The 523,723-nt window shown below is 30.4% G+C and overlaps 2 protein-coding genes across 5 annotated transcripts; one reads left to right on the forward strand and one right to left on the reverse strand.

Annotated features, from left to right (window-relative positions):
• The first annotated feature begins 34,807 nt into the window (after nt 1–34,807).
• LOC129978170 (RNA-binding protein, mRNA-processing factor 2a-like) lies at nt 34,808–375,219 on the forward strand. 4 transcript variants are annotated; one of them, XM_056090613.1, is made up of 11 exons: nt 34,808–35,171; nt 329,876–329,953; nt 334,407–334,460; nt 334,936–334,998; nt 353,149–353,290; nt 357,669–357,805; nt 360,749–360,808; nt 363,580–363,800; nt 366,798–366,867; nt 367,507–367,685; nt 370,070–375,219. In XM_056090613.1, exons 1-10 carry the CDS (start codon nt 35,094–35,096, stop codon nt 367,681–367,683), a joined length of 1,080 nt encoding a protein of 359 aa, XP_055946588.1. In that variant the 5' UTR covers nt 34,808–35,093; the 3' UTR covers nt 367,684–367,685; nt 370,070–375,219. The 4 variants fall into 4 exon arrangements, with proteins under 4 accessions (XP_055946588.1, XP_055946589.1, XP_055946590.1 ...); XM_056090614.1 differs by having other exon boundaries at nt 357,672–357,805; XM_056090615.1 differs by lacking the exon at nt 360,749–360,808.
• A 61,400-nt stretch (nt 375,220–436,619) lies between these two features.
• LOC129981210 (ceramide synthase 1-like) lies at nt 436,620–458,522 on the reverse strand. The gene is made up of 7 exons (XM_056091993.1): nt 458,241–458,522; nt 455,568–455,730; nt 454,100–454,280; nt 452,486–452,647; nt 449,679–449,826; nt 448,287–448,408; nt 436,620–445,502 (listed from the first exon to the last, which is right to left on the reverse strand). Exons 1-7 carry the CDS (start codon nt 458,475–458,477, stop codon nt 445,415–445,417), a joined length of 1,101 nt encoding a protein of 366 aa, XP_055947968.1. The 5' UTR covers nt 458,478–458,522; the 3' UTR covers nt 436,620–445,414.
• Nucleotides 458,523–523,723: the final 65,201 nt, after the last annotated feature.

Here is a 523,723-nt window from a genome sequence, read left to right on the forward strand (position 1 = left end):
AAAACAAATTAACTGTTGAAGTTCAGCTCAGTTTTGCAAACTGATTCATTTTAAAAAGTTCTTACAGTTATCTTTTGATTGATATACTTTATTTGACACTGAATAATTAATTACATAATTGTTCTATAGTATGCAATCTCGTTAAATTTCAGAACGAATATAACTTTTATAATATTTCCATTTATTAAAAGCACAGTGGATTTCTTATTTCTATTTTTTTAAATGCAGTGTACTATCTCATTGTTTTCATTTAAATTAAAAGAAACATTTTCATTTTTAAAGAACTTAAGATCAGTTAAGTCCTTTTAAAATTAAAATTTTTAATCAATATTCTATTTTTATTTTTATATCTTCAATGTTTGCCGAATCGATTGCTTCAGTTATTTTCTTAAATTTGATTCGATAAAATAGAATGTTCCTAAAATTTCAAGTATATTTTCTTTAAAATCGGAGCATCTCAAAGGCTCCTTCGAACACTTGCCTAACTGGATCTTCAATTCAATCTTAATACAAATAAAAGTCATTGTGGTTATGCATGTATGATTCACATTTCCTTTGAAACGATTGGGCCAATTTCAATCACATTTTATTCTTTAAAACAAGAGAAAAAAAATACTGTCAAATTGTCAAAACACAAAAGCAAATTTATTGAATTAATTAAAAATCAAAATTTAGGAGTTTTCTATAGTAAAATTAAAACAAATAATCTAAAAAGAAATATTTTAATGCCATTTTAAAATTTACCATTTCAATAATATCAATTTAATTTTTGTATAGTATTTCTTTTAAATGTTATTAGTTTTTTTAACAAATTATGCGCTTTAAAGAAATGTAAACTTTAAACTGTTCAGCCATCACATTTTTAAAAAATTTCTGCCTTATTTTAATACACATCTTTTTAGAAGTTTTTAATTTGCTTTTGAGTAGTGTTTTAATAATGTCTAAAAGCAGGCGTAGTAAACTCCGACAGCAACTGTTTCAGTCTCTGAGAAATTCTTCATTATTTTATTTTTTTCCCACGAAATTTTCAAAAAAAAAAAAAAAAAAAAATCCGAAAAAAGTTAAACATTTTGATTTATTAAATCAAAATTAAAAATATTATTTTTTATGGCTATACCACTTTCATTTGTGTGCAATTTTATGGTTGTAATTTATTCTTCAGAAAACTTAAGGTAAATTATATTGAGGCTAGGAAATTTGTGGGCATTTCTTTGATGGAAACATTAAAACACTGAATTTTTACCACTATTTTTTAAAACGTCTCTTTTATTTTACATACATCTTTTGACACAGTTTTTAACGGCAATGAAGTAGTAACTTTGCCTAAAAGAAAACATAAATCAGTCGTTCAGAGTCGATAAGGTAAAAAGAAATAAAGTTTTTGCGTACAAATGAAACTTGTACTCGATGTCGCGATCGTCTTCATAAATAACAAAACAATGTGCTTGTTTTTCATAGTAACTTTGAAATAAATTATGCCATTAAAAATATTTTTATGCCAATGTAGAATTTAAAAATTTATCTTTTTTCACAATATCAGTTTTAATTCTGTTTTATAACTTACAGTTTTTTTCGGTTGATGTTAGTTTTTTAGAAAATTTAATCCATATGATTTCGAAATTAGTAAATTTATAGGGACTCTTTTGCTAGGTATTTTATTGCTATTTTAAATTACTCTACCGCTATTTCTTAATTTTTTTTTGTTATTACCTATCTACAACAAGTTTCTTTTTTTGTTTCGTTCTCAAAGAAAATATCAGTGCACGGCTTAAATCCAGATGAAGGTGAGGAAAGTAAATCTTTCGTGAGAATATGAAATACTTTTTATTGTTAACGAACAAGAATGCATACAACGACATGTTGCCAGATTACATGAGCATAATTATAAGAGAAACTTTTAGATAAAGTAATCAATAACAAGTTCTATCAGAAAAACTATTGAATTAGTTAATTTTCAAATTTCTTATTAATGAAAAGTTAATTATTCATTTAATTATCTCTTAAAATTTTCTTTAACTTTTCTTTTACTTCAAAATTTGTGAACAAAATTTGCGGTACTAATATAGCGATTATTACAAACGTATAAAAAAAGCAGATATCGCAATTTTTAAAATGATTTACTTTAATTAATATTTTAATTTTAATTAATAAACGTTTCACGCTGTAAAAGTATTTCGTTACATTAGTTCTGTAAATAGCCAGGATAGCAGATGATAAAAAATATTATAAAATTTTATTAAAAAAAAAGCAATTTTTAAGTTCAAAAAATTGCATACGAAAGGATTTTAATTTCGAAAACGCTGAGAATACTATCTAATATTAAAATTAAAATAATTCAAAATCTGTATTTATATTACTAATTCATGTTACTAATTTCTGACTCTAATTTATTAAAAAAAATAATTTTTATTAATTAAATGGAATTTCCACGTTTTTTCAATTCTGTTTCTATACATTTTTAAAATTAAAAGCAGAGTTATCTTTTGTACTTCATATCAAAAACGATTGCCTCAATTTCAATTTCAACTCCTAAAAAATATGTCATGACATTAGAATAAGAACATTTAATTTATCAGGTGTTTATAAATTTGCATAATTAATCTACTTATATAGAATAAATGAATAACAGCAATATATTTTTGGAATGAAAACAATATATTTTTCTGTCTCAAAATAAAGAGAAATGCCATTTGTTTAGGAAATGCATAGTTAAAATTATCGACTGCTTTATAAGTCGTGAAAATATCCGAAAGCATTTATGCACATTTATTATATGAAAAATCTAATCCTGAAATAAAAATTCCTTTATGTTTAGGATCATAGTAAAAGATAATTCAATATTCATAAGCTATAAAATCACTTAATACTTTTTCATTGCTGAAGAATTAAGAAAATTCTCAATTTGAAACGTTACCTGAGGTACAATAATCGTTTTCAACAGGAAAAAAAAACAAGTTAAAGATTTGATGATGCCAGGAATTAGGTTTAACTTAAATTTCAACAAATAAACTACTACTGCAAATCATACTTAAAAATATTTTTAATTTGTTAATGTTAGTAAATATTGCACAACTATGTATGAATTTGAAACACTTAGTATTTAAATTTTAAAATGTTGTAATTTTTTTTAGTTTTAAGCTGAAGTAGTTGTTAAGTATCTTCATGCTTATAAGCCATTCTCTCCTTCATAATAAATAAGCTTCATAAGTATTGTTTCGAGCAGTTATAACTACCCTTGAAATATCTCTTCATTTTTGATGAATTAAAACTAATTTAAATGTCAAAGAATTGCTATGAGGTGCTCGTTCCCATCCTCCAAACTATATTGTCAAGTCTGATAACATTCATTCTAACAGTTTGAACCAACGGACAGACAGTCAAAAGATACACATACATTTCCGCTTTTGTCATTAATAGATATAACTGCATAATGAACATTAAATGCATACGGCTCTTTCATCTAAAAGATATTATAACGATATCATTAAAAATAGATTTTTGTAGAAATTTGCTAACCTTGTTTTAGAAATTTTGATATATTAATAGTTTAATCTACAAAAAAGGGGAGATTTAAATAAATAAGACAGGTATTTGTATGAAAAATTTTGATATTTAAAAAATATCTATAATTAATATGCCTTTCTTTAGTCTCAACTGGGCTCTAATCAACTCGTTGAAGGTCCCCAATGTTTTATTTCGATTTGTCATTCATTACAATTTAAAATGGAATTTCAAATCTTTTATATATTTTAAATCTATTTCTGTTGATAATTGCAGATATAGCTGCCATATTACTTGTTTTTTAATAGTTTAATAAATCTATTTGAATTCCTCAGATGTGTTGCTCTGCTGTTAGGTCATATTAGTTCAAAAATGTTTTAAATATAATTATTTCGAAATAACTTCAGTTCCACATCGTGTCATAAAGTCATTTTTTTTGGAGTGGGATATGAAGATTTCAGTTTGAAAAACTGGGATGGGATGGTGTTTCGGTATTTGCCTTCGGCGCCACTTTATGTAGGCGTGTCTTTGCATCTGAAACACATAGCGAATGGATAGATGAAATTTGATGAAATATCAAATCTGTAGATTTGTATCGAACCTTAGATGTGTCAATCAAAAAAAAAAAGCTCCCAAAATGGATATAAAAAACAAAATAAGCCGCAATAGGCAAGAATACTAGAAAGAGAGGAAATTTTCGCTGGCCAAATACCTCACCAATCCTTTATAGAGGAAATTTAAAGCAAGTTTAGCAGATATAGATCAACAATATGTTGGCAGAAAATTTTGAACCCCCCCCCCTCAAATTATTGGTGTATAAGTATGGCATTGTCTTCTTGTTTAATTTAAAAAAAAAAAGACACTTGTTTTTTATAATAATTAAAAATCAATTCATTGAAAATATTTCTTAAAAACTGCAACACTTATCCATCTATCATTGGTTTGGCAACATTTGAGGGAGCATTGAGGTATTGGAAAAAGTCTTGTTATATCTTTCGCCATATTCTGAACGTTTCTCTTTCAGTTCGTTCTTCGTTCAAACTGATCAATGGATGATTTCATTAAATAATGTTTCCAAATCTGAATCTTAGATTTTTTTTTTTGGTGATTTGCAATCCTTTTTGTTATTTATATTGGAATCACCCTTTTTAAAGTGTGTACATTTTGCAAGTTGTATTCGATGAGGTGTATTCAACATAAATGTCCAACAGCAGCCGATATGTTTTTGCTGTAGTTTTCATCCCATTGAAATAACGTAACATAACGTTGTTTGGTTGGGACAAACTTGGCAGGATTTCTAGTTTAAAGTATAGCTAGAAGTCACGGAATAAATTTTAAAAGTTGTTGTCAACCCTTCAAATGTATTTACTAAGGTCATTTATTAAAAATGGGTAGACATATTTACAATTCTGGATTTCTCTTCATGAAATAAAATCTTAGATACACATAGATTAATTATGAGCTATTAATTTTGTTTGATTCAGCAGCTCAGGTATTGGATTGCTTTAAAAATAGTTACCCTGAAGAATCTGGTTAATAACTTAGGAATACGGTAAATGCCACAGTCTTTTCAAGAGCCGGTACTCATTTTTTCATGGTCGAAATATAAATTAACATCAATAATTTTTTTAAATCAAATTACCATAAAAAGAATTAAAAAGCAAACGAATGTATGGTACAAATGCATTCAAATCTGTCATTCAGATTTAAATGTTATAAAAGAATGTTCACTTTCTAAAACAGTTGTTGCTAAGGAAGGCCGTTGAATTCAACTATCCAATACTCAATTACAAGTGATATTTTCATAGTCATATGAAACAATATTAATTGTCTTTCAAAATTTGCAGGAGTTGTTAAAAATTTATTGCATTCAAAATAAATTTTAAAATTTTGAGAAGCATGGAAATAATGTAAATGTTGGTTGAAAGGAAACATTTATTGATTTTGTTTCAAAAGGAAGGGCGCTACTACGAATTCTTTCTAAGAAATAATTCTCCAATAATTGTGTATATCAAATTTTTAATAAAGTTCGAAATATAGATAGAAAGATGAATTAAAGTTTTTGCATCGAATCGAATCAATTAATTTAAAAATTGTTATCAAACCAGACTTTTAATAACAATTTAAGTTAACTATTCCTCAAAGATATAATTGCTGACATAAATAATTCTTAAATGTCATTGTAGCAGGTTTCAACTGCTTTACTTGCAACTTTACTTCAACTGCAACTCAGTTTTTTTTTAAGAACTTTATTATATTTTTAAAAAATCTGCTTACAGGGCTATTATGCTTTTTTTCAACAGTTAGGAATATTTGAATAAATTAGTTAATAGTTGTTCAGTGATAACGAAATATAAATTACAAAAAAAGCGAGATAAAAAGACTCACAGCTACTTAAAGTTTCGCAAAGCAGTGTCGAATCAGCAGACAATGACTCAGGGCAAATTAAATATTATTTTTAAAACCTGAAGAGAGAACAGAAAAAAATAAATGGCGGATATTAAAATAAAATAAACACTTCTAAAATGCCAACCAATTGTGTTCCGCATAATTAAGCGTAAACAAACATTAAATGAAACTTTCATCACGTTCGTATTATTTTACGCATTTTTAAGATTTCCATAAAGCGAACAAGTCAGGGAGAATTTTTTTTTCCTCTTCCAGAACCTTATGAAACGGCAAATTTTTATCTCGAATGAACCGACCGTTTTAATGAATGTTGAATACCTCTCGACTAAGTCGTAGTTCACGGATAATTAATTAGTCGTAAGTTTTAGCTCCAGGGTGACTTCAAACAATTGTATCAGCTTTTGATGGAAATCTTTTTTTTTTTTTATCTCCCCCTGAACCTTTTCGACTGGCAAGAATAATGTTATTTTAATTTTTCTCTCCTTTATTCACGAAGAGAGTGAGAGAAGGAAAGGAAAAAAGCAACTACTTGTTTCGACCTTTCTTTTCCGCAAACGATTTTTGAAAAAAAAAAGGGGGGGGGGGTCGAAGAGAATCAAGGTAAAAAAAATATATCACGGCATTCAATCGAGTAAGATGCAAATTAAATAAATTAAAAATAAATTGAAAAAAAAATATCAGTGAAGATGTTCGATTATTTTCCGAAGGATTAAATTTCAAATTTCATTCGAAGTGTAATTTGATTAGTGTTTTTTAGTAAAATGACTAAGAGTTTTAAAGTCGTTTATAAAAACAACAACAGGTAGTCATTAATGTGATGCACATCTGTTTTAAGTAAATATAATCTAACCTGTTGAGGTTTTCGGTCGCAAGCTGTAAGGTGAGATACAAAAATCGCTTACTAATGGAATTTAGAATCAATGATTTGCTTATTTAAAGGTTTATTTTCAATTCTAAAAATAAATATTTTACGGAATAATTAAATATAAGAAAACATCAATTATATAGTTAATTAATCTTTTATATGTCGAATCTTCAATTTTTAAGCAGATTCTCTGCTGTATCTATTTGATATCTAAGATATAACTCACTGTAAATATATTTTAATAAAACTTTGAAGTTGGAGCTTAACTATGCATTGATTATTTAATTAAAGTACATTATTTTTACTCATTATATAAATTTGTAATTTGTAATATTTTTTACTGCATGTTATGGCTACGAAATTCAATATTTATCTTTACAAATATACAGACTGTCTGAAAATATTTATTATTCTTTCTAAAAAATACCATTAAGATAACAAATATAATAATTCTTTTACATATTTTAATCAGAATAGTAAAAAGATAAAAAATATTTTACGAATAATTTGGATTTGTAAACAAAGATCGTTGACATGTGTTTTAATTCTTATATAAAGAACGCTTGGGAATTTTTCGTTCCTTGTGATATGCATTATGATTATATATCATTTCTATTATTTTTTTTGTCTCAATGTTTTGTATTTTGGCCTTCAAAGTTTGCTCATAAAACCAAATTCAATGCTCATAAAACCAATTTAATAAACATTTTATATGTTTATTATTTTCTAACATTTAATCTCTATTTCTTATGATATTCAATGTTATTTTAAAAAATGGATGTAAGACGTTTATATTACTTTGTAATAATAGCGATTACACTATCACTGCAACGCCAAATGCAAACTATTGTCCAATCGCCCGGATTTTTTTTTTTTTTTTTTTGAATTCGCATCCATATTTTAAGCAGAAAAGATTTCTATAGTAAAACTTTAGTTATAAAATTTCATAGTGAAGTCAATTATCTTCCTTAAATAATTCTTTATTTCTAACAATAAATATTCTAATTCTTGTATAATCTTTGTAATAAATTTTCTTCTAAAATAATAAATATTTCAGTTTGCATTAATAATATGCACATTTCAAGAATAATCTTTTTATTTCACATTCTTTTATAACATTTTAAATTGATTTCTTTATTTTTTTAAATCCAAAATATGGATCAAAATAAAACTGTAAGAGGCTCTGATAGAAACACTTTAAATGGATTGGAGTTTTGAGAACAATTCTAAGACATTTCGACTTTCAATGAATATCTGAATTTTTTTAAGATTAACTTTTTATTCGTTCGTTTACAATATTGCTTCATTTTCTATAAAAAAATATTATTTCATATTTTAACTAACCTAAAAAAGTGGTGTTTTAAATTCATTCATTTTTATTATTTTCTAATTTTTTATCTTTCATTTATTTCTTAATTTATAGTTATAAATGTCAGGAAATCTAAAAAATCATTTTCTTAAATAACTTCTATAAAACCAAGTTTATGCTAAGCTTTGATTCATTAGTTTTAATTAATAATTAGGTATAAAATAATTAAGATATTTTATTGCCTTCGGTAGACAATAACTACAAAATTTCTGAATTTTAGTACTTGAGGAAGAAAGCAAAAATTCGATTATAAAATTTCATCATTTTCTAACATGAAACACGTGAAATTATGTTATTAAAAAAAGAGCCTTCCTTTTTTTATTTTTTCATAAAATACGAAATATATAAAGAGAAAGTACTGTAAGCGTCGGAAATTCCTGATGGAGTCTCTATGTTTGAGATCTCACGGAATCTGAAAAAAACAAGCTTTAGTAATTATACCTGTCGCTGAAATAGATGTCTGAAAATCGCAACAGTCTTCAGGTATGAAGTTCGGTATTGACATTTTTACCAAATTCGGGGATTTCTTTCAAATTTCAGAAGAAATTCTTCATTGAAAGGCTTGTCTGTCTGTCCGTGTCCATGTAAAATGATGAATCAAAAATAGAAATAGCTAAGGAAGAAATAAATCTATATTAGAAGCGTATATTTCTATTATATATTAAATCCAATCCGTCTGATACAGAAGAATTGGATCCGATTGATCTTTTTTGCTGTTATTGTTGTTTCAATTTATCGGTCAGTATATTTGCGAGGGTATGAACGCATAATAAAGCAACGACGCATACAAATGTAAATGATGGAATTTATTTAGTGATATCGTCACAGACATTCTTCATTAAATACAAAAAATAAAAAATACATATTTTTGTTTCCTTCTAATTGCTTTTAAAACTATGAAGTAATTTTCCGGACACGATGTATAGTGTATGCAATATCTTTTAAAAATGAATGTCAATGTCATTAAAATGTATTTATCTTATTCACATATTTGGGCCGCTGTGATGGATGAATATGAAAATAACTATTTTATATTTGATATACCTAATTTGTTGAATAGGAATCAATCTGAATTTTTTTAATGAAAAATAATCTGTTGTATATTAAACGAGGATTTCAATAAAGTTATAGATTCATATAAATGGATATTTATTTACTTCTCTAAACAGAAAATCGGTTTTATGATCTCTAAATCAATTGTCAAACGATGAAATTGAGTCTCAGCAATAGACAAAATATTTTTATCTTAATGTGGCAAGATAATTTTTTTTTCAAGGCATGCGTTGAATCATCGTTTTCAGTTTATTTAATAAAGCGACCAGTGAAAATGAATTTATAGAAATACGAACCTCTAAATGAAGCAGCGTACTATGATGATGCGTTAGAATTTCTAGTCTGTTTTTGCATTATCATTAAAAATTCACTCTTCATTTTATAGTAACGATAATATGAAAGCACAAAATTTCTTATATATTGTGGCAACGCGCGTGAATATAAACGCCGTATTTAAGGCATTAAAAAATATTATTGAAAATATATTTCAAAGTTGCGTATAGTTAGATAAAAACTTATGCGCCAATCCATTTGATATTTTTGAATTTTAAAAGGGTGTAAAGGTGTTTTTATCCGAAGTCAATGAAGAACACTTTAAAATTTCGATTCATTTTTTAAATTAAAAACCAGAATTCTGTGAATTTTCGTGCTGAATGAGAAATGACTGAGCACGTACCATCAAAATAGTCGCTATGATGGCTGGTCCTATGCCCGACAGGCCTTTTAGAACGCTTTGAGAAATTTCTGCATATCACATCAGACATCGCAAATAATATCCAGTCTATAAATATTATGAAGTGTGGTGTTTCTAATAATAATAAATATGACGGCTATTTCTTGCAGCTGAGAACTACTCCATATTCTTTTAAATACTAAAATCTGCGCTTTACTGTACCGGCTGATATCCCGTTAACAATACTTCCAACTTGATTGTCACAAATTAAAAGGTTAACGACGTAGAGGAAGATCTCAAGCACATTGGCACAGTGCTTAAGAAATGAAAAAATGTATGATTTACAATACACTTTATATGTAAATATATAATACAAATTAGAAATTTTGTTTCTTTGCAATTGGAGCTTCTCTATCCATAATGCCCCCGAACACTCAAATCAAACTTATCACTAAAATCGGATTCAAATGAATAATGATTTACTGACAGGAAAAATTGTAATACGTAATAAAAATAATGCTAATTGATAATGTTAGCAATAATCTACAATGTGATCCGTGAAGGGCTAATATACTTAATCAGCATAAATATAAAATAATTAGAAATGCGGACCTCAGATAATTGACTTTTGCTACTTATTTACACTTAGATTTATTCGCCTGCCTATAAATCAGTCCATTTAAACATTAAAAAAAACTGTTCGCATTACTTAAGGCCAAAAAGAAATTCGGTTCGGTATACCCACTGATAATGGATACAGATAAGAGGGGCGGAATATTTGGAAACTCCGCCCCGCGTTATAGACGGCGGTGGAAGATTATATTATAGATATTTTAACAATATGTATCTATTCCCAATACCTAATGTTTCGTGAATGAGCTTCTGTAAGCGGTCCTTATTCCGTCTTTACTTAATATCACTGAAGACTTAAGAAACATTTCTTAAATTAAACTTTTACAGATCTGGATTCAGTATTTGTGAACGAACATTCACTGACTGCTTTTCGCAGTAGTAAAAAATTCAACCTAAGCTACCCAAAATCCCTTCGGAGCTTTCAACCGGATGCTTCACGAAATAAAATAGTTGTGAACAAGAGCATTTTCTGCATAGTCAGCATTCTTTCGTAATCCCGGGCATTTTTTTCGTCCTTGAAAAAGTGTTCAAAGTCCCAGTTTCTCTGATGGAGTGTCGAAAAAATCTCCTCCCCCCCTCCAGCGCTACCTTATATAATATTTTTCTTTTTTCTTTCAAAATCCTCCACTGCTTGCAGAAAGTGCGAATTTTATACAGCAATGAAAACCAGGAAGGCCGTTTGAGTGGAGACCAGCGGGTGAGAATGAGAAGCAGCGCAAAGCATCGGCATCAAAAAACACATATATTGTCGCGGATTTTTGAGACACTTCGCTCCTCGTACCGGCTATCATGTAAATATGCTGAAGGGATAGCATTTCCTCTCTTTCTGTCGCGGATTCTGGAGATCGGATTTGTACGGTCCCTTCGGAGAGAGCGGAGCACAACTTCACGCAACTCGCTGCAAGAAAAAGCAGGATTCCTGCCACTTCTCAGGTTTTACGCGTACATTTTTACGGTAACACATGCCCAAAAACACTAAAGTGACTTTCATTGTGGTCTTAACTTTTCCTTTTCCGACAGTTTTATATTATGTAGCTTCTTTTCCTGCAACTCTTTTGCAGGACTTGAACCAAAACGGAATATACAGAAAAAAATGAATAAAAGCTTTATCTATATACAAATTTAATTATGTGCTAAGAAATTTTTTATTTAAATATTTTCTACTCTTTATTTTATTTTTTATTACTTATAACTATAACGGAAATTGGAATCCATTTTTTTCATTTACTACCAGGTTGCGCAGCCCGTATGGAATCAAAATTTAATTAAATGAATCGGTTCATTGACAATTAAATTTTCAAAAAAATTAAAATTCGGTAAGAAATTCCATTTTTAGAAGCAGGAAACAAATCAAGCATGATAAAAAAAGAGCAAAAATAAAGAAACAAAACAGAAAAATAGTGAAAATAGAATAATTAAAACACGTGCCCCTAATATACGTATATATCTTATTCAAATGTGTAATTGATTGATCTGTGTTTGATGCATACATTTGCAAATAACTCATTAAAATCTAAAATTAGTTGCACTTGCATAACGCTGCCTTTGACATAGAAAGTGTTCATGAAATGAAATCTTACAGTAGCATAACACAAAATTATTTATGAAAATAAAATTAAAACCAAAAATGTGAGATTTACTTTATACGTTTTGCTTCGTAATAATTAAATCCAAAACTTCTAATAATTTAGAGTTGCTGAAATTCACCCTTTTTAGCAAAGTTTAGAATAATGTAAGTCTGTCCGTGTATACTAAATATGATAATACAATAACCACTCTATCTGGATGAATAAAATCAAGTACGAGGTCTTAATATCAAAATTACAAATATATATTAAATTTTGGACAAAACCCAAATGAAATAATGTCTGTTTGTCTGAATCTGTCTTAGAGTAATTTTGGGGTGATAGGTACATTATGGAAAAGTTATTGTTCTTTTTGCTCAGAATAAGACCAGAACAGCAGATTTAATTTCAATTAATAACATTCATTGGGGATTTTTTCCCAATTTTTGGTCTCTAATTCCTAAATCCTAATGAATGAAAGTAAGAGACGTAACTACATTAATTGCGAAAATTTATTTAAAAGAACTCTTAAAATTTTTTTATTGAAAATTAACAATCGCTTAATTAAAATTTCTCTTTTAAAAATAATTTTCCTCCTGTCAAAAAATAGTATTATTTCCTAACTAATTATTGGACTATGCGAAATGAATGAAAAGGAGCTTAATTTAAGTTATAGTAAAATCATCATTGTGCAGTGCAGAATTTTTAAATTGCAACTCTCCCACGATGAGGTTGCAGTCTCTGAAGCGCTATTCAGAATAAATTAACTTTTCAGTTTAGTGAAAAGAAAAAGAATCATAATTTACAGATAAATTCCTTTCATATAATTATTACATTTGAAACCTAAAATATTATTTTGTTCTTCTTAAATAGAATGAAGTATATAGTGTATCTCGTGTATAGGCTATGGAATAATTTTTCGAGTGCAACAGACGTCTAGATAACGTTAAATTTGATCTAGCACATGTTAATCAGAGAAATGAACAAATTATCTGGCAATTTTTGTACTAACTGATGAAATATTTCTTATAAATACTATACCTTTTACTAGTCCAATAAATTTTAAACAAATTATGATTAGAAATTTAAAATACTGGTAAATGAAATAAATGACAATTTTTATTTGAAAAATTAGGAATGGAATTGTCTACCGAAATGTCTTAGGAAGATTTAAGTTTTATAAAAAGGAACTGGATTTCTTAAAATGGATTTATTCTAATTTCAAAATTTGGCTAGAAAGACTTATTTTCAAATGTTACTTCTAGATAAGACAACATAATCCATATAAATTCGGACATGATTCCAAATTTGAGTTTAGTTGTCTGAAACTGATTTAGTTCGATATTAATTTTTATTGAATCAACACTATTTAATTAAGCTTCTTGTTTCATAGTAATTATAGAAAAGAATGATATTTTAAATCTTAATAATGCATCTTGGGTTTAAGTAAATCGTGCTGTAACTGCCTTGTCTGTCGTACCGAAAAGAATTGTGCAAAGTTAAAGAAAAACATTTCTAATCAATCCTAGAATTTAAAAAAAGGCATGTATTATCAACTTAATTGCAGGTACCTTATAGCCTGATTTAGACTTTTTTTTTAACAAACTTGTTTTTAATTGCAGTCATGGTTAAATGATTAGCATGCAAATAAGTGCAGTAACTCCTGATGATCCACGGAAAATCAGAATTTCCTCAGCGGTGGGGAGAACCCCGGATAATTCGAAAAAGGCCGAAAATGGATGCAAATATATACAAATCTACTAACAAAAGGATGAATCTACACACAGTTGTGAGCAATTTTTAATCTTAGTAGACGGTCGATAGTTTATTTTATTACAAAATATGTCAATTATTTTCTTTTTTTGTGTTTGTGCATTTGTGTGTTAAAGGCTCCATATATTTATTTGTGATTTGAACAACCATTTGTGATTTGACCATTTTCCTTTTTTATTTGGTTTTTGAAAAACCCTGCAAAGCAGCAAATAAATCGCTCGATAACCGAATGTTTATTGTAGATGTCCTTAATTTCAGTTCAGCGAACGAACTTCAATATTGACTTCAATATTGTGACAATGTCATAATGGAGATGTAAGAATCATTGTATAGTTTCTATAATTATCTTGTATTCAATGTATTCATTCCTTTGCAAGACATGAACTAGTTTTAGTTATGTATGACTAGTTTTAGACCCTGCGTTAGATGTGAATTCAAAATTATAAATTTTGGAATTCATAGAAGTTATAATGCTTTTCTTTATAAAATAACATTGTCAAAATGATTTATATCGTAAATCTTTCAAACTTTTCATTCATATCCCCATTTTCGACTATAAAAATATTCAATGATCCCATCCACGTGCGAAAACAATGATCATGTTTATATAAAAAGCTGAAGAAAGTAGGATAAGACTGCTTCTTAAGTAAAGCAATCAATATATTGCCGATGAAAGTGTGAAAAGCTACTCTTTACAGCTTTTGTTTTATATCGCTTCATCTTCACTTTTTGAATGCAGAACATAGCCGAGAATATGTTCATTTACAACGTTTTTAATTAGCCTATCTAGAAATAAGGCCAAAATTCTCAAAAACCTGCCCGTGACAAATTGAGAAACTTTGCTTCCCTGGACATTGCACTTTCCCAGGCCCCTCTTTTTGGTCAATTTAGTTTCAATTATTTTTAGTTTATTCAACATGTTTATTATTTAGTTCAGGTTAATTTTTTGTTTCTGCAATTTCATGAAAATGTTTATATTATTTATTTATTTTTTTATGAATGCGCCATATCCAAGTTTGTACTCAATTATTATTTATTAGAATGCTCGATGTTTAAAAATATTAAAATAATTAAGTGATCGCAATGAAAAAAATAAGAGCCAGACCCATTGCATTTGCGAAAGTACTTCTACTGTTTTTATACGCTTTATAATGCATATAATCTGTTTTTTTTCTATAAATTTATTGAGAAATTAAATAAATAACAATTTATTTGAAAGGGATCTTCTTGGGGCTCTCCATCAGACAAGCATTCCGAGGCAATTGTCCAATCAGAAATCCGCCTCTATATAGTCAACATATAGTATTAAGACCTTCTGCATTTTGAGTGATAGTATGTGGCTGTACAATTTTAACGAAATGTCTAAAATATAAGATTCCAGTATCTGATCGATATAAGTTCGGAGAGAATTTCTTGAAACTAAGTAATTTAAAAAGATCTAATTTATTCATCTACTGTAATTGATGAACATACTTCTAGTTAATGAAAAAAATATTTATAAAGAAAATTATTTATAAACATTTACATCAATATTCATTTATTTCCTTTTCATCAATTATTCTTCTCATCTTGAGTAGTTATTGCGCACTAAAGCGAATGATAATCATTTTAAAACCATTTTGGGAACAAAGCTTATTTTGCAGTTCTGGAGCAAGCAACGTCCTCGATTATTTGTCATAGAATATAAGCAGGAAAATATTCCGCTTCCAACAATAACAAGTAATAAATATATTCATTTATGTTCAGATAGTTAATGCTACGATTAAAAATGAATTCTAACAATTGAAGTAAATTAAATATAAAGTAGCACTACAATCAAACCGATGGATAAATAAAAAATAATTAAAAGGATGTATTTTAAAAGAATTTACTGAATAAGTACGAATCAAGAAATAAAAAATGGTTGATGGAAAAGGCGGTTTCTGCCTTTTAACAACGTCGATTGAATAAATTGTTTCATTTCACAAAATATTTATGTATTCAGCTTATCTACAAATATATGAAGTCGTTTGGTAAAGAATACTGCCCGATTTTTACTTTTTCTTATAGGATGATTGCAAAGGTAAAGTATTACAATTGTCAAAAAATTTGATGTTGATAGCAGGAGGAATCTACATGTTTAAGAGTAATACATTTCAGTTATGATTTTATTCAATATACAATTCAATAAAATCATTTTTGGAGTCTGCGGGACTCTGCGGAAATGCTGTAAATACAAAAAAAAAAAAAAAAAAAAAAAAAAAAAAACGATTCCAGATATTGATTGAAATAACTATTCAAATATAGTTTTGGATAAAGTTATAAATTTTCATCAGATTTTGGATGAAATCTGTGTACAGAAAGTCTCCATGCCGGTCCGCTCTCATAGCTGCAAAGTAGTTATATTCAAAGTTCAAAGGACTAGATGTGTCAAACTGAGCACTAAGATGTGTCAAATGTAGATATATATCAAATTTGGAGTCAAATCCATTAAAGGAGGCTTTTTTTAAATGTATTCACGGATGTGATTATTTAAAAATGCAGAATGTCCCCCAAGGTATGCACCGTCTAATTTTTGCAGTTTCGAATAGAACACGTCAAGTCGAGTATTTTAATGCATAATATGTGTGGTCCCCGAAAACAAAGTCATAGCCTAATTACACGAAGAATGTTAATAACGAATCCGACAGTTTGTATTCGAAATTATGATGCATACGACAGTTGACAATATGAAAGTTTCCTAAGAGACAATGCAAATTTATGATAAAAAGAGAGAGAGAGAAGAAAAGTGCGTCTGCAAGTGAATATGCAAATTATCTCAGCGGAATATAAGGCTCTAAAATAGGTTTGATGAGAATGAGTCGGGCGTTACTCGCTACGAAATTGCTGTGCACTGTACCTAATCGTTATTGTTTTAAAATGAGCTAATATTCGATTGAGCATCTTGTTTTCCTGGTACTGACTATCATGAATTGCAATCACCAACGGCTGTGGTGAAAAAATTCGGCAATCACCACAATATAAACGACGGCATGACGATCAAAAGTACGAACGAAAAATAAGCGATTATTGATTTATGCAAGATGATGCCGCCTTCAGCGAAACTTCGATCTCTTAGCAGAACATTTTCACCAGAGACTGATTGGATAGGATTCCATTACCAAAACAGGCAATGGTATAGCGTGGCCAACTTACTATCCAGATCTTAACCCGTGCGACTTTTTTATAGGGACGCCTGAAAGACACAGAGAATCTCACATAGCCCTCAACATTGGACGACTTGAGAGCAGCAATTGAAACCGACGTCAAGGTATTTGGAATATATGTTTTGCAGACAACAATTGCGAAATTCGATTCCAGACTTCGTCATGCCATCGGTTTGAACGACTTGTGGGACATCCTGTACTTTCACCTAAATAAAGAAAATATGGTATATGGTTTCTAACAGCTGCTATATACGAATCAAATTTTTAATTCGATTTTCCAAAGAAACATCCCAAATATATTTCACAGTGTGTAAATAATCTACACATTGAATTCTCGGTGGAATTTGAGTATCTTTTGATGTAATTTAAATCAAAATTTGCTCTGCACAGTGATTTACATTCACAAACAGATAATCTGGAATTCCCACTGTTCTATTGGAATTCTATTATTGGTAAATATACACATGCGCAAATAAATTGGCCTGCGTAATATAACAGACAATGTTTAAAATTAATTGTCAAAAATATATCTTCCCAAATCCATTTTATCCAACATTATCTTTTTTTTCTCTTATCTCTCTGCTAGAAATTATTATTCCATTCTGAGAGGTATTCCTGAACTCATGATGAAACGGCCCACGCCTGCGCAGTGAACCACGTTTGTGCGAATAATAGCTGTAGTTACATTCCAAATTGGCTATTAGCAATTTAATTAGTTCGAATATATTATCTAGTCCCATTGACCAGTGCCGCTGCGATGAAGGTCATAATCCGATAGGAGAGCTTTGTTTTACGTCAGGCAATCCTATTCAAGTTCCTCAATACTCTCTGATATTTGGTGTTCCATCAGTATTTGATTGCCAGTAATGCTCGGATCAAATGCGCTTATAACACTCATTACATTCTGCTTCGGCTCAAGTGATAGGAAATGTTTTATTTTCCTCCAAGCATTAATACTGCAGAACATGCATTCGAAATCTAGAGCTATAACTATTTTGTAATTCAACTATTAACGAAATTTTCAGATGAATTGGAAATTGGGTTCTTTTTTGGCAAAGAAAAGTTTGACAAATTTCATAACTCTTTAATTGGTAAACGGTAAAAAAAAAATATATATATAGTAAAAAATTTGGGGCGCACATTTTGAATAAGTAGGTTATGTTTAATATATTTAAGTGTTCTTTGGAATTTATTTTAATTAATTCTTAGAAATTTATTTAATGTAATTTATTTTGATTATTACCAAGAAATTTTTTTGTACAAAATCTTGCTTACAATGCCTATGTAAATATTTATAGTTGCGTTTCTCCCATATTGGCATATTGCATCTCAGTAACCGTATACCAAATAAAAAGTTAATAAGAACTATTAAAAAATTATTAAACGTAGATCAAAAGCTTTTCAACAGATTTTTAATGTTTCTTTCCTAGATTCATATACAAAATATTACGTTTTCATTGAATTTGTAATACTTTTAAGCTCTCATGCGTTCAAGATTAACTTCATATATATGTTCTAAATGAAAGTTAAAATATTCTGTTATTATCCAAAATGACTCATATCATCAACACATTAGAGCATGATAAATTCAACTGAATTGTTTAGGAACTGCTAAACACGTGCACGGTGCTCCTCTGTGGATAATGGGAAGCGTTTTTTAGCTCTAAACTCCAAATGTAGAACCAAATGGAGAATTATTATTTTTATATGAAAAACAACACCACAGAACGAATACAGAGAATCTTTAAAATAGTCAATCGTATCAATAAAGAGTATTCAGATGTGGAGTGTTTTCGACAGACATGATTCTGGCCTTTCTATTGTTCCGATTAGGTTATAAGGCAATTTCCTACATTACTACTCCTCACATGAAACGCTCAATTCATCACACCTCTCAAAATATCCCCTTTGCTTCTGCAACATACTCTTCAAAGCAAAATGCACGCGTGCATTAAAGGAGAAAGACTTGCACCAAAATGGAATAAGAAGTGGCCTTCCCCACAAAACTATTCAGAATAAATCCCACTTTTTGTGAAGGTGGAAACATCTGAACATATCTACAGTGGGATGACGTTCCTTTAATGGGTGTGTGGCTATTCGGTCATCCCCTAGGCTCTCTCTCCTCCAACGCAAATAAAAACGACTTCATCCTTGAGTATCCATTATATGGGATGTAATTCTTTGAAACAGTACTGTTTTAAAAAATTTAGGTGAAGTATTTCAGGATAATTATTTTAATGAACGATAAGCCACATAAGAGAGATGGACTCGGGTCAGTAATATGACCGGATCTAAAGGATGTCTAATAATATTTTAAAAAGAATCATTACGAAACCGGAACCACCACCAGGGATAATTGCTCTTTCAAATCCTCGCTGTTATAATAGGATGTGTCATCCAATGCATGTTTGTGTGGAGGATGTAATTCTTATTGACCGTAAATACTTCGTAAATTTGATTGTTCGTGTCAAATAATTTTACTTTTGTGTATATTTATCATTCTGCAATTAGCTATAATGTGTGAGGTATGTGAATACAGATATTTTATTAGCACTGAAAATATCACATGTTTCGAGCTTTTAACTTTGTTTTTTTTCCAAGCAATGTTAATGATGAGAGAAAGATAAATGTGCCAGAAATCTTTTTTATTAATATTTAGAACAAAAAGTTAAAAAAAAAAGGGAAGATTCCTTTTTCTGACCAGCATGGCATCACTAGTGTAATGTGCTTTTAAGAATTAAGAGATATCTTCTCTACTCGTGTAGCACTTTTATGCTGTAACATTGTAATATTATCTGGATACATATTTATGATTAATAAATAATCTGAATGAATCTCAATAAAATGAATTAATTTTTACAATGAATGTTCCTTCATTGTTTTTTCAATATTCATTTTTATTAATAAAATGAATAGCGAACAAACCGATCATTTTATTTGGAGAGGAAATTTTCATTTAGCTGCCATTTACGCTTCGAATCGGATACATTTTCCGGAAATGTGTTAATGATCTTTGTCACATGCTTCATATATTCACGGATACATGGCTTCGATAATGCATAGAGAAGGAACATTTCGACATGAAAAGGAAATAATATATTTCTGACTTTCTGTGAATGGTTGACCGCTATTTAAAATGATTTCAAAGAATGCAAAGGGTCTGTAATAGTGAAAATAATTTAGATTAGACTTTTCATTTCGTAATAGTAATAATCAGGCATCAGTATCTGTTTAGTTAAGTTAGCAGTATCCGTTTAGTTTGGCAATCCTTCGACGCCCACGGAATTTTATTTTTTCTGTGACATCAGTTATTTCAATTTTGTGTCCGTTTTCGTGCCTGATCTTTCACTCATTTTTTTCACATTCGAAAGCATTTTTTTAATCTCATGGACATTTAATGAGCTCCATATTCTTAACTTTCTTTCTCGGAACAATACATTTCTTGAAAGGAAAGAAATGAATAATATTTGCCATTTTCATGACTTCGTTTCATTGGAATTAAATTATTTTTTGCCATGAAATCCGCCAAATTTCTATTGATTGCATTAAATAGTAAAAATTAGAAATGAAAAAAATGAAACATGTAATGCTTATGAAAAAAAATAAATCTTTGCGTTTCTATTTTTAAAAAACTTATCTTGGTTATGGTCTTTTTTCATTTGTTGGGAAAAATATTTACCATTATTACCCTCACACGATTATTTAAGGAATTACTACTGACCATTTTCGGCGAACATAGAGAAAAGTATAAAAAGAATTCAAAATTAATTTTTAGCCTTAATAAAAGACGGATGCAAACAAATATTATTTTACCATGAGAAAGAGGAAGAAATATTCTTCTAGGTGGATTTTAATTATAAGGTTTCATAAAAGTAAAAGTAGGCTTAACTAACAGTCTCAACAGAACTTTTGTTTTCATATCAGTTTTTATCAATTTATTTTTAGCACGCTTAGTAAAAAAAAAACCATTACTTAAATTAAAATTCATAAGAAATCTGTTGATTTATTCCAAAATTTTAAACACATTTCAAAGTTTACAACCTGCCATAATTCTTGTCCATTCCATCTGCTGTTAACTTCCTTTTATTTCAATTTACAATGCAAGGTGCAAAACACCCCTTATACATGAAAGAACATTTTTGAAAATTATTATAATGTCAATGATTTTTGCCAATGGTGAACGAATATCCAATTGCACGATGTAGATGTGTTATTGAAAAGATGTATAATAAGTATGAGCAAGAGATTATTTCTTAAATTTTATCCCATTTTGATACAAACGGTTTTTACTGTTTTAGAATGTGAAATTTTTTGTCTTAGAATTTAGAAATGTTCGTATTAGTTATAATGCTTTCAAAAATTTATATATGTATATATATACACACACACATACATTGGAAAAGGATACAGCTGAAATGAAGGCTTTATATATATAGCTTTAATTTTAGCCATCGTCTTTTCTAATAATTTTTAGAATTTAAATGATTGAAATCAAATGCCTTCTCTTCATTACTTACTAATATGCATCTGCATGTCCTTAAGTGTGTCATGTTTACATTAGTTAACGTAACGCGTTTTTTTTTATTGTAGTTTCAAAATGATTTATTTTTCCTTTTTATGTCTCTGTCCGAATCATTTGCCCTTTCAACAACAAAAGATTGTGTTTATGAAAATTCGGTATTGCTGAATTGATTCATGATCCGATTTGAAACAAGACAATGATTGTTTTTGATACTGCAATTTTAATGTGGTGTCTAGATGCGACACCAAAGTCAGCATTCCTCCTCCATGATTATGAGATGACCTTTACCAAAAACCAGGAAAGGAAGCCTCATAATTCATAAGAGGACCCTATCAAAATCCATGAAAGGTTACTTATCATAATACATGACGGGATCCTTATCATAATACATGAGAGGACCTTTATCGAAATCCATGAGAAGATACTTATGAGATTCGACATACCCCTTGCACCTATATGGAAAATATTCCATGAAATCATTCTGAACCATTCATATATATCCGCTTCGAGTAAACTTGAAGGCGAAATTTATTTCCTATAACATCTTAATGCACATGAAGTGATGCTGTTCATTTAACCATATAAAGAGTCAATTTATTAATGGATTATTAAAATATGTTTAATGCTGAGATCTCTTTAAAATTTGAATATCATTTGTCTAAGAAATGAAATGAATTTCACCAAATAATAGTTAATTGCCAAAACAAAACGCTGTGATTTGGCAATCTAGGTGTTTGTTTCACTAAAATATTTGGAAAGAATTTACCGTCAGATTACTTTACAGCGTTCAGTATTGGCACATTTCTATTTCTCAATAACAATAATAATAATAATTGCTATTATTTAATGCTTAGTTTGATTGTTGCAATCACATTATGTAATCAGTCTTCACTTTTTATAAGTCATAATATCTCCGATGAAAGGAAATAAAGTAACTTATAATGTATATTTAAAAACTGATAAAATGTGTGGTAAATTTACTTTTCAAGGTCGTAGAAACAACTGAACTAACTATCACAAAGAATTCGAAAAGCAATCAAAGAATAAAGGACGAAAATGAATGTCCAATCATTTTTACACTACCTTTCTCCGATAACAAACAATAAATCACTCTCCAATACCGAGTCAATACATCTCCCCAAGCATTCTAATAAAGAGGCAAGGTAGCGTAACACATAACCTCTATAATTACTTGGCGTTACATCTCCCGCAGAACTAGAGCGCCATCTCATAAAGAAGAGAGGTCTATTAATATGCAATTAATATGGATGGGGAACCATACCATCTACCTAATGGAGGTGCAGCTATTTCGATACCGATATAAAGTAGCCAAGTGTGAGAAGATGCCCGCATTTCTGCCGAATACGGCATGCAAAATGGTAAAAATATCCTTGAATTTTGACAAAAGTTGAAACTTATCAATTCAAAGTAATTGTACGAAATAACTGGAAATATATTACTTTTATTGATTCAAGCACCTTGCATTGCTTATGATATTTTCAAACCTAATTTAAGTCAATAGTGCTCAAACAATAATCATATATAAACAGATAATAAGCGCAATTTTAAATATTTATAAGTATCAATGTAAAAATACTTTTTTCATAAAGTATTATAAAGCGCGGTGTCCTCTTATTGTTTGCAATTTTATCTTTCATTGGAAGCTGCTTATTCGTTATATCAAAAGAAAAGAAAATCTCATAGTTTCTCGAAAAATGATAACAAACTGTTTAAAAGCCATCGTAGGCTAATCTCCACTATAAATTATAAATGATTTTTAAAGAAAGGTACAAGATGTAATTAAAAATTGCAAGCACAATCCCAAATTAAATAAGCAAATTTATTTAACCCTTTCTAGGGCCGTGGGAAGTATGCTTCCTACCAAATTTATCAATATTTGTATGAAATTATGTAAATTGGCATTAAGTTCTGACAATTTTTTTAGAAAGACAGAAACTTAGATGCTTCAGTTCTTTATCTCACACAAAATGATGTGTCGTGATTTGTTACTTAATTATTAATTAACCAAATTAAATTTATCTAATAAGCTAAATGAATCCCTTTTCTTATTCTAATTCCAAGCCTAAAAATATTTTAACACAATATGACAAAAAAAAATGGCCCTTTAAAGGGTTAAAATATCTATAACATTTTCATTCAGTTTGGATTAGCAGTATTAAGAGTAAATTATTTCCTGAATATAGACAAGTTTTTATTAACTATTTAAATTTTGGTGATCTATACAATAATTTTCATTGCCCTTCGGCAATATTCCTTGCACTAACTTGTAACGTAATTCTTTATTATAAAAAGGATGATATAGATTGTCTTTGCCGCTGTTTCGTTCCATTTGAGAATAATTATTATGTTTGTTGTTTTGAATTTGAATTTTAAACGTGTTAAATAAATTGTTTTAGTCGATCTGTATTTTTTATTGAATCGGTTGCCAAATTGGAAGAATAGAAGTGCCCAATCAATTATTATCAGAACTATAATGGTATTCCGGATGTGATGTATATTTCATTAGATCTGCATGGACTCAACCTTTAAGCTTGTGTTGTTAATCTGAAAATGCAAGTCGTTTTCGGTTCTTGAGCGCCAGCCATTTTTTTTTCACAAATCTTTTTGGTTTCTTTGATTGTTATCTCGAGTGATTTTTTTTTTTTTTTTTTTTTAGAATACTGAATTTTTCCATTTTAAGCATTTTAATATATCCTGCATTTTTTTTTGTCTATTGAGATTAATTTTTACTCTGCTTTGTATTTATAACTCCCGATATCAAAGCTTGTGTCGATGTAGCATGGTATCAAGTAATCCTCCTCTTTCTCAAGAATGACCCAGAAGCATGGTTCCTTGCAAATGGAGGAGTAACTTAATTAAAGTACAAAAATATTGGGACAAAACTTTTATTTAAACCTTCTTTATGCTTCATGTTTGTTTACGGACAAATTTTATAGAAAGTTTGTTGCGTAGTTTAAATATGTAAAGCATTAAAACAATTATTAAGTTTTAAAAAAGAATTTGTATAAAATTTATATTTGCTATTTGACGCAAAGATTTTATCTTTCTTTTTTCAAGTAAGTTTGTTCTTTTTTACGAAAAGCCGGAGTCCAATTTATCTAATGGGCGAAATTTCAGTTCAACTTTTATTATTTCCTAATTTACTAGTAATAGTTATCTAACCCTTCTTCCACTGAACTTCAAGAATATGAATAATTAATTGGTTTTCAAGAATATAAGCTAATTTAATAAGACAAAAAAGCTATTACATTTATAAATGTGTTATTGTAAAGTTTATCTTCAGTTAATGCACATTGATCAGGCAATTTTTTAAACTATGCCATTTCGCTATTAAATTTTCAAATTATGCAATTATTGCGATTAATCTATACTTATATAAAGCTCAATGTGTGTGTGTGTGTGTTGGCGCTCTACAAGCCAGGCCGTTTGACATCCAGCTACCAAATTTGGTACATGTATACCTTAGAGGTCGGGAATGTGTATCTGAGGTCTCTTTTTTTGAATTTTAATTAGAATTTTAATTATTAATTAAAAATTAACTTTCCCGCCAAAAAAATCTTCCATTTTCCCCACCGCCAAATGAGTAATGCTTCAGTTTTTTTTTCCCAACAGTTATTAGGCTAGGGTTAACATTTTTCGGCCAATTATTTCAAACGATTCTGTTTATTTTCTTAATGTTTTATGCATTTAAAATTAAACATTGTTAATGAATCGATCTTTCAGATTCATTCTGAAGTACTTTTAAATTAAAATAACACAGAATAAAAGAAATTAAAAATGTCTAATCTGCATAGCGTTACCCCAACTGGCGTACAAAAATTCACGCATTTGCGTTACCGTAACTGGCGTTGAAAATTCACACATGCGCATTGTGTTCTGATTGTTGACAATATTATCAACGGATGATTCTTGATTTAAATTATTTTTGGGTTAGTTGCATGCTTTTGTAATTAAATTGTATTTATGTTAGTTATATATTTTTTGTATATGCTTATAGTTTTAAGTACATCGTTTTTTAAGTAGTTTTTTTAAACCTGTTTTCGACCGATTATTTTAAACGATTCATTTTATTTTCTTAGTGTTTGATGCATTTAAAATTAAACATTGTTAATGAATCATGAATCTGAGAAAATTTTGCTGACAAATTCTTGAGATATTACATAAATTAAGAAAGATATTCTTTAGAGCCCATAAAGTTTAAACACTCAGTGACTCTGTTATCAGTAATCATATTATAAAAAAATGCTTTGTTTCAGTAAAAAATATTATTATATTAATTGCAGATTCATTCTTTCCACTTTAATTTAAAGCATAAATTCTACGGGAGCTAACAGAAAATGAGAGAGATACATATTACGTTATGACTGAAGGCCTTTATAATATTATGAGTGAATTATATGACTATCAAAATTTGAAGTTTTACAATATTTTGATGAAGAATCTATTAAAGTAGGAATTGCGTAAAATATTTAATTATTAAAATTTAAACGAACATTAAGATTGGCGAACCACCTGGTCACCAAAGGAGGCTATTTATAAATATTATGCAAAAGTTGCATAATTTTTCAAACTATGCATTTTTTAAATTGCATGATTTTCAAATAAAATTAATCGCTACCAGTGCTTGAAAAGTAGCTTATAAAACAGATACTTTATAATACAAAAACATTCTGATGTCTTTAATGATACAAGAATGCTCTAATATTTTTTAATTGTTTCTGCTTTCATACTGAGAATGTTCGCATAAAAGGCAGTTAATATATTATTAGAAAATGACCAGAACTCACATAACCAATCTACCGATGAATTGACAAATATTTTCAAAACGCTCCTTTATTATTAATATCCCCATAATAATGACCAAACAAATACTTCTGACATTTCGCAGAGTAGAAGAAAATGGATTTATAAACTTCTCTTAATTTAATGGCTCAACACATATTGGGATCATCCATTCTCATGTTTACTATGTCCGCCTCAGTGACGGCATTATGAAAAATATGCTTTAAGTTTATTCATTTTGATAGATCTGCGCATTTAGAAAGAGGGACCATCTGATAGAAAATGTGGAAATTGTAAATATCTCCCGGCTGGAATCTTATTATTTATTCGTCTGCTGCCTGAAATGTTTGCTCTCTGGCAGCAAATCCTTTCCACTCTTCTTTCCGACTCTACCTGTGAATAACAGCATTTAAAGAAGTTCCCGAGGATTATGATACAAAGAGGGAAATGGAGTTTCCTAGTAAAAAGGATAATTCAGAATAGAATATCAGCATCAATGCCACTTTCAAAACGTCTTCATGCAAATTGCAGATTATTCATCCTCTTTAGACGCTTACAGTCAAGCCAATATTATTTTGACATTTCACTTACATGGGTGGTAAACAGAGTTGATATGGAAGATAAATAATGCAAAAAGTATTAACCTTGTTGTTCTGATAGATATGCATGTAAAAAAATTTAATTTAAATTTTGTTTAAAATGAACGAATGTTTTTATTAGTTTAATATTACTAGCAAAACTTTGGAACGTATGCTTCTAAAATGTTTATTATAATCATCTAAATTTTAACTACTTGAACTGTAATTATAAGATACCATTTTCATTTTGAGCTTCATTTCCAACCCGTATAAAATCTGCTTAAGCAAGTCTAAACGCCTTTTCTCTTATAAATAGACTATTATTCTTAAAAAAGATTTAAGGATAAAGAAAAAATATCTGCAATTATTTACAAGAATCTGACACTCCAAAAGTTAATTTTCATCTCTTTCTCATGTTCATGAGATATGCAGCTGATGTACCTGAGCGTCAGATTTTAAGATCAGTTTGGACAGACTCTGCGTGCTAGATGTCCCATCATGGCTCCAAATGACAAGTCCATTCAAAATCGATTACCTACAGCGTATGGAAGGTTTTTCTAAAGAAATTAAAATAAACTTGCATCAAAATAAATTACAATTTAGAAAGGCCTTTCATATTATCAAAATCCTTTTAAAAATCCGAATAAATATGAGTTTAAAATACAGTTATTGCTTTGTGCTGATATGAAATTTTAGCAATCTTAATTAAATAGTGGTAATAATTTATGCAACTTTTCAAATGAGAGCTAAACAAGGAAGAGTGTCATTCAAAACGATTACAAATCAATGCATAAAGCAATAAAATGATGCAATGAATCTACAGATTAATGAAAGGACGGTAAAGAATTCACTTTAATACATTCGCTTCCACATCTCATATATATTTCGATTTACTTAATTATGTCGCTTCTTTGTTATCTCATACCTGTAGTAAAAAAGGATCATCCAATTAAAAAATGTTATATGCGCATCAAATACGATACACATGATATCTAACATATTAAACTGAAAGAGTTCGTTAAACAGTTCTTTGAAAATGGACAGCGAGAATTGTAGGAAACTCTAAGTAATCACAAAGTGACTATTCCGACTCGCCCTAAGGCACACAGATAAAAGTGAATCATCGTGACAGCAACGCTAGCGAGAACTGTGGTTGAATCCTAAGGGCCATTACCGGCCTCGGTAGTACCCTTCCCGTAGGAAGTATGTCTCGTCATCGATAGGAGGAAGTTTCTCATCTTCATTTTCGAGGTGTCCCCCAGTGAGAGAGGAAACTTTAAGTAAACATACCGCTTATCAAACTCTGCATTTCATGTTAAATTAAAATTATTTTTATGTGATTTTATTTTCCACAAGAGCCGCATTGATAGCAATTCAGCTTTCTAAAGAAGGAAATGTTTGCCAAAATAGCGAGACTAATAATTTTTTAAATCGCAGAATATTTATTTTGTGTTTAACTGGTTCTATAATTTCTACATTCCTTCTTTTGCACGAAATTGCTATTAGCTTAAAAGCAATCCTTAACATGGACATAATATTCACTTAGTGTAAAAAATTTTTTTGTTTGCACTGACATTAAGTAAAAAAGATTGCAAATATTCAACTGATTGACTAAGAATAAAGTAAGTGAATTGTTTTAAAACCTGCAGTATCTCTACTTGCTGCTAAGCCATGACTTTATTCTATTTTTAATTTTTTGATGTCGAACCATTTTGATGACAGCTCAGTTAGCACTTACTGTAAAAATCAATTTATGTTTGTGAAGGAACACGAGAGATTGACTGATAATATATAAAAATCACAAGTATATTGTTTTAAAACTTACATAGTCTTTATTTGTCAATAATAATAATAATAATAAGCAGAACTATTTTCTACCTCAGCGTCTAGAGGTAATCTTAGTAACAAGGTAATTAACACACGCTGTAATTTTTTTTATTTCACTATTGTACTGGGAACAAAAACAATTAAAAAAAAAGAAGAAAAGGTCGCCGATTTCTTGTTGACTGAGAATTAAATATCAGAAAGCACATTGTTTTAAAATCTGAAACACAGTCAGAAAATTGCCCTTGTGAGAAGAAAATTGCGCCAAATGCTCCACAAACCTTGTTAGGAGGAATAAATTCTTAAGGAGCGTTATATCGTGCCGGTGGAGGGGGGGGGGAATTGGAGGGAGGTTTGCAGCAGCAAAGAGTAGCGAGCAGAAAAAGTAGTATGAAAGCCCCAGTTCTAGGGCAGGGGCGCATGAAATGTTTATTACGCAGCCCTCGCATCTGGAAGTCCCGTTTTATTGGTGGAAGCGAGGCAGAGGTATTTTATTCTTTTCTGGAACAAGACACCGGAGGATGAGGTTTGGAAGAGAGACGGGGTGAAGGAATAAACAGTGCTTTTCCCTTCCATTTTTGTACGATAATTTGTTCCTTTTGTTACCTGCCTCTTTCCCCTGCACGGTCTTTCGGAAACCCGGGAAATTTTTCTGCGTTTAAATATTTGGAGATACAATTTATCTTCCGAATGTGCACCAACTTACACGCGATCTATTGTTGCTGTTGTTCCATGGAAATAACTATCGGAAGCGTTGTTCCACGAAAGATGATAAATTAATCATCCTCAGGTGCTGGGAAAATTTGGTGCTTTTCAAAAAGTGGGATCTTAATGGAATGACAGTAGTTCTACAATTCACATTGTCATGCAAAGTTTGATTGTAATGAAATATATTTTCCAAGCAAAAATGATATAATGATATAGCAGCTCTTTTTCCTCTAAAAAATTAGAATTTTTATTATATATTTCAGAAAATTTTGAAGTGAATTTTAAACAAAATGTTTAAGAAGCAATAACAACTCATTATATATTTTAATATTCTGTTTTTCTTACAGAGCAGAACGTCGTCTCATACCCCCGTATTTTCTATAGCCTATTTGTGACCAGAATAGTTACGGACAACGTAACCATTCTGGTCCAAGGTTACGTTGTTTGTAACTATTCTAGTCACTGAAAGGTTTGGTGGGCATGTTACAGAAATTTTATGTAAATACCAAAATATATACCATAAAAAAACTACAAAAATAGCCATGTACAGAATTTGCAATCACATAAGAAATTATATTCAGATGAAACTGTTTACGAAGATTTTCAACTTTGAAAAATTATTTTTGATAATAATATGCAGAAAGATAAAATGTATGAAAATATTTCAAAATTCTGTGTTCACTTACTGTCATGACATAGAAGATGAGAATGCAGTTATAAAAATCAAACGGAAAATAATTTGGTTAATGATAACAAAGAGAAACTCTGATTTATATTTATGAATGCAAATGTATGAAAAGAGACTGTCATCCTTACTGTCAAGGCTGTCAGAGACTGTCAAGATTTCATCCTTATATTTGCTTGTTATAATATCGTATTCACATGGACATGGACAGATGAATAGACAGATTTTTTACTCACATGATTTGTCAAAAGTCTTATACAAATTTGCTAATTTTGTCAAAAAATCCATATACCAAATCTTATACCTAAAGTGGTGACACGTTTTTGTATTATTGTGTTCACAGGTAGTTTGACATAATGAAAAAAGTATGTCTGAACTCATGGAGATCTCAAACTTGCAAATTCATTGAACTCTTGAAGTCGAATTTTTTAGCAATTTTAATACTTTTTGTTTGAACGTATACTTCAAGTGCAAAAAGGCAAAAAAAAAAAAAAAAAATGCAGTGTCTTAGGGAATTTAAAAAGAAATAAGGTTATAGGGATATTTTCATTTTTTTAAAAAATCGTATACTTATAATCGTATTTATACATTTATTGAAAACTACAGTCTTTGACTTCCCAATTTTTGACTCAATGTTTATCCATAATATCAATTTTCAGAGAGGAATAAAATGCTTTCCTTCACAAAAATGTCCAAGTAAACATTCGAATTTGAAAAAAAGAGAAAATAAAGGATTTTCTGCAATACCATAAGGCACTACATTTTATTGAAGCTTATTTTAACGAAAAGAGGATTATGTTCTCATTTGAAAGAGGATCGCAACGATTCGATGTTTTTGGCTTTCTCTTGACAATAGCACGAAAATAAAATGATCAAAATTTGGTTCGACTGCTAACATTATAGATCGATTTTAAATTTTACAAACATAATAGATAAATTTAACTATTTCTCTATCTCGTATCCCCACATTCTATTCTAAACATCCCAATCACGCTATGTTTTTGGCTCCTGAATTCGCGCCTCAAATCGATGTAAGAGACAAAAATTTAACAGATCCTATATCAACACTATAAATCTGCATGAACACACCCTGTATAACATGACTCGAAACTATAATTAACTTTTTAATGCTTTTTTATTTGTTTTACGCTTGTAACGATAGAATTTCGTATTCAATTTTCAGTTTTTACCCTGAAAGAGGGCCTTTTAAATTGTGTGAGTTCGATGGCAATATCTTCTTTCAATATTTCTAGAATTTCATGATCAGTTTTCATTAAATATTGCTTTCATGCGGGACATGTTACGTGAGAGTAAATTTGAGAAAAATATATTTATAATAATGCGTTAAGAAGTATAAACGGAAAAACTGAAAACTGTTTTTAATTTGATTCCCTATTTTTAGCATAAAAAAATTATATTTTAATGAACAAATAATTTTTTTTTTCTAAAAACTGTTTTTTTTTAAAATTATTTCTTTAAAAAATATTAAATATTATCGTATTTCAAAACGTTTACTTGATTAAAATTCAAATTTCTAATTGATTTTTTTATAATTCTCAAAATGTTTTATTCATTTCTTTCTTAGAGTTTATGCAGCCATGACTGACATAATAAAGTGATACCTTACTTTTATAAGAGAGGCGCATTATGCTATTCATACTTTTTAGATTCAAATTCTGATATTGATAAACACATTTATATCATTTTAGCAAGTGTTTATCGATTGGAAGGTGTGTATCGATATAACTGCTGTAGAATTCATCCATTCTTTCGTAAATATAAAACATGTGGGCCAAAAGTGAGTTTTTTGTCAAAAATTAGTCCTAAAAACTTAATTTCATTGACAACACTGATGAGTTGACCGTCAAGTATAATCTCAGGATTTGGATGGAAGCGGCGTTTACGACAAAAGTGTACACATTTTGTTTTGGTTGAGGAAAAAGAGAACCCCATTAAGAGTAAGCTATTGTTGGATTTTATTGACGGCCAGTTGGAGTTGCCGTTCCATTAACGCAGCATCATCCCTTGTACAGGATTCGGGTGGGTCGGATTAGCTGTTTATGGTTCCCCTGCATAGTATATATGCAGTTAGGCTAAACTCAATTGCCTACAAACACATGTATAATTGCAGAGCATATAGAGAATTTTCAACCATTAATATATTATTTTACACTTTTAGATTATAGCAGAAAAAGGATTGTCGCATATCGAATATATTTTGTAAACAAAACATGTGACATTTTGTAATTTCCTTTTTCAGACTTTTGCATAAAGATACTCGTCTAGTCTTGGATTTTAAAAGCATTTATGATACATTTGACATTATTTGACTCTATTCTCTACATTTTATGAAATTCTGCTAAATAATTTTGCTGCTCGTGAGATTACAATTTTAATTTCCCATATTTCTTTGTAAGGATAAATGTCACGCAGACATAGAACAAATTGAAAATATAAGCGGATGAATAAAGTTTTTCAGCAACTTAGGAATCTTTCCCTCAGAGATTTCTTACAATCTCTGAATAATAAAATGATTATTCAGAAATAAGTTATTAAAATAAATATTTCAATAAATAGCATTACAGATTAGCGTGTGTTAAGAAGTGACTTAAAATGAAAAGACAAAGACAAAAGACTTGTAAAAGACAGGGTTTTTTTTTCTTTACAAATACTAACTTTTATTATTTTTAAGAGGGTGTTAAGATGTATTTTTCAAAAACAGCAGAAACGCGGATTATTAGATTTAACATGCTATTCTAATTATAAATTATTATTAGAAAGGTTTTTAAAAACAGTTATTTATTTTCAACAAACGTTTCGTGCACATTTTTCAAATAGCAGGGGCTCTCCGGAGTATTTATTAAAATATGGACCATTCATTGTATAAAATAAAAACTTCTAGCTTGGTACCATTATGAATAAGATATATATATATATATATATATATATATATATATATATATATATATATATATATATATATATATATATAATATAATATAACATTATAGAAATGTCAGGATGTTCTCGGCCATTTCTTTAACCTCTAGTTACAAATATGGGATGTGGTTATCCTATACATTCGCCACATGAAATAATTTTAATTAAAACAGTTGTTAAATTCATAAAATTATCTATAAAATAAAATTGTTTTACTTGCTTTCACTTTCAAATACAAAAATTTTATATATTCACGGATGAATAAGTGATAAGATAATTATCTGGAGGAGTACTTATCCATCAATCTATGTAGCGAATACTGACTCGCCCTGTAACAGGATTGTACTACTGCAACGTTCTCTGAAATGATCCTCTAAACCGTTTTTTTCCTTGATCCTATTTTTTTTTCTTTTTTCTTTTGCCTACTTTTACACAATGTAAGTTCTTTGATTGACAGAGATGAAAATAATTTTTAAAAAAACGAAGAAAAAAATGAATTAATAAATACGAATGCCACGTTATGACAAAATCGAATAACACCGAAAGCTCCAAAATCACAAAAGTCATTTCCAAACATCGCATAGTTAAGTCACCATTGGAAAATAAAAAGCAGCATTTTTTCCTATGACAAAGTGTGAGCTAGAATTTTTGAAATTCTTTTTGGTGGCATCCATCAATTCATGCTATTTTATCTGCCCCCTCCCCCACCCAAACTCACTTTCCTCAGGACCACCTTCGTTTGCTGAATCCAGCTTCTTACGCTATTTTTTTAGCTCCACTTTCATGTTGTATGTTCATAAAGTTTCTTAATTTGATTAAAATGCAAAAAAAAAAAAAAAAAAAATTGAATCTGGGATTAAAAAAATTTGCATTACATAATTTTTTTAAATTAAAATTTCTTTTATGCAATTTTTTTGTAATATTAATGAAGACACTACTCATTTCTTAGTTGACAAACCAGTATCATACTTCAAAAACAAAAGAAATTTTTTGTGCCAATTAATTATTGATGTTTCATTGTATTGAAAAAACATTTATCAATTCTAATAGAGTTTCTTAATTGTTATTATTTATTTATTTATTTATTTTTTTTTTTTTTGAAAAAATACTTTTTTTTTCGAAATCCCGTTTCCGTAAAAAAAAAAAAAAAAAAAAAAAAAAGTATGTCTACAGAACAATCTTAATGTTTGTACTCTCTTTATATTGATAAATTTATGTTATTCTGTTACTGAATCGATGTTTCTATTTTCATTCTGATTATTTTTTCTTAATTAAATAAATAAAAGTATGTATAATATAATAAATAAATGTATGTATTGTATAATGTATGTATTTTGAAACAGAATCTGTAATGCAAAGCAAAAATTTTAACATCCAATAAGCTGAAATCAGCATTTGTCTCAGTATCCGAACAGGGTTTTAGAGAAATAATAACTTCCAATCTTAAAATTCAGCCTTTTTCTTTCGCAATGTGTCGCCAATGTAAGTGGGAGTTTTCGCCAGTCCTGCCAGCCCGTCAAGGTGAGTTCTCCATCAGGCCTTCCTCTCTCAGGTAGCAGGAAAAGTAAGGGGGGAGGTGCCATCACGTGGCTTTCCACTCGTGACGTCACTTCCTACTCGTGTGGGGGAACGCACGCTGGAAAGGGGGGGTGCGGTGGAGCGACGGACGAAGCTGTGCCGCGTGGGAACAACAAAAGGTAGGCACACACGGCCAGGTAACACATCAGACAGGTAACCGGCCCTAAACGCTCTCGGCATCTCTCGCTCTGCACAGCTCACCAACACACGAGAAGTGATTGAGCCCGGTACTCGACGCAGACGACAATCTTTTTAATCGCAGACGATAGATTGCTGCTGTCATTTACATAGATTTGTGACACTGTTTTTTGGAGGAAATCACGGATCGGGAAGCGAGAGAGGAGGATCGGTCAGTTAAGAGTTCGGCAAGGGAGTTGCTGTCACTGCTTAGTCATTCCGGTAATACTGGAGTCCAGGCGGCCGGGCACTATGTCGACCGCAGTTTCCGAATCATCAATGACCATGAGTCAGAGCATGGATTCTGTCAGCACCATCACGGAGGAAGAGGTGAGTCCAATGCTATTCTCTTCTCTCTTCCTCCTTAAGAGAAAATCTCACCTCGAATCCAGTTGGAGAGTGCCTCAAAGAGAGGATAAGGGAGATGACGCTCATGAAATCACCCTCTTGAAAAATTTTATTTTAGAAGTGTAAAGAGATTGTTTGCTAAAATGGCAGATTTAAAAAAAAAAATAGAATGAATTTAAAATATTTGACTTTCAATTCCGTATCGATGAATAAATATTTCCGCAGCCATGCTTAAATTTTAAAAATTGTTTCGTACAAGTCAAATATAAAGTTATTATTATTTATTTCTATAAATTATTTTTCGCTACGAAAATTGTTCACATTTTAGCATATACTGTTCACAGTATGATTCTTTGCTAGTTTTAAAAATGTGTCGCATATTTATATTTATAGCAGTAAATTTCATAAGAATATTTAATTTAAAAAATCCCTCATCCTCCTAAGAGATTTATTTTTATATAAATTCAACCTTTCTTCTTTTAAATGTACCTAATGAACGTATATCTGTATAGTTTCATTGTTGATGAATTGGTGATAATTTGACCAAAGCATTTTTACATTGTGAATATGTAATGAAATAATTATAATCGTTAAAAACGCTTGAACATAATAATTTCATCTATTTCCATTACTTTTACTTCTCCCTTAGGTTTGAAAAAAAATCAGTTTTAGAATGAGTCTCAATATCTCTTGTGAAAATGTGATCATTCTAACTCAATAACCTAACAAACTAAACTGATTTTAATAAAATTCCTAGAAATTTAAGAAATTCGGAGGAAACATAATATTGCACTCAGGCTTCAACCATTGTTTTAATTTTTGAAATGAAATAAAAATGACGTTAAGCAATATTTTTGAAACATTTCGGGAAAGTCCCAAAAATACGAAATTAAAAAATAAATGATAAAAAACACCTGCAAATGTAATTTTAAATATTTAAAGAAGACTCTTAGATGCGGAAATGGAATGTACTTTGTTAAATAACATAACACATTGTGCCTAATATGTGCTCAATTATGGTTGAACCCTGTTATAAATTACTGCTTTAAATGCGCGAATACGCGTTGAAGGCAGAGCATTCCTAACAGTTTGAATAAAGTACAGTATAGAAAAAAAAAAAAAAACACCTTAAGGCAAAATTTGAGATCTGAAATTTTGCAATAGCAATCGACAACATTTTCATAGAAAACTATTTGTTAAATCTGATTGGAGAATTATTCAAATTCTTAAATCATTCCTAGAATGAAATGTTAACTATTTTAATGAAACATGTAATTCAAGGATATAACCTAATTTTATATTTTTGTTGTTTAAATGAATTGTTCTGATATTATTCGCAGGAATTCATTTTTATTTAAAATTTTCTAACTCAAATGACAATAGTTGCAAATTAAAAGAATCGTCATTGCTTCTAAAATGCTGAATGAAAAATTAACAAATTGGATTAAGCATTATTTAGTGAAAGTGGAAAATATCTCGCACATTAATCAACTAATTCTTTTCTTATTTCATACTTTTATCTGATTGTAAAAATTCAAATAAATTGGTAAATAATTGCCCTGTTTTATTTTTTTATATCTTTAAATGCATCCATCATAATCACAATTACATACATCATAATTATTCCATCCTATTTATTTTGATTACTTTAATATAATTATGGTTTGATCAAATTTATATCAATTAATCAAATTAATTATTTTAATAAATCTCGTATCTACTTTTAAATGCTCATTTATATTTACGAATTCTATTCTGCTTTGAATTTTTCAAAACATGTTAGTTTTTCAATTATAAAGATTTTCTGAACCTATGTCGATTTTTTTTTATTTCCTTTTTGAATAAATACATTTTTTTTTTGTTGGAATCGTTTGTTTTTAAATATTTTTTGGGATCCTTATCAGTACTTAGGATTCGCTTAACATCTTTATATAGACTTTATCTTTATATAGAATTTTTTATAAATGCAACTAAATTGAATTGAGACATGGTAGGAACAAGAATTTCTTTGATAATAATTAATCATTAGTCAGGTATGAGAGAATATTCAAGAATATTCAATTCGACAAGAAATGATTCAAAAGTGAAATTTAAATACATCTAAAGTAGATTATTTATAATTTTCAGACCGTTTTTAGAATACTTTGATCAGTATACACTCTGATTATTCTTCTTTCACTGTTTCATTGAATTATATAATATTTTTCCAAGTTGAATGAGTCTAAAATAATTCTTAACTACATTTTAGTTTTATATATTGCTATGATAAAGACATTTTATAATGTTACTCGGTAATAAATACGCTTTTAAATCTTGCTCACTTTATAACAGATAATATCACGAAAAATTGTTAAAAAAATATTCATATAAATCGCAGCTTATATAAAAAGTAGTAAAATTTTAAGTAGTAAAACATTCAGTAAGCTCTTTATTGCTTTACTGAATGTTTTACCACTTAAAATATATATTTCGTATCTTCTTTGTTTTAAATGCGCAAAAAACTTTATTTTTAAAAAGATTAAATTAAATTTCTAAAACTGATCTGATCCTTCGAAACAATGCAAATAATTTAATAAAATGCATTGGAAAGAGATTTAATGTAGGTGGAAACCTAATCATATTTTAATAAATAACAGGAAAAGGATATCGATCTCGTTGTCATTATTTATTTCTTTTAAATGAATAACATTTTCTTAATTCTATAGGATCCCCTAATTAATTTCGGCGCATTCTTAAATAACAGATTAAAATAAACTCCCAAACACGCTGATACATCGTTGCAAAAATCTCAAAGTCAATTTATCCAGTTTATTTTAAAATATTTTGACAGCTGTTTTAAACTTCCAGGATTTAATTCCCCAAATTAATTAGTGCCAATGTTTATTATAAGGGAAAGACTGCATTTTTTTTCGCGCTGTTTATTGACTTCATTATATCGAAGCGAATGGCGATGCGTACAGGGAGAGGTGGTCGGTCGGAACAGGTGACGGAAGGAAGACGGTCACATGCCGGCGATCTTGTCAAAAGGGGCCATCTGCCCATGAATTGTGTATACACCTGGCACACGGCGAAAAAAAAAAGTTGTTGAATGGCAGCGCGACGGAGTGTAGTCGTCTGCGGGTAAACTGTTGACTTGGAGTGCTAACTCACACATAGCGTCTCTCTTCTTGTGTTAAATCGTTTGGTTTCCCAGTTTTTGTACTGACGTACAGAGTGTTTGTCTCGCCTTGAAATAATTCCAGCTTTAATATTGTACGCTTCTAGGAGACTGAATTAGATTTTCCCGCACTTCATATTCAGCTTTAAAAAAAGGAGAATTTATATTTCTATGCATATTTCTAAAAATTCGAAATATAAAATACTTTTAAGATTACCTAAATTTCATTTAAAGTAAAAATGTTTGAATTATTCATTTTAAAACTATTTGTCAAATTATTGCCGTTTAATCAAAATAACAGTTCATTTAAAACATTCATTAAATTTGTCAGTCTTTGATGTTATAATTCGATAGCAAAGTCGCTTGAAATCTGCTATCACCTCAAGTTCCTACGAATTTTTAAGCAAATCAAAATGCGAACACATACCTAAAATATAAAGTATCCTCTAATTATATATCTTAATAAATGGAACTGCTGAATGTTTCATTTCGATTAGTTTTTAGTTTATTAATTTATAAGCAACATTCTTAAGAAATCCTGTCTTCCTCAGTTTAGATCCTGTAACTTTTCTATCGTTCAGAAACGTTAAAAATAATAGATGACACCTGTTTCTTCTTTTTGAGGATACGCAGCAGTGCATATTAAGGTATCAAGTCATGCTTGGATCTAAGAATATTGCATCACTTCGTCATAATTTGAATGAGTTATATATAAGGAAATAAAACAATGTAAATGTAAAGCTTCTCCATAATTATTAACGATTCTACCACAGCAGACTTGTGTTGCAATACGAATTTGAATAGATTTCTGTCATAATACAATGCCTAATTTGGAAATGTGATTTCAAGAGAAACAAACAGTATTAATGATAAGCGAGTTCAGCATTTTTATTAATTTTAAGAACACATTTTGTTAAGATTAAGTTGATTAAAATACGAAATTGTTTTAGATTTGTTTATAATTATTAGAACATTTCTCCATAAATGGTAAATTTTAAACGAACACCTCCTTCTAGAATAAAATAATTTTAATTAAAAATGTTTCCTGATCCGATTGTGAAAAACTTGTTTGCTTAATTATTTGAATAAGTTTCGTTTCCAATTCAGCTCAGCTAAGTCCCCGTTTAGTTGAGAGAAGGACACGGCAGTAAAAAATTAACAAGTTACAAGATTAACAAAAATTACAAAAATTAACAAGGAGTTAGAACATTCAAAATTGCAGAATTAGTAAAACAGAATGAAAAGATATAGAATTTTGTGGTAAACACTAGTGATGCGTTCGAGAATCTAAGAATTCCGTTCTAATTCTCACAAAATAAGATCTATATTAGTAATAAAATTCTCTGCATCAAGAATCGAGCTTATTATACCTAAGGAAACTCCAAATCAATATACTTGGACATTTTTTTATAAATAATATAGTTGAAATGATTAATTTTTATGAAATTTTGACATTTCATTTATTGTAAATTTAACATCCGGGGATCTCAGGTGTAATTTTGAAACTCCTGTATGAATTAAAATTCTGTTTTACTCTATGTTTACGTGGTTCCAAGCGTATAGTAGAAGCATCCTTATTGGACGATGTTGTTTAATTTCCTGCATTGTGCTTCATTCCAAAAAAATGGCTTTAAAATCTTTCTTGAATTTTAGGTAATTCATATCATATATAAAGAAATTCAAAGACTCTGTCATTGCAATTTTCTGTAAGCCACTGTAAGCCTTCCTTAAATAATTTCCTTTTAACCTCGAGACCTGACTTAACAAATAATTATCATTAAAAATGTTATACTTTCTGTCTAAAAACAGTGTGATCGCCACTTACCGTCATAAAGTTTTTATTTATTTTTTAAGAAGAATTAAATTTTGAGTACATTTTCTCTAATAATATCTCTATTCTTTATGCTTCTATAGTAATTTAATATTCAAAAATTTGTCAATTGCATATTTGATACGTACCATTATAACCCTATTTCAAAGAAATGCACAAAACTATAATGGAGTAAATAGACATAATTTGAAATCCTGTAAAATATTAATGCGAAGCAGACTGGTGCATGTTTTCTTGATATTTATCGAAATGACATTTTTAAAATTAAAAGGCACATTTTAAATAATATTGAAAATAAAAACAATTTGTTTCATTTTATTGGTTCTCAACGCGTTAAAAACTTATTTCTAAGATTAACTCTTATCTTTTAGAAGGGGAAGATGATATTGTCATAGAATGATTACTTCATGACTTTTTTTTTTATCATTGTTTGAAAGAATCATTTAAAAGTGCATTTCATTCACATCAATTCTTACAGCGAAATGGATGTTTAACAGTTTTCAAATACTCTGAATGAAGGAGTTGTAAATATTTCTTTTGAAATATAGTTATGTGAGTAGAATCTTATTATTTTGAGGGAGAAGATATGTATCAAATTTTTATAAATATACCTGAAATATTTTTATTTAAATAATTAAAATACGAGACGGACATTCATAAATTAAGATGAAATTTTTTCTTAATTGGAAATTATGTAACTATAACAAGATTTTATCCAGTAAAAGTTATTTAAAATGAGATTTCAATATTTATTGCAGCTTTATTTTAGATATCTATTTAAAAAATATTTTTAAAATAATATGGTTCACGAGTATTGACTGCTGTGGTCTGATATTTCATTTTTTTCACAAGCTTTGATGACTTACTCATTTTTGTGAAGATTAAGTCTATAATCATTTAAACCTATTTTAATAAGACAGAAATTAAAATTGTGTTCAGTTAATTTTGTAATTCAAAACAAAGCAGTGTTTTTTTTTGTTGTAATTTTCGGCCAGTTATTTAATATTTCGAGTAAAATATCTGCTACACCTTCTTTCGGAAATGACGGAATACATTTTAAACTTTTTGTCCAAATTTCAGGTAAACATTATAAGAAATGACATCTTATGTTGGATTAGTAAGTTTGCTGATAGTAAGCATCCATTTAATATAAATTAATTTTGTTTGAAGATAATTTATACATATTTTAATACATTTAGATCGTATTGTAATTGAAGTGAATGACTTGGATTTCTAAATCTTGCTTTGCAATCCTTTAATCAAACTCATTCATTTCACAAATATATTGGGTGTTACTTTATTTTACAAGCAAGTAAATACTTTTTCAATTAAAAATTTTCAACAATTAACTCTAAATATTAATTTTCTATCACGTAATATTCAACAGTGAATATTGGATGCCAGAAAGACTGCATGATCCTTAAATTATTCATTTATTTTTTTTTTTTTGTAATCTTTAATGCTTTAAAATGTATAGTATATTTTCAGACAAAGAAAATAAATCATCATGATTTCAGACTTAATTATATAACATGCTTTTTGCACAATCGTGACTTAATATGAGACAACGGAAAGTTTCTCAGAATTCATCAAAGTATCTTTCAGATATGATTTCAGAAGTTGTTTCAACTGTGAACTTTAGAAGCTTTCAGTTCCTTCTACATTCAGAAGTCGCGAAAAATTATGTGCAGCATTTTCTTTTTTATATATATGTTTGATATTTTTACTTTTTTTTATGTAAAAAGACACTTATTAATTTTTCTGTACATTAATATGAATCCTTCAATTTTATGAGACTAAATTTTATTCCAAAAGTATTTTACAGTTAAATCTTAATCCATTATTTATAAGAGTTGTATATATGAAACTATAATTTTTCAGTTGATAATTACTTACTTTATAATTTTTCATTCTTGAAATTTATTGTCTTCAAAACTTTCAACTTCGAGATTTCGGTGAATTTTCAGATTTCAGATATCATTGAGAATTTTACTATAACTGAATTTTCTCTACTGAAATTGATTTAACAAAAACTTAACGAACATTAAAATCAACTAATGAAAACAGTTTCAAAGTGCAAAAGCCAGCTTAGTCATGTTGCGCCACTTTTTCTATCGTCCTTAATTTTATTAATTGTTAAGTCGCATTAAAAATTGCTTCCATAAAAACTGTTAAAATACCTTTCAATAATTTTAAGAGAACTATGCATTGTTTTCGTCGAAATGGGCAAGTAAAGTATGCAAACATTTTCTGTAAATATAAAAGATCAAAATTTAAAAGAGGCTTTTGGTTTTCAATTTTTTTCTATTCTCAGAGAATTGTTTAATAATTTGGAAACGAATGGGGATTCATAACGATTTAAGAATATGAAAAACTTATCCTAGATCACTTTATTTGAACGATAAAAATTTAGAAAGAGATTTTAATTTTTCTTTATCCTCTTTAAAGCGTTGTTTAACAACTTGGAAACGAATGCTGATTCAGAGTATACTCATAACTCCTTGGAAATAGGAACTGTTTTTCGTAATATCCTAAATCGCTTGAAAGGTGTCGAATCTTTTGCACTTTCCCACATTCAAGAGGAAACATGTTCACGTTTCATACACTCTTGAATGCGAAAGGTACACATTCGGATTTGTGTCCACCTCTTTGTCTATGTAAGCACAATAACTACAAAACTCGACCCATCAGAAGAAGGGGATTTTGTATGAGTTCTTTGCAACAAAACAGTAGATTTCTAACTATGTGAAGGAAATCCATCCATGTGTAGTCTTTTCATCGGCATGGATGTAAACACAACTCCAAAACTTAATAAGCTTGATGGATGAGAATTAGTGTAAGGCATTTTCTTTTTCAGAATTCTAGATTTGTATTAAATTTTGAGCCAAATCCTCGAAAAAGTTAACTTTTACAAATGTGCGAGGTAAAGAAACCCGAACAATTCCAAAGTGGATAATTGGAAAAAATTTAGAAGAACGGGTATCAATTTACCGATATTTCTGACTATGGCTTTACTAAACAATAAGTATTTCAAAAACGCAGTAGGCTAGTGAATGAAAGAAATCCGATACATAATCATAATATCACAACTGTAAATTTGAACCAAAGTTTGCACTCAGTTAGTGAAAATGAAAAGGCTCAACCGTGTATCTAATTGTGCAAAGAATCTTAACAAAAACAGAACCATATCCACAAAGAGAAAGCAAGTCAAGGAACTTTAAGTCTGAGCTATTTGAAGAGTCGTTTCATGTTGATTCTTCGCATGGCATGTAAATAGAATTAGAACGAAATTTCTATTCATTTCAACGTAATATATATTCTAAATGATAGGGCAAAAAGGCACTAACCTTTTATTATTCTACGTATTTCATCTATTTTCTGAAATAGTAATTCGGTAAATAGTAATTTTTCTAGTAAGTAGTAATTTTTTCTCTTTCAAATTTTTCTTTCCATCTTCCCTCTCCCATTTTAACCAGGTAATTTTTTTCCCAATGCATTTGATTTTCTCCCCTTTCAAAATCAGATTCCGTAAAAATTTCAAATGCAGAACTTATTAGGAGCAAAGCGTGCAAAATTCTTTTTACGGATGCTTTTTCCTGCAACGTGAAGTATAAGAATTAGTTGATAGTTTGAAAACGCTTATGAATTTTTTTGTGTAATTCAAATTATATTTCTTTCAAACACAGCCAAACATTCAATGGAATATTCAAACCTTTACATTAAAACAAATTATATTAAACTGTAAGAGTTTTTTGAAAATATTTATCTCAAATCTGTATTCGATTTGATAAAAAAAATAATACAACCTTTTATTCTAAATGGAAAAAAATTACGCTGTTCTTTTAGTTGTTATGAGATAGTTATTGATTAAGAAAGAAATGAGTAAAAAGCTCCATCTTTACAAATAAAAATCAAGTTGTTAAAATAAAATATTTAATTCTGTCATTTTATCAAGCCAACATTCCCATATCAGATAACGGACATAAATTTAAACGATATGGACTTTAACCTTCAATTAGATAAATATTAGTTTCTAGTTTTCACTCACTATTAATTATATTGATCCTGCGAAATAACGTGATGTTCACTACTAAAATAAATGAGTGGTTTTCTCGACTTCTCTAAAAGAATATTCTTGTGCAGTTTCCCTTCAGTTTTTCACGAGTTTAGGGCTTCTTCCTTTCTGCCAGTCGGGCCCAGAATCGGATGCAGATCTGCAGTGCTGGTCAAGAGACCAATTCCTTCTCAGTTTCATTTGTATTAGTCACAGCGTTTTTGTACTACCGAATTCATACCGGCCTATATAGGAAATAACTAATAATCTGATCTGACTCAATTGACCATACTGGGTCCAAATTTGAAGCATATCTACAATTCTTAAGATAAATCCGCCTTTTTATTATCTTTCGTCTGGATGTTTACATTTAATGTGTCATGTACGAGTAAACCGAGAGATTTTTCATGAAATAGATTTCGTTTAAACTTTGGTGGAAAAAATGTATGTAGGTAGCTGTTGTGCTTTCCAATTGAGTTCACAGACAGACAGAATGCCTAAAACGTGTTTTTCGGATTCAGGGAGACCAGGAACTTACAAATTCACTAGAATTAGGTAGAATTTCTTGACGATTCCAATACAATTTTCTTAAACTTTTCGGAAGCAAAAAAATTAAAATGAAAAATCGTCAGTAGCAATTCATAAAGATTTGTGTTTATGCCGTATATACCTCCTGCAGTTATGGCTTGACTTAGAACTTTCTTTTAGTTCTAATATCATAAATCAGGATGACTTTTTAGTTTGTGTGACACCTCTATTTACCCGAACATTTTTCATGAATACAGAAAGGTGGTTCATTACAGTGTTTTCAGCAGGAGGTGTCATGCTATGCTATTTAACTTTTTCCTGCGTAGGACGAGGCAGCTGTTCGCACAAACCCAGAACCCAATTCAACGGCAATCGTGTTGAAAGGTTTATATACAAATTCTACTGAAACGAAAGCATTCAAAGAGGCAGGCTTAAAAGCGACATTTCTAGAGCTGAAACAGAAGTACACTGACATCTATAGAAGGTATTAAAAACAGCTATAGAGAGAAAAAAACGTAGAAGAGGTAGGAGATATGTTTTTTTCCATGCGTATTAAGGAAGCTTCTTATTGGTTATCGAAATTAAACAGCTGTTCGCGCGTTTTTATTGTCAGAGCGGTATTTAATGAACGGTGACGTGTAATAAAGAACGCGGAAATAGAAAGAAAAAAAGTGTAGTTTTTTTTTTTCTAATATAAAATGAAATTAAAAGAATTTATTCATAGAAAAAGATTTTTTTTTTTTGTTTTTTGTAAAAACATTTCTGATATTTTTATTTAGATACAAACAACTGCCGTCTTGATTTCTTTGTAACAGACCATTGTCATGCTTGTATTTATAACTCTTTTGCTATTCTTAGCAAGTTTAAAGATTTAATAAACTAATAAAGGTTGCTCAGAAAACGAATAGTTATCAAATAATGTATATCCATTTGTACACTGACTTTTACAGTTTGACTTTAAAAAAAGCGTCTTTAAAATGTAATGTTACAAGCGGTCATTTTAAATACAAAAAAATAAAAAGTTTGAATGACAACCATTTGACAAAGTGTCTCTTTATTATGTTTATTTGAGGATGCAAGGCTTATCTTACATTCTACAGTATAAACACGCCTGGACATTTTCCCCCTTAAAATTTAAATAGTATAATTTATTTTGCAAAAAATGAATAATAATAATAATAAATTAATTCATGCAATTTAATTTACTCTTTACTCATTAGTAGAAAAACGCTGTAAAGAAACCAAGTGGTACATTTCCTATATGCTGCACCCATTTCATTTTAAACCACAAAGTGTGTTCCAGAGTAAGTGGCCTCTTAATTCAGCTTCAAGCCAAATGAGTCAGACATCATATACAATAATGTTTGATACCTCGCTAATGATCCCCCCCCCTCCCACTCCTCTAAAATCAGGGAGTTGTTTTCAGTTTTTTTCTGCTTTCAATACATAGCTTATTATATGGTGGATACTTTTCGGATAAATTTCAATTGAACAAAAGTAGAAGCATTTAATTCTGTATTCATCAGTCTGAATTATTTCAAAACATAGTATGGATAGAGATCCCCCATTATTTCAAAATATAACAATGAGAGCTTGTCCTCTCAAGAATTAAATTCGTAACACAAATGCATAAATCCTTCAAAGAACCAAAGATTCGACAATGCTTGATAAAAATGAGTAAAATTCGTGCATTTGAATATTTATCAACAATTATTTAAAACCTGAAGGTGAAATTCTGTAGATTATAATGATATACCAATACCTTGTTAACAGTAGTAATGCCTTCTGTTTTATTTAAAGAAATGACGAAAAAGAACTTTTTTTCATATCTTTCCATGAATTCGCAAAAGTTTTTAAGTTACAAAAATATGTTTATCATATTTTTTTGAGCATGCAAATTTTAATACAGGCTGTCATTTGCATTAATTACTATTCTTATAAAAATTAAATGATGTGTTTTTTGTATGGTAAATTTTCCTTTAATTTGTTTGATTAAGATAAAAAACGTCAATAATGGGATAACGTTTTAGCTATTTATACCTCGAATTCACTTACCAGCAGTTTTTAATTGTATTTTTGCACTGGATGGGTGGTAGTGTGACTGAACAAGAAAGAGAAAAAGTAATTTTAATGAATTAATTTTATCAGTCATTAAACAATTTTCTGTTTTTAGTCGTCATAGACAACTTGCTACAAGAAACGCGCTTTTCATATTCTAGTAAGTTCCATCAGGAAAAACAGTGTTGCGACAAAGGGTTAAGCGAGATGAAAGCTGTACTTTCAAGTGTCTTTACGATATAAATCATTAAAATGAAAGCCATTTTAGCGTAAATAAAATTGGAGAATTAAATTTATAGGATTTGCTTCGAGAGAAAAAATTTTCTTGCAAGAATTTAGTGCGTAATATTTTGGCTATCCTTAAAATTATGCGTCTGATTTCTTTTGGAAAATACTTTCAATAATAATTTTATTTTTATGAGAGCCTTGGCGAAAAGGCGCTTTCGTCAGTGAAACTGTCAATTTTATTCGCCAAAGCGTAATGCCGGAAGTATACTAAGATAGAATAATTCTTTTAGTCTTTAGGAGGTTTTAAGATATTATTGTAGTATAAGTAAGTAAATTTTGTAATTTGTAAAATATATTTTAAGTGCAATACTCTTTATTTTTCTCTACGAACCATAATCGCTAGCTAAGCGTTTTGCAGAAATGATCAGTATGGGGCCCCGTGTTCCGGGTCTAGTGTTAAAATAGTAGGATGTCTATGTACTTTTAATATTTCATTTCCGTACCTCCTAAGACCTTGGTCGCCATCTTTCACATTCTATAGTTTCATCACTACCTTAACATTTCCAGCATTGAAATTGTAGGCCTTCAACAGTAGACATCTCTTTAATATCTGCTCATACCTTATATATTTTTAAATCATTTAGATTATACTAACAACGCTATTTTTGAGTACCCATAATCACGAAGTAGATCGCGTCCTTCTCCTTTTCATTATGGGTTTTTAGTGAATCGGTGAATACAAAAAAAGAGTATCCCACAAACTGTCTAATGAAGAATGCCACATATAATATTTACAAATATTTATTTCAAATAATTAGGGAAAAATCATCCCTATTTTTTTAGAATAATCCTAGTTTAAAAGACAGTGAATATACTGAATTCCATTTAGACGCCATCCAAAGTTGAAACTTTACTTTTCAAAACTGGCAGCAGGCGGTGAAACGGTTTCTCAAAGCAACAGGATTCAGCACTAAAATCTAAAAACAATCTAAAATCTAAACATCAGCAGAAGGAAGTTTGTGAAACCTTGGTTCTTAAAAAAAAATTCAAATGGATAGTCCAAGAAATGATACGAGCAAATGATCCCAAAAGTACAATTTATTGGATAAAGAAACATTTGCTTAGTGAATCCATAAAATAAGAGAAAAAGCGTTATTGAAAATATGAGAAAGTCGACTTTTATTTCAAAAAAGAATAAATATATATGTAAAATATTTTGAAATAATTCATGTAACAAAAATATTTAAACAAATTTTGAAAAAACTGTTGTTTTTGTATACTATTTTTTATAATATTATATATTATTAAATAAATTTTTTGTCGTCTTTTGCATGCTATTTAGTATTATTTGGTCTCATAAAAGCGTTTGTATAAATTGGAAATAATTATAAAATTTTAAGCAAATTTGCCGACTTGAAAATCCCAGAATATCTTTGAGTATTTTCCGAAAAAGTATTTAATTATTTAAAAAAAAAATGTATGGCTTGCCAGTGCAATCAGTTGAATATTTGACTTCTTTCGTATGTTCATATTTAAATATTTTTTATCTAAAGAAATGATTAAAATTAAGAGTAATATAAAATGAGTAAAATAAAGGACATTTTCAATTCATTTAAAATTATTTCATAAATGATGAGTTTTCTTACGGTTAAAGTTTTAGAAATATTTCATATTTAATGAAAAGAGATCTATTTCAGAAATTATAATAATTGTCTTTATTTAACTTTTTCTGATAAAACATTATAAATGTATGTATTACAATTCATTTTTTGAATAGAAAAAGTATTTTGAAATGTTTGTTGCCCGTGAGAGACAAATCCAGTTGTAAGCAGTTGATTATCATGGCTCGACATTTCGATTTAATAATATTAACTCTTGCTAATGAAGTGAATGCATCAAAATTTTTCTTCAATAATAATAATAGTTTTGGATGTTGTGCTTATAGTGTGCAATATAAAATAAAAATTAATGAGTAGATAAAAAATATTTCCACTTGAAATTAATATAGAATAAAATCATAGTAGAAAAATTGTAAAACCCATCATGAATTAAACTGTATCTGAAACAATTCCCAATATAATTTTAATCATTGGTGCTTCACAAGTATTTTGAAACTTATTCAATCGGTTTTTCAAGAATTCCTTTGCTTGTACGTCCATTAAGACACAATTACTTAATTTGTTTAATGCAACATCGTTTCAAGCAAATATTGAAGAAATTTAAAACTTGTAATTATTTAGTTTTTTGCTGTACGAACGAATTTTTATTTCATACTTTTTTTTTCCGTAAGTTAGTTCATTTTGTCTCTTCATTTTATTCTCCATATTGACCAAATGTTATCTACATTAATATTAATAGTGTTGATTATTAGCTAATGTATGATTCGTTAACATAAATAGTTTTAACTCCGAAATCCTGTTAAAAAAAACAAAAAAAACATCGACAGCACGCTGTTCGAATAACTTATGTAAAGAATGTTAAACTCTTCACGGATTATATTGCTAGAACTAAAGTTCGTATAGTTAAAAACTGATAATTCACCTTTTTATTTTAGTTACAGGTATCTATTTTATGCAATTTCTATTTAATTGTAATTTTTACTTTCTGTAATTAGTAAACTAAGGGAAATCAATTAAAAAAAAGAAAAATGTAAAATGATAAATCATACAGGAGGTCTAAACCACACTTTTGTCATCTCGGTTCCAGACGCGATGAGGAGGAAAGGAATGAATGTCAACTGTGTGTGTAATCAGTCTTTAAAGAAGGTTTGATTTTTGATAGAATTGAAAGCTATTGCCTTTAAGTAACTTACTTTTTCAGGCATTTTATTGAATAATTGTGCGGCGTGTCTTGTCGTAGCCTCAACTTATCTTTTTCAGCTGTGTTTTGTTTTCCCTACAATTCACAGGGCGAATTTTATTATTGGCCACTGCACACATTTCAGTTAAATTTCAAACTCCTTACTTCTTCCGTCTTTTGTTCATCTTTGATATATTGTTTATTCAACTTTCCCTTCTAAATATAGCTTCTATTTTTTCAGAAAATATACTTTCTAGTGTCGTATTGTTCATCATACGTGAATCCGGATTTCCCAAACTTATTAAATGCCGTCATATATCGAATGGATGTAGTAAATTTTATATGCATTTTCCGCAACTCCCTCATTTTAATTTTCTTTTAACGCACACAGATTATCTTGTTTATTTTATAGCTTCAGAATAAATACTTTCATGACTTTATTCCTTTCTTGCTCCATGGCATGGCTTTATAACCAAATCCCCCCCCCCCACCGAAAAAAAGACCACGGTAATTAATCCAATATACCTATAAATTCTATAATGCAGGATGTGTTTGCAATCCTTGGTTCAACAGGTGACTCTATACAGCTATAGATGCTCGAAGATGTGCATATGTTGAATTCGAATTTTCGAACAACGTATAAGTTTATTTGCCAAATTGTACTGCGCAAATTGGAATAGAACAGAAATCCTAAAATATTTCTTGAAGGTTGTAATTAAATCAATAAAATTCTTCGAAAATCTTACTTTTTACAGTAAAAAGTATCATAGCTGCATAAAAAAGGTTGTCTTTTAAACTACGACGGTTGTTTAGTAAGTATAAGTGAGTATTGCTTAAGATAGCTCAACGATTACAGAACAACAGATCATTCTGAAAAAAAATCTAATGATTCAAAGTACACTATGTGGAATTTTCAGCAAATTTCCTAAAAGTTCCGATCTGTTAAATCCAATTAATTTGTAGAGCCACAGAATGTAATCCTACTTTTCTTAGCACGGTATGTCATACATGGGCGTACTTAGAGCGAACATTTTTCCAGTTGCATGCTTAAAACAGTGTTTCATTTCGAACTCTTGTGCCCCTTAATTATTTACAAACAATTGTATTTGGTTCAGTTTTGAACGATTTCATTTTCTAATAGCTCCACCGCTTGCATCAATTAATCCAAGATTCACTTTGTTTTCACATATTTTGACTTTTCTGGGAGTAAAAAATATCAAAAGTTTTAATTAATGTAAACATTTGCATTTAAAAAAACCTTTGTTGCACTTATATCCAAAATATCATTTGGAACTTGTTGCCACATTTGCCAAAGGAAATAAAAAGTATTTTATTGCCTACTCAAAATCTTTGATCCTGCAGAGTAAAATAATGGTTATCTCCATGTTTTGGATGAAATGATCCATGACGATGGAAAACATGTTGTAGAACAAGTAGTGCCGCCGTTTAACCGTCTTAAAGCAGCAGTAGTGGTCCCCCCAAAAACTTTTTCGCTTACTTTCTAATAAAGGAGTTATTCCAGAAAACGCTTTGCATGGTATTTTCGTGAATTTAGTATTTTCACTCATTCATTGCGTGATCCTCGGCGATATTTTTGGAAATGAATTCCTGGTAGGGGGTTAATAAATCCGAAAAGTGGATTTGTATTTTAGACACGTTTTTAACAACCAATTTAAATAAGAATTTGACATATAATTACACTTGCATTGATTTTGATAAGTTACAAGTTCCCTTATAAAAATTTATATATTTTAATCGTTACATTTTTGAGTTTTCGTTTAGACGTGTTTCTAAAAGTACAAAATGACATATATGCAATTCTTCATTGGATTTAACTCAAAATTTAATATCATTCTAAATTATTAATGTAAAATCTGAATACCAAATTTTATCCATTTAGTTTCCTCCGTTTTGCGGTTATTGTATTAACTTACATTCGAAAAGGTGGACAAACTGACTTCCTCTAAACAAATTTTATTCAAAATTTGATAAAAAAAAAATCACAAACTTGGTGTAAATACCGCATATCAGATTTCATCTTTCTAGCTCAAAGCGTTTTAGATTATATTTATCACAGATAGATATTTTCCCAGATTGTGTTTTTCGAACTCAGGCAGGTCTGAAATGAGAAAATTCATCCGAACCTCGAGTTCGAATTTTTTTGGCGATTCCAATAATGTTTCTGTACTTCATATGCAAGAAAGTTAAAAACGCTTTTCCTTTTCCTAATTTCATTGCGTAAAAACAAATTTTTCATTTGTATAAACTTAATAGAGACCTTGATCTGGTCTGATAGTTCAATGAGTATATAAAGAGTTTTTTTTTATTGCATCAGTTGATTAAATTAGGCCTAACGATTCTAAAAACTCCAAAACTGTCTTCCAAAGATAATAAAAGTTGATCAAAGAGTGGCAAAGCTAAATATATATATATATATATTATGCATATTTATATTTCAGTGATTTGAATTTGTCAGTGGATAAACAAATTTATCACTTAAAACTTGTTTAAGCATTTGCGATATATTTTATTAATAAAATACCTTCCATGTTTTCCTTTTTTAAACAAATTAAACATTTCATAATTCATGAAATTTGTCTGTAGCTTTTTTTGTTGGCCTACAGATAAGAGTGTTATTTTTTACTCCAAGAAAAAAATCGTAACTCATTTTTTTTATAAAATGATTCCTACTAAAATGTAATCCCATCCAGTCCAATGAGACCCATTTGCGCTCTGCGAATTTGCTTCAAATACAACTCGAGAAAATTTAAAATGTGAAATTATTAAATTTGACATTTCTTTAATTTTTCTTTCAGCTCAAATAGTATGCCTTAATTTAATCGCGCTCAATTTTGTTTTATTTACATTAAATAATATACTGAAGATTTTTATCTATTTACTAAAATGTCGAAATGTATCTCATGTGTGTGTATCTAAGTTTATTAATTAGCTGAATTTGCCAGAATCCAGTTTCTGGAAATCTGTTTCTGCATATTCTCTTCTACTTTATGGTAAAACCGTAGAAAATGAGTTTAAATTAGAAAGCTTCAAGTCGTAAGTGTTGTAAAGTTATATATGAGATTTAACCACATTATAAAACCACCTGAGCTATGGTTTATTTAACATCTCATCAGTAATTCATGGCACTGATTACTTGACATACGAATTTATTAAATTTACTGATAAGATGAGACATCTATTTGGACTTTTAATATCTATCATTTCAGTCCATTCAAGAACAAAAAAACAGCGATTAACAAAGAAACAGTCAAGTAATTGACTTTTTAAATGTTAATAACCGCTTTTATTTAATGACAATACTGTATGCAAAAGAATTCTGCATGGACATCTTATACTTGCACTGAAAGGAACACATTTTTTTATATTAACTTAGGAGAAATAGATTTACAATAACTTTTATTTAGGAAATTCCTTTAGAAATGATAATATTTGCTCTGAATTCCGTGTTTCGCCTTTTCCTGTAAAGTTATCGATGCAGATCTGCTGCCGAGCGTGCATCCGGTGGCAAGAACTCGACTTAATGACCGTAGTCCATAATCTGCAACTTAAATGTCGGAAAATAGACCAAACCTTTACATGGTCTTTTATGAAACAATTATTTTTTTAAAAAAATGTTAATATCCAGCCTTAAACGAATTGATTGATTTGTCACATTTTTCTTCGAACATTCGTGCTTTTTTTATGTATGCTAATTTATAACAAAAAAATTGTTAAATAAAATAACCTTCTGTTAATGCGGTTGTAAGAATACGAAGTATCGGCAATCTTTAATACAATAGATCGATAACATTTGAGTTTTTGAAATATTGAGTTAATAGGCGCATGAGTTAATGAATTGTGATTTTCTTTCGATTTATATAATTTCAGAAAAAAATGAATTTTAATACAATTTGTAATAATAATTTTTATTGTTACAATGAGATTCACATCCATTTTGTAGTTTAAGTGTCTCTCGTTCGTATACTTTTGTAATGTTAACGATATGCTGAAATAAATTACTTTCTTTAAACATTAATTCCAAATCAGAATGGCTTCTATGAAAAGTTTTTATTCTTTCTGCAAACTGTGTAACACGTTAAGCTCAGAATACAACGGCAAAGGCTACTAATCCAGACGGAGGCAAGATGGATCAATCAAGGCTAAAATGTTATACAATTGGAAGTTCGAAGTTCTTTTTCAGAAAGAGGAGATTTAAAACGCCAAAATTCATTAAAATTTCTTGGCAAAATGTTTCAGAGATTACATCCCTATCTTTCTAACTACTTCGTGTACGGGAATAAAAAATCAAGACATCAGCGAACAACTGTTCATCTCTAAGTAACCTGTTGTGAACCTCATCGGTGCCTGATAACCCGCTTGAACTCCTATAAACCTTTATCTCAGAATGTCAGTGGAGTTGAAATGGAGACGGTATTCAGACACATTCAAGCGTACAGCGAGAGAGGGTATTTCTCCTTACTGTGATAGAATATGCAACTGGGCTTTTTGAAACGAATGTCACGGTCACTTGTTGAATTTATTTACAAGAGAGTGGTTTCGAAAATTAAATGTCGTAATATTTCACGTAACCAAATGGGAATTCTTTGTTTCCTAAATTTTTCTAATTTATTTTTTTTGTTGTTCTCGTGATCTTCATTGATTCTGAATATCTGTTTCATCCCGGAAGCTGATCAATAAGTAATAAATATATGTTGTTAATAAGTATTTTTGAAAGTCAGAAAGCTGCTTAACAAAGAAGCATTTTGAATATTTTTAACAGAAATCCATTGCTGTTTTATCGGAAATATGAGATTTTTAACAAAATCTTTTATTTTTATTTTTATTTACAGCTAACTAATTTTAGAGATCACGTATTGTCCGAAACGCTGATTGTGTTTCATTACAATTAAATTTTTGTATTTAGTGTAATAAAAATTTATCAGTCTATTTTCTTATAATCTGTTTCAGCAAAAATAAATGCATCCGTGCATTCGGTCTGTCTGTTCGTAGGTATTCGAATGATCAAAGTCAAGAATATAGCAAGCTAGAAAACTGAAAATTTTGTATTTTACTTTGTCTCTGTCAAAATTTCGACTTCATGTACCCAAGAAAAGCAATCCAAATGTATTGCGCATTATCTTCACTCTACTGCAATGCTTTAGACAAAGCGAGTAGTATTTTGTGTATGTACAAGTGAATAGAAGCGGATACATTTGCATTGTTTCTAAAAGGGGCTAAAGATTACTTAAAGACTTGAAATATAAAATGTAGTAGGTATCAAAGGAATATTTTTTTTTTTTTTATATCGGAGTTTTCAGTCTGGAAAACAATGTAAGAGTCATCGCAGAAATTCGAATCGGTAGGCTTAGCCATTGGTAGGAACGATGAGTGACATAAAGAATGTAGTAAATGACATGATTAATCACATGACAATGATAATTTTATTACCTGTTTAGTGCCGCTGACTTGAGAAATGTAATTAGTCTGAAAAATTGTCGAAAAATTTGCAATATGGCACTTGCTGAGTTCTCCATTTGCACTCTTCACTTAAGGTATCCGACGAGGTTGTAAAGATGTTTCTACCAGAAATAAATTATTTTTTATGATCAGAAAATAAAGTTCAAGCTTCGTAAATTCTAAAACTTAATTTTTAATATATATAAGATAGAGCTATATATATATTGTGTTGTTATATATAGATATATTGTATTGTTATATATAGTTATTGTTGTATACAATAACTATAGTGTAGTTTAAATAATACACAAAACATAGAAATGAAATCGGGAACAGTGGTATTTTGAACAGAAAATCAATGATTTTTTTTAACTTTTACCTTTAAGATAATACAGGAGATATTTATATTTATTCTCTACCTACTCGGCCGTAGTCTGCTAATTTTTGGAATTTCTGTTATAAAAGCACGAGAACTAAATTTGCTTCCAGCGCATTTGGATGAATTCATTTGATGTAGAATATCTAAACGCATTTTCTAAAGAATGAATATTTCGCAGTGATAGATTCACGGGAATCTCAAAATCAATTCAGTCACTTCTCATGGTATGTACGCATCCAAAACCTTTGAGGTTATAATAGACCGAGGATTTTAAAATAGCTTCATTGAAACATATTTTGCAGACATAGTTCAAAACATAGATAAATTTTGACATAAAAAATCATAAACGGCAATTTCTAAAACTCATAAAATTTTTATTTACTAAAATAATTTTAATCTTTTGTCTGTTAAATTTTATGCAGTTTGAGCTATACATAGGTGATATAAAAATTAAATATTTCTATTATTTTTTAACTCGATTTTTCATAACATTGAAAAATTTTCTAAATTTTTAGTAAATAAGCAGTTTTTTTCAAAAACTATGAGCAATGATTATATTTTTTTTTCTTCTAATAGTGACTTTTCAAGTCTGTTTAAGGTATTTGGTCAGTAAAAAAATTTTAAGTAATATTTTTTTTAGAAATTTTTTCCGAATCTAGTTGGATACCTTAATTATTTTAAACTATGTTTCGTGCCAGCGATGACAAATAATGTTTTTTCCTGAAACATTATGACGAAGCATAGTTGAATGTAAAATATAATGCAAAAACATCATTTATGATTTCCGTTTTACAGCTTCCACGCACCGTTTCCTAAAACAAGATGCGTTGTTAAGAGAACGAGGACAATTATAGCGGGTGACAAAGAATTTTTTTATTATTACTTTTAACCCCGTTCCAATGATGACAATTGGAACACAAGCTTAGAAAAGTGACAACAGTTGGCATCGAGGCGGAAAGAATTAGTTGCATAAATTCGGCGCATCTAGACAAAAAGAATGGGATCTTGCTCTCAAAATGTGTGCTCTTCAAAATAATGACAAAAATTATTTGCATTTCAAATCAATAATAAAAAAAATGTAAATGTTTGATATTGGCTCTTTAAATTGTTTTTCTTCGAAAGTTCATAATACATTTAATAAAAGTAGGTTCCAAATTTTAGCAATTTGATAAAAGTGAATGTAGTATTTGGTAGGCATCGTACAAACCGATATTTTAAAAATGTTTCAGTACTAGGTATTTTTCAAAATCAACGGCTGTAGAAATCAATGCTTTGAAAACAAAATATTTGCAATAATTGTTCTATTAAGGGTCAAGGTGAAATTTCTATATGATATGGAGTCTTTACAATTTCATTATGTAAATAGCCGCTTTATCCTTGGCTCAGTACGCGTTTGTTTGTTCTATAGGTATGCAAGGAAAAAAAGCAAAGTAATATGCTTTTAAGTTGTTCGAAATTTTATTTTTATTTAATTCCATGAAAACTTTTTACTATCATAAGCTTTAATTAATAATAAATCATCAGTCACTACTCAAGACCTTTGGGATAAGTGACATTCTTAGTCTCATCATTACATATTGATTGCTTTGAATTCTAGATTTTTTTTAGAAGTAGCCGCCTTTGGCAACCAGCTAGATCTCCCAGATTACTGTCTTCAAAGGGCGTTTAAATCATTCATGAAATGCACATATATATACATATATTTAAATTCATTTTCTTATTTGATAGACCAAAAAATAGTATTACAATTGAATCAGTTTATTACAAATTAGAAAATGTATAGGAAATGAAATCAGAGGAGAAAATCCTATTGCGGAGTGAATGACATTAATGAACGAATTTGAATTTCATCACAAAATTTAAAAATATAGTATCTAATCAATTATGTATTAAACTGAATTGAAAAATGTTATTAAAACTAAGGGAAAAATTTTACGGTGATAAAATTTATATCATTAATGAGTTCATTTTTGAAAGTTTTAAGATAATACTGCAACCACTTTTGTAAGATAATTGTTTTAGAAAATATAAACCTCAATTTCCTTAGGATAAATCAGAAAGATTACCCATCTGGTGACTATTAAGCCTATTTTTTGCTCGATTAAGTTGTCAGTTTGAAAGCGATCTCTTGATTTCTTTTATATCTTCTTTCCTTTGATGAAAGGACATTTTAGCTACACTGAAAACATTTTCCAGAACATTTCCAGGCTGTATTTTGCACTTTCATTCATTACTTAAGCGTTAGTCTGAATTCAGTGCAGTTGTAAAAGCATTCATTGAAGCAGTCTGAAATTCATACTTTGGTTTATTTACATTTGACTGTTGCCATTCGACAATAAGAAATAAGTGCGATTTTTGTGCCACGTACGTTAGCGTTTGATGTATGTAGATTTGTTCACATATATTATAATCATGGGTGAGATTTGAAGTATTAAGTTAATATTAGGCTATGGGAAGACAACCTACAAAGTTCTTTGGTATTAGAAATTTAACACATCCTTGATTTAAGGACTGAGGAAAAATACAATCAGATGTCTCAGTATCAATTGCTATTAAAAACGAATTCTAATAATTACAGAAGATAAATTATGCCGATATAATTTTTTTGGAAATTAAATTTTATCATGGGCTTCATTCAAATCATAAATGAATGTTTTAAACTTTAAGATGGAGTAAAACTTTTTCTGTAATGATGCATTTCGAAATGATGATAGAAAAATGGAAAGTCCTTTTACCAATTCCCCAATTCCCCTCTTTAGGGAAGTGCAGCAAGCTCAACATTTTAGTATTGTAACCATACTTTGTTTAGGTTCTAAAGCATATGAGCCAAATTTCATTTGAATCCTTCAGTGTATTTGAAATCATATACGTTTTAAACAGTTAAACAGTCAGTCAAGTTTATAAATTCTTATGCTCCCAAAATTTTTAATACAAGATTTCTATAACTTTTTGATTTTTAAAAAAAATAAGAATTAAATAATCGGCATCATATTATCGTAAAGCTTCATATCGTTGCATGCACTTTAAAAAAATGACTGTACAATTTTTTTTGGATTTATTTAAAATAGACGGTCCGCTCGAATCTTTCTCTCATACTTTCTAATGAAGGTCTTATTCCCCCCCCCCATAAAATTGTCTATCTTGAGAATATCTTGCATAGTGTTGGCTAACGATAATTACGACATATAGACCTTTGGCATGAGTTTAGTATTTTTACTGAAGCTATCAAACCAAAGTCACACGATAATATGTCGAATTTTATTGATTTATTTCATTGCCTCAATGAGTTATTGTGCTTCCATGCATACGAAAGTGCAGACTGACAGACAGTCACGCATTTGACGAATTTGGTTGAAAATTCAATAATTATCTATATGTTAAATCTATGAAACAAATTTATATTTACCTAGCTATTTTGCGCATTGCATTTTCCAAGTTCACTTGTTCTCGAACAGCCAACTAGACAGACTACCCGTAAATGGACTTAGCTTAAAATTTGATAGATATACACAAATTTCGCTGTCATTAGGTGTTTTTAGCTATCCTCTCAAGGACAAACTGACTGCTAGATGGATATAATGCTAAAAAGGCACTTTTTAGGACTCGGAAAGGTCTGAAACGTCGAGATTCATCAAGAGCTCGAGTTCGAAATTTTTATGATTACAATATTTTCTCTGTACTTCGAATACTCAGAAGCAAAAATTTATAAAGCATACATAAATAAAAGAAAAGCTCTTTCAGAGTAGTAACACAACATCCTCACTAACAAAACCATAAAATATTTATTAAGTAGCACCACATAGTTGTTTTTCAGTTTCAGATCAAATAGACCCAAACAGAATAGCGAGGTGATGGAGTTGACAAAGAAAGACTTTTAAAAAAAATGGGCATTTTTTTTTCTTTTTCCAGACGATTAATTAGTAATTACGACTGTTAATTAGTAATTTATTTGCTTCTAAAATAAAATTTAAAGATATTAAATCTAAGGTCGATTTTAACTTTCTTGAGTTTTGTTATACCTGTTCTTAGATTAACCGTTTTATAACAAAAATTTCTATAAATTTATAATAGATATTGGTATACATATCTAATACATTATAAAACTTTTAGTATATTTCTCGCTTATACACAGAGTTCTTCGTATGTTCAACTTATTTTTCCGATACTTTCAGAATCTATTGAAACCATTTATTTGAACACAGATACCATTAAGCGTAATACAGTTTGAATAAAGAACTCCATCGCCATCACATGTAAGCAAGAAATCAGAACGAGTTTACTAAAATGTATACTTACAGAATACAATTACATTTATTTGTAGTAGAAAATGAAGACAACCGAAAATAATTAGCAGAATAATTATTTCGTATTTTCTTTGTTATTTGTATCAATTCTGAGACTTTTAAAAGTAATATTATATCTGTTTCAATAAATGTATTCAGAGATCATTGTTATCAAGGAGATTCGACAGCGCCCAAAATCCTCAAATATATAGATAAATGAGATTAAACATATAGATTTATCATTAGGTCTACATCAGAATTTGAACCTAATTGAAGTGAAGGAATTTAAAAATCTATATCCATTTTCGCATACGATGAAATCGAAGGGAGAGCAACTAATGTTGCTTGCTTATTGTGATAAAGAAATAAAAATGATTGCATTCACCTTCCTATTTACGAGGTAATATATTTTTGGACTGTGAATCATTGTTCATTTCTTTTATAATTTTCAACTATTCCGTCAAAAAGTTTTGCCAGAACTGTTAGATTATATAATCCGTGTCATTCGTTTCTTCGGATTTGTACTAATCAACTGCTAAGATTTGTAATTCAATGCACAAAAAAACACTGTGATTTTGAAAAGTACTACAAACAAAAGACGTATCTGGCGGTGTATTGAGTTGATTCTTATCGCGCTTATGTAGGTAACATCCCTTTTCGTGTATCTGTAAAGATATCGCCTCGTCTATTCCACTGACGGGGCAAATAGTTTCTCTTCCAACGCAGAGTGACTTTCAATTTTTTTCTCCCCTGTTTTCTTCCTGTCACAAGCATTAATTAATTGGCGAAAAATAAGAGGTTTACGAGAGGTAATGCTTTTCGATTTTTCAAGGCTTTCATTTCCACTAAGGAGTTTCTGTGGCAAGTGTACAACTATCGGGAATTGATTATTTGTATTGTTTTTTTTTTCTTTTTCTGTTACTGTGGTGGGTTTTCATAGAGTAAATAAATTTATTAGATTGAAGGTTGACTGTTTGTGTGTTTGTTGATCTCAACAAGTTACATTTAATAATAATTATTTGGTGCGAAGTGAAACTTCATCGATCAGGTGTAGAAGTATTTGAAATGAAACGATAGCAGCCTATAATTACAGCCGTTATAGCTTTGTTTCTAGATTAAAGAAGCTTGTAAATTTTCGACAAAGTCCTTATCTTTATGCGCAACTATTTTTAGGAGTGTGAAATTCGTAGAATTCTTGAAGTAGTAACAGATTTGTCGATTGTTCGGAATAAGAGGTCTATCTCTTTAACACGATTCGAGAGAGAATGATCCAAAATAGCCATTTCTTCTTTGGAATCAAACCATAATCTCAGAGCTTAAATCTAGATTTAAAAAATTATCAGCGATAGCAAGCAAATCAAGTCGGTCACGGATTAGTACCAAATTGTTTTAGAGGCTTTTGAAGCGACAGATGGCTCCATGGAATTTATCAATATACTAGTATTTTTCAGGTATCCCATGAATTCCATATAGTAAGAAAAAAAGTTTTCTACACAGCGCTCGTACACAATAGGAACTACAAAAATTTCAAGTTACCACAATGAAATTTCCAACTCCTGTACTTCCTTTGCATTCGTTTGAAAAAAAAATAATACTTTACTTTTATCCTTTACATGGAATTTTTGAAAGAAAAATGAAATTAGTTCAATTTTTTTGTTATTAACTGCAACCCTATTTTTCAACCCAGATACTTAATTTAGAAATATACTATTATTTCTAAAATATTCTTTTTCAGAATGAATAGTTTTCTAAAACATGTGAGACAATTTTGTTATTTTGATCTTCTCGAATACTTCCGTATGGCTAATATAGCCAAAGTGCCTAATGATTATTGAATTTTTGAATTATGAAGCCAAGCATTTTCATTAGGCATCTTTGAAAATATCTAAGAATATTTAAAATTGTATCTTCCGTTAAATGTATGGTGTGTTTTTGTTTCATAATTTGGATGCTCCCAATTGATAATTTGATTCTTTTTTCCATCTTAAAACACCAAAACCTTCCTATTCAGTGATATTATTATTAAAATAATCCATCTTGTTTTGTTAGAAAATATATGCAGCTAGCATTTTTTAAATAATTCTTTCTTTAAGTTATCCAGAATGCTTAATGACGGACTTATTTTGAACTGAGCTCAGATGATTAGGAGATAACCTGTATAACAACGTCTTGTTTAATTTTCTGAGCCACACTGGGAAAGGACATTTAACCTTAATCGGGGTCCAGGTCAATGATCATAGCCCATCTTCAAGAAATATAATTTCTTAACCCCTAGAAAACCTTTATAGAATGAGAAAATTCTTAAGTCATCAATATCGTTTTTAAATTCAAAAAGAGCAAAAAAATTTATAAAATCTTTAATTGCAATTACAGAAACGCGCATCACATTATTTTTTAATAACGCAAATATTTACGTAAATAAAGATAATTAAATTTGATTTGATTGTATGGAAATTATTATATTTATAATATTTTTGTAATAAAATACCATTATGTTCTTAAATTTACATTGCAGAGCTATTCATTTTTATAAACAAAGGAATGCTGTTTTACCATTGTCTTTCCTGAACATTTTATTTTATAAACCTATATAACTTTTATAACATTTAATAAACCTATTTCAACGTTCATTATATCAAATAATAAGTTATACACAGAAAAAAATTTATAATTTTTTTTTATATGATTGAAATTTGCATACTGAAGAAATGCTAATTCACACAAATCAACGAATAGTATCATTTTTTTTGTAATGTATATCGTTTTTAAAATAATGTTTATTAAATACATTTCCTTTTTCTTTTTTTAGGTAAGTGCAAAGTGCAGTTTTTTACAGAGAATTTCCAATTCTGAAAGTCTTTCTAATACAAAGAGGGTATGCTTTATATCTTATAAATATGCATTGTAAAATCACTATATTTAAGCTTTGAACTTAAAAATGAATCTTTTTCTCTTTATAAAACTAATTCAGTAACTTTTTATCTTCCTGCTTGGAAATCCCTATGGCATAAAATTGTAAAAATGGAGCGTTTTAGTTTTAGATATGTTATTAACGCTTAGAGAATGAAAGTTTTGCTTCAAAAATTTAGAAATATGGTAGAATTTGCAACAAGAAAGAATAAGGTCATATTAATTTCAAATCCCTAGTGCCTGAAGTGAAGATAATGAAAATTTGCTTTGAAATAATAGCAAATGATATAAATTTTTGTATCATCAATCTCGAACTTATTCTTAGTATTTTTAACATTTTTTTAAATATAAATTACACAACAGCATAAAAAAAAATAAATTAAAATCTTTAAAAAATTTCGCCGCATTTTTTTGCCTTTTTTTGTAACTTTATTTCAAATTCTGAAAATGTTAAATGGTGAAAAAGTATTTATGAGGGAATTGTTTTATGTGCATCATAAGCGACCATGAATGCTTATAAAATATATATCTAAAATTTTGAAAACGTTATTTAAATGTTTATTTTATTGTATGGTTGTAACAACAAAAAATAGGAAAATTTGGAGATATATATTTAAAACTTTTACGTATCTTTAGATTATATGAATGAGGCATACGACTTTGCTCGATTTAATAAAAGAGGAAGGAAAAAACAACAACAATAAAATAGTTGAAATTTATACTACGCTGCTCAAAATTAGTTTGCAAATTATGAAAATTTCAAGAGTCGTATTTATCTTATAGAATATATTTAAATGTTACAAATTGCAACTTTAGTTCCAATTAAAAATTAATAATGTAATGCCTTTGTAAGCAGAACCAATTAATATTTGTAATGTGCAACATTCTACATTTAATTAAAATGTAGATTTTATTGAACAGCCATAATTGTAAGTTAACAATAAAAATAGAGTGAAATATGTTATTATTTGTTGCTGTTGTTGTTTCCCACTCTTACACAGCTTTCATCAAAGAAGTTGTTAAATCGAAGTTTGATGTTTTAGTTGATTTAAAATTTTTCAATGAAACCAACTGCAATTTATGCTGTGGGAACTGTTCATCTGTATTATTGCATACTTCTGTCTGTATTATTTGTTTTAGTTCGAAAAGATGGAATTTTATTAATCGGATTCTCATTCACTTCCTCGTATGTTAGGTTAGAAGTTTTGTACATTTGTCGGTTCGTAATGACATTACAATATTTTACTTCAAGGAAGTACTTAAATTTTACTTTTATGCTGATGTCATATAACGCATCTGAGAAAAATTCGATTTCAACACATTATTATTGTAATGTATGGTAAATTTAAAACAAAAAGATATAAAATAATTAAAATAAAAAATTACGTTTTAGTGATCTCTAAATTGCTTTCATAAAAACTTTGTTTACTAGTTATTTGTTCTGAGCAAATAGTTCTTACAGCAATTCTAATATTTAAATAATCGCTTCATCTTTTTCTTCTCCAGTACTGGAATCAAATCGGCTGCATTAAGCTGTCACATTTGATTATCATAGAATTGTAAAAATTAGCCACATACACATTTTCAGGAAATTTTAAATACTGTAGAAAATTATCTGTCGGTGCCTTTTTACCTGAGAATGATTGCTTTTTACATGGAATTATCAATAAAAAGGTGGCATCACAGACAGAAAATAGAATGATTTTGAAATTTGCATGGCTTGGAATTACTTTTCTTGTTAACTATTACCATCCGAGTGCCACTTTAGGCCTCGATGCTCTCCTCCCAGCGCTCGACTTCTATTTCGGGTCAATACTTCAATGCATCACATCGACAGAAATAAAAGGAACTTCTTCCTGGAAGAAAATGAAAGAAAGGGAGAGCTTATATCCGAAATTCCTCTGTTAGTTTAGCTGCTGAGAGATATTATAAAGATGCTTTTGCAACGAAAGAAATGGTTTATCTCCCCTTTTTAGATCTCCAGAAGAGAAAAAAAATTCCAGTAAATGCGAAATATTGGATTTTTCATTCGAATCAACTTTTCAAGTTTCTGTGAAACTAATGGAGCTCTTATACATAGATATATAGACACGCGAAAAAGAGAAATAAAAAAAACCTGTATTCTTTAAATTTTTCTCCGGGGATCTCTGAATGGAAAATAATACAGCAGGTATATGTCCTTTATATCCGTTAAAATATGTGGAAGCGAATTTATGAGTTTTTCTTTCTCTTTTATCTTTTTGTCTTGAACGCGTTTCCAACAAGCGAAGTTGCATTTTGTAAGTGGATAAGGCTAAGCTGGCGGGAAGAAAGAAAGGGAAGATTTTGGTTCTACTGATTAATTTCGAAACTCCTTTTGTGAGTACTTCTCTCGAATAAAATATTCTACAGGGATTAAAAGTAAAAAAAAAATTAGTAAAAAAAAAGCAAGCAAGATAAATGAATTCTGCTCCTCAGCTGGGATTTAAAATTCAATCGATCTCCGGCGGTATTGGAGGATCACAACAGAACGAGTGTTCCCGGCTTTGGAACTTAATCTTCTGTTTCAATACAATGGATTAGAAGTTCCAAGGAATGCCGAAATAAAAGATTTCTAGTTAATACTTATGAAATATTTGCCAATTTCAACATACAAAGTTTTCTGTTAAAGGCGCAAAGGAGAGGGAAGTTATATAAAATTGAACAAAAGGTTATTTACAATACAGAAATGGCGAGCCATTACAGAGCCATTCGATGCCAATTGAAGTTACAAAGCATTGCCTGTCTTTTATCTTCTTGATAAAAGTTACGAAATGAAGCCATGTTTCTTCGTGATATGTGTTGAAAGTGAGAATTGAATTCTTTACTTAAATAACGCTGAATTTTTGTTTTTGAAAAAGCATTTTTCTAAAGTTATAATAAGAAATTATGAAATTAAATACTAAAACTTTTGCCGGGTTTTTATGAAGTAATGTCTATAGTTTGAAATCTTGATAAAAAAATAAACATTTTCAGTCATAAAAGTTTGTCAATATTGACGTAAAATCTTTTTTCTTGTGGCCAAAGGATTGTCGAGAGATTGTATAAAAGTGACCAATAAGTAACTTAATGATAGGCGATTTAAAATTCTGAAATGAAGTGTCGATTATTAATTCCATGTGAAATACTTTGCATGAAATTCAACCACATTTTTTTTGATGAAAAGGGCAAAACAAGGATTCAGATTCTCCTTGAAAATGCTTTTGTCTAAATTTATATTAATGTATTATTCTGAAAGTGTAATAGATATATAAGAGCTGTTTTCTTCCATCAGCAAATATAATTGACCGAACAGAAAAGTTTGCCAAGTTTCTTGCATATTTCGGCCAAATTTTGGTTTTGCAAACATTATGTATGAAGAACATCGGACTGCAAGTAGGGATTGCAATACCGGTATACCGGGATACCGAATACCGGTATTTTGAGCCATTTGTACAATTTTGTAATACCGGTATTCATAAGTTTAAATACCGGTTTTTCGGTATTTACTAGAAATTTTTAAAATTGTCTCCACTATATGTTCAGGTATCGCGAACATAGCAATATAGTATACGTTTTTGTTTTTATGTCTCCCTAACGGGAGAAATTAATTAGCTAATTAATGGCTTAATTAATTGCTTAAATCTAAATTAGCGAAACATAGATTATCCTTGAAAGAAAATATTGTATCCATAACGACTGATGGAGCAACAATTATGAAAAAAGTTGGAAAGTTGATTGGTGCAAATCAGTAGTTGTGCTATGCATATGGAATTCAATTAGGAGTAATAGATGTATTATACCAAAAATATAAAGAACAGAAGAATCCAAATACTGTGGATATAGAAACTTCGGATTCCAACTATAATAAATTGAAAAATCGCACAGAAGAAAGGCATACCGAAATAGAAAATGTCTAATGGTATTTACATAATTCTAATAATTTTATAAATGAAAATGAAAAGAAGAAAAGAAAATAATCAATTCAAATCTGATTAAGTTAGAGTAAAGTTTCTAAAAATTTTTTTCCCACAAACCTATCCACATTCAGAATTCTGTTCAATTATCTAAGATTATGATGTCACTACTGTCGATAGTGAAAAGGAATTGTCTCTTGAACAAAAATTAGAATTAGCAATAAATAAAAAAATTTAAACGAACCAAAATACAATACAGAAATCAGCTATATCCAAAACCATCCGAAGAGAAATCGATTTATTTGAAGATGAGGGATTTAGAGGTAAATACTTGGAAAAAGTATATTGCGCATTGCTAACAGTACCAGCAACTAGCGTAGATGCCGAAAGAGCGTTTTCGACAGCTAGTAATTTTTACACAAAATTACTTTTCAGGCTTAATGACAGTACGATTGATGCATTACGTTTTTTTAGATCACATTTCAAAAATGTGTAATAGTACCACAAACTGAATAGTGATATTTACACTTTTTTTTTGTGATTTAAATAAATAAGATGTTTCTTTACTTTTTTGTGATTATATACTGTTATAATTTATTACAAATTATTTTTTGTGATATTTACACTCTCTAACAAAACTGGCAAATAATAATAATAAAAAAAAGAAACACCTGTGTTTTCTTTCTTTTTCCAAAATTTCTAATACCGGTATTAAAACCGGTATCCCGGTATTAATATTTAAAAAATACCGAATACCGGTATTGAAATTTTGGTCCGGTATTGCAATCCCTAACTGCAAGGAAACAAAATTTTTAATATCACTTATGTTTACATAAAAAGTATACTGCAAACATTTTTTTAAATTTCTTAAACACTTTGCCAATGTGCATGAGTTTTATTACTACAACTTTCTTTAGTTGAACCTTGACAATCATGTAAGACATCTTTGAGTGATATAATAAAACACAAATATTTTGCGAAACAATAAACACAAATAATATAATGAAAATAAATATGTACGCATTTAACTTTACCCACCAGGAGCGAGTTGTTTATTTCAATAAGCACTGCTCACTCCCTCTTTCCTTTTTAGTTACTTTCCACTTTCGGATTCGTTTCTCCATAAAAGTAATCTTCTGAGGAGATGAATGGAAATAGATTGATTTCATCAGGATCCATTACCATAATTTCTTTAAAACTGCTGAGCGGAACTGTAAGTCTGCAGCCGTAAATTCATCATCGTTAATTTATACTTTCATTAGTTGTCTGCTTAATCTTCATTAATATGTTCATTAATCTTTCGAGACGCCTTCGGGTATTTTCTTATTAATTAATTCATATTTTCAATGTTTCATTCGAGTCATAAAGTGAAGCGGAAGACATTTTTGCAGCTGCATTGATTAAGGCACTGTGAAAGAATTTTTTTAATTCATGGAATCTTACTTTATTTAATTTATTAACTTCTCAGAGAGATGCGCAAGATGTTGTTCTTCTCTGTAAGGAAGCAAATAGTGGTGATTTTAGTCTTGGATGTCATCCCCCCCCCCCTCCCTGGTGTTTCAAAGGAAGAGATTTTCAAAATTTGTCTGCAAAATCATCATTTAAGCATCTATTTGTGGAGAGGGAAGTTTTTGGAACTAACATTGTGGGAAAGCTAATTCCCTCCTAGGACTGAGTTCGCATTTATGTTGAAGAATTGTGGTTAGCTTGAAAAATTCAAAATGTTTGCAATTTAATGATAAATAAAAATTATCTTTTAATATTTTAAATAAAAAAATTTTTAAAGTTAAAATCATTTATTAAATTATTGTTTTTCTATACTCTCACATTGATATTAACAATGTGATTAATCAATAATAAACAATGAATCACATTAACCGTAACTCAGAGTTGAATGATTGAAATTTCTGTTTACACCTGAGATATTTGTTGTTCCATTTCAACATTTAATAAAGACCATTGAAGTTATCTTGTTTTTTATATAATAAAAATTTTAGTCTAACAAGGTCTTTTGTATGCATTTATGTGGATTCCTTCAGAATTTTTAAAATGAATTTCTCAAATTTCGGGATATATTTCCTTATTTTTGAATCAACATTGGTGAATAATAGTATTAATTATTCAGAATGAGACAACGATTTTTTAAAAATGGGTCATTATAGAAACTTGTAAAATCACATAAATATTGAAAGTGAAATGAAATGACTTAATAAAAAATTATTTGAGTGACGCTTGTGAAACTGAAATAACTCTCAGACTCACTCGGAAAATGCGTTTAAACACAATAATGAGCACAGAAGTATAACATGCAATTTAATATTCAGCACTTTCTTCTTAATAACAATCATTCGATACCCATTTGAAATTGTAGAGGATATTTTTTTTCCTCTACGAATGTGGACAGATAAATAATTATTAAAGACATTTTTTAAAAAAATTACAGAATATTAAACAGGACAGAATCAAAAGAATCCATTTTCGGTCTTAATTAAAGATATTTTTGACAACACCTTTCAATCCAAATGAATGATTTTCGTCCAATAAAAGCTTAATCTTAATTAATTTCCTACTTTTTATCTTAAATTAGATCCTATTACTTTATTCTAAAATTTCCTTTTAATTCTTGATCCACATTCCACTTTTTTTATTTAATTATTTCTAAGTCACGCCCTAAAAATGGCTGATTCTGACTTCCCACACTCCGAGTGAAGTGATAAAAATACCTAGCACCCACAGCATTCCTTTCAAGGACACCTAATAAGATTCCTAAATCGACAAGTGTAAAAGAAATCACTATCAGAATATTTTAGTAGGGGAAACTTCTCTCACTTTTGCTCATTTGTCACGATGTCACCAAACGTGTATTATTGCTTCTCTTGTGAGCAAGTCATACCCTCCCGTGGGGAAACGAATTGAAGTTCATTCCAAACGCGTCATCTTTTCGGTCTCCCAAAATTGTGCTACATTGGTATATCTTCAGATGGACGCTTTTTAAAAAAATTATACTAATTAAACAGTTTAGCATTCAATGGCCCCTTTTATGTGCTTTTTTTATTTAAGCATTTCTGAGTTAATTTTTTTTCATTCATATGAATATCGTTTTATTTAAATTCGAAATTTAGAGTTTGTGACTATTCTTTATTTCTCATCCATATCAAGTCTAGTATCGGTGCGTGTGATTCAGCGGCACATTTTTAAGGACCAACACAATAATTTAATAGAAATGCTGCAATTACATGCTCCATGTGAAAATTCAATTCCATGTGACTGTTAACCTGCTTTATTTTTGAGAAATTCCAAATTAGGATTTAACTTGTCTGATGGATTGATTCTTTTCTAATTAACTTAGTTTGTTTCTGTCGCTTAATCGAGGTGAATATCGCGGATTTTGTTATCATAAGATTCCGCCCTGAAAAAAGAAACAGCATGCGCTTCATTGATACGTAGGAGGTTCAAAAATTAAGTAACGAACTTCAGATATTTGGCAAGTGTTCTGTGCTATTTAAATACTATATATGAACAGAATAGACGATTTCAGCCTTCAACTGCTATTTGTAGATACGGCTATTTATACCATAACGCACCGAAATTTTTAATGGAAGATGGCAGTATTGACAGGTGACATAAGTGCAGATAAATATACAGATAAAGTATTGTTATTGCATGACAGCGCCGACCGCACAAAACTTTGACAATATGTAATTCGGTACAACATTTTCCAATGAAATGTTTTGGAATACTTTCTCTACAACCCGTGCTCACGTGATTTTTCTCTCTTTTGAACGTTGAAGAAGCAACTGTGAAAAAAAAATGACTGACACTTGACTCCGAAATTCGGTAAGCTCCGGTTATGTTGCTCTGCGACCTGGACACTGATTTCTTCTGTGCCGGTTTCGATGAAATGACTTACCGATAACACAAATACTCAATAATCATGTGATCTCGTGAGCAATATGTATCAGTGCCAGGAAGTACTAGGAAGTAATGTACCTTTTCCTACCTCAGTCAATCTCTTTGATTTCGTGACTAGACTTTTTCTTTCAAAGGACTTGCTACCTTGGTTTTTTCTTTATCTAGTTGTGTCTTCGTTCTTTCGTTAGCCTCTTCTAAAATATACCCAAAACAGACAGAAATGAGTTAAGTTTTAGAAAAAAAATTTAGGCATTCCAAAAAAAATTAGCTTTTATCAAGCAACGCGTCTTCGGATGAAAGGTAAATTTTATATTAGCTGAATATTTTATGATGCGCTCTGAATATCGTGCATAAAAGAGATATGTTCATTACAAAATAGTTAATGTCAAGCTAAAATACTTAAAATTCTCCCCTGACAACGCGGCCTATTATACCAAATTGGGTCATTTCATACCAAATTCTCATTTTCATTTACTTCCAACTGTCACTAAAAATAAAATTTAATGGACCCTCAACTTTTTGTCAGAAACACTTATTTCTCATGTTTCAGCCATCGCACCCGTTCCAGTAAGCGTTCGGGGCATTCCAGAGACCATTCGCGTAATGACGCATTTATTCTTGACAAAGCGCTTCTAAACTTTTTTTTACCCCCGCTGCAAAATCTTCTCCCGAATTCCACATGTTCTTTATTTTCAGCAGACTTTTAGAGAGGGCAGAGATTGTGCCCAACTTTTGACAGAAAAGGCAAGCAGACAATAAAAACGAACAAAAATAAGACAAAGGAAAAACAAATAATGAGAGGAAAAGAAGAAATAGTTGCTCCTCTCCAAAAGGAATTTCGTTGGAGAGGCAACGATATCAACCGCCTCTGCGAAATTAAAAACACAAAAACATGGAATTCCGACTTAGTCGGCATTTTGTCATATTTGTAACTCCTCCCCTACCCCCCCCCCCCCTTGCCTTCTTCCGCCGCTCATTTGCCCCAACCAGCAGCGGATTCCTCGGTCTCTACCCCCCCCCCCACCTCACCCCCCATCCTTCACACCCGCAACTCCCCCGGCTACTCGAATTTCAATTAAAAGTGGGCATGAATTCGGAAAAAAATACATATAACGAACAGAAAAATAATGAAGAATGAAGCTAAGTAAAAAAAGAGAGAGAGAGGCAAGAAGAAAATAAAATAATAATAATAATCTAGGGTCGGCAGAAAGAATTAATGATGTAAAATTACTCTTCACGTTATGATAAAAAAGAAAACGCAGAAAAACTTTTTAAAAAAATTAAATCTTTCATAACATAAGAAGTTAAAAATAGAATGTCGCGAACGATGTGGATGATGATGAGAGAATAAGACAAAAAAAAGTTTTAAAAAAAATTAAAATCTTCTCGGGACCTTCATAAAAAACAGAGGAAAAAATTAATTTGAGCATTCTTAATCAGCATAATGAAGGTAGCTTATTTTAAGAGGGTTAAATTTCGAAAGGTTTGTTTGCAGAGGTTTTTTCATTCATTTTTAAAAGGACTCGTGATAGAATGATTTTTAAGAATTGAGTCAAGTCGGCTTTTTGCATATTTTATGCTAGCCACTTGTCCATTTCAAATTTTGTTAACGGAAGAGTTTGGTTTATTAATCTAGAATTTAAATATTTTTAATGCATTCATGATTTTTTGAAAAGCCAGCGAACCATAAAACTGCATCTCACTTAAAATTAAACTTTTAAGCATAAGCGTCTGCCGTTTTATTCGAGCTTCGTTTTGGACGTGTTGCATAAATGCTTTATTTTCTTCTCTCTTATTCTGAATATATGAGGAATGCTTTTCGCCAGAACTGGCTCTATTCAAAACGGAAACAATCGAATAATTAATACATAGCATATAGATAAATACTGCAAAGCTGATTTTTTAAATTTTAGTTATATTCTAGTTTTTGTTTTTATAATACATTATTATTGATTACGGAATCTTGAAACCAATTTTTCATCAATCAATATAAAATAAATGGAAATTTTCGTCATATTATATGAAATTATTCTGAATGATTTTATTCTTTTCCCCCCTAAAGATATCAGGTTTTGCAGTGTCACGAAAACGTAGCCATGTTTATTGATAGAAATAACATCCAATAAAGTATATAGCGTTTTCTTATTTCAAAATATATACGTTTGAAATGATACAACATTTTATGAGCTAACAATAAAGTACAAGTGAAGTTAGAATCTTCTTTTGGTTATTAATAAATGTTTAATATCATTTCAATATGTGATAAGACCTTTGTTATTTATTATTAACTTACTAACCTAAATTTAAATTTAGAATTGCTGTAAATCAATGTCCTTCTTGAATTATTTTTGTTATTTGTTAGAAGCAAAGGAAAATTTTTAAGGCGGCACGTGTGATGAATAAAGTTGAAAGAGCATTATTTTTTAAAATCTCATTCTTTTGATACAGTTTTTATTATAAAGAAGGCACCATCAAATCTGCAATTCAGTTGTGAATCATCACGAAATATCATCAATGAAGTTATCTCCTGGAAAAAATGGTGTGGTTTGAGTATATCAGTAAAGATTAGACTCAATTTGAATTCTAACAATCTTTTCTTGATGGAATGAAGCACTATTAGATTCACTCGATTTCAACCGCCTTAGTGCGTAACGGGTTTTTAAAGCTGAGGGTCGTCCATCGTGAACTTGTATCGGTTATTAATATAACGCTAATCGTTTAACACTATTTTTTGTTCAAAATAGAATAGTATCAATATTATATGCAGAAAATGGGGAAAATAATATTTGAATAGTTTTATATTCAGATTTAAAGTATATTATTTTCCAAATTAACTTAAATATTAAGTCCATAATTTTCTTCTATGCTCTCGAAAAGAATATTTTTGTTTAGGAAATGGGTGAAAAATTTTCATTTATCTCATTCTCCTTATGTTTCTTTTTACTTTCTAAAACACGAAGTAAAGAAGGAGTATAATTGCCAAGATAATCGAGGCAGGCATTTTGATGAATCTCCAAGCTTCAAACCCCTTTGAGTGCGAAAAACAGATTTAAAAAAATTGTCTGTCTGCCTCTCTGTTTGTAAGCATGATAACTCGAAAACGCTTTGAGCTAGGCGGATGAATTTTGTAATATGGATTTTTACGACACATCTGTGGATTTCTATTAAATTTTGAACAAAAACCATTCAGAGGAAGTCTAACTGTTTATATGCACCATAGCAGTTAGAAAAAATAAATAGAGCTAAAATTTAATAAACAGGTTTAACATCTAAAGTCGGTAGGATCGGATTTATGACATATTCCAACACGAGGTTGACCATCTATCGATTCGTACATCCGCATGTATATAAAAAATGTTTTGTGATCTTGTGACTGCCATTGCGATGCCATCCAAATTTTAGCTTCAGTTGATCGGAAAAATGGTTTCTAAAATAAAAATTTAGTTTTCTTGTACTTGTGTATTAACCGCATATTAGTGATTAATCGTAAAAAAATGCCAATAACTCCACTCTAGTTTCACATCAAAGATCGATGTCTCGAAACATTTTTCGCCGACATTATGCAGTTAACACATTAAGTGCCACGTTGCTGACACTGAATTTTCTTTTCGGCAGCAACATTCGCCAGTGACTGATAGCATGAAATACGATATAAAAGAAAAATTACTATTAATAAATTAATAAAGGAGACCAAATTTATCTTATCATAATGGGTTTCATTAAAACACTGTAGACATCTTGTATAAGATGAATCTAAATAACGAGGACATCGGGGGAGACTGCGAGCCAAATATTAAGAAAAGCAATATCGACCTGGCGCTTAACATGTCAGTATTCAAATACCAGCTTTAGTTATCATACAAAGAAACACACAACTCTCAACTCTAAAAATAAAAATCTGAATACTCAGAACAATCATGCCCATGGCCCATCCTTTTAAATGTGGGCTGGGAATAACACTTTTATGAGAGAGTATGCGGGGAATTTCAGGAAAACCACTCGCTTTGATTTTCTTCGTATCTATAATATTCGAGTTTGACGAAACAATTGTAGAGTTTTCAAAATTATCCTACATTTACTCAATACCATACGTAAAGCATGTGCATTGAAAGCTTATGAAGTTTGTATGTTTTGACAAGAAATAAAAACTGCTTAGCCTCTTTCTAAAAATAAAATATTTTTTAACGAATTTCTTTTTTTTTATAAAAGCTACGATTGAACAATCCAAAATCATTTTAAGATATTTTGCAAACAAAACAAGTTAAATAATCATTTCTCATATCGCAACTATTTTCACGTACACATTGATTTAGACACAAATGCATTCTAAAACGAATAGCTTAGACATGATTAAAGAGGCAGCAATGCTTCCACTGAAACATGGATTCAAATACAAGGATTCATTCTAGCAAATGTTACACTTATTGAAGTGATGCAAAATTTCATTTAACACGAGCTTTAAGTGGATGCAAAAAGGCGATAGCTTCTGCTCTGTTCTATATAAGTTAGCTATTTTACGAAAAATAGTTAGGCAGGCAGCATAAATAAATCGGAGGCTTTCCATTTGTTATCTGTCTCTGTAGTGACAGCATCCTCAGAACGGAGATGATTAATTGACACATCTTTTCCAGTTAAAGCTTGAATGATGATTTCTGGAAAGCACTAATGAGACGGCGAAAAGTTGTTACAGATTTGGCTTCAACGATTCGCCTGTAATGAAAATGAAAGCTATTTGTCCTGTAATGAAAGCTATTTGCAATGTACAAAGAAATCGGTGTTTTGGTAACGAATTTATTTTCCATTAATGATCGTTAGTGAAGTATCTTGGCAAAAAAAGGAATCTATTTTTGGTATCAAATCAATAATAACTTATTTGTTCCAGATTATTCCACTTTCTTACAAAATATTTCGGTAGGAATCTCCATAATTTATTGCTTTTACTTTCTCGTATTCGAAGTATAGAGAAAATACTGTAATCATGAAAAGATTCGAACACGAGGTAAGGACGAATGTTTCCATTTTAGACATCTCTAAGTTCGAAAAACACATTTTTGTCTGTCTTCCCGGCTGTTCGATTATAAGCTAACTCGATAAGAACAAAACGAAGAGAGCTAGATAGATAAAATTCAACATACTGATTTAACTTCTACAGAATAGACACTTATCAAATTTTATGCCAAATCCAACAAAGATTTACACGTCTGTCGCTCTGTACTTGTAAACATGTAAATGCAATAAATGAAATATATCCTATTTGGCGTGATTTGGCTATTAAAATTGTGCTTCTTTGTCAATTTTTTGTTTTAGTCGGTTGGGAAAAGCGATAAGTTAATAATATCTAAAGCCAAATTCGGCTTTTGGATTCACATGCCAGAGATTAATTGCCAAAAATCTCGCCGAGGATCACCCGAGAGATTGGGTAAAAATTCTAAATTCATGCCAAAGGCAGATATTTCATAACTATTATACGCCAATGCGTTCATCTTTATTAGAGAATATGTGAGAAAGTTTTAGGGAGACCACACTCACCGGTTCTCATTCATTCATCGTTCAATGTTGAGAAGGTATAATCATAATTTCAGATTGTTTATAGAATTGTGGGAGCGGCGCTCCTTCATGGGATCTCAGTCTCTTGACAAGATAGATTGATTTGCCATCAAACTTCCACTCAGATCACTTTACACTTTTGTTTTTTTATTTGAAATTTTAATTTATATTTTCAAAACTGCTGTTATTTTGATACTGTTGGCTAAATGAATGCAAATTATGAGAGATTTTAATGTTTTAAGTTATGAGAAGTTTCTTTATGAATTATTTTTGAATGACGAAATACATAGTTGCCATGAAAATTCAAATTGATCTTTTTCATTTGTTGAATTATATGTATTTTTGAAAGTGCAATTGGTGACAGCATCTCTATTTATCATCAACAATTTATGTATTTTTTACTCTACGTTTTTCGTTGTTGATGATTATTTTTATGTATCCCAGAAATGTTCTTGTTGACGAAATCTTCGTCTTTCGAATATCCTTAGCGTGTAAAATTCTTAATAAATATAGAAACTCAACGATATTGCTCGATTCAATGCTTAAGAGGATATTAAAACGGATTTCTCAAAATAATGTATGTCTGAAGAATACCGAATATTCTTCAGCATTTTTTTAAATGTTATTTCGTTTTATTCGTTATCACTTGATTATTTATTAAACTAATTTTCAAAAACTTAATTTTATGAATAGTAATTAGTAAATACCTGATTTTTCTTTAAACATTTCTATAAGCAAAAGTGTGTAATGTTCAAATATAGGCTACTTACTAGGCTATGATAGATAACCTATAATTTTTGTTGACAAGTAGAATCTGTAGTATTTAGCTAAGTGGAATGTTTAAGAAAATTATATGTTGCATTATTAAGCTAAAAATGAAATGCAGCACTAAATAAATGAACACATTTTAATAGGAAAATCCATTATGTACATGCCCATTTAAATTTACATTGCTGAAAAATACTCCAAGCTGAATTTTTTATGCATCAGTTTTTGTACATTAAGAAATACAAAAAAGTACATATCTTATAAAAAGAAACTTTGTTTAAACATAAATTGGAAAAATTGTAATTTGCAACAAATTTTCAACATATAATATTTTTTTCAAACGAAGTGTCGAAGTGAATTTTTATAACAATTTGAAATGTTAATATAAATATTATTAATATGTTTTAACCATTGGAAAAAGTGTCGTAAAAAAGAAAAGAGGGAAAAAAAACCCAATAGAATTTGGGATAAGAAGGTCTCCGTATCTAAACCAACTTCTTTCTCCACTTACGAGGGAGCAGTAAGTTAATATCCAATTAATATCAAACACGACTTAAGATCTTCACCATCAAGGGAGAGAAGCAGCTTTATTATAAAAAAAAAGTTTCGCCGTTGAGCCAAATTATCCTGATAAGCCAAGGCTTTGCTTTTAAGTGCCTAAAAAAGGCGCCACCAGAAACCGTAAAAAGTCGCCAGGATCCTCTTTTCCGCTGTTAAAATGACACCAACTTTTCCGCGCCATTATGTCATAACCCTAAACCAAACTTACGTAGAAGCGGGGAATTATTAATAACAAGTTCGCTATTAAACCCTCCACTCATAGGTAAGGAGGAAAAAGTATGTGCTCTAGAGTGGCTAGAATGAAGAAACATTCAAATAACCCTCGGATTGTGGATAGCCCGCTTTAACTTCCGAGTCTCGCTTAATGTCCTGTATCGCGGGTACCAGGGAGGTCGTAGGAAATAATTTTTGCGTATAAGTGCACCCTGGTGTTTCGTTAATTTGGTCACGTAAAAGTGTAATAGGCGCTGCACGGCGATACAGGGAGGCGGAATGGGTAATTTAGTGGGGGATAATTACCTCAGGTAAGGGAATAAAAAGTGTTTGCTTATTGTGCTCGTATATTTTAGCGAGCGATATTATTTACTTTTTTCTGTAAAAAGCTGCTGAGTTTTCACAACTTGCTGATGGATAACAATTCTTTACTGAACAGATAGATGATGGCCTTCAGTTCATCCCCCACTCCTCATCTATTTTTTTTTTAGGCAACACTGTAATAGTTTCTGATATTTTAATAGTCCCATGCTGGCCTCCGACTTTTGTGGAATTGCATATGATTAACGTTCTATCAATAAATTAGACATTCAACCAAATGCATTTTTAATGCATGAAAAAGAAAAATGTTGACTTTAAAGAGCCAACTGTGGGGTTTTATCCATTCACGGTACCAAACAATTTCCTGCATACATTCTCAGCACCCTGTTTCATCAGACTTTTTTCATCTCCCATGAAAACAATTTACATTATGCTTGACCCTACTTGTTCGTGTATTAGATTTACATATACGTTCATTACTTGCATTTTAGCAACTGGTCAACATTACACTGAAATTCAATCCTATGCAAAAAAAAGATGTTAACCCTTTATATATAAGGTGAACAGAATGTCATTAGCTAGTTACAAAATTTAACTGGAAATAATTATTGAAAATAATTATTCTTATCAAATTCATTTTAATGAATCGATCGCCGAAACGATAGAGAAATGACTCCATAATTATAAGCAATCAATTGAAAATTAATTTTTTAATAAAGAGTCCGGTGAGAGGACAAAAAAATAATCCGCAATGAGCTAGCTCTGTTATTCAGTGCAACGAAATGGATCATTTTTGTCCAAATAGAGTTTTAGATATTGTTGTGGATCGAAACTAATCAACAATCCCTTATAAGAGTTTTCGTGGAGTTCGTGAATCTTTAGATGTAATATTTTCTGTTTATTGGATTCAAGGACAACAAGGCAGCTTCTAAGTTCTACTGATATTAGTCCTATGGATTTCTTCTTCTGAATTATATGAATTAAACGATCCTTGCCATACTAAGTTTGGGATATTGAATCATTGCTTTGACTAGCAAAGAAATCTAATGAATAATACATGAAGAGATGATCGCTTTGATATTCCCATCCAAGGCCTATAAGGAGGGGTAAGAATGTAATATGGAAATTTTCCTTATCAGAAACTTCATTATTGTTATTACAATTTACAAGAATAAATATATGTCTGTATATAATGGTTTTTGTGGATTTTGTTTCCTTTTAAATCAGGGAAGGGCATTGTATCTCCCTGAAATCTTATCTAGATTAATGGATTAGTTTGATTTCCGAGATAGAAAATTTGTAATACAGACTAATCAAAAATGTGACGGTATCTCTGTCACGGATCGATTTTTAAGTATGTCATCAAATAGAATCCATATTAACTTAGTTGCAACTCAAACCAACAGCCAATTTTACGTCCCATTAATACTTTCTGTAAGTGAAGGCGTGAGCTTTACAATAAACTGCATAAGGCAGTGATAGGAAAAAATAAAGCCAAGGATAAATCATTTGTAAATTTTAAATTATTTATTGTAGTGTATTATAATTTTAAAAATAATAAGAACATAAATAAATGCAATATTTGAAATTATTTTGAATAATATTTCATTTTAATTCATTACAGTTTTACTCGTGTTTAACTTTTAAGCAGAAGGAAAAGTGAAAAATAAACTAGGACAAGTAACAAATTTGGCTCACAAACAATTATCCAAAAATGCGCCCTTTTCCAGGCGATATCTGCCAATCGAGATGTCATAGAGTTCACAAATCTTTCTCAACTGTTTCAGCATTTTTCCCCGCGAATTTTCAATCGCCCGCTGTAACTCAGCGTAATAACGTCCACCTGCATACATATCCCGAGTCATCATGCCCCACATATTTTCAGTAGGATTCAAGTCGGAGCTTTCTGGTGACCAGTCCAATCATTCTGCTTCATTTTCTTAAAACCACGACTCTGTATATGATGTCGCACGTATAGAGGCATTATCTCGTTGAAAAATAAAACACTTGTACACTTGTAATGAGAAAATTTTCTGTTCATAATTTTTCAGGAAGTATGTCTTGATATCTTTTAGGGTTAGTTTTGGATCAGAGTATGGGTTTAATCGAAACGGCTACTGGTGTTGTTCCATTATTACAAACAAATCTTCCATAACACTACCAACGCCGAATCGGCATTTAGAAAACACTGTTCAATCATAATGTAACTCTTGCTAATAATATCTAAAGCCATCCGATCCGTCCAAATTCAATTTCTTGTCACAATGAGGAACTGACGTCATTCCATTTATTTCCAAGGACAATATGATGTTTTGCCCGTTCTCCACGATTAGTCATTTTTCAGTTTTGATAGTGGAGGGTGTTTTATCATTTTCATATACTTTATATGCGAAGATTTTAAAAGTAATTACAGAATAATTGTACTCAAACAAAACTGTTCCAATTCCTTTTTAATTTGAGTAGAGGATTGGTGCTGAGAAAGAGTTCAATTAATTATGGCTCCTTTGGATCAATCAGTTAAGAGATGGTTTTCTATCAGATCATTTATAAATGCACAGTGGGCATGACCTTTCAAGCAGTTATTTACAACACTTTTTCAGCGTCTCAGTAGTTTCACAATTTTTCTAGAAGACAAACCATATTCACACAACTTTTTTTTCCTCTTCCCATAACTGAAAAATATAATGATTTCATCTAAAATACTTTTATAATATTAATAAAAAAAAGTATTTGTTGTTAACTAAGAAAAATAAAATTATACAATATAAGAACGAAGAACAAAAAATATTTTTTATCGAAAGAATAACACACATTTTATTGTCAAAATGTTTGATGGAAATAAGCGGCAATACTTGCATTAATAAAATTAACATGCGCAGTTTAAAATTTCTTATTAAAATCGTTTGCTGTTTGTTATAATTGAATTCCATTAAACTAAAATCGTTTGGAAAAGCTACAGATAGCTGATTAAAAATAAAAATAAATTCAAAAAAAATGTAAAAAAAAAAAAAAAAAAAAAACTGAGTGACCCTATTTTTGTTTCCAATTTTCACTCTGTACAAGTATTTAAAAAATAATATTAAAATGTAAAACATTGAAAAAATTACTAAATTTTTGCTAAAAAATAACATCTTTCTACTACATATTTTTTAACTTCCTAAACATTTAACATCTAATGTTATGAAATTTAATGAATACCGGAAAATCAGAGCTGCCCGGATGTTTTTTTCCCCCACCACAGTATATATATATATGTCCGCATAAAAAAGAATTGACCTTGAAAGGTGACGCAAGCTTGACCTTGGGTGGAAAACTACTTACTATTTTTTTACGCCTCGATTGTCAGTTTGCTTTTTTTTTTTTTTTTTCTTTTTTTTTTTCCCTCTTTCGCTCTGAGAATTAAATTATCATATTGTACTATTAGGTTGTATAGCTTGCTTCAATGTATTTGTTAATTTTTATTTTCTTCAAACGATAATTTATCGGAACATAACGAGAGTTTATGAAGACTTTATTTAACTCTTTGCACGACCGTTTGTCCTCTTTTTTTTTTTTTTTTTTTTTTTCTCAATGTGCATAAGTATCGCCCTTTCAAGAAAAGTAGAACAGTACAAAGAAAATAATAAATAAATAATTTTTTTTTGATACTTCACGTGCTTTTGTATACGATTAAAAATGCATGATTATATGAAATTTAAAGAGATTCCAGTTCATACTCATTTTTAAATGCTGCAATATGTTGAATTTAATCTTTTTTCGTATCATAATGTTTATAGGGCGGATGTTATCTCATGCGCCAAGCATGATTCAAAAGTCATTCAAAACACTTTATAGGGCAGAACGTTAAATTTAGTGAATAGGTTATCAACGGGGGTGATAAGACCGCTCCCCGAATAGACGCTGGAGCCCTTCCATGAGTGCAGATGCCAGTTCAAAGAAAAGGGAGTTAAATAGTTCAGAGGGACGACCATGTCATATCTAGATATTTAGGTAAATAATAACTTGACTTAATTAGCAGATCTACATGTTACTGCGGTCTTGTGAATGAACTGAATGGAGTTTCAGAACCTTTCATAAATATAGACTAGAAGAATCCTCAAATTTAGAAGAGGAGTTAGTAGTACAAACGATAACAAAGAATTAAAAGTAAGAAATGGATAAAATTAAGTAAAATTAAGAATTTCTCGCTTCAAAAGCGAACGCCAGCATGTTATCCCGGATTGTAAAAAAGAGCATGATTATTTTTAATTGCTTTTTCTTCAGCGCATTTGGGTGAGTTGAGTCCAGTTAAAGAGAATATTTATTGTTTAAAAAATGGAAAAACTGGATATCACTGAATAGGGCATTTTGCGACTTATGCTATAAATCGTAATGCAGCATTAAAAAATTGTTAAAATTTTAATTTCGTAACCATAATATCCATAGAGTTAGACAGAGTAAACTAAGATTCCATAAAATTTATTTATTTTCGTAAACAGCAATTAAAAAAAATGATTCTAAGCAAAATGAAATAAATAATTAAATGTAGGAAACGTTCGAAAAAAGAATTACTCATCATCTTTCATATTCAATTTTTTTAAAATTAATAAAATAGAAAAAAATTATTTGAAAATTTGAACGGAAAAGATATTTTTTTCACTGAATAAAAGATTCAATATTGCTGGTACAGATTCATTTGTACATAATTTTTATCTAAAACAAAAAGACTGAAAAAATAGTGTTAAAAATAAAATATAAAGGAATTTTTTTTAAATATAAATAAATTCTTCTAAAATGTTTCAAATAAATTAATAAAAGTTTTGGACAGAATATGACTTAACGAAACAAAAGATGAAAATTATCTTCCAAGACGTTTTTAGAGCTTTTTTTAATTCTGCTTTTTTTTTTTTAATTCTTCAGTATAGAAATAAGAAAAACAATCTTTATTTCTTTTTATTCATTTTTTGGCTTTTCGGATTTTTTTTTCCTCTTCTGTTATTATTCGATGTTCAGATAGAAGTTTTCTTTTACCAGTTTTTAACAACGGAGAGCAGAGGGAGAGGAAAATAAATCTGGTATTTATTCGAATATTTTTTTTCCTCCCCTGCTTATTTCTAGGTCCTCCTCCCCACACACACATCAGATGGAAACTGAAAGATAAATAGCGTTCGTCGGCAGTAGGAAACTGGTTCAAGCAAGAAAAAAAAAAAAAAAAAAAAAAAAAAAAATTAAGCGGAAGACGGTGAGGAAGGTTGACGGCGAAAAAAGACAAATTAAATCTCGAGTTATTCTCAATAATCCGATCAATTAACTAACGCAGATTAAAGTTTTTGAATAATTGAGATGGCAACAAGAAGAAAAGGGCTTGGTGGGAAAGTGATTTCTTTTTGCGTTTGATTTATGAGCTGTTATTCCTTTAATTTGATAGTTCTGAGTCCATCACATCTTCAGTGAAAAGTAATCATTTCAGAATGTCTTATTTTGACTTTTATATAAATAGTTTGAATGCATAGGAATTTTTACAATGAAATATTTCGAGATGCATAATTTGTTTATTTGCTTCACAAATGTTTACTAAGTCAACATGCACGCACACAATCTTATTTGGCTTTTCAAATGTTGTTGTTTTTTCCTACTACCTAATTTAATAATTCTTTTTGTTCGAAAATATTTTATTATATCGATTGATTTATGGCAACACCATTTTTTCATTTTCTAGTTTAGGAATATAGAGAAAGCCTTGTTATCATTCAAAAAATTCGAACTCTAGATTTTCACGATTCTCCACTCACAGTCCCCCTGAGTTCGAAAAACATATTTTTGGCATTATATCTGTCTATCTGTGACAACTATAACTCGAAAGCACTCTGATCTAGACGGATGACATTTGGCATAAGGCTTTCACTCCAAATTTGTAGATTTCTATAAAATTTTGAGCAAAATCCATTCATCTATCTGTGCGGCTATTAAATATAAATTAGCACAAATACAAAACAAAGAGATTTAGATGGATAAATGTGCCACACAGATTGAACTTCTGTACTGTAGACACCTGTCAAGTTTTGAGCCGAATTCAAAACGGGCTTGAACGTTTGCCCTTCTGTAGATGCAAATGCGACAACTCAAAAACGCTATGACTTAAATATATGAAATTTGGTATTTCAGTTTTTTACTGCAATTGCAGTTCTGTGTCAAGGTTTGGTTTCAATGGATTGGGAAAAAACGCGTCTAAAACAGAAATTCACTTTTATTAGAAAATAGAGGAGAAAGTTTTTCGAAAATCATTCCCGCTGGTTATTTTATATGAAATATTATAATTTTTAGATGCATACTTTGTTGAGGAAACCATGGATGCCAAGTTATATATAAGAGATTCGTTTGGAATTAAATATAGCCGATATTCTGTACGAATGATCGACAAAGGCAGCTAGTTAATTTAAATTTATAAATACAAAAATACGATAATACAATATATGTATGACGCGGGGGTAATAAATGTAAATAGTTCATTATAGATAAACGTCAAAAGTGATGAATTTCTGAAATTTAAAATTTTGAGTGTAGATAGTATTTGAAATAATTTGAATCAATAAATAAGTAAAACCGAATGCTCCATCGCAAATAATCTATGCCTTGTTTATTATACGTCCGTTGCAACAAATCGTATCATATTTACCTCATCATTTCCTTGATAATAAAAAAAAAAAGGAAAAGAAAGAGTGAAAATATTCTTTTTCTACACAAGAAATCAATTGAACTGGATAATTAGAAAAAGAAAATTTATCTGATACTTTCTATAAATTATTTTTGTTTTGTAACGAAACTGTTTAAATTGATAATGTAGGAAAAAATAGCTGAATATCTTATCTAATTATTTAAGTCATCCATTTATCATAACTAAACAGCTTAAACTGATGCTGCGAAAAGGAAAATACAATTACTGAAAATATACTTTCGTTGCAAGTGTTTAAAAAAAGGGTGCTTTTAGAAGCAGTGGCTGAACCCCAACACACACACACAAAGAAAAAAACCCTCGACGGGGAACACTGGATTTTTGTGCACCAGTTACATCGTAGACAAAGAAAAGCCCCGGAAATGACGCCAGGTAGCGGTAGGTGGGAGACAGCACGGTTTCCTGTGAGTCCTGTCCTGGTCTTGCACGGTCCGATACATACCCATAAAGGACCGGCAAATGGCTTTTTTTTCCCTTCTGTATCCTCCATTCATTCATATATACAAGCACCCCTCCCTACACACAGAGAGCCCTCTCATTCATGCTGTTGCATCTTTTCTGAGCATGCGCTCTCATGCCATGGGGATTCATTCCCCTCCCCCCCTCTCCCTCTCCGAACGGGTCGGTAACTTCCGGGAATATGTTGAAACTAGCATTAGATCGTTTTTAATTGCTTGTGGAGTTAACATGAATGGAAGCAGGTTGTTCAACTTACCTGATAGAAATGTTAAGGTCACTTTTTCTTAGTCGCCCTTGCATAGCTTTTACGGATTTGCGATTTTATGACTGATGTGAGGCATTTTTATGCGTGCAGCTACCTGTTTACAAAGACTATCATCTCACGGACCACTCCTTTAAAATGAAATTTATTTATTGCAGTGTTTCTTTTAAAAAAAAAAAAAAATCCACAAACATAGCTGTCGGGAATTTCGCCGAGTAAACCCGTTAGTTGAATCGATTTAAACTTTTTCCCCTCTTTTTATTGAACTAACAATTTCTTTGACGAAAGACTACCTATTTTCAAAACTTTAAAAGTCCCCCCCCTCGCTAACCCTGAATTAACGCCTGTCTCTCAGATCACCAAAACCCGGCGGTTGAGCAAAGTCTCGGAGCAGAATAATAGTGTCTGTTCTCTGTCTTGCGAATGCTTCCTAATCAGTGAATAGAAGACTTTTTATTTCCTACTAACCCAATCACGTCATATATAATATAATATAATATAATGAAAATCTGCCTTTAAACAATCACATGCTATTTAAATTAATGTTTTGCGAATTTTATATTTATAAAAAACAAATATGAAAATATAGTTCAACTCATGCCGGGTCTCATTTGTCATGAATAAGAATAAAATATTCCTGAAAATAAGGAACTATTCATATTTTCTCATATGGGAAGTATAAAGGAAATATTGTAATCGTCAAAAAATTCGAACTAGAGATTTCAACGAAACGATCGAGTGATGAATCTCCAAGTTTTAGACCCCCATGAGTTCGAAAAACACATTCTTCGATAAAACTTTTGTCTATCTGTAAAAACGCTTTGAACTAGACGGATGAAATTTAATATACGGATTTTATATCGAGTTTGTAGATTTTTACTGAATTCTGAGTAAAATTCGCATACAAGAAGTCTTTTTGTCCGGTTGTTCGAATGTAAATTAACATGATAACTTCAAAATAAAAAAAAAAATCGATACACAGATTTAATAACTATAGTATTGACACCTATCCAATTTTGAGCTAAATCCAACAAGGGGGTTGAATGTCTGCACTTATAGAAACATGGAAATGCGAAAGCTAATAAATGAAAAAACTTAAGTATATCAAATTTGGTATATGATTTTTGTGACTACAATTGGATTCTGTGCCAAATTTTTATTTCAATCGGTTGAGAAAAATGCTTCTAAAACCCAAATTCGATTTTTGAAAACTATTAACCAATGCTGGGATTAATCACCAAAAAAAAATCACACAGTTATGTCAAGGATCACACGATAGATTTGTAAAAATGCTAAATTCATGCGATAAAAAAATTGTATTGACTATTGAGCGCAAATACATATGAATATACATAAAAATACTTATGTATTTTTATATTGAATATAAAAATGCATATATTTGTATAAAATACACATTGGCATAGTTTAAAATTTAAAATATGCAAAATATAAATATCAAGTGGCGGTTTAATTATTGTAAAACTAATTTAAACTTATTTTACTGTTTGTTATGAAATGATAACGGCGTAAAAGATAGAGTAATGAAATTTTTAAAACCCATGAAGATGAAAGAGTCGAAAGTTTGTGACACAAAGTGACACCTCTTTTTTCCTCCTGTCAACTTCTGTTATATATGCGAGAGCAGTTTTGCCATTAAGTGAATCTGGGCGATCGTCCAGGAAGTCACCACAACAGTTAGGCACTTACTTGCTTATCAAATGAAATACTCATCATGTGTTAATAACTGATGACTACATGTAGGGATTCCTCAGATTATACGAGATTAGAGCTGCTAAATCTGGCATATATATACTTTAGAGAGAGGAAATTTGCTCATCAGTGCAATTTCTTAATAATTTTAATTAAAAGTCAAACAAAGTGTTGGTGCTTTCCCGCCGTAACTTGTGGAAATATCATAGCATAAAAATAATGGTCATTCCATCTTAATTTTAAATATTGTCTTTTTAAAGTACTAATTCCGATGTCGTACAATTTTTGTAACATTTTAATAAATTCTTTAAAATATTTTTCAGCATATTTTAATATAGTATGTTTCATTATATTGTAAAGATCTTTAAATCTTTTAACTGTTGTTACATCCTGCATTTTCTACGAATATTGAAGACCAAGATATGAAGATTTTTTCCCCCGCATGCTGAAAAGATTTCGGCTGAACAGGTTTACTACTCTCTTCTGATAATAGGAACATCTTCTTAATTAAACAGCCCTCTTCTTTTCTATTTTTTAACAAATAGTTGAGAAGAAATTATCTAATTATATAGCTAGTTAAGTATAATTAAACAGTAGATATGAACCATAAAGGAGTCATGCGGCAGTCAAGGTGTTAAAGCACAATTTTAGATTTTTTTTTTTTTTTTTTTTTGAAATTTTGGTACTAGCAAAAAAAATTTAGAAAAGTTTGATGGAAGGTTTTTAAGTTCTTTGATTGTTTCAACATTATTCTTGTTTCTTTAATATATTAAGTATAAAAAAAATATATACATATATTATCTTTCTTTTAGCTTTAAAATTACTTCTTATTGTAATATACAGATTTTTTTTAATCAGAAGAACTTTAATCCCCTGAGATATGTAAAATGTGAAACATTTTCTGTAGCATCATTACTTGAATACCCTTAAAACTCTAATGTTCAATGATTCTACTTTTTTAATAAACATATTTAGCTTCAAGAAAAGGATGGTTGCATGAGTCAAAGAGTTTATCACTTTAATTTTTAAATTTAAATTTTAAGTGAGATGACAGAAAATCAAGGAAGCTTATAACAGAAACAAAACGTTATAAGACCTCTAAACTATAATTAAGTGTTGTCTGTTAAAAATTGAAATTCAAAATTACATAGCTGAAAAAGTAATTATAACCAAGTTACTAAAATATTTAACTTTAATTTAATCATAGCGAACCATTTGGCTGCCAAAGACAATTACTAATAAATTATATAACAATAATAAAAGCGACTAATAATAATAAATATTTGATTTTGTATATCTATCTATCTATCTCTCTCTCTATATATATATAATATACAAAACCTATGCACTTATGTATTTTCATATGACACCTTACATTTACACTGAAATTAGGTGAAGAATCAAACAAGAGTAGGCTGACTTTTTTTCAGTTGTCGACTTTATACTTTATTTGATTTTTTTGAAGGTGAAAAGTTCATATAGGGATCTCCCCCGTTCACACGGGAGAAGACCCCCTTACCCTTCCCCCTGAATATAAGAGGGAAGAGTAGAAAAGAGATGGCATATTCTCACGAGTTCGAAATCGGCCATGTTCCGGCGGAAGTTACTTCCGGCGACTGATATGCCAAACGCCCCTTGCCCAGGTAAACCCCTTGGTAAATAGAGTGGGAAGGGAAGTGCCTTTCCGGAGGGGGGGGAGGAGGAAAGAAAGCTAGGTGGGAGAGTCCCATTGACTCGAATGCCTGTTTCGCTTCGACTTGCTGCCAGTCTTTATTCTGAGATTAAAAACAGAAAGTAACTGGAAATCCAGCGCCAAAAGAAAGATGAGTAAATCTTTGTGAGAAAATATCAGTTTATTTTCAGAAGTTTATTACAGCATTCGGTTTAAGATCCAAAGTCAAATTATCATCGCAATGGTAGTAGATTCGTGAAATGAGACTTGCATTGACTTTGAGTGTTTTATAATTATCTTATATTTATTTTGTCATATACGAGGTGTATAGAAAGAAAATACAGAGGCCAGAAAAATCCGGCCTTAAGATTTTGAAGAATCTAATAAAAAATAATTTATTTGTATCTCCCAGAATCCAGGAGAAAAAAATTAGAATAATTTATGCTCTTGTTTATTTATCTGTCTGTCTGTCTGTCTGTGAATAAGATAAGTCAGAAAGTGAAGGCGCTCTAAAGATGAAACACTATTTGACCTTACACCTATATTGCAGATTTCTACAACGGAAAACTGAAGATTAGTTCTTCCTAAATAGAAATATATGTATACTACTTATAGAAAATAATATTAACTGCTATCCGCTTCCTCCCCCCCCCCCTCCCAAATTTAAATTTATGAAGTATATTTTCATCAGTCCACATTTAGTTTTGAAATAAAACTAACAATTTAAACTGTAGTTCTCTTTAATGTACCTGCAACAGGGGCAAGAAAACAATTACAATAGCTAGAAAGAACATAACAAAATGTGTAGCATTTATATACATAGTGGGAAACAGAATTTTTATACGTTACAAAAATTATATATGAGAATTTCATTTTTTCACTGACCCCGGTTTCACCATCTTTCGACTTCTTTTCCTGCCAGAAGTGAAAATAAAATATTCTAATGCACATGAATTGGCAGTTACAGTTCCTAGTTTTGGTTTCCCACTTTAAATGTTTCTCATTTTAGAATGTGATATCAAGGCCAAATTCAGAAAACATTCAAATAGGTAGCTTATTTAAAAAAAGAAATTGTCAATCTTGCCAGATAATGAGATTTGAAAGGTGAAAATGAAATGCATAAAAATGAAATTTGCATATAAAAAAGTGCCAGTCGATGAGCTTACAAAATTGCGAGTTGCAGTTGCAGAAGCCTCTATCTCAGATCCTCCAGACAAGCAAATGACACTCTTAAATTTGCCGAAAGGTCTCGACACGGAAAAAGTTTTTTGGCGACCATGCACTGAAATCAAAAACTTAGGATAAGACAAGTCATTATAATAATAATAATAAAATTATTAGCTGTTCTGAAGAAATTTTGTGTGAAGAAAAAATGCAGTCATTAAATGAGTCATTAAGACGTTGAATGTAATTATTTAATTTTATGAAGCATTCGACATGAAAATAACTCTGTTTTGTGCAGTTTTAAATTTATTATATTTTAACCATGTATACGAAAAATACATTCTTTCCTGCTTACTTTTTCACCAAACAGATGTCTTCCGAGCCTTTTCCATTAATTAATAAAAATGTGTCTCTATCTACACGGCAAATTAAATTCCGACTTTTCATCCGTTCCCCCATCGTTTAATTTGTAGGTACTGCTATACACAACGCTTGTACTACGAAACCCATCTCTCGTAGCTTAGGCAATTTGAAGCTCTCTTAGTGTGTGCCATCTTCAAAAGAAAAAAAAATTCTCCCCATTCCGAAAAATCGGTCGTAATGAAAGCAAATTGAATTTCCTTCTCCTTTTCAAATCCAATTGAACCTGATCCCACGTCAAAGGGAGAGTTTCGAAATTCAAGGGCAATTTGAATTTAAAGGAATCGAAATTGTTGAATTTCCATTCCAATTTTTTAATTATCCCGCTTTCCCAAAGACAAACTTATTCCTAAATTCCCAAAATAAAATCCGACCCTTTTCCCTGGCAGAGTGGCTCATTATTTTCTTCCCCTGATGAATGTAGGCGGCTGAAAAGTTTTGAAGGATGCCTCTCTCTATTTAAAACTCCGGCGATATATATTCGTTAAAATTACCTAATTATTCTCGGAGCTTCGTTTTCTGAGAGGTACAAATAGCTCATTACAGTCACGGTTTTCGTCTCCTATTTTTACGCTGTTTAAGTTTTCTAACGAGCTACTTGGGCCACAAAATAGGAACGCACGTGGAATTTTTTGAAGTGGTTCGAATTTCGGCAAGGAGTTCCTTTTAATATATAAGAAAGCTTATTATGTCGATAGCTGAGTTGTAGGCGAATGAATACCTGTTATTCAGACATATGGAATCGGCAAATGCTTGTCGTTTTTCTTATGTTAATTAGAATTTGCGTATGGAGCAGACGTTTTTGTGATCATTTTCTAATAAGTATATCAGAAGTCTTGTTTTGTCTGATAGTCTAATTTCAGCAGGCATTGGCTTTTGTTGTAAAATAAGGGATGTTTTTTAGAACTGCTGTAGGAAGTAATCATTGAACGACATTCTCAATGGCGAGTTCATTTCGAAGACAATTAATTATATGCATGAATGTGGGGGATCCTCTATATCAGAAAAAGAGCCCTTGATTTGTTTTGTATTTATCTGCAGCTGAACACAATGCCCAGTCTCTAATTAAAACGGAATTTCGAATAAACTTTTGTGTTCTCCAATTTAATTCGGATGTGGACATGAATTATTAAAATTCCAGCGGAACTGTGGAAGAATATTGATACTTTCTTATGATTTAGCATTTTCCGAAAAAAAAGAAAATGTTGAAAATAGCTTTGTTTTTTAATCATCAAATAATATATTGCTTGAACTTCTCGTAATTAATTTTTTTTTTCAAATCTGCAGATGAGGAAAATTGACATAATAAATAATTAACTTTAAACTTAAAATTTTAATTCCAAGGAATAATATTTCCCTGTACTAATTTCTAAGTGTAATATCTTTTTTTAAATAATATATATGTGTGTGCATTTTCTACAAAATATTTTATTTTTGATAATACTCCAAAAGGCGCTTGCTGCGCAGAAAAAAAAGAATATAAATGAGTCATAAATTAATATGATAGTAATTAATAAAGGGATTGCAAATACATATTTTAAAGAAACGAACACCAATGCATCATAGATTTCATTTGACGGTGTATTTTGTATATTATCTGATGGATGCGCTAAACATGACATTTTATATCCTAGTTTATATGGTCAAAATTCATGATATTATATGACTGCAAAGGCCAGTTTCAGGCTGTATTTTAAAGCTTCTTTCAAATGCATTTAAAGTGAGAAACCCGCTATTTCACTTAACGCGAGATAAGTGTGGATCAAAAATATTCCAAAGAATAATACATTTAAGAGAAAGAAAAATGAATTACAACAGAAAATACCCCATTGTGGGCTTCAATGAAATAAAGTAAAACAATTTTGTGAGTGTATCGAAATTTTACAATATTACTGTTTGTGAAAAATGGCACTCAATCCAACTCTCCTCTCTTTATTCAGTTCAAGTCTTCCCGAATGGCACAGCAGCTCCTTTATTCCCTAAGTGAGTAGCAAGTAAACGACGACTGGGCAAACACAGGCACATGTAGACACAACTACTGGACATCGGAGACTGTGGCTATTATGTCCGCTCTTTATAGCATTAAGAGGTTCAAGAGAAATATTAGGTTCTCTTCCCTCCTTCCGCGCTGTTTCAGCGGTGTTTATTGGCTTGTTTGTCTTTTCCTCTTTCCTCCTGATTGGCTAAGGAATTCGAGAGAGAACTGGTTTGCTCCGATCTCACTTATGACTCACCAGTGAACGGTAAGATAGGATTGCGGTGGTATTGGACTTTACTTACGGAATCATTACGGAATTTTCGATGTGCAGGAGTATACAAAAGCATTTCAAGATACATAATATGGTTCAAAGAGAGAGTGTTTTCATAATGCGCTTTTCAAGGATTAAAATTTGTTTTGATTTACTTAATACTACGCTAAGATGTCATTCATTTTGAATACTTTGTAGTTAACAAAATTATTCAGGTAATAGCATTTTTGACTCGAAATAGAAAATTTTGATATTAAACAATTCGATCCATTTCGAGGTATTATTTTTTGTTTGTTTACCTTGATAAGAAAATGGAACTTTTAAAAATAAATTTAATTATATTTCCTTTTTTTAATGTTATTATATATGATATAAAATCCTTTTCTGGAAAATACATTATCGTGCAATTTAGAAATAAGTTAACATTTTTATTACGTTCTTTTTTTTATTTAGAAATGCGAATATCTTGAAACCCTTCCTCGTTACTTCAACACAAAGATTTTTTCCAAAAATTTACTAGGCATTGTTTGTTTACCTTAAAGCGTCGTTTTCTTGAGTCAAATTTTTGCCCACAGTTAAGCTGCTTTAATGCTGTTCATAACAAAAGTTATTTTGCATCCCGTTAAGCAGTTATTGCAGTTACAGTCATTTCTTACTTCTGCTGGCTTTTTACCAAGACATCACAGCATTTTTATTTATTTATTTTGTAAATGCTTCTTTCAAAGTTAGTATGGCTCCTGTACATAGTGTGAGGAAGGAATGATAGGATTCTGAGAAAACTGTTCCCAAAATTCGCAAACCAAAAGATAGAATGCACGCATTTAACAATCTGTCCTGGTTAAATAGGGTGTGGAAACTCGGAGTGGTACAATTCCCTTCGTCATTTTGTTATGATTCAACAGCGTGGAACCTGTTCTAAAATAGACTTTGTAGAATTTCCTGAAGGAAATTTGGTTGGTTAAAGTAACTAGTGAAACAAAACCTAATTATACAAAAATGCAAATATAGAAAAAATTGACAAAATTTTCAAGAAATACTGTTGGATCGACAAGACAAAATTTTTTGAAAAATAATAATAATAATAATAAAATGTTAGAAAAAAAACTTTTATCAATTTAGTTAGAAAACTTTTATTAACTTATTTGTAAAATTTTATCAACTGTTGATAAATTTTGAAAACAAAATGACGAGATGTGTATGTTGTATCTTCATTGTAACAGCGAAAAAGAAATGCAAGTCCAATCCTGTCCTGTTTCCTGAAAAGACCTTCACCAGACGAACCGTTCTTCCAGTTTGTCGAAATATTTCAATTTTAAATGTCAATAATGAATTGAAAGGAATATTAAAGAAACTGAAAAAGAATTATCCAACATTTTCTATGCGATATTAGATTAGAACAAATTTAGGACAAATTTTGTAACATTTTTAAAGGAAAAAAGAAACCTGCATGTTTGGGGGGTGGGAAACAAAGAATAATATTAATGTTTTTATCTTTCATTTATTTATTTATTTTGAGAATAAGTTCCGAAATTTTAATCTTTAAATACATCATTTTTTTAATGATTTTATTAATATAAATTCTTAAAGGACGCTTTGTTTTTATATAAATAAAACGGCGCCTCAAAATATATTTAAAATATTTGGAAGCTCATAGTTAATTTCTTCAATTTTTATAACATATCAAATTTGTCCAAGAAATGTCAAACTCATCTTTAATATTCGAATGTATCTACTTCGGATTAAAACAACCCACGAATAAGGGAAAAAATGGGTGTCAAACAAAGAAGTGAATATCAGGGAAATCGCTGCAATGAATACAAATTTTACACGACCAGAACCGATATAATTTATATTAACGAAGATCTCAGAAATATCTAATATAATCGAAGTTCTTATTTTAGAAAGATACTCGTATTTGATTAATATGTTATTGCGATGTGGCGAGATTAATATGTGGTTAACTCTTCAGTATACGCTCTCATTTTTTTTTTTTTTTTTTTTTTTTTTTTTTTTTTTTAACATTAACATACACGCGAGTCATTTTGACCCCGAATTGTCAGGCGCTTACTTCTTATCTTATTGGCTATTGTATAAAAACCAAATAGACTCAAAGTATTAGAATATTTTTTCGTATAAATACGTTCTATTTAAGACACAAGTGCGATTTTTAATAAGGAAAACCAAAATTGAATTAGCCCCTTTTTTCTCACAGCTTTCCTTTATTCATTTCTTTCTTTTTTTTTTTTTTTTTTTTTTCATTCCATTCATATGAAACTAAATATTCTTAAATTAAGTAGATTTTTTTCCTGTAAGAAGATTGAAAGAATAAAGATATATATATTAAATATAGTGTTGTACACTTGAAATTATTTGGAAAATGAAGCGTAAACATGCAACTTCGAAAATTCACAACTTTTCCCTTTCATTATTATATATATAATACAAAAACACTTTTGTTATTCCTCATTTAGAATAAAATGAATTGTTAAGGTAAATTTCAAGACAGTTTGTTCCAATCAACTGTTTTGCTCAAAATCAATGTTTTGTTCAAACTTTTTTTTATGACCACTTTCCAAAATTTCAGTAATATCTGATGAATCTGAACTACCATCTTTCTCATTGTTACTTAGGAAGAAATATCTGGATTTCACGTTAGTACGCTATCATGCCTGTAACATTAAATATCGGCAACACTAGTACACGCAGGGGTCAGTTTTATTCAACCCTTCTGTAAAAAAAGTTAGATTTCTTCTTTTCTAATCTTCTAATTCCGCCGTGAAGGTATATGAAGTAGCAAGTGCTTTTTATAAATTCTTAGAATGAAAGCACTTGTTACTTAGAATTTATTGTTATTAAACAAAAGGAAAGGAATGGGATCGAAAAGATCCCGTGCGTGTGATGGCGGGCAGCGAATTACAAAAATCAAATACTGCTTTCATTGATCGTGCAGAAAGAGATGTCCGAAAAGCTTCCGGTGCCTCCACACTGAAAATATCCTCTCGGGGGCTTGACACTTATGTGAAAGAACTTCACTGGACAACGGAGATAAAATCTTCCGCCGCAGCCATTGTCCCCTCCTAAGTGCCTCATCGCACATCAAAAATGCTCCCTTATTTATGTTAATCTCCTTACACGGAAGCGATACGCTCTCGTCCACCGGCCGTTACACGCGCAATATGGAACACATAGGAAAGAGGGAGGCCTCGGCCTTACTAACAGCAGAGGGTCGTTTGAACCTTATTTACGATTACACCCGATGCAGGGTCGTGGAGTTTATCTTGCTCCTGAGGACCGATATTTACTCTTCGAAACCACTCTAATGCAGTTTTCTGGCAACATCTCCTGCCGGTAACTAAGAGGATGTCTCTCTTATTTATCCTTTTTTTTTCCCTCCAACTTTTTTTTTCAGTTCTTTTATTTGTTGGATTCACGTGGTGATGTGTGAAATCCGCATTAAAGATATCCCGGAAGCTGGAAAGCAGTCGTGGTGGTGAAGCTGGAGTTTATGCTCACTCTAAAAGGGGTGTTTGTTGTCAATTAAGTAGGGGGAATGTTGTAGAAGAATGGAAATACCGAGTATCGTTTTCGAAGAATAGTCCTTTGGGATATATTATAACGTTTGCTGAATGGTTCGTTGTGAAGGGTTTTAGGTCTGCGAATCGTGAATCTTGTGATGAAACACGATTCCAAGAGGATATAAAGTGATTTTATACTAGGATACATCATGGAATCCAATTCGTTTATTTTCAAAATGGCGGACTACTCAATGGCTATAGTATTCTCAAAGGTTTGAACTATACGACTTTGGTGACCCGCTTGTTCGCTCAAATTATTGACTTTTTAGGCTGTTAATTGATTATTATGGAATACATTTAAAAAAAATTCATCTTCTTAAGTAATACGATAGAAAAAATAAATGTAATTAAATTAGTTTACTGCATTTTAAAAAGTACATATATTATGAAATAAAAGCAAATATTGGAAATTCTACTATTAAGAGTCAAAGAGCCGCGAGTTAAAAATAAGCGGTTGAATGTTTTTGAATGCATTTAAAAACATTGTTATAGATAATACATCAAATTCAATTTAAAATATTATTAAAATTGTGGGAAAAATTGTATGAAGATGGAAATAATATCATTAAAAAGGTAATTTTTTGAATGTCAAGTTAATACGAAGCCCATTTTTTTTTTTTTTTTTTTTTTTTTGTAAAATAATTGTTTTGAAGGATAGGCACAGCAATTTCCATAAGTAAATCATAATGATCATCCATCCGGTGATGGTTAAACCTATTTTTATTAACTTTTTTTGAAGCCCATTTCTTGATTTCTCTTATATCATCTTCCCTCTGAGTGAACGAACTTTTCAATGACACAACAAGCATTCCCAGAACAGTTTGCAGCGAATTAGCTCAGCGAAACACTCCGTTAGTTTAATGCAGACATTCAACAAAGTAGTTTGAAATGTGTATGTCGGTTTATTTACATTTGATTCTACAATAAGTAATAAGCGCGATTTCTGTTCTACAAACTTTCGCGTTTTATATATTATATAGCCTGGGATTTAAAAATATGATCCGTATCTTTTTCGTTTACTAAAAAGTTTTAAAATTACATTATGGTTTGAAATTGCTGTAGTATTTTTAACTGCACTATTTTCATTATCCATAAAGTGTATATACTCACTTTTAAATGAAATATATAACATTAAACATGTTCATTTTTCTTTCCAGGTAAGTGAATATGAGGAAACACTTTTTTTAGCTGTTTTGTGGCATTTCCAGAAATAACGCAATTTGTACTTCATGGTATGTTTGCCAATAATTTTATTTTTATTTTGTACTTACATTTTATATATTTAGAAAAAATATGAACAAGTAAAAATTTGTCATGGGAAACATACATATTTTAAGAGTATTTCTAAATTTAACTTACTGAAAGCGAAAGCTAATTCCAATGACTTTGCTGGCTTAAAAAAAGAGTCATTCCTAATAATGATGGTTTTGATTTCATTCATCAATAATCGATTTTATTTAAAGATAGGTTTTAGGGATAAGAGACATACCCGAGATAGGTTTCTACTTAAAAAAAATTAATAGCCATGCATTAGAAACCTTATTCACTTTAGATGAGAATTTTCATCTTTGCTTATAGTGATGGAAAACAATGTTATGCATCAAAGCATTCACTGAAATCCTAAGAAAAAGTTGGGCAGTGGTGGCGTGGTGGCAACGTCGCGACTTTAATTCCGAACATGAACCTGAGGTTCTCAGGTTCGAGACCCGATTCCACCGAAGAACCGTCGTGTAAGCGGGTCTGGTCCACGATAAATTCGTCGAGGCCAAATGCCCTTCCTCTGGTGTAGTGGGGAAACTTGGAAAACGGGGTGCCAGCTCAGGTGTCGTCCTTGTCATCTGACCGTGATTCAAAATTATGTCTCAAAATAGCCCTAGTGTTGCTGTTAAACGGTCTTTAATACAACTAACTAAGCTAAAGAAAAACTTACATGTTTTATCTATTATAGCACAATATTTGCAGAACTTGTACTTGCAAACAAGTCATGTTGTTTAGAAGTATGTGAAGAAATATTGGCTCAATTGCTATTACTTCGCTCAATCTGGCCAAAATTATAAAATGTGTTAAATAACCTTTGGATGGTTAAAAGTTGAGATTTAAATCTAACTAAATTAACTCTTTGTATTTAAATATCTGCTCTCATTTACCATTCAGGACGGTGCATCGCTTTGAGTCTTAATTTAGTTTTATTTAACTTAGATTGTTAAAAATATCTGCAGAGTGGTAGGAAGACGCAGATTAATTTCTCGAGGAAATTCAACTTAAAACAATAATATATATTTACTTTTCGGTGAAATAAGCAATTCCTTATATTGGGTGATTTTATACATCGAATTACTTTTCTCATTTTTATTCTAGCATAGATCTTTGTTTCAAATTTAGCTAATAAAATAATTCTGTTTAGGTTTGAAGTAATTTGCTCTGAATTAAAGAATCAGTATATCGCATTTCACGAAAATCCTCTTATAAGAAAACACTATGCTTTGAATTTATTAGGATACTAAGTTACCCTAAAATTAACAAGACTGGCAGAGAAGATTTGCCTGCTCGCCTTCATTCCCTAGAGACCCAATTAGCCCCCCCCCCCTCCTCCTCCAGAGACAAAGGTTTCCCGGGTCATTTGAAGCATTTGGTGCCAGTTCGGATGCGAATTGTGTGCTGAGCGGTCAGAAGCCGAGCAGGCAGAGCGCTCCGCTGACTTTCTATGACAGGAGGTGTGGTCACTCTCTGTCACTCAGATCACTTGACCTTGAAACCGGGATGACAGCGTCAGGCCATGAAAGACGTCATCAAGAGGGTTCTACCCTTTACATAATTCGTTTACAGTAGACTGTAGTTGTAAAAGCTTCCGAACCATATAAGTAATTTAAGAAAGTCTGCATTTTTCTAATGGTGCAATTAGTTAACCCCTTCGCGTACATTGACGAATCTGACTCACGCATCAAATTACTGAATTTTTAATTTATAGTTAATTGAAAGTATTAAGTAAGCTAAAATGCAAAAATCACTTAAAATAGCTTCGATGTCTCAAACGCCCATTTATTATTATTTATTACATAATTAAAATAATAATAAATGCCCCCAATAGGACGTGCCATCTCATAAGGAATTCAAGTACATTCATAGCCAAAGGGTTAAGAAATAAAGTGAAATTACAATTATTAGATATCAGATAATTAGATATTAAAGTCACAACTCTGTTAGTTATTATTTAGTTTTATGGCCTAGTAAGCTGGTAATGTCATATATGCGCCAAGCTTTTTATTGAGAAAAACAAGTAAAAATGCAGTTGGAATAATTGAAAGAAGGGGCTGAAGATCGATTTAGGACCGATGCAATTGTTGTTTTCCGTGTGTGAAACTAAACTGCTCATTCGTCATCTTAACAAATTTTGAATTGAAATAAAATGATTTTGATTCAGAATATACACTTTACGTAGTACTAAGTACTATGTAAAAGTACGTAGTAATTTTTTGGCTTTGGAGCCGGAGGACCTCAGAGACGAAACCTGATTCTTGCCATCACGGCCCGTAAAAACGCGAAAATGATAGTTTAAATTCGCGACAAATTACGTGTATAAAATTAGGCATATTGTGCTATCAAAAAAAAAATTTAAAATCTGTATCAAATTTTGGATTAAGTTCGTGAAAAACTTCAGTTTAACAGGTTGCAGGATTATATATTTTATAATGCGCACATGAGTGTGGTAACTGAAAAAGCTGTATGTGAGGTACATAATTTTATCTCTAAGTCTAGATCTGTATAAAATGTTAGGCAAAGGGAAAATTCAAAATGCATATTCCTTGTACTTTACATATACTATGAAGCACAAAAATCAGTACATTATGTAAGTATACCAAATAGTCGAAGGGAGAGTATTCCAAATGGTTTTGATTATCACCACTAGGCCATCGTCTTATATAAGACCTTAGATTATGAAATTATTATTCAAGGTATACTTTGTTTGTACTGGTTGCCATTCTAATTAAAGGCAAAAATCAAAATATTTTTTAAAGAAAATAAATCGCAACAACTTCGGTCATTGCTTTAAAAAACTTAAGAATAAAACATATGCTTTATCCTTGTTTTATCGTATTTACTTGTTTTAGAAACATAATATCATGTTTATCATCTTCTGGATGGTTTTATCGACTAAATAAATTCAGTACTGATACCATGACATTTCTAATTGCCGTAAATTTTTAATTTGATCTAAATATACGAACTAAGAATATATTACTCTGCTTGTCTGTAACTGAAAAGAAAAATTGTCTACATTTCCAACCATTTGTAATTAATATTTCTACTCTGGAAGTGGAGTCTCCAGCAACTGGCTAAAGCCATCTCTTGCGAAACGCATCAATATCCTTCTCGTGGGCTGCCAGCGTTCAATAAATGATCCAATTTCAAACAACCCGCAGCTAATAAATTATCGGTACTTCACCACTTCCCAAAAATCACGTCTTCAAAATTCCTCGCAGGAGCAATATACAGAAATCGGAAAAACAGCAAACAAAAACGAATTAAAACCACACGGCTTTTCCCGCCGAACACAACACCCCTGGCCTCATAAAACTCTTTTAAAATAACTTCCCGGCAACACACAGCGTCCTGCGCTATTTTTTTAAAAGAAATCTCAGCCATAATTCAAGACGAAAACTTGAAATATTAAAACTGATGATAACGCGTTCGTAAATTTTCCTCAAGGGGTACAGGGCCTACGAGTATTGGTGGGTTTTCCTCGGTGGTCGGAAGGAGGAGGGGGAGGGACGTTCCCTTTCACAAAACAGGTGTTTTAAGAGCTTTTTAACGGTACCCGAAGAAATAGCGTAAAAATAAAAGAGGGGAGGACTGCCGGGGTGGAAGAGTTTGTGGCCATTTTAAGTTATGGCGCGGGCATAATCATTTTTAGGAAATGAACGCACCCAGTTAATGACTGTCTGGAGCTGCACAGAAAGGTGCGAAGGCTGTTTTCAAAATATATATTTTAAAAGGGGAGGGGGGAGGAGAGGTGAGGTAGCTGGAAGTCATAACTGGAAGTGCCTTGGATGACTCTGGGAAGTAAATAATTAGAAGCTCCAAATTGTCTAGAGAATTACCCACCGAATTGCTAATTGGCTATTAAACGTTAAATGCTAAGGGAGTTGCAGAACCGAAGAGCCAAATTTTTATTGTTCATTTTTTTTAGTTATTATTCTAGCGACTTGTTTTTATTTCGAAACGTGTACATGACATGGGAGAAGAAGATGTTGATGTTTGTTTTCAAGTGGGCCTCGCATAAGCGTTGATGGCAGATTTTAAAAGACGGTTGCAGTGAATATGTCTGCTTGATTTTTTTCTCTCTGCTTGATATGTAGAAGAAAAGCAATGCAGAAGCAGAGAGGAATTTAACAGAATCACGAAACATTTTAGCAAAGAAAGACAGGCCCTATCTTTTCATTTATTTAATAAAATAAATTTTAATAATCCGGGGGCTATATGCCATGGGTATGGTGTAGAAATCGCTCAAAATTTTCTACAAGACCGACTTCTGGACCGAGTCATTGGCACGATGATAGTTGGCACAAATTCATTTTGTGGGTACCAAGTGCTCCATAATAAAGAATTTTCTAAGTTTTAATTAGAAAAATTAGATTAAATTTAGATAATTGGATTAAAATTTTAATTGAAAATCCACATTTTAACTTTCTTTCATTTCAAAAAAATTAAGTCTTTACTAACTGTAATATACTATAATAACTGTATATAAACTGTAATAAACTATGACTTTTTTTTGTATTAATTAAATGAATATTTTAAAAAATACTTTTCTCAAAGATATTTTACATATGTTCGTTTTAATGATATTAAAAATACGTATGAAAAATATTGTTACCATGTGAATAAGAGTAACATTTTAAGAATAATCAAGCTTTTAATATTATCATGTAAGATGTTTCGAATTGCAAATTCTTTAAATTTTTACAAAAATCTTGGTATCTATTTAAACGTTATATCGATCTCATGATATGAGAAAAAAAAGGGGGGAATGAATATATCTCATTACAAAAATGATAAATAAAATATATCTTTAGAGTGGAACAGGACCTCAACAGCTAACATCTGTTTTTTCTTTGCCATTAAAAAGTTAACTTCTAAACTAGAAATACATTATCAGTTATCTCTATTTCTAAATTGATTTTTTGAAAAAAAAAGAGATAAATAAATAAATTCCTCTAAATTGCTACATTTGATCTGAAAAAATAATAAGAAAATTTTGAAAAGTTCAGAAATTAAAGAATGTTTCTCTCAGATAACAAATTTCCACTTTAAATCAAATGTATTTTTATAAATTTATCTCCGTTTTTTATTCAATTTTTTTTTTTGTTTGCCTTCTCTTTACTTTTTTGTATTTTCAATAAGATTAAGGAAATAAAACATGAAATAAAATAGATAAATGATATTCATTTCTGTACTTTTTCAATTCCAGTTTGTTGTAAAAAACTAATGATAGCGAAACGAATCGTATCAAAATTTAAGTTTATACATGCATTTTATTTATTAAAGAGATCTGAGTTTTACTGCAAAGGCAAGGTTTTCTTAAAAATTCCCGCATCTGAATTTTTAGGGCCATACTTTTAAAGCTACATTTCACGGTTCAGAAGGTAAATTACCATTATCTATTAGTATAGTAAAATAAATTTTTATTAGATTTCTAAAACCTTTTTAAAAATTTGATAAAAAATGGAATTTGTGAAACGATTTTTTTTTGGAACAGAAAATGGGAACATATTGTAAGAAAATTACTTTTTTTTGAGTATACAGAAAAATAATAATAATAATGATAAGTAAATTGAATTTAGAAAAAAAAAATGTTCTATTTTAGAAATAACAGTTAATTGAAGAAATTAACAGTTAAGTAACAGTAAGACCAGTTAAGTAAGAAATTGTCTTTCTCTTTCAGATTTTTATAAAACATTATTCAGAAAAGAAAGAAAAAAAAAATTTGGAATTCATAAAATAGTTTGCTTATTCAAGCTCAGTTTGGTTTTAGCCTCAATGTGGACAATTCTGCAAATCTCAAATTTAAATTCTTCTAAGTTAAAAATACTGCATCCCTTTCCATCTAAGTATATGTTTACAATTTTGCAATATTTGGAATAAATGATTGAAATTGGTATAAAACTTGAATTTAAAATGACCTAGAATAAACATTAGCGGTATAAAAGTTATTGTATTTTTCTAAAGCTTCAACAATCCACGCAATCTTATCTATTAAGAAATTTGGAAATTGTGACCAGAAGTTATCGTCACCAATTTGAATTTTTTAAAAAAAAAACGCAGTGATTTAATAGTTTGTCTCTTATTAATGAATTTTATCAATACTTTGAATCATGTGAATACTGATTCAATTAAAACAAATTCTGTTGTTCTGATATGTCATCTAGAAAAGGATTCGTCATTCGATCTGCACGGTATGCCATCGTCTCCAGATAGAGCGGTGGTGGTTAAATTTTGGTACAAGAATTGTGAATCCGCAACTGTTGCATTGTGAATATTTTTCTCCAGAGAAAGGGATGAGGCGTAAAGAGCTCTATTTCATTGAATAAAAGGTTGATTTTAGTACGCTTTTTTTAGAAAAGGGTGAGTTTGATAGATCGTCCATGTAGTGGCAGACCACCTTCCAATGCTGACAGCGTCCATGAAGTTAAAAATATCATGAAAAAAATGGCAGCGGAGATATTAACGGAGCGTCTCCGCTGCATATTCTGCATTTTATCTTGGGTCTATACCCGTGCAAGATACAGACTTTTGACTAGTTTTTATCTGTAGATACAGATGGACTAAACTTTGCTGAATGGGCGTTGGTATAAATGGAATATTACTAGCAATGGTCATTGAATGTCATGTGGACGGATGAAGACCCTTTTTCACTGCATGATAATGTCCGTAAGCAAAGCAGTCTTGCCTCGGCGACGTCAAACTCTCCTATTACCTGACCAAGTCACAGCCTTCTCCTCACGTGACTTTTTGGTGTGATTTCGTTCTGGGTTCTATCTTTTTTAAAAAGCGATGTTCTGTAACTGGTCGGAAAATCTGCGTGGTCACTGCAAAATTATATTTTAGGCTTTTTAGTGACCACGTTGTGCCTGCATTGTAGGAAATACGTACATTAGCTGTCTCACCTTGATGCAGGTTAATGCCATGCCCCATTTTCATGTAAACTCAAAAAGTTCCTTTTGGACACTTCCCTTGAAGACTAATGGGTAAGTCGAGGTGTAAGTTTAGTGGCCCTCACGATCAACAGACTTGTCCCAGCCGTGTTTTGGCTGTGAATTCTTGTATGTAAAATACTTATTTGAGAGTATACTTAAGCGAGTACCAAAGCCACTTTCGTGAAACTGAAAAAATATCATTCGACGTAATGTCTATGGCATCTTCGCCGACTTACTACATAGTTATAATAGGCGTAATGACGCACGACTTTTACTTAAATAAATACACAGTGTCACGTTTTTACAATTTATTTCATTGCTTATTTGAGTTTGCCTGATTTACACAAAAACGCCGGTTACTTTTAGAATTAGTTTTTTTTTTTAATGTTTGGGGGTGTGGGTTGGGATGTAATGTTCTTCTGGTAAATTCGCGCAAACCGAATTTTTTTTCTCCGAATATTGCTTCTTTTACTAAATTCGCAAAAATTTATATATAATCTTTATGATTAAAGTTTTGCCATATAAAATTCGACAATTTACTTTATGTATTTATTGTTGAAACTATATTATAGCGTTAAACCTCTCATGTCTGAATGAATGCATAGAAATTCAAAAATACCTCTTTTTAACCATATCGAATGTATATGCCAGGTTAGTAGACATCAGCCAGAATTTTATTTCTCACAGCTATCTTTGAAATTTATACAAAGCAAATTTATGTACTTTGTATGTATCAAAATGAATGATACCCATCATTTGCTGTATTAAATATTGATTGCATCGGTCTAATCAAGAAATAAAAATTTTATTACTTTGAGACAGTTCTTTTTCATTTGTAATATCTCAAACAAGAATATTAATGATGATCACAGTGAACTAAAATAAATTTAATAAAAAGGGCTTTTAAAACTCTTTTTTTTTAAAAAAAAAAAAATGAATCTACTACGAAATAATAGAAAAAAAAAATTGTGCTTTAATTATTTTCTATTTTTGAGTCTGCAATATATAATTCATTGATAGAAATACTATATTTAGCTGCTTTAGTCAAACTATTTATTTAATTAAATGAATCAATTAATTAATAATAAAATTCTGAAAAATCAAAATCGTGTATAATCATCGAGAACAAACACAAAAAACATTTTTATGCGATTTGTTGTGCAGCTTTTTGAGACATTAACAAAGGCTTTTTTTTTGTAATTAAAATGTGTAATTGAGTAAATCTGACACTTACATTATTTATACAGTTTCCATTGGTTTCTGACAAATTACTAAACTTTTACTAGTATTCCCTTACTGACCGGTAAAAGAAATGCAACTTTCCAATTAGTGAAAGCAGACACTCTTCTTGATATAGTGGCTAGCGTGTACATGAATAGGGCCATACAACCTATCAGTTATTCCTACTCTGAAAACAGCAGCCAAAGTGGATGCAGCAAATTAAAGCGCATGGTGGCTGCCAGCAGATGTGCCTCCGCATGACAGCTGGCAGGCCGGTAGCCACTGACCCCGACATCACGTTTCTCCTGCTGGAGGGGTCGAGCCTATATTGAAGCGCCACTGCTCGTATCGTACACAAAGAATATGTCAGGCTGAACTTCTTTTAATCGCATGAGTGTGTTTGAGTTTTATTAAATTGTAAGAAAAATCCTTCAGAAGGAGTCTTTCCTCAGTTTTATATTAACCCCTTCGCATGCAATGACGAGTCTGACTCGCGGATCGAATGACTGAATTCTTAGTTTTGAATCCGCAACTAAGCGAAAGTATCACGTAAATTAAGATGAAAATACCGTTTCAAAATGCATCAACATCTCGAACATGAAATATAGACATTATTATCTACATCTCGATATCTTATTAAAAGAATTAAAATAATAATAATAAGTGTCCCAGATAGGATGTGTTATCTAATTAGAAAGTTACGTAAATTCGTAGGTCTACGGGTTAACACAATATGGTGCATTTTATACTTCGTAGAATACAGACAAAATTTTATTATCATTTTTGGATGTTATTTCTTTTCCCCTCACCATAATTTGAGTCTAAAATGAACAGATCTACAATGTTGCTGATGAGGCATTTTCTTTTGTCTAAGTTGCATTTTTGAATATCACTCGCAAACACATGGTTTAGCAGAGGTTGGCCCTTTGACCTTTTTAGAAATGGAGATCCACACCAAAATTTGGTGTGGAAAGCAATCTATAATTTCAATAAAAAATCAATATTTTTAATTTTAACCATCAATTCATTTATATAGTACAAAGGCCACATTCTAAATTTCATGACAGTAACTTGCTGTATGTTTTTTTTTTTTTTAAAGTTATCGTTTTCAAGAATGACAGATTTATTTAATTCTAAAAATGTATTTTCGGATTCAAGTCACGCTACTCGTATGGGTATTATGTATACTTCTATACAGGGAAAGTAATTGATAATATATATTCTCAAACCAATATTTACTTCTTTACATTTATTTCTAACCCAGTGGCAAATGTCTAAGACAATGCTTATTGAAAAGCCGAATAAAAAGCGTTTTACTCTTTCGTACACTATGACGAAACTGGCATGCACCGAATTGCTGAATTTATTGTTTTAAATCTGCAATTATTATTTTAAATGCCCCTTATAATATAGGAATTAAAATAACAACAAATGTCCGAAATAGGATGCCATCTACTTAGGAAAGCAATTAAATTCGTAGGTTAAACTGAATCCAAATTTTAGTTGAGACTGCTTTCTTGAATTTCACAGCCATAAAAGCATGACATCCCAAGTCACATTCTTCAGTTTCATGAAACAAAGAAAAATCATGCAGATTTCAACTTTTTATGTTGAAAAAAAAATTGTAGAATGTAATCTTTTGTTCGTACCACACATGAAAAAAGATAAGAAACATTCTTTTTCAGTTGCTAAAAACTCAGTGCTTACATTCAATTTTTTAAAAAATATATAAATTAAATAAATTAAAAAATAACGAAAATTGCGGTAGATGGGTTGTTTGTAAAGCGATGGTATTACTTAGATAAAATACTTAGAAATTCAATTCTAATTTAGTAATCCAGTTAAAATACTAAATCTAATATGCTTTTTAAACAAAATTTTCGAATGTAAGGATTTCATCAAAGAATAACGGATTAAAAAAATAGCAGAACGTATATTTTCAGTTACCATCATACTAACTTCAAAAACGAGATATGAATCGAATAGCATCGTAATAATCCTTCAGTGACATTGATGGGCCGCGTTAGTCTGTTGATAAGGTCTCGGGTTCGAGACCCGATTCCGCCGAAGTACCGTCTTGTAAGCTGGTCTGATGCACATTAAATCCGCCGGAGCCAAACGTCCTTCCGCTGGAGTGGTGTGGAAGTTTGGAAAGGTGGTACCAGCTTAAGTATCGTCCTCGTCATCTGATTGAGGTTCAAAATTACGAGATCCGTCTCAAAAATAGCCAATATAACTAAATATAATATAACTAACTTAATATAACTAAATTCAGTGAGGCTGATTTCTGATATAAGCATCAATTGTGGGTCAATTGATTATACAATCTAATAACTCAAAAGTTTAAACATACATTTTTCGTTGTTCTTATGCCTCTTTAGAAAATATGACACCACGTTTGTCTATAATGCATGTTATATTTCAAAGATACGCCCACCATTGCATCCCCCGATCGTCTCTTTGAACGGCATACCAAACTTCAACAGATGGTTGTGCCGCAGATTTGTCTTCCCACGCCCATTAAGTCTGAGTCTGTGCTTGATTCTAGTTAAACAGAGGTTACCGCTCCTCTGACGGATGCGCTGCGAATATAGCCTGCTCTAACTATGCATAATCCACCAACTGATGGGTGCGCAGGGAACGGCAAATTGTGAACTATGATATGCAGAGATTGATGGAAATGTGTTCGTGGGGATGATTTCGAATTGCATCTGCGGATGGTAGCGCATTAGAGGAAACTAGCATCTTCCTTTCGAACTCTGCGCAGGATTTCGTAAGCAGCTCAGAACTATTTTCATGTTTATGTACCAGTTATGAATATGAACTATTCGTATATAATACGTGATTGAGCGGGTTTATTAAAGCATAAGCATTATTTGTTTATGCGATTTATTACATTTAAATACTTTTTAATTAAGGAAGTTCGCTAATGAGTTTCATTTTAGTTTCAATTTCTTATATCTTATCCATTAGAAACATAAATATATCGTCATAAAAAGCTACGAGAAGACAGTTATTGCATCGAAATGTTTATCATTTTAAGGCTTGCGAACACAAACAAATTTTGAAAAAGACAAAAGGAAATTTTTTTTAAAAGCTTGAAAACAATTTTTTTTTAAATCTTTAATATAGCTTTCCTTAGAAACGATAAGAAATAAGTTTATTTTTAAAACATAGTCATGTTGGAAGTATCAAAAGTACTTTTTCTCAGACCAGGCGACATTAAAAAGCACACCCGTTAATAAATAAACGAGTCAAAAATATAAATTTAGAGGAAATATAAAATAATTTATAAGCATTAAGTATTATTAGCATAATTTCCAAATTTAATGGTGTTTTCAAGACAAAAATAATATTTTAATTTAATAAATTTTTGGTTAATAACCTAAATTTCATATACGATGTGCATAACTAACTGATGCATGTGTAGTAAACGATATGAATAGTGAAAGAATAAAAGAAATTTACTTAAGTTTCTATTTTTAACCTGATCGTTTATTAAATTTCTTGTAATCCATTTCTAAATCCTCCTCTTCCGTGCCTCTTAGTAATGGTTTTTATCTGCTTAACATCCAGTGATGTGTGAACTTACCATTTAGCGCATCTTATACCATTTTGAGTACTATTATATTGTATGAAAATAAGTAGCATAAATTGGTGATTAATTCATCAGAAATTAACCGAACAGTTTTATTTTTTTCATCAGTTCTTGTTCGTATGGCTACAACGAGGGAGATAAACAAAGTCAGTTGAGATGTCGCAATCACATACCAAGCATAACTGCGCATGCCGGCTAAGACCCAAGACCTCGTTGCTTGTTGCAGTAAAAAAGAGCAGTCATTTGTTTAAAATATTAAATTGGTTGTCATCAAACTAAGGTGATTGTTCTTGTCGATGAAATTACTCCGGTTTCATCTCTTTCCGTCCAATTGCAGCGAAAAGAAGCCGAGTGTTTGTGCTTCAAGCACGTTGAATCTGACCTCATTGTTTTTCTCAAGTGACGCATTAGTTTGGGGTTGAGATGTGCATTCAGATGTTGGAGTCCTCATCAATAAGATAGTGCAAAATGACGAGATCCTTCACAACATTTGTTCTCGTGTAATACTAAACTAAACATTCTTTTCTGCACTTTTTTAGGATGGCAAAATTGCCTGCTACGCAACCGCGTACTGTATTTTCAATACCAATGGTGAATTCGTATCAGATAGAATGCCAATTAGTTAACATTCAAGCATATACTATCTTTTTTTTTTTACACGATGTTTATTGTGGAGGAAATACAAATATTTTCTGATACCATGGGTGTAAAGTAACTTAGGAAATTATTAAATCATAGTAAAGCTTTAATTAACAATTTTAATTGTGATTCAAATAATTAAGTGAAATTCCATAAATTTTTAATAGCAAAATACAATAGCGAGCAACATACCATGGTCGTCTTCTTTTTATTTTAAAACACCATTCGATAAATTTCATTCAGATAAATAACTTGAGTAAAAAGCTTCAAATCGTTGATATGACCTATTTAAAGAAGTAATAAATTTTGTTTTATAAATATATAAAGCAATTGGAATCATTTGCTTAGAAACTACATTTTTAAAAACTAAAATAATTGCTGATTTGAGTAACAGAATTATAGAAGCATTATCTTCATATTGTCATGTTTAGCTATCAAAAACTATTCCTTATTTTCTCTGCATCTAAGTACTTTGAAAAAGTATATATATAATATGTATTTTACAAATTGCGATTATTGCATTGAATCCAGTGTTCAAATATTAAAACTTTAAACAAAACATGCATTAAGCTTACACATTTTTTTTACGAACGACAATAATTTTAATAGAAAAGAAAAGATGTTTCAACATGTTTTTCGAAGTAGTTTTGAAGCATTCAAAGGTGCATGAAGGGAGAAGTGTATTGCGCAGCAGAAGTATTATATACTTTTCAATTTCGCTCTTGTAAACTATCCAAGTCTTATCAATTTATTGAAATATTTGAAGTCATCAGATAGTAACTGTGCGTTTTATAATATAAACCGATGCCTTTTTAATTTTTCAGTAATGCATCCTATTATTATTATACTTAAAAAAAATGACGAGTTCTGCTCAATGACTCTATTTAAAGTGTACATGAAAAATATAAAATTATTTGATTCGAATCCCAAAACTCGTCTACACTATTCAGAAATGATAAAAATCTCTGTCGCTTGCATCACTATTTAAAAGGCAACAAATAAAAAAAGATTTTGCTTAATCTTTCTTTGAGATTGTATTACTCCCAGCTTTTTTTCTCATCTTTAGCAGAGTTGTGCAATTCTTCAAAAATTTATCCACATATTTTTTATTGTTTACAATCTACAGATGTCAAAATCAAGTGAAATATGGTTTCTGATTTAGTAATATGTCTTTTTTTAAATGCATTTGAATTTAATTACTTAAAAGTCCATCTTTATTTTGATTTTCATGCCCTATTTACATTTTCCGGTGATAATCTGTTTCTACTACCCATAAATTATTTCTTACATTGAGAATAAGCCTCAAAGTATAGAAATGAAGAAAATATGTCATTTTTATGATTTTTCTGTTCAATTTTTACTTTTCATAGTCCACTATCAACTAATTTTAACTATCCTTTGCAAAATGTGTGTCGAAAGGAAGAACAAAATATAAAATCGAAACTTACTTATTCAGATTTTCGTGTTCATTTACGGAAAGAAATATTTCATATCGGCAACCAAGAAAATGTTCATTTCTTTATCCATGGGCAAATTCGGTATCAGTTATCTCCTTTATTTTATAAAACCATATTTTTAAAAACCTCCTCATTCGGCATTTCAATGAACCTGTTTTTATATGTTGTTTATTATCCTTATTTTTTGCTTTTCACCAATGTTTTTTTAGTTGCGAGTTAAAGTAATGTTTCATAATTTTCATTAATTATTTAATTTTGAAAAAAAATTGCTTAGCTTTTATTTCTGCTAAGTAGTTATTTAGTGAAAAGTTGGAATTAGGATGTTGTGTCTCAAAGTATGACAAGAAAGTAGCAAACCACATCTAAGATTGGGACACTTGGGAGATGTGGGTTCCAATTTCAATAATTCCTTATTCATTTCCTTTAAATGGAAATGTTTTATATGTTTTTGATTTAATTAAATACAAAACATTCGAATTTGCATTCCAAATTCAGTGTTGCCATATAGAAAAACTGATTCAGTACGGAATTTAATATGAAGACGATCCTTTATATAAATAAAAATTAGACACTTCTAGAGACTATTTAGGAAATTAGAAATTTTGTTCGAAAATTTCGCCTCCAAGGAAAAATTACTTTTCTTATTTATTTCTAGAAGATATATTAACTCTCTTCTACCCCTTGAACTAAATGTTAAATGTTAAGATTTCTTTGTCAAATTGGCACACTAACTGTAGATCAACAATCTCAAAGAAGGCATGCTTGTAAATATCACAAAAATGGATACTTTAAAAATTATTTGCATTTATTTTTTTGTCCTGTTCGATAATCTGAATAAAATGAAGGCTAAAATTTGCTTTCGAGCCTGCACTATTTTTGATTTCCTAAAATATTGATTTAAGTTCCAAACAAAAAACATTATTATCCATGTCAGAAACATATATCCAAATGTTCTAAAAGTTTTTGAAATTTTTATCTTATTTTTGTTTAACTTATTTATTTAAATATATACAATTTTGATCACTTATGAAAATTTTATTTTATTTTTATTATTTACCAAATTTATTCCGGCAAAAGCGAATAATTCTCTAATCTGCAGCAAATATTTGAACATTCTGTCAAGATTAAAAACTGAATATCCTTTCACATGGTTTCTTTTAAATAACCAAGCAATTCTTTCAATAGAATCAATTTGATGCATAATGGAGATAAACCGTACTTTAAGAAAATGTTTCAATCATATAAAATGAGTAGAGCTTTTAACTTTAAAACTAATTTCCAAAGTACTACATCCTTATTCTGGAGTAAAGCAGAAGAGAGAGAGAGAGAGAGAAACGATGAATAGTCGCAAAAACAAACAGAGCAGAAAAAGACGCGTCCTGGCAGCAGAGAAGATAATAAAGACCCCTACTTTCATTTATTATTCTCTTGTCCTTCGCAATACACATGTCAAAAAAGACTGGTCCAAAAATGGAAACGCCCATGTTTGAGATCATCTAAGACATTATATTCCGTCGTCCAATCGACCCGAGTATTTCCCCCCTGTTTTTAACTTCGAAAAAGAATACTTCTTTTTCTGGAATGCAATGGATAGTAATAGCTCTCCTTTTGGAAACAGTTCTTCTCATCTTTAATATTAAAAAGAGAGAGAGAAGAACAACCTATTTACAAATTACAAATGTAAGCGAGGTCTAAATAGATAATGAAGCTTAAAAAACATAGGATAGTAGTAAACGGTTGCCTTGATAACAAATGGCCCTAACTTTATTGAAAACAATGATAGAGGGGGGGGGCCTTGAAAGCAATACAGAAGAAAACCTCTTTGTCCGTATACGTGATAATCACTGCACTTAATTATCCTTCAATGCCCTATGATCAAATGGACAGTACCCAAAAGATAATCCATTTCATGCCAAACATGTTCATGAGCTGATACATTATTCTCTGCTTGCACATTTTCTTTTATCATTGTTGGTTGATACGATACTCATTTAAAAAGAATATTAAGTTAAATCGGAAAAACTACCAATTATTCAATACCGTAAATGAACATCTAAATCTTTTGATGTTACTCTTTGTGCTTTCTTTTTATGGGGACAGTGGATCTTGATGTTTCAAATCTCGCAAATTCATTTCCATGGTACACACATTCTTTTACTTCGCCATAAATTAAATTCGACGCGTACTATTTTAAAATTAAATTTTAAAGGACATTTCTTTCATTTATATATATATATATATATATGTGTGTGTGTGTGTGTGTGTGTGTGTGTGTGTGTGTGTGTGTGTGTGTGTATGTGTGTGTGTGTGTGTGTGTGTGTGTGTGTGTGTGTATGTGTGTGTGTGTGTGTGTGTGTGTGTGTGTGTGTGTGTGTGTGTGTGTGTGAGTGAGTGAGTGAGTGAGTGAGTGAGTGAGAGAGAGAGAGAGAGAGAGAGAGACTTATTACGAATCCTATTTTTAATTATCAATTCGCAACATTCTCTTGAAAAGACAGGGCTTTCTGTAATAATTTGCAAATCAGTAGCTTCAATAAACACTCGAGTGATACGAAGGGAGCATCGTTTCTATTTCTATAACTTCAAAATTCAGCACATGCTCTTTTTTATCGGCAGTTATACTTTTACTATCCCAATTTCATTAAAGTTTTCAAATTATTATTAGATTTTACCAAAGTTATATAATAGAAAACTATAAAATTCATAAAAAAACCCGCACTGGTTTGTGATAATTTATTTTCAATCTGAAAATTATTCTTTGTTATTTTTTTTTTGCCAGCACTCTCCAACAAAGTGCATGGCACATATACAATCATGCCCTAAAAAAATTTTAAATATGTCTTTATCCCTTATATTCTTATGGAGAAATGATGTTAAAATTTGGTAGAAGTAACTGCATTTAGTAGTAGAGTCAGAAAAATATTAATAATAAGCTTTATTTAAGAATATTTATTAAAGATATAAATTTTAAATTTGACTCAACCTGAAAGATCGATAAAGCATTCATTTCAGAATGATTGTAGTCAGTCTTGGTATTACTCGACAGAATTTAAACTGCATTCAAACGGTAAAATCAGATTTATTAGAAATTATGAAATCCATTAAATTCTGGTGAAGTATCAGTACTGAACAACTTCAACAATCCATTTATTGTATTCATCAGTTTATTACTTGCATGACCGGCCGAAACGACCTATAACTATAACACCAAACTAAGTGCGCGCCCCTACTGCCGACAGTAAAAGCTGTGCAGAAGGAGGAAAAAAACCTCCTCCTCTCCCGTTGAAAGCTCGAAACAAGAACTGCCCTTAGGTATGGTGGCGCGTGCCATGAGAGGGGAGTGGGGGGGGGCGTCATGCAAGTGGGCCCCACCTGCTCATCTTGAAACACCGGGCCGTCACGCGTGGACGGACCTCGCACGCGCCACCATCTGTCGCCTTGCCGGCTTTAGAGAAATTTTGTTTTGTTAGCTCAAAATGCTCCGGAATTGCAGCGTGCGGCCCCTCGCACCTGCATCGCGAGGAGAGCTATTATTTCTCTTCGAGCTGTTTGACGGGATGCAATCATTGTATCAATATATATATATTTGCTGTGTTCATAATAATATGTGAATTTCGAAAAATATCTGTTTCCTCCATTTTTCTGTAAGAGAAAAGCTTAAAATGATTCAGATATAGGGTTTAAGTGTCTAAAAAATGATATCATACTTAAATTATGCATATCATACTTATCAAATGCTCATCAAATATCATACAATTGGCTTTTAACATTTTTATGGTTATTAGATTCTAATTTTTATAATTGTCACCTCAGACAACCAGCTGATTAGCCAGAATATGGATTATATTTGATTTCAAATAAAATATTTAGATATCATTTCATATCCATGATTTTACCAAATAGTTTTACATGAATGCTTTACTATTTTGTTTGTCTTACTTAAGTTCTGATTATTGTGCACATGAACTTTATAAAAGGAGACATTCCCATAAAATCATAGCGGTATTAAAAACTAGAATATCCTTTTAATATAACCTCTGAAATTTTTGATATTGCAACTTCAGGTGTCGTCCTCGTCATCTGACCATGGTTCAAAATTACGAGGTATGTCCCAAAATAGCCCTAGTGCTGCTTTACAACGAGATGTTAATAAAATTAAACTCATAAACTAAAAAACTCATTGAAGTATTTTGAAAAATACTTTAAGGAAAAAGATTTCCTCACATATTATAAAGAATGGATGCAAGTACAATTTATTTTTGTGGTGGCGAAGCTAACATTTGAAAATTAATGACAAATAAAAGGGAGATATTATATACCATTTCAATTAACTAAAACGATTCTTATATCTTAATACTATTTCTCTAAGTACACTTTGCCTCATAAAACATCTCGATGCGAAGATGATTATGCATTGCATATTTAGATTTCATATTCAGTTTGATATATTTGCTTCTGACTTGAAGCCTTCCACCAGATTCCCAGCCTAATAATAATCGGAAATTTGTAACTTTAATTATCAACTTTTTATCAAAAATAACTTTTCTCATGGCTTATGATGCCTCTCAAAACAAATGCGGCACTATTATTTACCTACAAATGTGAAAAGAAGTAATAGTTACAGAGTTTGCAATAATTTTCTATTATTTAAAAACTTTTTCGAATGTATAAGGCAGACCGTAGATACGGATATTTTATGAAGACGAAATTCAAAATCACACTAGCAAAAGTTTTCAAACAATTCATAACATAATAATATAAAAAAGGAATTTCGAATTTTCTTGTAGCAGATTTTCTTGGGTCTCTGTTATGAAGCTCAGTTTGATGTACTTCTTAAAACTTAATTTGACCTATCCCAAATATTTAAAATATCACTTACTTTTTAATCTATTTCATTTTTCTTTTTGATTTCTGGTTGATAAAAAAAGTTATGACAGAGAAAAATCGGCAGAACTTAAAAATTGCGGTCATCTTTTATTTAAACGAGAAGCTTTTTGAGAATTAAAACAATTGAACAGTTTTTAAAAATCATATTATGCAATTTTATTTAAATATAAATAATTGTTTCTTGTACCGACTAAAAGATTTTGTTATGACATGCGTTAACATCCACATATTATGCCCTTATGTTAAATATCTACGTATAAGACACCTGAGGAAACTGGCCGAAATGCCCTCAAGAGAATATGTTCAAGATTTGATTGTATCCATATACGGACTTAGCAAACGTTAAGTTTATCGTCAAGAGCGGAATACATTCGCACCGGCCTGAAATGAAAGTCTGGAGAGTAGAAGAGGACCATCGAATCAGGTATCATCTGAGCTCTATCTAAAATGACGAGATCTGGGCCAGTCTTACGATTCCTTCAAAAGGGTTCATTAAAGTATAAAAAAACATTAGTGCCCGTCTAAAAGGGTTATTATCCTGTTAACAATATTTCGGATATCAATGTGACAGATTAACTAATGAAAGTTGAAATAGAAAATTTCATGGATAGATGCACATTTGAAATCGATATATTTCAAAAAATATTTTTTTAAACCCAGAAAAATTGAAAGACGGAAATTTATGAAAATCATGAGGCCACATTTTTTAAGGATTTCGATATTTTTTATTCTTTGCTTACGAGAAAGTAAAAATGATTGCTGAGTTCGATGACTGAAAAATGAACGAAGAAACAGCGCTGATATTTTTTACAACCGCAATAGATCCGATCGAATGCTTACTGTTGTGATCGGATCTGGAAAAGAAAAAAGGATCCTCCCAGAAATGAATCGAACGGGAGTAAAATGACGGAATTTATTTTAACACGTCCGGTTCTCTCCTTTCACGGTCTATCGGAATCTATCACCTGGCCCTATTGGAAATGGGGTCCATTCCGAAAGCTATGACGTCGTAGAATGTGACATGGAAGACGAGAAAGAGCAAATGTAGCGATAAATAACGCCGTGACGTAATCACTGGGTGAGTTAGTAGGGACATTGAGCCGCTATGAGAGTGCCAAAGCAATCCACATAAATTATGCTCTTTCTTGGCATTGTTTCCTTCAATGGGCCTCAGATACAGAAGTCAATGTTTGATCAGGATTCAGCAAGCGCGCTTCCATGGATTGGCGAGCAGATGGGCTCGTTCTTTTGTCCATTTTGAGGTGGTTTGGTTTATTTTGAAGGGGTCCTCCCCCAAATCGCCAACTACTTCTACTTTTCGATTATAAAATTTATTTTAATCGTCATTTTTAAATATTACAAGCTCGGGATCAAGGTTAGAAGAAAGAAAAATATTATATTAATTGTTTGGATGGAAAAAAAATATAGAAAATAATTTTGTCTAGAGTACCTTCTGCAAATAACTGACTTCATTTATCAAATTATCCTCTAATTTTGAAATGATCCGTAGATCAGGGAGAGAAATTAGCTTTTATGGATCAAATTCCAAATTTTAAAACAATCGTGGGTTGATATTTTAATCGTCCTCTGTTAAAGGCTATATGCCTATTATTCACGCCTTTTTCTTTTTTAAAATCAACTATCAAGCTGAGACTATTATGAAACGGAGAATATGATTATAGATATTTCCGCACCACTTACGAACGATGTTGCTAAAAGTGCATCGACAGTTGAAATTTTGAATAATTGTAGTTAAAGTGGCATGCATATTCATTCATCGGAGAACTGCTCTGAGTGAAGTGATTAAAAACTTTGTAAGTTCGAAACTAAATTATTTTCTGGTTCAATTTGTACCATCCTCCCTCTCAAACCTTGTGAAGAGTTAGCACCTTCATCTCCCAGATCGATAGCCACATTTCCAAACTCTTACTCATCTTGAAATAAGTATCGATTCGGAAAGAAAACACTCAAGGGGTAGGGAGAAATGTACTGAATATTAAGTACAACGCTCACACCCTCATATTTCTCACGGTTGTGGTCACGCAGGCCCGAGAACATCCCCAGGAAAGAGAGCAGCTCATTACAAACTTTTCTTCGGAGAACCGATGCGGAAAGCAACAAAACGTTAGAAAGCAGGGTCTTCTTCTTAATCACACTCCCCTCCCACCTTCTTGTAAGATCCCGTTAATATGGCTGGATGGAAATTAATAATGAACAAAATCTGTCACGGTCAATTTTGAAGAGGGATCGGCAATGTGAGTCGAATCGCCGCAGAATCCTCAGGGCTAATTCCGGTAATGATAGGAAAAGCCGATTATTTTGCAATCCCCGGGAATAATTCAAGCCCCAGGTAATCAGCCCTTTCCCCGATTTATTCAAATAATTGGGATTGAAGGCTTGTTTCAGTTTGACAAGGAGAGAGCGGTTAATACTGAGTTGATTAAGGTTGCCGAGTACCCTGGCTGCGTCTCGGGAGTGCTGCGTTCGTATTAAACTAAGACTCCCGACAGGTTTGCAGGAGGAGAGCGGAAAGACTGGCCAGGAAATATTAAGCTCTGGGATTAAGTTTGCCACATTAATATCGGTTTTGTTCCTGATTATCATGCTATAGCTCAAGAGACTTTACGAGGAATTAGGTATTTTGAAACCTTTTAGTCATGATACTTACAGCATAGAGGACACAAAATGGAACGAAAAATGGATGGTGTGATATTTAATTTAATCATTCATGTTCCATGTTTTTTCCTCGAAAAAATTCTTTTTTCATTGTTTTTAATGATGCATATCTAAATGATGTAAATAAAACAACCTACGTGGAACGGAAATAGCACTTATTAGATATTTTTAAATGGCAACAGTCAGATGTAAACTGATTATTATACGAACGTTTTAGACTGCTTCACTGGGTGTTTTTTCAGTTGCACTTAATTGTATGCTTTGATAATTAATAAAGCTGCAAAATATTACAAACTTCATGTATAGTGTTAATTAAATATTAAATTCTCTCAGAGAAAACATATTGTTACGAATCTGTGATGCTGTTTCCAGCATAGTTGGTTCCATCATCAGAAAGACTGTTTTACAGTCATCTGTATTGGACGGAGTCCGGGTGTCGCGTCAGAGGTCCCAGAGCTTGGCGACAAACTTGGCGACTTGGCAACGAATGTGGCGACTTTTGTGCCTAAATAGATTATACCCGCAACATCGAGAATTTTCCCATTCCGTCCATTTTGAACCGAGATACGCCTCGAAAGTTCCTGATTGGTTGAGAGGCTTCTAGCCCCACTTCCTGAGACCTATAAAAGGAGGCAGTCTGCAGCTGCCGGAGTGGTAGTCGGAATCGATGGTAAACAACGGGTCTTCCAGAGATTAGCAGAGCAGCGACGGAGTCAAGCTAGTGCTGAACTAAGCTGTGCGCTACTGTCTGCAGTAGAGTCTTGTTGTGTGCGCGTCTCGGCTGAAGATAATTGTCTTCTCTATGCTGTATATAGTTGTCTTTGTGCTGTTCTGTGTGTCGCAGTGTCAATAAACGTGTTGTGTGTTCGTCTACTGAAAGGACTGATCATTGTGTTGTGTTATCTTCATACCATACACAACCACTAAATACGCACAAGTAAACGACCCGACGGATTGATAGTGATAGAGGGAAATCCGTAACAATATAAAAAGGGGTTCAAGTATTTGGTGTCAAGAACAGTTTTATCTAGCACGAAAATAGACTTAACCATCACCAAATGGGTAATCGCTATGACTTACCTATGGAAATTGATTTTCACATAAATAGTTTTTGCAGTATCTTTCTTATCTCAAAAAAATTACCTTTCTAATGACACAATCTTTTTTTCTGCACAATGTTTTTAATAATTTTTAAATGGGATACACAATTTGTGGAAATCAATTTTTAATTATATGAAATTCAAACTCACTTATACAAAACAGTTGATTGTGTCCTTTTGCTAATGTTAAAATTGATTAAAAAAAATATATTGTTTTGACATTAATTACGAAGTAGGATTTTCATTTCTGCTTTTATTTCGTATTATATATACTTTCTAATTTACATGTGTTTATAATTCATTTTGGGTTATACAATTAAATTCATATTTTTCGGTTTTACCAAATAACAAGGTAAAATATTTTTTTAATATAAACTCCATATTAATATTTAACAACCTAAAAAGTCAGTAATCTGGGCGAACAATCTGGTTGTCAAAGGCGGCTAGTATAGCAAATGCTTATTATGCTTACATACTCGATATATGCAGAGAGTATGAGCACAGAAAGTATGAGACTATAATCACAATTTAAAAATTGATCAATAGTCTTGATAGACATAACTTTTAATTCATAGCAAATCAAACGAGTACTCAGCTCACACCATGAAGTCTTTTTTATTTCTTGTAGCTGAAAATTTTCTAGATAAGCTTTTAAGGACTCGTGGTGACTTTTGGATGTGACATAATATCGCATTTGTATTCATTATTATCTACACAAATGTTCGTTCGTTTGAAAATATTATAATACTAAGCGATAGAATGATTGATAGGAACCGTATCAATTATAATTGAAAAGTTTAATACTATCCTAATATTTACAACTAACTGAATATGTATTTTTTACATATTTTGACAGTTAGAATAATAATTTCTTTTAAGTTTAATTGCCTGAGATGCTCTTCAGTTCAGTGAACTCAGGTTGCTGCCTAGTCCACAATTGGTGGCTCCCATGACATGTTTCAAGTCATACCATTTTATCCGATCATAATCCTTAGAATTCATAACCTACCCTCGTTCTAATAAGAGCAGATTCGAAACACTAAGTGATACGGTGTAGGGAGTGTGAAAATTTGGATCGAGTTCGCAGATGAATTTTCTAGCTCAAAAAGAGCAGAAATGGCCCGGATTTGAATTTTTCCTCTTAAAAGGAAATCTTTCGAAGCAAAATAAGATAGAAAATGGAAAAACTAAATCAATGTAGGCGAATTATCTCCTCATTACAATGAATAAATTTTGCTTCAAGATATGTTCGATAGTTGCAGTCCTTATTTATATTAACGTCCCGTTCGAAAGCAACACTAGGGCTATTTTGAAACGGACCTCGTAATTTTCAACCGAGGTCAGATGACGAGGATGAACGGAAGCTGGTTCCTTCCTCTCCAAATTTCCACACGTGCACCAGACCCGCGACGGTTCTTCGGTGGAATTGTGTCTCGAATCTGAAACCCTCCGATTCTGAAGCCGGGACCTTACCACCATGCCACCGCGGCCCTGTAGTCCTTTAGAGTTTGGTGAATTTTTCGAGCCCTAACTTCAACTGCGTTTTAACTTTGAATGATATACGTCGTTGAAAAGATATCTATAGTCGAGCTATCTTTCTTCCTTTAGATTATGAGAGCTCGAAATTAAAGGAAAAAATGTACTGAAGGAATGAATTTTTCTATTCTTTATATACCCGAACGAAAAAAATGTCAGATACCGGTGCCTGTAACTTCTCGATATCGCAAAACATGTGCCATGCAAAAAGAAAAAAAAGAGAGCTTTTTTTTTTAGTTCTTTGTTAGTTACATTTTACTTTTAGCTATTCCTTTCCGATGTTGATTTTTATTTTCCTTATGTACTATTATGCTTGAATTCGATTTTTTTGTAATGTTTCTATACATTGAGTAGATAAAAATAAATATGTTTTCATTTCAACCTTATTTAGAAAAAATCGAGGTCAACCGTTTTATGCTTAATAATTCTTTTTTGTAGTGATCACAGATAGACAATCAGATGTTATTCCACTAATTGTTTTTTCATATCAAGGGAGGTCTTTGCGTTAATTAAAATTTTTTGAGAAGAAACCTTTTGATTATTTCCTTATTCCACTTGAGAAAAAGTTAAATTTAACCATTAGGTGTTAGAGGAGAAATTTGGAATGATATTCCTTTTATTAATATACATTTAAATGGCATCACTCCTACTTTAAAATTAATAAATCCAGTAATAAAATAATTATTTATTACCTGGTTGACGATATCATGTTGTTATTTTCTTCCTAAGCCACACCATGCAGCTGAAAATTTCAGATCGTGCACGTAATATTTCATAGCAGGGGATTATATTGGAGCAAAAGTTGGGTATTATGAAAGCGCCATTCCAGTTTGCTTTTTTTAAAACAAACGATATTTCAATTATCTTTTGGCAGAGCTTAACCACGGCGATTAAATGTGTTGAATAAACCGTAAAATTGTATCATCCGGTAAACAAATCTAAAAATATTTTTGCGGATATTCCAAAGAATAAATAGATTTCGTCTCTTCACTCGGGTCGGAGTTCTCCATTTTGGAAATAAAACAGCTATTTGTTTCCAAACATCGGAGGAAAACATCTCCCCCACCCCATATAGCACCTTTCCCAGAAGATAATTCATCATAATCAACCTTCCACACCCGTGGGAAGAGAACATATGCTGGAAAAGAGATCTAGACGCATTATGGATTCCTAAATCCCCAAAAGAACACTTTTCAGACGATTTCGTTCTCTTTTCGCTCGAAATGATCTTTGTTTTTAAACGAGCAATTAAATTATAAGGTTTCTTTCCTCTTGGAGAATACAAATCTTCGAACCATTCGAGCATACGATACTGGGAAGATGAAAAAAGAAGGTGCCTGAAAGAAAAGAAATTAAAAAAAAAAGACTATTATTAACAATATAGCAATGTGAAAAGAGCGAACGAAAATAGAAGGGCTAAAAACTCCACTCTGTTGCCCCATCCTTCTTAGTAGAAATAATTGCGGCAAGCTTATTAGGAGAAAGATAATTGTAATCATACATTATGGCTAGAATGGAAGTATTGGATTTTTGCTTAACATGGTAAAATACTTCTTTTATTTTTCTCGAGGGATGTGTATGCCTGTAGTTTGCTTTGAGTCGTTTTGTATTGATTTGGAGTTCTTAGAGCAACACCATTCACACGAGTTGCTTTATCATTCGTTATCTCTCCCACTGAATGTTTAATCAGCGTTATTTGAAGGGGTGAAAAAAGTTTCGAACGGTTTCTTCTGTAAACAAAAACATCCGAACGGATAATCCTTTTAAAAGCAAAAACAAGACATTCCATAAAAATGTTTCTTTGCCTTAATGACACGAGTTCGTTCCTTCGTTTTGATGTGATGGAAATACATATTTTTAAATAGGAAAAACTATTTTCTATACTTATTTGCTTCATTTGAGAATTCTTATTTTTCATCACCTTTATGTGAATTATTATTATTTTAAAATACTTTGTAGAGTTATGAAATATAAATATATACATGGTTACCTTATAGTATTTAAAACATACACATGCATATTTACACTTAATTGACTCTGCATTTAATTGAAAAAAAATCATAACTAGTTTTAAAGGAATTTCTTTCCTGATGTCTAGCTATCCATATAACTAATAAAATTCGGAAGATATAAATAACAATAAAAAGAAAAATCATTCTTTTATATAAAAAAATATGCAAACCTTATATAATTTGACACAATGCTGATTTCAGATATTTAAACACATTTATCAATTTATATAATAGGAAATGTATTGCTATCGTATTTTTTCATTATTAACATGGGTTGTGGCAATTTTTTTCGCTACAACTTTCACTGTTATTGTATTTTACTAATCACAATAAAATTTTTTAATAACAATATGGCATTTAAGCATTTTTTAATTAGTCTTTCAGTCATTTTTAAAACTAGACATTTCGAACATTTTTGCAATATGGGATTTTAAGAATATCCTGCAGTATTTTACAGAAGTCAAATTTAGAAATTGTATATTTAGAGATATTATGGAAATTATTTAGCTAAAATTTGGAAGCCATTTTCAGACTGACTATATTATGTTCAAATGACCTCTCATTTTCAACAAAGGCTATTTTTTATTTTTATGGGTTTCTTTTTTCCATGCCTTTCAACACATATATTGCAAATTTAAGCAAAATGACAGATTATTAAATTCTAAGAGGAAGAAAAAGTGATTGCAAGCGAAATTGAGAAGCCGAGGGTTCACTGCTGGATGCAGATTTCCGTGCGGTAACAGTCCCCATTCGATGGCATTTGTCATTCACATGAATTAAGAAACATTTCATATTTTACTACGCTTCATTTATTTTCCTGTTGCCTGCAAAAATTGAAATGCCATATTCTATACTTCAGTGATAAATTTAAATCAGATAGATTTTATTATTATTTTTCTTAAATAGGGTTTAATGATTCATTCAAAAAAAGGCAGAGCTAAACTGGGCTACACCACCCATTAGGCGATAAGCTTCAATTTAAACTATACCGCTTTTGACAATTTCTTTGATCATTTATTTAATTTCAACCACAAATTGTAAGAACAACAAATTTAATTTACAACAGTAAATGAAACAAAATCTACCAAACTTAATATATAGATAATATGAACGGTATTTATTAGGTTTAATATGATAAAAAATTTAAAGAAAAAAAATACTCATTTTATTTTAAAATTCCAATCAAAACCTGCTTTATTCCGATAAAACAAAGGGAACTGACCACTTATAAAAGGGCTGAGAGAAAGGAAAAACTCCAAGAAAAACAAATTAGCTGGTGCTGAGTAAAGAGTAAACAAAGCTCGGCGGAAAAAGCTCTTTTCTAACAGAAACGGCAACATTTAACTTGGGTGTTTGTCGCCGTCTTCCGTCGCCCGGAGCACCGGTCATTCGGTCACGTGACCATCCCGGACTATTTATTTCATTTCATTTCTTTTCTTCGCTCCTTCACTTTTACTTTCACGTAGTGGAGGGGGGGGGGACTCGAGAAAAGAAAATTCCCCGAAAAGCACTTTCTTTTTAATTCTTTTATTTTCTTGTCACGCGTATATTTTATCCAGCAGACGTCTTTTTTGACAGCATTTTTCTTTCCTTCCCCTTCCGGAGACGGCGGCAGCAGACGCAGAAATTGTGCTACATATTAGAAATGAAATGCCCGCCGGCATATTAAGTTAGGGAAGAGGCGGAGGTGCGAAAAAAGAATAAAATAAATAAATGCTGTTTCCGGGAGGTTTTGTTTTCTCTGACAAGCTCGAATCTTTTACCGACAGATTAGTTTGGCAGAGACTTGAAGACAAAAGCTTCGGAATAAAGGCAAAAGTTGTTTACTGCACACAATAGGATCTTCACCAGCAGCAGTTCCGTCGGCGAAATTTTCTATTTCGCCTTCAATCTAAAAGTATTTACGTGCAAATAATAATTTTATATTTATCTGGACGTATATTCTATATTTTCGCTAACCGTCATTTGCAGATTGCTTTGTTATTCGATTGCAGTGAGTGTCATTTTGACATCCGTCACTAAGGTACCTCTGTGGAAGTCGGTACTTGATGGCATTTAAGCGAATATTAAAATATTGAAATTCAAAATATCTCTCTGGGCACTTCCTGTTGATTTTTCACAAAATAAAATTAGTTGAATGGAATTATATTAATATTTTATAATATCTACGGATTCATTTCATGAATACTGCGATATTCAACACTTACATTTGAGTACATTTGCTTTTGAAAAATTTCGAATTTCCAAACTGAAATTTAAATGCAAAGACATTAACATATAGCATTTAAACCTGCCCAATAAACAATTTAATTCATAAAAAATAGAAAAAATAATAATGCAGTTCGAAAACTCTGCGAATGTTTTGAATCTTCAAAAAGGTTGAATAGAAATTTATCCCTTTTTTGTTAACCATCCTTATCCAGAATATGATAATATAAAGAATGTTAATAAAATAATAGCCTTGCGCCTTTAAATTTCTCAAACCCGATTCAATTATGGTAAGCAAGAATATAAATGTAGTGTTTAATTCTCAGTTTTTGTTAACGAACAGATTAACTTAAAAGGAAAGCATTGGAGTAGTTAATTGCTGCCCGGAATATTATTTGACTTTTTCGCTTTCCCATCATATTCAGTTTTGAAAAGCATTTTGGTTTCTGATCCATTAATGTTTTTTTCTGCAAGACTGTAATCCGGAGATCTCTACTCCTCGTAGCTGCGCTATTAAAGGAGAGCACACTGGAAATTGAGAAAATACGGCTGTAAGAGTTGTTCTACACTATATGAAGTTTTATTATTGTGTTGGTATATAAAACAAGTATGTGAATAAAATATGCTTGAAAAGCATTCAGAATTTTTTTTCTTCTATTTGTAAATGAATGGGTTGGGACTCTGTTAAACCTACCGTTTAAGGCCGAAACATCAAACTCGCTGTTCGCAAAAGACTCATACCAAATACCTTTGTTCTTCAATTATCACAATTGCAACAAAATGTTTGATTTTTTTTATATACCTAACTGTGATTTATATGAACAATATACCACAACATTCACCAATAATCAGTTACTAATCATGTTAATGTGGGGTATCACTGCCAGAAACAGTGGATATCTTTGGAAAGGATAATAAAATACATCCAAAGCCATTAGTACTCTAATACTGCTGCGAAATGCCTAATTTTACAAATATTTATGAGCCTGATTTAAAAAGTGGTATACGGGATCATTTCCAAGTTTGGAACCATCTGTTACTGTTGTAAGCAATTTCTTCTTTAGAATACAAAGTATAAAGAAAATATTGTAATTGCAAAAAAATTAACTCGAGGTTTTGATGAATCTTCACGTTTTTAATATCTATGAGTTCGAAAAACAAATGTTTTGAAAATATTTGTTTATCTGCGACAAGGATAATTCAAAAGCAATCTTGAGCTTTGAGCAAGCCGGATGAAATTTGAGATGTGGTCCTTACGACAAATTTGAAGATTGTTATCGAAGTTTGTGCAAAATCTCTTCAGAGGATGTTTGTGTGTCCGGATGTTTTAATGTAAGTCAATATAATAATCATAAAACAATCAAAATGAGTCGGGAAAAATTTGGGGCACATATTTAGCGTCTAAAGCTCGGAGCTCCGATCGAATTCTGTGTTAAATACAACAAAGAATTAACCGTCAGTCGATATGTACTTTTAGAAACATGTAAATATAATAACTCAAAAATGCAATGACTTCAATATGTAAAGAAGATATGGGGTTTAGAGACTGCAATTGCAGCTCTGTAGCAATTTTTTGTTTCAATCAGTTGGGAAAAAATGTGTCTTAAACACAAGTTTGCCTTTATTAGAGAGTATGCGAGAAATTTTTGCGAAGACCACTCCCACTAGTTTCTCATTATTAAAAGGAAGCAAGTTTCATCTCAGATCCAGGAATACTGCCACTCACCTTCAATTTTGAAAACAGTCCTTGGTAGAGTTGCTCTTGGCACAATGGCCCTTAGGCTAGAAAGAATGATGACGCAGAAGAATTGCAAGTGTTGAAAAGAAACCATGGCTTCAATCTTGTTCTTTTCTTATATTGCATTCTCGAAATAAACATATTTCTATGAAAATTTTAGATTTTGAGATCCATAAGATGCTGGCAAGTTAATTCGACACTCTTTTTCTAGTATTGCAATGTAACTTTGCGTTTCTAAAAGATTTGAAGCACAATCACAGGATTTTTTTATATATATTTCGAGCAGAAAAAATATTTCAAATGCTTTTAATTATTGAAAACCATTACTAATAGTCACCTTCGGTGATTACTTCACCAAGGTCTTTATTTCTTTATATTATCCTATTTTAAAACTATCGGCTAAATTGAAGAGCGAGTATCTTAGCCAGAACCTCTGCACCGATTTCGCCAACTTTTACATTACATGAAAGTTAATTGAACTTATATAAGCCAGTAATGGTCAGCTGCTCTCAGCCACTTACCCTTTTCAAAATTACGATTACAATGTACATTCTCTCTCTGAGTGTATGAGGACACTGACAGATTTAATCAATCATAATCACAAAATAAAACATCTCATATACTTATTTCATCAGTTTTTATTTCATAGCCCATGACCCTAGATATGTTATTAAGGTTTATCTTTCTTTGCCGTTATTTCAAAATAAAACCTCCTCAGTCTCAGAAAAATTCCTCAGTCTCAAAATCTGAATCAATTTCGCCAATTTTCGTCGCCAATTCATTTTTTCATTTTGCAAGCACTATTAATCAAGTTGAATGCTTCATTATGCAATCAAAATTTAAAATAGTGTTTTATTTTGTTGATTATATTAATAGCATTAATAGGGTCGCTGAAAGGGCGAATTAATATATTAATAAAAATAATTATTATTCAGATTAAGGTAGCATTAAAGATTAGTAATATTAATTTAATCATATAGCTCAACTTTGTTACATATTATTACAAAAAAATAATAAGATAACGATTACAATAATATAAGTAAAGATAAGCGAAAGTATTATTTTATACTGCACAATAATAGCAGAATTATTGCTAACTATTGCTATCATTGGCTACCTGTGCTTCAAAATACTAAAACCGACAAAGCAAAATATGTTCAGCTGTTGAGGTATGAATTCTCTTACTTATTTTACGATTTCTCTAGAAATCGAAGTGTAGCAATGGCTACTGATGACATTTCTAAGAATTATGAGTATTCACATGAAGTAAAAATTTCTAAAATGATTGTGCCTGGGGAATTTTACCGATATTTTCGTCTGGAGAAAATGTACAATGAAGCAATATTTTTTCGGTTTTTCTAAGAAATTGCTGGGTAGAGGAAGACTGGTAATTCTTGATTATGTATCTAGAGGTCCTGAGCTTTCATATGAAAAAAATTAGCAAAATCAAACTCGTGATTCCAGCTATGTGACTGATTTTCGTTAGTCATTTCATAATTATATTAAATACTGGTATCGGTGTCACTGGCAGCATAATTTGTTAAATGAGATATTGAATTAAAGAGCTTTGTTTATTCATAATTATTTGATTTGCTCCCATGGCCTTTTGCTTTTATATGATTTGCCATTGATCTAAATGGAGCAAGAAAATCAACGAGTCTTACTGAAAAAATATCATTTTATCCCGTGGTATGGTTTCGCTCTGTTGCTAGGCAGCAACATATGCACTAACCATTTTCATAGTTACTTATATTATTCATCAAAATTACACAGTTTGTACAAAAAAAGATTAGTATATACAGAAGCAACCAACAAAAAGCTTAACAATGTTTTATTATCTTGAAGAGAAGATAAAACATTTTTTATTTTATTCAAACATTAACTGCATATCGATCCAGATGTCAAAAATTCCTTTTTTTTAAAAATATTTTTATTATTTCTATTACTTTTTGTCAATAATATTGATGGCATTAAATCATAAAATATTACAGCTTTCATTTCTAGCAGAAAAAAATATTGTCTTATATAGAGAAAAAATTATCAGTATATACATATTTTCGGATAATAACTCACATAAAAGGATGAATAAGTTGCTACCTGGAAAAAAAACTGATGCATGCCTTATCAATAGCGTCTGCAAGGAATAAATGGCGTAGAGTAAAAATATAAGTTGCTTTTCTGGATTTTGATCTATTTTAGCCAGTTTATTAGATTTCACGAAAAAGAAGATTATTTTTTAAAGTCATGCCAATATGTTTAATCAACACATATATTTTAAATGCATAGGTTGCAGATCAATCTTAAAATGAACCGAATTTAGCTCTTTAGTTTTATACGAAATGTTAAGGCCATTTTAATTATTCCTGTGAAACTGAAAGAAGCAACTATGCACCAATATGCGAAACAAAAGCAGAAGTATTTGTTGCTACCTGTTGTCAAAGGATCACAGTTTTTCTGTAGGCCATATTCACTAAAGGTTTACCACTTCGTAATTGTTAATTCTTATAATTCCTCTATATGCTTTATATTCTTGCTTATGTTATATATACATCTAGATCTTTCCTTGCTTATGTTATATATACGTACAGATATTTCCTTCTTGCTTATGCTATATATACGTGAAGATCTTTCCTTGCTTATGTTATATATACGTACAGATATTTCCTTCTTGCTTATGTTATATATACATCTAGATCTTTCCTTGCTTATGTTATATATACGTACAGATATTTCCTTCTTGCTTATGCTATATATACGTGAAGATCTTTCGTGTTAAAATGAGTAGCAAGCGCAATCTAAGTATATAGTAATGAATCAATAATCATATTGATTCCATGCATCTCCAGGAATTTTTTTACTCAACAAGAATTGACTGAAAATTATGAAAAGACAGAAAGCAAGCACGAGCTAAGTACTAACTGGTTCGAATTCTAAAGAAATTTCTAAAATTATTGGATTTATGAAAAATCTTTTTAGTTTTATTTACAAAATTACTACAACTTTTATGCAAGAAACAACTAACATACTAAATTCCGTATAATTTGCGATATTTTTCAACATTCAATCAAAAGTGACTAAACTATAGGAAATTACAGGAAAAAGTAATTATAAACATGTGTTTACAGCGTTGTAGGTCTTAAACACATGATAAATTGCTAAATGGTATAAATCGATGGATCGATTTATAAGTTTATGCACGTCTTTTCAGTACTACTTACAAATCAGAGTACATTTATGATAAGAAACAAATGTTAAAAAAACCGTGTAATATGATATATTTTGCAACACTTTTGCAGTTTAATTACATTTTATTGAAAAAAAAGGGCCATTGTAATGATGCATTCTGAAAGTTATTTTTAAAAATATATAATATATCACAGTATAAAATGAAATATTTCAATGAGTCATTGGATAAACATTCTTCCCAATTCTATCTACAAAATCGGAAAATAGTTAGGACAGGAAATATGCTGAAAAATTAAAATCCTGCCTATTTTGCGACCGTTTTGCCATTCACTCACAATTTGCCAAAATAAAAAAAAAAGAAGGGCAATTATAAACATGTGTTTACAGAGTTATCCATATCAAACATCGCTGAATCGGTCGAACTCCAGAGAGGGCCCTCCACCGACGTCTGATATGTGTGTGCTTATTTGGAGACGCTCTTCAACAAGTTAGCATTTGGAATTCGTAGCTTATTAAATTGGGAGAGGGAATCGAAGTTTTAATGATGCATACGGACGCAGAGGAAGACCCCACGTCTTTCTAAGTGGCCCTTCCCTGGATTAATTGAACAAGTACTCGAACATGATTTTGAAGCACGGGTTGAAAATCCTAACAACCTACTTCAATAGACCTGCGTTGCTAGGCAACCGAACGAGCGATATCCAATTGAAGGGGAATGAATAAAAGAGGAGGTTAGTACAGGGATCACTCGAAACCGAGGAATTTTTTTTCCCCGTTCATTTTTTTTCATAAATATGAAATTCAGTTTCTGGGAAAATACTGGTATTTTGAATGGTAGTTAAATTTAACAAATACGTGCGTTGAGAGAAATGAGTATTTATATGCATACATTCTTTAAAAAAAAAATCTCAACTTTTTTTCTTCTGTTTATTCTATCCTTACTCTATGTAAATTAAAAGAGCGCGTGCCACTTGAAATGCATTGAACCCTATTTGAATTAAACTGAAGAAATGAGTGTGGAGTTTAATATTTCCTCTTTAAATGTTCACAATGTTTTGTGTTTTGATCTGATTAGTGTCCGCACTTCTGAGTTGTTTACTTTGAAAATTTGAGGTTAGGATTCAACGAATGCTTTTCCAAAGAAGAAGGTGGAAAAAATAAATAATAGAATGGGGCTGTTTTTATCTATTCATCTCATTCATTGCTTTAATGTTTGAAGATTTGAGCATTTTGAGACAGAATAACAAACGACCCTGGAAAATAGTAAGAAGTTCAACAAATAACATGTCAATTCATTAGAAAAAATAGGTGTTATTCAATGATAAATTTTTCCGTAGAGAAAAAAGAAGGTTCTTGTTGACGAGTATATGTGTGACGGATTTTACAATACTTTAAATTTCTATGATAAAAGCCTTCATTTTGATATAACACTGAATTAATTTGTATGAATGTAACTGCAGAAAATATATTGTTCGTGATGATCCTTACTATCTCAGTGTTTTGCATGAAAATAGCAGCCTTTCAGATGAATATTAAATAAATCAAGCAACATTTAAAAGAAATTGGCAGATAGTATTTTTACAATCAGCATCCTTTTTAGATTTTTTTTAAAAATCTGATCTAGAGTATGCATCATCCGAAGGCAAAATTGATTTTGATTTTTTTTAATCTACTGATTTCAAATTCTGTTAATTGATTATATAATTCTTATTTACCAGATAATCTCTGATTTATTATTACTGCAATAAAATATTTTACAAAATTACTAGAATGTTTTTATGAAAAAAAATGTAGGATTTTTTTTTGTAATAAAGGTGCTTGCTTTTATTATTAATCGAAATGAACTAACTCTTAAAAGTTCTAACATGTTAACATTTTTTGCCATGAAGTAACTTTTATCAATGAATAGCATGTTTAGAAATTTTCTTAAATAATTCAAATTCAAGTTCAAGTTCATTTCAAAGTGGGAAATATTTTTTTCTCAGATTATTTTTGTTGAATATTGTCTTTACATTTCTGACTATTTGTCGAATAATAATAATAAAAAATAAGAATAATAACTATGTTAGGATACATGGTATAAGCTGTTTTCTAAGACTTTTAAAATTTCTATATATAAGGATTTCACTACTTATATTATCTTGGTCATGAATTTGGATTTTCATCCTGTTATACTTAAAGGATCAGGGATTTACACATAAAATAATTTGCCTAGTTTGGTGATAAAAAATTAAAAAAAAACTAATTAACGAGAAAAATGAAAATTCATATGTAGACTGTGGAAAATATGAGGAGATAAATTCCGAAAAAATAATCACTAATCACTAAATTAAAATAGTCACAAAAATTACTAACAGGAGAAATTGTGACATTTTAGAAGCAAAAACGGATGAGTAATTTCAAGAAATGGAAAGAAAATATACTATTCAAAATTAATTTAATTCCAAGTAATAAAAAAAATCATAAACCGTGTGGAACTTACAGGTATTAACTTGTAGTAATTTTGATTAGGATACTCTAGCCCAAATATAGGATTTTCATTGTGGTGATCTTCCCTGCGTATATAGGCGACTTTTGATATATTTTAGCGCTGTTCCCAATGCCTTCCACAATCGACTTGTGAATTTTGATTTCATTCATTATCACCAGTGATTAAATCTGCACACGTGTCTAAAAGGAAAAGTTGCTTTAGAAACAACATGTATTCTAAAAATCTAGATAAACAATTAAGTGCATGCCTAAATTATATCAAAATAAATTTTAATTTGTAAAATATGTATTTTGAGTTTCTTGAGAGTTAGCGGAATTATTTTTTAAAGATTTCATGAGAAAACAATTCGCCCCTTTCCACTCAATACCATTAAGAGCAATAGAGGAAATACCACAATTTGAAATAGCTGTTAATTTCGTAATTTTTAATCCCTGAAAAAGTCAATTGCTCTTTATTCATATGACAACAAGCAGATTTTCAAGTATTCCAAAGTAGGTAGGTTTTGAAAAAGTGAACTTTTCTTTGGCATTTTCATTTAAACCAAACTTTCGTTCATTCCTTCTCCATGGCTGTTTCTATGGAAAAGAAGATGGCTGAAAATCATGGCAAAAAGACGTATCATTTATAATTGTATCATTTTCTTTTAATGAGTTTTGCAGTATCATTTTCTTGACCTGTAAGCACTCTAGTTTATTTATGGAAGACGAGAAAAAGTGCACTAAAAATTAACTGCTTCAGCTCCATTTTACGCATGTACTTTCAGGGAGTTATTCCACTTTTTACACCCGCACTCGCTCCGCTTTTATTGCGCCTAATAATCTTTATTTTTTTAAGGTTTAACGAGAACCCTTTGTCGTTAATTCTAAGACATTACCTCGATCCCCACTTGGGTAACGGAGATTGGCGATTTTTTATTGGCGACAGGGGAACGGTTGGCGTGTTGGCAATCACATCGTAAACTTGTTGTCACACTACTGATCTTAGGCGTTTAATCCGTAGTGTGGATATGTGTATAAACATGGCGTAGTCCTAGTGATAGGAGTGAATTACGTCAGTGCCAATTTACTAAAAAGATGAAAAAAGAATATTAAATTAAAATAAAATTTAAAATAGGGGCTTTCAACGGAGTATATTAAATGAAGGATGAATACATTTTTGATAGCTTTTTTTTGGATAAAAGTCTTTAGCTTTATTTGCACCAAACCAAGTATGACAGTGTAATCACAGCCGAAAGGTATATCTCTGTTAAACAATTTTTCCCAGGGTTTTCAATTTAAATCACTAAAGAAATTTGAAAGATTTTTAAAATTAAATAGCTTTTATAAAGCTTAATCATACACTTCATTATTTTTAAATGCTGTTATAATCAAAATGATACAGAAAAACACCAGACTATTTTCACAAATCAGGATTCGCCAATTTAAACAGAAGGATCTCCACACATAACGATTACATTTTTTATCGTCATTGCATCACTCTTCAGATGAATTCAGACTATAATGATTTAATTAAATACATTTGTATTGCATTTAAAATTTGAAAACAATGATTTTTTTTTATCAATAATTGATGCAGTAACGATTTTAACGTTTACACTCATGATTAGCTTATATTTAATTGTGAATATATTGTTTTAGAAGCATAATTTTCTTTCGCAAACTCCTCGTTCAATTTATAAAATTATTATTTCATAATCATTACTGAAGCTGCATTAATAAAAAAGCAGAGTATATGTGTTTCATTTTAATAACAAATTTTCATGCAAGACGGCAAAAAAGCATTGACTTCTCATTTTCATCCTTTACAAATTGTAACTTTTCATTAATAAGCCTAATAAGATTTCAGAAATGGAACTAAATATAGAAAATTAAGCATGCGACGAAGTAACTGAAGAACGATAATGAATGCGCCACTTTTGAAATACTCGCCAATAATAATGCCTAACAAAATCATCATCATTCAACTTCAGTTGCTCAGGAAAACTAATCCAATTGTTTTTCCTTTTTTTTTTTTTTTTTTGAATTCACCTGCAAAAAATGTAAGCTTCTTCAAAATTATGTTTTCATGTTCGTCTGTAGTATAGTGATTTAAATGTACTTCGAGAAAAATAAATAAATAAGGGAATTTGAGCCATGATTTTAGCCACCTTTTTTCAACCACGAATAGTTTTCAAAGGAAGGAAAAATTTATACGATCGAATAAAAACATAAAATGACTTAGAAAAGTTAAACAGCATCTGTGTTTTGAGCTGATAACCAATTTAAATTTCAATATTTTATTTACTTTAAATAAAGGATCAGTATCTGACAGAATGAACAGAAGTAATATGCAAAATTACACCATAATTGGCATTAAATTTTTATTAAAATTATTCTTTTAACTTAGAATTTTTTAAAAAAAATCTAAACAGAAGCTCAAGGTTTCCATGTTAACTAAATTTATTCTCTAACTGTAATCTAGCTCTTCTCCTAATTTCCCCTGAATGCTCTGTATAATAAGGCATAGCGTGAGTAAAAATATTAAGCAATTTGTCACCTTCAACCGTGAAATAAAACATGGAATCTGCCTTTTATTAATCAGCAAAGCATTTCGCAATTCAGAGAGGAAAAAAAAAAAGAAAAACATTACCTAACAATACACTTTTTTTTATATACTGAATCAAGATATCAACAAAGAAATGAACGTGACAGTTCAAACTAAAATAAAATGTTTCTAGTTCTTCATCCCAAATTAGCGCAAATAGTTTTCTTTTGACATTTGCTCGACCCTAACCGTGCTGTTTCTCAATTCGGTTTCAACTGAATGCTTTTTTAAAAAAAGAGCAACAATAACTGGAGTTGGAGTAAAAAATATACAAATGAATTCGAACGGCTTATAAAATAAAGTAAGCAAAAACAGTTCAATAAAACATTTCTCTGAATGACAAGGCAGCGCTTTTTTCCCCTAGTGTGATTCTTGTTTTTTTGTCTGGACTGGATGGAATTTCCGTTTGTTAAAAGCTCTTCTTCGTTTGCTTGAGTCGGTATTTGGGCCAATCACAGAACTTATAATATTGTCTCCCTCATTCTGATGCCATAGTTTTTTGAAAAACCTTGCTTTTCATCTGATGTTCGAGACAAAAAAAGAAAAAAAATCTTACAGCTTTGATGACTGTTCTGATTTTTATAAATTCAGCACCAAAATGGCTTTGTCATAACTTTTAATAAGTCAGTACTTGTCAAAAGGAAAAACGATAAAATAAAACATGAATATATATATTTTTTGACAATTAATCAATCTTAAATTTTAAATGTGAGATATGCCCACTTTAAGGAAACTGTATATGTAAGAAAATAAATGTTAAATTCTACAGCAGTAACAAAATGTTACTGCTGTAAAATAAAAAAATGTAATAAAATATAGGAATGATAATTTGCTTTAAAATATCTTTTGATTACTAAATACGATACTTCACGAGCTGCATGAAAACGGGGTGTTAATATAACTAAATTAAACTAAACAATTGCTCAGGTACATTTTTCATATCAGCAATCAATGCCTAAATTTAGAAATTTTACATAATGGAATGAGTTCAGGGATTTGTCTAAACAGTATAGCTTTCATTTTAAATAACAACTTATTAAAATAATGGAAAAGGAGACAATGCTACATCTTTTAATAGAAATCGAAATAAAACTGTTCTTTATTTTATTTCAGAATGTATTATCACGAGATTCTTTCGGAACAATGCTTTAATCTATTTCGGCTTTAGAACATAATATTTTAGTGGAGATAATTCAAATGAAACAAAATTTTAAACATATAGATGAAACTTTCAAAACAATGTGAATGAAGGAAATATTTTTGCATAGGAGTGATCAGTATGTCAGTAGGAAAAGAAACTTCTTTTTAAAATTAGGAATTGAGGAATTCCTGTAAGCATGAACAATCCTAATAATAAAACAAAGATAGTATAAGTAGAATGCGAAACTGAAAATTCAGCATTACAAATGTAAATAAAATGCTTCTTCCTTTTGTTTCGAATTTACTTTATGGAGGTAAGATGACGGTTCTTATTAACAGTAATGGCCAAAATTGTGGAAAGCTTTTAGAAAAAATGACTTTTTGGAGATTTGATTGCTAATAAAAGTAGTAGCATTTTCAGTAATACCTTACTGTTATATATTATTTTAAAGATTATTTGCCAAAGAGTGTAACGCATTGAACTGTTTTCAATTATTCTCTTTTTTTAAATTAGAGCTCAATAATCACGGTAAAGAAACACACCTTGCTTAAGTTGATAAGACACAATATTTCTTCATTTGAAAGTAGTCATTGGGTAGGTTTCTATTTATAAGAAGCCGTTAACTTGTTATAAATAGAATTCAACAATTGGTACTATGTTTTGCGGCTAAGAAGAGATAGTCTTTCCATGCTCTCAAACTGATCACTGTATTTTGTATTCTTCTATTTCATGTATTAAAACGTAAAAAATAAAAATAATTGGGAAAAGAGTTGACTAATCACCCCTCCCCCCCTCCACCTAAACAACACTTATAAAATTACTATTGCATAAACAGTGTTTGTTATTATGAAATTAGCCAAAAATAAATTGGTGGAAATCTAACTAAAGGCGGCACTTCTACATTTTTGAAGGAGTATAAGTAAACTCAGTTACTAGAAAAACCAAACTGGTAAAAGGAATAAAAGGGTGCTTAACACCAAGTGACGATAGATTAATTAAAAGATTGCATTTACATGGTAGAGGAAAATTATTTGAGAGAATATACAGTGAAATGGCAAAATGCGATGTGATGTAGAGTGAGATTGTAGAAACTTACTCTAAATGCAAGAATTCCACGAAAAAAAAAAACCATTTTTCAAATCCGAAAAAAGTTTGAAAAGATTAAACTAATCAAAATTTTCCTTAACTGGAAAGTAGAACAATGGGATTGACATGAGATTTCACTATTTAGTAACAATGGCATGATAGAAAACTCATAAGCAGAATTAGTGTAATGAATGGGAATATAAATGCCCCAAAAATACATAAATGAAATACTTATTCCTAAGTTGATGCTTTGTATATGTGTTCTTTTCTTAAATAGTGAAGAATTTATAATTCATCAGGATTCAAATTTATTTCATGTTACCACTGTATGTAAAAACTTCCATCATGGCAATCGCGTTTCACAACTGAAATGACCTGGGAATAGTTCAAATCTTAAAGTAATTAAAAATCTATGAGCAGAATAAGAAACTTATTACGAAGAAGTGCCTCAGCAATAGAATTCAATTAAATGAAGCAATAAATTAATTATGATATCACATTATAAAAACTGAGAAACTAAAACTATTAATGATCTTCGTGGTCGCCAGGGAAACCAAATGGATGCTAAAAATTATCCATATAGGTATCAATTACCTAATTCATAATTTTTGTATATATCGCTGTCTCAATGTTTCTTTATTACTGCTGTCCTAATACAAATTCCATTATAAAAATCATTTTATTAAATTCTTACAAAATTATTTTGAATATAATATATAATTTTATGGGATTTCAGGGAATAAAAATGTTTTTAACAGCTATCAAATCTCAAAAATGCCTTTTTTTCAAAAGGTCTCTACCATTTTGGCCTTTTGTGCATTTTACATTTTTAAATAAACATCTTCCTGTTTTGCAACAAATCGTTAAGATTATCCGCCACACTCACTCTTCCTTGCATTAAAGCCCCCTGTTCTGCATTATGGAGTTTAGATGTGTAATTTAAAGTTAAATATCATTACCTGAGATAATTTATTTAAAAGTATGTTCGAATCTTTGTTTATTTAAAAAAAACTCACAATGCTATATTTGCAAAACCGACAAAATCTATCCCCATCCTCTTTCTAAAAGATTGAAATTCCTTTTCTAAAAGAAAAGGATGCGCCTGAATCGCTCTTATATATTAAAAAAAGTGACATGCTCTGAAGATAAATTTCAAATAGAGTTTTTTTCAGCGATTATCCAGAACAAACTCCCTCTATCATCAAAAATGAGATATCGTAATGACTTCCAAAAATTAAAGGAACATTCTTCGAAGAAAAATGGAATTTTTAGAGGGTTCGCTATTTTTAAAACCGTAATGAGTTCTCAGGTGTATTTGTTCGATAATGGCATGTGTCATGCTGAATATAATTCCATTGCTTTTTCTCATCTTAATTTTTAATGATTATACTAGATCAAAAGCGAAAACAGTTCATAATAAATTTTAATTATGTATAAATATAAAATCGTGCTGGTGAAAAAGTTATCCCAGGTTTATTAATATTAATATTCGAAATCTTTGAATCCTATGCAACCAATTATTATCTAAACAGATTCGCAAGTTTCCAAAATTTATAATTTCTTTCAATTTTTTATTTCTATGAAAAAATTTCTATACTAATGGGCTTGTTTGGTTTGTACTGCCCTAATATTCTTACCACTATTCTCTCTTTTTAACCAAATAGTATTATTTTAATATAACGCGGACTCTCAAAGAAACTTTATTTTATATCTTATTAAAAATATAATTTGAATTTATTCATTTTTTCCTTTTGAAAAAAAGTACTTTTCTGAATGTAATAAAAATTCTAAACAAACACACTTAAATTCAACTGGAATAATCTCCTATTACACAACTCTGCACGTAGGCGTAGAGTCGAGAAGAGGTGTCTTCCCTTTGGGCGATTGGCTTCAAATTCTTCAAGCCAATCGCCCACTTCTTGTTATAATATTAAACCATACCCATATCTTGTTATATATCTTTCTTTTCTCCCGATTGTTTCATTTTTACTTCCATATTCCCTCGAACAGTCAAACAGACAGAAGGTCTATGCTTTACTGGACTCAGTCCAAAAGACATTTGCACTTCTGGTAATAAAATTCTTCGAATTTCAGCCAACATGTGTTTTGCTTTTGTGACTCAGTTCGTGCACACGGATGCGAGCTCATTACGCTTAACATGTTACTGAAATTTATCATTTGGTGCAAAAACCACCCAAAAATTTTCAGTTGTCTAGCTTGTTGAGTTATCGTTTCACGGAAAGACAAATCTAATGACCCTTTCTTCCCCCCTCCCCGAAAAAACGTTTAACATTTAATATTAATATGCATATTTTGAGTAAGCATCGTTTGTAGATATTTATCTGAAAGCTTCTGTATTTTGTATTCTTTTACGATTTGTCATTGCCTTTGCAATTCAAATTATGAATGCCTCCGACAGCATACAATCGAATCAATATTTGACCATTAACTTAACCCTAAAGATTGAAAACTAATTGATTTAAAATGATCCAAGAAAATTCTTTCTGAAGAATTTTCTTAAATGCCTTTTACAACAAATAAATTTGCGTCTAAATGAGAAACGGAGATACCAAACAAGAAACGTTAGTAAGAAAATGCATTATTTTGCCGAATTTTAATTATTTTACTAGATTTAAATTATTGTACCAGAAATTTTAATTTAAATCGGCAAATTTTTGCTCTTGAATGCTATTTAAAAGTTTTTATTTTGTTTATTATTTAAAAGTTTTAAAGTTTTTTTGGATATTATTTAAAAGTTTTATCATTTTGTTTGCAAGAATACTTGAGTTTTTGTTTCTATCAAGAATCTGAGTCATGTTTGTATAAATTGTTTATTTTCCTGTACTCAATGCTTCGACTGCTTAGTTTCATTTTTCACTTTGAAGTATATTATCTTTCCTATTCTTACATGTATGATTTAATTTCAATTCCCATTGTCACATAAATAAAGAAAAACTGTCAACGAATAGAAGATTCTTTTTAAAGTTAAATATTCTCTGAAATTTTAATTTATCATTTCATTTTTTACGGGGATAGAGTATAAATTCTATTATGAGCATTTATGTAAGTTGTGTCAATATTTTTCCAATATCTACGGCCCAAATAATGAAAATTCTAGAGGAATTCCACGAAATTCGTCATAGATCCATAAATTCTTTCAATCCTTTAAGAATAACTCACAAGCTAATCTACTGCAAAGTAAATGCTTGAAATATTTAACAATATAAGAATTTATATTTCAAAGTAAATCATTTTCTTATTTGAATTTCCTTTTTAAGACATTTCATTCGTCTGTGAATATGTACTTGTTTGCATTAAACTCAAATTTTTTTTTATCCTGATAGCCGGGCATGTTTCTATTTCTCTTATTTTTTCTGCACTTAGTCGCCAAAATGAATACTTACATTTTATTTTCCATTTTAAGGCAGATTAAATTTTCCATTCTTACAGACCATATTTAATTTTATCGGTTTCCTCTTTTTCCACAAGTAGATATTTCTCCGAATTCTAAAAGAAATTCTTTACGAATTGAGGTTTTTTCCTCCCTTCTTTTTAATATTCGCTCAGTTCTTGAATTGAAATTTCATTTGTGACTCTAAGAAAAGAGTGGGTATCTCAGACAGGAGATGGGTGGGTAAATACGTATCAACATCTTTCCAATAAATGCGGTCTAAACAATGGAAGCAGAACAAAAACCAAATCCAGAATACTTCCAGGAAATTCATTCTGGAATGTTCTCTTCTTACACTCGAAAAGTGTATTTTTTAAATCAATCGGAACGGAGACTTTAGCAAGCGGGCCTGCGGCAAAACAAGGATGGGAACTCGAATCCATACTTCTTCTCTCTTAAAAACTCCAATCATTTCCTGTTCCTGCTCTGCCTTCAATACGTGATCAGACGACAGCTGCCAGAAAAAGTAGGACTCCGGATGCAACGAGGGAAGGGAGGGAGGGGGAGCACAAAAGCTCTCCTCTGCACAACTTCTAGGACCACCTGTTGCATTGGCAAACACTTGGCCGTCTGGTGTTCTCTCAAGTGGCAGGCAAATCCCTCAGAGCAGAATGGGGAATACGTAACCGAATGGGAGGGATCAGTCTTTTCAGTGAAGGATGTTAGAGTTATCTAATAAACATATATATATAATATTGACGATGTAATTTCGTTGGTTTGAAATTTGTGCAATGAAGAAGATAAAATGAATACCTTCGTAATTATGAGCCTACTGTGAACGCGGTATTACTTAGAATAAAAACATTTTCATTGTTGTTTTTTAATATCTATAATAAATAATGTAAAAACAATATTTTTATATTGAATATTATAATGTACACAATCTACTTGTCGCTTTTACCGTCATTTTTTAAAAATTAAAATGAGAATATTGATTGCACTAAGCATTCTTAAGTATTATAGTTTTTAAAAATTAATCTAAATGAAATTATGTTTTTCCAATACCCATTAACAGTTTTTTAGTATTTGGAAAAGCAACGTGGATAAAGAACTGAAATTATTTAAAATACATTATAATATTTTCGTACAATTGGAATAGCAATACTAAAGATAAAATAGTAAGTAAAGGATTTTTATCTTCCGCCACTGATGACAAATTAATAAAATATAAACTGTTTACTTGATTGTTACGGAACTTTCCCCCAAATACTTGGAAGAATTTGCGAGCAAATTTTGAAGAACATCCTTTTCAGTATTCTTTGGATTACCGCTGTGCAAAATTCGTTTGCGAATGTTCTGTTTTATTATTTATAGCTTTGCTGATATGAATAATTTTTACTTAAATATTTGCTTAGAAAATTAGGAAAGTCATCAAAATAATGAATTTCATTGAAACTGATATTTAAAATCAATTATAAATTCGCCCTTTTGTGCATACAAAGGATTTTCGTTTAGTGTAGCGAATCCTATTAGAGTCCGATTTATGAATTCTATGGAAAATCGTAGTATTTGAGAAGTTTCCTCATTTTATATGTAGAGTCTAAATTACTTTTTATTTAACTAAACCCATATTTTCTATATTGTGTCAAATAGCGTAATATTTTAATAATAAAAGCATATTGCTAATTTTCAAGAAATTTAAAATTCTATCAAATAATAAATTTAATTTTTAAACGGGAAGAGGGGGTTCTATATTCATTTATTCAGAACATTTTATGAGGAATCGTATTCTAGAAAATTGAATGCCAATATTTTTTTATATTAAAAAATTATTATGAGGGAGTTTTTAATATTGTCTATTATCTATAGTGTATTATTGTAAGAAGTGTAATATATTTTACAAACAAATGGAATAAAATGTGTTCTAATTTTTGAAAATAATGAATTAAGTATTTAATTTGCTGTTGTAGTATTTCACAGTAGATATTGTAATGTGGCCGAAGAAGCAGTTTTGAAATATTGTTTAAACTGCAGCATGACAATTTGAAGTAAACAGAATAAAATTGCAATGATTTATTCTGAAATTAATTTTGAAAACACGGGATATAATTGTATATAATGGAGGAACCAATATACTGTGTGGATAATACATTTTTAAGCGATGTATTTGTTGGATAACTACAAAAAAAAAAAAAGAGTTTCCTCGTTGTCAAGGCGGTCGGAAAACAGGCAGATGTAAAATCCTGACAGTTTATTCAGAAAAGAAAAAAAATTATGTAAAACAAGTAAATAAAAGGGTCAAAAGAATAAGAAAATTCCTGACAAAATCTCTGCTTCAGATTGAGATATCCGAAGAATTACCAGACAGTTTCTTCTTCCACTGATGGTGCAAGTACTACAATTGTTTTTATAAGTGATACTATTGAAAAAGAAGAGTTTCGTTTAACAAGATTATATGACAGAAAAACTGAACATTCTTATGTAGCAGAAATGACATATACTAAAGAAAAAAAAATATAGTGTCAAATATTTAAAAATATTGAACCCTTTTCTGTATGAAAAAGATACTGTTTATGGAACACAGAATAACAAAATTATGTTCAAATTACTCAAAAAAATCTGTAGGTGTTTCAAAGCTACGGTGTATGCAGTTGACATTTGAATTCAATTTCTCAAATTATAATTTTGAATAACTTAAGAAATGAATCGTAATTTACTAATAATTTTTCACATTGCAATTTAAATAATTATATAATAAATAAATGTATTACCTGATATTGTTCTGTTTTATGAAATTCAAACATATATATTAGTTTTCTATTCTTTACTCAGTAAAACTTGACTTTCAGAGAGTGACCCTAAGTAAACCAGTTACTGGCCCAAAGTACAATGAGAATTTTGGTACCTTGGGCATTTGTGGAATTTCTTTTAAAAAAAACCCTCTTATAATACATAATTTTTTTTAAAGTATTTATACTGATTCCAATGGGAAGCAATGAGTTTAACTTTGTGTGCATATGTGTCCCTCAATTTTAAACATGTTAGTAACATAACATTTGTACATCGGAAAAAGGTGTCCCTAGATTCCTTAATTCAATGTAGCTGTATTGTCAGCCCGCACTTAGCGAGTACCTTTCTTAACTAGAGACTCACATAACAACACCATCAAAATGTTAAAAAAATAATTTTAAAAAATGACTCACTTAAAGAGCCATGTTTCGAAGAACGAGTGATGAGGAGGATTCGCCAATATCTCGACTATCACTCTGTGCTGAGCGGTTTTTTGTAGAGAAATCTTATTTCTGTGTGGGAGAAGCTTTGGCCCCAGTAGCGTTGTCAAACGCGACTCGGGGGGGGGGGGAGGTGATTGAGGAAGTGCTCATGAAATCTTAAACTAGGAGACTGTGTCTGTGGCCAAAATTTTGGGGCTATCGGGGAATAGAGGCGACATGGATGAACTGGCGGAAAAAAATAGCCAGAACTACCGGATCGAACACTTCCGTAGAACTATAATCTTCCAGTGAAATAATTGAGATGCTGAAAGCATGGAAAACTGCTTCATGGGACATTGAGAAGCTTCACTCTAATCAGGCATTAGCTATTCCCGCAACAATAGGAAAAATAATGCAGTGTCTCGTTTTCGCGTTACCAAAGCATAGCTAAAGGTAGATGTTTTAGAAAACACTCTAGTAAAAGTAGCAGGCAATATAATTAATAAATGACATAATTAAATTCATTTCAGGTTTTTTTTAATGGAATACTTTGTTCTATTTTGCATGGATTCCTATAGAAAAAAATTGTTTCGCGTTGCATATAACATTCAGGAAGAGATGAGGCTCGTTAAGTGCAGTTGTACTGAATACTGATACATGTTTTTAAAAAAGCTGTTAATAATATAAATGAGATGTATGATACGAAATTCAGAAATGATGCCTTCTTTATTATTGGAAGAAAAATAGGAATCACAACAAAATCCAGATACTCAATATTCTAAGCAATGACGACCCATCAGGAAAAGGATTCTTAAAATTTTCATGGCATAGTTTACATTTAAACATAATTCACAAGATTTACTTTCACTGTATGAAATTATAAACTGAAATAGATCATGCGTTTACATACAAGGCTTATTTCAAAACATTATTGGTATGGATTTGACATAATTATTTTCAAAATTTTTCCAAATCTAGTGCGATATTGCGGGAATTTCATTGTGTTATAAAATTATAAAACTAAAAATTAGACCAAATACGGGGTTATTAGTTTTGTTTCATTTTTTTATTATTGCATGGTATATACTTTTTAAGCTGCTGATATTAACCTTTTAAGATTATAGTTAGTCTTTCATGAAGGTGAATTTTTCCAGTGAATAATAAAAGTCGCCATAATTAAATTTGTAGCTCTCATAATATGTTAAATATTCATCAATATTGATGCTGTTTAACCCTTTCTAAGGCCGTGAGAAGCATGCTTCCCACCAAATTTATCAATCTTTGTATGAAATGATGTAGGTTGGCATAAGTTCTGACAAATTTGTTTAGAAAGACAGAGACTTAGATGCTTCAGTTCTTTATCTCACACAAAATGATGTGTCTTGGTTTGTCACTTATTAATTAATTTGGTTAATTAATAATTTAATCAAATTCAAATTTTTCTAATAAGCTAAATGAATCCATTTTCTTATTCTAATTTCAAGCCTAAAAATATTTTGACATAATATGACCAGAAAAAAATGGCCCTTTAAAGGGTTAAATATTTGATTTACTCCATCCATTCAAAAACCAAATTTAATACTAAAGACTGATATTTATAGTGAGGTTATTATGTATTTCATTATTAATAATTGAATTTTCTTTTAATCATCAAAATTTTAATTATGGCATTATTTTTTCTTTCAGGTGAGTGTGTATTTAAAATATCTTCCAATTGTGTGATTTGTGCTTCTAAAGTAAGTCATGTCTTATTTATTGAAAATGAGCAGACATTTATTATTGTATTTTTCAAATATTTCTCTTACATTGTTAATACATTTAATTAAAAGACATAGAATGTCATTTTTTTTTCATATAATGAAAAAAAAAGATGTTTGTTTTTTCTCAGAATTGCTCTTTTATATTTATTAACTCTTGAAATAAATATAGTATGATAACAGATTATTATAATAAAATTATGACCCTTACTTTTATGTTGACTTTTAGTATTTCATTTTGATTTAGGACTTGTATAGTAAATATTATTTAGTTTTATCCAAAACCTTTAGAAAATATGAAGATGAAAGAAAATATAACCTTATTATAATATTTTTCTTCATTTGTTGAATAATTTCAAACGTAACGCATTTGTTTCTCAATACTAAAGTACAAAAAAAAATCATACATAGGTACTTTAAACTTCCTCAATTTTTGTTTTGGATTGCATTTTCTTATGAAAACATTATGATGATTTGCTGTTTTCTGAATTTAGATATAAATGGCGTGCAATCCTACTGACATCATCCAATACCGCTTATAACTGAATAAATCCGCAGTATTTTTTGATGAAATAAATGAGCTTTGGCGTCTGTTTTTAATGTCCCTTTTAAAATTTATGTGACAAATGCGTGCCCTTTTTCTAAGTCTGAAAGTGTTGAAACATGTTAAATTGCGGGACCCACTTAACTCCGGAATCCGATGATAAATCAGTGAAATATCAACGAAGGCCAGAAAAGGAATTATTGCCAGCAACTTTTCCCCAGTGTTAGGACAAGTATCGTTTCCAGCGGTTCTAAGCGAGTGCTTCGGCAAAGAACAATAAATCATTTCATCTCGAAACCCGCACCAAATCTCGGTAAGGTTTCAAATACAGATCGGGTGAGGGCGCGAAAAAATCCATTTATCTCGAATCACACTTTTTTAGTAATAGCACTTTTCAAAGATTAGGTCAGAGAAGAGTGTTCTCGCTTGATGGATGAACAAATTTGGCGGACTTGGCTGGCTTTTCGTTTCTCTTTAATATCGGCAGGAAAAGCAGTTTCTTGTGACTCTGACAAATTTGCTAGTTGCTTTTTTAATTTGTTTACGTGATAATAATTATTAAGAGGGATCATTATCTATCTATCTATCTATCTATCTATCTATCTATATATATATATATATATATATATATATTATATTTGTGCCACGACCGCAAATATAATTAACATGCCAAGAAAGAAATTTTCCTGCTTAACATCATATTTTGCAGCTATAACCGTTAAAAACAATTTTTAACCGTTACAGTTTGACGAAATTTGCACCTAATTTGATACGGCACAGAAAATCTTCCGTAAATCATCAAGATTAAAAGTTCTAAACATATTTAATGTGCTCAAATTATTAACTCAACTATTGTTGTGCTCTAGGAGTTTTGACTGCTTAAAGAACAGCTACAACTTAGTAAGCTTGCTCTTACGGAAGAGTTTTTGGAAGACTTTCCATATTTATGTTGCATGAAAAAAAATGTCGCGTTTTCTTTCGCTCTCTTTATTACTTTACTACTCATCTCTTTATTACTTCTTCGATAGTTTCTTTTATACAAATATATAGTTATCTGAACTACAAAAGCATAAAATATTCCAAAAATGCTTTCTTTATTTTTATTTTACTCTTAAATGCGACTCAATAATATCATTACATTTTAAATATCATGTTAAGATTCTGAAGCAGAATATCGCGCAAAAATAATCAAACATAAATAGGCTTTAACAGAATTGTCGTACTGTTACATAACTGATGACAAAATAACTCTCTGATCGAGTAATAATGGTATGATTAATTTATCAGCTATATCAAGTCATTTTCTACAACACTATATATTGCTGGTAATCTACAATGGCTATATTTTCTTAGACTTCTTAAAAGAATTAAGACTAAAACTTTTCATTTATCTTACTTAGCCCTTAGGTTCTGTAAATACAAATACAAAATTCTTAAAATTTTATTTTGTCCATAAACAATGCGATTACTAACGAAAATAATTTGTTGCTTTTATCTAATTATTTAATTTCATGCTCTTCAACAATATTAAGTGAATATAATTTTTAGAATTACAGAATTCTTTTTTTTATGTTATTGCTTTCAGTTAGTTGGATTAGCGGCTTGTTTTGAAATTACTAAATAAATCAGTTAATATTACATTCTTAAACCACGATAAGAAGCTAACAATTTTTATACTTAATTCCATCAAAGGACATTGATAATGTTTTATACATCATTTAAATTTAATATATAACATATATACATTTTGATGAAACACATACATCTATCTTTCTAAGGGAAACTTGAATTCGGTCACTATGCCACTGCCATTATCTGATTCTTTCAAAGAAATAAACAAATGAGCCTTTTTTTCTTGGTATTTTTTTCTTTTACTCGTTACCACTTATAGAGGATAGTTTAGCTCAGTTATATTATCGTCCTGTTTTAAAGCAAAACTAGAGCTATTTTGGGACGGACCTCATAATTTTGAACCATGGTGAAATGACGAGGACGACATCTGAGCTGGCACCCCCCCCCCTCTCCACACCACACCAGCGGGAGGACGGTTTATAGAGGATAAGATACCCATTTCAAAATAAAGTTGAGATATATGAAAAAGTTATACTGAAAAAAGCTGTGTATAATTATAAATGTTAGTTAAAAAAAAAGAAAAGAAATTTCAGAGCATTTGCTCATTGATGTATGGAATCTTCAATAAAAAATATAAAGACTACGAGCTTGTTAACTAAACAAAATCGAACTAATTATTAATAATTATTAAAAACTAACTAATAAAAAACTAAAATAAAATCATCAGATATAAGAAAAAACTGGATATGATATTAAAGTATACGAAGCAGATTCTTTTTCCATTATTAAAAGTAAAAAAATTTAAATTAAAGAATTCGTTCTAATCAAAAAGACATGTATGTATAAATACATATATAGTTTTCATTAAATCATTTGGAGCTTTAGTCACGTTTTTCGTATTAAATTTACGAAAACAAATGACGAGATTGTGACAATTGCAAAGAAATAAATGCATCTCATAAATTTCCCTCGTTTTTTCCTTTGGCTCATTCATATTTCAATACACCATGTCGATTTGCAATTGGCATAAAAGTCACTTAAGTGAAATTTGAAAAGAATCTTTCAGCAATAGCAGGATTAAAGAGCTTTGTTCTGTAGTTTAAAATTGTCGCATGACTCATGCTGCATTTTCCTGACAGGAACGAATCATAAGAGATAATAATGTACACTTTCAGTGGTTGCCATGGTTACCTTCGACACTTAGACAATCAATGGCTGTCCAATCATACAACAAGAAGCTACAATCAATAAAAAATGAATTGGGTCTTGCTCATGTTCTTCCAACAGACGATTTTTTTTTTTTTGCTTCTTGATTATTATTTATGCTTTATTTTTTCTGCCAAAAAGCAATCTACTTCTCATTAGAAAGTTGTGGCATAGAAGATTAGTGCATATCATGTAAGCTGTTCCAGGCACATCTTGGGACATTGAATCGTATTGGTTATTCATAAGATTTCAGTAAATGTTTTTACTTTCTAATATACGAATGAAAGTTTAGAAGTTAGTACTGGGGTTCGAAAAAATTCAGTCCCGAGAATTTTTACATCTTGAAATTCGTCGAGCTCCGAAAAAATATGTATTTGCATTTTGACAGTTTTTTTCCCCTGACAAATGATGTGTCATTTAGTTATGTGTATATTAGAAACGCGACGAATGAGGCGAATGGAATTTGTATTTGAATCCTAATACAAATTTATATCGAATTTTGTGTCGAATTCATTCGTTGGAGGAAGAATAGCGTCCGTCTTCATCATTACTTATAAAATAAAGACGAATATATGCTTGTGTGTGTGCTGGTCCTCAACAGGGTAGACGGATGACAAGAGCTACCCATTTTGGCACATATATATATTTTGGAAGATAAGGCTGTGCAACTCGGAACAAATTATTTGAAATTTTAATAAATTAAAAATGAAGAGAAAGTTCATAATAAAATAATATGAATATATTTTTTTAATATAAATGAATTAAAAAAATGAAGTTCATAATAATGTGACAGCCAAATGTTTCCATCCTTCATTTTAGAAGAGTGAAACAATTATCTAAACTTCTCAGCACTCAATTTAAAGATAAGTAGCAATTCCTAGACATCTGCATCATTTTCAACTCATTGTTCTATGCCTCTCTTCATGATGAACTCGCTCATTTCTCTCAGAAGAGCTCCTATCAAACACGCCATCCACAATGAAGATTTTGTTATTAGCCTTTTTCATTACACTTTCAAAATTTACTAAAAATAACCCAATACTGTCAATTTTGGGATTTGCAATTGGGCTTACCATTCATATTTGGGTTTGAGTGATGAACCATTGCTTGCCAAAAATTCAAGCTAGCATTTACATCACTGTCGTATAGGTTTTTCAGCAGTTTTTCTTTCAGTAGCTTCTTTATTAGCTTCTTCTTCAGAATTTACATTAGATGAAATTCGTGGTATTAATGCCTTATCGTAATTGCTACTTTTTAAAATTAGGTTTTTGAAGTTAGGGATTCTAATGATATCAGAAATTGCTTGAAATATCTTATATTTTAGGTGACTTCTACGCAATTTTTATAAAAATGCTATTATTTCATAGCAGTTGCAGCCACTTAAACCCACTTCTAATTTGTAATGAAATCTTTAAAAAAGGGTAAACAAACTTTATTCGAAATCCATTGCGCGACGAAACACACACACACACACACACACACACACACACACACACACACACACACACACACACACACACACACACACACACACACACACACACACACACACACACAACGTAGCTTTCATAATTAAGATAAAAATGCGAGGGATAACTAATAAAATTGGTTGAATTCGTACAAAAACAGAATACTTGTGCATGAAAAACGTGAGAGTACAGTTACAGGAATTATAGTCATGTTACAGATAAGAAAAAAATTTATATCATCTTTTTAAAAACTTATTCTTTTTAAGATTATAATATTTCGCTTTTTTAAATATTATTTTATATTTCTTATTGTATTAATGATTTACAATGAGAGCTTGATGAAGCTTTGTTGTCTAGTCTGAATAATATAGCGATGGTAGATAGTAAGGTAATTTTGTATGAGGTCTCGCACTTTTGATGTTTGAAATATTTTAATAAAATAACAATAAATAATGTAGAAAAACAGCAACATTAAAGTAAAATAATAATCTTTCATATTCTGAATGATTCTCCATTAAAAACAATATTCTTAAGTTTCTTTAAAAGCATCAAAAGAAATTGAAAATTATTGCTATAAAATGAGGGATTTAAATCACACAAAAAGGGAAGAGCATTCGATTGGAAAGAGATTTTCCGTTAATAGAGTAATACAATGCTTTAAATATACAGAAGAACAAAATAAATCAAGCGCAGAATAATGCAAATTTAATTTTTAAAAATTACTAAAACAAAGACTTATAGAATGTTTTAAATTTTCGTCCATAAAAAGCAGCAGTGTTCAGCAGCTTTATTTGAACTGTCAAACGAAATCTCAAATATATAAAATACATAATTGGTAAAATTTCCATTAAATAAGCATGCATCTTTTACACAACTAGCCACTGATAAATAAATCTTGGTGAAAAGGGATGTGAGGAAAGAAAAAATAAATAAATAAAGGATTTGATAAAAATCATACTTCCGCGATGTCATTATCCTTTTTTTTTTCAATGAGAAACGTTATATTACAAATTATATATCATCTAAATATTAAATTTTTTTAAATAAAAATTATTTTATAATCATATTGCCTGATCGGAAAATAAAATATGTATTTAACTAATCACGATTTCCTAGTAGCAGAAAAAAAAACAACAACTCTAGTTTAAGATAGCATAAGTCAAAAATAATACATTGTTCTTCCGGAGTGAGCGTTATCTATCGACAGTGGTCATTCCTCAATTTTTCTTAAACATTTCATAAATAGAAGTAAATGGCACCCCATTCCGACATTTAAGCATTTCAGTTTTGTCCTCATATGAAAATTTCTGTGTTACAATTCCCTTTTTTCCCACAGTCAGGATTAAAAATGGTTGAAAATACTAAATTTCTTTATTTCTGAATTATTGCGTGCAGCAATATTATTATCGTTTATTGTGCATACCGACTTACAGAAATGTATGATAGCCTCTATAATATCGTCAAAAGACTATATCACTCCATCTAATGGATCAAAATAATTTACAAATTTTTGGTAAAGCTAACGATATATCAAAATTGGGTTTTTATAATCATTTTCCCTACTGCATGACTGTATGCCAAATATCGACTTTTAAGTTGATTTCTGAAATGATTGCCAATTCGCAAATGAAGTACGAAACAAAAATGTCATTACAGCCTTCATTACATCGCTGACTTACGTGATGTCGATAGTTTAGATCGTCATGGCAAAAAAAGAAGAAAAAAAAAATTCACTGAGTAAAAGAAACTTTTGCATAATGGATCTAACACAACTCCTGCTTTGAATTCGTGTGTTTGAATCAAAAGATTTCACATCAATATTTTAACAATCGCCCCCTTCTTATTTGCTTTTGTTAAGTAGTTCATATTGTTTAGTAAATGGGATAGTTTCTTTTTCTAGCGATATGAATGTATTACCGGACAGAATCAAGACTAACATTTTTCGATTAATGTTCGTATTCGCGAATCCCCACGATAACGCTGTGTTCCCTTCGAGCTGTGACATGTGGCGAGCGCAGCCTTAATTCAGAATTATCACAGCGGCGTTATCGATGGGGGAGTGAGTCTCTCCAAATAATAGCTCTCATAACAATGAGTAACAATAAAAGGCCCGACTCGCGTGCCGCCATTGTGTACATATCTCACCTGGCGTCATATAAATGGATATCACGTTATGCATTATATAAAAGGTTGATCAGGAAATTTGCGGCACGCAAGCCAATTCTCCCCCTCCCCCCTCCACAGCCCGATTGAGGGATTCCCCCCCCCTTCACAACGTGTCAAAGGAAGCGTGAGGAAGAAACAGAGATAAAACTTCTCCTTTTTTCCCTTTTCTTTTTCCTAGCCGTGTTTACGCTTCTGTCAGTTTCCTCCCCCCCCCCGTTTTACCGAGCAAGCTGCAGGCAAAATATAACCACTGCGCAATGCAGCATCCATTTTCTTAAGTTGCGGCATTCAACTAATTCTTAGTTGTTGTTGAGTCCTATGGCAAAGATGCGTACCGATTAAAATCTCGATTAAAAATGATGTGTTTGAAAAATTTACATTAATGTTTCTAACTTTTCTTGACTATACATATTTTTGATGTTATTGATTCTCAACTATATAGATCTCAAGACATTTGAAAAAAAAGCTCGTAAATATCGAAAAATAAAAATGTGTGGTAATAATTGATTTTGAAAATAAATTTTATGGGTGTATTAAAAAATAAAATATTTTCGCTATTGATTTTAATCTTTCATGTTTCGTATAATTCAATATAATATGTAAAAACTAATCTTATCTCCAATGCATTACCAAGTGATGTTGTTTAAACATAATCAAATTTTTAATCAAGTCAATGGATGAGAAATAAAGTTCTAAAAGTGTTAAAATGGCCTGTTGTCGTAGAGTGTAGGCAAGTGTACAAACTTTCAAGAATCTTTCAGAGAGAGAGAAAGAGTGAGAGAGAGAATGATTTATCGATTACGTAATTTTATCTTCTCAAATTTGATCTTAATAAAAGATAAAAATGTACATTAAATTTTATTTAAAAACAATTTTTGAAAACATGATTTTATCAGTGTTCTAAACTGCGATATATTTTATTTTATTAATTTTCTACTTTTTGGTTTCTAATTTATAGTTCTTTTTTATAAATTGTATGGTATCTAAAGATCAGATTTCTCTCCCTAAAATTAGTTTAAGATTGCTGCGCCCTGCTTTTAAGATATAAAATTTTTTAATGAACTGATTTAAATTAACTGAACTTTATTCATTTATTTAAAAACTTTTTATTTGTTTATTTATTTGAAACTTTTCAATGGTGATCAAGCACTAAAATCTTAAAAACGGCATATTGCCATCAAGAATATACAAGTGTGTAAAATTTCAAAACTGGACTGCATTCAATGTTATGAAAGAGAGAATCCATTAACAATTCCTTCTTTACAAATGCAAAGCGAGTCAAGTTTTCAAAAAAGTATGCTAAATAAAGCGATAATATCTATTTACGGTCGATGTCATTAATCTGTTATTACTAATATTAGCCGGTTGAAAAATTCGGTTCGTATTAACAATAATTGATGAATCAAAATAATCTTAACCTGCCTGTAGCTGCATGAGTCCAAAATCAACGAAAGCCCAAGGAGAGTTTTGAAAACGAACCCTTCTGTGGATTTTTTTCCTTATCGTATGCGAAATGTAAAGAAATAATTGTAATCGTCAAAAAATTCGAACTCGAAATTTTGACGAATCTTCACATTTTAGATCTCCTTGAGTTCGAAAAACTCATTTTAAGCATTATGTCTGTCTATTTGACTGTGAGAAAGATAACTCAAATGCGCTTTCAGATGGAAGTATAAAATTTAGTATATGCGTGGTACTTACGACACATTTGTAGGTTTCTATGAAATTCTGATCAAAATTTATTTAGAGGAAGTCTATCCATCCAGCTGTTCGAATATAAATTAACAAGATAATTAAAACTGAAGATAGATAATTAAAAATGTTAAATTCACGTCAAATGTTTCATTTCTTAACTATTGTATGCCAGTGCCATACAAGGTCCACAATTTTTTTTTTTTAAATGGGAACTGAGAATGAAACCTTTATTAGAGAGCATGCGAGAAAGTTTTCAGGAGACGACTCCATCTGGTTTTATGTCAAAGATAGATTATGTCTAAACTCGTATCATTAAAGCCATTTAATGGAAGTCAATTATAATATAAAATGCAATAAAATTCAGTCATGAGTTGTGATGGCAGGATGCTTTTTTTAACTGTACCAGACGATTTAATGCATTAAGCATTCTAAAGTCCTGCTTATCTGCAGAGTTTGGTCATCGCATAATGTTTAAAAGAAGCGAGAGATGAGCAGAAAATTTTTTTGAACAATTTTTATGCACAGTTAGGAACTTACGCATGCATTTATGATTTAATAAAGTAGATTTCCATGTTGGCTTCTTGGTTTACGTATTTATAAATAAAATTTACAATTTTTACGCCCATGTGTCAGTTTTTTAAGTGCGTGTAAAATAAGGTTTTGATTATGAATAATAAAGATGGAATTCTATTCTTTATAAAACGTACTACTTTAGCAAAAAATTTTATTCTATGGAGATATATTTAGAAATAATCTAGTTCTCTTTTCTGGAGAGACATTTTTAACTAGAATAAATTATGATAGTTCCTTTTTTAAATACCTATATTAAAAATAGTTATACTATCTAAAAATAGTTATATATTATATTTACCCTGAACTTGTATGTTGTGCTTTGTATGGGTATTTTTAAGTTTCAGAATGTATTTTAGAATAAAAAGTTAAATAAAATATTTCTTTTAAAATTATTTTATAATAACAGCTTTTAAATCGTTTTATTTAAATTAAAAAAAATCCTTTCAAAATGTTTGGTTTGAATTAATTTTTTATTGCTTATTATAGTAACCTCGCAACGAGTATCATAAAATATTTATTTAAAAAATTAATTTTATGCTTGAAAAGTCACTTTCATTTTCAGATTGAGTGACCATTTCAGTCATCTCTCATGCCCATCGGAAAGCGACTATTAAACGAACCAAAAGATTTTTTGCAATCTCCTTTTATTTTAAAATAATAATGCAAAGAAACCTATAGCAAGAATCAAAAAGCAACCAATGATAATGTCACTTTCTTTTACGAGGGAAAAAATTCTAACAAAATGTTAAGGACTAAAAAAAAAAAAAAAAAAAAATTCCCCCATTCTAAATAAAAGTGCAGTTTGAACAAAAAATTTCATCCCCATCCGAGTTTGAAAAAAGGACAAGAACAAAAAAAATCACGAAGGAAAAAAGTGAAATGTGTTCAGGGGTAGGGGAGGGGGCAGTGAACATGGAAAATATTAGAGCAGAGTTGATACGGACTCTTTTCTCAGTTAAATTATTGAATGATATTAGTCAAGTGAACGCAGAGTTCTGTTTGACTGGTGACGTCATACACCATTACGGTTGTTACCATGGAAACAAATCGTGCGCCAAAACAAACGAAAGCCTCCCCCCTATGCCCGGGTCTATGGCGCTTGGAGAATACTAGATTAAATTTGGCGATGAAGCGTAAGACTTCGAGGCCTCTTTTTTTATTTTATTTTTAAACCAACTGAACTCATTTGCTGATTTTTGTTGAAATTCGAACATTAATGGATTTACAAGACCTGTTTGTTATTTCATTATGGAAGGGTAAAAAATTCATTTCAGAATTTATATATTTGAGCTCGAATTATTTTTAATATTTATTGTGCTAACATTTTTTAAAACAGCTGAAATGCTCAAATTTTTATTACATCGAAAGAATGAAAGGGAATGAGCATAATTTATATGATACAAAAAAGTGTTTTTTATTGCTGAAGATTCTTAATACTATATGAAAATAAAAGCGTTTGTCCAAAGCATTAATCCATCTAAACTAAATACTTCGGCAATAGCAGAAAAGAAAATTTTATTCATATCAGTGTTATGATGCAAACAGGTGGAAACTTTCTGTGAAGTATTTGAACTCCGTCTAGAAATGCTAAGCTAGGATTTGTTGAAATTTATCGATCGAAAGACTTTTGTGAAATTTTCATACTTGGAGCTGAAGATCTTAAGTGAAACTGCAGAATTGAAAGAAAAAAAATGAAATTAATTAAAATTTTATAGCTTTTATATATTCCGTAATTTTTTTAATATCCACAGAAATTAAATTTAATCTATTCGGTATCTATAGAAGGTAGTTCAAATGGCTGTGGCATCAGGTAGTTGGTACTTCTGATTTGATCAAATGTACTTAAAATTAAGATGCATGCATTTTTTCAAACATCAACATTTTCATATGATCAGGATTCATTTAAGACGGCAAATTTATGCTTTGCCGCAAAAAAAAAAAAAAAAAAAAAAAAAAGTGGCAGCGTTGATTTTCGAAAATTTATTTTCTAATTTTTCTTCTAACTTTCACAATAAGAGCTTATAAAAATAAATTAAGAACAAATTATTTTTTAATATTTTTATTATTAAATCATTTAAACTTTAGAGTGAATCGAATTCCTAAGCTAATTGAATTCCAAAAGCATCATTTTTTTTAAGTAATTGTAAAAAGTAATTTGTCTTTCACAGACGGATCTTTTAGACAGCCTGTGAAGTTACCCATTTCTATTTTCAGTTACTAGCAATAATCCTATTCATCATAAATGAGACGAAGCAATAGAAATAGAATTTCCTAAAGGATAATTCGAGAACCAAGAGATTAGTATGATAAGAAGGGATTATTAGTTAACATATGTGCATGTCTATTACTAAGCAAAATGCAGAAGAAAAAACACTTTTGGCATGGCATTGCTTCGCCTCTAAAGGAATGAGTTAAACTGAATGTTTTTAATTGCATCCCAAGATAATTTGTTTTTCAAAAAGTTCGAGTATTAATGAAAATAAAACTTAAATATTTCCTGTGCACGACTGCGATGTTAGCACACATTCAAAATGATTCAAAAATATCGAAAATGCTTTTTTAGTATCTCGCATCCTCCGCAGCAATGTCCAGTTCGAAAGGAAGCCCATTTATTTGATGACGTCAAGGCAAGAGAACAAAAAAATGGGAGACACAGTTATAAATGTTTTGACTCTTTCCTTCATTCTTTTTATTCTCGCTTCCGTCCCCCCTCCTTTTCCACCTTTTTTCCCTTTAACCTCTGTCCAACTTTTTTCCTGCCTCTCATACATTGTAAACGCATGCAAATGGAACCAAAGAAAACACATTTGTTTAAAAAAAATTGAAGGCATATGGCGCGAAATAATTCAGCGAATAAAGTAAAGGGAAAATAAGCTAATAAGAAAAAAAGAAGAAAAAATGAAGAATCGTGTAACACTATTTTGGTGCATATTTGCTTATGTAAGGCAAGAAGTGAAATGGCTTAATGTTCCCCTCCCCTTCTTTATCTCCTCTGGATTTTCGATTTCTTTTTATGACCTTCATGTTTTCTTACAAATAGTTCCGTTTTTATGGTTCCTTAGCTGCTTATGAGTTCCATTTGCCCTTTTTTTTTTCATTGCCTTATTGCACCTTGGAATTTATCATCTAGAAATGTATCTAAATTTTGGAAACCTTAATTAAATGTTTGGAGAGTTTTTATTCTTTTATTTTCAGGAAATTTTTCATTGATATGGCTTAAGGAATTTTAGATGATTGTGGAACTTCTTTGCCATTTTCAAAATGGCTTACGAGTCGTTGATTATTACATTAAAAACCTTCCATTATAATTTTTTGTCGGATTATTTTTCGAAACATTTTATTTATTTTTATTTACCTAAGGTGATTTTATTATTCTTAGTTAAAATAATTCTGGAAATTTCTTTTGTTAAACTAAAGTTAAAAACAATTTGCTTTGTAAAAGGTACAAGGAAAACGTAATTTATTCTGTACATTAAATAGCTATAGATATTAAAAATGTGGATTTCACTGCACACATTATGCTCTATCAAACCTCCAAATGATTTCACATTTTTTTTCTTCTTTTTGTAATAATTTTAAGAGTATTTCTATTCATTTAAAGCGATCTAATAAAAAAATAATACAATTTTGAAATGATTGTAGCTAGATGGAGAACGTAGCAAATTGTCTTCAAATGAATAATTAATGCAGCATTACCAAATTTCAACATTGATGACTTGGTTGATCTTTGATAAGTAGAACCCAGATGGAAATTTACTTCAACCGCGAGCTTATTTTCATGATAGAATAATTTGTTCAGTCGCTCTAAATTGACACTTACTTTTTTCCATTCACATGAAGTATAGAAAGAGGAAATATTGTCAAGGTCAAAAAAATTTGTCTCGGGATTCGGATGAATCTTCACTCCATCACTTCAAGAAAATGTTTTTGAAATTATTTGCTTGCTTGTGAATGCGACTACTCAAAAGCGCAAAAACAATTTGGTCTGTATACCAATTGTAGGTTTTTATTTATTTTTTTATAAACCTAAAAGTGTGCATGTTTTTTCATCCATAAACTTCTGAATATGGTAATAAGAAACCTAAAGATCCATAAGAATCAAATTTGACATGAAGGTTATTAACAGAATTGTATATCTGAAATTGAAGCAAAATCCATCAAATATTTGGCCGTTTGTTGCATTGCCTATTCTTATGTATATGGACTGATAATTCAAACACACAGTAAGATTTATCTGCTAGATATAAGCATTGTGATATTTGATTTTCACAACAAAAAAAGGCATAAATTTTAGACCCAATAAAAAAAAAGTTATGATATTTTATTATTATTAAAATGATTTTTGATATGACGAAGATAAGCGTAAAACGTGTCATACCGTGGAGTATGCGTGTATTTCCCTTTTAAATGAACAATGGTTTATCTTCTTGTGATGAACTTCTTTCGCTTTTAATTGTGAGGAAGGCTATTCCCATACAAATTTCAGCGCCACACAATTTTCGAAGTATACAGAAAAATCGAGAGGAAATAATTAAAAAGAAAGCTCTGAAGCAAACTTTGCAGAAAAATCTGTAATGCGTTGTTAAGCTAATTTTCTCCCATCCAACTGTCATACTGGAGATTAAGAATCTTGAGTTCACGCACTACACTCTCCTCCTTACGTCGGTATGTGTTTAATATTCAGGATAATTTCTCTCATTATAATCGAGTAGCTTACTTCCGAACAGATAAAGTTAGGTATTTTTCCAGTTGGGAAAGTTCTTTAAATGACGTAAAGGGTTGCATATTATTGTTGTTTCAATCAATAAATGTGTTGATGAAAAATTGCAAAATATAATTTCCTTTTTTCTTATTTACGTCGTGTTTAGTAAAACTTTCTTGCCACATTAACATTTCAAACAATAAGCGATATAAAGCTTTAAATATTGCTACTTCAGTTGATTTTGTTTTGGTCAATTTTAACCGCAGAAGAATGATTTTTTCAGTGGAGTTTGGGTTTCAAGATTATTTTACCAAGTAGGACTAATAAAACTATATATGAATTTAGATGTCCTAACATTTTCAGAAACATATTTATTGACTTAAACAATGTAAAGCATAATTTTAGAGCATTTTTTCTAAAGGGAGTATATGCCTATATCTAAGGGCTTAGAAATCCGTTATTGGACGATGGTTAGAGTGGACGTATTTCGTATCTAGAAGTTTGTTTCTGCTCCCACATTATTTATTATATAAAAAAGAAACTAACACGCTTCCTTGTGTCGCTTAGACGTTCCTCCTCTGCTAAGTGATTCTCCCTAAGTAATGGACCGCGAGCTTTCTTTATCAGGAGAAAAGAGATAATGCTTTTTGACTCTAATCTCCGGAGATCTGCCAAAGTGAACCGAACAAAACACTCGGATGAGGTATTTAACGATACTACAGAAAACCCCAAACTTGCACCATCCACTTAAAGATTCCTGGGAAAGAGGAACTTTCATATGCTTCCCAAAGCAAAGGAATCTCGCTTCACGCTTCCCTGGACTCGGAGAGAAATGTCATTGGATTAGACGGCGATGTTTCTATATCCAATGAGGAGAAGGAATCAGTCCTATGTCTATCTGCTGGAGATCCATAAGCTTAAGTGCAGCAATCGATGGCGAGTGGTAGCTGGTTTCGGTATGCCAGGGACACTGTTCCGCCAATTACTGCAGCACTCGAGCTGCGAATGAAACTTGGTAAGTGGCACCACACAGAAACAGATTAAGTGGATGGATTCCATCTCTTGTCCGGTCAGGGGTGAAGTGGCATGGAGTGCCTCGACTAATTGACCTGCTCCGAGAACTGCGCCAACTCGAGTTCTGGACTTGGGTAATAAATCTTGTCCACTTCCCCCGCTTATTCAGAGTTATTATGGAAAATACCGCTTCTGTACTGATTCTGGAGCATTCTTTATAGTAGGTACTGAATCTTGACTCAAGAGTATGTGGAAAGTTAAAACAAAACAATGAATCCATCTGTGATGTTCCCTTATTACATAGTTTGTGCATATAGCTCATAAAATTACTTTGGTAAGTGAGGAGACGCTTTAAAAAATCGCAGGGGAATTTTAAAAGATACAAAAGTAACTCATAATTGAATATGTTTTACTAAGCAAATATATTTTTTTTTCCTTTCCTTCCTTCCTTTAATATTTAAAAATAAAATTCCAAATCTCATATTCGAAGATTTAAAGCAAACAGTTGATATCGTCATAATAAGTTTCTGGAGAAAAAAAAATACCTTTAGACAATGGAATTAGTACTTATTTTTTTGATAAAGAAATTTTGAAAAAAAAAACTGACAGTGTCCTCTAGGCACATGCTGTGATACCACCGCCAACTGAGAGATTATCTTTATTTGTTTCCCATACTTTTTTTTTTGTAGAAGAAATTCTACCCCAACTGTTTGACCAATTTTAGAAACATCTAAATATAGTGTTGCAGCGTTATGATTCAAAATAATTTGTAAACATATAATTATTTATATTATTATTTTGCCTCATAAAGCTCATTCATGTAGAATAGGAAACAAAGGGATGGATTAAAACCCTGAATTAAAAATAAAAAAGAAATGAGTGTGAAATAATAAATCCGTAAATAAATCATATTGGAATACTTTGGAGATTTATTCATATGAACAGTTATCTAATGAAAATTCTAAATACAATGATTTATTCTATTGAATTTGTAGCTTTTTGCAGTTAGTTTTATAAAGATTTTGAACTGAGGGAGCAAACTTGGACCATCTTTGTATAAATTATAAATTAAAATAGTGTCACCTCCATTACTAATCTGATGTAAAAAAAATTTTATTGATTAAATGATGCTGATCTAAATATTTGATTTGGGGGGGGGGGTTGTTTTCTTTTTATTTCGAGTTAAAAAAAATTTTTCTTGCGAATAGCTTTGTAAAATAAGAAAAAAGAAATAATTTTGCATAAAGTAAGTTTTCATTTCAAATGTATTAATTTTTTAAAAAATCTTTACATTTTAGCAAAATGTATCCCAAGAGAAGAAAACGGTGAAACTACTCATTAAAAAATATGGAAATCATTTTTTGTAATGTAAATCTGATATTGTTCGATTATCCCTCGAAATTAATTCTTAATTGAACAGTAACGATAAATTTTATAAGAAAACTTTTCTTTAAAGATTTTTCTTAGAAATAATGCTTCAAAAAATTGCAAATTGGCTTTTTTAATGTTATTAATTGCTATCTCTTCATATTCCTTATATTTTAAATATTTCATTCAACGCTCTATTCATTCAAAATATAAGCTAAAAATGCCTTATGTTAAAAAGGTTTTTCATGAGGAGGGATATTGAATACTCTTCTGCTATTAAAAGTTCATTTTATAAATTTCAACAGTAAATTACAAAAGTACTGTTATAAATTTATAATTTGGGGACAATCATGTGTAACACTTTTTAGTTCGATTTGAAGAGAGTCGTACAATACAATATTGGGGTATCGAAGAGTTTTTTTAAGTTCTTCAATGTTAGCTGGTAAAATTTGACTAGAGCCTATCTTGTTTTACAAAACTCTCAAAATACTTTATCGTGAATCTGTTTTAAATTTCATTTGTGATTATTATATTTAAAATTTATTCAAATTTTAAATTGTTTTTCAATTTTTTAAATAGAATTAAATCTTTGAAATGAAAAATGAAGTAAGCCATCTGAATCTTAACATTAGTAATTTGGTTCGTAATACACATTATGCATACTAAATATTTTTATATATATTATACCAGCAGAGATAAAAAGCAGGCACAGCAAGTACAGTCTGATGGAAAACACAGCTTGATTCGTTTTTCCACGAAGCATCAGTCTCCCCCCTCCCCTCCTCCTGTGCAGGTATGGGTTCTCCGGTATTGATTGTTCGTGGTTGGAATAGTCTTCAACTTCTACTTGATAGGGTAAACTCGTTTCAGAAAAGTTTTTGTTGATATCGGCATTGTTTTTTTTTCTTCCTGCCCCCTTCTTTCGTATCGTTTTCCGTTTCCTGATTGGGCTCGGTGATGGCTGGGTTGAGTTTCAGCCTTCTCTGACCGACTTTGGGAAGAGGATAAAGTTGATGTGATGATGAAGTAGATAATTTTTCCTCCCTGTCTAAGGAACAAGAAAGAATTGTAGCAATAAACATTTCTCAGATCCTAGCTGAATAAAAATCATAAAAACATCAGCATTCGAGTGAATTTTTTTAAAAAGATTTATTCTTGTATCCTTAAATTTATTTCAATACTACTAATTAAAATATTTAATTAATTGGGGTAATACTGGATCATAAGGAAAGAATTAAAAAAAATTTCAGTCGTGGCCATATGATAATAGGCAAATGTTTGGGACTGCAACATAAAACATTGAATTCATTCCTTCATTTGGCCAAGTGAAAGATAACTCATTTGTCATACACTCTTGTAATTTTTCAATGCCGTAAAACTACAACACACTTGATTAATGGCCAAATTCAACAAATATGGGCATATGTATATATATATATATATATATTTGATGGAATCAAGTTTCAGATGCAAAACTCTTTATTATTGGCCCAGAAGTGTTACATACCATCATGATTTCAACAAGGAAATAATTCAGATGTTTGGAATTCATACAGGGCAAACTTTTCGAAGTGGAAATATAAGTTTTATAATCTCAAAACTGTTTCAAATAGAAAATTTCTTCATATTTGAAATAATATTGAACATTCGTGATTTAAAAAAAAATAAATTGTAGTCTATTTGATGTAATAAATTCTAAAGACAAGTGAGGAGGTTAAATTCTCTTTTTGCCTCATAAAGAACATTATAAAAAATGTATAGTATGTTTTCTACTTCTAGCTATTTTTAAAAAAATATTTTTTGACACATATCAAAAATAAATTTAAAATTTAGATAGAATTTTTTTTTTTAAAAAATTATTTATTTACGGAAAGTAAAATTTTTTATCAATCATGTTCAGAAAAAAAGTTATTCGGAAAAAAAAAAGTTAAAGCGTGATGCCTAAGCTCAAAGTTTTATTTCAAACGATATTCAACGGAGGCAGCTCATTTGATATGCGCCAAACGTCTACGGCAATTAAAATTTTGAATCTATTGCTCATTTTTCAATGGAATACCTACATAGGATGCTGCATATGTATGAAAATGTGTAATTAGATGGCATGCGTTATTTTCTTTGCCAATGAAATTGAGACATCCATTAGTTCCATTTTTTTTATTAAAATAGTGAAATGCCAAATTATGTATTTTTTATTGTCTAAATTCGGTATCTACTCTACTTCGACATTGTAGCCATTGAGAAGAGTCTTTTGTGGTGAAGCGCTTATAAGCCAGATTACAGCTATGGGACACGAATAATTACTTTTGTCTTGTGGTCGTGTTACGCGGCTGCGAACCACAATGTCTTAGTTCTATTCTAGCCAATTAAACTTCCACACTTTCCAAAATTTTATCACCTGTTCTCTCTAAAGGTGAATTTGTGTTTTAGATGTGTTTTTTCCCAACCGATCGAAACTAAAATTTGAAACAGAACTATAACTGCAATTACAAATCACTACCAAATTTTAATATATTTAAATCACTACATTTTTGAGTTACCATGTTTATATATTTCTTAAAACACAGACTTATAGGATTAAACCCCTGATTGGATTTGGCTCAAAATTGGATAGATGTCTACAATCTAACGCTATAGACGTATTTAAAAATAAATCTACGTACCGAATTTTATTCATTTAGATCCTTTCGTTTTGTAGTTAGCTTACATTTAAACAGAGGGATGGACAGACACCCCCCCCCCAAAAAAAATAGATTTTTCTTAAAATTTGATAGAAATCTACATATTTGATGTAAAGATAACATCCCAAGTTTCCTTCGTCTTACTGAGGGTATTTTTGATATATCCTTGTCACAGACAGACGGACAGATATTTTCAAAAAAATGTGTTTTTCAAATACAGGGAAATCTAAAACCTGGAGATTCGTCAAAATGAGTTCGGAATTTTTTGATGATTGCAATACTATAAGTATATTTCGTATACAAGAAAGGAATAACTATCGTTTGATCACAAAATCGATACATTGACTGGATACCAGATAGCACGTTTCATTTTAAATAGCATTGCACTAAGGAAGAGTCATGTGACTCGAATGATGTCATGATGAGTGATGATGTCTACTGGACGAAAATGCGTGATTGCTTGCTCGTATGAACACAGCCTTGTGGATGAATCGATAACATCACGAAAATAATTTTGAGGGGGGAAAAACCAGTATTTTTCTCTCAAAATTATTAAGAAATCTTAGGTCTAATGTATTTATAAACTATATGAAGATGAAATTAGGAATAATAAGTAGTAAGTATTATAAATTGTATGAGAAGATTAAATGCACGATTTTTCTCAATGAATGTTCATTTTTGAGAATTGTATTATTATAAATGAGCTTTTATTGATAATTTAACTTTTATAAACCATTATGAGAAACTGGTGAAAAAATCGTTGAGTCCACATTTTTAATAACTCATGTTTTCATGCTAACGTTTTTCTTTATTTAAACCTTATATAAAATTGCAGTCGCTCCCTAGGCAATATTTATGGCTTCAAAACAATGGAAGAGGGAATAAAGCATTTAATCATTATATGCCGCTGAAAGTTTTAGCTTCTTGTGGACAACATGTGTTCAACTATTTATAGATAATTTATCCCATATTTTTAAGGGGAAGCATTTCTTTTCAATTTCCTTCGATAGGATCAGGTTTGAGTAAATGAACTTAATGATTGCTTATGTTTGTCTTAAAAATAAAATTTTAATTTGAGAAATATTTGTAGAATTTTAAGTTAGTAAATTTATTCATTTTTTAAAGACTGCAAAGCTTTTTCCGTATCAAAGAATAATAGGAAGTGCATGGCATCATAATTATTAATGTTACTTGATTATAAAAAATAAATAATAAATATAACTTATTTTAAGAATTTGCATGTAACTAGTTCTGTTTTATTAGAAAAGAAATGTAATAGGGATTTTCAAGATAAGCATTCGATTTTCATTCAAAGATGTATAGAAATAATTTTTCTAAAAGACACGCAGACATATATATATATATATATATATATATATATATATATATATATATATATATATATATATATATATATATATATATATTTCGACTTGTTAATGACGAAGTTTTAAAATCATGTCATATTATTTTAAATCATGTCGATATTTATTATCATATTAACTATTTTTCTAAATAATAATTTAATTTTATAATGAGTGGATGGATGATTTTAATTAGAAAATGAATTAATGAACCTCGATTGATAATAAACATGATTTGAATGAAATGATTTTTTATTTATACATTTAATTCCTATTTATAAATATCCACATTAAATACTTTTCGAAATAAAATTTCGATTCATGTAGAAATGAAATGAATTCGTTAGGCCAATGACTTCTCCTTCTTCAAAAGAAAAAGTAATCCGCTTTCTTTTCTAGCAAGACTCGGTTTAAAATGTAATGATCGAATAAATGACTATTGTATGACACACAACAATGAGTGGATTATTAGTTTCGAAATGATAATTAATTTGATTAAAAGGAATGTAATATTTGAATCTTCATATCAATCTTCATTTTTTTTTTCTTTAGTGGTCTTATATTGAAGAAACACAATCTTTTATAAATCATATTACCTTCTTTCTAATGATTCAGAAATATTTGAACTTAAAATGATGTACAAAAAAAGTTGGAAAATTATTCCATAAAGCAATATCATAATGAAGTTAAGTGGCGCCTGGAACAAAATATATTTTTTTTACCTCCTATTTGTCTCCAATGGCTTAGCAAAATGAAATGCAGGAATGATTTGATTTTTGCATTCTTCCATCGTATTAGATTTTCATAATGTGACACAAACGCAATAGTATTTTGTCACTATGGCCTTGTGCCTTTGACATCCATACTCCCCTTCACAGGTCAATCTTTATGTCTCTGTTATAAAATATTTTAAAAAGCATGGAAAATGGATTCAAATACGGATCATTCTGTAATTTATTCAAATTATCCCATAAACCAAGGGGAAAAAACACATGTACCTCGCATATTTGATTGAATCCTTGACAGATTAATAAGATTTTAAACCTCTTCCCTTCAAACAAACATTCCCAAAAATACATTTTCATACATTGCCCATTTAAAAAATCTCAGATAACTATTGAATAATGCATGATTTTTAAAATAGAACTTGAGAATTATTGAATGCAAGAGCATGAATTTGAAGTCCTTGGCTCTTTTCGTTAATAACTAAGATGATATTCGAACACAGCTGAAAAGATGAAAATATCATTTAATCAATTTGGTGTCCCAGTTTTTGAAATTCTTCAAATTTATTGAAAATGATGAATAGAACACTTAAATTAAATATAGACATTTTTTCTAAATGAAATTGTTATAGCTATTTATAAATTAGCTATAAGCAGAATTAAAACCTTCCTCTTCAGTTATTTTAGATGTACCAGCTATATTTAAATGATGGAGTTCCACATAAAGCAACTTCATGCTTTTTAATCTGTCTTACGGTCTTAACACTTTTGCATTAATTTCTCATTTCAAATGATCGCTCTACAGGTGATAAATTATGGACAAAATCAAAAATGTTCAGAATTTTTTAACGGTAGGAGACTATTGGTTGTAGCACATTCAATGTTTTACACATTTCAATGACTCTATTAGATTTTTTATTGCCTTTTATAGACAAACACTTTCCTCATTTGTCGTCATACATTATTTTCATTCGCATCCAAAGATCGTGTTTATGCTGTTTTGTTTTGTAATTTACTTTAACTTTTAATTATTTTATATTTAATACTGCAGGCTACTAAATTTTATTTCATGAATTTTTTTTACAACTGAAAATTTAATAATCCTTTTTAAATAATTTTCTGATATCATGGTGCCTTTTATTGGGATTTTTAAAATAATGTTTTTGATTTAATGCCAGAAAAAGAAACAAACAAAGAAATATTTGTCTAAAATCCGAAATCAGACAACTTTTAAACAATCTAGAGGAGATTACACACGGAATTGAAAAGTACAGAAACACAGTTCCAAAAATACTTACCAAGTTTTTTAAATAAATATCTGAATATATATATAAATAACTTGTTTTTAAATTGTAATATTTGTGATATAAAAATCAAAATGATTATTGATTATGATTTTTTAAAACTTAAATTGTATTGAAGATTTTAATTGAGGTGTATTTTCACAGAAAACTTTAAAATGTTTCATTTGTCAAACGAAATGTTATTCATGCATTTAGCACCTTATTTTTATTCCAATTACTGAATCCACTAAAATGAAATTAAATTACAAAAATAAATTAATAATCTAAGATCAAAATAATAGCAAGAATATAAAATTAGTATAGAGTTCTAACTGAAACTTTTGTTCTTTATCCTAAACGATAAATTTTCTTAACTTCAGAAAATTTTTAATTTCAAATTTTTACTTTGAATTTAAATGAAAATATCGAAATTATAATGAATCATATTTTAAAAAATAAAACTATGAATATGTCGTTAAACCTTTTTTAATATGAAAAAAACTTTTGGAGCCCAGAGGGCCAAGAATTTGAAACTTCGTTTCACTCTTGCTCGACCGATAATCGCCAACAGTTAAGGTAATTCCACTCGAAAAATGAGGTATAATGTAAAAGTTTGAAGTAATTTCCCCGATCGTTTTTAACAGTGGTTCAAAATTTGGAAATTATACTGCTTTGTAGTTTCGATACGGGAGTGTTAATTTAAGCAAATTGAAGTAAATTGAAAGAATTTAATGCGTTTTTGCATTTATATTTTGAGAAATCAACAAAAAATATTCAATGAAATTTGGAAAAAAAATCCTATTGCCCATCACGAGTGACATTTTAATCATTAAAGAAGTAGTCTTAAAATATTTTGGAAAATATAGAGATAAAAATGTCTTCCCTTGAGCAATACAAAAAAAAGGAAATACATTTTTTTTTACTAAAAGGAAATGAAAGACATTAGATGCATTTTTGACACAAATGTTTAGCATATCATTTGACTTCAATTGTTTTGAACTTTTTGAAATCAGAAAGCCATCTAGAAAAATAGTCATCATTTGCTCTCTACTTCCTTTCTACTCAGTCCTTTTCCTTTCCCGAACAAAGTTTTCATGGAGGGGATGAAAAATGCTTCACAGAAGAATGTTAATGGGATGTTCCTGCGATAGAAAGAACATTCTGTTAGGAATCTCAGTCATCTGTTCCAAATTAAACGTTTTCATAATTGTCCCCCTTCAACATCCCCTCTGAGAAAGAAAGGAATTCTTGCTGGTTTTTATAGCGAAATCCAGAATAAAACAAACATATTGAATGCGTCAAAAAGGATTTTCTCTTTCCAGACGAGAGCCAAAGAAAAAAAAATCTATATTTATTATTATCTTTTGCTGACATTCCGATCATATTTTTCGGCTGGTGGATAATATCGTCTGCTCGGTTTGTTGGGAAATTTGGAATAATCGAAACGAATATTCGATCTTAATTAGTAATTATGGTGAGCTAGTATTGTCGGTAATTAAAGAAATGTTTGAGTTTAAGTGCATATATGTGTATGCAAACAACCCCGGTGTGTGGCTCATTTATATAATGTATGGTATCATTACTCACATTTAATCAAAAAAGAACGGTTCGTAAATATTTATAAAAAGTACTGAGTTGAAATAGCAAAAGGTAAATGCAAAAATACACAATTTTCTAATCGTCTTGATGTTTTCGCATATGTTATATTTACAAGGAATGTACTATAAACGTCAATAATTTTTTTTTTTTTTTAGGTTTTAAGGAGTTCTGAATTTTTGATTTATCTGACTGGAAAAAATGTCATGTTTGCAATTATGTCTTTTTGATTCTCAGTATGAAGATGAAAACTGATTAATACGACTACTTAACAAATGAAACTCTGCATGTAATCCTTATATTAAAATCTTTTATAGGCATCAAACTGAACCGCATTTGTCAAAGGCAGAGGTTCATCACAAAAAGAAAGATATTTTTGTTTTTCTTCAAACTAAGAAACTGCACAAATAAGACCACATTTATGAAGATTGTTTAACACGCTCCTTACTATTCACTCTGAAGAATGACATGATATGCCTTTCAATTCTCGAGTTGATTCACGAGTTGCCGCTAGTATAAAATGATGTAAAATATTATTTGTGTCATATTTTAAATATGGAATATTGAAATCGAATTTTCATTTACAGGCTTGTATTTTCTAAATCAAAAAAAATTATTTTAATATGTATCAATGAATCGATTCATTTAATTATCTGACGTCATATATGTGGCATTATTTAAGAAAAAAAAATAGATTTCAAAATTCTATGATATTTATTATGATGTATTATAAGATTAAAGACCGCTAGTAATTAAAAAAGTTTGAAAATAATTAAAATAAAAGATTCTACTTTTAGCACGCAGATAAAAGTGTATTTTAATAATTGTTTTTATAAATATTATTTATTTTAGAATAATGGCTGAATAAATAATTTAATTTAATAAATTTATTTCAATTTTAGATCATTACAACCGTTCTTACGATTTTTTTTCATGTGATTTCAAAGGCTTCGTAAAAGGTGAACATCTGATGAATAGTATATCTTCTTCTTTATCTTATCGCTGTTCTGGCTTGCTGTAATTAAAACACTATTGATTCGAAAACATATTTTGTTTTAGATAAAGAGATTAGAAATAGAAATAAATGAAAAATTATAAAGTAGAGGCTTACCAAACTGATAAAGAGTAAAAATAAAGTACAGTTTCTATTGAATTGAATTGAAATGTCTGAATATTCAAGAGCGAAAGAAATGAAAAAAGAGCATTTGTATTTTTTTATAATCTAAAAACAGTTCATTTAAAATTATATTTATTGAATAGAATATAAAAACTATAACTTTTCCATTGATTCGAAAAAATGATAACTGAAAACTATTTTCCACTAATATAACTTAAATTTTTATTACTTTTTAATTAGAATAATGTTCTAAACATATATAATAATTCTCTTGAATAAGCAAGTAGACACATCTTGAAAAACTTTAGAAATATAATAAATAAAAGGGATAAAAATGACATGCTGTTTAGGAAAAAAACAAATTCTTTATTCTGTATTTCTCCCCAAAGAGAACCAGAAAATTATGGGTGTGAGATTTTATAAAGAAAAAAAATTTAATTCAAAAGAACATTCGTAGTCAATTTCATTATAAAATTTTAAAAAAATTGAAGGTCATAAAAAAAAACTGAATGGATTTTTAATGTGACGATCGACACTATAAGATGCAGTTACTTAAAAATAATCATTTGATATAAGAATCGCTAAATGAAGAATATTTTCATCCAGGAGATTTCTGAACTTAAAAATGTTTAAGAAAATCTGTTGCTTCTATTTTCTGTTCCAGCCAATTAGCATTCATCTTTATGAATCATTACTTAGCTGTGTAATTAGAGCAAATCATGCAAAACAAAAGCGAAGACTTAAAATCTCGTCTTTCCAATCTGTGAAAATTACTTTCATAACCATTTCTTGGCGAATCTTTTTCACCTCCCCCCTCTCCCCTGTTTCATCTGACTGATGACATCGACTCAACCTCTGACCCCCAGAACAAAGGAAACCTCAATTACTCTATTGCCACGTCACATTGTAATTTGGCACATTTGAATAAAACTCTCGTCAAAGAACCATTAGCATAATGGGGAAAGAAAGCCCCGGACTCGCGAGAGGGGGCGCTGCGACACGCTGGCAGACAAATATCAAAGTGACGTTTCTCTCGCCGCACCATCCTCATTTTTACGAGCTCTGCCAGATTCCAAATTTCGCTTTGTGAACTTTTCTGAACATTTACGTTTCTGATAGTTACAGTTGCAGTGAGTATAAAAAAAAATCCAAAGTTTTATGACATTCTTGTATTTGTTCCTGCATCGAAGAGGAATAGACATTAACATTTTTCAAATTAAAAATATAAGGGATTCTTCTTATAGATTGTTTTATTCTTTTACTTGTTTGCTAATCTGGATAGCTTATGCAGATGGGCAGTTTTAAAATTTCACCAAAGCATGGTTTGGAGTATATGCGTACCTTTTAAATCATTTTCCATAATAAAGAGTTGTATTTTCAAGAAAAAACACAATTAGTTTATATAATAGAAATGAGTAACTTAACTCTCTTACTTTAATTTCCGCGGGTAAAATCCAATTGGATATCCAATGAATGAATTGGAAATCCAATGGGTCATTCCTTGGATTTGAACTTTCTAAAACTCGAGCCCAGAGGTATCGTTCCAGTCTTGTCTACCGTATAATTACTCTATTTCTGAACACATTATTATTTTAACAGTAGCAGTTTGAAGACTAACGAAAACTAAATTATGTTAACTTAGAATGTCAGTTAATAATTGGTAAATGTATACTTCTTTATCCAATTCTTCAAGAGCGGATAACTATTTGTTCTAAAGCAGTTTTTGAAACGTGAAAACTGGGCATATCTTGATAACTTTGTTTGTATCAAATAAAAAAGTGGAAACAAATGAAAATGAGATCTAACTACTTTAATGTTTTTTTTTTCATTTTTATTATAACTTTACACTTAATAGAGTTCTTTCAGTCGAGTACTATCTTCATTTGCAAGCGGGAAAATTTCTTCCTTTCAATGGATAAATTCATCTCAAATGCTTGAGAGCGAACAATGGCATAATTATTGTTTTTAATGGAAAAAATATTCAGTGTTGCCAATACGTAGTATGGAAATTTCTTAAATCAATGTATTTTATTTAAATAATGAAGGTGCCAGATGCCATCTATGCTTTTTTTATTACATTCTACTCACGCGAAAAAAAAAAAACAAAAAAAAAATTTTTAATGGATGATTTAATGAAAAAAAAATGATTCCTTTCGGCAAATTGTTGGACTCTTTATCCAGACCGTCTTTCAAATGAAGGGCGAGTGCCAAAATAATTGTCATACTTTAATTCTCTTGTCTTCATAGTGGAGCCGCTAGGTGTTGAATTTTGTCGTTAATCAGCTTCCTTCTGATATGCGGAAATGGATCATTGAAAGAATATTTCAGTAGATTCATTTTTAAGTATGATTAAAATTATAAGATCCTTTGTAATGTTTACTGAAAAAAGGGATAAAATATTCTCCAAATAATCAAAAAAATATTTCCAAGGAATGGCGTAAAAAATATTTATTATTCAACTGAAACTTATTTGCCTGCTTATCTAAAATTTTGCGTATTTCAAATGGCATTATAGTACATCCCATATCTTCGTTCTATCCTAGTACATGAAATGACCTGAATGCTATGAGGTTTTTTTTGTCATTGTATTTTTAATAATTATTAACTCATTATTTTGTTGAACTGTCCTATTAAGCAAACTACCCTCCATAAGGCCGCACTGTGTTAATCGCTTGCTATTGTCGATATATCATGCTTTCCCCTTGAGCATTTAGAAAGCAGCTTCAAATCGTATTGCTATTTGTGTGGCTGCATAACACTTCTGGCTGAACTCAATATTTGTGCTAACTACAAAAATCTGCAAAACATATCAATATTTTTTTCAAATTTCTTTTAACGGTCACATGGCAGCGAAATGTGCTTTGTTGGATAAATCAATATTCAAACTTGTTTTCATTTCTATACCATTTTTAGTGTAATTCTCTACAGCAAGCCTCGAATCGATTGCTTTTGAAACCATTAACAGAGTCACGAAAGCTTTCTCTCGTTGCTTTTTAATGGCCGCTGCGAGCGGTTTGTTTCGAAAACAAACCACTACTTTAAAAGCTATCCACGAAAATGAATCCCCTCCAAACGCAGGGTGAGTCGGTTGTGCATGTCTGTGTCCGGCTCGATGTGTCCGTGCGTGACTTATGAATTCGAGCCGATCTCGGTAACCTTTGAGCCAATCGAAGCGCGACACGCTGTCGGCTGTGCTCGCTCCCCTTGAAACTGATGGCCTCGTCACGCTGCCCGGATCTCACAAAGTCGACCATGCGTTCACACAGGGCTCTAAATTTAAAGGCCGGCTGTTTCTTGTTCGATACTTTCTACAGAATTTGCTTTCACTTTTCTGGTATCTGAAATCCATTTTTACATCCACTGGGGCCCACAGTTGAAGAATTTCAAGCAACTTTAAAGAACTTTTCACCACAGTGCTGAGCTACATCTCATGCACTCATCTCATTTGAAAGAACTACAAATTTTATTGGAAGTAGAATGAAATGCGAAACATTTTGTAGCTATGAAGAAATGTTATGTGAAAGAAAAGTCGTCGAACACATTTTTAGATACTAAAAAATTATGAAACTAACTCAATTGTGTATAACTTATATTTCAATATGTGCTTTTTTCATTTCATATGTTTGCAAATTGTTTGCTTTATCACATACATTTCTTTCAAATAGCTCTTCTTCTAAATGTTCTCTCTATTTAATTAAATCTTGCATGCATTTATGTGAAAATCACACTGTTTCTTACGCGATTTTCGTCATACCGCCTTAAGGTGTAATGTGTCGCTGTATATTCATACTGTAAAAATAAATAATGTAGTAATAAATGTAAATAAACAAAGTTCTTATAGCATTAAACCACTCCAAAACTCGAATTAGAGCATTTAACGCGAGTCACTTTTGTACATGCTTACATATCTAATTGTCAGTGATTATATAATATGTTATTGGCAATGGTGGTTTCACGCCAGAGTCCGAACAGAAGAAACGCAAGCTTGAAATCCGATCCCATAGAAACCCCACTGTACGGTTGTGCAGTTTAAGCCAGTGATGGTCAAACGGTGTAGTGTTCAATTTGGAGGGGCGAAAGATGCCATCTCCTCCCTCAGACAGCGATCTTGGCATCTGAAAATTTCGAGATGTCGAGGTCTGTCTAAATTACTCCTTGTGCAGCTTCAATGCTAAATGTGGATCTAATTAAATGGAATATGATTCAATAATTTTAATTGAATATGTTCATAAAAGTACTTGATGATTGAATTTAAAAAAAATCAGATTTATATTCCATTCATGATACTCGTCTTAATAAAATTTTATATTTAAAATAAAAGCTTGTAATTTTGAGAGACCTTTTTGGTTATCTTGAAAATTCACAAAATGAGCCATTTCACCATTAGTAGTTTCCTACACCACCAGTCTTTAATTGCAATAGAAATTTAATTTTATGATTCCTTATAGAACAATGGATAAAAATTTCATATAGGGGAATTTTATATTAATTTTATATACAGTAAATAATTTCAAGGAAAAAAGTTTAATAAAATATTCTATTTAAATGATTTTGACAGTCCCAAAGAAAAACATGAGCTACATTTTTAAAATTCATTTTCATAGAAAATCAAATTTTACCATCTTTTTCATATGTGCAGGACACTAAATATCAATGCAGTATTTGCAAAGATTCCTAAATGCCGTTTATTTATTAACCCATGGCACTCGGAAATTTCCTCTCAGGCACCGTTTAAGATGGTGCATTATTTTGACGTTTCAGTTATTCATTTTTATTTTGATGTTTAAAAATACTTACAGTATTTTAAGACGACGTAGATTAAGTTTTCGAGGAAACAAAACTTGAAACAATTATATATATTTATTTTTAGGGGCAATAAACAAGTTCTTGTATTAAGTGAATAATTACACATTGAATTACTTTTCCGAGTTCAAAGGGTTAAATCCTTTTTTTTTTTTGCAATAAATGCTTTCCTGTTTTAGGAGTCACAGAATTCTGTTATCTTCTTCTAAATAAACTCTTCATATTTCGAATTTCCTTGTACACGTCGGTGCGATGTGTAACAACATCCATATTAAATATTAAAAGTCATCTAGGATTTTCCAAAAATAGCAGTATCAACTAATATACACTCAAATCATAATGCACATTTTCCATTCGATGAACCTGGAGAATATTCCGGAGCTCCATGAGGCCATCAGTGGATTGCTGAATCAACTATAAACGAATGAGAAATTGAATTTCCCATCCGACTCAAACGAGAAAAGTGTACCGTAGTCAACGGTACACTTTCTTAAATAATTCATACAAGCTACAGGAACACGGAATTCACTCTAAATATCCTGAAAGGCAACCAAATCCTCATTCACTACTAACGCAATTGCAATGAGAGAATTCTCAAGCAATTCAGTATTACAAAATGCTAATTTTATTCCTTGCGTAGCGAGGGTATGCATATCTTGAATGCCGGACGAAGACGAGCCACTTCATTTCCTCTCTTGCCTCGGACACACAGGAGGGCACCTCTTATCATCTTCATTTCAATAACCAAGACTTTTCAATCAGAATTCTGTAATGATGATATGCTCGCCACCACCAACAACTCCTTCCTCTCCGTATATAAGCCCCTCGGGGTTTGTCTGCTCAAAACCGCCACGCTCCCTTTTGAATCCACCCTCTACGCCACTTGGCTCCCCTGAATGGACCAGGCAGCACCGCTTTCCTGTTTGCGATTCCCCATCCACCCAGCACAAAGGGATGCTCCAAGATGCGGAAGAAAACGTTAGTCTTCCATCAAGGTCCAAGGGGGGAAGGAGACGTATCGTACGTGTATCCCCCCGACGGTAGGACATTAAGCGGAAAGCACGTCACAAGAGATGGGGTACATTTCACTTCATCTTTTATGGACAGGTTTGCCCGTGTTTGGCGCGGAAGATGAACGCCAGTGATGAGATGCATTCGCCAACAGACGAGGAAAAAAGTGAAGGAGAAACATATTATTTATCTGTTGATTACAAACTTTTCGAGTCTTGTCTCTGTTGTTTTACTATTTTAAAATATTAAAATTCCTACGAATAAATTTTAGTCACAATACTGTCTACATAAAATGGTGTGTTACGATATGGGAATTTGCACTTCTCATGGGAATTTGCATATTTTCAGAATGTGGTACATTTAGAATTAACATAACAAAGAAAAATCGAATATTCATTTCTCTACCGGTTGATTGATTTCATCTAAAATTTCCCACTGAGCTATAATTTTGGAAAAAGATCCTTCAAGCATTTGATTTGTTGGTTTTTAAACACTTCTTCTCTGCGGAAGAAACTATATGCCAAATTCTAATCTATCTCTTCTCTTTTTTGTATGTGTTACTGTGTTTTCGTGGATCACGAACTATCTGATAGATAGCCCTTTGTTGTATTTCATCAAAATTTGAGAGAAATCCATAATTTGGGCAGTAAAATCGACCATCAAGCTTTTCCGACCTGTTATCTCTAAATTATTGATTTCACAGAGGGACGGACAAAAGTACAAAATTCTTTTGTCTAATGCATAGAAGTTTAAAATGGGAGGACTCACTGAAATCTGGAGGTCGAATTTTTTGACGATTGTAATGCTTTCATTCTTTTCATTTTATGTATGAAAAAGCAAAAGGAACAATTTTCTTGATGAGTTTGATTGAAAGCATCGCACGTTTTTTACTAAAAGTTGAAGACAATTGCCAACTTAGGTTGAAACAATTTATATACAAAAAGCTACTGAAATGAAATTGACCTCCATACAATCTAAAATTCGCAGTATATCTAAATGATACGGTGAACATAAAAAAAGGAAATATGTATTAAATGCCTTTTAGTAATTATTTATTAAAATTCTATATTTTAATTCATTTTCTGTATACAAATATAACGTAGGCTAAAAAACAAATATTAAATATACCTATTTAATACAATTGAGATAAAACAATTTTTATACAAAAAATAAAACAATAAACGAATTCTATGACATCATAATTACCAATTTTATTTTAAATGATATTGCAGCAATGGATGTGCTAAATAATAATCAAGATTAAATACAAAACATTTTTCAAAATTTTGGCTTTTGAAATTTATTATTATCAAAACATAAACAACAGGTATTATTGATTTATTAATAACTCTAAATTAATTCTTTCGGAGATATTTTTACACTTCAATCGTATAATTTACAATTACCTCATTCATGCATTGAATCATAGAATGGTTGATACTTAAATTGGTAATTAATAGAAACGCAATAGAAGACAAAAATGTGTCAGATATCCTTTGAAGTTTTATATGATTGTAATAATATTAAATGCCTCAAATGTGGTGTAACAATTAGAAGACTAAATGAATTCATATATCAAGATTAACTTCATATTTTTTAGTAATCTATTTTCTTTTATTATATTCAAATAAAATTCATGATTTTTTGTCATTTATTTCAGATAATAAATTTATGAACTTAAATTATAGTTGTTCTTGAAGTTTGCATTGAAGTTAGAATAGAAAAGAGAACGAACCATTGATATCATATCTTTGTACAAAAAAGAGTACATTTTGCCTGTTTTGAATAAAAACTTATAAAGTGAATTCCAATCCTTATGATGCCAGGCCAAAATATTATTGAAAAGGTTTTTTGAAACTCCTACAAGCTTCGCTTTCCTTTACTGTCCACATTGTCATTTTCTGTTTTTTTCGTGGTCTATTTTTTATTAATATATATAAGAAAATTATTTATGATGTGTAAAAGGATAGAAATTGCATCGATCGTCCTCACAAAATTATGATTGAAATTTCAATATGAAATATTTAGAAAATTAAACCAAACATCTAATTCTAATCTTGAGATCATGGAAAAATTCCAGAGATCACGAAAGAAAATAGCACCAATGAACCGCTGCATGATAATCTAGTATTAGAAAGAAGCTCATGTGTTTAGAGGGTAAAACCAACGAAATGTTTTTCTATAATCAATTAATAAACGAATTATTATACTCATTCGATAGTAAATCACTGAGTGATGATCTAGTATTAGAAAGAAGCTCATGTGTTTAGAGGGTAAAACCAACGAAATGTTTTTCTATAATAAATTAATAAACGAATTCTTATACTCATTCGATAGTAAATCACTGAGTGATGATCTAGAAATAGAAACCAGCTCATGCGTTTAAAGGGTAAAACCAACGAAATGTTTCAATATAACAAATTAATACATACTTTTTTTACGTTCATTTCATAACTAGCTCAATTAAATGCGAATGATACATTTTAACTGCAATTTCAGAAATGTAAAGTACTTCTAGTGTAGTATCGGAGGACCAGTGTCATCCCCCCCAAACCCCTATAGTTGTGTGTTGCCGCTAGATCGATGTCTGCGAACGTGATGTAATCCCTTCCTAGGTTTGGTTGGTGCGCCCCATTAGAGTAACTCAGTTTCTCATTTCCTAACAGCCCCGGTCTCTACAACGATGTCACCAACCGTGAATGTCTCTCTTCGCCGCCTTTTAATCGAGCCCTACTTTTTCCCTGTTCGAGGGGCACGCATAAATAAGGCAGCTCCCTTGGGCAGGCTGATGCATTTGCTGGGGCAATAATCTCTCATGAAAACTTGGGGCCCGCTAATCTCTCTCTCAGCCCCTGCATCATTTAGAAGGATTTTTGCTCTCCGTGTTTTCAAACTAATGCGTCCAGGGCTGTCTCAGGGGGAGTTTTAAAATGGTTATGTCTGTTTTGGGAGGCAAAGGGCAAGAGAGGTGTACGAAAGTGAGGGGAGGGCAAAGTATTAAAAGCCCCGTACATTTATGAGGATCCTGGCTGAAATGGGGGTGTGATTAATAAGAAATTTTTCGTTACTTTATTCAAAATTTCTCGCATTCAACAAATTTGTCCTGAAAGGCATATCTGCTCTTTGAGCAAATGGCAAACATGGAGATTAAAAGTTCTCATCGAGGAATGGTGCCCAAGGAAATATATAATTTTTTATAAACACCTTACTTAAAATTGCATATTTAAGAAGGATGGAATTTCGAAGTTCCTTTCATTTCCTAATAATCTCCATTTTTGAGATTTTGCATACGCTTGAGTATTTGACCAAAACGATTCAAAGTCTTCACCAAATTGCAATGGTGCTATAGTAATTATTTTCGTACCCAACTTACAGGCGATAATTAATCGTAAAATGACCCAAAATCTAAGAATAATTTGTAATTACAAACAAATTAAGTCCAAATGTGTATAAATATACATTTTTCCATTAAATTACAATTGAATTGTGATATAAATGGCTATAAATAGAAGTAAAATTCATCATCTACAAAACTTTTTTTACATCTCATAGCGCACATAATTTAAAATCTATACTGTAACTTTTAAGCAATTACCTTTATTAGGTTTTGAGCTACGCGTTAACTCTAAGTGATTTTTATGAAAACAATTTATGATAAAACTGCAAATAAAGATCTTCTTTAACTGAAAAACATGATTTTCCTATTGCCACAAGGTTTAAAATTTGCTTCGACAATAAATCTGACCTTGCTTTTTCTTATTTTGCACACGTTTCTAATTTGGTTGGGTAAAAATTGTTCTTAGTAATTTTTTATTCTTGGCAAAGGATTTATTTCGGAATAATGAATTAGCTCATTTTCAATCCATTTGAGAAATAACATCCCAAACACTTTATAATCCTAATTAACTAAAGCATAGGCGTAAATAATTCTAGCTGCATTGACTGTAACTATACTACAAAATATTCAGTATTCCATGATGTATCATTAAAATATTTATTTGTATTTTGCTTTTCTCTATACAGACACTTATAAGCAATTGTTGATTACGTAACGTTTTTAAAGGATGATTCCATTTAAAGAACGAATTTGAAGAATTTTCCTAATGTACTTAGGATCTACAAAATAATCTTTAAAATGGTCAGAAATCGTATTTAAAACGTAGCTGTAATTATAAATATTTTTTCTATAAATTTTATATCTGTCACTTTTTATTCTTATTTTAGATATTTATTTATTTGCAAATTATTTAAATTATTTTTCTGTTTTGTCTCTTAGAAAACCATTATTCATAATTATTTCATGAAACTGAGGAAAGGTTTAGATGCGTTTGAATGTGATAGCACATGGTATCTTGTACTACATAAATTACTACTCATTTTACTTAAAACGATCAATAAATGCATGTGTACCTTTTACACCCCCTTTTAGATCGAAAACAAGCGTTCATTAGGATAATTGCAGTTTTACTTACCAAGGGAAACATGCTCGTTTCATGGGCGCATTTTCTAAAATACACCATTTCCGCTTATTATTAAAACGAACAACCCCCACCTGACCCATTTCTCATCACTATCTACAAAATTTAAAATTCAATATCAATTTCTCCCCATGCAGTTTCATATCATCCAAAACACCTCATACCGCTATTAATAAAACTTACATTTCTACCCCACAAAGACTTGATGTCTTTGCTTGCAGACGACTTTCATTGCTCGGCGGCTTATTTATTATTTTTTTTTCATTCTCCCTCCTTCCTGCCTCTTTCTTTGCTTGTTTCGCTTTCATTCTATATTTTTGATGAGCGCTCTATGATGACTTTGTCGTCGCTACGAAAAGAAAAATAGCTGGGGAGAGGGGGTGGCGGCGAGCGAAATTGTTGATGTCGCTAATTTTCTCTTTCCCTCCTGCTTCAAGCCCTCCTCCATTTTTCGGCTTCGCTTAACAAAGATCTAAAGGCTTATTAAACGACCTGATGAACCCCCTCCCTCTCTCTCTTCTTTTGCTACCCTCTCTTTCCAACGTTCAAGATAGGGGTTGGAATGAAATGGAAATTTTTACCTTAGTCGGACTTTTAACTAGAAAAACTTTTTTATTCTCTTTTACAACCCTTGATCTTAAATTAACCAATCCCGTGCTCGGTTCTCTTACTCTTTCCATGAATTAAAATGGTTTTCCAAGAACTCCGTGTGTGCTATTTTTTTTGTGTCACTTAACTTTGCTCAAAGTGCTGCGATGTTTAGAAATTTAACGCTCTTATCCGACTGTTTCTTGGGGAATTACAAATGTCCTTAATTAGCTCTTTTCTCTGAAAATATGTTAACGACATTCTTGGGTCGTGCGAGTGTTCCAATGTTTACAAGCCAGCAAAAAATGTCGATGAGTACATGCGTTAAGCAAAACAAAAGTAGTTAATTTAGTCAAAGCAGCTAAATAAGCATTGAGTCATTTATTTATTTTTTGTTCTATAAATGGTTTATGTTACAGTTAAAAAAATAATGTTAAGATTCTTTGATTTTAATAACTTATTTTATCGGAATTTTCTCGTTGAATTCTGTTATAAGAAAACTATTATTTTTAAAAATATATGTGGAATCTCTGAATGTTTTTTCCCCAGTGGCATAGTAATTGTTATATGACCTATAAAATATTATTTCAGAGTGAGTCAAGAGATAAACTTTAAGTGCAATTCAAGCGTCTTGGAGTTATTTTAACAAGGTTGCAAGTACATAGCTAGAATTGTGAAACAGGAAAATGAACGCAACATTTACATGACACTATTTTTCGGCAAATATCTAGAAACACTTCCTACAAGAATATCTAGTAGATTCTCTTGCTGAGTCAGTTTGCTATCCGGTATGGGGCAAGCAAACGATTTCCCTCAATCATAGTCAAAAAGCTCGTTCAGAATTTTTTTTATCTTGCTAATCTTGGGCTGACGGAGCTTGTCAGTTAAACACATTCGCTCCTTGAAAATACAGTTTTCCTAATAGTAGAGTCCAGAAGATCGGCTTGCTCAGCAGTGATGTGTTGGCATTTCACAGTTGCCCATGTAGTGCACTTACAGTGTGTTTGCACTTGTATAGGCCCTACATAAAAATGAACCCTCTGTGTAAGCCTGGTTTATTATTAAATGAATCTATGGATTTACGACTCTTATGAATATTCATTTGATATGGCGCATACAACTTTGGTGAGATTTAAATATATAAAATAAATAAATATTCAATGTTCCTTTAAAATAACAGGAAGTAATAATAAAGGATTTCATAGTTGGGGGCTAGCCCCAATATTGGATTAGAGCAACTTATTTAAATTTAGTTAGCATTTCTTGCAAAGCAACTCGATTTCTATTTTGGGACCAACCCGGTCATTTTGAGTCCTGATGTGATGACGAGGATTTCAAGTAGGACAGCACATTTTCACTATAAAGCAGGAGGGCACTTATCTCCCATATGCTTTCAGCTGTAAGCCCAAAGCGCATGGCTGATTTTTGGTAGAATCAGTTCTCATAACCATCCGATGTAAAAATCGAGACTCTCAAAATTTCCCGCCAAATCATGTTGAATCATTCTGGTTGCACGGAGAGAGCTGGTTGATGCATTCAAACCCGAATTAGCCATTCTAGGGTCTCTTCGGGACCTCTTTTTCCCTCACACTTACAAAAACAAATAATTTTTACTTTACAATTTTATCATTTTATAAATATTTGTAAGTAATAAATCTGTCTAACCTTGCTAGCAACGCATGTTGCACAATATTGTACAAAACCGAGCGACGTTATATTATATTTTCAATATTCAACAATATTTTACAATATTGCGAACATTGTTTACTATCATACAATATTTGAGCAATAAATATGTGCTACAAGGGGGTCTGATATAACAAAATGATAAATGACAGATCACTTTTTTAAAAAGTGGTTTCTGTATATCTCCCATAAAAAAATTCAAAACTGAAATTTAAAAATAACTTTTACTGTCCTTTAAAAAATTGCCAAAACTTTTTTTATCGCAATCTAATTAATATTTAATAATAGGAGCTGGAAGTTTGTAGTATTACAAAGCAAGGCATGATTTTTAGAATTATATAATGACATAACATAAAATAATTATATAATAACATAACATAAAAAATTAATTTACACAATGTTTTAATTGATTTGATTGATTTGGATTTGGATAAGTTCAATTGTATGTCTTTTATGAATAAATGAAAGCACCAAGAAAATGACTTCCAGACCACAACAAAAATTCTCGAGGATAGGGGTCCCCTAAACCTGTAGGGCACATTGTCGATTTCTTCCTTTGTTTATTTACTTATTCAGCCTGGATGCATTTATCATATCTTCAGATGAAGAGGAAATATCACCATCGTAGTGCAAAGAAAACAAAAGACTCTCTTTTCCTATTTCATCTGTATTTGCAAAAGGGTCAAGGCAAAAGTGTTTAATTTTAATTTTTTTAAATATCGTTGCACATTTCTTCTGGAGCAATATGTATGAAATAACTTTATCAGACAAAAACGCTATAAACTAAACGCTATGAAAATTCCAATCTGATGACGCATGCAATTCTTCTAAATCTGACTAAAATAAGGAAATGATCTTAAAATTTACTGTAAGGTATCCTATAGCCTTTTCAAAAATAGAGAAGACAACTTAACCAGTATGGAGTTTTACAAGTATTGACGAGTTCAGTTAATGATTCAGTTAAATAATTTTGGAGGTTTAATGCAGCAGATAAGAAATTCATTCCTAAATGGATTTAAAATAACTTTGTGATAGTGTTTCAGTTATGCCGCCAAAGAGTCCTCCATGATGAGTGTATACATATCAGTGTACTCGATGGCGAGAGATATATTCAAGCGTCAACGAGTTAACTGCAGTAGAGGTTAAATTATTAAGTCGCATTACCGCATTATTAGCTTGCGGTGTGTCCCGCATCGCGTTAATTGTCGGAATGGCTACAAGATATTGCGGTAGCTTTGTAACCATCAATATTGCAAAAATTATCATTTTGCAGACACACGCTAATCTCATTTGTGAATTGCAGTCTGCAAATTTACAGTTCTACATACTTATGGATAATTAGGAGGTGCTGATAGAAACATATATAGGAGGTGCCTGTTTCCAATTTGAAGGAAGCATTTAATGACAAGTTCTTTTTTTTTTGTGGAATATAGGGAAAATTCAATTATATCTGAGGAATAACTTATTTCATATTAATTGATTATGTATTAATACTTTTGTTAAAATCACTGATTGCAATATTTTTAAAAATAAACAAAAGAATTGGGATTCACAAATATTTTAATTGCAATTACGAAATCAGTTTTTCTATTTATTAATGTGAATAATAGGTGAGTCAACAAGGATATGAAAATCCATTAAATATAAATGGAAAATAAATAAACAACGTTTGCTTTTTTAATAAATCTTGTAAAAAAGAAAAACTTTTTAGAAATTAATTTTTTATACTCTAATGAAATTACCGATTATTAGTTATAAAATGTGTCGAAAAGAGTTTTAAAGATAAGAAAAAATGAATGCAAAATTTCTAGATTTGAAGTTTTTTTCATAAATAAATCTTCAAACATCGAAATGTGCAAGTATAAAAAATAATTAGTACTATTTTTGTATTGAGTGGTTTGTTCTTCCCTAGAGTGTTTCAAATTCGTATCTGTTAATTTTGTTAATGTGCATCAATGGATTAAAAAGGTAATTGGGAGAAAAATATGAACTGATTGTGGTACTTTTGTCAACAAAGTAAGAGGGGAAAAATGATTCATGTTATTAATGCAAAAGCTTTTTTTAAAATTATAAACTATATATTTCGTTATATATTTTATATTTTTTTTTAATTAAAAGAAATTGGTGAAGAAAAATGTAGTCTGGTTTGTATTAAGAAATCTGCTATATAAAATAATATTTCATAAACAATAAATAAAAAAAATTAAATATATAAATATTTTTAATCTTTTAGACGATAGAATAATTATTTTTTTTCATTTAAATCGGCATTATAAAAGTAGGATAAATGTATGGACCATTAAGTCGAAGATAAGTGACTGATTTAAGGACAACTGACAAAATTTTAAACTGAAGCTCTCTCCTTAAGTATTTTAATCAAAATTTCAAAACTTTCCATTAATAATATCTGTATGAAAGGAAACAAATCTTGTCTGCTAGCAATTACATTTCAATTTAAGTCCCTTTTAAATCCTATGGCAAATCTTTGCGTGAAAAATCTTTTACTATTCCTTAGTAGTTGGTTAACCATTCTTTTATCCAGGCATGCCTACTTATTCTTACCTCACTTTCCAACCGGTGAACCCAGTCACGTTATCACCGTAGCTACAAATAAAGTCCCAAACACGAAGTGTAAGTTGTCTGGGATATAAACGGAAATAACAAAAAAGAATTTCATCTTGGCCAGGAAACATGGTCATAAATCAGCGCCGGTGGAAGATTTTAAAGTTAATCTGCCTGTTTCGTGGTCTCTCTCAACTACACGTAAGGGACCCGAAAATCCCGTGAGTGAGCCGCTTCTCGATTTGAAAATTAAACTTCACAAAGATTCTTAAGATTTCCGAAAGCTACAGGCGGCTTGCCGCCAGAAAAAATCGCCAACGAATGCCAAGAAGGCATCTCTTTAGCAGTTTGTGCAGAGAATTGAAAAAAAAGTTTTTATACAAGTTTGATGAAAATTAATCAAGAAATTTATCAAAACCCTTTTATTTTTAATTTTGGAAATGCTCTTTGACTTTCTAGTTTACTAATAAAATTTGGTGCATTTTGAACTTCATAATCTAGTAAAAAAAAGCAAGTGAGGATTTTGAGAATCTTCTTTTCAAGTAATTGAACCCAAAATTTAATAAGATCTACAATATCGACAATAAAATCATATAGCAAATTTCTTAATATAAACACTGGAGTTTTAGAATGATAGTGTTCATACTGAAATTTAATAGACGGCCCATCTTTTGATCTATTACTGTCCAATATTTGATACAATCTAAACTTTTAATAATAGAATTTCATATTAAATTTCTTACATCTAGTTATATCAGTTATAATGTTCATATGAAAATGAATAGGCAGATTTCTCATTGACACATTTCTTCCAACATGTGACAGAAGCCTGTAGAGTGGCGAAAAGACCAAATGCCAAATGGCATGCTTGTAAGTTGCTGCGTAACTGTGCACAGATTGATAGATAGACAGAATTATACAAGTATTTTGCCTTGATATTCATTAAGGGCCCGAGAAATATTTATTACCGATTTTTATGCGCTCTCTTTGCACACTTCGAATACGAGCATTTATATATGTATGTTTCAAGAAAACATTTATTGTATTTTAAAAGCTGCACGAAGAATATTTTGACACTGGCCGGTACTTTGTCTTCTTCTACACACGCCGGAGTTTAGTGCAGTAGACTTGAATCCAAAATGCACTTCTCGCGAAACTCGGAACTCTGATCCATCATCAAACCCAGAAAAGTTTGGATATAATGAAAACTAATGAGGAGTTTAAAATGCCAGTATACATGCACCTAATAGATTTTTATGTTATTAGAAGTTAGACGATCGCATAGAATGAAATGCTTATTTATTATATGAAGTTATCATTCACTGAATGTAAGGAAATTATCAACTGGCTACCATCATAATGAATATCATATTGCTGTTCATATTTTTCTGCAAATTTAAATTTTTTTATTAAAAGTGCTAATGAATGATTGATGCTTAAAAGGTAATCAAGAGAATAAATACTAAGGATTTACTCTTCTCTATACTATTGAAATATTTCAATAATTATAAAAATAGTAACCTTTTTTTATCAATTTTTTTTATATACGGATAGGCTTGACCATGTATCTGTAAGTACACATTTGATAAGGGGAGCATGATTTTTTACTTCAACTGGGGTAGGGGGTGCAGATACTCTTGCATTAGCCTTGTACACGCATGATTTGATATAATAATTGCTGTAGAGACAGTCAAATAAAGAAAAAGTAAGATTATTATTTTATTATAAATTCTAGTATTTCTTACTGTTTTGTATTAAGAAATCACTTTGTCCTTTAATAGCATCACTTCTATAAATAATTTCAGTTTTAAGATGTTGTAAAAAAAACTGGTTTTCTACATTTATAAACAAATCAGACTTGAAGCTTCTAGAATCAGGTCTTTTATTGTCTTGTATACCTAAAAAATATTATACATTTGCTTTGAAACAATACCTTAAAGAAAAAAAATCTATTTTTCTCATTCCGATTTCATTAAAATGATTTTTTTCCAAAATTTAATAAGTTGGTTGGTTGTGAGTTTTAGTGGCGCAAAGGCAACCTTGGCTAAACTGCGCCAAACAAAATTTAATAGAGATTTACGTTTTGGCATAACGACCAACGCTTAAATAGAAAAAAAAAATGTTTTATTTTACATCTTTTCTGTTTTTCTTTTCTATCTATTTAATTTTTTTTGCTAATTTTAACTCATTTCCCCCCCTTTCCCTTTAATAAAAATTATTTCTTTCTTCAAAATAGTGATTATTCGATGGAACATTAAGAAATATTAGTTTGCCGAATAAATAATATTAGCTTTTTGAAAGATGTGTTAGTAAACTTAAAAAATTCTTATGGAAAACAACAAATATATACATCCGAATCTAATATACTCAAAGTAACTCGATATAAATCTTGCACTCTTAATTAAAGATTTTTATAACGATTTTTTAATCATGATTTACACTTTTTAATTATTAATAAAGAATATTTTGATTAACAACTATTCATATAATTAAAAAATACGTTTATAACAAGAAGTTCAGATAAAAATCGAGAATATTGAAAATGAAAAAAAATTATAAAATAGGTAATTTTATAAATTTTAATTATAATATCTCAATTTGAGACCGACTTTCCATTTATGTTTAAATTCTTGCGTGCTTAATTCCTCCTTGCTGTAACATGAAATTTCATTACATCGACTTATAATAGGATATTATGATGTCACAAATAGGGTTCGAAAAACAGGGGTTATAAGTTTGTGAAACTCATTGAACCTTGAATGGAATTAAATAACTTCGTTAAAATTTGGTTTGCGTAGCCCATTTTCCAGAAAGAAATAAAACGTGACGTCCTAATTAAGTGTTAAACAAAATACAATTATGGCACTACATGACACAGCAGTTACATTTATGATATGAATGTAACGACATGCGAGTGGATTCTCATAGTGAAAACCAAATTAAAAATATTTTTTAGTTAAATAATTTTCTGGTTTCTCATATAATCCATACTTTTGAATGTTACTTATGTATTTTCTTCATAGAAAGGAATACCTGATAAAAATTTCAGATTGATTACTGCATTATTTTTAGAAAAATTCATGTAAGTACTTTTTAAGTACATAAATTCATGGGTAAAATAAAATCTATTTTGAAAATATCAATCTACGACTTCATAGAGTATCATAAAAATCTAGGAAAAAAGCGGTGAATCTTGAATTTAAAGTTAGCATTTTGTCTGAGTTATTAAACCAGAATTCCTTTTTCCGATTATCGTTATGCTTGCGAATGCTAATATTTAATGTTTTTCCAGAATCAGTTCTATCCGCAAGTTCAGATAGATGGAAAAATACTTCTAGATATTTTTCGATTACTCTGTTTCTTCCGATAAAGTTGAATATTTTCAAATCATTAATGCAAATATTCATCTGAATTTTTTGCCAGTTTTACGTAATACCCATTTAAATGAAATTAGGAAAAAAATCACTCAAATTTTAAAAAATATTTTTTTTTCCAAATGTGCACTTTTTTTGAAATTTTTTTTCCTGACCTAATTAAAATATCGTAACGTTGATATTCCATTTTCTAGGTGTTTTTCCAAACGTAAAACTATTTAAAACAAATTTTTCTTCACAGATTAACAGCTTTTTATTTAAACGCGTTAAGTCATTCAAATCTCCTATCCCGCCCTCCATGATTCTTTCCCATATATGGGTATAAATCTAGAGGCTTGCTTTGGAAAATCCATTCAACAACTTAAGTCAATAAAATTGTTATGTATTTTTTCAGATTAAATACATGTATGCGTTTTGTGCTTCTCATATGCTATTTTATAAAGAATACTGTTAAACTATTGGTTTATTTTAATAGAATCCTTTCAATTAAGATACTTAAATAAAGAAAATTCAGAAAACTATATCAATGAAGAAATTCTTCTATATTAACCTTTTCCCTTTGAAATAGAAAAAAATGTGTATTTCTGCCATATAAGTAGATTCCAAGTCAGCCGAATTAAAATACTTTAATAAAAAAAGGCATGAGATTTTGTATCGAAAATAAAATTATAATTTTCTAATGTTAAGATATGTTAAATATTTTTTACTCTGGATACCATTGGCGAATGGAAAGCAAATTCTAATTGCTTTACATGATTTTATTAAATCTATTTATTGGTTTGTAAAGTAATCAAGCAAAATATTCAACTTTTTAATTACTTGTAAATGGGCAATTTTAACATATAATTTAGCTACACCTATTTTTTTCCTTCAAAAATGAGATTCTGAAAACCATCCTTATCAGCTTTCATTACAAAGAGTATTTTACGTCATCAGCTGGAATAAACCAGTGTGATGGGAAAATATTAAAACTAATTCAAAATGGTTCTACATTCCTTTTCTATTTAATTTCAAAAATTTTGAAATAATTAGCCATTTTATTCTTTCTTTTTCGAAATCTATAGTAGTTAATGGGATTTTATGCAATACACCTTTCCTCCAGCCGGCGTCAAAAAGTTAGAAAAATTAGATGATTTTATTCTTGAACAATCAAAGCGAAAATTTTAAAAAATCTCCGAAAGTAGGATAACTAGCCAAACATGGCACCTTTTCCCTTATCAGAACTCGAAGCAGATGTTAAGAATGGTAAACAAGCTACGGGTTGCCTCGTAGACTTTGATAAATTGTTGAATCACGTCCACTTTTAAAAACGCTCGCGCATTAAACTCGCAAGTTGGCGTAGCACAGTGTGCTGGCTGATAATATATTGCGCGTAAAATGGTTCCTCCTCCATTTTCGGATTTTACTCCTTCGGTAAAAGTGCAACGCAGCTCCGGTGATTGATTTCCTTAATTGAAAACTTTGAAGCATCGGTTAGATGCTGCGATGCTTCGCCTTGCATTTTGCAAATCTGTATCTTTGCTGCCTTGGAGTAAATCCTTATTTGAGTATTAATTATTTGTTTGTTTTTGATGAATTTATTATTTTTTAATCTTAAAGGAAATGGATTTTCAAATGACATTCAAAATCCAATGTATGAATTTGGAAACGTCATAGAAATTAGGAAGCACAGATGCAAGGGAGTGTCATATAATAAACACCAGCGGAATTATACACGGAATATTTGCCTCAGTTCTCAATATTTGTTTCAAAACAAGATTTCCCTCATCATACGAATAGTTTACGATTGCTCTGAGCCTTTTGCAAATATCACGAACATTCTGAACAAAATGTCCGATGCCATACTGAAGCACTCAGAACCTTGAGTAGCAGTGAAACTGGAATTGTCATTTCTAATTCTGACTCATTGCCTTATCCAATCACATAGTCCAAAAAGATTTTTACTCCTTTTTATACTTTTTACTTTTCCTAATAATTTATGCATTAAATTTGAATCATTTGGGTATATACACGCGGCAGAAAAGTTAACTCTAAGATTTATGATTTAATTTCTATTTTTGCTTACAATAAAGATAAATTTCAGCCTATCTGTATAAGTATTTGCGCTTTACAAGCCAAACCATACGACCTAGAATTGACAAACTTGGCACATATGTAGACATGATTTGGAAGGTGCAAATGAGCGATTCGGAGGGAGTTTTGTCAAAATTTTAGTTAATGAAATGTTAAGCAAAATTTTGGCTTTTTCCCCCCCTGCGATAATTTACGAAAATAAAACAGGGGAAAAAATGATTTTTACATCGTTTTAAGAATCAGAAAAATATTTTTCCACTAATAAAATCGATATAAATTATTCTATTTTTAATTAATGATCAAAAATATTTTAAGCCAACGATACAATTTATATAAGCTGAAATAAAATTTTACCTACCCAAGCAAGTTATGTGCACGCCAGAAAAATTAGATTTGATCGACGTCGTTATCATGTTTTTAAAAATTTCAAATTAAAGAATTAAATAAGAGTTCATTATAAGCGGAAAAAGAAAAATTGTAATTATCAGCATATATTCTGCATGAAATGAAATAAATATGAAATAAATTTTATAGAAAAATAAGTTCAAGAAAAACGTTTGTGATCTTTCAATAAATTATAAATTTGATTGTTCTAAAATAATAATATTAAAAGCTTCATAACTCAGACAGATTATTCACAGAAGAATGTATCCTTTTTGATTTAAAAGTTGGAGTACTAAAAATATATCACTGAGTATGATTCATAGAGCCAGCCGAAGGACTGCATATGATTTACACTTCATAATTTTTTCAGACGTGCATTCATTGATTGAAACAAAATAAAATACTATTTACGGGATTTTAAAGTAAAACTGAAATCTGAATTTTATGATAAATGAGAAAATTTTTATGGAATAAACTCTTGAGGTATTGTATAAAATATTTAAAAAATATTCTGAGGTATGCGTAAGATTTCATTGCTGTACAATTTTCTTTCCTAAATTCTTATTTTTATAAAACATGTTTTGTGCCTGCAGAAATATTTTCGAATGGGTCTAATCCTTTTCATTCGGAGAGATGATAGAAAATTTACGATTTACATAGAAAATACATTTACATAAGATTTATTTAGAATGGTGTAAAACTTCTAAAATTTCATGTATTATATGAATATCAAGACAGGAAGTTTGAAAATATTTTGCTGAAAATGCCAATAAGATAAAGTTACGCAAAATATTTAATTGAAAATTTTAGCGACGATTCATCTTGGCAAACCAGCTTACCGCCGAAGTAACGTTAGTCACTGTTTATAATTTCATACCAAAATATTCGATTTCATAAAATTTAAAATAGTGCAAGATATAAAAAGTGTTGAAATCATATTTGTTATGTATGTTTCCACTCATTTTGTTTTTATTCTTTTGGAAAAATTTCCTGATGCTTTCTTAGGAATAAGGACAATCTTTTAAAGGGAAAGATTTAAGGTTCTATTTCTGATTGGCTGTAAATAAAATATTCAGATTAACCTTTTTTATTATTTTATTTAAAATTTTTTATTCACTAGTTATTTTGAATTAGTGTTGCCATTTATTAGAAATTTTAGTTAAAATTTTAATAATGACCTTTTGTATAAATAATTATTTTTACAGAAAATATCTAAATGTTTCAATATAATTGACAATAAAATAAAGTTTTAATTATACAATTTAAGAATTATGCTATATTTTATTTGGAACTTCTTTAGGATTTTCATAACGGTGTTTTTATTACAAGAATTTTGTTTTGTGAGAAAATAAGTTTATAATAATAGTTGTTAGAGAATATTATAATTTATTACCAAGCAATATTTTGAATGTAGAATATACAAATTACATAAAATGGCATGATATGATAAAAAAAATTTAAGAAAAAGGTCCTGTATGAAAGCCGATTCTTTCATTGTATTCACCGCAAAATTTTACTTAGATAATCTCTTTCATTCTAACTTAATAAATGAATCTTTATTTTACAGACGTTGCTGTGTTTTAAATATTTATGATATATTCAGACCTTTTTTGTGCGGTTATTTTGCCTTAAACTTACTTTTTGGTATTTATGCAGAAAATCGTGGACAACAATTATGCAATTGATTTACGTAATTTAGTATTTTTCTTTAATCTAAAATAACTTTTCTTATAAGTAAACTTATATCCATTTAATAATCATAGATTTCATAATAATTATAGATTTCATATAAAATATATATATATAAGCAGTTACAAATAATCTTTCGTGGAATTTACAAGATAGCACCTCATATATAATTTTAAAAGGTAACAATTTTTCCATTTTTACAAAATCCTATCGCAAAATAATTTCACTTTTTCCATTTCCTTGAGAAATTACTCTAAATTATAAGAAAGCTATATTATAAAAGTTATTTAAGATCCTAATTCAACTGAATATCGATAACTTGCCCCCATTCTGAAACTATTCTGCAAGAAAACCACTTAACAATTGAATCGCTGTAAAACTGGTTTCTCAACAATCGTTGTTTGTATGTGGAGAAGCCAATTTCCCCATGAGATGAAAGAAACTGAAGTTGGCAGTAGGTGCGATTTCCCGTCACTTCAAACGCTGAAAAATAATTATTACTAAAAATTATTTGAGACATCAATAATGAAAAATCAAACTCAGATTAGAAAGTTTTTATGTGGAACTTATTTAATCTAAATAATTGGGATTGTGTAAGGGGACTCTATTAGACACTTTTGGGAATTATTCATTTAGGGCGATGCAATTTTTTGTGCATATGTATTAAAATATAAATACGTCATCTTTCTTTAAAAAAGCATTTTAAAACGAAATATATTATTTTTAAAAAAATTAAAAAATATATAATTTTTTTTAAATATTCCAGGTGATAATAATTTTTAATTTTTCCTTTAATTTTTTCTTATTGCCCAATGTAAATTTATTTGGAGCAATACTACGCATGATTTTGTAATTTCAATTAAAGGCTAATTTTAAAAATATTTTTAGGCGCACTTATTGTATTTGAAGAGGAATCTTATGCTTTTCTGAACTAAAATGAACTTTTAACTAGCTAAAAAAATTCGAAACATAAAATTCATAACTTATTTTTTTTTCCATGTTTGACTGAACTCTTTATTATGAGTTTCCTTTAATTTCTTCTGAAATGAAGACACCAGAACATTTCAAAGATATTTAAATCTAATTAAAATATCATTTTTTAAAAAGTCATTAAGATGTACTTTTTTCCCTCTTAACCCTTCAAATATTTATTTTATTGAACAATACATTTTATAACACTACTTTAGTTGAATATAAACATATATTTTGGTGATGAAACGATAAAAATTACATTGCATATTTTCGTCCATTTTTACTTAATTATCCACTGTTCCTTTAATAGCTTTTTAAAGGAAATAAAAAAGTTTTTAAAAAAGACATTTTTATTAGTCCTAAAACGCCAAGGGTGTCTGCACAAATGAACACTGCAGCACCTCAAACTTTTTCAGTTTATATAAATAATAATTGATTCATCTATTGCAAGTATATCTAAATCTTTCAAGGATTTAATAAAATTATTTTTATGAACTTTCCAATATGGAACAGAATGCATCTTTTAAGAGTGAGAAAGAAGAAGTGAAAAGTTATTATAATTTGACCCAGTGATGATTTCTGCCACTGCTTCACAAAACATGTATCTTTATTTTATATAGTTTCTAGAGGGCAGAAGCTGATGCGGAAATACAGAAAAATTATATTTCCGCAAATAGAAAAACGTGTGTGTACGGGGGGAGGGGCGTTGTCAACATTTATCGGATGCGAAATTCTTTTAGACAGCCTGAAATTTAAAAATGGATAGAAAATTATTGATAAATAAAAGTAAGTAAAATATTATTCTATAAAATAATTTTTACAAATAAAATAAAAGTAACATTTTCACTTGTGGATGGATTTGAACCTGACAGATTTTAATCGTTCAGCTACAGTTGAAAATATTACTATAGAAAATAAAAAATATATACATTATGTCGAAGTTTATTTTTTATTGATATAAAAAGATTAGTAATCGTTTGGATACGTTTATTATGTTAAAATGACCCACTTCGACCTTAAAATCTTTCCCTTATTATTTTTTATTGAACAATAAAACAATTTTTCAAAAGTTATTAGGAAAGGCAGTTGTCAAACAAATAGGATTTGTTGTTTAAATAGCCATCACTGCGCAATAAGGTATAAATTACAACGCCATCAAGGCTACAAGGCATAAATTGCGTCTATAAAAAGTAGATTTTTTTTTAAAAAAAAACTTATATTTATAATACCTCATCATAATACTTTGAAATCCTTAAATCAATTTTTTACGACTAAAGGTAGGTGCACATGGAATTAAACTTGAATTAAAATGATTCGATGAAATGGTAGTTTAATTTACAAATATAAAAAAAAGCGTGTTGTCACCGTGAATAAACAACTAGACACAATCTCATTCAAGAAACCTTGTCACATTCGGAAATGAGTGAGAAAGAAAGAAGGAGGAATTTCTTCTTTAGGGAGTTAAATAAAAGCATGTGGAGAGTAAAATATTCCATCGCTTAAAAAATAAAATAATTATAATATTTACTTTTAAAAATCTTTTTCTTCATTTTCTTTTAAGTTGCAGTGTGTCTTAATAATTAAATTGCAGTGTGTCTAATAGATGTCAACGTCTCAATATAATCTTTAAATCGTTTTAATAGGTTATAGAAATAGCTAAATTATTTTTGATTTCTGTTATTTTAGTAAACTTTCTATTTAGCATTGATATATAGATATATGCGTGAAACTCTTTTTTTTAAATCTGTAAAAAAATCTGCTGTTTGAGAGCTTTTTTTTTTTTCTAAATTCCCTTGTTTCTTTAACTCATTAAGATTATAACCGAGCAGACAGAATCAGACATTTTCAAACAAAAAAACAAACATTCTTCGTTCTGGAAAAATAAAATTATTTTCGCATTTTAAAAATAAGAATTACAACGTCCAAATGACTTGTTTTAATAACAGCACAATTCCTGAAACGAGCCATTTATTTTAAGGGTCTTTTTTTTCTTTTTGTTTTGCCTTGGAACATTAGAGAAACACTTTTCTGATTCCCATCTTTTCCTAATGCTCTTGAATAAGTAATTTCGTCGGCATCCGGGCAAATTTGTATATACGCATTGTACTTTTTTTAATGGCGCTGCAATACTTTTCCTACCCTTTTCGAAATATTGCATTCACTTTTTTTCCCCACACAAAATGAAGTTACTCCTCGGGAAAGAAGGTATAAAATTTCTTGTTCAAGCAAGGTTTCCTGGGACCGGCAGCAAAAACAAACTTCAAGATCAAATTTTATTACATATCTCTTTCTATATCCGTTAACAGAAGAAAAAGTGGTCTTACACAGGGAACGAAATAGACGGGGGCAAAAATTATTTACGCTCTTGTCCCTACGAGAATAAGAAGGAAAGAATAGTAGAAGAAGGGGAAAAAAAGGATAAAAGAAAAGAAGATGACTAAGAAAGAAAAAAAAAGAGAATAAATATAAAGACTAAATAAAAAGGTAAAGGAAAACAAAGAAATGAAACTTTGATCGAATGAAAAGAAGGAATCAAATAATACAAACAAAAATGTAATAAAAAAGCTACGGAAAAAAAGACAGACATGAAAAAATAAAAATAAAAATTAGACAGCAAATTCTACTTGAAGTCGACGACTAATGTCTTCTCTCTCGCGCGAAATAACGCCACTTACGAGATTTGCCGAGATCTCCGCTGAGGATTAAAGATGGCGTAACTTTACCTTATTCTTTCGAATCGGATGTAATGAAATTTGCAAGGGAAGGCAGCCAGATAGAGAGTAGGTTCTATTTGTGTTTATTTATAAATAGTTTTTTTCTTTCCCAATTTTATTACCGGTGTTGGATGTGCTGGAATTATTGAATTTCGATCAGAATAATGCCTTTCGTTTTTTATTTTTCACATTTGATATTTGTCATATCATCACCAGGCATGCAATTTTGTAATATTTATTGAAAATAAACTGAAACAATTATTAATCACGGCTTTGAAAAAATAAATAAAATTATTCTGTCGATTCATTTGCAAATAAAGTGAGTCTTTTAAAGGTTGGTGAGATGACTAGTTTTTTCAAAGTTTGTAATCATATGAATCTGTATAAAAATATTTCAGTTTAAATTTTTAATGTGTAAATTTCATACCTGCAGTAATAGTGTTCGGAAAGTATTAAAATTTTTCATAGCTCTTTAATATGCAAATTGAACTCTGCATTTGAACTTGGCATATCAATAAACGTATGCGTCCCCGTATTTATCACATTAGAATATACAATTGGAGTTCTTGCACTTTTGCACGAGTTAATAAAATTCTGCATTTTGCGTCTTATTTTAGAAAATTTATTTTATTTTATTTATCGAATTATTCATTTATTTATTTATCGAATTTTATACTTGTTGTAACAGAAACTTCCTATATTATAATTTAATACATCCGATGAATATATCAGTTTCTTATGCATTCTAGATGCATATTTTATTTAAAAATATATTTCATATAGCGACTTTCTTCTTAACATCTAGTATTAATGCAGAACTGAGAGCAGTATTAAAATTATTATCATTTGATCACTTTTTAATTTTTTTTATTGACTACCCGGTTGCTTGTCTGCATTAGTAACTGAGTTTAGTTTTAATTGAATCTCCCACACATTATTCATATTCTCTTAACAAAATACTTTTCAATTTAAAACTATGAAATGTATTGAAGGCGTATTATTATGCTACCTTGCACTTATTCCATTCATTGTGTACATTAACATTTCTAAAGGTATCAGGTCGCAGGAGGGAGCTGTCTGCCTCTAACGTTACTCACTTAATTCTCATACAAAAAATGCAGTTGATTTGAGTGTGAAAATGATGCAGCACATTTCAAATTTAACATAACGTAACTGAATTAAAATAGTTGATAAAGAATTAAGGAATAGCAGATACAACCTATCAACATGTCGCATTTATTATCATGTGAGAACATGATGTTGTTTTGGTTAGGGGGTTTTGAAGCTCGAAATAAAGACTAAATGGCAATTTTCATCATCATGTTTTAATCGCATATATTTTTTTACCTGCTTATACCACTATAGTATTATTATTACGTATGCTTAATATATTGAAACATAATAAGAGAATGACCAAAATCTTGTTTAATTTTTCATTCATTTAAAATTCTAATCAAATTTTTGAACTATGCCTGATCCAAATTTGGGAGCTCTTGGTCTAATGAGCTGTTCTGTAATACTTCAACACTTTCTCTTTTATTTTTAATAGAATGGCGGTTGAACTATTTCAACAACTGCTTTTGCGAGCTATTTGAAATATAAAATACTGACACTAAATGTATATTAATTCTTTAATATGTACTCCAGAGAAGTTACATATAAAATTTGTAAATACTAATATTGATATCATGTTTTCTAAGTTCATTCAAGAGTAAGTTGCCATTTTATTCAGACATTTTCCCTTTTTTAATGCAAAATCATATTCATACAAATTTTTCACGAAATGCGTTTGATTATTGCATTATTATATTTTTACTCTTACGAACAAAAAAATCTTTTTATAGATAATATGATTTAATAAAAGCACAACTTGATAATGTAAATATCAAAGACCCTTTTCTGCCGAAAAAAAAATCGAAAACACATTCGTTAAATAGAATATGTCGACTCATTAGAAAGCTGAGGAAAATGAGCGTGATGATATCAAATATTTAAATATTCATGCTTATAATTCAAAAGCCAACGCTTGTATTCAATCTACTTTTGTATTAATTATTTTATGAATAATTTAATTTATAATAATTGTATGTAATTGTTTTTTTGTATATTTTTAGCATTGATATCATTTTTCTCATTATATGTAATGCTGAAATATAAATAATTTGTCTCGAATTTATCTTAATTATTGTGATTTTTTTTTCAGGTAAGTTTTCAAAAATGATGTTTTGTGGGATTTGAAGAAACTATTAAATTATCTGTTCTAATTGGCTAATTGAGTAAGTTTTTCTTTCCAAAAGTTATATCAATATTTACTAAATTTATTGTGAGAAATGCTTTATGAATGACACTCAGCTTAGCATGTGATGAAAACAAAATAACTATTTTTTAAGTGTTATTTTATTTAATTTAGAAGAGTGATATAAACTTAAAAGTACAAATATCACTATAAATGAAATCAATTAAAACTGATTGCACATAGAAATTCATTACTATACATATCATAGATTCACGTCATTAATATGTGTTCTTGAAGATCTTAGAATTTTCTTCCCGGAATACCGATTATTTATGATTAGAATTAAATTCCATTCGAATTTATCAGCTACTTTTTAAATAAGTAAAATTAAGTTTTTTAGTTTTTCTCTATGATAAAATGCAAAAATTTTCTCCTATTTTAATATTCAAATTTAAACTTTTCATTTCAATGAAATATCCATTTGGAGCAATTTTATACCATAAAAAATTGTGAGTAAAAAGAAGAAGAGAAAAAAAAACTCACCTGAATATATTACTTTTTCATTAAGATTTGTTAATATTACCTAATTTTCTCGCCATCTTTAAAACTAAATCCTTTTTTCTTCTTCCTTATTTACTTTATAAACTTTTTTTCAAAATATTACTTCTTCGTTAATCACGCGAAGATACATTAATTTTCAGGATGCAGAACCCACGTTTAAAAGAAAAAGGATTATACAAATCTTTAAAAAAAGCGAAATTGTCAATTTGCAAGCCTGGTATTGATTTTTTTATCCCAAAGATTATTTAAAAAGCTGGTTAATCCGTTTCTTAATTAAATTTAGCACAAATATGTTGATTAAGTATTTATATCCGAAACTGATAAAACTTAATTCTTCAGAGGATTGCGAAACCTTGACAGCATATCGTTTTTTTATGGATTATAAGAAATAAAATTCTAGAAAAAATGAATAAGATTTTTTCCTTTTGAAACACAATTAACTCTTTTAAGTACTAAATGATATTTTTGGATTAAAAATAATACTTCTAATTATTTTTTTACAAAGATTGCATATGGGCACACATATTTGAAATTTTCCACAGACTTAAATCTTGTGTTAAGTTTTTTGCTTACAATCTGTAAAAGTCAATAACACAGTTTTTTTGTATATTTCAGAGAAAAATCGTATTTATTAATTTTAAAAAATGAGTTGAGAGATGGATATTTTTTTATCTAAATAAAACTAATGAAAATGTATTAATAAGATACAAATATGGATATAAAAATAATAAAAATGAAAACCTACTTTAGAAAAAAATACGAATTTATTATGAAATGGGTTTGAAAATAATAATAATGCTAATTAATTGCCTTATCATTTATATCGAATTATTTCTTAATTTTTTTCATCACAAAACACATTAGCAAAATTCTACCTTTGGAAAGATTTATTTTTAGATTTAAAAAATATCTCATTTAGACATTGAAAAATACTTCACTACACTTTTAATATCAGAAATCTATTATAATATAGTCGAAATATACGAATGCAAATAGCAGTATCAATCATTTTTTTAACGTTAATTTAAATGTTACTGCTTAGAGGTAGCGCGTCTTCCCCGTGATCTGGGCGTCTTGGGTAGTAGCTATAATATAATAATGCTGTAGAAATATATATTTCTAGACCTAATTGAATAATAGCACACTTTTAAATAAGATGATTATTTCTAATGACTATCTCTAAATGTTCATTTAACAAACATAATTTGGGCGTCCACTAAGTAAAACTTTTATCCCTTAACCGTCGTGCGCATGCGTCATATGTATTTGTTATTATCATGTCTCAAGCATAAATCAACGTTAAATCGTACTAAAGCGTTATAATCTGTAACAAAAATCACTTGTAATTCGCGAACCATTCAACCGTTGTAGGAGTTCTTAGTAGAAAAAGTAGAGTAACATGGTTCTCAAGCAAAAAGTATCTTCTATTAAAATGGTAGATACGAAGAAAGAGAAAGCAGCTCTTGACGGTACGGATGAGATTAAGATATATCACAATTCATGTTCCAAAACACTATTTTTAATTTATCATTTATCCATTAAAATGCAGTATTCCATCTTTCAGAATGAAGAAAAAATACTGTTTGCTTCTTTAAAATATATTCACTTGTAGGAAACAGAAATACAAACTTTTAGCCTTCAAGATTTTTTAAAAATTTTAATTCTATCCGTATGTCAGATTGTTTTTAGAGGAATGCTGTTTTGATACTACTCTATGCTGGACGCAGTTCAAACCAGATAAATGTTCCAAAGATTGTAAAGCTTTCATTGACTTTTATTTAATTATAGTTGGCTCCAAATACGCACCTTTTATAGTTGTCTTATTAAATTAAAATATAAAAATTCTTTAAAACATAAGTAAATTCGTTATTTCCATATTGTAGAACTGAAATGAAATTTAAAATTAAATAAAAATTCTTCCACCTAAAAGTGTAGCTTCACGTGTTCGATTGGCAGGTAATCTATTCTGACTATACTTTGAAGACTTTCATTTTCATTCATTTTTCTTTCTTTATTTTCATAAGTTTTATTAAAATTTTCGCAAATAATTATGGAAATGATTTCTATTAAGTTTTAAATATATAAAAAACATTTAGTACATACTGCCATCTTAAGAAGTATCAATAATTTTCGCGTGTTATTAACTTCTAAAAGGATTTGGAAAATATTTCTTAAATAAACTTTTTAAAATAAAGTACTTATACACTTTTATTTAACTTGACTTGTTTCAGATTCATAGAAATAGAATTTTTAATCACACTTCACTTCCTGATGTTCTGCAGTTACAAAAATTTTTAAGCTCATGTATTCTTGAAGACAATACAGTTTTTAAAAATATTTTCCTAAAATATTGATTAGTTAATCGAAGAAATGGAAGAATGTCCAAGAATAACGCTTCCTGGTAGATAGCTTGAAAAGAAAATAGACTTCATATTATTAATAATATTGATTTATAAATTAAAATAAAAAGTAGAAAATATTTAGAATAAAAAATTCTATTTCTTACTACACTAATAAATGTAGTTTTCAAAAACTGTTTTCCTCAGATTTATGGTTAGTATTCTACATGCATGTTATTTTCGTCATGTATTAAATATATGCTTGACTTTTGAATTACTTTCCGCAATTTTCTAAATTGATTTTGAATCCAAGTAAATGTTGGATAGACCAATCCTTATCTGTCCAATTGATCGTTCTAAAACATATCAAACTCTGTTAATCGTATTCAACTAAAATCCTCTCAATACTACCATTTGGTGAGTTATTAACTCCAGAAAACTGTGTGAAGACTTAACTGATAAAGATTATATCATTTACCACCTGCATACTAAGGATCTGCAGTAAGAAAATTCTATATCATATCTATCCTCAAATCTTTTAGAACCACATTTGTTTTCAATAACATATCAGTTATTATCAAAAAAAAAAAAAAAACATATTCTTCTACGTGAAAAAAATATTAATACAATTTTTTCCTAACAACTCGACTTCCTTGGATGGTCTTGGGTTTCCTTATAATTATCTTCGAACTGTCCTATTTTTCACCAATTAATTTTACTTCATAATATTTAAGATTTTCAGGTTTTTCCTCCAAACTATCAACCCTTTCAAAGCAGAAAAGTCATTAAACATCTTATCTATGCTTCGTCCTGTCTCTTTTATGAATAGTTGTTTGGATTAGTCCGAAGAGAATCTTAGTGATTTGATTATCATTCATTTTGATCACATTTCCAGCCAATTTTAATATTTGAATTGTTATGAATGTAAGGATATGGTATCTTTATATATTTTAATATTTGTACAAGAATATTTAAATAATACATTCACTAGTATAAAATTAAATTCATGTATATCTTATAGCTTTCAAAAATTAATAAAGAACGCAGAAATTTAATGCGAAACATTGATATTCGTTACTTTAAATAAATCATGCTTGAGATTGTTTTGATGCAAGTAACTTTTAGGCATGCTTGTTTCTCGCCAGGAAACAATAATTTTTCTATCGAAACACATAAACTTATTCTGTGTAGTAACGAAATTACCAGTAAATACTTAAGTTAAAGAAATATTTTATCAGGACTTTGTGCTTCAAAGAATGTCCTCGTGTTAAACTGTTCCACATTGAAAATGCGACAATTTCTAATCTGAAAGTAATAAAGTCGTAAAACTTACGGGAAACTTATAATTCTTTTGGACTTAGGTAAATCCCGCCATTTCAATCGAAATGTCAATATACTAAAAGCCTTCGCCTATCCTGCGCTTTGAAAAGGCTTTATAATCTGTTTTAACTAAGAATGACGGGAGACTTTTCAAGAGATTCGCCTCTTCTTCTTGTTCAATGTAGAGAAGCTTCGAGGAATCAGACGCCAAATATTGTTTTGTGATCAATGACTTTTGCGCCATTTGTCTTGACAGTTGCTCGAATTATCCACGGGCAGAACATCGGCGAAACACAAATGGCTCGGTTCGATAATTCTTTCCCCAAATCACAGCTGAGCAGTCAAATTATCAGCTATTCCCATCGATTCTGCAGATCCCGAGTTCCGCCGCCGGGGCAGTCCCGTGTGGGCGACAGACGCCCCAGGGGCTATCACTCAGAAATGTTCTCAGCAGATTTCGAAATAATCGACTTAGCTTTGTCTCAGGCCTCGAAATCCGACTGCATGAATGCTTTGGAGAATGGCCGGATAAGCACATTAACATTCTGGTTTTGCCTTCCGGCCGGCCGTTGATTGCTGCAAATTGTGGCCGGATCTTCAACGCGCTGCGGGCGTTTCTTTAATTTAGGGACAAAAGTTGTGTGGCTCTTTTTCCCTTTTGGTGCCATTGTGTAATGCTGAGAAATACTTTGCATTGTAATTTTTTGAAGGTTTATAAGCGCCTTTGGTGTGAGATCAAGCATGTGTAAATAGCATTAATGAAAACGGTTTGCATTGCTGAATTGTGTATCACTTCCTGAGCAATTGAAACATGTCTCAAAAAATGGATAGAAGTTGCTTGTAATTATTGTGATAGTAAAAAGAGGGGCACTAACTGCTTTTAAACTTTCTGCAATTGATGTTCTCATTTCGTTAAATTATTTTCTCAATTTAAAATGGAATGCTTCTTAGCAATGTTTGAATTTTTGAAATTTTTACAAATATTGCTTAAGCGTCATTACATTTAAAACGCAGTGCTTTTTTTTTATATAATTTTCGCCTCATACAGGAGGAAATGAAAAACAATGGCTTTTTAAAAACCGCTATTCAGCAATAAAAACCTATACAAATGCATAAAGGGACAATAGTATAATGGATGTCAAATAATGAAAGATATATTTTGAAAGCTTTAAATATGAATTTTGGTAAAAATATTACGAGGAACTAATGATCAAAGAATATTTTGTATCATCAAAGAATATTGATTTCTAACTTCTTAGCTGGTTTAAATCAAGTTAAATTAGGAAAAAATAAGGATTTTTGAAACGAATAGAATTTAAATTTTAAATGCGACGAAACACAGATGAATGAAGTTACGTATATAAATTAAGTCTTAGAATGATTCATAAATGAAAATAAATGACTAAATTAGGTTTAGTTGTACAAATGTTTAACATCACTTTAAAGATTCGTCTCACAAAATCACAAAATCTTGCTCCTATTGTATTAATAAAGCTCGCTTATCAATCTTGGGAAACTCATGGATTTAATATCTGAATAATTGTGGGAGTAATTATTTAAGCAGTCTGTTTACTCTTAAAGAAAGTGGGCGAACTTCTTTAGAAAACGTTTAGTTTTACTACAAGTACTTATTAATTCCCCAAAGTTGGATTCTTCTCAGTCTCTAATTGTAATAGCAGCAAAACGTGTGAATAGCTCTCAACATTTTAGAAACATGCTGATTATTTGGAAATATGTACGGATACTCTATTGCTTTTAAATCAGTCCATAACAATGTATGCTCTGGAATTGAATGAAATAATTTGGACTGTATTTCCAAGTAATTGTAGAACAGAATTAATTTATATTTATTATTAATTTATATTCATTAAATTTGATTCTCATTAGTTGCCAAGCCATCTGACCACTGAAAATTAATTTTGATGCCCTAAAGTTTCTTGAGATAACTTCAGCAACAACTTACACGAACATTTACATGCCCCCTTCTTCTTGATTTAACAATTCATTTCGAGATTACAGCAGAAGAGGAAGCCTCCTTGCACGCGCCAGGCAGGAACAATTTAATCCTCCCCGCATAATCTCGAGTCTTTTAATCCCTTTAATGAGTTCCCATTTAGAGATGACTCTTGCTCGCTCTTTAAACCCGATTGGACGGTGAGCAAACAGTAGGGGGGGGAGGAGGGTTTGCTCGGGGAATGAAAGAATTTCAGCTTGAAGAGCTAGTTGAGAGAAGAACTGTTCGAGAGCTAAGATAAAAGTTCTTTTTTTTTCTCCCTTCGATAGATTGATCCGGTACTGTTTCATTGCCTCTGTCTTTCCCTGGAGAATGAAGCCTTATTATTCTTATTTCTATAAGGAATAATTTATACCATTACCGGTGAATTCTGTTTTTAGAGTGAGAAAAGAAGAAACAAACATTTTTGTAATATTTTATTTGTTTATTTATTAGTTAAGCGTTACTATGGAAAAGGCATCAACTTCAAAATACACATTTCGAGACGCAGTTTTTTTTTTTTTTTTTTTTTTTTTTTTTGTGTGTAAAACATAACTCTACTGCTGCTTTTCTACTATCTCTTATGTGAATTATAGGATTGACTGTAATTTAGAATTAACTTTGTACATCTATGAGTCCCATGGGGGGCACCTCGTAATGGAGGATGAGAAGCTTTCGGTATGATGGTTGATTCTCACCACCCTTGTGGGTATACGAAAGGATGGGGGTGGCTACCTCCCATTGATCACGGGGTGTATTTCCTTAGGAAAGGGTTGTACCGTGGCCGGTAATGACCCTTAGGACTCAATGACAGTTCTCGCCCCTGTTGCTGTCGCAGCAGTCCAGTCATTCAAGTTTTTCCTTGTGCCTTCGGCGGATCGGAGTAATCAGTCAATGATGTCCAATCATGAACAAGGCAGCGTAAAACCTCAGGAAGTAGAGTGATGCAAACTTTTATGGGATCTTTGTGTCAAAATGATGCAATTTATATAATTTTGCACAAAATGTATTAACGTAAAGTTTGATTTTTTTTTACTATTTATGTTCTTTTGAGCATGATAATTCTTGTGATAAAACTGTCTATCGTTTACCATACATTTCAAGCCGAGTACCACACATATTGCCCATTGAGTAAACGCGTAATGAACAAAATGTATACTATTCGGCATATATTTTTATCCTAAGAATTCTATATCCCATCAAACTCATAACGAATTTCGAATGTCCATGCTTTCGGTTATCGCTTTCTTCTATTTGAGGGTGCATGAGTGCGATAATTAAGAAATGCAATAAGTGCGATAAATGTAATTTAGTATATGGACTAGGCATTCATATAATAAAAGTGTGGAGCAAACAAAAAAGATGAATATTTGACACATTTGAATAAAAAGGAAAAATTCATATACGATTCTCTTCACTCTTCCTCTCATTATTTCATTCACCATAAAGTGCGCTATATTGTTACAGCGGTCGTATTCCTCCTGGAACTTTCTCACGAACTTTCTAACAAATGAGTTATTCCCCTCCCTTTATGTAAATCTGTAAACCTTGTTCAAGTACGTGAATGCTATGAAAACTAAAACTTTTATCGGTTCCACATATGAAAGTCGTATGTTTCGCAGTATAATAAAGAAAGTCGGCACTTGTGCATTAACTGCAGTGCATTGACGAATAATAATACATAATTGAATATAACAAAAACCACAACATAATTTATTCATATCAAATATTGACTGATCTGGTTCAATATTTGATATGAATGTAAACCTGTTCACTAAATTTTACCTTCCAAGTTCTTTGCATTTTGAGTTATCGAGTTTGCTTATACATCACAGGCGGAAAGACAGATTTCTCTGAATAGATTTTGTTCAAAATTCGATGTAAATACTTTTCGTTTACTAGAAAGTAAAAAAGGACAGGAAAGTGAAACTTTCCCCAGTAAGTTATTTTCAGGCAGTTATTTTCCTCTCTCAATTCTGCTCATGAAACATTTTAAAATATTTAAATAAAATTTGCAATTATTGTTTCTTCAGTTGATGTCCATATAATGTCAAAATACCTTACTAATAAAGAATAGGATGTTCGTTTCTTTTATTTTTGATATCAATTTCCTTGTTTTCTTGGTGTTCGGGAATTTTTTTCCCTTTCCTTCCTCACTTTACCAAATTGCATTAAGAATCATACGGTATCACCCTGTTTCGCCATCTGTCATATCGATTTCTAGAAATCTGAAAATATTATCAGCTTCTTCACCATATGCATTGATTTGTCTTCATTGGTTAAAATGTGTTGAGCAGATTTGGAACAGATTCTTCTTTTTATTTTATTGAACATCTAAGTGGATGTTTAGCGAGACTCTTCCATCATCCTCAATGATGGAATGCGATATTTGATAGATAATCTCGCACAAAGTCGATATTTTTATGTGTTCTTACTGAGCCAAGTATTTTATTATGATTATTAATGTCCAAACTATTCTCTGCCGTTTAAAAAAGGTGTTACAACTAGAAAACATTTATCTGCTGAAAAAAAAAACCCATTACCATCCATTGGTTCTTATAATTCATCAATGTCTTTGCAGCATTTTTGTCTCATTTGTTTATTGACAGATCTTTGCTTAATTCTTATAATTCAATATAAAAAAGTTTTACTTCCCTATTGAGCGACCTTATTTTTTTGAAGTTAGTTTAACAAATGCGCAGAATTTTTCATATTACACCACCAAAAATTTAAGATTTATCACTTCCGCGTGATTGCATTGATGGTGTTAACATAAGTAAAGATTTATCTTCAGTCTTAAAATTCTCTTCTAGCCTTTCTGGCCACTAGATACTACTGAATTATTCAATTTTGAACTTTTCGTATAAGAAGTATGTGAAGAGAAAGTCGAACTCGAGATTTTGATGAATCTCCACATTTCAGACGTCTCTGAACCTGAAAAGCAAATTTTTTGGTCTGTCTGTCTCTCTGTATGTGAATCTGATAAAATAAAAAAAACACTTTGAGTTTGACTAAAGAAATTTAGTGAATGGGCTTAAAACTAAATTTGTATATTTCTATCAAATTTGAACAAAATCCATTCAGAGGACGTCTGTATGACCTACTATACGATCACAAGTAAACTTAATAGTCGGGGAAATAAAGATTTAGATTTATATGTTTGATGCCTAAACATTTAAAATATACATTCTGTATCAAATTTGAACGAGTCGATCGGTTGTAATTGATACACAAGTACCGACTTTCTTCCTTGTACTACGAAGCATACAACTCTCAAATGTGTGACTGTTAAAAAATCTGAGCATTCGTGACACGGCTCATGATCTTGATAAAGGTTCACAATTCTATGCGGGAGAGTGAGATGGGGGGGGGGGTGGCTCCGAATCTTTATATTACCTTCTTTATTAGAGAATATGCGTGAAAGTTGTGAGGCGTTCATTCCCGCTCATCTCGATGAATAAAAGCTAACACAAAATGAAAAATATTTAATGACTCTATTCGACATTCATATTTACATTCTATCTCCGAGAATACTCAAGCTCCACTAGCCTTCTTCACGCTGATTAAGTTTTAAGATGAGGGTATATGTATGTTTGGATATAATATATCAATGAAAATGATATATTCTAGATTTTCTCACATGTTTATGAGAAAATCAAAGAAATGATCAAGGTATTTAATGCTTAATCTAAAGTTTCGTATCATACTGTAAAACACTAAATATGCATTTGTGTCTCTTCGGTTTCACCGAATGCGATCCATATTTGAGAAAGATCTATAAGTTAAATGTCAAAATTATGCATTGAGTTTCATTTCTGTAACTTGTCGTTCTTCTATTCTTTCACATCTACAAGCCGGTAGGCAGCTGTCCTTTTGCAGGTTGAATCCAAAATTCGGCATAGTTTCACAAGTCTTGTGATAAATACCATGTCATAAATTTCATTTCGCTAGTTGGAATTTTGAATGAACGCCTTCATATGCACAAGGCTGAACAGGAGAGATCTGCACACTGTTTCTCCATCTGACAGTGAAGAAGATGGAGGGCGTGTTCCTGTTAAATGATTGGGCCGAAAATACGATTAAAAACATTGATTCCGAAACCACTTATCAAATGTTATCCTCCCCAATGGCTGCGTTTTCAAATGACCATTCTCACGTCTCTGCTGACAGAGAGCCATCAACTGGTGAACGGATTTCGTCAAAAATTTTATGCAGATCCATTTCCCTGATGAGAATATAATACGTTTCATTTTTTACCTCTAACTTGTTTCATCTTTGAATTAATGAACATAGAAACAGACTTTCCGTGCAGGCGTTTTTTTGCTCAAAATTTTATCGAAATCTAAAGTTGCACCCTAAAAACTTCATTCCAAATTTCATCAGGGCGTGCATACTCCATTTTTTATTTACCATTTTAACAAATGCGAAGACATAATTCCAGAAATATTTTTTTTTTTTTATTTTTCGAACTCGTGGAGATCTGAAGCATAGATATTCATCAAATTCTCGTGATCTGATTGATTTATTTTATCAGTGTATATACTTAGTGTACGAAAACGAATCTCTTCTTTCGTATTTTGCAATTAAAGTGTTTGTGACAATTATTCCTTATAAAATAAAGATTCTAAGCTATTCCAAGTAAGAAAATCCGTTTGCTTATAGCTAGAAGTATAAAAACTTTTATTTGTTTTCTTAACCCTTTTATTTTTCACCTCTTTTAAAATGTTCAAGATTTCTATTAGAATTTAAGATGTTTATTTTGTCTCTCAACTAATTTTGTTATTTATAACTTTATAAATAGATTTATGGAAGAAACCGAGGTCCTTCCGCAAAAATGAGAAAATCTGAAAAAATTCCAAAAGATTGAAAAAGTAAATTTTATTTGCTACTCGAAAAGAAGACTTGAAAACTTTTCTTCTCCAACTTTATTCAGAATATCATTACGAAAATTGAAGTTAGGGGAGCGGAAAAATTTAGCTCTATATAATACTGCTCCAACAATTTGAAATCCATAACACTACTTCTGCTGCATTTCCAAATTATTAATTTATCTTCTTTAAGGAAATTGAAACCGAACTTTTCAATTTCCAGTAACATTTTTTCCCTTACTTATAATTTTCTTCGAAACTCCCCTCTGCGAAATAAATAAAATAAGCTAAAAAAGAAGGGTTTCCTCTCTCCTTCTCTCTAAAAAATATTTCCTTTTTTTTTTCTCCCACTGAGCATAGAAGGACTCTTCACTGAATGGAAAGTAGAAGCAGTAGTGTGGGGATGATTTTACATTTTATTTGGGTGAAGACTCCCTCCCCCTTTTTTTCTTCTTCTTTTTTTTCACCATCCTTCCGTTTGCATGCCGATAAAACGCATGAAAAGCTAAATAAGTAAATAAATAAAATGAACAGAATGGATTTTTCTATCCATCCTCTGAATTCCCGGACACACAATAACGAAAAGTGGAGATTCAATAAAAATGGAGAACAGTTAATACATATTCCCTATCTATTTTGGGAGTATCATTTTTCCGTCGGTCCGGCCCTCCAGGCAAGAGTAATGGAAAAATGAAAAATTTGTTCCTTTCCATTTGATATAGTAGTTTGCGAGACATATTCGAATCTCTGGCCTCCGATATCGCAATGCAAAGAAGTCCAGATATCATTTCTGGCTGGAGACTCAACATGTATGGATTTATTTTTCAACATTTTTTCTCAGATTATGTTGCATTCTTTTTTTTTTTTTTTTTTTTTCATTATTCAACAAGATTTATCAGACATTCTCTCTGACTTTGAAAAAATGTTTCAAAATAATACCATGAATTCAATACATTTTTTTTTTGTAAGTTAATGCTTAAAAATAATTGTACGAGTATTTCTGGCATAAAAAAAGATTTTTTAATGTTCTCGTTTAATTTTCCCTACGAACATTAATTTGCACGATAATGTCCTTTTGTATCAAATAATTGTTGATATATCTGAGAATCGATCCGATGCGTTGATTCTGTGATCAAAAGTATCCTGGTTAGCATGGTGTGATTGTAAAAAGAAAGGGATCCAGACACCAAGAAGTAATATAAAAAAACCATCCCCAATTCTTTTCCCGAAGTACAATACGAAACGCTAAATAATTCAAACAATGAGGGATAATCACATAATCAAATAGTCTGAGATAAAGAAATCATATCCATTCACAGAGTGTTGAGTGTTTAAAAGGAATCACTCCAACCGATTCCTTTAAAACGTGGTAACACATTGTCAATCAAATAATTTAAATCTCATCTCATTAACAAAACAAGTTTTCTGTTCTTACTTCCACTTTTTCACCAATCTGGTAGCATAGTGGGACAAATAGGGTATTCCATGTCTGTCTTTTCCTTCGACCGATTGCGTCCAACATTTGATGCACACTTACAACTGCGGTGCCTAGATTACACACATAATCTCATTTTTAAAAATTTTTGTTTTTAAGAGTTATTAAGTTTTCTCGTACAAAAATAAAAAACTAAAGAGAGACTCGTCGAATTTGTACTAAACTTGAAACAATGCAACAAGTTTGATGATATATCTTGTATCAAATTTCATCCATCATTCCAAATTCAATTTTAGAATTAATATGCTCATATTAATCCTAACCTATGGTAAAGTATATGAACCGAAATTTGAAAAAAAAAGAAAATTATCTCGCAATTTTCATGCAAAGTCTACATATTAAATCTCATTTGTCTAGCTTGCTGCATTTTTGAGTGTACCTTTCTGTTCTGTCCATTTATTTGAATCTATCCTGTTAATAAACATATACATCAACGGATAGTTACAATTTTTCTTTCTCTTTCATCTTTTTACTTGGAAAAATAGGAATGTCGGTCTATCAAAAATCTGCGATCACATATTTTGGATGATTACAATACATTCTCACATAAAAGAAAGTAGTACTTGTTCGTATAAAGGAAAATAAATAATTTTAATTTGCGGAAATAAAAACCATTATTAATTTTATCTTTACTTAAAAAAATTTATTCGTATTTTTGCTTATTTAGATCAGAGAGATTTGCTTATCTGCAAATCTCTCTGATCTAAATATCTCTCTGAAGATATAAATAAAACAATATATATATACATTTCGGAAAGAAACCACGCTCATTTATTCAGTAAAAGTATCTTGTTAGAGCGGTATTTCTCCACTTGGCACTGCTCTGGCGGACCATTCGCACTTTGTTATGTGAAAAGTCAATATCCGGCTACAATTAAATCCCGGAAGGGCGTTTCGCCTTTCCCTCTCATGTTTTTTACATGTGAAGTATACCTCAGTAGCGACTGGCTGTGGTCGACGCCTATCTCATTTGGCCTTGTGACTAGACGTCTATAACTGAACTCCACAGCACTTGTCCAGTATATCCTGGACTTTCATTCCATTTGTCTTTGCACAGAAGGGGGGCAGGACAATTTTTTTACAGAAAAAGAAAGTTTTCCTGGTGTTTTATGTTTTTTTTCTATGAATTTCTATGACAATTATTTTTTTATATCATTTTAAATTTGATTGAAGAAGGATGGTTTTAAAAATTGTAATTGTGGCGATGTCTGTGCGTTAATGTTCAGAAAATAAAGTTTTTTAAATTAGTTTTTTTTATAAACTGTCACAGATTTCCAGGGTTTATGAACATGTCATGCTCTTAAGTCTGAGAAGTCAAAACTTGCAAAACATACCAAAAAAAACCCAAAATAAACACATGAAGGCATAAAACATATATTGTTTTTTTTATTTTCAGATATATTTAAGCAAACTTGGGTATTTACATGGTAGGACGCAATTATTTAAAATAATTTTAATATATTTTCATAAAGGACTCAACAGTGAGGAGTTAAGAAATAAAAAATACTCCATTCGCATCGATACGAAACATGAAACGCTCCGCTTGTTCCAAGTAATAATAAGTAATAAATAATAGATTCCTGTAAAATTCCTACATTTTATAAGGATATGAGGTTAATCAAAACACCGGATAAAAAAAACTATAATATGAATAAAAATGAATAAAAGGCAGAACGTTATCATAAAACATTGACTGTAATACCGGTTATCAATTGCATGAAATTCACCAAATTATCAGATTGCTATATGCTTCTTGATTGTAGTAATACCAAATAAATGGAATTTGTTAGAAAAAATATTACTTGCCCTCCAAATGTGTGATCTTCAAACATAACAAATGCTTGAAGGCTGAATAAGACTTTGATTTTGTGTTGTGTTGATTCCTGTCATTCTAGATGATGACAATATTCTCGGAAAGGATATTTCACAGATTTTCACAACTCGGTAAGTCATTTTTTAATTCTGGAATGGAAGAAACGTCCAAGGGACTTGCCATTTAATATGAGAATGGAGACCTCCGAGTGCAAAAATTCTACTGGTAAATGGAAAAAAGGAATTGGTTGATTACTTAAAAGTCAATAAATGTTGTTGAAAAAGAAATAAAATTTTAGCAATGAAATACAGAGACCATGAGAGCAGCATGCAAATGATTATTTTTAAAAATAAACATACGAGTTCTTCAAACCTGTGCCAGAAAAAAAATCGTATGAGAATTGACAGATGCGTGCATTATAATCTATACCCTATTAAAATGCAAGTTGGAAAAATACGTGATCTAGAGCAGAGTATTGGGATATAAATTATTTATGACACAAAATATATTCAGTATAAAACTCCAGAAAACAATGGCATCTGCGATTTTTTCATCTCTTCCATACACATTTTACGGCATCCAAAATGCCAAGAAACAGGATCAGGGCACGAATACGATCCATTCCAAGATGAATGCGAATTACAGTTGCAGGGAAAATCGCAGACTGATCTCATTTTAAACGAGAGGCCGTGTTTGCAGAACTTTCAATATTCGGCTGAAGATATCCGTGTATTTGGTTTGCTCCGTTTCTTTCCCTGCAAGTATTGTGAAAGGAAATCGAGGCAATTATAGAGTGGTGACGTGAAAGATGACATTATTTTACAGACACCAATGCGGAAGAATGAAAACGATATAAATGAAGGGGAAGATTCCAGACAGAATATTCGTGCTATGTGATCTATTTGAGAGGCTGCTGAATTTCTTTTCTTTTTTTTTCTTTCGAGAATTAAATCCACTGGAAAGTTGTTTAAGTACGAATGCAACATGAGCGATAAATTTAAATTGTAGGGAAATTTTGGAACTGTAATTATAAACTCAGACTTTTAAGCATTTTATTCTTTTCGGAAGTGAAAAAACTATTCGTTTCGTTCTGGTAAAAATTATTCGGGCAAGTTTATGAAAATAGAAGGAATAGAATGAATGATGGAACTTTCAGAGATGATTAATGTAAACAACTAATGAGAGTTTTTTCAACACTGAAAGTACAATGATTTAATAATTCTTTCTTATAAAGTGTGATTTAGATGTTTTAATAACAGCATGTTGGTTTTGGGGTTAAATATTAAACAATACTTCATAAAATGATAATATGAATGTCTATATATTGAATAACAAGTAATTGAAATTCCTTTTTTAATCTATTCATTTAAGTGGATAATGCCTTTGTTATTTAAATAAACGTATTCTGCAAACTCTTAAAACTTGTGTCATTGCAACAATACCTTCTGATATCCGTCGTCCTATATACAATACATGTTATATAACTATACACAACAGAAGCAAAATAAAGTTTCAAAGATTCATAAATTATTAACACTGGACATTCTCTAAATATTTCGTCCTATAAAATTTTACGTTCATTTTTCCTATGAAAGTTTAGAGAATCTCTATGAAAGTTTAGGGAGGGTTGTAATGGTATATATGTCTTTCTAACCATTTAAAAACAGTTCAAAGAATTTTCTTCGTTAACTACTATTCAAAAATTTTCCTACACCTTTTTAACACATTGCGGCTGTAGGTAATCCATCTTTGGTCACATAAATGCAGTTGAAAGTTTTAGCTGTTGTACACACATCAATTAATAAAAAAAAGGAAACGATCTTAGACGCAATGTTCTAATGCATTTCATTATTAATTCTTTAATAATATATTGAAAAAAATTTTCATCCTATATACCATATATTCATGGGTTCTATTTTGAATAAATCAAAACATATTTCTGGTTTCTATGAAAATTTAATTGTCTTTTAAACCCATTTTATAATTTTATACATTTTGCTCTAGCCAGTTTAAAAGTTTCTGTTCAGCCATTTTTGTTTGAATGAGTAGAATTCTGTTTTGACGTTTTTGTGATTGTGCATCCATATAATACACAATAAAACTCTCGAACTGTTCTTTGTTCATAGAAAAAAAACTGTGGATTCCTAAAACTAATGCATGCTATGACTATTGCTTTTTCTGGAGACAGAAAAAATTATGCTAAGCAAATTATGGTACCGCTATTGATTTTTTTCTCATGAAAATAGGATAATTTTCTCTTCCAGACATAATTTTTTTTTCAACGATAACAACAAATTATTGAGAAAGGCGTTTTTATCTGAGCAGAATTTTAGAATTAAAAGTATTCTGCGTTGTGTCAACGTGATTTCGTTTCACTTACAATCGCAATCAAATTCTTTTCTATTAAGTAAAGATTCCATGTTATTTTCACATTCTACATCTGAGCTGCGATTTCCTGGTAACGAGGTTCAAATTATAAACTGTGGAGTATGCCTGCTTCATAGTTCACTGTGTATATGTTAAGTCCATTATCATCGTGAAGTTTCTTCCCATTGGCGTGGAGTGGAAGTTTGGTCTTAGAGTTGCTTCCTCATCTGACTAAAATTTAAATAAAAGAATTCCGTCCCACAAAATTCTTGGGTGGCCTCAAACTAGAACATTAATCCAACAAATAACAACATAAGTGTCTGAAATGATTTGTTATCAAATTAATTTCTAATAAAAATTAAATGGCACTTTTAATGATGCATTAAAAAGTAATATCATTCCTTTTTAATTATTTTCTATTTTTTAGCTTTTAATTTATGATTCACTGCTACCCATATTATAAAGTCTTGAAATTCTCTTTGTTTCTTAAAATTCTCTGAGAGTACGGCATCGAAATTTATTTATACAAATCGATTCATTAATAGCTAAATTCTGAAAATGGAATAATGAATTGGTATTGAGAATACAATATTTGCTATGCAATGTTTCAAAATTCTTGCATATTAGAGACTGGGCATGAAATTACATCTTCAAAACCATGAAACAAATCAAGAGAAATAAAAGTGTATGATAATTATATGATGTCCACATGCTTTCGGTTGATAATAATTTGCGGTAAAGACATTTCTGTTTTTTCAACTCAGATCCCTTTCTCCGAAAGACGGGCTTCTACGATTCCGCTGAAGATTTATGTTAAACGAAGTTCGCCAATTAAAAAAAAAAAAAAAATTGGCGGTCGTTTCATGCTACAACCTCCTAAAGGGATAACCGTTTCCTGCTGTTCTCTGCAGAGAAAAAATTCGCCATTGATCATTAGAACAATTCCCCTCACTTGCGCTTCGATTATTTCGTCGTTAAGAGTGTCCCGAAAAGATTCCAAAGAGAAATATTATATCGATTGCACTTTTAAAGTTGTCAACGTTTCAAAAATTGGCGCGCGTAATCAGTTTTCTTATAATAAATTGCAAAGTTGAGCGTTCATTTCTTACTGTGACCCCGAAATCCTTGAAAGTAATTAGTAATAAAAAGGTATTCTTAAAATAATTTGCTCTCGTAAAATTGAAATTGTTTTTCTTTAAAATATTAGCAAGAGTTTAACTCTAATGAAAAACATTATCTAATGTTGTATTAGTGAACGGATCTGAAAATGTGTACTTGCTTTTTTTTCCCTCACGATTATACCATTAAAAAACAAATATAAGGATTACTTATGTTGTTTTTGATAAAGTATTCTGCAGATTATTTTCAGGTGAAGTATATAAAATAAATTTATAAAGCAAAGATTTTAAAAGAATTTTTATGCTAATATTTTGCTCGAGTTAAATAAACTCGCGTCATGTACACTGTTTCTCGTCAACCTTTAAGTTGCTGATGCTCAACCTATCAAAACGGCAATTTTATCGGATACATAGTAAAATGGTTTCTCTCCTTTTTTTTAAATCGATTTGTAAGTAATTGCTCATTTATACTTTTTGATCACCTATTCTGTTTCCCCACTAATCATGAGTTTGGCCTTCCCACTTGTGGTCATACAATATGAAAAATGAGTAAAGCAATTTGCATGCCAATTAAAACTTCCTATAGATTAGTTCACCTTTTTTTAAATAAGGCTATTCTAATGTGTATTTGTATGGCGCATGCATAAGACTGGTACAAAAAGGAAAAAACTCTCTTGAAACAGTAAGTTAGTAATATAAATTTTTAATATAAAATATGAATACTTGTTTTATAGCTTAGAACACTTTCTTCACGTAACAGTTTTTTTTTATTTCCATTTTGTTATATAGTTTGCTTTGAAAACGCCATTTTTATAAAGAAAACACAGTTGAACTTTCTACTTTATTTTTTTTAATGATTTGCATTTTCAAAGTAACTTTAATTCAGATTCTTTCATTATTTCTGGCACTATAAAAGCAAAGAAATCAAAAATCAAAAATGGAGAAATAATGAAAGAAGTTAAATTTCACGCTTTTAAATGATGTATTAAATTTTTTCTATTTTTATTTCTTTTTCTATTTCATAGCTTTTTTTAAAGATTGTTTAAATTCCTTTATATGCCAGCGAGTGATTTTTCACTAAAATATTTTGCTAAAAAGGTGCTGCCATATCCTATTTTATGTAGATTTCAACGAAAGTTTAACGCTATCTAATGGTTGTTTTTTTTAATTCCGAAGTTTCTATAATGACACCGTGCACATTTATTAGGTAAAAAAATGACCATATTTTTACATCTATTGTTTTACTTCTATTTAGCATTTTTCAGACATCGAATTCCGAAACTTCCGCTTAGTTTAGCATGGCAGAAAAAAAAATACAAGAATACAAGAGAACTACGGTAACATAATGAAAGTTAAACGACTCTTAAGGGGAAAAATGCCTCAAATTATAAAGTCTGAAAAAAAATTGTTTTTTCAAAGTTAGAGTTTGTTTTACTGGAGATAAATTATATGCTACTTTTTAGAAAGAAAATCAGAAAAATATTTTTCAGAAATATTTTTTAAAAAACATTATACAATTATTTAGAAGAATGTTAGCTATCCACCTTTATCAGTAAAATGAATGGATGGATGGATGTGATAATTCTCTGGCGCAAGATCCTTTTCTAGGATATGCTGCACCGAAAACACAGTTCATTTGTTGAGTTTCTATTTAGTTCCTTAAGATCCAACGTAAAAAACTGGTAAAACAGTAGGTAAAAGTACTATAATAGTAAATTTAAATTTCATTAAAAATTCCAATTTTCTTTAAGAACGGAAATAAATTTTTATGGGGTCTTTCTCCTATAAGGAAAGACAAGTTAAAATCAGAGGAGTTAAAAAAGTTAATGCGCTCTCTATATGCGCTCAGTAAAATGAAAAAAGAAAATTTTTTATTCTTGATAATTTAAAATACTAATCCAGTTATTACCTTTTAGAAAGACGTGAACATAAAATTTAAAAACAGAAAGGCTTCGAACGAAAATATTTAAATCAATGCGAGCCGATTTTGTATTTAAAAGTTATAGGAACAAATTTCGCAGTGGCAAATTCACGTTTTAAAAATTTATGCGTTCTGACTTGATGTTGTGTCATATTGTCACTGTTACATCAAAATGTCTAAGTTCCCGCTACATTTTATTGATGCAAAAACTTGTATAAATAAGTTACTTTACCCTCGACATGTTATCAAAAATCGCTCTGTGCCGCTATTGATGTCGGTTGTTGCATCTAAGCTCCATGCTTTGCTCTCTGGGTTTTAGATATGTGACATTTTGATATATCAGTAACTATACGCTGTATTGTGAAGTGTTTATATGCTCTAAAACCTTTTAGTTAATCAGTATTTAAACAATGTATCGTTTTTTTTTCTTTACCATTTCAAATCCATAGAAAAATATTTTTTTGTTTGTTCATAGAAAAATATGTAAATGTTTTTTTCTAGAAATCAGTCATCACTTTCTGAAAATGGTAGAAGTAAAAAAAATGGTTGAAAATTAATTTCAAATGAAATAAAGTTCTATTAATTTAATATTGATACGTTGTTCCGTAAGATTATGTATCTTCATAAAAATTTAAATAATATACAAATCATCTTTAAAATAAAATAATTTTTATCGAATGTTACTACCCATCTGAATAAGTATTTCCAGAAAATAAAATAATTATATTAAATAAATATGTGTTATTTTTTGATTTCTCAATTTTCAGCGTAATAAAAAGGGACACAAAATATCCTAAAAGAATCATTTGAATTTACTATTTTCACTTTACATTAAATAATGCATTAATATATTGATATTTAGCATTTTTCTAATTTATCTATAATTTCATCATATAAAGTAAATAAAAACTCAATTTGCAAGAATAATATGCCATTGGATAGAATGTAGGCTCATCTTTCAAAATTTACTTTATCCGATTGATATCCCTTTGAATTAAAAACTACCAAAGAAAGTCATTTCGGGGGAAAAAAGGCAAAATTTCTCCAGAAATGTTTAGTGAAAACATCTAAATAGGTTAATTTGAACCATTGCAAATTGTTTTCAATTTATAATATCACTGAGAATCTTGAATGAACTGTGATATGTGCTTTTTGGAATGTGGTGGCACAAATAATATATATAACGTAAAAATTAGACTAAAATGATTACAAGAATTCAAAATTCTGTATTAGTTTTAATAGCATACTAAATTAAGCATGTTTATATGTTAGTTTTAATTACGTACAGATAACTATTTCTTCATTACTATTTGAGTTGATTCCAGCAGCGTTTATAATGAAAATAAACAAAATCATTACTTCAAGATGGTTTTAGCTCCGGCAAATGATCTTCGGGGATTTTCATTTTATGGAAAATAACAACTTCTGAACATATTGTTTAAATTCTCAGAATTTGTTTGAGAAATATTGGTGAGATCTTTTTTTTCCAAACAAAACTTAAAATGAATTTTAAAAAACACTCTTACACTCTAAATGTTACTTATTGACAATTATAATGTAGTTATTTTATTTAAAAAGTATGAATGCATTGTATTTGTCTTTATATTTCGGTCAAAGGATTTAGAATTTCTTTTGAATGGGTATCAGCTTGAAATGGATGCTAAAATGTGATATTGCTTTCTTAAAAAATTAATTTATTTCAAACTCTTTAAAATTTTAAAAGTTTTTATAATTTCTGGAGAAAATAATAATAATGCTGCTCACTCGAACAACATTATAATCTTCGTTCTCCGAGCCAAATTTTAATTTAAATAGTGTGTGTTTATTGAAAGATAATAGAATGTATTTAATTGCATTTATTTTCGCTGTTCTATAAAACTATTGTCCAAGGAAGAATATTTACATTTGCAATATTGAATATTTTAAATTTTAGCATCTGACGAAAACTGGTTATTATTTTTCATTACGACAGCGAGAAGAGTTTCAAATGAACAGTTTAGTGCGAACTCATTCAAGATAAACTTATATTTTTCACTTCTAAAATAAGCATACAATTTTATGTTCATACCAGATAAAAATAAAATAAATCCTTATCGATTATAAAAAAAAAAAAAAAATTCCTGTTCTGATGAGCTATTTCAAGATTGTGAAGGTTTGTGCTGCGGGTTGAGTGACAAAATTCCGTTTATCTATGCACGTAATATCTTAATGGGGATATCTGTTCAGATCATAATAAAATCTTAAAGATAGGGGAATACACGATCATAATAAGATCTTAAGAGGAAAGTCTGGAAGAATACCTAGTTGTAAAATAACTCAGATTCTTCACATAATGTGCTTAACTGAAGAATCTGAATCGAAAAACTCTGGTTTATTAATTTAAATTAAAAATCAAAAAAACAATATAGAATATACATTTATCAGAGACCAGCAATAATAAAGCAGAGCAAGTAATTCATTTTTTCCATTCATTAATTACAGAAAATTGTTGGAATAACTGACTTCTTTATGTATAAAATATCATATTTCACTGTTTTTTAATAATAGATAGCAACGATAATGAATAAAATTTTCATGTAGGCATATTCATAATTTCTGCTTGAAAGTTTTGAAAATTTCCTGTCGCGCCTTTGTTGCCTTCGTATGTGATGCAAAGTCAGTTAATGAGTTTTAAGGGCAACAGGCATTTCATTTTTAAAGTTTCAAGTGTATCTAAATGCCTCTCGGAATCGATAAAATAACACATTCAACGCACTCCGATCAAACGACCACCGAAGCGCTGAGAAAGCAGTGAAAGGTAAGACGGATGCCAACTTGCCGAAATTATTCACCAGATGGAAGGGCAAAATTCGATAACTCTTTAGTTGGACATTTTTAACACGATCCATCCAGTCCACAAACCGCCTCTCAGCTCACAAAAGGGGAGTGGGGGGGGGAAGCAGGTGTTCGAGGGGGGAGGAGTGGAAAAGCAATTAGTAATCATAGACAAAAGGGGGAACAGATTTTCCAATCAGAACTTCAACACCTCGTTGCGATACCTTAGCGGCTAAAGATCATTCATTATTTCGGTGAGTGTAGAAGGTGACTGTATATTTTACTCATTAGTTTCGCAGTTATTGCGTCAATAATCCCTGCTGATTTTAGACTATAGGTGAGGGTGAGCGTGGTTGGAACATCAATGGATTCTGGGGAAAGGCTGCCACCAAGTTAAGGGATAATGATGCACAGCAGGGTCTTTTTTTTTTTTTTTTTTTTTTTTTTTTTTTTACTGTCCAAAATATTTGTTCACTTCAGGCTCTAAATCATGATTATTGACTAACTACCTCTTGCTACCAGTGGGTTCATCGTGAATATTAGTTTTATACAATTCCAGTTATTTCATTTATGCGTAGCTTGATGCTCATGATTTTCGCAATAAGACATTTTTAAGCCTCAAATTGTAACAGGCATTAAAGTTATCTTACTTTAATAGATTTTAATTTTTTCTGTTTACCATGTACCTTACTAATGAGTTAAGTTATGTAATATCGCAGTGCCATGAAAATTTTTAAATAGAAGAAAATTTGTACGCTGTCTTTTGTTCTGAGGTACAGAATATTTTGGTAACTTTTCTCAAATGAAATATGGACTTTTTTCAGTTTACCGTTATTACCAACGAAATAAGATTGAAAAAGAATTCGAAATCCATGTTTTTATTTATATATTTAATTGCAAATAAATACCAGATAAATAATATTCTTCGAAATGCTATATTTGCCAAGTACATTACTAACATAATTAAAAAATTTCGATAAGTTTAACAATAAATATTAATAAAGCAAGCTTAAATTAAAAGTTTTTGGAACATCTGTAAAAACAATGCAAAGTTAGGTGTTTATTTTATAAAACGTTTCCTTATACCTGAAACATAAATTACATTATTGTTAATATGCATGTTCCATTCCAGATGATAATTTAAAACTTTTAAATCAGTTTTTAACTCTTACTGTCTTTGTACTATGAAGAGTATCAAATAAGAAATATTGCCGAAACGTTGATAGACTATTGCTTTCTTTAAAAGAAGTATTTTATGAAAGTTTAATGACACTACTTTATCCACCTTTAAGAGCTGCTTTTGTATTTTATCCAATAATGTTTTATTTATTCAGATACTTCAAGTTACATAAAATTTTCATTTTATAGAGTTTTGTTTCTGTGTTGTTGTTTTTTTCATTAAAAATCTCATAAATCATCTCTATAATAGTAATTAGATCCCATTTGTCATAGTCAAAATTCTACATTAAATGTAACCAATGATTTCTCACTTCACCGTAGCATTCATTTGAAAAAGAAAAATATCTTAATCTAAAGTAACCTTGAAAGACATGTCCATTTTAATAATTTTAGACTCCTGCTGTCAGATAATCCTTTTATAAAGCTGAGATATTATCCCAAAATGCGAAGATTATGCTGTTCTGAAAGCTTTTGGTATTTGTTATATATTTAAAAAACTATTTGACAAAAATGGAAAAAATTTGGGACAATAAACTTTTAGATTACAAAAATTTTGATGCTAATCAGAGGGGCAAATTTCCTTCTATCGGCATCAAAATTGTTTTGAGTGCAAACTTTACAGTTTTTAAAAAGTAAAAGTTTAAAATGATTTTAAAAAATAGCTTTAAAATTCTACTTTTGACTTTGACTTTTTAAAATCTGCTTTTATATTTTTTAAAAATGTATAACTGTTATCTTGTTTATTCTGTTTTTTAATGTATAATAATCATTATTTTCAAAGATTTATCATTTCTCAAAAATATTAATGAAAAGGGAAATCTAATTCAACATTAGTAATTCAATTTTTCCTTGCTTATAATTTATGATATATTTAATTAAAATTATAAAATTTTGTGTGTATTTGCGACATTTTATTCTGGAAAATTTAGAAATATATTCGAAATTCTGTGCTGCTATTAAAAAACGAATTACTGTAAATCTATATATGGGAACAATTCCTTACATGATGAAATATTTCATACAATTATATAGAGAACACATTTTTCAACTATAGGGATTTATATTTTTTTATGTGTAATACGTTTCAAAATAAAATATTGTGTCTGGATAATTTTTTGATGTATTATACTAGAAAGCTGCATGAATGAGCCATGAATGTGTTTTATAGGAGTTAAACAGATTTGAATTTCTATTCCTAAACATTCTATTTGTACATTAAATAAAAAAGAAGTGTGATTCTTTACACAGACGTTTCTTCATATTGCAAAAAAGGACCAGTCATGAAGAAACATGTTTAAAATCTTAAAATATGTTTATCTTCTCAATGTTAATAAAGCCATAATCGTGAATTTATTGAACCATTCTTTATTTTACATTATACTATTTTATTGGTAAAAAAAAATTGTAAGTTTTGATAAAAAAAAATTGTAAAAAAGAATAGGAGTCACATATTTTAAGCGCATTTCTTTTACATATTTTAAAGCAGTATGGTTCCCAAACTTTGCGCAAAATACGATATTAGCATATATTATGTTTATAAATTAATAATTAAATAAAGATTTTTTACGAAAACTGAGGCAAAAGATCAGGAATATTCTTATTCAATAATTCAGGGAATTTTATTAAATATGAAAGTGATTTTTAATATAAAAAGTGTTTATGTAGAACAATATCGCAGTGCTACTTTTATGAATGGGGACATCATTTATTCAAAAAGCAAAAATCAGTTAATCAGTTTTTCTTGTTTCCATGCACCACAGTTGGAACCACTGTAGTTTTAGAACTAAAGTATATATCCATTTTATAGTCTATGGTCTTTATAGTCGTATCCTCTACTTGGTGATTATGAATTCATGATTTTAAGGGATGGTGCAGAACATTGTAGCAATCATTTATTATACAGGAATTTATGGACCGCGATAACCTGGTTGGTAGGGCGTTTATTTCGCTTCTTTTGTATTGTGAGTTTGAACCTTGTCGGCCGAAGATTTTCCGTGTATATGGTGGTTGGTGCAAGCCTAAATCTGTCATAGCCACAAAGTCCTCCAAGTAGAGGCAATACCACTGGGGGTACTGAATCAGAGGTGATCGTTCTGTGATTCAGGTTTAAATTACGATCTGTGAATGAAATGTTTGAATGAAGTCCGTCCTGTGAAAAGGACTGTGACGCATGTGTGGCTAAGACGTACTCTTGGATCTAGATGGTGCTACTAAAACAAGAGACGCTAAAACTCGGCTTAAAATGGCTGACTTCGTCAGAGGGCTTGTCTATGACAAGTGCCATAAGTAGAAACAACAAAGGAATACATTCGTGTATAGGATACTGGGTGCAATGGATGCTGTGAGGCTCTCACACTTAAAATAAAAGATAAAAGGAAACAGAATAGAGGGTTTTTGGAAAGAAAGCGGGAAGTTTGAACCATGAATTTCGGATCATCAAGTATAATTTTTGAAACAGTGTTCATGATTTCCCACTATTTTTGACCAAACGATGAATGCTTGAATAACTGTCATTTAGTTGCAATAAATACAACGAATTATTTTGCTCGCGATTTCTCAACCGCACAAGTGGAGGGATGGATGGATCTATGTTTGTAAGAAAGCATCACGCCCATTAAATACGTCATCAAATGTTTCCGACCAGACTGTTCATCAAGATGGACATGCGCTGCAAAAACCTTGTTTTTCATTTTCCGCTCCAACAGAGTCTCCATGTTATTTATCCATCTCTGAAATAATGAACGCTGGCTGTTACTTTCCACCTCCCAACCGAAGCGGATTATGAAAACTCCTCACGCGCTGCCGGGAGAAAAAAGCCACCCACTCGAGACTGAAAACTTGACCTCTATTAGTTAATTTCGCCGTTAGTGAATAAAAAATAAAGGGCTAAAATAAGGCAGTCGTAACTCGGCGGACGTGACCACTTGACAAATGAGAGGGGGTATCGATAGCAGCGGAGCGCGCAGGGTGGGGCAGAGGAGCTTTGTGATGAAGGTGATGTCTCCCACTCCAAAATAATGCTCATTTAAACATTTTTTTTATTATGTATACATTTTTTACAATTTAGTCGATGACTGGGCGTCGGGTTGATGGTCCTGTTACGCTTAGCGGGTCAGGTGTAACGGAGCCCTTCTGCGCGATGCTTTGGATCACGGGTTTTTAGAGCGGTGGGTAGTCGGAGAAAGACTAGCCCATATCTTTTTTAATCTTGGCCCATTGAAATAATGAAATAGCTCATTTTAAGTTCAGTACGAAATTGTATATCGATACAAATGTATAAAATCTTTATAATGATGGGGCGATGGCACAGTTAGAGGGTCACCACTTTGGGACCCTATTTACCTCATGCTAATTTGAGGGTCACGCTTGGGGAAGAGGAGTTGACTCATATATCATCCTCATAATCTGATCGTTGTTCTTGTTAAAAGGGCGTTGCTTCAAAATGAGTTGTTAAAAGAATTAAACTAAATCTCCACTCATTGTTAAGTAATAAATAGTGAGGTTTTACGATTGAATAATGTATCGTTTTAAAACTGGACTACAGTGAGAAACGTAATTATAGCGAGGTGTCAATAAAATTGATTTTAAAACTCAAATGTGTAATTGATAAATCTGCAGTTATCTACTTTGATTGTATTTAAGCGTTGCTTGTACTTTCGAGATGGGAAAATTTCTTATTTGGAAATCCTCAATTTTTACGAGTACTTTTTTGTATCAAAATCACACTCTAAAATATATTATTTCCCCCTCTTATTGTATAAATTAGTTTTTAAAGGCTTTTTAAAAATTATTTAATGTGGGTCGCACTTTAGATATTCATTTAATAATTATCATTATAACATTTGATTATTCCTTTTTAAAATATATGTCTGTATATCTAAATATAATCTTACTCATTCGAGAAACTTCAAAATTGTATATTTAAAGAAAATTCACAAGAAATAACTTGGCTTAGATAGAGCCTTATTGAGTTGGTAAATAAAAGCTAATGAACCTCATCATTACAATTGAGATAAATTTGAGACATTTTAATATTATATCAATACACCTCAGTTGCTTTTGAAAATATTTATAGAAATCTGCTTCTTTGTTCGATTTTTTTAAGCAGTTTGTAATTCTATATTTTAAATTGGATTCTTGCTGTATTTGATACATTATAAAGGGTGGAGCTTACAAAAGGATCTTCTCAATAAGGCCTCAGACATACTATTTTCATGGCTATAATATTCAAATATAGCATAGATATTTTTGACATGACACTGTCACGATTTAAATGCAAATCTATAAAGTAAAATTATTTCTATCGAAATATGTTCATAACGGCCAGCTTAAGACCACTGTTACTGAAAGTGCCCCTGCTTCATCTCTCTATTTTCCCATGTACCTTTCAAAATAACTCATTGCTTTGTTGTAGTCTAGTCGTTCCTTAAAAGTTTCCTACTGATGAACAAAAGAAAAGAGATCTTTTGTCTGTAAGAGAGCACGTTTGGCCATCGAACAGCCATTAAAAGAGCCATTTGTAGACCTTCGAGTGAAGCGCAGAAATCGAAACTACAGCTTGTAAGGCGAATGCTACAGACAACTGCGGCTCTTCTATCTGCTAAAGGAATCACTATGAAGGGAAATATTTTGACAAATGGAGTTTGAATGACATTAGACAAGTAACTGGTGAAGACTTTCTCCAAGGTTAGCTAAATGACAGTGGTCTCAGCATAGAAGTCCTGGATTTTTACAAACGGATGACATCTTTTTAAGGGTCTGCGAATACAGAAGGCAAGCTTTTAAAGAAGGTATATTGTGCATACGGAAAATGCTTCGCATTTCAAGAATTCAATTCACATTTTATTTCCATTTCATTAAAGATGTCTACTTTTTAAAACTTCCTCGATTTGAAGAGTGACTCTTCATGTATTTCCACCGTCATTTTAAAACAGCCAAAAGGCAAAGAATTATATTTGATCAGAAATTCCATTGATAGAATTAATTGATCCATTTATAATTATCTGCAAAATCATAATTACATACGAAAGAAATTGAGTTATAGTTGCTTAAGTAACATAGATTTAACATTCAGCAAGCATTGTTATTACTGCTTATTTCAAGATTCTGGAGATTATTACCTTCTATTATCTTCAAAGTAAGATATAGAAAAAAATCAGTATTACTTAAAATGTATCTTGAATTTTCTACTTAAACCTAATACTTCATGTTAGTTCAGTCCATTTAGATATTATGTAAAGTTTCTTGATATTTTTAGAGGAATATTTTACTGATAATTAGCAGTTTGTTCACGAAATTTTATGTAACAGAATATAACAGTAAAAGAAAAAATAATGAGTCGCCCATAAAGGAAGTAATTATCATAGAAATAGTTTGTCATTCATTAAGAGATGAATAATAATTTGAAATTAAAAATGAGTACAAGATATTCACAAGCGTTTACAAACTTTCTCAAAATTATGAAAACTAATATAACGAAAATTCTATGAAATAGTTTCGAATCTCTGTTGCTGAAATTGTTTTATAAGCATTTATTGCCCTGTTAAAAGTTAATACATCATCTATCTCATTTCCAGGGATTCACTTTTACATCTTTTGCAGATGCATATGGACAAGTAATCAAGCTCAATAATACAAAAGCGATACCACAAAAATATGTAATTCCTTCGATAAATATTCTGCTTAAAAACCGTTCTGAGTAATAGTCCCCACGTATAATCATATCAGTTCCTCATTTCTCCGTCTATAATCACTCAAAACCAATAAAGAAAGCGGCGAACTTCATTATGTCTTTTAATACGCGAACACATGAGTCATTCGGTACGGGTAACGTATTTCCACAACGCATTAAAATTTCATTTCTGATCGCCAGAAGAGCTGACTTATGGCGATGGGGGAATACACAATCATGGATGCTGGAAATGCCCAAAAACCAGCCCGCAATTATTACGGGGAATTTATGGCGAATTCGGTAAACTTTAATAGCCGGAGTTTCTTCAGCTAACGATCTCATTTTAAAAGATGGCGAAACTTCGATAAAGTCGTAATAATTCTGGGATAAAGACTTTTCAAATCGATGATCAATAATCGATAGCTCTTCTTTTCTGCGCTACAGGATGGGACGTCTTCGGCGACATTCCATCGGGGAGTCTTGCTTTGCTGGTTCCTAGAAAAGAGACACCGCATTCAACCGTCTGCTCTCCCTAAAGTCAAGATCGTTTGTTTTATCCATTCTAATTCGTTTTAGCCGAAATTAATCTGGTAATCATTCGAATAGGAACAATAATAATTCGGTTCAGAATGCTCTGAAATCGATACTGGAATATTGACAATGTACAGAGAACATGAGAAATGAACCTCCTTTGGCAACCAACCATTTATTTACAGGTGACTGTTGCTAATTGACATTAAGTTATAAGAGCGATTTCTGTACCACGTACATCTGCGTTTTATATATATGGATTGCTTATTTCTAATCAGACACGGATTATTAAACAGAAAATAAGCCCAAAACACGTTTCTTATATGTGAGCGAGACGGGTTTTAAGGCGAAAGAGCTAGATATGACTATGCTAAAAATACCTAAAAATTAAAAACATCAAATTTTGGCTTGAAAAAATGTTTAAAAATGATCTATTGTTTCAACAAAAATAATATTAGAATCTTATCAAATTCCATTTAGAAATTATTAGAAAACTAAATGTAAAGACTAAACTACTCATGCAAGAATCTCTACTGCACGGGTATTTAGTCGAAATATGATGGGGTACATAAGAGAAAAAAATGTCAGAAAACAAAATGAAAAATAAAAATTCTATGAACATTTAAAAAAAATAACAAAAATAATCGTTTGTGTCAAAATATTGCCAGTAAAATTTAGCAAACCAATGATTAAAATCCTAGTTTTAATGCCACCAATGTTTGTACATTGCTATTGGACATTGGACATAGCTATTTTTCTTACCGTAACAGATTCTTATTTTTAAATTATTTTTTTTAGCAAAAAGGGTTATTGTCTTTTATTTTATCAACTGCTATTTGTCAGGTAATCCAGTATAAGTGGAGCTTTTGCACAGATCTCAGTTTATATTCTCTTTGATTTTAGCCAGCCGGATCCATTTTCAATAGTAAATCTGCAGAATTTTAGTGATATTTCTTTATTTAACTGAAGCTGAATAGAATTAAATAATTATCCTTAGAACGATGAAAAAAAGAAAGAAGCTGTTATGCAAATACCAAATCTCACAACTACATATCTCAGAATCTAGAGAGACAAGATCTGCAAATATATATATATATAAAAGTATTTTAATGCTATTTTTTATATGAAAGAATTGAGCTGTTATCTGAATGTTTATAACATTTATCGTTATCTCTTGTTTCTTTAGGCCTTTGCAGCTAATAATTACCATTCGCATGCAGTATGATTCCGATTAAATTATTAGATGACTATAAATATTATAATATTTGGATATGTTTTACTTATCCTCTCTTTACATTCTTTTTTGGAACTTTTAGCATAATTTATTTAGCTAATATTTGATATACATACCTCAGAGATTTGCTGTCTTAAAGAGTTAGTTAATTTTCCTTTGTTTGTATCTTAACGCTAGCATTTTAACCATTCAACATTTGTTTTTCAAATGGATAACGTAAATTAAATGTTAAAAATACAAGTCTTTTCTAAAAAGTATATTACTGGTAAAAATTAAAGTGCATCAAATTTCATTGCATTCAAAGATAAACAAATTGAATCCTAATGGAAAAATAACTTACAATCTTTAAAAGACTCAATCAAGATAAATTCTGAATAATCAAAAAATTGATTTTGATGCGTCAAATGAGCATTTCAAAAACTGATGATTTGACTTTGATTTTGAAAATTAACTTTTATAGAAATTAAGAAATAAAACTGTTCATTTTCTCGCTTAGAACTGCATTAAAATATTGTTTTCTATACGAATAATTTCATTTCATTCATTCAAATAATTCAATTAAAAATAAAAGAAGTTCAAAATGAGTATGCCAAAATAACTGAATTCTTTATTGAAATTGAAATACAGTCTCTAACCAGTGTTAAAGAAATCATTAGAAATAATTCTATGAATGTTATGCCTAAATTGTATTGCTTTTTCCATAGAAATGACTTCTATGTAAATATAATATTAACGATATAATCCAAGTTATAGCGCTGTATTCCAAATAAAGAAACAAGTCTTCCTTTTTATTAGATACCAGAAGTTTCGGTAAATTCTTTTTGCATCATTTATTTTGTGCTTTATGTTCAAGAAGAAACTCGCATACACCATTTTCATAGTAAAAATCATTACTCTTTTAAATGTTAAAGAGTGCATTAATGTACTTATTATTGCTTCAACGTCAACATCCAGTTTCTAGTTTATTTGTTTCAAAACTTTAAAATCCACCCGAAATTTCCTTTAAAATTACTAGATTACAGATGAAAGGGTCCATACTCAAAACCAAAGTCATCTCAAATGCTCAGAGAACTTTATTATTTTAATTTCGAGTGAGTATTTGCAGTTAATGGCCTGATTGTAGTAAACAACATTTTCTTTTTAAGCACTCTGAAGTTGGAAATCCCCAAATTCCTTAGGCTACCATTTCAAGGCGAAACAAATTCGAGCATTACTTTGTTTCTTCCTTTTCATTCAAAAGTTCAATTATTAAAAGCTTTCCTTCTCTTTCGGTAAAAGGGGGACTGGATTTCATTTCCAAACAGAATAGAATGGAAGCACATAGCAAAACAAAGACATCTCTTGCTGGATTCTACCATAACTCCCCTGACGTGACCCATCCGGCAAATGGGCGGTCCGGGAAGGGGGGAGGGAGGGTAAGAAGAGAGATGACGAGGGCGAATCTTAGAAGCATTTGTTAAAGGTGCATCTCAACTGGGCTCTCTCCTCGAAATCCATTTCCGGTCGTGTTTGGTTGCGTGGCGTCACTTCCGGAACGAAGAGTCACGTCACATCCTGGAGGCCGTCTCCTCAGATAACGATAAAGGGAATGCTTTTGAGCGTTTATGGAGAAATGGAAATGAGAAACGTCGCAGAAATATCCTAGGCGTGAAAAGTTATATTTACTTCAATGAGGCTTACAGGGGGGAATCAGATTCAATGGGTTAGAGGGATTTCCATTTTTAAAAGTTGTATTGGTTAGCTTTTTAAAGACATGAGAGAGAAGCAATTCTGGACAAAAACAATTCAAGATTCTTCAACTTACGATTAATTATATGTTTTACTAAGTAATATTCTTATAGAATTTTTGCATTTCAGTCAAAAATATCTGAAAGCAAAATTTGTTTGTTATTACTTCTTCAGAAATAATTCTCAGGAAATAATGAAGAGTGCATGATCAGTAAACCAACATAACCTGTTCTAAGTCAATATCTGCTGATTGTAAGTAATTAATCATAAGCTTTTAAGGGAATTTGATTAATGTTTTTAAAAACACTCTTTGATTACAAATGCAGCTGTAAAACAAAATCTGCTTGGTGCGATTCGCTAAAATAAGCACTATAAATGCTTCTAGCCACAAAGAATATCATTAAAAAAATCCTGATTTTTTTTTTTTTTTTAAGTTGAGCAAATGCTAAGGAGATGCTTATATTATGCGATACCTTCTCGTCCTTAAACATCTTAAGGACGAGTAGGATTTACAGAGAATGAAATTTATTTCAGATTTTTGCTATTTAATGATCTAATATACAGTAAATATTCTGGCATTTCACAGTACATACCATTGCACTTCAAGTACGGTGGTGGTATTTATCGTTTATTGTTCATAACTTACACTAAATGCAAACTAAAACTTTTTGAACTGGAATCAACAATATTCTTCCAAGAAATGAAGAAGAGATATGTTTAAATTGGAGGAATTTTATTTATGATTATAATTATCATAAATGTATCTATATTTGTTATAACATCCCTGGATACGAAGTATACTGAACTAATGTATCTAGACTTGCATTGGTTTCGATACCGGAAGGTCAGACCTCATTCCCTCCATTTCCGCCATGTCATAATGATGAGCTTGAAGCCCTTTAAATTTATGTAACAGCTTCTTTTTCGTACCTTAGAAGTTTATGAAGGCTCAGGTGTTGTTCTCGTCATTCAACCACCGTTCAAAATTACAAAAACCGTCTCAAAATAGCAGAAGTTGAACTTAAAGGTAGGCGATTCATGTAATTAAATTAAAACGAACGAAATACCAACATAGCGTACCTCGGATTTCGGATGTAGCATATTTCGGATGAGTTTCTTTTAAACAACGGCCGGATTATATTTAACCGTGAAAGAAAAATGCGTGTATATATAGGCATTTCTCTGATATATATATTTGTTGTATATCATCTATGTTTTCAAATCTACGAATTCGTGATTTTGAGAAGCCATAGCATTCTAAGCTATTTTGTTCTAATTTTGCACCTGAGCTTGTAAAATAGTTAATAAACCTAACTCTAATACATGTCACATACCTAAAAACGATAACTAGGCAGTCCATTCTGTTTGTGTTTCCTTCAGCAAACTCAATATGCTTCATTTCAGAAGGAATCTACATTTCACGGCTTGGACAGTGGCCAATTCGGACCGAAATTAACTCTCCTTTTAGGTGTCGCGTGCTAAATCTGGGCAGAAGGAAATGTGTTTTTACTTTCTTGGGGGTTTATTTTAGGAGAACTAATTTTCAGACTTCCCAGGACTTTGAAAAATGCCTCCATCTGTTGTGGCTGGTAAAATTATAGCAGTGTAGAGTTCGCTTGGCTTTATTACGCAGTTTATTATGCTTGGCAAGAAATTGTCGGGCAAATAACTTTCAATATAATTTTCAAATGAATTTTGAGATTGACATTCCAACTTCTGTGAAATGAAATAGCCAAAATCAAAAGAAAAGTTTTAGCGAATTTATGCAATATATTTTTACGCATGTCATACTTAAGAGAAGTCACATGAAAATAAATTAGTTTGAAAGAATAAATGTGGTAATTAAAAATCTAAATGAAGAAAAATTATATCATCATATTATATATATGTTACCGTGAAAGACCGAAATCTGGAGAATGTCGACTCACCGGTGAATGTCAACATGTACCAAATACCTCGGTGAAAGACCGAATGTTTTATTATATTCTTACACATTCGGACAATCACCGGTGTATGTCGACAGTCACCATGCACTGATGGTGAATGTGGAAAAAAATGTCACGTTTTTACATCATACTTTATTATTATAAAGTATTATGAATGATAAATGCCAAAATAGGACCCAACTATAGTAATTAAATTAAATAAAACTATAGTAATTAAACTTAAAGCTAATAAAATTATAGTAATTGAACTATTAAACTCAAACCTATAGTTTTAAACTTAGTTATGTGATTGACGTTATACTATCTTATTTATTACAATAATTTAAACTGTTACGGCACTTTGAATTGCGCAAGAGTCTCTTGCTTTTACAATTGCATTTAGTAGTGAAATATTTCTTTTTGCAATGACAGCGTGTAAAAGCCTTGCGCTCCACTTCTCGAATGAGCTGCAGCGGCTTCTCTCAGCGACATTCCTTGAGAAGAAATCTCATCTTTGGAAAGTAGCTTTTCTTTACAAATTGCAGATTGATTACAGGTATAAAGCTGCTTGAGACCAACACATTTTACTCATCTATATGACCAGAGTCGACATCAGGGACTTCTATTCGCATATAAGTGTCGCCTCTCCCTGGACATCAGCGTCGGGGATTTTCGACATACACCAGTGATAGTCCGAATATATAAGAATATAATATTCGGTCTTTCACCAACGTATTTGGTATATGTTTTCACCGGTGAGTATTATAAAAGGAATTTGCAAAAATGATAACAAAGATGAAATCATTTAGCATTAGAAATTTTCTTTTTTGAACTTTAGCTATAACTCATTTTTCAGAATCACTGCATATCCACAGTTTATTTAAGAGTAGTTAAATTGTCTTGTTTTGGGAGTCTAAACTAAAATTGAATGTTGATGTCTAAACAAGGTTTAGAATTCAATCCCATATTTTTTAAGTTTTTGTTATTTTAACAAACCATTTTGAAGCAATGCCGTTTGTGTTTTGGGATTTGCTTCGTAATTTTTGAAAAATTGTCAAGTAATAAGAAAATCTGAAGAAGTGTCTGCACCACACCAGTAGATGCATTTAACACATGTGTTTAACATTTAAATTAAATGTGTACCATCCTGTCATATATACAGGTGGAATCAAGTTTCAAGTTTGGAATTGTCTGTCTCGAAGCTCTTGAAGCTGAGACCTTACGATCAGCTAGGTAGATTTTAAAACCAAACATCCATTCCAAATTTTAGATGTCATTCCACATACAACCAAGTTATTACTATTTTTAAAATCTGTCAAACTTTATGGAATAAAAGTCAAGATTCTGTTGCAATATTGGAATTCATTTGATATTTTTATTTTATTGTAAAATGGCAATGCAATATTTTTTTAATAATAATAAGCTGCTTAACATAGTTTAAAAATTGTATTTTACAAATAGTACTTCAAAATTACCCTTGAGAATTATATAATTTCTTTCGACTCAGAACTAAATATTCAAATTTAAAATAACTTATTTTATTCCACACAAAAGATATTTATAACAATTAAGTTTTTCTTTTTTAACAAATATAAAATAAATTGCAAATGAAATTTGTTGTTTGATTTCATTTATTTGAAACTTCTTGCCATTATGCATAGTATAAATGATTTTTAATTACTTAACCTATATTTACTTGAGAATAGTTTTTTAATTACTTTGGAATAGTATAGTTAGAGCTCATTCCAATTATTTTTTCTATTTTTAATATTTTTTCCTTGTTTTTAAAATCAATCCTTAATTGGTTTTGTCAAAAACTAAAAATAGTGCTTTGATCTTTGTTAAAATTTTAATAAATGAAGTGGAGTAAAATACATTAAAACTTTGCTGTTCCTATTGTTAAAAGTATTTTTGAATTTTCAAAGTGACATATAAAATATAAATTTTCATAGAATATTTATTAATTTTTACATACGAAAGCATTATACGCCTGTTCAAGTACCTATTGAGAAAATATTTTCCTATCCTCTTAAAAAAATAATACCATAATGCAAAATTTTCCGTTTTTGCCCGTGTGTCTGTTTGGAAGATTTTAAATACCATTTTTCTTCAAGATTTCATAACACGAAATAGTTTGGAATATTTATTCATTCTGCTATCTTTAGGGAATGGAAAATTCCAAAGCTTTTTCTACAAAATGAGTTGTTTTTAACTCTCTTGTATAATAAATATATTAAAAGAAAGTATTCTAATGACCAAAAAAATGTTTACTTCAGATTTTGACGAATTTCCACGTTTTAAATCTTTCTGTCTCAAATACATATCTTTAAAATTATATCTGTTTATTTGTCTGTCTGTGAACACGATAAATAAAGAGGAATGTCTTGAGCTAGATGAATGAAATTTGATATTTGACCTTAACTCCAAATCTGCAAATGGCAATGAAATTTAGAAAGAATTCCTTCTCAGGGACTCTATCTATGCGGCTGTCAGAGTTTAAATGAACATGGTAACAGCAAAATATAATGAGCAGCATAGGTAAAATTTGGTATTCGTATTTATCTTTTATATTGTATATCTATAAAAAATTTGAAACCTAATCCATGAAGGAGTTGACCATCTGTCAGTCCTTACTTTTGCATTTATGTAAACGAAATAATTTTAAAATGTAACAATGAAATGTGATTCACGATTTTTGTAAATTTTTATTAAAATGCTCATCAAATCTGTCAGAGTAGACCGTCTGTCTTTCGCGTGCATGTAAAAGGACAAAATAAAAGACAATTTGTATATTATCTCACGATTAGAATCATAGTAATGTCAAATTTTAGTTTCATATAACTGGAAAAAAGTCGTCTAAAATCAAAGTTCGATTTTCTAATACTTGTGTATTCAACACCTAACCACATGCCAGAGATTATTCGGCAAAGCTCGCATGCTAGATTCATACCAATGTTCGAATTTCGTAAATATCGTTCGTCAATGAATTGCAGTTAATGCACAAAAACTTGCGAAGCGCATAACGTTTGAGTGGAAAATAAAAATATAAACACTCGTGGTACTTACGGTCACGTTTTGGTGAGATCTGCTTTTTTGCAAAGTGACAGTTTTCCTTCGCTCTTGAGCTAAACCTGAAAGTAATATGTGTCTATTACCTCAATATATGTTAAGGTGTGACTATCATTTTAAAATCGGGGTATTTAGACATCAGGATGGACCTATGCAATCCAGAATTAACCAATATTTAAACGTTTTGGACTATCTTTTTCAAATTATACCAAAGTGACTGTAACTGGTCGTGCGAAGTTTTTAGAATTGATAGTGGAATCAGTCACAGTCTTTGACTGATAGACTGCCAATATTGCAATAATGAACTATTCGAAAGATGCAACAATTCTTTTTGTAATGCCTAGTATAAACAACTATATCTCAAAACTTGCACTTTGTTCTTTATTGAGTAATTGAATTCACAGGTTTATGGGCGATAATGAGACAACATGATCCACATGAATAATATTATATATTTATTTATATGCAAAGAATATTTATTGTATATTTACTCTTGATTATATATTTTTTTCTTTAAATTATCTTACTCACGCTATTTCAAGATTCTCAGTCCGGTCGGAGTAAAAAGATATCTTTTATTAACTAGTATCTACTAGACATGTTAAGCCATTTCTAGAATAATGGAAACAATGAGGACAAAATTAAGAAGTCGGGGTCGATTTGACAGATATGAAGAGAGGAATCAAACAATAACCCGGTGCAGTTCTGTTCTCAAACTTCTAAGCCTCACGCATCAACTTCTATTGCAACTAGTGTTCCATATATCGAAAATGAAGGCTGTCCATCTCATTTGAAGACTGGTCATCTCGGCTCTCCAGATTATCACTTTAACCTTCCGTTCCAGACACAGGGCTGGCATGCAAATTCGCCTCTGCATGGTTGCTCAAAGAATCTTCAGGCCTGAGTCTCGCCTTTTGTTAATTTAAGCCCTCTGGATTGCAGAGAAAGAGAGTTTGAACTACAGGTGAAGGCTGGAGTGGAAATTCCCGTCTCTCTAACGAGCTTTGGGGAGGCGCAGAGTGAAGGCACGAGGGTCATATTCATACTTTCGTGCAGTGAATCTCCAAGTGCCCCGTATTGTTCTCACATGCAATTTGGAATTCAACGCAGCGAGATTAACTGCAGGATGGATGAGTGGTTCGAAAGGACAAAGAATGGAGAGCATAGGTCACGGGATGAGGAGTTTCTTCCAGCTGGCGTTTGCATCCGAGCCGCGTTCTGAGTGCTATATCTGTCAAGTTTACGTGTTTGACCTTAATTGAAGTTTTAAACGTGTTTCAGATTCTTTTACAAAAGTTTAACAGTATATATTATTATTTAGAACAAGATTTCATAAATGATGCGCATGAAGAAACGGAAAGAAGGATATGCCCACAATTATTGAAGCTGTGAATGTTTTAACACTGTTGTCAAATCAATTCAATCCATTTCAAATTTACCTATACTAATGAACAAAATGTATTTTAAAATTTTACTTTATTGAAACATTTTATTGAAATTCGCCCCTTAAATGTCTAAGCATCCAATTTCTTCATACACTTATTTCGCTCAACTCGATGCTCAACTCGGATTCCAAAAAAATATCTTTTCGCAAAAATGAGGTAGCCGGCAAAGAATATATTAATGTAACGTTATTGATTAGATGCAAAATAAATTTATTTTCGAAAACTTTGCCTTAACACTCACTTAAGCTTTGGTTGAAATTTTTTCACAAAACAAAAAGAAAGAAAAAAGGAAAAAAAGGAATAGAAAATTTTCTAAAATTAAAATAATATTCTAAGTATTAGACTTAAAAAATGTCTCTAATCTCCTATTAAGTTTAATGGAAAATTAAAAATCCTATGAATGACGCGAATTTTAAGACATTAGATCATTTTAAGTAACTGAAACACTCTGAAATGTGGACTTATATGGCATAAAACTACAAAGGAAATGAAAAACAATGTTAAGGTCCATATCATTCTCAAATGAAATTTAAAATTTCCTATTTAATGACTTAAGTTATTAATTTATTTGCTGAAAATATTAATGCAATTCCTACAAAAACATATGTTTCAGCTTCTAAAGGAGAACAAAAGCTTAACGTACTCTATTTTAAAAGACATGCCGCTGTGTACACATTCAGTGTTCTTCCGAAATTTTAATTGATACACGAAAATTTTAATGAGCATGCTTAAATCGAATGACTTTCTGTCTCATTCTATATGTCATAGCTTCTGTTTTAACGTTAAAAGAAATTTCTGAAAATGGAATATCATCAACAACAAAACAACATCCAAAATAAATGGTTAATGCTGAAAGGCTATGTACGATTTGTTAAAAAACTTCTGCATATTGTTTCAAGGATTTTTTTAAAATTAGATTATTTAATAGTTCTAGTTTTCTTATTCGCAATGCTCAAAATTATTACGACTTCAAAGGGCATAATCATAAAGGTCGTTTTTTTTTAGGTCGTTTTTTTTGGTAAAAAAAATCTGTAAAGTTATTTCAGCATTTGTTACATTATAAATAGTCGCACTTTCTAAAAATTCTGCTGTCCATTTAAAATATTTATAGGACTTAATGCTGTTCTGTATTTATTAGTCATTAATAATACTCATATTTAATTTGATTGTCCTTGTAAAAATATTGATAATTTTCCCTCTTTATTCTTACAAAAAATCACATGTATACTTGATTCTATCAATTGCAGCCATTCATTTTAGATACCACTACGGAAAACGCAACGCACGTTTTATGGATCTTTTTTTTTTTTTATCATAAGTGCCACGGTGTTGGCGGCGCTGCGCCAAACAATAGGTATAACTATATCAATTGAAAACTATCAACGAAGGAAGTATAAAAAGATATTTTAAAATTTTATCTAGATTTATATGAGTGGATAAAACTTTAGGGTTTTGAAAAATTCAAAGAGTTGAACATGAGGTATTTTATTAAGTAAAAAGGATAGTGGTATGTTAGGTTTTTGAAACTAATGGGAAACGCCGGGTCTAGAAATTGGCGTGTTCTAAACACACATGCTGGATAGACATTTAACAGTTGCATTGTGATTATAATAGTGGTGTTTTTCATCTAGCAACAAATGAAGATGGGTGAGACTAGTATGCCCAATGGGCAAACGAGTTAAAACTATGTATGCTTTTCCATTAGTTAATGAAAGCCAAAGTTGCATACGAGGTTTAAAAGCAAGAAATTTATTGTTAGTTTGAAGATCCTACTGTGTCTGCCATTTAGAATAAAAAAACATTTTAGCATGTTTCTTTATACTGCTCATAGGGTTAGTAGCAGTGGTTGAAGTAGTCGCCAAATTTGTAGTCTTGTCTCCTTCCTCTTTACTTAAAATTCCTACATGAAATGGCACCCATCAGAATAAAATGATGAAATGACGAGAAATCAGTTTATTAAAAAGATTTAAAACCTTTAAAACCAAAGGTGATTATTACGATGAGGATAAAAGTATTTTAGAGACTATAAAACGCCCGAAGAGTCCGTGTAGGGAATAAAATGTGTATCCAGGCTATTAGTAATTTCTTCTAAAGCACATAAAAAGGCAATTAATTCTGCAATAAAAATTGAACACTTATAAATGGAAATAAATATTATTGTAAATAAATAATTTCAAATGTCCTCTGAAATTTAAAGTCGATAAATTTCTAAGAAATGTGCTTTCCTGGTTGAATTTCCCACGAATATTTTCTTGGTGGCCGAAAAAAGGCTGCGAGTTCGATAAGCGCTGCACTCGAGTCCGTAATCCTCTCCCTTTTTTCACTCGCCCCTAAAAGGTGGCGAACATTCGCTACTCAACAGCATCGAAATAAACGATCACTATTTGCGAAATAAAATAAAACAATGAACAAAAATTTCGCAGGGGGGGGAGGGACTTTAAAACTAAAGGGAAAAGTAGTGAAAAGACTTCCTCTTGAAAACAATGATATAAAAGACACAAGAGAATAAGAGAGAGAGAAAAAAGGGAGAGTGGGTTTGATTCCCTCCTCACTATTTCCTTAGTTCTTATTTTTGTATTCCAACCTAAGAGCTGAAAGATTTTCTCTGTAAATGTCCATCGCTCAGCAGACCTGCGCATTAGCTACTGACAGCAGGCTTGGAATCCTCCTTTACGAGTTAGTAGCTCTTTCTCCTCTGTTTTTTTTTTCTTGGGAGAGGGGGGCAGGTTAGGCATGAAGGGGTCGGCAGAGGAGAAAAAAAGTGGGTGGACTTACTAACAGGCCCCGATTGACAGATGGAAAAATCTTTTCAGTCGAAGCCTTTAGTCTTCATTTCGTGTGCCACTAGGAATAGTCAATCACTATTCGGAAAAAGGTTCTTTTCATTTAATTCAGAACGTGGACCTTTCTCCGTTGGGTTTACTTAGCTTTATTTCGGGAAGGCCACGGGTTTGCGTTGGAAGAGGTGGTAGTTTTTTTTTTCTCTCTTACGGGTGGTTTTATTTATTAAATGTAATGCGGGAGTCGTGTTGATTTTCTCAAGAAGATGGGAAGAATTAGAGGATAGTTTAAATTGATTATTTCTGTCTTTAAATCATTAGAGAAAGGACGGCGATTTCGGTTTATTTGAAAATATATAGTGTTTTATACGATAAGAAAATATACCTTTTGTGCTGCAAAAATTACATTTAGATTTTTCTCCTTTTTTTTCTCTCTCTTATTTTCCTTTTCCCCAATGCAAAATGTGCGGTGAACATACTACGTTTAAATTTAACAATAATTCTATTAATGTATCTGTTAACACTATGCCTTCCGTATGTTTAGTCGGAATATTTCTATTTGGCATCGTAAGGTTTTCTATCTCCGACGGTTTTCAAGCAATCATAAATTTTCATTTTTATAAAATAAATTGATAGTTAATGAAAATAATAATAATTTTCGCAAAATAAATGATAATAATAAATAATTAAAATGATATATATAAAATAAAAAAAAATCATAAAGTAAACAAAAATCTGCAAGGTATTAACATAAAGTCGCCGTAAGGCATAGTGTTAAAATTTAACTGCATATTGATATAAGTTATTTTTAATAAGAGCAAAATGATTGCTTCCTTTATTGGAGACAGTAGAGGGCTTGCAACATCGACTAAGCTAAGTAAAAAATCTGCTATTTTTCCAATCAATTCTAGCAAAAACGAAATCGATTTTTTTTCTCTTTTAGTTAAATGAATTAAGTCCCTTTCGAACCAACTTAAAAACTGCTTTGGAATGAATCTCTTAATTTTTACCCATGTCTTACAGTAAAGGTGACATTTGTTCCGATAACCTCCCACCCCAACCCTTCCTTTTCAAAACTACCATACCCACCACCATGCCCATTTGACTTCGAATGGCAAATTTAACTTGGAAACAGCTTCCGCAGTGCTCTAGTCGGGTTTCGAACCGGGTATCTTCTAATTCAGTAGTGGAAAATAAGCCTCCAAAGCTTATGCGCTCATGATCTCAGTGAAATAGTATTGGGCAAAGTTGAAAAATGAGATACCTATTCAAATCAAGTCTAAAATAAAATACGTTAACTAGACAGTGCGAAACTGTTCTAACCAATGTCTTCAACATTTGATCCCACATCAAGTTATCGAGATCAACTCCCACAGTAAAATGCCGAATGAAGGCAATGAATTCTCAAATCAAAAGGTAGGATATTTTTATTGATGTTTATAGTGAGAAGTCTTGACTCTAATCCACATGTTGATTATATATCAATTACAATCGAATTTTTACAAAAGCAAAGAAATACAAATATATCATTATGCAAAATTCTGTTTACCACAGTTTCATTTTGAATGAAGGATTCTTTTTTGGTGTTTGATCATCAGGCGATATGTTATTAAACTCTTCAAAGGTGATTTGTTTGTTTAATCTCTAAAGTATACACTCGTTTATCAGATATTGAAAGAAATTTCCTCGGTAAGATGAAAGTTTTATTTTGAAGTTTCGTTATCGACTTTTGCAGGACATATCTTTTAATTTTTAATTGAAATATAATAGCGAACTTGATTACTTGATTTGGTCAATCTTTTTTCCCCTATATAAATTTTGAATGTAATTTCAGTTTAAATATTTAACTAACGAAATGTTTATTAGATAAAGTTTTTGGAAGAAAAGAACTTCTCGAATTGGCATTTTAGTATTTTCATAACTTAATAAATCTCAGAACGAAAAAAAGCTTTTTTTTAAAATCTTTTTAAGCAGAAACGTTAAATTACCCTTTTATTATTTCATCTTTCTATATATTTTTGAAACAATTGTACCAGATTGTTTGCACTTTTATTATTTAAGCTGCATTGAAAAATTTAACTGTTAATTTTGGGTTGTTTATGCATTTCGAAGTAAACTATATATTCCATATATTTCAAACTATATATTTATATTAATTTTTTTTTTCTTTCAGGTAAGTTATTTTTTATATTTTTATGAAGGATTTTGGTTTGCCTACTTGTGAGTATATAACTTTATTTTTAATTGCTTTATAATTTAATTTTTTTTAACATCAATACAAATATAATCAATTCCTCAGTGATTTACAGTGACTTATAATACTTTTTTTAATAGTTTTGATACAATTTATAATTTAATGTTTATGGTTTCGGATGTTTTTAAATTTAAAATTTATAGATTACATATAGAATTGGGAGCCTATTGGTCTTGAATATATGATATTTCTTTTTCAATAGAAAGAAGTTCTTGACCTTGAAATAAGATCATAGTTACTTTTATTATATATATGAATACAATAAATACATTTCATCAAGTATGTGAATTTCAGCGAGCTCATGAAAGGCGTGAAAGTATTTTATTTAGGAAAGGAAGAGTTTTTTTTTAAATGACCTGGAATGGAAATTAAAAGAACAGTTTATGTTGAAAATATAAACTGTTTATTTCCTTACGTAGACCAATTTTCATTATTAACATAATTATTTTTCATGGACTAGTTTGAAACTGATATTAGATTTTAAAGAAAGATGAAGATATAGGCATACTATTTATCATGTTTAAAAATGAAATCTGTAACTAAACAGCCTTTCTATAAATTTAAAAGAGACTCTTAATTAATTAAATGTAACCATTTTTATTCACTTTTATTTAATGCCTTTAGAAATTGTCAACGTATGATACTGCAATCGATTTTTCTTTAAATTCATGATTTGCTTGAGTTTTTAAGTTTTGTACACCTGTATATTCTTGATGGCAAAACATTTTTGTTTAGTATTTGCAAAATTAATTATCAGTATAACGACAAAATAAAATTTTGAGACTAACAAAATTTTGTTTCCATACGCTTGTTGGTACCTGATAGCGTATTTGAAGAAAAAAAATGATTTGTAGATTTTATTATGTTTATGGTAATAAATTATAACGATGTACAAAATCAACGTATACACTCATTTTTAGTATACTGTGTAATAAAAGGTTATGATATGCAAGTTATTAAAATTGACCCATTTATTACAAGAATCCAATGTTAAAGTTTCTGTAAAAAAAAATCTGCTTCAAAAATTCGCAACAGAATTGCGCTTTGGATTTAAGAATCAATGCTCCGACACTTATACTATTCCAGTATAAATCAAAATCTCATTTCACACATTCCCCCATTAACAACGCAAACTATTCAACCTTCTACTTTTCTTTTCAAAGAAACAATTAAATCTTTTTAAAATTGATAGCCACGATTCTTTACGACCAACAATGCAATGAGAAAGCTCGTTGAATATTTAAACCGCTTGTGACAGATTGATTCATTAATTATAAACAAATGCGCGGAGAAATGAAAATGTCGTAGGAATTCTAAAAAAATATCCGTCGCAAGATGTCAGTTCAACGTCAGCTCAGTTATTTGTTATTAACGTAGAAGCGGCGAGTTATTATTGCTTTTACAAAAGGGTAGGGATTCAATTTCATTTCAATTATTTCATTTCATCATCAAGAAGTTGCGCTTCCCTTTGAAAACAAGATTATGATGAAATACAAATGAATGTAAAGGGAGAAAAAGTGCTTGACTTATGAGAGATAATTATGTCTGAACCGAATCACACATAGGCTCGCACTCATTTGTTAGATATTCAATTAGACGTGTTTACTTTCTCAAAAAAATCCTAAGCAGAGTGAAAATGTTTTCATTGCCAAAAATTTAAACTCCGATGTTTTGATCAATTTCCACATTTTATACCTTCGAAGGAATTATTTCTGTACTGCATGTGAGTTTGATAGCTCAACCAGAGGGAGTAGTCTTCCCAAAACTTTCTCGCATACTGTCTAATGAAGGGGAATGTGTGTCTCAGACGGGTGGGTTTTTTCCCAAAAAGATTGAAACCAAAATTTGACCCATTACTGTAACTGCTATCTCAAAATCGTATACCAGATTCGACACATTTCAATCAGTGCGTGTTTGAATTATCGCGTTTACATGCTTCTGCATTGTTGGATTTAGCTCAATATTTGACAAGTATTTATCTCCATTATAGATCTTAAATCTGTTTATCAAATTTTATTTATATAGCTCTCTGCGTTTTGTAGTTATTGTATTATATTGAAACAGCTGGAACAAAGAAACTTCCCCTGAAGAGAATTTGCACATAATTTGATAGGAATGTATTAATTTCATGTAAAGATTGTTTACCAAATTTCATTTGTCCAACTCAAAACGCTTTTAAGTTAACTTTGTCACAAATAGATAGGCAGAATAAAATATAGATATTTGTCAAAATTCATAATACTTTCTCTATACTTTTTTCTATACGAGAAAGCAAAATGCAATTAAACTCATAAAGACGTAAACTTATTTTGAAATTTGTGACAAGAATTGCAAGATTAAATTGCTTTCAAATTTTCCTCATATTACTATCTCCATTAATTCATTTATTTTAATATGGATACATCTTTCGGATTTGAATAATTATTATATATATTAACATCACAATGTTTAGTTCCTTAAAGAATTTTTCTTTGAATAACTTTTAACTACAATATTCAGTGCTAAGCAGTACGAGTCATTTCAGCATAACGGTTTTTAATAACACAAGATTCGTAGACTTAGAGATACGTGTGAATCATGTTTCACTCCAGGGCACTCCACCCCATCTCCATCAGAATATGTTTTTTTTTCAAAGATGCATTACTTTTTGTTGCCTCATTTTGAATTTTGAGTATAAATGAATTTTTTAAGGAGTACTAGACACATGAAATTGTAACAACCCTTTACACAATCTTTAGATGACATATTAAAGGAATTGCAAATGTCTGTAGGGTGATTAGAAGACTATCTGAGTAGTAGTGAGAGAGGATTGTAGACCTAATGTTTTAATAATACAACAACTGTAATAGAAATAAGGAAGACAAAAATTTCTTTTAGAGTAACACTTATATAATATGTGAAAAAATAGTTGAAAATTCCAATTTGTATTGAAGATATTTGTCTTTCAGAACCTCTTCTATAAAATGTTTAATAGAAATATTGATGAATATATGTGCGATTAACTATTCGTTTTGAATTTGAGGATATCAAGTTTTGCAACTGAGAAATAATACGTTACATTCATTTCTTTATGATTGCTAAATATCAGTTTTGAAAATGTGAATGATTAATGCATGTAATTTATGAATTATTTTCCTTTTAAAGCCTCTCAATGTTTAGTTTCGTAGAACAACAATCAAATTGTATCAAAAGATATTCTGAATACACACACTTAATATTTTTTTTAACTCAAATTGAATGCAAAATTATAAATTTAAATTTTCTTTGTTGTAATGTAATATATATATATAAGGCTACAGAGATTAACATTTCAGAATATATATATATATATATATATATATATATATATATATATATATATATATATATATATATACAGTTCTATTTGAGAATTTCAGTAGTAAAGAAGAAATTGAAGCGAAATTTTCAGTTTCAGATTTCTAGTGCTTTCATGAAATTGCTTTATATTCTCAAGATGCAATAAAACTTGACAAATATTTAACTCTACAAATGAGTGATAAACAATCTGACTTGGTGATTTGCATGTAGAACCATTCTAAGTCCCTGAATAAACCTAAAGCACAATTCTATATAAAAATCCTCTTTAGACACCGGGTGAAGGGAAATTTCAATAGATTGAAATCTCAGAGGACAATTTTTTCTGATCATCAACAAGGCTTATGATCAATCAAAGTTCTATGACAACCTTCTCCAGCAAGTTAAATTCAAGGGCAGTATCTCCAGAGACAAAAACCCACCACTTTAATAATAAAGAAATTGAAGACAAATAAATGTCTGACAGAGGAGCCAAAAAACTCATCAAATGGCTGTCTACTGACGCCCAGCTAAGCCGGGGTTAGGAACAATGGGCTGCAATATCTTACTGTCTGGGCCGCTGGAAGTTCAAAAGATCCTGGATCAAAACCTGGATTTAGACACTATTCTAGGGGAAGAGTCAGGTAGAATCCTTAATTGGCAGCGAACCCTTCAGGGGGAATCTCTTTTTGGAGTTGCCTAGCAACAACAATACGGTGTGGGATCGACACAGAAATAGAAGGCTTTTGGTCGTAGGTCTTTGCTATTTATTTATTACGGCAATGCATCGTTCCTTGGAGATTTGCATGCTGAAAAAGACAAGAAGACAATGGAATATTGAGTTACTGTTTCCGCCAGAAATTCGTAGCGCAATTGATTCTAGGTGAAAAGTGAGATTTATTAAATGTTCTTGTCTGCTCCAGACATTTCCTTGGAAGACAATAAACCGTTTTGACGGGAGGCAATTTATTTTCAAACGAGTCAAATGTAATAAAAAGGGTATCTAATTTCGTAAAAATCACTTTTTTAATAAAAATAAGTTTTAACTTTTTACTAAAATAAGTTGTTGTTTTTTTCCGCAGTGATTTACAAAAAGACTAAAAGTGTAAAAAATAATCTTTACAAGAAATTTAAATTATTTTGCATAAAATTTTCGTAAAAATATATGAAATAAAATTTTGCGGCAAAAAAAAAATTAAGCTGTAAAGTTAGCGAATCTAAAATCTATCTTTCGTAATATACAATGTCGCAATTAAGTAATTTCTTACAATGGTACCAAAAATATTTTAATAATGTTTGTTTCAGCGTTAATTTCACTGTTAATAAATTCAATAAAAAGTGAATACTGATAAGAAAATATGCATTTTTAATTGATATAAAATATGAAAAAATATCCACAGATTTTCAAAATGTTTATTTCAACGTCTGAAATAAAGATACGCAAGTTTTCATGAGGAAAAAAAAATTACGAAATAGAAAACAATAGGCTCGTATGTGCTAATATTTGATTGGTTAAATTAACGAATAAAAGCTGAAAGCAATGCAATTTGTTTATTTATCTGGAGAAAACCTTTCAATTAAAAGTTTGGATGAATTTATATAATGCTTGGAAAGAAAGAAACAAGAATTATCTTTGCAGGACCATGAAAAAATTGCCTGTCTGTATTCGATGTCGTTAAAAAGAGCGAATCAATTGGAAACCTGGAAAACTGCAAGCTATCTAATTGGCCTCAATTTTTATCAACAAGAGATTAAAGGTTCTTTGAAAAAAAATTTCTAATAAAAATATGATTATTAGTACCAATGAAATTGAACATGACATTTTGCACCAAGCTCTAACGTTCCTATCACATCTATAGCTGCAAAAAAAATCGATGCGTAATGCGGCCTAACTTCAATTAAAATGTTCTTTGTAGTTGAAGCACACAGAAAAAAAAAGTTTCAGTTTGCAAAGATATGTATAGAAAAATCTTCGGAATTTTGGAAAACTGCGGGATTCACTGATGAAAAAAAGTTTTAGTTACTTGGATCTGATGGCAAAAAGTTAGTTTGGATGAAAAGTAAAAAATCTTGGATTCTTGAAAATGAGATTCTGATTGTAAAACATGAATATGCATGTCTTAGAATGGACTAGGTTAATTGCTATTCATTAATGGCATTCTGGGCAAAGATAAATATGAGTACATTTTGCGAGACAATTTATTTGATCAAAATTATTAGTTAAAAGCAAAATAATAATAATAATAATAAATTCTCTAATTCCTCAAAATGTGGTTTTGATTATAAAATCAGATCATGACATATTGTGGTTTAAGGATGCATGTATTGAAATGGATTATGTTAATTGTTATACGTTCATGGGATTCTGCATGCACGTAAATATGAATAAATTTTGCGAGACAAGCTATTTAAGCTATTTGATTGTGGTCAAAATCAGGTCTACAAAAAGATTTCCCGTTTCTAACAAGATAGCGGCTTCAAAGAATTCAGGAAGAAGAAAGATTGTGGTATAAAATTTTCCATGGATTAGGGACACCTTGTCAGTTTCCTGACCTAAATTCAGTTGCTAATTTGTGGTATTCTGTAGACCAGAAATTGAGACAACGTAAGTTTTCAGGCAAAAATGAATTTTTAAGAAATTTATGTTAACATTACAAACGTTTTGTAAATATTACGTTGTGTTATGTAAGGGTGAAAAGAAATTATTTAAAGAAAACGAAAATTAATTTTAATGAAATTCGTTTAAAAGAATGTTTGAACCAATGGGAAAATGCAAATCAAATCTAGTAAAGATACCCGAGGAATCGATGCCAAGAAGACTGCAAGTTGTAATCGATGATAAAAGTCTTTTTATTAAATATTACACTTTTATTTTAATGTTTTCTACACGAGTTCGCTGATTTGTTTTCCGAATACTTTTTTGCTTTTCAAATTGTAGAATTCTTTATGTTATTATTACTTCACGGCAAATGTTTGTGAGTTAAAATGTTTATCACTTTCTAATGTTTATTTCGTTTAATAAATTTAAACTTTTATTCATTAAAAATTTAATTTTTACCTAAATGCACTTTAGAAAAATTCTTTTTCCTCCACTTGATAGTTATCCACGCATTCATGGTACAGATATCGTATATTAGGGGCAAAATACACTATTTCCTGTATACTGTAAAAGAGGTCTTCCAAGATTCAGCAAAGTAATAATTAATTTAAAGAAACTGTTTCTTGAAACGCCTATGGCTGTTCAACTTAGAATGCATATGCCATGTTTATATGAAAGAAAACTGCTTTTATTGTTTTGAGAGTATAAGCCAGTAATACTTTTAAAATCCAATAAAGAGTATCTTCTGTTATTGAGTGAAAAATGATATTTTAATTAGAAGAAAACAAATGTTCATTTCCAAAATATGAAATATTTTTTCTATCTCTCTAATCTCTCTCTAAAATCTCTATTAGTCTTAAAAAAGTATCAATGCTTTGTACAAATGTCTGCAGTTAATCAACAATCTTAATTAAACTTTTGTATTTTGCGTGTATATTTTGAAATATTCTCATTCTTATTTGTTAATTCATATTTATCTATCTAAATTAAAATTTGTATTTTTTATTTTTGACATAAAGTTATTGAAGATCAACACAGAACGTGAACGAGATAAGATATAGAAAATAATTTTTTTCAGCATTTTTGATCATGAAATAGTTTTCTGTTGCTAGATAAGTTTATGTATCTTGATTCTTTATGCTATTAGGATTATTTATATTTATAAATATGAAATTTTGTAATCGCTTTTACACTCATTTCCCGATGAGCTAGAATTTTTAAATGTTGTGCTTCTTTAATTTCTCTATGACCACACACTACTTCATTCTTTTCAAAACTTAATTAATAATCAATGGACTAATTTAAATAAAATTTTGTTACGCACCAGTGTTGCCATTAATAAAAAATATTAATTTCAATATTGCACGTTATTTATAATGATGAATTATGACATAAAAACTAAAAAATATGCATTAAGTAAAATTTAAAACTCCATCTTGAAATACCTTAAAAAATCATATTTTTAAGGAATATTATTCTTCAGCTTAATTTAAATAGGAAATTCAGATTAGTAAAATATTGCATTCATTTTTTCCAAGTTTGGGAATCCTCGGCATAAACGTGCCTTTTCAATCTTTAACTAGAAGGTTTTGGAAGATACGTCATGCTAAGCGATCGAGAACTTCAAAACAAGTCAAAATATTTCAACAACAACTAACTTTGCTAAAACAGCACAAATTAATCCTAGCAATATGATTGCTAACTTGAATTTTACTAAAATTTTCCTAAACATGAAATTGAAACTCAACGTCCATAGGTTATCTTTACTAGATATCTTACCATCAAAATATTGCAATGAAAATCTGTATAGCTCTATACCCAACGACTGAGATCACAATGCGTATTGCTATGGCTTTGTCCGGCGTCAAACTTCATCTCGCCTAACTCGCTTTGTGGAGGAGAGGATATTGATGATGATTGGGTCAACTCGGATTATATCGTATTGCATTGTCGATATTTATAACCCTCTACCTATGTGGAGTTGGATGTTTGGATTATATTAGCAGTAGTGCGAGAATGCAGATTGAATTTCCGGAGTTGTGCAGGAATTAATAATCACAATGAAACCGGATGGAGAACTCGAACAGCAGGATCAGCTGTGAAACAATTCCGGGCACGAATCTATTTGTTTCATAAGTTATTCTTATTTTATGGTGCTTGTTGTAAAATAATGCGTACCGCAATTCACATGAAAAGTATTTCAAACCTGATAATGTGTAATACATATGAAACGAAGTTGGCAGCGTTCAATACGCAAACGGCGTTTTCTCATCGATGAACAAATTGAATTACATCTGTAAATCCCGGTTGTAAGTCCGTTTGAAATTATTTTAAGAAATCTTCTAATTACAATCATGATTTTTCTTTTAATCCACCGAAAATCACGCAGCAGCATTAGACGTCATGCCATATGACGACATTCGAGGTAATTTTATCATGTGGTTTTTGGCATCAAGCGAAGTGATTTCATTATGGCATTATACATTTACACCGTAGATATATAACGTCTTTAAGATCGCAATCGCTCGGATGATCTGCTATGTACTCGAGAAATACAAACCCATTTAAACACTAAACACTTAATTGATATGATACTAATATATGTATAATCTTATTTTATACAAAGATACAAAATTATAACAATTTTAGAACGTTTTTCAAGGAAATAAATACTTCAATCCATACGCTATGGAGAACGGGGAAATTCCTTAAAGAATAATGAGTAATTCTTTCAGTATAAATTACTCGTTTTGAATACCATAGCACTGAAGAGGATATTTGAACTTTCCAGCATAATTGCAATATCTATATTTATCGAATCTTTTCAAGAGATTTCGATATGGCATGTAAAATCTCGGAATTACAACACAGAGTAGCGTATAATTATATGTTCGATCATGTATCATGCAATTAATAAAACACATACCAGTCACAAAATTTATAATGTTAATCATATACTTTTTGAGAATTCTCTAAAGTAGAAAGTTCTATTTTTAAGCTGCTCTCTCGCAATTGAAAGAGAAGCCATTTCTTCTTCAGGCAAGTCTCCCTTCACTGCACTTCCCCCCATCGTAATATGTGTTTCCCCCCCTGACAAACCAAATAAGAATTCTATCAAGACCCTGCTTCGCCTGTTGCTGACACAGTGAAAGGTGCATGCATCAAACCAAACTCTATTGTCTGCCGGTCACCAATTGTTTCCTTAAACCCTCAATGGGAAGAGTTTATGCAGTTTTTTTTATTCTCTCTAATCGCAGCCAAGGGTGCTTTAATAAAGTCGAAAGTTTTGACAGTCTCTTTGAACATGGCATCTCATTTGTTAGGAAAATGCGAAACCCTCCCAGGGAACTGCTACCTTGAATGGTAGGATTTTGAAAACAACGATAAATGATAGGAGTTTCGGGAAATGAAATTGGGATGACAGGAGTGCACCTTGTAAATGCTATCTGGTTGCGGAGAATTTTAATAATGGTAACACTAGTGTATATTGGGATGGGTAAAGGTTTTTCTTTCTTCATGCACATGTATCCTTTGCAGAATGCATCTTGTTTTGCAAATGAAGTTATTCGGAACTTTTCAAAGACTGTAAGGAATTTGGAATTTTTATAATAATGGATTTCAGGGGTAAAACTTTTGAAATGAAAGTGAAATACTTTACGGATGATCATTACGATAAAAAAGTTTATTTTTTATGTTAACTGGTAACTGGTTTGGAAAAATAACATTTATAATCAAAAATGTCGGAAGAAATGCCTGATGTTTTTCGTAATATAAAAGAAAGTGATGTTGCAGCCTAATGTTGTACGTTGATTGAATGCTATTATGTACTCTGATGTCAATTGAAATCAGAAGGAGTATTTTCCCATCAGGATGTATATTGTACTTTTTAGAACAAAGAAGAAAATTATTATTGTGTAAGTATTTTGAATGTCTGTTGTAGGTATTATGTATTTTCTGTGTGAATTTTGAAATATCCCTTTTATTCTGTCGTAACGAGAATTTTACAGCGATCTGCAATTTGACTGAAAGGTCCTATACCAAATTCCTATTTCTAACGCATCAACAACTTGGATAAAAGGTCATATACCAGATTTATACTTGATTTAAAACTTGGCGAAAGAGCCATATACCATATTTTTACCGGATTTACCTCTTGGCGAAAAGGCTGTATACCAGATTTCTACTAGACCTACAATTTGGTGAAAAAGCCTTATACCATATTTATAACTGATCCATAACCAGGCGAAAGAGCCATATACCAAATTCCTAGAACATCTAGAACTTGGAGAAAGGTCATATACCATATTTCTACTTGATTTAAAACTTGGCGAAAGAGCCATATATCAGATTTTTACTAGATATACAATTTGACAAATAGGCCATATACCAGATTAAATTTATTTAATCTCATTTAAATGGAATCTGGCACATTTACGAACACACGAATGTACAGATCAAAAGACAATCAACTCAGTAATGGATTTGATCTATAAATTCATATAACTGATCACAATTTTGATTTTAAAGCCATTTATTAAAATTTATCCTTTTGAATTATTGTATTTTTAAATTATGCTGCCCACATGGACATGGATAGTACACAATAATATTCACTAACACACAGATATAATATCAAAGTATTATATCACAGATATAATACTTTTGATCAAATATGTTTTATATTTTTACAAGAAGTAAAAAAGATTCTGTTGATAATTTGATTAGGAAGTCAAATTGCATCGTTATATTTTTTTATCCCACATAATGAGCTAGAAAATCCTTTGTTTCAATTTGAAAATTAAGAAATTTCTCTCTATGTTATTTTAAACTATATTTTAATCCGATTGGCTCTCAGTGACCATGAACAGGTGCAAGGAGCAATCACTTGACATTCATCCTGACAGGAAAGGGACTGTCACTTTCGAAGACATCCGCCTGCCGACTAATGGAGGAGGAGCGATCGGCCTTCCGTTAAATTAATCCTGATCCGCGACACCCCAAACTCATCTCGCTGACCGACCTGAACGGACAATGGACATTTAAACCCATTTAACCCACGAGTGACTGGGAATTATGATTCTTGGAAAGCGGGAGACTCATTAAACTGAAAGGTCTCCTAATTACCGGGGCGTCTTCATCGATGCGATTTGCCAGTCCGTTCCGGTGTCATCACGGGCCCATTATAAAAGGACAAACAATTAGGAGACGTGTTCTTTTCTTTAAAAGCCTGCGCATCCCTATGTCAATGAAGGGATATTAGTGCTAATTGGATGGCCTGGTCGCACGATTAAGGACGAGCACTTCGGGGATTGCTGCCTGCACTTTGGATGAAGTTGCCAGGTCTCATTTCCAGCGAATGGAAGTTGTTTTCACATCACTAAGTGAGCCCAGATATTCCAGATTGGAGCGAGTCAATTCTCTTTGGCTTGAACAAAATTTTCGAGGGAGAAGACGATCATAACACAAACACGGTTTCTCTTATGAATTCGATTATTGCCATTTGAATCGCATGATTGATGGATTAGTTAATTTATAAATTAATCTTCTGGTTTTGAACTTATACTTAGGTAATTTTGGGACGGACTCTGTCCGATTATCTTGGACAGATGATCCTGCAAATCACTTCCAAACTTAAGCTTTACGCTCCTCTCTTCCCCACACACAGCGAAAGGACACTAGACTTTTAGCAAATTTAGCGTACAACAGAACTATAGACATAATGGTTCTTCCATAGCAATGGATCGCGAACCCGCGTTTCATCTGGCACTAAACAGCGGCCAATATTACCAACTGTAGAAGTTTGCAATTTAAGATAATTTTCACTTTCTTTTGAAATTCCATTGAAATTTTTTGATCAAAAGTATGCGATATCAAAACTTTTCTGTTTAGACTAGTCGTCATTATTTGTATTGTATATTGAGCCATACTCGAATTATGACAAACTGTTTCTTTTTACGTGCGCATTTAATGAAATCCTTCAAGAAGGAACTTCAGTACATGAATGAAATTTGAAATACAGTACCTGCATTTCAATTTTTTTATAAAAAATTTTATATTATGTGTGTCATTTCAAATGGTCACAATCCTTTTAATAACATAACATAACGCCATCCTGTGCCCCCGGTACCTATAACACTAAGTTATCTAACCAGTTGGATGAGCACAAGATGGAAGGAAAAAAAAAAGAAAAGAAAGAAAGAAAATGTTGGTAGAAAGAAAGAGACGACAGACCATCCAGGGTTCTCCAGAGAGAATCCCAACGGTGTCAAATCCTACACGACTGTATTTAATTTTTTGGTGACGTAATAACCGAATAGAGGGGACAAGGATACTTAAACAAATGGTCACTATGGGTTCAACTTACAGGGAAACGAGATTACTAACTGAAAAAAACTGATAAATTACATTGAGAACATCTATATGATATGTATAAGCATATAAATTATCACTGAAAGGTCAGAAATCTGTAACGTCCTTCTGAGTCCTGTGGTTTTGATTTCCTTCGTCAGAACTGCACTTTTGAGGGACTTTTGAAGTTATAATTTCGGCTGATTTTGATAAGTGGCATTTTGGTCTCAGCTATTGTGTTGTCTTGAAGAGGTCTTGGTATTTATGAATATGGTTTACTATGGAGTGGATCTTGCCGCGTGAAAGGGTATTCGATGCAACTCTCCTGTACCATTCTTCCTCGAGACTTGTTTCTGGCCTCCTCATGTGCCATGAGAGAGTCAGTAGGCATTCGGTGGCATAGTGAATTGGGGATCCTATCTCCCCACAGCTACAATAAGGAGAGTTGGCCAGGTGGAATCTGTGTAGGTATGTCGGGAATGGGCCGTGTCCAGTGAAGAATCCTTTTAATAACATGTTAAAGGAGCCTTTTTTTATATAAAAACATTTGATAAAGTTAAGGAGTGAATTTTTTTTAAAAAAAATTTTGTTTTTGTTTGTGTTGTGATTTAAGCAAATGTGTCCACATTTTATTTGTTAACGAATATAATTAAAAGAAATTTATTTCAAAGAGGATATACTAGTGAAATATTTAGGAAAAACTGTCGCAAATACAATAATTTACGAGAGAACTAAGTTGTCACGCCTTCAAATGGATCATCGCTTTTTCAGAGGACCAATGACTTCTCTCCCTCTCTTGGTATTATCTGTGTTTTGTCGACCTGGACAATAAACTTGCTTGATGTGTGAAAAACATTTCGGAATGCATTGATGGTGTCGCAATTCAGGATTAATCGGCGGAAGATAATGCTTGTTTACGATCGCTGCACCAAGCCGTTACTCAAGATCATAGACTGTACCATGTCGTTTCGTCCACAGAGGCAGATTTCATTTCTCTTCACTTTCGACCTGCCTCGGCAGAAAATGTGGCACAGTTTATTTTAAGTGGTTAAGTGGTAATAATCAAGGTAATAATGAAGTTCCAATTTCCCATCCATTAATGTTAAATATATAAAATAAAATAAATGTCCCTTTTAACAAATCTGTCCAATTTTATCGCAAATTTATATATTAATTTATCGTAATTAATGTATTATGTCAATAATCCTTGTGTAATATCCTTTAGAAAACTTGTAAACTGAAATATGTCATGACTTATAAGTCAATGCATTTCATCCTTATTAGATTTTTCTGGAAGAATAAATAGCTCCCTTTTTAAACAGTCTCATTTTATCGTACATCTATTCACCGTTTGAAAATCCAGATGTTCTGAATTTAATCGACAACTTGCGTGATTGTGAAATCTCTTGGCAATAGTAATAATGTACATCTCATGTTATTTAACTGAACAATGACTCATTGTGTTACATGAGACAAGATTTTTTAATTCCGAAAAGATCTGTCAAGTTTTTTAAATGCCTCCTCGCCTTCAGAAGGCTTTAAGTGAAAACTGTGTCCATGGTTACTGAATACAGTAAAAACAAACTCTGAAAATTATTTGAATTTTATTTGAGGATATAATTGGCATTGAAAGACATCCAGCCATACCCAGCTGGTATCTTAGATAAGGGAAGAGAAGCTTTCGGAATGGTGGTTAGATCATGCCACCCTGGTGGGCCCATGAAATGTTTGGGGTTAGCAATCCCTTATTGATGACGAGATGTGCCTCGTACGGGAGGGAGGAGCTCGTGGCCGGTGATGGCCTTTAGGACTATATTCTCGACAACTCTGTCGTTACATCCGATCATTCAGATTTTTCCATACATCTTCGAGCGAGTTGGAGTAGCTGTTTATGGTTATCATTGACTGAAATAAATAGCTTTAAAATGCATTTGTTTACTGACTGTCTAAAACGATTATCTTAAAAATTAGCTTCATTCCTATATAACCTTTGTTAAAAATTTAAGAAACAATATATCGTATATATAACAATATATTGAGAAACAATATATTAAGTATTTCAGTTAAAGATTATACTTTTTTGTACTAGGCAATTGTGTATGTAAAAAGGATCGATAATCCAGAATTAGAATCATTTCGATTAAAAACACAATTTTGACATATTATCATATTTTCTTGTAATCTCACAGATCGCCCTTGCAACTCCACTGAGGACATTCTCTCCTTCCCCGTTCAAATTTCATTTTCTCAAATTTGAAGGATTACAAACTATTGACACGCCGTTTGAAGGATTACGGATTTTTCCTTCCTCTTCTCATCCCTTTCAGCCATTATTCTTTTATCTCTCATTTTAACCGTAAATTAATATTAAGCATTTTATCATATGAACGATGTTTAAATTCAATTATCTCCCTGTGCAAACAGAATCTCATAATCTCGAAACTACACGGAGGGGAAAAGGAAGTACCTCCTTTGCTAACGAAATTGCTGGCGCCCTACCCCTATCACCTGTTTGACCCTCCCGCGCTTAATCAAAATCGCACGTAGGCGGAAGAGTCGAGTGTGTGGGAAAAGTGGAATCAATATTGACTCAAGTATCAAAAGTCTGAGAGGTGGGGGGGGGCAAAGATTAGTAGTTGCTTACCATCCACCGTTATGTTTTGGCTTGTGTTTGAAAGAGTGTTTTTGAAATAAAAACTGCAGAATCCAGCAAGAATTTTCCTCAGTTGTTATGAAATATTCTACCTACGCTTTAAAAATAACATTCGTTATGCTAACGTAAAAATGGTGAAAAAAAATAGAATTCCTTTATTTAAAGTTTAAACGATGATCACTTGATTAGATTTACCTGAATTTACCCTCGGCCGTTTCATTTGAAGAAACGATTCAGAGTCTTAACATAGAAATCTTGAGCAATTCACTCAATGCATCAACTCCAATTTTTTTTTTTTTAAATCATGATGTTGGTGAGCATATAAATGATCTAACAAGAGCAACATCATCCACCAAAAGTGAAGCAAAGGGGCCGAGTTATGATGCAAGAAAAACTTATTAGCATTTTTTACTTAAATTTTTTATTAATTTGCCTTTTTATGTTTATGAATATGAAATTTTGTAATCGATTTTGTTTACTCATTTTCTTATGAAATTGAAATTTCGAACATTTATGAATTCTGAAAGTCAATGCTTTAGTCAGTGTTTAATATCACAGAACTTAATTGTCTATTAAACGATTCATTTCTTAAATTTTTACTCCAATAGAAGGGCATTATATTATAGTGAATTTGAGAAAAGTTAATTTCAAGATTCCCTAGTACTTATAATATTTAAATTTATTATTAATATTTATATACATTTATATTTAATATTAATATTTTATTATTTATTATTTAATATTTAAATTTATACAGTGCAAATACGTCTACCCATATGTAAGCTAACTCAATAAATTCAAAACGAAGACAGTTAGGTTTATAAAATTCAGTGCAGATTTAATATCTATATTTCAGACCCCTATTAAATGTTGAGCCAAATGCAGCGAGCGGTTGGATGTCTGCATTTTCAGACGCTTGAAAACGCGAACGGAAAAATGCAACGACTTAAATATATCGAATTTGTTTTATGATTTTGTAACTGCAGTTGTAGTTTCTATTTCAAATTTTGATTTCAATCATTTGGGAAGAAAAGCGTCTAAAACTCAAATTAGCCTTTATTAAAAAGTACACGAGAAAGTTTTGGGGAGACCTCTTTCGCTGGTTGAGTCATCGTGTTTGCATTGATAACAGATCAGACAGATATTGCCCATATTTTGCTGGAAGTCAGAAATTCTTTGCTCGAATTTCACTCACTTTTTTTTAAGTTATCATGTTTGTAGACATATAAATATATCAGAGATCATAGACAGAATGATCAGAATGTCCTCTCCGAAATCGGGAAATTGGAAGCATAGTAATTTATCAAATCTTGAAGTCTAATTCCTTCACGATAAAAATCCTTTAAGAATACTAGTGAGAAAGGTCCCTACAAGGGTCCCCCCTCGCATGCTCTCTAACAAAGGTGATATCCCAAAGAACCTCTTTCAAAATATTGGCGTACAATAGTTACGAAATATTAACCTTTGGTGTGAGGTTAGAATTTTTATGAAATCTATCGTTTGATCCTTCGCGCGTTTTTTGGAGATTCATTCCTGGCATGCGGTTTATAATATCCGAAAATCGAATTTGGGTTTTAGACGCGATTTTTCCCACCCGATTGAAACAAACAAATTTACAGAGAATGACACTTGTAGCCACAAAATGCACTACCAAATGTAATATATGTAAGTCGTTGCTTTCATTTGAGTGATTGTGTTTGCGTATTTCTGAAATGACAGTCAATCCTTAGTTGGATTTGGATCACGATAGAAAAGATGTTTACATGATAGATTTTAAAAATCTTGATTGAATTTTATCAGTCTGTCTTATTCTTAACTGTCTGACTTACTCTTATATTCGAACAGACGGAGAGACAGACTTCCTGTGCATAGATTTGGCTCATCATTCCACAGAAGTCTAAGTAGTTGTGTAAAGACCATATGCCAAATTTCATTCTTGTGGCTTAAAGAATTTTTGATTTATCTCTCTTACTAATAGATATTTTCCAAAAATACGTTTTTCGAATTCAGGAAGATTTAAAATATGGAAACTCGCCAAAATCTCCAGTTCGAATTTTTTGACGATTACGGTATTTTCTCTGCACCTCGTGTGCGAGAAAGTAAAATGTCCGACATGCGGTTTAAGACAAAAAAATAATAAAATGATTTAAATTAACTTTTACTTAAGGCTAAACGAAATCCAAAATTCTCTCCTGAAGAATTCTTACCTTCCTTTAGAGAGACGTGATCTGCTATGATTATTTTGATGCTACCTGCTCTAATATTTCTTCAAGATTAAAATATTATTGGGATGATAGAATCTAATACTGTTTACTGAATTATTAATGATGTTGTAAGTAGGTTGGTAATTAGATGAATGTTCTGTCTCCAAGCCATAAAAAAGTTTTTTAGGATGGACATTATTATAATTTTAAATAATGAAAAGATGACAAAGAAACCTCCCACTTAGACGCTCTATCAGTATAAAGATGTTTCATTCACGACGTTTATAACATGCACTAAGTGAATACATACTAAGTACATACATATCATAGTTCTATGATACTTCAAATCCGAAAGTATACTATACTATCATTCTAATAGGTTAATCTTTCAATGACATTTTCTAACAGTTTTATTCTCGTCAAGTGCTTGTTATTAATAGCAAGAAACAGCAAGATTTCACGTGATTCCAAATCCATGCCTGACCCCGAAAAACACTGTTAACAAAGCAACCATAATGTCTGTAAGAAAAAGTGCAAGAAACAATGATTCAATTAAACAAACCCTGTTTAAAATAAGTTCAAGCATACATTTACAATATCTCCTATTAACTTAGTCAATTTTCTACACGGAAGATATAGACCTTTATCTAATACATCGCATTTCGTTGACCGAAATTCCTCTGTGACGTCACTATCTGCCTGAATTGCTGAATACACTACAGCTGGAATGTGCTACCAAAACATCAATCTGTCACTGCAGGAGGAGAAAGGATTGGAGAGATGGGGCAGGTGGGAATGAGAAACTTTGATTCATGCTAATGCTACCGGACCTCTGGAAAACTTCGCCGCATCCGCAACTTCCTTCCCTCCCCTGAACAGCTCCCCCCCAGATTTGATCGATAATTAAAGCACGCAGTGAGCCCCCTCCCGAAAAGGATTCGTCGATCTTGGTGAAGTGAGATGAGGCGTAATGAGGCGGGAGATGATACAAGCAGGAGTCAATGCCAAACCATCGATTCGGGATTCTGGCTTCCGTCTGCAGGAGGCAAATCTCAATCGAAGTGAAGTAAGGAAAAAATATCAATTAATGAATCGATGGAATTAGCATCTATGCTTACCTTTTCAGAATGAAGTATTTTGTTCTCTTGTAATTCAATTAAATTGTATCGCTTTCTTTTGAAATTGAGATTTGCCTCCTGCAAGATAAATGCATTGATTCCATTACTTTAAAAAATGGCACAAAACTATTTGTTAAAATTAGAATTCTTGATGAAGATTGTTTTAGAAATTTCTAAGAAAATTGCGAGTGGATTAAAATAGGTTTTTAGAAAGGTAATTCGAATATTTAAACCAAAATTTTCATGCCTACATTTACTTTTTTACTTATCTGTATCATCAGTTGTAAAATTATTGATATATATTTGCCTGATTTTGATATGTAAGAACACATAATCCATGATGATGCGAGTTAAATTTGTGAAAAGAAGTACTTCGGATCAGTTTGTAAAAGTAGATCACTGATTTTTCTCTCGCTGCAAGTTAAAAGAAATCGCCACGAAAAAAGTAGAGTGAATGCGTACATTCGTCAAAATTTTACCGAGTGGTAACAGAATCAATATAGCTTTTTTCTATGTTTTTTACTAAATATGAGTGAATCTGGTAAAGTGTCAACTATTTTATGTAGACGTATATTTCTTTATTATCTTCCGATATCAATCGAATTTCCCACTTTAGTTCCTGTATGGTTCTCCATTTGTTATAGCAATAATTAGGTGCATTCTTATAACTGTAGTCGGACTGTATATATTCGAGTTTTATATTGTTGGTAAGATGACTAAAGTTCACTGTCCGTTAGATTTATTTCAGGTAATAAATTTCTTTTCGAAAATACATTGAATCTGAGTTAGCTTACTAACTATGAAGTACTCAAAGTCTCTTTTTTTCGCTTACTATGACTCTGGAAAATAATCAGTTAATTGGAAAGTTTAATATTAACAAAATTATGTCACGAACCAAGGGAAAATTCCGCCATTAATACCCTCATTTTTGTTTTTGTAAATGGAATAACTGTTGAAAAATAAATCCATGATCCTTTTTTTGACGAACTGACAGAGAACTTCGCATTTTTCCCCCATCACGGCTTGAGCTGTAGAATTGTTACTCAAAGTCCTGGATTTAATTTTGACACTAGATTTATTAAAAAATAGAAACATATCTGCTAGTTGACATTCAAATATTCATTCATTTTCCACTGAAGCTTACAATTCGTTTAACATTGAAATTAATTCATGCTCATTGTAATACATTCAAAGTGTACCGCATCAGTATTAATATTAATCTGAAGTTCTTCTGATTTTGAATTTTCTGCTTATAGTTGTAAATCACAGGTTATCTTAAAGAAATGTAAAATAACACGCAGTGATGTCGCACACTCTTCCACTCCGAAAGTTTATGGTCCGCTGTGGTCTGGTAGCATGGTCTCGTCTTCGGAACAAAAGGATTGTACTGAAGGCGGGATTTGATGCACGTTAAATCCATCGGGGCCAAATATCCTCCCACTGGTATGGTGTGGAAGTTTGGAGAGGGGGTGCCAGCTCAGGTGTCGTCCTCGTCATCTGACAGCGGTTCAAAATCACAAGATCCGTTCCAAAATAGTCCTATTATTGCTTTTAAACGGAACAAAAGTTTCTGAAAAGGAAAACTTCTTGTTTGTATCTAAAATATAACATTATATTGACTGAATTATCGGAACAAAATAAAAAATTTGTAAGACAATTACACATTATTACTTCCAAAATATTTGCTTAAACGAGTACTGTTTTAAAAATTTCATGTGATATGTAATTAGGGAATCTGGCCTGATTCGGGTGTGTTTTGAATTACATTGAAACTTAAGATTTCACAGAACATCTAATGCAGCATTTTCAACATTTGTGAACTTCTTCTTGTGTATAGTTTTGATGAAACAATAACGCTCCAAGGTATTAAATGATGCTTACTAAGCAACAAAACACAATATCATTAAAGCGATACAAAGTGCATGAATTTATTTCGTAAAATCACACAAACTCAGATAAGTGAACCGAATGCCACATTATGGAAATGTAATAAAAAATTTTCAACCTTTCTGTTTCCAAACATTTGAGTATTCGAATCGAGGAGTATAAAAAGCACCGTGAACGAAGGCAGAAACACTGTTTCAGAAGGAGGCGAGGGAGGGGGGGGGGGGGGTAAAACTTTCCAAGGAGGAAAAAGAGGCAAGGAAACGTGTTTTCGGCATTTCAAATGCTATTACTGGAGTAAGAGTTCGTCGCTCGTTTACTCCTGCGGTCGTTACTGTACATTCGAAATTTCGTCCATTCCCCACCCACGTTTTTATTCGCTCTTTCTCCATTTACTCCTTTAAGTCTGCAAATAGAGTTCCTAGTTTCACTACGCAAACAAATTTCACCATGAAATCGGGGTCTAAAGGATTATACCTAAGATAAAATATCTTATATGTTTTCGGATTTCGAATATTGTTAGGGAAATTTTGAAACAATTTCTTTCTTTCTTTCTTTTTTTTTTTTTTTTTTTTTTTTTGTCAGGCGATCTCAAGTCTCAGAAAAATATTTCTCATATCTTTTTTTTTCTTATTATTTGCAGTGTCTTATTCTTTAATTTTTTAAAATTTAAATACGTAAAGCATATTTACTTTTGCTTAACAAATGCTTTGATAGCATTTGTTTCTACAATGCTATTAAAGCATTCACTAAAGGTTTACATACCTTTTTTTTCTTAAGGATTGTACTTCTTACAGACCATCGCGAGACCAATTATTTGAGTATTACATGAGTCGCATCAGGTTTAGTCACTCATTCCTTAATTTTAAATGAAATTAGCTCATCAAGTTACTTACATTTTTTATTAATTAACTTTTATAAAATAAAATTTAAATATATATGTAAAAAATATCAAAAGTTACCATGTGATCCTCCGACAGATCGGAATTGTTGTTTTAGGACTTTGGTGAAGGGTAAATGAAATCAAAGCTTTGTGAATCACTCATGTTATGGATATGAAAAAATGCTCGAAACTATTGGTAACGTTCAGTAAAGGGAAACTTAAAAATAGCCAAGATATTTTATAGATCACCTTCTCCTAAAAGAAGGTCCATCTTATTTAGAGGTATACTTTAAATATCTACTTTTCCAGGGTGAAATCATTTCAGACTCAAAAACTCTGACGTTGGCCCCTTCCGCGCACAGAGACATATTTGAGTGGTCGATTGAAAGACTGAATTTTTGATATTTCAAATCTAGTCAAGTCACAATATTAGTTTGAAAGTCAGAAATAACTTAACGAGCTTAAATATTTCAAATATGATATATAATAAATTCATCTGATATTATTCATCCAATCACGAGTTTAAATTAATTAATTAATTCCTTGATCATGATTATGTAAGGATGCAATAAAAGTGAGTGCTGTCTTAATATTAATAGTGTAATCTTGCACATAAATAATTTTCTATATTGTGAAAAAATATCTTAATGTACAATTAAGTGCAATGTGATGAGAAAATTGATCCATTTAGGATAATTTTTGTTTCATAATACGTTACTTCACAGTTATTCAAGACGTTTCGGGAAGATTCACGTTCCCTTACAACACCGACGGACAACGATTGTATATTCATAAAATGTTGTCGCTATGTTTCATCACGAGACATGAATTTAACTAAGCGTTCTAAATTGAGTCAACTTTAAAACCAAAATTACCAAACAGTTAACTTGTCGAGTTTTAAAAAGAAAACGCAAAAGTAATTAAATAAGGATATCTTTATATCATATGTATAGCATATCCTTCTAAAAATATAAAGCTTTCGTTTTATTCATAAAATATAGGAAATTCTATGCACCCTTGCTTCCTAAGAATTGGATTGCATCTCCCTCCCCACCTTGCTATATTTTTTTAACAGGTGAGGGATGAAAACTTTGTATTTGGCCACATCCATCTTCCCATTGTGCAAAATTTCGCAACCCTCTCTGCCGAATCGAGAAGGAAAACGAACATTAATATTGCAATAATAACACGAAAGGAAGGCTGTCTGACGCCCCCCGAAAGCATCTTCACGTATTCATAACCTCCAAGAAAGAAAAAAAAAAGAAAAGAAAAGACAGCGATGGCGGCCCTCCGTGCAGTTTCAGTCTATCATCACTTTTCTCTGCACAAAAGAAAGATTTCGCTGGCCATTTATCCACGTAACACGCGAGAGGAGAGGAAGTGAAGATATGAGCAGGTGCACAGAGCTCAAGAAAAACTACTCTTAAGGCGCACGCCCGGTTTTCTTATGAAAGATTTGATTTATCGGTTGCCTCGAAAGGAAATGGAACTTGGATGGACAGAAAATCCTTTGTCGTCCATTTTTTTTTCTATTTCTCTCTTCCATTTTTAATGAAATTTAAAATATTTATAGAAGGGAATTGGAATGAATCATTCAAGTTTATAAAACAAGAAGTCCTGAGAAGAAAGGTTGAAATCCTGGCGGGTACAGAGATGCGATTTTTAGTCCTCAGGCCATGGTCAGAGTTTGACCGGAGAGTAACTTCTACGCGACACAAATTTCCATAGATTCCTCGTGTTCTCTGGATTGGCCAATATTAACACATTCGGGAGCAGTAGGAAAGCAAAATGAAAATACTACTTAGAATTTTACATGCTTTGTATCTCAGGGCTAAAAGAGTTCTGTCTAAAGATATCTTAATAGAAATGAACGCTATAGAATTCGCAAATGTATTAAATCCGTCAGATTCAAACATCCTCCCCATGATGTTCTGTGAAATTTTGTAGAAGGTTTATTGCCATTTTTTCTTGAGAATAGGGACGAAATTCGTTCCAATTGAATTTTGAGGGAAAAAAGTGTTTCTCTACTTGTGTGACTAAGGGTTTTTCTCACCTTTGAATGTTCCTAAGATTATTGTTCCGTTTACTCACTGGCACTAAGACTATATAGAAACACAATGAGAGATAGAACATATTGACACGGCCATAAAACATGATATATTTTATCAGCAATTATTCATGAAGGGAAATACACAATGACACCTTTATGATTTATTTATTTTAACACCAGATAAAAATAAATCTTAAATATTTTGAATTATGAAATCATTTTGTACCATGCATTCACTTTAAGCATCAAATAAGCTAAATACTCGAATTTCAATTCTCTGCGTTACATATCATTCCACGCTCTTGATCAATAATCCGTGCCTACAGAGTTGACTACAAACTCACGGCAAAGGCAGTGATTTCTTGGATTTTATACGAAGAGAGATATTTGCAGCGTCATCTTCCAAGAAAACTAGAAATGAATAAGACTTTTATAACACTTTAGAAATTACAATAGTAAGTACTCATCTCCAGTGTTTGTTTGTCGTCTTTAACAAACATTTTAATCTTAATTTCCTTATTGAAATATTTGTCGAATTCTGACTTGTAGTTCATACAATTTCATAAATCCAGGTAATTTTATGAAATTATGAATACAACCTATATGTTTATGAATTTAATGATCTCACCTCAGAAAATATCTGTTTGAAAATAACTCATCAGATAAATTAAAAAGCAGTTTTTTTTTTTATATGATTTTTAAACGACACCTTTTGAGATTACTTTTAAGTCTTTATCCAGCTAATTATCAATAGGCTACATAAATATCATTTTCAAAGAACAGCGCTATAAAGATAGGTAAATATTCATTTCATTTAAAATGAAAATTTGTTTTTCGCCTAACTAAAATAGGTTGTTCCTATTCTGTATATTCATTAAACACTTTCAATAAATTTTTAAACGCAAGTAAATATTTTGTCGTTATAATCCACTACATCCCTGTAAAACTGCTTACTCATCGCCGTGCAACCTTCGGCAGGAAGGCCGGTTTGTTTTGATGAAGTCGATGCAGCAAAAAGTAAGATGGCTTTTTTAACTCTTATCCCCCCCCCCCCACTTTAAATAGCGATTTCTTTGCCATCGAAAATATTTATTTATTTGTTTATTTTGGCAATTTTATTGGTTAAGGCTGTTGACTAATTATAACAAATCTCTAAGTTTGCATTCGGATGTGTTGCCGAATCAATAGTGGATGTAAGTTGAAACACCAAATCTTCACATTTGAATGATAAGCTACGAAATTGAATGAAAAAATTTGAACCAAAAAGGTTTAAATATTATAATGACTTATAAAAAGTGCTATTTAAAGTGACGGTAATTTAACTGATGTAGCAATGAATTCAGTAAAAGCGTAAATTTGGAAAAATATATTTTTTAAAGTTTGTGTGGAGTTTTTAGAATTCCACATAAGTAGGTGTTACAAAGAAGAAAATATTTGCTAAAGATATCATATCAATATCTGAGGTGTTTTGTTGTTGTTGGGAAGTCGACTTAAGCTGGAAAAACAGTTTTCGGAAAAGGACTTAAGAGCTTTTCGACTAGTTAGAATTCGTGGAATCCGGAAAAATTCCTATTCTGATAATATTATTCTACGATTTCAAATGGTATCGGAATGGTCGATTTAAAAAAATTGCTAAAAATGAATTTTTTAAAAAAAATCTTTTTTTTTTTTTGCCATTAATTCTCGAAAAACATTAAAAAGAGTATTCGTTGTACATAACAGTTATTGGAAAATGAATTCGATACTAAGAATTGAGATGAAATATTAACTTAATTTTTTTACCGCTTCTTTTTGAAAATGTCAAAAATGTATATAAAGATGCATAACAATAAATGTATTATTATGCATCTTTTTCTTTACATTTAAATGCTTTTCCAGACAAGTCTGTTGGACTATTATATTGAGAACTTGTTCTTCGTTATTTTTTTACTAACTTTGTTTATTTTCCTATTGATTCTTATAAAAGAGTTTTTTTATGTCTCTCTGATCACATTTTTAAAGGCTTTATTGCATTCAAAAAATACATTTTTTGGTGTAAACAAATCAATTAAGCATTTAGTAGGAGAAAAAATGATCGTTTATATATTTTCATATTGCAAAATTTGGACATTTATTTGGGATTTTTTCATAAAAATTAAAATATTCTGAAACTGAAATATTTCCGAACCAAAGAAATCGATGTAGTTAACTTTTTATATATATTTAATACTTTTCATGAGGATTAGAATAAATTTTTATTTATACTATAGAAAAACTTTTCCCATGTTGTTTCAGAAAGAATAAAACTCACGCACTGCCTTTTCTGAAGACCGGAGACCGAAACCAACAAGATTTTAAATACAGAATATGTTACAAGATTTTAAATACAGAATATCGACAATGCATACTGAAAGACAATGCCTTTTTCCCACTCTTTTTACAAACCGTCATTTCTTGCCGTTAATTGACTGTTGAGTCGAATGAGAACATGAAATGGTTAAGAAATACTCGGTTCTATCTTTTAAATTTTTTTATATTTATTCAGTTTTAGAAGATATAAGAATTATTTCAATTTTTAAAAAAATTAACCAGAGAGCATTTAAAGTTCTTTTAAGAAATGAATATTAACAGTTTTCATTACGTTATTGCTGTATGAAATGTATTTACCACGCACATTTTTAACTTTTGAGAATCGTAAAAAAATTTTTGTTATAAATTCTTTGTATATGTATGCACATATCGTTCGGTTTCCAAAAGACGTAAACTGAGATTTTACAAAAATGTTTGTAATTTTCCTAGACTGAGCTCCAAAATAGATTTCTCCAGGATTAAATATTGGAATTTTATGTCTCATTTTAATATAGGGAATAGAAAATTTTCCAGAAAAAAAAATCCCGTAGGATTTAAACATTACATTTTTTTTCTAGCTAAACTATAGGAAACATAGAAGTCATGTTCAGTTAATTAAACTAGGAAATGCGGATATCTTAGTTTCGAATAATGCTCTACTATAGCAATGTTATAGCGATTCGGGCAAGTAGGTGCTTATTATTTAACTGCAATTCGTAATTAAAGAATGAATGGAATCTATTGAGACCCTTGTAAAGCTACCTAGTAAAAGTGAATACATATGCCATATAATATCTAATTAACAGCTGTCCTGCACTGATCTATAAAAAGCAATCCTATTATACGCAGCTACGGATGACATGGCTCTGATGCATGGGCATGAATTTACTTTTCAATGTGCTTAATTGTAAATTATAATTCAGCAATATTTTTGATTAACCGATTTATTTATCGAAAAGTTCTTGTTATTTAAACGAAATTTTTTTGAGTTTCATGATAAGATTAAGAGGGGAAAACCCCTCCCATAGATTCCTTTTTTTAGCTCTTTATAAAAGTGAATTCATTTAAATTTTTATACTTTTTGCTTGGGGTCGTTCATTTCTTTGAAGCATTCAAAAGTGTAATTTATTTTGGAATATCCTTTAATAGTGTTTCATTTATTATCATTAATCTCATTAATTATTTTGATTAATACTCTGTTCAGAAATACATTGATCCTGAAATAAAAATCCAGCAAATCATGAATGCTTAAATGGTTGCAATTTATCATTTTCTCATTAATAAGAATGTATGTTTAGTTAAAAAGTTTAATTTAAATTATTCCATTTTAATATTCGCAATTTTCTTATTAAATACTTTTCACATTGAAGAACTAAATAGGTATATTTTTTAAAAGAATTAACTTATTAAAATAATTTTTTTTATTAGAAATTATAAAATAATTTTAAATTAATATGAATTTTTCCATATATTCTATGAGAAATTATTTTATATTTTTATTTCGATATTACTGCTGTTCCGTTTCAAGTGTTATAAAACCTCCATAAATTTCAACATTCCATGTTGTTTGAGGTATTGTAAATACAAGTTTTGTTATCAGAAGTCTTTACCTTACGAATCATGCAAAACAAACTAACTGAAGCGATGGATCGTAGCGTGTTTTTACAAAAATAATGACGGGTCTGGCAAATCTTGTTTTTCCGATTATGTAACCTTCTTCTGCCCTGTCTTTTCGATGTTTCTGTTTCAGTTGACAGCTAACAGGTACCAGTGGGACCCAATCTCAGGGTCTGGTGCACTCACTAACCCTAGACCATGTAATCACCGGGCAGCTTCCCCAGTACCTTGAAAATATCCAAGAACATCCATGGCACCTGTTCTGTCACGCAGAAATGCATTTTACAGATGCGGATGAAAATGGAAGCTTCGAATCACGGAATTTCGGGGCCCATTCTACCCCTGGGCGGTGAGATAGAGACAGCAAAATGCAATTGTTTCAACGTGCTTGCTTACCTGGAATCATCAGACATCGATTGGCTGGAAGGAGAGAAGGAGGGGTTGCCCGCCTCTTCACGTGCATGAACGGTTTTATTTAGTTGGGCCCAATTCTTTTATTTTGAAGAACGATGTTCTTCCACCTGATTCGATCTGTTTTCCTTTCAAACATCTTATTGTGTGTGAATTTATCTGTCGTGTGTTGGCAACAATCGCGAGGGGAAGATGCCTCTATCTTTTCCTTCTTTGGTGATGCTCTTAGCTTGAGATAAATAAAATGGAAATAATGGATTGGGAAATGAATGGCAAAGAAATTTTTTTCTAGAAAGTAACTTAAAACCCATTGAATTCTTTTATAATTCTCTCAGATCGAACTCCAATCAAAGATGTTTCAGAATTGTTAGGTCAGAATTCAAAATTCTTCACACTTTTTCAGAATTCTTAAGTCTTTGTAATTTTTGACTATCACCCGAGGTTCTCATTGCAGAAAAAATGCTTTAAGGGGAAAAAAGGCGGTCATTAGAAATATCAGTGTTGTGAAATCACTGTTTATCTCATTTATCACAAAAAAGGCAAATTGATCTAGTTTTTTACCATCTCGTTTAAAACCATCTAGTTTCCAAAATATAGATTTACAAATGCAAATAGATTTATAAATGCATATCGATTTTATATATATGCAAGATATATACCATTATATACAACCGCAAAACTGCAGTTGAGCCATAAAGATAAACCATGATATATAAAATATACATTTTTTCACATAAATACTAAGTAGCATTTGAAGATCAATGGAATCATCTGTATAAAATAAAATTGATAAGTCTAAAAGCTTTTATATGTACGCAGATTTTTTTTCTATTTATTTAATCCTCTGCTAATTTTAGTTAAAATATTTGCAAACCGCATTTTACATTTAATCAGTGAGGTTTTAAAATTCTCTTTTAATATGCATTAAGTTAGGAAGATGGATTTTATAACTTATGTTCTTTCAATTGTAAAATATTCATCATATTTTGAAGAAATTTTTTGTTCAAAAATGCGAAAGTTTATATTTTTTTTTCTTATTTCTTTCTAGGTAAGTCTGCTATTGTACTTTGTTTGAATGAAATCATCTCATCTAAGCCTATCTGCTATCGTTCATGGGTGGTAGGATTGGAAAAATATGATTATAAAGAATTGTAAAAGGTTTTTGTTTTCAATTATTCAAGTAAATGTCATTAGATATTAAGTAAAACAATTCGAAGCAAACATTTTTTGCAATTGTATAAAAACACTACTTTAAAAACAGTTATTTGAGTTTTATATAAAATGAATAGTTATTCATAAATAGATAAATTTATTCGTATTTTTAAACGTTCTCTGGATGACTTATTGAAAGAACTGTCCATTAAATAATTAGTGATAAAATGCTCATACATTTTGTCGGACTTATATCTAGTTTTATTCTTGTTTCTGATTATGTATTCAAATACTTAATATTTCTTTCTTCTAATAATCTTATAAAAGATTAGGAGTGAAATTTTACTGGTTTTTGAGAGCAGTCTTATTTTAAATCTTACTATGCCAAAAAAGGATTTTTTTTTCAAATTTCCAATAAGAATGTGTTATAAAATTGATTTTCAATTTCTTGCATCAATGTATACTACTGACAAAACTACTTTAGCATAGTTATGATATATTTTTTAATACGCATTCATTCATTCTGATTAATAACTTTCTTTAATAAAAACAACAATAATTGCCTACTACATGGATGAAACATGAATGAGGAAGATTTCATGAAAAATGAGCATGTTTGAAAATAAGTTTACATAGTTTGTAAGAAAAATAGTTGTTATTATATAATTAAATATATCCGCTGTTGTGGTTCTGATTTTTATGAATAAGTTCAATGAAGAAATGTAAAAAAGATCCCTTAAATAAATTTGATATTTCAGAAGCTCAACATCGAATTATATTTGTTTTTTATTATTTTAAAATCGTGCGATTTCTGTATCAAACCTTTCATCAAACTTTTTATGAAAGAAATTTAAGATAGCATTAAAAAAAACCGGGCACTTTTGTGCACATTGAAAACATTGTGTTAGCATAGATAAAACAGAAGTTTTTGTACTCAAATGAAGGATTAACTTTTAAACAATTTTTTTTTTTTAAGATCCGTGAAATGAACTTGATTTAATTATTAAAATAATTTAGCTTTCAATTTGTGCAAGAAATACTTGTATTTAAAAAAAGTTCTTTATGGATCATTTTCAACTGTTTCAAATATTTAATTGCTTTGTTCAAGAAGAAATGAATTATTTCGCATAAAATGAGTCACTATTCGTTTCAGCTGGAAATTTCAAGAACAAAAATAAAAATTCTTTATTCTCATTTCATTCCTATTTTTCTACATTAAAACTTGATTCTATGTTCATTTACTTCCACGATTTTGTATATGTTAAAAATGTCGGATTTTTTTAGATCTTTTAATTGCTTGATTCATCCACATATGTATAGCTTTAATCACGCGATTTTAATCTTTCAGATCGAATTATTACAAAGAAATAAATGTTGCATTCTTTTTTTTTTTTAATTCTGTATTTTTGAATATATATAAAATCATTTATATTATTATTGTAAATTTATCGAATATTTCATTTTTTTCTACTTTAAAGAAAGTCAACAGCTTTGTGTTCCCTGGAAGATTCTTTTGTTCATTTTTTTTTTCTGCCTCAACCAAAACAGAAGTTTCTGTTCGAAACCTCAGAAGGAAACACGTCACTATGGAAACCTCAGTAATATACGACAACAAAAATATAAACATTTTTCTGTGAGTCACCATTCGTTTACCCTGCCCTTATCAAAGCAAACCCTGTGCAAACATAAAAAAAACACTTCTTAAATTGATCTAATTTGGAACTCAAATCTATCTACAAACTGTCGGGAAATTTTATGCTCAGATCTGAAATAATAAATAAATATAACATAAATGCTAATCTAAAAAACAACTTTTTTGCCTAGCAACCTGTTTGTTTATCCCTTTCTGGCAATATGCGTTTCACTATTAAATGCCCATCCTAGAAGAGATCAATAGTATTTTGATTGATTTATCGATATCAGCCAATTAGAAATCGGAATATGTCCATGTATTTGTCACCATACTTCGTTGTTTGCTGTATTCTATTATGCACAGTGCGTGTCATTCTACTTGCGTTAGATACTCTACTCAAATGATCATAAGCGAATTTGCACTATGGTCCTTAATAGATGTTTTTGAAGTCAAATTACTTTCATGTCAACATGAGAGAGCCGCACCAAAAGTTCTATCAGGATTGCGCTGTTCTAGAGTTGAGCACGTGTGCATGTTGAACGAATTTACTCATCAAGCCAATTGAGAAGATTAAATTGTCCGAAGGTGAAACCAATCTCAACTTAATGGATTTCAGGTTCATTATTTCAAATGGAAGCTAAATGCGTGTAGTTTCTAAGCCAGACTGAATCACTCGAATTAATTGAATAAAAACCTATTTCAAAGACAATAATAATTATTAGAAAATGCCGCAGTAATGTTTTAAAAATACAAAAAATTGCTTGTGCACATTGTTATTATTCAAACTATGTGCTCTAGTGTTGATTTATCAATTCATAAATATGCCCAGTTGCAAAGTTAAAATTGAATTCCCAATTTCTTCCTTCAAGAAATCAATACAAGAAATTGAAATCATGTACTTCATAATAGTTTTCAGAATTATTGTAAACAATATCTTAGTAACTAAGCCTCTTGTTTAATCAAGAATTAAAAAAATAACATCATAAAGTATTCGGGTGGCTTGCATATTCATTTTTTTGTAACATGTTTTTTTTTTCTATTATTTGTTAGGCATAGATCGTATGTTTAATTTTAATGCTTTGCATTTATAACAAAACACATTCTGTATTCCTTGCTTTTTATTTTATTGTATATTTGTTTGCCGTTGGAAACAAAATAAGAAACTTTACAAAAACAGAATTTTATCTTGAACAAAGAAACCTATTTGGAATAAAAATAATAGTAAACCACAGATTTATTTTTCCATAATCAATTTTTTTATTAAATAAAAGAGAGACTTGCAAGAGTTTTATCCAGCTCCTTGTTATATTGTCTTTTAGTTCAGCGTTTTCCATAAAAACTAACTTTGACCTTTCAAATAAACATTTTCTAACCGTAATTTCAACAAATCAAGCAAGTATCAGTACACTTAGAATCATAACGGATATTTCTGATGATGACGTCGTATCCGCGTTACCACGAAAAGGGGGTGCAGTAGCTTCTGAGGGTAAAGACCCCTGAGTACCCGAGGGCAGAAGTCTGACTTGTAGCTCATATGAAGATGAAACTCACACATTCGCTTGCACAACCCCTTTTTACAGGGTGGGGCACATTCACACACCCCACAGATAGAACACAAATGAAGAACAGTCATGCCCGAACCAAAGATTCGAACCCGGGACGCCCAGATCACGGGGAAGATGCGCTACCCCTATGCCAGGACGCCGGCAACGGATATTTCTCTAAATAATAAAACAAAATGTTCCAATTTTTTGAACAAACTTCTTTTTTTAAAAAAAATATTTAGTTAAACTTTTAAAATGGAATGTATTTTTGCATTAATACCCACGAAGTTTCCCTGGGAAGTAATAATATTGCAAGGTTTTAAAGCTTTGCCGTTTAGAAAGGAATATTCATGACATTTGCTTTTATAATTTTTTTTAAATCCTGCTCTCGAGTTAGTTCCATACTTGACAACTTATACATAAATTTGGGAGTTTGTGCGTGCATTTGTGATACTTAAAATTATTTCATCCATTTTAAAATTTAATATTTAAAATGAGACATGTCTAATTAAATTGTAAGATGTAATTCTTTAAGTTTTCCTTAGGTAATAAATAATCATTATTCTTTGAGGTATTTTTTCCATTATTAAAATACCTACTGCCCTCTTAAGTATTGTTTGACATAAATAGCTGAATAAAAATATCATGGAGTGGACGATGTTTCTATGCTTAACTAACCAACAATATTTAACTTACCAATACACTCCAACTATTTCTGTCTCTGCTACTCAAAGTAATATCAATCCCTGCAACTGATACACTGCACCCATTATCAAGTTCCCTTTTCAGATGCTACAATGCATCTCTTTAAACCTCTTTGGAAATTCTGCTATTCACACTGGTTTGGGGAAGGACCTTAAATAACATTTGTGTTCAATTGGATTGCCAAATGATGAGCAGTTGATGATGAACTCTTTTGTGAAGGATGTTTCATTTCCGCCTCGTCCCGGCAGTCGGAATGCTATATTAGCTTTGTTGCTAGACATTGTTGCAGCAGGAGAGAGAGAGATCCTGTGATTTGAACTCTTGTCATTCGCATTCGTGACGCTATTTGCGAGCGAAAATTGCCAGCCTTAAGCAAACACAACCGGCATGATGGGCATTGTGCGTCGATAGAACAAGCAACCGGAGTGAGCAAAACTCCACAACTTTTCTGCATGGTGAATTGAATATTGAATAATAGAGCAGGAGTCAGAGAGTTCATTATTCCGTTGGAAGTATTCTGCAACTAGAAAACCCGTCGTCTTTTGTGATTTCGCTCCTGCTCTAGATTGATCAACATGATAAAGAACCTTACGGAGTAATAAGAAATGCATGATTATCAACATATTTAAGCGGCATTCTTCTTGTGGGAAGATAAATAATGCAGCATCTAGGAGTTATTCTTCTAGCTCTTTAGTGAGTGTCAGAGGAGAATAACAATATGTTAGAGAGGGGTGAAAAGTTCGAATCGCTGCAAATGTGTCTCGGTATTTTTGTTGCATAAATTTATGATTTTTCTCATTCTCATTCCTTCAATGCATGACCCATGTTTCAAGAAACAACCTTCGTTAGTTTTTATAGTGCTTAAAGGTAAACTCTTTAGAGTGATCCCTTTTGTTAGCTTCAAAGGAAACAGATCATTCATAATATCTTCAATACTAAAAAATGATTATTAATAATACTGGTAATATAGTAGCAGCTAACATTTCTTCATATAAAAGACATTTTCTTATAGCAATCTTATTTATTCTTATAACTTTCTTTTCTCATTCTTACAGCAATTTCAAAAAGAAAACAATACTTTTTCATATTTTATAAATTTCAGAATCTAAAAGTGTTAACTCACAATTGATTCGTTTATTAAAATGTCAATAAATGTATTTTTTTATATTTATTTCTATTTTTATTTCAAAAACAAGATTTTAAAGATTTCGTTTAAATATTTGTGTGCGTATGCGTGTTCTTGCAGTATGTATCATGTTTCTACGGAAATTGTACAGTACCAAACAGAAAAAAGAAGTTGCTTTTAAAGAGACAAATATTTTTCAAAAACTGCATAGATAAATGTGGAAAATACCATTATGAAACCGGAGACTATTTTAAATAAACTAAATAATAAAAATTATAATGAATAAATAAACTAGATAATAAATAAAAAGTTGTTTTTATCGATAATTTACAAAAACATTATTCGCGATTTTTCATTTAATAAAATGTTTTTAATTGCAATTTTTCATCTAATAAGATGCATTCAATTGCAGCATTTTATATAATAAAAAGGGTTCAATTTTGAAATTTTTTCATCGGCTAAAATGTGTATGTCATTTTAGATGATAAACTGCCAACGTCAGAATAAAAAAATGACAGATTTTCTAAATCACGAATAGTCATCATTATAAGATGTCATTTCCATCATCCTCATAAACTGCAAGAAATAGCAATCCTCTTTCGTTTCTTTTATGAATCCAGAAAATGGTAATCTGATACTGCATTGATAATACCTCATATGTAGATGTAATAAGGCAATATAGTTTCTCCAATGAAAATCAAAGACATAGGCACATTTGCACTGGAAACCAAAAAATTCTCAAATTTTAGATACAATTTTAAGAAACGTAATTATATATTCAAATTATTTTGAATGTAGTAATGCTTCTGATTCCTGGATATAGTGAAGTTTCTTTCAGGCTAGTGTTCATCCAATTTTTCTTACTCTATATTGTTTCAATTCAATATAATTAATGTTTACAATAATGTTTAAATTAATGTTACAAATAATGTTGAAAATGAATTTTTGCAATTTCAGTAACTTAATTTCGAAAAAAAATGAAGGCATTAAACCGTAAATTAAATTTAACAAAATTTCGAAACTTAAATCGCAAATAATTTTTGTCTTATTCAAGTTTTATAAAACGGAATGATGGTATATTTCAGAGTGTATATTACTTCATAACAGTTCACATTAAAATTTAATAGTTAAAATAACTCATTATAATAAATATGCTCATACAAATACATTTATCATATTAAAAATTTAGCATTCACTTTTAACCATCAGTAAATTTATTTGTTGCAATATGAACCCCTTTTTTTCATATTTAATTCAAAAACATCGAATTCATTTCGGAGTTCAAAGATGTCACCTAAAACTGCGACGACTCCTCAGATTATTGAATCCATAAACTCATTTAAGCATGCCTCCCTGCATTTTGAATTCAACTGTCACATCTCATTTCGTAACAAACAAATTAACACATTCTCGCTTCCCCTCTCCCCCAGCATCCGAGGAGCATCGTCAAACAACTATCTCAATAAAAAAAATAAAAAAAGGAAGGAAGAAAACATTTTGCTGTGATAAACACGTATTTGCCCTCTTCCCCCTTTTTTCCCTTCGAATTTACTCGGGGGATGAAGAGTGAGGCTGAGAGAAAAAAAAATTATTCCATCCCGATGTTTCCGAAGACATCAAGTTCAACTTTCCGATTTGGAAACATGAGTCTCTGCTCTGTCTTCCCCCACAGGGGCGAGATATTACCCACAAAAACACAAGAAGAAAAGAAGAAAGAAAAAATTAAGTGAAAAAAATCTTCGGAGGAAGCAAAGAGAAAAAAGAGGGAGAAGAAGAAGAAGAAGGGAAGTGTCCGCGGAAGAATAAGATAGTCTTTCTGGATAGTGAGAGAGAAAGGAAAAAAGGGGTAGGAAAAGGGAAGGGAAGAAATAAATACAGGGTTGCAATGCATACAATCAATTCCAGTTAGAGAGACATTTTTCATTCGACTTGGGCAAGGTGCACGGGGACTGGCCTGCAAATTGCACCCGAACATTCAAGTTGCGTTCCAACCATTTTTTTAAAAGTTTTACAAATAGTTTTTGGAATTTTTAATTCAAGATTCTCGGCGTTTCTGCAAGTTCTCACTGATCACAAAAGCGACCCTTCTAGTTGAGTGGTGGGGATTCGGGGCTAGGAAATTCCAGGTTTGAAACTCATTTTCATCCGTGATGCGTGATGCATGTTGGTCAGGTGCACTTTTAATCTGTCAAATATCCTCCTACAGGTTGGTGGAGTGGAAAAGAGAGGAGAGTACCCACTAAGATGTCGGCCTCGTCATCTAACCTTGATTCAAGATCATGAGATCATCCCACGCTTTACTTAAAAACAGGATATTAATAAAAACTTAAATATGGATCTCAAAAAGATATTCTATTCTCGGAAAATTTTTAACTAAAAAATATTATTATTCATTGAATTAATTATGAAACATCTTCCATTTATTAAAATCTTCAATCGATGATGATACTTTTCATAAAATCACTTAAATTTCGTAAAAATATTTCTATTCCAACTAAAGTTGATGTTATTTTATAACGCCTAAGAACTAATGAAAAGCCTGGACCTAAAACTTATATTATACTATATTCATTTTAGAACTAATGTTTTGGACAAGGCATTTATTATACATATTATCATGTCACAGCTTAATCTTGAAAGCTAGTTCTGTATCTTTGTAGTATTTCAACAACTCATGTCATTTAGTTATAATTTTCTAACGACGAATACTCGTTTGACACTCGTTTCTTACCAGAATATCATTGTCATTTTTAACTATTCAACTTTTCATAAAATTTATGTTAATCCTTTCGCAACATGGAATTGACTTTTAGAACTAAAGGGACTTTAATGATAATAAAACATTCGCAGCATTATTTCCCTCCATAGAACTCAACATTCCATCCGATTACGATTATGTTTGCGAATTTCTTATAATGACATCCTCCTAAACATGCAGGTGCACATTCTACTTGTTCAGTCGTCGCCTACACTTGTATTGAATGATTATTTTTAACAAGTAACTTTAAGTAGTAGATGCGTACATTTTCTTCTTTGCCAATGAACTTCCCAGGAAATAAGAACTGTCAAAATGGGCAGAAATCAGAAACGGGCCTTATTCGAGCGTGGTCACAGAATCGCGTTGAGGGATCTCCGATTTATTGTCTTTAACAGATAACGAGGAGAAGCGATAAGTTGGTGAATACAATGTGTATCCTAAAGAAGTTTCACACAGAATGACAGAGGCTAAAAATGATGCTTTCCAAACAATCGAGGAAAATTCTAATTATGTTAACTTCATAGATGTGCGATTAAACATTTATGAAGAATTTCTTCAAAAATGAATCTCATAATGAAATGAAATCTATTCCTGTTAATTGTTACTTATCATAATTTCTTTTTTGAAAAACTTCTGCAACTATTTAAAAAAAGTAAAAAAAAAAAAGATGAATCATTTATTTCTTTTTTGTTCAAAAGTAAATCAATAATTCATAAATACAGAAATCTACTGTTTATTTAGTATTTATATTATACGCGAAATCCTCAACAGTAAATAAAAAATTTCAAAATATTTTTGATTTGCTATGGGTCTTTTTCTTCGGTCCTTTTGCTGATGATCCCTTTTTTTTGCCCTACTACGTGGATAACCTAGAATTTATTATCTAAATTTGTGATTTGATCATTATTATAAATCGAAATAAATTTATTATAAAAGCTACATTTAACTTAAATTTTTAATATTTCAAATGCAGATAATCATTTACTATTTTATCAACAAAATTAATAACATAAATTGAATAAATATTTCAAATAATTAATTTTTATTTTTAATCAATAGGATTATTCAAATTTTGAAAATGAAATTTTATTGGCTACAATTTTTTTCATAATAAATTTCAAAAATATTGTCACTATCTAAGGATTAGAAATAGGAGACGAAATTTCTACCTAACCTTCAACGTCATCCAACTTCGTCATCGTTTCAATTTTTCGTTTAGTTGCAAAGACAGTATTAGCATCATTTAACACACAAAAAACATTCTCTATCAGACACATTGAATTTAAAATCACGCATTTAGATTTCAGGTACATCAGTTCAAGAAAAATATAACTTTTATTATTTAAATGATTAGTCCAAAGAAATCAAGTGACCTTTTCACCTTATAAACCTGAAGAATGTCTTCCACACGCTTTATAATTGTATACGAAAGTTAAATAGATTTCCGGAAATTTTCTATAAATTATAGGTTGAATCAAACCCACTGCACTTTTCTTTAAGAAGGATTAAATTTCATAAGGCAATAGGAATAAGAAGCTATTGAGTGGCTAAATTGAAAGAAAATTCAGATTTATTCTACCCTCTCAGCTTCTGGTGGAAATGTATAATAGATAAGATGTATCTTTGGTTGAACGAAATTTCAGGTAATCTCGAAAACCTCACATCGATAACGAGATGACTTTGTTTTCGTTTATGAACCTAATGTAAAATTGTCTTGAGTGAAATAACAGTCAGTTGAGTATATCTTGAATACAAGACAAAATTCGTGATAAAATGCAGTAATCAATTCACTACTCCTCATAAAATAATCGTATAAATAAAAATGCACTCTTTGACCATCCTCATTTAGAAGAAACGTTCTAATGTTATGAACGATGAAACAGTATGTTTATTTTCCCACTCCTGTCCAAGGCAAAGCATTCGCTATTTTAAAATATTCGGCTTAAAATAGCGAACATTCTGAGATATTTGTATCTCTGGAACGAGATATAAATCTGATACACGAAGATTTATTGACTTATTACATATCTGAAATTATAGAGATAATTTAAATTTCAGAGTGCAAAATTAGAATCAAGTGTGTTTTGTGAAAAATGAAAGGCCTGAAAAATTATTTGGATAAATTTTATTATTAACTAAAAAAAACTGAGATTGAAACTATTCTACAATCACGATGAATTCTGTTTCTCTTTCAGGGCTTCAGTTTCACAGAGGACTTTGTTTCAGATCCAACCCCCTTTATGAATGTAATATACAGTTTTTTCATATTTAAACGGAAATGCAAGTTGCCGCCCTCCTTTTACAAACTCTTTTCTCCTTAAGAAATAAAAAAAAAATAAGAAGAAATGTAAACTAAGAAAGTAACTCACGGAAAAAATGGGCCTCAGTCGGGTGTGGTCGACGACGGACAGACAGACGCTAGGGAAGCGCTCTATTGATCCAATTAATTAACGATGAGGGATTGAGTGGTAAGAAGTCTTCGGGAAATTGCTTGGCAGGAAGGGGGATGCTACAAATAGGGAGGGGAGAATGACAGTAATTTTATTTGGCTCCGAGGTCGTTCTCACGTGATAAAGATTCGAATGAAAAATTTGTTGCTGCCCTCCTCCCTTTTGTATTTCCCATGCACCTTTGGAAAATGATTTGGATCGAAAATGAAGTGGAAATTCATTGTCAAAACTGTTGCCCTTTTTTTTGTTCCTTTAATTTTCCTCAAGAGATTACTCACATTTTTCCACCGAGGACAATACGAATGTAATGTAAAATAAATTATAAGACTTCTGAAAGGTAACTATCTTATTATCACCGTTATTAATTCTTGTTTGAAGTAAATTTATGTAAAAAAAACAAGAATAGATCAGAAATTAAAAACATAACTCAATTATGTATAGTAATGATAAAAATACAATTTAATTACCTTGCAGAAAATATAGAATTGCTTTTCATTTTAATTATTTACACTTTTAGCTTTTAATTTATTTATTTTTAATTTAATTTATTATTTATTAGCCGCCTTTGACGACCAGCCGTTCACCTGTCTTAATGCTCGTTAAAATTTCTAATTAAATTCTTTATATAGCTTATCTCTTAATAGCTTCTTCATCAAAACAAATTTAAACTTCAAATTTTCATAGTTATATAATTCACTCATACTATTATAAAGGCCTTAAGCCTTTTAAATAAATAAATGAACGTTTCTGTCTCCAGCTATCAAATCTTATAAATCTATGAAATTTTCAATAGAATATTTAGAACAATCAACATTTTCATAAAAGTATGTTCGTATCCTCTTTGATACTTAGATGAAGAGGTCAAACATCGCCCGTTTTTAATGAATAGTGCAACACTTTTAATTTGAAATATTAGTGTCTCAAAAATATTTTGTTAGATATGATTCATTGAGCAGAGGATCTAGATAAAAGCTAAAGATTCGTCATTTATTAGAGCATTTATTGATTCAACTTAAATAAAATATAATTATTTACTTCATTTATATCATTTTAATACTGTATTTCTATTACAAAAGGTTTACAAGTAGCCGTTGAGCCCTGATTTGAAAGGATGTATATTTTGAATTTTGTATATTTGATAATTTTTTGAACTTTAACTTAGAGTAAAAATCACTTTTGTGCGATAATATTTTTGAAAGTTATCACGAAAAAAACGTCGAAATTTCGCTTAATTTTTAATTAATTAAAATTTTAATTAAAAATTCAAAAAATCGCTCCGAGACGCACATCACCGATCTCCAAAGTATACATTTGCCAATTTTAGTAGCAGTAGGTCCAATGATCTGGCCTGCAGAGCACCAACACTCACACACAAATTCATCTTTAGTATAAGTATGGACTTCTATTAATATTATGAAATATTCAACAATCAATTTGTTCTTAAAGGAATTACAATTACTGAATCGTTCCGCTATTCAGGATTCAGCGTTTGATTAGAGTGACCAACTCACTTATATTTAGGTTTTTCAAAATATCAAAATATTGCATTACTATAGAAATCAAAAAGGAAGGCAAAATTAAAAATTTTGAAGTATCAAGAATGAGAAAAAAAAATTCATTTCAAAATTCCATCCTTACAAATATAAAACTATTGAAGCTGAACAATTGCTTATTGAACGTTTTTAAAAAGAAGCTGTAATGAGTGTGCTTCATACCAGAATTTTTTTTTATCAACAAAAATAAATCGCAAATGATTGAACTGCGATCAAAATTTTAACTGCATTTAAAATATATATCTACCCACGTTTAATAATTTTTTTTTCATAATATTGAATATAACTTAATGTATTTATGCATTCATTTTCAGTGCTTGATTTCTTTTTCACCATTTTTATCTTGAAATTCACAATTTTGGATTAAAAAAGGATTTTATATAAAACGCAAATAAAAAAATGTGAGCGAATAAATGAAGTTCAAGATTTGAGGCATCCTCGCATGATAATAATATTTTGATTTTATTTTCAAAAATTTCCTCTTTTTTTATATAGTAGCGATAACGTGCTGACAAAAGGCATTTTTATACCGCAGCCATTAAAAAGCAGGTATTAAAATATTTAAATTATTTTTAAAAATTTCAAATTGAAATTATTGAAAAAAAACTTAAATATGTATGAAATCACGCGTTTAAAATAAAATATTATCAAATTTTTGTTCATTTTTAATTTGTTTAAAACTTCTATTTTGAGACCATCTACTTCTCAAGAAATACCTGCGTGTCGAATGAGGTGCTCTAAATCCAACAACCCATCCCTTGTGAATCTTTAGGAAAATTTCGAGTAAGGAACATTGCATCTTATGCATCGCAGTTGGCAAATTGTACGGCAGTCGATAAAAATTATGATGTTAAATGGTTTTTAAAACTTTTAATATGATAATGTTCATAAATAAAAACCCATCTGCATGCGACAAATAACGCAAAAATTCAAAAATCATTCAAAATGCTCGAGATTATTGTAGCTAAGGCTAAATCCTTTGGAACGTAGCTACTTCTTAGGTTACAGAGCATGTATTAGTGCTATTTTAAGTCTTTAAATGCAATTTTCTCAGATACTAAATTTTGGCAGAATTTTATTCGAAAAACATTCTAAATTTAAATCTAATGCTTTTTTTTGTTCAAATTTTGTATAATAATTTTCAATGCATTTTGAAGCTCCTGAACTACAGAATAAGCAATATAATTATTAAGAAATATTCTTTAGTTGCTTTAATGCTTTACAAAGCGAAAAAGATTGGAAATTTCATGTTATTTCTTAATCGAATTCCAATATTTAAAGAATGACTAAAATTGGAGTTTTTTTTTTATTTTATTCAGGAAATAAGAACATTTTAAAATAAGGAAGGAAAACTCCAGGTTAAAAGAGCGATACAATAAAAATGTTTAAAAACGTGCGAACATTAAAACATATTCACCATCGCTTACTTTTGAAGTTAAAATTTAGCTGAAATGACTTCAATATTCAAAAATTTTATCAATAGCATTCATCACGTTGAAACTTAATGTAGGAAAATAAGAAGAAAGTTCATATTTTTATCGCCAGCGATCAAAAAAAGTCAGGACAAAATATTTGTAGAAACAACAAAAACGAATTGAACTTCATTTCAAAGATGAAATATCGAAATAAAAATTAAAAAATGATATGAAAATTTTAAAAAATTGGTTAGAAATAAAAAAAATATGTACAACAAACAAAACAGTTCACTTTTGTTCTAATTTTCAAATTGATATAAAAATCATTTTTTTTCTGTAATGTTTTCGAAAACTATGTTAAAAAGGACAAAGTTTCGTTTCATTTTTATTTAATTAAATTCCAAATATCTCCGTTCAAGATGAACTTTCTGGTCTTCGAAAGTATATATGCTCAGTTTCATGGCTCTAGTTTAACGGTCTGGCCTATGAAACGCCAACCTACATTCTTTATTATTAGTGACAGCGATTTGATATCATTTGCATCTTTAATTTCGTAGAAAATATCCTACTTCTCATCAATACTTCACGGTTGCTGATATCGAGAACAGAATTTGTTGTTTGTATTCATACACGCATGTTTTACTATATTTATCAATCAAAAAACATTTAATCGATGTCGGCTCAATTTATTTAAAATTTTTCTTGCACCGTAGTCTGATATCATCCAATAACCAATATATATCCACACGATTCTCAGAAATTATTTATTATCTTTCACTTTACTTTCCCCCTCTTCAACTTTCTTGACTCAAAACTATTTACTGCTTCTTTGAAACTCGTTACCTTCTCTGCAAAAAGTCTCTGCGTCTGATAGAAATGTTATGAACACCTTTTATAAACTATCTAAAAATTCATCGAAATTTTGCAATTAATTCGAAACCTATACAGCTCGCAGTAACTTAGCAGTTCCAGAGAGATAAGTAATTAACGATCCATCTCAAGAAGCACGAGAACAAAAACACGAGAGAAAGAAGCTGCTGCCACCAGAGGCAAGTAATAGAAGAGTTGCAATTGCTCCCATTTAGAGTATCGGAAAAATACATCTTTAATTGCTTTGGTATAGCATGCAATCACGGATGCTGCCTCGCTTGTGCGATGCTTGTTTTCAATTATTTTGTGTTAAATTACTTACAGAAAAGGAAAAGCAATTACGAAAAGGTTGCAGATGAGACGAGCTAATTTTGGCTGTCACTTTTGTCTGCCTAATGCTGTTTCGAGTTATTTCGGGAATATTTTTTTTAAAGGTTTCGTTTGGATTAGCATAGAGAAATCCATCGTGAATGGGACGTTTCAGGAAGAATGAGGAAGAAATAAGGAGTTGATATGATTTGATGATGGCAACATGTTGCTGTATAAAAAATAAAAGATTATTTGCTGCAATTTTGGGATTTGAAATGGAAAGATTTAATGTTCTGTATTTAATACATTGATGTCACTATCAGATCCAACATGAATGGCCATTTCTTTTTCACAATTGTAGTAGCCTTACTAAGCGAATGTTCAAAATGTCTATATTATCTTGATATATCTGCATCCTATTTTGGAAACAATATTGTAAATCAATTATAAACGTAACTGATTTTTAGCGGAGGATGATTTTAATTTAGGTTGTCATAACAATTCTAAGAAGTTGTTAAAATTCAAATAATCTTTTTATTCTTCATACGTCCGAATATTTATACGCTAGCACGTCGAGTGAACACAAACTAATTATTCCAGTTTCACAAAGAATAATCATAAATTTTTTGAACAAATGAAAATGGGTTCAGAGTGCATGTGCGGTGGCACTCTGTAGAGTAAAAGTCCTCCTCCCAGGCCCTCTTGAAACTACCATTTACCTGTTGAGAATGAGAAGGGATTTTTCATCGAATAAAAAAGTGAAAGCCTTTGTTTACTTGCTTTTATCATACTGTACTTCAATGCGCCGAAAAAATACGAAGATGTTAAAAAAGAGTATATAAAAAAACAGAATTTGGTATCATTTTTATAAGAAATACTTCAGAAATGACCCTTTAAAAAATGTTATTTTTCTCATCCTTGTAATTCTGCTGGATATCAAAATGAGACGGAAAGTTTTATATACTTATTTTTGTATTCCTTTGTAAGGGGCTACGTAGAAAATCCAAAATTACAAAGAATACGAATATTTTCTTATGAGTAAATATTTGATTGTGGCAGTACATTACAGAAAATTCTCGAAATCTTTAAATAAAAGTTTGCTTTCCTTTTTAACCAAAGATGTTCTTGGTATCTATTTTGAAGAAAACATTTTTGGTTGTCCAAATGTCTATCTCATGAAAACTAATTTAGAAATCACGAAGTCTGGTTATAGAAGACAAGTCTGGAGAAATCAAGAACATCACGTGTGGCATGTGAAAACCCTCATTAGTATAATTTTCAGTTTTACTGGCATGAGTCCATGGTGTTGATTAGCTTAAAAATCTGATTCGTGTAATTATATTAAAATCAAATGAATGTGCTTTCATTTAAATGTAAACTAACAAATCGACAAGAGTCATAACAGAATATTTAAAAAAAATTAGACATATTTTAATTCTGAATCGTGTAAAAATAAGATGATGGAAACTATTTGATCTCTTTTGATAAACATTCATGTCAATATTAGTCAACTATTGCAACAAGACTGACTTATAAATATTATACTCTTCCTGGAGAAATTCTGTGAAATTTCATAAAATTTCACAATATTTAAAAATTGAATCAAAATAATGAGACCGAATATAAGCATAATGAAAATTAATTTGATGTTATATAAAATTTGTCAACAGCAATAATGATAAAAATGACCGAAAAAAGTTTTTGAAAATAGTCTATGTTTTGACATTTGAACTGATGTGACGATTGCTAATGCTTGCTCAAAGTATCTATTTTTGGGTCGAAAGAAATGAAAAAAGACAATTGAAACTGAGAATTAAAAATCAGTTTAGAATAAATTCCAAAATGAATCACTGATAACACTTCTAAAAAGAAAGAAAACGAATTTGAAAAAGTAATAAAAAATAAATTTTGAATGTACGTTTTTATTTCTCCCATCTTTGAGATATTCGAAAGTCTGAAAATTTTGTTAAGCAAATTTGTTTTCGACAAATCAATGCTATTTGACATAATTATAAATCAAAAAGTAAAATGAAAAATGAAGTAACCCATGCATGCCTTATCACTATTTTTTTACTCAGTATAAAATGTATTTATTCAAAATATTTAATATAATCTTTTAAATAGATAGTCAGTGTATGAGAGAAGTATCAAATAATACTTAGCATCAGTGAAATATGATATAAATCAGGATTTCTAAAAAATTTTCATACCTCGTTATATTTTTAAAATTTTTTTAAAAAATGACTATTATTTCATTTTATGTCAGAAATTTTTCCAGACACTTCTGGAATTGAAAGCCTGTAATAAAATGATGAAATAATTTATATCAATAAATAAATAAATTTACATTAAAAAATTTTTATTAAAATATTTGAAATCAGAGTGATTTTTTTTTTTAAAATGTTCGCGTGAAAATTTTAAGTATTTTGAAATTAGTAAAAACTGGGGAAAATTACGCACTTTTTATTGAATAGTAATTTGAAATTTGCTCGCATGATAATATAATAATAACTATAAGTAATAATCCCCGGATAAACTAATTTAACATAATGAATGCGAAAATAATTTCATCTCTAATATTTTGAAGATCGAACAAGTTAAAAAAAAGAAAGAAAATACTTCCTTTTAATTTATAAATAAAATTCATCCTTTCCACTCCTTTAAATTTTTAACATGAATCTCTTACAGAGCTTTTAGTAAATCATTTCAAGCAAATAATGAACTTAAAATAATATTCAAAAATATTCACATAATTCTTACAACGTAAGATTACAAATTTCTCTCTCTCTCTCTCTCTCTCTCTCTCTCTTTTTAGCTAAGAGAAGCATTTCAGCCCAAGTTAGATAGCCCGAATGTAAGCTTTGTGTTTTCTTAATCCGGCCTCGTATCCTTTTCACTATCTTCCCTTTTCTGTAAAAGTTGCTTCTCTACTAATGTAGGTTATCGACAAGAAAGACCAACAGTAGGCAAGGTGTTTCCAAAAACATGGGAATTAAATTCAGAATACCTCATTAAATGAATCACTTGGGCCATCGTTGAACCACACATTTTAATGCAATTTTAAAGAAACATATATATTCTCTCTGAATTATAAAGAAATTTTTTTTCAAGTAAGCACGAATTTGAAAAGTAAGTCATCTGAAAGAATAACCGTATTTAAAGGGATTAAAACGAAATTGTTTAGGTTGGTAGGTATAGTGGAAGCACTCCTCTAAGTAACCATGTTTTTCATCTTCAAAATCATATAATTCATGTTGAAATGTGTATTTTGAAATAATCGAAGAGGTGAAGAATAATCCATTCGAAAAGTACAAGATTTTTCTTATCATTATCTTTATTAATTTTTTTTATTATTTATATTCATTTTTAGCAGTCACTGTTACTTACATAATTCCAATACTGAATTGATTAAAGCTTCTTTAAAACATATTTTAGAAAAATATCGTATGAAACTTTCTCAGATAGAATTTTACAATTCAGCCAATCCTTAAATCTGGTTTTACTTATTTTTAAAGCAATTCTTTTAACTAAGATACCAAGATTCTCGTCTTTGTAAAACACTGCAACAAAAGATAAAGGAGCATCACGTTTTATATATATCACTATTTTAAATAAGCCCTCAAACAATTCTAATCCAAGAAATTTTTTTTTCAAATCATTGTTTTCAACAATTCAGTTTTCAGCATCGTCTATCAAAACGCGAAGGAAACAAATCTATCTACATTTAACCACAGAAAAGAGGTCCAACCCCGCAATTTAAACGGCGACAGATGTTTACAGTTTTGCCTATCCCTACTTTTCCCCATTCCATGCAGCCAACATTCTCCAAAATATCAAAAAATCAAGCCATCTTTTTTGGTCCTCAATGCATTTTTCACAGCAAAAGATGAAAAGCCGTGACAAAATTAGTTTTGCCCCCTCCGCAGCCTGGCACGCCAGTGACACTTTCAATATTTGTGACCTTGTTCCCATGGTTACCGTTTTTAAGCCTCGGGGCTACGTGTACCGACTCCACGTCTATATAAACCTTTCCCTGCGTGTCTTGCTTTTCTTTTTCTTTCCTTTTTTATTTCTGTTACACGCTTCCCTGCCGCTGCCTTTCAGGCCAGGATTGTAGGAAGTTATTGAGAACTCCGGGGAAGAGGGAAAATTTCGGGGAAAACATTTGAATATAGCAGGGAAAGTTTGGAGAGTGATTTCAGATGTTGTGATCACTGATTCATCCGAAGAAAAGATTCTTTAAGAGAATCGTACATTGTTGAGAGCTTCTTCAGCCAATTACTAAGATTGAATATTATTGGAATTACCCATGAATGATTATTGAGTTTAAAAACTGTGGAAATGAATATGATTTTAATTTAATTTTTTCAGTGTTTATATAATCATTACAGATTTCCCCAAAGAAACATTGATTGTCAGACTCCTGCGCCTCTGATTGCTTATGATAATTCCATAACCAACCGTGCTTAGAAATATTATTTGGATCTGAAAGAGTTTCTGCAAATTAAAATATTTAAGAAGACTTAGAGATGAAAAATATTTTAAATTTCTTCAAATTATGAACGCTTTCTAAACTTCTTAATATTAGAAATTCCTCTATTAGGTTTTAAGTGTCTAACTATCTTTTCATCTCGTTTTTTTCTTCTGAAATTTACACATCATGCAATGAAGGAAATAATTAATGACAATTTAGTTTACATTAATTAAAGTAAAACCATGTTTTGAAATTGCATTTTTTGGAATGATTGCTTTATTGTTCTCTGCGAATCTTTGTTCCCCAGTGACAAGAATCAGTGCTCAGGAGGCCTCTGAACAACATCGATCTCTGATGTAATCACAATTAATCTATCCTTAAATAATCCTATTCACCTTAGTTTCATTAAACTATTTTCAAGATAATAATTTATTCAAAATTAATTCAATTATATTTAAGTCATAACGGCAAACATTTAATAAAAAACCAAATTGTTTCATATATAGACATTTCTTGGAATGTTTGGATGCAGAAAATAATTGAAAAAAGAGCAATGAAATTTTTAAATCCCATAAGTTATATTAAAATCTAAAGAACACTCAGAATTTTTGAAAGAATTCTGAGTGTTCTTAAGATGTTGATTTTGTTATGTAAGTATGTAATAAATTAAAACTATGCAGTTATTCTTCGGGGCGAATAGTCCTTTTTGCTTGCGTTATCAAATAAATTTCAAAATATAAAGAAAGAAAGCGTGTTTGATATTAAATTCTAAGCCTAATGAAGTACGAAAACAAATCGCACTTCGCTTAAGATAAAAATTGCCATGAACATTATTTTTCTAAACTCATAATGAAGTATTTATGCATCTATCAAAATCCTGTAATTGTATGGTTATTCTAACAGGCCAATTAAAAACGCTTAACTATAAATGTAAAAAAAACATTCACTTTTTGATATAAAATACATATTTATCAAAGATTTCGAGTAAATTAAAATGTATTGATTCATCACTTAAATTAATTTCCCTAAGAGTTAAAAAAAATGTATTTATCTAGCATCAGACGCTCCAGACTTTGTGCGTTCAAGAATTATTTTAGCTAGACAGACATTAAAAAAGGACAAGCAGTGTTTACACATTAATTAAGCATTTAACAATTTAATCCTTTTGGAAACCAAACTCAATCAACGTTGTCTCACATGTTCCCAGACCGAATAAGATATAAAAAAAGGAGCAGAATGAACTTTTCCAAGCCAAGAACTACTTAACCGAGGCTGGAAAACTAATTCAGTAAAATTCCGCTCACTTTTAGCCGTAACGTTTGATGATATCTTTTTAAAAAGATGAAGAATAATGAAAAAAAAGGATCCGGCTGGAAATCTTGCTCCTTGAAAAGCGTTTAAAATGCGCCTCAGGCTCTGGAATAATAAGCATGGGAGCCGGACCGTCTGTTCGCCTCTAAAACTTCGATTCGCTCAAATTATCTGGGCCGGAACAATTAAAAGGACGAGACTGCGCGGCAGGCAACAACCGTGTAGCTTGCGGTCTGGCGATGTAATGGTCCCAGTTCCAGTCAAGTTGAAGCACGAAATACTCGCATTAGGGCCGTTTGCACTTGTTTTGTTGCGGTTCGAAGCTCGACGCTGGTGCGGGACTGCCAATGGACGCCATTTTGGACCGGGCTGCCGGCGGTCCTCTAAATCTATCTGGAAGCATAATTTCATATTTCTTAGTGATCATGCTTCATTAAAATAAATTTCTATTTGATTTAATGCTTATTTATACCTAAGAAGGAAATTTTGCAATCGAAAAATTTGAAATTTTGTTACACTTATATGCTCTTAATGCAAAATATCATTTAATATTTTCGGAAGTGAATTGCTGATAAAGCAATGAATTAAATTAAATTAAACTTGCATTATACGTGAGCAACTCCACCTGTTAAGGAATCTAAGGGAAAGAAATGGCTATAATGTTCCATATTGTATATGACAATGAATTATAATTGAGTAAGAAATTAGGAAAAAAAGAAGAAAAATTCAACGTTTCAATATACAAATTAAATGATATTCTCAAAAATTGCTTTTATTGAATGAATTTTTGTTCAGAATCGTTTGGCAGCTTCAGAGAAGATTTAAATAGAATTGTCGTGACTGTTTTCTAATTAGAATTATAAAAAAAAACGATCCATTTAACCACAAAAGAATATCAGAACTCTTAATTAATTTCAAGGTAATTTTGAAAGAATATATTTAATATTGAAATGATGTTATTAAATATATTGGTTATTTACTTCATTCTGGTTTTACTTTTCTTGCTAATGATGGATAAACTATAATAATGGATGTCATACATTTAAGTGTTTTCTTATCTATATGTCACGTATCCAAGGAAACCTGGGTTTTCATATGTTGTGTCTTTTGTAGCTTTCTAGACTTTATGAATCATATTAATCAATGAATTAAAGATTTCAAAATCTGAAATAGAGCTGGAGAAATGAAACTATTATTCTTATTCGTATTTTTGCTAAATGGCGCTCTACGATTCCTTGCTGCTTAGTCGAATGGCTTTAAAAATTAATTAAAATAAAGCATATTTAATCTCGTCGCAATACGAATGTACAAACGCAGTGATAAATATAATAAAAAATATTGCAATAAAATGTATTTAAAGAATTCTATAAATCATTTTTGAAATGAGAGGAAAATGTGTCTGGAAACAATATATATATATATATTCTTTTAAAATGGTTATTGCTTAATAATATATTTTGAAGTGAGTGAGGAAAAAACACCGATATGATTGATTTAATCCATTTATTCATTCATACTTAACGTTTTCAAAAATCATTTTCTTTTTTTCCTTTTTTTCTCAAAACCTCCTACTGAAGAAATAAATTCATGCCAAACTTATTAGCTCTATCCATCGGTGTCACTGAAGAGTGTTTTGAACTCATCTTTTTTCTTCATAAGTGTTGCATGATGTTACACATAAATAGTAAGGCAGCTATAAAATTTTCATATTTAAAAAAAAAAAGAAAATCTATTTATTTGTCCTAAATCAATCATCACTTTTTAAATATTCTTTGCCGCTGCTTCCTTGACCTAAACCAGTCATTTTCTGTTGAATTTAATTTACTTTAGACAAGTGCCTTTTTGTTATTTAAATCGACAAGCGCCTAATATAAATGTTAGCTAAATTTCGGAAAATTTCATTCATAAATTTTGAATCCACGTTCTTTCTTCCTATTTTCTGCCTTTCTTTTTATAATGGATCTTTCACTGGTCATTATTTTCAACACCGAGACCTCAATGTATAAAAAAAATCAATAAATCATACTCTTTAATATCATGAATGCGACACATATGCTTTTAAAAAACTCTTTGCCTTATCTTTTTCCTGAAAATATATTTCATTTATATTAAAATAAAAATCTCTTATTACTCTGAAATATTTATTAGTCTAGTCTAAATTTAGCTCTAACGTGGAGATCATATATAACAGTCGTGGGTTTGAGCCATTTGAAAAATGGATTATTTTCACTGTTTTAAAATTTAGAATTTTATTGACCTTTCTTTATCATTATTTTTCGTACTTACATGCTTTACTACTGTTTTTAATTTTGGCATCCATTATATTATGACTACATGTAAAATGTACATGACTACAGAATAATTTTATTCCATAGTTATATACATTTTCTGCAGATTGACTTTCTTAGGAACACGCTGTGCAGCAATGTTTGATAGACAAATTAATTTATTATTATTAATTATTAAATTACTAAATTTCATTGTCTATCGGCTTTTAATATTTATTATCAGCATCTTTAACCAAGAAGTTTTGTTAACTACACACAACAAAAACTTTATAAGAAATTTCATAACTTCTTTCCAATGAGAAGAGAATTTTCTGATAAGATAATAAGAAAGCAAATTAAGTTTTCTTTTTCTTGTTTATTGGAATTTTTTCCTATAAAAGTTGTCTTTCTCAGGGAAATGTGTTCGGGCTCAATGGACTGAATAAGTTGGGGCATCATAAAGGACAGCAAAATGTAAATTTTCTCTCATTACTTGATAATAACTTTTGCTGATAAAACTATATAGACGATGAAATCATCTGCGAAAGTAGTTCAGCTTAATTTGAAAACAATTAAAAGTTAATATTTATTTACTATAATCGAGTTTCATTATTTCAAATCATGTGCCAACATGGCATGAATAGTAGCCAATTGATAGAAACTAAGGATTGAAAATCTTGCCACACTGGAAAAAAAAAACAGGACTAGCACAGCTCAACAATAAGGAGAATTTCTGAGATTTCATTTGAGTAATTGCAATAATTTCTCTTTCATCCTGACGACCTCGTCATCGTGAGCAAGCACCACCTTCTTCAGATTTCTTTAATATGGTTATATAATCACCCATTTTCTAGCAGCACGAGAACTGTCCGGGGATGACAAATTTTAACCACCTGATCAGGGGGTGTAGTTTGTCTCGTGACTGTTTAATAAGCTCTGGCAATCTTTACTTTCATTTATAAAATCATCTGAAATACAGTATGAGTTCGAGCAAATCCAACAACTTTGGAGGTATTTTTTGTTGAAAACATGGGAAAAAATTGAATAGATAATATTTTCTTTCAGAGGCGAAACAATGCTTTGGTTTCTCACTTGAACGAAGTCAAACTTATCAAATTTTCTTCTCGGAACTATTTTTTAACGTAGAAGATCATTTCTGTAGGATTCACCATATAAATAAAAATTTTTAGTGAACACATTTTAATTTTGTTGTAAATAATAGTTTAGTAGACATACGGAAAAGAGTGAAAATGTCAAGAAATAATTTCCTTTCATATTCTTTCTGGCTGTAGGCATTCAAAGCGACACCTATCGTGCATCTATTTAAAATGATAAGCAAGGAACTAGAGGGGGTGTGACCAAAGATGGCGATTACCCCAGCGCCTTTCCTTTTGAAAACCACTTAATGGTCGGTTGTGGTCCTGATTATATCGTTCCTTCACTTTCTTGCTACCAGACTTAAAAGATCATCAGAGAAACTCGAAACTTCAAATGTTTGTTTCTCCCTTTGAAAAGAAACGTTAAAAGTTCCACTACTAATGTTTTTTAACGCGTCAATGTTTCTTGATTATCCTCTGCCCGAGCGAGTTATAAATTGGTAACTCTTCCCGTTACTCGTGACTCTGCGGAGAAACAAAATGCTTCCCACTTTTGATATCGAAGTCATTTCGCTAATCTATTTTCTGCGAATTAAGGTTCTATCTGAAGTAATTGAAAAAAAGTAAACGCAGCCAGATTTCGAATAACGCAGGAGTTCGTTTGATGTTGACGTGATGCCCGTGTGGGGGGGGGGGAATCATCTTATCCCATTCCAGACATTTACAGTTCACAATCAGAAAACTTGAAAGGAGGTATTTTCGAAGTATTTATACTAAAGCAAGTGACATAAAGTAACGAATACATTTATACTACTAAATTATATTGCACAAGATTAACCGGATATAATCTTTTTTAAAGTAGTCTTCGAGTAAAATAGTCCAAAGTGTCTGAGAGCTCTTAAGCACATCCCCTATAAAATTTTCTCTGTTCTGTTCGAAATAACTACTGAATAGTCAAATCTCAAACTCTTATTATCCATTTCAAGTAGGAAAATAAGAACATTTCAAACGTCATTAGATCCGATCTGTGTACAGGATGTGGAAAAAGCTCCATATTTAATAGTTCCAAGTATTGTGCAACAACAGTACATAATAAGCGTAGACCTGATAGACAGATGTTAGCTAATAGTAAGTTTTCGTTTCTGCGTAGCTGTTGGAAGGCGTTTGAAGATTTTACAGAAAAAAATAGGAAGAACCATTGAAATGAAATTTATTTTTTTTATCAGAATCTCAGCCAAATGTTTAAAATATGTAACTATATTTAGTTTTTTTTTCTTCTCTATATATTTGTGAATGAGATGTTCTTTGATGCGTGAAATTGACTTTTCATATGATAATTTTTAATGATGTATCTCAATGCCTCATATAGCGGGAGAGGAACAGTAGTCCACATAAACTTCATTTTGCCAATGTGAGGATAAGATTTTATTAAAATAGAAGCAGCTTGTCTTCGAGCGAAATCAAGTGTCTATCAAATCATTTTTATATTATGAAACAATAAAAAAAATAACTCTACAACGATATTGTCAACCTGACGGGCTTTATAATCACTTTTCTATCTTTTTATTATCCTAATGCACAAGTATATTTTCTGCTTTAAGATAATTCATTCATGAACATCTCTTCCCCCATTCCTTCCCCTATTTTGCTGTTTTAAGCTGGAGTCAAAAAATTTTCTCAACATTTTTTTTTTTTTTTTCGTCTTTCGAATTTTTACATCAATATGCAGCCGAATTTTTGAAAATATTTTTACAAATAAATGTTAGAACATTTTCGAATGGAAGCACGAAATGAACTATTTTGTTTCTTCGAATTGTTTTTGTCTTTTAAAGGATTTTTATTGATGAATATGAAAATGTACTGCTATTTCGTTTCATATTTTTAGTCATTCCATAGTATCCCTCATTGATTTCCATAAACTGCTCCGGTCAGCATGTTTCTTCTGATTGAATTCGCTATAAAATCACAATCCTCATATGTAATAATGAATATTCGTTTATTTTAACCTCAAACATACAAGAAAAAACCTTTTGTTGTTGTCAATGAATGTTTTTAAACCGCATTTAAGTGGAGATGTAAATAGTTACTGTATTTCTGCAATTTTTACAAAAAAAATGGCTCATCGACAATGCTTAAATCATTATATTTCGTGAATTTCATAAAACGTACATGTGGACGAGGATAAATTTCTTGAATCTCCATGGAAACTTTTTTTGAAAACATAATCTAAAAAATGGAAATATTTGCCTAATTAGGATACAAAAAGATTTTTTTAAAATAACGAGATCCAAGGGATTATATTCTGCTATAACGATTACACAATATCTTTTAATAGGATAAGTATTTGACATAAATCAAATAGATCTTTGAGCTCTTAAATGTGTTATACCTTCTGAAAACAAAAACATTTATTGCTAGACAAGACCCATAAGAATTTTTTCCGGACTGTCATTTGGTCTTCAATTGTATCTGAATTGCTGGGAGAGACGGATAGCAAGGGACACTAATACGAAATTCAGTCACAAAATAGCCGTAGGCAAGTCCCTTTTGGCGAGAGATGAACATCCATCATCGGCATAATAACGCCACCATAGCTGTTCTGTATAAATAAAGCAAGAATTCGCTCATTTATCCTGCGACTTTTCATTCTACAAGTTGAGGTCCCCCTCAGTTGAAGGGTCTTCCTTCCAATGAAATAAACCTCCTTTTTACTAAAGACACCAACCACCACCACTATGGTTATATTCTCTGAAACAGCAAATATATACTTGTCCGAGACATCTCACGCACTATTTGTCCCCCCCCCCCCTCAGTTGAAAGTTCTTTCTTACAATGAAATAAAACATAACTTTTTACTAAAGGCGCTACCAAAGATAAATCATTTTTGTACTCTCTAAAAAAGCAAGAACTTGTTTATTTATTCTACAAATTCCTTATCCAACTGTTTGAGGCCGCCCTCATTTGAATTATCTTTATTATAAAGTAATAAAACTTAACTGTATTGAAGATAGTATTTATCTATCAAATATCTACTTACAGTCACTTAGTAAATTAACAACTGCTTATTTCCCCCAATCATACAAAATGCCAATATTCGTTCAGCATGCATTTTATTATTAAAAAGCAGAATATTTCATGGAAATGAATTGTTTAAACAAAAAAAAAATGGAATATCCAATTAAGGTTTAGGTCTATCATTTTTCATTAATTCATTTCTCTTAATTTACTTGTATGTATATATATATATATATATATATATATATATATATATATATATATATATATATATATATATATATATATATATATATATATATATATATATATATATATAATATAGTATTTAAAATAAATATTTAAAATAAAAAATTAATAACAAAATACTAAAAAGTTGATAATAATAAAATTAAGAAAAATGTATTCATTTGTTAATTATAAAATATTCCTAAAAACATTTTATATTAAATTCATTGATTGTTGATAGATGCACCTACCATCCAAGTGATTAAGTTATTAAGATATCGGAAATTTATGTTTTTAGTGATTGAAATTTTTTTAACTGAAGCGCTGCTCTGCCAATGCGAACAAGTTACATATGAGACCCAATGTATTTCGACTTGTATGTCTTTCCATATAAAATGATTCCCCTTCCCAATATAGCCGTTTCAGGGCCACAAAAAAGGACCGAAAAGGAGGAAATGTATCATCCATTAGAAGGGCGGTCGGGGAATTGCACTTGGCAAGAAGGCTAAAATAACGAATGAATCTTGTTTCAGCAATCCAGGCAGAAATGTCCGAGGATAGCATTCAATTGATCCAATATTTCATATCACTTTCGTGCCCAGTCGTCATTACACACGGGCTTTTTCCTAACTGCTGACCACCTCACTGATTGTTTTGAGTTGACATCGTCACCATGGCAACGGTCGTGTGTCGCGGGTCGGACGCCTGTGATTGACGGTACGGGTAGGAGAGCGTGTTTTTCCTGTTGCACATGCCGCACGTCACTTAAGTGAAAAATGGTTCCTCTCCTACCGGAATAAATCGGTGCTGGGATTGAGGTTTCTACACGTACGGAATCTCTGGACTTCTTTTGTTTAGGTTTCTGAAAATAGATGGATCAAATGAGAGCATATGATTTAAAATTTTCATCATAAACAAACTGTTTTAAGGGAGAAAGAGAGTTAAATTATGAAATTTTATGGGCAATCTAAACATTATAAAAATCATTTACAATCCTGTAAGTTCTGTTTCTACTTATGACAGGTTTGCTAGTACTCAAAATACATCATTTAAAGTAGTAAAGTATCGCAAATATTCAAAATACTTCAGAAGGTCATTTATGCACAAACGTTAATGCATCGAATTTGAAGAAAATCTCTATCTCAGCTGTAAAATATCGACTCTTAATGAAATGAATTAATTGTTTTTTTTCTGTCAACGATACATAAAAATAATATACAGACTTCTAAATTTTAAATCTAAATGCAGTTATTGGAAAACTATTTTGAAAAAGATAATAAATAACTAAAGCGAAGTGAGACTCTTTAGTTTGTGAGACTTGGTCTTTTTTGCTTCTAATTTTTTTCAAAATATTTTATTTTTCTTTCGAACAATCTTTCGGGATTTTTTATATATTTTAAAAGCTAATAAAATTATAAACGGGACATACTTGTTTAAAAATAAGTTTGGTGAAATAGCACCCGAAATGTGGACCGTTACATAGAAATAAAACAACACAACTTACTATCACAAATATATTTTAGAAATTTTTGATTTTATGAGTTAATTTCAATATAGTTTTATTTTATTCGTATTAAGATCGGCCTAAATGATTACTTTGTTGGTAATGCAATTTCTTTTTTATTTTGAAAAATAATAAATCAAGAAAGGAAATATGTTTTTTACACGAAACAAGGGACTTTATTAATTAAATGGTTAATTAGGAGGTTAATTGTTTATTAAATGCATTATTTGAAGCCTTTCTATAAAGAAAACAGTTTGTTTTTCTTCTGCAAAACTACGTTCATTTAATTAGCATCTTTTCATATGGCTTCACATCTTGGTGGAATTCCTTAGCGTAATTGAAAAATTATCCTACATAATAAGCTCATGCAAAAGCGTAGTATAGGCCTCTATCTACATTATAATTATATTTAGAAAAAAATATTATTATATAAAATTTATTATGTAAAATGAAGTAAGTAAGTCATATATGGAAAATGAATTAATAGAAAACCTATTATTAGGGAAATAAAGGAACCAATTTCTAATAAACAACTATATAAGAAATAGAAATAGGCTTACTTATAAAATTGAAGCATATATCTTGATTTTTGAGAAAGTTGCAAAAAAAAAACCAATAAGAGTAATTTTATAACTGTCAAGATGCAGTCAAAATTTTCCCACATTTTGAAAAATCAAAACTGCTTTTGAAGTTCTTTCCTTGGTTATATTTATTTTGAAATACATACTTATAATTTTCAACTTATATTTCATAATATTATTAGCCTATGTTGGGAGAATAAAAAGAAGTTAAATAATTGGGAAGCATAAATTAGGATAAGAATTTTTTTTCTTTTTAGCAGATGATAAAAATTTATTTTTTATGTTTTTAAATAAAATATTCTATAAAATAAATGAATTATTTAATGTAAAATTTTCAGAGCAATTTAACCATTTATTTTTTTAACAGACTCTCCCACTTTTTCCCTTCTTCTATTAAACAAAGAAATTATTTTTATAAAAAAAATTGCTTAGAAAGAATAACATTTGTTTTTTTTTTATCTGTGCTAAAAACTCCTTTCATTGCTAACAATACAAAACTCAAATAGACGAGTGATTTCTTGATCAAACAAATTTAAAATCCATAATTAAAAATTTTTCTATCAACAATTAAGAACCTAAAGAATCAAAATGAATTGAATTTTGTTTATTTCGGGCTCGTACCCTAGTTTATAAATACATTCTGTATCGCTAAATGACTCCTACGTGTAATTATGCGCGACAAAAGACGATATTAAGCGGAGTTGAAAGAACTGAAAAGAATAAAGCATTTCTCCCATCCACCCCATTCGTCTCTCCGCTTTTTTTTTTTTTTTTTCATTTCTTTCTTCATTTTTTTGTAAATTTTTCGCTATTCAATTTCACGCTAATCAATTTCTGCGAATAAGATAGTAATGAATGTAAGGTTTTCTTTTTTGTATCATCCAAGCTTAACAACCTTTCGATAAAATGCAGTTGAACTAACGGGCCAGATGTTGTTGAAGGGTTGACTGCTACGATACATAGATGACCATTATTTCAGTCGCAAAAAAAGATGTACGACAAGATTTTTATGAGCAATTATTTCGGTGTGTCCTATGGAATTAGAATTGGATTTAGAATTTTAAAAACGGGAAAGTTTTGTTTATTAGAAATTTTAATACAGAAAGTTGAAATATATCTTATTATGTTGATTATTGTAAGGAGATACGTTATAAGTGATATTGGAAATGAAAAAGCTTCATTAGATTTTCTTTAAGACAAATATTTGTTTTCTGCATTTAAAGATTTTTTTTCTTTTTGGCAAAAATTTCATTAATTTTTATGCTACACAATGCGTAAGGTTATAAGGTTTGAATATAAATAAATTACCCTGGAAAAAAATTCCTAGAAAGGAAATCAAAATAAATTCTTGGAAATGAAGACAAAAATATTTTTTCAACGCATTTGTGAACAAAGTAATGGTTTGGCCATATATCAATTAAAAGCTTTAAAAACTGGTGTACATGGCTGTTCTGTATTATTTTCTATATTATTATTTTTCCGGATTATTTTTCCATATTATTTTCTATATATTTTAAATCGATTCTATTTTATTCTAAATAATTTTTCAAAAATAATTCTATATTATTTTTCTAAAAGTCTATATTATTTTCTATAATACTCTATATTATTTTTTCTATATTATTCTATATTATTTTTTTTAAATCAGTATGAGTATTGGGAAAAAAACGCTCAGTATTATATATAATGTAAAGAATATTTTTGAAGTCTTTATAAACTTAATAAACATAAACGTTTTAACCTTTATAAACTTCTTTAAAATATAATCCAATTATTCAGAAAATGAATCCTACCCTATCGTTTCTAACAAAAAGATATTGTATGCACATTCTTCATTTTTTCTAAAACTACAAAATAAGCAAAGTATTGCGTTTATTTAGAAAACTAAACGGGCAAAACTTCACAGCACATTTTATGTGGCGAATCCATGAACCAGCGATAAAAATACAATAAACTATTTATTTTTCATAGATATTAAGAAAAAATAAAATTCTTGGCGAAGAAAGAGTCAATGAAAGCATTCCACTTTAAGCGGCAAAAGTGAATTTTGATGTAAAAGAAGCAGCAAGGAGAAGAAAAATAAAAACAGAAAAGATGCGTCTAAAGTGAAAACACTTAAAATACATTGCAGGAAAATGTTAAACCGTCCTTCAGGTCTAAAACCGTGCAACTCGTGTGCATCAATAAATCGGATTTCCTGCGAGACGCCCCTCACCACGTGAAACTCGTTGAAAAATAAAGATTTGGAGGGGGGGGGGAACTGTTGGAAAGCAAGGTGAAGAATGGCCAAATCCTTTTCTTCCCTATTCTCTAGGGATTTTTCTAGTTGGAATTTGGATTTGAGCCTTCCTCTGTCGTGTATATATTTCAAAGAAAATTTTATTTACTCATATCTGCCTTTATCGAAATATATCAATCGGAATCGAAGCGAAGTATCAGTAGCAAGGGAACGGGGAAGACACGCAGAAAGGATTCAAGAGGAATTTATGTTTATGTTTAGTACAAACAAGCCCTCTACAGCATTGTGTCACAATTTTTAAAATCAGTTTCTGCGTATATGTCTTTAATTGTATTAATTTAATTGTTAAAAGCAGAATTCTTTTCTACCAATTACTTTTGTTATTTTTAATTTATAATTAGGTATTATACAAATTACGAAATAATGAAAGCTTTCGTTTCTTTTACCAGATATTATGGCTGAAATAAAACCAAAATTTAACTAAAGTAACCAAAAGTAAAGGTTTGACGATGTTGCTTTACATATTTTCATAATAGAATACATTTTCATAAGCGTACGAATTTTCAATACTCAGACACATCAGGAAAAAATTAAAAAAAATTTATCTTTACAATGAAACAAGTGAAGTTAAATTGCCCCTTCTATTTAGAGGTTGTATTATTTCATTTATTCGACTAAAAATCCAAAGAACAAATGCTGGAAATATTCAATATAAAATATGCATTGGCAGCTTCATTTTAACTTGAATTTTCAAAAGCTTTGGTTCTTCGATGCACTTCTGACGTAAAAGCGGAATTCCTTCGCATACATTGATATGTCCAACAAAAAATTTTAAAAACAATTTTTAATATTTATATCTAAAACTAAATCAATATAGCAGTTAAGTTCAAAGGCAAAAGTCACTTGAATACCTCAAACAGTGGTGCTTGGTCATTTCTCCATGAGGTTAAATACATACATACCAGTTTACACAACGGTTCTTCAGTGGAATCGGACCTTTCCACCAAGCCACCGCGGCCAAATGAAAGTTAGGGAATCACTACATGGCACAATAAAACTTACTTATCTCATTGCCAAAATATGTAATGTACAATACGTAATATCAGAAAACGATATTTATTCATGTAACGCTATTATTAATAGTCAATAAAATCAATATCTAGACGTTGTCATCATAATTTACATTTTAAAATGAAATTATGGTATTCCCTTCATCTTTTTTGTATCTTTGCGTTGCTTACTTTTCATAAAAAAAATAACCATCATCTTCTGCTACATTTTTAGAATCTTTTTATAGCTTTATTTTTATTATATTACTTTATAATGGCGATATAAAAATACAAATATTAAATTATATTACCATAAAAAAGTGAAGAAAAATTAAATATCGGGTGTAATGGAATGAAAAACTAAAGAATCTGGTTTTCAAATTTGATTTCAATTATCTAAATGGGACAAACTGCTCAAAAGTGCATAGAACGTGAATAGCAACTAAATAAATATTAAGGCAAAGAAACCGAGAAAGTAATAACAAAAAATAGAATGTACTTAAGTTCAATTTTTTTAAATTTAATAATTTGTTTAATAAATGTTTCCTGTATTCAGAATTTTTAAAAGTATGTTAAAACGATTTTCTTTTGCACATTCCAAGAAATATTTTAATAAATAAAGTCTTTGTTCCATTTATTTCAGCTATTTTATTGTTTCTAAGCTTATTTATTTGTTTGTTTTATTGTGCCTTATTTATATGATTGTCCTATAATTTTTACGCATATAAAATATGTTTGAATACAAATTTATAAATATAATTATTGTTGCAAAGAAAATGTGATAAAGAAAAGTGAATAAAGTGAAATGTTAGGAAGGAGATTAAAAAGAAATTTATAAATTTATATTCTAATTAAAGTATTTAAGGGATATAAAATTTATTAAGTTGCTGACGATTTTTGTTTCATAATTAACAGCGGTAACTACTTACCTACGAGAATTCTTTCATTCATTTAGAAAGAATTAAAATACTTCATGTTTCTTTTAAAGGAGTTTTTAGCCAATCTTTATCAAAATTGAAAGCTTCCATACGATATACTCCAACGTATCAGAAATAACTAATTTATTAAACAGATAAATGGTTCTCACCAGTAATTACCATTGTAAACGATTCCAAATTCCACTGAGCATTTCATCTTCTTCCCTTTCAGTTAAAGTAAATCTTCTAATATTTAGAATTGGGCAAAAGAAAAATAGAATTTAAAGAATGTGACTCGTTTAAAAGGGCAGTTAATTTAATTAATGTAATTACTTAAGCAAATACAAATTATAAGTTCTAATTAATTTACTTAAGAAAGTTACTTAATATCGACATTGAATAGAAAAATATTATGAAGTATCGATGATTGAATCCATTTCTAAATAACATAATTACTAACATGAAATTTTTTCAATTTTAAATAACATTTATTTTTCGAACTATGTTAACTAAACCTAAAGCAACCTTTTGTAGAAAATATCTTGATTTTTCTACCGAAAAAAGTTGCACTTTGAAAGATTTTTTCAGAAAAGAAATCTTTCAAAGTTTCAAAAAAATATACTTTTTGCAAAAATTGTTATTTCTTTTTTTTTTTTTTATTTTGTAATAAAATTCACGCATTGTATTTTTACTTTGGGAAATATATGGAGAAGGGAAATAATAGTTCTATATATATTTACTATTCCAACAAACATTTTAAATTGAGGGAACATACAAAAAATTAAAATTTAAAATATACACATGCCATACGATTCTTTCATGTTAAAATAAATATTAAAAAAATCTCTTTACAATGAAGTTTAAATTTCTTTCATAGGCAAATATTTTTTCAAGAATTTGAAACCGATACTATTTGTGTAATTTAATTGGATTATCAAAATAATGCTTTTAAATTCTTTGATTATGTAATAATATTTTTTGCTTATAATAGTCGAAGCTGATTAATTAATTTTAATTTAATTTTTTAATTACTCAATAAGAAGCAAAATTCTTATTGAGCTAACTGAACTCTAAATTACATGCAAAGAGAGAGAGAAAGAAAATTTTAATGTATTAAGAATTCTAAATGCTTTGCAAGAAAATGATTGTCTTTTTTGTCAATATATTCTAATGTTTGATCTTCTAAGCAAATGTTTTAAATTTTCTTTTTTAAATTTTTAATAATTACTAACAAAATAATTCTGAATAATTAGACAACTCAATAGAAAACAGATTTCATGTTAAAGTGTGTATACTTCAAAAATATATATATATATATATAAAATTCTTATCATAAAGCTTCTCAGATGATGTTTTTCTCTAGAATATTTTAATGGCCAATAATTTGCATAATTTTTAGAAACTGATTATTTGTTTGATGAAATTTAGCATCTCCGTTTCTTTTACTTGTCATTCACCCCTTTGCGAAGCTATGCAAAAACTATTTTATGATGAAATTTATGATTTTGAATCACAGTCAAATAAAGTGAATGAGCAAATGATGCTTTAAAGATGGTTTTGAAATTTTGAAATTTTTGCGGTTTATGAACATCAACATTATAAAATATATCTAAACTAAAAACCCAATTTACATAAATGTAATATCAGATAGTAATAGGCGAGAATGAAATTTAAAGAAAGAACCAAATGACATACAAACAATAAGTTTAATTGAAAACCTGTCCAGTATAATTTTAATATGTATAATATTAATATGTATACCCGAAAATTTCACTCATTTTTCAAAGGCATAGTTTTTTTTTCGATTTTAATAAAAAAAAATAACTCTCTTTCACAAATACCAGATTTATATTTGCGTGACAGACGAACTTTTTTCTTTTCGCCGAATTCCAATCTTACTGGATCTTTTCTGTCTGTCACAAATCTGCGTACCATCTACAAAAGAGCGGAAATTTCACCATCAAGTTTACATGGGAGCAAGTTCATGAAAATGCGCGGAAAATGATGTATGACTTTCAGAAATCGCATTACTGTACCTCTGGGAGTTAATGTCTTTGTATTCTCCTCTGAATTCTTTAAACTTCTTTCTGTGTCTTCCCGAAGTGCGGAAAGAAAACAAAATGAAAAGACGGGGATACACCACCGGAAACATTTCATAGGATCATAAATAACGGTAAAAGACGACAGAAAACGCGAAGACGTTTTCTGTATCTGCCACCTTTTACTTCTCATTCGACGAAGATGGCGAGCTCTTTGATTTATAAACTGTAAAATGTATGCAAATTCACAAATTCAGCTCACTAGGAGCAAAGGAATAGGGTGGTGTATGCGCATTTTAACACTTCACGGTTCTCTGGATGTTGTTTTTACGAGAGCTTTTACTGTTACCCGAGCCAAGTTCACGTCTTGATGGGGTTTTATGGATCTTTTCTTTTCTTTTGAAAATCCACTCGGAAAGATTTAACACCCATCATGAAAACGGAGTGTAAAAAAAAGAAGAAAATTTTATTTTGGACCGTTTTGCACGTGTCCCTAAATGCACATGAGAGAGGTTTTTGCATAAATTTCACATAAATGGTCCTTACAAATCCGTGTGACCTACTTTGTAAGAAGGGGGAGGATTGAGGTTGTTTCTTTTTCAGAGAATCAACTGAATAAAGATTAAAATAAATCCAAACTTTTTCTAAGTTTTTCCTTCGTTGGGTGGATAAGTTTAAGAAGAAAATTTCTTGCAGGTGGCACGCCCGATTCAGGAATTGGCATGGGACCGATGAGACTTCTAAAAGCAATTTTAAATCAAAACATAATAAAATATAGCAACTAAAGAATAAATAGGCTTTAGATTTTCTTTAAAGAAAAGTACTTAAAATTATAGCCTTTATTTTACATTGAATCAGTTTAAAAAAAATAAAAATAAAAAGCTCACATGAGGTTCAATAAAAGAACTATATTTCAACAAATACTTGTGAACTGAGAGTCTTATCACTAATTTATGTTCTTTACTCAGAGTTAATCTTGAATTTCTTTTAACAGTCCTACTACGTTTAAAATTCAAACATTAAAAAATGAAATTTATATTAAAAAATTTACCTATAATTTAGATTATTAAAACAAAATAAATCACTATATTTTCTTATAAGCATACGAATATTTTTTCATGGCGCAATTTACGTTCAAATTCTATTAGATGATTACTTATCATCTGTCATTAATGCGTTTAAAATCGGGTTATTTTCTCGTTAAGTCATTTATCACATACAGTGAAGACTTCTCATTAAAAACGAAGATTTACGCATCACTAATCAAGTCAAAGCTTGTATGCATTTTAGAGAAACTGATGAATAACATAAAATATTTTTAAAAAACTTTTAAATTCTTTTTAAAGGATTAAATCAAGCAAACAATACTGTAAATTCATTTACAAACAATAACTAACTGAAAAAACGGGAATTAAGATTTCGCTAATGACTCGAGATATTTGGCTGTCATCCAAAGTTTTTAATGCTCAAATTCAGAAAAAAAATCGAACATCGCAAGATTAAAAAAAAAAAATGTCATCAACAGAAGTTACTGAATGATACACGGGTGTTCATCTAAACCAACACAAATTAAGGCTGATAGTTATATTTATAAAAATTCTTTCCGAAATCCAGGGCGGGATGACAAAATTAGGTGAGCAACATTTAACAGTTAATATAAATAAAATGAAGTTAATGACGTACAGCAAAAACCTATTTGAAACAAAAGTAGCATTTATAAAAAAAAAAAAAAATTTGAATGGATATTTGCAAGTACGTACAATGTTCCATAACAGCAGTACTCACGAAATGCAGACATGAAACCTAAAGGGAAAAGAACATTATGACGTCAAAAATAATACCAGAACTATCATTCGATTTTTAGAACTCGGAAATTCCTAATACGACATTCTGAGCATTCGCATCCACGATGCACACATCACACAGTGCAATACTCCAGATATTACGTTCGGAGGCATTTCTTGCCTTTTTTTAATAACTTGGGAAGGCGGGAAAACTGTGTGCCATTTTTATGACTCCTCAAGAAGCCAAAAGACGAGCTCTGAAGCGACAGAGAGCGGAATCATCTCCTGGGAAATTTGCTCTCACAGAAGCTCCACTCTGATTTATTTTGAAGACATAAAGGATTTTTATGAAGTTTTCTTCCTCTGAATCGCGTGTTGCAGCTGCTGTGTATTCTTTAAATCCTCTTGCGGGGATATTGCTCTAGGAGGGAGCACGAGAGGTCAAGGAGGATCCCTAAAGACGAACCACTTCGGCAAACATCAAAACGCTGATGAATATGTCTTGGAGCATATTACTTCGGATGTGCATGCTATTGTTTCTTCTCTCCGTGTCATGCTGCTTGCTGTTTGTTTTCCGAAAAGCGCCGTCTTAGTTAGAATGGGAAAGATTAAGAAGGTCTGAAAAACAAATAAATAATTTCAATTTGATGTTACTTTTCCTTACGGAAGAGTGGTTATCTGAAAACAATCGTTCCGAACTTATTTTTTTAGATTTGATTCTTAAATATATTTTTATAAATCATGTTTCTATTTACTTTCTCGTATATAAAGTATAGAGAAAGTATTGTAATCGTCAAAAAATCTGAATTCGAGATTTTGACGAATCTCCTCGTTTTATGCTTTCCGAAATATGAAGAATATATTTTTGCCTTTGGGGAAATTATGTCTGTCTCTCTATGTTTGTCTTTGGTAAAGCTACCTCAAAATACCTTTGAGTCAGAAGGATGACATTTGATATACGGTCTTTACACCCTATTTGTAGATTTCTATTTGGGGCGAACTCCCTTCTGAGGATTCTTATCTGGCTGTTCGACTGTCCGAATTTAAGTTTACATGGTAACTATAAAACAGAGATCCAAATAAACAAAACTCAGATTTAAAATTCACAGTGTAAACACCTATTCAAATGTTCAGTAAAAAAAAATTCAACGAGAGGTTGACTGTATCTCGATCTGTACTTTCAATGGCATGTAAGCACGATAGCTCTAAAGCGCATTACATAAATATAAAAAATTTGGTATTCTATAAGTGTAGTTGTGTGTCAAATGCTAGTTACCATCGGTAAGGAAAAACGCATCTAAAAAACACATTTGATCTTTACTTACGATGTTAGGAATAGAATTCTAGATTCGTTGCTAAGGATCAATCGCTAAAACAACTCGCCAAGGATCCCACTGCAGATTCAGTAAAAATGTTAAATTCGGGCCAAATGTTAAAATTTTGTAACTGCAGTACGCCCATTTCATGCAAAATGTTCTCTGGGTAAACACCTTTACCAAAGAATATGCTAAAAGGATCACTGCGGTTTAAATGAGAGATTTTGGGGAACCTCCCTCATTGATTATATAGATGGCCGCTTTCGCACAACATTGAGAATGTTGAATAATAAACTGGAATGGAGAGAAAAGTTTTAGAAGGAATGCTTATAGTACTGTATTGAAACGTAAAACTTAAGTGTTTTTTTACGAAAATCTTGGAATCTAAATTAGAAACGTAAACGAGTGAGGAATTGATAAAAATATTTCTAAGCAATTTAATCATATTAATAATATATGTTATTTTTAACGAATATTTAAGAATTCTCTGCCTTTTGGTACCTTATTTAATTGTCTTTTATCACTTAAAACTTTTAAGATCTTTGCTTTCATCTCTACGTTTAGGATTTTTAAAAAAATTTACATTTTACATGAAAGTTAGAGTATTTATTCATTTTTATTATTTTCTATTCTTAGCCACTATCACATCTTATAATGTATCATTATAATTACTATCATAAAAACTCATTACCCGATGACATTTCCCGTATCGAACAAACCAAATTCATATGAAATGTTGCGATATTATTGGAAATACCTTTCTAAATGATCATCGAGAACAAATAACATCCAAATTTAATATAATTCCAGAATTATGTGAAAAATCTTTTACACATTTCCGTTTTTGTAAGCAGAAAACAAGTCAAATGAACTGAAATGCGTAAAAAATGTTCTCAAGAAAATAAAGAAAGAAAAAATTATCGTCTTAGAAATCGGAGGATCGCGTGTTCGAGATCTTATTCCTTCTGAGATCCACTTTGAATTGTCTGATGAAGTTGCAACTACTGCAACATCTTCCTTTTTGTTTACTATGGTTACCAAAAAACTGATCAAAGCTGAAACTTGTGGAATTATCCTTAGCAACAAAACTAGACAATAAAATAGAAATTCGAGATCTATCTAAGCTTTAGATGTGATTTTATATCTTTAATACAAAAATGTTGCCAACAATCTAAGTAAAACTAAAAATATCACATGATGATTTTCCATCTTAGAATCTACAATGAATCTTCTTCAGATTCCTAAGCAGAAGTTTAAACTACAAATTTCCTCTTCATCATCTATCTCTATAATAAATATAACCAACTAAGTTCCAAAAATAACAAAAATCTGAGATGTAATGCAGCAAAATAAAATCCTCATTAGAAATATTTACAACGACAGTTAAATGATTCAAAAATAGGAAAATTAAACTTATTTTTAATAATCTTTCAAAATTATTTAGAAATCTCTTTTCCATAAAAAAATTCCGACTAATCATATTTACAGCAAAATTTAAATTTGCTTATTATAAGTATGCATGAAACTAGGAATGAAATTTACTAAATATAACCAACTTAATAAAATTTAGTTCGAATTTCGTTCATTTGGGCTATTTGGTCTCAATACTTTTTTTACTTCATATATTAAATATGCCATTAATTTTAAGTCAACCACAACTTAACTAACCTTTTCTTAAATCTTACTCTATTTCTGTTTTACATATTGCTTAATACGCACTTTCTGTGTACAGTAATTCTTTTATCTTATGTAAATATGCGTATTTGCTTCAAAGTAAAACAGTTTCTGTCATTCATAGTTTTTAATCACAATTTTCTTCGCCCACTTTGATCTTTTAAAACTCCCATTAATCACTACGAAGCATAAATAGCTATTATAAAAAGCATTAAATAATAATGCTTGTAGGAAAAATAGGACTACCAATAAAATCTCTCTTCTTACATGCTCGAGTCTCATACTTTAAATATACACAATTTAAATACAGATGATCAAGTCCATGGAACAAAGAACAATGATTGACATTAGCCGAACTACAGATCATTTATTATAAATTTCAAATGCATTAAGGATAATAAGAACTCTTCTGTTTTCTTTTTAGTTAATTAAATTCATTCCAGGCACCACTAGTAGTTCATGTTTGAGTTGAAAGATTTTTGAAAATATTTTGAACTACATAGTCGAAAAATATCATTTCCGACGTTGGCAGTCGCGTTAAACTTTAAAGAAAATCGAGGGATTGTTTTCTTTAATACTGCTGTAATTTTAAACTAAATAACGTGTGATTCTCTCATTGAACTAAAGTATCTAAAAGCCATTAGGTACTTTTGAACGGTTTTATACTGGGCACCTTGTACATTCTTGAGTCTTTATCAATTTATTCCCATGAATTTGGCAGAAGGTCTCTAAAAATGCTCCTTCAAGAGTTTTTAAAGTTGATTTTTCTGCGAAAAACAGATATCCGTTGCAAAAAAAAAAGAAAAAAGGAAAGGAGAAAAAAAAGCATCTCTAGATTTCATTTGCCAACCACTTTCCATATTTACCTTTTTCTTTGGATGCCATTCTACTGAACGTAACACGATTCTTGAAGTGCTTTAAGGAGTTCCAACATTCCATCGACCTCAGCATAGGTATTGGATTCGAATCAAGTCTTATTTCAAAAGACCTTGCCCGTTCTGACAAAAATATACATATGTATGTACACATATACATCGAAATACCTATCCAAACTCAATTTAAATCTCGCTAGGCGTCATGTATATATCTTCAAGCGATCAAATAGAGACCACATTCACTAGATTCAGGGAAAGTAGGTTAGAAATCAATAATGCAAGGGGAGGGGGGGGAAACAGCCACTGAAGAAGAGAAGGTTTAGGGTGAAAAAATGATAACTGGATTCTAAAGGATCCGGGGAGTGCGGGGCCTCGAGTGAGGGCAAAGAGGGGTTCAGTCCTGGGGGTGTATCGGTTTTCTGCAAAGGTACAATCCCGCTGACTTGCGCACTTGTCAAACACACTCGCAATTTGAGAAGTTCCAAGTAACTCAGGATGTCGCTACCCCGTTTTGAGAAGTGGCATCCGAGGCACTGGCATTTAAGGGCTGCTGTTTTGGAAAATTTCATTTTGTGAACCAAACTCCGTTGAATGAACGAATCAGAGGATTTTTCTCAGCTAAATCTTTTAATTTTTTTTAGGTCTTTATTGTAAAAACTGATATAGGCTATTACTATGGAAAACTTGATAAATAAATAGATATTAAACTGGTTTACTAAGCAAACGATTGCGGCATTGATGATCATTTCCCCCTTAAGAATAGTAAACGGTAAAATATTAGATATTTTATTTCACTTCTTTTAAATTATGAGTTTGTAGTATCCTTGAAGAAGTAAAACTTCTGCAGTCTTAGTTTCAATAGGCAATAAGATTTTAAATAAGCTGACAGTGAAAATGGGATATGCTTTCCTTTTAGTCTCCTTGTCGAGCAAATTATTATGTTAACTTCATTACAACCGATAAAACTATGCTATTCTATTCAGGCTAATATTAGCAGCTGAATAAATAAACTGTTATATAAATCCATTGTGATCAGCTGCAATTTACGTAAATGCAAGTGAATATTGAGAAAAGGAACAACTGCCTTACATTTAAACATAAAATATAAAATGAAGGAGCTAAATAGGACGTCTCTAAAAATTCTTAAAAGTAGCATTTTTTAAAACTAAATCTTGAACAGTGTACTGAAGTTTAGAAATGGCATAAGATTTTAAAACAATATATAATATTATTGATAAATTCGCATTAAAATATTTAGTTTAAAATTTTTGATATACTCATCATAACTTTGCTTCGTTAATTGCTTTCTGTCTAAAAATAAACAGTATCAAATGTCCTTTAATTGCGTGAGCCTTGGTGAAATGAAAACGACAATTCTTTTAACGGCAACCCGTACTTCGTACACCCATGTCTCTAAGGGTTGAGAATGTATCAAAAATATTTTCCGCTTTTATAAGAATAATGCAGTTTTGCCTTCTCAATAAAAATTTCAAAAAAATTATACTGAAAATAATGCTATTAATAATTTTTTATATTAACTTATTATATAAAGTATGGATATTTTTCATGCGATGTGTTACTCTGAATTTGAATCCATTTATTTTACAACCCATACCCAATGTATCGTTTATTTTTTCCAAATGTTGAGTAAAAAATAAGGATTAACGATACAAAAATGAGAGTTTCAATTCCTGGTAGTAGAGGCAAATGAGGAGTGAAAATCGAACAAATGAATGCATTTTCTTTTGCCCATAGCTTATTTCGAAATTTGTCTCTCTGTTCATTCACAAGCTTTAAAAGCATTCAAATGGAGTGCACAAAGTCTCCATTGATTAAAATTCAGCCAAATTACCTTATCGAAATGCACGACAGGTTTTAACGGGTACTTAAAAACATTGGACATCTCTATGAAGATTTACAGGTAATCTTTTGGCAAGTTAACAAGCATTATTTAATCTCACTGAAATACTCAACGACTTTAATGAATAATTTTTAAAACATCTAAGCAGCCAAACTTGGTTTTTCCGCACGCGCTGTGTGTGTGTGTGTGTGTGTGTGTGTGTGTGTGTGTGTGTGTGTGTGTGTGTGTGTGTGTGTGTGTGTGTGTGTGTGTGTGTGTGTGTGTGTGCGTGCGTGCGTGCGTGTGTGCGTGCTTTGTTTTGTTTTGTTTCTATGTACATTTTAAAAATTTATTTCAAAGATAAATAATTACTAAGGCTTCATAATTGTAATTAAATATAATTTAATATAGTTATTGTTAAATAAAATTTATTGTTAACGTGAAAAGTAACTTTTTCAGAACTAAACGTTATTAGAGCAAAGTAATTGGCATGTTAGAGAGTAACACGCATTGTTTATTTCACTAAAGATTTAACAAGTATCGTGGTGTGAAAGAGGAAAGGAGGTGCCGAAAAACCGTCGAAAACAAAATCTCATATCCCACACTAGCAAGAAAAAAGTTTTCCAAAATGAGAATATATGACATGGAGGATTCGAGCAACGGTTGGCTTTTCGCTTAACCCTGACTTAAAATCCTAGGATCTATCAACTTACGAGGTAGTATTTCATAGTTCACGGGCCAATGCAACTCTTAGAAATCTCATAAATATCCGAAAAATACTTTTTTTTTCTACTAAGAATACACTGAGCGAGGAGAGGGGAGAAAGGAGGAGTTTATGAAGAACGTCGCTCAAAATGGAGGTACTAGACGACCCTCTTTCTTTTTCTATTTTGTTCTATTTATTTTTTCTTCTTTGTTGGATAGTTCGGAATGTAAATTTTTCTTGTTTTGTATGGAATTTTCCTTAAGAAATCTATGCTGTTTTATATTCTATTTTCGTTCCACGGTCGCAGTTACAAATCACGGTGTGGAGTGGAAGATCCGTTTTTCATATTTTGAGTAGAGGGCCGGCGCTCGAAAAGCGTAGAGGGTAGGTCGTCTCTAAGAAGAGAGATAAAAAAAAATAAACATTGACTCTCAATCCATGTCTCTCGTCCCAATTTGAGTTAAAGTTTTTCAATATTTGGTGATGTATCGTGCTACCACCTCTGAAGCCTTGAGACGTGCGTTTGAAGAGGTATCATTCCTTTTCTGTATTGCTTATAAATGTATTAGTCTGATATGATTTCGATTAAACAGCCCTGTATTCAGATGTCAAGTGAAGCTCAGAATAATGACGCGATTCGTATCATAGTGAAACAATCAGAAATGTATCAGACAAATTAGGAACGTCGTTTTGTTCCATGGAATTTGCGTTTAATTTGAGAAAGAATTGCATTATTTTTAACTATGGCGAGATGAAAAGAAGAAACCAAAACTTTTTGATTTATCATAGTTTATGTCTCTGGGGAACACCTCAGACATGGGAATGAGGAGCTTCCGAAATGGTGTATTTTTTCTCTGTCCTGCTGCCTATAGAAATGGCGTGAGGGGACTATCCCCTGCCGATGATTAAAGTGCCTCTTACGAGAGGGATTGTACCCTAGCCGGGGATGTCCTCGGCCACAGTTTTGTCAATCTGTGCTGCCGCGGCGTCCGGTCTTTCAGATATTTTCATGTACCCTAGGCCGAGTCAGAGTAGTCCGCTGTGATTATATCATAAGCTCCCGTCGGAGGAGGGGGGATGTACAGCATCCAGTAATCTCTATAGCCTTCCATAGGGACAATAGCAAATCCAGAGGCAAACAGGAAGCTAAGAGGCAATTAAAATGGTCGGATGTAGAATATTTAATTATTAAGGAAATGATTACAAGAACATTCTTGAATCAGCTACAGCAGTCTGATATGATTTCGATTAAACGGCCCTGTATTCAGATGTCAAGTGAAGCTCAGAATGATGACACGATTCGTATCATAGTGAAACAAAGTATGGAAGGCAATGAGAATTTAAAAAGAGCAGTAGGTTATGTCATAACCAATTTTCAAAACATGATCATGTCATTAATTTTTTTCCTTAATGTTTACCAGCTTATTTTTAATAAACTGTTGGTAGTCGATTTTATTTCTGCTTTGTTATTTTTAATAGATAGATACATACATAAAATAGATGTAGATAATATACTACAATTTTCTAATTTTATATATGTATATTAATTTACAGCAATAAATCTTCCTATCTGCATAAATCACGACTTAAACTGAAATAAATGTTGATGATGAATTTCATCCTTTTGCCTATGCATAGACAAAGTGATAGAAGACGAGTAAAAGATAATCAAGTTCCTTTTTTGTTTTTTCGAATTATTCGAGTCCATATAGAGGTACAGTCAATCGCATCAATATATAATCGTAATTTTATAATATATTTCAAATATTTGTTTCATTTGTTTCTTAATAAAATCTTGAAAATGTAATGAGGCTTTGCGAGCATCTTGCATGCCGAATAGTTGTTATTTTAGCAATAAAAAAAAAATCAAAATGAACTTCAAGGAACAACGCGAAATCACGTAGGAATCAGATATTCTTATCTCCGTAATGTGGATTGAGAATTTTTTGCTTATCATTCTTATAGGAGTTACACCAATCTGAAGTTTATAAAAAAAGTGCATTTCTTTAAGCGCAATGTTTTAGATAACATTTCGTCTCCTGAAATTTTATCTCAAGACCTAATAGTCAAAAGAAACGATGTCCTGAGGGATTACTTGAGTTGACTAAGAAAAAAAATATGCATGCATTGGATACGATGAGTAATTTCTTAAATATATAAAACTCTTATCTCCCGCGATAGAGAAACGACGCGGAAAGATAGATCCACCATTTTTAGACAATATTTAACAAGCATGCACGTCCCCGCTCGAATCTGCATGGACAAAAAGTCACTTCTCCTCCAAAAGGGAATCGAAGGGAAAAAAGGAAAGAAAACTCTTGCCCAAAGATTCCGCCAAGATAATATTCCTCAGAATCTTTTATCCCAGTTTTTACTCCATATTTTTCCCTCGCTGATCTTGTTTCTTTTGACTTTTTGCAGATTTTTTTTCTTTCTTTCTTTACTTTTTTTTTGAGCAAAAGGAAGAGAAATCTCATTTTCTAGCTTATTCATAATAAAGCTGGGGAAGAGAATGGAATATCTGGGCTTTATGCGATTTCTTTTGGTCCGCCCTTCGCTCGAAAGAAATCGACTTTTTCTTAATTTGTAGAACAAAGACATGTCTTCTTTTTGATGTTTTCACCAGTTGTTTTTCGCATTATTGTTTTTCGATACAAGGTTTTCTTATTCTCTTTTTTTTCCCCTTCTGTTTTTGTCTACTATTTTATTCCATTTTGCTCTCCTCTTCAGCTCATTTCCTTTTGCATCTTTTTTATCTATTAGTTTTTTTTTTTTTTTTTTTTTTTTTTTTTGCTCCCTTCTGAGCTCCACATTTCCACGCATCATTAAAAATTAACGCATGTTCGCTTCTGCTTGTGCCACTAAAAGGCTCTTTAAAATCCTCAGGTATACATTTCCTTAATTTAATAAGGCCTTTTGTCGCGTGGATTTGACGGAATCGAATTTCTTTAATTAGCTGATTTAGGATTTAATTAACATTCGTTATTTAATAAATACATCTCAATTAATACATCTTTCAAGAAATCCATATTATTATTTTGCGAAATTGGCATTAATTAAATTTTAACAACGAATACAAACAGAATAAATGTTCTTGTTTCTCCATCGTGCCAACGAAAATTCTTCATATCTATCAACAATTCTATTTGTTTTAAAATTTACATTATTACATTATTAACTTCATAAAAAGAACAAATATTTATCAGTTCGGTGAAATAATAACAAGGAGATTAATTTTTTGAATAAGCTCCCAGGTCACAATGAAGTGTGAGATTCGAAATAGCTAATATGACATTTTTCGAATTTTAATTTAATAGGATAAACAACCATAAGAATATAAAAAATAATAAAGAATCCGAATGAAACGGATGATTAGTAGTGTGTCATAAGAATATCTTCATAAATAATCCAGATGTTTGTGTAAACTTTTAAAATTATTTTAAGCAAAGTTTGAATCATATTAGAAAACGTTTGCGAAAGATATGTTTTAAATAACTATACTCAATTTTGACATACTAAAATATATCAGATTTCTATTTGTTTTTGCGACTAGAGAATATATATTGATTGAATACTTAGAATAATTTTTAATACTTATCCTCCTCGAAATTAAAATGCCCGACGTTGTGTGTCACTTAATCTCTTGTAGTTCAACCTTTCGAGATCATAATAGGTTTAAGCCAAAGATGTACCTATTAAATAAGCTGAAAAAAGTTCAAATATTTTTTTTAATTTATAATTAGTTATTATTTAAGTTGTATAATAACAAAACATGAAATCTCAGTGAATATAAAATAACTACGAATACAAGAATTTTAATGTCTTAGCTAAGAATAGAAGCTGTGTTATAATAACATAATTTCTGATGCCGTATTTTACAATTTTTGAGATAAAAAGTTAAAAATAATATTCAGAATTGCAAGCCGAAGCCTTTTTTACAAAATTTTATTCCTCTTTTAAGCTGGTTCTACTTGTTTGAAAGCTCGCATCAAACCAGTAGGAAACCAGGATAGTAGAGAATAAACTTTCTTGCTTATTTTCTAATAAATGTAAATTTGTGTGTTTGGAACATTCTTCTCCCTACCGATTGAAACCAAAAAAAATATTCCTGAACAACTGCAGTCATAAAATCTCCTACCAAATTTGATATCTTCAAACCATTGCATTCTTGAGTTATGGCACATATTTACTGCTGAAAATATATATTGACAGACATTCAACCCCTTGTTGAATATGGCTCAAAATTTAATAGATGTCTACACTATAGATGTTAAATTTGTGTACCGAATTTTGTCCATTTAGTTCTCTTCGTTTTATAATTATCATGTTAACTATTTTTCGAACTGCCAGACAGCCAGACTTACTCGGAATAGATTTTGGTCAAAATTTGATAGATGTCTATAAATTTGGTGTAAAGACCATATATTAAATTCCAATCGTCTAGCTAAAAGCGTTTTTAGTTATTTTTGTCACGGACAGACAAATGAACATATAGACATAATGTCAAAAGTGAGATTTTTGAGATGTGTTTGAAGATTCGTCAAACTCTCGAATTTCGAATTTTTTGACAATTATATTACTTTCTCTATACTTCGCATAAAAGAAAACAAAAAAAAGGTAAACTGAGCACCGATGGACACTTAAAGAAATGCATTTGTATGATAAATAATTTTTAATAAAAGCAAATTAAAAGAGTTCAATAAAACACCATGAGTGATGAAGTTGAAGTAATTGGTCACACCAAGGATTGCCCAACACAGCTTGAAGCAACATGTGGTTTCGAAGCAAATTCAGATCTATTTTCGAAGAGACTTCGTAATTTTGAACCAATATCAGATGTCGATAAACTTCCTTGTCTCCAGCAAAGGAATGCACATGCAGATGTAAATGTTATTTCGCTATATGGTTACGTAACAAGTTAAGCTCAGAGAGCATCCCTGTTTCGTTGATGCTTCGATCTTTTTGAAATTCATGAAACTCTATCTCATTCGATTATTTCTTTCTCGGCAATCATTTAAATAGCCTTCACGTTGGTGTTAAATGGAATCTTGAAGAAAAGAGGAATGCTAGTTCAGATTCCACCCATTTTCAGATCTCAGTTCGAAATTATGAGATTCATCACAAAATAACACTAAATTATTGAGGCAAAAATCCATATAATAATGTTTTGAGATGTTTGAGGCTTAAATGACAATATATATATATACGATTCACGGATGTGGCAGCAATGTTTTTAATCAGCAACTTTTCGTATCTTGTCAGTTGTGGTCACATTTTGGTAATTGAAATCACTGATCATTAAAAGAATGCCTTATGTGGCATAAATTCAACCCATACACTTTTCATGTCAGCTTCATAAACACTTTATGCCTGTAATAATTGGAATATTGCGTTTATTTTGGATGACGTTCCTTGTTGTATTGCTTCGTTTCGCTGAACAATATAAACTAGATTTCTCCTGGTAGATACCAAAGCACAACAGAATCGTTTCATTGAATAGCGCCTGACCAAACAATTTTTCTCCTGACAGACACCAAAGATGTCCAAAATCTAGCACTACAAAAATCGTTCCACTGAACAATGTGCTGATTAAAACTAGATCCTTCTGAGAGACACTGATAATTCCATTACAACAGAAGTCAACCATTAGAATCACAATCTCATTTATATTTGGATATTTAGAACATACGTTCAGATAATTTGTTGAAGAAGTATTTTGTTTGTCGATACTTCAACTATACACAAATCACTCCAAATGATTTTTGGTATGGTAAGAAGTTTAAGTTATTAAGATCACTACAGAAGATAGGATAATAGTGAAAATTTAATATACAAACATTTATAATATTCTTAACAAGCCTGAAAATAATATCTTAAAGATTCATCTACCACTTAAACTGGTTTACCTCAACAAAAGTTCCCATCTTTCGGTCTCTTCTCTGGACAACCCGAACCGAAAACTCTTTCTTAAGAGATTTCATTTTGGTTTTCCCTCCAGTTTCGAATGTACTTCATTATTAGCAAGGAGAACCCCCTCCCCACCCCCTTTCCTTTAAAAAGAGTTTTAACTGCCAAAAGTAAAGTAATTTTCCCTGCACGGCGGGGATAAGATTCATTCATTTATCCCCGGTGGGGGAAATGGCTTTTGTCTGCGACAGTAATGAAGTGTTTAGGCGGTTCATTTGCTAGGGGAGATTCGCATATTTAAACAAATGAAGCGGTTGTTAAGGGTTCTAATTTAAAAAATAAAAGAGGAAAGAACAACAAAAGCATCTGGTTGAAACATTATGAGACGCATCTAAGTATTGTGAAGAATTGCAGCCCGTGTCTCTGCTGTCTTAGGTACTATGTAAGTCTCTACACAACATACTTATTGGAAATGTTTTTGAATTCTGCTTCATAAAAGATAAATATTTATAAACATATCTTGAATAAAGAAGCAAAAGACTGCTTCCGATTTCTTTTTCTTGTAAGTGATGAGTGAAAATTATATTGGATTGCAGTAATCTGCTGAAATCGTGCGTCCATTTTATTGTTTATTTAGACAATCTTTTTTTCCTTTATAAACAAAATGAGGTATTTTCCGATATTTCTACAGTATGACGCATTTCTTGTTCAGCTCAGTTATATAGAGAAGAAATCAAAAACACGTTTTCTTCTTTCAGGGCAAAATTTGATGCAAACGTGAAATCGGGCTTCAATATGATATGCATAATCTCATTTAGCTAGCTTACAGTGGATTTTTTGTTATTATCATATTTGTTGTATCGTAATCGTATTTATTGTTATTATCGTATTCACATATGTAAAACAAATAGAAACTCTATAATAAAATTAAACTTTTGTCGTGAATTTACAGTTTTAGCGTAACCACCACAAACTAAAATTCAGACATCTCTTTATTTTGTGTGTGTTTCTAAATGACCGCAATCACATTTTCAAGAAAAGATATGCCAGAGTTCAGGAAGTGAACAAATGCAGTCCAAAATTGGACGTCAGCTATCACTTCAGCTAACCCCTCTATCGAATTTCATTTGCACAGGTGGTGATATTTTATATTATCATGTAAGTGGAAGAACAGAAATGCTTCTTGTGTGGGAATTTGTTCAAAATTTGATTAAAATAATTTTGGTGGTAAGATCTCAAACTTCATCTTTGCACGTTTTTTGGGTTCACACACAGGCAAACATAATTTCAATTCACCTATTCGAGTCTACATCTATGAGTGCTGACGCTCTACTGTGATCGAGAACAATCAAACTTGGTATTCATCATTTGAAGGGCAAGAATGCGCATCTCGGGGAAATTTTTTAAAATTTAATTAGAATTTTAATTAAAAATGAAGCGACATTTTGGCATCTTTCCATGAAAACATCCGAAAATATTATAGCGCAAAAATGTTTTTTATATCATCTTAAAATTTAAAATAAATTACCTTTTTAATGATACCAATGTTTTAACCTATACCTTAGGTTTCTGTTTTTAAATGAATATTAAAAATATTTTGAGCATCTTTCTTAATAATTTGTTTTTTACAATATAAAAATAAAATTTAACCAGCACAAGCACGTTACAAATGCATTAGTGCATGCGAAAAAGTGTGTGTGTTTTTTGGGTAGGTCTAAAACGTGGAAATTCATCAACATCTCGAATCTGAATTTTTTTGTTACGATTACTATACGTTCGCTACACTACGTATACAAAAAAGTAAAAATGAATCAAATATGGAGGCAAATTAAATCTAGAAAAATGTCATCAAAGAAATTTTCGTTGAATAATTCTTTGAGATATTATATAAATTATGAAAATTATTCTGTACCGCACAGGAGATTTCAATGCTGCATGACTCAATTTTCAGCGCCCGTATATTGAAAACAGCTTGGTAAAAAAGTAAAAAAAAAAATCCAATTGAATTGCAAAAATATTAATTGCAGTTTAATCATTTCCATTTTAATTTTAAAATGAAATTTTGCGGGAGATAATAGAAATGAGAAGAAGATGCGTAGTCAGTGAAGGGAAGGGCTTAAGGTCTCCATAACAGTATAAGAAAATTATATGACTATTAAAATTTGAAGCCTAAAAATATTTTGCATAAGAAGCTATTAAGAGACCAAGTTACATAAAATATTTAATTGAAACTTTTAGAGAGCGTTTTTGTTTGCTTACCCGCTAGTAGCCAAAGGCGGCTAATTGAAAATAAAAATAGATGGAATTTTGAAAAGATAAAAACGATTAAAGGAGTTATTTTTAGAAGACTGTATTTACACTCAGCACAGTTTCTACATACCTGGCATTTGCGCAATAAATATTTAATTCTGATTACCAAATTCTTGCATTTCAGAGAAACGTAGCTCGTATCTGAACATATACTTCACAATGCCAAAATAGCAAAATAAGCATTGCGCATTTTCATTTTATAAATATGAAAAATATTTGTGCAAAATTACATATCTCATTGCATGGAGGACAAAATATCATGATCCATACTTTGCAAAATAGTTGAATTTTAAGTAAATTAAATGTAGCTGATGTTTGAACATATATTTATTTCACAAGATCTAAATGGCAAAGTATGCATTGTGAATTTGTAAATCATGCACTTTTCTATAAATATGCAAAATATTTTTGCTAAATTTCATATCTCATTATATGGAGGATAAAATACCATGATACATATTTATGCATAAAAATTAATCATTACCACACTGGAAAAAAGAAATCAATGTTTCAATTTTTTTTTTTGTGCTGTTCGAAGAATGAAAATAATGATACCATAATATTAAAATTTATAATTTGTTCTAAATAATTCTGCACTAGTGTTTCACTACACAACTTAAATATTTCCCCCTTTTAAATGAATATTGAAAAAAAATATATGTCCGATATGAAAATATGCATTATGAACCTAATATTTTTTTTCTTTTTTCTAAGAACTCGAAAGCTCATTATTTTTATCACTTTAATACTTCTAATCTCTTCATTTTCGCCAAATTAACGTTTCCATGATGTTCTCTTTCTCAATATTAATATGAATACAAGCTTTTTTTGTTCGAGAATGTAAAAGTATTCAAAATTAGCTTATCAGAAAAATGTTGTATGTTTAAAAAAAAGTTCTTTTGAAATAATTAAAATCTCTCATAAAATGAGGGCCTCTTTTTTTATATAAAATTCTTCTAAAAAATAGCGGAAACAAATAGCTCCTGATCAAATACTTCTAACATACTTTCCCCTTTTCTTAGAATTCAATTTATAATGTTCATAGTGGTTAAAGTTTGAAAAGTTAAGAGACAAACAAAATGCCTTCTTTCATCTTTTTTTCCCCCTAATAAAAGAAGAGACAGAAGGGGAAAAAAATGAAACCTCTGAGTAAAAGACAGAAGTTTTAAAGAGCCCTGTGGCAACGTGCGTGCCTCTTTCCGTGCGTAAAACCGTTCCCTTGGCAACGGAGATGAGCGCGGTTGTCATGGCAACCCTGTAATAGCTTCCAAAACGATTTTATTCAAGTAATTTTTTTGGAAACAACGTCGGGCTAGAAAGGTTGGGGAAGGGGGTAAGATTTTATCTCTTTTTTTTTATCCTTTACTTTGCGTGATTTTTCGTTAATTTTTTTTTTCTTTTAGTTTCCTCTGCCGCCTGTAAGCGAAAATGAATTAAAATGAAACATTTCATTTAAGGAGACCCAGGCCTATGTCTTAGATTATATGTATATTTTTTATTGTTTATTTTTTCATTGTTGCGTGTATTTTTCTTAATGCATTTAAAAGTGCATTTATCCTCCGCTATGAAACGTTTATATCGACATTTTCTCCTGCTAAACAGGCTTTTTGCCTTTGTTGTATTCTTTAAAGAGGAAAGGGAAGAGTGGGGGGGGGGGGGAAACTTTAAATTGAAAAAGTACTTTAGTGTTTTTCTTATATTTTCAAAGAAACATTCAGTTTTCCCAATTACATTTAATTTTTCTCCAAGCCACTAAGAGCCGTGTTGCTAAGAAAAGTTTGTTTTCCTCTGCGCATTAAATAGACTTCTAACTCCATTAACAGTTTTAGGAATGCATACAAAATAGAGAATTTTTTTTTTCTCTTTTTATAAATGTAGGTCATATTGAAGGGAAATTTTGGCTCCTACAATGAAATAAGTTTAGAAAACGAAAAGCATAAAAAAAAAATTAACGTTTGTAGGGTCTTTGGAAGTCTCATTCTATGTATCCTTTTAAAGTTAGAAATAAACGCATCTTTTATCATTTTGTAACATTCCTAGGATATATGTATTTTTTTAAAAAATAAAATAATATTCAACATTTGACTTTTATTTATTTTTATACATTTCTCACTGGAAATTTCATTGTGCAAGAATTTATCAAAAAAAAAAAAAAAAAAAGCTCTGTGAAAAATTTCTAACCAAAATTCTCATTTTAATTCTTTTTTTTTTTTTTTCGTTTGCTGAAATTCCGTTTTACAGTCCTTTTTTAAACAATTAATTTCAAACCTTATAACTTTACTCCTGTTTTCCCAATCAATGACTGATAATAAATGTGTCATTTTATTAAAAAATCACAAATCATTCTTCATTTTCTTCGAGTGCACAGAAAACCTGAACGAAAAGCAAACGTATTCCATTTTGTCATTTAAAAGATGCAATCTATACCAAATGCAAGCTTTTCTATCAGAAATTTCATTTGCATTAAAAATTTCAACTTTTTTCCTATTTATGTACGAGTGATGAGACATTTACAGGCTCAGAATAAAAAATAGTTCTCATTTTGCAAGATAAATGCTGCTTAGTGCCTAAGAAACGAATGATTATATCTTTATTAAGGGATAGGAAGGAATGAAAAAATTATTTAATAAAAGAGCATTCTATACGAATGTTATTAATGAAAAAAATATTCGTAAGATGCATTTAAATGCGATAACTTTGTTGCTTTTATTCCTATATATGGAATAATATCGAGCTAAATGAAAATCATTTGTTTCGGAATTTAATTCAAAATCATAAAGCCCCACAGAGACGAAAAAAATTCTTGCTTTAAAATAGCATGTGACCTGGACTAGGATTTGATCCTTTGAAAGGTTAAATCATCGCCATTTCCATTGGTAACGGTTTATGATTAAGAAGGATGGATTCACGGATTTAGACACAAACGCATTCTTTGCTTTTTAAAAGTCGAAAGTGGTGTGAGTAATCCTTTCATTTACTCCTGATGAATTCATTTATCAAATTTATAGACGCATAGATAGATGAGCATTAGACTTCTTGATCTATCCCATCCAAAATTAGACACAGATATATAATTTTTTATATGAAAATCTCGTGATTTATTCCGAATTTGTTTCATGTTTCATTTGTTTAACGAGTTCGTTTCAATACTTAATACAGAGCTCTAGTTAAAATGTCAAATTTCCTTCACGTTGCTAGAAATACTTTTAATTCACCCAACCGAAAAGCCCAGATGTCGACGGATTTATATTGAAATTAGACGCAGATCTACAATATACCTCATTAAGTTTATCTGTCTTTTTATTTTTGAGCTACCTCACTGGCATATCGGCGGGCAAATTGATTTTTTTCATAGATGCATAGAATCGTCGACCCTTTTATGTATAACTAATGACTGTACACGTGGCTTCGACTGCGTTTATAGGTTCGATATCGAGGTAAGAAAAGAAAACACATATACTTCTGTGTCGCACAAATTTTACATTTAATATCTTAAGAAGTTTTCAGATCAAAAATTGTAATTAATTATTAATCTAAAGTGTTAGAATATATGTCAAATCAGTGAATGTCACTCAGGCTTATTTCTCCAAATTTAGGAATGAACTCTCTTCATCGCACATAACAGTTTATGGGAAGTTGTGGGTTTTTTTCCCTTCTTTTTTGATTTTTACGTATTTTCTATTTTATTTATCTCTATTCTAGTTATTTTCTTTTATGTAACTTTACTTTTATTTTATTCTAAATTCATTGCTTTATGCAACATGTGGTATAGGTTATGCTACTTATGTCCCTAGGCCATTTTTTTACGTCTCTATTTTCATATGTATTACATCAGCACAGGTCTTGAGGTCTCCTCAAGAAGGAAAGTTCCTTCATCTTTAAATTCTAAATTTATAATAATTGTTAAAGGATCTTATTCCGGTGTGATGCCGCTGTTGGCACATATCATCCAATCAATAAAATATAAAATAAAATATGACAAATCAATATAAGTCTCAAATTTGGCGCAAATATATAATGACTGCTTGGAACTGAAAACATAAAACTGCTTGTTGAAGAGACATTGAAAATCTGGGATTTTATAGACTTTTGAAGAGGTTAAATTTTGTTTTAAGATATTTATTTTATTTTAATGCCAAGTGGAAGTAAACTAAAATGTCTTTGGTCTAACATCATCTCACAAGTGATGGTTGCAATTAGACAAGAAAATAACTTTAATAATTTATTAACTTTAATAATTATTATTTATTACAAAAACTTAATTTGTGCGAATTTTGTTTAAATTAACTTTTAATGATTGATTAAAATTTGAAGAAAAATTATTTGGCAATGAAGACGGAATGACTGAAATGCTATTTTTTTTTTTAAGTTTAAAGATAGTGCAGATTTAATTTTTGTGTGATATGTTTTAAAATTATGGTTAAAAAAAACACACAAACTTTTCTTACTTCTATTTCCACCTCTTTAGAAGGGCTTAGAAATTTTTATTGTCGCAGCTCATCTTTCTAGGTGCTAAAAAGTATACATTTTAAATTTTTTTCCAGTCCGTTAAGGAGTGTGAAATTGTATAAAACTCAAACTAACAAGCAATCAAAAGGTTAGTTATATATAGACAGATCTATTACACGAAATAATTGCTCTATTATCTCATTTGTTTTTTTCTTCTGGAATTGTGTAAGGTTCAAATAAACTAAAGGACATTCAGTTATATATGTATATAATGTAAAACACATATTTTTAAACAGTTGTGTGGCCGAAGAGAGAAGATACTTTTGAATTTTTAAACTTCGCTTTAGTCCATCTCGGAAAGAATAATTTGTGTACAAGAAAGAAGCGACGAAATACGTCAATCTACAGCGCGACACAAGAGCAAAAGAGAAGAGAAGAAATATTTTTCCCAATGATTTTATGTTATGAGTATCTGATAGGGATTGCTTTGACATGTGTCGACTTGGGAAGGGAAATTTAGGCACCTTTTAAAAGAATTTTCTTAGCTTGACAGATTTTTATCCCTTCATTTGGATGTGTAAAAGTGCTAAATAAAGCAGTTTTACAGAGTTCGGGTGGCAATAATTAAATAAAAAAGGTGGTCGGATCAGGAAATAAGAGAATATTATAGAATTAAATTAATATGGGTTAAATTAAGATAAAACTTTAGAAATTAGTTAAGAATTTAAATTTATATATATATATATATATATATATATATATATATATATATATATATATAGAGAGAGAGAGAGAGAGAGAGAGATTATACGTAAGCATTATTCTATTATCTCATTTGTTTTATCTTCTCTTTTTCAGGTGCGAACGCTGTTCGTGAGTGGCCTGCCAATGGACGCGAAACCAAGAGAGCTCTACCTCTTATTTAGAGCTTACAAGGTGTGTTTGACCTCTCTAAAATTAGAATCAAATATGAAAAGAATTTGCATATATTTCCATAAAGTATTAATGTTGCCAGTTTTACTTTTTGTAGAAATGTGAATTGGAATGTTTTACCTGGAATAATAAATGATAATATTTATTGATGTTAAATGCTCAAGCGATAATCCAGAAACTTGTTTTCTTGATCTCTAATCTTAGATTTTGCTGTTACAGTAAAATGTATACATCAGAATGTTTCTTCTGTAAGATTAAAGAATTTTTTTAAACTCACATCAAAGTAAACCGTTAATGGGTCTCGTAATTCACCATTATTTCTAAGATCAAGGACAAAAATATCAGATGTCTTTAGAGGAATTCGCAAATATTTATTATGCTTTCGAAATTTCACTTTGTTCTAAATTGAGATCTGATTATCGATTGTGCCCTCCAGGCTTTTATAAAATGGTTTGTAATAAATAATAAATTCTTATTTGAGTTATGAGATGCAAATGAAATAACTTCTACATTTTAAAAATATGACAATAAGTTCACAAATCAATGTTTATGAGATTTTCATGTGTTTTTCAGTATTTTGCTTTTATTTATTTCTTGATGAAATGAATAAAAAACTAAGTGTGACAGGTTTTTTATTTTAATGCTTTCTTTATATACAGTTTTTGCTCATAAAATATTCTGCAGTAAATTCAATCAACCAGTGCACGAGAAAGTGAGCAAACTAATACAATTTCATAAAGATTCAAATTATGATTTTCATTTTTTTATTTTTAGAAGAGTATCTCTTTCTATCGCATTTCATAAACATGATCAACAGCTCTGATGTTTTCTAATTTTTTTTAATTCATTTTTTACTTCATTTCTATTACATCTATTTCTAATATTCTACAGTATTATGCTTTTCCGATAAGTTAATTCTTCTTCCTTTTGATAAGCAACAATGTGCATTGCAATATTACATAACAACTCTGTGATTTCAAATTTTGCTCATTGTTTATGGCGTTTCTTTTAGGTGAATATAATGGCGTAAATGTTCTTAAAACTATTTTGAATTCTATTTATAGTTAAAAAAGAAATCCCCCAAGTTCAGGTTCATGGAATAATTATAGATATACACCTTTATTTATGTACTGAAAAACAATTTTTGCTTTTATAACTTTCGATGCTTTAGTTTTTAATTTAAAATTCCTTTTTATTAATATTCAGGGATCGTAGTAAACTGCTAATATCATTTATTTTCATCTAGAAAACACAATAATATCAAATTTCAAAACACTTCATGCAGGGAATGAAAAATTAATTACTTTAGTCCATGCATAAAAATAAATGTTTGTGAAAATGATAGAAAATTAGAAATTCACTTGTTTGAGATATCATGGTTTAATTTGGTTAACATTATCCACTTGTTGCCAAAGTCAATATAGAATGGGAATTATTTAAGTCACAAACAGCAATTTCTGCATGACTGGAACTTGTTTCATCACAATTGGGATTAAAAATGCTGATTTTTAACAAATCTGATGATAAATGGAGTGAAATATATCATTTACTTTATGCAAACATTCATTTAGAATTCTATTTATTTTTTAAAAATATTTCTTTAACAAAATTTTTTCATTGTGATTAAAAAAAATAAGTAAAAATATTTCTTTCACATAAGACGGTATAAATTTTCAAACACAGTTTTCATTTTAATTTTAAACGAGGCAGAAAATGATTACAAAACCCAGGGCTCTTACTTACGACATTCATAAAAAATGCATGCACCTAGTGGAACTCTGAATAGTATCCAGTTACAGACAAAAAAAAATAGATTAAGTCATTCCGGAATCTTTTCCTTGTTTTTCCCCGGATAATGATCTCGATACTCATCTTATTTCCCGTTTTTTTTTCTGTTTTCTTCTTTTCTTTTTTATTATTATTCTTTTACTTAATCACACGAACTCCCTGCCCCAACAGAAAATGAGATATTAAAGTATTTTAATTACGCAACCGTCCGGCCCTGATGTTATCAGGTCCCTGAAACTTCCGCTCTCCGAAAAGAAGGGACTTTTTCCTTCTTTTATCAGCGTATTGGAAAACCGATATCTCGCGACTCAAAAGAATGAAACAGGGAAAATATATTAAGTCTAAAGGACTACCGTCGGTTGTAAGGTTTTTAATTATTTATTATTTTGTTATTTTGGTACGGAAGAAAAGTAGTAAAGGTAAAATCGATTTTTTTTTGTTATATTTTTTTTTCTTCCATTCCTTTTGTTTTCCTTCGTTCGTCTTCTTATTAGGCAAGCTGTTTTGATTAAAAGAAACTGTTGCACAAAGTCTCAAAATTGTTGAGTTTCCTTATTGATCCTTCCAGAATTTTCTGTGTTCCCTCCGCAGTAGAGATAAAGCCCACCATTTGCTTCGCGTTGTGCAATTTTGAATCATTCACGAAAACACTCAGTTGTTATAGGTTTAATAACAGCCACTATTAAAGGACTATTTTTCGTGTTTGTAACGGATTTTTTTATTAGCAGTTTTTAAAAAGTCAGACTCTATGACCGCGTTTCTAATTTATAATCAAAAATACTACTCACGGTTTTTTAAAAAAATAAACTAAAAAATGAAATAACTCCAAAAATAGCCAGCATCTTCATAACAAATGTTTCATTTCATTAGACAGTAAGCAAATTTGAATTTTCAAGCCAGCAAGACTAGAAAATTAAATATTTTCAAATGTAATTTAGCTCATTTTTATTTTTATATTATAGTAAAAGTCTAGTTTATAATTATGGAGAACTACTGAACATTTCAATTGCAATTCAAAGTTAAAAATATGTCGCATTAGCCATTGTATAGTAAATTTCGTATCTTTTATTGAAATTAAGAATTACACGAAAAAATTAATACCTCCGAAGATGTATTTATGTAGAAATTTTCAAGCTTGTAAATTTATTCTTATTGATGCTTCAGATTAACTGAGTATAGGATTTAAAATTTCGATTCATTAGATAATTAAAATTTCGGGAAACCTTTTCTTAGTGAGATGCCAGGAGTTACCTCGTGTCCATTCGAGGACCAACGGTGTGTTTTTGCAAGATAAAAAGTACGCCAGCTCGGAAGTATAATCGCTTTAAAATTGCTATTTTAAGCAATGTTAACATATCTCTTTTGAAATAATAGCCATCTAGAATCAAGAAACGGAATAGAGAATAGACACACTTGTAATACATGCAGTGGAAGGTTAAAATATTCTGGTATTACAAGATCCTGTATCTATATATCTGTCCTGTATCTGTATATCTGAATGAAACGACAATGCAAAAAATAAGGATAGATATTCCGGTTTCAATCATGATTGTGATACAAAGCTGGTTTTGAAAATATAATCATGTTTCCGCTAAACAATAAATTTTAAATAAATGTTCAATAACTTGATGGTAAGTAGAAGGCGGGTATCACACTATCAGTTGTCACGCGCTTTTATTTTTCAGCGCTGTTGGCAACAAAATTTTAGGTCTATCATCAAAACTTAGTCGAATAATTGACAGACATCTCAGACTCCATCGATGTAAGATGTTAGAACATTCAAATAGAAGGTTTTTGTCACTTCGTCGAGTTTGAAGTAAAAAAAAGGCTTTATATATTTTTGCATCCAATTTACAACAAATATCTTTTGATATTAGGAAAAGAAATGCGAAAGTCACCTTTGCAATTTGTCTTCATTTATTTTAATATAAAAAATTATAATTTCTTCTCGCACTGATGGATGGGACGCATGGATGGGTGGCATGGTGGTAAGGTCTCTGTTTCGGAACCGGAGGGTTTCAGGTTCGAGACCGATTTCCGCCAAAGACCTGTCGTGTAAACAGGTCTGGTGCACGCTAAACCCGTCCGTGCCAAACGTCCTCCTGCTAGTGTGGTGTAGAAGTTTGGAGAAGGGGTGCCAGCTCAGGTGTCATTCTCGTCCTCTGAGGCCTGTCCCAAAATAGCCCTAGTGTTGCTTTCAAACGGGACGTAAATATACGTAAACTAAACTATCTCGAATTGAATAGAATAATTCGACTTTGATGCTTTCAAAATATACCATACCTAAAATTAAAATGTTTAACGAGTTTAATAGTTTATTAAAAATCATAAAAATCCATAAAAGATTACGCACAGCATATTTTGAAATTAAACTCTTGCATCATTTTTTTTATAAAGGCCACATCTTTTTATAAAATGGTCCTTAAATGTTTACTTTCAAAAATGGATTTCAAAATGTAGTGCTAATTTAATTTAAACTATTTATTTGTAATTCGATAAATACTTTGGCATTATCAAAAATTTATTTTTAAAATATTTTTTTGAACTAATACAATTTAAAAAATCAATGAATCAGATTTTTTTTTCTTTCAAAAATACACTGCTTGTTTTTCCATTGTCCCGCTATATTTGCATTCTATTGAACAAACTTTTCTCTTTTTATTTCCAGGGATATGAAGGCTCTCTCTTAAAAGTCACGAGTAAAAATGGCAAAACATCGTCGGTGAGTATCAGTTTTAAAAAGAAAAATGTAGACAGCATAAGAAAATGTCTTTTAAAAATCAGATCCACCTGTTTAATTTATGCTCATTGTTTAATGTTCCAATCTTGATAAAGAATTAGCGTATATGAGCACGCATTTCGAAATTAATTAATTACTTAATACATCCAGTACTTTTCTCATCTTCATCATTTTTTCCCCTCTTCCTTGCCTTAACAATTTGCTAAATTAATTAGAAATGTCCTGCGCTGTTCTACGAACTTCGGTGACGAGGAGAGGTTTCTCATTTTAAATATTTAATACTTTAATCACTTTATTGCAATTAGGAAGCAGAAAAATAATCTCTTAAAGCTGATGGAAAAATTTGTCATTACTCTATTTAATTTTCTATTTGCTTTGTTACAAAATCGAAGATTTTTTTGTTGCTATTATTTTTAAAGTAATTATTTTTTTAGTGTACGCTGTTTTTTAATTACAGCCCGTTGGTTTTGTAACGTTTACTACAAGAGCTGGTGCGGAGGCTGCGAAGCAAGACTTGCAGGTAAGAGATAATTTGAAATTTTTCTCATTTTTTTTTTTTTTTTTTACCTTTTAAAACTATTTACGTAACGCAAACGATGGCTTACAGTATTATATGAGCGTATTGAAAAATAAATTTTAACATAGCTGATCATTCATGGAAATTCTCTAAAATTTTTTCTACCATTGATCTGTTTGTTTTATTCTGAGGAAAACTGTATTAATTATATATTGAAATAATTCATAAGTATCCATGTTCCTAGAAAAATTAAAATTCCTTATTTATAAAAAAAAACACAAGCACAGACGAGTTGATAGCTGAACTTCAATTTCAAATAGATGAGTGTATTTGCTGTTAGGGAAGAAAAATCCTTGTTCCCAAGAATTAACAAGATTTTCCTACTGAAGAAATAACAAGGAATGTGTTGAACAATGCAACAATTTTTTTTAATTCTTATTGTGGCTAAAAACAGGATATTTGCACGTTTTAAAAACGGTTTCTACGAAGAAATTTTTTTTAAATGTTTTGACATATTTTTGAAATGAGAAATATCTTCTGCTACTTCTAAAGTATTCTTTTCCCAAAATTTTGCATGTAAACAAGGTTTGGCTTGAAGGATATATTTCTGCATTTTTCGAAGGGAGATGCCCCTAATACATAGTTCAAAAATGGTGTGAAATGTATATAATTAAAATTTCTTAGAACAAAATAAACAACATTATATATAAATCAGAAAGGAAACTACCGTCAATAATGACTCCTAATTAGAAAGAAAATACCTCAAAAACACTTGTACTGTTCACTGCAACAAGCGGAAATCCACCGTCTCAAAAATCAATTGCAAAATCTTTAAATGCATCTGTAGCATCCATAAATAAAATAACAAACAACTAAGAAATATAATGTTTACCAACTTTTGCCCAGGGATCTAGCTCAATGCAGAGCAGTTTGTGAAACAATGTTTTAACAAAAGATAAATAGAAATACGTTGAGACTTTTGATGAAGCATTGTGAGTAGAACTTTGTAATGTATATATCCATTACTCTACAAATTTCGAAAAATTAACCTTCTTATTAGTTAGAACAGGGTTGTTTTTTTTTCTACTTTTCGTGTTCAATTCGAAATCTTCATGCTCAGTGAAATCCTTATGAGCATAATATCCTAAAATTCCATTGGTAAAATATTTCTTGTATTTCATGAAATCTCTGAAATCTAAAATTGTTCCATTCTACTTTACTCCTGGCATTGGTGGTCTGGTGGTAAAGTCTCGGTTTCTGTGTGGAAAGATTTCATATTTTAAAGCGATCTTGCCGAAGAATTTGGCTTGAAGGATATAAATGTAAAGGAAAGTTCGGTTTTACTTTACATGGAAAGAATAGGGTAAAGGAGGGAACTTTATATCTATCGCGGTCAATTGTCTTTCAGCTAGTGTGGGAGAAAATTTAGAAAGGGGGATGTTGATTCAGTACTCGTTTCAATCATCTGACCAGGTTTAGAATTAGGAGATTCGTCCCGAAATAGCCTCCTTATTCCTGCAATACTGGACATAAATATAATTAAATAAAATTATCATTTTTGGAAGCTTAGTAGGCTAAATTGTCCCCGGCCTTTCAAATACATCGAAACTAAAAATTTCAACAGCAAGAAAAACAAAATATCGTCATGAGTTGGAGAAATTATGAACATATCAGAGAAAATATATATGAGCCTTAAGATAATTTGCCAACAGTTGATAATATAACAGTCAGTTGCTTATGTCATTTTCGACAGGAAACTAGTATAGATTTATGCAATGTTATTTTACCATATTTGAAACGAATGATACATGCCTTCATCCGTTTCCAGTTTTGATTCCATGATTGAAATAATAATATTGCAAAATCGCGACTGATTATTAAAATGTGGTTTGAGGATCTTCCATACTAATTCATGCAGATTAGGAAGAAGGTTCCCTTGACCCTGTTATCTAATAAACTGCGATGATTGTCTTTCTATATAAAAAATCAAAACGGCAGTAAATGCAATCTTTTTAAGATAATTTAATTATTAGACTTTCTTTCAAACCTTCATTCTATACTGTCTTGCTATTAAAATAATTTGTGTTCATTTAAGCGTAAAATTTGTTATCTGGAAAAATTTAGCTCAGAAAGTTAATTAGGATTCAAAATAGGCATCTACATGAAGAAATGAAGCCTAATAATTTCAAGAAAGTTATCCTTTTAAGAAAATAATCACTACCTTTACTTGTTATTGTCAATTTATTAGTCTCATTCACTTTGTTTTTAACAATCGCTCGAAGCATGCATCAAATTATGCAAATACAAGTTCTCTCTCCGAAAACTAAGAGTTCCAAAACCACTTAACGGTGTTCCTTTAATGTAGAAATGCTTCTTAAACAGATTGAAATGAATTCCTTCCATCCCAGCGCTTTCAGTCGCGCTCCTTAATAAGGATGGAAGGTTAATAGATCGAAACGTTTCTACCCTGAGTCCACAGCAAGTTTAATTTTCCATCCATTTGACTCTATCTCTGCCTGAAGCAGCGTTAAAAGCAATTACTTTAAAATTCCATTAACCGAACGAACTTTCGTATTAAATTATAGTCTCACAGATTCCAGATATCAAAAATGTTACTTTTCTCCCACCAAATTAAAAAAAAAATGGCAAGTTCGATGACTGCTTAATTTAATAAGCCGTTTCACATGCACTTTCCTCTCAAACTATCTTGAATATTAATGTGCAAAAACTACTTCATGGTCGCTCGCACAATGCGGCAATCGGAGCATGTTCCACAGATCACAGCATGAATATTCCGGACTTCATTTGCACGGATTGGAACAAAAGACTTTCGCCAACTAACCCGCCAAAACGACAGCCTCGACACCAACGTTTTGCATATAATTTATAGTCGACGCAGCCTCGTAGCCTGACGCGTTCAGGCGAACTGAGGCGGGAGAGGGTGACACAATGGAACAAAATGGAAGAATCCTTCTAGCGCATAATGCCACACACAGATCTTCCTTCGCGGTAAAAAACACGCAGTGACATATCTTGGTGCATCCACTAATTAAGACTGTAATTAAAACTTATGCCCAAGGCGTACCGTCTTGTCTTAATTGAATTTTAAACGCGCAAGGGGAGAAGTGAAGCGAAGTGATAAGAGCCTACTTCTGGGAGTAAGCAGAAAAGAGTCGAGTTGAGTGGTGGGATGATAACGTTGAGCTTCCCTTCTTTTTTTCCCCCTTTCCGCTGGTGAAGGAGGGATTCCCTAAAATTCGCTATTTCTGTCCCTGGGGCAAACACTGCAAACAAAAGTTCTGTGAGACTTCGATTTAAGACGAGTTTTCACAGAGATTCGGTAAAACACCGCATATTTTAGTGATGTATATACATATGTGTATATACATGTATTCAGTGGCTTTTATTTATTTCCTTTTTTCTACTTTTTTTGTATCCGAAAAGGGGGAACAAGGTAGGATTATTTTCAAACTTTGTATAAAGGAAAAGGGAATGATTTTCGATCAAGATGCTTTTCGATTGCCCGGGGCTTACGTTCGATTGAAAACTAGTGGAAGAGTTGAGCTGAAATTCCCCTGAGATCGGTTTCTTCTTTTCCATTTCTCAAAGGGAAAAAAATCTCGATATTAGCTTGTGCTTATGGAAATGAAATGTCTTATTTGTTATTTAAATGTTACTCGTGTTGAAAGGTAATACTGAGTGCAAGTCTTAATTTGTTTTACAGCTTCCACTTTCATTTTTGAATTTCAATAAAAGTGCTGAATTGTATCTGAATTCTAAGAAATTGAAATAATAATAATGTAACTAAATTGGAATGAAACTCAAATTTTCCATTTATTAATACACAATATTTAACAATAGTGTTATGATATCTTTATACGATATCATTTTACTGCATACAGAATATCGAACAATATCGTAGAGATACAATATAATGTGATTATAGGGATAAGTTATAATAACCCAATTCTATTAAATTTTAAGTTAAAGATTTTAAATTTTATTGTTTAGCGACAATGTCAAGTGACCTCATCATTATTTCAAAAGTATTTTATTTCAATTATATTCGTCTAGTTTTAAACCATTTCCAAAATTAAAAACTGAAATGAACTATGGTCATTAGTTTTGTTTATTTTTCAGTTTAAATACCTCGATTAAATTCATTACTCAATTAATTTAAAATACAAAATTGGTTTGGAATACTAATTCCTCAAAAGATGGCTCTCTTTTGAGTGGAGGCAATGATATATTATCAAATCATTTCTTCTCAGAAAACAATTAAGAAAACTTGTCACGGAGACGAGGAATGTTCTAATCTTGAGGATTTAAACATGGACATCAAAAAATATGAAGTCAGTGCCTAAGGATTTAAAAATAGAATCAGTTCCTGTTCCTTTTCATTTCAAAAAGCAATGTAGATCTTGCATTTTTGTCCCTAAAATCATATGGCAACACTATATATGACAACTGGAAGTAACGTTTTCGATGGCGTGATGTCATAACTATCAGACAGATAATTTAACTTCATTCCACATTTTTGCAATTGAAATCCTTCAAACTTAATTATTTTCCTTTAAATCTTTAGCTTCCCAGTAAAAAAAAAATGTTACAACTTTTTCATAGAAGGAATTTTCTTTTAAGCAAATAATTTCTGTACGGTAAACCTTCCTTTAAAATTTAACGATAAACATTTCAAAAGAAAAATAATTATAAAAAATATTGTTAATATGTTTATTCGATCACATTTCTTTAACTGCTATAAAAAAAATCGGCTGTGATTCTGAACACAACGTAGAATTCCAAAAAGTTACTTTCATGCTTAAAGTTCATTTTTGATGCTAAAATTGAACTCAAAATTGTTGTTCCCTCTCACTTTCATACACACTGAAAAGTTGTTTTTTTTTATTTTTACTTACCATTATTATTACTTACTATTATTAACTTATTTTACTTACCATTTTTTTTTTTAGCAATGCATCATAAAATATGAAAATTGTGCATATTTTTGTTTCCTTATTTCAGGAATTAAAATATTAAAGTACATAGATTAATTAATTATTGAAGACATCGAGACACATTTCATTTCTTATCGCAAATAATTAATTACTGTCGTTTATTTCCCTGCACGAATACCAAATAATCGATCGCATTTTCATTCTATAATGTCTAGGAAAAAAGTAAAGTTTTCTTTCTTAGTGTACCTCTCGTCTCTTTGGGAAAACAGTTTTACATCGTTCGAAGCAGCTCTTATTCAACTTAAGATTCATATTCGCTGTGGTATTTATTGTTAGCTTATTCTATTCATTTAACACTTTTAATAAATACATATCATTACTTTTTTTTATTTACATCTAACATTTAAATATTAATTTTAATTCCGTGCAACCAATAGCATAATATATTTTTAAAGGATCTTGGAGTAAATAAATAGCATATAAACTTAAGAAGAATATCGAAAGTAAATACAGTCAGTCAGTAAGAAGCACATCCAGATCAAATTGTCTGAAGTTTTTTATTCTTTCACAGAACTAAGATGTTGCTCATTTTCTTTACTTTCTCAATACATCTACATTGATTTTTCAATAAAAAGGCATTTTAAATAATTTCAAGATTATTTTTATTTCCTTGGAAATGTTTTTCCCCTCAATAAAATTATAATGATTTTTTTTTCTTTTTTTGCTTATTATTCTGATCCTTCAAGTAATAGCTGGATGATTCCGAAACTTAATTTTATTTCTTAGAATATCTAAAACATACTAAATTTCTATTTGATGTTGGGTAAGTTCCCGATTTCCTGGCTGGGGTATTTTAGGCTTGACATTATATTCCACCGAAGAATAGCTGCAAAAGTTGGAATGTTAAATTCATTAGGATCGAACGTCTCTCCATTGGGGTGGAATGGGAGTTAGGATTGCCTTAAGTACAGTCTACGTCATCTGAACACAGTTCCAAATTTCGAGGTCCATTCCAGAATAACTCTCCTATTTCTTCGAAGTAAGACTCAGTTATAATTGGATTTAACGTAAAGTAAAATCTTAGTTAATAACAAATTTTAAAAAATATTTAAATATCTTTAAATGATTTTCTTATGCTAAATATGTCAACATAAAAATAATATTCTTTTCTTAATTATATTCTTTTAATGTAATAAACAACTTCGTTAATTAAGTGTCTCTTCTTTTTTTATATATCTCTTTTGTTAAATGAAATGTAACTTCTGGAACGGTGGCAAGGCAGGATTTGTATTCATAAAGAAATATGAAAACAAATTTTTGCTCGTGACATTTCACACGATAGTAAAATCAAAATTTTACTGTTCAATTGGACAATGTTTGAACTCGAAAAGGAACAGATAACTTAATTCCTTTATAGTTTGTTGCTTAACCCATGAAGTCAACACGAATCTAAAGCATCGTCGAACTGACTGATTTAGTGCTAGAAGGAATGAGATGGTAGCAACATAGTGTTTTTGTAAACAGGTCTAATGGCTTGCAACGTGAATTAACGGAGCGAAGTCACGAGTATTTGCACCATTTTACCTTATTTTATTTTATCTTTAATACTTTTGTTATTTTAAATGAATAAAAAAGGTTTTTTTAATTCATACACATTTTAATTTTATCGGATTTTATTATATTTATATTAACGCTCTATGAGATTGTTTCAAATATGTCTCTAAAGAGGTAAATCATATTCCTCTTTCAATTATTACTGAATTAAATTGAATTCATGCCTCTTTTTTCACCATTAATATCTGCAGAGCATTTTGCTTTTTTAGATGCATCAAAAGTTCATAAATAATATTGCTTACGGCCCATTTTTATAAATACAAGGCTGATTCTTCCAGGAAATGGATTCGTAATATTAAATAAATTATTTGATTGCATCTAACTGAATTCCCGTCACTATCTGGCGATAAATCGCCAAATCAGGTTCGAAAGCAGATACAAATAAATCTGGAGGGTAATTGCATTTCACTTTGAATTTCTTGGCGAAATATTACGGCAAGAGGCAAGGGAAAGGGAAGAAAAAGAAAATCGTAGTAAGTTTCGAAATCCTTTCAAACGATAATTTAGCTCCAATAAAAATGTTCCCTTGGCGTCGGGCCGGCTCTTTAAAACGCATTTCCCTTGTTCCTCTTCGGGAGGGAGGAATGCTCATCGGATGATGCGGAGCATTGTTGTCATGGCGACGCCGCAACAGGTATGACGTATTCCATGTGACTCTACTGTGCAAGCCTTTGCAGCTGTCGATTTCGGAACTTCGGAAGGAACGGGAGGGAGCGGAGGGGTGGTTCACTTGAAACAAATAGCCATCGAGAACAATAGTGGCATGTGTCTGGAAATGTTGGATTTTCATTCGGAGTATTTAATTGTTACGATGAATTGATGTTAAGTGGAAAGGAACGATCGCAACTTATGGAATCTGCATTTAATGCACAACAAATTATACATCTGGAATTGTAAATGGCAAGATTAAAAATGATTTGAAATAAGCAACTCTACAAACATAAAGACTTTTGTTTCATACCTTTTAAACAGTTGGATTTAACAATCTTCAGTTCTAATTCCGAAGCGTATTTTATTAAACATATTTGCAATACTCTTTACCGCTTCATATGTCATTTTTTTTATTAAAAACCTTCTCTGTTAAGATTTTTTTAAATTGTATGTCACTGTCCATCCCAGGAGTCACCCCAAAGACAAAATGTTTCTAATTAATATCTATCGTTGAAATCACGAGCAATCTTTACTTTTTTCAAAGCACACACTCTGTACCATTTTTTTTTTTTTTTTTTTTGTGCACAGATAGTTTATATATTTTGCACAAACACTAGTATCTTTCCATTTACTAATTAAAAAATTAAGGATAGTACTTATTGCCATGGATATAAGTAACAATTTTCTTATAATGATATTATAGATAGTAAAGAAGAAATACAAAGACTTAATAGATGGTCGAAAAGAATGACAGATCTGTTCCATAAATAACATTTGAAAAAGCGAGGAGGAATTTTTATGATTATCTATCACGATCCTCTTCTTATCCAAGTTATTTCTTTTTGACTTTCTAAAGGTTAGAAGCTTAAAATTGTATTGCGTTGATTTAAGCTGATTTTCGCTAAATCTGAATATTATCACATATTTATCATAACGTTTTCATAGCTCGTCCAAATAACCACTTTTTGGTTTTTATTCTTCTATTCATACTTACTAACTGATAAGTACGCACTTTTTATAAACTGTTGACATGTTTTAGCTTTGTCAAAATGGAATTTTGAATTGGGTTTTTTTTTCATTCCCTTCTTAGTATACTTGAGTTTAGAATTCTATTCGTCCGTATGCTCTTGATGGAAAATGATCTATTTTAATACCTATAGAATTTAATTATCAATTAATAGAATCAATTAATTCAATTATATTTCCCTACTAATGATAAGGAATTAGATCAAAATTGTTTTTCAGTATATTTATAATAAGGAAGTATAAAATAAAGACTTGAAAAAATGGAAAATAACTGAGCTCTTTCATGAAGAGTAGAATTTTCATGAAAAAAAATACGCAGATAAAAACATTTGCTCTCCTTTTTTTTTTTTTCTTTCATGATTCATAATTTTATAATAACGAAATAACTGTGTTGCTTTTGAAAAGGATTTTATCAAAAATAACTTTCGCTATAAAAATAGTAATTTTCCAAGAAACAATTGTGCATCTTCGCAATTTTCCAAACAAATCGCAATTCATTTCCTTTCGGAATTGTGATCAAGAAGTCTTAATCAAAATCTGGGAATGAAAAGCAATATTAAGGTATAGAGAAAAGCAGGTGATATAGAATTCTAAACAAATAACAATTTCGAAAAAAATGAGTCATCGATCCCACAAATAACATAAGAATACTTGATGCCATTTCAGAGCATTCTGAGATTACAATTACCAACTTTTTATTTAATGAATCATTAAACTTTAAACTGAAAAGATTCTTACTCTGGTTATAATTAAAAAAATTTACTATGATTTCATTTTGAATAATCTAATCAATTATAAATAAGAATAAAAAAAAGATTTTAAATAAAAAAGATTTAAAATTTTCGTTATATCTTTAGCAGCCTTGGAATATTTAAGTAGTCTCTGTGGTTGCTGATTAAGCAGCGAAAATATTGTAAACAGGAATTTGCTTTAGCCGTCTTGAAATTGAAAAGAGATGTATTAGTTAAGCGAGTTTGTTTAAATTAGGAAATATATTGAGTTTAAAACAGACTAAGTTTTTTTCGAGTATCTCATAATGTTGTATTGCAATTGTAATTGCAGTTACAGTGAATACACGGAGATACAGATACAGATGACACGGAGGCAAATAAATGCATAAATAAAAAGTCCTATTTTTAAATAGAAAGCAATGTGAGAGATAAAAAAAATATTTATGGCATTTTTTGTGAGTTTCTTACTATGGTGAAGGAAATTGTATATGTTCAGTATTTAAAAAAAAATCAATGATTGATTCGAATCAAAACTCAATCTATTTGTAAAATTTTCTGCAAATGCCATTTTCAATATGTTAGACTTCATTCTTCTAAATTATTGATAATTGTTTTTTAAATATCGTGTTTGCATACTTTCACATACACATAAAAGTATGAGAAATCCTGCATAAAATAATAGCCTTCATTTCAATAGTAAACCGATTAAAAGCACACTCATTCCCAAATTATTCAAAAAAAATTTCTTGTTCTTTGCATAAAGATTTAACTCATTTGATCCACTGTTGAATTTATTTACGTTAAAGTCGTCAGATATTCAGAAAGAATTTCATTAACTTGATTGCAAATTCAGAATGTTGCACGCCATTTTTCAAAATGGCCTTTTTAAACATAAATTTCTTAAATAAAGACTATTTAAGAAAAAGTTACACTAACTCGTGCATCTCTGAGTTTGTAAATATATTTTCTGCTTTCCAATAAAGAATCTATCCTTAAATATTGCACGCAACTTCGAGAAAGAAGGTCTTACGTTATTCATCAAAACATGTTCCGACTGAACTTATGCAAATTCCGCGTTTCATTATGCAAAAAGTATGGAGACGCATTAATTATTCAATATTTTGTAGGAGAATCATTTAAATCAACAGAATACATTACTTGAGTTTGAATACATCGCGGAAGAGGCAGAAATATATAGCTTTGAAAGTAAACTCCGAGAATCAAAGATTCTCTCATTACATTTATTTTCGAGAAGTGAATTTCAAAATAACCTCTCTTCTGAGCTCTCGAATCCTCAGAAGATAAAATGAACTGCTTTTATACCATAAAAATCAGTTTTAAAAATATTCATAAGGCATTTTCACTTTTCAGTGTAATCATTACGTCCCTATCGTAGTACTTCTATCTGTGAGGAACAAAAGTTCGTTAATTATAACTACATATATTCCAAAACTTCGATGCTTCCTTTTTAAAATAGAACTTCAAAGGGCTATAAAGCAATCTCCATATTTCTTTCCGAATATATCAACGAATCAAAATAATTCAGATTGATCTGGAATTAGAAATTAGTCTGGGTTACGCTTGAATGACATTTTTTATTTTATTAATATTTATGACTTAGAAATTAGAAATGCTTTTGATTTCTCCTTGAAGTTTTTGAAATTTCAGTTCTTCTAGAGAGATTTATACTAAAACGACGGAATGTTTTGGAGGTCAAATAAAGTAGAAACGGTCGATATCATTTAATATTTCTTGCAAATTACTTTATGTAATTCTTTCAGCTAATTTCTATGAATAAAATCTCGTGCGTTAATTGTTCCACACATAAAATAATTTTCAGACTGATTGATTCACAGAATCTTTTTTTTAAATGACCTTCATTTTAAATTACTTATTCGAAATATGAGACAATTAGATAGTAAAATGATCCGATCAATTACGGGTATGTTTCCGATACCCATTGTTGAAATTTATTCCCTGTTATTGCATCCTTGTTTTAGAAAATTATTCTCTTTATGAAGTTAATTATTATTTTCTGTAATATGAAAACATAAAATAGAATAAATTATAATAAAACAACAAAGAAAAAATAAAGATAATGAAAACAATCTTGAAACTAGGTGATTTCATCAAGTTTCTGGCGGGAAAAAAACGAATTTTGAAGGAGATATATGAACATGAATTACTTCAGAATTCTTTCAAATAGAAATTTTATGAAGCTATCAAGAATTAAAATTTATCAAATAATTCTTCAATAAATATTCATATGTTAACATTTTCAAAGTCAAAATAAGCCTAAATATTTAGTTCAATAAGATCTAACCAGTGATTTAAAATTAATTACTAATACTTAACAAAATCGTACCTACTAATATAGTGTGCAAAAGAATAAGAAGAAAATATTTTGCATACCATTTTAGAGTGCATTATAAATATCCTTTTGCCTCAGCATCATAATTGATATTGAAATGGTTTTATTTTGAAAACGTTAATTACTTTACTGTGTCCTTTTTTTTTTCTTTAATTCTTTCTACTGAAAATATCTTTTATTTATTTTTATTGTTCATTTTACCACGTGGAGTTGTAAGTTTCAAAATTCATTTCACATATCTGTGTAATTGGTAAATCTGTGTAAACTCAGATCTAATAAGGAAAATTAGTAACAGAAATGTGTTAAATTTATTATTGAATTTTGACTCAGATTTCTATATTTCAGAAGCTTTAGAATAGTAAGAAAAATTATCTTCTCTCACATTTGCTTTCAATTCTGCAAGATTCAAATATATTTCTTCTTTTAACGATTCACATGCTATAAGGTAAAGGGATGGATGCATACTCACCCTCAAAAAAACCCTGTACTCTATTTTATCATTTCTAAGTGAAGGCCTTTAATTAATATAAGTATAACTGGAGTGCACTTCCTACTGTCCATGACTTCTTAGAGGTAGAGTATCTAGAACACCACAAGTAGGGGCGTTTGTCCATCAAAGGAAAATGTTGTTTGTCCTGCTCTATTGAAATGCAGCATTTATTGAGCTGTAACTGCATTATTACGTTAATAAATTATCGATATTTAAAATGAAAATTTATTGAATATTAATAAAAACTGTTTTGTCTTTCTATAGAATATAACTATTTCTTAAGTTTAAAAAAAGTTATTTTTTAATAATATGTCAGTTTTCTGCTATGTAGTAAAAATATGTAATAATTATTGGTAAAAAGTGTTGTTGTTTGCTTTGGAGTATCCTTGTCAAGGTCCTACACATGATTGGGGGGAGGGGGGGTAGTTTCTTCCAAAAAAACAAACATTATCGAATCATGATCATTTTGTCTAGTCCATGTGATGACGTCAAATCTAAATTCAAAATTTCATTGCATACCAATATTAGAAATAAAGGACATAAATAAAGGATTTATTTTTTATTATATTATTATTATTATTTTATGATCGATCCAACGCCACTAAAGCAAAATCAAGTTAATAAGTACATTTTTTGGAAACTATTTCTGCAGTCCAATCGGCAATGATAAGATTTGATCAACGTTTCTAAACAGTGGCTACATAATGCATTATTTCGACTTCCACCTGCTGTCTCCCATCCAGTTTTTGCTTTTTGTTTAGCTTGGCCAAAAGCCCGGAGGGAGAAACCAAAACAAAAACGGAATGTTTCTTTTCCTTTTTCCTGCCAAACACCGATGCGAATCTACACCACTTTTCCCGGAAGAACGATTTTGTCATTCTTTTTATATTTGGTGGACCCTCGCTCATTCGGTGATTCTTTTGTACCCACCAATACAAAAGGCGAGCAATCCAGAAATAGACGTTCGGAAATTGTTTGCAAGCTGCTGGGTAAACACAGGTCTCTTATTTAATGGCCTCGCAGTGCTGAAAAACGCCAACAAAGCAGACAAAAAAGTTCTCTGCAACCTTTGGTAGAACATTCGTTTAATGATATTTTAATTTATGGTGATACTCTCGGAGCTGTTTTAATTCCATGTCTAGACTTTTATACGAGGAACACAAAGCAAATATTTTATTCTCTGTTAGTTCATGTGAAAAATATCCATCGTTTTATGATGAAGTGTGCTGGTATTCCCCGGGAGCGTTTCGTTTGTTCTGCCTTCCTTTTTGAATAAAAAAGTTCCTTACATATCACTTGTTGAATATTTTGTAACATAGCTTTCTTTTCTGTCTGTTTAATTTCCTTTTAAAGGCTGCGTGGAGTTGCAAATCGTATATAAGCCAGAAAGCATTTTTGAAGAATAACCAAATGCTTGTGTCTGATTTCACTGTATTCGGCTTGAACGTATAAAATTTACATGCAAGTAGCAAACAGCTAGCTCTAAAATATTATCTGAGTACAAAAGTCTTTTTTATTACCTAATAATTTCTGTAAAATTAAAGTTCATTGAATGGACACCTACTTCGAAATGTAGATACCTAGTGCTTTCTGAAATTATCAATATTGCTAAATTTCTGCCTAATTCAGGATGTCTTAATTTTTTCTTCCAATGGGTCCAATGGTTTAACATCTACAACGAGTACATCTAGCTCACATCTGTGATTTTAATATTCCTGGCGCAAGCTTTAAAGAGAAGGTTACGAAAATATTCCCATAGAACCGTTTCTTTAGTCATAAATACAGGGTTCTCAATTCAATTGATAAAAGATATTTTATTTCTAACTTCTACACTAGTGACTTTATTTTGATGAAATTTTCAACAGTGATGCATTTATTTAAAACAAGCATTTATTGTACAGGAAATATAGGTTTAAGTGATACAAATAAGAGATGAAAAGAATAACAAAGCGTTTAGTGACGGCGTCGTTGATAAATGCTATGTTTACAAGAACTGTTCAAAAGGGAGTCCCTAACAGCCATTTATGCTTGATTGCATCGGTGGAGTGATTGGCTGCCAAAGATAACAAATATTTCTCGCACACGTGCAGCAGCTTTCTGACATTCGAGCAACGAGTCTCATAAACATGGTTTTTCAGATGTCCCCAGAAAAGATTATCGATACGCCATAAATCGGAAGAGTGGGTTGGACAAGAGACTGGTCCACCACGCCTAATTCATCGCGCAATAAAATGCAGGTAATTGAGTATAGAAGTTAGAAACTAAATATCCTGTTTCAGATGAATTGAGATATCCTGTATTTACAGCTACATAAAAGAATTATAACACGGTTTTTCCTTTGTAAATATTATTTGTATCCTTGCTCTCTACCAACCCTACAAATACATACTAGGAGTTTGAAATTATCCTCTGGGCATTTGATTTGAAAAAGAGAAATATTTTTCCTTCATTAGAAGAGGTCAAAAAAAATTTTTATTGCCCCAATTTACATCACTGCCTGTAAGAAGTACTTTGCATTCAGATAAGTAAGTGCAATTTTGAACCAGTTTGTACATACGATCTAAAATGAATATATGACTTTTATGAAATGGGATTATTGCAAGAAATAGGATTTCATGTATGGAAAAAAAATACAGAAAAGATATAACTATTGAACTTAACACCATATGTTATTTTATTTTTTTGGTTTTGAAACAGTACAAACAAAATAAAGAGCTACTAACATTTACTATTTTCATTCAGCTTGATATAAAATTGATTCTGCGTCGCATCGAGCACAAACGTTACATCCATAAATACTTCTTGTTTGTTCCCCGATGTGTACATCAAATCATAGCGAGCTTTCTATCGTCCATATTTTAACAGAATGCTCTATTTTTAAACATCGGATTAACATTTATTTTTAACATGCGTTATTTCGGATAGTTAATTTTAAACATTTTTGACTTGGTAGGAGAAAATCTCCACCTGGATATTTTTGAACTTTTAAAAGGAATTGGATTTTGACATCTTATCTAATTTACAATTTTCTTTAAATGTACTGTTTAAAAAAATGTTCCTTATGTGTTATAATTTTCAATTGTTTTTATTTTTTTATCTCATTTTTACCATATGTTTGGAGCAGGATGACCAAACCTGGCTCTTGAGCACTAAATCTCAAATTCACACTCTTTCAGCTTGAATATATTGAAGGCTAAGACGTTAGATTATAGTAAAATTTTCCTCACGATAATTCTCTTAACTAATCACTTTTTGTTCGTTACATGCTAAGCCTTTTCAGTGTCTTTTTCGAATCAGTTGCTAATTTACCACTAATAATGACTCTTTTTTTTTTCCACCATCTTCCCCTGTGGTATGAACAGCCACCATAAATGATTAATTGTTCCCCAAATCCCCCTTCTCCCCTTTGCTGCTTTTGAAAAAATTAATAAATTTTCGGAGCAGATGCGAAAAGCGGGCACAAAAAAATCACAACCGCCGCTAAAGTTTGTGTCCCATTAATCAATTAAGCGAGCTTAACTTCGGTGTTAAAAGTCTGGGTAAGCAATTAATCGCTATTAATTCTGCGAGGATTACAAACTGTATTGGAAATGAATTCATTTATGAGGAAGCGGAGACTCGGGAGTATTTGGGTTTTATCTCCGACGCATTCGAAACTCAAGACATTTTAAATTGATGATGAATCGCTTTCAGGCAAGCTGCTGGGATAAGCAAAGTTTATTTTTCTCTCTCCGACATTTATGGCTTCAGAGATTACCAGCTGTAATTTCGAAAGCACTTGGCAAATGCAGGTCTGCTGAAAGAAAGATTCGATCCATCACTTTGGAAAATTGAGATTATTTCCCTTACACTAAAAATTATTTCATAGGATGAATATTAGCTTAATGTCACTAACCCTTCCAATGGTGGATTGTTTTTTCTCTTTTGGTCCTGACAATTTTGAAAGGAAGATAATCGTTTATTTATATGCAAAGCTGTAGGAGTAAAATGTAAACCAATTCCCTAATTGTATAAGCTCGGCCTCTAACCAGTCAAACTTGCAGATGAAAACAAAATTTATGGCTCAAAATACACAGCCGAAGGGATTAAGAAATGTCTCCTGCCAAATGTGTATTTTGATCGGCGTGACCGGGGAATCACTTTTAGGTGTTACTAGCCAAAATAATCTACATTAAAAGTTAGAATGACACATCTTTATTAATAAGCCTATGAGTGCACGTTCCTGAGAGTATTGTCGCTTTACAGGCCAGGCTGTTTGACTTAGAATTGCATGTATACCTTGGGAGGGGTATACTTGCACATCAAAGAGATCTGATTATAAATTTTTATTAAAATGCTACTTTATTAAAAAAATAAGCTAAATTTCAACATTTCTCACCGAAAATTTACAACAATGCAATGCCTGGTCTCCATTAGAAAGTCTCAGATGCGCAATGAACATAACAATTAAAGTAACACATCTTTAATGTCTGGCAATTTTAGTCATCACTGATATCAAGTTTTATCTAAACATTTCAAACAAAAATGAGTGATAATCAATAGTCCCGGGTAACCAGATGGTAGCCAAAGGTGACTAGTACGAAAAAAATGCTAAATGAAAGAGCACCACAATCTCCATGGTCTTTCTGAGGAATTAAAAGAGAAACATTTTTATAAGAAAGCTCAAGGAAGAATAAAACTTCTGCTTTCATCTTCTAAAAATCAAATACCTCCGTTCGCAATGGTCATTTAACAGTTTCAATTAAAATACTTTTCAGTAGAAACAACAGAGGAAAATGCAATCGAATGATACTACTTGGGATGGTGCAGCGAAAGAGACGTGGTTTAACACTACCCTCAGTTAACACCATTTTTATTTTCGGGTATACGAAGTACAGAAAAAGTATTGTTATCGTCAAAACATCCAACCCCAAGATTTTGATGAATATTTACGTTTTAGACATGCTTCCCTGAGTTTGAAAAACATATTTTTATCCTTGTGTCTGCTCTCTGGGACAAGAATACCTCGAAAACGTCTTGAGCTAGACGGATGATATTTAGCATGTGGCGTTTACACCAAATTTGTATATTTCAATCAATCCATTCAAAGGACGTCTATTTGTCTGGCTTTTCGAATGTAAGTTAGCACGACAAAATGAATGGATCTAGATGGATAAATTCGATTTTATTACACAGATTTAACGTCAGCTATAAAGTTTTGAACAAAAACCATCAAAGTATTGAACGTCTGTCGGTTCGTTCTATCAAAAGCATGTCACCGCGATCATTCAAAATGTATCACGTGACTGCAATTGTAGTTCGGTGTCAAGTTTTGATTCTATTGATTAGGAAAAAACGCGCTTAAATCGCAAATTTACTTTTTTTAGAAAGTATGCGATAGAGTTTTGGAAAGACCTCTCTTCCTGGTTTAAAAGTAAAATCGGTCTTATATTTTTTAAAACTATGAAATCTTACTTGGGCACATACTGGCTCTGGAATTTATAATTAATTAAATAAATAAAATTGCATTTATCTCTGCACATTATAAATAATAAATGACATTTAAAAGTAATATTTCTGATGCGATTATTATTTTTTTCAGAAACATTCTTCCATTTTGTATGTCAACAACACAGGTTTTAGAATTAAATTCTAACAATTTTAGTTCCTGTAAGATCAAGAAACCTAATTCCTACGAGAAAACATGTTTAACCTGAAAAGAATTCTTCGATTGAAGTCACCCTATCCATACTGCAATCTATGCACTATTTTCAGTTCGTTCAGAACTCTGGTGAATTCTTTTATTTATTCTTTCTGATTATTAATTTTTTTAACTTATTAAAATTATTTTTTCATTTTAGGGTCGTTTTCCTTGCTGAAATACATTTTGTTTCGAATAATTATTAGCTGAATTTTTGAAAGCCCTGGAATTCAATAAAAAATTAATATTGATATACTATTTGAGCAAAAAATGTTATTGAATATCTTTATATATTTGATTTAAATCATAATTCTTAATTTCTAGTCAAAATCTTCTTAGGGCTTATATTTTAGTTAGGACCGAATATATAAAATGATTTATTTTGGGGATAAAGTAAGGTTCAAATGTGCATATAGAAGTAATGAATACATGTGGTATTAAAACGGAAGCGAATTTCTGAAAGTCGCTTCTGCATTCTTTAGACGAGTGGCAATACACATTCCTCGCCGCTTTTAACTCCCTACGTGCCAAAGAGATTCAGTCATTGTATTTCTAGTATAATAAAATGAAGTGGTGTTTTATTTCGCAAAATGTACTTCCAGTTATGCTTATGGTGTGTTGTTTGTTTTTTGCAGCAAGGAGTCCGCTTCGACCCCGATCTCCCGCAGACGATTCGCTTGGAGTTCGCGAAGAGCAACACAAAGGTTAGCAAACCGAAACAGCAGTCACCCCCTGCCGCCGCCACGCACCCTACACTCCTGCACCCTCTGGCCGGACGTAAGTAAAGGCACACACTCACCCTCCTCACCCTTTTGACGTCACTCTGTCCATTCCAACTCTTTGGGGATGCACTTCTAGCACCGTCCCTTCGTCTAACCCCTAGAGATTCAAATATTTTTAGAATTCCCAAGAAATCATTAGGTCAGCACTGCTTGTGTCTAAAGGTGCGCAATTCATCGACTAGGCATTCAAAAGGAGGAAAACTTTGATTGCAGTACGGCATTACGATTAAATTTTATATTAATCAGATACATTTAATCTGCAACATCGAGATACAATTTTGCAATACCGAGAAAGTTCATTCCCTCCATTTAAGACAACAATTTTTCATGATTGAATCTTAATCGATAATCACTACAAAAGTCATTTAACTGGGCGTCGTCTTGCTCTGTGAAGTGACATAATTCTGAAAGTACCAAATAAAAGAACTTAGAAAGTACTTCTGGCTTGTTTCGCATGAGCATGGGCTGACCCTATTGAGCATCACGACATTCTAAAGTTATAACAAAAATAGAGCACAATGATAATCAATTTATAAAATTATACTCTAAATTTATATAATAATTTGAAAACAAATATAATGATATGATCTTTAAACAGAAAGTATAAGTTTTTGCTTTCATACGAATTTGTTGGCTTATGAGAATATTTGAGAATTAAGAATTTGAAACAGCGAATCATTTGTACAATAAATTCCTTGTTTTCTCTGGAATCTTCTTATTCAAAACCTAGATTCAATTAAAAATGCAAATTATTTTGTTGAATTTTAAAAAATAAAATTAATTTCTTACACTTTATTTAATTTTTAAAGAATAATTCTGAGACGGAAACCATTGGAAGTCATCGATTTTAAATTCAACAATTACGAATTTCCTGGTCTTAATATTAATGAACTAATAAGATTTTATTTATTTTATGCATATGCATGAATTAATTAACCAGATATATTTCTCTAATGTGTACCAATAATTTAATATCTTTCAAGAATATATAAATAAAATTATCAATCGAAGCATAATACAATCGATCGATCTTTATTCAAACTCTACTTTTCATTTGTTGCATGCATTTCTGAAATAGGAGATGAATTTGGAAAAGAAAAATTCTAAGTATTCATTATATTTAGAAAACTTTACATTTTTATGCACGTTATATTTAAAAGGTTTTCAGCATATTCAGTTATAAATACTTCTACTAATCCGTAAACAAGTTTTTTACTAATTCCTGCGATAACAGCCTTATTTTTTTTTTAATCTTTTTATGCTGTAAAAAACTATAAATAAAATATCCCATTTATTTTATTTCATTTTACCTTCTAAGCCACTTAAATATATACTTTCTAAACAACCGTATTTTCTAATAGCAAATAAGCAATTATGCTTTAAAACAAACATTGTTGTTAAAGTACCTATAAGAGGATTATAAATCGCAAAAAGATAACATTTCCAGTTGTAAAAAATACATGTATATTTAAAAATAGATTCAATATTTTACTTCTTGCATTTAAATTGAATATTTAGGATTCTAATAAAAAAATTTATATACACTTAAACCCACTCCAACTCTTTTTCTTACTTACATTAATCCATCTTCAGGAAAATATTTTGAAATATAATTTAGCCATTGTGTTTTCATTTATTATTTTGCTATTGAAAATACCGTTTGTGTCTTTTATAACGTGTGGTATATCTTCCTTAAATCCGTTTTTGAAGAAAATTTTGAAGAAATTTTGTAAGAAAGGAAATTCAGAACAAAAAAAAAGATTCCTGATTAGTTCAAAATTTTGTATTTACGCCTATTCAGATAAACTGAAAGATTCCGTTTTTGTGTTGAAATCGGAAAGGTACGAATAGGAACCACACTTCCTAAATAACCCATTGCGGCTGATAAGTGATAGGAGAGATGGAGACGTTTTCGCATGTTTTCAAGAGAGGAACCTGCTATTCTCAAAATCTGATTGCAACTTAAAGCTGAGAAATTCGTTCGAAAAATAACCCTCGGTTGCTTCGAAACTCATGTTCATTTTCAAATATCTCCAGTTAATAAATACAAATTATTAATCAGCAATTTCTCAAAATATAGTCGAAATCTCAGTTTAAATGGACCAATGATTAATGGTTTTCCACTCAATTCATAGAGAAAAAAAGAGCGATGCGTTACATCATCTTTCGCGCGCGTGCAACACCTTTTCCACCATATATATATATATATATATTCAGTCTTGCACAAACGATTGACGGTAGCGACGTGGCGCATTTAAAACGCCCCCCATCCGCTTTGTTAGACTGCTTTAGATAACCTGAACACGTGCGAGCTGAAATTTAGTGATTACGGTTTGGCTGCGGCAGGAAAATTAACATTCTCAACTCTTTCTTATTTTCTTGCTCAAAGCGCTTTAGGAATAAATTCAATTACTCTTACTCCCCGAAGAAGGAATAGCGTGATACTTTGTTTATGTGCGCTCTATGTTTAAATCAAAGGGTTACAGATCTTTGCCTTCCCCGAAGACTAATGAGATCTGCTGATTATTTTTTCTCTTTCATCACAAAGCAGGCTTCAACAAACAACCGGGATATTTTATCGGTTCACCTTTCAGTTTCTGAGCCGTAACTATTAAAATGAGAAAAGATTCTATTATAACCATGGAAAATAGATTTAGAAGCTCAGTTTTCAAACCACGAACGCTTGTGTTAAACATGTATTACACAATATCCTGTCACCTGTCTTACAATAGCACCTTTATTCTACAACTTCTGGAGAATAACTTTTATGAATCAAGCTTCTGCTTACATGTATCTTGCCATGTTTTCTTTATAACTTTTCTTTCAGGTTTTAAGAAATGGCATTTTGGTGTGCAAGAAGAAGATATTTAATCACAAAAATTCTGAAAATTGCTTATTTGAAAAAATCCTATCTATTTACATTCCAAATACAAATGTTACTTTTGATAGGGTGCCTGAAACTTAAAACCCAATAGATAAATATCCCCAGAACTCTACTGAAAAAAAAGGCCAGTCTTTCATTTCTTCGAGTAAAATATTCATTTATATAATATTCAAATTATTAAACATTTGAATATTATATAAATGTTTATATCCCGATTTGAAAGCTGAAATTTGAAAATTAATTACCTATTATATTTCGGTTTGATGTTTCAACTAAAGACATAATTTGAAGGTTTAAAACCCTTCCAACTCTCCTCACAATTGTTTCATGTAAATTATTTACATTTTTCTTGACTTCGGGTTGTAAAACACATTCACCATCTTTCTTGAAATACTATAAATTTCCAAGTAAACTCATTTTAGATTCATGTCTATTCTTTTTCTGAGAACTAGATGTGAGAAAATAAAAAATATTAGATGGTTTTTAGGCATTCTATTATAAAAAAATTTTAGCAAGACTAACACATTCATTCGTCAAAATCTAGAATGCTTCATTTTATCTAATATTTAGCAAATAACAACAAAAGTTTACATATAATGAAGAAATAGGATACTTAATTAAACAGAATTCAAGACAAATGGACGAATAAGTTTTCAAAAAGTTTTCTATGTTGTTTCCAATAAAATTGAATCTGAAATTAAGTTACTACTATAGCCCATACGACATCGGAGAATCGCTGTTTATTACTTCTAATTAAGCAGCTTAAACTGCATCTTTAAAAATGTCGCGCTTATTTTTAAATTTGAAGAATAATGTTCCATTGAGAATTAATCTTCTGACTATGGAAATCAGCTATCGATGGATATTTCCCTTGTGCATTCATTCTTTAGAACTATAAATGGACTCCCAACAGCTGGGGAGGAAGGGGGAGAATGTTTCTTTAAGCATCTTTTCTTCGATATTTCACAATTTCTTTTATAAAATCAAACCAATTTTTTTTGAAATCCCAGTATTAATATGCGTTACTTTATAGAGCAGCCAGGTTGAAGATATTTGAATAATCTTAAGTTAACTATCGGCAACATATATAAAATTAGATTATCTCATTTAGAGTATATTTTTAAAATGTGTTGTAAATTAGCAATTATTGGATAATTAATATTTTCATTACGGTTTTCACTCACCCCTGATAAACCACAGCTTTCAAAAAAAAAATTTTTGAATGTTATGAAGGGTCCTTGGGCACCCTTCATAACATTCACTCACCTTTACGACACACATCGCATATAAACCGAAATATAAACCAAGCAATGGCACGCAATTTTCTATTACTAGGGATCATTTTTTCCTCCTTCGCAATAAATGTCTCTATTCATTGAGGTTTTTAGGGTTTTGAAAAGAAGCGAACTGAATAGTGAACATGAATAGTGTGTTTTGAACTCTTTATGATGATTGATATGTGTCTAACTGAAGGGTTTGTTTCCTCCAGCAGAAATCGGAGCTGCGCTTCTCCCCGCTACTCACGAGGGGTGGCCCCACCTGTCTCTGTCTTATGCGGAAGTGCCCGTATCGACGGCCCTGCACACGGCTGCCCTCATGCACCCCGCCCTACATGCACAGTTGCCGGTGAGTATCTTTCACTCTCCAACCGGGAATGAATATCTTATATTGTTCAAAAAAAAAGAATAATCCTTCAATTTTGTACGAGAATTATTTAAATAAAAACGAGGCTATAACCTAGAGGAGGGCTGCCATAAAAGCCACATACGTAGTAGCAGTTAAATGTTTAGAGTAGATGCGATGGTCCTTGGGCACCCTTCATAACATTCACTCACCTTTACGACACACATCGCATATAAACCGAAATATAAACCAAGCAATGGCACGCAATTTAATATTTTTTTTATAATTAATAAAAGATTGGGCAATCAGAAATGATGATTTTTATTCTATAATTGTCATATTCTTGCATTTCCGCCATCCATAATTAATTTGAAAACTTTGTTAGCATTTCATGTTAAATGTATAATGCAGTTTTATTTTTCTTATGAAAAATTAGTTTCCCAAAGTTTGAAATCATGTATTGATATCTGATATATAAACGACCTAATGGTTTAGATATCGTCTAATAATAAAACCGTTCATTCCGTAATCTAAATTATCATGTCTTAAATGTAAAAAGAAGCTAACAGCATAGACAGTGTGTTGGATGGCATTAGTTGCTTTCGTGACGTGCATGAAACCATTACTTTTACAAAATATCCATGAATCCAATCTTGTAATATAATTCTAAACTAACCCTACTATTATTATTTTTAGTACAGCACTGAGCATTGCTATCCCTTCTGTACAGAATTCAAATAATGGAATATTTATTGACAGAGATACAGTCAGTGATTTGAAAGCTGTGATGCAGTCATTTCGAGAGACACAACTATCCCCAGAAATAGTTGATATCGACATCATCCGAGTAGCAGCAAAAGCTTATTAAGAACTAAAATAATAATGCCTTCTTTGCTAAATCTGTCATTGTTTCTGCCATTTTATATCACTTTTAACACCATTTAGGTCATGGAAAACTAAAAGTGGATATTTTGGTAGTTGTCCTATTTCTTCATGAAGCTTTCATTAAACTCTCTGATTATGATAAATAAAATTTCTACACGCCCAATAAACGTCTAAAGTCACAATTCGGAACTCAAGCCTTTCCACTTTTTTGTATGCGAAGTACAAAGAAATGATTGTAATCGTCAAACCATTCTAACTCGATATTTGTACGAATCTCCATGTTTTTGACTCCCTGAGTTCGAAAAACCGTGTTCCTGAGTTTTTGGTATTATTTCTGTCTGTCTGTGACAAAGATAACCCAAAAATGCTTTAAGATAAACGGATAAAATTTTTTATACGGTCTTTACACCAGATTTATAGATTTCCCCCAAATTTTGAGTACCATTCATTCAAAGTAAATACAGCTAGCGGTTTAAATGTAATTTAACTGAGAGAGCTAGACGGAGGAAATTCGGACAAAGATTTAATGTCTATAGAGTAGACTCTTATCAAACTTTAAGCCAAATCCTCTGTCAGTCTGTATTTTCAGAAATATACAAACACGATCATTCAGAAACGCGATGACTTAAATATATTAAATTTGGCGCGTGATTTTCTATGTCAAATTTTTGTTTCAATCGGTTGGGGAAAATGCATCTAAAATGCAAATTCGATTTTCGTATACTATTAATCTCATGCCAGAGATGAATCACCAAAACACTCGCCAAGGATGGCATAACAGATTCACCAGATATGTTAAATTCTCGCCAAAGTTTAAAGTTTCGTGATTATTGTACGCAAAGAGTTCACTGGAATAGCACTTTCATTTAAGAGTATGCTAGAACGTTTGGGAGAGTTCATTCATTCTGGTTTGAGTCTGGATTATTATGCATCTGAGTAAGTTCTTTGTTTCGTGAAGTTCTTGTGCATCATTCACTATGTTTTAATCACAGCAATAATTTATGCAAATATTTTTTTTCTTGTGTACATATGATTTTAAAAAAGGCAGATTGTAAATGAGCAATCTGTTTCATGAACATCTTTGCTATTATTGCTCATCCATCTAAGACTGTCATTCAAAAGATAACTTCTTTTCAGCATAAAAGAAAACATATTCTGCAAGAATGACTTTATTCACAAGATAAAATCTCATAGAGTTTAATGATATTCATTCCTTCTACTTTCCGTTACTGTAGCTTATAAGATAATTCAATGTAGCACGCGTTTTGTTAAATATCTATTGAAATTTCCTTTTATAAAGAGTGAAATGTTTCTCTTCATTTGGATCCTGATATATTCGAATCGCAAATGCGGTTTTCTGCACTTATTTCTTAGACTTAAATGATCCTCAAGAATAAATAAATGTTTTCAAAATTTCATACTTTTAATTGTATCCGTTTTCATATTCATTAAGTGTTAATTTTAACTTTTTTTATTGCAAATTGCTATATATTATTTGTAGTAGCATTTTGTAAATTGTAAGTGCTTGAAAGCTTTGTATTTTATTTAAGAACACAACATTTTTTAAGACAAGAGCAAAAAAGTTTCCCCTTTTGGAATGAAACCGTTTTGCTAAGACTTCTGTTGTCTGCAGACATTCATTGAAGACATCATAAAACATGAATAAAACCAACATTAAAGAAATAAAATGTCGCTAGTAAAGTGAATTTATTTTATTTTTAAAAAACCCTCCTTTACATGCTTAAATGATTAAAATTTTAATAGGCCAATTTAAATTTTTAATATTAACAAAGTGAAAGTTTACAAATCAAAAGCTCCATACCCTTACTATCCTTTTCTAAGCAATTTATATTTTTTAATTCATTCTAATTTGCATTATGAATGAATATATCGATAACTTTTATTGAATGGAAAGAATAACCAAGATGTAATAAGAAATGTGATTTCATGATGAAATGTTTTTAGTTCACTAATATTTAAGCTCACTCAATAAACGAAACGTTATTTTCTTTTTATGTGGACAACCTTGTCACCTTCTGGTTTAAACTTTCTAATATTCAGCCTGAAATGTACAACCCTCCTGACAACTTTACCTGCCGTTTCTGGCCCTCTTATGAAAAAGTAAGCACACCGGCTTTAGGTTTGCTTTTTTTATTTGCTTAGTCTGCCCTCTTTAAAAAGTACCCGCCTCATTCCCCAGTGGCTTTTAAAGTTATTTTTTGTTTATATCTCTGCCTTAATCCTTTTCCCATCTGTAATTGAATTGATTCGGGTCATTTGTATTAACCTTCTGAAAAGACTTTTTTGTAGTCATGCTTTGTAAATTATGTGCAGATAGAAAATTTTCATCCTTTTTTAATCTGATTAGTTACTAATTTATAAACGGCGTAAGATTATTAAACTTAAATAATGGCACGATATTAGGATAACTGCAAAAATCGCTTGCTATCCTTGCAAAATACATTGATGCAAAATTTCAATCACGATTTTTGTTATATCTGTTCAGACTTGAACATATATATTTTCTGGATAATGTGGAGATACGAAGTATGCTTTGTTCCAAGAAAATCAGCTGCTATTAATAATCAAACAAACAAATCAAACAGTGTCTAGTAAGTTCAGTTCCTTCAGAGAAACAATAGCACATTTCTTTGATTATTTGTCTTCGATTTACAAAAAGTAAGTTAATATAAAGATGTGTTATACTAAGCATGAATTTAAATTGATTTTTTTTTAAATAAATTCGTTTTATCAGTTTTCCATTCTATGCTCCTTCAAGTCATTGTGATTTTTTTAACGCACACAATTAAGTTCCTCCTGTAACTGTGCTTCCGACGAACCTTGCTTCCTAGAGCACAAAATTCTGAATGTTGAATTTTTCCCCATGAGCAATACATAGTTTCTGCTAGAAATAAGCATGCTTTTGCAAGTTGGAATAAATTTATTTGAATTTGAAATGTGCCTTTTTTTTCTTCAAATTTATATTTTACTTAAAGTATGTGTTTACGTTATGGAGTTTTTTTTTTTTTTTTTTTTTTTTTTGAAATCATCATAAAATAAGTATATTTTTGAATATTTTGCATATTGCATTGAATATTTTGAAAAAGCATCTATAAAACCAAAATTACAAAAGATTTTTCTAAAAAATTGGAAAAGGGCTCTTTTGGCTAAAAAGAGGTATATGGTGAAATTCTTTTACTTTAAAGGCTTAAAAACACTTTTTTTAGTAAAAAAAAATATATAAGGCAAAAATCTTTTTTGTTAAGAGGCTTTTCAAATAATTTGCTTAAACTTTTGCAGATAACTTATGAAATATATTTGGCCTAGTTAATATACAAAACAAAACTCGACTTATATTCACTGTTTAAAATATTTGGATTTGACCGACAAATAACATAAAATATTCAGTTTTTTAGCATTGTAAAGTATTAAAACGATTATAAAAAAATTTAATGAATAGATTACTTATTCTGTAGTTCAGGAATTACAGAACATACCAAATTTGAGCAAAAAATATATATTTAATTTCCTTTTTTAAATACAATAATAAAAAAATATTATATTTCAATTTAAGAGATTTTATATAAGAAAATTCTATCAAAGATTAGAATTTGAAAAAATAGCATTTAAATATAAAAAATAGTATAAAAATGCCTTAAATGATTTTATAAATAAAACCTTTTTAAATATGAAGAATATTAAATTTAAAAAATGCATATATATTTTCACCAAAAATCGAATTGTCTACGTAGTCACTTTCCTTAACCACTTACGGTGGGAAGACGTGCCCTTCATATCAAGATACTTTCGCATCAGCAGGCATTTGTCATAGAAGTAAAACCGATGCTCGCTGCCAAGATTGTTTGTCGGAACACATATTAAAGGAGCTTTTAGAAGGTATAAATCTTTTTCCGATTTCCATAAGGCACTTTGTGCGGGCTCGCTGCGATATACAGTGGACTGTTTGGCACGCGCACTTAGGTGACATTTCTGCCAAGTAGTTAAAGCATGAGCGAAATTATTTCAATATTTCTGTTTATGTGCTTCTTTGCATTTCTATATGAAAAACTAATTTTAAAAACTATCTTTTAAGATTTATTTGGGCATAATACCTGGAAATATAACGTTTCTAATCTCTTTTGCCTCATCCAGATTATTTGCATGATCGAGCTGCAAAAAGTAGATAGGATAATTTTGTTAATTTCATGGAAAAGAAACTTTAAAAGATGCTTAGAAAATATGAAACTAAATGAAAGTACTCAATTAAACTTTTTTTATATATCATGTTCTGAGGCTACATAGAATTGGATCATTACGATGTGGCTTACACGATGAATTACAGCAATTTCTTTGATCATTTTGCATCAAAATGAAAATAAATGATAAAACTTCTGCTTCTAACATGGTACATGCAACCTACGAATATTTTTCACTCACCTTGGAGTATCTTGAATGTTTATGCCATAAAGAACATTATCTGTGAGGAAATTTAGCCAAATAAATAAAATGCAGATTTGATCAAATTTTATCTATTTATAATAAAAAATAAAATAAATTAAAAATTTATAATAAAAAACAAAAATAAATAAATAAAAACTTTGCAACTGACTAAAAAATGTATTTATTTTTCCAATTTTCTAAATTAAACATTGAAAGGGTGAACAAAAGAATCAGAATTCATCCCCATAGTACATAGTATTCGTTTTGATACCGAAGTAAAGTTCCGAAAAATGCTGCACACAAAATATGCAAAATGTTTCACATTCAATTAAATTGCAAAGCATGCTTATTTGAAAGTTTTTATGCTGAAAAGTGCTTCTTTATGTCATTATTAGTAACTTGTGAATACAACTATTTGTTCTGACTGTAACCGTCACTAAATCTCTTTGCAGCCACCTCTGACGATGCCTCATCCATTGTCTCATGCAGCCTTGGCGGGAAGTGCTGCCATTCACGCGACCTTACCACCACCCCATCTGGTGGCCAGTCCTGCATTAGCCAGTCCCGTGGGTTCCACCTCGTCGGCATCAGGAACATTACCTTGTTCTACTTTGTTCGTCGCAAACCTTGGGCAATTTGTTTCCGAACAAGAACTCAAAGATCTCTTTGGAAGGTACCACTTAAGTAACCAGACGGTTCTTTCAATATACAATGTCACTGCAATGCTGTCACTCACTTCGCTGTTGCTTAAGAAGCATGGCTAGGATTCATTTGAGGTCATTAGTAATTAGATAGCTCATGAATCATACGTAAGAATCAAATAGTATCTTTTATTCAGTAGCTTTTTGATCGTTTCCGTTATTCCCAGCATGTCTGGAATTCATCAGAACAAAGACTGAGCAACGACAGAGATCTCATATGGAAGCAAAATTCCAAGCATCAATTGATAGTTTCTCAGGAGTTCCAAAGGAGATTTTTATATAAAAAAAAATTGGTATAACGCTGTTTGAAACTCAAAAGTTTAAATTGGTACTGGCTTCATGTATTTACTGAGTTGAGTATCTAGAGGGCTTTACACCTAAGTGATCTAGTTAGAGATAAAGAATGTAATGATAGACGAAGCATATTTTCCTGTATATAATAATTTATTTCTGCTTCTTCATTCCTCATGTTTTCCTGTAGTCAAATTGCACTTTCAGTTGTTAAAAATACAAAAAACGATTTCTTGACTTAATTTTTTGAATCGGCTGTCCAAAATAATCTCTAAATTCATATATTACCAGATAAATATTGGAGGAAGTATAGGATGTGAAACATCTTTTTTTTTTCTTTTTTTTTTGCATTTAAATAAAAAGTTATCTATCGGAGAGTAAACTTTAAATGAAAAAGTTGTAAGCATAAGAAAGACTTATAAAATGAGTTTCAAACATCGTGGTAGTTAAATTAATTTAGAAGTACATTTCAAAAAAAGTGTAAATTTGTGAAAATATTTTTTTCTATAACTTGAGGGAAATTTTTGGAATTCCGTATAAGTATTATATAGTACTAAGTTCCATATAAGTACGTTTTACATGGAAAAGAAAAACTGGTAAAATTTTAGTATCCATATGTTCACTGTTTTAGAAAAATTCTATTTTATTTTTTTAAAAAAACCATTTGTGGGTCGGAAAACATTTCGACACTATAAGTGTTATTTTGAGATTTCAAACAGTATTGTACTGTTTGATTTTCAAAAAAGAAAAGTGATGGAAATTATGTTTGACGTTAACATTTTGCGTCAATTAAGAAGACTGAACTACTCTACCAATGATGTTTACTTTCGCGAACGAAATAATTTAATGTTGTCCAAGAACCAGTCACCACAAAGAATTTTTTTTTCTTTTTCAACGTTTACCTCGTTTTTAAAACAATATGGGGGATATAAATCTGAAACTTTTACCACTTATTCCCTTTGATGGAACCGTTTTAAATCACATCCCAATACAAGCATAACATCTAACGATACTTTTTCCTTTGTATTTTGCGACACCATTCATATAACTTAAAAAAAAAAAAAAGATGCAAAGATAGATTGCATGCAAAATTACAATTACTTTCTCACTGAAAATTGAAATTTTCTTGAAAAAGCAAGGAAAGAAGATTTTTTGGTGTAATTTTTTTTTATTCTTATTCCTTAATAAAATATTCTGTGAATGTTTTATCTTTAGATAAAATTTTGACACATTTTTTAGCTCATTTTGAAGATTAAGTATCCGAAATTAGAGTCTTTATTTAACATTCGCAGAATTAATTTGCACATTCAAAAATATAAGATTTGAAAGTATAAATTATATTATCGTTCCGGTATTTTGAGAGCATCATAAAATTATTCTAAATTATTTGCTTTAAAAGAAGTTTCCTTTAAACAATCCATTTTTATGGTGCTTGAATACAAATTTCATGGCTAAGATTGTTTTTCGCATTGAAATATGGGCTATTTGAAATATATGAGAGCAAAGAAGCATCCCTGGGAAATATATTAATCTTTCAATTACATTTTTCAAACATTTTAAAAGAAAAATCTGTAAATGAGCTCTATCAGATTTCGATTGAATTTCACTCTAGTTTGGAAGGAAGATATTTTTCGTTTATCTTAATTTGTTTGAAACGCTGTCTCTTAAATATTATAAATATTCCTTTATTTTCTACTAGTTGCTTCAGGCAACAGCCGATTCTCCAGGAATATCGATTATACCTGATTTCAGAAACATCGTTTATTATAACTTCATGTATATGATTCTGCCTAAATGTACGATAACAAAACCGTTCTATTTTAATTGTCTTAGTTAAACTCTGTTTATTGTATACATAAACTTTTCTAATGGAGACAGTCTTATAACATAATAGTATTAATAAAAACGTAAATATCGGATTATCTATTTATATATATCGGATTAATAATATCGTAAATATCGGATTATCTATCTAAGTTTTGCGGTATTGTAATTTCAGTTTTTTTTTTTATTTGTATCATAAACTAAAACGATATTAAATAGAATCCTTCTTTTTTAGCTTTCAATAATGGAGGAAAATCTCTAGATTAAATATTTTGATGAAACAATGAAAACGGTTTGAATATCAGGATAACTATGTAATCTATTCACAGCGGGGGAATATTTTTGTATAAACTGTTGAAATTCAATAAACATTTGCACGACTATTAAATTAGTACCAATAAAAAAAAAGATTTTTTTTTTTTTAATTTTGAAACAGTGTAAAATTTATTTCTACACAATAATATTTTTAAATATTACCTCGGAAAAAAAAATGCCAAAATTCAGCTTAATTTTTAATTAGACTAAATTCTAATTAAAATTTCAAAAACTTCTCCAAAGGGCGAAATTCCATCCGCCATAGTATACCCATGCCAAATTTAACAGCTGTAAGTCAAACGGTCTGTCTTGTAGGGGCTAACACACGCACACATTCATCTTTATTATTAATATTATAGATAAATTCCAAAGTATAATTCACAAATTATATGATATAAAGATTATATGAATTAAACTTTTTCTTTGAAGAATTACAGTCTTAGTTTATTCAGGTAATCAGCTCTAAAAAACATTATGTATTGGATTATTTTGCTTTCCGTTTCTTGTACTGTCATCTTACACGATCTTCATCTTTTCAGCTTCCCAGGCTTTTGTCGTCTGCGCATGCATAATAAAGGCGGAGCACCTGTAGCATTTGTCGAATATCAGGTAATGAACTTAATTTCGATTCCGTCATTTTGTGCATGAAACAAATAGTATCTTTCCTTTTGCAGTCAATTTTATTTGATTCCATTGCCATAAAATAACGTCATTTTGTTAAATGAGAGATCTCTCAAGAATGTGTGATAATTATTATATAGGAATTAAAAACTATATTTTTCTTACGCTTTAATCGAAGCTCATGTTAATCAATGCAATTTTTTTCAGTAATCTGAAGTTGCATGATTCAAATTAATCAATGCAATGTTTTTGCAATCACAATAGTTTGTGTAAAAATGATTCTTTTTCCTAAATGATAACACAAGCAATTCTCAAAATTGCAGCTACTTGGCAGTTGTTCATTCTCATTTGGCTATTGAATTACTTTTCTAAACAAAAAAAAATCAAAATATTAAATTAATCTTACGTATTATATGGAATTGCTTATAGCGTACATGAGAATTGGCCATAACTTTTTCATCGTCTTATACAATTCACATTATATGGGGCCGCTATATCTCAGAATGTGGTGTACTTTTTAATAAATTTTATTAACTTTCTCATTTCCTGGTCTTGAAGCAGTTGAATAGGCATTCATTCAATTTTTTCAGTTAAATGAACTTTTATTCATTGAACGTATTTCCACAGGACATCCGACTGGCCACCCACGCCCTACAAGCCCTGCAGGGCTACGTGCTCTTCTCCTCCGACCGGGGCGGCATCCGAATAGAGTACGCCAAGAACAAGATGGGAGAAGTGAATTGCCAAATGGTCAACTCTCTCCTCACCCAAAATGGAAACTGTATACAAAACGGAGTCAACTGAAGGTGAAACTTATACCTTTTAGTTTTTAACTCACCGGTAATGATATAGAATATTTTAAGAACATTTTCTTAGTACAATAATACCCTTCAGTTATATAGTAGGTGGGACGGACGGTAATCACTTTCTTAGAGGTCTAATTTCTTATATCAATGCATACGAAGTGTAATTGGATGTGAAAAATAAGTTTTAGATGAAAAGTACTTAATAAAGAATAAGGTCTTCATATATATCAGTACTATAATTATAAAGTGCTAGTTAACAGGATTACACAAATTGCATTATGTTAATATCAGTAAAATCTAACAAATTCCTCTAATGATTAAGCTACCTTTATGTTTCAAAAATTCCCTTCACAGAAAATGAGTATTTATTGTTGTTATTATTATTATTAGATTAGATTAGATTTTTTTTGGTGATAATGACGTCGTTTCCGCGTTACAACGGAAAGAGGGGTGCAGTAGTTTCTGAGGTTAAAGACCCCTGAGCACCCGAGGGTAGAAGTCTGGCTTCAAGTTCATATGAAGATGACACTGACACACTCGTTTGTACAATCCCTTTTTACAGGGGGCTGTTTCACACACCTCACAGATAGAATACAGGACAAAGAACAACCATTCCCGAACCAGGACACTAACCCGAGACGCCCAGATCATGGAAAAGACGCACTACTCCTATGCCAGGACGCCAACATTAGATTTTTTAAAGATTATTATTAGTTGCATCTTGTATTAGATTTATCATATCCAGAATTGGTATCTCTTGAGCTAAAATCTTCTGAGAAGCTTAGAATTTTGGCTGATATCAATATGAGGTGTGGGCTTCTCGAGAAGGATTTGCTCGCTCATCTCTGAGCTCATCGTCCGCCGCCTTTTCAAGATTATCATCATCGGCTTTCATGTCCTTATTGGCATGAAAAGAAGGACAAATTCTTTTTCCTGATCTTCTGGCGTTGTTTACAGATCATTATTGGAAAAAGAATGGGCAAATTTTTTAATGCGTACCCTCCGCTCATGTTAGAAACACGAGAGGAAAATAAGAATTCGCGTAGTTCGAAATATCACTGTTGTTCATTAATCTTTTCATCGATTTCAGCTTTTTTGTAAAAATTCTTTTCTTTCCAGTAGTTAGAATATAAAATTTGCAATTTCTCTTTTCAGCCTTCACTAGAAATTAGTTTTAAGTATCGAGCACAAGTAAGTAAAACAATCAACTAAGTAATTCACGCAGAGGCAAATCTTCAGCATTTATAGATGCAGTTACGCCAGGAGATAAGCAAAGACACAACACAATGGCCGTGGCGCTAATGTAGCATCACGGCCATTGTAAAAAAGTCAATTAATAATGGTGACAAAATTGTAATAAAGTTGCATAAGGTAAAATTGATAAGAGTTGATAGTATATTGGGTGATCCCGAATTCATGATACAAACTTTAAGGCATGATACAAACTTTAAGGTAGCAAGTGACACAAAACGGCGCAAACGTAGGAAATAAGAATTGCAAGGAAAGACAAGACAAAAAGGACGACGAATGAACATCGCACTGGTAATCGATTGCATCTTTGACTAGTGCAATGTTTACAATAATTGTTCAAAATTGCGTCCACCCGCAGGGATGCATACTTGACAGCGGGTATGTGTACACACGCAGAAGCGGCGGATATTCGAGCAACGATATTCTCTCTTGAGTCAGATGGATTCGCATTAACAAGACTCTTCGGAAGTGCCCATAAAAAGTAATCGAGCCTGGATAAACGGGGAGATCAGGGTGACCAGAGGACTCGTTCACCAACCTCAATTCATTGTGCCCCCAAACTCTCTACTCCTCTCTCGTCCATTGACTCTATTTCTCTTTTCTTTCATATCCTATTTCTTGTGTTTAACCCTCACCAAACATTGCTATACAATAAATCATTGCTAATGTGCCTTGCACCAGCCGTTAAAGGTAACTTGCACCTTGAAATAGAAGTCAACCTGTATATAGGAAAAACCAAATGAAATCTTAAAATGTAGCAATTGATTAATTATTGAATATTGTCTTCGAAATATTGCCATTTTTTTATTTTTTACTTTTGTTTTTTTCCAAATAAGTTAAATAAAAATATTTCAAACCCGTTATACAAAAAATATTTCATGATGATTATGATTGTGTTATATTTCAGTTATTGTTTAGATTATTGATTAAAATTTTCCATATCTAAATTGTTGAGTTAGATTCGATGCATTGGTTTGAATGATGAAAGCTAAATGAACAGCTTAAAGCTAATAAAGCACAAAAACTATCCACTAAGTTATAAATATGTCCAATGAAGCTTCGTTTCCATTTTCATGCAGCCTTCTTATTCCGGTTTTCTCTGATAACTAACTGATCTCCGTTTTGCATTGCAGGGGTATACCGAGAGGCCAAGAGAGATGTCCTGTGTTCCCTGCCTCTTCGAGGAAGTTGAATACAATAAAAGAGTATATAAACATATATTATCTCGACTAAGTTAAGAAAAAGTACCTTTATTTTTCCTTTTCGATACGTTTTTTTGCATTCGTTGTAATTCTCATATTTTGGTTCCGTACACCGATGACCAATGTTCATAGTTTTACCGTGTTGGTGTTTTAACCATTAGCATAAATGACCGTTTTACAGTGCATTTGTTACTTTAATCACTGTTGGACTGTTCTAAAAAATATGCTTACTGTGTAATGCAAATATCAGTGTCTCTGTCAAAGAATGTCGTTTTTCTCCCAGTGTATCGACTCATATCGTCAGAGCCCGTTATATATTGTTTATATAAAAGGTGCTTCTATCTTGTTTTTCTAAAAAGTTATTCTGGCATTTTAAAATAGCTCTCGAATTTTATTATCGTGATATTTATTTTGAAACAGTTGAGTGATGGAAAATGAATTGTATATTTTATAGGTAAAAACTGTATAGTTTAGAAATTAACATCATGCTTGTCCAGTATTGATTGCACTTTTTAGATTATTTATTCATTAGAAATTTTAGAATTATTAGTGAAATGTGGCACTCCATTGCAGCCAATTTAGCCTTAAGTTAATAGCTTCTGTGAACAAATTTACTTCCTTGTCGTGTTTTTCTTAAACTTTTTCATTCAGTAATTAACTAAATGACGATCAAGCTTGAAGATCAAGAGTTGACATCATTAGTGTTTATCGAAAGTTATTTTCTATGATGAGCAGAATTTTTATCTCGTGATGAGTGTCATTTTATTGCGTAAATACTTCAGTTATTCCATTAAAAACGATGGGGATTTTATTTATTTGTTGTTTCAAATGTGTCTGTTTTTCTACCATCAATATAGATTTTTTTATGTTTTGAATTTAAAAAGTCATTTGCTAAAAAAGTTTTTAACTCATGAATAATTATGGTTTAAAATTGAGCTTATTATTTTCTTTTCTGCTGCTTTCCTCAAATATATACTTAAAGATTTCTTATTAAGTTACATTATTATATTATTATGACTTGGGATTCCTGCATTTGAATCATTTTGCCATAATAGCTTATTTGAAAGCAATCATCCAAATAATCCAACAGATTTTGATGATGTGAGTGTCAGAAATTACTTTTAAACGTATCAAGGGACTTCTATTTGCTATTATCATAAAATTGAAAAGAATTTTAACAGTTTTAAACTTGTGATGAATTCATTCAAAATCTCAACAAAAACGATAAGACTGATGATAAAATTGTTTTTATTATTTCATTTTCAATATAATTATTATTTTATCCCCTAATATTTTCTCTGTGTATATTTTTAATTTTTTTAAAGCAGATTTTAGAAAATTTCTTCATGTGAGAAGCTACATTTGTTCGGATACTTATATTTTTCTAATGAATACCCGTTATCGTGATGCTCTTTTACAAACAAAATCAAAATTTTACTTTGGCAAGAGTATTTTACTTAAAAATGGACTACTGCCTACCTAAATTCTCGAATGTTTATCTACGATATGTATTCTTATTTTAATAAAAAAAATAGCTAAATCAATAATATCCAGCATTAAAAAACTTTTTAACCCCAATTTTAATATGAAGTTGTTTTTAAAAACAGCATTAAAAAAATATTCTTCTTCTTTAATTTGAAATAAATTACTTCTTATATCTGAAATATAGGAAATTTATTTAATTATAAAAATATGTGTTTAGTTTCCAAATGAAAAAATACTTGTAATATTTATTAAAGAAATATATAGGTCCTTGGATATTCTATTCTAAAATGCGTGGAAAACGTACAAGATCAGGCTTTTGAAATTTATTTAACATTTGAAATCTTAAAAAGAAATAAACATTCGGTCACATTCAATATTTTAAAAAAACTAGTTGTGTTTACTTAACATACTGTTGTTCAAATTGGAAAATTGTTTTTCATTTTTCAATCATCAGAAGCATATGGCAAAAGATTTCATAATTGTTATCAATGTATACATCTCGATATGCCACAACTACTATTTACAATTGTTGGAATTTAAAATGCTGTATGCCAACTTCGCCAAAGCATACCAAATCGTCCTATCGCCAGCATGGTACCAGGAGACAAGCTGGCTGCTAATTCGTAATGGCAAATTATATATATTTGGCAAAGCTGGTATGAAGACTTTAATCCAAAAAATTTATTATTCTACTGAATCCATGTGCTATTAGAAATGAAAAAGAGCCATCTCGATACCAAAGCATTTCTCACATTTTACACTGCATGAAATATTCGAAAAGCAGAATACTTTCTCTACTGTGCCTTAACAAGTCGTTTCGCCCTGTTTGAGGCGCGATTTTGTCTATCTTGATGTACTTCATGAGTCTCATCTATGCTGATTGTGATATCAAATAGGTAAGATTTGCAAAGTTGTCGTATTCATCCACCTTTTCTACTGAAATATAAAGTCTTTTCTACGAGTGTCCATAGTAAATATTTGGAAACTTTCGTTTTCGTGTCTCTTTTTGATTGTGAGTGACAGTTGTAAAATCATCCAGCATGTTTAATGTCTTTTTCTATTCCGTTACAATGCAAAGAACTACTGAAAGCTGCAGCCATTCTTCAGATGCCAGTTTTTAAATAAATATAAAATTCGAAAGTTATTGATATTAACTCTATACTGCGCAATTTTTATTTTTCAACACAAGTTACGTACATTATATAAATAAGTTCAAAGAATGCAATAGAAAAAAAATTTTAAAATATGAATTTAAAACTGAAATTAATTGATTAAATATTAATTGATTTATAACTCTTTATTAAAACATATTTCTGCTTTAAATCAAAACTGTAATACGTGGGACATTTTAATATCACTTTTTAATATATTCGGAATCAAATGGAAAAAATACCCAGGAATACTTGCTATTGAAATATATAGCACAGCGCAATGTAGGGTAAAATATGAATGAATTTATATTTGAAGCAACTCATTTATCCTTTTAATTTCAATTTTGGTGCACTTTTTCGAAATTTATCAAAAAAAGGTAATTTTAAATCAGTACATCTTAAATATTTTCTAAATACATGAAATACAAATAAATGATATATGAAATACATGCTTTCGTTCACTAAATCTGAATACAAAATGCAACAGCTGACGCCGGCAAAAAAAAAAAAAAAAAAAATGTCAAATTACCTCAAATTCTAGAATCGAGAGAAAACTCTGGCTTATGAAGAAATTGGCAAAGCGGGTTTTTTGTTTGTTTATTTATTTATTTTTAATCTCCCTCCTTCCTTTTTTTTTTTTTTTTGAAATGTTTTTTTATACCTGAACTACCTCTGGAGAGATTTGCTCTCCGTGTGTTTTGTGTTTTGAGACATAATATATCTGAATATAACACTATCTGTCTTTCATAACTGTACATAATTTAAATGTTGGTCCACTTGCAAAGTTTAACGTTTATCTAAATGTTTGCACACATTTGTGACATTCGATGTTTGCATTTTTTTACTCTAAATTCCACTTCGCAATTTTTTTACTGATGTCCCCATTGAGTTAAATGCAAACCTTTTCAATCAAAACTATGTTATCCTTGTTTTTTTTAATTGTTTTCACACTAAAGTTGTAAAGTTGTTTCACTCTAAATGTTAGTTTTGGAGAAAAAAATTTTCATTGCAAAAATATATTGCCCATCGTACCTATATGCATAATTGCTACTTACAAATCAGATCAGTGATTTGTCTAAATGTGACGTTTTTCTTACTCTACGTCTATTTTCCTATGAAAATATTACAAAATATTTCGGCACGATACTGTAATATGTGTGATGCATGTGAGACTTGTATATAGATGTTACTTGGCTTGAGCATTGCGACTTTTATAGAACGTGAAATAACTTTTTAAAACTTACATTTCGCATTAAAAATGCTTTAGTTTAAGTATCAAGATAAAATAATATCAGTTTACATATTATTTAATCCACTAAAATATGCTTATTTACTTCACTTTTAGTTTCGAATTAAATACTAGCTACCTTTTAACAGCAAGCTGTCTCTTATTACTTTGAACATATTATCAATCTTATTTTTCTAAATAAGATTAATAATATATCAATAATTCAAATGTTTTTACGCAAGAATCGATTCAAATAAGAAGGCTTAGAAAATTTTAAAAAATACAGTGTTCCAGATGAATTTGATTTGGGATAATCTAAAAAACATTTATCTTTGTTAAGAAATTCTTTTACTGTTCTTTGTGTCCGCCTTCATATATTTTCTACTTTTCAGTGTAAGATGACAATTCTTGACAGTTTTCCAATTGAAGCTCTTGAAAACATGGCAATGTCATCATGAAATATTTCACATAAAGAATCTATTAGTTTGTTTCAGTTATGAATTCAGTTATAAATGCTACCTTTGCCACAAATAAACGTATCTGTGGCATTTAATCTCAGTTAGTGATGCTCGTATTCATTCTCAATTGAAAACATTGATTCTCAATTAAAAGCATTGAAATCTGTTTTTAAATTATTTATGTCTTTTCCCATTACTATCCAGTTCCATGTGTTCGTACGTTTTTGGTCTCGTTTCTGGTTTTTCTCGTTTCTTTCCAGTAAAGCGCTATTTCTATGAAACATTTCGTGTTCTCAATCTGTTGACAATGCTTACACGTTCGTATACTGCTTGAATGCATTAGACAATTGCCAGACAATCACTAATATTCTTCAATCAACTGGGGAATCAATCTGATTCATGACAAACCAGATTGAACTTCTTTCCCTGGTTTCTGCTGAAAACATTTTCCTCTGCCTATATAGGAACAACTGTAGCTTCTCGATGATCCCTCACATTCCTCGTTTCTTCATAAGAACAAAGCATTTTAAAAGCTCTTTACATTCCTTTCATTGTTTATAAAAAAAGAATCTGCTTTCCAGTCATTATTTCATGTTTCGTTGCGAGATCATTTTTCAAAATTTCATTTCTCAAAACATGGGTCGTTTGATTGGATGCTGAAATTTTGAAAATATAAAATTTATTTTTTTTATTTAAAAATGAGGTTCATTGATGCATATTTATGAATCAAATGAAATAATTTAAATGATTTCACAAGCATAAAACTGGTAAATTTATTTCATATCCTTTGTAGAGTCTTTCGTTTTAAAATCTTAAATGCTTTCTAAAAAAATGGTTGCTTGACAATAATTTAAACCAAAATAATGCACACGTTTCAATAAATATAGCAAAGAATTTTTTCAAAAAAATATTTCGAAATTTTACTTTGTAGAATATTCTGTAAATTTATCAAATGGTGGTTTTTTTTCTGCATTTACTATTATATCAAAAGTAAAATGCACCCATTGACCATAATTCAGCATTTAAATAAGCTTTGATTTTGTATATTTTCTAACATTCACATCATCAACCCTAAATTTTGACTCTAACTCTTAGCACTTGTAAAACGATGATTCCGAACATTTTAAATAGATATTTTATTCTATTTCATGAATTTTATTTCCTATTTTTGTATTCTGTGCTTTAAAATATTGCTTTACAATGTATTTCTGTGATTTCAAGAAATTTTAGGTTTATTCCGTTGCCGAACAAACTTTATAATTAAAAACAAGAAAAACCAAATATCAAACTTGAAATATGTGAGATTGTACATAGCTTAATTATGATACTGTTTAACACGCATTTGCTGTTTAACTATTGTGAGCTGTGAAAAAAACTGTTCTGTGATTTATGGCCTATTATTTCAACTGTGTGGACCGCTACTTGTTCGTATAATCTGCATGGTGTGTTTGAAATTTTAAAATGTGCATGTTGATTCATAGCAATGCAAAATGTAGATATTTTGCCATCTTAGTATTTGTGATCTGGCTGAGGCATGCGAGAAAACATATTTAAAATAATTGACAATCATTAATGGCAGTTTTCTACGCTGGTTAGTTGATGAAAATTAAATGCAGCTATATAATTATAAACTTGCTTATGAGTTGAATATTGAGCAAAGATTACACTTAATTTAGTTTCCTATAAAGTAGTTCCAATTTACAAATAAAATAGCAAATCTGAAAATCTCAAAATGGATATTAATTTTCGATTGTAAAGTTTCATCCACACAGTTAGAACGTTTGATTCATTAAAGGAATTCTTGCTCGTTAAATTTAATGTTTCCTAATAAACATATCACAAATACATATCGTATGAGTTTGTCATATTATATAAAGAAAACACCTCAAAACAAAGAAGTAGTTAACTTTAGACCTATTATTCCTAAGTTACTAAAGCATATGCTACGGAGTGACAAAACTGTAATGCCAAAAATGGCAGCTTTTCTCAAAAAACAGAAAAATTGAAATGACGAGATCTTTATAATTAAATTTCTTTGTTGTGCTTTTTAAACTTTTGAAATTTTTATAGCACAAGAATTTCTTTAAAGCTGAATATTAAAATTTAAAATCTAGCAAGAATCTTCATATAATAGCTTAGCTTTATTTCATAATTGAATCTTCATTTAGCTTAATTTCTCAGTTCAATAAAATGCTGTTTGAATTCAAAACCATATACACGAAATAAATTCGAATTCCCATCTGAAATAAAATGAGTGGGCAAAGGTTTCCCGTTTAAACAAAAGGAAAAGAATCCGAACAATTCTAAGGAATTGAATCATCAACTACAGTAATATTTTTGATCAATTAGCTTTCTGGCATGCCTCAATTTTCAATCAATGTGTGACTCTAGTTACAGCCTCTATAGATGTATTTCTGTCTTTTCCCCCGCATGTAGATAAATGTGCGTGAAAAAAATGTATTATTGTATAGCTACACGGAAAAGTGTCTAGACTTCAGTTCATTCGAGTCCAATGCCCGATAATCAGACTACTATCTATGTAAGACCAATGTACTTCGAGTGCCTCTACATGACATACAATCTCTTGCCACACTCAAGAAAGTGTGTGGTGACATGAAAAAAGAATCATTTCAAAGCAAGCTTCCCAATTTGAAGTTTTATTGAATGCAGTAATAACATTTAGTTCTTGTGTCATCATTATCTTTTGAAATCGTATTAGACATTCGCCCACTAAATTAATGTTATCAATTGTTAAAATCATTTTTCAAGTTTTGAAGATTAACTTTGGAATATTTGTAGTTATTCAGTGTTTGTTTTGACCTTCATTTAATCAATACGTTAAATGACGGTCCACATTATATCATTTTCGCATGTTATTGCTCTTGAATTTCTTTTGACTTGTTGGAATATTAAGCATTTAATACTGTTATCTTTACGCTGTACATTTCATTGGATTTTAACTACGGATGGATATTGAATATTAGATGATAGTGTGATGCGTGTTGATGTTTCTTTCAGTTCGATAAAATGTACGCTTGAAGAAATCAATGTATATATTCTTTTATTTAAAATCTAAATATTAAATCGTAAATTCGAAAAACAAATTTTAAAAAGATGATGTAATATTTTCAATAATTAAAAATATATTTTATCGCATTTGAATCAAGCTTATGCTTTTATATTTTATTTAAAACATTTATATTTCCGAAATTGTATTTTTTATGTAACATTTTAGGAGAAGAGGCTGAATGAAGTATTATCTTATTAAATGAATGCATTATTTTAGAAAAATTCAATTCATAGTTTTAAAATCTGAGTTTTTTTTTTTTTCTTAATAGTTTTTGTTTCGATATTAGTATAAAATAATAAATTTGACAATTTGATTGTAAAAATGAGTGTATGAGTGTAGTTATAACTTTAAATTTAGTTTTAAATTATTAGTGAAAAAAACAGTATATCTCTATGCAAATTAAAATTACTAAAAACTCTAACGGGCATATAATACAAAAAGTGAAGTCTTTATCTTTTTCGTTGAATGTTTTGGAATTCCTTTTTATGTACTCTGCGTTCACAAATTTGTGAATTATAACTGACTAATATTTTCCCTGAAGTAACAGCGCTTTGGCTGGTTTAATCTATAAAATTCTTCTTAAGTTTTTCAACTACAATATTCTTTCTTTTCGACCTTATTAATTTCCTTAAGAAACACTTTTACTCCCTACTGCGGAATGTGAAAATGTTATGACATTCATATAATTATACCCTAACATTTTATAATTGCTGATGAAAAGAAATTTTAATCCGTTCAAGCTATGCATTCATTCCTTAGTGAATTCCCTTCAGGTTTAAAGATGAGGTACAAAACAGATGACAATCTAATACGGCCTTCTAAACAGCAAGCCTATAAATCTCAGAAAGTTTTTGGGAATCGTTTTAAGCAAATAAATTATTTATTCTTTAAAAAATATCCAACAAATCAGTGTAACAAGCTTTTATCTACTTCATATCAATGCATGCGATATTCAGAATAGCATTGATTTTATTCATAACTCGAGATGCTTGATTTGGAATTAAATCGCATCATGAAAGTATCATGCATTCATATCCGTACTCTATAGACTGTTAAAGTGCGGTCTTTCTTATTGCTTTTATTTCTGATGTATATAAAATCATTATATAATTTCTGCTGTTCTTAGACTTATTCCGTGACGTGTGCAGTTCTTGTGCTTTGTTTATTTTCCCACTTTCATAAACAGTTCAAAAGTAAACATCGTGCGAGTGTCGTTTTTCAGATTTCTAATAGTCTCGTCAAAATTCTTTCGACATAGCTTTCGCAATGTAAATGACTGTGCGTTTTCATCGTGATGTGTGCTTCAGCCCGTTCACGAAAAAGATAATACGCAATTAAAATGTGATGCTCATTGTAATCAGCTGACTTCGGCAAGACTTAAGTAGATGATGCAGTTCTTTTATTACATAGTAAACTTCTATTGGAAACGCAGCTTTTGTGCAGTTCTAGTCGCAGAATGGCATATTTTCTAAAGAGTTGTTTTTTCTTTCATTGTAAAGTGAAATCCCGCCAAGAGCAAATAGAAGATGCATAAATAATATTTTTTCCACTATTTAGACTCTCGTTACCGGACTAAATTTTTCAAAATCTTTCTCTTTTCTTACCCAAAAGATAAGCATATTGTTCTTCGTTTTTATTATTTAACAAAGTTTAATCAAGATTCCACATTCGATTTAGAAACAAAATCGTTTCTATTTATGAATTTTTTTTTTCCAAAATATAATTCTTAAAATAAAATATTCCTTTGCTTCCTAGCTGGATATTCATTAAATATAAATGACAATTTATGAAAGGGGAATGGAATTTAATCATATATAAACTTATGTAAAATACAACTACAAATTTGTTACGAGACGAACAATCGGCTAGTAGTTGTTTGTTCGTATTGGGGAAAAAAGCTATAAACTTTTCTTCTACGCTCCAATTGCTGATTATTGCTCCAAGTTAAATGTAAAAAATAAGCCTTTGTACTTTCTTTTGATCTTTGCCAAGATTTGAATTCACTTTTGCACTTGACTTTGAAAAAGTGATGTCAGAAATGTGCAGATAAAAACCTATTGTCAGAAAAACAAATATAAGGTCTGCAAAATTTTCCACTTTCTTGATTTCTTAAAATTATATTTTGTTCTATTCTAACTATACGCTTAGTTATTTTCTCGTCTGTAGTATTTACGCATCTTTTATCAGCTCAAAATGTTTATCACGAGCTTGGTGTTCTCACTTACAAGAGAATAAACACTCCATTCTCGAAATGTGTTGAGGGACACAAAATATCATCGTCTGTGTATAACAGTGTCTGAAATGGATCGACGAGTACATATCATAAACATGTATTGAAGCCTGCGTCCGTGTATTTGAAAACAAAAATTACTTCACTTTCAAAACCAAGACGCCACATATCAAAATGATATTGCTTCTGCGTAAGCATTCGGAACACTTTCCATAGAAAGCATTCCATTGAGTTCGACATTCCGAAATTTTCAAAGTTCCACTGGAATAGTAGAGCTAAATAAGTTATTTTAAGACAGCTTTGTTATGCTTTCAGTAGCAAAGAAAGGATGCAATAGTTTCTATCTTTGTATGAATCTTTCTATTTAGTTTAAATCAAGTTTTCAAAAAAAACGATGTCAGCTTCATTAACTTATCCACCAATTGCTGTTACTACATTCTTTGTCTAAAAACTGAAAATTCTTTGCCATTTAAAGTATATAAAAATCTCTACGAATCAACATGCCAATGACTATAAGTATTTAAACTAACGTTTTTGCTCAAAATTTCAACTTCATTGCTTAAACATGACCTGCTAAAAGTGTATTGTTATCTTCATATGTTCTAAGGAATTTCCTTATTAATGCTCTGAAAATTTTTCAGACGTCATTTAATATGTTATTTAATGTATCGTATTTTAAAGTTGGGCTTTACTTTCAAATTCTGAATTTCTTTTTAATTAATTACGACTTTATTAAACAATCTATTTTTTTCCCTGAAAAGAATATATCCATTTGAAAAACGTCTAAAGAGCAAATAAGAATTTTTATTAATATTATCTCCAGAAGCTTTAAAGTAGCAAATTCTATGAAATATTCACGAATTAAAGAGATCCTACAACTATCGTCTTAATGCACTTATAAATCAAATTTCACCCCAGAAAAATATTTATTTTCGTATTCTTACTGATACAATTTAAAGATATTTCATACGGTTTTTAAAAGTCCGCTGCTGTTTTGATATAAAATGAATCTTTAAAAGATTTGGATATTGCTCATACTCCAATATTCTCATACAATACCTGGTGCATATATTTACGACACAATTGTGAACAGTGAACAAATGAGAAAATTTTGGTATACACAGAAAATGCTCACTAACTCCTCGTTTTTATACGGCTTCGGAATCGGGACTGGAAAGAAGACCGGCCTTCCTGCACAGGAAATGGCGCTGCAGTGACATCCCTGTCACGTGATCTCTAATTATATGTGGTCCTCTGTGATGTCCTTGGAAGATGTGTCATGAATTGCCATATTAAAAAGAGCAATGCGTTTCGCAAATGAACACATCATTTTGAAACCTTATAATTAATATGACGTCACAGTCACATGGCAAAATGAATCGCGCTTCACCGCTTACTGCAGCCTGATTTCGCATCCTTCCTCTTCCTGAATCATTCTCCTTGCTTTCAGATGCAAAAAAAAGGCCTGAGTGAGGAATGAAAGTAAGAATTTCAAAAACAATGAAAGTTATGCTAAATTATTCTTTCGCTTTTCGATTAAATTTTTTCCCATCGATGTGGAATTCTCAACTAAGAAAGAAATCAATTTATTAAACATGCATATTGCCCTTTAACAGATCCATAGTCTAAAAAGAGCAAATCTAGAGTTATTATTTCACTTCTATAAAAACAATCATTTCTATGCTAGATTTACTGCCCCCCAGGTAGAATTATTAAATTAATTTTGTTTTTGTTTTATAAAATTTATCTTAAAGGAACAAAATGAAATCAATTTTCTTTTTCATAATATTTTTTTTAAAAAAATATTTATGCCAAATAACGTCTTCTTTAAGTTTGACTGCAGATTATCACAGTTTCAGTTTTCAATTCAAGAAACATTGATTCAACATATAATCTTTAAATTTTTGTAAGCAAATTTGTTATAATAGATTATATATATAATATGAAAACAAAGGACAAAAACTTTTACCAATTAAATTAATTATATATTTTACAGGACTAATTCCTTTTATTTTTTAGTGTTGCAATTTTTTTTCTCTTAATGATTATTCATCACGTCTGTGATTGCTTTTGAATTAAGTTTTGTTGCCATTAAATCCTTTAACATATTTTAAAAAGATGTTTTATTTACATCTGTAGATTAATGAAAGAAGCAACATAATAGTTTTTATTTACGTATGTTTTAATTAATTTAAAGAATCAATATTTTTATTGTGAATTTATCAACCATAATCAACCACGAGACAGGAACCATTCCGCTGAATCTGGCAAATAAATTATTTTTTGAAAAAAAAAAAAGATATCTGCACTTCAGCGCCACTTTCTGTGCATTTCCGGTGGGGCGGGCCGCATTTCATAACATTGTTCTCAATCGCTCAGGTATCGAGGACCAAACTTAAGGTAAAGACTTTTGTAAATGAGTCAAACAAAACGTAGGACTGTCGTGTAAATTAAATGCACTTGTTAAAATCTCACGGGCTGTTTCAAAAGCAAAAGAGAGATTTTTCATTTTCATTTGTTCGAGAAACACAAGGTCACCTGATATATTTTTCTTAATTATTTATTTATAATCGAAGGTTGCTCAGCGTTTACTGCTAAAAGTAATCAATTACAATCGCGTGCGCTTCATTGAACTCGAAATTCGTTTCTCCCTTCGACCAGGTCTGTAAAAAGAAAATCGCGAAAAGCAGATTACTTTATTGCTTTATAGTTTTGCTAGTACATTGCATGCGTTATTTGTTGTAAAAGCATTCCAGCTAGAAACAATGCGGTTTTATTTATTTATTTATTATTTTTTTTTCATTTAGTTAGTCGTCTGTATAATTTCGTCTGGTTGTGATTCGTTAATTTTAGCAGTAGAAACCACGTTGCAGTGACCTCTGCATGTGTGTAACATTCCATATTTTTATGGCTTTATTTATACATCTTAACTTATTATTTAAAGGCAAATGTGAAAGATTATACATATAGACGTATATATACATATATATTTCTTACATTCCGTATATTGCGTTAGCGTATCTTTTCTACAATTCATTACTTTTTATTCGATGGCAAAACTTGCCTGATATTGCCTTATTATAAAAAAAAGGAGAAACTTTCGTGTGTTAAATTTCAACAAACAATTCCGTCCGTATAATGCATTCGCTATGAGGGCTATCAGGCCTAATCTAAGGCCTAAGTAGGCTCCGATTTATTTAGTCTGTTCATATTGTAGACTTATATAAATATTATATATATAATATATATCATCAACATTGTAGGTTGTTAAGATAGTAACAAGTTCAGTAGATAGTCTGATTATGTGCTTACTATATACATGTACGGAAAAAATCTTTAAAAAAAAGGCGCTACGCCCCAGTTATAATAAATATCGTATGGTTCCTTAAGTCAGCTATGTATCAGTAGATCTTTTCGGATTATTATGATATCTTTTTTCGGGATTGTTAGCTTTTTGAAACTGAAACAAAACCTCCTTTTGAAAATCTAGTTCTTCAATGACCAAAGATATTTAAGAGACATCAAGAATGTGTGCAAGGAACTCATTTGCAACCTATTGTGTGTTTGTGCGTGTTTGTGTAGATTTTAAAAATCGCTCTGTTTTACGGAAACGGCCGCGATTTCTATTTCTGCTGGTAATACATTATTCAAGTCATTTCTAAGCCTGTTCCCTCTGTAAAAGTATTATCAATGTCCTGATGCATTGTGTGGCATTCTATATTTTTGTTATATTATGGTGATTCTATAGCTGTGTACGTGCCGGACACTCCGGGAAGTGGACGGGGCTCGCTTTCCGGCTCTTCGAACAATCTATCTTGACTCTTCTCGAGGCGAAAGATCGAAGTCTTTTGTTTCGTGCATTTCATGTTCTAACTGTTCTTACATTTTGTGTTTCTTCTCTTGAAAGTAACCCGGAAACTTCCGAGTGTCCCTTCAATATTAAACTGCGCGAAGGTTTGTGCGCTCATTGGTGACTAGATAACAAAATCGCTCCACTGGTAGCCATTTTGAAAGATTTTCCAAGCACTGTGAGCCGGGCCCCAATCGCTGCCAAGTTCGAATGCTGGTGCTGTTCCTCTAGCATCAACACTCACCCCTATTTGTCGTTCGTATCTCTGAAATTTGGCAGATTTTTGTCTGGAATCTGGCTCGCAGAAAAAAAGTCAAAATTCATATTTTTGCGCATGAAATAATACATTAAAGAGCAAAAGATATGATGAACCTTTCAGATAACTTCAAAACTTAAAAATTGGCTATAATATTTATAATATCAGATTATTGTAGTTATTTTGAACTAACAACACTTAAAAGAAAAAGAAAAAATTCGCAAACATAACCATTTTTATTTCTTTGACACATGATTTCTTGACTCATTATTATCTGACACATTAAGCTGTACGCTGCATGTTGTTATGGAACATGCAAGTCATAGATAATTTATGCAAAGCCTTTAGTAAATACAACTAGGCAAAATTTAAACAAATCAGAAACTGATTCACTTTTCTGTACTTTAAGTAATCATATTCTGTTTACAAAATTTAAATCTACCAATTTAGTTACACACTTATATTCAAAATTAAACTGTTTTGATTCCAAATTATTATGCTCTATTAAGACATTCACATTTCAATAGGTAAATTATTTCGCTTCTCCTTGAAGTGGTAAAAAATTTTCTTACGAAAAATTTCCCAAACTGAATTAAAAATGATAATTATATCCTAAAAAACACAGCAGGTGAATAAAATATCGTCTTTCAGTATCAAGTTGAAAACTCGGATGCGATTGTTATCATTGCCAAATCGAGAGCACAAATACTTTGCCATATTTACTAGTGTGATGCCATTTTGTATGTTGCTAAATGACATTTCTGTAAAAAGAAAAAGCGGAATCGAGTGATGTTGTGTTCGAAAATTGTATTTGCTCTTGTATAGATTCTTTTTTCTTTAGCAAGTGATTTGAAATAAAATGTTTGGAAGCCATGTGATTCAAAGACTTTGCATTTTTTTTTTCATTCAATTTACACAAACATTAATTAACTGTGAATGCCCTTTGTATATTGCGTATTGGGTTTTAAATCGACAATAGCATTTATTTTCAAAAGAAGAAAATATCATTCGTGGCGAAACATCTTAGAATACATTCCTCTAGTTTTAGACTATTTTCAAAAACTTACTCTTTATTTTAACAATGACGACCTATTTTATGCATGTGTGTACATACGCAGTTAATAAAACTAAAAATATTGCTGAAAAATATGTCAAATACTTTTAAAAATTTATTCAAAGACACAGAAGAGGACAAAGAAAGAGGACAATTTATGAGCTGGGAAGAGAATTGATATCAATGAAAAACTATTTTTTTTAATATAAAGTATTTTATGGTTGTTTTTTATGCAAATATACTCTTTATTGAATATAAACTTTAAGATTGGGATTTAATTGTTATTTTAAATTTTAATTTTTAATTAATTCTTCTAAATGAAACTTTAAATCTAACCTAAAGTTCAATTTTATAGGGAATATCTACTACAATAGAGAATATCTACTAGCAATAGGGAATATCTACTACACAAGTAACCACTTGCCAAATTTAGTACTTGCAGACCCGATAATCTGCTCTGTATAGCATACTGCATTATATTTAATCATTCCTGTTGCTATTTGCATTATCTGTAAATTGAGACACGCTTAATCTATAAGAAACATGACAGTTCTTCGTATCTTACAGCTTATAAGAAAGTATACTATCCCCATAGCGGCTATTCCATTTATTTTATCATATATGTCAGACATTTAACCAGTGCCTCAGACGCAACAGAAATGCATATTTTTTCTTCCAAAATGTTTGGAATAGGGATCGGCAACACCAGCCAATCCCTTGTGACAAAAATCATTTGTTCAAATAGTATAATGACTTACCAGGCTTTTACCTGTTATTTCACCATTCCGAGCCTTTCAATTATCCGACATTTTAAAGCAGATGAGTGGAGATTGTTAAAAGGAAAATTATTTTATGTCAGTATCCATGACCTAAGTTCGATGAAAATAATAGTTTGATGTTTCGTTTTTTTTTATTTTATTTTTTAATTCTTATTATATATAGTATCGTTTTTTATAGAATTTTGCATATTTTGTGTAATAAATAGGTTTTGTTATTAAAATGCGTTTTTGTAAATGAACTTCCATTCATTTGGCAGCTCTCTAGTCTGCCAGATGTAGAAATGGCTACATATTTATTTGAGCAGTCGTTTCCTAGCATGGATTTCCTTAAATGTAAATCCGAGAAGGACATTCTAATAAAAATTCCAATAATTTCAGATGGATGTGTTTTGTTACCTTAAATAAAACCACATCTCTGAGGGATTCAACTCATTTTTAAAAGTGATAGTATTGTTATAGTACTACTTAATTTTTTTTTTCTTTGAAAAGACATATTCATGGTTCCAAGTTGTTTAAAAATTATTAAAAAGGACATTTTTACTGTTTTTCAATCAAAAATATGATAATCCTTATTTCATAATAATTTATCTCTCATTAAAGTGTATGGTAATGAAATAAGGGGCAAAACAAATTAGCTTATGTTTGAAGAGGAGGGGAGACTCTGTTATTTCATAAAAGGTCAAATACTTTTATTACTGAGAAAATAAATAGTGTTCACGAAGCTCTTCTTAACAAAAGATATTATTTGCATAGTTTATAAAAGAGGTGTAATAAATTTTGCTGAGCCATTTTCAAAAAGAATGAATCTTTCCAATTTACGCAAATAAAAAAAAAACGAAAACTACCTCTTTTAAGAGTTTTAAGTATGGACAACCACCGCACTTAAATATTTAATTCAAAATATAACCAAAAAAATCCTCCTACGCATTAGAATCCTAAATTGCAGGGTTACCTACTTCATAAAGTATCTACCGTCGATCGTTCATACACAGAAGAGGTGAGTCCAATTATCGTAAATGTGGCCATTACTATATTAACTAGATAAACGAGAACCTGCCTTCTTATTCTGCAGGTTTTTATCCCCATCTTCAGAGGGGGAAAACTGACAACATTTAAAAAAAGTGAGTTCAAATGAGTAATAGATCATCTAAGTCAGCACATGGTATAAATATAAGAAAAAGTCGGGAGGAGAGTACACAAACTTGGGTTTCCCAGCCCCCTCGACTAGTCATATTAAAACTGTGAGCCAGTTCAAAACGCCAGTCATATTCCATTGTAGCAAAATAAATAGTATAAAAATCACACCCTATGAGCAATGATAATATTATCAAAATGAATTTTCTTTCAATAAAATAAAAAAAAACTATTCTAAAACGAATAAATAACATTAATAAAAATCATTGAATTTCACACATATATGAATGAAACATACACAGAAATTTGTATAATATAACTATTTTAGTCTGAATTATGCGAATTTGATAAATCTATATTTAGGTATAAAGGAATGTATATAAAAGATAAGAAGTCCGATCATTTCGATTTATAAAGACAAAAAATGTGAATGCAATATTTTCTGCATTTAATGTCTTTCGATTGATTCTAACTCATATCTTCAGGAAACTGCAAAAGACTTGACTCTTTTCATGCAACATACATACTTGAAACGAATATACTTGAAATAATATCTTTGCATATTATCTCCCCGAAAGCAGGCAACTTTATATGAAATTCCTTACAGGACCCCTATTTGGATAAAACCGCTTCCACTGAGCCGGTGGCGTCATCACGCGAATCCTGCTACCTCTTTTTGTTAAGATCAAAGGCTATTCTGAGCAGTTAAACGGTCCCAGCAAAACTCACTTTTAAACACCTTTTAAAATCAAAGGCTGCTCCATACAGCCGAAAACTCAACCTAATTACCCATTTCGAGAAACGAAATTCCCGGATTCTTTCATTAATTAATTTCTGCCCCTTCCCCCTTTTCGTCTTCACTTCTCTATAATTAACTCATTAAACATGGATAGAATCCGGAGGAATGGACAAGATACCGAGAAGCGCCACCTGGCGGGAAGATGGCGAGAAGAATGGCGCTTAAGCTCCCTGCCTGAATTATTTATTGTCCCGCTGACGTGCATTCGGGACTTAACGCAGATTAATTATTAGAGGGGCTTTAGGAGGGAGTCAGCAACTACACAGTGGTGCGGTCGCTGCAAGGAGTATTTAATGAGATCGGTTTTAGGTGAGTGTATCCGGACAGAATCATAGCATTTCATGTTGATAGTAGCTACAAATGACTGATCAAGAGAGTGCGTTGAGAGAAAAATCTGTTCGTCCGATTGTTTTTAATCTGCGAGGACTTTCCCTTAATGTTCTCCCAAATCAAGTGCCTTCCTGGAAGATCTGTCTTCGGAAACGGCTGGAAAATTTATACGCATATCTTTAGAATGGGCCTTCATTAAAATAATTGAAACCTCTTTAAGGACTTGAAATGGAGACATGTAATGAAACTCCCCTTTGATTTATTGTTTACTAGAAAAGTACCTTCATCTTTTTGTTTGAATATCATTGATGATCTCAGCTTTTTGTCCACGAGTTTCGAATCTTGAAACATCTCATTTTAAATTCTTTCCAAGAAGGTTTTCAAAGCTATAAAATTCACCCAAATGTAATTTGGTTTAAATGCTTCCTTAGGACAAAGAGAAAACCTGGCAGTAACGTAGAAATATTGTTCAACCCTGTTTCATCGATTAAGTGATAGAATAAAAGTAAATTGCTGAAATCAGAGTGGAAATGTATGAAGAAAGTTCCCTTCAAACCTGGTTTTTGAATTCGGAAACTTCTTGACTTATTTAAGGATCCATATTATTCTCTCCATTTGGTCTGTTTGAATTCTATAACATTCAAATTCAAAATTTTCATTTTGGAGCAAAATGAATGTTTCTGCCCTTTAATTACTGCAATATTTCTACTGCCATCGCCCCAGGAATAACAACTAAATTTCTCATAAAGGTAGAAAAAAATAATTCGATAGGTGGTCCAAAGATAACTCAAATTCTATCTAATTCTACCTAATGACTTGAAAAAAAACACTTACAATTTCATGATTCAGTATTTAAATATAAGTTAGAAAGGACAAGCCAAACTCGAATCAGTCCACTATATTACTTCGTTTCTGATGAAATGGAACTTCATAGACAAAGACAATTGGCATTTAAAAAAACTCTTATGAAATAGTCGTCTTATATTCTAGAAGCAAACTTCTTGAAATAAAAATACTTTCTCGGTCCTATAGATCAAAATTCCTATGCTCAGTTCCATACTGATCGAAATTGCTCCAATTATTTAATATCGCATGAAAACAGTTGCACTCCTGAATGAGTGCAATTCTTCTCTCAAAGAACTACGATTTGCCAGCAATACAAATATTTTAGAATAATGAAAAGTAAGAAAAAAATATGATGCGTTACGAACAAAACAAAATTGTATGGTATATAGCAACAACTTAATCAAAAAATATAGATTTCTACTAATGGTTTTGTTTTCATCTAAAAAATAGCGTTTTATAAAAAAGAATAATCCCATTTTCTGTTGAATTGAGAAACGGTCATAGAACATGGCAATCATACCTTCAAATATCATATCAGGAAAAATACTTCTAAAGTTAAGAAATGGATTTCTTCATTACGCAGTTTAAATAAATTTCTCGACTATATATTTTTTTTACCTGAAAGAGGGGGAGGGGGGTTTGGTTTATTATATTATTTTCGAATAATCATACCAAATTCTCCTTTCATTATAATTATTTTAAAAAATAAGTTTCATAAATATCAATTCGTAATAATTCTATAACTGCAAAACTGTTCTAAACACAATTGTTACTACTACTCTAAATGACTGGAATTTTTGAAGTTTCATAAAATCTCTGATACAAATTTTAAAAATTAGATTAAAATCGTAGAAACAGAATGCAGGTAAATTTTAAAATCTATTGAAAATGTGTACAACCAGAAAAAAACCCTATACAGACCTGAGTTTTGAAACACGAAAATTCTTAAACAGGACTAAAAATTCAGCTGACAATTTATAAAATGAATATTTTTTGCCGTCGAGCTTAGGATGGCAATACACCCATTTTGACAGTTTTCCTTATGAGATTTAAAAGATATGAGATTAAAAAATTTAATACAACACTGAAATTGGGTTGAAAAATTAATTAAAATTTTAACAATTCCTCCGAGATGTATCCTTCCAAAGTATATTCGAGCCGAATTCGGTAACTCTGCGTCCAAAGGCTTGTCTAGTAGGAAACAAACATATAACATATGTTTGTTTAACAAACATTAAAACATAAGCAGTAATAAAAGTTAATAACAGAGAAAGGCGCAATAAGCATAAGAGCAGACTTGCGCACAATGCACGATATTAATCAACACAGTTCGGGATGCGAGCAGACATACTGCAATCCATCATCGTTCATGCCTCGCAGGGCTCCATTCTACCGCCACACAAACGACTGACATTTTCTCGTAGAAGACACACATTCACAATTGCTGGACAAAGAAAAAAGGTAATGCTATCTATAAAAATAAAATCTTTTCCCGTTGCATTTTCTTAACAGGCGAATATATTATTGCAGATTCTGTTCCACATTGAGTATACAGCTTCATTCAAACTCCAAGATAATGCTATCTCAAAGCAGCATTTCAGCACCACCTGGACGATGTCGTTCATTGATATTTTCTAGGTACTTTTTTCGGGTCCCTTGTACTCTCCATATGCTTATAAGATGCTACTCATAAAAATATGGAAATTTGTTACATATTGTTTGTCTTTACTAAAGACCACCACAGAGCGAACATTTGAAAATGAAGAGGTAGTGGTTGCATTTGAACCGGATATTCACTTGTCCATATTGTGCAACTTTGAGAATTGACAGGAGACGAAAATGGGTTTTGTCTGTCCCCAAAATATTCTATGGCCATGCATTGTTTACTTCCATTGGAGAAAGAAATTTTAGGGAGCAAGCTTCATATTTTGGCAGGTCAGTAGAAAGCAACACCTGAACGTACGTAATTATGAATGCAGGAAGCAGGATGCTTCATACAATTTTCCGAACCGTGCACACATGGCATGTCTGAAGCTCGTGAAATTCATTGCACACTGGGCATTCCCAAACCACTGCTTGACTGCAATACTTTAGCAAAGTCATCCTCTAATGCTGAAGCAATTACTTTCTTCTCTTTGCCCTATTTCCCTTCATATGAACCCATCTGTTCGAATTTATCAATCATCTTCTTTAGATCGAATGCTTCATCAGACCAGAGCCGCTTCTTGAATTCTTTATTGTCTGGAATTTCTTCTAAAGCAATAGCAATAGCGTGCAATTGCCGCACGGTCGTCATATATATATATATATATATATATATAATCATCTTTCGAACTTTTTTTTCTTTCTCAAAACAAATTCCTATTGCTTCAAGTATTCTCAAATGAAATATCAAATCATTCTGACCAATAGTTCTTTTTTCATAGTATTTTAAATGTTTCAATTTAATTATAATCAACCTGCAACGCATGCAATCTAATTCTATTATATGATGTTCACGAATTATTTCTCTGATTATAAAAATTATTATTAAAGAACTATTATAACTAATGCTGTAAATTTTTTACTGTGGAATAAGCCTGGTTTTAAAAAAATTTTATTATACAGATAACATAATTAATCTAGGAATAATGATTTTACATTCGATTGGTATCAAAATGGCGTCAAAGAAGGAAAAGTTTAAGACACTTTTCGGTACCATGAATTCAAATTGGCAATGACTATCCAAAGTCAATCTTGGGGTTACATAAAGGGCAAAGTGTTTGCAACGCCAGTGGAATATATTGATAAACCCAAAGTTAGGGTCACAGATGCTGTGCTTAGTTTGACAGCCAAAATGCTGTACAATACGTAGTGAGAATTGATATAACGCCTTAATATTCTTCCAGCTATCAAAAGCTTACTTTGAAATTTACTGACATATGTGGTTTTATGAAAAACGTCATAGATCTCAATATGCCAAACAATGCTATATAATATTTTAAGTTGCTGTTGTTGTAGTTTTTGAAATAATGCTTTTAATCAAGAAAACGCTTTCTTATTACTTTTTTATGGTTAATAAAAGTTATCTATTATGATTATTATAATCAAGTAGATTTTATATTTTAAAAATAATTTATTACAATTAAGCAATGAAAATGATCGTGACTAACGAAAAGTTGAGCTTACAATGATAAACTAAGTGACAAGTCTGAGAAGTGATTAACAAAAAGTTAAGTTTACAGGCATAAGCTGATAGGTTTATCTATAAGAAAAACAATGACCAACGTATCAGAGAAAATCTGATCTAATTTCATTATTTTTGTGTCGATTAGAGCAAAACAATTTCATCGATTCTGGGAATCGACTAACGAAGAATTAAGCTTACATGGGCAAGCAAATAACTATATTTGTAGGAAATGCAATGACTTCAACCCAATGATTCAGAGAAAGTCTGTTATAATTTCACTATTTTTGTGTCGGTTAGATCAAAATAACTTGATCGATCCCATATTAGCAAGTTGTAACCAAAATTCTCAATGTAAAACTGATTAAAATATAAAAATACCAAATTATATATTTTTCGAACTATTGGCTCACTAATGCATATCGAAATTCTCAAAGCAATTAGTGACAAACGAAATCAGTACATTTAAAAACCGCTTTAGTAATCGATAATGAATTGCGTGTTTCAACAAATATTAAGGTTACAATCCCATGAAATTAAAAAAATCGCTTTAAATATAATGCTTTGCCTCTGAAAATTTATAACTACTGTTTAGTATTACCTGTTATCTTGTACAAACATACCTATTACTTATAAATAGGATGCGTTGTAATGGTACATTACATCCTTGACATTGCCTCATAAACTAATTAATTCATTTATTGAATTCATATTAGCAGTCTATCCTTTAATTATTTCATTTTCTTTCCCTCCGAATAAGATGACACATTCTGCATCGGGTGGCATTGTTCAAATAATTCAGTTAAAAGTCTAAATAGACAAATGAAAATCTTCATTGCTTGATAATTTTAAAATTTAAAAACAATTTTCGGATGTACCGATCACATATGAACTAATCCGTTGAAGGATGCTATCAAAATGCATTCATTCCAGCTAACCATGCTCTCCACTTGTAACATCGAATAATTAATTGACTAATCCAACATGCAAAACAGAACTTGATATATAAATTATCGAATAGCCAAATAGTTCGATTTCAAGGCTTTGACGAGTCTCCACGTTGCAGAGGTCTTTGAATTCTAAAAAACTATTTTCGAATTATATTTTTCTGGGAATTCTGTAATTCAAAACTGCAAAAAGTTGCTTTCAAAAAATCTGGCAACACAAATTGTTAATGCTTTTCGAATTTTGGTTGATATTTTTCTATTTGTCTATCCTTGTACATATGAATGCAATAACTAAAAAATTTCAGCAAATAAAAAGAATGATAAAAGAGACTGGCAATAAAATGCTCGCTCTGAATCTAATTTTGAACTCAATTCATAAAAAAGGTAAGTCTGTTTTTCACTCTTTATGTATGTGAACACGCCAACTCCAAACCTCATCAAGTTAGATGAAAGAAATGTGGTATCTAATGTGGGAAGTAGATGTTCAAAATAGTATCAAATCTTTATATCAGTTTGGCAAAAATAAAATGCACACTGAATTTCGATTGGTGCATTCTGGTTCAGATAAATATTATTGATAAGAATGAAACTAACAGGATAAAATCCCTCACCCCCATTTTAGATCATGAAACATTCCTTCCAAATAATGTATCTAAACTTATCATAAAGCGGGATTTTTGTAACAGGAGAGAGAGTCTAATTTTCAAGCAAAAAAACAAGAGTGAAAAGTAATCATAAGTCCATGCGTTAACTGAATAACTTTTCTCCGTGCATCGAGTCTCCATCTCTACTAAATATACAATAGCCTTCGTCGCAACGAAAAATTATTCACCTAAGAGTATTTACCATATAAGAATAAAATAGCATGAAAATATATTCCACAAATCCCACCAGAAAAATAAAATCTGATATTAATTTCACCAGAAAATGAGGTAGCGTATATCAACAAATTAAAGAAATCTGACGGGACAAAATTTAGAGGAGAGCTAAAAAAAAAAAACCTCCTCCGTCAACATCTGCCTTGTTCTAAGCAACTTCAGAGCGAATCCAAAGAATTATGAGTGCGTTTAGCCGAAAGGGTGCAACAGAGCTCGAAACTTCAAAAAAAAATCTTCTAGAGGAAGGACGAAGTGTATCAACCCTCGAATTGTAATTAGTAGCCTTTGAATCGAGGGAATCGAACCGTCTTTAATTAAGTTCCTTAATTAAAATGACGTAACTTACTGGAATGGAAAAGTTCCCTGTTACACTAAGGCAAATTGACCCAGGAAAGGAAATTAAATCCTCTTCATAATTATTAAAAATTAATCTGATATATTTGAATCGCATGCTAGGTGAAGCATCATTTTAGACTAAAAATTGTGTAAATAATCTTTTGTTCCAGGTGCTTCTCGTTCAAAACCTCTCACAACTTGATACACAATTTATTCTGTTTGAATTAGTTTTTATATAAAGTTGCAGAATGGTTCAATTCATTCCATTAAGACTTATCTAAACGTGAAATAAATTAATATGTACTCGTTCTTTCGTAAAGTACCAATTCTCAGATAATTTTTTTCCCAAGATGTAAAATGAACTTCAAAACTTTTCTTCATCTAAAGTTTCAGCTTAGCATAATAGTGCCATACGTAATAAAAACTTTTATTTTAAATTTAAAAAATAATTACATAAATTGATTTAACTTTTCGGAAAGAATATAAATGCTGAATAATAATTAAGATAAAATAAATGCAATACCTCGTAAAAATATAACGCTTGTAACCAATTGCTGTTTAAGCCACAAAACGTTATTTATAAGTTATTTTAATTTAATTAAGCTAACAAACACTTCGATTCCAAGCTACATGAGCACTAATGTGTGAAAAACCACGTGATCAAACGAGGAGTTTAGTTAACCTCCCGTTTCTAAAGCAACGCTAGTGCTGTTTTGGGACGGACCTCGTCATTTTGAACCTCGGTCAGATGACAAGAATGGTACATGAGCTGGTACCCCTGTGGGTATTGCTGTTTCACTACCCGCTATGTAATCTGGCCGGCAAGAACTTAATATTTCTTTCACAGCTGGAAAGAGCTACTTCAACTGCTTCTGATAATCTTTTTATGTTTTATTTTTGTTGTATAAAATAAATATACTCGTGTTCCTGTTAAAAAAAAATGTCGTAGCGTCGTTTTCTTGAAGCTCTGAACATTTAAAGTGGAGGAATCATATCATATTCCCGCAAGTGGTGACCTTGACATCAATACTATTCAGCTTCGTCAGCGGAACTGAAAGCCATTCATTTCAAATGAGAGGTATGTTTCTACTCTGAATCATTTTTGACTTTCGCATTTAATCGTACTCCTGTTCTCTAGTGTTCAAAATGGATGCCGAAACGAAACTTGAACGCATCTGCTGAGTTGATTTGCGTTGCATTTAGAACTCTTCCCTTTTGGAAAAGTAATCCTGAATTGTAATTTTTGCTATTAGAATCTCTGTTCATCACATCGGGAATTGTTTCGGAAAGCACTAAATTTCATTGTGTAATTTCTATCTTGGATTGCGATGTTTTAGCTTACGTAAGTAATCTCATTCTTCCCCCTCTTCCTGACACTCCATACACAATATTGAGATAAAATAATTAAACAACATGTCGACTCTGAAAACGTAAAACTAAAAGCTCAAGATCTTCAACTAGGAGATAAAACTCCTTCACAACTTTTAAAGCAAATCAAGGAATTAAATAACAGTCGCCTTAATGACGATATTTTCAAAACATTTTCTTGCAACGTTGACCTGTTACAATGCAACAAATATTATCAGTTTGCAATGATGATTTTAAAAAATTAGCACACATTGATGATGAAATGAATGAAACAACAGCTGATATTGCAGTGTTTTCAACAAATCCTTCTTTAAAGTCACTAGAAACAAAAATTGAGGAGTTTTCAAAGCAAATTCAGCGAATGTCTACACACTTATTTCGCAGTAATAACAGAAATAAAAAGACAAAATCTCGTTTCCGATCACGTTCTGTTATAAACACTAATACTAGGAAATGTTGGTATCGTACACGTTATAGCGATAAAGCTACAAAATGCGTGAAACCATATTCCTATTCAGAAAATGTAATGGATCATCAGATGTAGCGGCTGCTGCCGATTGCAATGAATTAAGCGGCTTATTTGTTTACGATCGCAAATCTAAACTTAAATTTTTAATAGATAGTGGCGCGGCTTGTTCCCTTTTCCCAGTTTCTTATGCGAATTTAACTAAACGCGTACCATACACGAACTTCGTTTTGTATGCTTCAAATTCTTCAATTATTCAAACTTGTGACACTAGTCATTTAACGTTGGATCTTGGCTTACGCTTGTGATTTTCCTGGAATTTTGTAATTGCAGATGTCTCTCGGCCTACACTGGGTGCAGATTTTTCAAAAAGATTTAAATTACTCGTCGATATCAAAAATCGTAGAATAATTGACAAGTTGACTTCCCTTAAAGTGAATGGTAAAACTTGTACTGATCCATCAATTGTCTTAACAACCATTTTGGACGATGCACCTTACCATCAATTACTTTCTGAATTGCCCAACATAATCAAACCTGCTTTCAATCTTATATCAGTAAATAATTCTATGAATTATTGTATACTCACTAAAGGACATCCGATGTTCAGTAAACCGAGATGACTCGCATCAGAGAAATTAAAAACACTCGAAGATGAATTCTAGTCTTTGCTAGAACACGGTATCATACGTCCTTCTAAAAGCCCATGGGCTAGTCCGATGCATCGTGTTAAGAAAAAGGACGGCACTTGGAGCATCTGTGGGAATTTCCGCAGATTAAATGCAATTACAATTTCTAATAAATATCCTCTGCCTCATATCCAAAATTTTTCTATGGAGTTAAATGGCAAAACAATTTTTTCTGAACTAGATTTGGTTAAAGCTTATAATCAGATTCCAGTAACCAATCAGATATCGAAAAAACTACTGTCACCAAACCATTAGGACTGTTTGAGTTCAATCGCATGCCTTTCGGTCTTAAGAATGTAGGTCAAACATTCAGGCCGGCCATCTGGGGGATGCGGCTGATGCTATGTAAAGGGGCCCCGCTATCGAGGGGGCCCCAACATGATCAAGAACTGAAATAATATTCTGAACGGTAATAGGGGATAGAAAGAAGAAAGGAAAATATTTAACTGGAACAATCGATGGGTTTTGAAATGTACGAAGCGTACAGATATATTACAGTTTAGTGCAAATATGCAACATATTAGAAACATAAAATGCGGTCATTTACCTCACTTACTAGGTAAAATTGCGTATATTATTTTGATAATTCATACTATAAAATGTTTAATATTGTTAGATTTAATCATGTTCAGGCCAAGAAAATATACCTCTGGGTGTCAAGACTCGGTTTCAAAAAAGAAAATTAGCAGAAAAGAAAAAAGAAAAAGCTAAGTTTCAAAAAGTCATAAATATGTTGTTTTTTTTTTTTTTTGTCTACGAAGTAATTCTGGCAATGAAATTGCTTCGACTTCATTAGTAACAATTCAAGTTTCAATTGGCGAGGAAAGTACACAATCTTGTAATAAAAGTAGGTAGAAACTGTGAAAATCTTTGAAGAACCATATTTTATACAAATATGATTGACTCAGAAAATAACGACGAAAATGACAATAAGTGATTTTATCACGTGCATACGAGTCATTCAGGTTTAGGACCAAGCATTATAACTGATAAATTTAGAAGGCTTTGTGTTAAAAACAGACCTGTACAAGCACAAGAGTTTTTGCTAAGAAAGCTGAAGGCAGATACATTTTTAAATCAAGTTCAAACAAAACAAGTTAATATAAATAAGGAAACGGAAAAAATTAATTTTCTATTTCATTCTATTTTTTTAGCATGTAATAATCTTCCACTTCGAGGAAACCATGTAATAATAGGAACGCCTAATAATGAAAATTTTATAAGTTTAATCGAATTATTAAGTAAATGCAACTCTGTGCTTATGGATCATAAAAACAGAATTTAAAAAATTCTAAATATAGAATTGTGCATGATTTAGCACATACATCACAAGAACAAATTATTCCTGCGTTAGGAAAAGATGTTCTTAACAAAATTAACGACGATATAAAAGTAGCCACGCATTACAGCATCCAAATGGATTCTACTTCCGATATTTCCCATAAAAAAACAAACTTCAGTCTTTATTATGTATGTAAATTTTGAAGAGAAAAGATTAAGTATAAATGAGCCATTTAAGGGTTTATTGAAGTAGCTGATGTGCTTGGAGTTAGACTAGCAAAAGCTCTATTGGAAATATTGAGCTTCATTTAGATATTATGGATTGTAATGGGCAACAACGGTAGCAACATGAAAGGGAAATATAAAAGTGTATCTAGAATAATTGCTCTAAACCCTGATACTATTTATATGCCTTGCCTATGACACTCTTTTAATTTATTAATTTGTAAAGCCGCTTCCAGCAGTATGTATTGTACTTTTTTCTAGTTATTCCAACTTTTATATTGTTTATTTTCTGACACAAAAAGATGGTAAATTCTAAAAAAAGCATTTAAACATTACTTAAAGCAGTGTATACACAGTTTGAACAAACTTGTAATGCTCTAGAAGAATTTATTCATGCAAATAACAATAATACAGCGGCATCCAAAGTTAAAAGTCTATTGGATTAAATACAAGAAATGACAGTTATTCTATGCTTAATAGTATGGTTTACAATATTGTCCAAAATTAGCACTATCAATAAATTATTTCAAGTAAAAATAATTCTTCTCGACTGGGCTTTTAATTTAGTCAATAAAATTAAAACTGAAATTCAAAATTTAACAAAATTGAATGCATTTTTAGATGAAGCAAAAGCGATAATACGTCCTTGGAGATGATGTTATAAAAACTTTGTAATGTTTTATAATAACGATGTCGATGAAAACTTAATCCAAGTAATTGTTTTGCTAAGGGATTGAATGAATGGGATGTAAATAACGCTCAACGCATATTGCAATATATACTAATTAATAATAATAATGATTTATTTCTAAATGTATTAATTGTGTTAAAACTTTTCTTTACATTGCCAGTTAGTATAATAAATTCTAGGCGCTCTTTCAGCAAATTAAAAGGAATAAAGAATTATCTTCAGTTAAGCATGTATGTATAACGCTTAAATGCTCTTGATGCTCTTAAATGCAAAGTATCGAAAAAGAAATTGCAAAAAAATTGTAATTTTCCTGAAGTAGTTAATAGCAAAGACAAAATTACGTATTAAATAAACATGCAATAGTAATATGTGTTTCGTATTTGTATTTTTTGTTTAACTTTGCAAAAAATTTAGGGCCCCAAATGGTTTTTTGCACCCTGGCCCCTTTATGGAGAAGGCCGGCTCTGCAAACATTTCAATGGTTTATGGATGAAATGTTGCGCGGCTTAAATTGCTATGCTTATCTGGACGACATTCTTGTTGCCTCTAAAGATTTTCTCGCACATTTGCGTGATTTGAGACAAATTTGTCAACAACTTGACCAGTATCATGTTGTTTTAAATATTTAAAAATGCATTTTTAGTCAACCAGAACTTCCCTTTCTTGAATATTTAGTTAGCAAGGAAGGTATTTCTCCTTTGCCCGAAAAAGTGAAAGCTGTTTCCGAATTCTCATTGCAATAGATAATGATTCATTTTTATCATCGCTTTTTCGTTCGAGATGCACATGCACAAGCTCCTCTTTAGTTAAAAGTAATAAAAAACGAGATAAGACTCCGATTCATTGGGCACCAGATACACTAGATTCATTCGAAGCATGTAAAAAAAGATGTTGGCTAATGCACATCCAAAAGTCGATGCGAAGTTGTCTCTTATGATTAATGCATCGGGTTTTGCTTAAATGCTGCTCTGAACCAACATGTCGATAACAAGCCACAACCACTTGCATTTTTTTCTTGTAAGTTAACTCCTACTGAAAAAAAATCATAGTGTCTATGTGCGAGAATTACTTGTAATCTATTGTGATGTTCGTCATTTTCGGCATTTTCTGGGAAGTAGACAATTCACAATTTATTGTGATCACAAACCACTAACGTGTGCCTTCCCCCAAAAAACAAATTTTCTCCCCATCAAACTAGACAACTAGAACATAACAATTTGAACACAAAACTACATAAGTACAGAGGGCCAGTTCTTTGTTGAAATTCGCTCAAAATGGGATAAGTATCTATAATAAAGGTGTTAAATCTGTGTACCAAATTTCATCCATCTAGATCTCTTCATTTTGTAATTATTTTAATTTATATACGAGCAGCCGGATAGACAACCTCTGAGCGGATTTTCTCAAAATTTGACAAAAATCTACAAACTTGGTATAAAGACCTTATACCAAATTTCATTTAGTGTGTGTTAAAAATTTAGTGTGTTCTTTTTTTAGTTATTTTTATCAGAGACAAACATTTCCCAAAAAAGGGTTTTTCAAACTCATTGGGATCTAAAATGTGAAGATTCATCGAAATCTGGAGTTCGAATTTTTAACGATTGTAATATTCTTTCCATACTTCGTATGTGAAAAATTAAAACTCGTTCAAAACACTCCATGGGATAACCGTTTCATTTGGATCTATTAAATCTGGGAAGTAGTTAGTGAATGAGTTGGAGTGTTAAAAAGAAAGAATTTTCAAAATGGTTCTATTTAATTGTAATTTTAGAAACGGGAAGTTTAAAGCAGAGTAGTTTTGTCTCTATACATTTAAATTCAATTTTTGGGTATATTACAGCAAAAAAAGGGTTTTTTACAAATTTTATGATTTAAAAATTAGTGTTTTATTGATAAAATTTTATTTCCATGAAATAGTATCTTTAATGAATTTTTAAAAATTAATTTGAATTATAATTTTGTAAGAATACTTATCCTTTACATAAACATCTGCAATAAAATAGCAATAATTGTGAATAACGATTGGGAATGTTTTAGTAGCTATCGTGCTGTTAATTAAAAATTACCTGATTTTTTTAAATTTATTATTAACTGATGACTTATCACTTCAAAACAATGAATGTTTTTAGCACGATAATAAGTTTGCCGTTCTTCCTGTGAATTTCAAGATGCAAGACTTCTTATGCATAGAATACAATCAAGGCAGATGGAAAGAACATTGTTGTTAATCGAATCAAGAATATGACATTATCATGTCACGATACATCGAAATAAATCTCCCACTCCCTGCCCTATTCTTGTTGAATCACTATCTTGATGTTTCTCTATTGCAAACTTTTATTGACCGATTCATTAAAAAATTCAGTGCACTTTAATAAAAAAAAATCAATTATTTTAAAAAAATGGCAATATATTTTTATAATTCAAATTATATTGCAGATAAAAGATTAAATATGTGCGAACTATAAAATATGTTATTCGTTAATTACTTATGAAATAAATCGTTATCCCAAACATCTACAATTTTTTTAAATACAAAATTTTTATTTAAACCTTAACTTTAAACGAGTAATTCTTGTATCTATATATATATATATATATATATAATATACAAGGTGGTTATAATTAAACTTCCCCTATAAACAGCGTCCTACAATGCAAGCAGATGAACGGATTTCAGAAAAATTTGGTATATAGGCTATACCCGAGATGTTCTCACGGAATTTCGAAAAAAAATTTTAGTTCCAAAATGTCCATCAGAGAGCCCGTGTTCCGTACAAAACATTAAATTTAACACAATAAACGCCAAAAACGGAATACAGAAACAATATTTGCAATCCTGAACAAGAATTGGGCCGCGGTGGCCTGGTGGTAAGGTCTCGGCTTCGGAACCGGAGGGTTTCAGGTTCGTGACCCGATTCCACCGAAGAACCGTCGTGTAAGGGGGTCTGTTGCACGTTAAATCCGTCATGACCAAACGTCCTCCCGCTGGTGTGGTGTGGAGAGGGGGGTGCCAGCTCAGGTATCGTCCTCGTCATCGGACCGTGGTTCAAAATTACGAGGTCCATCCCAAAATAGCCCTAGTGTTGCTTCAAACGGGACGTTAATAAAACCAAACCAAACCTGAACAAGAATTAATGCAACGTAAAACCGGGAAAAACTGTCAATTCTAGGGAAAAAATGTCGGGATTTGCATGCTTGCGAAGAAGAGGAAGCTTTTTGCAAAACAGTTTAGGATAGGAAGCGTTTGCAGTCTTTGTCATGTTTTATGCCGGTGTTTCCGACTGTAATGATGACGGTATCTTGTTGCGACGTTGAATGACTTAAAGAACTCCATAACGCTTCATGTGCGAAGAAACATCACAACTGATCAGTTACTATCGGCTGTTGAACACACTTTCCATCGACTTGAAATTTTGCGGGTGAATGAGGGTGGTTACATGGAGCATCTTTCACTACATCGTCCTGGATACGATTAACAACTGCTCCTCTTGCGCAATTTCGTCCTAATCTGTTCTTGTTTCTGCAAACTTTTTTTTTTCTCAGCGTACTGTTTGATTCAGTTACATCCTTATTTTTGATCAGTAATATTTCTTCCTGCAACAAAATTGTAGTGAATTTTCAAATCACTGTTTACGAGCTTAAAGCAAGAGGAATTAATGTCTGTTTTTCACATGTCCGAGGTCCTTCTGGCATTTTAGGGAATGAAAGAGCCGATTGGCTTGCAAAGCAAGCTACAAAGCTAAACATCATTAATCCTGTGAGCACCCCCAAATCTCACATTCGCAATGAGAATTACAAAAAGACCATTCTCTTATGGAACGAGCTGTACCAGAATTCGTCAACCGCCTCTTCAACTAAATTATTTTTCCCCACAATTTCTCAAAGGTTAAATAACAAGCATTTCTTCAGTAATTTTCACTTAACAAAATTTCTTACTGAACACGGTCATTTCAATTACTATTTCAAGAAATTTGGATTATCGAACACTGATCTGTGCTCTTGCAGCGTGGGTGGAGTTCAAAATGTCGGACACTTGCTTTTTAGTTGCTCCAAACTTACTGAAGGGAGAAGGGATTTCATTGTGGATCTCGATGCCTGTAATATTAAGTTTCCCCCTCCGCTTTATGTTTTGGTCGACCACAAAATGGCTTTTTTCTCATTCTGTAAATTTATTGCCTTTGCTGCTTCAATTTTGAATTAGTCTTGTTGATTGTTTTTTTCCTGTTGTTTTTATCCTGATTTTTATCTGTTTTTATCTATGTATGTAGTTGTTTCTACTTACTTCTGTAAGCCTTGTGCTCTACTTTGTGGTGCACAAGGATTGACTTATTATTAATTTTTAAAAAATTAAAAAAGGTGATCAGAAACTAGTCAATAAATGTTATTATTGTTTCTGTATTCTATTTTGGTCATTTATTATGTTGAAATGAATGTTTTTCCGGAAAGGGTTCTGCTCTTGTGAACATTTTGGAACTTTTTTTTTCGAAATTCCGTGAGCGCATCTCGCGTATAGACTATATACCAAATTTCGTTGCAATCCTTTCCCCCGTTTGCGCTATATGATGCTGTTTATAGGGGAAGTTTAATTGTAACCACTGTGTGTGTGTGTGTAATATATATTATATATTTTATATTTAGATACGTTTTTGCTTTTTAAGTTTATCTTTCTAGGTGTCTTTCTTGAAATAACGTCATAAGCGCTATCTCTTTAATTTTTGTGGTATTTGCATTGTTGCCATAGGATTATAACCTACTGGTACCTCAATTTTGTGAGACGGCGCTTTATGACATAATACGAATACGTTCGGCTAACATCCAATAGCAACAATGCAATTATTGTGTTAACCAATTCGAATAATATGTTCAACTAAGAGCATTCATGATTTTTTTTTTTTACTTAAATGACCAGTTTATATGTAGATAAATTTGGAAAATATTCGTATATAATCAATACGTGATTCGTATTTAAATACATTCAAGAAAAAAAAACTGCCGAGTGAAGCTCGGTCTCTATGGTTCTTTTTATCAAAATTTCTTTTATTTAGGTTTCTTTTCATGTTTTGAAAAGAAACCTAAATAAAAGCCAATTTTTGAAATCATAACTTTCTGCAGTGGGAAATAAATTAAGGATAAAATACAGTGGCAATCATTGATTTCCAAGCGAAAACGAACCTTTTTGGTTATCGTAATGAGCTCCAGAAATGAAACAAATGTTGAAATTCGGAAACTTGTTATGCGATTGTCTGAAGGTGGTAAGCCTCTACGAGAAATTGCAAGGAAAATTCAACGCAGTCACGGATGCGTTCAAAAAATTATCCAGAAGTATAAAATGTATGGAAAAATTGCTACATTTACTTCAAGAACAATTGGAAAGTGTGTTTCTGCAGAAACAAGTCGAAGAGTAATCCGAAAAGCAAATTATAGTTTTGGTCGAGCAGCCAGAACAAAACCATTCATTTCCAAAGTAAATCGAGAGTAAAGAATTTCATCTGCTAAAAGTCATATTTCAAAGCCTCCTGACTTCTGGAATCAAGTAATATTCAGTGACAAAAATAAGTTCAATGTTTTTGGTGGTGATGGTCGGTGTTATGTTTGGAGAAAGCCCAATTCTGAATTTCTTCCTGAAAACAGCCATCCTTCTGTCAAGCATGGAGATGGTTCACTTCTTGATTGGGGCTGTATGCCTGCAAAAGGAGTGGGAAATTAGTTTTCTTTCATGGAATCATAGACAAAATTAAATATTTGGATATATTGAAGAGCAATTTAAAACAAAGTGTCCAGAATTTGGGTTTAGGGTCAAGTTTTCTGTTTCAACAAGATAATGACCCGTGACATACAGCTAAAATAATTAAGTTATGGTTGTTGTTTAATTGTAAAATACAATTGCACACTCCTTCTCAATCTCCAGATCTCAATGTGGTTGAAAATATGTGGGCACAATTAGGAAAATCAGTTCAAAAACACGATATTAGGGGCAAGGAACACTTAAAAAGACTATTACAAGAAGGATGGTCGAAAATATCCGGTGAAACAACTCAAACTCTTGTCAACTCAATGCCACACCGTTTACAGGCTGTTCTAAATGCAAAAGGATATGCAACAAAATATTAATTTATCTTTTTCTCTTTTTGTTGACAGATTTTGCTAGGTGTATACTCTATTTTGTGACTTTGAAATCTGTAACTTTGACATAACAATTACTGTAATTACCGTTTTGTTTTTTAGCCTAATACTTTTGTTAATGTACATTTTGCCGGTCTTATAGATATTAGTCATAATTAGGAATGTTAAGGTCAAAAAGAATAAAATTAAAGAAGAAATAGTATAGTGTATACTCAATTTTGGAAGCCATTGTATTTGCAGTAAAAATGAGATGATTTTAATTTCAATGAAAGTATGAAGTGTGTTGTTGTAAAACATGTTTAAAAATATTTTTGAAGATTTATAACAAAATTAGAGGAAGGATATTTTATGGCAAATAATGTTTTTCAAGAAAAAAAAAATTTGTAATTTTTATATATTGTAAAATTTATTTTTCAAAGTATTATTTGTGAGGTTTTGAAGAGAAAAAGGCCAAAATTAGTTCTTTTTGTTAATAAGAATTCTTATTAAAGTTTGAAAAAAAATCATTTTCATCCTCCAAAGCATTTCATACGAAATTTAAAATATTTAAATCAAACAACCTAGCATGTAGAACGCCACCAGACAGATACACACATTCTTCCTCATTTTTAATAGAGGCGGAGAATTTATAGACCAGATTATTACCTAGAAACAATGGTTGTGCTTAAATTTTAATGTATAACTTGATATCCATGATTGTCTTAACGAAGTAATTTTAAGCATCAAATTATAATAAGCATTTGAGTCATCCCTTTCTTAATACCCTTGCCCCTCTATTTATTGTGTACATGAACCTTCCTAATGTAGTTTGATCCATTACATCATTGTACCATTAAATACTTCAATCTCTTGTTAATCTATTTTTATTTGCTCGTTGCCATTTGCAGAACTGCAATTTTACTTTATGATTCTTCATGTGATCTGCACAGATAATAAATAAACTTCATACCTCAATTTTCAAAATGGAAGAAAATCAAGAGAGAATATTTAATGAAAGCCATTTGAATTTTAGTGCAATAATAAAATCTATTGTAATAAAAAAAAACTATACAAAAAAATTCTATTAAAATTGTTAAAATTCAAGAAAAATTCTACTACTATATTAGTATCGTTGAAAAAAAATCATTTTATGCTGTAAATTTTTTCGAGGGCTGTTGAGAAGAAAGGGAAATGTAACTTAATTTTAATTACTTAAAATTTTAATATTTCAAAATAATTCACTCTGAGGCGCAAATTCTGACCCATTTTCGAAAATTGGCAGCTCTAGGTCAAAAGGTGTGACCTGCAGATTGCCAATACGCAATCATACACATCCATACAGATATACTTTCTCCTATATTATTTGTTGAGATTACCCTCCCTTGGCGACCAGCTGCTTTAATGATCATTTTGCAAGGAAAAAATTTCAAAGTTTGTCGTAGCAATTAACTTATGAGTCAGTCAGTCAACAGAAAAAATGAGCCACATAGATCTGCAAATTGGAAAACGTGAAAAGCATGAATCCTAAGAATGATATTCAAACTTTTAACGATATTTGAGGTCAAGCACGCACCGTAAATCGAATAAAATCACAAAATTAATTTACTTTGAAAATACTGTAAAAAAAAAAAGTCGCAAAAGCTTGCTAACTTCCTTGAAATTGTAAAGCCTATAGGCAGTTATTTGGTAATCCACCCTGCCAACTATTCAATGGACTTAACAAATTTTTAGTTCTTTTAACTTAATTTTTGTTGTCCGCTCGTGTGTGGTTTAGTAAACCCTTTGGACCAGGAACTCAGTCTATTATAGTTGTAATGTAGCACATTCGTAATGAAAAGTGTCCCAAAATGAACGCAAGATTTGAATTTGCCACCATTCGTACAGTAAAATTTTGGTAATTCTATTTAAAAACCATTTGGCAACTGATTTTGACATTTGTGTGATACTTGGGTTAACACTTCTTAGTACTGCAATAAATATTATACCAGAACATTATACGACTATTTAATTCAGTTACTGAACAGAAATAAAATTAAACATTTAATATTACAAATAACATTAAATTGTCCCAAAACATTCATTTTCTTTCAAACAATGAAGTTCTTCAAATTTTACGCTGATTCTGTATTCTCTCATTTTAAATAAAGCATTGCTATCAAACTGACAGAAACTTTTTTTTATGTAAAGATTGTTTAACCAACATATTTCTGAATAAAATTTCAAAGCAGATTTTTAAAATGGGGATCATAAAATCTGTAATTCCTTTCGTAAGTTCGAGAAGTTCTTTTTCTTGCCTTTCTTCAATAATAATAAATGATAAAATAGGACGACAAAGAAAAAAAACTATCAACAGGGTGATTTTTAATAGATATTCATTTGTTCCGAAAGGGTAATAAATTCCCAACTGACTAATGAAAGGGTGTCTGCATCGTACGTTAGAAAAAGTAGTTAGCATTTTGCATTCGGAGAAGCATTTATAGGCATAATTTCTCAATGCAATATGCATTCAGCAATTATGCGTTGATACAATGAATCATTTTATCGTTTAAGGAATAAAAAAGAAATAAATGCTTTTTTTAATTAATCTTCGCACTTTTATAGCTCGGTAAAGGGTTTTTAACATTCAAATCAAACAATGCCAACACGTTGCATCTACTAGAATGGTGTCAGGGTGAAAACTCCCGAGAGTAAAAAGATAAAATAACGATACTGATCTATGTACCACATATAATAAATCTGTTGATGTATAATAAAATATTTGGTAAAGAAATTTAAAATTAAAAGAATTTAAATTAAAATTTATTTTATCTTCAAAAAAGGATCATCCACAAAAACTTCTCTTTCATTTCAGTTTAAAATAATTGAAATAATCTAAGTAATTAAATATATATAGAAAAAACTCCATGGAGTTTATTATTCGTTGAAGAATCCCATATTACAAATTTGTAAAAGTAAGTAGTATGAAAATAATTCAGCAAGTAAGTATAAAAACGGTTCCATACTAATCGTCTCCGGTATTTCGTTCCTGATCTTTTAATACAAAATTTCTAAAACACATGCTATGCGATCAGGAATTTCTCATCATCGAAGCACTCACTCCCACGCCTGATAGATGATCCTCCATCGGCCATAAGAAATGACCTCTCAAAAACAAATAGTCTTTATCTAAAGACAAATCCTAATAGAATCCTTTTTTACTGCCCAAATACGGAAACCATTTCTCCCTCCACGTTGGAAAGGGTTGCAAAGAGATCATGCGCTGTAAAATTCATTATGCAGATAGATAGTCGGCTGCCATAAGCGAACCGGGCGAACATTCATTTCTATGAGGAGGTCGTTTATATGGGAGATTATGTAGCTGGGGAAGAGGAACTTAATCGTTGAAGCGCCGTAAATCCCAGGTGGTCGTTTCCCAACAGAAACACAAAACCACCAACAAGCAAGCTCCTGCCTCCACCGGTAAATACTTTTACAGTTTGCCTGCTTCCAGGTCGTTTCATCTTCACCATCTGACATTTAAGATGCTATCGGCCGCTCGGAATGAATCACTGCCTGGCCGCTAAAAATATCTTTTTCGAATAAACTGCGCCTAATTAAACTTTAATTTAATTTCGCCGCGGAGCAAGAATTTTTGTGACGACACACTTTCGCCGAGCTGCTTTTTAAATGAGGATTCTTCGGTTTCTTCGCAGAGGGTTCGGAAAAAAGTTCATGTGGAGTTTGGCTAATGGAGCTTGAAATTTAAATGCATGCCTTACCTGTAGCAATACTCGCATTTTATTACATCAGAGCTGGTATTGGCGGGAGAGCGTATTTATTTATTTTTATTTTTTGTTTCTTCGGAAAGAAGCACACCGCGATCTCCTGCAAGATGACGGAAAAATTCGCAGCCTATATGCACACAGGATAACGCTTAGATTCGCAGCGGCAAAATTCTTTTACGTAGTGTTATTTGATGAATATCGCCGTTTCTCATAAAATCCTACTGCATTTAAAATTTCTTTTGATCTATATTTAATTCAATAGAATCTTCTACAATGTAGAAAGGTTCGGTTCTTGGAATGGGGAATAGAATATGGATTATTGGATGAATCAGGCTGGTCCCTAAATCCTGGCGATAGAGTACTGCTAACCAAAGGCCATTTGATTTTTAACTGCCAGCTTCACTACTCATTGTAAACAATTGATAATTTTTTTTATAAATTTGCTGTTCTAAATTAAAAAAAATTATTACATTCTGAATTTATCCTACTCGTAATATGAGACGGTTTATCGTGCTTCATGAGAATCACTTTTCATTGAGTTTTATGAATTCGTGTAATAAGGGACAGTGAATAGAATATTTATCTAAAGTAAACTTAATATGAGCAGTTTTTGAAAGGACACATACAATTTTAAATATAAACATAGAGTATATTTTATATTCTAATTATTCGTGAAATTTTAGTTTTATAAGTGATGGGAAACCTTAAAATCAGGTTTTCTTTTTCAAGTTAATTGTTATGTAGTGCCACTCGCAGGGATTAAATGTTTTAATTATCTTAATCATTAAACTGTGAATTTCTGAAAACATTAAAATGATATATTGTCATTAAAAGCACATAGTTGTACAAAATATCGATATTCAAATAATTCGGATAATCAGTGAAATATCGATTTCAAAGTTCCGTTTCTACAAGCGTGAAATAAAACTGTTCAAACTGGCTTTAATTATTTTTAAAATAAAAAAATACCTTTTTATTTCAACTTTTTGTTGGCATACAAGGAATGATTCAATGAATTTTTATATTCATTTTGAGAAGGCATTGAAGTATCATACATTAATATAGTAAACTTTTCTCCTTCGCATTATTTTTTCCAGTAATAATAATAATTTTCCAGTAATAATTTTCTTGAAAAGGAAGTCTCATGAAGATAATATTTTTTTTTCTATTTTAAGTCACTAATGTAATAATAAAATTTTGTAGAGACCTAAGTGGATTGTTACTTTTTTTCAAGAATTCTTTTTTAAGAATCTATTCCAAGTATGTTTACGAATTGCTTTTCAAAATTTATACTAACTACTTAACATATTTTTGAAACTATTAGACAATGATAATTCAAGAATAATAATAGTTTTATACACCTATATATGCTGTAATAACGTGTCCAACAATGGGGTGTATTGTTAAACTAAATAAGGTTACAGGGTGTCCATAATTAAATAATAAAACATATACTATGAAATTAAAACTTATTTGAGACCAGTTGTTTCACTGTCACAACAAGCCTCAGTGAAATTGCAATAAATCGCAGATTACGGTGCTATTTAATAGCTTGTTAATGATAACTACAGTTATGTAGAACCTATGAAGGGGACTTCTCTTATCAGAAATCTAGGTTTTCTCTTTGCATTCACCTTTCACAGATTTCTCTAAGGACTGTGATGAAAAAAAAAATTAAATTTAAAAGAAAATTTTAAATAACTACAGAGTTAATGTTCTCAAAAGCGCTCTTATTACCAAGAAGTCTGAAAATCGTTGTGGTAGCTACGCGAAGGAGAATTACCATTCTGCGAAAGAAAAGCGAGTTCCAACCAGCGATCTCCCCTCTATATGCTACTGTGAAAGACTGAGATTGGAGAATGATAACATTCTTCGTCAAGTGCCGACATTATCGCTTGAAGAATGTTGAACGGCGATTCTATGTGAATGCTGATATTCATTGGAGAATGACATTTACTAATATTTGCTGTTCATAATAAAAATCCGGATTGTGCGTCTTTTTGCATTGTGCATGCCAAGACCGTTCGATACATCAAGACTAAATTTGTCGTGGTAATGAATTAGAGCAAGTGAAAGGTGGTGCCGTAAAAATTATTTTAAAATTCGAATATCTTTTTAATTATTTAATGTTAAATGATAGCTTTGGATGTTTTGTAGCAATTTCATAAACTCTCATCGAGGAACTACAATTTATATATCATTGTGAATTCCAGAAAATCTATGAATCATATCAAATAAGCTACGGTCACTTTTCTCCAGGCATCTCTTCCTGCGCTTCTTTATAAAAGGGTCAGTTTGAAACGCGCCACCATTGAGAAACATTCAACTGTGAAAACAAAACATCCAAAACGGGAAAACAAAATCGCTGGAATTGGTAAGGAGGAGACAGAAATTACCAAGAGAGGCGGGTTGTATGCAAATTCCATACCAGGTAAAGAGTGAAGACAGTGAGGAACTGCTGAAGAATGAAAACGCAAAGCTGAAACGATTTCTGACAGGAAAGTTCAGCAGGGACAGCGAGCAGTGTGATATACGAATTCAGGCTGAAATTAGTTTACTTTCATTATAATAACATCACGTTTTAAATCAACACTAGGGCTATGTTGGGATGTACCTCATAATTTTGAACCGCGGTCAGATGACGAGGACAACACCTGAACTGGCACTCCCTCTCCAAACTTCCACTAAACACTTGCGAAAGAACGTTTGACCCAGACTGATTTAATATGCACCAGACCCGCTTACGTGACGGTTCTTCAGTACAATCGGGTCTCGAACCTGAAACCCTACGGCTCTGAATCCGAGACATTACCAACAGATCAGCGCAGCCCGAATAAAAGATAGCATCGTTATAATCTGATAATCCAAGAAGAAAGATTCCCTAATGTCATTTTTAATTGCTTTTCAGGCAATCATTTGTTGTTGTTTTTCGAGGGGAGGGGGAAGAAGAACGTTATTCTTATGGGCTAGTCATTCGTACTTCTGATATTAGTTTTATTACTTACACGACGGTACTTCGGTGGAATCGGGTCTCGAACTTTGAAACAAGCCGGTTCCGAAGCCGGGTTTAGGCTGAACGAAAACCAACTGAGAGAAAAACTCGTGCCTTCAAAATTACACAGCGAATTATTTATAAATTCCAGTTGGGTGTATGATTCTAAAATTATTACGAGTGTAGAGTCGACAAGGTGTATCTTCTCAATTGGATATGGGAAAAATTAGCCAAGAGAATCATTTGACTATCACGTGTCACAAAAATGGAGAAGTGCAATTGTTACGATTATAGTACTTCCTCTCTTTTCCGTATACGAAAAAACTAAAACTAATAACAAATGAAATCTCCTGAACTTAAAATTTTATCTGCATAAATCATGTCATCAATGCTTTGTAAAATTGCTTTTCAATTTAACTTTGTTATCAGGAGAATAATTTATGGATGCCCTGTGCTATTATTTTAAAATTGCAGTGAGGACCGTTAAGTGGGTCCAGCACGGATTCAGTAGCATTTTCTGCTGTACCAACCCAGTTTCAGACGGAAAGTGTTTGCATCTTCACTGTTCTCAGGAGAAACGCTAATCGGCCTTTGAGCTCAAGATATTTATGGAGACATAAAATAGTAAAGACTAGTCTTTACTATTGGTCTATTTACTATTTATTATAGTATTTACTATGTGGAAGCGTAAACCTTTTCAGTATTGTCTTTACTATTATCTACTAAGACAAAGAAGTTATTTTTTTAGGAAATTTATCTCTTATAGAATTACTGTAGTAACACCATCAAATTAAATTCTTCCTACGTCAAATAGTTTTTTGTTTCTTTTTTTTATCAAAATAGCCCCAGCCATTAATTGCTAGAAAGTTGTTAAACAGAAACAAATAATAATAGTAAAACAAAGTAACAAATTAATTTAATTGAAAAACAATTTATCTAGATAAATTATAAATTTTCATCAAACATTTTCATTATTGCGTTTCTATGAAACGGATAAAAATTCACGTTTTCAGAAATACATGCAAGGAGCCCGCTCTAATCGCACCGCCCGAATCGCACCTCATTTCTAGACAGTTCGGAAAAGGCATATACTTCCAAATTAGAAAAAAGCTTTAAATGAAATGAAATGAAATATGCGTGTTTCGTTAGTAAATACATCATTAAAAAATACAGTTTATATTTTTATACAGTACCCCGGTTCTGTCACCAATATTTAGTAAAGCATTCTTAACACACTAGCATTCTAACCAGAAAACGATTTTCTCATCTGTGATAAAAACGAATAAAATTAGGAAACTTTGAGTATCAGTATTTTAGGGGATCTTGGATTATCACAACCAGAATCTCGAGGAAGATCTGCCAATCAACAGAAGCCTATAAAGAAATGGAGGCTGTTGATAGACCTAAAATAATGGGGCGACGATTAGAGTGGGCATCCTTTTTATAGCATTTCGTCATTAACCCTGCATCATCGTATCTTCGTTAGTATTTTAATTATTCGGAAACGAGTCACAAAAAAAATGCATACTAAGGAGATATCAGCCGCCTGGACATATATTCTCTATAGACAGACATATACATCTCTACATATTGTATATATATCCAGGACCGGATTATCAAATAGGTCTAGTAAGTGTAGCTTTGAGAATCTCGAAATCTTTTACGTTTTAGATTTTTTAGGATAGTGGTGTGCTTTAGATAATTAACGAGTTCGAAATTAATCAAATTAAAATCTAATAGAATTTAAACTCTGAATTTTAGTTATAATATTTTTGCATTCTTTCAAATATATAGATAGATCAGTATGATTCTTTTTTTTTCTTTGATAGCTGGTGAACAATCTTGGCAAATATTTTAACAATGTTTAAATTGTATTAAAAAAATTTGTAAATCTTTTTTATAAATTTATTAAAAATTATTTCTAAATACGAATTTTATTATAAACGAGACTTTCAATTCATGCTCTCAAAAGTAACCCACAAATCCTATCCCCACCCCTATTTGATAATCCGGCCCTGGATGTATATACACAATATGCAGAGAAAATTGTTAGGTTATTATCGGGTATGCAAAAAAAAACTACTTGTAAAGAGATTAAATTAAAATAATCAAATGTATCTAGTTTTGAAGTTAGATAAACCCTCTCATTATCCATTGAGATCACCAGATTTCTTGAATACCTGTGCATCTGTCAGATTCTTCAACTTTAGGAAGTATTCAAACAAGTCAAGCGTATTATAATAGTTTTATTGAAATTTTTGTAATAAATAATTTGTATTTACCATAGCTGGTCTATTTGGATGAGTTATCCGCCTAATTTATTCTATTTTCCTGCTTAGAATCGTAGAAACGCTCTACTATGTTTGATGAATATATTATACACCAGAAAGAGGTTGAACGCGGTAGAAATTTAACAATTCAAACCTACTTGTTACTGCCAAAAATTTTATGCTACAAACAGAATTCAGTCGCCATTTAAATTTATGGGACAATTATTAATAGGAATAAAGGGACAGAATCATATTTAAAAATTTAATTTATATGAATGCCGGCCAATTTTAAGTATGTACATTTAGTTGCTCTTCACGAGACAATCAATCTTTTTCAAAAAGTATTGACAAATATGAAATTGGTAATGAATATCTGTTGTAATAAAAAAATCTTTATGTATTGACATCAAATGATGCGAGCATGCTATAAGATTTATCCATCATATTATTCACCACCTTGTGTCTTTTTTTAAGTCCAAATTTAGAACCGAAACTTATTCTAAATAAATAGTAAAAATATTTAAAATTCATTTCCAAGATTTAAGGAAGGATTTGTGGTGTGTGGTGCCATCTATTATCTATATTAGCAGTTATTCTGTTTGAGTCCTTTTTCAAATTTCAATGGCTGTTATTTGAAATAAATTTTTATCGAGCTAATTAAAATCAATGCAATATGCAGAAATTTTATAGTAACTGAGATATTTAAGCATGTTTTAACATACTACTGCATATCAGATTATTACAATATTTTCTTTCTTTTTTTAACATCATAATGTTTATAGGCTAATATCAATTATATCAATTTTATTCCATATAATTTTTTTCATTTTATTTTAATTTTTTATATTCTTTAATGGTTAATTTAAACACTAATTTTTATAAATTTTTAATTTATTTTAATTTTAATACTCTTTAAAATATAATTACATTTTATATTAATAATTTTTTCTTTGATGCAGTTAATGCGTTTACACATAGGTTCATTTGACAATAATAAATAATTCTTTGTTATCACTGTTATATAATTAAAAGTATATTGCATAAATAAAAATAAGATTGGTGAACTGAGTTCAAATGTTACAATGTTTCGCATAAGAAGTTCGAATGTGCAATAAATATTTTATTACTTTCTTTTCTACTTTGAAAATGATAACTGATTTAAAAAAAAAAGTGGCAATGATTTCAGATTATGTTCTGTCATTTTCTGTAGTTGTATTTTGTTACATTGTATTTCCATATTTGAAATTTTCTATAGTAATGAACCCAATTGCTAATATTCCACTGATTTAATTTTGAATCACAATTTCTAAATCAGCAAAAATTTAACTAAATAGATTCCAATTTAATAATATATTCAAAAGCAGGATGATTATAATCAATTCATCTACATCAGAAATAATAAAGACGTTCTAATAAACATTATAATAAAATGAAATATACTAACTTTCGTTTCATAACATGAAAAAAATATATGTCGCCAAAAATGGAGAGAAATGAGGAATTGATCTGGTAAGACGGATATTTTTTCCCTTTAAGATGGCTTCACTTTATATGCATTCATTAAATTAACATTATGGGGTGTGTGTGTTTTTCGGTATCTTGTTTTTTTATACCTCGCACATTTCTCAATATGCATCCCTTAATATGCTAAAGTGATTTTTTTTATGAACCACCTTTAATGATTAAATTGCTTGTTGGGAGTATTGATAGCGTTTAACTTCAACTACATCTCCTTGGTATAATTCTACCTCTGACAAAGTAATTTTAAAATTTAGGCGGTGATGGGCTTTTAACCCCTATTGTTGTTGTTTTTTAGAAGTATTTTACCAGAAGTTTATTGAATCATTGTAAAGCGAATGACTCTATGTGTTAGATCATTGAATGGAATGAAACAACTATTAGCGAAACGCCAATTTCACTTTTTTATTCCACTCACAAAATAATCAACTAAAAAATGGTGCGTCGCCTTTGGTGTCCTACAAAATTAAAACGTGCTATGAAAAAGATAACTACAATCTTACCGAATATATTCCCAATTAAAATATCACCGATCAATTCATTTCACAAAATAATGCGACTTATACGATATATGAAAAAAATTAGCCAAATTCTCGTTCCTTGGCTTTCAATAAACGAAAACAAACAAGCAATTAAATATTTTTTATAAGAAATTAAAATTCTTTGGCAATGAAAATTATTTTGGAATACTTATATTTCAAAAAATTTGTTAGAATTGAATAAAAAATGATAGCAACTAGATTAGTTCATTGAAAAAAAATTATCTTTTGAATTTTCAAAAGGACGTAAGAATTATTTATATAAAATAATATTTTTGAAAAGTATCGACAATCACAGGCCAAAATTTTGCTTGATATTAAATTAAAACTTTAAAAAAACCTTTAAAATGCTCACTTTCAAATTATATCTGTCGAAATTCGGAAGCTTTCAGTTCGAGATACGTTCTGTTACAATACCAATAAAAGCGTAGGCATGCGCACATTTCAGCCCTTCCTTTCCCAAAAATTATTTAAGCTCTTTTCGTAATCCGTAATGATAAATAAATATCTGACGAACGACAAAAATACAAAAGATTCTGATTACAATTTTCTCCAACTAAAAAAAATAGTTCTTCTCTAACTACTTAAATATTAAAAAAAAACTATTAAATGTTTCCATAAAAAAATAGAAATATTCTCGATTTTTTTTTCGTCCAGAGATAAATAAAGTGTGTCTAGTAGTATCTTTGTTTATTCATAAGATGCAATATCATTATTATATATTATCATTAAATTAAGATTAGTATCTGTTATACCTATTATAAGTAATTACAATAAACATAATCCCAAAAATTGTATCGTAGTGAAGTTCTTCCGAATTTTTTTCTAGATTATCTTTTTAATAAAGACGTCATTTTCTGCAAAAACTATTATTCTCTGTGATTCTAAACGTAACTCTTTGTTTCTAGACTGCTGTTTACATTTGATGTGTAAGTCAAGGAAAACTATAACTGATAACAGATAAAGTCTTGTTACAAAACGGGGAAGGGGAGGATTGCATAAGCATTATATTATCTCGCTATCATTGATACAAATGAATGTATTTAACGGAAAGTTGCTGCTTTGTTTGTAGAACAGATATTGGTATTTGTTGAGATTCAAAATCTATCATGTGATTGCAAAACATAAATTAAACAATGATCACGTGAAGTATGATAGACCAAATATTATCTTCAGAATTCAATATGAATTGTTTCTCTGAGATACTCAATTCAAAATGACTGTCTTCGAAATTTCTAACTGAAATGGATAATAAAATGGAACACTGATTATCTGAAAATCATTGAACTTATTAGCTTGATAAAGATACAAGAATTCTTATGATTCAAATTATTCTAATAGTAGAGAAATTAAAATACAAATATATATTTTCCCGTTTCTCAAAAGATTCTAAAGAAATAATTGTATGCATATGTATTTCTCTGAATGTGTGAGGGGAAGGGGAGGCATGCGTGCAAATTCTATGACGGTAATACTTGCTCGTCATGCTTAAACAGTCATTTTTTATAAATGAAAATTAATCTTTTCTGCTTCTCTTTCTTTTTTAATTGAAAAACACAAGCTTTAATTCACAAACAGAAAGCATTGCAATTATCAAAAATTTCAACTTTGAAATTTTGCTGAAACTCCATGTTTCTGGAACTGCCCGAGTTCAATAAAACACGTTTTTCAAATTTGTCTGTTTATGAACACAGTTACACAAAAATGCGAAGAGATGGACGAGTGAAATTGGGATATAATTTTATATCAAGATTGCATATTTCTACATTGCTAATTTTAGAGGAAACGCCTTTAAAAGTGTTCCGATTATTCCTCCATTTGCAGCCGACATTCGTTTAGAGTACACAATACACTAACGAAAAATCTATATCAGCAAATAGTCATACCATCTGGCAAAGATACATATAACGCAGTTTCAAGGGGGTGGGGGTGATGTCATATCTGACATACGAAAAAAAATTGATTTCAATTAAGTGGTAAGTCCAATTTTTCCATTAGCTCAATAAATAAGCATATTTAGCGTATTAAATAACTGGAATCTTTATCGTCTCAATGGTTGACCAGACACTTCGCACTTTTTATTTCTTTGGTATGTGCTGTCTCACATCTCCGATGGGATATGTAACACGTGACGCAGTACGATGGGACACTGATACATTTCATCTTTTCTACACATGATTAATTGGATATGAAACACTCGCATCATTGTATTGAAAGTGACACTCTATTTGGGCCTCTACCACGACCACGAGATCTGACTCCTGGGGATATTTTCCTTTAAGATAACTGCAAGATTATTGCATTTCATATGTTAGAGAAAGAAACGCAATTACTTGTCTTTCTATTTTCTTAAGTATCACGGACATTCGATAAATATTTTAGGAATCGTAAAATCTATCCTACTCGCTTGTTGAAAAGTAGTGATCATTTCAAGCACCTTCTTATTGCATCATATGCAAATAGAAAAATTGCTTCCCTTTGCAGACAGAGGATCATAGAAATATATTCTTCGATCCGTTTTTATGATAATTTAAGCAACTTTGAAGGAACTCGAAGAATATGAGTTAAGAAAGAAAATATTTAGATATTAATATTATTTCGTAAGAAAATTTTCCATTTTATATTACCATCAGATAATGCAACTAATAGTAAATTTGTATCTTGTATTCCAATATGAATAATTCAGCCTCAAAAAAGGCCGAGATGAAAATATAGCGAAATATATTATTTGAGTCTATTAATCTCAGCTAATTTTCACAAGTTTTTTTTAATAGTTCACTGTTTCAATTCTTAATATTTATTTTCAGTACCAGTCCTCCGCATCTGTATTTCGGGGCGTTTCTTATAGATGTCTGGAAAATTTGGAGCTCAAGTCGAACGCATTAAACATGATTGAGTAAAAAAAAATGCCTTCTTGAATATTTCGCTGTTCACTTTCAACGCTTTTCCAAACCACAAAAAACATTCCTTATCTCCACTGAAGATAATCATCTTGTTTTCCAAAATATTATCAATGCGCTTTCAGATTAGAACGATAATTGTATTTAACCACGCATTAGCTTTTTTTTTATGCAAATCTTCGCATTCGAAGGATTCTGTCTGATAACTTCAAAAGAAAAAACTCGCTCACCGAGAAAAAAAAACATTATGATGCCATATTTGGTCACACAAAAGAATGCGGTAATTATTTTTATATCGGTGAATTTCGCGGGTGAAAGTCTTTCCTCAGAATGGCAGGTAATCCATTTTTACTTTCTCCAAAACGCAGTGTAGAGAAAGCATTGTAATCGTCAAAAAATTCGAAATCGCGATTTTGACTCGCCTCCGCATTTTAAACTTCTCAGAATTCGAAAAATACATTTTGGCATTATGTCCGTCTTTATGTCTGTGACAAAAATAACAAAAGCTCTTAGAGCTAGACGGATGAAATTTGATATATGGTATTGTCACCAAAATGGAAGATTTCTATCAAATTTTGATAAAAATATATACGGAAGTCTGTCTGTCCGGCTGTTCGAGTATAAATGAACACGATAACTACAAAACAAAGAGAGCTAAAAATAAAATTCTGTACGCGGATTTAATATCTATAGTGTATACGCCTATCAAATTTTGGACCCAATCCAATGAGGAGTTAAACATCTATCTGTACTTTCTAAAACATGCAAACAGAATTTTTGTGATCACAATTATAGATTTCTGTTGAATTTTAGTTTCAATCGGTTGGGAAAAACGCATCTAAAACACAAATTCAATTTTCGAATAATATGAGCAGCGTACCAAGGAATAATCGCTAAAACGCTCGCCAAGGATCACACGATAGATCCCTTAAAAATGCTAAATTCACGCCAATGTGTAATATTCGTTATTATTGTACGTCAGTGCCATGCAATGCGTTCTCTGAGATAACACTTATAATAGAAAGTATGCTAGAAAGTTTTGGGGAGCTCCTTCCCACTGATTGCTTTTTTAATGGAAAAAAAAAGTGTTATAATAGTCGAAAAATCTCTCCCTTGAAATTTGGAGGCCTCCATGCAGAAGGGAAACCTTTTCTAGGAGCAGCAAGAGAGATGATCTCTTTTGTAAATTATAATATTGAGTGTGAGAAAAGATTGCTTGGTTTGTTTAGTTATATTAACGTCCCGTTTTAAAACAATAATAGGGCTATTTTGGGGCGGACATCTCGATTTTGTACCTCGGAGAGATGACGAAGATGACACCTGAGCTGTCACCCCCATCTCCAAATTTCCACACATCAGCGGGAGGACATTTGACCCCTACGGGTTTAACGCGCTAGGCCCACTTACATGACGGTTCTTCGATGGAATTGGGTCTCGAATCTGAACCTCTACGGCTCCGAATCCGAGACCTTACTCCTAGGTTACTGCAACCCGAAAAAAAGATGGCCTCATTATTATCAGACAATCCAACAAGAAAGATTCCCTCATGTCATTTTTAATTGCTTTTCAGGCAATCATTCTATTGTTTTCGAGGGAGGGGGTGGAGGAGCATTTCCGTTCTTATTGGCTTGTCATTCTTACTTCTGATATTAGCTTTTATTTTTAGCTGTTGCGTTTGAAATCAAGTCTCCCATCTATCAATACATTTTAAAGTACTTAACTATTTATATAATCTTAAAACTTTTCAATTTAAATAAATTTTCAACTCGTGGAATTTTATTTTTTTATGCAAGTATAAAGCGAGCAGTAGTTAAATTTCCATGCTTGGGTCAAAATTACTATAAAATGTACTTTTAAAGTCATGATCTTTTTTACTGCTGCTGTACTCCGTAAAATAATTGCCAAGCATAAACAAGAGATTTGAAAGTTTAACTGAAATGCGAATGTAGAAATTTTCCACAATTTTGTGGTGGTAAATGAAGAAAAGAAAGCGATATATCCTTAAGCAAAGTAAACAAAATACATTTTACTCGCAGCTAATGCTTAATGTAAAGGAAATTGATTATTATGGAACAACAATTTGTATAAAATTTTGTTTGTAGAAGGGACATTTTCTTTTCAAATGAATTTCGTGAAATCTCTTAATCTGATGTTTCTTGTTTAATAATATTTATTCTTAAACAATTATACGATTGTTACTTTGGTAATAAACTTGAAATACGTCTTATTTCTCGAGAAAATTTTATGATATTAATAACACTGAACAGCAAACTAAAGACCAAAAAGTAGAAAATAATTTAAATGTAGAACGATTTACTTTAAAATTCAATAAAAATGTGGCTGTGTTTTTTTAAATACTATTTTTTACAATTAGTTTTAAAATTATCTTTCTGCATGTCTGATTTTGTGGAACTTTTTGAAGACTCGCTTGACACAGCGCAGCGTATTAACTACGCAACAGCTTTCTTTCAACGCATTTAAGAATAATAATTATTTCTCGCACGTTATAAGTAACTTACTTATACGGCAACGAATATATTGGGAAAAGTCGAAGGTAGAATGATTCCGAATTTCTGTTTATCAGGATCACTGAAGCTTCATTCATAAGACATCGGATGCTTGTCAGGGTGCACGCAGGCGAGAAAGCTGGAGTGGAAAAAAAATCAAAATACTTTTCTAGATGCTTAATTTAAATAAACGGTCTAGACGAGCAACACGCAATAAAGCAAATGCAAAAATGCTGCATGGTCTCGGTTCGTTGTCTTTAAATAGCATATTCCACTGCTGCATGAAGAGTGCCAGCTTCATTTCACCATTGCACGGCGCGATGTTGCTGCAACCAAGAGAAGACAAATGAATTCACACACACCCTCAGTGGACCGATTTTAGGTACAGATCTGGAGTTCAAGGAACTGAAAGACATTTCCCTTTAATTGAAGAAGGGAAAAAAAATTTAATTCAAACCGAGGTGCTTTTTTGTAAGCCAAAACTCAAGCTAAAAGTCACCAAATAATTACCTACACCAAAACAAACGTCGCCAAAAAAAAAAAGTTGCAGCTTTAGGTTTATGGGCAAATGGGTGCAAGTCTTGGCGACTTATAGAAAAAATATATCAAAAGAGTTTTAAATCATACATGTATAAAGTAAATGTAAACATTGCTATTTACTCGTTAAATTTATCTGCACATTTTTTAAAAATGTGGGGATTATGGCAGATGATAAAAATAGAATACCTATTTTTTTTTTTTTTGAAATAATTTAGGGGAGACATTTTATTGCTGTATAAAATTGCATTATTCAAAGAATGAAGACTTGCCGAATGAATTTTCTACATTTCATATGTAACTAAAATAACTGTATTTTGAGAAGATTGTGATCTATTTTAAAAATTTAAAAAGGGAGATTTGGAGATTTAATCCATTGAACTGTGAATTTATTAAATCTCCCAGTTGAACACCGTCTTTTTTTTTGGGTATTTATTTTCATTTCAATCCATTTGAATATGGAATGGAGACTCGAGATACTTCAGCATGTCCAAGGAATTTGTTTCTTTTAAATTATTTATTACTTCGAGTGAACTTTAGATTTAAATATCAAGAATTATGTTATTCGATGCACGCGTGAAACAACCATTAGAGGGTAAAGAAACTGAAAAACGAAATGTAATATTATTTGACTTCGATTATGCTAATGATCTCATTGTAGGGAAATAATTTTCGTTGTATGGGTGAAAAAGCTATCGCTAATCTTTTTTTTTCCCAACTCTTTGTTTAAATGAAATGACCAAATGTCATGTAGGATAGTACCGTTTATTACTTACAAATAATACTTACTTGAGGGAAAATTAAGATAATTCAATAAACATGATAATGTTTTAGGGTTTACTAGTCTATGTATGCATTATTATTACTTAATATACTCTCAACTTGAGTCTGTATAAAGCAATAACTTAAACAATATTATTACAAAATGTTTCATTGTGAAAAATTTATTAAAATTATCAAATAATTTTACTGAAATGAAAGTATTATTGCTAAAAAGTTATTTTGGCAATTTTAAAGTAGTGATTTTTTTTTTTTTTTTTTTTTTTTTTTTTTGCAGTAATACGCTAGGAAGTTATTGAAGAAAGACGTTCACATTTAGATTAATTTTTAATTTAAAATATATTTAAAATTTAAAAATAATTTTCCTACTTGCCAAAATGAAGCTAATAACGTGCTAACTTGTATTCGAACAACCGACCACATCAGACACGGACTTCCTCTGAATAAATTTTGTTCAAAATTTGATAGAAATTTACAAATTTGGTGTAAAGATTATATGTTAAATATAAACCATCTAACTCAAAGTGGTTTTGAGTCATCTTCGTTACACACAAGGACAGATATAATGCCAAAAATATATTTTTCGAACTCCGGGTGGTCTAAAACGTGGAGATTCGTCTTCTCGAATTCGAATTTTTTGACGATTACAATACTTTTTCTACACTTCATATACGAAAAAATAAAAAGCTGCAACTTTTTTCATTCTTTGTCTGTCATTTCATTTGTAATAGAATCCGAACCCATTCAGCGAAATGTGTTTTTTTTTTTTTTTTTTTCATTTTGGCACGTCCGAAGAATCAAATTTGGAAAAGATCCAGAAGGGTGGAGTCAATGTTGGCGATCATTTGGCAAATAATGGACAAATGTTTTCATCACCGATGACGTTTTGCATATAAAATGAGCTGTGTAAATAGAATATTTTTGGTGATAAAACTCTGTTTCCCGCAATAACGAAACAAATGTTTTGTTCAACTCGAAGAAACTAAAGACGGTGGTCTTCGTGAAAAACCATTTTCATCATCGTTCATTGTAATTTTACATTTATTATTCCGCATATCCTGCAGGAAGTTTCCAAAGTGTTTGGCGCAAATTTAAAAGCAAATAGAAGAGATTTTGTAACGGAATGCATAATCGTAAATGCCGTATTAAGATAGTGGAAGAGGATAATAAAAAGTTCATTTTGAAGCTTATTTACCCATTTCAGTTAATATGACTGCTCTCAGTCTACTTCTCCCGTTCATTCTACTCTGATATTCATTAATATCGTTAATTTTACTTGCTTGTATATTTGTATTATTTTCTTAAAAGTCTTCCTGGATGAATATTGTTTTTTAAATTATTAATTATTTATTTACTGGTTGCTTGTTAATTTTTAATTTGTCTTCATGCAGATTATTTAGTAATAAATAACTATGAAAGAGGAAATGGGATTTACAAAAGATTTATGCATCAAAAGTACATATAAATGTCATTTTTGAAATTAAATAGAATGCGTGGAATGATAAATTAAATTCGTTCTTTGCATTTAATAAGTGAACTTGGAGAAGTAGATTTTTATTGGTTTTATTGCAATGAAATATGATTTCATAGAAGCCCAGTAGCTCGTTCGACTTTTAACTGCCAACTTTTCAAACAGGATTATGCAGTTATGCTTAAATTTAGAAACTAAGTAGATTAAAAACACAAATAAATTTTCCACAAAAAGTGCTAACTACTCTTCTTTCATTTTTTTAACTTTCTGATATTCAAAATATAGAGAAGGTATTGTTATCTTCAAAAAAGTCGAACTCTAAATGAATCTCCGCGTTTTGGCCATCTCCGAGTTTGAAAAACAAATTTTTGGAAAACGTTTATTCATTGGCCCATCCTCCAGTCTGTGATAAAGATAACTCAAAAGCTCTTAGAGCTAGACGGATGAAATTTGGTATATGGTCTTTTCACCTAAATTGTAGATTTCTATCAAATATTGATAAAAAACATATGCAGAAGTTGTCTGTCCGGCTGTTCGAATATAAATTAACACGATTTATATTTGAAGATAACTACAAAACAAAGAAAGCTAAAAATAATATTCAGATCACAAATGTAACATCCATAGTGTAGACAAATACCAAATTTTGAACCAAATCCAATTTACACATTTGTTAGTACTTTCAAAAACATGCAAACACAAATTTGGTATGTGATTTTTGTGATCATAATTATAGTTTTGTGTTAAATTTTAGTTCCAATCGGTTAGGAAAAACACATCTAAAATACAAATTCAGTGTTCGGATACTATGAGCCGCATACCAAAGAATAATCACTAAATCGCTCGCCAAGGATCACATGGTATTGATTTAGTAAAAATGCTAAATTCATGCCAATGGTTAATATTTCGTAAATATTATATATCAGTGCCATGCCATGCGTTCTCTGGGTAACAATTATAATAAAAAGTATGCGAGGAAGTTTTGAGGAAACCACTCTAACTGGTTGAACTTCATTTACAACTGAGTTCGATATAACATACAGACGCCATTTCTGTCCAGGGCGCAAAGTGAATCATATTTGAGAACGCTCCAGAAGGGTGGAGTCAAAAATTATAGATCATGTGGTGCATGTACGTTCATCACGCACAGGCTCTGATGACGCTGGGGGTGAAATAAAGTAATGTTATAAGTTTGCATGAGTAAATTCATTTTTCGCTAGAATCAACCCGCAATCGAACAATACTAGATATTTTTTTTTTTTTTTCATCTCGAACAAAAGCTGAAATAATGAATAATGGAATCGTTGGCTAGAATTATTTTCTACCCATTGGTACTTATTCACTAATTCTGATTTACTCAGCTTACTGTAAGGCATAATGATTGTTTCAAAATTTAAGTTAAAACGAAATTTAAAGCATCATAGACATCATAAATGCTCAGCACTCTCACTTACAAATTTTGCCAATGTAACCTTACTTCAACTCAACCAAAACGATATTAACTGCTTCCTCAGCTTTTCTATTTTAGGTTATATGTAACATAAGTCTGCAGATGAGTGGCCGACAGAATGAGAATTAAATTCAATTGACAGGGCTTGAGTAATATATAGATTCAAAGGCAAGACGCGGTCCAACACTGGAAAACAAGAGTGAAAATGAGTGAAGTTTTCCCCTCGGCGCTTTTACTAAGAAATTCTTATAGAGATTTATATGGCATGTGTCGATATAAGAAAGAGAATAGTCTGTATTTTTGGACGTTACATCTTGGGCGTTAGGGATTTTGTCCCTTTGATTTCAGCGTGATAATTACAGAATCAACCTTCTTTTTTAGCGCTAGCTAAAAATAAATACGTGAGATTTTGGAAATAAGAAAAAAATTGCAATTAAGTAATATTGTTCAATTTAAGACGAAAACTGGAAAATTAATTAAAATATAAATTAACATATATGACGTACATTTCGTCCAGTAATTAATTTCAACAACCCAGCAAAAGAACGAATCCTTTTTAGGAATTTTTGAATGTACGAGTGTTTTGCTCGGAAAAAAAGGAACTCAGAATATATGATCACGTGAGTTGAATTTACGTATGCAACCAGTTCTCGTTACTTTCCATTGTAATCATGCATTCAAACTATTATTGCTTTATTCTGTATTTATTTAATATTCGCCTGCGTATTTACTCATTTTTATACAGATTATGTAACAATCATAATTATTTAAAAAAAAAAGGTGGAGATTTCACGGTAAGCACTATAATTTCCGAATTTAAATCTAATGCATTATATGGTAGATCAAAATACAGCCTTGCTTATTTGCATAGATTATAAAGATTGTGTAACAGCTCGAAACTGTAAAAAAAAAATAAGAAAGAGAATGCGGTATTTTCATGAAATCTTTCGAAATTGAATCGATACATTCTATGATGGATTAAAACTCAGTCTTTGCATTTATTAAGATCCGTCAATTTTATTACTTTTCATTGATAACAATGAATATTCACAAAGCGTATTTTTAGCTACTAAGGTAGTCAAGTTGACATTTTCAGGATATTTAGAAAAAAGGTTTTATCACTTTAATTTTTTTCAATTTTATAACTGTAAAGTTAAAAAATATAAAATTAAAGTTTAAAAAAATTATAAAATGAGTTGAAGTTTTGCAGATAATTAGATTTCAAAAGATGCGTAGTCTCCAAATATTGACTAAAATCTATGGTAGCAGTAATAAAATTGAATCAAGAACTATTGCTTTTTGCCCATTAACATGATGCAATCTTTACTAATTTATTACTGCTTTTCTTCCACTTTTTCTTTTATATAGCTGAAATTTTTACTTTATTTTAACGAAGTATAGTAGAAGTAACTGTCAAAAAATTCGAGCTTCATATTTCTACGATGTTTTAGACTTTCCTGAGTTTGAAAAACAAATTGTTGGCAGTGTGTGTGTGTGTGTGTGTGTAAACACAATAACTCGAATATGCTTGGAGTTAGACAGCTGAAATTTGGTATATAAAATGACGACCCATTTTGTAGATTTCTGTCATATTTTCAGGAAATCCATTTTCAGAAAGTCTGGTTTTTCGAATACAAGAGAATCCAATGACAGCAAACAGATAGGTAAATAAAATTTAGTACACAGATCTGGCATCTAAAATATAGATATTTATCAAATTTGGAAGCAAATTCATCAAACGATTTGTCCTCTGCACTTTCGCATCACGTAAAAACATTAGCTCATAAAAAACAATGGTTTAAATCAATGAAATTCGGCATGTTACTTTGTGACAACGGCAGTAGTTTTGTGTTAAATTTTGCATTCAATCGGCAGGCAAAAGGGCGTCGAAAATATTTATACTCGCGATAGACTCAGTAAAATTGAGTCTATCGTATCTTTGATTTACGTCAAAGACCTATATATCATAATTATCAGTGACAGCTTTACAATTCCAGGCCTACCCAAGGTCTATAGTTTTATGCGGAAAAAAGGAGGTAAGGCCTGATTGGAGTATATGCGAGAAGACCAATCCTGCTTGTTATAGAACGTATTGCAATCAACAAAAAAATTCTCCTTTCGTTCGTAATCTCGACTCGCAGCACATTATGACATAAGGCACAATTCTGTGGCATGTATGATACGCCTATCATGTGACTGAAATCCCCAAAAATGACTAGATTCTTCACCCTGCAGATAAATATGCAAAATCTGTGGACATCTCTATTTTCGTTTTAAAGTTCCAGCATATGAATATTTTCGTTAATATCATGAATGATAAGATTAATGAAAATATGTTATATATAACGCATTTAAGCTCCACTTCCATCAGCTAAATTATAGCTGCAAAATTTTCTTAACCTAAATGTTCCTAAATTAATAATAAAATGAACCTAAATCAATATTTTTAAAAATATACTTTTAAAATATCATACGTTTTAATAATTTAAGCATTTTTGAAAGTGAATCGCATGTTGCCGATTGCTTTCCTTTAAAAAATTGGGGGGGGGGGTCTACCTTTGATTGTGAAAACAATCAACTACGCACTTAAGAAAAACACTTATTTCCGCTGATGCATTTTTTTTTCAATAATTGCAACAGATTTATAATTTTGATGCAAGGACCAAGTTTCATTTGTTTTGATCATCGCGTAAAAACCCACAGAGAGACATTTAGATAAATAATGTAGTTATGGATAGGTTTCGTCAAAAACTTTATAAAAATCTGTCATTTTAATGTGAAGTCAGAATGCCTCATTTCAATAGTTTAGCTCATTGAAATACATGTATAGGCAGACATAATTCCAAAATATTTCAGACTCAGAAAGATGGATTTCAACCAGGAAATGAATCAAAACCTCGAGGTCCATTTTTTTGTAAATTGCATTACATCGCATAAATTATAGAAGAGAAAGTTTAAAAAAATTAATAAAAATAAAACTATGTATAAAGTCCTTATTTTACATAATGAGAAGTTCTTTCCGAAAAAAAATTATTCTGCAAGTTACTTTTCTTTTTTTTAAAAAGTAAATTTTGATGATTTAACATAAAATAAAAACTATGTTTATTTAGAAACAAAAATAGCAGGCGTCATTTCGCATCATCATAACTATGACTCGATAGCAGACGACCTACAGAGATGACCTTCATTTTTCATCCATCATCTCAAAAAATAAATGAAAGATTTCTAACATCGGTGATTAGATAATGTGAGCAGAGCAAGGACATTACGAGGAATTGGGAGGATGAGTAAAATATTTTGGAAACCGTCCAAAAGTGAGGAGACACGCTTTACTCCATGAATGTTTGATCTTCGCGTCGAATGATTCTCAGATCGAGTCGCAGAAAAATTAATGAGTGAACATAATTTTCACAGAAACGCTGCATAAACTAAAATGATCTCAAATCCTAAATAAGCAATTTTAATCTTCTTGTTCCGGATTTTTCCTGGCTTTAAATAAAATTTCAGTAATGCCCATATTTTTTAATTTTATTTTCTCATAAATTATTCAAAGAGAAAATATTGTTGAAATCAAAAATTTCTACCTTAAAATTTTGATGAATTCCCCGAGTTTGAAAATCATTTTCTTAAAAGTCTGTGACAAAGATAAGTAAAAAAAGCTTTGAACTAGACGGAATGGGAATCTATAAATCTGATATATAGTCTTTACATCAAATGTGTAGATTCCTATCTAATTTTGCGCAAACTCTACTCAAGATGTCGGTTTGTCCAGTTGTTTCATTATATATCATGGTAACTACGGATAAAACTAGAAACACGGATTTAAAATCTATTGTGTAGTCATCAAATTTTAAATCAAATCCAACAAAGGGTTGATTATCTGCAGATCTGTAGTTTCTGAAACTCAAAAATGCAACGACTTAAATAGATCCAATTTCGTTTCGTGACAACAAGTGCAGTTCTGTGCCGTTTTTATTATTATTATTATTATTATTAATCGGTTGGGGAAAACGCGTCTGAACATAAATTCATATTTTGGATACTATTAATCGCATACTAGGAATGAATCGATGATAGATTCTGTAAAAATGCTAAATTCACACCAAAAGTTAATAAATATTTCATAACTATTAAACGCCAATACCATGCAAGGCGTTCTCTGGTATAAGAGTAAATAATCTTAGCCCCATATGATAATTTCTTTGAATAAAATGTCGTTCCGTTTGTCGGTGTGTGTAATTATTAGCAAGCTGACCAAATATTTCAGAGCTACCTAACCCGGATAGTACAGTTAAGTTTTCGATTTATGATCGGCTTAAAATTCAGAGGAATGTGATCTTTTTATATTCTCTCTAAACAGTACAATTATACTTATTTGCATCGTTATTAATATTGCATTTTTATAATTTATTTTGAATAATATTATAATTTTTATAAGTGAATGATTATAAATGGTTTATATTTTGTAGACATCTGATTAATTATGCGGATCCAATTTTTTTAAAATTTGCACACAAATGCTATGAAGCATAGGACAGTATTGGTGAAAGTTTTATCATAGTTTACTACATAATTAACTTCTGCCCGGGGAAAGGGTACTTCAGACATACGGGTGAGAAATTTCCTGATGGTGGTTGGTTCTTGCTACTTATGTGAGTTCAGAAATGATGTGGGGTCAGCTACCCCCTCTCGATGACGGGACGTGCCTCCGACGAGAGGAATTGTACCGTGGCCGGTGATGGTCCTTAGAACCCGATTTTAGTCCCCACCATTCGTTCCACGGCTGCTCGGCCATTCAAATTTATATATTATTTATTCAAGTTTCTTATAGCTTAAAAATTACACTACAATATACAGGGATCTCGATATACAGGATCAATATACAGGGTGCAAGCATTTACATTACTGGTCAAAAATATTGCAAATTTGAGAAATTTCAAGTTTTTAAAAGAATAAGCCCTCCCCCTAAAAAAATATTTTTTTGCCAAGGCAAGTCTAAGGTTAGTCTAAAGGCAAGATATACGAAGATTCCGAATTCAGTTACTGACCAAAAAAACAATTATTTAATTTTAAAATTGATAAAATACAAATAAAATGTACAGGTTATCAGTATCGGAATCCCTTTTGGTTTCCCCGGAATAAAATGAAGTAAAGAAAAAATTTCAAGTTCTTTTGATCAGAAAAGATAGTAAAAGAGTTCAAATTAACTGAAAAGCAATTTATATTTGGTTGGGCTGCCTCTGCCTTCGGTGACAGTAGCCACTCTGTTAGGAATGGAGTCCATAATGTTTTGCAACACTTTCTTCAAATTTCATAACGCCAGACTTTAGTGACTGCTTTCTGATGTTCTTGTTTTGTTCTGAGATGATTCTCAATTATTTTTTTTCCCATTATACTCCATAAATTTTCAATGGGGTTTGAATCTAGCTACTTTCCTGGCATTGCGAGAACATTAATACCATGTTTTGCAAACGTAGCTTTAACCTAAAATAATTAATGTTTCGATATAGAGGTCAGAACTGAAATGAAATGAAATTTAAAATTAATTGTTAAGTTTGTCTTACCTTTTTCGATATATGGCTGGGTGCTAGATCTTGCTGAAATATCCATTGCTGTCTTGGAAACATGTTACGTGCACTACGAAGCAATTGATTCTTCAGCATACCAACATACTTGTCACCTTTCTTAGTTCCCTGTACAAAATGAAATCGTCCAGTTGACTGATATGACATGCACCCCCCCCCCCCACACACACACACACCATTATGCTTTCTGGGTATTTTTATGTACGAATCAGGCATTCTGACCTCATGATCTCCTTTGATTTACGCAAAATGTGGCCAGGCATGTCAGACATTAAAGAAAGGCGACTTTCGTCGCTACATATAACTTGTCTCCATTCCGAAATACTCCAATTTTTGTGCACCTTGACCCACTCCAATCGTTTTTTCCACATTGCTTTCGTCAGTACTGGGTTTTTTTCTAGGTACTTATGCCTTGTAACCAGCTTCACAGAGCCTCCTGTGAAATGTTCTGGGATTGGCAATGACAGGCGTGGACTCATTCCATTCTCTTGCAAGTGTCACAGAATTTGCAAATCTATTTTTATGGCATAATCGTGTCAATGTAGCATCAACACATTTAGAAGATAATCTCAGACGACCACTTCCAGGCGTTTTATCTACGGTTCCTTCGGTTTTGAATCTCTTTATGAGGCGAAACAGTCGCATTGGTGAGCAATCCTAGCATTTGAAATATTTCCATGATGCATTAAAATAACAGTCTGGCGCTTCTCACGAGTTAATTCACACAATTTAAAAAGAAATGATCAGTTTAAATTGAAAAGCAATGCACAGCGAACGATCTTCGACAGCGCAACAAACAAAATGAAATCCTTCATAGTCGGAGCGATTTTATAATAAACTACCGGAATGACATAATCGTAACAGAGATTACTTCACAATGGATGGTACAATATCTTGAAACTTCTCCACCTCATTTATATTAGAAAATATCACTTTAAATAAAAAATAAAAAAAAGATTAAAATATATTTTGGGGGTTTATTAATGAAAAAATGTGAAATTTCTCAAACTTGCAATACTTTGGACAGTAGTGTATTTCCTTAAATATTGGACCTAATACTTCCAGTCAAAAGTTTCTTTTAAAGTGATTGCAAGGAAACAGTGTGATTTCTGCAAAAAATAATAAAAAGTTTTAAAAATGGATTTTTTTTTCTTTTACGGTTTCCACGAAGAAAAGTTATCAAATAGTAAAATGCCCCTCTTTCATTCATTTAAGAACAATTTTTACGTCTCTGTCAGCAATATTTGCAGAAATATTTTTAGTTGTGAGGGATTGATTACAAAATTATATGAAAGCATATACAAATTTATCCATTATGAGAAAATTGTCATATGTAAATATTTGTGTAATAATACATAATCTGATCATCATGAAGTTAAAGAAATTTGTTAATGATGTATAATGATGTTCACCTTCATTGAGCCATAATAATAACTTTCTAAAAAAAGTGAAGGGAAACTTAATAAAAGTGAACATTGATGATAACTCAGAAAAGTACTAGAATACGGAGCAAGAAAATAAAATTCTTTGCTGGCACTTATGTACTTTCTGAAAGAATTACTTATTTTAGTGATAGGGAACTTTTTAACATACTAGCAATTTATGCTGTACGTAATCGCGTTGCTCGTCTAATTGCCAAAGAATACAAATGTTACTTTCTGAAGTCTCCGTACTCTTCTAGGGAGTGCGTCTACATAAGGGTTGGTTTAACTGTTATTTCTTATCGTAAATTTAAATACAAACATTTATAGTAGAAATCCAAATTTATTCAAAAGAATTGCCATTTACAAATATTTGTCTAATAATGAATTATCCAATCGTCCCCTTTTGAAAAAAATGAACTAAGCCAGAAATTCAGTTTCATTGTTCGACAGTCTCATTTATTGACGTTATAAATATAGGCAGTCATCTGAAAGAAGCGGTGCAATACAAAATGCAACAAGTGCAATACTTTACCTAAATTATACGCAAACATTTCCAATTAATGTGAAATGTTTGTTGGAAACATTTTTTTGTTCCTTCTTTAATCAAAAATAATTCTTCAATAATAATAATCAAAAATGTTTTCTTTACGAATATTTGAATTATAATTTAATTTCTAAGCAGAAAAACAATTACAGAGATATATTAGTTATAGATATTAAATATAATTATTGTTTTAATTACCTTGTTATAATATGTTTTTATAATCACAATACGTAATAAATTTATCATAACGTTTTTATCAGATAATTTTAGAAATGTATTATATACGCATTAATTTTCAAAGGCGTAAAAGAAACAGAGTGGTAAGTAACCTCAGAAACATTAGTAGCAAAATTCATTTTAACATCTGGTACAATCGATAAATAATTCATAAAAGCAACATTTGATAGAGCTATTAGAAAATAAACTTCATTTACAATCAATGATATTTGTCTTTCTTCAGAAAATTCGGCAGCGTATCTAACATACTATATTAAGTTAATAAAATGTGTGAACTGTCTTCCTGCGTATTCAGTAACTTAACACCTGTTTTCTATTTCTTTTCGATTCTTAATATCCCGAATGCTTGCTTATTTAATAAATTATTAGCTGCTCTTTAATTTTCGATACAAATACGGTTCCGTTGAGTTAGACCAAGCAGTTTAATATTATCAAAAAACAAAAATTTAAAGCTTTTGTTATTTTTCAGATGATAATAGTTATTTATATTAAAATATTTATGAATATAATTTTAAAGATAAATTAACGTCTGAAAATGAAATTATAAATGGAATTCAAATACCACGCAAACGGACATGATTTTGCATTTAAAAAATTAGTAACACGTTAGTTAAAATATCTGCGAGTTGCTAATTTCAATAATTATTTTTTTATAATTATAATTCGAGAATTTTGAGAAAGAACATTAATTTTTGCATAAAAAGTGAAAATCATGTTACTATAACTATTTGCAAAATGTTATTTTAAAAGAAAAAAACCAGCCCATGAGGGAACCAAGGTCTCGCATATACAAAGCTACGTGCAGCAAAGCTTGATTAGTTTAGTTATATTTATGTCCTGTTTTAAAGCAACACTAGGGCTGCGATCAGATGATAAGGACAAAAACTGATCTGGCACCCTCCTCCAAACTTCCACGCCACACCAGCGGGAGGACATTTGGCCGTGACCGATTTAACGTGCCCCAGACCCGCTTACACGCCGGCTCTTCGGTGGAATCGGGTCTCGAACCTAAAACACTCCGATTCCGAGACCTTACCACCAGGCCACAGCAGCCCTCCAGCAACAGTTGCAAATTACCAGAATATAAGCTATGATGAAAGTTGAAGGTGATTTTCTCGGAATTAACTGGTGTTTGCGCTTTAAAATTCTAATGAATGAACATTTTAAAAGGAATGTTACTTATTATACTAAATCCCAGCCCGAAAGTTTTGCAGCCCGTTTCCTCTCCTCATAAAGCTTGAATAATCGATCATGCAATAAATGAATGAAGTGGATGTGTTAGGATTGATTGTATCTAATACATGATTTAAAGCAGATTGATGCGATCATCATTATGAAATTTGTGTTTCTGAATTATGTTTGCCAAAGAAATAGCATTATGCTATGGGAGAATTAAAGAGAATATTTTTTAGGAAAAGTGATTAGCTCATAAAAATCTATTTTAATGCCAGCATTTTAGCACGTTGCTAAAATGCTGGTTGTATTCTGCACAGGATTCCTATATAAAACAATAAATTTTAAAGAACAGTCTCCGTTAAAGGATCTTGAGTCTAATGATGAATAGAAACCTGATTCTAAAGAATCAAAACAGAAGTTTTGTCCCATATTATCATCTGCAGTGCAGATTCTCATGTGCAGTGATTCGTGTCCAGGCTAAAATCTTAACCTGAAGATATAATTGTGCTTGTGCTTGTTCATACATAATAAAAACTGCGCGAAAATCGCCGATTTATGTGGCCGCCCTTACTTTGCAAACGAGAGAGAATTTAAGTCAGAGGATCGAAATAGGAAAAGGGGGGTAAGGGGGTGTAGCTGAAAAAAATTAAGGTGGTCAAAATGACACGTGACAACTTCAATTTTTTGCAAACTAGGAACACTGTATAATAAGAAAAATGTGATGAAGGGTTATGTGGATTGGAATGGATTATGATTTTGACAGATGACCTTGAACTTTTAATGCATAGAGATTTGAAATGATAAAATCCCATTGTTTGTGCTCATGAGTCTACGATTAACAACATCTTATCAAGATGTGCTGTGTCCGCTAGAAAGAAAAATTGCTGGCGCAGAGGCCACTATCGAAAAGATATATTTTTCCCTTCCCTCTGAATGACTTAAGTTATGAGGAAATATAACTTAATAATCTTTTGACTTCCACAGATTTAACGTGCACTGGACCCGCTTACACGGTGTTTCTTCGAACCTTGAACCCTCTGCTCCCGAAGCCGAGACCTCAACACCAAACTATAGTGGTCTAAACGCTTTGAGGTAGATAAAAACTTACTACGTGGTTTATATACCAAATTTGTGCATTTATATCGAAATGGAAACGAAATCCATTCACAGGAAGTTTCCGAGAGCAAGAACGAATCTGCGTACAAGTGAACAAACACAATATCGTCAGAATGAAAAGAGCTAGATAAAATCTGATTCACAATTTAGCATTTAAAGTATAGATCCGACAAAGGGTTGGTCGTCTGTTGTTCTGTGCCACAGAGAAGGAGAAATGGAAGTCTCTCTCACAGACACTAATGGCAATTCATTTAACATTGCATTTTACAAAGTTGGAGGCGCCATTTCAGTCTGTTGTTCGGAATTTTTCCGTCTCCATAGTGCGGCGAGATTACTTAATCTTTATTCGTGACGTCATAACGATGTCAACAAGGGAAAATATGTATTTATTATATTGATCTATCTCAGCTAAATTTTAGTTATAAGATCTCTTTCCTAATGACCTGTCATCGAACTTTTTCTTACTTAAGTAACAAGAAATTCATGTTTGTCGTCTGTACTTTCTCATGTATTTAAGAGCGACAACTTGGGGAAAATGAAATTGAGTGTGCCAGATGGGTGTAGCATTACAGTTTTAGTAACAAACTTTAGTTCCGATCCGTCGGAGAAATGCATACGGTGTCTTTGTTCATTACACAGAAAATATTTTAAAAAATGCTCAAGTGCTGGATTGAAAATAAGAATGTGCATTCACGGCTTTAACCGTTCCACAATGCTAACACACATGGGGAATAATAATTTTATCAACAAACATGCAAGAAAGTTTCAAGGAGACCTCTCCTCTTGGATTTTATAGTGGCAATACCTTATGTACATACTGTATACAAGTTTTTTAAAAAAGTACGTAGATTGCATTACACATCTTTTATTCACATGCCATGCCATTCAAAACAATGGCTTGAGACTAAAATACATTTCATATTTCATAGCAATGATAATACAATAGCAAAATGTACTATAATGTATATGAGCAACACATCACATTCATAATTTATTTAATGAACAGCAAAAGATTTTTTCCCCTCTCCATTTTATGGGTTGATCAAGTTATAGCGGTTTTTGATATTAAAAAAAAAAATTCGATGTTCTGCAATAGATTACATCAAATACGTGTCAAATTTGACGCAACTACTTAATCCGATATCAGTTTTTAAATTCAATCAGACACACTGGAAGAAAAAGCAATCTGATGTGCATGTATAAAAATGATACAACACTTCACACACATGAATGACACACATATAAAAATAGATGAATTTATACATCTTAAAAGGAAGAACTTTTCATACCAGATCAACAGAACGAGACGAATGTGCGCTCAGGAGCCATTTTTATGTATAGAATATCTACTCGAATAGTCGGAAAAAATTGACAGAATTTTAGCTCCAACAAATGGGTACTTTGTAAATTTACGAAAATTCCAAATCTATCCATAGTGCCAGAAGTACTTACAAAATGGACGCAAATATTTTCTATGCTACTTTTTCAAAACTGTTGGGTTAATGATTCTAAAAGAAAAATAGCTTTTAAAACCCTTTTATATCTGTACTAAAAAGTAGAGGTTGATTAAAATAAAAATTTCTACTTTTTAGCTTGTATTCATTTCTTTATTATAAATATTATGGAATTTGAAATCATTTTTTAAGGAATTCACAACTAGCTGATGCAGTTCATACAAGTCATCAATGAATCGATTATGTTTTGAAAATATAAAAGTATTATCATCGAGCATACACAAGTATACAAAAACTTCAAAGCTCAAACATATCATTAAGTGAGCGAAAAATCAATACAAAATTTCATCTTCACAAAAATGAATTTAAATTATAAAGGATAAACTAAGTAAGTTTTCAACTTTAATGTGAAAACTCTTAACATATGTCCCACTTGAACATCAGAAGCTCTAGCTTTAAAACCCTGTTCAATTTCAATGCATACTTTCATTACCAAAAATCAGAAAATTTTACTGACTAGATATTGAACTCTGCATATAGTGTGAAAAAGAAGTTGTAATAAGTTGCAATAATGAGACATTAAATACAGTTTTTACTCCTGTCACTATATTAGGTTCTATTTTTGAAACAAATTACTTTGTATAAAATGTTTTTTTTTATTCAAATTTTAAAAATAAAAGGGTTGAAATTATTAAAATGGTATAAATAGATACAATTTTAAGCAAATTGGAAGTTTTGCCAATTTTTCAAAATATAGCTCAAACTAGTGTGGCTTTAATATTCTCAATAACTTTTCATTTCATATTAATAATATATAAAATCAGTGACTTAATACATTCCTAGCAAGTTCCCCAGAACTGTGTTCACAAAATACATATAATTACAAGGATATACAAGAAGTAAGCATTTAATACATTGAGCAAAACAATCTCATGCAATCTTCAAGGTACTACATGTTCAGTTGTATACTACATATCCAATGCTTTTTTTTTTTTTTTTTTGTAAAAATTTTTAACATTAGTAACCGTCTTTTAAATTCACCATCAAGTTCAGCCATTGCACATTTCAGGAATTGAAATTAACACAATAAAGAGATTCCACAGATATAGCTAATCAATTTATTCGATTTGTCAGAAAATTCTCTTAAACCTAAAAAGTAGAATAAGTAATACAAGGATTCATTTATAACAGAAAATAAAAGTTACAATGGCATTATTAGTGAGACTTCACATTAAAACAATTAAGTAATTCTTTTTATAAATTTATAAAAGAATTCTTATAAAAATTAGCATAAAATTGCAATGCAAAGGCTATATTGGCCAAAGAAAGTAAAAGTTGCAAGAGTTCAGCAAAGTTAATTTAACAGCAACAGACAAATTATAACCTTAGAGATCTAAAATAACAAATTAGGCCTGCTTCTACAGAAAGAAAAAAGTGCAGTCAAAAAATAACAAAGCAAAAGCTAAACATGATTAAGTTAGCAAATGAATTATTTTATTACATTTTGGAAGCTCATTTATATAAAACAGAGAAGATGCATTAGAAAAATGTGATAATTCTTATACAATTACAAAACGATTTTGCAGTAATTTAACACTCTTCCAATTAGTTTTTGTCAATGCAAATATAATTAAACTTAGTGGTGTAATTCGAACAGTGATGAAATTATAAATGCCAAATACAATAAATTTTAAAAATTACATATTTATTTCTCCTTTTGATATACTTCCGATCCCCAAGGTTAAACAAACAAAATTTTTAAAAAATGCCAAACATTTTTTAAAAATTTAAAGGAATAGTTACACATCAAATTAAAAAATTAGATACACCCAATTACAAATAGAAACGGAATAGTTGCACACACCAGTCAGTTAAAGAGTTCTTAAAAACAAAATATGTAAGCAGCTTCAAGCAGACACTGAAAAAATCCTTCCGAAACAACTTTTTCACAATCTGTATAAAAATACAAAAAATGTATATTTGAAGATACTGTTGTCCTCATGATTCTGTTTTAATGAAAAATTCTATCAAGATTTATATGTTCTTTCATTAAGAAAATTTCCATTAATTGATATAAAACTGGGAATCAAACATGATTTGGTAAAAGTTTCGTTTAATGGCTGCACATGTTCTATTCATTATAACTTTTAGATACTGATAATTAATAACATTTTCATCAAAGCTAATGTTATCAATCAATCACAGAATGTCAAAGCTTCACTAATGTTAAGAATTGTGAGCTTCCAAGATTAAAGATAGACTTTCAATGTCATAAATTTTTATTATAATTAAGAAAATGCTGAAACAAAAAAAGTAGGGGAAAAAGACAATTAAATAGATTATAATTTGATAAATCATGTTCTATATTTCCTAAAAACAATTTAAATTACCCATAAACATTCAGCAGATGCAGGAAGCCAAAGTAAAAGGAAAAATTATAATTACACTTTTAATGAGTTAAAAAACTACAATACTTGTTCCAGTACAGGACTTTTAAAAGTACTTTTTATGATTCCACATAAGTCAAAGCTTTTCATAAACCTTGCTTACAAGTTCTTGATATTTAAAACAATTCTAGCAAAGGAAATCTTATTAAAAGATTTCATTAAAATAATCATTAACAATTATTTTATATCCATGCAGTTATGGTACAATTTTTTTTTTGATTAAAACAGAACAAGTTTTTTTACTCAAAAGGCAATTAAATGAAAATTTAAAAAAACTGCTCCAGAGCGGTATATAGTGATTTTATTTAGTTTTTGCTACACAGAAGTTTTCAAAAAAAATTTACAATTGCAGATCCTGTTTTCAATTTTTCTATGCTATGTAGACTGTTTCCAACTTAACAAAATTGTAAGGCTTATGCTTCAAGTATTTTTTTATATTATATAATTTAATTATATTATATAATTTTCAACATATGAATTAAAATTATGGTAATAAGTTCAGAAGAGAAAATTAAATAGTAAAACTTTCTTTTCCCAAATTCAAATATTTTTCACTCAAAAGTGTTTATATCAGTGGCAGATTAACAAGTAATTAATTGCATCATCCAAAATCATTTTAAACTTAATACTGCAATAGTTTAAGTGTTAACTAACAGAATGCTCAAAATTAAATATGCTCCATTCCAAGGAACATTTTTCAGTCTTGAGCAGAAACATTACATTATTCATGGGTGATGCAATCACTTGTCACAATCAAACTGCCCTAAATAATGCACATATAATCTATACACTTTAAAAATGTTTATATATTTTTCATGAACTATTGATGAATTATAAATGTATTTAAATATCTACCATAATCATATGTATTATGTATTATTATTCCCATCGTAATATATTTTTTTTAAGAAGTACCGATTAATAGTTGCATATCCCAGCAGGTACTCGTACAATTAGTCAGCATCACTGATTAGATTAAGAAATAAAAATAATTAAAGCTCTAAATTAAAATTTTGTATTTACATTTAATAATAGAAAAATGATAAAAGTAAGTAACAGATAACACCATTACAATGTGCAAGTGACAACGCAAGAGATAGTAGTTTATTTAAATACATTATCACAGCCTAGTCAAAAACAATAACACTGCAAAAAAGAGAAACTAACATAGCAACCTTGTTCATTTTTTATAGGAATATTGGGCATTGAGTGAAAAGTGTTAATATGAAGTGAAAAGATTTTTAAAACAACAGCTAAAAACAAGAACCAAATATGTAACATAAAATTAAACTAACATTAGTTCATAAAATTCTCTAGAATGAATAAAACATTCTATTAAGCATAAATGAAATAATCCTTTACAACTACTTGCTCCACCTGAACACTTTAAATATACTTCTTTGAAAAATTTTAACTTTTATAATTATCTAAATTCTGTAGATATCTTCTGATTCCATACAAATTATTGAGAAACCAACAGAGATAACACACCCAATTTTATCTTGTACAAGTTGCTTAAGAAGTGCAAGAATAATCAATATTCAGTATCAAGCCTCTGAAACTTTCCTGAATAATAAACTCCAATAAAAAATTTCAGAGTATCTCTTATACAAGTTTACAAGAAATTTGCATTGACTTTGGCACAAACAGCACAACCCTCTGCACAGAAAAGATATGATTGTGAAACACAATGATAAAAAAATAGAAATAATGTGTGTGTGGGGGGGGGGACAATGCAACAGAATAATAGGAGAGGATATTTATTAAAATGGAAAATATCAGCTTAAACTGAGTCACATTTGCATACATATTAAAGCAGTATTTGATAGAAATAAAGCAAAACTTACACAAAAAAATTCATAAAAAATTTAAAAGTAATTAATTTAAGATTGATTGAAAAACTATTACTGTCTTTTGATTTTTCAATTTGTATGGTATACAAATTCTCATAAAATAGCACAGCTGCCAAAAACTGTTTATATATTGAATAACATACTTATTTCTTCATTTCTACTTTAAAATACACAATCCAGATTTTCAAAAATACACATACAATATTTAAGTAGACTTGATTTAATAAACATAAACTTATACGTACTTAAGAGAAAATTCAAATGAGAAGATATTCAGGAACTTCATTCTTCATTCATAGAAAATGATACTTTAACAGCATTTACTCTATATCTGCATAAAATTTCATATACACATAGATGAATTGAAAAATCTCAATATATTAAAAAGACATTGAGAATATGACCTACATTTAGATGCTTCAGAAAATACTCGTTCTTCATTTTTATTAGTTCTTCACAAAAAAAGCAGAGAAGCCAAATAAATTAATCACAGATTTTTCCACATATTTACACTGAAAGCAAAAAAACAACTCCAGTCATATGTGACAAATATTACTCTTAGGGTGCTTTTTTCATATTCATATGAACATTTACTCCGTGTTCTACTCATAATCCAATACCTTTAAAATTTCATAAAAAATAATTTTCAATTTGGATACAATGTTAAATATCCAAATTAAAAACGGAAGACCTTCTGCATACAATGTAAATCAAAATATACAACTTAATATTTTGTATAAACATCATTGATTATTTTAAAGTTCACTTAATGGATTGACCATTAAAATTGAAACAGAAAAAGGATATATGCTGATCTGTTATGCTTTTTATTTACAAATTTTTGAATAAAACTACTCAAAAAAAAAAAAACTTTTTTCAAAATAACTAAATGTGAAACTGAACACAAATTACAGAACAGATTTGAAAGAGTATTCAACTAGATAAGAACTGATAACTCTCTAACATAAACAATGAGTCATTTAAATATGTATTAGAAATGCAAGTAAGAATAATAATTTCAGTCAATCTAGTTCTACATCAAGAGAACAAAAAATCAATGCCATTAACTATGCAGATGCATTATATAACTTAATCATGATATTTAAAATTTGTCAATAAAATTTTTTTACACCAAAACATATTTTAGATTTTCAGAAATACATGAAGAAATAGGCATTTCAATTTCACTTCCAAATTTTGTTACAGCAAATGATCATCAAATTTCAAAATTTCAGTTTAAAAAACAGTATATGCAAGTGTTACTTTTAAGATAATCTTATTTACACAAAGCATCAGTAGTAGATAATTATTTGAAAAGCATTTTAGCATAATACTGCCTGTAATTAACCTCATCTGCTAAACTGTTAAAGGATTCTTTTAAAAAATAGAAGGAAGACGAAGCTATTCCCATTTCAAGAAGGGGAGGGGGAGATCTTTCCACACCAAGATAAATTATTTTCTAGCAAATCTTAACAGAAAAAAAAAATCAAACTAATAAGAATTTTTTTAGCAGAAGTTTCAGATTTTAATCTAATAACATTAAAACTGACATCATTAAATCTCAGTAAGGCTTATTTTATATTCATACTTCGGGAATACATTTGTCAAAATCAACTTATAAAAATTTTTGGAACTTGGGTTCAAACTTGAAATTTTTTTTAATGAATGTGATAAGAATTCTAATTTTTGTATTATAAAAATGTTGAACCATTAGCAATTTTGTTTAAAAAAATACTTTTAATTGATATGCATTGGCTTAAAAAGATTTTAATATAAAGATTAAATAGAGAGGAAGACTTACAAATTCAATAAAAATTCGCAAACTGCTTGCATTTTTCGAGAACACTGATAATCAAATAACAAGTTACTATTTGATGATTCTGCCACTCTAAATTTACACTCTTAAAACTTTCAACAGAGATAGTGTTCTGTATTTCATTAAATTTTGTATTTGGAAATGTACCTTGTCTCTAAAATAAATGTATTCACATTTTTTTCGTAAAAACATATCTTGAATTTTCAATAGCATTGAAAAATATGAAAGTTTTAAAATCCAAACAAAGTTAGATAGGAAAATTACTTGCAATCATGTATACTATAGCATAATTTTGAAAAATAGATATAAAATATTTGCCCCACAAAGACTGATAGCACAATTTATACAAATATAAGATTCATCACGAAAAATATGGCAATTGTTTGTTCCAACATAAGCACAAAAAAAAAAAAAAAAAAAAAAATTTACTGCACAATCTACAGATTAAAATAAAAACAATTATGAATTAAAATATATAAGAAAGCATTTTCATTCTTTACTATATCAAAATCAAGTTGGAAACAAAAAAAATCAAGAATCATTCATCACTTAAGTTGAAATTAGATTTTAAACTCAATAATTGAAATCTCTCTACTCAACACTTTTTTTAAAAGACAACACTAATTAAAGAATTTTAAAAAATGAATTCTTTTAGAGAAGGTACAGGAACATTCTTTGTTCCAGTGTTTTTAACTTGAAATGGAATAAAATGTAAAAAGATTAATAAAGACAAATACATAAATTGAATCGATAGTTATTGTAATGAACTTGTAATAATAAATATTATCTAAAATATTTGACACATAATCATTCCTTCAAAATGAATATTAAGTAATTTTTAATATGTTAATAAACAAAACTTTAATTGAAAGATTTATCAGTAATGAAACATTTTTTTATGGAAAATAAAAAAAGAAAATATAAAATTTTTACTCTCATATTTTCAAAATTTTATAAATGTTTAAAAATATATTTCCAAAGAAATCCACATCATTTTTTTATGTTTCAAGGTATCAGTATCAATGAAGGAAATTCTACGTAATCTGTAATGATGCCCATTTCGGAAAGATTATCTAAATTCATCAAACTTTCAGTATATGGAATGATCTTTTTATATAAAAAAACAGCTTTGCTGCGAGAGAGGGTCTAAAACTATTATCTTACAAACATTTTCTGCTTCATATATGATAAAAGGTATCTGTGTTTAAATTAGTTAAAATGAGCATGGACACAGGCACAGATGAAATGATGAATTCCAGTCGTTTACAATATAAGTCACACACCAGTGTCACATTGATGAGAAAGAAGTACAAAGTCAAAAGTTCACAATCATTCCTTTACAATAAACTTCAGAATAAATATGCAAAGACTGGACACAATAATAAAAAATATAAAAACAAAAAGATATTGATGCAAACATCTTATAATACAATTATTCCCAAAACATTTGCTTCAGGAATTGAGTTGCTATTTACATTAATTTTTACAGCAGCTCTATTGTCTAATACAGCTGCATTTTTTTTTAAACCTTCTAAGTTTTAATGACATTACATTTTAGGTTACATTTTCTTGTAACATCAGAAAAATAAATATTAAAGCACAAGTTTCTTTTATAATTATTTTTAATTGATAAAGATTTCTCTAACAGTGAGCAATTCAAATTAAGCATTTCAGAAAATATTTTTACTTACATGAAAATTGTTGAACTGTCATCAACACATAGAATGTTAATAGTATAAAATTATGAGCTACAAGGAAACGATTTATTACACTTAAAAAAAAGATTTCAAAAAGCAAACGAGAATTATCAGCAATGTATCAAGAAAATTTTCTCTGAACTGTTCCCTTACTTAAAAATTACATTCCGGATGAAATTTCTCAGTACATGCTTACAAATATATTAATAGTTTGTACATAAAACAGATCACAATTTACACAAAGTGATTCAAAAATAAGCTTTTTTTTTCCAGGCCAATAAAATGTTTGAGTTAAATTTACATATAAGAAAAATCAGCTTTTCATTATAAAATGGATTATACTGGAAGGTTCTCTTTTATATATGAAGCTGCTCAATTTATTCATCTTTTGCTCTTCTACTTGAATGGGATGCATTGCCATTTGAAATCACACCATCATCACAGATGCCATTGGTCTTAATATTTCTGAAAAAGAAATTGTCAAATGAGTTTTTTTTTAAAAAATAGTTTATGAAAAAAATATGTCATATACAGTAAATTATCTTATTTTTAAATCTATATATTTTTTAAGTCATTCATTACAATCATTCAGAACAAAGAATATCTTAGCAAAAGATTCTGAGTATTAATTTCAATATTTAAAATCTCATAATGATATATGTTTCAATCGTCTTCATTTTCCATCTTGGATAGAGATATTTCCATTTTTTTAAGTTTAGTTTGCAAAGTTTAAGGCTTGAAAAAATTATAGTTTGCAATCATATATAATGATAAGTTTAAATTAGACAAAATTTGAAAAAGTTAGTGAATCTAAAAAGATTCAGAAATTCCAGATTTTGTAAAATAAAAATTTTGAATTTTGGATATAAATTCTAAATTTAAACTTTCCCAAGTCTTATCTCCTATTCAACATTTTTAGCAACCATGATTAAGAGAAATTGTTTAGAAAAGTTTAATTTTATAAGCAACAATTACTTTGATTATAGTTTATTAATACCCGATTTCCTTAATTATTTTCCAAATGTGATATCATTGCTATTATATAGCTATTATATTCCTCAGCAGAAATAGGATCATAAAAGACTTTCAGCCAAAACTGAATAGTTAAAGAATAAATGTATACAGAGCATTTTTTCCATCAAATAATCAAAGCAAGGCAATTTTTTCAGCACTTTTCTTACTATCATAATACACACTGTACAAAAAATTCATTCAAACACAACAAAACAAAGAACTAAAACCATTCAATTGCTTTTTAAATCTACATACATAAAAATTCAACAAATCAAATCTACAGATTTTCCGTGTCAGACTGTCTGCTTCATTCCAAAATGGAAGCTAACTATTATAAGTTACAGACACATAGGTAATTTGTCACTATGAAACAAGATAAAATTATTCACATAAAATATACAAATTTTAGGTGGGAATTTCAGGCATTTTTTCAAGGATTCACTAATATGCATTTATGAATTTTATTCATCTATTCTTCCATATTTTTTAACATGTTAAAAAAAAATGCCATAAAAGATAATATTTGAAAGAGTTCTCCCCTTTATACCAAGGTAAGGTTTCAAAAATCGGACAAAATATTTAGTCTCCGGAAAATGCTATATTTGAAAGTTACCAAGAAAATACGATAACTTTCCAAATTATGCAATGCCATTGTCCTATACTTTAAGATTGAAAACCAAAATGGAACTTATACTAACAGCTTCTTTCTATAGGTATCATAAAGAAATGATATTGATTTGTCTCCTCACAATCAGTAATCAAATATCAGCAGGAGCATCCAGATACAACAATTAAAAGGCAATCAACATCATTATTGCAAAAAGCATTAATATACTTTTACAGCACTATTTGACTGTAATAAAACTCCATTTGGAATATGAAATCTACTCCAGATATCCATGTAGATTTAAAGAAAAATAAACTGGGTAAGACAACTGAATAAAAACAAACGACAGGGTTGTGTTTTTTTTACATATATAGTTTAAATAGCGTCTAAGCAGATGTAATTTGCATTATCTAATGCCCTTGCACTCTGCATATCTGAAAAGATGTCAATAACGAATATGAAGAGATGTTAATCCAGAAAAGAATCAAATTTTTAATTAAGACGATTTTAACAATATTAACAAATTTAACTAAGAAAAATGAAATAAAATGAAATAAAAATATTATACAACACAAGCTAACTAATTTAGTTCTCATATTATTTTCTATTCTGATACACATGATGAACATTTTGTGACAATTTTTATAGAAGGTCAGATCAAGATCATATCTAAGTTGAAATAACAACCCAACATTAAAATAGGATAAACATTCCAGCACTATAAAATTTAATACAAAAAAGTAACACATTGATTACTATTTAATAAAAAGTAATAGAATATTATTATTTACATAAATGAAATTATGCAAACTTTGCTTTAAATCTTTCATTTAAAATCAATTAATTTTTAGAGTTTAGAAATAACTTATAAAAGCTTTGACTTTCAAGGTTACATAAAAAATATATATTTGTATTGCTATTTTATACGATAAATAAAAATTATACACAAAAATTTGAATACATTAATTACATATGAGCTTGATTGTTAGAAGAATATTATAAGTGTTCTTTTATTAATACTTTATTTAAATTATAATTAAGATTCCCAAATGAGTATCTTTTAAAACAAAATATTAAGACCAAATTTTAAGGATTCGTTTATAAATATATGAAAACATAAGAATAATTAACATCTATTAAAAGCTTTACATTTCCTTCCACCCCCACCCCCAGATGGATTTCAATTTGCCTGAAATGAAATAGTCAAAAGCAATGAATTATTGAAAAATAACTAATGACAAAAACTCTACAAAAGCAGAAATATTTAAATAAGTTGAATGAGGAGGGAGTAAATGTAAAAAAGCCCACATCTAACAAAAAAAAGTGTTCAAAATGCATAATTTTTAAACTATTTTCAAACATTATTCAAATCGTTTATCGTAAGGTGTGTGCCCCTCCCCCCATTGGAAGAAAAGACCATCTATCAGAACATGTCTAAAGAGTGCCTAGTAGCTATTCTTGAACCACTTACTTCAATCAATGGAAATTAAAAATCAAAGAATATACAAAATTTTATCTGCTTAGTGAAATGAAGTATTCAAGAACAATTACAGTAAATATACAAATATTACAATGTTACTTAATGAAATTCTTTAGTTTCTCAGTTTCATTGGAATTGCCATACATACCCATTTAGAACACCATTTTCACTTGAATGGTGAAGTAACTTTCGCTCTACATCATATTCCCTAGTATCATCAACTTCCTTAACTTGGCCAGTTGCAACACGATATAGAAACTGTAAAATAAACTAGAAAAAAAATTGAAAGGTTAAAAACCTCTAAAAAGCAATTTCAATTATAAAAGTAAAACTCGCATATTCTATGAGAAAAAACAAAAATTTCAAGCGAGCATTAAGAGTTGATAAGCTAGCTTGCAACTTCTTAACACATATATAAATTTCTCAAAAACTTCTAAAGAATAAGCCAACATATTATGATAAATGCACATTACTTCCAATGCATCTCAGCAGAATTAAGTAATAAAGCAATAAATTTTTGAACATTTACAAATAATTGAAATTTAGGATTTAATTTGATATGTATGCTTTGAAGTTTATTATAAGCCATCAAATGTAAACAAGTTAAGACAGATTCCATTATTTTTGAGATATAATCATCAGGGTCAGCATCTTACCCAGCCTTTTAATCTTCAAATATTCACATATTTCTCATCTGAGGCTAATAACAATTGAGCACTTTAAAAAAATACAAAAAATATACATGTAACTCTGGCATTTTTTTTTTTTTTAAATTTGAAGTAAAAATCTCAATGACGCTAACAACCAATTCAGAAGAAAATTCCGAAACTTACTAAATTTTGAATAGTGTAGTACCACAGAATTTTAATTATATCAAATTCAACAATTACAATCAAACTCAAGAAAATTATCAGCATTTATATTTGTCAAGATACTGTGTAACATATGAATACCTATAATTATTGCACATTAAAATTGCATTCTTAACAGCACTATTCGATTTTTTTTTTTTTTAATTAAGCATTTGGAAAAATTTTGTTCACATAAAATAGATTAATAAAAGAGAGAAAAAAAAGTGGAGAGGATGAAAGGAGAAAAATTAAAGTGATTTCTCATACACTACAAGCCATTTATATACTTGTGTAGCTTTATAATATACACTTTTTTTTAATTAAGTGTTTGGGGAATAGGAGCCTAAATTTGACAAATTTACAATTTTACTAGGTCATGATTCCAAATTTCCTTTTTGTAGCTTCTCATCATGTTTACAATTATAATTATACATCCACATGAACAATTGGAAGTCTACAGACTATGACTTTGTTCAAAACTTAAGATGGTGAGACAAAGCATACAATCATGGCATAATATTGTATTCATTAAAAGTTTGAGTTTAATGGCTTATTTTCCAACAATAACAAAGAAAATTATTTTTTTCAGCTAGATTTTTTTTTTTTTGGGGGGGGGGATAAAAATTATTAAAAATATTTTGAGGTTTACCAACCAAAATAAATTTACTGTAAATAGGATATTAACTTACCAAAAACCAATAAAGATTTAAAAATTGAAGAATCCATAGTAAACTATTCATGAGTAGTGCGCCAGGAAGGACCAATTTCAATCTCTGCACATCTGATGTTGCTGCGTATAACACTCTCATTGGATACCAATAAAGACGACATACAAACCTGAAAATATTGTAAAATAAAAATTCAAATCCACATTTTAGTAAAATATTTAAGAATTGGTTTTTAGCAAAGAGTTGAAAATAAAATGTAGCAGAACAAATCTATTTGTTTTTATTCATTAAAAAAGTACAGAACTAAATGATATTTTTCCCCCTTCAATATTTTTTAAGGAGCTTTTCTGTTATTTGCTTAAATTTTTTTAATCATCTTAGTTTAGCATCAGAATTCTAAAAAAAAAAATTGAATTTCTATGAAAATTCAACATGCAATTCAGTTTAATGTCATACCCTTAATTGAGATTCCATAAAATACATGAATTGATTGAAATTATACTTTGTTGCTAGGCTGTTATATATTTCACAATGTCTCAAAATGACTAATACTTATTAATTTTAATGCTCAGTTAATCTCTCACAATAATGCTTTAAAGTTTATGTTCAGTTAATCTCTCCCAATAATGATTCAATCCTTGATATGTTTTAAATTGTCAACAAAGAATTAGAAATGCATCTGAAAAGTATTCAGAAAAATTACATTCAGCCTTGCGACAGTGCATATGCTACAGCTACAGTGTAAACTATTGAATGCTAATGATTCATGCATAAAGGATCATTAAGATGATTTGGGTATGAGTACTTACAACTCCCAATTTTTTATTTGTATTTGGCACAGTATAGAAGAAGCTGCATATCGCTTGCATTCAGTAAAGGATGAACCTAAAATCTGTCAGTAGAACGAATAAGGGCTAAAAGACAGCCACACTCGGAATGAGAGCGGCAGTTGAATTGGTGCGGTGAGCAGCATTTATGTGCATACAAAATTTGCTCATTTTTATAATGTACTATATCAAATATCTTCCATAAATTAATGTGGAATTACAAATAAAAATTGTTCATGTGTTTAGTTAATGACTAAGGTTTATGTAATATGTTAAATACTCTACATCCACAAATTTCATAATAAATACTAATAGAAGGCTATATTGATATTTAAAAACACTTAGCACTTTTTTACAAATTAAATGAAACAGATTTAATGATTAATGATTAAATTAAATATTTAATGATAGATTAAATGAGATGATAGTTATAAGCTATTTTAAAATAGTCATTGATCAAGAAAAAATATTAAATGCATTATTAATATGAATATAAAGAGTAAATATCATGCAAACAATGATTTTTTTAACATCTAATCAAGAATAAGAATGTCACCCCCCCCCCTTTCAAATAAACAGTTTTAAATCTATGTTTAGAATATTTCCCTTTTTAATATTTAACTAATATAAATAAAATATAATGGTAACTGTCTTTGAAGCCCATAAGAACACAAGGGAAAGGTGAGGTAAACAAGTTATTTCCAGTTTGAACAAAAAATTTTAAATATATAATGCTTTATAACTAAATAGTTTAAAATAAAGCTTAAAAACATTAATATATTTTCGATCTTACATTTACCTATTTTATATATCATTAAAATAAAGTCAATTAAATTCACTAATTCATTCACTTTTTTAAAAAAGATTAATAGAGAAAATATACATGATATAATGGAGAAAATATAAAATACAATATGACCAAAGCTTCAAAATAAACCTCCTGGACTTAACTTGATACCTTCAGGAATTAAATTCTAATATTTGCCATATTTAAAATTATATCTTATATTGTCTATAAAAAAATTTTAAACATAAAAAATTATGAAATACAAAACAAAAGAAATTTCTGGTATTGTTGAAAGAAGCTGTTTCATTTTACGGATGATTTTAGGCACAATTTATTAAAAGGGTAAGATTTTTTTTTCTCTTCCCTTTTAATCAAAGTGCTTGAATTAATAATCTCAGAACTTTAGACAAAATCAATTAAGTTACATTATCAACAGAAAATAAAGTTACAAGTAAAAATTTAGCATTTGTTATTGATGTTATTACAAATTACATTTATTATGCAGAAAATTTCTACATTTTTTTAAAAATTCCAAAATATGAATCTAATATTTTGTTTCACTAAATTTTCAAAATAGTTCTAAACATGAAAAATTTTGAAACCACAGAGTAATAAATAAGCAACTTTATTTGCAAAAATTTAAGAGTTGGAATACTTTATTTTGTTCTAAACAAGCAAAAATTAGAAAGTAAACCATATCAATCATCAACAACAACACTGCACAATTCTATAAAACTTTCTTAATACTCTTTACATAAAAGTCACAAAAAAAAAAAAAAAACGCAAAGCAAATGAAAAAAAAATTACTTAATGTTTATAAAAAAAACCATGCAAAATATAAAATGGAACTCCACACATCACATAAAAACATCCCACATGATAACCCTTTTTTAATTTTATCTAATTAATCAGCCTGTTCAAAACCAAACAAAAAGACAGTTAAAAATATAGCTCCATCTGAATGAATGACAATAAATCCAAAATTCTCAAAAATATTAGTTGTCTACAGCTAGGTAAAATCAGTTTGCTGCATTAAAAATTAAAAAAATAAGATTCATTGTCTTCAAATTACATTTATTTTTGAGAACAACCATATCTTCAAAATGCACGATATAAAATATTTTTTCAACTTTAATTCTACTTAATGAAATTTTTACAAGTAACTGAATAGTTTCCAAAACAGAAATACTAAATAAAATTTGAGCAATACTTACCATGCAACAGTGAAACAAAAAAAGGTGATATTTGCAAATACTTCATGCCTTCGTACAACCTTGCCTTTTTGAATTTTAAAATAAACATTAAGCTTGGTGAATTCCAGGAAAATATCACAAAGATCATGTGTAAACAGTACAAGAGAACCAATATTATGATATCTGAAAAAAATTTTAATTATATTATTTATGTGAAAAAATATTCTGAAATTTGTATATGCACAAGCAGTATTCAAAACAAAGTATTTTTTTTTTTTTTTTTTTTGAGAAAAATTCTAAAGCTTTAAAGTTTTGCTAGAATAAAAATTAAAAAGTTAAAGATTTATTTAGATTTAAATGAAGATTGCTTCTATGCACAACAAAAAGCAAACCAAGACTAGTATGGCAATTAAAATTTGGCTTCAAATTAAAGCAAAATTCATTTTTAAAAATAGTAACGAACCTTTAAATAACAAACAATGCTCACAATTATTTCTGTTCAAAATGAAAATTCAGCAAAACTACACTATGCAAATATACTAAACAGGTTATGCCTTATTACAATGCAACAGAATAAGAAGATTTACATATCACATTTAATGCCAATAATAGTGTCAAAGTATGATATTAAAAAAATATATATATATTTAAACCAGTAACAATTCTAATTTAGGAAGGCTCTTTTGATATAATTATCTTCCTGCAATTGTGAATGCATTATTTTAAATCAATTTAGAATGTACCAAAATTACAATTTTTTTCAGCATACAAGAAGTTTATAAATTTTCATTTGCATTATATTTTCTAAGGATTAAATTACAGAAATTTTTCCCAATCCCAAGGCTATTTTGGGTTCTCTTATATTAAAATCAATTAAAACTAAATAAAAACACCCATCTTTTCTAACAGCGAAAAGAATGTCTAAAACAATAAGCTTCGTTTGGAATACTTAAATTCTTATAGATTATATGTTTAAAATAAAATAATTTAAATAAGAAAAAGTAATCAAAACAATTTCAATATAAAACCAAAGGGTTTTTTTTTTTGTAAATTTATTAAGGAATTTACAAGTACATAAATTTCAAAATCAATTTAACTTTAATAATACACAAATGCTAAGCAATCATATTACTCCAAACAACCTAAGTAAATATCTTCCATCTAAAATTCTTATTTTATGCAGTAACTTTTCTTGTAAAGTAGATTTCATAATTAAATTAGGCCTAGCAAATTCAAAATATTTTATTAGTAAACATCTTTTTAATGCTTGACTCTCAGATACTTTACGGCAAAAATATGCAATTGAAACAATTTTTCTATCAGCCAAAAATATTTCAAAAATAATTATATCAAAATTAGATTGAGAATAAATTTTCTTTACTAAATGCTTTGATGTGATTATGAAATGGAAGAATAACACATTAATTCTTTACGGTTTCAAAACGTTTGTAAGGACTCGAAAATGTCAAATATCTGGAAGTTACTTTAAATAAAGTTACAAAAGAATTTTCGGATTCTTATTGCTCATGCAGAAAAGATCCAAGTAGTCCAAATACTCTTCTGTCAATTTGCAACATGTATATTTTAAAAATAAATCAAAATAAAAATGAATATTTTCCTATTAAATAACCTTACCTAAGGGAATAAGAAATTGAGATAAGTGTCACAGTTAAGATATGATGGATCATCATGACTGCAGAATCCTTTCTCCAAGTATCCAAAAACAAAGTAGCATACAAAGAATGAACATAAAACCCACATTGTGCCATGTACATGATATATATATCAGCAGGGGCAGATTCTCTCAAACTCCAATCTGAAAATAAAGATTTTACCAGGTGCTGATTTTTTTTTAATTAAATCAAGCATTTTTTTATTAAACTAATATAAAGCAAGTTATTTTAATTTAATTAAGAACTGAAACTAAAAACAACATTTTACTTATAATACATAACAAAATTAATAATTGTATAATATATAAGTAATATATTATGGAAAAAAATTCCATTTTACTTTATTTCTGAAATGATTTCATTTAGTTTGTTTCACTTCTTGTCTGTAAAGATGGAATTTTGTTATTTTTATTTTAAACTTTCAACATGTAACATTTTTTAAAAATTTAATCAAGCAAATCTTTTTATATAAATTAAGTAAAATTTAAAGCACTTGAGGACATTTAACTAAAACTTGGATCATATCAGAGAATTCTATCAACCAGCAATCCAAGTCCCAATTCCAGAATATCTAATAATTTTTATTTTTTCCCCCACTTAGTGATATAGAAAATTCAATACTTCTCCCATATATATATATATATATACCCACTTTATAGAAAATTCTATACAAGTACAAATCATTACCAATCATATAGTTATGCAGCTTCATCTAAGTAAATAAGTTTTTGCAGCATTCAGAATAATAAGTAATAATAATTAGAAGAATAATCATTAATAAGCAAACCTTAAGAGTTTAATAGCATAAAATTTGGTAAGGAAAAAAATTTGCTACATGTTCTCCAAAAAAAGTGCCTCCTATCCTTTATATGTATAAAAAGTCCTAAATATATATATTTTTTATTTTATTCTTTCATTTTACTATAAATTATTCAGAATGTTACAAATGCAAAGAAACCTTACATTCAAAATAAACTAATTTACACCATCTTATAAACAAGATGTTGAAAGAGCATCCAATAATATTTATATAATAGCTTGGTTATTAAGAAATTATTTTAACAAAGTAATCTAAACAAAGTTTTTAAGTACCAAAACATTATCAAGGCACTATTACAGAATCAACCTCTGAATCATTTTCATTTCTATATAAAACAATCATGGGCTAACTACTTATATTTATTTAATAAAGGAGCTTTAAGAAACAAGTTCATGTGAAACAGACTATTTTACATTATCTGAAAGAAAGACCTTAAAAATACTCACTTTAAAGTAATGATATTTAAAGAATATATATGAAAATTTACAATTTAATATTACAAATATTAAACATTATATATCTATTTCTAATTATGAGAAATAGATTTTAACATATAAATAATTGCATATGTACAATAAAAAATTAGCTAGCAACAAATATATTAACTTACTATCCCAAACAGTACTGGGTTTTTGGAAGAACTTGTAGTTACCACTCAAAACAACAACATATAAGCAATAGCTCCAGGCACAAAGGTAATACGTAAACTTCCAGGCACTTTCGGGCATCTTCGCTCCATTTGTTGGAGTAAGAGCATAATGATGAGCTAAAGGCTATTCCAAAAAAAAAAAAAACATTTCAAATACTTAAGAACACAGTTAAAATAAAGAATATGGTACAATCATCAAGAGTTAATTTTTTAAAGTGACATATGACAAAATATAACAACCTAATATTTGGTATTGGTGAAAAATATGTACCATGTTCTTTAATTGTACCGAAAACTCAATCAAAATTATAGTTAACATGTATTTTTAAAAAATGCTACCTTTAATTGACATTAAACATTTAAAATCAAACTTAACAGGTTACTTTAAACTACAGTTAGATTATTTACTAATATAAATCTTTAATCTTATTTTGTTTATTACGAAATTAATAAATTATTATCTTGAATTAAAACAAAATCTAAAAATTTAAAAAAAATTTAAAACTAATTTTTTAACAAATGAAAAAAATTTATTCTCTTGTTAAAAATTAGTTAGAGACTTATTTTGATTTTTATAAAGTCCAGATTTAATTTGAATGCAAATGAAATTAGAAAATGAATACAAATACTATTTTTTTTTTCATTACATGATAGGCAATTTTATTATTGCATCGCAACTAACTTTTCCAGTTTCTTTTTTCTTCCCATCAATATAATTTGTTCATAAAAATAAAAGAGCAGGGAAAAATGAAAGAATTTCTTTTTTATTTACAATACTTGAATCAATATGACATAGTTAATTAATTCTATTAACAATAATTAAGTATACAATAATTAAATATAACTAATTTCAGTTTTCCTAACATCACTGATTAATATATATATATCAATTTTATCAGCCAAGACAACTCAAAGAATATTCTTGCATTCAAATTGGAAGTTTTAAAAAATTTTATGTATTATTTGATTTTAATAAATAATTTATGATTATGTATTAATTAATAATTTTAGATGCATACTTTTAAGAAAAATTTCTTTGCTATCTTAATTTCTTTGTTACCTTAATAATCTTTGTTAAAAAGAAATTAAACTGGCTCTATAAAAAATGTGCTTTTCTGATTAAATCAGTGTTTTAGTCTTCAAATAATAAACAATAAAAAAAAAAGATTTTAAAAATTTGAGTCAAATTTATTTTATACAATACTTTCAAAAGGACAAAAATAGATTCTAAAGATAAAGAAATAAGATTCTCCATAGTTCTCAACATGAAGAAAAATGTATTTAGAGTATACCTTGAATCGTGTTATTTTATTCACGCATAAATTTAAAACCAGTAGTAAAACAATCATAGCCATCATTAATGGGGATATAAAGTAATAAGAAGGTGTCAGATTTGACAGAAGGAATAAGATGTCAAGATGATGAACCATTGTTTTCTTTTTTGTATGCAAGTGTCTTAGGATTGATGTGAGCATTATACAATGTAAATAAGGCATTCTTATAGAAATTAATGTAGTCGCAAACAGAAATAAAATATAAAGCATGAAATCAAGGTATGCTATTAAAATTTATTGATAATATACGAGTCAGAGTAAAAATAAACACAACAAATGAATTTAAATAATAGAAATTGCATCAAAAAAAAATTTGGGATTTTTTTTAATTTGAAGTTATAATTATTTTTCAAAAAAAATTAAAAATTCCATCAATAAATTCGTTTTTTAATTTTAAATATTCCATACAATCTGTATACTTTCGACCTTTTAAGAACGACCGCATGAATATGCTAATATATCACTCAACATAATCGTATGAAGTATTAGAGTAAATACAGAATTTATTAAACTTCCTTTCAACATTTGCTCTGAACATAAAGCATTTATTTAATCAGATTAAGTAATTTAAACAACTTATTAAATTTGAATAAAAAACTTTCATTTTAATAATTTTTAGCACTATATTTTTATGAAAACATTAGTAGAAATGCGATCCTCCGTTAAAATACAATTTAAATATCAATGCTTGTTTTTGATGATACTATTAAGTCGTCCATTTTATACAAACACTTACATTTCCAATGATCTTACGATTATACAAATTATAAACTTTAATTTAAATTTCGATGCATAATTGATAGCATTCAAATTTATCATAAAACAAGAACTATGTGTAATAACTTGACCGAAAGCCGGTATAATATTTCAAAAGATATACAGCATAAAATGAATTAAATAATTTTTTCATTAGTATAGAAAGAATTTAAAAATAATTTTCATTCATATAAAATATTTTTTAAAAAAAAGTCAAAATCTGACAATTTGGGCACGAAGCCATGAGAGCCGGCAAATACTAATTATTAATATAGGATAAAAATATTATTATCATTTTGACAATAAAATGAGTATTTACGCAGCATTTTATTTCTATTCATAAATTTCAGAGCTATTCAATAAATAATAAACTTCAATAACATAAAATTATAAGCCCAGCCCACTCATTAATTAGTCATTAATACAAACGCACAACGATTTGAATCACTTACTCTAATAAATACAATGCGGTCAATACAAGTATAAAATGACAGTAAAAGTGATATTCATGCAGCAATAAAAATAAAATGTTTAGATCATTCACCTTGAAAATCCCTTCAGTAGCTAAGTACCGTAAAATAGTCCATATTACAGCTAATAGAATGACAAATAATAAGTCGTTTATACTAAAATTATAGTATTCCCATGAGGATTCGACATGATAGATTTCCTTTTCTTCTGAAAGCGCTTCTCTGTAAGTTTTTTCTAAAAATTCTCGGATACCTCGATATAAATCGGAATATGAAGGGAAGTCCTCCCAGTCGGTACCTACAGCAGCCATGACAGCTTTGGTCAAACTCCCCAACTAGCTGAACACACCAGATTTCATTAGTCAACACCGTATCGCGTGTTTTGCCCAAAAAGTGACTCATTCGCCATCTATCCCAGAAATATTTAGTCTCTACTCAAATTTGTGAGGCTCTACGAGTAGCTCGCTTAAGATAAAAACAGTAAAGGATGTTTTCAGATGAAGTTTCATGCAAGCAATTTTCTTTTACATTTTTTTACAAAGAGAAAAATATTTTAAAAAATGAACAAGAGCCAAAAGAGAAATGGTTTCATTCTATGAATAATTTTTAAAATATAAGCTACCCATATCGCATAGCTAATAATGAAACCGTAAATAATGCTGGTATTATAAATTTAATTTTATGAGATCAATTTAATTAATTCTAAAACTGAATTTGAAAAGTTTTATATGCTAATAACGATTAGTTTCTATTTTGAGCCCATATTGAAATTCTTACATTGCAGATCTGATAGATTATTCGATGAAGTCTTTTGTTAAATATTATTATTTCCTGCAAAGCAACTTCATCTTTTGTGCTTGTATCTGATTTCAGAAGGATGACTCAAACCTGAAATATATTCATAATCTTTGAAGAAAATCTCTCTTTTTGGTCTTTGATGACGTGATCCAACAATGGTACATAAAAGATCTCCCAAAATATTTCTCACAAGAAACAGAAAGACGGTTTTGTGATTTGTTGTGTATGCGAAAATAAATCAGTATTCAACTTTTCAGCTATTTCGTGTATTTCCTATTACAATCCATTGAAGATGGATTCAAATTTTTTTCTTTTTCTTTTCCAGTCTTTTATTAATTATCCCAGTATTACTTTTTAAATCATGTGTTAAGTATTCATTTGTTATTCTTAAAATATACTAAGCCATGAAACCTAAATGAGAAATTCTGGCTTCGAATAGCATGTGTAAGAGAAAACACATCAGATGAGTAATCTTAGATCAAAGAAAAATTCTTTGATGGTATATAATTTATAAAATGTGTTAATAGACACACAATCTTTATTCCACTGTATAGTGTGTATTAGTTACTTTTTACGACAGTATCCATGACGGCGAATTGACTGTTCATCATTAAAGCATTAAAAAAATATATGTAAAACTACAAAAAGATGGTTTGTAAAAATAAACCAATTGACTTAATTCTTTTTCCTAATCGGTTTCGATCAGTTTTCTTTATCAAGCAATAATATTATAGTCCGATCAACTGCTCAAATGCGATCAAATTTATATTAGCATGTCTTCCTAACTACAAAGCTTAACAAATAAGATTTGGGAATAGTCATAATCCCTCTGATCCTCTCCTTGTATCTGTCTCCGTTGGAGACGGAAATATATTTTTAGAATTATTATTTTGAAAATATTTTGAAGATGAAATTTTTTATAATAATTTTCTATCTATGTAAGTTTTTACCAAAGCTTTAATGGATTCCATTGGTAGGAACTTCATCTCTCTGCCTGAGTGTAAATGAATACGATAATTACAAAATGCAAGGTACTGGTGGCACTAGTACTAAGTTTTAACATTTAAAATGCAGGCTTGTATCAGATTTTAAACCAAATCCGTGAAAGGGTTGACCGTCTATCAGTTTGTACCCTCACAAGCCTGAAAACAAGATAACTCACACAATGACATAAATGGAATTGGTAAGTAATGAAGCAAGCGATGGGTGGTTATTAAAATTGTAGTTATGTGTCAAATTTTGGCTCCATTTAGTCATAACATGTCATTCAAAATGTATACTGAATTTTTTTTATTATAGTATGAAGCATAAAATGCTAAAAAAAACTTCAACAATTTTTATGCTAAACTTTCACTTGAGCCTCTTCGGAAGGAGGGATAATAACATTTTCATTAGTATGTACGTCATTACTTCTGGTGCTTTCGTTTTTAAAACCAAATCTGAAAAGGGATCATGAATAAATGCTATGATTTATCAGCCATTGATCTTTGAAATATCAAAGAGATTCTTAATTTCTCCTGGAGATTCAATTCTGCTTTGAATTATAAACAGTATCAATTAAATTTAAAATGAATTTTCGATGTTTCCAATAAATTGAAAGTTTTTAAATCAAGCAAAATAAAAAAAAAAGCTTTATAGTCTTGATAAACTGACAATTAAAAATAAGTGAATGTGAAACTGTAAAGATTTCTTCTTATTAACTCAGCTTTTTTACTCATTATTCAAATTCATGGAACTTTATTTTTTAAGGAATACAGCCTGATTGATTAAATATATAGTTCATGCTCGTTATAAGATATTAAATTGTTAGACATTTTGTCTTATTAGATATCGGCCCAGTAATAAAAATTCCTCAAATCAACAAATATTCTGTAATTTTTAGTATAATTATGTTGGTGTTTAATTCCTTATTTATTGGACATGCAGGTGATGCAGAAATACAACAGCCTTGAGAGGTTGAAGTCATTTTGCAGAAAACTCGAAACCAAATAAACTATTATTGTTTTGAATGCTGTTGTTAAAACTTCCATTAATTTTTATAATGTTTTTCTGCTTTCAGTAAGTTTCATGTCTGCTTTCCATCGCTGATTATTTTATTAAATTCATTTTGTTGAATGGAAAAGAGTTGTTGGAGTGAACAATTGATGTTCAAATAATTCATCAGGATGTATAACATTCTATGAAAAATCCTTAAAATATATGGAGCATATATTCACCCTCAAGTGTTACGGAAAATATTCTCCATGAAATTCCTCAAAACGAGTTCGTTGACAAGTAACATCAATAGGCTCAGTAACAACTAATGACGTTTAATAACGACAAGACACGAATAAACAAACGGTAAAGCACATCCGACACGTACACAAGTAATACAAACATAGAACAAGCAGCAACCCATAACTAGTAATCGTTACAAAATAACCGCAACAGCACTCAGAGCGGCAAGACAAACTCGGCAGGAAAAGAAAATTCTCGTGGCTATTCATAAACGCCCTCTATTCACCATGACCTCTTCGTTTTCGACAACTCATTAATATATGATTGGCTATTCAGCACACTACTCGATGCTGCTTCAGAACTGGATTCATAAACTTGGAACACAACTTAATCCTCAAATCTCTAATCGCTTAAACTCCACTCAATGACTGCGCTCCGAGAGACTCATCTAACTGACTCGTTGCTGGCTAACTACACGACAGACTATAGTGAGTGAAACGAGTAATGGATCGTATGTAGAGTCTTGTAGACGATATTGAGACAGCATTTTGTGTGCTGAGTAGCCAGTCGCATGGTCGAGTCAGTAGTGAGTTGGCAGCCGTGTGCAGCTAAAGCGAGGAGAAAGTGAATAATAACAGATAGTTGGAAGGTCATGAATAATTGTGTGAAGTCACCTGCAGAGATCTCTCTGAGCGTTTTGTGCTACACGATTGTTTGTTACCGATTTGCTAGTTGTGCGCGGCTGTTTATAGTAAGTGCTTGTGTATGTCTAAGCTGTGTGTTGCTGGTTGCGTATTCATGTCTTCGTGCTAAATAAATGCCTTTATTTGTTATTGAGCCTGTTGAACTGTTTCACCGTATACCCACTACATCGGACCCTTTAGTTTTGCGAAATTTGTGTGATTTTCCATAATAATATGAACTCATACAGATTAAAAAAAATCCAAAACCGCAAAAAGAAAAAAGAACTATAGTTAGTCCTGCACAATTTCTTATTTTGTTAGCTAAATTTTTAAAAAGTCTGTCACAATTTTTTTTCTCCCAATTCCGGTTTGGTTATCTTTCTATAATATTTAGCTCGAATAATAAAAATAAATAAATTCGTTTATTTGTTACTATAATGGTGTCGATTCCGTAGGTTTAATAACAGTCATATAGCAAACTTAACCACTGCATATCCGGCAACACATGAAATGAATTAAAAACTTAAATTCGCGAGAGATATTTCTTGTGCATCACATGAGCGGAATCCGACTCCGTTCTTTTGAAAAAAGTAGAAAAATTCAAATAAAAATTAACAATAGTAACCAAAATTAACAATAGTCGATTAACCGGGTGAAGTTGTTGATTATATTTTAATTTAATTATAATACTCGCAAATTTATGCTATCGTATTAAAATTTTTAAAAAAGGATTATAATAAACTAGCCGCCTTTGGCGACCAGCCGGTTCGCCAATCTTAATGTTCGTTAAAATTTTAATAATTAAATATTTTATGAAATTCCTACTTTAATAGCTTCTTCATCAAAATATTTTAAAACTTCAAATTTTGATAGTCATATAATTCTCTCATAATATTATAAACGCCTTCAGTCATAACGTAAAATGTATCTCTCTAATTTTCTGTTAGTTCCCGTAGAATTTATACTTTAAATTAAAGTGGAAAGGATTAATCTGCAATTAATATAATAATATTTTTTACTGAAACAAAGTATTTTTTTATAATATGATTACTGAAAACAGTCAGTGAGCGTTTAAGCTTTATGGGCACTAAAGAATATCTTTCCTAATTTATGTAATATTTCAAAAATTTGCCAACAAAATATTTTCTGATTCATTATGACCAGAACGATTAATTAACAATGTTTAATTTTAAATGCATCAAACACTAAGAAAATAAAACGAATCGTTTAAAATAATCGGTTGAAAACAGGTTAAAAAAACTAAAAAAACGATGTACTTAAAACTATAAGCGTATACAAAAAATATATAACTAACAGAAATACAATTTAATTACAAAAACATGCAACTAACCTAAAAATAATTTAAATCATCCGTTGATAATGGTTGTCATGTCAACAATCAGAACACAATACGCGTGCGTGAATTTTCAACGCCAGTTACGGTAACGCAAATGCGTGAGTTTTTCTACGCCAGTTGGGGTAACACTATGCGGATTAGAAATTTTTAATTTCCTTTATTCTGTTTTATTTTAATTCAAAAGTACTTAAGAATGAATCTGAAACATGGATTAATTAACAATGTTTAATTTTAAACGCATCAAACATTAAGAAAATAAATAGAATCGTTTCAAATAATCAGCCGAAAAATCTTAAGCCTAGCCTCATGACTGTTGGGAAAAAGAACTGAAGCTGTACTCATTTGGCGGTGGGGAAAATGAAAAGATTTTTTTTGGCGGGAAAGTTAGTTTTTAATTAATAATTAAAATTCTAATTAAAAATTCAAAAAAAGGGCTATCCTATCTTTTAAGTTAAATCAAACTGCACATGGTGTGCAAATTTGATTAAAATCGGTTAAGTAGTTTAGGAGTCCATCGCGGACAAACAACGTGACACGTAATTTATATATATTAAGATATAAAATCTAAATTTTGGTTCATCATATATGGAATCATTAAAAAATTTTGTTGATATCGATATTTTGAAAAAAATTCGCATTTACATTTACCTTATCGAATTTCATAGTAATTTTAGAAAAGTGATGTAATATAAATATGAATTCAGAAACGATTATTCATTAAAAATTGTTCTTACCCAAGATCTTAAATTCAACCCTTTTATTAGCATTTCTACATTAAAACATTGTTGGGAAAAGTTATCGGTTTTTATTCCAATTTTAAATTTAGAGTTTGACTCTAAATTTGTATTTAAATTTTACTGCTAAATTTTATAACCATGCAAAAAAAAAAAAATCCTATAAATCAGATTTTTTCTTTATAACGGAGGTCCCATATTGAATGAAAACACTTTAATAATGATTTTTGTAACAGATTTGGAATTTCTTAGCAAAGCCATCTTTCATTTTCAAAATGATAAACAAAAGCACTTATGAATAACAAAAGGCAAATACGATTTGAATTACTAGCTGAACCAACGTCTTCTTTTTTTGATACTGCTCTTTTAATTTGTAATTTTGATGGACCTTATAATTTGATGAAGAGAAAGCTGCTTGTTCCAGGACTTCACTCTCTGAAATTCCACACAAAATAATCGTGAGCAGAGCTCTATCGAGTTTCGAAGGTAATCTAATTTTTCAGAGTCAATATCTGAAAAAAAATCAATTTATGATACCACGATGGTGAATCATGGCCCATATGAATCGCGATTCAATGAATTGATGCATGCAATTAATTTTCGTTTTCAATGCTTAACTGGTATTTTTTCCAACTTTTATGACTGGTGCATTTGCAAAGTTTTTAAAAATGTATGTTTTACTGTTGTATTGCCTTTCTAAAATTTAATTTGATTTCTTTATCCTTAGAGGCACCAATTGGAAGGATATGTTTGGAAATAAAAACATGAAATAAAACGATGAAATATGCCCAAAAAGTTACATATATTTATTATTTTTTTTAGTCAAAAGCGATTATTGCATTTTATGTAAAGTTTGTTGAGCTGCAAAATAGTCTTGTACCACAAATTGCACCGACGTGCATTTTTCGCTAAAGAAACCAAAATTCAATAAGTTAGTAATCTGTCTGTCCAGTTTATACCAAACATTTAAATTGGCATTTATATGGATTTCATTTTTACTTTTAAATCTGTAAGATTATTTCAGTCAATCGAAGAATTTTTTTGATTAGAGTAATTATTCCTCACGAAAAATTTAATTTAAAATTCCATACACATAATTATATTTATTATAGAAGAAAATTAAAACATGTCAGAAAATTTCATTACCCTTTTCGATGCTGTATTCATTTTGTAAATTTAATTCACTTTCTGATTTTTAAAATATTTATTACATCATTTAAATTTTAATGCTTATGTATTAAAAGTGCAAGATTTAAATTGCATGGTTTTTGTTGTTTGAGATAATTCACAAAACTTTTCGGTAAATAATTCATTGACTTTAGTAATGATAAAAGCATGGCGGCAAAAATAGAAAAATATTTTTAAGAGAGAAATAAGTTCTAAATTTGCATGTTTTTTCGCCATTTGATAAATAAATTTTACTTCTGATTAAACTTCAGATGATGATAGAAATTTCATAAACTTCACTTTAGGTGATGAAAGAGGCAAATAACCCTTCTTTGCATGGTGATGGAAATTTCCATCGTAACATTTAGTGAACAAAAAATTGTACTCAAAACAGGTGTACTGTAAATTGGTTGTTGCTGGCAACTTTTTTTCACAACTATTGCGTTATAAGGAAACTAGCTGTCAAAAAAAAAAAAAAAAAAAAATCAAACGTGACAGTCATTACAGCGGGTTTGACTCGTCATTCCGCTATTTGTTGTTGTTGTATATATTTATACTAGGAGTTTTTAAAACATTTTTCCTTTAATGTAGAGCATGAATTATATCACTCTGATTTATTTCACTGAAAGAAAAAGAAAAAATCATGCAACGAAGGGTTGATTCGAGTAGTAATAAATTTGAAAATGAAAATTCTAATGAAAGGGAAGAGCTTTTTCCCATTTCATGATTTTGAGGATTGTGTAGCCAGCGGTATAAACATACTTGCATCAGAGATTCCAACTGTGAGCGATTTGATAGGCACAAAACCGGATGGTTCGGGCTATGATCAAGATGATAATGAAAGACAGGGAATTCGTTCTGCGAGAGAACCATTCAATCTTTCAAAATAGTAAAAACTATCCTTTTAAATAGTTAAGGTCAAGAGAAAAGTTGCAGAAAACTCAAGTGTATTAATAATGAGATGGATGATAAGCTCATAAAAACAAGAACGTAAAATGAAATAATCGATTTCTTTAAAAACTAATTTAAAAACAACAACAACTGATGCTTAAACCTTTATGAAGGAAGAAATAAAAGTTATGCAACCTAAATTAATGTTTATTTCATGGTCAGTGTATTGTTTTGGTCGTACACTGATTTAGCGTTTTCCTGAAAATAGCGTTAAATTCTATTCGATCCCTTGAATGACATTACACTGAAACAGTTTTACATTTGAAATCATAATAAAGTTATCAGATCTTCAATGACCATAGGCTTTCAATACAAATGACATTTTAATTTTTATTAAATCTCATTTAAAATTTTGAAGAGGAAGATTGTGAGAGGAATTTAAAATGAAACAAATGCTTATAAAATTTAATCCCGCATTTCAGAGATAAATTACCGTCCATTCCAGTTTTGCTAATCTTTGTTTTTATTGTATTACATTATCCAAGCCATATTTTTTAATGGGTTAAGTACCCAAGATGTCAGTCGATATATATGTAAAACCTATTTTAGTAGATGTATGGCCGAGAAGAAGAAACTTTTGAAATTTTTATTTATTTCATCCCGGGAGACATAGTTTGTACAAATAGAAAGCGGTAAAAAATAAAAGCTACGTCAGTCTATATCGCTATACTAGTGCAGAAGAGCAAAAGAAACCCAAACTTTCCCCTTCACTGGTTTTTACAATGAGATTTTGATGGGGATTTCTTTCACACGTTTAGTTTTAGGAAAGGGAAATTTAGGTATCTTTAAAAGAACGTTGTAAGCATTAAGGATTTTTATTCCTTCACTTGGAGGTGAGAACTTGCGGATTAAAGCAGTTTGTCAGAGATCGTGTAGGATTAATTAAATAAAAAAGTTGGATTTGGATCAGGGCGTAAGAGACCTTTTTAGAATGAAGTTAATATGTGTTAAATTAAGATAAAAATTTGGAAATTAATTAAGATTTAAATTAGATTTTAAAATATCATTGCGTACATATTTATAACTATAACAAAAAATAAAATAATGCACGAGATATATTGCACTTTGGAACTTTTTATTTATTAATTTATTTTTGCAAGGTATTAAAATTGTTACTTATAATTTTTTAAAACTTGGCGTAAAGAGTTTTTCTTCAAATTATGAATGAAATTGTAGCTTAAAATAATGTGTCGATAAAAAGTGTTTGCTTTATTCCTTTTGCACAGTACTACAATAAAGAACAAAAAACACTTTGCCATTTTATACACAAATCTTTTTTTAAAACAGCTCGATACAATTAAAGTGCATTCTTCTTTTAACGATTTTCTTCAAAAAGAAAAAAAAATCGCAACAATGTTTTTTTTTTCTCTATGATGGTCAAACAGCATTTTTATAAATTGCGTTATTTATTTAAGTAACTATTAGTATGGATATATTATTGAAAAAATTCTACGCTAATATTGAGAAAATATTGAACATACGCCGTATAGTAAAAATGAATCACATGACAGACGACGGTTCTTAAATAGTGTTACGATTGTTTTCTGATAGAATCAGCGAAAAGAAGGGGAAAAAATCATTTAAAAAAATGGTCAAATACAAATTCAGGCGCAAATGACTAAATAGGTTGCAAAAAATCTATAAAATATTAATAAAAAAAAGCATTGATGAGAAAATTCGTCTAGACAGAACAGAATGAAGAGCCTTTTCTTTTTTATTGTTGTTGTTATTGTTTATAATGGCACTTGCCATGTACAAGCTCGCTGACGAAGTCAGCGATTTTAAGCCAAGGATGCGTCTCTTGTTTTAGTAGCGCCAACTAGGGCCAAGAGTACGTCTTAGCTACTCACGCATCACATTCGCTTGCACAACCCCTTTTTACAGGGGGGCACATTCACACATAGAACAGATAGAACAGATGAAGAACAACCATGCCCGACCCGGGACTCGAACCCAGGACGCCCAGGTCATGGAGAAGACGGGCTACCCCTATGCCAGGACGCCGGCTCTTTTTTTATTAGTGCTGTAAAAAGAAAAAAGAAAATTAAGAATACAAACTGTCATTTCGATGATACGATTAAATTCATTGCCAACCTAAGGATACGCACACTAAAAAAGATCTAAAATATAGACGCAATAATGAATAACGTGGGGAAAAGATTGCGTTTTCTCAGATTGCCGATAGCAAAGAGAAGAAAAAAATAAAAATAATAAAAATGTTTTACTGTTTAGCTTTTCAACTGAGTCAAGAGGAATCCGAATACCTTTCTGTCTTGTGAACTTCAACGCTTCTATTAGCACAGACGCCAAGGCTAATGAACTTTCACTTGACCTCCACTTCTTCCATGTTTATTTTTTATTTATTTATATATTTTTTTTTCCAAGTTTGCAATGAATGCCATTCTTGGCTGCCTTCGAACTGACTGTAAAATAAATTAATTTTCAAGATTTTTTACAGCACTGCAAAGCTGGAAATACCCCCTACTATTCAAATACAGAAGAAGGAATAAATTTGCATCCAGATAATAATTAATGGATCAAACTATAATTGCTTGAAAATTTTTAGAAAGAATTTAAATAAATTCTTAATACTAACCGTACTAAGTAATACTAACAGTATTTAGAGACTATGTGATCCGCCAAGAATATTGATTATTTTAATTTCAGTTAAATCTTTCATAATTTGACATTCAAGACTACATCAAGAAAACATAAAGAAAGAAAATATTTTAAAGCATCAAAATGTGGCAGACATTAAAGCTATGCTACTTTTACAGCTTTACACTTATTCTGTTCGTTGTGCATATGAACCAGACTGATAGAACCAAGCCCCACAGCATTATTATTAATTACTATTATCATTAGTGTATTTAAAAATGTAATTGTCACTTCATTTATCTTTTAACTTTCGCTATGCTATGCTATCAATTTTGCGTTTCATCATGGAAACTGCACAATATCAAACAGACTACATCCTTCGTACTTTTCAACAATGAGATAAAACCACTCTATCAAATATTTGATGCAAAGCAGTTTCAATTTCACTACAATAAAGAAATCTGTTGTTAAAAACTACAAAACCTTTTTAAAAATTTACTAAAATTCAGAAAAATTTAAAAGATAATTTAAATAGTAAAATGAAAAATGGAAATTTAAAGTAAAATTGGTAAATTAATAATTTAAAAGTAAAATGGAATTTTTTAAAATTTTTAAATGGTGTAAAAAAATCACATTTGTACATAATATTTTAGAAGTCATCGAGGAAAATCCCCAAAATCTCGCTTACTTTTAAAGTATGTGACTGTATTCGGGAAGAATTTTTCTGAAAACGTTCCAGAATAGTTATATTTTTTGAATTTTTGCATAAAGAAGATCGAAAAACACGTATGAAATCAAAATATAAGTTTTTTTTTTTTTTAATTGGAAGTTAAATGGCAAAAGTTTTTAAAAAATTGGGAAAAGGGGCTTCTTTTTTGGAAAGAAGTTAACTTTTAATTTACCAAACTATTTACCTAAAATTTTACAAATTGCTTTAAAAAAAAGGAATTGCCTAGTCCGTAAACTAAAAAATAAACTATATTTCTATCCGCTCTTTAAATATTGGGGTTTAATAAATAAATGACATGAATTTTTCTTTTTTTTTTCGCATTGTGCAACATTAAAACAGTTATATAATATTTTGAAATGAATAGATTATTTATTCTCTAGATCAAGAACTCCAGAACATATTGAGAAATTATTACATTAAATTCGAACAATAAATATGTATTATATTTTAAATTATGAGGTTTTTTGCATGAAAATTTTATGGAAGATAAGAATTTGAGAAAATTGCTTTAAAGGTGTAAAATGGCATGGAAACATATATAAATACAAATATAAAAATCAGGGCAACTTTTTAAAAAAATGGTCTTTATAAACAATATTCAAAAGGAGTTATAAAGAAAACTGATCGAATTTTAAGAATCATAAAGAAAAAAAATTCATATTGTCGTAAAGAATCAACTTTTCAATGTAGTCATCTAATTAAAATTTTTTAAACTATACAGGTTTATACAAACTATACAGGCAAAAAAAGACTTGACTGTTCGTGGTATTCCTTTTTTTATTACTACTTGATGGCAGAATGTTGAAAAAACTTCAACTTGAAGTTAAAAAGAAAGTTTTCGAGGAGAAATATACATACAAACCGACTGACAGACTTTTTTTCCTTTTTACAAAAAGAAAAACAATAAATTTGTAAGCGCAGAAATCTGCTGTTTATTCAGCCAAACGGTAAATTTATGACGCTTCATGTTGATTTATATTCTTTTGAAAATAATCTGCGGAATTTACTAATCTAATCTAATCTTTCTGCGGAATTTACTAATCTAATCATCCAGTTCCGCGGATACCAAAGTTTTATAGAAGGAAGGTTTACTACATTTCTCATAGTAGAAGCTTCTTACACACACACAATACACACACACACAAACTGTTTGGGTCATTCATATAAACTGTTCGTCTTGCATTGATCATCTGACTGATTGGACAAAATTTCGGGCCGTACCATTTAAACGGAGCAACATGATTGATGAACACTGAAATGATTCGTTAGACTACTAATTAGGCATTAAAAAATACAGTCTTTAGAAGCAAGTCCAAATATGAAATTAATTAATCAAATGTATCATATGCTATACTTCACAGTGAAGAGCTTACCTGTACCACATCTTTAACCTTTTGTACCTCTAGCAGTAGATGATGAACAGAAGCTACTATAGCTGTTGAAAATAGCGAGAAAGAAGATCTTACTCACTATTACAACTGCCTTACTTACTTTTGAAATAACTGTCTCTTCTTAAGAATATTATTTATTAACACAAAACAATTTAAATGACTCGATATATGTAGTATGTCCAAAAAAACGTAATTCATGGGCTCTGAGCTAAAAAATCTGAATTCTCCTTGAAAAAAATACTGATGTTTAGGTTTTCGTAGCCGCCGAGAAGATTTTGGAGATTTCTTTTCTACAGAATACGATTCAATTTAATTTATCAAGATTTGCTCTTTGATGCTCTTCTACGTCATAAACATAAGTCAACAGAAAGGAGACTATTAATAGATTCATGAGAAATTGACCTGAAAGCAATTCTTCTGCACAAGCGCAATAATTTCCTGTTTTTCCCAATAATTTGTAGAACTGCAAGAAAGAAACCTCTGAAATGATGCTAAGAAAAACTCAATATAATAACGCATATTGCATCCGAAAAATTGACGCATTATTAAGGGGTCTGTAGCTCATTGACATTCAATTCCGTTGTTTTCTGCTAGAAAGGCACAGGAAAGACGTTATAAAATTGACGCAATGCCAAAGTGGGAATCATTTATACTTGGGAAGAAAAATACTGCATTTCCTTTATTTGACATTAAATAAAGGAAATGCGACATTTCCTTATTGCGGCAGTTCTTTTATTTGACATTATTCTTATTCATATAAAGGAAGAACTTCTCTTCCCCGGAAAATGTGGTTGTGTCAGCAACTGTGTTAGAGTTTTCACCTAGATTTCTCTATCATAAAAAAGAGGTCCCAGGGACAATGGAAGAAAAGAACTTTAGCAGATCACTATTGGAATCGAAGATGAATGTACCAAAGGCCAAGCAACACAGAAGACCGACATCTCAAACATTTTAGATAGTTTGGATGGTATTATGCCAACGAATAGATAGATACACATATTTTATTCTCGTTTTATATAAGTGACACAAAAAATATAGCATGTGATGGAGTTTAATTACTTACAAATCTGAATTCAGAGGGAAATTCTATTAAAATCAGGCATTTTTACTAGTACAGTAGACAAAAATTGCCATGTCGGTGTAAGCAAGAGTTCAGTAAGAAAATATGAATTAAGAAATTCTAGAGACAGTAAAATAATTTTTTTTAAGTCTGACCTTTATAAAATGTAAGGAATATAAAAATAACAAAATACTAGTTGTGATGCATTTATATTTTATAAGAATGCACGCTACTACATGAATACATGCTATACTATCACACAAAAATATAAGAAGGGAAATAGTAATTATTTTTATTAAAAAAAAGATATCGCCCTAAAGAACTGTTTTGTTCGATAGAAAAGGTTAAAATGAAATGGTTGGAACTTTTGAATTTGAAATTCAATCATACGATTTGCAAGAGAATACAAAAGTTTAAAACTACGAAGCGCATGAAATGCAAATTTAAGAAAACTAATCAAGATACAATGAGAATTTAATTAAAAACTTGGAAAATACCAAAGAACATGAATTATTAGTAAAGAAATTTAACTTGTGTAACAATATATTAAAATTAAATATTGAATCGGGGAATCCTTAAAATAATGAAATTCTCCTTACAGATTTTATTTATTGAAAAGGGAATAATTTTTTTCAACCAATCACAAGCTGGAAGCGTTCCTCAAAGTATTTAATGTATTTCTCTAAAGTTTTTTTTAAAAAAGCAATGAAAACAATCGTGATCATTGTGAAACTAAACTGGTTTTCGAAAATATAAAAGCTGTGACGAGATTTCTCTCGTGTATCCCCGATAATAATTGTGGCAAAATGACAAAGCTACTCTGTAACATCAGGACGAGTCATTTACTTGTTACATCAATGCATACAATTAGGTACGAATGCGTCATCTTGCAACCTCACGAAATGTTACCTTTCTACTGCATTTTAGGTGAGTGTAACTAATCAGCATTTGAACACTTTTATGCTTTTGTGTCAAATAAATACAAAAGTTGCAATCATGGCACAGTTAATTGCGTGCGGAATTCGTATTTTAAATGCCGATAACTTTATTAAAATAAGGTTTCTTGTATTAATCACTGTTGTATTTGTTTTATTAATAAATGTGCTCGTGGATTCTATGTTTGAATCTTGGTTCTATTAGAGTTCAAATATCTAACTTCGTTCCATTTCAGTTCAATTCTTGAGAAAATTACATATATGCTGCCTGAATTCATTATGTTCCTCCTCTTATTCATCGTGAAAACTCACATATACGCGCATTTTAAACACATGGTCCTAATTCTTTATTCAAACCAAGACTTTTTCTTCCAAAAGTATTTTCTTGTCATATAAATCAGCTTTTACAAAGTTAGCTTGCTTGACATAACATTGAGAGAATTGGTAATCAGAGTTGATGACTGTTTTATGTGAAATCTGGTATCAAAATCATGTTTTAAACAAAACTTAATTCCTGGAGGAAGAATGAATAGTTTGAACTCTTCGATATCCTACAAAACTATTAAGTTTTTTGTAATTGTACAAATTCGTGTATCTGAGTTGTTCATTAGACTTCGATGGTCTGGGGGTAAGGTTTCGGCTTGAGAACCTTGGAGTTCCGAATGCGGGACTTGATTCCACAGAAGAACCACTGTGTAAGTGTATCTGGTTCCCGTTAAATTCGTTCGGGACAAACGTCCCCCCGCTGGAAGGGTGCAGAAGCTTGACGAGGGAGTGCCAGCTCAAATGTTGTCCTCGTTACCCGACCGCAGTTCAGAATTACGAGGTCCATCCCAAAATAGCCCTAGTGTTTCTAGGGGCTCAACAGAAATAAATAAACTAAACACTTTAGTAGAATATGAACAAGGTTAATTCTAAACGCGTTGATAATTACTAATGATATGGTAATCCAGAAATTAAGATTGTGGAGAACATGCAGGCACTTCATCTCTCCCCCTCCTCCCCCCGATGTTTTGCTTTTTCGTGGTTTTTAAAAAGCTCTTTTTTCTGATCTTTGTTCATATTTTTGATATTGCAATTTCCTTCATGAAACAGCTGGAGACAATAATTAAAAAATAAATTTGAGAAGTTAAAAGCAATCTGATGAAGTATTATTTAATTCAATATTTTCTGATGGATGATAAGGAATAGTACTAAAAATATTACTATAAGTCGATTTCTATCATCTGGAGCTAAAAATGAAGAAATAAATGAAAATATTTGAAATTCAATGATTATCAAATATTTTCTGTCAAGGCTAATCATTAACACAAAAATGTAACACGCAAACAGCGTCATACGATATCATAAACTCTGACTGACTGATATCACACCGATGTATTTGTAATTTCATAACAACAATCAGCGCAACTGGCCGATACTGTAAGATAGCTGAAAAAAACCGGCGCGTGCGCTACGGTTCTGACAATCTCCTGAGCATTTAATATCAAGGAGATAAATGGCAAAGTGTCTTAAACTGCAGGTCGTTGCCACTGACCTAGCGATTGGAGTTCATTGCAATATTTTTGAGTTTTTAATCCGTTGGCCACTATTTAACAGCAAGATGACTTGGATAAGAAACGACCTCTTATCAGATTCTTAGTACATAAGCTCGTGTCTATCTCGAGTTTTCTGAAGAACGAGAGAAAAAAAATTTTTAATTTCGAAACTTTAGCCTGAGTTGTTTGTTTTGCTTTCAGATTGTTTTGGTTGAGATTGTTAATTTTAAAAATTCATAATCACAAGTTTTCAAGACAATCTGTAGAAAGTTAGAAATTATTTCTTATTTTTTAGTTCATTTTAAAAATATGGTATAGTTTAATTTTTTTATTTAAATAATTGTTTTAATTTTAAAATAGATAAAAATAATTGATGAGTCATGAGTAAAATTAGTTTTTGTGCACTGCTATGTATTCTGTAGTTATTCAGACAAAAATGTTAAAATTTTAATTAAAAATAAATAATCTGTCAGGAGAAAAATTTCAAGAAATGAAATTTTAGCCATCTGTTTGAAAATGTTATTTAATAATTAATATTATTTCATTTTCTTCAGAATTTATCCCATTTTATGTATTAAATAATTCTGATGTAGCCTTTTACACTGTTACAGAAAAAATAAGAAATGTTGTAGGTTTTTTTTTGTTGTTGTTGTGCGATGATCTAAACGGAAATGGCGACAGGCGGAAATAGCATCCAATCTGCTAAATCGAGTTTTTGATTGTGACAAAGTTTGAACTGGTGATGTGAACTTAGAAAATATTGTAGTCACCATTATTGTGAAATTTTTTCAACTACACAGTGTTATTTAGTGTAATGTATGTTTCATTAACTGATTAACTTATTGATATCAGATGCATTCATTTGAGAGAATTGTAGCATTATTTTATCCTGAGTATTAGCAATAAAGGCATTATTTGGAGAAATGCAATTGTATTTTAATTATTTTTTAAAGAATATAATCAAAAGAACTGGAAAACATTTGGTAGAATAGTGTTAGTTTTTTTTTCCATTTGTTAGACTGAAAAATTATTTTTTTCATATAGTTGCAGTTAATTTAATTTCAATTCATAATCATGATAAATTAATTTTAGTGAACAGATAATTATAATAAAGTAAATGAATCCATTAAATCATTCATTCATTAAATTGAGAAAAATAAAAAAAATGTAATTAGTGAATTAAAATACTAATCAATACCTATAAATCGTAGTATATTATAAGAATTTAAAAGGAACCAAATTTTGTATTCTATTTATGTCATTGTAGCTATGCGACCTTAACGCAGTTACTTTGCAAATGCAATTTTATCAATACTCATTTTCTCTTCCTTTCTATTTATATTGTACATACTCACACGACAATTTTTGAAGTCTAGATACTAACTGTAAACTGTCTGGCGCGACCTACATGAAACAGATACCCTTCAAAACACTGTACTGTTGCAGTCCGTTGAACTTGGAGCTATAAAATTATGTCTGCTTCAATTGCTTGGATGATAGACTCTCAATAAGAAAGGGCTTTGAAATTTTTAACTCATTGAAAATGGAGTGAAGTTTAAAAATATTTCCTCCGTAACTTCGGGGCATATAAAAAGGAGAAAGCGTACTTTTTCACCACTTTTAAATATAAAAAGAGTCAGCTTTTTGATGACATCACTTTTGTTTCTCTGATTTCAATAAATGCTGAAAAATAATTTAAATATATTTTATAATAACTTAACCACCGTTACCACCTTTGCTACTTTTGTTCTCAAATACGTTGTTTCATTGTAATATACATCTTTTTGCGTGCATGTCATACCTATTGTAATTAAGAGTAAGTTCTTAAAATTAATATTGCCGCATTGAAGAAAGACAATCGAATACCCATGGCCGAATGGTCATGGCACTTGTCTCATGATTAAGAGACCTGGGATTGAATTCCGCTAGAGACAATGCGATTAATAGTATATGTAAATACTTAATTCCTCGATTTTATGTTTTCCTTTATTTCATGTTCCAGAAGATACTGGACATTTCTTTAATTTATCAGACAAGTGTTCTGGACTTTTCTTACTGTCTCCAGAAGAGTATTCTGGAACTTTCTCTCCTTGTATAAAAGCGGAAGATTTGTCAGTTACTGTATTCTCTCAGTCCTGCGTTCAGTTAATAAACCGGTTTAGCTTTACCTCTTGTGTGTGTCATTGAGTTCTATACTATAGTTCTACTTGACAATGTAAAGAGGCCTAAAATATTGTGATTCCACGATGCGTCTTTGATTTAAGATTAAAATGGCCTTGCATTACCAGAATAAGATTTTTTTTCCCTGATAAGTGTAAGCCCAAAGCATTTATTCGCCAGTTGCCATTTTAAAAATACAAATATTAAAACTGAAACATTTCTTCTTGAGGAAATTCTTTCTATCGCAGGTTTCAGCAAATGTATCTTACATTCGTTCTGCGATGCATTTCATTTCCATCGCAAAACAAGCCTTAAAAATAGAAGAACAAAACGTTCATTGCATTTTTTTTCAGGAAAAGATAACGGGACGAAGAAGCATCGCATTTGAATTTCCTTTCTAAACGCGCCGGAAGCTTATCATAATAGCCTGATGTGTTCCAATTCAAGTGGTTTGATATGTTCGATTAAACGAGGTTATTATGAATTTCCGATAAAGGCAAAACGCCTTCTTTACTATCATCAAGTTAAAAGAAAATTGAAAGAATTCGGTTTTTTTTTTAAATGTTTACAACATAATAATCTTATTATGTTGTGAATGTGTTTTTGTTTTGCATATTTTTTTTTCCCTACTATAAGTGTAAAAGATGTTTTTTTGCATATATTAGATAATAAATTCATTGCTATAAGTAAATTCTTATAGATGATAAATAGCTAACATAATTTAGGGGGTAAATCAAACTTATGAATAATAATTTATTATTGTATAACATAATAGGAAATATTTCTTATACAGTCAGTACCTCCAGTTATTGTTTCATTTATTATGAGGTCCTCGTAAAGTCTACATTTAAATTAAATATTTCTGACTTAAAGTCAGAATTAGATTTTAGAAATTAGATTATTTTTTTTACAATTTTTTTTTTTTTTTTTGGAGGGGAAGGGGGAATTTATGCTAAAAAGCTGAAAAAGCTTTTTTCATATAAAGATAATTGTTAAAAAGTCATTGGAAAATAGGAAGATATATCTCAACTTCTGAGAAGTAAATAAAGCCTACTCTTTCATTCCGTCAATACTTTTCAAGCCAAATACTACATTTAAATTTCATTTTAAAATCATCTTTGAATCCAGAATTATAATTTTACCATACATTTTCCGCAAAGAAAGATTTTATGTACTTGCCTCAAATTATTACAAGACATGGGCTGTTATCCTTTTAACAACATTTCAAATCTGATTATGACAGATTAACTAATGAAAACTATAGTAGAAAATCTTCTGCCACATTGTCCGAGGTGCTTAAAAAAACTTTAAAATATTATTATTTGCTGAACATTTTAGATGTAAATGTATGATAACATTAGAAGTCCTCGTCATCTGATCTTTTCTAAGTTTACAAACATTCAAATCAAAACTTATCACTAAAAGTGGTTTGAAACAAATAGTGATCGATCAATAGAAAAATTGCCTTATACAAAATAGAATAAATGATGAAAGAAAATATTAGCAATAACTTTCAGTCTGCTCTGGAAAAGAAGAACAAAACGAAATATAAAATAATTAAAATTGCAGATTTCAGCTCATCGACCTTTTTTGTTTACTCATCCTTAGGTTTATTCGCACACTGATAAATCAATTAATTTAAACATATAAAAAAAGCTGTCTTTATTGCTAGATGCCAAAACAGAAGTTGGAAATGGCGTATCTCCTAATGACGTAGGAGTAGGAATATTTTTAATTCCCCCCCCACAGGGTAATAGACGACTATAGAAAATTATATTACAGATTCCCTTGAGAACTATTTATAATGAGCGCAAACGCTGTAAGTAACAGTATGATTCTCTTCGTAAGAAGAAAATTTCCAAACAGTATCTATTTCTGTGAGGACGTACTCGCGGTAACAAAGTGCATTCATTTAACTCCACAGTTCGAGACAAGAAAATTATGGGAATTTGGGAGGGCATTTTAGGAACAATTTATATGAAGCTCCAATTGCTGCAAATGCAAAGCGCATTCATTCATTGCTTTTGTTTACGAAGAGAGGCAACGGTACCCAAGACAGCACTTCCATAGCTTCTAGACATGAGAGAAACACGGTTCATTTTATACGGCTTCCTTGCTGATGAAATTTTTTTTTTTTCGCTAGCTTGAAACCTGCATATAAATAAAAAGTAGAAGATTGTTGTTGATGATTATAAAATGAATTAAAATTATGGGTGCAGTTTCTTTCGTAAATAAATAAGAAAATGGCATTTCTATATGCAAGGAATGCAAGAAAAAAAAATCGAAAACATATATTTTAAAGTTTACATTTAATAAAAAAAATTAATAATTGCTTAGGTTTCTTTATTAAATGCCATTTATATCACATAGAAAATCTTATTATTATTATTTTTTGTGGAATTAATAATTAAATTATTTAAAAATGTAATTATTAAAAATCAAACTGAAAGGTATAATTGTGTAGCGTAAGATATGTTATCTCAACCCCCCCCCCCAGTGGCTGAAATGTACAAGACACCATTGACAACATACAAAAAATTTTAAGTTTGTTCAAAATTAAAATTAAACTATTCAATGGTAAAATTATCGATTCAGCATCAAGACTCATCTTAACAAATAAATTAATTTACCGCGAACTATACAAAAGTCTTGGTTCCCCGCTCACAATTGTAAAGTTAAAATAAAACTGCAAATATAATCATCGTTAAAAAAACGCATTTCATGTTAAGTTTAATGAATGATATTTGAAAATGTGGATTATATAAATGTTATTTGTAGTTGGATTATACGATATGTTTGGCAACTCCGGGTCAGTTGCGTAGGATTGCGTTAAAAATGCAAATATAGTTATGGAAATTATACAATATTTCACAGCACACCTGTGGGGAAATAAAGACTCTCTTTGTTTCCAAACGCCGCATGCATTTTGGAACAAATGAGCTAAGCTAAGAATATTATTGCGATATTTTTTCCCAAAAGATATTATACGAGTTTAAAAAACTAAAAATAAATGACGTAAACAATGAATAGGAAGATTACATATCTTCAAAGCAACAGTCCTATTGATAAATACAGCTGCAAAGTTTGATGACTTTTCACATTTCGACTTTATCTGTCACTGCTCTGTTTATAAAAGTTTCAAAGAAAATGTATTAGAGTTTGGTGGCTTGTGAAAGTGGATAAAATTATGAATGAAATTCGAATTACTTTCTCTTATTAGAGGAGAGAGAGGCTTTATTTTTTAAATATAGTCTCGTACTCAAGTAATCTCTTTGTAAATTTCCACATTTTCGATAAAAAAAAATTTATAAATAATTTATTTCAGTTCTATTCTTGTTTCTCAATTGATTATTTATGACGAACTATTATTACAATTTGGCAAACGAAATTTTGTTCAATGAGTAACGTACATGTCAACATTTTTGATGAATCTCCAATTTCAGATTTTGCTGAGGCTGAAAAGGACATTTTTAAAAACACATTTTTTGAAAAAAAAAATTCTATCTGTAACAAAAACAATTCAAAAACGCTTTGAATTAGACTAGCAGAATTTGTATTATAGTTTTTATCCAAAATTTGTAGATTTTTTTTTATCAAACTTTGAGCAAATTCCATTCAGAGGAAGTTTGTTTGTCCAAATCTTCGAACATAAGCTAACTCAATGATTACAAAACGAAGATAGTTTTATTGATACATTTCGGTACACTGATTATTATCGTATACAATGTAGAAACCTGTCACACTTTAAGCCAAATCCAAAAAGGGGGTTGATCGTTTGTCGCTCCATATTCTGAGTAGCACGTAAGCGTGATAACTCAAAAACCCAACGACTTAAATATATCAAATTTGTTACGTGGTTTTGTGATTTCAGTTGTAGCCCCGTGTCAAATTTTTGTTTCAATTGGTTGAGAAGTGCGAGTTCAAAATGCAAATTCGGTTTTTCAATGCTAATAATCATATACCAGGAAAAAATCGTCAAAGATCTTTCGTAAGATCACACGATATATTCAATAAGAATACTAAATTGCGATCAAAGGTTAATATTTCGTAGTTATTGTGCGCCAATACCATGCAGGCGTTCTCTGCTTGCTCCAAGCTATACAATTTTTTGTGGAGTAGGGGAGGGGGGAATAACACCTTTATTAAAAAGTATGCGAGAAAGTTTTGGAGAGACCAGTCCTGTTGGTTGTACATATCGATATCCCCCGGGGTAAGAACCCAGATAAATACTAGATTTTTTTTTTTTCGTTTTATGCTGTGTTTCCTTTTGTGCAGGGTTCGAGCTCTTGCTTGTTTAATGTATACAACTCAATAATTTAACGCTATCCATTCTTTTCTCGTACTTTCGATCATGATTATTATTGTTATCAATATTACGCTTTTTCACCACAACGCATATGGATGGAACTAAGTTCATTGTTTTTCTATAAATGTTTGACAAGAGTTTGCCATATTTTTAAAATTCACATTTGTTTCAGCTTCAACTCATAAAATTTATTCTATTATTGAAACTATCCATAAACTAGGGAGTCATTTTATTTCGTATAAAGCACATCGAATGTACTGTGGCAATTTTACCCCGGAATCTATTGCAGATCTCTAAGAAAAATCAACAACATAGTTCCACAGCACATTATGCCAAATGATAATGTGCAAGTGCTTATGTTGCATGACGGTGACGTCACATGAATGAACTTCATTGCATTGACCGTTTAATTGTAATTAACTGATTTATTTACTGCACAACTGTAAAATTTTCAGCGATTGCAAAAGTTATCGCTTTATACAATAAATAAATATAATAATGTTATTCTTAATGAATGGCAACTATTCTGTGTAAGATATATAGCTCCTGTAATTTAATATAAAAGAAAAAAATCGAATATGTGTTAATATAAAGTACTTCTTTTCATCCACGGATTTCATTTAAAATTGTATTTTGGTCTATAATTTTGGGGATTGGACCATCTGATAAATTTCAACTATCTAGATCAGAAATGGTAAATTTTTTAGAAGCGTGCCAAACAAATGACGGGCCAAAATCTGTTATAAATATTTGTTATAAAACTCAATAAGAACGCAAAAGACCATTATTTCTTTTAAAAGAATAGTTAATATTATGCAATGAATGAAGCTTTTCTAAAAGTTATATTTCGCTATAAATATAATATTTAGTAGTATTATTTTATAATTTGCTGCAGGTGGTCATAGTCCGTCCTAGTCTCACTCGCAATGTAATTTATCATATTCAGGTACATTCTGGTGGACACTAAGCCATTCTTCCAAAAATAGTTTTTTCATTCTTCAAATGGAGAAGTTCCAGTTTTCGACGATAATAGATTAATACATCTGAGGTTTATATGCATTAGCAATAATTAATCAGTGTAAGTGAAAGGAAAAAACGCTATGTTTCACATTTCAAGAAATGTCCCTAATTTTTCATGATGGGTGATTTTAAGGGCGTCGAATAATGACACTGCCCTTCCATTTCATAAAGAGATTTAATTTCGAGTTATTTTCAAAACTGAAATACAATCTTCGTTTAAAATTATGTTTCTAGATATATTCTTTCAGCAACTCTATGTAGCTAGTATTGTAGCTGGGACATTTGTTCCTTTGCGAACTATTTCCGTTTTTTTGAAGATAAATTTTCATCACATTACCGAATGATTACCGAAATGACATTACCGAAAATCAAAAGGGAGTATTACTAAATCTAAGAAAATTGGAAAAAAACGTTGCAGTAAGTGTAAAAAAAAAGTCAGAAACATTCAGTAAATTTAACGCCAAGATAAAGGCCGAAAATAAAGAATCAAGGAGCAATGTAAATTAATTCGAACAAATGTGAGACTTTTAAAATAAAATTATTTCTACTTAAAAAGCACAATGACTGAAAAATAGAAATCATATTTTCTAAAATCATCTTGGTGAAAATTAAGTTTTCGTTTAATGGTAGTTGTTGCACCGATCGCTGAAATGCCGTCTAAACTAAGAGAAAATTTTCTGCAGAGGAGAAAAAAAGTGGCTTTACTGTATCATCTATCCAGAAGGGGGCATCTCAGATGTGGCTTCCGGAATGGTGGTTGGTTCTAGTTACCCTGATGAGAACAGAAATGGTGTGGGGTCAGCTTCCCGTATAGATGGCGGGATGTATCTCCTACTAGATATGTTGCACAGGGAGCTGTGATCAACTTAGAACTCAATCTTAGTTCCCACCAATATTACGTCGCGGTGTTCCGGTTATATAGATTTATCCGAGTGCCTTCGGGAGGGGCGGCATAGAATTTCGTGATTGTTGTGTCATTTCGCTTGAACAAAGGATTTCTTTTTGTCTTCCTTAGCTCTGAAAATCTTGTTAAAACAATAATTTGACATCTCTAATATTTTATGAGCTTAAAGTTCTTCACGGCACTTCAAGATGTTGTAGTTTTCCCACCAAATTTTTCAAAATTCTTTTGAGCCTAAAAGGCACCTTTTCCACACTTTACCAAACTAAAATCTAAGAAAACTTAAAAGGCCAATTTCGTTCCACCCTAGGGTATATACTTAATTTTTACCGAAATAATAGCGGAAATAGAAATCTAACTTCGGAATGAATGTCCAAAGGAAATATTTTTTTATGAATCTTACAATGGCATTTTAACATTGGCAAAACCGCACGTTTTGATAGACTAGTATGAATTTCATAGCATTAAAAATTAATTTCTAGAAGTTGTATATTACATTGAAAAAAATTAATAAGAATATAGAAAATATTGCATAGAAATGGAATCAAAATCATTAAAGATGCAATTTTTTTTTTAATTTTTAGAATATAAAACCCTTTTTGTGAGTGATAGTTTGAGAAAATAGTGCAATCAATAGTCATAGGAAACTCATAGCAAATTTGCAATGATTCAGCCTATTTTAGCCTGATTAAACTTTATTTGATACTTATTTCTTGATTTCTTTTATATCTTCCTTCCTCTGAGTGAATGTTTTCTTTTATATTTCCTTCCTCTGAGTGAACTTTATTCAGATTATTTCTGATAATACACTTCTGCTTCATTAATCAGCAGCTATAAAAACGCTCAGCGAAGTAGTCTGAAATGTCCGTAATGATTTGTTTATATTTGACTGTTGCCACTCGGTAATATGTAATAAGAAGGATTTCTGTGTTACGTATGTTAGAGTTTTATATACATAGATTAAACCCAACCAGTATTCCTCAACTTCTCTCAAAATTTTTCAAAAGCATCGGAACTGGAGAGAAATATATTCTAGGAAAGGTGACAATTTCGGCCTATTTTATAGATGGTTTCTGGCATCAAAAGGAGTAGAAAGGATGAGTGGAATGAAATTCCGGATTCCCATATTCCCTTCTATTGAAGATAGAAAAATAATTTAAATCAGTGAATTGTTGATTCGTCATAGTAAACAACTTCTGTTTGAATGTTTTTGATAGTTGCAATAGTTTAGAAGGTAAGGGTTGAAAACTGATTTCAATCTCTTCAAGTTCCCTCCCAAGTTTGACTACTTTTTAACATGAATATTACTGACACCTTATCAAAAAGTTATCATCGTTACATCATTTTCGCTCCCTTTTTCATACTCTTAACCCCAATTCTTATGAAAACAGAGGAGAAAATAGTGAAGGAGGATTCTTGTATTTCTGAATACGTTAAATCTACCTGCGTTTTCCGGTTGCCTGGCAGAAAATCTTTCTTCAGCTTACTATCATTTTATGCATTTAACATTTTTACTTGTATTGTTCTATAGAGTTATTTGTCATGAATTTTTTTACAATGTTATTTGTATTGCATTGTATGATAGTGTTGTTTACACTGCATTTTTTTGTATTGTATTGTGTTATTTATATTGTACTGAATTATTTGTCTTATTGTAAATGCAATGCGAAGCGACATTTTGGAGATAATCATTCTGAAATGCAGCTCGAATGAAAGACCTTCAGGGGCCGAATCCACTCGACAGTTATTACAATTTAATTCGAAATAACTCCGGAAAGAAAAATGAGATTGCATTTTATAGATTAAGTCAACAAAATTATTTTATGGAGAAAATATTGGAATATGGAAATTAGCTGATACAACCATTGGGAGTGGCCACCCCGAAAGCTTCTAGCATACTCTCCATTAAATCTTTATCTCATTCCCCTTTGGATGAAATTGTGGCTCTTGGGTAAGGCCTCGAATATCTTGCATGGCATTGGTGAAAAATAGTTATGAAATATAGGTCTGTAGCGTGAATTTAATATTTTTACTGAATGTACCATGAAAATAAGTATTTTGAATGCTTTTTTGTTTCTTAAAAACTTCCTTAAAACTTAAAAACTTATTAACTTCCAGATTCGCCACAGCTATAGTCACAAGGTAACATGCCGAATTTCATTGATGGTTGAATTTATGAATTATTGCATTTACATACATAGGGAGAGAGCGGCAGACCGACTGACAGTCTACCTTTTAACGAATGTGATTCAAATTTGATGAGTATCTATTTTTTAGATGCTAACTCTGTGTACTAAATTTTGTACATATAGCCCTCTTCCTTTTGTAATGATCATGTTAGCTTATATAAGAGCAGTCGAACTGACAGAATTCTTTTGAATGGATTTCGTTCAAAATTTGATAGAAATCTACACTTTTGGTGTAATGACCATAAACCAAATTTCATCCCTCTAGCTCAAAACACTTTTGAGTGTTATCTTTGTTACAGATGGTGGACAGACAGACATTATGCCAAAAATGTGTTTTCCAACTCAAGTAGGTCTAAAGTACTTTGAAGCAATTCCGCATACCATATTTCCACCGTCTAGCTCAAAGCGACTGTTTTTGGTCTGTTATGCAATTTCAGCATTTTTTACATATAATTTATGCAACAAATCTAGATGTGTTAACTACAGGATAATTATACTTTTTCATGGCCCTATTCTTCATCATTTGAGAAATTTTATTAAACCTCAACAAAATATTTCCCAAATTTTATTAAACTAAAAGAAATGACTTTGGAAGCTCAAACTATTCTGGATTTCCTGTAACACAATAGAAATAGGATTTTCCAAATGGAATCCTCGTTTGTTTCCTATCAGGACCAATCTTCCCTATTTTTGACTCTACCCTAGTCAGTGCTATATGTCATTTCACTGCAAAGACAAAAGGCTTTTTTGTTAGTAATATACTTTCTTGTATTCCATTTTTGGATACATCTTAAGATTAAACAGTTGAAGCTTTTTTAACAGTATGAAACTTTAAACTGAGTTCTATTATTACCTAAGATTTTCAAAGTATGCATAGAGAAAGTCAAGTATTGCTAAAAGTGAACAGGATCTTGTGAATATAAGAAGGAAAAAGAAAACCAAAGTGAACTCTTTTTCTTCCCCAGTCTTTTGTTCCTGAGCATGGACTTTACCTAAGACTGAGTCTATGTATATATTTATTTATGCTTCTTTATTTTTCTTTCTTTTTTTACTTTCATTTATTTATATATTTTTTCTCTCTTCTTAAAATTCTTTTACTTCATTTATATTTTTTGCTATTTATTTTTTTGTTTGTTTACTAAGTTTATATTGCCAATTTTTGGTAAATTTTATTATTTATTAATTATGTTTAAATAATACTGCTATTGTGGAATGTTATGTAAGCACCTCTGCTTGAGTCATTCAAATCTCCTCCACTTTTTCGTTTTATGCCTCCCCTTTATTTTTTACTCAGTTTTTTTTTCTTTTTTTTTTCTTTGGCTGCTATTAGCTTTTTTTGCATCCAGCACATATGCGCATGAGAGATTTTTTTGAATGGCTATTCCTTTGACAGCTATTTAAATTCTGTGTTTTTTTTTTGTTGTTGTTGTTTTTTTTTTTTTAATTTTAATCATGAGCTCTTTAGAGGTGTAACATTACTTTTGGCATACACCTGATCATCACCAGAATACTTAAGGAGCATTATTATCCTTGCATCATATCTAACAGTAATTTGCTTATATTGATGTTTACTTATTCCGTTTCTTTTAGCTTTCTCAACGGTAAAGCGTTTGCTTAATAGAAAATTGTTATTAGAATAGAAAAGTAAATGAAACTTGCATCTGAAATACAGCTCGACTTGACTGATACCTTCACTTACTCGCTATTGCGCAAATTCGGATTTACGAAGTTCTTTATTTTTCTTTCCTGTTTCAAATATTATGCATTTTAAACATAAAACAAATTCAGTATTTAGAAATAAGAACAAATATCTAAAATGAAAGGAAAATTCTATCTCAAACAAAAGTCGTAAGTGAAATCTGAAACTGATTAAGTGTTTCATGCACCATAATAGAAGTTGCCAATCGTCTCAGGGATGTAATCATACAAGAGTTGCTGAAATCTCAAAGAAAAGAGATGACAGTCGACGAGCCTATAAAAACTCTCGATCAAATCATTACTGTAAAACACGGAATTTAAAGTCTAGATCCCCAGAAAAGCAACGCCAATTTCAAATTGACAGAAGGTTGAGACTCAAGTGAAATGTTGGAGACAATAACAGACTCTAATGAAGGAGACAAGAATACACTTTAATGTAGAAGGCATACTAGCTGCATGACAAAGAATATAAAATAAAATTATCTTGTTTTGGAAACATTTTGTACGAAAGGGTCGTTCAGCTACCAACCAAAATTTTGATTTTATAAAGAGATTGACCAAAAAAATATTTCTCTTTTGCGAAAGAGATTTTATCTTTATATGCTGTATAGTGTATCAGTAAATATGAAAAACTAACTTCTTAATTACATTTATTTCTTCCGAAAAACAGTTTTCTTAACTCTTGTCTCTAATTTATGAAAATTCACATACATTTATATTCCAAATTAGATCCAGGACAACGCGTTTTGCATCGGTCCCACCTATGGCTACTTTCGAGACCTTAAACCCGGAATGAGAAAAGGTCCATATTCCGAAAGGAAGGAGCGATTATTTATTCAGCTGATTTGACCTCATCATGAAAAACGCAAAACTGCCTCATGTGTCAACCCACAAGGACAATGTTAATGATGTGGTTGATGTCCCGCCTTGTTTGTGTGCATCGATCGCTTCTTGCCACAGTGCGTCTGGACTTTCCCTAAACAGGCTTTTAATTATGATGAGAGAATGCATTTAATCTTGATACTCAGCATCGTGTTTTTACTATCGTGTATCGAGGTCACTTACTGAAGCTGCATTTTGTAACATTTCATGATCAAAAAAGGATTTATCTTTGACATAATAGAAATGTAGAATAAAATACAAGAAATTCGAGGAAATGGGTTGTTGGAAGTTATTGGCGTACACCAACGAGTGTGGTCGCCGTGAAATTTTCACGCGTACCCTCTACTAAAAGTGAACTTCTGTTTTAGACGAGTTATTTCACAACTGATTGAAACGTAAAATTGCATACTAAATTTGATATATTTAAGTTATTGCGCTTTTGAGTTAATGCGTTTACATGCTTCTGAAAGCATAGACAGGCAGGCATTCAAACCCTTATTGGATTTGGCTCACGATTTGACAAACGTTTACAATATAGATATTAAATCTGTGAACCGAATTTTATCCATCTAGCATTCTCCGTTTTATAGTTATCGTATTAACGTATATTTGAATAGTCGGATAGATAGACTCCCTCTGCATATATTTTGCACAAAATTTGACAAAAATCTACAAATTTAGTAAAAGACCATATACCAAATGACTTTTTGCTTGTTTTACTATCTGGAAAAAACATTTCATTAACTAATGCATTAGTTATAAACCCTAAAAAAGCATTATTAATAATAATGGATTTTAAACAAAGAAATAATATTTATAGAAGTGCATTTATTGGAAAGTGAAAGATTACATTGCATTTGGTACATCAGAGCTCACGAAGGCAATTAGGAAAATCATTAAATGACTTTTGTTAAAAAGTTTTTCTTCACCAAAAAGGAAATCAGGAAATAGGACGCATATTAATGGATTCGATTTACAAATTTCAAAGAAATTATCATCCGCAATACACCAGAGCTTTTCGCGACATGCATTCGCATGGACGACTGCAAGAATGAGAAAGGGAACTGCAGAGGGAAAACTCTAAAACCTCTGTAACTTTTAATTAATTAAAATTTTTAAAAAAGCACTTCAAGGTGCATATTTCCATCCTCCAAATCCCACCAAACTTAGTAGTTCTAGGTAATTTCTGTTTTATTGAGAGACACATTTATTTTTGCTGTATGTTTTGTAGAGAGATGTATATTGTTCAACGGAAGAATTCGTTCTTAAACAATTATACAAACAATATCATGCTTTTTCTTGTGAAATCAGGTAAGAAAGAACTTTCACGCGTTTGAATTGGTTTGAATAATTTTACTTCACAAATATATCATTACAAGAAGCACTAAATTTCTCGACGTTAAAATGATGTATGAAGATCTTTAATTAGATTTCTTCTATTCCATCACTTTGATTTATCATAATAAAAACGTGTTTTGTAAAACTGATAAAAATCTCCAAATTACATTGAGTAAGCATTCATTAAATGTGTAATGAAGAAATCGGATCCTAGGAATAAAGAATTTTTCCCCCAAGAAATGGCGAAATTAATATGAGAGAATAGAGGTCTTATCCATGAAACTGATCCTCTACTGCCTACGAAATGATTTTTTAAGTAAGCATTTGATTATTTGGAATACAGATATTCACCGAAAAGAATAGCTCAACTCTCACTCTAATAATTGAAATGACAGTTTTTGAGAAAATATTTTCTTTTTAATGACTGAATTTCTTTCTCGTGCATCAAGAAATTTGTATTTGCTTTTACATTTATTAAAGTGGAGATAATTTATTGCAGTATTAGAAACAAAATTATCAAAACAATTTCATTTCAGTGCATTGCCTTTAATCTGCACTTGACCATAGTTTGTTGCATTCTTGTTATCGTTTTCATATACCTACATATAGACATCGTCGCCCTACATGTAGCACAGATCGAAAAATAATCTGTGCAATGGATCAGAATGGACAGATTTGCTTTAAAATCGTGAAAAGATTTACCATTATTATGATTAAACTATGCATCATATTTCATATATCTAGCTAGATGCGTTTCTAATTTATGACTTTCTTTTCCTGGATTTGATTCAAAAATTAGAATAAATCTAAATTTTTGAATAATCGTGTTCAGGCATTATTCCAATGAGGATTTTTAGAACTTAGTATAATAATCCAAAAGAATGAAATTTCCCCATTCTCTTGAAGTCGAATTATTTGATGACTACAGTATTTTTCCTTTTTTTCTTCATATTTGTGACAAATGCATTTAAATATGTCTTGTTTATAAAAATTAGAAATGATACAAGAAAAAGCGAGTTAAAAATTCGCCTAGTTTTTGAAAGTCGAAAACGTTTTAAGTGACAAGAACCCTAACTTAGATTTTGATTCACTTTGCCACAACCGCGCGTTAAAAGAAAATCATTAAGAAGAAAATGCATCTTACGAAGGATCACATTCTAAGATTATTCAGGGCAACAGAAACTAATGGTTTCTTTCCTGATTTAAAAATTCGGCCGTCACATTCTGCAATGGGGTTAATTTGCCTTTGCAACCACTTTAGCCTCATTGTTCGCTGTTGACTTGGAGAAGAAAACATCTGCACTGTGCGGTAAAATGTGAAGTGGACGAAAAGCATTCGATAAGAAAAGATATTCTCAGAATGATAAAATTCTTTGTAATGTTAACTGAAAATCTTTGTTTTCTTCCATAAATGGATTATCTTAAAATTAATTACTCTTTTTCAAATGTAGTATTAATTTTTTTTTGTTTCATTCATTCTAAGTATTTGAATTTATTGAAGTTATTCATAATTTTAAATTATGAATGTCAGATTGAACCAAATGGTTAGTCGAATGAATGCCACAGAGTTGTGCAACTTAGCCATTTTTATTTTTCATATTATTAGGCTCATACGAGAAAAAAAAGAAGTAGCAATAAATAGTAAATCTTGATTTAAATAAAAGTCATTATGAATACATCTGTCTGTCTGCATGTATACTTTACATCTACTCCTAAATATTAACCTAATTTCGAACAAACTTTGCACACTTATTTTTCAAGACAAGAGAAAGAGTAATATTTACTTTTCAAGGGTTAAAATGAATTAAATATTCAGTTAATTAGAAATGAATCGAAGTAGTCTTACCGGTTTTCTGCAGTAACTTCGGAACATTGAATTTTACGAGAAAGATTTAAATATCTTCTTAAAATTCAAAATTTTACTATTTCGATGATATCAATTCTATTTTTGCGCAATATTTCTTTCAATTATTATTAATTTTTTTAAATATAAAGCATTAGAATTAATATTAAATTTGAATTATTTTGTAACAACCTAATATTTTTTAATTGTATTTAAATGCATATCTTTTCACCAGCTTTTCATTTGCTTTCAAAATTGCAGTTAATTAGAGCAATTCATTTCAATTGCTTTAAAGTCTTCAATTAACTAGAAAATCTTTTAGCAATGCCTAAAAGCAGGCGCAAGTCAGTTGCGCAAACGGAGACGAATCATTACAAGCAAATGAAACAGATATGCACAGAAAACAATCGCTTCGAAAATTATCCAAAAAAATTATCAAGGAATTAAGAATTTTATCTTTTTAACGATACCAATTTCAACGTAGTTAAATTTTAACATAGTAATTGTTTAAGAGCTTGCTTCACCTAACACATATACTAAAAAAAAATTTTCAAAAACACTGGAAAAAGTTTTTTGCAAAATGGAAATTGTAAAATATTTTTAGATGTTATTTATTTTACTTGGAATACTAATGATGACTAATGACTTCCTGTGATTATTGAAATTCTTTTAAAGCAAGATTTTTTTTCTCATTTTTATTAAATATCATTGTTCTTAATTTACTTCATCCTCAACAACATTAAAATGGCGTCCAATTTCCGTATCCGTTATATGCGTGCTTTTGATTGCAAAACAATCGAAGATTGTAAGACCTTCGAATGAAATGACGCATTTAAGTTAATTGTTAACGATCAAACGCAATTCCAGAAAATTTTTCCTGGCTTTAAATTTTGTTTGTCTTTTCTAATTTAGCAATGAGATCAACAAGAAAAAATTGTTTCGACTTTGTAATTAGTAGTTAATTATAGAGCCGGCGTCCTGACATAGGGATAGCGCGTCATCCCCGTGACCTGGGCGTCCCGGGTTTCAAGTCTCGGTTCGGTACTTCTTCTGTGTTCTATCTGTGAAGTGTGTGAATATGCACCCTGTAAAAAGGGGTAGTGCAATGTGACGCATGGAGTAGCTAAGTCATTGGCTCTAGTTGGCGCTACTAAAAAAACAAGAGACGCTCACTCAGCTTAAATCGCCGACAGATAACTGTCAGCGGGCTTGTAAAGTGCCTTAAGTCACAACACAACAACAGTTAATTTTAGTAATTGCTTACTAAATTGTTGAAGATGTAAAAAATGAAGTAATATATTAAGATAAAGTCTTTTTGGGCCATTATTATTTAAAAATATTGAAGATGTCTATCTTGGTGGCTGTCAGGAAGTTGATATTTTGATTAACAACTGAACTGTAATATTTATAAGAGTCTGATTCATCCCTTGAACTTAAGAAAGGTAGCGGCATCCAATTACGAGTAAAAGAAATAATAAGCATTTTTACAAATTCAATGAAATCAAAGAATTTTCATTTTAAAATAAAGGTGTCTGAAAAGTCTTGGGTAGATTTCTAAATCATGTTTGTATAAAAATATGCTATCTACATAAATAAAACTGAAGTAAAAGTTTGCTTCGGTTTTATTTATATAGATAGTCTTATACGAACATCTTTAATTTCAAAATATTATCTTTCTATTAATATAACTGTCGAATTTTTTTTTTCTCTAATTTTAACAAATCTTTATAACTATTTTGAAATATGATTTACAATAATACTTTCCTTGTAAAACTTGATTTCTCAATTTTGTTTTATTTTTTAATTACCAATTCATTTCTTGTTTCTTTTGTATACATACATACATTACTTTCTCTCCGGCTAACCAAAATGAACTCGGATTTTTGTTGATTGATGTAACTAATTAATTCTATTCATATATAGGAGGTTATTTGTAAACAAACATGGTGTTACAATACAAACGATAAGAAAAACATTTCATCACCAGTACTATATTTTAAAGACGATTCAGTTAAACTTGTTATATAAATGAAGATAATATAAGTCTTACGCCAAAAACGAATTGGAAAAAGTTTAAGAAATCCCATTTAACTTCATTCGCATCTTCATTTTCTATTTTAAGCTGAGTTAACGCCGAGTTCACACATTTTCAAACTTGAACATTTTTTTAAAGAAATTTCGAAGTCATATAACCATTCGCCACCATTAGCATTTCATTTGCTGTTTAAAAAAGTACCAAATTATCGTTCATAAATGTGATTGATTCAATGAATGAAAGCATTCATCGGTGAGCAAGATAAGGATGTTCAGATCTTATCAAGCTCTATCTCATTGTTTTCCGATTGTTATGGCATTGAGAAACTATATGTATCATATAATTCAAATTTCCCGATAAACTTAACAATTATTACCTTTTAACAAAGAAAAAAAGTTTCACCCATTATACGTTTTAAATTATTATCATTTCGTTAAAGTTTCTTTTGAGATTATTTTGTGCTGAATTAAAGGATTCAGAGAGTAAATGGATACATTATTAATCAGTTCAATCAAATAAGACACTACATTAAAAATTTGAACCATGGATAAAATAGAAAATCTCACATAAAATCTAAGCTCCTCTTCTTTTACATGTTTACATATTGTTAGGTGTTTAAATATGACTCGCCCATTTCAAATGGACGTCATTAGATGTATTGCTTGTCAGGGTATAGATCGGGGAAACTGTATTTCAAATGTTTATCAGCAACCTTTAAAAATTAGCAAGTAACTTTAGGTTTATATATATATAAATGTAACATATTTTTGGTGAAGAGCAGAATAATAATTTGAATAAGCAATGAAGAGATTTTGTATTTTTAATTTCGTTTTATTCTCTTCTGGGTCGCAAGCATGATTATTTACAAGAAGGCGCAGCGCAGTGCGGCACAAAAGCAAAAGTAAGAAAGAAGAGAAAAAAGGAAGAAACAAATGATCACTAGTTTTATATAACATGGATTTCCGGCCACACACCAATTTAATACACGTATTGACCTTTGAGAAGGGCAACGGAAGTATCACTTTCACTTGATACATAGTACTGATGACGCATTACTTTTACAAAGGAATTAATTAAACCGAAAATGGAATTACATCAGGAAATAAGAGAATATTTTACTATGGGCTAAATTAAGATAAAGTTTTGGAAATTAATTTGGATTAAATTACGAGTTAAAAATATCACTACACACACACACACACATACATATATATAATAAAAATTGCAAAGAGAGATTTTGGCGACTTACAAATGATGGTTTCAATACATATTTCAAAAAGCATGGTAAATCACACACACACATACACACAAAATCCAAGGTGAAAATTTGGAAGAACTAATTAATGAAACCATAAGCAGTGAAAGATACATGCGACAGTTGATATTTTCGGACGAAAAATTGGCAGAGAAACGTTCAAAATATGACGAAAGATTTCACAAGGTTATTTTCCAACACGACAAAGTTCAGCCACATGTTGCCATGTCAGTGAAAGAAATTTTACAGTCACTTCACTAGGATGTAGCTCTTTCAGACTACTATTAGTTTCCCGCCATGCAGAGTATCCACTGTGGAATTCAATTTTTATGCAAATATTAAAAATTGTCTTGATAATCGGATTTCATCTATGAAACCAGACATTTTTTTTTTCTTCGCGGAATTTGTTCGCTGTTTGAAAGATGAACAATTGTTGTAGTTTTTCTGTGGCAAAACGTTTCGAATAAAAATTCGAATTCGGTCTTTAATTCTTATAAGAAATAAGTTTCTTTTTTAATTTAAGAAAAAAACGACGGAATCATATTTATACACTCATTAGATGGTGATCATTAATAAGTATAAAAAATTATAAAATGTAATAAAATCCATATACAATTAATTTATATTTTGTATATAAAATATGAATCATTCAAAATTTCGTTAAAGCTCAAAATAATCTCAAAATTTAAAAGTGATTAGCATTTCCATTTAAGAAAATCCATGCTAAGAGTTGCTTTTTCCATTTACCAAACAGAATGTACTTTTAAAGTAAAATAAATTCTCTGCAATTCGCAGATGTTAACGCTAAAATGCTGCTAAATCGCAAATTCTTGATCACAAATGGGAAAAGCAAAGTTTAAAAAACAATTCCAGAAAAAATAACAATTTAATGAATTTTCAGATTATGTGGACCCGCAGAAATTGTTCTCATGTAGTTCCAAAATTGTTTTTAATGAAACCAAACTAATTTTATAAATCAAATATTTATGTTTAACATTAAATATTGTAAAAAAAAAAAAACAAAAAAACAAAAAAAAACACGGAAATGATTTTTTTTTTTTTTTTTTTTTTTTTGTCTAGAAAGTGTCAGGAAATCACTCCCAACCCTTGAAAAAGTAAGCATAATGATTCACTTCATTTAATAGCCAACAATGTACAGCCAAATAAGTTTCACCTGATAGATTAGATCGATATCCTTTCATAGAGCTTCGCATTGAATGACAACTCCATTCAAGTATTATGCTTTAGTAACTGAAATGCACTATTGATTCGACAGAAATCAAATGAAGCGGCACGTGCATCTAACGATCGAAGACGCTTTCGCGACAAAATGTCTGTTGTGTGTTTATATAAGGTCTTGCTAACTAATTCTATAGTCTTTTGTAAAGTTTACTGAGTTTATGGCAAGAAAATGATCTGATTAAAGCAAATATTTTGATATTCTCTTAAAATATTACAGAAAGTAACACTATGAATGATAGGAGAAAAGTGAATTATTGCTTACTAGGGTCACAATTTTTCATTTTATGCTGGGGGTTTTTTGTTCATTTCATTGCGGGGAATGACACTGCCCATTTGATAATCCTGCTGTCACTTGCATGCGTCAATCGTAGCGCTACAGCCATGGGTTTTGTATTATTATTGGAGGTTGAAATTTCGAGGACCTACGGCCAAATTCTTTCATTGAAATAATTAATTTCTTTTACTTTACTATTTTTCTACAAACAATTTTACTTGTCTGTTTTCTCGCCTTCATACATTTTCGCATATACCAATATTAATAGCTGATTTTTAAACCGTTAGAAATAATTATATATGAAAAGTTGCTCTAAATGCACTAATGAATAATATTTTATGTTGTTTATGGTAAAAAACGGTCTGTTGAACAAATTATGGCATCTGTTTTTTTTTTTTTTTTTATATTATGTTAATTGTATTGTATGAAATATAAACGTTTGACACACCAACATTTTAAATAAATTTTTCTGGAATAAAAACTAATCTAGTTATGTCGTAGGGATTTTCATTATTTTAGAAGATTAAACTATTTCAATGGCTGTCTCTTGTAAGATTTGTCAGTTGATGCAGGAAGATTTCAAGGCGGTTGTCAGGTGGCCTAGAATAATGAATTCAAAGTTCCATAATTCTGTCAGTTATGATCGCAGAAAATGTGAAATTATTTTTGTTGGAAATGCTAGTGTATTAATATGTTAATAAATATAAATAGTAGGACCATGAGTCTTGTCCATGAGTCCATGAGAATTTGTATTTTGTATTTTTTAAAGTTTATTAATGACTCAAACAATATTAAAAAAATATGTGTTCGTGATATTTGAAACATGTTTCTAAGTAAAAGTAAATGTCTATCTCCATTGGTTTGAAAATTGTTAGTTAATTATTAGTTTAATTAACTACTTATACACAAGACACGATTCTCGTGGATAAGTAGATTCTTAAGAAAAGTTATAAAAGAGTTTAGTTATGTAAAGCTAATTATTTATACTCATGGGGTAAAAAACGTTACAGTTTCCCTTAAAAATCTATTCATTTTGATCAACTCTGACTATCTTCAAATCTGCAATAGAAATCTTAAAATCACTTCGAGAATTTTTTAATGGTTTGTAAATTTTTTTTTTTCATTGTAAAGTGCATTTGTGTCTTCTTTTTCAAAGTAACAAAAATAACCCTAATATAAAACAACTTATTCAGTTAAATAGCCTTCAAGTGATAAGAAAGTACATGGACGAAAACCATTCAAATTAATAATGTAAGATAAAACAAATGAACGAGAATAAATGCAAAAACTGTTTCATTAAGATAAATTCATTTTATATATTATCTGTAATATTTGAAAGGCCGGCATTCTCTGGAATTTCTAAGCATTTTTCGACAAAGTATGAAATAGGAGAATCATAATATACTTGGTGGTTATAATTAAAGTTCCACTTTGAAATGGTCATAAAAGAAAATCTACTGGACCAAATGTTATCAAACTTGGTAATAGTTCAAAGTGGATCATGGTAATTTATTTTCTGCCAAAAAAAAAACGGTTCGAAAATTCACTACAAGGGGAGAATGGCGCTGTTATCAATATTGTTAAGCAAAATGAGACATGAAGATACCGGTTTAAAACGTGTTTAATCGTTTCTGACACGTGTTACAAAGCACGTTCAATATGTGTTATCTCAAAACCACCGTTTATGGTGATAATCTGTACAATTTGGCGGAATTGAGAGATGCGATACATCTGCGTTATATTCCTACTGATATGCTAAAAGCTGCTGTTGAGAATGCAGTAATGCTATTTAACTTGCTTTCAAAAAACATTGGAGAAACACGTTTCACATTTTTGAAACGGTTAAACACATTTTAAACCGATATCTTCATGTCCTATTTTGCTTAATAATATTGCATACAGCGCCATTTCTTCCCTAGTGGTGAGTTTCTGAACAGTTTTTTTTTTCTGGTGGAAAAGAAATTTCCATGAGCTCCTTTAAACTATTGCCAAGTTTGATAACATTTGGTCCAGTAGATTTCCTTTTATGACCATTTGAAAGTGGAACTTTAATTATAATCATCCTGTACTTTCCCGAGAAATTATATATAATGCTTAGACATTCTATATAATGGCAAACGGTATTTAGGCAGAATATGGGGGGGAAAGTATAAAAAGGCTATTATTTAAAACTCGTTTATTCTTCAAACTTAAAAAATGCTATTTTGGAAAAATAATGAAAGAATAACGTTAATAAAACGTCTTTATTCAAAATGTGTCAAAAAAGTAAATTGTATAAAACAGAATTTGTTCCTTTCTTATTAAAAAGTGAATAAAATATGAATCTACTTATTGCAGAAAGAAAGGAAATAATTTTATTTTAAAATGCACTTCATTTCATTTATTACTAGGCGCTTTTCGCGATCAGCTTTCGCCGAGATGAATGATAGCTTTATGTAACTTGGTCTTAATGGTTTCCTCAGCAAGACATTTTTAGGCTTTCCATTTTGATATATAACTCTGAGCATTATAAAAGTAATATTCCGTTCTGATTATACATTCTCCTTTTCTAATATCTTCTCAGAAACGGAAATGGGGAAATTCTGCCGAGCACCAGATTGATTCTGATCACCAAAAGGCAGCTAGTACAATTCTAAAATTGCCAAATACACACGCGCTTTTCTACTATATTAAAAATAATGTTTGCATGCGTATATCGCTACTTTATAGTTAAAAGTAACCTTTAAAAATAGGGCGAATGAAACCTAAACCATTGCCATGCTATAATGTTTGGAATGCGAAGTACGAAATCTGCTTATTTATTCGATTATTTTATCATTTATGTTGTTTCTGCGATTAGACTTCGCATCCAAAAGGAAGTAAAAATTTATTTGCAGAGTAATGAAGACGAGAAATGTGGGAAACAGCAATAATGCTAAAAGTTTCCTTGTTGATATTTATTTATTTATAGCGTCTCTTCTAAATATATGTGATGGTGACACTGATTGAAACTGAACTCCAGGCTCTCTGTCTCGAATAATCTCATTGAGAGACAAAGCGGCTTCGAAATCTCTCTTTTCAAGTATCTATAACCCTTGCATTCCGCCCAACTACTTTTGAAGAAAATGATTTTTTAATGGAACAGCTTTCGAATGTGTTAAAATTTAATGAGCTCTCAGAAATAGCTTTTCTATATCCATTCCCGACAATCATTGGCAAGCGAGATAAAATCTTTGAGCTCCTCCCTCTCAAAAATATCTTCTTCTTTTTTTTGGGGGGGGGGGAATGGGAGAGAGCGGAAAAGAGTAAATGTGGCAGTGAAATATTGTAGTAATGAAAAATTTATTCGATTTTATTGAAAAAGAAGGTTTGCATTCAGGAAATTCCTTTTTCACCATGAGATTTTTTTTTTTTTAATATATCTTCAAAATTTATTTTACTTTATTTATTCATTAAATAAAAAAAAATTATCCAAATAAAATTGCATTTAAAATGATTAAATAAGATTTTATCATGTAGTTCAAAAACTATCGTGAAAGTGTTTTATGCATGATTCGTCTATCTTTATTTTATACTAGCCGCCTTTGGCGACCAGCCGGTTCGCCAATCTTAATGTTCGTTAAAATTTTAATAATTAAATATTTTATGCAATTTCTACTTTAATAGCTTCTTCATCAAAATATTTTAAAACTTCAAATTTTGATTATCATATAATTCATTCATAATATTATAAAGGCCTTCAGTCATAACGTAATATGTATCTCTCTCATTTTCTGTTAGCACCCGTAGAATTTATGCTTTAAATTAAAGTGGAAAGAATTTATCTTCAATTAATATAATAATATTTTTTACTGAAACAAAGCATTTTTTTATAATCTGATTACTGAAAATAGAGTCACTCAGCGTTTAAACTTTATGGGCACTAAAGAATATCTTTTTAAATTTATGTAATATCTCAAGAGTTGGTCAACAAAATTTTCTTAGATTCATTATGAGCAGATCGATTAATTAACAATGTTTAAATTTAAATACATCAAACACTAAGAAAATAAAACGAATCGTTTAAAATAAACGGTTGAAAACAGGTTTTAAAAAAACTACTTAAAAAACAATGTACTTAAAACTATAAGCATATACAAAAAATATATAACTAACATAAATACAATTTACTTACAAAAGCATGCAACTAACCCAAAAATAATTTAAATCATCCATTGATAACGTTGTCATGGCAACAATCAGAACAGAATGCGCATGCGTGAATTTTCTTCGCCGGTTACGTAACGCAAATACGTGATTTTTTCTACGCCGGTTGGGGTAACGCTATGCGGATTAGACATTTTCAATTTCCTTTATTCTGTTTTATTTTAATTCAAAAGTACTTCAGAATGAATCTGAAACATGGATTAATTAACAATGTTTAATTTTAAACGCATCAAAAATTAAGAAAATAAATAGAATCGTTTCAAATAATCAGCCGAAAAATCTTAACCCTAGCCTCATTACTGTTGGGAGAAAAAAAAAACTGAAGCCTTTCTCGTTTGGCGCTGGAGATAATGCGCTGGGGAAGATTTTTTTGGCGGAAAAGTTGGCGGTGGGGAAAATGGAAGATTTTTTTGGCGGGAAAGTTATTTTTTAATTAATAATTAAAATTATAATTAAAAATTCGAAAAAAGAAACCCCAGGTGCACATTCCCAACCTCCAAGGTATACATGTACCAAATTTCGTAGCTGTATGTCAAACGGTCTGCCTGTAGAGCGCCAACACACACACACACACATTGAGCTTTATTATAAGTACAGATTTAAAACTTAATCCCTAATTATAGAATTGCGATAATGGATACACATAAAAATGTATTTAATAACGTTGGCAAGTTTTTGAATGAATTCGGTAATTAAATAAAAATGGATATCACACTGTGAAGCTATTTTTTAAAATTTCCTACTACTGAAAATATGGATTTTGCGCTATAATATGTTCAGAAACTACTCAATGGAAACATTAAAATTTCGATAATTTTTTAACGTCTAAAAATCTCTATTAATAATAATGATGATTGTGAGCATTTATGTATGTTTGCATTCTATAGGCTAGACTGTTTAATCTATAGCAACTAAATTTGGCACAAATATAGCTTGGACGGTAGGAATGTGCATCTCAGTGTGATTTTTTTTTTTTTTGAAATATTTGGTAGAATTTAGAGCTAATTGAAAATTATGCTTAACTTAACGTTTTGCGCGATAACCATGGACAATATTTTGATTTTCCAAAATTATCCAATCTTATTAAATCAAAGTTATTGTCTTTATTGCTCAAAATGAATTTTATGTTGTTTCAAAATGTAAAAAAGAAATGCTTTTTTATTTAAACGGTTTTAAAAGCCGAACAAATTTTTCTTGAATGTTGACAAGTACTTTTTTTACCCAGTTTTCAAAAACAAATTACATTTTTGCTCTGAAATTCAAATTGCTTTCAATGTTTCATAAAATACTTTATCACGTGTTATTTTTCTCATTGTTGACTGTTGAAGAACAATTCTGTTTAGTATCTGCATAGTTTACATTACGAATAATAAAATGACGGTACAATATTACAAAAATTTAAAAAAAAAATAGATATACCAGGCATTAACATTTTTAATTGCGCTTTGATATCATGGGATTTGTCTTCATTATAAATCTTCCTGTACACAATGAACAGAACATAAATAAGACAATTAAACTAACACAACTTTAATGACTTGAAATTTGAAGGTATCATGGATATGAAATTATATTTAAACAATTCAGCTGATATTAAATATAACCAATATCCCCGGCGAACCAGCATGTCGCCAAACTCGATAAGTTAAAAATATAAACAAAAACATGAAAAATCCTTGTTTGATGAGCACCTACTATCAAGAAGTAACTGCTAAATTAGCTGGTTCTAAATATAATAGTCTGCCCTACAGATAATTTTGAAAGATTGTTGCATAATGCATGTCGCTTCACGCCATTTATAGATAGTATGACAGCTTATAAATTGCATCATGTTAAAAAAATAACTGACTTCCAAGGCTGAAATAAAAATATCTAATTAACTATTATTTATTCAGGAATTTTTATTCCGCTGAAAAATGTTTTTCTTTTAAAACTACCGCCTTTGATGACCAGCTTGTTCGCCCAGATGGATGTCTTTTTACGTTGTTAAATGATTCACATAGAGTGCATATTCATTTATTTAAAAAATTATCGTGTTACTTGATACGACTGAAAAAGATGAATTCAATTCAATCATTTTTCGGCTTAAAAGTTGTATACACTACGAAGTAAAAGCAGAAGTGACGACCCCTTAACAACTGGCAAAAGCACACAGTTGAATATTTTGATGGAGAGGGGTTTTTTCCCCCCATCAAAACATTTAAAACATTACATCAAGTCAAATGTGTATCAAACTGAATTTTAAAAAAAAATATTATTAAAATTGAAGGGGAAAATTATACTGAAATAAAATTGATATAATTACAAAGATAATTTTTTGAGTTTTAAAATAATACAATGACAGTTTTTGTAAAATAATTATTTTGGAGGAGGTGAACATCCATTTTCATAGTTAAGTCACGGCGATTATTCATGTGGCGATGGTTAAGTCTATTTTTGAGCTCTATTTAGTTTTCTGTTTGAAGCCTGTTTCTTGGTTTCTTTTATATCTACTTTCCTCTGACTAAATGGATCTTTTGGTAATGTTACGAGTACGCTCTAGAACTTTTCTGGTAATATTTTGCTCTTCCATTAATGACCTCATCGAAGCGTTGCAGCTGTAAAAAAGTGAAATGAGACAAAAATGGAATTCGGTATGAACTCAATTTGTCATGGTAGCGATTATTTATCGATCTCTCTATTTGGGGGTGCATATGAAAGCAATAATGCAGATATATAAACCCAGTTAATAAAATGGAAAAGAAACTGTTTAAGAGTACATTATCTTTTCTCTGTATTATAAAGATAAACACCACACCCCTTTAGTTTGTAGAAATACACGAAAGAATTTGTTTTTATCACTGTACTGTTCAATCTCAGAAATCTATGTGCAAAGTGTCCGAAAGTAGTGAAACAAGAGTTTATTTCCCAAAATATTATACTTAGATATATTCTTCTGATTACAAAGTTTCGTTAATAAGGGTGCAATGGTATGGAAACACTTTGATGTCTGTGTAAGTTGATAATAAAAAAATTAATTTTTATGGCCTCTATATCTAATTCAAATATAGCGTTAACACATTATTCTATCGTGTAAGTCTCCATTTTTACTAACCCTAAACTATCAGCTGTCAAATGATTTTTAATAGGGTTGTCAACATTTTACTGCACGAATGGTGGCAATTCAAATCTTGAGTTCATTTTGGGACACCCTTTGCAATTGTATACACAAAATCATTTACCAAATTTGATATATTTAAGCCATTGCATTTGTTATCGCTTTTGCCTGCTTTTGAAAGTACAGATCACAATCGTTCATAATCCCCTTGCTAGATTTAGTTCACTATTTTACGTATATCTACAAAGTAGAAGTTAAATATGTGAATCGGATTCTTCTCCCTCTAGCTCTCTTCGTTTTGTATCATGGGAATTCAAAATTTGACAGAAAGCAGCAAATGGATTGCGAAGACACTATAACAAATTTCATTTGTCAAGCTCAAATCGTTTTTGAATCATCTTTGTCAGAGACAGACAGACATTTTTTTAAATGCATTTTTCAAATTCAGGAATGTCTAAAACATGAAGATTCGTCAAAATCTAATTCGAAATTTTCACGGTTACAATACTTCCTTTATACTTCATATACGATAAAGTAAAAAGTGAAAGAAAAGTAAATTATTTGGTATTATTATTAAAATCCAAAAGACCTTGAAGTTGAAAATGAGCAAGCGAAAAAGTGCGACATAAAAATATACGTGTTTACCTTTTTATTTCAAGCTTATGGACTTAATAAACGCGTTCGAAGTTGCAGATACAACGAATAATGACTAATAAAATTTTATGTCTCTCGTAAATGTAACAAAGAAAATAGTTCTTTCTCAACGTAAAGAACCTAACTTTTTATTTCTAAACCAAAATCATTGTAAGGCGTGAAATTTTACGGTAATTCACTTGCACAATAAGAATTTAAACAGACGGAGGGTGGGATGCTGGAATGACTGCTTAAACAATCATGAACAATTATCAACCATTTATATTTCCATTAATATTCAAATTGAAAAATCAAGATTAATAATTTTTGAATTTTTGTCATTTTACTATTCAAACACTCTTTTTTCAATATGACATTGTCTTAGCAAACCTTTGCATCCCAATACTGACTCTGAATGATTAAATGACATGAAAACGATTCAAATTTCGACAGCAGTGATACATTTGTGTTGGCCATTCGTTCTGAGAAATTTGGCACCAAATCCGAAAACCTCATTATGCATTTGGCATAGGGAAGAAAATGGAATAATAATTACGAAATACAAGCACTTAAAAAAGAAGTGTGATTTCCAAACACTTTATCTTCCTGAGTGTCAAGAAGAAAACTTTATGCGTCTTCAGTCAAAATGAGAACTGATTTGGCTTCCCATCCATCAGCACTACCTTTAAATTATTCTTTTTAGCCAAAAAGTTTCCTTGGAATTGCGTCACCCTTTCCCTCGCTCGTTTCGAGTGAAATTATTGATTTCTGGAAGGTCTCGTGCGAGTCGAAAAAACGTGACCTGGAGACATCGGCTTTTGAATTTCCTGCCCGAGATTCCGAGGCGCTTTCGACGAACATTTGAATATTTATCAGAAAGTTCGTGTCAGAGTTCAACAGCCTTCGATTTTGGCATTGAATTCCTTGTTATTCTGGCTATTAATGTACGGAAATTCCGGTAAAAGTAAATTGGGAAAAAAAAATTCTGAGTGTGACAGGAATTTTTAAGAAGTAAGGTGTGTTTTCGAGTTATTTATTGATTCCTCTTATAAAAAATACAAAACAATTAAGAAAGATTCGCATTGAAAACTAAAGCATGCGGAATATTAATATTGGTGGCACTGTTTCATTAATTTCTTCTTAAGTCTATATCTATTTACACTACTGTTGCTTTTACTTCTGCATAATTTTAAATTGAAAACACGAGAAAGGCTACTCAAAGCAGCATTTAGCATAATTAGTTAGTCCTAAATATAATTCTAATTGGAAAATATTTTAACCTTTTGCAGTCGGCAAGGTAATTCGATGAATAATTATTCACTTAATGCATAGACCTGTTTATTACACCAAAAAATAAATACATGCATTTGCTTTAAGTTGAATTTTCCTTAAAAATGAACCTACGTCATTTTAACATTCTGTAGGTGTTTTTAAAAATTAAAATTAAAATATATATATAAATAAAATGTCAAAATGATGTACCATCTTGAATGGTGGCTGAGAGAAGACATTCGGCTACAAAGGGTTAATTGCTTATTTTCAGCAAAATGTTTATTCAGATTGGCTAACGCAGATTCGGTCTTTGCTCTATTTAATTTGATCGATTTTTCAAGAGACCTTGCGTTGCAATTTATTAGTAACTTGAAACCATTTTTAGATATGCAGGGTGTCCACAAAGTCTAGTTAGAATTACGTTTTCATTAAAAGTAAAATTGCGTAAGTCAGTGTAAATTATTATGAAATTAGAGGGAGGATTTAAAGAAGTATTTAATTTAATACTTCTTTAAATAGGCACCCTTATTTGGATGGCAAAAATAACGGCGTCATTTGGTATTTTGTGTGGCATTATATCATCAATGTTGATAAACGCGATTATTCAATACTATATCGTGTGATACTTTCCATACACATTTTCCAAATTAAAATCTTTATTCAAGAGACAACGGCACATTTTTTTCCGGAGACGAATAATTTTATTGAGTTTTTAAGAGCCTCTTTTCAACAATAGCTCACCTACAATAGATAATTTCAACATGATTACACAAATTTGATTAATGTATTTCATCAGCTGTCTTTTTGCAATTAAAAGCTTTCAGTGTAATATGCATTTAATTGATAATTATCATTTTTAAACTAAATTAGGCAAAAATTGCCTTACTGATGATAGAAATAGTAATTTTGAGTTGCAAACATATTTTATGAAAACTGGCAGAACAATCAATATAATCTCCAAACTTCATCATCATAAGATACAAGAGCACGAAACCTCGGCAATGGGCCCTTATTAACAACCGAAATAAAACTCGAATCTGCTGATTTCTAGCCGAATGCCATCGATGTTAGTAAAGTTTCGCCTTCATTAAAATTTTGAATTTTGTATTTTTCATTGAAGTTCCGCCTCTGAATGACAAGTTTATACCATGTTAAACATAATCAAAGTTGAGGCGGAGATATTTTTCTAGCCTACTTCTTTCTCTATATAAACATGAGCTGGGTTTTTTCGGCCTTTTGAAATAACATTTTTTTAAAATCTATTATTTAATAACTTTTAAAAGTAAAAAAGAAAGAATGAAAATGTAAATATAAATAGCTTCTCTTAACAAAATATTGTTCTCAACATATATGGAAGATGCACACAGGATTCAAAGATGGATGTATTTAATAAATACACTTTTATTATGTTTGCAGATGACATTGCTTTGTTGAAAACTGAATCTTCATCTTATAAATTTATTGAAAACACTAAGAATGTTCTTGGCCTAGTGGATGCTGGGCACTTAGATATGAACTTTAAATTAACCCAATAATCGATATATACTGTCTTCTAGAAGAAGCTTTCAAAGAAATCACCAATTATAGAATAACCATAATCAATTACAGGGTGAGAACATAAAATATGTTATGAGGATAAAATATCTTGGTATGGTAATAGGTCTTGAACCTATCTTGGATACGACTAGGGATTGCAATACCGGTATACCGGGATACCGAATACCGGTATTTTGAGCCATTTTACAATTTCGTAATACCGGTATTCACAAGTTTAAATACCGGTTTTTCGGTATTTACTAGAAATTTTTTAAATTGTCTCTACTATGTGTTCAGGGATCGCAAACATAGCAAAATAGTATACGTTTTTGCTTTTATGTCTCCCAAACTGGCGAAATTAATTAGCTAATTAATGGCTTAATTAATTGCTTAAATCTTATTTAGCGAAACATGGATTATAACTGAAAGAAGATATTGTATCTATAACGACTAATTGAGCAACAGTTATGAAAAAATCTGGTAAGTTGATTGGTGCAAATCAGCAATTGTGCTATGCTCATGGATTTCAATTAGGGGTAATAGATGTATTATACCAAAGAAATAAAGAACAGAAGATTCCAAATATTGTGGATATAGAAACTTCGGATTCCGACATTGAAGAGAGTAAGAGTGAGAGTGATATTGACAATGAAGATAATGACAATGTAATTGTGGAAGAAGATATTGCTAATGAGGATGAAATATTAACCCATCAAGAATTGCTTCCTATAATTTATAAAGTTCGAAAAATTGTTAAGATATTTAAACTTTCCCCTACAAAAAACTCCATATTAAAAAATATATACTGACTGAAAATAAAACAGAATATATGTTAATAATATATTCTAAGACACGTTGGAACAGTTCACTCCTAATGATGGAACGGTTTTTGAAATTTAGAAATCCAATCCAAAAAGCAATAATCGACTTAAACTTGCAAATTAATTTTTTCAGACAGTGAATTCGTCTTAATATCCAGAACTATATCAGCTCTACTTCCAATAAAACTGACTATAGAGGCATTATGTGGGAGAGATTTTAATTTATTAACAGCTAATGCAACAATAAATTTCCTGTTGCAATCATGAAAAAACAGCACAAATCACTATCTGAAGAACGTAGACGTAGATGCCGAAAGAGTGGTTTCGACAGCTGGTAATTTTTACACAAAATTACTTTTCAGCTTTAATGACAGTACAACTGATGCTTTATGTTATTTAAGATCACATTTCAAAAATTTGTAATAGTATCACAGACTGAATAGTGATATTTACACTTTTTTTGTGATTTAAATAAATAAGTTGTTCCTTTACTTTTTTGTGATTCTTTATATACTGTTATAATTTATAAGTTCCATATTATTTTTTGTGATATTACACTCTCTTATAAAACTGGCAAATAAAACAAAGAAACACCTTGTTTTCTTTCTTTTTCTAAAATTTCTAATACCGGTATTAAAACCGGTATCCCGGTATTAAGATCTAAAAAATACCGAATACCGGTATTGAAATTTTGGTCCGGTATTGCAATCCCTAGATACGACATCTGCATTTTGTTAAAGATTAAGTTACTAAGGTACGAAATAAGAAATGCAGATACAATCATGCAATTTGGGAAGTTAGGCCAGAACTGATTCAAGATTTGTTTTACAGGCACTTGAATCAATATGGTGCGATGTGTAAATTATTCATGAAATTAAAAAAGGAATTTTCAATAAGGCAAATTATAGACTATATTCGGTTAAAGACCATATAAGTATCATTGGCAGTGGAAACGCCATTTCTTTGGCTAAATGAGCAGCTATTAAACAAGAAGTAGATTTTAATGTTGGAATACTAAGATCCTAGATTAAGCTCTGTCTTACTTTTAATATCTTTTAGGCATTTGACAGAAGCGCTGGGAGATCATAATGGAAGCAAGATGTATGGAATATTATGGAAATTTTTACTTAAGTCCATTACTCACCGGCCGCGGAAGTTTTTCTGTCTAACAAAAAAATGTTTTTCAGAAAGCTGATGACTGTCTTCGTGGACTTGATAAAGATATAGGCAGCTACTAGGTCTATGAAAACAAGAACTAAATATTTTCTGACGAACTGGGATTAGTTAGACATATAATTGCAAGACAAGTATTCATTATTACGATTAAGGAACTGCAAAAATTTTCATAAAATAATTGATGTTTCCGAGGAGGTTGTTATTCTGATGTCATGTGCATAGCTTCTAAATTTTGTTTTATTGTTTCTCTTCCATATTTTTGATTATTTAATGATTTATTTTAAGCATCATTATAAAAATTCATCATTTAACAAGTTAATGCATTGATTTGCAGATTTCACATTCCTTTCCCACTTCTTAATATTGATTTACAGCTTATTTCCATGGGATTCTTTAAATTGCAGAATTTTGCTCAGATGCTTCGCGGGCATTCTCTACACCAGCCCTCCTCGTAGCACCTTTTCTTATTTACTCCTGTTTACCTCCGTTTTGCACTTTATTTCTTATTTTTGTTGTTATATATTTTTATTTTTACCTTTTACCTTTTGTTTGTTTATTACATATATATAACTAGTATTGAGGATAAATGTGTCAAATTTAAAATAATTAGAGAGTGGCTTCATCCCTTAACGGCTATGTTTAAAAAAAAAAAATTCAAACCTTCAGAATTTTTTTTAACAAGTGTCTCAATGTGAATATTTATGAAGACGAAAATCAATACATTGTTTTGTAATTGTTTTTTTTTTTTTCATATAAAATAAAAAATTTTATCTGACAGAGTTGGGCATTAATCAGTAAAAGGAATTTATTTTTCGAATGGTCCTCAAAATGTATCCTTATTGGTTTTTATCGAAGATTTGCCATTTTGCACAAATTTAAAGAAAGTTTTTGTAAATAGCATTTTTTAAAGTTTCAATAAACAGCCAATATTTTTTCAAATAGATCAATTCTTTAATTATTTCCAATATTAATTATAATTTGTTTTGTGCAAAGTATTTTTTATGCATAATTTCGTAAAAAAAAAAAATGCATCTTTTTATTTTTGAAACAAGAAAAAAAGAAAGGAATTTCATAATGAATCATGCATCTTCACTTACAACTTTATCAAATTAGTATTGTCCCCAAAAAAATCATCGAGCAACACGTGTATTTGCAGTAGTAAATAAAGACACGTGCGAATGACAAGTTTGATTAGTCAGCCTTCAATGCTTCACTGCTGATTACGAAAGACGACATCTTAGTGTAAAAACACTCGTTCACCTCGATGAAAACGCATTTATCAACTGTGAAAAACTGGTTTAAACTAAATCCAAAAAAGAAAAAATTAAAAAAAAAAAAAAAAGAATTTTTTTGTCGAGGTAACACTCTCTGCTGTTCTCGCCATTTGTTTCACAAAGGACTTGGAAAAAAATAGGTAGTATCAGATAGATGGCAGGTAACTTCAAACCGGCTGTTCTTTTTTAGAACCGTCATGTAAATAATCCCACAAGTCTGCATATTTAATCTCACTCTTATATTCAGAATCTCATTCCTGAATCAGTGATCCATAAAAACGAAAACAACTAAGTAAGAAATTATATAAAACCTGAGAAAGTGTGTTCCTCTTCTCGACTCTCCCAGTATGCATTGCGTTTTCTACTAATTGTCATTATATAATAGAATAAAATTTGAATTTGTGCTTTTTCGCATTAAAAAATCGAGTTCAGAATTTGACATATATTTACAATTTAGACTTTAAGATCGTTTGGATTTATCAGAAGCATTCTCGACGATCGAAGTAATTTGCTATGATTCTATTTCGGTTCAGTTCCTTGGAATGATAAGCGCAAAGTAATATTTAAATGCACGTAATAGGGTAATTTCAACCCCATAAATACTTTTAATGTTCAGAAAGTTTAGTTATATTAACGTCCCGTTTTAAAATCAACACTAGGGCTATTTTGGAACGATCCTCGTGATTCAGTCAGACGAAGAGAACGACACTTGAGCAGGCACCCGCTTCTCCAAGCTTCCGGCGTTTGGTCCCGGAGGATTTGTCGTGCGCCAGGCCCGCTTGCGCGAGGGTTCTTCGGTGGAATTGGGCCTTGAACTTGAGACTCTCCGGTTCTGAAACCGAGATCTTACTATCAAGCCACCGAGGGCCCTTTAATATTTAGAAAAGAAAAAAAAATAGCATCAGTATATGCATATGGGCGAATGTTTGTCTCCTTCTATGAATCTTGATGAAACTAAGCATACGCAACCATCGAGACTATTGTCAACTTTTCAAAGTCAAAATTTAACAAAGATATAATGAATCATTAAGCAAGTGTTTGATATTTTTTTGCTGAAACTATATCTCGCAAAAAAATATTTTTACATTATTTTAAAACTCAAATATTAACTTTTTAATGGTGTCATTTCATTTTAGTGCAATTTTTTTTCTCTAGTTTTAGTACATTTTTATAATTTAATTTGATATACAGTCTGTAGCAATGTTTTTTATTGATTCATATAAATTCAATCGCATTAAAATTAAAACGAAAAAAAATTGCTATCTTCGACATTTACTCCCATCTAGGATTTTTCCTTCCACTTTTATTTCATCGTATATGTGCTTTTTAAATTACACATACTAATTTGTAGTAAACTGCTAAGAGGAGAAGTATGAAATTTTAAATAAATAGATTTTATATTAATAGCTCAGACAGGGCAGCTAATAATCCGTGCGAACAAATTGGTCACCAAAAACGATCATTAATAATATATATTTTTAGTTAGCACTTAGTATGAAGAGCAAAATTTAATTTCCATAATATTATGAATAATTAAAATGATTCCATGATTCAAGCAAAAAATTTGGCATTTTTTTAAAGAATAGTAGTAGTCGTATATTGAGCTTACTTCATTTTCTGCTTGAATTATTACGTTACACAAAATAATATTGATGTGAATTATACAAATTTCTTACATTTCTTGATTTTTTTGCGAATATTTGATAGCATGCATTAATCTACTGTACAGAGCACACTTACCATGTTTCAACGTAAATCTTTCCAATAGAAAAAAAAATGTTTTAAACAGGACTGTTTAAAGTTTATAAAATTGGCAAAATTACAAAAGAGGATATTTTAAGAGAATTCGTAAAATTTAATATGCATAATTGAAATGCAACCAATGATATAAAATACCCGAAACGGGTAGAATAAGAGGTGCTATAAAGTAAAGGTGCTTAAAGGGTTACATTTCATTTCGGGAACAGCATATCACTAGTCGTCGCATGCCTTTGCTCTTTCGATTTGTTTAAACCGACTGATCACTTATCACCTGTTTTAAAAGGCTTAATGCAGTAAAATCTCGGTAAACCAGTTTTGCATCTTTTTGTTGCGAACACTTTATATAGAAAATATTATAAACTAGATATAGTGCTATTATGAGTTCGGAGTTCGACGCTATTCGTGAAGTCCAAAATTATTAATTCGCATAGTTGCTTTATAATATTCTATATGAAAATTTTTTATTTGTCGAGTTTCAAATGTGTTTAGAAATGTTGCTATATATTAATTTTTTGAAATTTTTAAACGCATCACTTTTTTCTAAAACTGAAATTTTTTATTCTTTGATATTTCAAGACGATTATTTAAAAAAAAAAAGAATATACTCCGAAAAATAGCCTTGGTTTTCCTGTCGTTAACGAACTTTTTTTATATCAAAATTATCCACATTTCTAGTACACTAAAAATAAGAGTATAATGCAAAAATTGCAATTTTTAAAAACACATTTATTATTCATTAAACGAAATTAAAATATTTTTCTTAAAATCATAACTTAAAATAAAAGTTCTCTTTCTCAGTACAAACAAATAAATATACCGAATGACTTTCAACCCGCTACTGAATTTAGACCAAAGGTTTTTTTTTCACAGATTTGGCGACACGTTTGTTCTCCCAAATGATTGAAATTTTAAACAATTAATTCTTTAATACAAATTGGAATTTTTTAAATTCATCTTGGTATTTTATGCGACTGAGAAATATGAAATCAATTGAAGCGCTTTACTTCAAATTTAAAAAATGTATATATTACGAAATAAAAAGTGAAAATTCTACTACGGAATGAATAGTTGGCAAAAATGTGCGATTGAAAGTTTTGATGGGTGAATCTGTATTCCATCAGAATATTTAAAGACATTGAGCGTGAATCTTCCTTGTGATAGAAAAACCAACACTTGTCTGTCGCGCCTTGCCAGTGGCCACCTTAAATGTCTTTTCTTTTCTCAGGGTGAAAAATTTTACCTTCTTTGCCCGAAATGCTGCTAGCATCAGGCCTCTGCTGAACATATTCTGGACTGTCTAGGATTTCATTGGGGAGAAATTTATTCTTCTCCCTTCCTCGTTTTTGACTTTCTTCTTGTCAACGGATTTTTGGATTTGGTCTGACTAAGTCAGACCATGGAGATTAGCAACAACAACAACAAATAATACTAATTATTTTATCAATAATATTAATTAATATAATTAATATTAATTATTTAATTAAAAATAATATTAATAACTGTTTTTATTTCATTTTTAATAAATTAATTAAAAATAATATTATTATTAAAATGTAGAAAAAAACTTGTATGGAACTAAAATTGATATCAGTAAATATATAATTTCTTTAAAAGTCTTTAGATAATACAGAGATCATTTCTGAAAGATAATTTTTTGTAAAATAGGGTCACTTTCCATTGTTAAATCATCGGGATTACCTATCCGATGGCGATTTAGCTTATTTTCATGATCCATCATCTTTCTGTTTGAAGCCTATTTCTTGTTTTTTTTTTTTTTTTTTTTTTTTTTTTTTTTTTTTTGTCTTCTTTCCTCTGATTGAATGTCATTTTGGTGATAGGGCGAACCATTTCCAGAGCATTCCTAATAATATTTTTCACCCATTCACTAAGCGAAGCTCTAAATTCAATGCAGCTGCAAAAACATTTAATGAAACACTCTGATGCTATATTTACATTTAATGGTTGAATTTCGGTAATAAATACTAAGAGAGATTTCTGTGCCACGCAGCGTTATATATATATATATATATATATATATATATATATATATATATATATATATATATATATATATATATATATATATATATATATATATATATGACACTGAGTTTCATCTATTTCGAACGTTGCGTGTCTGGCAATCAAATAGATAAACTTTACAAAGACGGATACGGTCCAAAATTTCATACACATTTAGTATATATAATGTATATAATATTTCATCCACATCCAGTATAATTTCGTATTAATTCCTATCAGATTTTATTCATTCGTTTCATTCCTTTCGGTTTGTCACTTACCTTATTCGCAGACCAGTGCCTTTTTCTGAATCAAGGAGATCAAAAACGAGATCCATCAAAATCTCATTTATGAATTTTAGGCCGCTTATTAAGGTTTTTTCGTCAGTTTAGTATATGATAATGTGAAACGTAAAAAATCAATTAATACTAAATTTTAAAAATGGCTCTTAAAATAGCTTTTCAAGAAATCATATTAAATGAAAGTGATTTTTTTTGCTATTGTTGCTTACAAATATATGAGAATCACAAATAAAAAGCGACGGAAATTTCTCGCGACTATTAAACGTTCTTGCAATCAATAAAGCATTGTTCTGATTAAATACTTCGATTCTAAATAACTCACCTAGATCTCTTTTTGCAAGAACTTCCATACGAAAGTAATAAATTGTAATCTTTTCGAATCTACTTGGCTGCTATTGCGTAAACAGAGTCGAATCTTGCGTTCGCATGCGGAAACGAGGTAATGACCCTCACAACCTTGCGAAAAATTTCCCGATGGCCTTCAATTCGTTATGAGGTGGATTTTTTTATTCACTTTATTAAATCTTTTCACCCGCAATTGAAAATACAAAAAAAAAAAAGCCTTAGTAAAATAGGTTTTCAGAAAATGTTCAATGTCATTGACTGGACAGCTAAATATGGTTAGAAAAGTATCTAAAATAGAGCAGAAAATTTTCTTTCAATCTCTCAACGGAATTTTAAAATCTATGCGACTTTAGCAACCAGTTTGTTCGTCTAGATTATTGACATTTTAAATTGTAAATTATAAATATGGAGCATTTATTTTCTAAATTCATCTGTAACTTTTTACAAATGAAAAACATGAATTCAAATGAATCAATGTATTGCGAATTAAAAAAGCATATTGTGAAATATAGCGGAAGTGAAAATCTTACAACGGAGTTAATGATTCCCCTATAATATTTAAAAACATAGAGTATCAAACTAAATTCAATAATATAATTAAAATTGGGAAAAATTTATTAAAAAAAAATTAAGTTCTTTTATAACTTCTTTCCTTTGATTAAATGGAATTTTGATGATATAGTAATCGAACAATTTAATAATATTTTACAACTTCATCAATTAACTAAGCTAAGAGCTCGGTTCGTGCAACTGCAAAAATATTCAATGAAGCCATCTGAAATTTTTACAATAGTTTCTTGCATTTGATTTTTGTCATTCGGCAATAAGAACAATTGTTGTGTCAATTACGTTAGCGCGTTATGTTCACAGATGATTATACATATTTGCTTAAATTACATCAGCGATCTTTTCCCGATTAATGATTGCTTTAATTTAATCTAAACTATTGCTTTCTTATGTAAATTGAACCTGCATACATTCCGTTTGGAGGAATGCTAAAGATACTTTGGGACGGACTTTGTAATTTTTGGAGCAACTCTACAAACTTCCTTAGCACAGCATCGGATTTAGCGCTAAACAGACCCACATACATAGCAGATCTTTAGTAAAATCGGCTTGGCATCAGGAACCCTTAATCTCCAAAGTCGAGACCTTACCATTACGAGACCTTACCTACTAGTTTTTCTCTTAAGTTTTATTATTATTATTATTATTTCTGTAAGTGTATTGATTCTATTCGAGAGAACAGTGGACCTCGACGCATTTAGTGGACGTCATGCCCATTTAAACGGCGGCGTTTAGGTGGAAGCTGAAATTCTCTGACATCGAAGCCGAGGCCTTACCCCCAAAACATCGCGAGAACCTACTTTTTTGTTTAGAAAATACGTGTTTACAAAGTACCTAAATCATTATATAAGTGTATTCAAAAATTAAGTTCCATTCAGCAGTTAAAAGAAAGAAAACAATTATTACAAAAGTATTTGTATTGTATTACTAGCCGCCTTTGTCGACCAGCCGGTTCGCCAATCTTAATGCTCATTAAAAATTTTCAATTAAATATTTTATGTAACTTGTTTTTTAATTTCTTGATCAAAATATTTGTAAGCTTCAAATGTTGATAGTCGTATAATTCACACACATGCTATTATAAAGGCATTAAGCTATAATCTGCTATGTATCTCTCTAATTTTCTGACATAGTATTTCTATGTCAGCTCTCGTAAAATTTCAGCATTATATTAAAGTAGAAATGATTAAACTGCATTAATATTTTAAAAAAAGCATGTTTTACTAAAACCAAGCATTTTTTAAAAAGCCTACTGAAAACAAAGTCTTTTAGCATTTAAGTCTTATGTGTACTACAAAATATTTTTCATAATTTGGTGTAATAGCTGAAGAATACCAGTTCAGTGGATGCCAATGGAGAGCACCAACTCACACATATACAAATACACGCATTCTGCTTTATTATAAGTATAGATATAGATGAAATACAATGCTTCAGCTATTTCTCAAAGGTGTTGCCACCATTTTTGAAGCATTTTATTTTAATAGTTTTTGCATGCTTTCGTCGCAAAAAAATACCGCAAAATAAAAATAATAATTCAGTGATGAAGTGAGTGGGAAATTTGAGAAAATTGCAATGGCAATGTCATAATTGCGAATCTGCAATTCTTAATCCTTTTCAATTCCTGCTTGTATGTCATCATGAATCAGAAACCACCGCCCAATCGTTCCTCATCGTGAACATGTTCACATCCTCCATTGAAATTTTGCATCTGCCTTTCTTCCATCGAATCACTCATCGCATTTTGTTCGTAAACTTCAAATGATAAAAAGTAACTCGCATGAGGCGGCATACTCAATTTCTAAAATATATTAAACTGTCAACATGCAGCCGACGCATTACTCAGCAATTTAAAAATGACTTCTATTGTTCTCCAATGAATCGTGAAAGTGTGCGCACTTGCATGAAATGACGAACACATCGCTTTCATAGTAAAAAATTGAAAACGGAACTTAGCTGTTGGATACCATTTGTAAATACTTACCTTGAACGGCTTTCTCGTGGAAAGTCTTATTTAGCTGAAGTTTAAAGCAACACAAGCAACAATTGATGGGACATGTGATTTCGCCTTTTTTCGATGTGTCATGTGATTTCAGTAAACGAATGCAATTTTGGTTTGAACTTTCTTTTTGGCGAGTTAAACATGAATCTAAAATTTTTGTTAAATATTATAGAAAAAAAAGTAATAAATATTGGAAAAAAAGAAATATTACTTCAGCATCGAAATGAATGAATCAAAGGAAGTTTTGAAAAACGTTGAGGAAGACAATGAAATAATTAGTTTTAAAATATTCAGATTGTTTGCTTAAATGCGGTTACGAAGATGTACTTTGAACATAAATATAGCCATCGTGATGTTGCTTAATACGTAGTTCATATTTCGGTCTGTGTCTGTTTTTTCATTGTTAGGGATTCATTGTTTCAGAGAATTCTCAGAGGCATCAAAACATTGATTATTAGTGTAGCTGTGAGCATGTTGTTTAGTTTAAAATTCAGCATTTATAACTCTTACACTTTTCTTGGTTTTATTTTGTTGAATATGCCGTCATAATATTTTCATTATTTCAAAAAAAAATATTTTCAACACCAATAGATTTTGTTCTACCTTGTTTAAAATGAAAGCATAAAAAAGCAGGATTTTTTAAATTTATAAATCACCTTTTCTGTGATAATTGTGCTATTTACATTACGACTAGGGATTGCAATACCGGACCAAAATTTCAATACCGGTATTCGGTATTTTTAAAATCTTAATACCGGGATACCGGTTTTAATACCGGTATTAGAAATTTTGGGAAAAGAAAGAGAACACAGGTGTTTCTTTTTTTTATTTGCCAGTTTTGTTAGAGAGTGTAAATATCACAAAAAATAATTTGTAACTTATAAATTATAACAGTATATAAAAAGTAAAGAAGCATTTTATTTATTTAAATCACGAAAAAAAAGTGTAAATATCATCAGTTTGTGGTACTATTACAAATTTTTGAAATGCGATCTAAAAAAACATAATGCAACAATTGTACTATCATTAAGCCAGAAAAGTAATTTTGTGTAAAAATGACCAGCTATAGAAAACGCTCTTTCGGCATCTACGCTAGTTGGTGGTACTGTTAGCAATGCGCGATATACTTTTTCCAAGTATTTACCTCTAAATCCCTCATCTTCAAATAAATCGATTTCTCGTCGGATGGTTTTGGATATAGCTGATTTCTGTATTGTATTTTGGTTCGTTGAATTTTTTTTATTTATCGCTAATTCTAATTTTTGTTCAAGAGACAATTCCTTTTCACTATCGACAGTAGTGACATCATAATCTTCGATAATTGAACCGAATTCTGAATGCGGATAGGTTTGTGGGAAAAATTTTAAGAAACTTTACTCTAACTTAATCATATTTGAATTGGTTCTTTTCTTTTCTTCTTTTCATTTTTAAAATCATTAGAATTATGCAAATACCATAAGACATTTTCTATTTCGGTATGCCTTTCTTTTATGCGATTTTTGAATGTAATATATAATTCTTCAGATACTAATGTGTGCTGTTCTTTCAGTGGCTGCAACATGAAATTTATTGTTGCATTAGCTGTTAATAAATAGAATTTCTCTGACATAATGCCTCAATAGTCAGTTTTATTGGAAGTAGAGCTGATATAGTTCTGGATATTAAGTCAAATTCACTATCTGAAAAATTGATTTACAAGTTTAAGTCGATTATTGCTTTTTGGATTGGATTTCTCAGTTTCAAAAATCGTTCCACCATTAGGAGTAAACTGTTCCAACGTGTTTTAGAATCTAATATTAACATATATTCTGTTTTATTTTCAGTTAGTATATATTTTAGTAATATATCCTTTTTATAGGGGAACGTTTAAATATTTTAACAATTTTTCGAACTTTATAAATTATAGGAAGCAATTCTTGATAGGTTAATATTTCATCCTCATTAGCAATATCTTCTTCCACAATTACATTGTCATTATCTTCATTGTCAATATCAATCTCACTCCTACTCTTTTCAAAGTTGGAATCCGTAGTTTCTATATCCTCAGTATTTGGATTCTTCTGTTCTTTATATTTTTGGTATAATACATCTATTACTCCTAATTGAATTCCATGTGCATAGCACAACTGCTGATTTGCACCAATCAACTTTCCAACTTTTTTCATAATTGTTGCTCCATCAGTCGTTATGGATGCAATATTTTCTTTCAGGTATAATCCATGTTTCGCTAATTTAGATTTAAGCAATTCATTAGCTAATTAATTTCGCCCGTTAGGGAGACATAAAAACAAATCGTATACTATATTGCTATGTTCGCGATACCTGAACATATAGTGGAGACCATTTTAAAAATTTCTAGTAAATACCGAAAAACCGGTATTTAAACTTGCGAATACCGGTATTACAAAATTGTGCAAATGGCTCAAAATACCGGTATTCGGTATCCCGGTATACCGGTATTGCAATCCCTAATTACGACATATTACAATTCTTTTTATTAATAAATCAAAATAATTTCTTTTGAGGATTCTCTTTATATATCTTGCAACTCACGTTTATCTTTCGGCATTTCCATAACTTTTTTTATAAGTTTCGTTTGATTGTTGAATTTCTATTCTAAATGTGTACAAAATGAAAAAAAAAATCTTTTTTGACAGTCAGAAAATGTTGTAACGTTTGTACTGCGTCAATTATATAGGAAAGTTCGGCATTTTTTTCCCCAGAAAAATGCGTTAGACGTTGAAATAGAATTTGACGATTTTTTCTCAGTTTGAAACAGATTTGTGAACATTCATAAAAGTCCAACTTTTGTTCTCTGCTGATTTAAATTACAGATTCGAAAGCAAATCAGTTCAGCTGAAATTTAATTATTTATTTTGCTGGGACGCACAGAATCCTCATTATAGCTAGCGAGGAGAGAAGAGTTTGCATGGTAAACGTTGGAGGATTGCTGCGAGTTGTCTTAGCGAGAAAGAGGCAAACCCCTCTAATCATAAATAAATGCAATCTAAAACGTTTTGTGAAATTCAAAAAAAAAATCAAAACTTTAAACTTTTTAGGATAACAAAAAAACTTGTTTTAAAATTTTTGGAATCGTCCCCATCTATGAATTTGTGTATGCAATTAAATAGTGAGCTGCAATTTTGGAACCAGCAAAGAATGTTTGCTTGCAATCTGCAAACTGTGCATCTGTAGCCAATTTAAGATCTAAAACAAATGTAACTGGAAGGTGTACTTTTCTAATTATCACGATCACAATTCTATTTTATCGTATATTCATAATATAGCGCGTAGTTAGTCGTCAATCCTTTGGTGGATTAGGACCAAAATCTGTTGCAAATCTGCACATTTCGATGAGAAAATTGCATTCCAAATTTCAATCCATGAAGGAACTCGGTCCAAATTCCGATGCAAGTCTACAATTGTAGCGAGAAAATTGCATGCCAAATTTCGTTTAACTATCAATTTGCCTTTTTGAATCTTTTTTGGATGCATACCAAATTACACACAGGCTTCTATTGGCCCGTTTGTTCCAAATTTTGATGCAAATCTTCAATGTAGGTGTAAAACCCGTACACGCGATTTCATTTATCTAACGTATGCTGTTCTGGTGTTCCCTGATAGACCGACTGAAAGACAAGAACACCTGCAAAAGTGGCGTTTTTCTTCGGTCTCGAGGATGTCTAAAGGAATGAGTATTAGGAAAGATACCGAAATCAGTTCTTTTTTTAATGATTGTTATACATTTCCTTTGCATATTTTGTGTATGCTTTTTTCTTGTATTCAAGATATTTGGTTCATATTGCAAACTTCCAGGGAACGTCCAAAGAAAAAAAATATTTTTATTGTATTATTTCTTTCTTTCGGTGTTTCTATTCAGATCCGGAGAAAAAAATTAGGCATTTTTTAGATTTTGCATTTATTTGCGCTATCCTTACATTTCCATAATTGTAGTAATTGGAAATATTAAACATAATAATTTTAGGGAAGTTATGATTCATTTTTTAAAAAATTATTTAAGAGTAAGTTCTGAAAATAAAATTATTTCATTCTCTAAGTTTAAAGGGGAATTACTTCTTTTCGAAAAGGGGATCACAAATAAGCAGTGTTTAAAGCAAATCCCATAAAACATCATTTGGGCAATGCTGATTATTTGTAACACATAGTTTACGCCGAGGCTTTCAAAATTTTCCCTAAATAAGACTTTTAGGACAGGTCTTATAAAATCACCATAATTAGATACCAATCGAAACGGGCAAGAGAAGTTGTTAACATATGTTCCGTTTAAGCTAGTGTGGGAAGGGGAAATTTTGTAAAATTTAATTGCTTTTTTTTTAAATACATTTTTATTTATTTATTTTTACTATATATTAAGTTTTAAATTGCTGCTTTATTTTTTTTCTAATTGTAATATTTCTTTATTAATCAACGAAAGATCCCAAATTTAGGGATGGGGCAAGGTGCAACAGATTACAAACTGTGAAATTTATTTTAAATTATGTGTGATTTGTGAAATTCCTCTTTCTAATTTAAATATCGGCATGTCCTTTCAAAGATTAGATCGCTTCCGAAGGATTCACCTTGGAGGGAGTCTGGCAAAAGCTCTCATAATGATAATAATAATAATAAAGTCTCTTCTGACCCACATGAAAGAGAAGCAATTGAAAAGAAACCAAATTAGAATTGAAAAAAAAAAAGGATAAAAGAAAATTAAAGATTTAAAAAAAAAAAGTTCAAAAGAGAAAAGACAAGAAAAATACGGATGAAAAAGAAGAATTTGAACTAACATTCGGATTCTGAAAAAGAAAAATGGTTTCCCCCTAGTTTGCGGAGATACGTACAGCAATTCTGGTGATCTATTATATCATTATATATTACACTAACATATTGCTTTGGAGCAACGTTAGAGTTATTTTGGAAAAATCCACGAAATTTTGAACTGCGCTCAAATGACAAGGATAGTATCTAAGTTGGCATTGCGTTTTTTAAGTTTCCGTGCCAAACCAATCGGAATACGCTTGACACCGATAGATTTTGCATGCACTAGATTAGCCAGTATGACGATTTTTTTTTTTTTTTTTTTGGTAAAATTGGGTTTTGAATCCGGCTTCGAAGTCGAGTCATTAAAAATACGCTACTGCGATCAGTGATTCTCATGAAGAGGAATAATTTCAATGCTTAAACTTCAAATACCCAATTATGGAAGATAGGAATTAGTTAGGAACGTTAACGATCCGTTTTTAAAGCAATCAATAGCGTTTTTAAAGCAAGCAATAGCAAAATATTCCTAACAAAGCTAGGGATATTTTGAGTATTAAGTCGCAGTATTAAGTCACGGTCAGATGACGTGAACGGCGCTTGAGCTGACACCCGCCTCTCCGAAACTCCGCATAGCACCAGCGGGAGGGCGTTTGGACCAGGCGGATTTGACATGCAACAGACCGGTTACACATGAGCTCTTCGGTGAAGTCGGACATCGAACTTCGAATTCTCCGGTCTCGCAGCTGAAACCTTGCCACCGCGGCCCCCGTGTGAATTTGAATACATTCTATCATTTGTTTCCGTCAACGGTGATTCTGCCCCATATCTGAGGAAGCTGTAGCAGCTGACAAGTTTTAAAAACAAATTTCTAGTGCTAAAATCAGCAAAATTGCTGAATGTTTTTAATGCAAATTTGAATGAACAGTTAATCTACAAAAACAAGTAATTATAACCAAGGAATTTAAAAATATAAGCGTCTTCCAAAAATTGTTACAATTAGCCCCGATCTCTCTTATTGTGAAATAACAGTCATGGTATCAGGAAAATAAGCAGTTTTCGATAATTTCAGAATACTTTTAAAGATATGCGTTTCGTTGCAAAGCACGTAAACGCACTTATTATTGAATCCAGGTTACTTGTAAAACCTGCACAGTGACATTATAATACGAGAATAAACGATACCACATCCTAGTTTTTTTAAACAGTTATCTAATTTTAATTGTTTTATGTTTGTAAAAATGGAGTTTTGTAATATATATTTCACTCATCACTCAGAGTTTCGAAATTTTGTACACTTATATATTCATGATGACAATACTTTAATAGTATTAGCACTAATTATATTGCATTTGGATTCTGTTTTTTTTTTTTTTTTTTTTTTTTTTTATGCCGCGGCAACGAATTTGTGTGGGGGAGGGATTATTTCCATATTCATAGCAATGTATTTTAGTTGAAAAAAATTATTATTTATATAATATTAATAACATTGTGCTGTTTAAAAAACTATTTCTTATCTTTTCAAGGACTCTTTGTTCGTCTGCGCAAAACATCAGCACGCATGACTGCTTAAGCCAGGAAAATGAAATCAAGCTGTTGAAGTCTTACCCTGAACAACCGCACTCGTTTGAAGTAATGAGGAAATAGATGAGGGTTAAACGATCATTTGCGTCTTCAGATGGCGGTCCGTAGCGTGACCGGAAATTAACTGCAGCCTGAAATACATACCTGGAGAACGACTTTATAAGGGATGTGAGAGGGGGCAATGACATGCGTCTGGATGATAGATAAATAAACAATTAGAAAATTGAAGAATGGTATTTGGTGAGGCAAGCTGGTTAGAATTTGAATAAAAGAAAAATTTTGTTATAAAGAAGGCAACTGCAAAACCCACTTCCCTCCTTATTTCATATAAAAAAATATTAGGAAGAAAATCAAAAGAAAAGGAGTTTGAACTTCATTCATTCATTCAATTTTTTTTCCCTCGGTGCATTAGATGTAAACTAGTAAGAGTATCTATTTGAATCATTATTAAGATGGTAGGATGTGAAAGTTAGATCATAGATTTCAACCATGTTTAGAAATAGCAATTTCTGTTCATGAATAATAATTTCCATATATAACATGCATAAAATTGCGATAACCTTCTTACTAAAACGGTATTAAAACATAGTTTCTAATTAACGGGTTGCGATAACTCGCTTTCTGTAGGGTATTCTAACAACACATTTCTTCATTCCACATTCCATTTAACAATATTTAGAACAACGACTTCCATTATAACACGTAAAATAAATAATGACTTCAATATAACCCAATACAAAAAATAAACAATCCTTTTACTATAGGTATTCTAACCATATCGATATTGAAGAAAAGCGACATGAATTTAATAGATAGTTCTATCATAATTCGGTTTTCTGCTATTCCTTTTAAAATGTAGATTTGATACAATACGTAATGAATTAACCGAATCACCAGAAAGTAGAATGTTATCTTGCTAA

This window comes from Argiope bruennichi, chromosome 1, assembly GCF_947563725.1.
Source record: "Argiope bruennichi chromosome 1, qqArgBrue1.1, whole genome shotgun sequence".
NCBI classification, from domain to species: Eukaryota; Metazoa; Arthropoda; class Arachnida; order Araneae; family Araneidae; genus Argiope; species Argiope bruennichi.

Bases quoted from the DNA above. Each gene is read 5' to 3' on its own strand.
- LOC129978170 (XM_056090613.1), top strand. From the start codon at position 35,094: ATGTCGACCGCAGTTTCCGAATCATCAATGACCATGAGTCAGAGCATG. The intron at 334,999-353,148 runs GTAAGAGATAAT...TGTTTTTTGCAG, and splicing joins CTGCGAAGCAAGACTTGCAG to CAAGGAGTCCGCTTCGACCC. The intron at 360,809-363,579 runs GTAAGCACACCG...ATCTCTTTGCAG, and splicing joins TCTGGCCCTCTTATGAAAAA to CCACCTCTGACGATGCCTCA.
- LOC129981210 (XM_056091993.1), bottom strand. From the start codon at position 458,477: ATGGCTGCTGTAGGTACCGACTGGGAGGACTTCCCTTCATATTCCGAT. The intron at 454,281-455,567 runs GTAAGTTAATAT...CTTTATTTTCAG, and splicing joins ACCCAGTACTGTTTGGGATA to ATTGGAGTTTGAGAGAATCT. The intron at 452,648-454,099 runs GTAAGGTTATTT...AATTTTTTTCAG, and splicing joins TCAATTTCTTATTCCCTTAG to ATATCATAATATTGGTTCTC.